General features: G+C 37.9%; 2 protein-coding genes, 1 long non-coding RNA gene, 1 other non-coding gene and 1 pseudogene across 15 annotated transcripts; 4 read left to right on the top strand and 1 right to left on the bottom strand.

The window, feature by feature from the left end:
* Positions 1-23,879: 23,879 nt before the first annotated feature.
* Positions 23,880-24,423, bottom strand: LOC119540142 (60S ribosomal protein L7-like). The gene has a single exon (XM_037844192.1). The coding sequence runs from the start codon at positions 24,417-24,419 to the stop codon at positions 23,880-23,882; it is 540 nt and encodes a 179-aa protein (XP_037700120.1). The 5' UTR covers positions 24,420-24,423.
* Positions 24,424-94,045: 69,622 nt separating this feature from the next.
* Positions 94,046-401,693, top strand: EYA4 (EYA transcriptional coactivator and phosphatase 4). 12 transcript variants are annotated; one of them, XM_037844416.1, is made up of 20 exons: positions 94,046-94,132; positions 94,886-95,018; positions 128,463-128,561; positions 253,922-253,971; positions 337,738-337,862; positions 345,860-345,952; positions 350,270-350,336; positions 351,906-352,048; positions 352,199-352,342; positions 353,983-354,062; positions 357,075-357,258; positions 366,101-366,237; positions 368,198-368,281; positions 381,489-381,578; positions 386,647-386,705; positions 386,812-386,972; positions 389,212-389,326; positions 392,779-392,900; positions 394,851-394,951; positions 398,407-401,693. In XM_037844416.1, exons 3-20 carry the CDS (start codon positions 128,529-128,531, stop codon positions 398,485-398,487), a joined length of 1,869 nt encoding a protein of 622 aa, XP_037700344.1. In that variant the 5' UTR covers positions 94,046-94,132; positions 94,886-95,018; positions 128,463-128,528; the 3' UTR covers positions 398,488-401,693. The 12 variants fall into 12 exon arrangements, with proteins under 12 accessions (XP_037700344.1, XP_037700350.1, XP_037700342.1 ...); XM_037844414.1 differs by having other exon boundaries at positions 94,083-94,235; XM_037844422.1 differs by lacking the exon at positions 253,922-253,971.
* An 87,668-nt stretch (positions 401,694-489,361) lies between these two features.
* LOC119540254 lies at positions 489,362-520,081 on the top strand. The gene is made up of 3 exons (XR_005218065.1): positions 489,362-489,426; positions 500,591-500,671; positions 518,363-520,081. It is a non-coding gene; the product is annotated as an uncharacterized LOC119540254 (long non-coding RNA).
* A 12,101-nt stretch (positions 520,082-532,182) lies between these two features.
* On the top strand, positions 532,183-533,597 carry LOC119540470 (annotated as a pseudogene).
* Positions 533,598-558,059: 24,462 nt separating this feature from the next.
* Positions 558,060-558,166, top strand: LOC119541069. The gene has a single exon (XR_005218198.1). It is a non-coding gene; the product is annotated as a U6 spliceosomal RNA (small nuclear RNA).
* The last annotated feature ends 18,550 nt before the right edge of the window (positions 558,167-576,716 follow it).

The following is a 576,716-nucleotide window of genomic DNA, read 5'->3' as shown; positions in this document are numbered from 1 at the left end:
GAGTGACTTTCTTTGTCCCTTTTTTGACTTAAAGTCTATTTTGACTTAAAGTCTGTTTTATCTGATATTAGTATAGTTACCCCAGCTCTCTTTTATATATTATTTGCATGGTACATTTGTTCCCTCCTTTCACTTTCAACTTGTGTCTTTGAATTTAATGTGAGTTTCTTGTAAAATACATATAGTTGAGTCATGCTTTTTTGTCTATTCTGCCAATCTCTACTTTTTGACTGGAGAGTTAAATCCATTTACATTTAAAGTAGCTATGGATAATATAGGACTTTCTTCTGCCATAATTTGTTATTTGGTCTTTGTATGTCTTACATCTTTTTTTGCTCGTCACTTATTGTTAATGCCTAATGTAGTGGACCATTTTGCATCCCTTCTCCTTTCCTTCTTTATATATTTTTCTGATATTTTCTTTGGGGTTACCATGGAGCTTAAATTTAACATCCCAAATCTACAACAATCACATTTGATTTGATATCACCTTGACTTCAATAGCATACACATATACTGTTCTTAAACCTCTCTGTCCTCCCACCTTTTATTGTACATGTTACAAATTATATTTTTGATCATTGTATGTCCAAAAATATAGATTTATTATTATTTTTATGCATTTGCATTTTAGAACCTTTTAAGAGGTAAAACATGGAGTTATGTACCAAAAAATAAAATGCAATAGTGCTAGCATTTATAATTCCCCATATGTTACCTTCACCAAAGATCTTTATTTCTTTATGCTGCTTTAATCCACTGCTTAGTATCCTTTATTTTTCCATCTGAAGAACTCTTTTTAGCCTTGCTTGTAGGGGAGAGCTAGTGATATTGAGCTTCCTCTTCTGTTTATTTGATAACCTCTCAATCTCCCCCCTTTTTAAAATATAGTCTCCCTAGATACAAAATTCTTAGCTGGCACTTTTTTCTTTCAGCACTTTAAATATTTCATCCCATTGCCTCCTTGCCTGCTGATTTTTGATGAGAAATTGGCATTTAATCTTATTGGAGCTCTTTTGTATATTTCTCTTGCAGCTTTCAGAACTCTTGTCTTTGGCCTTGGCTAGTTTGACTACTATGTGTCTGTATGTGGTTCTCTTTGAGTTTATCCTATTTAGGGTTGATTGAACTTCTTAAATGTGTACATTCATGTCTTTCATTAAATTTGGGAATTGTTTTTTCTACTATTTCTTGGAATATTCCTTTTACCCCTTTCTTTCTTTCTTCTCCTTCTGGGACTCCCATAATGCATATATTGGCATGCTTGATGGTGTCCCACTGTCCTCTCAGTCTCTGTTCACTTTTTTTCATTGTAATTCCTTTCTGATTATGACCTTGAGTGATTTCAAATTGTCTTGTGTTTAGCTCACTGATTATTTTGGCTGCCAGCTCCCATTTGCTGTTGCAACATTCTAGGGAATTTTTTATTTCAGTTATTATACCCTGCAACTACAGCTTCTGTTTGGTTCCTTTTTAAAATTTCTGTTTATTGAGATTCTTATACTGGTCATCAATCATTTTCCTGATATCTGTTAATTCTTTCTTCATGTTTCCTTTTATCTTCTTGACCAAATTGAGGATCATTTTTTAAAAAAAGCCTCTTTTTGTTATGATTGAAATCTAATCTTCTTCCTTGGTGGTATCTGGGGTATCTGGATTTTTATCTTGTCCCTTTAGATGGGCCTTCATTCCCTGTTTCTTTGCTTGCCTTATAGTATTTTGTTGCAAACTGTATATTTTAATATTTTAATATCTTAACTCTAGGATATAGCCCCTGCACTGCCTATTCCTTAAATTTGTATCCAGCTAGTGATTTGACAGAGATTTCCTTAAGTGCCAGGAGCTCACAAAAACAAAGAAACCAATGCAAAATCCCTGCTTTTCACAGTTTTTGCAATTTGGCTCCATGACGGCTGGCACTCTTCTTCAGAGTTTAGCCTTCCTATCAATAAGAAAAGCCCAAGGTGAGCATGAAGTGTATGGTCCACTCCATTTTTTCTGAGCCTGCATTTTTTCCTGGGCTTGTGCTTGTGGCCTTTGAAATTCCCCCATTTACAGTAATCCAAATGTTCTCTCTACTCCTTATGAGATAGACTTTCCCTCCCACCTGGGTGCTCTACTGTGTCTCAAAGCCATTAATCGTTTGCCCCAGGTCACTCTGACCTAATAGTTTCTTATACTCCTTTCAGGTCTTCAAGCTGCTTCTACATGTAAGGCCAGTTCTAGGAGGGTGAGTCAGAGATGAGTATTTTGGTTCAGTATTTCAGGCTGCTACCCAATTGGTTCTGATGTGCAGGCACCCCAGTATGTGCGTAAGAGTTAGTCTACTCCCTCTAGAATGGGGCCACTGATTCACAATGGGATGTGGACCAGTTCCACACCACACTGAGGAGGGAATGGGAAAGGGCCAGCAATATGACACAAGCTTCTCCTACCTTTTGTGAAGATTCATTTTCTTGACTTGTCACTTGCCCAATTACTGCAACTCTTAACTTTTTCCCAAGGTTTTGAGGAAGATGACTCTGCCACTTTTGCCATTTGCTCAAAGATTCTGTGGGAGAACAGTACACTGGAGTGTCTTATGTTGACATCTTGGATGACCAAAAGTCCTAGGTCTTCTTTTAAATAACTGTTTTGTGAATTTCTGTTTATTTTAATAATTGTGCCAGTCTGGAGTCAGTTTTGATTCATTGATTTTTCTTTTTTTCTCCTCCTCATCTTATAGACATAATTTCTTTTTTTTTCTTTTTTTTTTTCATGCCTTGCAATTTTTGATCAAATGCCATTGTGAATATTACATTGTTGAGAACTGGATATTTTTTATTTCAAATATTCTTGAACCTTGTTAGAACTTTGTCAATGAATTTTCAGTTACTTGGAAATGGTTTGATCCTCCCAGGACTTGCTTTCAAGATTTTTTAGGTGGGAGCAGAGCTGTTCTCAATCTTGAGTGAGGCATTTCTGAGCACTCTATCCAATGATTCATGGTGGGAAGATGCACTATTCTTTTCTGTGTGATTTCAGGCTATTGTTCCCACTTATCCTTTAACTGGTTCCTTCCCCAGACTTGACCAGTTTCCTTGTATACATGCTATGATCAGTAGGCAGGTGATTATCTGAGGCAGACCCTCTTCATATTTCTGGAGTCTCTCTCTGTTCAGCTCTTTCTTCTTCAGGATTCTATTCTGCAAACTAACTTCTTCCATCTCTTAAGGCACTTACCTTTGTCTTCTCAACCCAGGGAGTTCTCAGAACTGTGACTGGGTTACCCCTTTCTGTGCCACAGCCTGGAATCTCTCTCAACACAGAAACTGGGCAATCATAGAGATCATGTCACTTATTTCCCATCTCTCAGGGATCATTGTCCTTCATTGTCTGATGTCCAGTATCTTGACAACTGTTGTTTTGTATGTTTTCTCTCTTTCTGTTTTTCTGGAAGGAAGGTAAATCTTCTGTCACTGTTATTTCATCTTGGCTAGAACCCCATTTGTTTTAGAGTGTTGTTTGATGTATTAGCTAGGGTTCTCTAGGGAAACAGAATCAATGAGAGTTATCTATGAATATAAGATTTATTAAAGTGTCTCACACAACTGTGGGTATGCACAAGTCCAAATTCCATAGGGCAGGCAGCAAACTGGCAAGTCCAATGAAGATGTTCGATGAACTCCTCAGGACGCAAACTGACAACTTCAGTGAACTCAGGAAATGTGTCACTGGTCAGCCAAAGAAGTGAAGGTCCTCTATCTGTCTCACTTAGAAGTCTTCAACTGCTTGATTAGATTAAATCCAGCCAACTGCAGTCTCTCATTGTGGAAGACATACTCTTCGTTGAGTCATCAGTCATAGCTGCAGCCAATTGATTGATGATTTAATAAGCCAGCCTGTTGGTTTATTAACCAGCCACAAACATCCTTGCAGCAACAGTTAGGCCAGTGCTTCCTTGACCAGACAGCTGGGTACCATCACCTGGCCAAGTTGACATAGGAACCTAACCATCACACTTGGCAATAATATAGAAAATAGATTGGAAAATCAGGGGCAAGAAGACCACTAAGGAGATTCTGAATTTAAATATATCATTTAGCTGATCAAGCCTTGATTAAGTGTCTGTCATGGTTATAAAACTAGACAGGGAAGCAAAATGAAGAGCCAATAATTTCAATAATGTGTAGCAGCATATCATCACATCTAGCATGGAGAAGAGAGTGTACTTAACAACCATAAGGCTTTGTTACCATGACAGCAATATAAACTTGTTGGATAGGGCTATTTATTGTTAGTTATTGAAAAAAGTTTACTCATTAAGAGAATCATATGACAAATTGATTTCTGAAGTATTCCATAGCTGGTAACTCCTTTTTCCACACTCCTTTGTTATTATGATTTTTATCTTCACCATTTAGTGAGTGCAAGATCTGTCACAAACTAGTCAATCAGTAAATAATTGTTGGATGATTTGTATTGTTTACATTTTATTGCAATCAACTAGTAATGTAAATGTTTATAATTCTCTTTTCTCCAGGAGACCGTGAACAAGATGTAAAGCAAGGAACATGCTTATTCAAACAATGTAACTGTCCCAGCAGAGTGTCTGTCATCTAGTAGATACTCAATAAATATTAATTGCATGATTTTGTTTGAAAGTTGCAATATTTTTCAAAGAAGTTACATGGAGTGAAGCCCATTATAAGACAGTCTTAATACCACTCAGCAATCATACCGTATTTCCCCAATCCATTCACTCTTCCTTTATCTTAGTCAACTATTTTATATTTTTTCCTTTCTTCTCAAGTCTTCATATGTGGTAACAGATAAAATTTTTAAAAAAAATCCATGGAACTGCACTACACAAGCAGTGAACCCTAAGTCAAACCACATATTATGGTTAATAGTACAATTCTAAAAAATGTGCTTTCTACAATTGCAACAAAAGTTCCACACCATTGCCAGGTGCTAATAATAGGGTGGCATAGTATTTTATGCCTGATTGTTCTGTAAAACCACAACCTCTCTAATAAAGGAAAAAGCCCTCCTCTCCAATCTCACCTCTGATAACTTTGCTTCCTAAAACTGAGGTCATCAACAAGGAACTTAATGCACTTTTGCTGCCACGTGTATCCATCTACCCACCTACGTGGTCGCCCTCGTTCCTGTTACTCCTGTGAACTCTACTTAAAGTTCCTAGCTAAGGTCAAGCTCCTCTCCCTCCCCCTACTCAAGGACATTTCTTTAGCATTCCTTCCCTCTCTACCACATCTTCAAATTTCCCCTCTCTCCTGGATCATTGTAGTCAGCACACAAACCTGGCTGTTATTTCTCCTGTCTTCAAAAAAATTCTTGATGCTAATTCCCTCTCTAGCACTACCCCAATTCCTTCCTTCCCTTTACTGCAAACACCCCTTAGAGATTAGTGTACACCCTGCTATATCTAATTTATCTCCTCCAATTCCTTCTTGAACCCATTCCAATTAGATTTTGTCCCACCACTTTACTGAAGGCACTCTAATCGATGTTCCCAGTGATCTCCGTGTTGGAAAATCTACTGGTCACTTCTTAATTTTCACCTTTCTTGACATAAAGGCAACGTTTGATACAGTCTCTTCAATTGGCTTCTGTGACACCACATGGTCCTAGTTTTCTTCCTACTTCTCCAGCTACTGCTTCTCACCTTCTTTGTTGTTTCTTTTCATCTCCTTAACCCTTTAACATGTCAGTTTAACAAATGACAGTTCTTGGATATATTATCTTATGTAGCTACATTAATTCCTGGTTGATCTCATCCAGTCTTATGGCTTTAAATAACACCTACATGCGGATGACTCCAAAATTTATATCTTAAATTCAGACCTCTTTTCCTGAATTTCAGACTTGTATATCCACATGCTCATTCAACAGGAAGGCCTAATAGACATCTCATGAGTAACATGACGAACACTGAGTATTTTTATATTCTTTCCACAAGTTGCCCTCTTTCATTTCAGTTCATGGAAATTCCATCCTACCAGGTGATCAGGCCAAAGTCTTAGAATCTTAGAGCCTTTCTCCCTCTCTCATCCTCATATCTGAGCCATCAGAAAGTTCTGCCAGCTGGATGGACAGAACATAAATACTGAGAATCAGACCACTTCTCACCATCTGTTCTATGACCTCCTGCATCTTTGGCCTGGATTACTACAAGTTTCCTACATGGAAACCCTGCTAGCATCCTTGCCTTCTTCATTCTATTCTGAATAAAGAAAACAGAATGAACCTTTTAAGCATAAGTCAGATCATGTCATGACTGTGTCCAAAACCCTCCCCTGGGTTCACATCTTATATACTAAAAGCCGAAGCCATCGCATCCTGATAAAGCGTTACAAGACTGCTCACTGCATTCCAGCTACGCCTGCTATTCCCAGAACACTTCAAATGTTCTTCCTCCTCTACGTTTTTGCCCTTGTTCTTTGCATTTTCCTCTCCTGGGAATGTTCTCTTTCCAAGTGTCTTAGTTTGCAAAGCTGCTGTAACAAATACCATACAATGGGTTGGCTTAAACAATAGGAATCATTTTATTTGGATTCAGAGCTTGCTTTCTTCTGGGGTTGGTAGCCTTCTGCTGCTGGCTTGCCCAAATCCTTGGGACTCCTTGGCTTGTCTCTGTTTCCTGCCACATGGCTATGTCTTCTATTTTCTTCACAGTTCCTGCTTATTTCTTGCCTCTCATTCTTTCTTGTGGCTTTTTCTTTGTAAAGGCTCCAGTAATCCAGATTAAGACACATTCTTATTCAGTTGGGCCACACCTTAACTAAAAATAACATCTTCAAAAGGTCCTATTTCAAAAGGGTTCACACACACACAAGGATGTGGATTAATATTAAGTACATGTCTAAATTGGGGTACATAATTCAATCTATCACCAAGTATCTGCACATCAGGTTACCTTAACAGTTAAACCTTCTCTGAATACCCTATCTAAATCCCACCTTTGTACCCATGATATTCCTGATTCCCCCTTCTTTGCTTTATTCTTTTCTTTTTATCATAAATCACCAACATACTGCATATTTTCCTTATTGTATTGTTTTTTCAGTCTCCCTGCAACATTGTGAGCTCTGAAAGGATAGGGATTTTGTTCTCCACCATATACCCTGTCTCTGGCAGTGTTTGGCAAATAGTAGGTATTCAATAAATATCTCTAGAATTCTCTCCCTGGCTTCAACCTTTTACAAAGAGGCATTGAGTTTTTTAAAGTAATACCATTTCTAACCTGCAAGGAAATAAGTGATTTAAAGAAGGTTAATACATGCAAATGAGATTTTCAAAAGGGCTTTAAAATATTTTTAAGAAATTATATAGTCTTTCTGCCTGAACCATATGTATTAAAATACTAGAAACAATTTGTTTTATTAAATAGACAAATATTTTACCTCAATTCTTCTTTATTCTCTTGTTGTATAATAATTACTTCCTATATAGAGAATTTTTAGATCAACTTTCCTCAATTAAGTTACTACAAGCTCCAATTTAATGTGTTTTGATATATCTTGATTTTACTACAGATGCTTAATATAATAAGAAATAAATAGAGAGTCGGGGCAAGATGGTGGACTGGTGAGCTGTAAGTTTTAGTTACTCCTCCAGGAAAGTAGGTAGAAAGCCAGGAACTGCGTGGACTGGACACCACAGAGCAATCTGACTTTGGGCATACTTCATACAACACTCATGAAAACGTGGAACTGCTGAGATCAGTGAAATCTGTAAGTTTTTGTGGCCAGGGGACCCGCATCCCTCCCTGCCAGGCTCAGTCCCGTGGGAGGAGGGGCTGTCAGCTCCAGGAAGGAGAAGGGAGAACTGCAGTGGCAGCCCTTATTGGAAACTCATTCTACTGATCCAAACTCCAACCATAGACAGACGGAGATCAGACACCAGAGAATCTGAGAGCAGCCAGCCCAGCAGAGAGGAGACAGGCATAGAAAAAAACAACACGAAAAACTACAAAATAAAAGCGGCAGATTTTTGGAGTTCTGGTGAACATAGAAAGGGGAAGGGCAGAGCTCAGGCCCTGAGGCGCATATGCAAATCCCGAAGAAAAGCTGATCTCTCTGCCCTGTGGACCTTTCCTTAATGGCCCTGGTTGCTTTGTCTCTCAGCATTTCAATAACCCATTAGATCTGTGGGGAGGGCCCTTTTTTTTTTTTAATCCTTTTTTCTTTTTCTAAAACAATTACTTTAAGAAGCCCAATACAGAAAGCTTCAAAGACTTGCAATTTGGGCAGGTCAAGACAAGAGCAGAACTAAGAGAGCTCTGAGACAAAAGGCAATAATCCAGTGGCTGAGCAAATTCACTAACCACCACAACTTCCCAAGAAAAGGGGGGTGTCCGCTTACAGCCATCATCCTGGTAGACAGGAAACACTCCTGCCCATCGCCAGCCCCATAGCCCAGAGCTGCACCAGACAACACAGTGTGATGGAAGTGCTTCAAATAACAGGCACACACCACAAAACTGGGCATGGACATTAGCCTTCCCTGCACCCTCAGCTTGTTGTCCCAGAGTTGGGAAGGTGGAGCAGTGTGAATTAACAAAGCTCCATTCAGCCATCATTTCAGCAGACTGGGAGCCTCCCTACACAGCCCAGCAGCCCAGAACCGCCCTGGGGGGACGACACTCACCTGTGACATAGCACAGTCATCCCTCAACAGAGGACCACGGGGTGCACGGCCTGGAAGAGGGACACACTCGCAAGTCTCAGGAGCCGTACGCCAATACCAAGGACTTGTGGGTCAGTGGCAGAGACAAACTGTGGCAAGACTGAACTGAAGGATTAGACTATTGCAGCAGCTTTAAAACTCCAGGATCACCAGGGAGATTTGATTGTTAGAGCCACCCCCCCTTCCTGACTGCCCAGAAACACACCCCATATACAGGGCGGGCAACACCAACTACACACGCAAGCTTGGTACACCAATTGGACCCCACAAGACTCACTCCCTGACTCACCACAAAGGCAAAGCAGGGGAGAACTGGCTTCTGGAGAACAGGTGGCTCGTGGATGCCACCTGCTGGTTAGTTAGAGAAAGTGTACTCCACGAAGCTGTATATCTGATAAATTAGAGATAAGGACTTCAATTGGTCTACAAATCCTAAAAGAACCCTACCAAGTTAAGCAAATGCCAAGAGGCCAAAAACAACAGAAAATTATAAAGCATATGAAAAAACCAGACAATATGGATAACCCAAGCCCAAGCACCCAAATCAAAATATCAGAAGAGACACAGCACCTAGAGCAGCTACTCAAGGAACTAAAGATGAACAATGAGACCATAGTACGGGATACCAAGGATATCAAGAAGACCCTAGAAGAGCATAAAGAAGACATTGCAAAACTAAATAAAAAAAAATAGATGATCTTCTGGAAATTAAAGAAACTGTTGACCAAATTAAAAAGATTCTGGACACTCATAGTACAAGACTAGAGGAAGTTGAACAACGAATCAGTGACCTGGAAGATGACAGAATGGAAAATGAAAGCATAAAAGAAACAATGGGGAAAAAAATTGAAAAAATCGAAACAGACCTCAGGGATATGATAGATAATATAAAACGTCCAAATATAAGACTCATTGGTGTTCCAGAAGGGGAAGAAAAGGGTAAAGGACTAGGAAGAGTATTCAAAGAAATTGTTGGGGAAAACTTCCCAAATCTTCTAAACAACATAAATGCACAAATCATAAATGCTCATCGAACTCCAAATAGAATAAATCCAAATAAACCCACTCCGAGACATATTCTGATCACACTGTCAAACACGGAAGAGAAGGAGCAAGTTCTGAAAGCAGCAAGAGAAAAGCAATTCACCACATACAAAAGAAACAGCATAAGACTAAGTAGTGACTACTCAGCAGCCACCATGGAGGCGAGAAGGCAGTGGCACGATATATTTAAAATTCTGAATGAGAAAAATTTCCAGCCAAGAATACTTTATCCAGCAAAGCTCTCCTTCAAATTTGAGGGAGAGCTTAAATTTTTCACAGACAAACAAATGCTGAGAGAATTTGCTAACAAGAGACCTGCCCTACTGGAGATACTCAAGGGAGCCCTACAGACAGAGAAACAAAGAAAGGACAGAGAGACTTGGAGAAAGGTTCAGTACTAAAGAGATTCGGTATGGGTACAATAAAGGATATTAATAGAGAGTGGGGAAAAATATATATGACAAACATAAACCAAAGGATAAGATGGCTGATTCAAGAAATGCCTTCACGGTTATAACGTTGAATGTAAATGGATTAAACTCCCCAATTAAAAGATATAGATTCGCAGAATGGATCAAAAAAAATGAACCATCAATATGTTGCTTACAAGAGACTCATCTTAGACACAGGGACACAAAGAAACTGAAAGTGAAAGGATGGAAAAAAATATTTCATGCAAGCTACAGCCAAAAGAAAGCAGGTGTAGCAATATTAATCTCAGATAAAATAGACTTTAAATGCAGGGATGTTTTGAGAGACAAAGAAGGCCACTACATACTAATAAAAGGGGCAATTCAACAAGAAGAAACAACAATCGTAAATGTCTATGCACCCAATCAAGGTGCCACAAAATACATGAGAGAAACACTGGCAAAACTAAAGGAAGTAATTGATGTTTCCACAATAATTGTGGGAGACTTCAACACATCACTCTCTCCTATAGATACATCAACCAGACAGAAGACCAATAAGGAAATTGAAAACCTAAACAATCTGATAAATGAATTAGATTTAACAGACATATACAGAACATTACATCCCAAATCACCAGGGTACACATACTTCTCTAGTGCTCACGGAACTTTCTCCAGAATAGATCATATGCTGGGACATAAAACAAGCCTCAATAAATTTAAAAAGATTGAAATTATTCAAAGCACATTCTCTGACCACAATGGAATACAATTAGAAGTCAATAACCATCAGAGACTTAGAAAATTCACAAATACCTGGAGGTTAAACAACACACTCCTAAACAATCAGTGGGTTAAAGAAGAAATAGCAAGAGAAATTGCTAAATATATAGAGACGAATGAAAATGAGAACACAACATACCAAAACCTATGGGATGCAGCAAAAGCAGTACTGAGGGGGAAATTTATAGCACTAAACACATATGTTAAAAAGGAAGAAAGAGCCAAAATCAAAGAACTAATGGATCAACTGAAGAAGCTAGAAAATGAACAGCAAACCAATCCTAAACCAAGTAGAAGAAAAGAAATAACAAGGATTAAAGCAGAAATAAATGACATAGAGAACAAAAAAAACAATAGAGAGGATAAATACCACCAAAAGTTGGCTCTTTGAGAAGATCAACAAGATTGACAAGTCTCTAGCTAGACTGACAAAATCAAAAAGAGAGAAGACCCATATAAACAAAATAATGAATGAAAAAGGTGACATAACTGCAGATCCTGAAAAAATTGAAAAAATTATAAGAGGATACTATGAACAACTGTATGGCAACAAACTGGATAATGTAGAGGAAATGGACAATTTCCTGAAAACATGTGAACAACCTAGACTGACCAGAGAAGAAATAGAAGACCTCAATCAACCAATCACAAGCAAAGAGATCCAATCAGTCATCAAAAATCTTCCCACAAATAAATGCCCAGGGCCAGATGGCTTCACAGGGGAATTCTACCAAACTTTCCAGAAAGAACTGACACCAATCTTACTCAAACTCTTTCAAAACATTGAAGAAAATGGAACACTACCTAACTCATTCTATGAAGCTAACATCAATCTAATACCAAAACCAGGCAAAGATGCTACAAAAAAGGAAAACTACTGGCCAATCTCCCTAATGAATATAGATGCAAAAATCCTCAACAAAATACTTGCAAATCGAATCCAAAGACACATTAAAAAAATCATACACCATGACCAAGTGGGGTTCATTCCAGGCATGCAAGGATGGTTCAACATAAGAAAATCAATCAATGTATTACAACACATTAAAAGTTCGACAGGGAAAAATCAAATGATCATCACAATAGATGCTGAAAAAGCATTTGACAAAATCCAACATCCCTTTTTGATAAAAACACTTCAAAAGGTAGGAATTGAAGGAAACTTCCTTAATATGATAAAGAGCATATATGAAAAACCCACAGCCAGCATAGTACTCAATGGTGAGAGACTGAAAGCCTTCCCTCTAAGATCAGGAACAAGACAAGGATGCCCGCTGTCACCACTGTTATTCAACATTGTGCTGGAAGTGCTAGCCAGGGCAATCCGGCAAGACAAAGAAATAAAAGGCATCCAAATTGGAAAAGAAGAAGTAAAACTGTCATTGTTTGCAGATGATATGATCTTATATCTGGAAAACCCTGAGAAATCAACGATACAGCTACTACAGCTAATAAACAAATTTAGCAAAGTAGCAGGATACAAGATTAATGCACATAAGTCAGTAATGTTTCTATATGCTAGAAATGAACAAACTGAAGAGACACTCAAGAAAAAGATACCATTTTCAATAGCAACTAAAAAAATCAAGTACCTAGGAATAAACTTAACCAAAGATGTAAAAGACCTATACAAAGAAAACTACATAACTCTACTAAAAGAAATAGAAGGGAACCTTAAAAGATGGAAAAATATTCCATTTTCATGGATAGGAAGGCTAAATGTCATTAAGATGTCAATTCTACCCAAACTCATCTACAGATTCAATGCAATCCCTATCAAAATTCCAACAACCTACTTTGCAGACTTGGAAAAGCTAGTTATCAAATTTATTTGGAAAGGGAAGATGCCTCGAATTGCTAAAGACACTCTAAAAAAGAAAAACAAAGAGGGAGGACTTACACTCCCTGACTTTGAAGCTTATTATAAAGCCACAGTTGTCAAAACAGCATGGTACTGGCACAAAGATAGACATATAGATCAATGGAATCGAATTGAGAATTCGGAGATAGACCCCCAGATCTATGGCCGACTGATCTTTGATAAGGCCCCCAAAGTCACTGAACTGAGTCATAATGGTCTTTTCAGCCAATGGGGGCTGGGAGAGTTGGATATCCGTATCCAAAAGAATGAAAGAGGACCCCTACCTCACACCGTACACAAAAATTAACTCAAAATGGACGAAAGATCTCTATATAAAAGAAAGTACCATAAAACTCCTAGAAGATAATGTAGGAAAACATCTTCAAGACCTTGTATTAGGCGGCCACTTCCTAGACTTTACACCCAAAGCACAAGCAACAAAAGAAAAAATAGATAAATGGGAACTCCTCAAACTTAGAAGTTTCTGCACCTCAAAGGGATTTCTCAAAAAGGTAAAGAGGCAGCCAACTCAATGGGAAAAAATTTTGGGAAACCATGTCTCTGACAAAATACAGATAGCTTGCATATATAAAGAAATCCTACAACTCAATGACAGTAGTACAGACAGCCCAATTATAAAATGGGCAAAAGATATGAAAAGACAGTTCTCTGAAGAGGAAATACAAATGGCCAAGAAACACATGAAAAAATGTTCAGCTTCACTAGCTATTAGAGAGATGCAAATTAAGACCACAATGAGATACCATCTCACACCAACTAGAATGGCTGCCATTAAACAAACAGGAAACTACAAATGCTGGAGGGGATGTGGAGAAATTGGAACTCTTATTTATTGTTGGTGGGACTGTATAATGGTTTAGCCACTCTGGAAGTTAGTGTGGCAGTTCCTTAGAAAACTAGATATAGAGTTACCATTCGATCCAGCGATTGCACTTCTCGGTATATGCCCTGAAGATCGGAAAGCAGTGACATGAACAGATATCTGCACGCCAATGTTCATAGCAGTATTATTCACAATTGCCAAGAGATGGAAACAATGCAAATGTCCTTCAACAGATGAGTGGATAAATAAAATGTGGTATATACACACAATGGAATACTGCACGGCAGTAAGAAGGAACGATCTCGTGAAACATATGACAACATGGATGAACCTTGAAGACATAATGCTGAGCAAAATAAGCCAGGCACAAAAAGAGAAATATTATATGCTACCACTAATGTGAACTTTGAAAAATGTAAAACAAATGGTTTATAATGTAGAATGTAGGGGAACTAGCAATAGAGAGCAATTAAGGAAGGGGGAACAATAATCCAAGAAGAACAGATAAGCTATTTAACGTTCTGGGGATGCCCAGGTATGACTATGGTCTGTTAATTTCTGATGGATATAGTAGGAACAAGTTCACAGAAATGTTGCTATATTAGGTAACTTTCTTGGGGTAAAGTAGGAGCATGTTGGAAGTTAAGCAGTTATCTTAGGTTAGTTGTCTTTTTCTTAATCCCTTATTATGGTCTCTTTGAAATGTTCTTTTACTGTATGTTTTTTTTTTAATTTTTTTTCATACAGTTGATTTAAAAAAAAAAAAGTTAAAAAAAAAAAAAAAAACAAGGAAAAAATTATGTAGAGCCCCCTTGAGGAGCCTGTGGAGAATGCAGGGGTATTGGCCTACCCCACCTCGATGGTTGCTAACATGACCACAGACATAGGGGACTGGTGGTTTGATGGGTTGAGCCCTCTACCATAGGTTTTACCCTTGGGAAGACGGTTGCTGCAAAGGAGAGGCTAGGCCTCCCTATAATTGTGCCTGAGAGCCTCCTCCCGAATGCCTCTTTGTTGCTCAGATGTGGCCCTCTCTCTCTAGCTAAGCCAACTTGAAAGGTGAAATCACTGCCCTCCCCTCTACGTGGGATCAGACACCCAGGGGAGTGAATCTCCCTGGCAACGTGGAATGACTCCCGGGGAGGAATGTAGACCCAGCATCGTGGGACGGAGAACATCTTCTTGACCAAAAGGGGGATGTGAAAGGAAATGAAATAAGCTTCAGTGGCAGAGAGATTCCAAAAGGAGCCGAGAGGTCACTCCAGTGGGGACTCTTACGCACAATTTAGAAAACCCTTTTTAGGTTCTAAAGAATTGGGGTAGCTGGTGGTGGATACCTGAAACTATCAAACTACAACCCAGAACCCATGAATCTCGAAGATAATTGTATAAAAATGTAGCCTATGAGGGGTGACAATGGGATTGGGAAAGCCATAAGGACCACACTCCACTTTGTCTAGTTTATGGATGGATGAGTAGAAAAATAGGGGAAGGAAACAAACAAACAGACAAAGGTACCCAGTGTTCTTTTTTACTTCAATTGCTCTTTTTCACTTCAATTATTATTCTTGTTATTTTTGTGTGTGTGCTAATGAAGGTGTCAGGGATTGATTTAGGTGATGAATGTACAACTATGTAATGGTACTGTGAACAATCAAATGTACGATTTGTTTTGTATGACTGCGTGGTATGTGAATATATCTCAAAATGAAGATTAAAAAAAAACTTAAAAAAAAAAAAAAAAGAAAAATGGGGGAAGGGAAAAATAGAAAAGGGCACCCAGTGTTCTTTTATACTTTAATTGCTCTTTTTCACTTTAATTTTTATTCTTATTATTTTTGTGTATGTGGTAGTGAAAATGTCCAAAAATTAATTTTGGTGATGAATGCAAAACTATATAATGGTACTGTAAACAATTGAATGTATGCTTTGTTTTGTATGACTGAATGGTATATGAATATATCTCAATAAAATGAATAAACAAACAAACAAACAAAAAAAAGAAATAAATAGAATGATAATTTTGACTTGGCTATTTTTCACCATTTAGGTAGTAGTTAAAGAAATTCTTTCTACATCATTCTTTAAATGCTAATACAGTGAACCTCAAAAAAGAAGTGACGAAGCATTGTCCAGACAATGCTGAAAACAGAGAACAAAAGAGGCAGCCCACTTTCTGATCCTCAGCGTACTGGATATATTATACACTTAAAATAATGGCTTTGTCATAATGAAATTTTATTGTAGGTCAAAATAATAATAGATGTGTAGCTGTTAGGGACAGATTGAAGTTGACATTTGTGTGTCGTTTGTTATGAAAGAAGCCATGACTTTGGAGAATACAGATCTAACGTAACTTGACCTCAAAATTCTATACATGGCCTTTCCTTAGTACAGATGTTGACTCTGTGACTGTAGCTTATTACATAATGTACCAATGGGAAAAATATTCATTTCAACAGTACGTGGCCAATGTTTGTCACCATAAAGTCTTGTCAGAGCAACAAAATTCCCTGAAATATATCTTCATATGTGCATTAAAGAATAGACTGGAGATTTTAAGGAGAAATTACAATGTTGGATTCAAGTGAACTTCAAAAAATATAAGCATAGAAATCTGTTGAGTTTCAACTTCACTAATAAAAGAAAGTGTGATACTAGCTAAGTTCTTTGAATTAACATAAAAATGAAAAGTTCTCCACATCTGTAGGATGTGGGGAAAACTGAGCAAAATCCAGTATAAAATGTCTAGAGAATGATTTGTATCATTCTGTTTCAGGGAAGAAATGAGGTAATTTTATGTTATGGCTGATATACTAGAGAAGCTAAATGATTATCCTAAGTGAGACTGCCAGGAAAAATCACCATAAATTGTCATGTGCTGCAAACTCTAGATTGATTTAAAACACACAAAGACATGGGAATAAAAACTGGTATCACTTAATGACTACATGAAAATCCATTCTTTTCATTTCTCTGCATGCAATCTCATTTGTTCAGTGCACCTAGAAGCCTAATGGACCACTAGCTCTGCCCTCCACACCTAGTTCAAAGCATGACCCAAGCTTGGACCCGATGTGGTAAATCACATATTGCCAGCTTGAAATTAGGAACCCACTGAATATCTAACATGAACTTCACAAGGAAGCCTAGAAGCTAATATAGCCACAGGTCCAGGGCAGCCGCCTTTTGTAGCTACAAAGTCTGAATGATTATGTTCTTTAGTGGTAATCAATTGGGCTTCAAGTCATCAGGCACTCAAGACGTAGGCATAGTTTCCCCACTGTCCAAAACTGCTTGTTCATCCCAACCTTATATGGATAAGCATCTTGTTTCCATAAAAAGTCATATCACAGTGTATGATTTCTTTAAAAAAAAAAAACACATAAAACAAAATACAGAAGACCTTATAAAAATTCAGTAGACTTGGGAAGACATGAAATTAATTAAATCTGGAGTAGGGATACCATAAGATTTAGATATTATCTCATTCGTTCCTTATTGAATAAACAGTTCTTGAAAGTTGTTAGTGTGTACAGTGTTACCAGTTGTTCAGGTTAACTGGTTCTCTAGATAAGCAGGGAGGCTGAGAAATCTGGCCTGGTCTGGATTAAGAATCTAGCAGTAGGTGTAGGATTGGGTGGGAGTGGTGTTTGGCTGCAGGGCTTTAAGCATCTAAAACCACAGGGCTGCCCAAAGCATCATTTTTGTAAGCCAAGGTGGGTAGGACAGGCAAAGAATCAAGTTTTAGCAGACATAGGTTTTCAGGCCACATGCAGGAAACAGAACCAGAAGAGGTGATTTTAGGCATTGGCATGAAGAAGAAGGAAGTCTTTCATTCAAGAGAGCTACCCAGAGCAGGGCACCTGAGCAGAGATGCAACAAAGATAATGAAAAGACCTATTGTCCTGTTTCTTTTGTTTTTACACTAATTCCTATTTTATTGAAACTCTCCATTGACTTCTTAGGGAGAATGCAGCATCTTTTGGAAATGGAATCTTATTTATTCATTTGATTTTACATTCCCAGCTTGTAACCCAACGATTTGCAAACAGTTAGGGCCTAATAATTGAGAGCTTGGTAACTACCTATTTAAATTTGTCTCCATTTGTTATGCAAATACTGTAGTTGTCCAATGTGTTCTTAAAACTTCTGCTTGTAATACAAATCCTGGACATTACTGTCAGGTAAACATGACTGTCTACTGCTAGGTATCAGGAATTGCTGAGAAGTCCCAGGTTTCAGCTAAGAAATGGTGAATACCATTTTTTGCCAGTTGGTTCTTCCTTTTGTAGAATCTGCATTGAGATTTGTCTCCGAAATCTGTGTATGATTGGGTCTTTTGCAACATGAGCCAGGAGTTCAGGCTGATATATTGCAGGAGCTAAGTGGCTAAATGCTTTCTGGAGTACACATTTCAAAGTTCTGCTGAATCTACTGGACATAGATTTCTGCATGCATGATATGGACAGCGTGCATTTAAAAAGCTGCCTCTTTAATTGCCTCGGAAACCATCTTGAACAGCACAAGAAAGACTTAGCTGACGAGCTTTCAAATCCTCACTCCCACTTTGATTATAGAAACACCACTTTGTCTTTTTTTATAGCCTTGTGTTATGTAACAATGCTTCCAATGAAGGAAGATCCTCAGTGCTGAGAAAGTTGAAAAATAAGTCCTGGACTTACCTAAAAGCAAACCATGTTCATAAATATTTTCAATTTCAATACAATTGTTTTGGAAGAAGACCCTTATTTCTGTTTGAAATCTAAGAATTTTTTATGGCAAAAATAATAATTTCTTGAAAATATTTATGCCATCTTCTAATTTTCAGTTGATCACAACTTTTTGTTCTATTAGACAAGAGACAATTTCATTACTTGGAAATTTTTCATCACTGAAAAATAAATACAAAATACTCTACTGGGTCCTTCAGTTGATGCTGCAGTACTGGCTTTAAAAATGGCCAAGGAATGGAAAGCAACCATAGACTGGAAACAAATGAGTGTGGCTAGATCTGGAACTGTTAGGAAGCTAGGGAAGACACTTGTATAAAGATGTAAAAAGAATGCACCATTCACAGGTGCAGTGGCATGCAAATAATGCATCTTAACTGCAATTGGCTTTATCTACATGAGTGGATAAATGACCAAGTTCCTTTGCTCTGTGTGATCTGGCAAAGTCTTCTTAACTAGGACTTCAAAAACATCTTGAAAGGAAGCTTATTACACTTCCAACTGTTGAATTAAAAACATTAGTCCAAAATATTATATTCTGGAAAACCAACCTCCAGGAAATCACCTATTTGAGCGTCTCAGTAACTTTTACAGTTTTCCTGAGGTTTAGTGACCCATCCTCAATAGGCTAAATAGGAAAAAATGGCTGATTTATTTTAAGGCAAGCTTTTGCTTCACTGAAATCTAGAATTATTAACTTTTGAACAAAGACCAAGTTGGACGAGAGCCCTTTCAATTTTGGAAATATGTGTGGGAAGGCCTGGAAATAAAAAATGACAAGTGAATGAGTTGGAAATTACTACAGTAATTATACAACTTTTGAACTTACCACCATAAATTGTAGACACTTGTTAGAACGTATACTACAGTTTCAACAAAGCAATACTAATGGGCATAATAAATCTTAAACTGGGGCACTCAGCTGTTCAAAACAAGCATTAGACCAACCAAAGAAAATATTTTAAATGAGCAATGCTAAATGGATCAAGTCCTTTTTCAGGTAGCAGAGATCTCCTGGATCTCATGGTCTGGAGCACACCAGATGTTTTTTGCACATGTTAAAATCTTATTTGTGGGTATTGGTAATGGGGCAAAAGGTAATAATGAGATACAACATTAAGGACATAATAGAAGTTCTAACAATGTTCAAGCCAGTGATAGAAGGTAGCAGATGAGTAGGATGTTTTTAAATGGAGCAGTAGGAGAAAAATAATTACAGGATACCAGGATCTTTATTACAACATTGTTTACACAAAAGGAAGAGTTGTTTCTTTTCTCTAAAACCTGCTGCTGAAACAAATATAAAAGTTTTTAATATATGAAGACAAGATCACTACAGATTGAAATGTACTAAAATAAATCTATAGTATCTATATTTTATAAAATTTCTTGGGTCAATCACAAGAATCAAACACTAAACATATATAATATGGACATTTATTCCTTCAGAAGGATACTGTCTATTTCTCCTTGCATTGATCACTAACTGGAAGGGAAAGAGAACACTCACTGGAGAATATTCAAGTAGAACGATAACTGAAGTCTAGCTTCTGCATCAGTTGTCAGCGCCATTATAGATGTAAACAGAGCATAATTACTTGCCTGTTTGCATTTCCCATTGTACTTCCTACCAGTACAATGGAATGTCTCTTTTAAACTATTCAAACCAATTTCATCTATTTCCTCCTCCATGCTCTATGTGTTTGTGATGAGAATTCTGGCGCAATTCACTGGGAAGGTTTACATAGTTGGCAGACTTCGATGCTCTCTTTAAAGTAAGTGTGTGCGTGTGTGTGTATGCATGGGTGGAATTCATGATGCTGAAAATTTTAGAAAAAAGGGGAAATGCCTTTGCTAACTCAATCATCTTCTGCTGACAGTAGCCTAGCCGTGGGGAAAAGGAATGCATTTATGTGATTCTTTTCTCTATTAACCTTCAGGCCAATTCAAGGGTGGATTTTTCTCTTTTACTCAACAGAGCACAAGGGTCTTGATCTCCCCCCTCTCTCTGGAGGACCCTCCTTGACTGTTCCCACAGCTTATGGATCTGAGCAAAACAGTCCTGCAGACGAAAGGCTACCCAAGGGCTTCCCACACTGGGTCTTATTTTCAAATGCCAAAAAGGAGATTGAATAGTCTATTTTCACTTTTCCTTTTCTCCCTACTTCCTGAAGTGTTCAGGGTCCAGCCCTAGCGTTCTGTGGTTTTCTATGTTTCTACACATTAGTCAGCTGTGAAGCATATTTTACTGCTATGGATGTGATCAGAGTTCATCAGTATTATTTCTATGTCTCTTGATTCTGTTTTTTTGTTTTTATTTTTGCCTTTTGCTTTTATTTCCAATACAGTCTATATAGGACAAAAATCCTTGCATGTTGGATTAACAAACTGGTGTTGGGGATTGCATCATGTACCCCACAAAAATTGTGATCAAGTCTTAATCTGCATTCCTGTGGGAGTGAAACCATTTTTAAATAGGACCTTTGAAGCGGTTATTACTAATTAAAATTTCAACTCATTTGTGAAGAGGATCTTTGAAGATCCTATTTAGCTGAAGCCAAATTGAATTGGATGGGCCTAAATCATATGACTGGAGTCCTTATTATAAGAAAAGGAAATATGGATGTGGTCAGCCAGCGGTCAGCAGAAACCAGAGTTGCACGTACAAGGAGAGCGACTGACGGATGACAGAGGATTGCCAGAAAGCTAGAGACTCTGGGAGAAAGCCAGCCTTGCCTATACCTTGATGTTGGACTTCCAGCCTCCACAACTGTGAGATGATAAATCCCTGTTCAAGCCAACTCATTTTGTGCTATTTGTCATAGCAGCCCTGGCAGACCAAGAGATATTAACAGCATGCAGGTTAACTCAGCAAGGTCCACTAGCCTGCTAACTTCCTGGGCCAGCCTCTGTCAAGACAAAAGGATGTGAACTTCCTCTCTCTGAAACAAATGGCCTAGGAAGGATCTTTCTGCTTCATTACACTCATGGTGCAGTGAACCAAACACCCAGGAGAGGAGGAAGGTTGAGAAAGACAGAGATAGCCCCTTTGGCTACGTCAGTTCATCAGAAATAATAAGTCAAGTGGGATGAGCTCAGTAAGTATTTGTTGCTGATAAATGATTTGTTGATTAATTACAGAAAATGGGCAAGGGTTTCTAATGAGCAGTTTGTTTAGACATGCTCTTGATTTCAGTTCTAAGCCTTCAATACTTCAGAAACTGAAAACACAAAGATGACACAGTGCGGTGTGCAGGTTCTGATAACACAGCAAGGGAAGTTAACAGAGCTCTCTTGAGGGATATCTTTAGGTTCAGTGCTCCAGGCAAGGATGAGGTCCCCTGAGGCCACAACGAGGCATAAGCAGGTCAGTTTCCCCCTGAAGCTCTACTGTCATCTGCGAGGCTATTATCATGTTTCATGTCTAAAAGCCCAAATTGTTTTGTCATGGAATGGTATGTGAGTGACTCTGTGTGCCCATCTCCAAATTACCAGCTCGTTTTATGAAGCTGTGATTTTGTAGAATGAACTCCACCATGCGACGCTAATACTGATTATCTCCTTTTCCCAAAGGAAAATGCAAAACCAGCAACAAACATTAGTTGTGAAAGATAGCTTAAGAGCTTCTTATTGAAAAATTGATTCATAAATAAAGTCATAGTTACCATATTAATATCACACTGCAAAATGTTTCACATTCATTGTTATCAATTACTGGTTGAGTATTCATAATTTTTTATAAAGGCTTAAATCCTAGAGTCTCAATCTTTTGTGGCATGAAGACCAATTTTTAATGTCAGATATTTCATGAAATGCCACACAATATAATCAGTAATACTTTGACTATTGTTTGATTGAGAATTGTATAAGGAAAAAGACATACATAAAGGCAAGGGGTGTTTTTAATGTGTTAGTATTTTGCTAATCACAACAGAAATTAATTATACATGAAACCAAAATCTTACAAATATGGGAAATATACTATTCATTCAATAGGCAATGCTTGACTTTATCGGAAAAAGAACTTGTGGACTCTCCTTCCTGTTATAACTTGCTGGCCCAGTGGGTTTTGTGGCCACAGTTAGGGACCCACTAATGTAGAGAATGAACCAGGTTGTGTACGAATGATCTCATCAGTGTTTCAGGGGCCATTCGGCAGCCTTCCAAGGGAAGAGAGAGGAAGTGGCCTTTGTGGATAAGCCTTTGAGCAGAATGTGGTTATGCCCAATGGACAAGCCAGGTAAGAGACCACACATGGTGTGGACATCGGAAGGCATCAGTCATAGACTTTCCACCTCATTCATCACCAACTGCTGCCATTACTGAGAAAAGCCACATAAGCCTCTGTCCATTTACATCAATCCAAATAATTGTGGGGTTGAACTCATATTTTGGATAGGTTGATTGGAAACATTCTTCACAAAAATAATTTAAGGAACACATGTATGCTATTGACGATTTTTTTTTTAATATGGATTTTGCTGATGGTTCTAGCCTGCTAGTTAAGTAATTAAATTTTACTTCAGAAGTTATATATTTAATACCAAAATGAATATGGAGTGTAAATTTATAATCTATCAGTTTTGGATAGATTTATAAATTGTTTTACAAAAATTGTGACACCACAAAGGTATGGTTTTTCTCTTGATATTGACAACAAATCCACTAAAGGAAATTATTAGAATATAGAATCTCATTGAGGCATTTTTGAAATGTCTGATAATTCAATAGCTAGAATTAGTGACCCTGAATCTTTAACTTGCTAGTGCAATTGTAAGAAACTTTGACATTAGCAGATTCAATGATTTAAATGTAGATATTTATATGAGTTTCTATGAATAGGAAACAATATAGGAGAGGATTTAAGGAATTGAAGAAGTAATTTATGAGAATAAGTAAAATACAAGATTGCAAAAAAAAATTCAACACATCTAAGTAATATATACCAAAATACAGCTTCATTGGCTCAAATTTTCATTAAGGTGGGAGTGTTTATTAAACTACTAGCATCAGAAATGGAACACTAAACAGAAATGTAGTAGAAACTCTTGCCAGTTAATCTTCTCTTACTATGGTCATTGTCATCAAACGTGACAAACAAACATACCTGAGAAATTTTTCTGGCAAAAATACCTGGCATCCATATAAAGTCTGTGAAACACTTAGTAAGCATACTGAAAACAGTTTTACAGTCAGCTAATTTGGAAAGCTAACCAAATGAATATAATTTTTCATAGACTTGGAACAGTTATAGGTTATATATTATATATGTCAGAAACTAGGTTTATATGACACTTTGTTTATATACAGTAAACCTCCAGTGTATATGATCTCTGCATTTACTTAGTTTTTTTTTTTTTTAATTTGAAAGCAGTCACTGTTTATTAACTGACCCAAATTATAAAAGTAATCATAGTACACATCTTAGTTCATTCTTCTAACAAGCCTATTGATCTGGTCTTCCCTGTTGCCAGCATCTCCCCCTTCTACAAAATGGGTGGCCTTTTTCTTCATCCCCCTCTGAGAGAAGACAATTTGAAGGGCCACAAGAAGTTGTTTGCTTCTTTGAAGCGTTTCCCAACAGTATAGATCTCATGAATCAGGTCCTCCATGCAGATGATGCCATATTTACCAAGAGATCGTGCAATCAGAGAGTTATCTGTCAAGGCAATCCGCTTCTTATTGATTTTGCAGTAACCACGCTTATAGATCAGTTCGTTTACTGACTTCAGGTTCGGGTACCCCCGTGCAATATATGGTTCCACAGTTCTCAGCATGTTAATTGAGGCCTTGTTGAGCTTAACAAAGGTGCCGTTGAAGATTTGGCGAAGGCGAAGAAGTTGCAACACTTTTCGGACCTTTGGGCTCACGCCTTTGATACCTCTGATCCTGATGACAAATGCCAATTTGGGTTCCGCAGGTACATAGACGTTGCCAGCTTTTCTTGCCATTCTAGCCATTCGAATCTCAGTTCTGTACATTTGCCTATATTCCTTGTGATAGTGCTTGGCTTTTTCATAGATAAGCTTCCTCCTTGCCTTTCGAAGCATCTTTTGGACAAACTTCTTTTTCAAGCGCTGGACCTTCAGTTAGGCAAAATTCCTTCACTTTTTCTTAAGGGTTCCCGGCACAGCTGGAACCTTCTTCTCTTCAACACCCTCCACGGTTCCAGCCGGAAAAGAGGCTGCATTTACTTAGTTTTAATTTGAGTTATGAGAAATTTAGATGATGGATACAACTAATAATTATTCTACAAAAAGCTACTTTCTAATTTCCAAGTTTTTTTCTCATTTTTAAATACCTTATATTAATTTTATATGCATTCTAATAATACCTTATGCTTGAAATGGTGGAAAGATTATTCTGTTTCAGATATAATTTAAAATTCAAGTAAAGCAGAGATCAAATAATAAGTAAATGGTGCATTCATGCACACACATACATATACACATATACGTGTGCCTGTGAGTGTTTAAGATGAACGCAGTGAGATTTTCACTCATTCAAAAAATATTTATTAAATTTCTACCATAGTCCAAGTATATTGTAAATGGAAATGCAACTAAGCAGTTTATCCTTATGGAGTCAGAGCTAATAGAAGAAATAGATATCTCAATATATAGAGATATACTGCAAGATAAGTTTGATATATTTATATACAAAGTGTTACGAGGGCAATGAGATGGAACAATTATCGGTGCCAAGAAATCAAAGATCAGACATCTGAGCCACATTATGAATAAAGATTCAGATGGGAGTGTCAGTGGTGGTTGAAGTGGAGACCCTTTAAACAGAGGGCAAATATCTGAAATTATGTGCAAAAATTTGAGAGGAACTTGCATAATTCTGTCACCTAGAACACTGAAATTTGTGATCTCTTCCAGATTTATGTGTTTATAAACACCTAAAAATTAACTTCAAGAAAGAGCACATATTTATTTTTTATGGAAAATTTTGCAAAGACTTTCAGTCTATCCATAGAGAGAATATTTCAAAAACCAAATGTTTAAATACCTATAAACTCACCAAACTCCATGCCTCAAGTTCTGCCTCATAGCTTGTGAGAGCACACTAAGAACAAATTCCTCTCTGCCTCCATGATGACTGACTCAATGAGTCTTGCCTGTGCCTACCACAGCCCTTTGGGGATTCTCCACAAGTGCTCCGGGTTCCAGTGGGGGCCAGGGAGCATTAGGAAACACTCCCAGCCATACATGTGATCAGAAATTCTTTTCAAATAAAATCAGAATTTGTTGGGCCTGGGGCAGGGGTGGTACAGGGAAGTCTTTCTGACAGTGTGACAAATACTCGTTAGCCATCAATTTAGGCCTCAACTAACAATACTCAGTGTGCCTGGAGAGGACAGACACCTCCAATTCAGTCTCAGTAACAGTAAGTGCAAAATGGTCAAACGGAGATAACATGTGAGAAGAGAAATGAATAGCAAGCCTGGGCTCCTTAGTCCGCTATGCACCTGAGAGTTGCTATAGAGCTGCTCCAGGTTTTGGGATGTGGTGGGATCTTTGACATCTGTGTTATAAAGGGATTTGTTCCACTTAGTCAACAGTAGGGGAAAACAGATCCCTTGGGAGCAGCATAATGCAGTCTACTATATTCTCAGGAGAACTGGGATGTGATCCCACTGCTCTGTGACCTCTGCCAGAACAGGGCTTTTCATGTCCTGATTTGCAGAGCTGGCAGGACACAGCTGCTCCTTCTCCCTGCCCATCGCAGTGGCCCCAGGCCCTTTGGCCCTGCTCAGTGCCCATCCCCTGTCCTACTTCTTCAGTCCTCCCCTGTAATGCTAGGGCACCAAGCTCAACATTGTGTGTCTTTTTTTTTTTTTCCCCTAATCTTGGGGGGATGATGAAGCGTCAAGATGCTAATAAGCAAAAAACAAACAGAAACTAGAGATAGATTAGGGGAAAGGCAAAACGTTAAAATAAACAGCATAGTGGTAGAAAGGGGGAAACATCCAGCATTTATTCCACAAGAAGGTCTTATCTAAACCTTGACTCAAATTGAAATCCTCAACTAATCAAAGCAATTTTCTTTAAACTGCTTTTAGGAAAAATAAGCAAATCAAAGAAGAGTTTTAGAATGCTCCCAAATACAATTTTCACAATATATATTGGGGCAATACATATTTACTCTAAATTTCTACATCTCCTTTATCATCTTTTACAGTCATAGCAAGAGAATTATTTGCTATTCAGGTAAAATATGCATTAATCAAAGAAAAATCACTAATATTTTTCTCACTCATAATGCTGAGTATGAATTCATAGTGTTGATGAAAATGTGGTACATTTTAATATTATAAATATTAACATTATAAATATTTCAAAATCAAAAGTTGAAAACTATAGCTAGAATGTTCTATTTCCCAAGGATTCTGAAAGAGCTAGTTTTACTGTATGTGAATCCTGTTGTGGACACATTCAGAAGAAACCACGCTGACCCATTTTTACAAAAGAATTTGCAATAAAATTGCAATAAATTCTTGCCATAAAATAATAATATATTATTATCGTTTCATTCCTACCCCTACCAGAGAGCTTTTATTTTTTAGTCAATTGTAATAGCCAAAGTCAAGATGATGATGTTTACGGGTTTAGGTTACCGAGAGTTTTGATTCCAAAAACCTAATTTATTAAAGTTCATTCCCATTATAAATGGAGCCATTCATTCTGCAAATATTTGTTGAGCATCAACTGCCAGGTACTGTTCCATGTGCTCAAAACACGTCAGTGAACAAGGAGACTAAGTTCTGTGGCCTCTGAGACTTTCACTCTACTGGGGAGAGTCAGACAATAATGCATCATAGATAACTAAATTTATGCATGTTACAGGTGATAAAGGCTATGAGTTAGGTTCCTAGGGCTCCCTTAACTAAGTACCACCAACTGGGCAGCTTAAAACAACGGAAATCTGCCTCTCCTCTCTGGAGGCCGGAAGCCGAAACGTAGGTGTCCGCAACCAGGCTGGAAGCATCTGTTCTGGGTCTCTCTCCTGGCTCCTGGAGTGGCCCGCAACCCTTGGCGTTCCTTGGGTGGTGGCATAATTCAGTCTCTGCTTCTGTCTTCCCACGGGGGTCTTCTCTCTCTACGTCTGTCTGTGTCACCTCATCCCTTCTTCTAAGGACCCACCCTCTTTCAGCAGGACCCCATTTTAACTGGCCGAATTCTATCTTTAACAACCCTCTTTCCAAATGAGGTTGCATTCTGAGCTACTGGGGATTAGGACGTCAACATATCTTTTGAGAGGACACAGTTCAGCACATTAAGGCTATGAAAAAAAGTTAAAATTTCAGCAACATAAAGGCGATTGAGAGTGTGGTGTTAGGGCGGGAGGTAAGGGAGGAGGAGGGAGTGTAATCTTCAGTAGGATGGGCAGGGTGAGTCTTGTTGGGAAGGTGGGATGTGAGCTAAGTGGAAGGAGGTGAGAGAGTGAGCCAGGTGGATACACGGAGGAGCAGAGGGAGAAGGTGGGACCATTGTTCTGCTCCAGCAGTATCCTAGGGCTGCAATGTCCCCAGATGATAGACATAGAGTTGGTTGAGTCATTAGAAACCATTTTATTGAAGCTCTTCTGTTTTCACAAAGGAGGAAGTGAAGGCTGGAATAAAATCTATGATTCCTACATGATTCCACACATATTCTGTGGCAGAAGCAGAACAAGAACTCAGGTTTCACAGCTTCCTAGCCCAGTGCTCCGAAAACTACACCATGCCAACTTTCTTTTAATGATCTTCAGCTACTAATCTTCAGACCAGTATTAAACATTTCATTTGTTATCCACACTATGAGCGATTCTACAAAATATTGGATGTGGTAAGTTTTCCTTAAAGAACTTAAAATCCAAATGTAGAAATAAGATTTGCATTAAATAAGCAGTAACATTTTAAAGTTAATAATAAAATATTAAATAGTTTAACATAGTTTAAGCTTGAAAGAGTTTAAAGTTGAGGATGATCAGCAGTGGTGGGAGTGACCAGGAATAAACTGGGACTGACCTTGGCTGTGCTTCCAATGATGGATCAAGTAGATGAGCAAGCACCATAGGAGAGGGAATTCCAAATAAAAGGAAAGAGTGACAGCTGTCCTTTGAATACGTTTCATGTGCCGGGGAATGTGCGGGGTGCTAGATTCAAAGATGCAGGGAAGACGGGGCCTGCCCTGAGACTCCCACAGGCTCTTGGAGCAGAGGTGCACGATGGGAATTGGAGGGAAGGCACTGGCACACTACCATGGGAACAGCATGGGGCTACCCTTGTTGAGACTCAGGGGTGCTGAGTTTCAGTGGACAAAATCAGAGAAAAAGGAGTGATGGATTCATTTAGAGTGATAAGGGACAATTATAGAAGCTTGGGAATCAGGAAGGAAGAGCTTCAAGAGCACTAATGGCTTAATAAATTAAGAGCAAAGCTTAAGAGATTAGGTAAAACATTAGCCATCAGTCTTACTAAACATCTCAGGAAGAAGGCGCGAGGGCATCTGCAGAGATCAATGGTAAAGGTGAAAGGTGAGGGGGCTTGGGGAGTGATAAGATCTAGATGGGCTACCCTTAGTCCAATAGGAAACTTGATCAGCAATGAAAAAGATAGTTTGGGGGATTTAGCAAAGCCCGGTTTGAATTCAAACATTATACATTTATAGAAGACCATAAGGCCCCATAGTTCATATTTATTTAAATATCCTAGACGTATGGATTAGAAAAAGCAGACAGTTTCAGGATAGGTATTGGAACTGAGAAAAGCCAAGATAGGAATCATGGGAGCATTGGGATATCTGACAATGAGGTGGAGGCAGAATAAAAATGGGGATTAGCACAGGCTGGTCTTATAAGGCTCACAAATGCTGGGCAATGGACTAGCTGCCTCAGAATCCCCTGGGTGGGAGGCTTTTCAATAATACAGATCCCTGAGCTTCAGATCGGAGGTTTTTGTTACACAGCCAAATTTGGGACCACTGATACAGTCAATAGTAGGCACAGTAGTCTGAAGGGGAGAGGGAAGTTGGAGGGTGACATAAACCCATGGCAAGGCTCTTCGTCCATAAAGAAACGGCAGTGGCCATGCTTCAGAGGATCACTTAACTGATTTGAGTAGAGTAGAAAAATGCAGAATTTCCTGGAAGACGCCAAGTGCTACAATGTCACAGAAGATATTTCAATTAGGACAGACTTCATAAGAAAGAGATGGCCCTAAGTATGTTTTCTATCAGCATCACGTGGTGATATGAAATGATTCAACAGCATTGAAATTCAGATTAGTGCTCATGCTTTATATTGTCCCTTCACCCTAAAAAGAACCTGGTTTTCACTTCTTCATAAATCATTCTCTGTTCTAGAAGTGCTGCCAAAATGACACATATTTTTAAGGAAGACTGCCACTGTTTGTGTATTTAGTAGATACATCCTAAGGAACAATGGCTGTCATAAGCCATTATTTTCATTCCTTGGTCTTGGCATGAGATGAAATAAAAAGTGAATATTTGCTGGGTTTCTTTATTTATAAGCCTTTTAAGAAAATTCAGCATCTCTTTTTCTATTTAATGTTTCAAGCTAAAGAAGAATTAAAAAGAGAAAGGAGTCAGCCTAGGGGATTGCTAATGGAACACTGAATATTTGCCTTGAATTCAGGGAATTGCCTGGAAAGGGTGATGCATTTTTCTTCACTCACCTGGTTGAATGACATTATAAGTTTCCTTCATAGGAGCGTCATTAGCATTTTGAAAAGAACGAGACTTAGGCAAAATTACATCATTGAAAAAAAAATGCTATTCACTAGAATTAATTCCAGAGAGTCATTTCATTAAGGCTGAAGCATTTATAGGTTGGCAGTTTCCCACTTCTTTGCCCTGTCTCTGGCGTGATTCTTGATTCTATACCTCATCTCCAAAAGTTAACTTATTTTCATTCCTTGGTCTTATGATGAGATGAAATAAAGGGTGAATGTTTGCTGGATTTCTTTATTTCCAGTTAGCCTGTTTTTTCTGTAGCTAAGATGGCTGTAGAGGCAAAACTTTCAGACCCACGCTAAACCTCTACTCCCCAGGGAGTTGCTGTAATTCCATTGGCCGAAGGGCCCCCTGGGAAAAGTCACTGAAGGACACTTTGGTATTTGATTTGTGCTGGGCTCAAGTCTGGGGGACATCCTAGGAGTGCCTAAAGTGGACAGAGGTTCATATAATGGAAGATACAATGGATGGTGGAAGTGGAGAGAAACATTTCATGGCTTCTTGTTGCAGATCTGCATGAAGGAGTGGGGCCATCTCCCAAGTTAATTCAAAATCAGTATGGTGGAGCAGCCTAACTACAAAGCTTAGGACACTTGCCCTCTATTCCAATGTCTTTACTATCCCCAGTGCCTTTGACCACCATGCCTCTTCAATCAAAATATTTTAACTCCTTTATGATGATGATAGGGTAAATGAAATAATATATATGAAAGGCATGAGAGCACTGTGTTACATATTTTCCTTTGATATTTTTAACATGTCAGCATTTATAGATAAGATTGACCATGGCAAGTATTACTTATTGCCTTTCTGAGATATAAGGATGACTTCTTAAAAAATTATTTAAAGTATATTATTAGTTTGGGGTGCTTTGAAATGCCACAAAAATTCTAAAGGGATATGGTTTTTAATCTATAGTTTAAACCCTTGCATTTTCTTCTTGATGTTGGCTTTCTTTGGAAAAAAAAGTTTCATTTTCAGGAAGACCTGGGGTGTTAGTCACATTGTGTAAAGCAGAATCCAATAGCAGAGGCTATTGCATTTCACCATTCTCACTGAATCCTTTATTCCTATGCAAATCAAACCAAGAAAAGTCAATGAAGCACCACCAGGCAAAGATCCACAGATTTGCCCTAACCTAAAGACTCCATTTTCTCTTGACATTAATAGCCCAGATCTATAACAAATAAACCTACACAATCTAACTCTTCTGGATGTTCAAATTTAACTTCTGAGGTCCAAGTTAAATAAAGGATCCTCAAGCCATGTTACTTTAAAAAAATTCATCATGGAAAAGTTGTTGGCCAAAAACTTGAACGTTGGCTAGGGAGGGTATAGATTAAGAGTTGCCAGATAAAGCCCAGTTAAATTTGAATTTCAGAGGAACAATAAATCTCTTTCATTATATGTGGGACACACGCATACTAAAAATTTATTTCTTGCTCCTCTGAAATTCTTATTTACCCGTACTTCCTGTATTTTTATTTGGCAGAACTGACAAGCATAATAGGAAGAGACAAAATCCATAATGTGTTTTTCTTTCTGCTGTAGCAAAATTAATATATGGGTTGATTTCTGTTTTAGAGATTGAAACAAAATCTGAGCTGAAGTTGCTTACAGTGTGTCATGATATTTCATACCAACTTTGACTGTGTGGACAGCTTTCCATCAGATCCTGAACTGATACCAATCCCATCTGATGGCCTGTGTATGGCCCCTGTTAGTCATCAGCTCTGAGTGAGTTCCAGCATCTCCCAGCATTGTCTGGAATAAAACCAGCTACTGTCCTCTGAGTTAAAAGGATGCCTTTCTCTTTATTATTCCCCAATCTCTTGAAACATCCAGTTCCTACTTCCTACGCTTTATAACATCCCGCATACAGTCCTTTTTGTTCTAACAGGTGAATAATGATGTATCTGATTACTTATCACAAGGCATTTTGTTTTTGAAGACACTAACAGAATACCAGTGTTAAGAAATCTCTGCCTACTTCAATGAGAACTGAGAGGTTTTAAATCTTTAAGCTGAGAAACTTTTGCTCAATGTATTTTGGTTTATTTGAGATCCTTTGTACCAAGTACATTCTCCCTCTTTGTTTGACAAGGCTAACAGCAAAACTCAATAAACTGAGTGAGAGTCTTTGGTTAAGCCTGAATAAGAACTATCATCTTTCCACTACTTGATTAAACATTAAAGTTGCACCTACATTCCAATGCGTGTATTTGAAAACCAATTCCTTCATGACCTCATTCTTGTAGTTAAAACACACACATGCACACACCAATTCTCTATCAGAAGACCAGAGTAACAATGGCAGAAACTTTTCATTTTGACAATGCAGTTTCCACATCCTATGTGTAGAATTTCAGTAAGTGAAATATGTGGTGTAGAAATACAAAAACAGCACAGCTGATTGTCCCATTTATACAATCCCAACATGTGTCTCCAGAAGCAGCCACAATGTCTGATTCCTGACTCCATATTAATATGGGTCATCATCATTAGAACGCTGTAGTCATCTCTTCCAAATCTCTGTATTACATACACAATAAAAATTTTGGTTTTATTTGATTTTTTAAAGACTAGAGAATATATAGTGCCCCCTAAAACTTTTACAAAAGATGATGACTTTAAATCTTTTGGAATAACAAACATACATGGGTTGGTTTGATTCCATTTTGCAATGCAGATAGGCTACTTTCCAGTGCGTTTACAGAGCCATCCTCCCATTCTCCACCCCTAAAGTTTACACCAAATTCACAATTGCTTTAGGACAGAATGCATTGCTGCTACTCTTTGTGGAGCCCAACAACTTCTCAGAAACTTTATTCAAAAATATATTAATTATGAAAAAATTTACATAGAAAAAATATAGATGAAGCATATGTGCATGTTAAAATCTGCCACCCTTTTTATGAGAACACTACCAATACTTTGAAGTCCCATGTGCATCCCCTGAAAGATTGCATTTTTATTGCCTTGCATTTTAAAATTATCATTCCCTTATGTTTCTTTATAGTTTTACCTTCTTTGTATACATCCTCAAATAAAATATTGCTCACTGTTTTATGTATTTATCACATTTCCTTTCAATAGAATTTGGGTGATTACCAGTTGTAAACAATGCAGGGAAGAATTTTGTATATATGATTTCTAGGTACATGTATGAAGGCATTTATCTGGGAGTGGAAATGCTCTCAGAGCCTGCACATTTTCAACTCTGTTAGAGAAAAACAAACTATTTTCCAAAGTTATTGCATTTATTCTCCCACCAGCAGCTTAGCAAGTTACCATTGTTTCATGTTCTCATGAACCCTTGATATTGTTAAATGTTTTAGAATTTTGCCGATCTGTTGGGTACAAAATGATAGCACGATTGGATTTGCTGATGACTAAAGAGGTGAGCACCTGTTCCTATGCTTATTGAAATTTTGAGTTTCTTCTTCTGTGAAATGTCTATTCAAGTCTTTCCCTTTTCGTCTTCTCAGTTATTTGCCTTTTCAAAAGTCAATTTGAAGGACTTTATATATTTTGGGTACAAATCCCTAGGCAAATAAAGATATCACAAATATCTTCTACCAGTTTGTGGCTCGTCTTTGGATGAAGAGAAATTCTCAATGTTAATATTGTTGAATTTGTAAATCTTTTCCTTATAGTTGGTGTTTTATGTGTCTTATTTAAGAAATTCTTTCCTGTATCAAGGTTAGAAAGGTATTCACAAATATTGTCTTCTAAAAGTCTTAAAATTTTGCTTTTCAGATATGTCCATAATCCATTTGGAATGTGTTTTTGTTTATGGCATGGTAAATATCTTATGTAATTTTTTATTAACAAAGATAACCACATGTACTCATTTCTTTTATTGAACTCTTCCCACAGTGAACTGCCCTCCAATCTCTGTCATAGATTAAGTTCCCAGGAATGCAGAAGTCCATTTTCTCCCTTCTGTCCCAACTGTCTACTTGTTTATCCTTATACTGCATCACACTTTAAAAATTACAGTAACTTTATTATGTGTCATAATATCTTCTAGTTCTTCTTGAGGACTCTCTTGGCTATGCTTGGCTTTTTTGCTCTTCCATATATATTTTCAAACAAGCTTCAGGTTTCAATTTGAATTAAATTACATATCTTGATCATTTGGAGGAATTTGATATCATCCTAAAATTGAGTCTTCCGATCCATATGTATGGCATGTTTCTCTGTTTACTAACCTTTTCATTAGTGTTTTTCAATAAAGCTTACAATTTGCTCCATAAAGGTCATATATATGTTAGATTTATTCCTAGATACATTATGTAACTGCGTAAATAAAATCTTCTTAAAAACTGTATTCTCTGTGTTGTTGCTCATGTATAGAAAAGAAATTTAATTTGATTACTAATCTTGTATCTGCAAAATAACTAACATTATTAATTTCATAAATATATTTGTAAATCATTTAAGGTTTTCTGTGTAGAAAGTCATAGTCTAAGGGAATAAGGAACTTTTTAAATTTTTTACTAATTTTCCAATCTTAGGTATTTTATTTATTTTTCTCACCATATTATACTGGCTAGGTGTTACAATACCATGTTGAATAAAAGTGGTCATAGCAGGCATCCTTGTTTTGTACCTGACTTTAAAAGGAATGCTAAGACTTCACCATAAATGTCCTTTGCTATCACACATTTTTAGATATTATATATATATCAGTTTGTGGAAGCTTGCCAAGAGATTTTAATTTGCTTTATTTTTTGTTTTAAAACATGAATGGATATTGAATTTTGTTGAATGTTGTTTCTGAATGTATCGTAAGGAGCAAATGTTTTGTTTTGATCTTTTAAAGTGGTGAATTGCGTTAAATTATTTTCTAATATTGTACTAGTATTACTTTCCTGAATAAATCAATATAAAATCTTTTTATATGTTGCTAATTTTGTATGATAATATTTTGTTTTTATTTTTCCCTCTGGTCATGAATGAGAATGGCCTGTGTTTTTCTCAAACTTCCTTTTCTGATTTTTTGAATTAAGGTAATTCCTTATAAAATGATTTAGGGGGTGTTCCCTCATTCTCTGGTCTCTACAGAGTTTGTGAAAATAAGAATTATTTCTCCTTCCTTGAATATTTGATAGAACTCATGATTACAATCATCCAATCCTAGTGTTTTCTTTGTGAGAAAATTTTAAACAACCAATTCATTTTTTTTTAAATGTAATAGGACTCTTCAAAAGTTTTTGTTTTACATTTTTTTGTTATTAGTTTTGACAAGCTATATGTTGCTAGATACTGGTTCAATTTATTTAAGTTTTCCAACATATTGGAATAGTAGTCTCTCCTTTTAAATCTGTGCTGCAAGTTAAATCCTTTATTTAGTTCCTAATAGTTTTGCTTATTTGTGTCTTCTCCCATTTATTTATTTTTAGTTATTGATTTATTTGCTCATTTGTTTATTTGCTTGGACTAATCTCACTGGATGCTGGGCTATTTTATCCATCTTTTAAAAAGTATTTTCATTAAACCTCTCTGGTGTATTTATATTTCATTTCATTTATTTTAATTCTTATTTTATCCTTCTACTTTTTTGCATTGATTTTGTCATGTTTTTCTAATTTCTTAAGTTGAATACTCATTAATTTTTAACTTTTTTCTAACTATATTTAATGATAAATATTTTCATCAAAATGCCCTATTAGGTGTATTTGCCATTAAATATATAGCATTTTATTTTTATCCATTTCTAAATGTTTTCTAACTTCTATGCTTATTATTATTATTATTATTATTATTATTTGGTTTATGATTTACTTAGCAGTGTGTTTTTAAATCTCCAAATATATTTTTAAGTTACTTTTTTCATTGTTTTCTAACCTAATTGTATGTAGACAGAGAACCTGGTCTAAGTGATACCAGATCTTTATAATTTCTTACATTTTGGTGATCTATTATGTGCTTTCTTTTTGTTTGAATTTTCCTGTTCCTTTCTATGTTTTGGATTGGGTCTCCTTTATCCCACATTCCCCTTCATGTTTTTCATTCTAGTAGTTTAGAAATCCTACACTCTACTTCTATTCTACTTGTGTTTACCCAAGAAAATTTTAAGTGAATAATTACTTTACAAAGTCCAAGTGTAATGAGTTTCTTTACCCTCCTCTCAAGCAATTCTAGGTTTGGAATGCACTCCAGGCACGCTTTCCCTCAACCTACATGTTGTTCCTGTTCAGTATTTTAGTTCTGTATTTTTAACTTCATTGATTGGGTAATGATTGTTCCATATAGACAAATTCTGTATATATTCACCCTCATTGTCATCATTTTCTTTGCTCACAATTCCTATTTGCCTCTCAGACTTCTCTTTGGGGGACGTTTTTATTCTTCCTGAAGTTTGTTCATTAGTCAGGGTCAGTTGGTATTAAGCTTTCTAAAACATTTTCATAGTTTCTTTCCGAAATATTTTCATAGATTCTCACGTTATTCCAGGTTTAAAGGTATTTCTCTCCAAGACTTTAAAGGTATTGCCATGGTTTTTCCAGATACTGTTCATCCTATGGAGAGATCAATCTTGTTATAGTTCTTTTGTAAGTAATCTCTTTTTCTTTTTTTATTATTTTTTGCCTTGAAGTTCTATACATTTACTACAATGTTAAAGGGTGGACTTCTTTTTATTATCTTGCTTAAGATCCATTGACTTGTCTCAATCTGAATTTTTTCATCAGTTATGGAAAGTTCTTGAGCATTACCTCTTCACATATTGCTTTGCCCACATTTTCTCTAGTCTTCCATTCCAGAATGGGAGTAATATGCGTGGAGTAATATGTTTACTACTTCCTATTTCTATGTCCCTCTCTTCTATAAACTAGATAATTTCTTCATACACCTTCTAATCTACTACATCTCTCTTTGGCTGGGTCAAATCTTTTATTTAACCTGTCCATCGACTTATAATATTAATTATTTTATTTTTCGATTATAGAAATTCTATTAGTTGTTGGTGTTTTTCCCCAAATCTTTCTGAACATTTAGGACAGGCTGTTATTCTGCTGCCATTCTCTCTCTACCCTTTTTATTTTAAATTTCAAAAAGCATACTTAATTTGTTTGTGAATCTGTAGTCTTTGTATGTTTCATGATTTTTGAATTGAGACCACAAATAAGTAGGACTTTTTAGGGGCATTTTTTTTGTGGCCCTGATTTAACATGTATTCCCTCACAAAAGATAAATGCTGGCTTCTGACAGGTGACTAGAGGCACCAGCAATGAGCAACCAGTTGAAACTAAATTTTCATCTTGGGGTTTTTGGGACCACACAAATAGAAATTCTGGCCCAGAATCTGAGTAATGCCTTGCCTGTGGTTACAAATTCTCAGGAAAGGCATTTTTCCCCCTGCATCCAAAACCAAATTTATTATTTCCTTTTGGTGTGGGGCTTTTTCTATTTTTTTTTTTTTTTTTTTTTTTTTTTTCTTTTTTTTTAACTGAAGATGCCTGGCATTATAAGGACATTTCTGATTAAATTTCCCACCTTGCTCAGACCTTAGCTTTGCCACCTATTCCCCACTTCCCCACTCACTTGCCCTTTGAAAGAAAGCTTTCGGCCACCACAGCCTGGCTGATATCCCCTTGGGCAGCTGTCCATTTTTGTGCTGTAATAGATCTCTGGATTTATGCGGTCTTATTCTTTTTTGGCCTCTGTGAATCTACTTCCTTTATTGCTTGCCAGAATAGTTAAGCATTGAAAAAGATGTTTTTGAATTTTTTCCAGCATTTTGAGGATTTTTGTACCAGGACTTTTTTTATTTTTTTAAAGATAGCTACTCTGCATATTGTCAGAAATGAATGTCCAGAAACATCCATCCAAATAATTTAATAAAGCTCAACTTCTTAAAAATAGCTTAAGGCACTTTTATATTATAGTTTCAAGAACTATGGAAAAGACTGCTAAATCAGGTTTTCGCTCTTGCTGTGTTGCTTAAATCATAAATTTGAGGTTCTTTCTTCCTATGTCTAAAGATGTTTTCTGTAAATATTTTTGCCTATGTTGCATCATGAATTTGCTTTTTCATAAGTACATGAATTTAGATTGAAACCTATTACATGTTCTTAATTCCATGTAATTTAGCTATATAATAAGACCGTATCACCTGAACATACAAACCAACTCATTTTCCCATCCTCTCATTGATGACTTTCTTCTTTCATCCTAAACTTTTGTGCATGGATAGTAAGCAGTTTGGTGGAGGCATAGTGGTGCTGGGGGTGATTGTAGTTGTTAACTCCCAGCACCCACTCAAAACTATAGGTTCCAAATCACTATAGGGACCATATTCCCAAATTTTTGAATAGGGTTAAAAACAGTCACTATTTTTGGTATAATTATAATTTCCATTACAATGCAGATAATTTTCTTTCAGATGAATTTCCAACCTCAAATTACAAAGATACTACAGTTGTATAATCCAAATCAAAAAGTTGAATCAGAATTAATATTTTAAAGCAGTTTTATTGAGATATATTCACATGCCATACAATTCATCCAAAGTATGCGATCAGCTTTTAGTATATTCACAGAGCTGTGCATTCATCACTATAATCAATTTTAGAACATTTTCATTACTCCAAAAAGAAAAAACCCATACCCCTTAGCAGTTACCTCTCAATCCCTCTATCCTTCCCTAGCCCTACATAACCACTAATCTAATTCTGTCTCTATAGATTTATTTATATTTGCATTTTATGTAAATGGAATCATACAAAGAATTGATTTTCCCTGAAGAAAGCAAGAACTATTTTCCTTTAGCCAAAAGTAGTTAAGATTACTGAAATGAAATCAAATATTTTCCAAAGTTTAGGATAAAGAATAGGGCAGTAATTGAAAGGCAAATATCAGACTGTTATTTTTCTCCTTTATAATAAGAAAACGGTTTTGCTGATTAAATTGTGTTGCATTTACGTTTGCCCATTAATTTAACATCATTTTTGCTAGATCTTTTTGACTCATCAACTAGCTAATTATATAATACATAAATACATATAAAATGCTAATTACAAATACCTTTTGACCCCCCAAAGCATGGATATAAATATATTGTGTTCTTTGACCTTTGTTTTTTGATTTTGGCTTGTCATTCTAGGTAAGTACATATTTGGATACCTCCTTAAGGAACTAAGTTTTTTAAATCCATACTTAATAATGCATTATCCTTGTGACTTTATCATCTGTGAAAATATAAATATAACCTGATTTTTGAAATTTCGTCTCCTAAAAGGCTACATAGAATGAGATTTCTGTGAACTAGTTTCACTTTGTCTTGATGTGTGGTCTTATTTTCTTCTTTAAATCATTCATTGTTTTGGCAATGTGCATTTTTAATCACAACATCTGACTATTTCAGATGGGAATATTTGTTACAAGAGGTAGTCAAAGGATTTTGAGATTGTGTTCAAGATCTCACATGCTTCAAATCTTTAAGTATTATCGTCGTAACTTTTATCAAATTCCATACCTGCTCAATCTCTAAGCAGAGGGGAGATCATTTATTACACATTCTACAAATTGTTAACCTTTAAAACTCAGTAAAGGCAGATTGTTTCTTTTTATAGACAATGAAGTCAATCTAGGAGGTCTTTTATTTTTTAGATATTTTTCCACTTAAAAATTATAGGTATAAAAACATAATAATGTAGTAATAAAGTAATGTAATAGATATTAAAATAATAAAAATATGGTGAAAATTATTTCAAATTTCACCATCCAATAATTTTGGATATTTCTTTACATGTATATGATTATGCCAATTTGCCCAATGGGAACATATGTATATAGGCTCTATAAGCTGCTTTTCTTACTAAACAATACATAGAAGATATTTTTCCTTTTGAATAAATATAGACACTATTGTTTTTAATAGCTGCATAATATTCATCGTATATATGTACCCTAACTTATTTGTCAATCTCCTTATTGATGGACATTTAGGAATTTCTAATTTTTCATTATTATAGGCAACATTTTGATTCATATTCTTAAACATACATCTTTAAGAAATTCCGTGAAATCTAATTGCTCAGTTATAGAATGTGCACATTTAAAATTTTGATTCATATTGCTAAACTGTCTTCCAGAAAGTGTTGCCCATTTATATTTTCACTAATAGCATCTCCGAGTATTTTGTCATTCTTTCTTTTTTTGCCAACAGAATAAATGTAAATAATACCTCATTTTTATTTGCATTTCTTTGAGTATTGGTGAAGTGGATTGTTTTTTCCAAAACTTTTTCAAATTGCCTTTTCATATCCTGTGCTCATTTTTCTATTGAGCTGCTTTTCTATTTTCAAATTGATTTAGAAGTGCTTTTGAAATTAAGTATAGCTAAGAATCCCTTGTCTCTCATATATTTTGCAAACATTTTGCTAGAGTTTGTCATTTACTTTTGGATTTTTGTCATGTAAAATATTTAAGGTAGTAAAATGTATCAATCTTTGAAATAATACTTTGACTTTTGTTTTATGTTTAAAGAGGTTTCTTATATCCCAAGATTATATAAATATTCACATTTTCCTCTAGTATCTTTATTAGCTTTTTTCTCGTATAATATTTTCTTCATCTGTTTTAATAATTATAGCTTTTAAATGTGTTTGACTATCCAATATAGCAAGGGCCCTCTTAAACTCATCATTGTTACATTTTTGAATTTTTTTTATGATACATGCTTATTCTTCCAGAAACATTTTAAATCACTGTATTCAAGAAAATATTTCATGTGTCTGTTACTCAAGTTTTATTTTATGTTCCTTAGAATTTTCATATTTATTTTTATTCATTTATTTTTACTTTTCTTGGTTCATATCCTGTACATTCTTCGTTAGGTTTATTTCAAAGTATTTACTATTTTTGTTGCTGTATGAAAACAGTCAGTTCTCTATTACATTTTATAACTGGTTATTGTTGGCATACAGAAATCTATTGATCTGAATATATTTATATCTACCCTACCTGATATTGTTTTAAATAACCTTGAATTTTCCAAATTTATTCCATATCCTCTGTACATAATTGTATTTTTTGCCAATTCTTCTTAATATTTTGTCATCTTTTCCAGTTGGATTAATAACTCTATAAGACCAATATTAAATATTATTGGAGATAGCAATGCTTCTTGCCTTACTCCTGAATTTAATGATAATACAGATAAGCATACGGTAAAACTGTTTTACCAGTTAAGCATATATATTTTGATTGCATTAAAAGGATCTTTTAAATCCCAAATTATTAAAGTTTATTTTTAATCCAAAATGAATATAAAATACTGTCAATTGATTTTTCAGAACGTATCATGATGATCATATTGTTTTTTCCCTTTTGACTTACTACTCTGCAGTATTTTAGAATTGGATACCTCAACTGACACCATCATTGTATTCTTGGAATAAACCTTCTGAGTCATTCCTTTGAACCTCCCTCCTCCTCTTTCTTAGTTTGACTTTATCTGGAAGTACAGCTGAAGTACAGCTCAGCTACAATTACTGCCTGCTTGGTATTTTACGTGGTTTATCTCATTTAATTCTCCCAACTGCTCTGCAAGTTAAAATACACTTATCCTAATGTTTTGAAAATAGGAAATGGGGCTCAATGAAATTAAAACATTTGCCTCATGTAGAACAGCTGGTAACCAGAAATGTCTGCTCTCAAAGTCTATGCTTGCCCCCCAGCATACCTGCTGAGCCTAGGATGAGTTCAGTGGACAGAAATATTTATTTCAAAGGCTTCTGGGGCAGGTGAGGTGGCTGTGGGCTCCACTGTTCCACTGCCTGGCCAATGGCAAAGCATCTTATCATCCTGGATGCAGTGAGAGCCTGTCTCCAGCTCCACCCCTCAAAACACACCTCCACCCCACTCACACAGGAACATCCGCAGCTACGGGCAAGAAACACAGACTTCAATGTATTCAGCAATTCAGCACCCTATGGGGACTAGACAAATCTACATGTAAACGCCTAATTTAAGTCCCCTATCAGTATTTTTTAGCTCCTTTTCTTATCCTTACATCTTCTCCAACCATCTTTTTCTTTCTTTTGCTTCAGCTCTGTGGCCAGACTCAGCCCCTTCTGAACATATAAAATGTTCTTCATTCTTACTTCAGAAAGTACTAACACATGACAAATACACATTAGTTTTCTTTTTCCAATTTTAAAAATTCCATCACCAAAATTATCTTAATATGACAGAGTTTTATCTTTTAATTCTAAATTCCAAGAAGAGTCTGGAAAACTAGAAATTGAAGCCAGTAACGTATTTACCCAAAGTCCACAAAACTTAGTAATTTTGAAAAAGGTTTTTCAAATAATAATGAAAACCAGAATATAGAGAGTGAATTAAATATCCAACTTAAAAGAAAGGAGAGATTAGATTTGTATAAAGCAGAGGGATATCTTGATGCCTCCATTATGTTCATCGAGTTTGAAAGCCAGTCTGTGCACCTTTCAAAAAATATGTTGGTGTGTCTCGGGGAGAGTGAATGAGAATGCTTTTCAACCCTCATTATTTAACTTTTTTTGAAAGGCAAAATCAAACATAGGAACAAACACATAATAATCTGATTTCTACTTTGAATGTGTCATCTTGAAATGCAATAACCTAATCCTCAAACTTGATAAATATATAAACTTCCTTTGCCTGCATTGAGCTTCTAAGAAGACTATTTCTATCTTGATGGGTGGGGGAGAAGGGGAATGGAATCCAGACAGGTAACAGACACTGAAGAATTTAAAACACATGGGCAACTTCAGTGAAAAAACACCAAGTGTTTACTTCACTTTGATAACCAACAAAATGACACCAAACTTAGAAAACTATTTTCCAAAAGGTATTAGAACTTAGAGCATTTCAAATAAGTTCAGAAAGACTTCATAATGAAGGAAATGAAGCAGGGATTCCAAAAGTTTGGTTATATTTGGTGATGGAAGTAGTCCCAGTTCTGTTACCTTTAAATGTTTTAATCACATAAATATGAAGAATACATGGATTGGGGACAAATTTTCAGGAGACAGGATTATTCTTTCTCATTCCTAAGCTATTTGAGAATGGGGACCTTATCCTTTCCCATTTCCTAGCACAAGATTTTGATCAATGAATGTCATTCGGACGCACTTCTGTCATTCTTTACAGCAGAGGCTAAGCATATAAAATAAAGGAAGGATCAAACTTGATATGTGGTAACATGCATAGGTCCTGAGCATTTTTGAAAGAATGTCATGTTCAGAATACGGCCTTATGGTTATAGGATTATGAAAAGACTCCAACTGGAGAACAACCACCAGAAATGGCAATTTACAGCTGACATCAAGTAGATGTTGTACACAAAGAAAAATAAATTAAAAAAGCCCTCATTTAAAGCCACAGGTTCATTGCTGTAAAAGAAAAAAATGTATAAAAACGGATACATAAAACAAGTACACACACACAACCTTATTCATTCCATTAATAGAATGAGTAATGATTTCATTATGAATTACAGATGTGGATATTGATAAGTGATGACCAATTGATTGCCAATACTTTACCATAAAGCAAATTTGAGAAACATATTGCATGCTTTTTGTGATTTTGTTATATGAGCCGCTAAATTTTGCACAATGGCACACATCATCTCATACATATTATAAGATACTATTAATATACATGTTCTAATTAATTTACAGAAAATAGGTATTAAAAAGTGAGGAATAAAAAGTTAATTTAGTGACTCTGAATGTCATCATGTATTTTCGAATTTCAAATTCTTATATTTTTTAAAAACTTTTTCTTAAATTGCAAAATAATATAAAGATTCAGGGCCCCAAACAAAAGGGGACCACACCACCCGAGGAGACACAGTAGAGAAATGGAGCAAATAACTGGGATTCCACTTGCAACCCCGTAATTCCTGGCTTTTAGTAAGAAGCTGTGTGAGCTACATGGATCCCTTAGCCTGTCTGGGTTTCCTTGACCACAGGAAGTTAGATTTAGAGCAACAGAATCTCTCTAGTCTTTACCTATTTCCAAACTATATAACGTGCTATAATAGGGAGGAAACAAGGCTGAGAGGGAAAGGTTCTGGGTTCTAGTCCCAGCTCTGCCACTTATTTGCTCCACGTCAATAAATGTCACCAGGTCACAGTTTCTGCAAATCGAAATGATGAGCTCAAATTAAATTATTTTTAATATCCTTTAAACTTCTGAGATTTTATATGGATTATGACAATTTTGAAGTATATTTCAGGGGACACTGCATTATTGTAAGTCAATAGGGGGAGCTCTCACATTGCTTTTTTGTATGCCACAAATAATAAAATTTATGTTACCTTAATTGCATGGATTGCGGTAGATTATTTCATTATAGTCAGGTAATCATAAACCAGAGGAACCTCATTTCCCACTGAGGCAGTATTAAGATAGACCACGTTTACAGCCATCCCCCTTTAACTTTGAGGGCTTTTTAATCATCCATCAAAGCACACATTTGTTAGTCTGTTTAAGCCATTTCAGAAGTTGTTTTGTCTTCTGTTTGTTTCCTGGACTCCACCTCCAGACAAAGTTAAGGTCTTCGTTTGATTTTGATTCAAATCCCTAAGAGTTAAAAGAAGCAGGAAAGGTTTATGGAGATTAGAAAGCAAGAAACCCTTTCTTTACTGTTCTGCTGTGGGTTGGACTCAACACACACAACCTGACGTGTGTACTTAAATTATTATTATTCAATTATATATTTCAGGGCTTTGGCATCTTTGTTCTTTATTGGTTTTTTTTTTTCTCCATGTGTTTTATATAATTTACTGTCCTGGCTCACAGAGCCTAAAAGCAGTTCATCACTGAATCTTTAGGAAGTTTGCTTTCTCTAATTGAAACAGATCTCTTGTCAGTTAATTGGAATATGAAACATGGGTTGTTAGCTGTTAGCTTTCAAATGAAACTCATACATTAACGTTCAGGTAAAATTAAAATGAGACAACACAATTTTAATAGACATTTCTTCAATAAACTTGTGGTTTATTTTTAGGATGGAATTTTATTGCTTACGGTGATTTATACCTACTTTATCTGAAGGTTCGTGGTGGCCAATAAATAACGGCTCATATTTTTGGCCATTTTTTCCCTGAAAACGTAACTACATCTTAAAATATGGAAAAGTAATTTATAAGGGAAATGAAAAAAGCTTACATGGAAGGCTACATAAAATATATCTGTCTTTTCAAGCCATTGAGATATATAAACAACTCGTTAAAACCTAAAATGCCAAGAGGAAGGACAAAAGATTCTTTTACTGCAATGAACTTCTGAAAAGTTTTTTTTTTTTTTTTTTTACTTTAAAGGAGTAGCCTGTTACTTTGCAACTAAATAAAAATGTTGATTAAATATATGTTGTGTATATCCATATATTTAAAAATAATATCATGTGAAGTTCTTTCTTCAAAGGAATCAGTAATATAGCAAAAAACATAGGAAAAATAAATACATTTGGCAGCCAAGAAGGTTTTTTCAGTGAAAGTACAACCTTTTGTTTTCAACTTGCAAAGAGTTTTCTTTTTATGTCAAATGAAATTTTAATATCACCTATGAGTTTGGAACTGAATCCTTTACTGCCAAATCTGATTCCAATCCTCAAAATCTGTTTTTGTAATACTGCCAGCAGTGCACTAACTTTAAATAGGTAGCCAGACATATTGGCAAAAATATACGTGGTTAATCAAATAAAACTATGTAGCAGTTTGGGAACAATCAGTCAACTTTCAGAATCTTTTAAGTATGAAGCTGCTGTGAAGACTTCATGACTTTCAGTGAAATACTGCAATCAAACTGCACAAGCAGCTGCTTTTGAATTCATCTTCTCCTTATTTTTAAGTTTTCATAACCCTGCCTCTTGACTATAGATTTTATAAGCTTTTGAAAGAAAAAGCTTGGCAGGCCTGCGACTTCAGCTAACAAAGAAAAGAGAAGTGGTAATACAGTTGGAAGCTGAGTACACAGCGAGAAGTGCCAGTTTGTACTTATCTGGTTAACTGTTAGGCATGGATTGCACACAAAATGCCTTATTTCACTGAAAAAGAAGCCTGATTGTGTTTCTTTTCACATACAAGACAGTGTTACCTAAAGAAAAATAAAATCCTAATACCCAAACACTAACATATTTCATTCTTTGCAAACTTCACATTTCTGTTATATGAGAAAACTATTACCGTCATTTAAATACATGCCAATGCCAGCCACAAGACCTCTGCTTTTATAAAAAATTATTTTTTTTGTTTTCAAATCAAGATTCAAAATTGCATTTCACAAGTCAATTATTTATGAAACAATTCTAGGTGCTGCAGTTAAATTAGAATGTTTTATTACATTTATTTGATAGTCCTTTGTTGCTATTGTAAATGTAATTAAGTTGTAATTTTAGGATGTTACGTACTGATGAACAAGATGGCACTACTGAATCAAAATGCTTGATATGATCAAATGTTAAAACTTAGTTCCTATGCAATTGAAAGAAAAATGCCCCCTTCTTTTCAGTAAATTGAGGTCAATTTTGCTGATTTTCATGAGTGGACAATGGCATTAGCTCTCTTAACAAATGTTTCTGTACAAGGTTTCTTTTTTTATGTGTGTGGTGGGTTCCTATTTTATTGAGCAGCTTGGTATTTACTTTCTTTCTTTTTCTCACACAACTTATCAAATTTCCCCAGATTGGGTCATAGAAGAAAATTTCAAGATGATTTCTAAAATGGAGATGAATAGATATTTGAAAGAAATCATGGTTCCCAGTGGTAAGGTTACTTTTTGAACAATTTTTGTTAGATTATTGCAGTGTTAGAGCTAGAAAGAGAAATGTCTGGTGAAATATCTGATACATGGTTTAAATAGAAATATACCTGCAAGTACTCTTCCGTTTTCTTTAATAAAACCATCACCCTACATGAGCCCAAATGAGGTTATCACAAACCCAAACCAAGGCAAAACCAGGAAAAGGCTCAAGCATGGGTTCATTCCACCTCTCTGCCTTTTCTGCCCTTTGCTGACCTAACTCCTTATATTCCCTAAAGCCCAGGAGGGAGCCCTCCCACCCACCCTGCACACATCCCTTTCTCTTCTGCCCCACCTTCCATGACCTGCCCAAGTGAGGTGACCCCTTCTGCAGACCCCAATTCCCCTGCCAATGTCTTCATCCTTGCACTTGCAAATTTGATTTACTTAGTCTTGTTTCTTTGTTTCTACCTAATTGAACTCTTCTTTGGGGGCAGAATTGCCCTATCATCTTTACATCCCCAATCTTTCAAAAAACGCCTGCCTACAAGTCAAGGGCTCAAAGAAGGTGCACACAAAGGCCTAATTGCTCACCAGGGCAGGCTCAGAAAAGATTGAGGTCGCTTCGGCCAGCAGAAAGCTGACAGCATGCAGAGGTGATGGCTGATGAAGGAATGATAGCTTTCTCGTCCAGGTCGCAATCTCGGGGTGCAAGCAGGTAAGGGTAAACGAGTCAGGTAGCTCTGAGCAATGATTTCAAGCCAGGTCTGCAGGGAGCCGCCAAGGCTCAGCTGCAGTCATTTTCACTGTGAGGGAGTGTAGGTTCGGAGTTGCCAGAGCTAAAGACTTTCCAGGTTAAGTGAGAAATTTAGATTTGTTTTTAATGTAAAATATCCTAGTTTTTGGATGCTTATGGTCACTGTAAGTAAATATACATGTCAACATCACCCGGTTCACAATTCCTCACCCGTCAAAAACTAAATAAAGGGTAAGCAAATACATTTTTTTTTAAATGTTAGTTTTTAAATTATGGCTCAATATTTTTTAAAACTTCCCATCAGCCAAGAAAACCTGTCAACAAACCATAGATAGCCTGAGGGCCGTCAAAGAGCCCTCTGCATTTAGCAAAAGGATGCCATATACAGCTTCCTTGAATTGAAACAGCAGCTAAAAATAGCCAAAAATCTTCCTTCCAAGTTGGAAAAACGTGAATTTATCTGTATATTTTAATTTATATTTGTTTATGTTTATATTTAAATTTATACTTAAGTTCATATTTAAACCCTATAATTAAGTTTATATTTATATGGCTGAATCTGGCAGGTTAGGGATCTTAAGGATGGCGACGAGAAGAGCACAACTGTAAGATTGCCAACCTTATTACCTGGCTATGAATCCAAGTCTTCAGGCAGCTTGTTTTTCTGACCTTTAAAACCACCTCTGAATTTCTGATAAACACAGAACTAAGCTGAGAAGAAAAGGTATTTACAACACTCCCTTTGGAAAACTTTAAAGCTGTTCAAGTATTTTTTGCAAGGGATGGAATGCTGGGAAAATAACAGCGCTGGAAACAAAGCCGACTGGTTTTATCTCAACTTTTTATATCCGAGTAAAGCACACTTCACCTGTGAATAGTGACTATTAAGTTTCTTTCAGGGGAATGGACCTGTAATTCATGAATGCAAGTGTAGGCCCCTGTGGGCCTTTTCTCTGAGTGAAAGAACGTTAATGATTATTCATGGGTGAGGTGGCCCATTATTTATTCCACAACAGAGAGAGAATTCCTTTTTATCTTCTTAAAACTTGAGACCTTCAATTTTATAAGCTTCAGAACAATAAAAGATTCCCTCTTAGAATTATGTTTATTAGGGGTTGTTCTTATCACATACTGTATTTTTTTTTTATAAGTACTTGAATTTGTATGAGTTTTAAAATGTTGGTAAGAATGTGTGGCTAGAGCAGCAATTAATTATTCAATAAAATTTTCATAGACAACTGTATGGATGAATACAGACTAAATCCCATCAAAGTGAAATCTAAGGGATTGGTTGTAATGGATTTTGTTTGGATAGTATTACTTGAAATAAGTGAGTTGTTGACCAGAGCTTAGAAAATTTTGGTTGTGTAGAGGTTTTTAATTTGCTGTGAAAATCAATTGACAGTGTTCATTAATCAATATTATAATACTTGACGAGCTTTTACCTAATAAAATGTATTCATATTTCATTCCTGACCTCATACATTCTACTCCTTTTTATCAATGTTTTCAGATATTGAAAATATGTTTAAAATATACATAATAGTCTTCATTACATTGGTATGTCTAGTCTTTTCTTGTTTGTTTGCTTTTTAAATAAAATTTAGAGCATTTTTAGGTTTACAAAAAAAGGGAAAGAAAGTACAGGGACTTTCCATGTTAGCTCCCAACACCCTTCCCCTCTACCCCCCCTACCCCCACCCCATGCACACACAGTTTCTCTGTTGTTAACATCTTGCCTTGTGGTGCATTTGTTACAATTGACGAACCAATATCCACACGTTACTAGCAACTAAAGTCTGTAGTTTACATTGGGGACCACTCTTTATGTATACAGATCTATGGGTTTTGATAAATGCAGAATGTCCTGTGTCCAACATTATAGCACCAGGCAGAATCATTTCACTGCCCTAAAAATGCCTCGGGCTCCACTTATTCATCTCTTCTCTCCACCCCACACCCACAACCCGTGTCAACCACTGATCATCTTACTCTCTCTGAAGTTCTGCCTTTTCCCCAATGTCATATAGTTGGAATCATATAGTATCTGGACTTTTCAATTATATTTGTTTTTAAATACTACAGTGTACATGATATAAATCCTTGCCATTCACGCAGGCATCAGATTATTGCTGAAGACAGATTGGGTGTTGTAAAGATATAAAATCAGTTTTCATTTGCCTTCAACACTTTTTTTTAATCATGCCAAATTAAATTAAAACAAAAACAAAAACAAAAACTTCACTACCTAACCAGATTATGTCCGGAGTATTTATATGCTAAGTATCAAGGAAACTTTCTTCCCTACTGAGGTAAGGTTTCATACATGATATAACCGAGAAATTCAATCCTGTCAGACAACCAGTAGTTTGGCAAAATTACTAAAGATATTGCAAGAGAAACTGTAAATATTAAATTAGTAAATGTAACAACTAAATGGCTACTTTATTCAATTCAGGAAGTTTTCTGTTTATTTAACAAAACCAAAACCTGAAGTGGGAAACAATGCCATATCCAACCATCGGTAACATTTTCGTCTAAAACCAACATGGAGCCGCAACCTTAAATTTGGGAGAAAGAGAGAAGGCAATGAGGTCATAGTCTATGTTCGTGCTGAAAGAATTAGACAAGATATTTTCCATAGTTCAAGTCTGTCAAAATTTTTATTTTTTTGGAACTGGGCTCAAATATGTAGGCAGGCCAATCATAATATAGGTTAAAAATTTTATTTTTACTTATTTGGAAACATTACCCTAATATTTGCCACACAAAATTACAAGTTTGGGCAAGTCAGTGAGAATATCATCGATTTTGTTTGGGGGGTGGGGGTAAGGGTAGGATGGGAAATTTAGTCATGAGTTCAAAAAAATGTAAATTTTCATTCATTATAAAGATTTGAGTCTCAAACTGTTGTACCTTGTGCCAAAATGAGACATTAATTTGCCATAGTAGGGGGGAGTGCACCCCGTATTTTATCAATCATCTGGGTGAAGATGTATGAGGTCATTTTCTTATGGCTGTCCCCGGCCACAAGTTCCTGAAGCCAGAGACCAATTCATAAATAATAAACTAACAGCCAATCATTTGACAGTGTATTTCTATATGCCCATCAAAATTCTTGGGGAATGGAGCCATCTTCTCCAAAGGCAAAGACCCGTACGCTCCTCAGCTGTAAATTAAACATAATGGCGTCAAGAGCCCTCTTTGCTGACCTCTGACGTTTCACCTCCAAGTGGCTTCTTGAGCCACGGTCTTAACTGGATTGTGATAGTTTCTGCCCTAGCTGTGTGGTGCTTCTTCTGCATTCCATCTTCGGGGGCAGGACGTATATTTATTACTCTTCGTCTTGCTCTCCTTGGTGGTGTGACTGCATCTACCTTCTGGTCCTACTCATTCTCCAGATGGTCTCAAGAAAGAACCAGTGCCCGGGTTGGAGAGCAGTCAGGGCACCCACCGGTATGTCCAAGGCAAACCTTTCCTTTCCCCCTCACTCAGAAGTCTACTTCCCAACAAAAAGAAAATTCTAGAAGGGAAAATGTATTTCGTTGTTACCTCTTTCCAAGCTTCATTGAATTCCAACACAAATGGACCAGACCATTACAGTTAAACACTTGGTCTGTATTTCCCCAGAATCTTAGGAGAAACAGGGCTGAACGGCTTCCCCAACAACTTTCTCAAAGTGAAGTAGAAATTGCTCTCCAATGCTGGTTATAAACGTGTAATCTGAACTCCAGCCACTCCACAGGGCTGCAGAAGAATTTACGATGTGCTAAATATTTCCTTTGTTCTTCCCAGTGGTAGCCTGCTGTAGCAATTAGAATGCAACTGACTCCACATGTAAACTGCTGGAATTTTCTAAAGAATTGCTGATAACTGTTGGACAGGCTCAGTGAACAAGATTTTCTTATTGTGTAGAATTCTGATTTTTTAATTTCCTTTCAAGGTACTAATTTTCTGAAGTATTCTCTAAAACTTGCTTCCTTCCTCCATGGTGTCTGAGCGTTGGAGAGGAGGGGTCAACAGGGTGGCCGAAAGCCAATGGAAGCCCAGGCTCCTAACACTGCAATCCTTTTTTTAAGCCATATAAAGGTCCTTTGTGCAGCTATCAAAAACACCTCTGACCTTCTCTTTCTCATTTTCATAGAAAGCGACAGCCCAGTCCCATCCTTCATAAAAAGGCAAAAAAAAAAAAAAATTGGCCAATGCCATCCTTCTTCAGAAGTCAGGAACTATTAATCATCAGCAGGAGGCAGTATGGCTTCAATTAGCTACACAGTGTACAATAAATTCTCAGTGCTTCATTCAGTGCGTGTGTGTGTGTGTGCATGTGTTGGGGGCTTACTCAGTGCCAAGCAGCATTCTAAATGTTTTTCATATTTATTCTATGGCGATGGTGCTAGCATTATCCCCATTTCATAACTGAAGAAAGTGCAGTGCAGAGAAGTTAAATAACTTTCCCAGAATCACAGAGCTAGTTGGTGGCAGGGCTTGAAATGGCTCTGAAATAAAAGTATCCTGGTTAAGAGAGCAAATACCTCCAAGTGGCAATTTAGCAGAAGGGTCGAGGGCTGGATTGTAGCGTCGGTCACGCACTTGTCATGTAACCCTGAGCCAGTTACTGCCCTCCCTCTGCCTCGGATTCATCATCTATAAAATGGAGGTGTTGGTAGTTCCCAATTCACAGGGTTTTTACAAAGATTAAATTGGTTAATATATATTAAGAACTTAGAACAGTGCCAAGTGCCCTGCGAGGACCACTTGGTTATTTTTCTATAAGCCACATGAATTTTTCTAAGAATGAGTCTGGAAGTAGGAGGTAAAATTAGCTGCATTTCTTGCCTGTAGTTTCTTAATTTAACAAGCCCCACAGAACAAGCTAGTTGCAGAGGTCAGAGATGAATTAGACCCTGTATCCAACCTGAAGTATGTCTCAGTTTTATGGGGGAAAAAAGCATGCACACAAATAATAATAGAATATAATTCATGCTATAATATGCAAATGTTAATTGTTTAAAAGTCGGGGTCATGACAGAGGGATTGAGGAGGGGGGTGCGTGCTTAAGGAGGGCTTCCTGCCATGTGCCAGACGCCATCCTGTGTGCTCTGAAAGTGTCTCAGACCCTCAAGGAGCAAGCATTAAAGAGAGAGCAGCGGTTAGTCCTGCATGGAGTAGAGAGATGGCAAGAGCGCGAATAGCAAGAAAAAGGGCAGAGAGGAGGCAAAGGGCACAGTCGATCTGGATGACTATTTGCTTAGAGTGTATGTGTGTGTTTGGGGATGGGGCCAAGGGCTAAATGGCAAGAGATGTGTTGGAGACAGTCAGAGGCTGATTCTTGCACAGCTGCCAAGTTATTCTTCCTAAAGGACAATTCTGGTCAAGAACCTCCCCTATTGATAGGGGTGATTATTGTTCATTAATGGGATTATAAGTATCAGAGCTGTACTGAAGGCGGATAGGATTGAAAGGGGTTGTTTAAAGACATGTATCCCACAGATCTGCACTACAAATAGAGATAGGTGCTTGCATGATATACTTCTAAGGTATATAAAAAAAGCTTTTAGCATTTCTCCCTTTTGGTTCAACATTGAGACTGCATCTCTAATTTTCTTTTATAAATTTACCCAAAGAACATTCCAGGGTGAGAACTGGTGAAGGGAGTGGGGGAATTAACAGGGAAGCACCTGGAGAGGTTTCCTTAGTGATGTTCTGAAATTCTATGCCTCCTCCTGCAATTGATGAAAAGCACTGCAGTACTTACTATTTCTAAAAATAAACTCCTCTTTCTCTTGTGTCCTTGCCTTTATTCTTACCAGATTTTTTTGCCACTAAATATATTTCCTGTGCCCCATAATTATTACTCAAATTTCTACTTATTCTCAGCTGAAGTGTCCATTCCTCTTTTCTTTTTTCTTTTTTTCTTTTTTTGGCACTTCATATATTCTTCTTTTACCAAACAAACTGGAAATCTACTTGCTTTCTGCCTCTGAACAGAATATGACATTCTTCAGAGCAGGACCAGTAGGTTTTTCACTCCATTTATTACAAGAAATTAGGTTATTTGACATATGGTAGGTGATCAGTACTGCACATCTATTGAACTGTAAATTGAAACTATACTGAGCTTAGTGATCCATTCAGTCAATTTAGAGCTGCATTATTATAGTTGGACTCCAATTACACATATGTTTTTCCACTTGTTATTGTCTCTCGGTTCACTGATGTTCTGTTCCCTTAATATTTTCAGACTTTTTTCCCCTCTCCCCTTTCATTTTGGAAATTTTTTTACTATATCTTCAAATCTTTTTTTATGTAATCCCTAATTTGCTCTAATTTTATTCAGTTTATTTTCTTTCTGAGACATTGTATTTCTCATCTCTTGAAGTTCAAAAGCTCTGTAAGATCTTTTAACATATTCCATTACTCTTTTCATCAGGCTATGCTTTCTTCTACCTTTCTGAATATACAGAGTATATTTAGAATAGCTGTTTGAACATCCTTATGTACTAATTCTATCATATTTTTCATTGCTGGGTCCATTCCTATTGATTTATTTTTCTCCTCATTATGGGTGATATTGTTTTGCTTCTCTGCTTGCCTGGTAGATTTTGATTGCTGTCAGGCATTTTGAATTTTGTGGTTTTGGGTGCTGGATTTTTTGTATTCCTTTAAATATTTTTGGTCTTTGTTATGGCACACAGATATTTGGAATTGTCTTGACCCTTTAAAGGTTTGCTTTGAAGCTTTGTTTGGGTGGATCTAGCACAGCCTTTAGTCTTGAGCTAATATATTCCCACTACTGATGATTCCTTCTGAGGATTCTATGCCCTGTGTATTAGGTCTTTTCATTCTTGCTGAGAACACAATCTATTTCCAGTCATGTATGAGCTTTGGGCAGATTTTTTCAGGTATTTCTTTCCAGAAGTTCCTTCCCTGGATTAAAGTATTTTCCTCACATATTTGCATAATATTTGGAGAACAATTTGAAGGAGCTCCTCTAGTTCTTTGGAGTTCTCTTCCTGTTCAGATCCCTTTGCTCTGATTCTCTCACTCAAATTCGAGACAACATAGACTTCTCAAACTCCCAACTCAGTCTCCTCACCTCAACAATATTGCCAAGCTGTGTCTGAGTTCACCTTCTCTGCACCGTGGACTGGAACCTCTTTCCAGACAGTAAAGCTGGGGCTCACCTCATTTGTTTCCCTTCCTACAGAGATCACTGATCTGCGCTGCCCATTGTCTAGTGCCCAGAAAACCATTGTTTAATAAATTTGTCAAGTTTTGCATTTGTTTAAGGTAGGAGAGAAAGCGAACCTCTTGTACTCTACAATGGCCAACAAATACTACAGTGTTGTATATGTGAACAATGATCAGAAGAGTATAGTGACTGAGCTAAAGAAGTTGCTGTTTTGAATGTGTGTCTGGCATTATTACTTTTTACCCCGCAATCTTTCACTTCATAATTATTTCTTGTGGAAAGACTATTTAAAATAAATTTTGGGTGAAATATCTGCAAGAAGCAGATAAACATAGGGCTTTGTGGCCATGCACACCTGGGTTCCAGTCCTGACTTCACCCCCTCAGGTGGCATAATATATAGTTACTTCTTTAATCCCTCTTTGCCTCCCTTTTTCAATTTTCAAAAAGGGATAACACAATAACCTCACATGGTTATTGTGAGTATTAAATGTCCATCACTTCTCTGCAGCTTTGATGGTGAAGCTTCAATCTGAGAATAGATGAAAGATGATGGTTCAAGAACCATCTGTGAAGTTCATTCTGGAGCTCGCTCCATGAGAGACACTCAGTAAGCGCCTTCCACTTTCCCTTGCCCTCCAAGCAACAGGAAATTTATTGCACTGGGAATGCAAGAGAAATGAAGGGCTAATCTCTGTCTGCCTCCCAAATTTTGGGGTAATTTTCCCAGGCACGTCTTTGCTTGAATGGATAGGCAGAGAAACCTGGTTCACCTACTTTACCAGTATACATGTTGACTTTGAGAGTCCAAAAATGCAATGATGAATTAGCTCATTTTTCATTTTGACAGGCTTTCTTGAGATTCTTCCTACATTCTTCTTCCAGTCACCCTGTGTATGATTTGCTTAAAATTGAGCTAATATTTCTCATACTTTTTATTCCCTGTTTTGCATGTTCCTTCTTCTCTCATACCCTTCCATGGGTTTCCCAGAGATTCATTTATGTTGTCTTTGTAATATGCTAATAACCCTCTACTTTTAGCTCTGACATTGGAATGTCAGATCCCATTTAATTTCCCTTTACCAGAACTTTATTCCTAGATGTTCACTGCTCTCACTACTACCACACTGTCATGCCAGTTACAAAAGCCCACATATCCCCTTCCAGTGTGCCCTCATTTGGAGTCTCACAATACAGAGCCCTGAAGATTATTCCTCGCTAAGAACTCACTCATATGAAACTCTTTCTTACAAGAAGTAGTTTGTGGTGAAGTAAGAATAGCATACAATTTGCTAACCAAATATTTGATCCTGAATTTCTGTTGTCACTTATGGTGACCCGAGGTGAATCCCTTCAATACTCTGAGCTTCAGTGTCCTCATCTGTAAAATAAGGATAAATAATATTGATCTCTAAGAGTTGATACAAAAATTAAAATCAGATAATCTGTGAAGTGCTTAGCAGAGTTGTTGGCATATCAATGCTAGTCAATGACTGTACACTTGCTTCCATCCTGTATATTTCTTTTTTTTAAAATTCAATTTTATTGAGATATATTCACACACCATGCAGTCATACAAAGCATGCATTCAATTGTTCACAGTATCATTATATAGTTGTGCATTCATCACCAAAATTAATTTTTGAACATTTTCATTACCACACACACAAAAATAAGAATAAAAATTAAAGTGAAAAAGAACAATTAAAGTAAAAAAGAACACTGGGTGCCTTTTCTTTTCTTTTTTTTTTTTTTTTGCCCCCATTTTTCTACTCATCCATCCATACACTGGACAAAGGGAAGTGTGATTCACATGGCTTTCCCAATCACTTTGTCACCCCGCATAAGCTGTATTATTATACAATCATTTTCAAGATTCAAGGGTTCTGGGTTGTAGTTTGATAGTGTCAGGTATTTACTGCTAGCTATTCCAATTCATTAGAACCTAAAAAGAGTTATCTATGTTGTGCATAAGAGTGCCCACCAGAGTGACCTCTTGGCTCCTTTTGGAATCTCTCTGCCACTGAAGCTTATTTCATTTTCTTTCACATCCCCCTTTTGGTCAAGAAGATGTTCTCCATCCCATGATGCCAGGGATGTCATATTCCACGTTGCCAGGGAGATTTACTCCCCTGGGTGTCAGATCCCATGTAGGGGGGAGGGCTGTGAGTTCACCTGCCAAGTTGGCTTAGCTAGAGAGAGAGGGCCACATCTGAGCAACAAAGAGGCATTTGGGGGGAGGCTCTTAGGCACAATTATAGGGAGGCCTAGACTCTCCTTTGCAGCAACAGTCTTCCCAAGGGCAAGTCCTGTGGTAGAGGGCTCAGCCCATCAAACCCCTAGTCCCCTATTTCTGTGAGCACATCAGCAATCATCAAGGTGGGGGAGCCCAACACCCCTGCATTCTCCACTAGCTCCTCACCATCCTGTATATTTCTAAAACCCTAAGCCTCAAACTCTGACTTTGGTAAACTTTCTTACAGTTTCTTCACCCTCCAGGTTGTTTTTTGTTTTTCTATTTTTAATATCAGGCAATATTCCTCCTGAAGAGGTTGTTGAGGATCAAATGACATATGTAAAAATTGTTACACATGTTTATCAATTAGGTAAATTTGCCTGTAAGTAAAACTATTCAAACTGGCTTAAAAATAAAGAAATGAATTAGCGCATATGAGAAAAAGACCACAGGGAAGTCTGTGTTGGCTGATCCAGTGGGTTCTTTCCATATGTCTTTTCCTCCAACAAGTGTTGATTTTATCCCAAGGTAGCTCCCTCATACTGGAAATTGAGGCCATATACTTTTTTTCCTTCTTGTCCAAAAAGAAAGAGAAATTGATATCCTGTACCTTTACTGGCCTCAAGCAAACATTTCCTCTCATCTCGCAATCCAGAATTGGCCAACCCCTTGAGCAGTGAACAAGTCCTCTCGCTACCTTACTGCTGCTCAGTGGAGGAAGGCGGATGTGGATGTTGGGAGTCAGAGATAATGTTTACTATCCATCTTCATGGGGGCCAGGGCTGGGTTTGTCTGTTTGTTCACTAATGGATTCCTGGTGCCGAGAATGTAGACCAGCATGTAGAAGACATTCAATAAATATTTGCTGAATGAACATCCCTGACCCCACGACTAACTGCTAGCTGGAATCATTGGGTATGGGAAGAACATCTTTAAGGAAGGGGCAGTGATGGGTGGGGGAGATGAGGAACAAGGAGAGCTGTATCAGGGAGGAAGGCTCGGTTCTGATGGTCAAGGGCCTTTAATGCATTGCTAAGGATCTGGGATTCTTCTGAAATCAGCAGGGAGTCCTGGGAGGTTTCTGAGCAGGAATGGCAAACAATCTAACTTGTGCTGCAGAAAGCTGATGTTGTCCTTTTGTGATCGATTGAAACGGGAAGCTGGAGGCAGAGGGGAACCACACAGGATCAAAACCCACAGATGGTTTCTTCAGGCCACGGGCAGGTGTGAACCTTGAGTATTTAAACCTGATATACCATGAATCAAGAGAGGGCAGGTATTGTGAGAAATTGCCTCTGATTCCCACTTGGAGCCAAAGTGATTCATCTCTGTGAGGTACCTGACCGCTGGTGAATGCTCAGCCCCGAAAGTAAGTTCTCAAACTTGAGATGCTATGTCCTGGGGTTTAAAACACAGAGGCAGCCCAAGGAAACTTTTTTTTCCCACTTTTTAAAATGGAAACTCCAGCTCAAACTAGCAAATTATAAGGAGCAGCAAACATTTTACATTAGCAATATAACAGGAGCATAATTTTTTAAAGAGAAAAATGCCAGTATATTGAAAGCATGGCTGACACATTGTTTACATGTAGATCTTAAATTGGAATAGAGACTCAGTCCTCTCAGGAGCTGGCAGCCTCCGGGCTCAGATGTGAGGAAAGCCCTGGTGTGCTAAACTTAGAGTAGAGGAACTAGGCCATTGGGGGTGGCCAGGAAAACAGGCTTTCCCCTTACGATGAAAACACTCTCTGCCTTTGGCATAGTTCTCCACTGACATTTCCCTTTTATCATCTTTCCAAGGAGTCCACTTGCTGGATAAAATGCTAGATGGTAAATTTGGAGACACTGGAGTTCATTCTTTGCCTTGGAGAGGGACCAAGGAATGAGGGAAATTGACTCTGGGCCGGAAAGAAGTCAGCTTGAAGAGCCAAAAGTTGATCAGCACAGGGAACATGAAATGGGGAATTTACTAATTTTTAAGAGTCAAGGGCAATCTTTTCAAATCGGTATAGCTCAAAGTAGTGTCAACTATTCCCTAATCCTCTTCTTGGAGCTTCTTTCCAATCCACCCTGCATCCTGATCTTTATCTCCAGCCCCAGCCTTCTTCACGTACCCAAATCCCTTCCACCAAAACACTAGGAAGAAACTGTAGACCTTATTTTAAGCTGAAGTGAGGAGAGGACTCTATGATAAAATTCAGCAACCAACATTTGAAATATCCCTGTTGATGTTTCTCCACATCTCTTTATCTACTAAACTGCCTTGGGGGGTTCCCCTCTCTCCCCTTCTCCCTGGCAGCAGCTCGGTCTCCCCTTCCCTTTGTCTCCTCTCCCCTCCCCTCTGCTCTTTTCCTCTCCTCTCCAGCAGAACAATTCTGCCTAAGCCCCCCAACTTGCACTGCCCATCGCTGCTGGTTTGTCGCAAAGCAAAAGGTCTCTAATTTAATGGGAGCAGTTCTCCTTAAAAGGCAAGTTAAACTGGTTGCTGTTAGTGCAGCCCTTTGGGGGCCTTTTCCCATACCCACACCAAGAATCTTATCTAATTATCGCTTCCAAAATATATATTCGTCATCTTCCCTATAAGAATTTCCAAACCAGCTGTTAAAAGAATGCATTTGTTTTTCCTCTTATCCTTATGTCTGCCTAACTCTGATATTTGCCTACTTTTCCTTTATTTTTGCTACCAGTGGAAAAAAAATTAGAAGATAGCAAAATGGAGAGGGCAGTAATTTCATTGTCATATCTGCCACTAATTGCAGGGCCGTGGGAAGCCTCAAGATTTCTTTCTCAGTGTTTCTTCTGTGCTGGGCACTGAGTTGGGGAGCTGGAGAGTGTCAAGGACCTCCCAGTCTTGCAGAGCAGAAAGGCTGGTAAAGAAACCAAACCTTAGCTCTGCCTCTGTAAATTGCACATTCTGAACATTGATATTTCTATTGGGTCTTCCCTAGGGATCCTCAGGCAAATTTTCCCTGTGGTCCTAACACTATCATGTGAATATGTTACCTGTTAAAATTGTTAAAAAGATGATAAATTAGGAGACATTTTCAGAGGGATGGATCCACTCTCTGCATCCCCAGCCAGGATTCAAACTCCCTGCCAGCCATGGAGGGAGGGGAATTTTAGTCCACAACTTTAATGGCCTTTTTGTGTAAGTGGTCTTTTATTTGGTGTTTGAGTGTAGACTTAATCCAATTATGGAACCCAAAATGGGATTGGGAGGTAATGAAGCGGCAGGACCAGCCACGTAATTTGTGGAGTTCAGTGAAAAATGAAAATACAGCCTCTTGTTCAAAAAGTTGGAAAAAGAGTGGTGCTAAAAGCACTAAATTATAAAGCCTTTTCCTTCCTTCTGCGACCTCTCTATCCTCTTGCCATGCTGGTTTTAATTTGCTTTTCAGTGTTGCTCTCACTAAAGAAAAACTAAAATTTTAAGTTAGTAGCATGAACTTTGTTATTCATCTTTTATTACGCAATACCAGGTTTAAATGCAAATAAAAGAGCATTTAACATGTATGCTGAATCACCAAAATTACACATTTCCTATCCTGGCTCGTACGTGCATGTGCGTTTCATTCCTGCGGGAACTGAGGAAACACTGCACAGAACTAACTCAACTGCCTGTATGTCACTTCTTGGTAAGTGCACATTCCACCAGCACTCCCTACCCTCGGCTTTCTGATGAGTGAGGAAGGAAGGAAAGGAAGAGGGTCTGTGGTTCACCATCTTCCCCTATCCTTCTATGTCATCATTTTCAGCAGAAGTGATTGGCTGATACAGGGAAGTAATGACAGGTAAGAAAGAATATGAGAAGGTTCCTTGTTTCTTCGTGTTTCTTAGAATGCCATCGCCTTCCATCCGCAGCTCTAATGAAAAGTCTTGGGGCTGCCAGTGACCCCTCCCTGCTCCCCAAGCCTAGAGCAGTTCTCAGAGGCTTTCCCAGCTCCCATGCCGCTTGGGTCCAGCGGGATTCTGTGCTCCGGTGCACGCATCTCCTCTCTCTCCTGCATGCTCTGTTGTCTCATTTGACTTTACTTATGAAACACAAGTTCAAAAATAAAATTATTAAGGATTTCAAGATGGTGCCAAAGCAGAATATAAAACCCAAACCAGGTCCCTTCTGGGAAAGGGGATCCTTCTCCAGGAGGCACAGTTCAGGGTGGGGCAGTTCGGGGTCGGGGCCCCCCAGGGACAGGCTCTGTGCTCCTGCAGTTTATACATCCATGAAAGCTGCCACTCTGCCTTCTCCCACCCACCCCTGCCCCCCAGTTTTCCTCACTGGTGTTGGGCATCTACTAGGATATCTCCCAAGAGTTGACAGAGAAATCTTGCCTTGTGTTTTCTTCTCCACTCTCAGGGGTTCTTCCTTTCTTTTGTCTTTTTGTCTCCCCACCCCAGAATCAGGCGGCTGTACCGCTTGGCAGTCTTTTAGCTCCATCTCTTCCTGCAAAATTGGATTGGGTCATCAGAGGGAAAGAGTTCCACTCTGGAAGACTTTCTTCAGGAAGTATTTTAATAATAGCAAGTCTAGAGTGTTGAAGATGAAGTGTATTTTATGCTATTCTTCTCAGTATAGGCAATGAGAATCCACAGAAGATTGAAAATAGAAAAGGAAATTGAAAAAAATAAGAAGTATTTCGTTTTAGGAAAGTCTGTCTGGCAGATGCTGTGGACTTAAATTGGAGGAGTCCAGAATAAATCATGGGTCTAGCTAAAGGAAGGTCTGGCCATGGCCCTCTGTAAAAGGATAAGGTTGTCCCAGACTTTTGAACTGAGACCCCGAAACTCCCTGATTCCACTTATGCAGAAGGGATAGTGGAGTCAAGGATTATTTAGGTGACAGCTTCAGGACTGTCCATCTCTCAACTAGAATTGACTGGTAGCAGAAAAGGAAAAGATGGCAGTAGAAAGAAATGCTTCCAGGAGCTTGAGAGAAGCGGGCGCCTGGGCCAGCAGGCCTGGGCTTGACCGAGTCCTATCAGCTGGGGTCCTGTCGTGGCCCCTCAGGTTCTCACACAAGCTTGGGAGTGGCCTTGCAGCCTGTTGTATGAGAACCACTGTGAATCCCTAGGGATAGGAGTTTTGCAAGTCCAGCCCAGCTCTACCCTACTCCCGGACTGGGCTTTTCTACTGCATTTTCTTACTCCCCATAGTCGCTCGATTAAACGTGAGAATGGAGGAAGAGGAACTCATTCCTTTTTCCTACAAAACTCTGCACACGCTCAGAGATTCTTGAGCTGTACTTTCCTGCCCAGACAACTGAATTCTTTTTTCTCTCCTATTAGAAGAGGAAGGAATCCTACTAGTTAGCAGAAGCTTTTCCATGAAAGCTCTTACTTTATCTGCCCAGGGTTTTTTTGTTTGTTTGTTGTTGCTTATCTTCATATGATCATAGAGGGAATTCAAGGGGATTCCTTGGGATAGTAACTTGCTTTCAGCTTCTGAAATTGCTTGTTACTTGAATTGAAGCCGCGTGTGGAAGTCTGAGGGCACTGTTGTGCCTAGATCCATATGCTTGGATTTGAAGGAAGGGAAGTTTAGGTTGGTTGTCTTAAATGACAATGTCAGGATAAATGGAAGCAAAACTGTGAATGCTTAATGTTTTCTTTTATGTCAGTCTTCCTTACTTGTTGTTTGCATGGTGTAAAAATGATGCCATATGAAATATCATATGCCTGCTACCTCCTTTGGAAATTCCCATGTACCAATTCCAACTCAACATTTTCAAGGAATAAATATAAATAAATCGAGCTCTGAAAGGTAATGCGCTCTTTAATTTTACTTTCAAAAGTGTAAATGAGCCCAAGTTTCTCTTCATAATTTGATTACCTAAAAACACTTTTTAAAGGTATATAAAGACTGAATGTTTTTAGACAGACACAGAACATTTTTTCTTCTAGAGGTAGATATTCTCAAAGCTAGAATTAAATTAAAATTTTAGCAAAATAAAAATGTATGATTATTATGGTCAATTCCACAGGATCAAAAATGAAATGAATGTAATTTTTTGAAAGTGTTTCCAAACTTTGTCCTAAAGATACTTCAACTCCAGCTGGATATTAAAGGTTGGATAGTATTTGCAATTATTCCAGAGTCAATATGTCCAAATATTTCAATTTTTTTTAAGATTGTTTCACAAAAGTAATTTAAAGATATTCTGTTGACTATAGTATATTTAAATAAATATTTTTTAAAGTTCTATATGTAGTCATTTGATAAGCAGCTCAGTCAAATAAAGGTAAAGTAGAGCTTCTGACTTGTACCACCTAAGTATAGGAACTCAGGCCACCAAGTTCTGGTAATTTTTATACTTCATCTTCTTATTTTACATCATCAGCACAGTTCCTAGCAAAGTTCCTTTTAAATCTTTAAGGACTGCTAAGCTGCTAGGCATTTACTCACCTCATCTCTATACGAATCATGGGTCATGGGGTATGACTTGATAAGAATGACTCTCACTCTCTCTGGTCGCTCTCTTTCTTTAATGAAGCAGCTGCCCTCTAAACTTGATCCCATATGGTCCTGTTTGAGAAAAAAAGAGGAAGAAATGAAAATCAGTTCTCACTAATTAGAGGAAAACTTTAGATAAACAGTCGAAAGGTCTTTCATACTTCAGGCTGACATTTCTTCCAAGGCCTTAATCGCCAGCTGGGCCTAAAGGGTTATGTGTTTTTTTTAAGGGACATGTGCTCCCAGGCAAGTTCTCGCTGGGACATGCTGTGAGTGGTTTTGGATCACCAGCAGCTCTTGCTATTTTAGTCCGCATTACTACTTGAAGTTGCAATTAATCTGGACAGTCCTAAAAATCATAATTATGACAGTTCTTGTTTTTGATAAGAATAACTTAAATTTGGGCTTGCCAAGAAAGTCAGGGAGCATTTAGCAGAGGAGCAAAAAATCTTTACACAGTAACAACTAATATCTCACATAGAAGCCAACTGCAGAAGCCTCGCTAGGGCTTAACTCTTCCTTGTAAGTTATTTGTGGAGCATTATGCGCTTACTAAATTAACCATGTTCTGCACTTTAATTGCATTTTCCATCAGTAATGTGTGTTGCAAATATTTTCTTGTCTTTGTTTTTAATCTATAATTTCTTTCATGGACAACATTGACAGCTGAGGATGATTTTAACTCACTCTTGCCCATACAAATGGTCTATGTACCCTCAGAACATGGTATTTCGTTTGTTCTTGACTAAATCACCCTATTAAGAAAAGCTAGTATCATTGTTAGATTTTTCTCTCTTTTGCTCCTGATTTCTTTTCTTCGTTATTTCAGTTTGACTTGTAAGAGCTAAATTTCCTAAAGGGTTTTCTCATTCTTCAAACTATCAAAAGAAAAAGCAGGTATGTGCAAAGAGGGCAAGGTTTATGGAATTAATGGTGAAAGCCCAAGATGTTGAAGTATTGGTATCTTTTTCTGATTTATTGGGTCATTCAAATTATGAAAATTGCAAAAAGAAAAAAAAGTATTTTGCATGTGTAAACAAACTTCACAGCATGGATACATTGATAAGGGCTTTCCAAAAATTACTCAGGAGAAATACTTTTAGTATGTGTCCCTATTGGGTTGATAACTGGTTATGTACTGAATTATTTTTGTAGAAAACCATTTATTTAGATTCTTTAGAGTTATAGGTGCCTAATTAAAGGGGATGAAATATCATTTAGGGTCAGATGTTCTGTATTTAAATATTGAAACTAATCCATATTAGCAGTTTGACTTTCCATAAATTACTTCTTTCTGAGCTTCAGGTTCTTCATTTGTAAAATGTTTGGGGTAATAATAATGGTAATCATCATCATCATCACTGACCCTAAGGGTTGCAAAGAAGACCAAATAAGCATAAGAATATTAAAGTGTACATTTACAGATGTGTAAATAATCAAGGATTAGCTATTGTGTTCTATAAAAATAGCTTCTTGCTTAATAGCGCTAAGGGGAAAAAATGACCAAATAAATACAGAAAAAAGTGTAACCGCATTCTTTTTGCTTCCTTATTGGTTTTTCATTGTTATTTCTTCTTCATATTTATTTTAGAAAAGTTGATAAACAGGAACACTACTTTACTATAGCTTTAAAACCTCAGCAGCTGCAAAGAGATGAGGGGCGCTGAATTTAAAGAGCAGTACTGGTTTCACCTACTATCTATAGAGCCCGATGTAATCAGACAGCAGACGCCCTGCAGCTCCGTGAAAACTCAGGTTGTCTCATCTATAAAATGGAAGCAGTAAGCTCCCAAGAGCTGGTCACCACATCAGCTGCTCCTGACTCTCTGAGCTGAGGTGGGCACGTCCTTTTCTGTGGAAGGGACTCAACCAGGTGAGCCTGGCCAGGTCGTTTTCACCTCCCGCATAGACGAGCAGGCGCTGAAGACCCCAAGAGTGTATCAGGGGAACCTCTGACCCCCATTCATGTCCTCAGGGCTGCGGGATTTGGGAGGAAAGCTTCTGGGCAGCACTCCTCTCTGCAGTGGGATTTTCGCTCTCCCATAAATGGTTCAAGGCACAGGAATAGCAGTATCTGTTCTTTCTACAACACAAGATGTCCTGGACATGTTGGACTTCATCCTTGGGAGGTGTTTGGAGATCCTTGGAGAAAGACACGTCACCATAATTTAATATGGATTTCTTTTTCATTTAAGGTACTCCTTTTTTCTTTGTTTTTATTTTTTGTCCCCTGGGTGAAACTGCATTTACTTGCTTCTTGTTCTCTACTTTTTTTTTTTCCTGGTAACATGAGTAACTTTGTGTGATATTGAAACATTATTTCAGAGTTATCCTGTATGTTAAAACTTTTGAGAGCTTACCTAATGGGATGCTCCAAGGAAGTTAAAAAAAATTGCACCAATATAATATGCACATAATAAGTTCCAAAGGAGCAGGAAGTTTTGCATTTATTCTATGGATTCCTGAACAGCATATTTTAGAAACTGATATGTTTCTTTCTCCAAAATGGGTTTCCATGTAGTGTTAGCTCCAGTTAAAAAAAGAATAATTGCACATCTGAGAGTTTATTTTTAAGTTAGATGGATGCATCACATTTTCCTTTTAGAAACTGATAAATTCTTAATGAACATATTACTGGTAATTCTAAAATATGCCTGTGAATTAGTGCTTCTCCAAAATACTAGGCAGCCCGTAACAACAGATAAAAAAGAAAAAGAAGCTAAAATTCTGTGGTTGTAGGTTTTTAGTTGGCTTTTTGAGTCTTACTGCCCAATCCCTGTTACTTTCATTTTTTTTAATTTGGATTTGTAACATGTGTTAGTATGGGCTAACTAGTTAATGATATTAGTTATGGTCTATTTTGTTTGTGGGATGTTTCATAAATGAATACATCTTGAATATCAAGTAAAATAAAAAAAAAAAACAACCCAATCTCAAAAACATATCAGCTAAATTTCTCAATTGTTTCCTTTTTTAAAGTGCACTGTCCATCTTCCTAAGTACAATTTTACTTTCTCCATTATTTCCATTTTTATTTCCTTCAAATCCCATTGCATTGTATGCTTTCTCTCAAGCATACCCACACTAAAGCCATCTGTTGTCCAAGAGGTTGTTCCTGCATGAATCACACTCTGTCACAATTTTGAGGTTATAAATGGTCAGCTAATTGAGCAGTCTGACTAGCTGAATACTAGTAAGTGCTTTATAATATCTTTCAACACTGCAGAATGTTGGCCCACTTAAAACTCCAGATACCCAGAGCAAATGGGACAAGTCATTCACATGGATTTTTTTCTGATAAACTGAAAATTATGTTTATGAATTTCTCAGAATTTGAACTAAAGTGAATGCAGATCTATCTACTCTTAAATATTTATTTTGGGGCTGTGTCTATATTATGTCAAAGCAACTGGCTAGGAAGTGAAAAACTTAGCCAATCAGCCAATTATTTTGAGTAGTCTGCATTAAGCAGCTGACTTGTTTTTTTTCCCACCAACTTCAGTGGGTGTTTTGGCAACAGGAATCCTTAAGTTTCCAAGAAAGAAGTCGTCCTCTCTCTCCTCCGCCACTCCATTATTTTATTTTTCATTAAGTGACTGTATAGTAACGAAATACTGAAAATGAATGCACAAATAAATACTTATATAGCTGCCATGCCAGCTCCAGCTATGCATCCCAAATTCTTCCTAAAATTTCTGGGCATTCCATGGGGGCTTAATTCCTACGGACTCTTCTAGCTTCAAGTCCTGAGTTTCACTGGATTCTGAGTCTCACTGCAGAATCCATTCCATCTTCTCAGCCTTGCATCAATTCAAACGCGGAACTCAGCCTTTTCCCTTGATTTCCTCAGAAAAGCAGATCTGTTCACAAAAGGTGTCTGTCAGTGAAGCAGCCTTGACTGAATAGTTGGTGAGAGTAAGGCAATTTACACTGCAGTAATACAAACAGAATTGAGGACGAGAGATTTCTATACTTAAAAAGTATGTTTTCCCCATCCCTCCTCCCCCTCCTGTAACCAAAACACATGGACTAGCCTCTCTTACTGGATAATTCCACTTCCTCTAACCTACTCCAAATGTAGCTCTGTTTCCAAAGCTCATTAAGTACCCTTTTAAATGCCTTCTTCAAGTCTTACCCTTACTCATCTCTACAAGGGAAAGGGAGGAGTATAGAAAATTTTTGTTTCTCTCAAGAAATATCCATGCCACACACACACACACACACACACACACACACACACACACACACACACGCACGCACACACACACACTAGCTCCCCTCCCCACACTCACACCCCTTAGAAGGCGAAAGTACCTATAGTCAATTTTGGCTTTAAGCAAAAGTTTCCATTGGCTATATTGACATTAAATGTTTAAAAGCTCTTAGTTGTTGGTGATGGGATAATATTTCAGTGGAACCGCTTCACTTGTTTTCCAAGCAGGCCCTTGCCTGTCCCCTGACCTCATCCTGTATCATGCTGCAGGCCTCCTTGAAGGGCGAGCTCATTCCCACTGTCTGACCTTTCAACACGTCTGCCCCTCTTAGCATGACTGGCTTATTCTCATCATTTATGCCGTAGCCCAAATTTCTCCCTATTAACTGTAAACATCCAGTCTACAGCAACTTCCTCCACCCCACGGCCACATCAACAAATATTCGCTAAAAGACGTCATTTTTGCTTTATTTCCTTAAAGGAAGTTACACACTCTGAAATTCACTTCATTTTTATTTACATATGGTTGATTCTCTATCCTTGAGGTTGGTGTGCTTTTCTCTATTGTTCATTACTGTATCTCCCGGACCTAAAAATGTCGCTGATATCTTTGCAATATCTTTGTAAAAATAAATGATAATGTCCATGGCTAAGAAATGAAAGCATAAAATTTGCTTGATAACCTTTAAAATGCAATCTAAATCTAATATATTTTAAAAGACACATCATAATATTAGGCCCAAAATAATAGTTAATATTTATTGAGCAAAAACATAATTATCATTATAACCAGGATTTCCTGATCCTAACTGTGATGGCAAAGACCACAAGTTTATATGCTAATATTGAAAATGTAAGTGTGCAGAAGAAGTGGTATTAGCCTGGGAATTATGGTAGCCTACTTAAAGATTAACATCCTTGGACTCTAATGCAATCTTCTCATTTAACATTTGTGGCAACTGAAACCCAGTAAAGCTATCTTTCCCAATATTAAGGAAAAATTCAAGACTGAAATTTAGGTCTCTTGAATCTCAAATGACTAATTCTTCTCCCAACCCTGTCCCCAGCTCTAATCTAAGAGTAATCAGTTGCTTCATGTTTTCATTTATAGAACAAGTAGGTGAAATTAAATGGATCTCTCAACATTTGCAGCTCAACCACTCTTTCTTCTTTCTCCACTGTTCATCAATTATTCCACCACTCGACTGGGAGCAATTCCCTTAGATGCCTCTTCATATTGTCAAGCTCCTACTTAATGTTTTCCTGGATCCCTAACAAAATCTAAGTGTCTGTTACTCCAGGTTATTAGTGGCATCTGATCAGTTGCCGATGATACACAACACAAAAGAACTCACAGCTACTTTATCTATACAAGTGAAATAAAGAGGGTTGGTGGAACATTTACATTCACCACTTTGGAGGATTTCTTGTTTCCTGAAGAATAATGCATAGGTAATCAAATATAATGGAATAAATTCAAACCATAGTTGAAGTTGTATTTAGTACAGACCAAAGTTAAAATTAAAGGATTTCAGAATGAAATAATTCATTCATCATTCATCTGTTGGAATGATTACTATTTGGGAATCAATTATTTGATTTAGAATTAAATTGTTCTTCATGGGGGAAAAAGTTTGTCCTGTGGGTTTCTTCTATTCTCCATTGTATTAGCATTTTGCTTTCAAATGAAGCTAATTATCTATTAGCGTGTGTGTATGTGTGTGTGTCTATATCTTACAAAGTAGGGGAAAAAACATCTAAATCACTGAAGTGAAAGCTCTTGGAGGAATCAAATTAAATTTGCCTTATTTAGATTATTATCCAATCTGTTCTAGTAACTCAAAAAAAATTACAGAAGCTACTAGGTTAGTTCAAAGTTCTCTGTAGTTTAATGGAAACATTTTTTAGAAGGAATCTGGACTGCAGTGAGTCTTCTAAGCGATTAAGTGAATTCAGAACCTTTAATTTAATGTTTTAAATTTTTCAAATATACTCAAGAATTTTAAAATGTGCTATCTTTGCTTTAAAAAAAGCTTGAAGATTAGTTTCTTAACACTGATTACCACACTGTTTATAGGAATGTGAGGGAGAAAAAGATAATGACTTACCCTATATAGAGAGATAACCTCTTGCCTTGTTCCCACTGTTACTCTTGGCAGAGTCTAGTGCACTTGGCTAAACCATCCTTAGGCTAACCATTGGAAAACAATAAAGAGGTGTAGACAGGAAGTATTAGTATGGTGTAAAATATTGGGGGGGGGGAACCTAAAGTATGTTTCAGAGGAAAATAGAGCAATTTAAATGAACTATATTCATATTATATAATATTCAGTGTAAATCCAGAATCTGTGAACTTGTGTATCATTTGGGAATATGCACACTCCCAGAATTTTAATAAAAAATTGTGTGTGCATATTTTGTGAGGAGAGAGACAATCTATAATTTTCACTGTATTCACAAAGGGGATCAGTGACCCTAAAAAAGGGTAAGAGCTAAATACTGCTGCATGAATAAGATATTCAAGAACAAGCTTCATAAAGATGAAAGCAGTTAATTAAAATCGTTAGCATTTATCCTTTTCCCATCTCCAATTGTATTTAAAATTATTCATCCTTAGCTTGGAAATTATATCCAGCTTAGAGCTGTACAGCTAAAGCACTGATTTAGTGAAGATTTAATGAAGATTTGGGGATGAGCTCTTAGGATAATTAGACCTAAGAAAACAGGATTATTTAAAAGACAACAAAAATAAGAGAGAGCTAAATGGCAAAATAACCATGACTTTGATGCATAGAAAATGTTAATATAGATATGAAACAGCTGTTACCCATCCCCCATGGAATGTTTTTTTCCACAGCCAATGTTTATTGAGCACCTGCCATGTGCCATGGATTGTGCTAAGATCTGCAGATGCCTTTTCTTCCTTAAGTTCTTACAGCAAAGCAATGGAGGAGGGCAACTTGTCCCCCATTTTCAGACAAGGATCGGGACGGGCTGCAAAGAGATGATGCTTGCACTGAATTTTAAAACATGAGTACATCCATTGTGGGAATGGTCTGGACTTTAGAATGGGGAGGAGGAGTGGATAGAGCAGGGACAAAGGAGCAGAGCAGGAGAAGTAACAGCAAAATTAAATTTCAGTTAGATATGAAGAATCTTCTCTTGAGAGAAATGATTGAACATAAGAAGAGATGGAAGATGGAGGCTTTGAAATTTTGTCTTCTGGATTTCTGCAATTGAATAGCATTACACTGAACTCTGATGAAGCTCTACATAAAGGTTTTGGAGGTGGGGTGGAGGGGTCAACATGTTTTGTTTTTCCAAGTCTCTTCCAAGTTTGACTCTTCAAAAGCTAAAATTTAAGCTTCCTTAAGAAAAATGAATATTCAGATTTTGTAAATAAATCCATAAATCATAGACTTTCTTAAAAAGCCTCTTTCCATTGTTTTATGAGAAGAAACCTTACTATCCCTTTGAGAAGAGGAAAGTGTTGATAGTGAAAACTCTTCGGGGAGGACACTGCTGGCCTCTCAAAATACTAACAGACATCTTTTAAACATGAAATAAGCCCATGAGTAGGTTTGAGAACTTATTAAAAATATACTGCAAGGAGAGCAGGGCTTAAGTTAATTTATTTAATTTTTCTCCTATTAAGCAGAAGCAGATTTCTATTTCTGGACTTTAAATCCACATATTCAATTGAAATCCATGCTGGATATAACTGAGTTAACAATTATACATTTGTAAACACAGTAGTTAATAGATCTAAGTATGTGAAATCAATACAAATGTTTTCCCCTACATTCTCATGTTATAGAGCTTGATTTAAATATGCTTAAAATATAATATATAGTTAATATTATATATCTCTTGATTATTTATTGAGTAGAGTCAACTTAGAGTTTCATTATCCAAAATTGAAATTGTTGTTTGACGTGGTTGATGACTACTGGCTTATGTGGTAGAAAAATATTTTACCAGGGACTCTTGCCTAGTGGGAAGGTCAGTAAGATGTATTATCAACACTTTAAAATGGTGGCATATTCACAAAGCATGCAGTCTAATAGATGGCTAGCAATTTGACAAATATCCGTTTTTAAAAATTAAGTACAGTGGAATGCCTCTATAATGTTTTCCAGGGATCTGGGTTTGTTTTTTTTTTTTTCAGTGTTACATGATCCTCTTTGGGCCTTTAGCCAGCCCTTTAAAAAATGAACATTAGCTGCAGGAAAATGTTAACTGGAGGCATATTGTGATGAATTTCACTGTCTAGTATTTATTTTAAAGGATTTAACCTAATACACAGCACAGTAAAACTTTGCTTTCTTATACATAATGTGTTTAAAAATTGAGTCCCTTCGAAAACATTACCAGTGAGTTATAGTGAACAACAAATCCATATATACTTACAGCTAGAAATTTTCAGTTCAGTTTATTTATTCATAGCTGTCCTGAATGGATATTTTAAACTTAAATGGGTTCCATTTCTTCTCAAATAAAGCATCTTTAGAGGAGAAATTTTAAGGGAACAGATGAAATTTCATTACCATGCATGTGGTCACACCTTGTCAGAATTTCAGTCCGAAATTTCACTGCGATATTGATATTTGCACACATTTAAAGTGACATTATTTGGCACAAGAACAAGTATCTAGTTTGAGTTAGTGGTGCACGTGGTGATGACTAACCACGTACTACAAGGTTAAAACAATTTTAAAAATCACTTGTTAATGTGATAAGCCCAGTCTCGTGTTTTCCCTAACCTCATTTTCAATTGGCCTTTTTGTTCCAATAGGTGAATAAATGTTTGCAATTGACAGAAGTATTCTTTACTCAAATGGAAAGGACACAAGGGCGAGGTATTAACTGGAAAAGGTTGACTCGCACCTTCGTGGACATGAATCCCTTATTTTAAAATTCAGTGGGGCTTTTTCAACTGGTTGGGCTCTAAATCAGTGATTCTATCTATGTGAATGGTCTAATGGGATTGATCTTGTTGAAAAAATGTATTTTTGGAAGAATTCTGCTCTAGAGTATAATTTATTTAATATGAGATTATCTGGTGATTTCTCTCCCTTCTGCCTATTATTCCCCTCTTTCACCCCATTACTCCACTCACACAAAAATACTCTGCCAGGCTAAATAAGTTCCACTGAATGCTTAGACTTAACTTCCCTTATTATTCTCACTTTAGGATCGTCCCTGCAGTTAATGCATCTTCCACATTGGGGACTTAGTAGGCATTTAACATCTTCCATTTTGATTTTTCTTAAATTTCTTATGGATTGGCACTATCCATAAACCTTAATAACTCTCTGTGGGATTTTTGGTTTGGATTGTTATTTTGAAAAATTAAAATTTGTCATGGTTATGTGACCACCATGGTCCTGCAATAAATCCAATTGTTTCTCTGTTCTTCACTTATTTTCCCTCCGTCCTTCCCTCCCCCTCCTCCTTCTTTCCTCCCCTACTCTCCTTGAATTTTTATTTTCTTGGTAAAAAGGACTTAGGCCAGGTATTTATTTAGTAGACTTGCACATTTCATCTGATCCCCTTATCTCAGGAAACAACCATGCCTTATTTTCCAGGCCTCATCCTGGACTCCTCCATCTTCCTCTCCTCTTCTGCTCCATCTATCAATTTCCCCAAACTCCTGGTCTCCATCATTGTCCTCACCATCTTGTTTAGGCTATATTATCTCTTGCCTGAATTGCAACAGTATCTTTTGCTGTTGTTGTTTTTGTTGTTTGAAGCCCTTTTATTAGACCTAATACTTTTGTTGAAAAGTCTCATTTTTACATTTTTAAAACAGCTTTATTGAAATATAATTCATATGCCATAAAATTCATCCATATAAAGTACATAGTTAAATAGTTTTAATGTATTCACAGAGTTGTGCAACCATCACCATAATTGATTTTAGAACATTTTCATTACCTCCCAAAGAAACCCTACACTCCTCTGACATTACTCCCTAATCCCTCCATCACAAACACACACCCATGACCCACCCCCAACCCCCAGCCTTAGGCAACCACTAGTCTACATTCTGTCTCTATAGACTTGCCTATTTTGGTCATTTAATATAAATGAAATCATATAGTTGTGGTCCTTTGTGACTGGCATCTTGAGTGATAATGTTTTCAAGTTTATTGTAACATGCATTAAGTACTTCATTTCCTTCAATTGCTCAATGATATTCCATTGCAGAAAATATGCCACATTTTATCTATCCGTCATCAGTCGATGGATATTTGGGTTGTCTCCATATTTTGGCTGTGAATAATGTTGCTATGAACATTCGTATGTAAGTTTTTCATATATTTTCATTTCTCCTGGGTACATACCTAGGAGTGGAATTGCTCGCTCAAATGGTAATTCTCTGTTTAATTTTATGAGAAACTACCAGATTGTTTTCCAAAGCAGATACACCATTGTATATTCTTGCCAGCATTGTATGAGGGTTCCTAATTTTCCACATCCTTGTCAACACTTGTTATTAACTGTCTTTTTTTATTGTAGCCATTCTAGTGGGTGTAAAGTGTTATATTGTGATTTTGATTTGTATTTTCCTGATGGCTAATGATGTTGAGCATCTTTTCATATGCTTATTGGCCATTTATATATCTTCTGTTGAGAACTGTCTATTGAACAAATCCTGTGCATATTTTTAATTGGGTTTTATTAGTTCTTTATATAGTCTAGATATAAGTCCCTTATCAGATATATAATTTAGAAATATTTTTCCATATTCTGTGGATTTTCTTTTCACTTTCTTGATGGTGTTCTTTTAAGAACAAAAGTTTTTAATTTTGATGATGTCCAGTTTATCTTTCTTTTGCTTCTTCTATTTTTGGTGTCATATCTAAGGAAACCATTGCCTGATCCAAGGTCACCAAATATTAATCTATGTTTTCCTCTACGACTCTTATACTTTTAGCTCTTACATTTAGGTCTCTCATCCATTTTGAGTTAATCTTAGTATGTAGCTTAAGGTAGAGGTGCAACTTCATTCTTTTCCATGAGACTATCCAGTTCTCCCAGCGCCATTTGTCTAAAAGGCTGTTTTTTCCTATTGAATTATCTTGGCTCCCTAGTCAAAAATCAGTTGACCAGGGATGCATGGGCTTTATTTCTGGGCTCTTAATTTTTTCCCATTGATCTCTTTCTGTCCTCATGCCAGTTCTGTCTTTATTATTATAGCTTTGCAGTAAGTTTTGAAATTGGGACATGTGAGTCCTCCAACTTTTGTGTTTTGTTTTTTTTTTTTTTCCAAGTTTGTTTGGCTCTTCTGGGTCCCTTAAATAGCCATACGAATTTTAGGATCAGCCTGTCCATTTCTACAAAGAAGACAGCTGGAATTTTGATAGGGGTTCCACTGAATCTGTAGATCGATATGGGAAATATTGCCAGTTTAACAGGATTAAGTTTTCCAATCCATGCATATGGTATGTCTTTCTGTTTATTTAGGTCTTCTTTAATGTCTCTTATTGTTTTGTAGTTTCAAAGTATAAGTTTTACTTTTTAAATTAAATTCATTCCTAAGTATTTTGTTCTTTTTGATGTTATTGCAAATGAAATTGTTTTTTAATTTCGTTTGTTATAATTGATTATTTTAACTTTTAATTTTGAAATACTTTCAAACTTATATGAGAATTACAAAAATAATACACCACCCCTTACAGAGTTATCTCATCTAAAACATGGGGTCAATAATAATTTTAGTTCTTTAAATGCTGAATACCTGAAATGACAATAATGATAACACAAAATTATCTCCAATGTATTACATGTCAGCTATGTACCAGAAACTGTGTCAAATAATTTTTAGGTAACTTGTTTAATTCCCATTATCTTATTTAACTCATGACATAGGTACTATTATTAATCCCATCTTTAAGATGAGATAACTGAGGCTTAGGGCTGTTAACAGGTTTCCTCTGAAGCTGGGATTTTTTTTTCTCCCTGATGGACCAAATTCAGAGAAATATCCTTGAACAATGAATTATTTCACAGTGCCTCCAATTTAATTTGAATTTATAAGTACAGTCTTTGCTATATTTCTTGATTATTTTCATTTTGCTCTTTATAATTAATAAATAATTATATAATTAATAATAATAAATTGTAATCTACTTATTATATAGCTATCTCTGATCCATTCAAATCAAGCACATGTTTAGCAATTCCTGCATTCTGTTTGTGCCAGTTTTAGAAATCTTCAATGATTCCTTATTCTAGAGTATGTGAGGAAGAACTTTTAAAGGGAAAAATGACTCAAGTATCTAGTTGAATTCTTGGTGACTTTACAAGTGGCATATTTCCTCAAAAAGAGTTTTTTTTCATCTGTAAATTTAGGGAATTGTTAGGATACTTATCAACTCTTTAATTCTTCCAAAAAAGAAAATCTCATTATTAAATTTCAGGAAAACAGAAAATGGAGAGTGCTACCAATTTTCAATAACTTTTCATGATAATATTACAATCATTTGAAACACTGCCCAAATGACATAATGAATTGCTTTAATGTTATAGATGAAGAAAACATGAAGTTTAAGTAACTTATCAAGGCAATGGCTATAGACCCAAATAAAACTGAGGTCTCTTATTTCCATGAGTCCAGGCTTAAACAGCACTAACCCTTTTTGACATTATTATAACACTTCCCATGAGGTGTCACTGGAGAGAATTACGGTATTTGATTAACACCACAATAATTCATTATCTATAAGCCCTTTGTGGTTTATGATGGAGAAGATGAGGATTACAGAGGAAGGAGAATTATGACTAGCCTCAAAAGGGAAATGACTGATGGTCAATGAAAAACAGAAACCAAAATGCACAAATGCCAAAACATAATTTCCTATCTCACCTAGAATTCTGTCCCAGAGCTTCTGGTTCGCTGTGCCTGTACATACCCACATAGAGCTCCATAGGGCCAGGAAGTGGCGGGAATGGTGGGGGTGTCTCAGAAGACAGCTTTTGAGAATTCAGACCTGGTTCTCCCAGGACAGATGACCAGCCCTTGCCTAGGAAGTATGATATCTTCAAAAGCATCAGGTGGTTGCACTTCTCTTCCTAGGTTCAAAATCACCTGCCAGTTTAAAATACATTTCTATTTCCAACTGTGAGGAGCCAGGCATCTTGTTTTAAAAGTAGGGAAGCTAGCTGAAGGAAGCAGAAAGACAGGAACTACAGTATTCAAACCTTACGGAGATTAAGCAACGTTTTTGTTGAAAGACAAAAGCACAGCCTTTGGTGCCAAGAGGAACCCATCACTCAGAGAGGAAAGGAGACCTTAGATGCTTAGTTAACTGGAAGCTGGAGAGCTTGGGTTGAAGCCATCTCGGCTATCCTTGACCAAGAGAAAAAAAGGAATCCACCGAGACTGAAAACTGCCAGGAGCACCGTGATCTTTGTTGCAATCCAAGAGAGTAACAGAAAAATGAGACGAAGGCAAGTAACTGTTCTACTGCATTTTATCCCCTTAGAAATAGCACTTCAACACAGAGGTGAAAAGAAATATGAGTTTCCTTACAAGGGCTTAATACTTGCAAGGTAATACTGTTAAACATATGGGGAAAAGTTAACATTTTTAACTGGTTTTAGAATTGTATTCAATAGCATTTAAAATCAAGGTATTTTACACTATTAAATTTATTTCTCAATTTTCTATTGTTCTTTTGACCCATCAGAGGAGTCCTAAAGAACACATTCTATTTTTCGTTACAAATCAGGGCTGAGAAAAATCTTAACTCAAAGTTAAGGTCCTGCTGTGTTGATATCAAATAACAAAACTCAAATGGAAAAAACAAATTACAGAGATCCAGAACAAGTGAGGGTGGAATGCAACAAATGTCCCAGCCTCAGCGGCTGTGTCCCGTGGCCCCGGGTGCAACGTGTGATAATAGTGTCCAGAAGCCCAGCTGCATTGCAAGGCCCCCCGAATGTGGCAGCCCCTAGTGTCCTAGCCCAAGGAATTGTCCCCACCAGTGCTCCTCCTAAGAGAATGCAATAACAATATATAGAATAACAGTAATGCTGAATTACTAAAGCTGTCAGCTGCATTTTCAATTTTCCTGAAATTTCCTACTTCGTCACGAGCCTCTGATAAATGCCTAAGTTTGGCAACCACCTCTTAATTCAATTCCTATAAGGTTTAGCCCATCAGCCTGCTTGAAGAGGCACTGTAGGAATGGCTAGTGTCAATTTCTGCTCAGCCTTTTTCAAATTAAGCCCAGATTCTAAGTTTCTAAACCCGTGTGTTTTTACATGGCTCCATAAATGTCACAGCAAATAAAGATTTTGTTTGCTCATTTGTTTATTCATGTTTTCTTTTTCCCAGTGATGTGCTCCAGCTAACACCCAGCCATGGTAAGCCATGTCTCAGTGTATTCACCTCTGGAGTTCCGTGGACTGGATTTCAATCTCTGCTCTGCTTCCTACATAGCAGAGGGAGCTTGAACAAATGCCTTGACTGCCATAAACCTTAGTTTCCTCATCTGTAAAATGGGATAAAAGACAATCTTCGTCAGGATTAAAGGAGATTATGTCTGTATAATAGACTAAATAAGCACACAATAAGTTTGACTAATATTACTGGTTTCTTTAACAGAACAGTTACCCGTAGAACTTTGCTACTATTTTAGTAGATTTTTCTTTGCCTCTGCCTTTTAGACCCTGAGCTTTCTAGAATGAGGAATTAGGGAGTGTGTCTTTTTAATCTCTATGTTGGATTTAGAGAAATCAATATTGACTCATGGTTATCCTCATTTATAATGAACAGAATTAACAAGAAATATTTGCCTTACCTAAAGTTCTCAAGTTATGTAACCATAAATAAAATGCTTTAGGTTCCTCAGATCAAAAGAATCAGAAGCAACATTTTATCCAAAATACCCAAGATATGAGCCTAAGTCAGTAGCAGTCTCTAAGCAGAGCAGAAAGTTGACTCAACACATCTTCTGTTATCCTCATATCTCCCCTTTTGGCTCACTTTCTTCTCCTCCTGGGAGTCTGGGCTCTTCTGCTGAACCTTCTGAGTTTCCCTTTTACCCTCACTCTGATTCTCCTCCCAGACCTGTCCTTTCCAGCCCACTTTAAGGAATGCATCTCCCTGTTCCTGATCAAAACACCTGTATTGTGCAATATGTTCCTAAAGTGTTGTCCATTTAGCTATCACTTTGGGAAAGATACAGAAAACTCCCACTATACCAGTTTAAAAGCTTTATGGTACCATCTGCCCAAAATATGTTCCCGTGAACAAGTGAATCTTGGTTTAATCCAAAGGAATTAATCCGTAATGGTGGAATGTTGGGAATCCCTTACAGAGCTGGGGGTTAGAAATTGAGTTAAGTTGATAGATCAAATCAGTCAACCTATCAGTGACTCTACACATCCCTGTGAATGGTCCTGGTCTGGATTAAACACATCCACATGCACACACACACACACACACACACACACACACATTGCCTATTAGTGTGGGTTTCATAGAACTTCCCCAATACCATTTTCACTACTAGTATTCATGCCTACCAATGTGACTCACATCCCTTGGCCCCCCTTGAAGCTTGTTACAGGACACCAGCTGAATAACGGCCATATTCGCACACCCATGATAAGCTGGACCTAAAAAGCAATTATCCTGGATTAGCACAGGCCCTCTGATGCTAAATTAGCAGCCAGAGCCATGCACGCAGTTGCTCCCTGACCCTCAGTTACTTTTCACAGAAATCCAGCAGAAATCTGAGAAGAACAGTCCTTATGCTATTGGTTTAATTGGCTCTCCATTTATAGACCTGGCTCAGTTGGGAAACAGATTTATTTAGTCATTAAGAAATTCATCCAAGATAGGTACATATTAGGCAACAATGAAATGCTTCTTCACTGGCTGACAAACAAGCAACTTAAAAAAATGTGGGAGGAGCCCAATCCAGATTTAGTTTAGGAGCAGAATTTAGAAATAGATCACTGAGCCAGAGCCCCTGTTCCCACAGATTAGGCAACTGGATGGAGAGGTTAAATGGCAACAAATTGTGACAGTAGTGGATCTGGTATCCGGGGTTCCAGATTCTTAGTATAGTCCAATTACCTCTACGATCTGTGGTCTGGGTGTCAAAGGGAAAAATAAGGAGCATAAAACACAGCAGGAGGCTGAAGCCATGAAGTTTGTCACTGATAGACATGCACCTTGGAATACATTTCACAACCCGAACCCTGTGGCTGCGAAATGTTTATAACAGCCTCCACTCTTACATGGTTTCCATTTTCGTGGTTGGTCACTGGATCTCAAATTCTAAAAAGTGTCACAAATCCATTTGTTTGCAGCTGGCTCAACAACTGGGCGATGAGCTAAGCCTCACTATTCCATGGTGGCAGATAATTCTAGAACAGAGTCTTCAGGCCCAGTATACTTTGCTCTTTTTGCATACCAGTAAAAAACTAAGTGCCCACAACAAAAGTTCTCCAGTAAAGTAAATGATAAGAGAAGCTGTCTAATGGTATCATGGGGAATGCCAAGAGTGAGAAAAAATATGAGGAATAAAGCATGAAATGAGTAGCATGGTGTTAATTCAAGATTGTTTATACTGAGGTAAGAGTTAAATAAAGGCTGGGAAAGTTCAGTATGTGGTGAAAATAACTCATTTTTAAGACTTTGGATAAAATATTGGAGTCACCAATTTATATATGACATATTTTTTTCTTTATTCTGCTTTTTTTTTTTGTACAGTAGCAATTCATTGTCTGATGCCAGCACACAGCACCTAGTTTAGCACTGTTCACCCTTGTCTGATCACTAATTTGGAATCCATGGATGTTAATATAATGTTACTTTTCGTTTTGATTCCATAGTGCTAAAATTCTGCTATAAGTCACTATTCAATTAAAATCTGATTTATGTAAGTCTTCTAGTAATAAAACAAAATTGAAGCATCCTAATTATTGAGAGAAAACACCCTGTTGTCCTCTTGCACCCTTTAGAGAGTAAGTGAGAGTCACTCCTAACTCCTGCTCTGTATAAACCCACAACACAGAGGATAGGAGGTACTGGGCATTTATCCTCGATGGATGCTCCTATTTTCAATGAAAACGTGAGGGATCAGTCACAGCCAGGCACAGAAGGAATTCTCAGAGCATGGGCCTCCTGCTGTCCATAGCCAGCCTGCCATCTGCCCTGGCCCTGTGTATATGTACATTTTGGTGACTTTTAAAAATAACCATTTTACAGGTGAGTATGTTCAGAAACAAAATGGAAAGAGTTAAAATGGGCTGCATTTAAGTGAGAGCAACCCTAAGCATGGAAATTATGGGTTTGGGGAAAAATGTCTCCTTGGTTTATTTGATTAACACTTTGCCACTGAAGAGAATTTTCCTTTGAGGTTTCTTATTTTGAATAGTTTTTTAACGTAATTGGCTTAAGTGATACTTTACTTAAATGTATCTTAAAAAGAAATCTGCCACTAACTATAAAATTTTCATGTTCAGTCCAATTGACTTCAAAGTAATCCAAAATGCTTACTCCCAAGTGACACCTATCCGTCTCTCCAGCTGTGTTCCTGATGGAGACTGACATCTGACACCAACAATTAAAGTTACCCAATGCCAGGAATCTTTAAAAACTAAAGGACTTTACAGGACCCTATCAAAGCGGCTCATAACCGACTCGTATGTGCTCTTATTACTTCTCTGAGCTGGCAGGATTAATTTCTTGACACTCATTTTGCATTACAGGAATAATAATTTTCAGAGCCAGAAGGTCATTCTTTGCCAAATCAGCACATTTGAATAGTATATTTTAATGAAAAGATTCCAAGTAACATTAAGGCTTGGACTCTTTTGCATGCATTGAACTATAACCATCCCGGCTTCTTCTCTCATGATCGTTGTGACATCAAATTATGCAAATTTAAAATCTGCATTGAAATTACATAAAAGCCAAGAATTTTATGACTTAATGAATGCTGAGCCCTTAGTTAATGATCTTCTTTCATGCCACGTGCACAAACCCTCACACAGAAAAAACTCCCATCCCCCCCCTACTCCATCTGTCCCCTGGGGTACACTCCTGTTCAGGTTGAGGTAAACCAGGGTAATTTTCTTGTTCCATGATGTAGATGGCTCAAAATTCTGCAACCATGGCTTTTCCAGAAACTCAGGTGAGGTGGCTTTAGACCAATGGAAGGGAACAGCATTCAGCATGAAGGTTTAAATTTGAGATCAGACTAATTCATTTACGCAATGATGATTTTTTGTGTACCTACTATGGGCTAGGTTTGAGATGGTGCTAAATGACTATGGATTATGGGTGCTGTCAAAGGAATTCTTGCTTTGGATGGGAAGTGGACACCCTTAGCTATGACAGCAACTAGAATCAACATGTGATCCCTTTACCTTACACTAACTCCTCCCTTGCTACTAATTAGGCAGTCTCTCCTTCAACTCCTTCCCTTGATGTTCACCCATATGATTAAATTACTGGGGCATCAGAGAATTGATTAGAAAAATTTGAAGGAACTTAATAATGCAAGTGTGCAATTGTTGACCAAAATGTATGATCTATCGTTACAAATGGTTAAGGTGCTGGATGTCTTGGTGGGTTTCCAATAGGAATCTCGATTTTTCAGGTTTCCAGAGGGGACCCTCAAATCTGTGGCAGACTAGTAGATGAATGAAACTCATTTCCATGTTACACAAGCAAAATTAAGATAAAAAGAACATAGAATTACTGGAACCATGAATGACTATTGAAATACAAACGATTTCAGAGAAAGATGCACACATTTGTTTGCTATTGCTATTGCTTTTAATTTTCTTTAGGAATTAAATTATTTCTGTATCAAAGATTACATTTTAAATAATGAGATTGAAGGTTTTGCTTTGACAGATTGTTAAATGATATTTGGTTGAAAAACAGAATAGGATAAGGGGCCCTTTTAAGGTTTACTATTGATCAGGGAACTGAATAGAGAACGGACTCACAATATGTTTTCAAGATGATCTAGAGGGGGAACTGCTCAGATTAGATACATGTTTAGATTAGATACATGATCACTTCTATGGAGGTGAATCTCAGGATTTCAACTGCCAGACAATCAACATAGCATAAAGTACCGTCAACGATCCTTTGGGATAATGAGTTCTATGTTACTGTTTACAGCCTCGGAAGGAAAACTGCTGTTGTTAGAAATTATTTCCTAAAGAAATGGGCTCAATGTGCTGGTAAGATTGTCACAGCTATCTTCTTAAATAAAACAAAGAGAAAGGGTTGTTCTTTGCCCAGAATTATGGTTTGCCTGCACCTAGAATATGATTACAGTTTGGTGAGCATACTTCATGGGACTCGGAAAGTGCAAACAAAAGGCAATTGCAATTGAAAAGTTTTGCATGTGTTCATTTCTTCACTGTATGCAACGATTGGGCCACTTCAGTTTCTGCACAAAAACATTGTAATAAAAGTTCATCAATCATGAGGAAGCATTTAAGAATATTAAAAATATGAGAACAGTCTCTGCAAGAAAGGGAGTTTATTGCAACAAAAATAGCAAAATATAGCATGTCAGAAGAATTATGATATGTGTGACTTTTAGATAGTCCATAATTAAAGTACAGAACAATGATTTTTAAAAGTGTATATTACCTCATATATAATAATGAGTTATTAGTAAAAACTAGAAGTTTGGGGTCAACCTAGTAGGCAGAGATGACTGTTTTGTTTTATTAGGCCATTCTCAGATATCAGATTTAATGCACATTTTAAAATCAAGAACAAAGTAACAGGCACTCATTTTCAACATAGTGTATAGTCCTGGAATGTACAAAATTCTCAAAAGTACTGAGTTGAGTAACCCCCGATAAATTAAAAAAAAATGTTTGTCACTATTACTTTATCAAGAAAATCAGATGACATTAAAATGACAGATTTGATGTCTAACAGTTTGAGCAATCTAAATAAAAATACAGATTGAAAAAATGAAGAGACATTGCTTTTTTATGTTGGATCAAGAATGGCACCAAAGTGTAATTTCTGGACTCCATAACAAGGAGCAAATCTAAACAAGTGGTAAGACATCTAGCTAGTTCCTCAAGACATACAGACCAGTGATGGCCATGAGGAAGCAAACTTTCATATAAGCACACACTTCAAAGTTACAGTGAAATGAAAAAGAGCTAAAGCAAGTCTCTCTTTGTTTTGAAATGCAACTCCCGATGAGTTATTGTTTGGAGATCAAACTAAATGCATAAACAGCTCCACGGTGGGTTTAATTTGTGAAATGAGGGTGAGCCTTGATGAGCTGTCATGTTTGCTATTTAGAAATGGAAAAGTACTTTTAATCTTACATATTCATTTGAGGATTAACACAAACATAAAATATGTAAGCTACCCAAATTAGCTTAAAGTTTGAGGGTTTCTCAGCGGCAATTTAAATGATATCATAGAAAAGTTTTAAAAAGTGTAGGCTTATGATAAAAACAGCAAATAAAAATATTTTTCAATGCTCCAGTGTTAAAAAATACAAATGAAATATCTGGTCCCCACTTTCCACCGTGCACAGCAGTGTCTTCAGCCCACCACCCAGCCCTTTGGGCTGTGCCTGCCCCATGCTTCATTTTTGGTTTCGTAGCTTTTTAAGTTAAGTATTGCCATGATTTATTCAAAATATACTGGCAGTTTTTGGAATGAGGAAATCTAATATTAATAAAGTGGTCATGTTCACCAACGTAAATATCTTTTGATTTTGCTTGAAAGATTAAATAATAGAACTGTAAATTTTAAGTGGAAAAAAAGCAGTGTTATGGATACACATAAAGGCACAATTGGCACTTCTGGTTTATCCTTATTTGTCAGTTATAACTTGCCATTGAGATGACAGTCAACTCGATATGTAGAATTAATAAGAAGATGGGTCAGGTTCTCTTGATGCTGGAAATTTGATAACCATGGTGAACGGATCTCATTCATTCTGTCTTTGTACATGTTCTGAATTATATACAGCAGAAAACCTATGGTAAAGCATTGTCTGATGGATTTCTGATTTTAACCAGAAAATATAAGGTGCTACAAACAAAACATCGATTTGAAAAATGGTTAGGAGAAAAGGAGGCATAGGAAAGGTAAGTCTTGCCAAGTGTGTTACTTCTCAGTTAGTTGCAGATTTTTATAAAAATAATATTATATTTAGAGAGCTCCTGTTAAAAATATGTCACCCACAGGCACACCACCATCTCCGTCGTATGTGCTCCATGACTTCCACCAGTGTGAGAAGAGTTGAGGGAACTGGATTCCCCTTCCATTTCCCCAACCATTTATGAGCAGCTCACTGACCTTCCTGCAACAAGAGGTTTGTAGCTACAGGATGAGAAGTATGGGCTAGAAGGCAACCACATCTATTTATAGGTTTATATAATCAATGACTATTATGATCTCATTATTATTTGAAAAAGAAAAAGTAGATTATCTGGACTTTTGGGTGAGTTGCTGACAAAGGTGTAGTAAGCAAGTTAGAGAAGGGGAAGGAATTGCTACATAAAAATTAATGGCAGATCTTGAAAAATAATGCAAGATTCCTAAAATCCTTACCTTGGCTATACTTTGATGACCTTTGCCCTATTTTTTTGTTACATAATCATTCAAAATATTGTGACCACTTTTAAAAGCTAGTTGTCTACAAGCAGCTTATGTGGATAAAATATGCATAGAAAATAAATTAAAAGTAGGCAAGAAAGAAGAAAAATCGGATGTGGCTTTAACTGGTGTAGGTCAAGGCTAATCTGAAAAGACACACACACCACAGTGGTCTCAATCCTCGCTGCAGGTGGGCTCCAAGTTTGGTTCTAAACTTTCTGTCTCTAAGCCAAAATCAATTAGCTCCATAATTCCCAGTGCATTCAAGATACAAAAGATCTAGAACTCTGAGAATGCTAATACCAAGAGAATGTCTCCTGTGTGGCCTCACAAGGAAGACAACGTTGATGCAGTGAACTAATTCTCCCCCCAAAAACCACTGGGCAATTCTCACTTTTGTGATTTCTTATGGACAAGCATTTTTTTTTTTCTTTTTAAACAATAGCTCTACCAACTATTGCAAAGGTGTATTTCAAGTGGCTCAGACAAAAGCATGTATATAGTGTATTTAGAGAACTACCATTAATTCACTCATTGAGTTTGTATGGGGTGCCTACTACAGTCAAGATTCTACCATAAGGGATTCAGAGGATTGGAAGTTGAATAAAGGATAACCTGCCCTCAACTGCGGGGCTACTATCAGTAACCACCACACTGGGTCAATTATAACCATGCAGGAAGCTCCTAAGACAGATCAAAGATTGCCTGTGGCCGGGGACTGAGAGTGAAGGAGACGGTGTTAGGAAGACAAGAAGGGACCAGAGATTGAGGCTCTCGAACGTGGGCAAAAAGGAGCAACATGAACAGAGCTACATCTTCAAGTGAGTAATCAGAGAGGAGAAAGGCGGAAGGCACCAGAAATGGGAAAAACAAATATTAAGTTATTCCAATAGACTGTGTGAGAGTAACTGAGGCCCAGATTAAGTTAGCATCAATGCAAAGGAGGGGATGAAAGCAAAACTTACTAGGCACCTACAGGATTCAGTGATTGCTTGAAGAACAGGGCCAAGGAATGAAAGGACCTAGTTCCACCCCAGATGGCTGGGAGGGCACTGGTGTCACCAGCAGATAACGGAGCAGGGGGAGAGGAGGATCTTCTTCTGCAAGAGAAGAAAAGGGAGAGACAATGCCTCCTGCTTTTGTCATGTTGAATTAAACGTATTTCTAGACAGGAACCCTCTTTATGTTCTAAGGCCAGGTCCAAATGAGACCACCTTCTTCCTTCTGCTGTGAACAAACTCTCTCTGCTCTGAACTAAAATAGCACATTTGTCTGTGTTTCCCTTAAGGAGCTTGACACTTTCTCTCTCATGTAATAACTATTTTTAAATGCCCTATGTTCTCTGGTAGACTGAAAGTTTCTGGGATGCAGGGATTGGGCCTGGTCCATCTCTGTACCTCCGTACATGCTAAGGACAGAATGTCAAGGAACATCTGCATTTAAGTGGCAAGAGGGGTTCAATGAGAGGATGAAGAAGGAGGAGGCAGAGAAGTGGAGGTGACCCAGGCTAGGGTAGAGCTACAGAAGCCAGGGTTCTCGAGAAGAGAGTTCCAGCCAGGGCTTGTCAGCAAGGCCATTCACCAAGGAATGCAGTCAGTAAGAGGGCAGAGAAAAGGATTTGCTGGTGAAAGAAGGTTTTAGGAATTTGATATCCTGAAACAGGATGAAAACTAGTCAATGCCACCAGGCCCTTGAGATCCCCCTGGCTGGTTTTCTTGGTGTTTGCAGGCCTGGAAGTCAGGAAAAATGTTTTGGTTAATTTGGGAAATAATTATTTAAATGTTTATGAGTTTGTTTAATTAAAAATTAAAATAGCTTTGATGACCCTCATGGGAGCAAAACGTCTAGTCTCATAATTTAGATTGCCCTCTTTGTTGAAGGTTAACAAGAAAAATAGCCCTGCATTTCAACCACTAAAATATTAAAATGATGCAAAATTGAGGAGCAACAGTCCAAAGGCCTCTCTCAGGTTGCATCACCCAAGTGGATATAGCACTTTTTAGAGAGTACAAAGTGTTTTCATGTGCCCTATCTCATTTCCTCTTGAAATTAAAGTTTGTGGGATCATCCTCATTTCAGATGGGCTAATTAAAGCTCAGAGAAGTCAACTAACTTAACCAAAGTTAAAACCAAGTTGACAGGGGAACTGGAGCTGGAATCAGTTCATTTGGTTTCATGCAATAATCATGAGTGCTTACTGTGTCCCCAACACAATGTGAGGCACTGCGAACAGAGGAATAAACATCAGGCAGCGGAATCCTTTCCTTCCTCCCTATTTCTAACAAAGCTCTCCATCTCCAGTGCACGTAACCTTTCTTGTTCCAGCTGGTGGACTTCAAGCTCCCCACCCGAGCCACACGCCCAATTGAAATCCCTGCTTCTTTTTGGGCTCATAAAGTGCTTTTGAATTCATATCATAAAGCTGGGATAGTTCATCCAGATCCAGAACTCTAGGGCACAGGCCGAACATTTTATCCTTGCAAATGTGTATTAGAAAAAAGTAGAATACAAAGGATAGAGGTTGTCTTTGGCTCAGAGGGTATTTCAAATTGCCCAAAGAGGATCTTACTGAGTAGGCACCCCCATCCCCCAAACCAAATTAAACTTCAAGGAGGAGGTTTGCCTTCACATTGTATGTTCCTCAAGTCGACTGCAATCAGAGTATAAACTGGGATATTTGGTCATCTTTCATTTAAGCATTGAGTGCTTTTTTGAGGAAATATTTATCAAGTGCCTGCTAGATACAAGTCAGCATTCCCGAGAGGGGAAAGAAGGTGCGTAGTTCTTGCTTGCCCCATCTGTCCTGGGCGGTTGTTAATGCTGGATTGATAAAATTATACTTCATTAGACAGGCATTTGGGCCCCACTAGTGATTTTTTTACCGAGAGAAGAGCTGCATTTTAGAGAAAGATAAATCTGACATCTGTGTCTAATGGATTGGCAGAGAAGAGTCTAGAAGATGGAGTGCTAAATGATGACAGAAGAGGAAAATGCAGGACCTGATTTGGGAAGGTGGCAATGATAAAGAAATGGCCACCTTCTAGAGACCCAACCTTGACCTGTTGACTTACTGTATGTTAAAGCTAAGAGAGAGGCATGACGGATGATTTCAAAGAATTGAGCCTTGACGAAGTTCCTGCCTTTCTCCCAATTAGGTCGGGAATTGCTGGCTGGAGGGCTGGAGAGGATGGTGCCATGCCTTCAGCTTTGAGCATGCTCAGTTTGCAATGCCAGCAGCTTGGGATGGATGCAGGTGAGGATGCCCTGCCATTTGGGTAGGAGGTTTATGTCTCAAGTCACTGATTTTGAAGTGAAAGAAGAGACTATGGAAGTGAATGAAATTGTCAAAGGAGAGAGTCTGCAAGGAAAGAGAAGAAAGTTTATGTCTAGGTCTGTATTTGAAGGTCATTAAGAGAAGAGAGGAAACTCTGTAGGAACTAGAGAAGTAGGAGTTGGAGGATAAGAACAGAAATCATGGAAGTCAGAAGTGTAGTTTTCAGAAGGCTAAATAACAAACACCAAATGCTTCCTGGAGACCCAGCATGGGATGAAGGCTACGAAATGACTTTTAGAAAACCACTGATTACCCTAAAGAGGCAGACTCAGATGAGAGCAGAAGTCAGATTTCTAAGATTGAGGAGAGTCAAGAAGTAGATGCACAGAGAGGGTTTTAATGAGAGGATTGGAGGTGGGATAAAGAAATCAAGTGGTCAGGAATGGCTATATTAATGTGTGTGTGTTGGGGAAAGGAACTGAGAATATATGCATAAAACTGAAAAGAACTGTACAAAGAAATTGTTTGTAAAGCTTTGTTCTGAAATATAGCAGAAGGAATAGACATACTGAGCTTTCATTATAGTTCTTGTTGATACTAAAATATTTTCACTAAAAGTATTCAGTTGAAGTGCATTATTGCAATTTAGCAGTTTTCCTGGCTTTGTGATTTTTATGACATAAATGGATACTGGAGTCAACCATGACAAACGCATTACTTTAAAAGCATCAAACTTACTGATTATTCCCTTCATAAAGTTAAATTCTTTCTTCCACCAATCATTGAATTGTATGTTGAGGGACTTTCAAATTATAATCAGCGGTCATTTTTCATAAGCAGATAACATCATAAGGATATATAACAAAGAGTTGTATAAAAAAAATTTATTGGATCTTTCCTATTTTGAAGTGTAGGTGATTACAAGCCAATGAAATTAAAGGGGCAGCAAAATGATATTGTGCAAATGTGGCTGTTATTATTATTTTTAAAATGTGCATTTGAAGTACTTGAGAAATCAGGGTCCCTATAGTATACCAAAAGAAACAATAAATAGAAGCGCAGATAGAGAAAGAAATTACATGTAAGTTTGTTAGAATATAAAGTAGCATGAGTCAGTGGGAAACAGCAGTGAAACCAAAACAATGTCACAGAATTAAAAAAAAAAACTAGTATGCTAATGAGACCACACCCAGATCACTGCATCCAATGTGGGATATCTCTAACAAAAGGATCATCTAGGAAACTGGAGATAAGGAATAATGATTAAGGGCTTGGAGAGACTGAAATGAAACAAGATTAAAAGGCTTTACATTTGTTTAACGTGGTGAACAGATGACTAAAAGTGGCATGATATCTGTTTATAAACATCTGGAGTTCGGGTGTAAACATGAAAGATAGACTAGAATTGCATAATATGATACTAAAAGGATTTAACTTGAGGAAAAAATTCAAGAGAGAATGTAGAAGTAAATATAATGAAGCCATCTCCCAGAGAATGTGCATTTCCTTTTCTTTAGAGGCTCTGCCAAGAATGAGGAAGTTTAGCAAGAGCCCAGTTGAAGAGAGAGATCCAACAGGTTCCCTACAGATCTCATCTCTCCACTTTCGCAGACTGGTAGAAACTTTTTTCAGCTTGATCTGTGTGCACTCAATTACTCTGAAAGTGTATTTGTTTATAGATTTCAGAAACCAGCAGCCCGGGACTGTAGATTCCCAGGCAATCCTGTTTTATCTGCATTTGTTCCCGTAGTCTATCACTGGTAGTGTTAAAATAGTGTTAGACTTATTTTATATTGATGCTTGCCCCTAAAAGTCCATTGTCCCAAAGCTCAAAGGGTTTGACCTAGAATTTACTTTGCAACCTGAATAACTTTAGTTTTTAAGAATTATGTACACTTCCAGATGGAGTTCAAGGTACACCAAAAGAGGGTAACTCAAGAGATCTATTTTGGGATTACTTTTACAAGCATCCAGTCCTGTTTTCTTTTTGGTGAATGTAGTTTCTGATTGCCTTTTTTATTTTTTCAGTTTTAGCCTGAAGTCTGCTCTTACTAAAGGGATGGCATGTTTTTCCCCTTGCGGCTGCTTTTAAATGGAATCAAAATTAAAATTATGTTCTGGATTATGAGCTCCTAGAAGGCTGTGTTTGTTTAATTTGATTTACACAAAACCCAATGCCAAAACAGTGCCATGCACATTTGAAAAATAAACAAACAGATGATAACTATGGAGGCATCCAGCCCGAGAAGGGTTGGATAAGGGAATTAATCAGTGAATCTTATATTTCCCCTAATTTTCACTATAATGCAACATATTTTTCTCTCCTTCTCTCCCCCACCTTCAAATGTCCTTTTGCAGATTAAGTTTAATATTTATGGATATTCTGATGGCCTAACTCGTACATGCAGGACTTGTTAGTGTTTCTGAATCACTTTTGGAATTTGGCAGCAAATTTCGGACTTCAGACTTTTCCCAGTTGTCTTCAGGCTCTTTGAATTTCTCTGGTTGTTCTTTCTCATTACCTAGGCATTTTTGAAGCTGTTCATTGTCTTGTAGAACTTTGTTGCAGTACCACTCTGGCCCAATAGATGCCGCCACTTCATGGTGTTCGTATACCAATTGGAAAGCTTCTTGTTCAGTGGTTAAGGCATTAAGATGGTGTGTATGAGGAGAAAAGGGGGTGGAAAGGCAGGGGAAGGGTAATGGGTATTTGGTGCAATCTTTCAGGATTATTTGCTTTATTATCTTGTGCCTAAGAATTGTCTGAATTTTGCCAAAATTACGAATTGCTTTGACAGTGAGAAAAACAATAAAACATAAATAACCTAAAAAAGGCACCTCCACTTAAGATGCTTCAGATCCACATTGAATGCATTGTTCCACGTGTGGTCTCATTAATATACTAGAATATGTCCTACATTTTTTTCTTCTGTGGCATTATGTTTTGACTTTGCTGCTAATTCCCACTGTCATGCTACTTTACATTCTAACAAACACATTTAATTTCTTTCTCTATTTGCACTTCACATGATGTTTCTTTTGGCATACTGTAACTACTTGATTTCTCAAGTACTTCACATGCACATTTTTAAGTGATACAGGGAGTTCAATAATTGAAAAACAGAATTAAAAAAGTGATACGTAAAAGTATCTTGAACTCAGCATTTCTCTCTAATGATAGAAAGGGAAAGCTTGAAAATATGCCTTGGAGAGCACAAGTGACATGTAGAATGTAATTCTTTAAATCACTGTTTCTCAAACTGGTGTGAGATAATTTTAGTTGGTACAGAATAAACAACTTTTATTTCAACAGCGCAGGTTCATTAGCAAGAACATCTTCTATTCATGGCAAGCTATATTGGTTTTCCTTTTATGGAGATGATATAAAATTTCCTTTATCAGATAAACTTATTTAAAAATAGTTTATTTAAAGACAAATATGAATTCAATATATTCCAAGCAATATGGCAATAATTATAAAGGTGGTAGTCAGCAGAAATGTTGGAAATAATGCTACATGTTTAAGCAATACATTTCTGCCTATACAGTCTTAAAATTCTTTGATTCTTCTGCCCAACTTATTTCAACTGTGCTCTGAACATATGACTTTATTTCACTCTTAGTGGTATCCATTTAATATATGTACTTATGTTTAATGCACCTATTAGAAGGTAGTGAAAAGAAGTTGAATAACTGATACTGTCATACAGTTTTGGGGTTTTGGATAACTTCTGCAAAAGTTTATATATAGGTGTATAAAATTCTATGTGGGAGCAAAGTAACCTTGAAAGCAAAGTTGTTGTTACTGAAATCTGATTTTAAAAAGGAGCAAATAAACTATTACAATAAAAACAATATTTGTGGTAATAATATCTTGTACTAAACTATGAATTTTCATTTTATCCAAACTATGCATCTTTTCACCTTTCTTTATAGGTAAAACTAACACATGCCATTTTGTACCAGAAATGAAACTTAAAAACTTGTGGCCTTATGAGGAGAATATTAAACTCAGCTTTTTACTCGATTCTCAGGTAATATTTACTAAAGCCACAAATCATTCTTAGACATGGAATGATTCATAATATGTTTAGATGACATATTTTGCCTGTAACTTATACATTGTTGTAAAAAGAATGACTATTTTTCTGACTACTACCACTAATAATCATAGCAGTATGGTGGCTAAGAGTGGACGCTGAGGCTGCACAGAGACTGGTTTGAATCTCAGCTCTGCTGTTTATTAGCAAGTTGCTCAAAATTCTGAGCCCTTCATTTTCTCACCTGTAAAACAAGAAAATAGGATCTAAGAAATTAATTACATTTGCTCATTAATATTTACCTCTTAAGTGCATATTAACTGGCATTCCCCTTTAGGCCAGAATGTGCTGTGGACCATGCTCCAAGTTGCCTTGGTGCCAGAATCCTTTTGACTTCCAGAAACAGAAAAGGAAACATGCCTTGTTGTGCCTGTGTCCTCCAGAATCTATCTGCAGGAAAGAACATCCAGTGAGTGATGAGAGCTGCCCCTTTATGAGTTTAAATTTACAACCCCACCTGTCCTATTGCCTCCTAATAATTGTAGATAATGCCCCACTAATTTAAAAAGAGGCTGTGACTACAGTATTCAAGGTTGGTTTTGGCTTTTGAACTTGATTGTGCTCATGATAGTTGCAGAAGACCAAGGTGAAGTAGACAATAAACTCTTTTTCTGAACTTTTTCACTGTGTAATTTGATTGATAACATATGAAAACTGAATTTTCTTTGGATGGGAGTGATTTCCACTGGTTGAATAATCCTCTCTTAGGCCACATCTGAGGCGGTGTGGGGGATTGCTTTGTGGTTAGAGACCATTGGGTTTGTCCTTGGGAAAGTTCCATTTATTTGGGCCTCAGTTTCCTTATCTGTTATATGAGTTCAATAATAATAACCACTTCTTAGAGTTTTTGTGAAAAGTAAATGAACTGTCATGTACTATAAGTGTCCAGTACAATGACTGGTCATTCAGTATATGACATTCAGTATATTCTCAAAAATCTAAGACACTTATTATTGTGACAATCAAAGCTCCTAAAATAGACAGTGGGATTTAGGAAGAGGTGATTAACAGGATACAAAATTTATGGATTGTTTATTCCATCTACTTTGCTGTGGCCCCTTGTGATGCACACGTGTGTGCATATAGAATATTCGGTCCTGTGTAGGGATGTAATGCATGTGCAAAAGGCTTAGGCCTGAAAAGGCATTTCAGCAGTGTGCCTGGGGAGGCTCTGACGCTGCCTTGGAAGTCAGTCGTCGCTGCCTGACCTTTGGCGCCTGGGAGGGATGCCGGTACCTGCGCCCCGCGCTGGAAGGGGCCCAGGCCCTCCCAGAGCAGTCTATCCCCGGTCGGCTTACTCCTTCATAGCACACATGTCCACGGAAAAGGGTATTTCCTCCAGACAGAGAGAGCTCCCCAGTCTGGGCGAGGGTTGGTTTTTATTGTACGTTGTTGCGAGGAAGCTAAGTCCCTTCTGTCTTCTCCTTGGGGTGAGTGGAAAAGAGTCTGGCGGGAGGCCCGCTGGGGGCCGGCACCCGGGCCCCGGAGAGCCCAGAGTTGGAGCAAACTCCCCGGACTGTCCCGCGGAAGCAGGTGGGGGGAGCCGGCTCCTGGGTCCGGGGAGGGGAATGCGGCCGCGGGTCCCTCCCCTCGTCCCGGAGGTCGCCGCGGCGGGCGCCAGGCCGGGTGGAGGCGGGGTGGGGGCGGCGCGGAGATTACCGCGGCGCCACCCGGGACGCCCAGGGCCCTGAGGCCGCGGGTGGGCCCCACGCGAGGCCGCAGATGATGACAGCAGGCACTCGCCCGAGGTCAAATCCAAAGGAGTGGTCCCCGCGTGTCCAGCACTCCGCGCCCCCGGCGGCCGCGCTCCCTCCTCCCCTCCATCTCCCCCACCCCCCATAGCCCGTGCGCAAGTGCCAGGCCGCCCGCGGCGCGGCGCTCCTCCGGCAGCTCCCGGGCCGCGCCGAACTGCCCCCTGCTCCATGTGAAGCTGTCGCTCCCATTCGAGAGAGGGGCTAGCAGGGAGAAGGCTGGGATGTGACGGCGCCGGTGGCTGGGCGCGCGCTCCCTTTTTCTTGTCTTCTCCTTGGGTTTTTTTTTCCCCCCTGTCGTTAGTCAGGAGTTTTGGCTCCTCTCCCTTCCTCCTCCTCCTCTAGCTGGATTCTCCCCCCGCCCCGTTTCTCCCCCACTTGTGGATGCGATTTGTCGGGGGGTGGCCGAAGGGGATGTCCTGTTTTCACCAGAGGCACAGCGCGAAGGGGAAACTTCGACACTGGAAGGAAGGAGAATAAGTACCTAGCGACCGACTCAGGGGTCCACGGCGGGGACCGGCACTTGAACTTCACTTCGATCTCCCAAGACATCCGGGAGGAGGAGGTGAGTGTCCCCTTTTTTCGACCCCCGTCCAGGAGTCCGCTGGAACCCCAAGCTCTCGCCGGGACAGTACGCGCGGCGGGCTGGACAGCCCGGCACAGGGGACAGAAGACGCGCAGCGGGACGGAGTGTGGTGAGGGAGGCCTGGGGGCGCCCGGACGGCCGCGGTCCGGCTCTGCCCCGCGGGCGCCCTGAGTTGCCTCCGAGCCTGCCCAGCCACAAGGGACAGGGTCGCGGTCCCTCAGCGAGCGGCGTCGTCTCTGCCTGCCTTGGCCCCGCTTTCCTGAGGAGCGCGCCCCAGGCTCTCCTCCGCATCCTGCCTGAGACATTCATTATTTCATGGTGACCCCGGAGACGCTGGGTGTAAAGACGCTGCCCCAGGGGCCTTGCAGGGCCCCGGCGTCCGGGCTTGTCCGCTGCTGCATGCGGGCTTTCACAAGCCTTGCGCTCAGATCTCCGGGCGCGCACAGAGCTCTGAAACTGCGGGGATCCCACTTTAATCGTTGTTAGGTGGCGTGGATCGACGGTCTCCTGGAGTTTGCCAGGGTCCGTGAAATTAGAGGCGCCCTGTCGGAGAAGTAGCTTCCATTGGCTCCAAGTGCGGATGCCATGGAGGGATTAGAACTTCTCCAACGAAAGGACCTGGCTGGGGCGAGCAGGTTGTGGGACCTGAAACGACTCCCTTTTTGAAGTGTCATTTTGCGGGGTTTGGAAGTAGATGGTGTGTATGTCGATTTTATTCTGCGCCACACTGCAAAGAACTTTTAGTTTGGTATTGTTTTCAGGATTTCTGTTGTTGTTGTTGGGTGTTTTTTTTTTTTTTTTTTTTTTTTTTTTTCTTTTCTTTTTGTATACAACATTCGGAACAGCTCGGAGCTACTAGGGGGTTTGCGGAGGGAGCCCCAAGGCAGAGTGGTGGCGAAACACAACAGTGCAGTTTGATTTCCTCGTTGGAGAAGCACTGGCTCCCCAAGCTGTCTCCCTCTCCACCACTGCATTTTCCCCTTCCCTTGACCCAGGGAAGGCCGAAGGGGTTTGTTCTTTGGGCGAGTATGCGCGCGCGCGTGGGGTGGTTTGGAAACCTTCTCTCCCCTCGCTCCCCTCGCCTCTCCCTCCGTCACCGAGCCAGGCAGAGCGAGTCATTCATGAATCCTAATCCGAGGGCAGTGGAAGAACGGTGCAGGTCCCTCTGCCCTTTCCGCCAAGCTGCAAAACAGCGCCGGGGCGGGTGTTTTGGTTTCTGAGCAGATCCACGTGGAGCACCTCCGTGTGCGTGTGTTGTGTACTTGATCTGTGAGGAGGTAACAGGAGTCTCGTGTTCAAACCCAGTGGGCCCTTGGCCATTAATTTGCTTTCCTGGCTGTCATTGCAGACACTTCCAAAATCTGATACCTAAGAGAACCAACAGGTTAGGTTTCACATTAAGAGCTCATACTTAACAGTTTTCTTTCTCCCTTACCCATTTTGGCTTGGCACCCTGGGATCAGCGTAATTGATGGAGCGAAATATAGCTTCTCGAATATGGCCATTTGTTCTTTTTCTCACCGGCCGCCACTTTTTGCACCCTCGGGCGCTTGTCAGTTTCAGTGCGGGCTCAGAAGGGACTTAGGTGAGAGTTTTAGGCGTGTTTAATCACCGGGGTCTCCGCATCCACAGTTTCTGAAGTTTCGTTTACACGTAGGCGACGGACGGTATTAAAGACGATGATGGAATTTTGTTTGTTGGGTAGTTTTTGTTTTCATTTTTAAAACTAGCTCAGAAAGGAGATTGTACTTGATAACCTTTCCCCCGCAGAGCGTGATTTTGAGGAGGATCATCGCGTTTTTTTTTTCTTTTACAATATTTTTGGCAAGATTTTACACGAAGAACCCAAAGTTAGAAAAGCAGAAGGGGAGAGGATCCTTAAAATATTTGATACGTGGTGCCTCTTCTAAAGCATTTGTGTCTTTTTTTTAATGTTAAAATTATCCCAAGAAGTAAAAGCAATAGTAACAAGAGGCAGACTGTTTTGTGTAGGGCTAGACGGTCAGGGACGGATTTTTATGGCAACAATACCAAACGCAGATGTAACTACACCCACTTTTCTTGTTGGTTGTAAACCATAAAAATAGTGTGTTCCGCCTGATTAAAAGTTGTAAGTCATTCAAAGTTAAACCAGTTTTTTTTTTGGAATGACTGTACAAACAAGTTAAAATCTTTGACAGTTCCAGCTTTGGAAGTAACATAATTAGATTAGCTGGAAACTGTTCCCTTTTTTCCCAGATTATCTGGGATATGTCCTTGTTGTTCATAATAAGGGTAAGTCTAACATAAATTTGGCTAACAAATGCCTTGTTTCCTTTGTAAATTAGCTGAAAATAGTAAGCTTTAACATTTTAATTATCACAATTAGAGGTTGCTTCACAGTTATAACTGAAATAAAAACATTCACCTTATTATTCTTTTTTATTAGTATTCATTTTATTAAATTACAAAATCTTACCTTCTCCTTTCCAAAATGAAAATTTAATGTACATGTATGCATTCATAGCTAACATTTAAGTAATGTGTTCAAATTTTAAAATATAAAAATCTAGGATTTATTTAAGAAGAAATTGATTTAAGGCCAATCATTCTTATTGAGAACAAGAGATGTGGAATTCTAGAGGCTTTCTAGAAACCGGATGAAAAAAATTCTCTTAGCTTGAGTTTCTTTTGTGGGGGAGATGACAGATGAATGGTTTGTTAATTTTCTATATTTGTTTTCTTTTTCTTTAAAAATCTCTTTTGGTGCAAAAAAAGAAAAGTAACTTATATATTTCTAAGAGTTCCATTTTTATTTATATTGTTATTTGCGGTGTGTATAAATTTTACGTAGCCACGGGAAATACAGTGTTCAGTTTCATGTTTTCAATCTGTTGCAAGCTCTAAATGACTTAAGCTGTGTCTAAAAATATATTTATGTGGCTTGTTATTTCATTTTTTAAAAATTTTGAACACTGAACTTAAATCATCCAGATTTTTTAGAAAAGTAGGGTGGTAGAAAAACCATAACCGTTGCTTTAAAAAGTTAGGATGTTGGGAAACTCATATTCTAACTTAAAAGTAATAGAATTCAGGCTATTTCACCCAGCGGAACCTCATGCTTTTTAATGTAGCATTCAAGAAGAAGGGAGATAATCCTTTTCAAGACTTAGTGAAGTGCTAAGTAATTTAAGAATGTGAGTGTTTACCGTGTTTTTCATTATCTTTTTTTCTATTAGGTAGTTGCAGGAACACTGAACACTCAGTAAAAACAGGCCCCCTTTTATAAGGAGTTTATTCACCATAGTTCTGCCTTGCAGCTGCTGATCATATTTCATGGAGCTGTTAAAGCACTTAAAACCTAAAATTAGGTACTGTCTGGTTGTAAATATTTCAGATCACTCATTTAAGAAATAAATAGAAAATGTGCTATCAAAACATTTTGAATCCTCTTACTGAAGAGTTGAACCAAGCTCTATCAAACCCCTTGTTTTTTCTTTTTTTCCTTCCGAGTAGATTATATTCTGTGACAGATTATATTATATGACAGTTTCTTTTTCAAATGGCTATGATTCTTACATATTCTCAACTCTTATAATGTGTCTCCACGTAGAGTTTCATCAACTAATTGCATTCAGAAATACAATGGGGGTGGCAGAAGAGCTTCTATTGCAATGGTTACTAGGTGAAGGAAATCAGCACCCGGGAAGCCGTAGGGGCTGTGGTGTACCTGTCTCACGAATTTTTCCCAGTAAACTGAGGAAAGACATTCTCTTTCAGGCATATCATCTAGAGATGACTGAGATGCGATGGGGTGTATAAGTGCAGTATGTGTCATACTGCATCTTACAGTTAGATGCATTTTAATGTGGGGGACAATGAATATTCATTAAATTGAACATGGAGCCAAACTTGGCATCGTTTAGCTTGAACTTGAGTGGAAGAAAATAAACAAGAGCAGCACATTCAAAAGCTGCGCAAGTAACTTTGATTGCTTTTAAGAAGTCTGAAGATTTTGTAAACCTTACTGTCACCTAATATTGCTTGTGGGCTGCACATTAATATATGTCTTGGTGACATCTTCTAACTGTTGAAACTTGTGATTCCTACTGGGTCCTTATGTCTGGTTTTACTAGCAGACAGGTCCTGAAAATGACAATCACGACCCTTGTTACCCTAACCCTTTCCCCTATTCCAGAAAAAGAGATGAGACTGGTTAATTTAAAGATAGAAACCATTTTGAGTTATCAAAACCACATTTATAAGGTGGTTACAACAGTTTCAGAGAGTGCACCTCCATGTCTCCCTGTCACCTTTTCTGTCATTGAAAGGTGCTAGTTGATCTTAAGACCCTGACATAACAGTATAGTTTGATATTAGATACCTTTCAGCATAGGTCCAGCCCTTTTCTCACAGATATGGCTGTGATGAAGAAAGACACTATATCAAAATGTCAGGAATTCTCATTTTTTTTCCTGTGTAAAATATTTTTATGTAACATATTCATAATTGAAAGACTTTTATTTATGCATAAGTTTATTTTAACGTACTTCTGGGCTGTGGGAGGGAGCCCTATATTATCATGTGAGGATATTTCTAATGTGTTTCAGAAGAAGAGTTTTTTTAGATTGAAAATTTTAGGTAAAATCTGATGATCACATTTGAATACTTTCAAAATGCAGTTGCAGTAAACTGATGTGGGACAGCCATCTTGAAACTTCATGTCTAAGAGCATTGCCACTTGAAGTATATTCTCAAATAGCAATAGTCAGTTTAGTCTTTAAATAGTCATTAGCTTTGCAGCTCTGTACATCTAATTACTCTCATCATCATCATCATCATCATCATAAAATCATAGGTAACATTTATTGCTAACTGACTTTATGCAAACACTCTTGTAAGTGTTTACATGGGTTAGTTAACTTTAATCAACTAGATTAGGTCATAAATTAGGGACTTAAATTTTTCCCAGTTTGCAGATGAGGGAGCTGAGAGGCAGCCATGCAACAGTGAGATGGAGTTGGGACCCCAACTTGGCACTCTGACCCCATAGAATTTATCATTAAGCATCTTTCCAGGCAGCTGTCCCCATTAGTCATACCTGAAGTGATTTTAGGTGGTCCCCAAATAAACATATTATTTTTATATTGTCAGTTATATATTTTTTTCTACAGCTATTAGAAAAAGATGTCAATTATACATTAAACCTATAGTTTCATGGGTAATAATTTTTAAGATAAAGCCCAAAGAAAAAGTAGAAGTAAAAATTTTTCAAAAGTATCTATGTAAGGAAACGTATTGAGTAACAATGATAAGTGTGCTGGGCCAAAATGGCCAAAGTCAAATGGTGGTAGAATACCACTACTGCATACGTCAAGAACTTATGATCATGTCTTTTAAATATTTGACATGCATGTAGAGTTTTTCTTAGCTTTATCAAGCATTATCCATTGTCTAGATGTTAACAATTAAATTTTTTTTCCGTTGTTTTAACCCCAAAGGCTGGTTTTGAATCTCAGATCTACACATTTGTTAATGTTGAATCATCTGAGGAATGAGAAGTCAAAGACTGCACAATGGATATCTAGAGGCAGGTTTAAGTTGTAATGGGACACCCCCCCCCCCCCATTTTGGAAATACTTTTGATTTATAAAGATATTGAACTTTATATTTTAAAAGCTTTCTCTTGGTGAGCACTTTGTTTTGCTGTTAACAGTGTTTTAATACTTTTAAGTATTTTCCCCGTTAAAGCAGGGGGTTTTGTTTCCATTGTTTTATTTATGTATTTTGCTAGAGACCCCTTTATTCAAATGAAAGCTGACAGTGTGCCACTAGAGAAGTGTGCCCTGCTCCAGTGTTGCAGGGGTGGGGGTGGGGGGCACAGAACCACTCGCCAGCCCTGCCCCTGCCATTACTGCCCCCACCTGTACCCCTCCAAATTCTCTGTCAGGGGTCTTCCAGGGTCTGAAAATGGCAAAAAAAAAGTATGAGTCTTTTGAAGAAAGGGGTCAATTCAGAGTCCCTGGTTTAGTATGTTAGTCATCCATCAAAAAAACCCAAACTCAAATCCCATAAAATATCTCTCAGTGTAGTATATGGGTGAAAGGTTCACTCTTACATAACTTGAATATCCTCATTAACCAATCTGCACCTTCACTTCAATTTAGCACTGAGAAAATAAAAACCAGTCAAAATGTTCCCCACATACAGTTGCATGTCTGAATGAGACACCCAGAGCCTGCAGACACAAAAGTTTACTTTATTAAATACAGCTCCCCTTCCCCCACAAGGCTTAGGAAGTAACTCTAGCACGAGCATAAATTGGCATGGTCTTAGCTTTTCGTGTAAATTATTGCTACTGTTTTGTTATTCACTTTTTCTTTCTTTTTAAAATTAAAATGGCATTTCTTGTGAAAGGCTACAATTAAATCATAAAAATTTACATTCATGTACCATTAAGTTTATTTCTGCCCACAAAAGTAATAGCATTAAGTTTGAAATTCTATCCTTGCTCAAGTAGGTTTACCCCATACCAGGCAGGGTTATTCTCTGAAAGTTCATGTACACAATTCACAGACCTTTGTCTATACCCAATGGGGTGATCTATTCATTACATCTCACCTCTGACTCTGAACTCCCTAATGTTTGAGGATCTGAAAAGACCTGAATGTTCTGATTAAGAGATTGAATATTTCTTACTTAATGTGTCCAGTATGTTGTAAGTGAGAATGACATTCTGATGACTTGGGGAGTCACCTGATCTCATAAATTAGCTAATTCTTTTCACTTAAAATTTTATATTTTAATGCAAATGTATGTGAGTGTCTGGTTATGGCTCAAATAATTGTAGCCAAATGTAATCACACAGTGATTTCCTTTGGCAGTGATTTCAGTAATCTCCAACTGTGCTTTTAGTAGGAAATTCAAGAATGCAGACCGCAATAAGTCTGTCAAGAACTGCAGTACACCTGAACATTTTTTAAAAATGGACTATATGTGTTGAGATGCTGCTGCTTTTTTTTGTTTGTTTGTTTCCTTGGTAGACTCTGGAAGAATTTTAATTTAGATTTGCTTGTTTCCTTAGCTATTCACTTCATTGTTACTAATATTAGCAAAGTTCTGGGTACTCAGTAAATGCTTAGTAAATGCTTTTCAGTTTCAGTGTTGTTGAAGGTATGTAAAAAAAAGAGTGGGATGAATAGGTTTTTTTTACTCTGTATAATTTTGAAGACTTTGAGGTTTTTAGTGTCTTATTTATTATAGTTTAGCTTTTTCTCTGTATGCACGATTCACCAACAGAAAGTTAGTTAACCATTATAACCATGATCACAGGTTTAATCCTCAGGTAATCAGGTTAGCTTTAAGTAGACACTTGTCTACTTAACATCATATTCTGTCATAGTGTCTTTGTCATAGAAAGTATAGTTGTGGTGTCTTGACTTCCCTCCTGTGGAACATTCTGAATTGTGCTGGCTCTGTCTCCAGGACTCTCCTGCCATCCCCATGGTGTTCAACCACATTTGTTTGCAATTTTTAACAGGTCCTTCCTTGACCTGTTGCCTACAGGGTAAAATCCAAAATTCCTAGCAGGGCGTGCAAGGAAGGCCCTTTGTGCTGAGAGCCTTGGTCAGGTGGCCAGTCTCCTTGCTTACCACCCACTCACAAGAAATCTCTTCCCCGCCATATGGAATACTTTGCAGGTCTCGAACACATGTTGGTCTTTCCCCCTTCATATCTTTGTGCATGTGAGTCCTCTTACCTAGAAGACATTTCCCGTTTGCTCTGCTGACTTTTTTTCCTCTTTTTCTTCAAGACTCAAGATTCAAAATGGTATTTCCTCTGGCCTTCAGAGGCAGTGTTGGATACTTCTTTCTCCTTACTCCCAAAGCACCCACTTTCTACCTTTGGCATTATACTTGCCACCGTTGAAATGTGATAGGTTGCATTTTTAAAAATCCTGCCCGAGACTGAGAATGTACTGAAGGGATTAACTGTATTTGCCATCACTGCATCTCCTGTGCACAGCACACTGCTTGACACTCAGTAGGGAGGTGGGCAATAAATTCGTGCGGCATGAATGAGCCAGTGAACTGGGGATGGGAATGGTGTTGTGGTGTTGGTGGTACTGGACATCGCCTGCTGCAAGGTTGGAAGCAGTGGGGACAGCTGTGACCGTGACAAGCCTGGCAGCCTTAAGATCAGCCTCAGGGATTTTATTATTGACCCAATAGGAGTGGAACTCTGAATCCACGCCCAGATTGTATGTGTGTGTCCCATCACACATTGGGAAGTCAGTAGTCTAGTGGATAAACCAAGGATTCTGGTAATCTCTGCAGGTTAGATACCTCAGAGCACTTGAAATCTGAGGTACCTAATTCTTTTTATAGGATGTTGGCTAGGTACAAAGAACATGGTGCTAGCCTGCTTGGGTTCAAACCACAGGCTGTAATGTTAGACAAGTTACTGTTTTTTGCTTGTGTTTTCTCATGTGGAAAAGGAGGCCAATAATAGAATGTACTTCGTGGGATTCCTCTGAGAATTCAAGAAGTAGATGTTTGTTAAGCATTTAGAATTGTGCCCGATATGCATAGTAGTTGTTAGGAGTTTGATTGTGTACTATACATGAGATTCCCCAAAATGTTCCAGAGATTTTTAGAGCTGAAATTCCTTTTTGGAGCCACCACAAACTAAGTACCCAGTGTCCAAGCACAAATTTGGTACTCTGGGGTCGTCTTGACAAATTAAACGCTCTATTTTGTATTCTTAGGAGAAAAGATTTCAGGCGCTTAAAATTCATCTTTGGCCATTTAAAATGTTTGGTATTTCTTTCAACAAATATGTCCACATACTCTATAGATTTTTTAGAGCTTTAATCTATGCGGTTGCTCAACTACCTTAAGCAATTATAAACATATTCAGTAATGCTACTTTTATTTGGTAACCAGTACTTAAGTTTCCCCAGTTGCTCTTTTTTTCAGCCCAAAGGGACTGATTCTGAGAATTTGCATAATTTTCCATTGACATTGGGCTTGGTGAACTCAATGTAAACTTTCTAAAGGATACCCTTAAATATTGTTTGATCCTTATCTTTCCAGTGATAATAGAAGGCAATTAGCACCTCTATTTCTAGAATTTGTCACAAGGCTGGTGGATTCCAATGTAACCGCAATATGGCAGGTTGGGCCTGAGGGAAGAAGGGAAGAAGGGAAGTCAAAATGTTAATTTTCAAGTTTCGGTTGTTACTGCTTATCCTGGAACCACTGCCACATGTGTTGTGAGTCTCCCTCACCTCCAGTTGTGACAACCAAAAATGTCTCCAGACACTGCTGAATGTCGTCTGGGAAGAAAAATTGCTCCCATTTGAGAACCCATTACCAAAGTAAGATCACTCGGTACAGTAAAAAGATTCCCAGAGCAAGAAAGAATTGTTCTCTTTTCAGTCAAGTGCGGATAATCTTTGTACCTTCCTCCCAAGTTTAAATACAAGTTCAAACATATCTCCTAGGTTTGTGTTGATAGATAAACTTTACACAGAAGGGATTGGCTGTCTTCAGCATATTTTCTTTTTCTGAAAATAATATATGGGTTGGGGCAGTGGAAGACCTGGGGAAGTATGTAGGAGATAAATATTTACTTGAATCACCTTTATGTCTATTATTTTGACTCTTTTTACTATTACTTTTTTTGTATCCCTCTGTATTTTTTATACAGTTTTATTGAGATATAGTCACCTACCCTACAGTCATCCACAGTGTACAATTCACAGTGCCATCATTTACTGTTACTTCTTAATAGATACTTTTAATTCATGTTTAAAAAATGGCAATTACTTGTCCTTTTCCATAGATGAATGGTGAGTAATAAGAAAGTTTTACATTATTTAGTCTGCAGTATCAGGAAGGGTGAAGTTACCCCCCATCATAACTGCCTATGTATAAAATACATAGTGAATGAGATCATTTGTTCATTTTTAATCAGAAATTTTCAAAAGAAAATTTCATAACAGTTGTACAGCCTAAGGAAAGTAAAACTGAAAATCTTGAAAAGAGTAAAATATCTTTCTTTTGATTAATTGTCAAATCCACACTTTCTATGTTCTAATTCCATAGGTTTAATGTTGACGTCAACACTTTCCTTATGAATTGATAGCACTTGGCTGTCAGCAAGAATGATGTAGGGCAGGGAAGACCTCTTCCTGTTTTAGTTGTGGGATGTTTAAAAAATTACCAAGAGGAGCAAAGTGGAAACATTCTTTTATAATATTAACGTAAAGTGAGAGAAAATAGCTGCCCACATGAGTTTTGGACTGAATATGAACATTATTTTGAAACATAAGACAATTAAAAATTGTAAATCTATGATTACAGTAATATTCGTATGAGCTCTCAATAGTAGAGAATTTTTTTTTTTTTTTACCTCATTAGTAATTTTAAAGATACTTGAAATCCCACACATGGCATTGTCTAATGTTGTCATTTTACTTGAACTTTATTAGGCGGGTGATCTTGTTTCCTGGAAGCTGACATAGAGAGTGACCTAGCTAGATGTCACATCATTTATCCATTGATACCCAAGTAGGCAGGGCAGAAGTACTTGACAACACACAAATTACATGCACATACACACCCCCACTCTTTTGATTTATGCTGTAATTTCCAAAATGTACTCTTGGGAGGGAGGCAGTAGTTCCAAATATAGCACATTGTATGTGACCCAAATGTCTTTCTGTTTTCCAAGAGGAGAAGGACCCTGCACAGCTATTTGTTAGCCGAGAGGTGAGGTGGGTGCTGGGCAACCCAACGGCAGGTGGGGACATTCCAGCAGAGCCAGGGGTTTTAAGTCAGGGGCTTACATCATGAGTTTTCAGACAGTGGAGGTGAGTTCTGCTCCGTGAACTGGCAGGAAGTCCACAGAAGGCACAGCGAACCTTAGGTCCATCCAGACATGCTGTGGCTGACATTGAACAGGAAGCCTGGTAGCCCTCCAGTCGCTGGAGAGCAGCCAACAAACCAGAGGTTGTTATTTTCCCAAATCAACACTTCCTGGGTTCGTAAATCAGGAAACCCCTCCAGATTACTTAATCACGTTTTTACTTTCTTAGATTGATTCTTTGCACCATGGGTCCTGATGGGTGAGACGTGTCTTAAGAGTATTCTATGGCATGCAACCCAGTGAGGCACTTCTCTTTCTCTCCATGAGATAGTCTCACCCCTGTCCTCCACTGCCCTGTCTCCCCTCCCAACTTTGCCTCTTAGTCATTCATCCCTACCCGGAAAAAGATCTATTCATCTTTCAAGGCGTTGCTCAAATGTCACCTCCTCTGGGAAGCCTTCCCTAAGGCTGAGGCAGAATTAATTCTTTCCTCTCTATAATACCCTAACACTTTATTTGATCTGTTAATCTAACAGTACATTGTGCTGGGGCTAATTTTATATGAGTCTCTTGACCAGAGAGATTCTTCTAACTCATTGAGGGGGGAAATCACCCCCTTTACCCTCTGTAGCCCCAATGCCTGTTGTATTGATGGAAATTAACTACACTATTCCTTGCTTATCTTCAAAGAATGTGCATCTGAAACCAGACAACTACAAAGAATGAATCCACCTGACCTTATGATTACAGTCACAGAATCCAGATTATTGGTTATTTTCTGCTCTGACTTATTAAGAGCTTAATTTGTACCAAAATTTTATTGATTCTGTGGGAAGAAAAGATATTTCCAGCCTAAATTGGTATTTTGTGTAAATGGAAATTTAAAAGACAGATGGCTAATTGAGGTTTACAGTCTTAATACTCCCAGTTTTCTCCAGAAACAAACCTTGGCCTTTTCAGTTGCTTTCTGCTGAGATAAATTTCATGTTATTTTGAGGATTTTTTAATCCTCAGAATTAAGGATTTCATGTGAGAGGAAGCATGTTCTGTATTTCTTTGTGTCAGTGTTTCAAAACGTGGGGACCAAAAATCCCAGATGTGTGTGTTAAAAGTGTATGTGACCCTATGGTGAGAGAAATTACATCTTTTTTTTTTTTTGTTTTCAGGCACAATCGAGGAAGAAAAACTTTTTGTTCTATTTCTAGTGGTTTGGCTTAGGCATTTTCCACAAAAAGATGAGCAATACCCTCCCAAACCACCAAATTGCCTATTAAAAGGGGGAAAAAGTGCCCTCCCATGTCCAAAAATAACATTAAATTAAAATACTTATTTCCAATAATTTCAAAAATTGTGGTTTTATTTCCTTGTCTGAGTCATGTTTGAATGCAAGACGGGATTCCACTACCTCATGATGAAGCATATCGCTGTGTATGTTAGTGTGTCTCATTATTCAGCAGAGAATCAGCTCTGAAGAGTGCCCTAGCCCAAGCCTTCCATTTTGCAGATGAGATGCTGGATCCAGAGACGTGAAGTGATTTACTCAAAGTGAAGAGAAAAAGAGAACCTCCTGCAGGAGACACTCCAGAGATTCCTACTCTACCTCGTGCTGCCTTTATTTTTGTTTGTTTGTGTCTGACAATGAGTTGCAAAACCTGGCATCTCACTGCCTTTGTTGTGCTGTGCCCAGGCTCTGCCTCTCGCCAGCTGTGTAACCTTGGACAAGTTATTTCCAGCCTGTGTCAACGGGAATAATAATAGTGGCTGCCTCATGGAGGGGTGGGGGATCACCGCGTTAACACTGGGTTAACTTTGGCTCTGGGTTAACTTTGGCTCACGGTGGCCCACTGCAAATGCTCACTGTGTATTTTGAATTGCATTTTTCGAATAACTCCCCCCCCCATTAAAAAAGGGGGATCCATACTGCTTCAACTAGTGATCTTTTTAAATGACTCTTCTTGTTAAACATTTTTTTAACAAAAGGGATCTTTGCTTAGTGTAACAGCTTAAGACAGTTATGATAGGGTTAACCTTTCAAGGAAGTGACTGGAAAGGGGCAGGAAAAAGGCTCTGGAGTACTAATTATGTCCTTTATCTCTCTTGGTTCTATGGGGGTGTTGAGTTTATGACAGTTCACCCAGCTCTGTACTTTTGACTTGTGCATTTTGTTGTGTGCATGGTATTCTTTATTTAAAAAGTTTATTTAAAAAGACATAGTTAAAGTAAAAAGTGAATGCCCCCACTTCATTCATCTCCAAATTGCACAAATCAGCTTAAATTGATGCTAGTACTTCAGTTGTGCTTCCATTCAGACATTTTTTTCTTTACATGTGAACTATGGGTGGATGTAATTTATTTTTATTTTAACATTTTTAACTCCAAAAAGGATCACAGATTTGTTTTAATACTTGTTTTTAATTTGCTGTATCTTGAATATTTTTCCACATCAGTGTATATAGATTTGGATATTTCTATTTAGCGTGTTATGTAACTTAAATGTTTCCTTCTTGGGGATTATTTAAGTCATGTCTAGGTTTTACTACTATCATTTTGCAGTGATGATTTTTATGTATCTCTGTACACTGTCAAAAATTCCTGTAGATAAAACTCTAAATTCAGGGGTTTAAAAAGTGGCAGGGTATGTACATTTTGATATTGCATAGATGGTGTAAAATACTTTTCAGGAAGATTATAACACTTTGCATCCCTGTGATGATACTTGTGTCTTTCTCCTAAAAGCCAAGGGCAGACATTTCTGGTTAACTGAACATTGTGGTTATTTGTGCTCTTGTAACAAGGAGGTTCATGGTAGTAATTTCTTTGAGACCCATATGCTGATTGGAACTGTCAATGAGTAGGAAAAATAATTCTATTAACCACATATATAATAAATATATGTTGTATATAATTAATCTCTCACTTTAGAAATAAGTGCCACTACACAGTTATATGAATGATTATTGTATATATATCCTTGGTTGTAAACTGTAGGAAAGAAAAAATCAGTGTATATCATATTCATTATATTTTTTTCATTTAGCACATAAATTGTGTATCAGAATTATTAGGAGAAACAGCTTTCACTCTGATGTGATTGATGTGAACTTATAAGGTATTATATTTTTGCCATTACTATTCTATTAAGAGCTATGTGCTAAGCACTTTTCTAAGTACATTACATATACTACTATAGATATAAAAGAAAAAAGGCACAGACATTGTATTATAAATGAGTGATTGCTCCATTTTGAACATGTGTTGATAAATATTACTATATATTGACATATCAACCATGCCATAACAATGTACTAATTTGTAAATCTGTAAATTTACAGAATGTAAAAATGTGAAAATTAAAGTTAATGCTTCAAAATGTGAAAATCAAAGTTAATGCATCAAAATACAGAAAATTGCTACTCAAGTCCTGGTGAAAATAGTATAATACGTAAGGTTTAAAATGAGTATATTAATCCTTTTACTTTGTTGTTTGATCCTTATTTGTAGAAAATTCTGTTGCCATAATATTCAGTTTTCATGGTTTCTGGTTAATTAAGTCTCTAGTTAACCTTTAGTGGTTATTTAGTGCCTTAAAAGAGTAATCCAACTCAAAAGAGTTAACTTATTCCTCCTGCATTGGGCAAATATTAGTATCAATTTTTGTGGGATTTTTTCCCTGCAGAATTTCCTGTTATTCTAAGGGATTCAATAGGACTTATGCACATGAAGCTGAAAATTATATTACTATGGGGAAACTGCTTTGTGCCTTTGAGAAGGAACTTGCTAGCTAACTTAAGTGAACTATATGTGTATGGAATAGCTAACATTTTCCTCCCAAGAAATTTCACGTATGCAGTTAAAGCACTCTTAAATTGATTAAGGATTTGTTATATATTTCCAGAAGCATTCAGGAGTACTTTTATGGTTGTAAGACTAGAGTGCGTTAGGAAGCCAGAAACACCCAAATAAAGCCAGAGGCCTTCAAAAGCCTGCCCAACATTCCTCGCTTCACCATATAAATATGGGGCAGCCTGGAAAAATGAAACAACTCCCCTTCCCCCAAGAAGGTGGGCCTACGGTGATAGCAGTGATAACACTTCAACTGGCTTGAATATTAATTTGATACTTTTTATGTTAGAAGTAATTTTTATATACTTTGCAAATGGAATGGAGAAGTAATAAATATGATTGATATTTATTTCTCAAGTAAAATATTATTTTACATCAGATTTGATTGTTACCTTTACACTTTTTGAAAAGTGTGTTATACCACTATGACGGTATTTTGCCTATTAATCGGGGAAACTGAAAAGCTTTTTATAAATGTTGAATTAAAACTCTCACTGCTGTGAGGGAATTAAATTTCACGCAATTGGGTGAGTAACTGAAGTATGGAGAAATTGCAAGGTTTTCCCAAAGCCATAGGTTGAGTCATGGTGGACATGTAAAACTACGATTCAGTTTGCCTGATTCGTTATAAAACTTCAAGAAATTAAGGTATCTGTTTCTTGACACGTGCCTTAAGAGTGTTTCCTTATTTACTTACTTGTTCATTCATTCATTTGTTCCTTTTAGCAGAATCAGTATTTTTCAAGATTCAGTCTTGATTTAGGGACTATGAATAATATTTTGAATTTATTTATCTCTGATGTTTTCTTTAAAGAAAATTTTTTAGTATTTATTTATTTGTATCATGATAAAGAAAGTAACTTGAAACAAGTTGGATTGCCAGGTGTGGGCCACAGCAGTTTCTGTGAAAGGCAGCCCCCGAAGCTTTTCCAGGAGCTGATATAGTTTGTTCAAGTGCTTAAACAAGAACTTGGCTGAGGCCCTAGATTAGACGGGGGCATTGAGTTGTGAACAGAAAAACATCCCACAGCTCGCCTCAAGAGTAAGGAAAGGACTAGTTCTACGTTCTAGCCCTTGGTGCTTCATACGTGCTTTAATCAAGAGGGGGCAACTTATTCTCCTCTCACTCTGCTATCTTCCTGAGTTACCGTTCTTGCCTTTCTAATTCTTGTTTATTGTGATCGTGTTCTTTCCTGGTTTATCCAGCATTTTCCCAGCTTTTCTTGCCCTCTTCAGTCCTTTCCCCACACTTGAAGCATCATATTTGAAGCAAATAGTCTTTCTCTAGGTAGAGCTTCACCTTTCTTTATCGAACAGTCAGTGCTACAAGGAGCTTCAAAAGGGAAAGTATCTAGCACCTTCCACCAGTGCAGTGGCCAATGTATAAGAGCCTCCAAAGAACACAGTGAACATTTTGTTGTTGTTCTTTTCTTGCCAAGACTTAGGACTCAGGCCTGACCCCAGCTCACCAGCTCTCCCCAGGAGGCCCTGCCGGACTGTGGGCACCCAGAACCCTGGGCACTGAAACCGAAAGGCCTGGCAGGCAGGTCCAGGCACTTCCTAGAACTCGGCAAACCAAACCTTTCTTAGCTGAAACGTTAGTCTTTTATCTTCTTTGATTTTACAGAAGAATAATTCTGTCTTAAATAAACTAACAAAACCCCAGGGTCTTTCTCAATCCTTATTGCTTTGAAAATGTGTTGTCATTTGTTTCTATTTCAGCTAATTGGTTTTCCCTTCCATTTTTGCTTGATTATAAATGTGGCATTTTGGTACACATTTAATGCTGGTCTATATAAATTTAAAGTCAATTTATAATTTTGTGGCTTAGCAATAATGATGCGCTGTGCCCTAGTTCATATCTGCCTTCCACTGAAGGCTTGTCCTAGGCAGTGATGCTTTGGTGGCTGCCCTAATTTTCCCATAATTTTTTTTTTATTCTTAAAGATGTGATCTGATTAACTAGGGACACAACTTGAGGGGAGGAAAAGAAGATTTAGGGTTGTTGAGAATGATAGTGCCCTCTTAATGTCTGGGCCTGCCATACATATTAAAACAGATTTCAGTTTATTGTTTGTGGCTCTGATGGGCAGACCAGAATGTAGAAGTTCTGAAAGATATATCTTTAAGCTAATAAACAAGGAAGAAATTGAAAGAAGGAAAGAGGAGGAGGAGTAGGTTCTATTAACTGAAGCCAAGAAGCTTTGAGTATTGCATCTACAGACTCATACGATCAACCTGTAAATAAATCCCACTTCTATGCTCCTCATGATTCCAAGCAAAAGAAACAAGACTGTATGAACTCCATTCTTCCTTTTTCTCTCCTTTTTTTTCCCTACAAGTTTGCACTTGAAGTCAGAACATAAAGCAGTGAAACACAGCATGGAGTTGAACCAAAACACCACATTTATTTGAGCTATTATGTTCTGAATTCCAGTATCTTCAACCCTTATAGAGGTCCTTGGGTATTTAGAAGCTATAATGGTGACGTTTTGTAAAGGAGGTCCCTACTTTAAATGCAGTTATAAAATCAGTGGATTGATTTTATACTTGCTACAGGGAAATTTTTTAAGGGGAAAGAAGATATTCAAACATTCCTGGATGCCTCAGTTAAAAAATATGAACCAATCAGATTATTCTCTTCAAGTGTCTTAAATTTTAGGAAGGCAGAGAGCAAACAGCATCAGTTAGTTAAATCCTTAGCTCTAAGGACTATAGAAAATTCAAACTAGTAACTTGGCTTTAGGTATGTCCAAAAGTTTAGGATATACGCTAAACTTTATATCCCTCATGTTTATTATATATCAGGATCCCTTTCCATAATCAAAATATACTGTACATTTATCCACAGGAAAAACTCATCAAGTCAATCTATTTCAATCACCCTGTTTTACAGAAGAGAAAACTCACATCCAAAGAACAGACATTTTTAAGCAAAATGTGAGAATAATCTCCCCACATCTGTACATGGGGATTAAGTAACATTTTAAGTCGACTGTTTTTGTTTAGTCTCAGATCTCTCTTAGCACACTGAATTAATCAAAAACTTTGAAAGGAAGCTGAAGATTACTGTTTTTAAAGGGAATATGTATAGTTTGTGGACATCAATACTACCTCTGAACATTCTGGGCTGAAAAAGGGACTCAAACCGGGGACAGCGGCAGTGCCTCAATGATTAGAAAGTTTCATTGTAGGTATATTTAGAGATAACAATATGTTTATCAATTTCTTTGCCCACCAATATCCTAAATGTAGAAGTTCTTACATCCTACCTCTTGGTTTGAATTCCTTCCTAACGAAAATCTTCTAGCATTGCTTCAGAGAGGCTCTGTGAGAGACCAGTTGTCTTTAATTCAACCTCACTCCAGTATTGCCTTTTATGTTGGTGGTTGTTTCCCCTTTGGCACGTTCAGGCCATTATTCCCTTGACTTCTGGAATTAATTGTTCTTGAAGAAAATTCTTATTTCAATCTGATGGGTCTTCCTCTTAGGTAAACTGTGTTTTTTCTCTGGTTGCTTTAAAGATTTATTTTTCTGGATTTTCTGCTGTTTCCCTTGATGTTCAACGAACATAAGGGAATTCAGAAAACAATGGCTCAGATAAATTTAGTGTTTTGGTTCAACTCCATGTTGTGTTTCACTGCCATATGTTTTGACTCTAAGTGTACATCATGTTTTACATTTTGCTTTGGATTTGTTTTTATTTACTGTATTCACAACTTGTAAAATTTGCAACTTGAAGGCTCTTTTACAATTCCAGAAAATCCTAAGTCATTATCTCTTTGAATACTTTCCTTCTCCAGTTCCTCTCTTCTCTCCTTCTGGTACTCCTACTAAAATAATATAGTACCTTCTCATTCTTTCCTCCATGTCTCTTAACAACATTTTCACAATACTCTGTGCTGTATTCTGATGATTTTCTGAGGTTTATCTTCCAATTCACAAAATGGTTCTTTAGCTGTATCTAAGCTCATGTTTAGTTAATTAATTAATATTTTTTGTAAATTTCAAAATATGCATCTAAAAATTTTATGCTTTTAAAAATTTGTACACTTATTTTTCATAAGGTGTGTTCTTTCAATTCTGTTTCTATCCCTTCTGTCTCTGTAATCCTTTCTTTCATTTATGACATTAATTTTATTAATAAAATGAGAGATGAAACATGTCACTCTTGTTTTGTGCCAGCCATTGTTCTAATGAATATTAATTTATGTAAACATTGAAGCAACTAGCCCCATTTTGTAGTGAGATAAATGAGGCAGAGAAAGGTTATCACTAGAGTAACAGCTGGGTTTTGAAACAAACGTCCTGGTAACAGAATCCTACCCTTAAGTGCCACTTTTTTTTTTTTTAAGGAATTGGCTTGCATGATTTTGGGTTTGTAATCATTTTAGGCCTTTTCCAGATTGTTCCATAATCTTAAATTCTTGGGGTCTTAATTCTACCTGTTGTAGTATCTGCCATCTCTACCTCATGGTATTTTGTTTTGTTTCCTTATGTAGCTTATAATTTTTGATGGATTTCCCTCTCATAACCCTTTGTGCCCTATGAAACAATTTTGCTTTTGCTTCCCCTGGAGCTTGGGGATTTCAAGTCTCTGGGTTAGTTTTGATTTTAATTTTTTTTGGCTCGAGGTTTCCATACTACACATTCAGCATGAGTTTAGAATTTACATTTGTGCAAAGCTGAAGTTTTGATTTATCTCAAGTCATTTTCTTTTATTCTCTTCCCAAAGGCTCTATTATATGAAGAGCTTCCTCTCTGAGTCTGTTGGTGAGCTGAGTTTTTCTAGCCCGTCTTCAACACAGGGGACAAATTTCAGACTCCCTCCTTTATGTATCGCCTCTTGCTTTTGCTTCCCGCCCATCTGCATAAATGAAGATAATGACAACAAAAACAGTAACAACAAAACACAAGTGGATCTTTTCCTCTCAGTTTCACCATACCTCCAGTTTCTTGGGAGTCAAGGCTTTACACTTGAAAGTCCTATCTGCATTATCATTTATCTTCATACAGTTTCTGTCCTCTTGGCTTGTCTTCCATATTGTCCCTCATATCCACCTCTTCTCCAGGCTTCTGTCAGATAAGATCTCACATCAGTCCAGATTCCGATGACTTCACACCTGGATTGTTGAAGAGCCTTGAAGTTGTCCCTTATCTTCATTTCCTGTTCAGCTTTTTTTTTGGAATCTAAAGTAGATGTGTTTTTGCTGTTGTGTCACATATGCCATTCTTTATTTGTGTTTTAAGGCTAGCGAAATATAGTTATAGTGAATAATCTTTATTCTCTAATATGTTCCACTTTACTCCTGCTTTTGCCGATTTGAAACTTTTCAGCATCTCATTGACACCAATTGCTGGTTCTTCTCTCATGCTTCCTTTTCTGAAATGTGTTCCCTTCTCTTTGGCAAGCCCATCTATAATTCTGCTGTTGGTCGTGTCAGTCTCTCAACACTAAAGAAACAACCACATCTTTGATGTGATGTAGAATGACAAACTAAAAAGGGATAAATGCTCATGATTCTTTGTCATGGTTTTGTTCATTTTTACAAATTTACCTGAGTTTGGAAAGCAGGTAACAAGCTGGTGACTTTTGGCTACTATCTAAATATGGATGGTTAATTCACTGGAATTCAGCTCCTGGAACTCACTGATAAGTGTAATATTCTTAGTTGAGCAGAGTTAAAAATCATTGTGTTTTGCAAGAAATTGCATAGATGCTACTCCACTGAACAGAGAGGAATGTTAAAGTCTTTTTTTTTTTTTTATGTTTTCAAGGTTCATCCATGCTTTAGCATGTATCAGAACTTCATTCCTTTTTTTTTCTTTTTTTTATCTTCATTTTATTGAGATATATTCACATACCACGCAGTCATACAAAACAAATCGTACTTTCGATTGTTTACAGTACCATTACATAGTTGTACATTCATCACCTAAATCAATCCCTGACACCTTCATTAGCACACACACAAAAATAACAAGAATAATAATTAGAGTGAAAAAGAGCAATTGAAGTAAAAAAGAACACTGGGTACATTTGTCTGTTTGTTTCCTTCCCCTATTTTTCTACGCATCCATCCATAAACTAGACAAAGTGGAGTGTGGTCCTTATGGCTTTCCCAATCCCATTGTCACCCCTCATAAGCTACATTTTTATACAACTGTCTTCGAGATTCATGGGTTCTGGGTTGTAGTTTGATAGTTTCAGGTATCCACCACCAGCTACCCCAATTCTTTGGAACCTAAAAAGGGTTGTCTAAAGTGTGCGTAAGAGTGCCCACCAGAGTGACCTCTTGGCTCCTTTTGTAAAGTCTTTTAATTCAAGATATGAAGAGCAAAATAAAGAAGCAGAGAGTTTCTTCCACTCTGTTGCTACGAATCAAAATAGCATGTATTTTTGAAGCATGTTATTTCATTTAATCCTAACAATATAATATGGGTATTATTATTATTACCCTAATTTTGAGGGTGAAGTGAATGATGTTAGAGACCTTAATTAACTTCCCCAAGGCCACACAGTTTTCCAATGACAAACTTAACTAAAACTCACACCCAGGTCTGTGTTATTCCAGAGTCTTTACTTGGAATCACTACATTTTATTCTCTGAATCCCAATTATCTTTTATACCTGTGGGATTTCAAGAGTCAAATACTCAACTTTGGAGATCTATTCTTAAATTCTTTCAGTGTAACAAATTTCCCTCAAGGGGAGCATAAAGCCATCCAGTGTGTATTAAGTAATATATACAGCCATATATTCTTCATCACAAAAGGGTCCCTGCTTATATGGAAGAGAGATTTATTGCAGAGAAAAAGCAGACTGCTTCTAAGAAAGGACTAAGGAGTTTTCTCTTCTGCCAGGCTATAGGAGGGGCAGCTGATGAACCACTACAGTGTATTCAAAGGGCTCAGCAGAGTCATGTGAAATCTATGTCAGGAGGAGAACCGGGAGTAATTCAGGGAAGAGAAGTCAGTCTACAGAATTTTGCCACCAAAGGAACCTATCACAAATGACCCAAATGATGATCATGAAGTTGCACTTACTATAATTTTTAGCATGAGAAATATTAACCCCGTGTTGTTATTAAACATTTTGTATTAAAGGGATCATTCTGCAAAGCCCATACTCTGTCTTTGTTAAATGGAGTTCAAAAATTGCTCAGCATCTAGTTTGTAGCTTGGTTCCATTTAAGGAGATTGAAGTCAGGCAAGGCGCTCATTACCATTCACCCACATCTATTTCTTGGACTCCTTGGTTGTTTTCCTTTTGTGCAGGCAGAGAAGAGAGTCAACGTGCATGTTCAAAGAATGCTCATCTCCCCCTCTCTGAATAGTTGGCCAGAGAACTGGAGCTAGGTGTTTTTTGTGTTGTTGGCTTCCCTTTCTGGCGTGCTGCCTGAGCAGTTGGGACCAGCCGATGCCTGACCCAGCTTTACAGACCCATTAATGAAATTTAGGAGGGCAGTGTAGGTAACCAAGATCACGGGAGGTTGGAAGCAATGTACTGTTTGACAGTTGATCACAGGTATAATTTCTCAATAACGTAACGAGAATATGAGATGCTAGACTTCCTACACAATGGCAGGTTTATTTTAGGCAATATGCTTAGCAAAGAAGAAAATTTAATTGAAGATGAGGAAGATAGCACATGGAATCCAGGGAAGAATCAAACAACTGAGCAGCAGAAAGGGCAGAAAACAGTGAGACTTCAGGAGTAATGAGATCCAGGTACTTAAATTCTGCCAGAACTTTCTTGACACCTCTCACTTTTGCTTCTCTTTCTGGGTCAGTTTCCTTTTGTCTCTCCCTATTGAACAGCTTTTTCCACCTGGCTGTAAAGAGCACCAAGGTTTTATATCTTAGAGATTTTGCCACTGAAATAGGGCTAGCCTGATATTTTCCCAGGCCCAATGCTAAGTAATAGGAAGGGATGGTGATGAATTAATAGATAGAAGACATTTGGTGTAACTGGAGAAGACTTGGGGAACCTAATGGGTTACAAACTGATTATGGGTCAGTGGAATAGATATATAAGAGACAAGTGCACCCCCTCAGGAGACTCTGGTACAGTTCCCAGCTTTTGGCTTCAGGACAGTGTGCTGGCAGTGATGGAGTTGGGGAGCAGCAAGGAGAAAGGAACAAGTACTGGGGAGGAGGAAGCTTGAGCGCTCCCTCAGAACATCCACGTGGACCACTGGGCCCAGGAAGCAAAGGCAACAGATACTGGTGACTCTTCAGGGAACTTTTTGACAGATGGGTCCTTTTGCTTGGCATTGCTTCTGCTGCAAGTAGGGCCAATTAAAGAGCTTCTGGTTTATCTTAAGGGTGGGATAAAATTCTGAACTGTTTTAGGAATACATAGTCTGGTCTCCACTTTAGAACTCTCACTGTGCTGTGCTGTGGAAAATGAGTTCCTAGGAGCAGGACTGAAGAAAGGAAACCATTAGGAGGCTATGACTCCAGTCCAGGCAAGAGGCAATGGCGGCTTGAACTGTCGAGGTGGCCGTGAAGAGCCTGAATGTGGGGGGTGAGCGACCGAGGATTAGTGAGAAGCCCAGGAGTCTGCCTTCCATGACTGGTGGGAGGTTGCTCCGGTGGTATGTAGAATCTAGATGTGTGGCTTTCCCATGTGCAGCTTCTGTCCTCATCCTGCCCCTTCCCTGGAACAGAGAGCCACCCCTTCGTGTCCTCCAGAAAAGACTGAGTGAGAGTGAGGCTTAGTGAACAATGTAGGTTTCATTGCAAGTTTGTTCAGAAGGATAGGGGATGGGGTCAGGCATCACACAGACTCCACCTACTCCACTCACCTCCTCCAACAACTTCTCTTTCCCCAGGACTCAGGTCCCCTTGCTGTTTCCATGTCTTGAATCATTTTAAAAGTTGATGTATAAATCTCCTATGTATGTAACTTGGAAGAATCGTTGCTTTTTTAACTCTTCTTCCTAAGACACAAGAGTTTATAGTTCATTTCTGGAGCAGAATTAAAGAAAAGGATATGCTGACTTTTCTATGTATTGAAAATGTAACTGTAGAAGAAATAATCCAGTGCAATATGGAATGGGTGAGATTGCTATTATTCTGGTTTTAAATTCACCTTTTCTGGGGGAGTGGCCTTGAGATAGAGCTGGGAGCTGGCTTATGGCCTCATAAAACAGCATGAGGTTACTGTTATTCCTTAATTTTATGTCTTTATTGCAAGGTAATACTTCTCTTACCTGATTCTAAGTGTTCTTGTCCTTTTCTCATGTATCTGTGAAAACTAAATGTTAAAAGATTTAGCATAACAACCATTGCTAAATTATGATGTAAAATAATACTGTGTCTGCAATTAGCCTAGGTAGTTTTTCTTGGTTCAGTAATTTAAAATCCCTAGGCTTATAATATTTTAGTACCTTAGTGTGCTTGGCAAAGAAAAAATTCATGTTACTCTAAAAAGTTACACTGAGTAACAACTAATATAAATTTTAAGGACATATAAAGCGAAGTATTATGTTGTAACATTGAACACTGATGCAAATAGCTCCCCAACCTGAACATTACATAAACTCTGAACTGGTAGTTGACAAAAAAGGGCAATCACTACAGTTTACTTAATTTTTTTATGCTTCAACATCTTTTCTGAAGTCTTAATTTCACTTGAATTATAAACAGCTCCCTGAGATGGGTTCCTCCTGGTTTTCACTTCTTTTTTCTTTCTTTCTTTCTTTCTTTTTTTTTTTAATAACTTCACAACTTTACAGGTAATTTTTCCATTGACCCTCTAGTTCTATAAAGAATATTTTATTCACGGTAGCAGAATCACAGCTTATTTGATCATACATGCTGAAAGAATCTTTGTCTAAAACTTTAACATTTATTCTACTGATTTAATAGAGAAGCTAAATGTAGCCTCTAGAATATGAAGTTTTAAAATTTATTTTTACAAACATTTCCCCTTCCCTCTTTCGTCTCCCCCTCCCCCAGTAGTCTGCTTTCTATCTCTGTGAATTTACTATTTCTAGTTAACCTTATAAGTGTTATCAAATGAGTTTTGTCCTTACTTGTCTTGCTTATCTCACTGAGCATAAAGTTTTTTCTTTCGTGTTGCAGCATGTCTCATAACTTATGTCTCATAACTTCATTTTTTCTTACGGCTGAATAATATTCCATTGTGTGAATGTATCACATTTTGTTTATTCATTTACTTGTTGATAGACACTTGGGTTGTTTCCAGTTTTTGGCTATTATGAATAATGCTGCTATAAATATTGTAAAAGTATCTGTTTGCAACTCTGTTTTCATTCTCTTTGGTTATATGCCTAGAAGTGGGATTTCCAGGTGAAATGGTAATTCTTTATTTAACTTTTTGAGGAACTGCTATATTGTTTTTCAGTGGCTGCACCGTTTTAGATTGCCACCAAAAATGTACTCGAGTTCCAATTTCTCCATATCCTCTTTAACAACTATTTTTTATTTTTAAAATAATAGCCATCATTGGGAGTATGAAGTGCTATCTCATTGTGGTTTTTGCTTGCATCTCCCTAATGACTAATGATGTTGGGCATCTTTTCATTTTTTATTGGTCACTTGTGTATCTTCTTAAGAGAAGTGTCTATTTAGGTCCTTTGTCCATTTTTTAATTGGGTTATTTGTCTTTCTGTTGTTGCATTGTAGAATTTCTTTATATATTCTGGATACTAAACCCTTATTTGATGTATAGCTTCAAACCCATTTTGTCCCCTTCTGTAAGTTGCCTTTTCACTTTCTTGATAAATTCCTTGGGTGCCAAAAAAAAAAAGTTTTAAATTTAGATGAATTCAAATGTGTCTACTGTTTCCTTTGTTGCTTGTGCTTTTTGAGTCATATCTAAGAATCCATTGCTGAATCCAACATCCTGAAGATTTGCCCTTGCATAATCTTTCTAAGAGTTTTATAGTTTTAGCTCTTATATTTAGGTCCTTGATTCATTTTGAGTTGATTTTTGTGTATGATATCAGGTAGGGGTATAATATCATTCTTCTGAATGTAGGCAACAATCTTCCCAACACCTTTTGTTGAAGAGACTATTCTTACTCCATTGCATGTACTTGGCAACTTTGTCAAAAATTAGTTGACCAGAGATAGACGCTTAGCAATGTTCTGGACTTTTAGTCAAGTTCCACTGATCTACGTGTCTATCTTTGTGCCAGTACCACACTATTTTTTATTACTATCACTTTGCAATACAACTTGAAATGAGGACCTGTGAGTTCTCCAACCCTGTTCTCTTTTTCAAAATTGTTTGGCTATTCAGGGCCAACAAATTACATGTTTATACACTGTGTGACCAGTATTTATACTTGTTTTTTATGCATTTGAATTTTAAGCCTTAAAAGAAGTAAAAAAGCAGCATTACAAATGAAAAGCTAAATAATACTGACATTTATATTGACCCACATTGTTACTTACACTAGAGATCTTTATTTCTTAATTCATCACTGAGATACTGTCTAGTGCCCTTTCTTTACAACTTGGAGGACTCTCTTTAGCATATCCTGTAAGGCAGGTCTAGTGGTAATGAAATTCCCTCAGTTTTTGTTTGTCTAGAAGTGTCTTAATTTCTTCCTCATCTTTGAAGGACAACTTTGGCAGGCATGTTATTCTGGAGTAACAGTTTTTTTCTTCTAGCACTTTAAATATGCCCCCCACTGCCTTCTGGCCTCCATGGTTTTTATTGAGAAGTTGGATGTTAATCTTATTAAGAATCCCTTATATTTGACATGTTGTTTCTTTCTTGCTGTTTTTAAGGTTCTTTGACCTTGGCATTGGACTATTTGATCATAGTGTGTCTTGGTTTAGACTTGTTTGAGTTCCTCCTGCTTGGTGTTCATTAAGCATCTTGGATTTTACATTCATATCTTTCATCAGATTTGGAAAATTTTCTGCCATTATTTCTTCAAATATTTTTTTCTGGCTCTTTATCTCTCTCTTCTTTGGAAACACCTATAAAGTGTACGTATATTGGTATGCCTGATGGTGTCTCACAAGTTCTCCAGGTTCTGTTCATTTCTTTTTCATTCTTTTTTTCTTTCTGTTCCTTAACCTGGACAATTTCGATTGTTCTGTCTTTGGGTTCATTGATCCTTTCTTCTGCCTTCTCCATACTGCCCTTTTATAATTAGAAAAGTTGTGGGCTTACAGAACAATCATGCATAAAATATAGGATTCTTATATACCACTCTATTATTAACACTTGCATTGGTGTTGAACATTTGTTACAATTAATGGAAGAACAGTTTTGTAATTGTACTATTAACCATAGTCCATGGTTTAACTTCGGGCTTGCTGTTTGTGTAGTGCAGTTCTATGGATTTAAAAAAAAATTATTCTGTTATTATATATGAAGGCTTGAAAACAAAGAGAAAAAATATAAAATAGTTGACTAAGATCAAGGAAATGAGAAATTGTCTTCCACAGCAGTTGCACCAGTTTACATTGCCACCAGCAATGAATGAGTGTTCCTGTATCTCCACATCTTCTGTAACTCTTGTAATTAATCTGTTTTTTTTAAATAGAAGCCATTCTAATGGGTATGAAATGGTATCTCACTGTGATTTTGAGTTGCATTTCCCTGATGGCTAATGATATTGAGCATCTTTTCATGTTTTTTTTTCTTTTTCTTTTTCTAATTGTATATGTCTTCTTTGGTGAGATGTCTGTTCAAGTTTTTTGCTTATTTTGTACATTGGGTTGTTTGTAGTTTTATTGTTAAGTTGAGGTATTTCTTTATATATTCTGGATATTAAACCTTTATCAAATATGTGGTTTCTAAATATTTTCTCCCATTGTGTATTTTGACCTTTTACTTTCATGATAAATTCCTTTGAGGCACAAATGTTTTAGATTTTGATGAGATCCCATATACATATATATATATATATATATATTTTTGTTGTTGTTGTTGTTTTTTTTTTTTTTTTTCTTTTGTTGCTTGTGCTTTTGGTATAAAGTCTAAGAAACTATTGTTTAACACAAGGTCCTGAAGATGCTTCCCTACATTTTCTTTTGATAGTTTGATAGTTCTGGCTCTTATATTTAGGTCTTTGATCTGTTTTGCGTTGATTTTTGTATAAGGTCCTTCAATCTGCTTCTGAAACCCTGTATTGAATTTTCCTCTTCAGTAATAGCACCTTTGAATTTTGGAATTTCCATTTGGGTCTTCTTTGTAATTTCTGTCTCATTGAAATTTTCATTTTGTTCATATATTATTTTCCTAATTTCCCTTAATTCTTTGTTTATGTTTTATTTATTTCATTTATCCTATTTATGAGAGTTATTCTAAGGTCTTGATTAGTAATTCCAGAGACTGTGCTTCCTCTGTAATAGTTTCCATTTAATTCTTTTTTGTTTTTTCCTATGACTGGGCCATACTTTGCTTTCTCCTAGTATGCTCTGTAACTTTTTGTTGATAACTGGAAATTCTAAGTGTTATGTTGTGGTCACACTGGAAACAGTCGTCCCACTCTTCAATTAACTAGACTAAGAACCAGGAGAAAAAAATCAGAAAAAAAGGGAAAGAAAAATGTAGGAAGCCAGAATCACTGCTTTCCAGACCAAAACTTTGTCCGGTGTCCCTTGTCATCCCTCAGGGATCCACCAGATCCAAAAATACAAAACAGAGAAAGAAAAAAACAAACAAACCAAGGGGGGAAAAAAAAAGAGGGAGAAAAAAACAAAAAACAAAAAAAAGAGAGAGAAAAAAGCAGGCAAGGTGCACTGGCTCTTTATATCCCTGTAATTGCTGGTGTAAGGCCAGAAAACACTGCTTCAGAGAGAAACTGTCAGCTCTGATGCCTCAGGGATCTGCCAGACAAAACAACACAGGAAAGAGAAAGGAGAAACTCAACTGATGAAAAAGTGCCTGGGGTCTTTAGGTTCTGGTAGATGCTAGTGTGAGGCCAGATGCAGCTGGTGTGGAGAGGGCAGAAACCAAGGCCAGAGTCTCTGCTGTGCCTTCAGGGGCCTACAGACCGGGGAAAGCCCATACACAGAAGGAAGAAGAGAACAAACAGCCAAAGAAGAGCCAGTAGCTCTTTAGGTACACATGGATGCCGGAGGGAGTCTGGAAGCACTGCTGCCCAGGGGGCCAAAACAGACTTCAGTTTCCATGCTGGTCCCTCAAGGATCCCCCAGACTGACCTTGACCCTTAACTCCAACCTGTAGAGGAGCAGGTTTTTCTGCCAGCCCTTTTCCCAGTGGCTGCTCCCAGAATCCGGGTTGCATTGCACTGCTGTAGCTGCAGCCATTTCCACGGCCTCTGAGCGGGGCTGAGCTATGGGGCTGATTGCTGGTTCTTGCTTTTACTTACAGAAGATGAACCTTTGGTAGCCTCTCTCTTCCTCTGAACTCCTGTAGTTGTTTTAAAAGTCCATTCTGGTTCCAAGGATGCCACCTAGTTGATTCCATTCTCTTTTTCCAGATTTTTCATTTTTCGAGTGGAGGGAGTGACGTGTAAAACTTCTTACTCCACCGTTTCGTGCCTGCAACCCCAGATTGCCACTTTTTTTTTTTTTTTTTCTGATTATCATTACACTTAACTGTTAGGTATGCTTTCTGGAAATGTCTAATTTAAACCTCAATCACATCTTAAAAATAATGTCAGTGTGTTAACTGTATACAGGCTATGTTGTGGGTAAGGAAATGATAGATTAACTTGGTATCAATAATAATTTTATTGTAGGTAATTTTATTATTAGGTCCAGTGAGGGGGGAAATTATCTGTTAAACTCATTCTCAATGTGGAATTTTCTGGAAAGTTAAAACATTCTAGTTTAGCAAATAATATTTCTCCAGAAGTTTCCATTCTTACTGTCCTTACACAAAGTGAATGGTAAAATGGATTCAATTATATACTTGAAAAAATGTAAGATGAAAGGGATTTTTTTCCTCAAAATAGCCATATGGTTGAGACAGAATTTTCAAAACTTAAGTTATATGGATGTTTATGGTTTTCCTTCATATAATCAGATACATTGTGTACCCTTTCACCACTATTAGTTGTGTCATTCATTTAGCTGATATTAAATATCTAATGTTTGCCAGGCACTGAGCTAGGTGCTGTAGACAAAACAAGTAAATAAGACAAAGCTTGCCTGCTTTTATGGAGATTGCTGTGGCTTTGAAATTTACTTAGTGTAGAAGAAGTCACAGAGGCCATTTGGAGAGGGAGTCTACTAATAAAATTTATCTTCACTATTTGCCATAGTTTTAACTGATCCTGTAAAACCATTTTGGCATCACTTAGTTTTACTTACTCTGTGCTTCTCTATTATAGTGGGATAAAATAAAATTTTATTTATTGCACAGACTATAAAATCAACAATAACCAAAGTATGTAAAACCCAAACCAGAATTCTTTAGCAAATCATTTTTATTTTTTAATGTTTCCTTTTAATCAATATCAAATACATACTTAGCTGAACATTAGTGTTAGCAGAGCTAACATATTCTATGTTCTGATTTTTTCAGTTAATACATGATAAAAAGTTTTACTTTCCTATGTCATTGTAATTGCTTTATTGATCCTTACATTAAATTTATTGGTCATAATTTGTCTAAACAATCTGTTACAAAGATGAAGCTGTTTTTATTTTTATTATCATGAATAATACAGTGGTGAATAGATTGTGGCTTTTTGAAGGGAAGCTTACTTTAAGGAGAGTTAAAACTGGGTGATAGAGTTTAAACATTTTTCTAGCTTTTGAAGTACAGTTTCAGATTGTTTTCTAAAAGTATTAGAAAACTTGACAGTATCACCAGCGATTGAATGAAGACTATTTTTACTGTTTCCTTTCAAATGTAGGGTATTATCAATATTTAAATTGTTTAATCATTAAGTGTAAAATAATTCAAATAGTTCAATACTTTTTGCTTATATTTACATATTTTGATAACTGGGAGAGTGAACATTTTTCCATATATTTTCCATATGTTCATTATTTACATTTTCTTACAATGAACTGAGCTTTCATACCTTTAACCTAATCATTCAATGGTCCCTTAAACCTTTCATTTCCAGTTTATATGCTCTTTTAGTGAGAAGAGTTTATTTTTAATATTTGCTGGAGATATTCTCTCCAATCTGTTGTGTCCTTTTACCTTTGGAGCTGTTTTATTCTGTTCAGATACATGAAGTTTTTGTTTTGTGTTGTTTTGACATAGCTGAACTTCTCGTCCTTTCCCTTTGCAATAGGGTATGGTATTTTCACCATCTATCTTACACATTTATCTTTTAGAAGAAAAAGGAACATCAGATTCTCCCATTCAAGGGAGAACTTGTCTAGTTTGTTATCCAGGTAGTGACAGACAGTGGCTTTTAGTAGATGGTTAGCCACTTCCACCCAGGAGGATGGGGTAGTTCCCGAGGCGGGCAGGTTCTGGGGCTGGTTCTTCCTAAGGTGTCCTCCATATCTGGGCACACCTGAGCCAGGTGGTCCTGGAAACAGACTTGGGACGGGAGCAGTATGCAGCACAGGTGCGGGAGGTCTGCTCGACCAGCGGAGCATGCAAGTATTGGCCAGGGTCAGGGACCAGGGGAACAAATCCAGTCCCCAAGGAGAGGGGGAGAAGGCAGATGGAGGTGTGAGCTAAGAGGCAGAGAGTCAGGACTTTTCCTATCACTCTTTTTGTTTCTCCATCCTACAGCACAAACCCCTGACGTCTTTAAATCTACCCTTCCTGCTTAGCTTCCTGAATTTAAATGCCTAATGCAACATCTTTCAGTAGGCTTAAAATTCACCCCATCTCCACCCCATCTCAAGTGTACTCTTTTAGTTTCCCAGCTGCTAAAATAAATACCACACAATGGGTTGGCTTAAACAGTGGGACTTTATTGGCTTCTGGTATTGAGGCTAGGTAAAGTCCAAAACTGAGGCGGCAGCAGGGCAAGGCTTTTTCTCCCCAAAGATTGTGGTGTTCCGAGGCTGGCTGCCAGTGATCCTTGGGCCTTGACTTTTCTGTCACATGGCAATGCACAATGTCTTCTTTGTCTTCTGGGTTCCATTGAATCCAGCTTCTGGCTGTTCCCAGAGGCGATCTCTTGTCTTCTTTGTCTGAATTTCATTCTGCTTATAAAGGACTCTAGTGATCCAAATTAAAGCCCAGCTAATTCAATTAAGGCACACTTTAACCGAAGTAACAGCTTCAAGAGATCCTATTTATAGTTGGTTCACACCACAGGACCAGGGCTTGGAACCTGAAAATGCTTTTTTGGGGACGTGATTCAAACCTGTGCATGTACTTTAAAAATTGTACATTTCTTCAAAATGACGATTTTCAACTTTTGGAGTATTTTTTATCCAGTATCTCATGGAGACTGTTACATGACATCAGATAAGTTACTATTTTTAGGCTTTTAACTCCTAAGAGTTAAAGGAAAAAAAAAAAAAACCTTTGGTTTGGGTCTCCTTGTTAGTATATTCATAAAACATTTTACAATTTACATTTTAAATTTCCTTTGTAACTTTTAAAATGTCTTGTATCCTCATGAGGAAAGTAACATGTCTATGGTAGAAAATACTGCAGAATAGAAAGAAATTAAAACTGTTTCTACCTGGTTGTACTAGGGGATATGTGATGAATATAGGGAAATCTGAGCACAGGCCTGAGTAGACTGAGTATTACAGAACTTGATTTGGGAGCTTATTGTTTCTGCAGCTTGGAATACTTCTATGCTTACATTATGTTTTGAGAAATTTTTGATGTCACTAAATTTTCCTTAAAATGTCACTTTGATAATTTATATCTATATCTATGACTATGATGGACACCGATTTTTATCTACCTTTTTCACCTCTCCTATTCTTAGAAATTTTTTTTTAGAATTAGAATTTGAAAGGTTAGAAATGTATCATTGTTTTAAGTTGCATTTTATTAATTAGTGAGTTTGAAAATTGTTTAATGATTGACCATTTTTTGGTAGGTGTATGTGTGGCTTTCTGTTTGAACTGTAAGAGCAATTTATATGTTAAAGATGTTAGCTTATTGTGTTTGATATTGTGCAAGTATTTCTAGATTTTCAGGTGCCTTTTACTTTTGATTATTTGTGGGTGTCTGTATGAGAGACTGAGAGAGGACTTAGGGTGGTGCTTAACTGTTTTGTGTTATCTTCTGTTGCTTCTGTGCTTTTAAAATCCTTCTCTACCTGGGAATAAACTAAATACATGTCTACTTGTTTAGAGTTTGTTTTTTAACTTTAAATTTCCCAGTAAATTTTTATGTATAATATGTAGTAAAGATTATTTTTTTGAATAGTTAACTGATTGTCTCATCATAGTTTATTGACCATTTTTTCTTCCCATATTTATTAGTAGTACCTTCTTTATCATAATAGGCTTTTTTAAATTTGCTTTTTAAAATTGGGCATAAATTTTATAACATGATATTTGTTAGAAGTGAGGAATTGATCATCCGGCAAAATAGTGTACTAAGTATTTATGGCAGACTGTGTTTCCACAGTCATTTTCAGATATTTTTGATTAGCTGCAGAATTCCTGAGGAGCTGTCCTCCACATATTCCAATTTTACCATGACATTATTTTCAAGATTATTATTTCTATCAGATCTGGGTATAGTATTAATAAATTTCATTCTTTAAAGAAATGCTTCCACAAATAACTATCACGCTAAATATGTTTTGGTAGTTTTACAAATGAATTAAAAAGGTGACATTTTCCTTTTTTTTCTCTGTTTCCATCTTTTTGTTTCAGATAGTCCGTTTTTAATTGAAGGAAGCTGCTTCTCCTTGGGAGTGGCAGGGGAAGTGAGAAAACCACATGGAAGACTCCCAGGATTTAAATGAACAATCAGTAAGTCTTTGTTCTGTGTCAGTTTTGCTGAAAAAAAAAAAAAAAAAGGTGGACTGCCTACTCAAAAATCATATGTGAAATGAATATATTGTATGAAGTAAGTTTTTCATTAAATACACATTTTAGCTGATCTTTGAATTCTCTTTCAAGAGTGTAAAACAGACCTTTAGAGACTTCCGTCATTTCTGCTTACTGATGATGTCTCATTTTGGATTCTCTACTTGTAAAGCCAGTGGTGGAAACACTGGACATTGGAATTGTGCTAACATGCTTATTCTAAATGTGCTTATATAATTACTAAGTTGTTGAATATAAAACATGAGAGGAGAAAGTATATTATTAGCTTATTGCTCATTTCAGGATGGCAACCACAGTCCTCAAGGGCTTTTTTTATATTCTCAGGCTCACTGCAGGGTAGTGAGTGCATATATTAGTGATGATCCTTCTAAGAATCTCATTTCCCAAAGGGGAAGGCTTCTGTAGCAATTCTTCCAATTTTGTTAGCCTTGTTTCTGTGAACCTCATTGTTCAGTGTGTGGGTTAGGGTGTGGCATTCGAGGCCGTGTGAGAGCTCTTGTCACACCCCACAGGACTGGCAACAGTGCTGTTTTGGTGGTGTCACAAGTAAGAAGATACGTGTCCCTTCCCGTAGTGTGCTATTCAGACTGACTGTCTTCCTATTAGCTTGTATGGTCATGACTGATCTTAGAGTATAAGGTCTCCAGTAGGCAACTAAGGATAATATATTTGTACATAATAATGTGGTTCTAGAAAAGATTTATATGATGAGTTTACTTTTACAATACAGAAGAATATATGCTCTGGTGCATAAATGCCATTCCTAATCAATTTGATTTGTTTTCTAGCAGATATTTTACATAAAAGAAATTACATAGCTGTGATTTAATTTAGATACAGACACAATTATCATCTAATTTCATTACATGTTATATAACTCTTTATTTCATGTGACATCATTACAGGAAAAGCATAACAAATTACAAGGCTATAAACCTATGAAATATCTACCAAATGGTAGGTATGCTGTGCCTCAGAAATTGCCTGACTTTTCTTAGCAAATAGGCAATGGCAATTGGGAGGCAGGGGTTTCAAATTAACTTTTAAAAAATGCTGGTTATTGAATTGAACTATTCATAGCATGGACTCTAGTCACTGTGTCTGTCATGATGACATGGCATGTTGATGGGTCCCAGTGGAGTCAGAGGTCTGTACATGAGGTCTTGCACCTGGGTGAGTGATGCTGTCTTCTCAGTGATGATAACTTCAGGATTCGTGAGTAGGGTACTAAGAGGACTGCCGAACTGTACCTTGTTCTAACACACTCAGCATCACTTACCTGTGTGTGTGCGCACACGTATTTATGTGTATGTGTGTTAGGGTGACCTATTGTCCCTGTTTGCCAGAGACCAAGGGATTCTCAGGGCATGGAACTTTCAGTGCTAAAACCCACAGATCTCTGGCAAACAGGGACAGTTGATCCAGTTGATCACTATAGAGTATGCGTTTACTCAAGATGGAATATCAGCTTTCAGTGCAGTGGAGGTTAAAGAGAATATGTTTATTTGCTTAACAGTTGTCAGACTGCTACCCAAGATGCTTCATACCATCTTGGACAAAATGAGGTCCAGCCTTTGCAACTCATATTGGTTCCCTCTCAATCATATTTAAGGGTCATGAACTCACTGTTTAAGAAATATATATGCTTAAAATTTTTGGTAATGCTCATGTGCAGACAAGTTTGGGAGCCAGAAATCAAGGGTGACCTTCTGAGCCTTTCAGATCAAACCCAGTTACTGAATTTGTGGTGAGAATGGAAGAGATTTTGAGAGGAAAAAGAGAACTGAAAGCAAATGGGAGAAGAAAAGAATGCTGTCCACTCCCCCTTTCTTTCTCTTTCCCCTCACCCTCATGGAACGCTCCACCCAAGGGTTACGATATGGTCAGACCCAAATTGGAAGCTCTGATCTCCAAGAGTGGTTTGATAGGCCACCAAGAGTGGGCACTTCTAGTTTAAACCACAGAAGGCTTGACATTTGTGGCAGATGCCATTGGCTTAAGGGCTTTGGTTTCATAAACACCATAAATCTTCCCTCCTTCTCCAGCATCCCCAGACTTAGATGAACATATCGGGCAGTCTAATTATCTGATAAATGTGCAAAGAGAAGCTGAGAACTGTTAAATGACTTGCCTTTGTTGGTGCAGTTGGTAAGCAGCAGAGTTGGGACTTCTCGTGGATCTTCTGACTCCATGTCCGAAGCTCTCTCCCTGGCGTCAGCACACCTTAGCGCTTTCAGTGAAGTACTTTTTATCTTGACATTCATCACTAGAGAAATGCCCAAAATCAGACTCAATCTCTTTTCATTCAGATTGTGTCTATATGAATGAAATCCCTAAATGACTTTACATCTAGCAGAATACATTAATATCTCAAAAATTTGTGAAAAATGATACTTCACATTATTAAGCTACAGAAGAAATAAGGGTGGAATTAAAATAAAATTGGTAGCAAGATGAAAGGGAATTTACATAGATCTCAGATATTTTCCTTTAAGTGGAACTCTTTCTCTTGGCATAGAAATACAATGGGTGCCATTGCTTGCACATGCACATTCCATCTAACATTTTCCGTCCGCTCTCTCTAATCCTTACCACATCCTTGCAATAAAAGTGATATGGCCACCATTTTACAGATAAGGATGCTATGCCTTAGAGAATGTTGAGGTTAAACAGCTGTCAAGTGGCAGAGATTAGATTTGAACCCCCTTCTATCTGGCCCTAAAACCTGTGATGAATTTTGCATATACCCCATAGTATTGTGGTTAAGGGCTTAAGCTGTGAAATTGGACATCAACTCTGACACTTAAATACTCTGTAATCATTGGGAAATTACTTAAACTCTTCTTCATTGGTAGTGGGGGGAGGAAAAGAATAGGATCTGTCTCCTTAGGTCTGGGGTGAAGAGGAAGAAATAAGTTATGTAAAGTCTTAGCACATACTTGACTTAAAGCAGGAACTCAAAAAATGTCAGCTACGATTACAATTGTCTGAGTTATTCAGATGTCCTTTAATGAGTATTTTTTCATTTTTGCATCTCCAACTGCCTCTTGAACATCTCTGCCTGGAAGTTCATAGGTCCCCAAACTCAGCAGATGAAAACTGAACTCCCAGCTTTCCTTCCTCCCATTTTTTCTCCGTTGCTCCCCTACTCTGGGATTTCCCATCTCAACAAATGGCATAAGCATCTACTGAGTAGGTTAAGCCAGAAGTGTGGTCATCATTCTCCTTTTTCGTTCCCCATCACAGAGATCTGTCCACTCTTATTTTTTAGTCTCTCGAAGCTGTTCTTTTTGCTTCAACTCCTTATTTTGGATCTTCATTTTCTCTCTTGACTGTCTGGCTCTGCTTTAAGTTACTTACAGAGTTTTCTTTCTAAAATGTGTGTTTTATCACATCATTCTTGAACCTGGCATCCTTCTTGGACCCACACGCCCATTTTTGCCCCCAGGCAGAAGTCTCACGTGTTCAGTAAGACATAGAAGACTTAATGCTCACCTGTCTCTCCAACCCCATTTGTGCTTCTTTCAGTCCCCTGTACATGTGAGGTTCTCTGAGGTTGCTGTGCCTTTGCATGTGCTGTACCTTTTCCTAGATGGGGGGCTCTTGTAATTCTTGAAGACACAGTTTAGGTTTCACTCCCTCCAAGCAGTCCTCTCAGGCTGCCTCCTTCCTGCCCACCCTAGTAGCCACGCCGAGTCAGCCACTCTGGGTCAGGGACCTCCACAGTGTGCTGCCATCACACTTTGGTCTTTACTTCTCTCCCAGTATTTACCCCACGGAGCTGAAACCTTATCTGTTTACTTGCTTGTCTCTCAGGGAGATTAAAAAACTGCTCAAGAGTAATGGTGGGTCTTGCTCATCTTGTGGGCTCATTTCTTAATACAGTTCTTGCTGGCATTCAGTAAGTGTTTCCTTCAGAACCTTTTAGCTACATCTAGTAATGTGTGCTAATGAATAGTCTAGCCAATTTTAAGAAGCTAAAGTGGTGTTCTCAAAATGGATTACTGACTCAGATAAATTTGTTTGACCTATGTTTTGAAATTTTTGAGTGTAAGATATAACACTAGTTGAACAGCATATGATCAAGATAAAGTTTGGGCTTTTAACTTATTTTTTTGTTTTGCATTATTTCTGGGTATTATTTTACAACCAGCATTAGAGGATCTAGGGAATTTGAAGAGACAAGTAAAGTAAAATTTATCTTCCATGTATTTGTCTGAAAGTTTATATTAGAATTTCATTATAATTTATAAGCAGTTTAAGTTATGGCCAATTATAGCTTTCTGCAGTTTCTAATGAAATGTTATTATTGTCAATATAAAGAGCTGTGTGTCTAGATTGTACATACCATTGTCTATATTAATAATCAGAAGTCCTCTTGAAATAGTAAGATAAAATTGTATTACCTGTATTAAAATAAAGAATGAACAATGCTGATTGTTTTATAGGTTCTCAATCTTTTACATCTGAGATATTTTGAAATCTTGTTTTGGTGGTGCTGATATTCCCACAGACTTTTTCTGGTCTTATTCATTCTTAAATTATATCATAAATTTAGGAGAGTCTGGCCTAAACTTATGATCAAGCTGGAAAGTTTGAAAAGAAATGTGATTTGTTAATTTTAAGTACTGTATATTAGAAAATAAAACATTCGTGGCTACTGAGTCAAAAGAGGTAAAATGAGGAAGTTTACAGTAGCATTGCATCCTGTTGAATTACACACTAAGAATATCCCATGTGTTTTAACATGGTTACAGAGTCAGTTCACTTAAATTATTGATAATCTATTTTAACTAGGCAGGTTTAAAATAAATCACATCCATTGGATCCATATTACATATCATATGTTTCAACACTATTTTTAGAAAGTCACATGTGTTTGTAGATGTAAATTGTGTTTATTTGCTTGCACCAAACCTGCTAACTTTAATCTTTTTTTCTCCCTCTGTTTTTCTGTCTTAGAATACCCAGTAACTTTTGATCATTCTTCAGCTCTTTTCTTTAATACCTACTGCTGTCTGAGCCATTTGGACAGATTTCTAGCTTTTGTATAGAATTGAATATGCCATACAACTTAATCTTGACACAGGGCTTCGCAATTGTCAATATCTGTCAGGGTTTCAACATTACACTAGAGAATAATTATTTTTGTTAATTTTAGTTTAAATAATTTTTGTATTTGTGAGAAAATGGCATTATCAGTATCCCTGAATCCTAAATTATTGCTTAAGAATAAAATTGTGCATACTTCTCTAATCAGTTTATATTATTATATAGTTATTGGCAAGATTTTACTCTTAAATGTATTTTATTCTGATCTAAACAAAATTAGATTAGTATTTTTGATGTTCCAAATCTGTTTGAGAACACTTGGCCTTTAAACTAGCAAACAGAATCATGGTCTAAACATGTTTGTTTGCACCATACAACCGGACAACAAACGTTGGGGTTGAATGGAATTCTGCTGAAAGCTGAGTCAGTTTCGGAACAGCAGCTGGAAATTGCCAATTACAGTTTTATTTTACAATTATAAATGATAGAGTACATAAATGGTGAAATTACAAAGTAGATACATTAAATAGATTAATCAAGATTTTATTTGCAATCTTTATTAATCTTTATTAATCATCAAGACTTACTCTTTCATTTAAACACTTTTCTATCTCTGAAATTCTGTGTATCTGTAGGAGTTTATAAGAATTTACAAGGTTACATTAATTATTATCTTTTATGTTCTAAAATTATAGTTTGATTTGCTAAGACTTTATCACAAATTTAAAAATACATATGCAATTTGGAGAGGGAGCATCCCATATTATACAGCTGTGGATTATGATTGCCCATCATTTGCCGAGATCTGGAGAGTAACAGGCTTTTCTTTCTTAACTATGGTCAATTGGTGATAGCTGCCTGGAGCCTTGAATTGAGAAGGAGTCTACCGCTGTGTCTTGGCTCATTGGAACAGAAACATTATCAATTAGTGTGATCAGCCCGGACTTGGGAAGAAGCAGAGGCGGCGCCACTGCCCCATGCCTGCCAACCCTGGGCTGGTTAGTTGGGATGCCACAACCTTGGGCAGTTTACTTGGATAGTATAGATGCAAATAGGTGATATGCTATCTTGGGGTACCAAAAGTCTCCTATGAATTTACACCTTACTTTGGCATATTTGTTTGTGCAGTAACTCTAATTTATACCTTAGAATGAAACTAATTATTTATGATAGAAATATCTGTTTCTTTCATCCTTTAATGATCTTGAGACATGGGGAAAATGAATGCAATGTAAATATAGTTATAAGTTACACATATAGCAAATGGAAACTGTTCAGTGATGTAAAGGCGAACATTCATTGATAGGTTCTTTGCAGAGTGTTTTGTGTGACTTGTCTTGTTAAGCCTTACAAAGGCCCTGTATGCCAGGCCTTGCCTTTAGCCTCACTCTACAGAAGAACATTCTGGAGCCAAGTTTAGATATCTTATTCAAGATTGTGGCAATTGTAAGCTTTGTTGATGGAATGTGAGCTCAAGCCGTCTTATTCCAGAATCCGTGCTGTTCAACACATTCGCTTACCTGCTTTGATTAACTTAAACAGTTTTCAAGCCCTTTTCTACATTTGGTGTCTTGAAGTGTTCATTAACCCTCAATTTGATCTCAACTTATTTGAATGAAGATCAAGATTTTATAATGGGTCTTGATGAGAAAGTGTAATTACTTCACCATGACAACAAATTAACTGCAGAGTCTTCATTAGTGAGTATTTTCAGTAGGCAGTCATAAGAGAACAGAATGCATAAAGATTAAATGATAATTCAACAGGTTCAATTAGGTAAATATTTAAGGATTACCCACACTCTGCCAGGAAATTTGCTAAACTAAGGATTAAAAGATAAACATAAAGCAGTTCCTGTCCTCCCCCAAATTTCAGTTTAGCATAAGATTATGAAATGTTATGCCAAGTTCTGTTCATTTATTTTAGAATGGGACTTTGACAGCTCCTACTAGTCAATTCAGTGTACACTTGTGGAGTACAGCTATATCTGAAGCATGGTCTTAGATGTTGGCAATACTTGGTGAAATGACAAATGTTACTGTTCCCATGAAAATAGATGGTATAGCAACAAAAGCAGAAACCAGGCTGTTGTTCTTATTCAGATGAGAAACGGACAAGACAGCTGTGGAGTTGGTGAAAAATGGTTGGATGCGGGTTAGATTTTGAAGCCAGAGGCAAGATGACTTGTGATAGATTGGATGTGGTGGCTTGAGAGAGGAAGGAAAGAGCCAACGATGACTTCAAGGTTCCTGCCCTGAGCAATGGAAAGGACGGAATTGGTGTTTACTGAGGAGGAACAGTTTGGTGGTGGAGATCAGGAGTTTGGCTTTGCTCATGGTGGCAGAGAAGTTGCTGTGGGTCCCCCAATCCCCTTTCATATTCCTCTTCCCTGCTGCGTCTTCCAGGCTCCTTGCATTTAGTCAGGGCCATGTAACTTACCCCGGACTGTGAAATGCAAGGAGGCGTGATGTGTGTGTCATTTCCAGGCTGAGGCAGTGAAGCCCGTGCACGATTCTTTGGTCTGTATTCCCCTGGCGTGATGACTGAGGAGAAAGCTTCAGGTAGAGATGGTGGCGTCCCAAAATTGAAGCAGTCTGCTTTGCTGTAGCACTCACGTGGAGGATAGGTTCCTAGGAGAGTGTGAAGCAACTGAGCTATTTGAGACATGTTAAGCTTTACCTTCAGTTAGACATGTGCTTGGAAATGTGGGGCAGATACTTAGATGGCCATCTGGAATCCATGGGGGAGGTCGGGCATGAAACACAAGTTTGGGTGTCTTTGGGGTATCAATGGTAATTAAAGATATGATATTGGATGAGATCACCAAAGGAAAGAGTCTAGATGGAAACAGATTTAAAGGACTGAGCCCTGGGGCAGCCCAAATTTAGAGTTCAAGGAGATGACAGTTTATGTAAGATAGCAGGTAGCTGCTTGATCCTGCTGTGATCCTGAGTTGTGTCGCACGTATATGTCACCATATTCAATGAATTCTCCTTAGGCATGCTTTCTTCCACATTTTCCAGCCATCACATATTATATCTGGGACCCTGGCTACTTGGTTCCCCTCTATCAGGGAAGAAAGAGCCAGCAGATGGCCGAATAGAGGCAGTGTTCACTTTGAGCTTTCCATCAGTATAACCACAGTCGTAAGATATTTAGAAGAAAATATTTTAGTCAACAAATATTTATTATTTTCTCATTGCTGTGTTTGTGTATGCGATGTTCAAGGCACTTGAACTTAGCAAAGGACTGATCTACATCAGGCTTTCTCAGTCTTGTCATTGTGGACTTTTGGGGCTGGTTAGTTCTTGGTTGTGAAGAGCTGAGCTGTGCATTATAGGAGGTTTAATAGCATCCTCCATCTCCCCGCTAGGTGTCAGTAGCACCTCCCTCCCCTTACCTCCTTTTGTGGCAATCACAAATATCTCCAGACATTGCCAGATGTCCTCTGGGGGACAGGAACTACTGATCTCCATCAGGTCTGCTTTTACCAAGTTATTTATTTATATACTCCCTCCCCATAAAAGATTTGAGGAGTTTCGCAAATCATTTAATATAATATCCTGCAATAAATTTTTCAGAAGACTGGGAAGAAAAGACAAACACATGACAATACAGAATCTAAGCAAGAAGCGAAAGCAGTATTGCCAGGTGAGCAATGTAGAGTTGTAGGCACCATGCTGTCAGTGGGGAAGGGTCTGTTTAAGAAAGGTTACGGGGGAGGAATTGTAGAGAAACTATGTCACATCTTCACTGGGCCCTGACAGATGTGATGGCTTTGGATGGACAAATGAGGATGTATCCTGGCCTGGGGATTAGCAGGAATAGAGTCTCAGAGGTGCCAAATATATAGTGATAAGGTCAGTCCAGAAGCTGTGGATGGATTAGAATCATGAGTCAGAGGCTTCACAGGGATGAGCCTGTGGATCAATCTGTCTGAAAAATGCTGAGACCAGACCGAAAAGAGCTTTGAGGTCAGGCTTAAATGTTTGCATGTCCCTGCGACGTGGTTTCAGCCTGATGCTCGTCACTTCAAGAAGTACGGAGTGTAAGATACTACCTGCAATTTTGGACTTTACCTTGGACCCAGTGGAAAATCACATATAATTTTTGAGCGGGAGAGTAACATTTTTAAAATGATGTTTTGGGAAAATTAGGAGAGCATAGGAAGATGAGTGAAAGTATAAATCTTGAGGTAGGAAGAGGGTATTGGGGGACTAAGAGCAGTTTATGGGTGAGCTGAAAGGGGCTTGAACCAGGGCTCAGCAAACTTTTTCTGTATTTCTGTAAAATATTTTCTGCTTTGCTGGCCATACCGTCTCTGTCACAACTACTCACTTCTGTTCTTATAGTGTGAAAGCAGCTGTAGATAAAACAGAAGTGAATGTCGTAGCTATGTTCCAGTAAAATTTTATTTACAAAAACAGGTGGCAGATTGTGAACTGTACTTTGCCAATTCCTGGCGTAAGCCATTGGTGTGACATTAGTGGCAATGGCAAGGAAAAATCATGGAAAGGAACAAAGAACTTGGAAAGGAAACTCTGTTGAACTTAGTAACCAACTGAACAGGCTTATTAGGAAGGGTGGTTGGTGGACACAGAGAGGGAGAAAGAAAGGGCTATCCTGGAATTCCAAGTTGAGATTCCACTGGCAGAGTTCAGAGGAAGGGTCAGTCATTTAAGGAAAGAGAATGACATTCTTAAAATTAGAACTTTTGAGAACATTTTGAACTGGCAACTGGTGAAGTCCTGTTGGGCCTTGGAAGAGTTTCCAGTGAGCCATGCAAAGCAGAGCAGAGCAATATTTGTTTTAAGATGACCACTACAAATGGAAGTGCTGTCTGGGAAAAGGGCAGAGAGTCAAGATAAACCTAGGAGTCGACCACGTTTTTGAAGTGGAACGAGGAAAATGAATCAGGAGGGAGAGAGAGGAGGCAGTCAGGGAATCAAGAGACCAGGGAGATATTGCCCTCAGAGCCGAGGACTAAAGAACTTTCAGGAGGAATCGATCATCAGAAGCTAACATTTCAAGAGGTCACTGAGAATGGGGACTGAAGAAAGCACTGTTAGATTTGTTGATTCAAAGGCCATTGGTGGCACTTCAGAATGAAGTCCCTTTAGAATTGCCGCAAGAAGAAACATCTCAGAAATTCAATACAGAAAAGATGATGAAGAAGTAACCGGAAGCCTGGAAGTTTAAAGAAGAAAAACAGAACAATAATTGAAGGGAGAACCTATTTCAAACAAGGGGAGGCCTGGACAGCGGTTGATGATGAGGGCCAAGGAATGAATGGAGAACAGACTTGAGTGGACACAGAAGTAATGATGAGGTTCAGCAGTGAACTGAGGATGAGGATGACTTTGGGATGGGGGAGAGATAACATCCTCTGACTTGGAGCATCTTAGAGAATGCACGTACCTTGGCATATCCCAAGGTACTCACCCTTGCTGGCATTCATATTTTTAGTAACCCAGGAGGCAAGTGCATTTGTTCACAGAAGGTCAGGAAGTTTGTGGAAGCTTGGTAGGATTAAGGGCTTAGGTAGTGTCAAGACTGTTAGCAACAGTCATTCTTTAAAAAGTGGTAAGTGATGTGCTAAATCTCCATCCATAGATTATTGAGAGGCATTTCCAGTTTTGACTTAGACTATTTGTGAACACTGAACACTTATTTATTTATTTTCAGTGAAAGGTCCATTAGGAAGAGAAAAGAGAAAAACGAACACTTTTGTGGCTAATTAAAATGGTTCTCCTTATCTTTGGTAGAAAGTGCTAGCTTTGTTTTCCTTGGCTAATGGTATATCCAACAAAAGGAAAATTCGATTGGGTCGAATTTGACAATAGAGTCAGACTGAAGCTATTTGAGAGACTGGCATTAAAAGTACTTGGCTCACAGGACTTGAAAGAGCTGTCAATTCATGTTTTCTTGGATTAAGGATGGATTTCTCTGCTCAGATTTCTTTAGGATGCAAATCATGGTAAGGGCTAATATGTAAGGAAATTCATGTTAACTCTCTCGAGTTAGAGAGAAAAAAGGATAGACCTTACCTACCGGCTTGTCTTTGCTTTCATGATTTTGCTGAATTTCTTTGTGTGACACCCAGAGACAGTGGATTGAAACTCAATTCTGAACTCCAGATGCTCTTAGCCAATACTTATGTTGTGCTTGCTGTGTGCCAAGGACTTTCAAAGTGCATTAGGTATATTAACTCATTTAATCTTCACAACTTGAGGAGGTGGGCATTATTACAATCTCCCAGTGTATAGATGAAGAATTGCCGGGCGAGTGGGTAGAGAAGGAGGATTTTAACCCAGGCACTCTGACTCCAGTGCTGGACATCTTTACCACTAGGTGAATCTTCTGGGAAAACGTCTTATTTATTTTTCAGTCCTCTACCCAGGCTTGTGCCTTCAATAAACAAGTTGGAAATGTTTTGAGTTTACATACATAAGAAGAAGAAAAGAAAATTGATCCATGTTCATTTTTTTCTGTTAACATTTTCATTAATTCACAGAGCTGTCCTACCAGAAACGATGTGAAAAGGGATAGACTGAGGGCTAAAATAGATTGCATTTGTATTTCAGTCTGCTGATTAAAGAAAAAGGCAGCGGGTTCAGAGTCTATACTGGCTTTGCTCTACCAGAAGCTTTACGAGCATTCAAAAGAGCGTAGCCAACCTTTCTTTTATGTCAAATGTCTTGCCAATTTTATCAACTTTTTATATTGCTGTGCTTGATACAGAGGCTAGAAAATTTGTTTTACAGGTAGCAGGAAGCTTTAGAGACTATACTGTCTAAACTCTTTAATTAACAGATGCAAAACAGCACTGTGTTTGGAGACAAGGTATGTGAATTCCTTTCAAACTTAACACTGAAATTTGAAAGCATACTTTTTATATGCAGTTTTTTAGCATTTGGGATTTCAGATCAACCCCCTGAAAACTGTGCTGACTCATTGCTTTATTTAAAGATCGATGAAATAATCACATTTGAGCTTATACTAAACTGGTTGGTGATCAGAGCCATTTAAAAAAGCTCAAGCAAATGTGTGAAACACTTTATTTTACATGTTTGCTTTTCTTCTAGTTATTATTTACCGCTCAATCAGCATTAACAGAAGAAAAATAATTTGGCTGCTAAGTTACTCTAGTATAGGATTTCAAAGGACCTTATTAGAGAGAGATGTAATTTCATCCTCTGGGCCTTTTATATAACAGGGTGCATATTTGGGTTACTTCATTTTGACCCGGAATTAATCAATAGATTTAAGTTATGCTCAGGAAGTTAAGATATTTATTCAACAAACATTTAAATTATGTTAAATTTATTTTTCAACTTGCTAAAAACATCTTTGTGCTGTATGCTTTCTAAAGTGAACTTTGTAGCTTTGTTCTCTTATTTTAGCTAACTCGTGTATGAATAGCCCTCACCTCAAAGTTTTCTGTGTATTTCACAAAACTTCTAAAATGTCTGCATTTAGTAACTACTGTGTAAAATCAATGGCTTTAAAATGCTTGTCTTTGGCAAACTGATAAACATCCTGTGCTTTTGCACATTGCTTGACTACTTTGGGCCCTATCACAAGTGGTAAAAATGCTTCAAATCTTAATATTAATGGGGGGAAGCCTGAAGGTACACAAGTTCCAAGGAAAAGCCTTTTTGATTTCAGTTTTGAGAGCGTTTTCACAGGATGAAAGTGCCAGTGGATGTCGGGACTCTGTCACGTGAGCTGCCTGCATGTCCTTCCATGAGGCTCTTTCTTTGCTTACTCACCCCAGGACCCAGTGCTTCTCCTTTCTTTAGACTCTGTGATTTGCATAATGTTATCCACTGGCTCATGTTTGGGGCGATCATTTTCATTCTTGCTGTGAGATTGTGAATTTATTTATTGTTTTTTTTCCCATGAAATAAAGTTTTCATTGGCTGGAATCCCAGCTAGACTGAAGACTGATGCTTTTTTTTTTTTTTTTTTTTTTTTAAATTCTTGCCTCATTTTATTTGTTTAGTATCTTAGATTTTAAAAGTCATTTAAAATTAAGAGGCTTGCGTATTATGCTAGAAAAATATTTTGCCACCGAGAACTTTGTCCTAAGTTTCTCATAAAAGGTGTTTAAATGTTGTGTTGAGGAACTTGTTACTGATGGTGGGATAAGAGGCCTTTCTGGAGCTCGTCATCGCTGAACATTACATGGTACTTATTGTAATGGCGCCTGCTTACTTTTTGGATGATGCAGACACATTATATTACATATAAATTACTCTGCAGAAGTGAATCATGAATCATTAATGATGTCAGGTCATGCATAATTATTTTAGAATGTTGACTGAGTTTGTTAATAGTCAACGGAGTAAATTATGCACTCAAAGTTTCTGGTTTTTATGTTTAAAATTTGTACTGCTAGATTATTATTTTTCTCAGTTTATTTATTGTTTCATGTATAATCATTAGAATTGTATGCATGATTATTTTCATTTTATGCAGACTGTCTGATCATCTGTGAATAAAGAGACTTTTTTTTTTCATTCCTCAATCTAAAAACCTTTTATTTCTTTTCCTCATCGTATCTCAATGGTTGGAGCTTCCAGTACAATTGGATAGAATTGGAGAGAACCAATGTTGTAACACCTCTTTACTTCAAATTGAGGGTGGAATCTCAGGTAGCCTATAAAAAGTCTCAAATGAGATTTCTTGGAAAGCTCATCATTTATCTTATCTTGAAAAAATCATACATGGTTTCTGTTCTATCATGTATCTTTATATTTTAAAATATAAAATTAATTAAAAATACTTGAGTTAAATTATCTTACTCTACTGTCCCCTACCCCAAACCTTAATGAAAGTGATGCTCCAAGAAGATGTGCTATATTTAACCCTGTGATTTTGAGCATGTTTCTTAAACCTTAATTTGAGAAGCAAAGTGACATAACGAAATAAGCATCAATTATAAAATACAGCTTAAAAACACAGCACACAAAGCAAAGTAAAAATGAGTGCAAGTTATAAACCACTTTATTGACTTATATCGTAGGTTAGGTACTAATTTTTTCATATCATGCCCCCATAATTAGATTATAAATTTCTTCCAGGTGCGCACCATGTCTCATTATTCATTTTATCCCCCACAGCCTCTGGGACAGTGCTTTGTATAAATTTGTGGAAGGACTCTTTTAGAAAAGATTACTGAATTTGCACACGTAGAGTTCGTTGGAAGTCCTTAAGAGTATGATTATAGTTGAACGATTAGATTAGAAACCAGATTTGAAGGAGTAGTAAAAGTGTTTGTGAGTCAGGGGGATGGTTGGATTGGAGGAGAGGTTGCTTCTGAGATGGAAAAAGAGAGTATCTTCATCATGATTGTGAAGCGATACACATCAGTATTTCTTGTATAGCCAGGGGTCTATAGATTTATTTCTTGAGGGAATAGAATTAAAAAAAAATGTATATTTGAGCAAACAAAATTACTATATAGCTATCTGGGTCATCTGGATGACCCATTACCCTATAAACCAAGTACTCCTATGAAATTTGAGTACCCTAGTTTGTATTTTATTATGTTTTATTGCCTTCACATGATCAAATAGGTGCCTATATTTATCTAGGTAGCCTAATTATTTACAACTTTTTCAATGAGACTCAGCAGATCATGTTGTTGGGATCTCAAAGTCTGAAACACAGACCCATGTCAGTGAGCCAGCTCAGGGTGGGTGAGGCAAGGCCGTAGAACCCAGATATTTCTTCGTCTCTGCTCTCCATGCCGTGGAGTCTCCCAGCTTTCTGAGATCTGCCGTGGGAGCTTGTCTTCTCTTGCGTCCCCACGTCCATGCTGCCGCCTGCTGCCCTGCTGTCCCCTGAATCCTCGCCATAGCTCTTGTGCCAGGAGGGTGCTGTCCTCTCTCCACTCGGCTTTGTCTCACCCTGACCACAGCCTTCTCAAGTCAACACTGCCCACTTCCATGAACGCGAGGCTGCTGCTGTGGCAAATGTTTGCTGAAGTGCCAGGGAGGCTGTAGAGCAAGCACTGTGCAAGAACACGGGACTCCCTGTCACGCATCACAGTTTTTAGAAATTCATTTTCCACTGGTCCTCTGTCCCCAGAGGTCTCTGTCTTGTATGACATCCCCATTATCTATCTCTTCGACCTCTCTCTCATCTCCTCTTCTCTAGATATTCTGAATTTCTCTTCTTCCTCAATATCCTCCATGCTTCTCACTTTGTTTTGTAAATAGTCAGCTTTCGTCTTTGTCAGGCCCTCACCATCAAGCTGTGCCCAGAGGATCATGATATTTTCATCCAAAAATCCATTTGAGGAGGCCAAAGTGTTTTTTTTTTTTTTTTTTTTTTTCAGTTATTTTTTTGATACATACCTTGGGAAGGGGAAAGGAGTCATGTCGATTTGTATGAGGCACGTCACTGGCAATGCTTGTCCTATTACAGTTGATGCATACATATGCATATTGACTTAGGAAAATATATGGAACACATATGTACACATGAACTTTATTTTCCATTTACTTTTATGTAGAAATACTTGGGAAATAGGTGAATTTCCTGTTATAAATAATCTCTCAGAAATGCTTGATGACTGAATACTGTATTTTATGGCTTTAATTTATGAAAGAGAATAAGAAAAGGAAACATAGTATTTTGGGAAGGAAACATTGAAACTGGAAAGGTCTTTTTCCCCCTGGTAAAATATTCAAAACAAGTCTATTCATTCACAAGCTTATTCTCGCGAGTGATTTATATGTACTCGAATGAACTACCTAGGACACAGCCTATATCTTAGTCCACTGAATAAAGAAAAATAAAAAGGATAATGTTGGTATCCTACCTGTATGCTGTAATTCAACATTGAAATAAACTGCCTGTTTTAAAAATAGAGATCAATCTTACCAATTAAAAAGGACTATTAAATATTGTGTTGGTTAGACATTTCTTAACTTTCTCCCTTATTTGAATATGCAGATTATATTTCTTCTACTTCTGTGTAATATTGCTAAATTGTTGAACCCTGAACTGATCGATGTAAGAGTAAACCTTATCCCTATTAGAGACAGTAAGTGCAAGTCTAAATATATTTAAAGTTTCTTAGATACTTGTGAATTGTCATGTGCGGTGCATGGAAAGCTTTTTGTGATCAGTATCATGCTTTTATATCAAGTTCTACAAAATTAATTTTCAAATGACATCTGACTTCCAGAAGGATTCTTTAAATGACCAGCTCTATAAATATATTGTTCATGTGGTTATATATGCAAATACTTCCCTTGGGTGGTGATAAATGGAATCATTTATTAATGCTGAGACTCTGAACTGACCTAGAAAAACAGATTTGAAGCTGTATTCAAAGAATACCATTTAGCCTTACCAGGGCAACTGTTTTCCTCATGCAGCATTTTATAGTCTTGCATTGAAATTGGGTTTGAAATAAATCCCTGCCTTTGCTCAGAGACTGTTAGAGAGAGAGATACAGCAGAAAGGTTTCTCCAAAAATAAAAAATAATAACACCTATCATTCATTGAGCAGCTATTAATTTTAAATCTCAATGATTTATTTGTGACATACAATTTTTCATATATATTATTTTGTCTATCTAATTTTTATCCTTGCAGCAATTATAGTTACAATTTTGGTATTTACATTCCCTTCTCAAAGATGAGTCAATGGAGACTTGGTGAGGTTAACATTTTTCCCAAATTCACATAGAATGTGGAAAAGTCAGGATATAAATCAAAGTCTTTCTTATCCCAGAGTCATGGTTCATTCTGCTGTATCATATATATTATTCGTTGATGAATTTATTAAACAAAGGTTTATTGACCACTTGTATATACCAGACACTGTTCCAGGTGTTGAAGATACTGCAGTGAAAAAAGACCTCAAGTTCTTTCTTTCAGGTATCTTATATTCTAGTTAAAAAAAAAGACAAAAACCAAAATGTACACACTTGTCTGGCAGTGGTTAAGTGTTATGGAAAAAAATCACAGCAGTGTAAGGGGGCAGAAGGTGAGATGGTGGAAGGAGTGTGTATACTCTTTTTTATATTGAGCTGATGGACAAGGAAAGTCTGAAAGCCTGACATCTGAGCAGAGGCCTGATGGAAATGGGAGGGAAAGACATGGAAATAGCTGCAGGCACAGGCTTGCTTGGTGTGTTTGTGGACCAGCCATGAGGCCAGATGCCTGAAGCAGAGTGAGTGGAGGGGAGAAGGTAGGAAACAAGGTCCTGGAGGTGGTGTAAGCTCTGACCAGGACTGTGGCTTTTACTCTGAGGGAGATGGGAGGTCATTGGGAAGTTTTAAGCAAATGACTTATGTGGTATGTCTCATGTTTTAGATGGAGAACAGACTGTAGGATAATAGGGAAGGGACCTGGAAGATCCATCAGGCAGCTACAGAAGTAGCTTGAGTGGGAGATGGTGGTAGCTTGTGCTAGGGTGGTAACTGTGGAAGTGATGAGAAGTGGTAGGATTCTGCATATATTTCAGAGGTAGAGCCAACAAGATAAGCTGATGGATTGTATGTGGGGTATGAGAAAAGGGGAGAGTCAATGATGACTCTCTGTTTTTGATCCTAAGTACTAAGAAGAAAATCTTCAGGAGGGAAGATTGGGAAGGAGATCAACAGTTCAGTTTTTGCATGGTATAGAGTAGGTTTTTCTGCCCTCTATATGATTAATGATTCCCAAGATATTTATTGGCCTCCCTTTTTTTCATTTATCATCTATCAGTAGGATTGCTAATTTTGTTCACAGCTTCCACATTTTTTGTCACTTAATCTATCCATTTTTTATCACTTAATCTATCAGTAACTGAAATTGTTGTGTTAAAATATCCCACTGTGATGGTGGATTTATTGGTTTATTTTAAACTTCAATATGCATGAATCACTGTTTTTGATTTATGCATATTGAAGTTTTGTTGCTGGGTGCATGCAGGATCAAAATTGTTGTATTTTCCTGGTCAGTTGTACTTTTGTCAATATGTAATAACATTCTTTAACCCGACAAATATTCTTTCCTTTAAATTCTATTTTTTTTTTTAATTAATCTAACTACAGCCTTCATTCTTTCGGTTAGTGTTTGTGTGTTTATCTTTGAGCTCATGTTGTTTTGAACTTTATCTGTGGAAATTCTGTAGAGCCTGGATTTAAAGTATGTTTTTCCAGAGAGAATTTAGATTTACTCTTGCCAGATGCCTGAAAGCCCTATCATCTGGGGTTTTAACTAAATTTTTATCTAAATTTGGATTTAAGATTTTTGGACTGTGCATTTAGCATGCAATTTGGTCCCAAATTGAGTGATTGTGGGCTTGTGGTTAGCAGTTCTCAGGAAAGTGTTTTCTTATTTTTCCCTTGATTTGAGCCAGAGTCAAGAGAGGCATGTGTATTGCCCTCCAAACTATCAGGCTTTTTCTTCTTCATTCACTGAGGGAGCAGATCATCAAGAATCCCATCTTTATGTGAATGTCCCAGAGACTAATATCCCTCCATGTTTGGACTCCTGGACTTGCCTATTTAAACCTAAGTTCAAGTCTACTGCAGATTGAAACTGAACTCCAGTGCAGACACTGGCCTTTGCTCAATAAACCATAGAATTTTCAGGTCTTCTTATTTTTGTCCTCTGAGGAATTCCCTTTGTTTCTCATCATCTCTGCCATTCATTAAAAGACTGAATTTTTATGCAGCATTTTTGTGTGTGCTCTACTAGGAAGGGTTTCCCTGAACGTCCAGTCTGCAATAATTATTGTTGGCATGCATGGTTCTAAACACATGAGGGTTGGAGGCCAGACCCAACGTTGTGGTGAATTGTGGTGTTTGTCCTCCACCTCCATGGGATAATGCCTTTGGTCTGTGTCAATATCCTCCTTCCCAACAAACTTTCACTCAGTGGTTTTACATTCACTGATGCTTATTGCCTAAATTAATTACAATACCGAGATAATAATGGTGATTTTTCAAATTCTGTTACTTCTTCTACAATTATTAGTTGCCATTTTTTTTTCCTGCAAAGCAGTACTTTCTCTTCTGACCCCTCTTTGCTTTTTTCCTCTTACTGAGGTCTCATGGATTGTTTTTAATTCAGTATGCTCTAGTCCACTGCCGTTATTCTTTTTGTTACTCAAGTTGTCCTGAATTTGGTAAGTGGGAGACCCCTAAAGCTAACTCCCTTGTCCTTTTGACATGTCCACCAAAGTCCATCTGAGTCTGTCTTTGCTTTTTGGCACAAGGAGTTGTTGCAGGCTTGCTTTGTACTTCCCTGTTTTGGGTATGGAATCAGTCAACTTTTTCATGGAGCCCGTTTCTTTTGATGGAAAATGATGTTTATGATTCAATATCAGAGTTTTAGGTGTGCTCATTGCTTCTGGAGTGTCATTGCATTTTGGTACTTTCAATGTACACAAGTAGGAAACCTGTTTTTTAAATCATAAGTTTGTACTGAGAACCTCAATTCAGAGTTTACTTGGTATTAAAAAAGTTTCAAGAATGAAGGCATATTGGTTAATACTCCCATTTCTGCCATGTACAGGCTGTGTGATCTTGGGCAACTTACTTAACCTCACTGTGTCTTTCTTAGTTTCCACATCTGCAAAGTCAGAATAATCAAAGTAACTATCTCAGATGGTTGTTGACATACATAAAGTGTTTAGAACAGTGCCTCAGTCAGAATAGGTACTGTATAATTACTTGATAAAAATATTAGGTTGAACCTCATGGAACTGCCAATATTCTACCATTTTGACCTGCAGAAATTTCAGATTCATCTGGCTCAACCTAATAAATGTATGAGTGCCTGTTGAAGACCAAGTACCGCTGAGATGTATGTAGTGGACGCTTAAAAATTAATAAAAGAGCCCCTACTCTCCAGGAGGTGATAGGTAAGTGAGAACTTTCAGTAAGATTTCTTGCTTTTTGCTGGTAGTGGGAAGGAAAGGCAAACCCTTCTTAGGTTGTCACAAGTCAGTGTGGGGGCAACAGATGGGAGTCTGGCAGACTGGTGAGTAAATAGGCTGGGGTTTTCGATTGGAGACCCCAGATTTGAGGTGAGAACTCCAATGGGGCATCCTCAGGGAGTGAATTAGAAAACAAACGACAAATGTTATGTGCTGTAAGTATACAGTTTGACACACAATTTTTATGCAAACCAAAAAGTTCTAATAATCACGAACCTATTCCATCATATGAAGAAAATTAACATGTATATTAGCACCCTACGTTTTCCCTTCTTGACTGTTTTTCTTTTTAAAAATTTTCTTTTTATCTTCCATATGTGGCAGAAATCCAACCCCATAATGATATTTTCACCATGGTAATGGTGCCATTAAACATTTTTTTTTATCTTCATTTTATTGAGATATATTCACATACCACGCAGTCATACAAAACAAATCGTACTTTAGATTGTTCACAGTACCATTGCATAGTTGTACATTCATCACCTAAATCAATCCCTGACACCTTCATTAGCACACACACAAAAATAACAAGAATAATAATTAGAGTGAAAAAGAGCAATTGAAGTAAAAAAGAACACTGGGTACCTTTGTCTGTTTGTTTCCTTCCCCTATTTTTCTACACATCCATCCATAAACTAGACAAAGTGGAGTGTGGTCCTTATGGCTTTCCCAATCCCATTGTCACCCCTCATAAGCTACATTTTTATACAACTGTCTTCGAGATTCATGGGTTCTGGGTTGTAGTTTGATAGTTTCAGGTATCCACCACCAGCTACCCCAATTCTTTAGAACCTAAAAAGGGTTGTTTAAATTGTGCGTAAGAGTGCCCACCAGAGTGACCTCTCGGCTCGTTTTGGAATCTCTCTGCCACTGAAGCTTATTTCATTTCCTTTCACATCCCCCTTTTGGTCAAGAAGATGTTCTCCGTCCCACGATGCCGGGTCTACATTCCTCCCCGGGAGTCATATTCCACGTTGCCAGGGAGATTCACTCCCCTGGGTGTCTGATCCCACGTAGGGGGGAGGGCAGTGATTTCACCTTTCAAGTTGGCTTAGCCAGAGAGAGAGGGCCACATCTGAGCAACAAAGAGGCATTCGGGAGGAGGCTCTTAGGCACAACCATAGGGAGGCCTAGCCTCTCCTTTGTAGCAACCGTCTTCCCAAGGGTAAAACCTATGGTAGAGGGCTCAACCCATCAAACCACCAGTCCCCTATGTCTGTGGTCATGTTAGCAACCATGGAGGTGGGGTAGGCCAATACCCCTGCATTCTCCACAGGCTCCTCAAGGGGGCACTACATCTTTTTTTTTCCTTGTTTTTCTTTTTTTTTTTTTTAACTTTTCCTTCTTTTTTAAATCAACTGTATGAAAAAAAAGTTAAAAAGAAAACAAACATACAGTAAAAGAACATTTCAAAGAGACCATAACAAGGGAGTAAGAAAAAGACAACTAACCTAAGATAACTGCTTAACTTCCAACATGTTCCTACTTTACCCCAAGAAAGTTACCTAATATAGCAACATTTCTGTGAACTTGTTCCTACTATATCCATCAGAAATTAACAGACCATAGTCATTCCTGGGCATCCCCAGAACGTTAAATAGCTTATCTGTTCTTCTTGGATTATTGTTCCCCCTTCCTTAATTGCTCTCTATTGCTAGTTCCCCTACATTCTACATTATAAACCATTTGTTTTACATTTTTCAAAGTTCACATTAGTGGTAACATATAATATTTCTCTTTTTGTGCCTGGCTTATTTCGCTCAGCATTATGTCTTCAGGGTTCATCCATGTTGTCATATGTTTTACGAGATCGTTCCTTCTTACTGCCGCGTAGTATTCCATCGTGTGTATATACCACATTTTATTTATCCACTCATCTGTTGAAGGACATTTGGGTTGTTTCCATCTCTTGGCAATTGTGAATAATGCTGCTATGAACATTGGCGTGCAGATATCTGTTCATGTCACTGCTTTCCGATCTTCCGGGTATATACCGAGAAGTGCAATCGCTGGATCGAATGGTAACTCTATATCTAGTTTTCTAAGGAACTGCCAGACTGACTTCCAGAGTGGCTGAACCATTATACAGTCCCACCAACAATGAATAAGAGTTCCAATTTCTCCACATCCCCTCCAGCATTTGTAGTTTCCTGTTTGTTTAATGGCAGCCATTCTAACCGGTGTTAGATGGTATCTCATTGTGGTCTTAATTTGCATCTCTCTAATAGCTAGTGAAGCTGAACATTTTTTCATGTGTTTCTTGGCCATTTGTATTTCCTCTTCAGAGAACTGTCTTTTCATATCTTTTGCCCATTTTATAATTGGGCCATCTGTACTATTGTCATTGAGTTGTAGGATTTCTTTATATATGCAAGATATCAGTCTTTTGTCAGATACATGTTTTCCAAAAATTTTTTCCCATTGAGTTGGCTGCCTCTTTACCTTTTTGAGAAATTCCTTTGAGGTGCAGAAACTTCTAAGCTTGAGGAGTTCCCATTTATCTATTTTCTCTTTTGTTGCTTGTGCTTTGGGTGTAAAGTCTAGGAAGTGGCTGCCTAATACAAGGTCTTGAAGATGTTTTCCTACATTATCTTCTAGGAGTTTTATGGTACTTTCTTTTATATTGAGATCTTTGGTCCATTTTGAGTTAATTTTTGTGTAGGGGGTGAGGTAGGGGTCCTCTTTCATTCTTTTGGATATGGATATCCAACTCTCCCAGCCCCATTTGTTGAAAAGACCATTATGACTCAGTTCAGTGACTTTGGGGGCCTTATCAAAGATCAGTCGGCCATAGATCTGAGGGTCTATCTCTGAATTCTCAATTCGATTCCATTGATCTAAATGTCTATCTTTGTGCCAGTACCATGCTGTTTTGGCAACTGTGGCTTTATAATAAGCTTCAAAGTCAGGGAGTGTAAGTCCTCCCACTTCATTTTTCTTTTTTAGAGTGTCTTTAGCAATTCGAGGCATCTTCCCTTTCCAAATAAATTTGAGAACTAGCTTTTCCAAGTATGCAAAATAGGTTGTTGGAATTTTGATTGGGATTGCATTGAATCTGTAGATGAGTTTGGGTAGAATTGACATCTTAATGAAATTTAGTCTTCCTAACCATGAACATGGAATATTTTTCCATCTTTTAAGGTCTCCTTCTATTTCTTTTAGTAGAGTTATGTAGTTTTCTTTGTATAGGTCTTTTACATCTTTGGTTAAGTTTATTCCTAGGTACTTGATTTTTTTAGTTGCTATTGAAAATGGTATCTTTTTCTTGAGTGTCTCTTCAGTTTGTTCATTTCTAGCATATAGAAACATTACTGACTTATGTGCATTAACCTTGTATCCCGCTACTTTGCTAAATTTGTTTATTAGCTCTAGTAGCTGTATCGTCGATTTCTCAGGGTTTTCTAAATATAAGATCATATCATCTGCAAACAATGACAGTTTTACTTCGTCTTTTCCAATTTGGATGTCTTTTATTTCTTTGTCTTGCCGGATTGCCCTGGCTAGCACTTCCAGCACAATGTTGAAAAACAGTGGTGACAGCGGGCATCCTTGTCTTGTTCCTGATCTTAGAGGGAAGGCTTTCAGTCTCTCACCGTTGAGTACTATGCTGGCTGTGGGTTTTTCATATATGCTCTTTATCATGTTGAGGAAGTTTCCTTCAATTCCTACCTTTTGAAGTGTTTTAATCAAAAACGGATGTTGGATTTTGTCAAATGCTTTTTCGACATCTATTGAGATGATCAATTGATTTTTCCCTTTTGACTTGTTAATGGGTTGTAATACATTGATTGATTTTCTTAGGTTCAACCATCCTTGCATGCCTGGAATGAACCCCACTTGGTCATGGTGTATGATTTTTTTAATGTGTCTTTGGATTCGATTTGCAAGTATTTTGTTGAGGATTTTTGCATCTATATTCATTAGGGAGATTGGCCAGTAGTTTTCCTTTTTTGTAGCATCTTTGCCTGATTTTGGTATTAGATTGATGTTAGCTTCATAAAATGAGTTAGGTAGTGTTCCATTTTCTTCAATGTTTTGAAAGAGTTTGAGTAAGATTAGTGTCAGTTCTTTCTGGAAAGTTTGGTAGAATTCCCCTGTGAAGCCATCTGGCCCTGGGCATTTATTTGTGGGAAGATTTTTGATGACTGATTGGATCTCTTTGCTTGTGATGGGTTGGCTGAGGTCTTCTATTTCTTCTCTGGTCAGTCTAGGTTGTTCATATGTTTTCAGGAAATTGTCCATTTCTTCTACATTATCCAGTTTGTTGCCATACAGTTGTTCATAATATCCTCTTATAATTTTTTTAATTTCTTCAGTATCCGCAGTTATGTCACCTTTTTCATTCATTATTTTGTTTATATGGGTCTTCTCTCTTTTTGATTTTGTCAGTCTAGCTAGGGGCTTGTCAATCTTGTTGATCTTCTCAAAGAACCAACTTTTGGTGATATTTATCCTCTCTATTGTTTTTTTGTTCTCTATGTCATTTATTTCTGCTTTAATCCTTGTTATTTCTTTACTTCTACTTGGTTTAGGATTGGTTTGCTGTTCATTTTCTAGCTTCTTCAGTTGATCCATTAGTTCTTTGATTTTGGCTCTTTCTTCCTTTTTAATATATGCATTTAGTGCTATAAATTTCCCCCTTAGCACTGCTTTTGCTGCATCCCATAGGTTTTGGTATGTTGTGTTCTCATTTTCATTCGTCTCTATATATTTAGCAATTTCTCTTGCTATTTTTTCTTTAACCCACTGATTGTTTAGGAGTGTGTTGTTTAACCTCCAGGTATTTGTGAATTTTCTAAGTCTCTGATGGTTATTGACTTCTAATTGTATTCCATTGTGGTCAGAGAATGTGCTTTGAATAATTTCAATCTTTTTAAATTTATTGAGGCTTGTTTTATGTCCCAGCATATGATCTATTCTGGAGAAAGTTCCATGAGCACTAGAAAAGTATGTGTATCCTGGTGATTTGGGATATAATGTCCTGTATATGTCTGTTAAATCTAATTCATTTATCAGATTGTTTAGGTTTTCAATTTCCTTATTGGTCTTCTGTCTAGTTGATCTATCTATAGGAGAGAGTGATGTGTTGAAGTCTCCCACAATTATTGTGGAAACATCAATTGCTTCCTTTAGTTTTGCCAGTGTTTCTCTCATGTATTTTGTGGCACCTTGATTGGGTGCATAGACATTTAGGATTGTTATTTCTTCTTGTTGAATTGCCCCTTTTATTAGTATGTAGTGGCCTTCTTTGTCTCTCAAAACATCCCTGCATTTAAAGTCTATTTTATCTGAGATTAATATTGCTACACCTGCTTTCTTTTGGCTGTAGCTTGCATGAAATATTTTTTTCCATCCTTTCACTTTCAGTTTCTTTGTGTCCCTGTGTCTAAGATGAATCTCTTGTATGCAACATATTGATGGTTCATTTTTTTTGATCCATTCTGCGAATCTATATCTTTTAATTGGGGAGTTTAATCCATTTACATTCAACGTTATAACCGTGAAGGCATTTCTTGAATCAGCCATCTTATCCTTTGGTTTATGTTTGTCATATTTTTCCCCTCTCTCTATTAATATCCTTTATTGTACCCATACCGAATCTCTTTAGTACTGAACCTTTCTCCAAGTCTCTGTGTCCTTTCTTTGTTTCTGTGTCTGTAGGGCTCCCTTTAGAATCTCCAGTAGGGCAGGTCTCTTGTTAGCAAATTCTCTCAGCATTTGTTTGTCTGTGAAAAATTTAAGCTCTCCCTCAAATTTGAAGGAGAGCTTTGCTGGATAAAGTATTCTTGGCTGGAAATTTTTCTCACTCAGAATTTTAAATATATCGTGCCACTGCCTTCTCGCCTCCATGGTGGCTGCTGAGTAGTCACTACTTAGTCTTATGCTGTTTCCTTTGTATGTGGTGAATTGCTTTTCTCTTGCTGCTTTCAGAACTTGCTCCTTCTCTTCTGTGTTTGACAGTGTGATCAGTATATGTCTCGGAGTGGGTTTATTTGGATTTATTCTATTTGGAGTTCGCTGAGCATTTATGATTTGTGTATTTATGTTGTTTTGAAGATTTGGGAAGTTTTCCCCAACAATTTCTTTGAATACTCTTCCTAGACCTTTACCCCTTTCTTCCCCTTCTTGGACACCAATGAGTCTTATATTCGGACGTTTCATATTATCTATCATATCCCTGAGGTCCATTTCGAGTTTTTCAATTTTTTTCCCCATTCTTTCTTTTATGCTTTCATTTTCCATTCTGTCATCGTCCAGGTCACTGATTCATTGTTCAGCTTCCTCTAGTCTTGTACTATGAGTGTCCAGAATCTTTTTAATTTGGTCAACAGTTTCTTTAATTTCCATAAGATCATCCATTTTTTTATTTAGTCTTGCAATGTCTTCTTTATGCTCTTCTAGGGTCTTCTTGATTTCCTTTGTCTCCCATACTATGGTCTCATTGTTCATGTTTAGTTCTTTGAGTAGCTGCTCTAGGTGCTGTGTCTCTTCTGGTCTTTTGATTTGGGTGCTTGGGCTTGGGTTATCCATATCGTCTGGTTTTTTCATATGCTTTATAATTTTCTGTTGTTTTTGGCCTCGTGGCATTTGCTGAACTTGATAGGGTTCTTTTAGGATTTATAGACCAATTGAAGTCCTTATGTCTAATTTATCAGATCTACAGCTTCGTGGAGTACACTTTCTCTAACTAACCAGCAGGTGGCGTCCACGAGCCACCTGTTCTCCACAAGCCAGTTCTCCCCTGTTTAGTCTTTTTGGTGAGTGGGGGAGTGAGTCTTATGGGGTCCATTTGGTGTACCAAGCTTGCGTGTATAGTTGGTGTTGCCTGCCCTGTATATGGGGCGTGTTTCTGGGCAGTCGGGGAGGGGGGGTGGCTCTAACAATCAAATCTCCCTGGTGATCCTAGAGTTTTAAAGCTGCTGCAATAGTCTAATCCTTCAGTTCAGTCCTGCCACAGTTTGTCTCTGCCACTGACTCACAAGTCCTTGGTATTGGCGTATGGCTCCTGAGACTTGCAAGTGGGCCCCTCTTCCAGGCCGTGCACCCCGGGTCCTCTGTTGAGGGATGACTGTGCTATGTCACAGGTGAGTGCCGTCCCCCTAGGGCAGTTCTGGGCTGCTGGGCTGTGTAGGGAGGCTCCCAGTCTGCTCAAATGATGGCTGAATGGGGCTTTGTTAATTCACACTGCTCCACCTTCCCAACTCTGGGACAATCAGCTGAGGTTGCAGGGAAGGCTAATGTCCACGCCCAGTTTTGTGGTGTGTGCCTGTTATTTGAAGCACTTCCGTCACACTGGGTTGTCTGGGGCAGTTCTGGGCTATGGGGCTGGCGATGGGCAGGAGTGTTTCCTGTCGACCAGGATGATGGCTGTGAGCGGACACCCCCCTTTTCTTGGGAAGTTGTGGTGTTTAGTGAATTTTCTCAGCCACTGGATTATTGCGTTTTGTCTCAGAGCTCTCTTAGTTCTGCTCTTGACTTGACCTGCCGAAATTGCAAGTCCTTTAAGCTTTTTGTATTGGGCTTCTTAGAGTAATTGTTTTAGAACAAGAAAAAAGGATTGAAAAAAAAAAAAAAAAAGGGCCCTCCTCAGAGATCTAATGGGTTATTGAAATGCTAAGAGACAAAGCAACCAGGGCCATTAAGGAAAGGTCCACAGGGCAGAGAGATCAGCTTTTCTTCGGGATTTGCATATGCGCCTCAGGGCCTGAGCTCTGCCCTTCCCCTTTCTATGTTCACCAGAACTCCAAAAATCCTCCGCTTTTATTTTGAACTTTTTCGTGTTGTTTTTTTTCTATGCCTGTCTCCTCTCTGCTGGGCTGGCTGCTCTCAGATTCTCTGGTGTCTGGTCTCAGTCTATCTATGGTTGGAGTTTGGATCAGTAGAATGAGTTTCCGATAAGGGCTGCCACTGCAGTTCTCCCTTCTCCTTCCCGGAGCTGACAGCCCCTCCTCCCACGGGACTGAGCCTGGCAGGGAGGGGCGCGGGTCCCCTGGCCACAAAAACTTACAGATTTCGCTGATCTCAGCAGTTCCACGTTTTCATGAGTGTTGTATGAAGTATGCCCAAAGTCAGATTGCTCTGTGGTGTCCAGTCCACGCAGTTCCTGGCTTTCTTCCTACTTTCCTGGAGGAGTAACTAAAACATACAGCTCACCCGTCCGCCATCTTGCCCCCGCCTCGCCATTAAACATTTAAAATCAAGCTAATACATGATTATCCCTCACAAATTGGGCTACTAAGGGAAATTTGTGAGAGGATCATGCTAATGATTTATTACATGACTCTGTCATCATCTGTTATTAAATACTATTGTAATGAGAATAACATAAAATTAATGCAAACCTGTGCCCCAGGGTAGCTGACCTTCCTGTGGGAGCTGGTTTCTTTTACCAGCCAATATTGAAATTTTCTATATCAGCATTAATCACTAATATTTACAAAACATATACTGGGACTTAGCTTCTTTCAGGAGTGATGCATTCCTCTGTGGGCTGCTATTGTTTTCACATGTCCCTCAAATGCTGCAAGTCTCAGAGTGAGTTCATTTTCATGAAGTACTTTTTAAAAATTTCCGACAAGCACAAGCGTTAGATCTTCACCACCGCCTCTGCGTTCTCTCCACCCAATTACTTTTCCAGTGCAGCAAAGTTTATGCAAAATTCAAAGAAACATGTTTCTGAAGGCCAGCTCTGGCTGGGTTTTAGCTTTTCATACCATATGTTTCATCTTTTATGCAGTTTTAACTCAATGAAACTGGCATATCTGTGTGAGTCGTGCTGATGAACAGGGTGTGTGCTTTTGTGCTTATGCTCTGGCTGAGGGGTTTGGGAACTTGTGTATTATAATCTTAAGGCTCTATTAAGCCATCTTGTTAAAAAATTTAAATATGTAAACTATTCATATAAAAGCATTTATTGAGAAATTCCTTAAGGAAAACATGATGACTGAATGTTTATCTTCTAAACATTATACTGCTGTATTTATAACACAGGATGAAAATGCTAACCACCGTTGTCTTTGGCTGGTGAGTTTTCCCCTTTGTGTACATTCTGAATTTCCAAGTTTTCCCTTGGTGCAACAGTATGACTTTTATGATTATCAAGAGTTTAGTGGATTTCTGGATGCCTTGGGGGCTCTTTCTGCTGTTTTTTTTTTTTTTTAATTTTGTGAAAAATACTTAATTTTTTTGCTTGCTCTTTAAAATTTAGTTATTGAGTTATAGTTGCATACCATACAGTCATCACAGTGTACAGTCACCTGTTCACAGTACCATCATAGAGTTGTGTATTCATCACCACAATCAATTTTTGAACATCTTCCTTACTCCAAAAAAATAGATAAAAATAAGAATAAAAAAGAAGTAAAAACAAACACCCAAAGCATTCATCCCCCCCCTCTATTTTTCATTTCATTTTTGTCTCCATTTTTCTACTTATCTGTCCTACACTGGATAAAGGGAGTAATACTTTATTTTAACACAGTGTGAATGAAAGTAGCTGTATATCTCACAATAATAATCATTTATCAAGCACTTACTGCATATCAAGTTTCGTGTTATGTACACTATGTGCATTATTTCATTCAGTCTTCACACAGTAGTATAAAACAGAAGCTGTTATTTTATAGGTGAGGAAAGCTGTAACTTGGAGATGTTTAAAAATGTGCATAATGCAGCAGAGCCAGTATGTGATGGAGTGGGATTTGGACCTTCTTCAGAACCCAAGCTCTTATCTACTATGCTATGCTTGATTTATTCTGTTGGTTATTATCACTGATACATTCATTCATGTAACAGGTTTTTGGGAGGCCTGTGTACTGGTTTATATATATTATGTCCCCCAGAAAAAAGCCATATTCTCTGATGCAATCTTATGAGGGCAGACATATTAGTGGGGATTAAACTGGAACGTTTGGATTAGGTTGTTTCCATGGAAATGCACCCCACCCAACTGTGGGTGATAACTCTGATTGGATAATTTCCATGGAGGTGTAGCCCCGCTCATTCAGTATGGGCCTTGATTAGTTTACTGGAGGACTGTAGAAGCTCAGACAGAAGGAGCGAGCTTGCTACAGCCAAGAGGGATGCTTTGAAGAATGCACAGGAGCTGAGAGAGGAACTGCAGTTTATAGAGACATTTTGGAGATGGCCATTGAAAGCAGACTTTTGCTCCAGAGAAGCTAAGAGAGGACAAACGCCACAAGAGCAACTGAGAGTGACATATTTGAGAAACTGCAGCCTAGAGAGGAATATCCTGGGAGAAAGCCATTTTGAAACCAGAACTTTGGAGCAGTCTCCAGCCACATGCCTTCCTAGCTAACAGAGGTTTTCCGGACACCACTGGCTATCCTCCAGTAGAAGGTACCCAATTGTTGATGACTTACCTTGGACACTTTATGGCCGTAAGACTGTAACTGTAGCCAAATAAACCCCCTTTTATAAAAACCAATCGATTTCTGGTGTTTTGCATTCCAGCAGCATTTGCAAACTTAGAACAGCCTGCATTTTGGATCAGGAAATGTACTGGCCTTCAGAAGCAGAAAGAAGAACAGAACATGGTCAGACAGTCACCTAGCTATGTGTACAAGGAACTGTGGGGACATGAAAGATAGTGTGACTAAATCTGCCCAAATGAATGGAGGGAAGGTATCAGGTTGACTTTTCAGAGGAGGTGTTGTGCAGTCATAGCTGGATAGAACAGGAGGGTTTTCCAGGAATGGAGGCAACGTGTGCTTATGGGGGGCTTTAGAGCTGACTCGGAGGCCAGCTTTTGAAGAACCTCAGATGTCCAGTGAAAGAGTTCTGGTGTTTGCTCTGTACATGGTGTGGAATCACTGAAAAGAGTTTAAGCAGAAAAAAATTAGATTTGCTTTTCTACAGTGATTTCTCTAGCAGTGGTATGAAAGTTTTGGTAGAGTGGAGAGTTTGCAATTAAGGAGACCAGACTGAAGGTTGTCTGGATTATATGGCCTAAGACTTTTAGAAATAAGGCAGAGATAAAACAGTTGAGTGCCTGGGATTTCCAATGAACAGTAGAGTTGCAGTGCATCGAGTTGGACTCTGGTGTCTAGACTATGTATTTTCATGCACCAAATTAGTAAAATTTTTTACAACCAATTCATTAAATAATTGTTTCATAATTGAATGAGTTTGTAACTTACTCAACCAGAAACTGTGACCTTCTGGAAACAAAATTGTTCATAACAAATGGTCAGTTATAATTTTAATTTTTTTCACCTAGCTGTTAGACTGAATGACTTTTAAGAAAATATATATGCACTACTTGGAAACACATGCACATTTACATAGCTACTTACTTTTTACCTGCTGATAATAAGTCCAAAGTAACTATAGATTTAAAACATCTTTATTAGTAGATGACAGTATCATCACCATGTGATGATAAATTTGTATTTTTTAAGTGAAGAATATTTTTTAAAATTGGTAGAAATAAAAGTTTTCTAGTCAAAGAAATAGTACAAGAAGTATTAAGATAAAAGATTTATTATCGGCCTCATCTAAGAGCCTGCAGACTTTCTGTAAAGGTCCAGATAGTAAATATTTCTGGTTTTACAGGCCATGGGCTTGCTTTCTGTTGCAACTGCTTATCTCTGCCCATCATAGGTTGAAAGGAGCATTACTCAATATGTGGATGAAAGAAAGAATATGACTGTGTCCCAAGGAAACTTTATTTACAAAAACAAGTGGCTGGGAGGATTTGGTTTGCAGGCCATAATTTGCCTAGGCCTGTTCCATAGGTTGGTTTGTTTGTTTGCTAGCTTTTTGTTCTTAATTGTATTATAAGGTGCAGGCTTGCTTTGAAAAATATTGCTTTTGGTCTTAGTAGATGTTAGTATAAGTATGTTGGTGTTCAGTGTATGCTCAGTGATTTTTTTGTTTTTGGCATAACAACATAGATTTGTTTTATATTTGGTAAAACTAGATATGTTAGTTTGTTTTTGCCTTTATGTTCTCTTATTGTTTGAAACAAGAGAAGTGTTATCTTCATAGTGACTTGACTATGGTTTGTTCATTTTGATGATTTCAGATTTTCATTTAATCAAACTAGCAATCCTCTCAAAAGGTCACTTGGAGCCAGGTGCTAGACTAGATCTGTGTTTTCCAGACAATGCTTTAAAAGTCGAGAGGCCGGTTTTATAGCTTCCCTTTCCACTGCCTCCAAAATGGGGACTATGGCTGGGCTTCTTTTTTCCCTTCCTTTCCACCTTTCGCTGTTCCTGGGGTCACTTGTGGACATCTTAAATACTTTACTAGAACACAGTAAAATTTAGGTATAGAAGCACCAAAATAGTTGAGCCTATATAATCTGATGGAAAAGACTATTTTTTTCACTTTATTCCTTTATTCCTTATCCTTTAAGACTTAATTTAAGATAAATACACTTTTCCTTTGGTGCACAGTACAAGTGTTACAATACAACCACTTCTAGTTTTAGTCAAATCCCATTTCCTTCATGTCCTCTTTCCTTGTCACCCCAGCCTGAAGCTTTGTCTCGTGTGTCACAATTGTGATAGTTCTTTGTTCATATCACTTATGTGAAATGTATGTGGCATTAAATTTGGTATGAAATTGTTACTGCCTTCATCTTCACAGTACCTATAGGGTCTTAACACACAACTTCACACATAGAAGGCCAGTAAATCTCTGTGGACTGGACAAATGAATCAATGGATATCTATTTGAAGGGCATATGATGACATCATTTGTAGCAGGGATTTCCTTCCCACACCCTAAACATATGACCTTTCTCTTAAATGAGCATCAAGTCTGTGCTGTGTTGTTTTAGATTCCATGTATGTACACAGTTAATTAATTTGTTAGTTATCTGTGGGGAAGACAAACATTAATATGTTTTAATAAAATGTGGGAAGGGCAACCCTGAAAGCATGTGCAGGTTCTATGGTTGCCCAGAGGAAGTTACCCCACGGAAGAATCCTCTCTTTCAGGAAGATGGGCATCCTTACCTTCTCCTACATTCCAGCTGACTCCTGAACTCTGAGTACAGGCAATCCCAAGGAATAGCAAGAAGAAGAAGAGATGGAGAACACTGAAGCTGAAGGACTCTCTTAGCAAAGGCAGAGAGGGGCGAGACCACGTGGCACGTCCCTGGGAGCCTCCAGCAGCTCTGTATGTTGAAGGGCTGGGGGTGGGTCTGGACAAAAAGGTTACGTGTATCATGGCAAGGAACCTCGAACATCATTTTGAGAGGCACTATAACATCATGGCCATGTGTACATTCTAGAGCTTGAGCTTTAGTCCTTTACGTCTTACAGCAAGTTCAGACAATCTGTTTTCCTCACCTGTAAAATGAGGATACAAATGACCTAGCTTCTAGGGTTTGCTCATTATACAAGAGTTAACTTATGAATGAATGTCTACTGTATACCTGGCACCTTCTAGGCACTGGGAATACAGCACTGAACAAAATAAACGAAAATCCCTATCCCAAGGAGCTTATTTTGTTGGTGAGGTGGGATGGGGAAGATAGAAAATGAATGGTGGAATTAAAATATGTAGTGTGTTAAATGATGGAAGAAAATCCTGGGGCAAGGTTGTTAGTGGGGCAAGGAGTAGTTGCAATTTTAAATAAAGTTGTTAGGGATGTTCTCTTTGAGAAGGTGACATTTGAGTAAACTGAGGGAAATGGGGGTCCAAGACATGAGGTGTCTGGGAGAAGAGCATCCCTGACAGAGAGCACAGCAAGTGCAAGACTCTAAGATGAACTGTGCCCACCATGTGTGAGAGCATAAAGGGTCACTATGACTGGAGCAGTGTGAGAGGAAGACAATAGGAGATGAGGGTGGAGAGGTAATGAGTGCCCGAGTTTGTAAGTATTTGCTGGTCGTTGTGTTGGCCTGGAGCAGGATGAAGCCGTTGGAGGGTTTTGGGCTCAGCAATACTACCACCTAACTGTTTTAACAAGAATGCTTTGAGACTAGACTGCACAGAGCAAGGGCTGAACAAGGGAGACCAGTTATGAGGGTAGGGTGTAAGCAATGGATGGATTAAGTAACTTGTAAATCACTCAGAAGAGCCTTGGCACATGGGAAGCAGTCCATAGATGCTAGTTTTCAGTTGGCTGTTCAAAGTTCTGCCTGCATTCAGCAAAGAGAGTTTGATCATCTTACTCGTCTCTGACTTTCCATTGTAAGCACAGTGCCTTTTCCTTAGTTGAGGAGCATAATGGACATGTCTTTTATTGCAGTTGAGTGAGAAAGTATGTGTTCTAGGCCCAGCTGAGACATGACTACCTGAATACAACTACCATGAGAAATTAAAAATAGGAAGCTTGCTGGCCGAGATAACCATTGTTACCTTTCACACAGTGAGCCTGCATCATGTGGCCTCTTAACGTGTTTACTTCTGAATCTTCTCAATAACCTAGTGTTATTATCATACCATATCAGTGCCTATGCTACACTTGAGGCCAGTGAGGAAGTCAAGTGTCTTTATTCAAGACCATACAGCTGGTAAATGGCCGACTTGTGTTTGGAAACCAGCTCTGTCTTTTTAATGGGTAGATTACCTTGTATCTCTTCAAAATTTCGAGAAGATTACACAAAAGGATAAAACAAGGAACTAAGTAAACATATGGGATGTAACCATGTTATATTTTTGCAATTATTCATGATTCTTAAGTAATTGTGATTATGTGTTATTTTATGGGTCTGTGTGTGTCTGCATCTATTCTTCAGATGTTATATCTGAAGCGATTACAGGAAATTAGACATTGGACCAAACATAATCGCTTTCTCTAACAGTTTTTATGCTGTTGCAAAGTTCTCTCGTGCTTCTGGGTCCTTTCGTCTGCCATGTAGATGATGCGTTTATATTGTATGCCTGTTGTCACCAATGACATACAGGTGATTAGGGAAGAGAGATTGAAAGTTCAAAATGGCCTTGCCTAGGTTAAGTGGGAGTGTTTAGATTAGGACTCAACAGATTGGCTCCAGAGCACGTGCTCTTTTGTCATAGAGGACCCCAACACATAGCGAGAAGCATAGGGTGTCAGAAGGGACCATATAGACAGAGTTCCTCATTCTGCATGTAAAGAAACGGCTCCAATGATTGGAATGACTTGCTGTAGCCAGTAAGTGGTAGAGCCAAAACTGAGAGGCTCTGACTTCCATTACCCCAGACAGCCTAAATTTGATCAGCTATTTTTTTTCCAGGTGAAAAGTATATTTTCTAGGGGGAAAAACAAATAGTGCTTTTAGTCTCTCAAAGTTTCTGAGCAAGTTCCTGTTTTGATGTAGCGATTTATTAAAACTGGAGTCTATAATTTGAAAAACAGACTTGCCTCTTTTGGCAACGTGGAATGCTTAATTATATTGAAAAATCAGCATATTTAGATTCTCTCACTTGTATATTAGAATACATAACCATTTTTAAAACTGATACTATAACCACATTTAAGTAGTTATTTCTATGAATCAAATGTAAGGACTCAAACATGCCTTATTTATAACCCACACAAGTTTAAAACATTAAAGAACCAAATGTGACAGAGATCCTCAGTAGGAACTTAAAAAAAAAAAAAAAAAGAAGTATCACATGTATTTAATCCACACTTTCCAATCACTATAACAAAGCAGGGAATGATTTATGTACAAGTAAAACATTTTTTATTATTTTTGTAGTGAGGCATTTATTGCACACACAGTAAGTGTTATAACCAAAACAAATATACAGTTGGGACGTTGTGTTTAAATTATCTTCTGTCATGTACTATATAAACCAACAATAGTTTGAAATATATTAAGCCACCATCTGGGACAAAGCAAAACCTGTTCCAATATATCCCGCGCATGATGAATGCATGCCGAGTTTCATTAAGAGCCTCCTAGCACGTCCCAGCATCCTGAATCATTTCTTCCGTGGATTGAAAGAATTCCAACATCCGTCCTAGCTCCCAGAGGTTTTGAATGTTTTTAATAGATCATGACATTTTTTTTTTCTGACCTCATAAAGAACTAAATCAATGAAGTTCAACTTTATTGCATTTAGACTTCCTTTTAGTCTAGAGAGATAAAGTTCAGGTTTGTGTCTTTTAAAAGCTTTAGCAGAGTCTCCCATATGTTGAGAAAAGTTCTTACAGGGATTTGACAGTCTGAAAAGAGAAAGCTTCTTTTTGGAGTTTACTCACGTTAATTGAGAATCTGGTGCCATAGCAACAGGTAGTTATTTAATCAAGTGCCTATTACATGTCTTGGGCAGGGGGCATTTCAAACCCTAACACTCATCCTGTGTTCTAAGCCAGGTCTGAGTGGCTCTAAAGCCTGCCTGCATGGTTCTAAGCACTTTTATAGATTATCTCACTTATTCATAACAACAGCCTTATGAGACAGACACTTTTTCACCTGTGATGAAATTGAGGACCTGTGAGACTAAAGAACTGGCCCAAAGCTACCCAGCTTGTACATGCTACATCCCCTATCCAGTCCTCCACCACGAAGTGGTTACATCGCCTTTCCAGGTGATGTAACTAAGATTGGAGAGGTTAAGTAACTGGCCCAAATCACATATCTAAGAAATGGGGAAAAAACTAGAGTTGAATCCAGGACTTCTGATTCCAAATTTAATAATTTTAGTCTACAACATGCTGTCTTATTTTGGAATAATTTTGTATCTTTAGACATACAAACTTGAGTACATGTATGTAAAATATTAAAACAATATATAATTATGTATTTATTTGGAGAGGCATAAACTTTTCTTTAAATCTAAATTGAATTACAGAAAATGCAAGATTATGATTTTGGGTATGATTTTCTGATTTTGTGTAATTATTAAACTTTCTGTAGTGCATGGGAATATTACATTCACCCTTTAAAACAAAGTATAGCAAAAAAAAAATAATAAAAGCATTTTATGTATAATATTTGAAAAGAGTTAAGTTTTATATCCAGTATAATGCAAGGTCCTTTAGAAGTTGTTTTAAAATATAATTTTTGCTTTTTTAAACTGGTCTGATATTATTTTATAGGCTATGAAAAAATCCTCAAACTATGGTAATCGAAGACATCTAAATTAAGATTTAATGAAGATATAACACTTGATTTCAGGAAACAAGTTTCAATATGTAAGGGTTTAAATAGAATCTGATAATGGTTGTATGGTTGTATGGCCATCCTGAAGAGGAGTAATCTTAGTCTGATCAAAGCTTGAGACTTAATAAAAGATGTAAAAATAAACTCAGCAATGAAATTGCAGTAGTAAATATTCATTATCTTAAAAATATTGAAATTTTAAACTTACTGGACAGTTAGGGTTTCTTACATATATAAGCAAATATGTTAGAAAAACATACTTTTTTCCATTAAAAATTATCTGTTTTAAAGCTCTGTAGACATAGTCAAACAAATCTTTGTTCCCTAGTCTGAATAAATCTGCACTATTTCAAATACTTAGGAGTGGTTTTCATTAATCTGCTATTGATCTTACCATTCTGGCTTTCTTTACTCAATAGGAGACTAATAAAACCATTTAGTGCAATAAGATAATGTACTAACATGCCTATTTACTTTGAAACCAGATTCCTTTTTCTGGTTTGAACCTTGTCGATCTTAAAATTCTCTGGCACAAGGAAGCAAAGTGAGGTTAGCCGGTGGAAAGCAGACTGCACGATCAAACCCCTTGTAATGTATGGACTGTCTTTGGGAGAGCATGTCTTGTTCTTTTGGTTTCGAGGCAGTGTCCTGTACCAGCGAAGAAAGTGGTGGGGAGAGGGTTCTAGGGGTTTGCAGGGGAGTAGGAAAGAAGGCGATCTGGAAAGCCCTTATGATAGGCTAATCGTTAGCATGTTGCAAAAGGATCATCTTCCTTTGGTGTGGGGTTTTATGAATACGGGGAGAGGGAGTGCCGGATTCACACCAGGGACCTCCGTGGTTGCACTGTTGGAAAGTGAGGGGGCGAATTTTCCCTATTTGATGATTTTAAAGTGAAAAGCCATGTGAAAGCACTGGGTTGCGTTTTGATAATTCCTGTTTACAGGTCCATCAATACTTTCTACTTCCAGAAGGGAAAAAGAGCTTTTTTCTTAGTAGAGTATTTACTGGTAAACAGGGATCTGACGTGCTCTGGTACTTCTCACCAGTGCATCTGTGCTGTCATTGTGACTGGAAAACCATTTAATGTCACTGTCGATATAATTATTTCTGGTTCTGAATAATTATGTATTTATCCCCCACAGAATATTCTTGCAAATGTATCTCCTGCTCTCCCCTTCCCTCAATCCATTTGTTGTTTGAAATGCTAGGCTATAAATTTGATTAATATGAACTTTAATATTTTGCCTCCAGCTTTGATTGAACCATTAATTGCCTTGAAAAGTAAAAATGTGTCATATGACTGTCATGGGACTTGATTATCAAGTATTTGGTGATAGTTTTCTGAAGACTTAATCTTGTGTATGGCACTAAAATGTGGTTAACTGTATTAACAATTATTTGAAGACTTCAGCGACTCTAAACTATATTTGGTGGAGTCCTGGGGAAAAATAAATGTGAAAAACCCTGAAAAGAAATGTGAAACATTACAGATGATAATGAAATGGTATGATATAGATGTCTAATATTTAGCCAAATTCAATGTCAAAAAAATAGATTCTTGAATATTGAAGTGTTAGGATAATGTAAAAGCTACGTGCCTAGTATTAGCACATATCTTTTTTTAATCTTTGGAGCTTTCCTTTTTATTAGATATCTAGGAAGTCATGTATTATTCTGGTTTGATTTCCATTTCTTAGAATGTTTCTTTAGATGACCCTGTATCTGTTTTAACAGCTCAGACCTCTTTATTTTCTATACCTGCATCTGAAGGTAACTTCAGTTGTGTTTTCAATAGCTCAAACCTTAAAATAAGTTTGACTGTTTTCTCCCTTCTCACTCCCCATGTACAGTCCATTGCCATTACTGAGGCCTGTCCATTTTATCCCCCAAATGTGTCTCCATTCTGCCTACATCTTTCTAGAAAGTTCTGCCACTTTCTCATTTCCTCTGACCAGGCTGCAATCATCTGTGTCCTAGACCACTGCAGGTGCTTCTAGCAGGTATTTCTTTGTTCCCCTCTTCCCCGTGCCCTGTCTATGCTTTACACAAGGGAAGGAGTACATTCAGGATCTTCTCCCTTGGCCTACAAGCCCTGTGTGCTCTGGCTCCACTAGATTATAAACTCCACAAGGACATGCCTTCACATTCAGTAATATTTACAGAGCTTGTGTGCAACACAGGCCTGGTGCTGGGCACTGGGGACGTAGTTAGAAATGAATTAATGAATAAAAAAATAAGAGGGAAAGAAGCAAAAGAATAGAAGAAATATGGGTAGCATCTGGGTTCATGGAGCTTATGTTCTAGGGATGGGGTCAGTATTAATCAAACATAAAAATAAGTAATTGTAAAACTACAACTCTGGTAAATGTCTTGAAGAATAGATTCATGGTTTTATGAAAACTGAGATAGGTATGATCAGGGTTATGAGTGGGAGGTGATCAAGCTCAGCAGTAGGTTGGGGTGCTTGTGTGGGTAAGGGGGGTGGGACAGCGGGAGAGCTTTCTGGAAGAAGGAAAATCTACTCGCCGGACCCATGGGGGCAGGAGCCGTCTGTGGCTGAAGGACATAAGTAGTGGCCATTTCTGCAGAGCATCAGAATCGTTTAAGAATTTTCTAATGGATTAAATATAGACAGGGGTGAGAGGAAAAAAGAAATCAAATAGGTTGCTAGGATTTTGGTTAAGCATTTGGGTGGCTGTTGGCAAACATGATTAGACATTTGGAGATCGAGGTTCAAGTCTCTGTGATACCACTTACTTGCTCTGAGTCTACACACATGCACGCACACAAACACACCCCAGTACACCGTTGGGCAGATCACTTAACCTTTTTGAATCTCAGCTTCCTTGTTTGTGGAACAGACATGATAAGAATACTTAACTCATTGTAGTGAAAGTCAAAGGAAATAATACAAGTGCTTTCTAAATTACAGATTGATGCACAAATCAATTATTACTGTTGGTATTTCTCTTATATTTCCCAATACTCTTCAGCATTAGTTTCCAGCCATTCTCAAGCTGGACTGTCATTTAGATCTTCTTCCTCTCCAGGCAGCGTTTGCTCAAACCTTTGTCTGGGTCCAAGACAATTTTTTTCACTATATTCCTTCATCTTTAATAGCTTCTTTGCTTCATTCCTCTCTTTCTGCCTCTATTAAAGTTAGCCTCCCTTTTTGATGCTTTAGCTGAATCATCTTCCTCATTTCTTTTAGTTTTCTTTTCCTTCCATCTTGAGCTTTATATGACTTTCAGAATATGGCTTTCTTCCATTTCCCCATTTTGTTGAGCCTAAGACAATGGCCTCTTATGTTAACTTTGTATTCCCTAGTGGCAGAGGGGAGCTTGAGATTAAATAAGATTTATATTTATTACACTTTCTTTTTATCAACTGTAGTTTTATTTTTAAGACCTCTCTCAAAACTTGTGTCTTTAACATTTTATTTATTATTTTTTATATAAGAAATCACCCATTGAGCTTACAGCTTATGAGTATTCATGGGTGTGGGAAAGATTGATTTGTTGCATTTAGGTTTGGGGAGAAGGAGATGCTTCCTTTCTTTTAGAATGGGAGGGCATTATCCCTCCTCTTGCGGAGAAGTGTTATGTTTGCTCCAAGCCAAAGTATCTTCTTCCTGAGGAATGAGGAGGGCCAACTGCCTGTGTCTGCTTTCCAAATTGACTAAAAAAAAGTTAATCAGGTCAGTGGAGAGTGAGGATCTCGGCACATGATGTAATTCTTACTCCAATTCATATTCAACATTTATTGCTTTTATTTTGAAGAAAAATCATTTAGATTGAAGAAGCTTCCCTTTTTAATTTTGTCTTCCCCTCTTCCAGCTGATCCACATTATTTTTTCTTAGAGAACCTAGACTGAGATGCTGATTAGCATAATTTGGTGAAATAGAAAATCTGTATGAGGATAATTATTGCTATTCAATGGCAAAATCAAACATGATTTACTTATTTTATTTTCAGAATATAGTAACCAAGATCCTTCTATTCAGGTGAATTTTAGTCTACATAATGTATATTTTTATTTTACTTTTGTAAACTCTCTTTTCCATGATTTCTTACACAAAATCTGCAGTAGTCCTCTAGCTTCTTTTCCTTATCAAAACTTTAGAACTGGAACTTGTTTTTCGTCCACTTCCTGTATTTTATTATTAAATCTGAACCAACTATACAGAATTTGTGTTACTGGAGAATGTATATGAATTATTTCTTCCTTTCCATTAGGATCTTTCTGACATCTAATTTTTTTGAGCAAGATTGGGGAGAATGTGGTGAGGGAGACTTTGGTGAGAATGTTTTTAATTTTTTTGTCTTTTTAAAATATCTTTAATGGACTTGAAAATGAAGCTCTTTTTGAAAACTATTCTGTATTTAAAAAGAAATTGTCAGTAGTGGAAATTTTATAAGTTCGACTTTAGTATCCGAGCTATTACTGATGGTGGCTTATGTGGTTAAAGTGATGACAATGTAAATATGGCCAGTCGTTCATCCGATATAAATTCTTTATGACTTCTGGGTTGGAATTCAAAAATTGAAAGATAAGTTGGGCCTTACTGATTAAATGCTATTCTAGGAGAAAAATATGGATGAGAACAATTTGCATGTTATATGCCTATGAGAGTATGTATACGCTTGCACATAGAAACTTGTACGTAATATGCACAACTTGTTAACTTCTGCAAAACTTAAATTCTTTGACCATTTTCAGTTTCCACCTTCAATTTATTTACATTGCCTCAATTTAGAAAGACTGTTTAAATATGTGGTTAAATGAAATGATAATAGTTTTTATTTTGCAGCAAAATAATCAGTCATAAACATCTCAGTTATAAATTTCTGTTTTTGTATTATTCATGCATTCCTTCTTTCTTTTGGTGTGGATAATTAAGAGCTATCTATTCTTTGTATAGTTTATGTGGAAATATACAGCTACTTGCACACTTATTTTTGTTTTTCTACTTTAACCAGTGGATTAATTCTCCTATCTGGTAACAAAGCACTGATTTTCTTTCAGGCACACTGGTATCACTTGTTTTCTGCTTTAAAATATTTGAGCTTTTCAAGCCAGGTTTCTCAACTAGAATTTAGTTAACATAGCAATATTATTAGCTTATTAATCAAAAGCTAATAATATAAATGATTAGTTTTTATTTTTATTTTACTGTCTTCATCATCTTTAACTGTTAAAACATTTTCATCCCATAAAACATTTTTATGTGGTAATACAAAATAATATATAGTGCTCCCCTTTTAGTAGTTGGTAATGCAAAATGCACACCAATTGAAATTTCCAGGTGAAATTGGAATCCATGATGAACTAAATTCCAGAGTCACTCCATTTCCCTACTTATCAAATTTGGATGTGCAATTTTGGCTATGTCTGACTTTCTTATACAACTTTAAAAATACATTCTATGTAAAATTTTGCTTCTCCCCAGCAACCCTTGGCAAAAATGATGTGTCTGAGCTGAGGGGAAGTCCAGCCTCGTGGAAGGGAGCCTGGAGCCTGGTTTAGGGAGTCTTGGACAATAAAGAGCTGTGATTACTGAAGTGGCACAGAATTCCGGGGCTTAGGCCACTAAATCTCACTTGGCACGCACAGTTGTGCAGTCAGGGGAGTCTTCTGATGTGATTCGGGACAGCAACCACGAAGTCTGTTTTTTATAGAATATTTTCCCAATGCTTTTGGAAACCCGTCACGTGTTAAAACTAAGTGTTTTCTGGGAAAGTTGAAGATTTTTCTCTCCTTTTATGGCAATTTAAACCTTAAGGTGAAATACTTTTTCAGTGTGATATCAATTTAATTTTTCCAAGTGAGAAAATTACATTTAAATAATCCACCTTTATTTGAGGTTTAGTTCTTCAGTATTTAAAAATTCATAAAATTTGTTGAAGATTCTCCCCCAAAACGGTTTAAAACAGGTTCATGAAACACAAGTGCCAGTGATAGAGAAGTGGAAAGATACGAAAGGAATGTTAGGAGAGAGTAGCAATTAGGGAGATGAAACCAAAGTCGGAGGGTCTTTAAATAGAAGTGAAAATGCAAATGATGTCTTTACACAATCAGGAAGCTAGTGGTATTGGATTATGGTGGAAAATATATTATAAAGTAATAATGAAGTGTGTGGATTCTCCTTGCTTTCATTTTAAAAGCATTTTTCTTTATTCTGCTGCTAAGACTCTTATGATGGAAGCGATATTTTACGTTTCTGAATAGAAATTCATATTGAAATAAATTGGCAGCCACAGTGCAGTAGCTTCAAAAAAGAAGGAGCTGTAAAGTCAACAGGAACAGGGTGTTTCTCAGTGTCAGCGGAAAGGTCTGGCTGAGTGAGACTACACAGCACACACTCCAGAAAGCACTTCTGCTTTCCCTTAGAGCATCCTGCAAGCCACAGCAGGACGCACGGACGCCTCTCAGCTGATGTCACTGTGAGGTGTGTGATCTGTATGCCTGTTGAAAATGCTGTGTCTAATTCTCCGAGTAGCTCATAGTTTCAAAAGTACTGAGCACATTAAGCCTGTTAAGCTCGGGAGCCAAATTCCTGCCTGCCTCTGTACACAGAGCTTAGCAGGCCTCTGGCCTCTGCCTGCCTTACCACTTTTCCATTTCCTCTGTAAAAATGTTTATGATATGTAAAAATCTCGGTTCTATCTTCATGACACTCTATTTTCATATTGTGTTGTGTCATTCCTCTGGGTTTTGAACTAGAGGGGCCATGTCAGTGATTGGAATTATAGAAGCATCTTAACTGGAAGTTGAGAATAGACTTGGGGAATAATTACTGAGAAAACATTGAGCAGCTTTTTATCACTTATTAATCAAACCAAGACACTTTTGAGAGGAAAAGAAGGCAGTATTCACAGTTAAAGAGGATAGTAAGAGTAAACCAAGACCCCTCCAGGGAAAACAAGTTGCATGGTCACTAAAGTATAAAAGAACTGTTCTCCTTTAATTTTATAGATGAAGGTATGTGATTCAGTATCACAGACAATCATCCCATTGATGTCTCTTCTCTACTCATAGTTACAAGATGACTTTTCCTAAAAGAAATACAAGACAAACAAAACAAAGGAATAAGAAAAACAAAAAAACCTTAAGTAACTACATTGCTTCCAACATGTTCCTACCATACCCCAAGAAAATTAACAAACAATAGTCATTCCTGAACATTCCCGTATCATTAAGATTACCCTCAATATATTATCTGTTCTTATTAGATTATCAATCCCCCTTCACTAGTTCCTGTCTATCTCTAGGTCCCAAAATGTTTTTTTTTTTTAATTTTTGATAAAGTTAAAAAAAAAATCGATTAGAGTTACATAGATTTCCCTTTGTAGTTTTTAGTTTATTGGAATAGCTAGAAGGATATTTTAGTATTGCATCTCATCATAGTTGAACCTAGTTTCTCAAGGAATAAACAAAAAAAGTCAGTGGTGGATGTTCTTAGGTAAAGCTGATGAGCTCTTTTGTGGATATATTACATGATAAGACTGTATCTTAACTATTAATAACATACTATAACTGCAAATGGATATTGTAATTAGAAATGTATGAGAGAAATTCAAGAATAGTTATCTTAAAAATCCTGAATGAACCAATACATAGAAATAATATATAGAAGTTTAATAGGAGCTAGCAGCAAAAAGAGATTATATTTTCCAAATGTATTTTAAACATATTACAGAATTTATGTGTGTTCCATATATGTCTGCTACTGGTGATAAACTTCAAAATGATCTCTAATTACCCTGCTAAGTTTGAGAGTCTCTGATTCTAGTGAGTGTTTCTAAATATAAGCATTATGACATTATTGGTTTCTTGGGACAAAACTTTTTCATATATATATATATATATATATATATATATATATATATATCTCCAAACAAAAATCCATGTGCTTGTGTATTTGTGTTTAAGGATCAAAAACCCATGATGAAGATATGAAGATAAATGATGAAAAAAGGGCTTTAAATTTTTCTACTAATTAGCACACCTATCCCAAGCCAACACAATTCTTGTTTAATTCTTTTTGGAATAAGCTTATGCCATCCTCTTGGTCAGATAGAAGAGGAGCCATCTCATCTTTTGTTTGTTAGAGGGTTTCAATTATTTAATAAGTGCAAGTAATTAAGACATTAAGAATTAACGTGGCTCCAAGAAGGGCTCTAGACTCTGAACTTCAGGGTGCTGCCTAGGTTTCTGAGTTTGAATTTCAACAAAAGTGAAAAGTTCTGCTACTAGTTCTTTCAAATTTTTATAAGATATTTTAATCTGAATTTGAGACTGAAAAACTATGTAAATTTAAGGTCAGTTATCCAAATCCAAACAAAATGATTTCATTTCTTACTAAAATTAGAATTATTAGTATCAGTGAATGGCTCAGTATAACATGCATGCTTTTTGCATACATGTAAAACTCTTAATAGTTGATAATGCAATTCTAGTAGAAGCAAGAGTGTGTGCATGTGTGTGTTTAAGTGTGAGTGAGAATGATAAGGAATGAAGGTTATCAAGTGTAACAGCTTCCAAAACCTTGTTACCCAGCAACTAGGTCTCAAATAATTCATATAGGAATTATCACAGTTAATTCTATAATCTCATAGATTCTCATAGTTTCCTCTCAGGTTTACAAGCCTCACATCAGGAAGAAGTGGTACAAACACAAGGTTGTATAGATATATGCACACACATGCACACACACACACAGAACTGAAATACCTTATCGTATTGGTGTGGCCTTATTGTGTCTGTGTGGCCATTGTGTCTGTACCTAAATCACCCTTGTTTACACCCACGTCGTGTGGTCATCTGAGTAGCGTGGGTTAGCTGTGGCGATTGACTTTATGACATTTTTATGTTCTGCTCTTTTCAGACTTGAAAAATTTCTATTTTTTGCACTTGTTTGTTTTCATGTATAAATTGTCATCTGGAAAGACTGATGTTTCTCTAAGCCAGCGGTCAGCAGACTTTCTCTGTAAAGGGCCAGATAGTAAGTGTTCCTGGCTTTTGGGCCACAGGGCCTATGCCCAGTTACTCAGCTCTGCCATTGTGGTAAGAAAGCAGCCCCTGGCACCATGTGAATGAATGGGTGTGCTGAGAGCTCTCTGTTAGCTGGACCTACAAAAACAGGCTGTAGTTTGCAGACCTGGCTCTGAGCTATTCGCTTGCCACATGTGATAAATGAAGCCTTCAATACCGTTAGTGGCCTGACTTACGGCGAGTTCTGTTGTTGTGCTGTGTCCATCGGTTCCTGTCTGGTGGTCTGTCTCCTTGCTTCTCATGCCCACAGAAACTCGTTTTGGAAGCCCCTGAGGGGGCTTCCATACCTCTTTTTGGTTCAGCCTTTGGGAAGGGGTATGCAGCCTCTGCCCTTCACCTTCTGCCCAGCCAGGCCAGCCCTCCTCCAGAGCCCACCTTGACCACACCCTGCTGGCGCACGGGGCTTTCCATGAGTCTGTGCTCTGGCTGGTGCTGCTAAGTCTGGGTGGACACTGGGCGGGGCTGAGCGATGCTGGGCCTGGACTCCTCTTGAGTTCCTAGGACTCTGTCTGTCTGCTGGGTTTGCGATCTTGCCTGCTTGACCACACAGGGAGTCACTCTTCTCCAGAGCACTGGGTTCCCTTCTTCGTTCCCTGTGGCTGAAGTCCTGCTCTGAATGGACCAGAAGCCCTCTGGTGACTCCGTCTGTTCTCCAAGTGCTGGTGGTTTCCTGGTTTCCAGTGGTCCTGCCTGGATCCATTGCTTGGCCTTTCTGGGCTTCCAGGACCTGCCTGAACCAAACTCATTGGCCTTTCCTGATGATTCATCCTCACAGGCCCACATGAGTATGTCAAAGTAGAGATTATGTTACTTCTTTTTGGTGTAGTGAAACATAATTTGATTTTTTGTCTAAACCCTTACATTTTACAGTCATTCTTAGTTAAGTTACAAATTATCTTTAGATTAACATTGATTTTAAGAGATAATCATTCAGGGATCAGTGCTCAAAGATATTAAAAATATATTAAGACCAGAGAAAAGGATCAGTGGGATCCCATATTGATCATGATCCAGAGGGAGCTATTTGAGATTACCAAGAGGTAAAAATAAGGCTAAATGGATTGTTTTTCTTCAATGATAAGGATATATCTGGAGGATTCATCCTTCTACATTGTCTTTTTAAAATTCTGGAGTCAAAAATACTTGATCCAATGCATTAAAGGGACTACATACATACCTTTTGGGGTGAAGGGCCAAGTAAGCTGGGGCTTGGGAATGTGATCCTAGCACAGAGGCGGAGAACAGTGCTGAGGAGTCCAACTGCCTGCTGTTAACGCCCAGGTGGACACCTCAGTAGAGGAAGATCATTCAACCTCTCAAGGCCTAGTTTTCTCATCTTTAAAATAGGCCTAAAGGAGGAACCGAATTCATAGGGTTGGTCATTATCTTGGTTCACTAGGCCTGTTTCATAGCAAAATCCCACAAACTAGGTCACTTAAAACAACAGACATTTGTAGTCTCTCTTTTCTGGAGGCTAGAAATCTAACACCAAGGTGTCTGCAGGGCCATGTTCCCTCTGAAGCCTGGAGAGGAGAATCCGTCCTTGCCAATTCTGGCTTCTGGGGTTTGCTGGCCATCCTTGGCAATTCCGGGCTTGTGGACACATCACTGCAGTCTCTACCTGTGCCTTCACACGGCCTTCTTTCCCTGGGTCTCCTCTCTTCTAAGGACACCTGTCATAGTGAATTTAGAACCCTCTCCCCCCAATCCAGTGGGACCCCCTCTTAACTAGAGAACATCTGCAAAGACCCTATTTCCAAATCAGGCCCCATGCATGGCTACCAGAAGTTAGACTTCAGCATATCTTTGGATATGTTAAATCTGAAACGGTTATGTAAGGATTAAATGAGATAATACAGGTAAGACACTTAGAACATTAAACAAATATGTTATTATTATGTGGACTCACATAAACATGAATTTTAATCCCTGCTCCTCTGTTTACTAAATGTATGACCTTGAGAAAATTAATTCATTTCCATTTGTTTAAATATCCTTATCTTTATTGTGGAGATAATACTACTGATTTCATAGGATGGTTGTAGAGATTTATTCAGGTAAATGTAGGCAAACTTCTAGCACACAGAAAATTTTCACTAAATGATAGCACTCATTAGCATTCTTTCTTTCAAAAAAAGTCCTTTGTTTAAATAATCTGATTGCTTTCAGGGAGAAAATAAAATATAGGTGAAAATAAAGTCTATCCATTATATATAAGTTATTTAAACTTAGTTTATAATTTTCCTCCACTGATAAATATTTTTAAGATGCAGTAACTAATTAAATCCAGTTTAAAATGTTGTATGGATAGAGAACTAGCTTAGAAATACTAGACAAGTGTATTTTCTAGTATTTAGACAATACTGTACATATTTAAAGTTGTCCCGTAAGATCCAATTTTTTTTTAAGATCTTAAGGACAGACTATTTTGATAAATGTACAGATTTGCAGAAGACACTAGGCTGTCACAGGTGCATGGTTGGCCTATAACAATGATACTGGATGTTTACGCAAAAGCCCCACGTGAAGTCACTCTAACAACTTGGAGATTCGGTTCCGTTCAGCAATAGAGGCTGCCTGGTGCAGGAAAGTTTCCCTAATCAGCCTGTTTTTGATGTGTCTTCTGATATTTGTCTAAATCTCTTTGAAACACTTTTAAGTGCAGTCTCTCTTAGTTCTTGGAGTAACATGCTCCTTCAATTTAATAGCCTCCCTGGTAAAGTCAACTTTTCTTTCATTTGCTGTAAGTGCATCCTTCTCAGTTCAAGGAGGTGACAACCAATTCTAGTATATTATGATTTTATGATTGTTTGTTTTTATACCATCCATACTTTTCAGAGTTTTTAAACTTTTTTGAGCTTATTTTTCCCCATATTTATTTTTCTAATGTAAATAGTATTCACCTTAAGTGTCTTATCATGTACCAACAAGTCCATACCCAGTCTAGAGCCCACGTTTATTAACTACTGCAGAATTTTTAAAGACACTCTAGGGAATTAAATACATGGAGATGCAGCCCCTCATGAAAGAACCCATATTCCAGCTTGGGATGCCCCCGTTTCACTGCTGGAATCACATGAGAGTTTTTTTCCCAATTCACAGGAAAAATTTCCACATTTTTGGTAAGCCTTAGGAACTGAATGAACAAGTTGAAGACATCAGTTGATAGAAAAATCTCAGAAACATTGAGGTTTGGGTGAGATGCTAACTTAACTATTGTGAGAAATGTGTACTCTCATGGCTCTTTTTACTTTGTATATGGAGTCATATTTTCTTTTTTTAAAACTGTTCTTAGTTCACATTAATAGAATTAAATACAGCAATATTTCTTGGTAAGTCTCAAAAGGCATAGTGTTTTTCCCATAAATTATCTGCTTTATATGCTTGAGACCTGTCATTTTAACGCAACCTACTTGTATACCTGGATCTAAATCAGTGTGGTACAAAGGGCTAATAGGGATTCTTTGTAGGAGTGAAGGGTGGCTTGATGTCAAAGAATTCTGAAGTGGAATATTTGGCATTGACTCTAAAGGAGAAGTGGCACGATTCGGCAGTAAGAAGACGGAGCCCAGGATGAGTGAGAGCTATCCAGGAAAAGCAGATTAGCTTGTCCAGAGTCGGGGGCTTGATTATTTAATGAAAACTGTACAGTGATGTGGAGTAGAAAAAGGGGAGAATGTGTGTGGAAATCTCCAATGACTTGGAAGTGGGCATGTATAAGAACCTGATGAGCAGACCAGTAACCTGAAAACAAAACGATCTGCCTAGGAAAGTTGTGTGTCTCACTACTAGAGATATTGATGTCCAAAGTGAGTGTCTCCTCATCAATGATGTTTAAGGAATTCCTGCATTGGCTAGAAGATAAATTAGATGCTTTCTAGGGTACCTTCTACCTCTGGGTGCTGGGATTCTCTGATTTGTATTTGCTGATTAGCCAATGAATATAATTATGAAAAATAAGACAATACAATCGATTGCTCTCTAAATATAAATTAGCTCCTCAGCTAAATACTACTACTGAATTGTTTTAGAAAACAATACTGCAGAAGTATAGGATGATCATGTCTCATTTTTTAACTTGATTTTGTAAATCTCATTTTAAAAATCTGCCCACTGCTAAAAGAAATGATAAAAATCAAGACGCTGGTGTTAGGAAGAGATTTCAATATATAAAACTCTTTTGTGGGGATGGATCCATATCTTTAAAATAAACTGAATAGCATAATTAAAACTCCTATGTTTGGCTGATAATTTTTGGAATGAACTAAATTTTGTCAAGCACTGTGACATTTGAAAAAGCCCAGAATTTTCCCAAGTAAATAAAGAAATGTCTTAAATGTTTTCACCCCTAAAAGTCTGGTTTAGTGGTTTTAGTATTTTCTTATGTTGATTTAGCAGGGCTTGTATCTTGTGCAAAGTGTGGTGAGAACAGTATGTTTACCACAGTTAAGTATGTGGTAACTGGACACTCCTAGAAATTGTGATTCATGTTGGTTCATGGCAAATTTAAAAAAAATACATTTACTTTGTGAGATTCTTTTTACTGACTACTTATATAAACAAATCAAACAAATTTCTGCTTTCATTCCCAATGCAATTAGAGCATTTTGTATAGTCAAACTCGTTTTGCACCAGAAGTGGTAGAATTATTAATACATGTGCCCTCGTAGGAATTTTGAAGTTGAAATTTCAGATTGTTAATTCTGAAACCCCTTTGTATACTCATCCTGCAAAAAGAGTAGTTTCAGTGAATTAAAATTTCTACTAAATGGATACATTTTTATGACTGACAAAATGATGACCTTACATTTCCTACGGACTTTTTAAAAATCGGTGAAAATGTAAGATGTCTTGGGAAAGTGTGACTTTGAAGAAGGATAATGCATAGGTCTGATCAATATCATTTATTATCGACAGAATAGCAGAATGCGATAAATAATTCATCTTCTTAAGGCCGGACTGATACCTAGCGAATCCCTGTGTCATCAGCAGCATTATTTAAAAGATGGCACAGAAGGTAACATCTGGGAGCCAATTCATCATTTAATTAAATTATCCTGTAATGAAATCTTCTGTAATGAGATTAAGTTTAATTATTAATCAGAAGTTGACATGGGCACAAGGCATCTTGAATAATAAATGAAAGGCTTTGTCTGTTCCATTTCTAAGAAAAGACCTACTTTACTGCAACAGTGCTTTTTATATGGCCAGGCTGAGTTCTTGCAATGTGCTCATCCGTGAAGCTGGCTTGATTTTTATTTCAGAACCTAGAAGGACAATAAGGGATCAATACTTTCATATTGGATTCCAAATCTAGACTTTTTTAGTAAATGTGGTGATTTTTAGTTGAAATACTTCTCAGGTTTTTAAATATTTTGAAGATGTCAGGGATGGAAAATACTTTTACAAGGTAATTTGTGATAAATTCCTAATTCAGACATGAAAATGTCACTTTTGATCGCTGAAAAGAGTCCTTGAAGTCACATTTTGGTGTCAACTATTGGAGTGTAACTGTACTCTTGTAAGAATTGTCTGTCAGTCCCTGACCCCCACGTCTGCCCAGGTAGGGTCACTGGCCTCAACTGGACAAGCCAGTGAGGGGAGTGGAGGTGGGAAATCAGTAGACTTGAATCATAATTCAGTGGGGACTCGGCAGTGCCCCTAGGGTGCATGGGCACCAAGGAGAAGCCTTCTCTAGGCCCCTGGCCGCATTTTGTTACGTTCTTGTGGCTTCCATTGGTTGCCTGAATTGACTGTGATTAAAAAAAAATGAAAAAGAGGGATAGGACCTACTCTTTATAGGCAGAGCCGTCAGGTCCAGGACTCTTTGGCCAAATTAAGAGGAAAGCAGATGGAAGGATATTCTTTCAAAAAAATAAAAATTAAAAAAAAGTGATCCTCTCACCTTCCCTGATTAAAGCTCTTCAATGGATTCCTGATTTCTTCTGGGTTGATACCTAATAGCTTAATAAGGTCTACGAGGCCCTGAATGTTCTGGCTTCTGCCACCTGCTCAGCTTCATTTCAGACCACCCATGCCCTCCGTCTCTTCCACACTCCCTGACGCCTACCCTATACCCCCACCCCCACCTCCACACACACGAACATTCTCAGTTTGCTGCAGTCCCGGTTTAGGAACTGGAAGGTGCCAAGGGCATCCGTTATGCTGTTGCTCTCTCCTGTGGCTTCTCTGGATGTACTCCTAACCATCTTTCAGATCGTAGTTTAAATGAGACTTCTTCTGAGAAGCCTTCCTGGATTCCCCAGTCTAAATCAGCCTCCCTGCTAGTTACAGGCTTTCCTCACATCTTCACTGATTCTTTCAATAGCTTGTTCAGTTGTTTTGTGGCAAACATTTTACTTTCCTTCCTGTAACTTCTCAAAATGGGTAACCATTATATTGTTTCCTGTGATTATTTATCTCCCCACTAGACTGTCCCTCAGACTGTGGCATAGTCCCTCGTATGTAGTATGAACTTAATGATACTTGATAAATAAACAAAATCCATGAAAATGAGAACTTCTTAAGAATTGCATCTGAGAGACACTAGATTCATTTCCCAAACCTGGAAATGTTTAAAAACATTGTTAGTTTGCCTCCAGAGAGGGGATTAACATATCAGAAATGAAATTCAAATAGATGACCAGAACATTTTATTCTTATTTACTGTAATTCTGAGTGGTGGTGATGCTAATACCTAGGAAATAATCAAGAAATAGCTACTTATTAATTGATGAGACATAGTGATAGCCTTTCAATATTTGCCCCAAAGAAGGCATTGAATATCTTCCTGATTTGTTCTGTTCTTTAAGCATTTATTGAGAATACAATGTGAGAGTTTAGTCGACCGGCTCAATATTTTAGACATAGCAATGTCTAACACCAAATAATCTTCTGTGATTCTTTTTTCCCTTTATTTTCTACTAATTATATTAGAAAGAACACCTGTCTAGTATATTAGAATAGAGGTGAATATATAGAAAGGGGAAAATAAATAACATGATAATTATAGTGAGTAATAGAATGTACTAGACTGATTAAGTTGTCCTATAAATTTTGAGTGTTATTTCTGTGTAATGACATACATTTTGCAGGTAATACAACTATTTTGTCTTCTGAAGAAATTACCTTATGGTTAGGAATTGTAATAATGAGCTATTTATGCACTAAGAAAATTTTTCCTTCAATTGCTAAAATTCCACTGCTCTCAGCTATCTTTCAATCTTGTCCACTTAGTGTAACTAAAAGGATGGGCAGAATAACATCTAAGTCTCCGGAAGGTTCTCAAGCCCAGTTTGCTGTTAAAGTCACTGACAGTAAGTCAGCCTTTGGGAAAAGTTTACCTTGAGCTTAAATAGTTACATAGCTTTAAACTTACAATGCAACAGAAATTTGAATTAGTGGAAACATATGCTAAAAGCAAAGCAGCTTTTTAAGTCCGGTTTTACAATAAGCCAAAATTATCTGTGATGTGGCTCACAGGGACAATATTCATGTAGCTGTTTCCATACTTCTTGTGTCTCTGAGAAGAGACCCAAGCCGGTAGTGTTCAGCAGTAAGAGAGTCCAGTCAAGAATGAACATTGCTTTCAACATGTTCTGTTTGCTTGCAGGTTGGTGGTGATACTAAGACTTTCAGAGCAGGATTGTTTTGTTCTTGAGTGGTATCTGGAAATGGTGTTAGTAATTGTGATTAGCAGGCACTGCCTGAATGTATTTTCCTGCTACCATGTGTTTAGTTGGCGTGAGTCCCAAGGGCTGAACATTTTAGCACAAACTAGAAGTTGTATTGTGTTTCAGTAGTTTTCCGACATGAGTCTGCAGTTGCCAGTCTGCTGACTTGATCACACTTAGCAAGGGAAAAAGAAAAAAAACAAACCTAGTGACCTCCATCAAATTCTTATTAAAATAAGTAGTCCATTTTACTAAGGCTCATTTTCTTAAGGATTTATTATGTGCTCTGAAAGTCTTAATGAGTATTAGCATATATACTAGGAAAGCACTTAAGTAAAGAATATTTTATGATGCATTTAACTTTGGTTGAGAATTTGCTTTCATTGCTGAAATTTCAAAATCCAGCCTGCAACTGAGCTACCTCCTGTACTAGCTTAAACTAGCTTGAGGAGTGAGAATGTCTCAAAGCTCTAATTGACCTTTTTTCAGAGTTTCTGGTATGGTACAATGTGTTTGTTGTAAGAGAGAATTTCTTAATACAGAAAAGAAAGGAAAATTATTTTCAGACATGGCTGATGGCCTGGTAGATACAAGACTTTCTGTATTTTCAAGGCAACCATTGATCCAGGTCACTAAAAATGAAACAAAACAAAACACAAATCTGCTGGAAGAATTGTGGCAGTGGTTCAGCAGTGTACCTTTGTATGCCTACGGCTTTGCTGCTGCTTTTTAGCTTATTAGAGATGAACCAAATAAATAGGTTATAGAGACTTTGATTGCTAGTTTAGACATTTTATAGGCACTCCTATTCCTTCTTCAAATAGTTCCAAAGGTAAGTAAACTTAACTATCAACACCGTTCATCAGGATCATTTATTCATTTTTTCAATAGATAATTACGGAGCATCGACTACATACCAGAAACCATGTCTGTCAAACACGGTTCTTGCCATAGTGTTGCTTGTAGTTGAGTTGGGAAGAGAGGGATAAAGCAAATAATCTTGTAAATAAATGTAAAAATCCAGCTGTCTGAAGTTGCTAACTGCACGAAGTTAGGAACATAGTTAAAAGGCTACTCTGAGGAAGAGATTGATTGAAGACTAAAACGATGAATAGGAGTTAAGTAGGAAGACATGCTTGGGAGAACATTCCAGGTGGGGAAATAGCATGCATCCTTTATAGGGGGAAAGGGCATGGTGTATTGTAGATGGAGCTCTGAAAGGAAAGTAAAACATGGTGTGCAGTAAAGCATTGCTTATTCTCTCTCAAGCTGTACTATGTAAAAATATTCTACTGTCTTTTCAGATTGTCTTTTCAGATTGTCTCCTATTATAAAAGTGAACATTAATTTTCTGTAGGAATTTAAAAAAAAACCCAAATACTTATTTTAGAAAGTACTTTGTGGGCTGGCCATCTGATCATTAGCCAAAAAAAAAAGGAAAAAAAAGCCTGAAATATTTTTACCACAAGTAATAGATACTCATTTTAGAAGCATCCAAAAAATTCTAATAAATATAGACAGAAAATGTCTCTTGAAATTTTACTAGCATTCAACGTAGGGGCATTATTCTCATTTTAAATTCAAATTATATTTGTGCTTTGTATATAGTGTGTAAATTTATTACCCTTTGTACTAGTCACAAATATTTTACATTTATTCAATGAGAAATAACTGGATGATGGTTTGTTTCACGTCACCTGAATGTGTATTTATATTCAAGGATGGTCTTGTCAGGAAGGTCTCTGCTTAATTTACAGTGACAGTAGTTTGTAAAAAGCCAGCCTTTTATTTCTAGCAACAGAAGTCAGTAAGAGATTATAACCACCCAGCCTCTATTAAAGCTACATCTGCAAACAAATGATAGATTATTTAATGCAAGGCCATGGGCCCTGATGGGGCATTTTGGTTGTGTTATACTTTTACTCATTGCTATATGTGTACCGTGAAATCATTTATAAAGAAACTTTATCACAGCCATGTTTGGTGTTTTCCTTCAACTACAGCATAGGCATTATAGAGGAGTTAACAATTCTAGCTCTTGCTAAAACTAAGCAACAAAGCACCATGCACACATAAATGCATGCACATGGTGGAAGTCAGAAAATGATCACCAATTACAGTTCTTCTTTCTTTTGATCATCTTAGGATATATACTAAAACATACATCTCTAAAAGTCATGTTTATCCTATGAAGAACATGGTATCCTTTGGTCATCATTTGGCTCTTTTATATCTCATAATCACTTTTATCTCCCCCAACAGAAGCTATCAGGTGCTGAAATTGATGCTGGGGTGCCGGGTGAGATAAGGGCAACACTGTGCTGGGTGACAGGAGACCTGGGGTATGTTCACATCAGGCCACAGACTCATCCTAGGTGTTTGCACAAGTCATTGCTGATGAGATCATCATGTGGCAAGAGTTTGGATAGTCTGTTTAGGGAACCAGGTAGGTGGACAGGAGAAGGGACTCTTGTCTGGACTTGTACTGAAGCAGAACAAGGTACTCAGTCCATCAGGGTAGACCCAGTTAGGTTTTTTTAGGGTCTCTGAAGGAGACAAGTTCAAGCACAAAGTCCGAAGAGCTGGTGGAGTGAGTGGGGCTGTAGCTGCAGAAGATTTAAACATTTTCTGTGAACGCCGGTCAATGTATGCTGCCTGCTTTGAGAGGCCAGCATGTGCATGATGGCTGCGGTTGGGTCCGACTGGTTTAAATGGCAAGTGATAGCGCAGATTTGTCAGTGGAAGAGCATCAAATTTGTTTGTATTCACAACTGGGAAAATAAGGTAATATGTTTGCAAAGCAGAGGTTATCTTTGGAGAAGTATGCAAAGAAAATGAGGGGAAAAATTCTTGCTTACTGGTAAGATTATTCTCAAAATGGCTTTTCCTGGATTCTTGGCTGCCTAATTAAATGAAACAGCCAGAAGGGGCCGATAGTCTATACTTAGTACAGAATATGCAGTGGAAATGTGGTTTTTGAAGAGAGTAAAAGAGAAGAGCTTGAATTTAAAGAGGGCCTGTTAAGAATTCACGTTTTGTTAGATTGGTTAGTAACAAGTTACAAGCAGGTCCAGGTAGGTGTTAGTAGGTAGATAAAGTGAAGTAGAATTGGGATGTCACTGACTGAGAAGAACTGTGATTTCCAAGAGTAGAAAAGGTTAATAACATGATATTGAGATCATAAGAGATGATGGTCAAGGATGGATTAAAGAGGAGTGTAAAATAGTTCCTGAAACCAACAAGTAGGCTGGAAGAGGATGTTAAGTCAGAATATCATAAGGTATCATATAATTAAAGAGAGTTTAAAAGAAATTGTCTTCAGTGTTAAGACTGTACATGTACTTAATGTGTTAATGTGTGTGTAAAAGTTCATTTGACACCCTTTTGTTTACTGGAGGGATTATGGTTACAGACATAGGCAAACACAATTTTAAAAGCAAAGCAGCAGATTGTATGATATCAGGTCCAAGTTCATTGCCAAATTGACTTTGGATCAGTCTGGATAAAGTGTGGTTCTTCTGCTTTTGTCCCTTTGAACATATGCATCCTTCACTCAGTACTTGTGCCACTTGAAAGAGCACAGGCATGTTTGAACCAGATAATTTGTTCATTTTCATGATCATCCTAATTCCTTTTTTCACACTTGCAGAATGTGGTTCCTTTAGGTATTGTAGGTATTTGTTCATTTATTTAATGTCTCATTTTTCAGATTCTTTCTTGGAAGATTATAAGACCTTCTCTTGAAATGTGTGTCCAGGGCCCACCAAATCCAGAGTCCATGCACAGACTCTCCGTTACAAGTGTAAATACAGAAGGAGGTAGACTATCACTTCCTGTGTTTTTGGCTCCATGATTTAAAATCCAGTCCATCAGCACATCCTGTTGGCTGCATCTTCAAAGCACATCCAGCATTGAACCATTCCTCACTAGCCTCTCAAATTCACTCTCATCAGTGGCGGAGGCTTGAAATGGCCTTTCTAGGTCTGTCTTTACTTCTCTACAATTCTTTCTTCACATTGCATCCAGGATAATTCTTTTGAAACCTAAATAACTTCATGCATCTCTTCTGCTCTAGCCCTCCAGTGGCTTCCCATGTGATGTGGAGTAAAAGCCAGAGACTTTACTAGTCCACAGGGTTCCACATCATCAGCATCCCACTCCCTCTGACCTCAGCTCCATGTCCCCTTCCTCCTCACTCCTCTGCAGTCACTTGGCCTCCTCGCTGTTTGCAAACACGCAAAGCCAGGTTCTGTCTTGGAGCCCTTGCACATCCTGGAATGTTCATCTTCCGGATACACCTATAGATCTTTCTCTCATGCCTGTGAAATCTCTGTACCAAAATCATCTTATCAGTGGAGCTTGCCTCCCTGACCCTGAAACTCTAACCTCTCTTCTAGTTGTATTTTTCTCATAGTCGTTAGCACCATCTGACAGATTATATATCTTACTTGCTCACTTATATATTGTCTGTTCACTTCCATGAGAGTGTAAGCACCACAGAAGTAGAGATAGCTGTCTGTTTTGTTCACTGTTTTATCCCTGAGTGCCTATAGATGCTTGGTATGTGACAGGTACCCATTAAATGTTAATTGGATGAATAAATGAATGGATGGACAGGTGGGCGAATTTAACCTGTACTGTAATTTAAGTTCTAAAAGTAAGTGGTAAAGCTAGGATTCACATTCAGGCTACGTTTTGGTCAAAGCCTCTATTCTTTCTACTTCTCCATGTGAACTACTCAATCCTTTCCCGAGAGATGTAGATGAAAAATTCACAGTGGAGCCTTTTATGTAGTCCATTATAACATGAAATTTAAATTCCATCTGGAAGTAGCTCTATAGATTTCTTCATAAAAATAATCTAAGAAATTCCAGTTAAAAGGTGTAGCAGTCAACAGAATTTAGAAAATTCTTTTCTATCATTAAAACAAAGGACTTTTGCAATAGTTGAAGGAGAAAAAAAAACATTGACTCACAGATGAATGGCTGGGGGAGAGGAGGATTTCTAGATAAGCAGCACAAAAAATTTCCACTGTTTCTCATCAACTATGTAGCTAATGGGGATGGTGGCTTTAAGCCAACTACCACTTAAGGCAAAAAAAAAAAAATGCTTACCATTTAACAAGTGAAATAGTTAGTGTGGAATGGATAGCATCTATTGAAATTTGATTTTCAGCAGTCTCCCCAAGAGACTGAATAAATTTTCAGCCTGTTTACTTTTGCAACATGTCTTCTCATGGTCAAAGTTAAGACTAACTATATGACAGTATCTAATGCTACTGGATCTTATTAAAAATAGTTTGAGGTGTCATTTAAATCTGCTGGGACGCTAAATGGGACATTCACCTGGACCTGTAGGGCTAAGCTCCAAATGGACTGTAGGCCTGAGCCCCAAATCCAGAACACAAGATTTCATAAAGTGAGTTGAAGTTGAGACCAGGCCACATGGGCAGCAACACTTGTGGGTTTCTTGTGGGTTTCTTGTGTCAAGGGTGGCAGGGCAGAAGTCACGTGGGTGGTACCAGAGAACTATTTGGGAGCTGGGCTGATGTGACTCTGTGGATTAATACTGGATAGCAAGTAGGGTACAAGGGCAGATTCAGTCCCCAGAAAGACTTCCCAAAGACTGGACGCATTTTCAGGATCCAGCCAAGTGGACTGAATTTCAGGACAGTTTTATGTGCCCAGTTGGGGGCTTGGTGAGAGAGCAGAGCTTCAGGTCATAAGTCAAATCAAGAAGCCAGGAGAAGGAAGTTTTATTGTAAGCATCTGAGCTTAAATCTTTAATTGTCCAGGATTGTTTGATAATACACTGGGACTATTCAGTTTAAGGACCCCTGCCATGTGTGTGGTTCCTAGTATTTTTTAGTGGGCTTAACTGAAGTTGGCTTAAGGCAGATGTTGAACTTATCTTGCAGGCTGAAATCCTTCAGCATTTTAAAACCAAAATCTGCCCGAGTGGACAGGTTTTGACAAGAGGAACTGGGATTTTTGAAATCAGTTTTACCTGAAACTTCAAGTAGACTTGAACTGAGAAACATTCGTTTTTATTTTAATTGTCAAAATTTCCTTATATTTTGATGCTCCTATTCTTTAACATGATACAGATCTGATTCTTAGGTGTGCACTCTGCTAATAGATCTTGTATTCTGGACACGATTACCTATAATAGGCTTATTGATCTTTATGACTTCGATAGAATGATTTGTGCTTTATTTATTTTATAAGTTATAAAGAAGTGAATCGTATCTGTAAATAGGAAGTTTTGAAGATCAATGGCTATTTTGAGTTCCTTGATTTCTTAGCTTTATAGGTGTCTCAGGAGGTGGCAAGAAAATCGATCTATTTTAAAGTGTTTTATGGGCAGTTACAGACTTTGTGCAGGTTCTCTGGGATGTGAAGGGGTGGGCTTCTTTAGGAAGAGCTTGACCTCAGGCCAACATAACCCAAGTCCGACTGTGAAGAGATCCACCAGCACAAGGGGGTCCATGACAACGGATGCAGCTCCTGCTTGTGATGCCTTAACTGGATTTGCTGGGATGGGTCTGTGACGTGGCTTGTATTCGAGATCTGTTACTGGTTTCCATTTCCTACTAACCTGCATGCTGTGTTACTCTGTCCCTACCCAGACCTTGACCCGGCATTGTGACTCAATCTCAGCTAGTGTCCTAGGGCAGTACTGGACTTAAGCATTGCTCGGTGTTTCACCTGAGTTCCCTAGCAACCAGTCCATCTAGCTCAACGACCACCCCATCTCCACCAGCACACTCATGCTGATGAACTGTATTCTGATACCTTTACTTGAAAAAGCTTAACAAGACTAGTAACAACAACTAACACATCACTTTACCATTTACAAAGTGTTTACCCTTCCGTTTTCTCATTTGGGTAGTGGTTGCTATTTCAAAGCAGAAATGGAAGAATTGCATTATTAGGTATAAATTAGAGGGCAGAAATATTTTTCATTGTTATTTATGCATATTCTCAAAGAGTAGGAGAGTGTCCACATATGTTATTTGTAACTATATATTTATTTTGCAATAGGGTGGGAAATCCTACTGACTGATTTCTACAATATGGGCACAGTTTTATTTGCTGATGAGAAAAATATTGTCCTGAGAGCATTACAATTTAATAGCCATTATTTATCAATATTTTTGTTCATTATCAAGGAAATCGTTACTTTCGTCATGTTTGTCATAATCTGATGAATATAAGTGACCTGCTCTTGAGATGAGAAGAGAGAGCAGGAAATTCCTCATTTATTATGGATAAAGATGAAGTTGGAGAAGCTACTAAATGCCAGGCACAGTTCTCTGCCGAGGGCATTGGATTAGAAGTCAGGATACCCAAGCCCATGTTCACATAAGTTATCCTCTTCATCTTAACTTCTGGTCTTTGGTTTCCACATCTGAAATATGCTGGAGTAGATCTTAGGACCCTATGATTTCAAATATATATGTGTGTGTATATGTGTGTGTGTGTGTGTGTGTGTATGTGTATATATATATCAAGGGGTGACACTCTCTTTTACCTTTAGAAAAGATTTCTGATGCATTTTGATTTCTGAAATAGAAAGTTTACAAATTTAGGGTCCAAGCTGCTTTTCAATTTTTTTTTGAGATTTTTGATTTTGCTTATCACTGTAAGAACCAATTGAATTATTTTATTCTTGTCTGGTTGGTAGAGTTCTCAGGTCAGATGTACAATGTATTTGATTTGGTTCCTTTATACTTTGGCTTGATCAATTAGGAGAGAAATTCCTTTAGACAAGGTTGGTACTTTTAAAAGAAGTGGCATTTGAAAAGATCATTTTTGTATAAATATCCCTTATATTTTATATATTATACATTTATGTATCATATAAATGCAATATATTTCAACAATTAATATAATATTGCATCCAAATTTGTATACAGTATACATAACCAAAATTATGAATTTTGATAGATATTTTTTAAAATCTTTTCAAAGTTGCAATCTCTTACTTTCCTCCTTCCATTTTTAGTGATTTAGAAAAACTAGCAACATGAATGAGATAACATTTGTGTGGTGTTTATATAATAATTGCTCCATATATCAGTCACTGGAACTGAGAAATTTATGACTTATCGTATAGAAATGCCATTAAGGCTTTGGGTTTTTCCCTTTTTTCTTTAATAGGTTTAAATAGCTGGCTCTCAGTTTGGGAAGAGACTGTCTCACTCCTAGATATTATTTCAACTTTTTAATTGGATAAAATTGCTAGATCTTGCCATGCTGTTTTCATAGCTCTGTGTATATGTGGGTCACACATCTTTATCTAACTTTTTGAAACAAATCAGTGGAATTCAGCAATTTAAAAGAAAAAAAAAGATTGTGTAAAGCTGTGCTATGAAAGAAAGAGGACCATTAAGCACACCCTTTCCAGATAGTTTGCAAATTAGATACTGTGGTGACTACAGGGAGAAGAATAGAGAGAATGAAATGTTTACTCTGCCACTTCTGTCATATGGAGAGTTATATTTTGGGGCAAAGATTACTTGGTCAATCTCTCTTAAATTAAACTTCGTTCTTATCTTATAAGGGATGTGAATACTATACATGATGAATATGAAATATTTTTACATAGACATATATACTCTCACATACACATATAAACAACTGAATATTTACTAAAATATTTTAAATTAAAAATGTAAACCCCCACCTACATATTCTATTTTTTAATTCCAAAGAAATATAGTCAACTTTGTTGATTATCTATACCATCTTTTCTCTATTATCCTTTCCATTCAACTAGAGAACAGCAGATTTAAAGTTATTGTTCACCCATTGCTATCTGATCATAATCAGTGATAATGCACAAATGTTTTTAATTGAAGTAGGTGTGTCTAAAAAATCATAACTGAGACTCATGATAACTAAATTGTTTTATTTGTCAATTAATTTAGCTAACCTTAAGAAAAGTGTGATTCTGTGGAAAGGGCAAAAGTGAAAAAAATAGTCTGTTCATGGGATTCTCCTTCAATTTTCAAGGACACTGAGGCATATTTTGCTCTTTACTTCAGGATACTAGTATATAATGCTTAAGAGAAGAAGAAATCTTAAGAGAAAGAGCTTTTTAGTTAGGAGTTAGTCAGACACCAGCTACCTGGAATGTGACTCTTGATGGTAAACAGGCCACAATCAGAGAGCATGAAAATACAGACTTTCTGGGAGGCAGACACATGAGCTGCTCACTCCTCGGTCAGTTGCCCTCAGAGCCACCTGTCTATGGGGACTTTGTCAGGCGTGGTAATTCGGAATGGACACTGCTTTAGGAAATGGCTGTGGGATATGCTATAAGTGATTGGTTTATCCATTAATCTTTTTGAGCTATTTAGGTTATGCCTCCCATGTGCTCCAGAGTACAAAAGCTTATTTCCTTTTAAGTTCCAGGTATAAATACTATAAAATTTTGGCCACAAAAAATGCTTTGGGCTGAAATGTATATACACATTACATTCTTCACCCCGCACCCTCAAGGGATAGTTACATCATCTTTCCTGTCTTGTACTTAGATGGAAAATTCATGGGCTTGGAAAAGGGTCCAAAGGAAGAAGAATTGGAATTAACATTAAATAGTCAGAGAAAGGCTTACTTAGATTAATAAAACATCTTATACATGTTCTGTTATTTTTACATTATAATCAATATCAATCAAAATCATTTTTTTCTAGCATGTCAAATTTATTATATTTTAAAATCTTGTGGTTAGGAACCTTGAGGACTCAATACTATAGTCTTAGGCTATTCTAGAAGTATTCTATTTTGTGTTTATTTGTACAGTTTTTAAATTATTATCTTTACAAAATAATAGCCAGTATTTATTGGCTACTTCCTTTGTTACTAGGCACTAAATGCTTCTCGTGATTCATTATTTCATTCCATCTTTCCATCAAATTGATGTGGCAGGTACACCCCGTTTACAGTGATAAAGTTCAGTAGTTTGCCCTTGGTCACACAGCTAGTGGCCAAGTGGGAATTTCCATTCTGTCAGCTGACTCCAGGCTCTGAGTCTTAACCATCACACCATACCATGCCTAGGGTATCTCTTGCCACTATGGTATATCTAATGGAAATAGTAGCCTTGTTTTAATGATGAGGTGTGTCCAAATTACATTAAAAAAAATCTTTTGTAATATTGGTGTTGTGAAGATAGAGATAAGATACAGACCCTGCTCTCAGGAGGGATATGACCTCCATGGTCATTGGAAGACTAGACAGTTTAACAAATAATTGCAGTAGGTGTTATTACATGGGTCAACAAAGAAAGTAGTAACTCCGCTGTGAGAGGGCTTCAGAGAAGACTAGATGCTTGAGGCTAAGTGAGAGCAAAATATTCTAATCTTTTGATGGAGGCTGGGTAACATTCTCCTGTGTAACTTTGCTCAGCATTTCATGATATCCTTTTCATATCTGAATTCATACGAGTTTCCAATCTTGTTATTTATGCCAAACCATGCATTTCTCTACAGTTTCATTGCAGTTGGTTTTTGTATGCTGTCTTAGTTTCCCGGGCTTCTCTGACAAATACCACACAATTTGGTTGACTTAAACAATGGGAATTTATTGACTTATGGTTTTGAGACTAGAAGTCCTAAATTGAGATGTTAGCAAGGTGATGCTCCCTCCTCAAAGACTGTAGCATTCTGATGCTGGGTGCCAGTGGCCCTTGGGATTCCCTAAGTTGTGGACCCACCTTATGTCACACGGTGATGTCCTCCCCTTTCTCTTCCGGATTCTGGTGATTTCTCAGGTGCCAGCATTCGGGGAGAGCATGGCTGCTGCACAAGCGACTGAAAAGGTTCTGGCTGCTATTCCAGCAGGTGGGGGGACATATCATCAAGTCACAGATGGCTCGCAGACCTTGAGATCTGATGGAATTTGCCTTGTTGGGTTTCAAAGTGGCCTGGGACCCATGATCCCTGTTTTACCTCCATGTTCTCCCTTCTGGAATGGGAATGTCAGTCCCACCATTGCACTTTAGAAACAGAAAACTTTCTTTCAAAAGGTTCATCAGATGGAGAAGAATTTTGCCCCAGGATGGACCAGAGTCATAACTGTATTTGATGAGACGTCAGATTTAGAATTGTGACTGAAATCACTTAAGGCTTTTGGGATATTGGGATTGGGTGAATGTATTTTGCATTTGGGAAGAAAATTTCTTTCTGGGGTCCAGAGGGTGGACTGTGGTAGATTGAATTATGTACCCCAATTTAGACATACTCTTAAACTTAATCTACATTCCAAAGCCATGCAGAGAAGCTGAAAGCCAGAAATCAACAGAACCAGAAGAGTAAGGAGAAGACGTCACCATGTGACAGGAGGCAGGGGTGCAAGCCAAGGAAGCCCAGTGATCACTGATTCCCAGGACCAGAATGCTACAGTCTTTTGGGAGAAAGCGTGTTTTTGCTGATGCCTTGATTTTATACTTCTTTTAGCCTCAGTACTCTGAGCCAGTAAATTCCCATGGTTTATGGCAACCTGTTATGTGGTATTTGCCATTGCAACCTAGCAAACTAAGATATATGGTTTGCAGTTTCTCCATGTGTGTATTTGCAATGTATATTTTTACTTTATAAGGTATTTGAGGAAAGGTAGTGATTAGTCTACGTATTTTTGAATTTTTTCTCGTAATATAGTTACAGTCAACTTTTTCCTTTTTTTAAATTCTGAAATTCGAAAATGTGTAAATTATACACTTACCATGGATTATTACAATGGTGGCATGTCATATAAAATAGCAATTATACACATCCTCCTGAATCCTCTCCTATTATTTTGTAATTATCATATCTAATTGTAAATACTGGAAAGTATAAAGAGATTGCTCAGTGTGCTGTTTTGAATCTGTTATGTACCCCAGAAAAGAACATGTTTTTTTCATCCTTTCTTGTGGGAGCAGTCCTATTGGGGATGGAACCTTTTGGTTAGGTTATTTCAATTGAGATGTGACCCAGCCCACTCAAGGTGGATCTTCATCCTTTACTGGAGTCCTTTGCAAAGAAGATAAAAGAGGGCAAAAGCACAGAGAGCTGAGAGAGAAAGCCATTGAAACCAGAAACCAGGAGAGAAGGACCAGCAGACATCACCATGTCCTTCCCATGTGACAGAGGAGCCCCAAAGGCCAGCAGCCTTTCTTCAGAGAAGGAAAGAAAGGTATCATCGAAATCCAGGTTTCTATCTGAGCTCTAGTCACATATCAGTGTTGACTTCTGATTCCAAATTTCCTGCAGTTCAAACAAAAAACATCATCCGATTCAACTTGTGGACTACCAGTTTTGGAACCCTGGTAAATGAAGTAAAAACTTCAGAGATCTACATATTTTGGCTAACATTTAGCAAACCTAATATTATCAGAAAACTTTGTAAAATGACTTGTATAGAAAATATATAGGACATGAAATATCAATCCAATCAAGAATATTTGACGAAAAATAATTCCTAGAATCTTTTGAAGTATTTCTAACTCCCCTCATCATTTCTGTGGAATGCTGTTCAGGGTGACAGGGACCTGGTCTATGATATTGACAATGTAATTGAACAAAGAAACAAGCAAACAAAGATTACTGTGGTCCCAGTATGTGCCAGCACTGTTGTAGGTGCAGAGGCTACAGGGGTGAAAACAAAAGTACATCTTTCTCATGAAACTTCCATTCCTTGGTGTTCTGGAATAAAGCATTAGCTGCCTTATGCAATATATCAGAAATGAATTGGCTTTTATAAAGGTTACAAAGTTACAGTCTTAAGGCCAAAAAGTGTCCAAGGCAAGGCCTCAACAATAGGGTACCATCACTGCAGGATGGCCATTGGCATATGGAAAACCTGTGAGCTCGGAAGGCCCGTGGCTGGCATCCACTTGCTCCCTGGTTGTGTTTCAAAATGGCCTTCTCCAAATGTTGTTCTTGGGGCATTTTGTCCTCTCCTAGCTGCAGCTCCTCTTCAAAATGTCGCTCTCAGTTGCTCTCTAAAATGTCACTCACAGCTGCTCTGAGTTCCTTCTGTTTGTCAGCTCTTTTATATGGCTCCAGTGATTTAATTCAGACCCACCCTGAATGGGTGGGGTAACACCTCCATGGAAATTATCCAGTCAAAGGTCTTACCCACAGTTGATTAGGTTGAGTCATGGAAACAACCTAATCCAAAGGCTCCAACCTAATTAACACTAACATGTCTGCTCCGACAAGGTTGTATCAAAGAACATGGCGTTTTGGGGGACATAATACATCCAAACTGGCACACGTGGGGAGGGAATGACAGACAGTCAACATTTAACTAATTTCTCAAAAAGGTAATTTTATATAGAAATGATTGCTATGAAGACCTAAAACACAATGTTGTGATAGAGACTGCCAGGGTTGGGGTGGTGGCTAATTTACTGTGAGTAGTTAGTGAAGGCCTCCTTGGAATGGTGACATTTGAGCAGAGACCAAACTGACAAAAATAGTAATAATAATAATAATAGCCATTCAACAATCTGGGGCAGGGCTTCTAGACAATAGGACTATTAAGAGTAGAAATTTGAAAGCAGAAAGGAGCTTAGTTTACTTGGGGCAGCAAGCAGCCAGAGGGGCTGTGGTGTAGTGAGTCAGGGAGAGAACAGAATTAAGTGGGTCCAGGGAGGCAGGCAGGCACCCCAACATTGGTGAACTTAGAGGTAATGGTGAGGGGTCTGGATTTGATATTAGGTGCATTGAGAAGCCACTTGATTGTTTAAAGCATAATCTGGTTTATATTTGAAGCAGAGACTTTTATACTTTTTTTGGTTGCAACTCATAGAAATATATTTTCCATAGCTACATAGTACACACACATGCAAACACACGAATACACACATAGCCATGCTTAAATCAAGTTTCATGGAGTATACTTAAGTTTAGTATAGATAATTCACTCTGATATTTTTTAAAAATATGGCTTTGATTTTATAACTGACTTGGGGATATAAACCTACAGTTTGAAGAACCAACAGTGTATTTTAAAGCAGGCATACTGGTGTGTAGATAGAATGTGGCAGGTCAAGAACAGAGGCTGGGAGAACAGGAAGAAGGCTTCTGCAGTGGCAGAGGAGATAGTGAGTCTTGGACTGGGACTGTCATTTTGCAGATGTAAATAAGTGTAATGGAGAAGAAGGGTTGAATCTGAGTGAGGCTTTTAAATCAACTCTATTGAGATAACAATTTAGGGACAATAAAAAACTCCCCTTTTATATGTATCATTTGGTGTATTTTGACAAATGTATACGTCTGTGTAATCACTACAATCAAGATATAGAATGTTTCTATCATTGCAAAAAGTTTCTTCATTTCTTTTTTTAAGACATTTTTAGGGGAAGTAAGACATGCAGAAGAGTGATAAATTTCAAAATACAGTTCAACAGGTAGTTATACAGCAAATTTCAAAGTGTGGTATGCTGGATTAAATGTATTATGTCCCCCAAAATGCAATGTTCTTTAATAAAATCTTGTGGGAGCAGACGTATTAGTATTGATTAGTTCGGAATCTTTGGATTAGGTTGTCTCCATGGAGATGTGACCCACTCAACTGGGAGTAATACCTTTGATTAGATTATTTCCATGGAGGTGTGGCCCTGCCCATTAAGCCTGGGTCTTAATTAGATCACTGGAGCCCTATAAAAGCTCAGACAGAAGGAGCTCAGTGCTCAGGCTTAGAGAGACATTTTGGAGATGGCTGTTGAATGCAAACTTTTGCTGAAGCTTTGGAGATACTAGCCTAGAGTCTGCCCTGAGAAGCTAAGCCTAGAGACATTTTGGAGGACACCATTTTGAAGTGCAACCTGGGAGCAAGCAGATGCCAGCTACATGCCTTCCGAGCTAACAGAGGTTTTCTGCAGTGAAGATGGCCTTTCTCCACTGTAAATTTGTAACCAAATAAGACCCCTTTATAAAAGCCAATCCATTTCTGGTATTTTGCATAACAGCAGCATTAGCAAACTGGAACATATGGTATGGGTTACAGTTCCACAATTTCAGGTATTTCCTTCTAGCTGTTCTAATACATTACAGACTAAAAAGAAATATCTATTTAGTGATTCAGTAGTCATAAACATTTGTTAAATCCTACCTTCTCTGGTATAATTCCTCCCATTCATTTTATCATTCTCTCAATCTTTAGGGATATTTAAGCAATGGCCATTCTAAACTTCTTCAAGTGGGAAAGAGGTGTTGACATTATGGGGTAGAGGAATGCAACTGGTTGATGTTCTTGGAGAGATTGGTACCACTGGGTTTCGGGGCTTATTTGGTGTACGAACAATCTGGAGGTTTTAAGTTTCTGATAAATAAACTTAGTGAGTGAAACTTTCATAGAATGTCAGCTAGAGCCCTGGGTATTCTTTAGGGTTTTCAGGAATACTGTTGGTTGGGGCTTGGGACACTGTGGCATTTTGCAATATCTAGCTGAAGTTTGCTTGAGAGTAACCTCCAGAATAGCCTCTCAACTCTATTTGAAATCTCTTAGACATTGGAACTTTATTTTGTTACATTTCTTTCTGCCTTTTGGTCAAGAGTGCATTGCCAATCCCACAATGCCAGGGCCAGGCTCATCCCTGGAAGTCATGTCGCACATTGCCAGGGAGACTTACACCCCTGCAAGTCATGTCCCATGTAGAGGGGAGGGTATTGAGTTTATTTGCAGAGTTGGCCTGAGAGAGAGAGAGAGTTCACATCTGAGCAACAAAAGAGGTTTTCTGGAAGTGATATTTAGGCATAATTATAGGTAGGTTTAGCTTACATGTTATAGAAATAAGTTTCAGAAGAGTAAGCCTCAAGATCGAGGGCTTGGCTTACTAAATTTGTAGTCCCTAATGCTTTGAGAGACTATCAGGAATTTCCCAGGTAGGGAATTTAATAGTTCCATATTTTTTCTGCTGTCCCTCAAGGGACCTTGCAAATACATTTTTATTATCTGTCCAACATACTCTGAAACATATCATGGTATTAAAAAAAGCTGTACAGAATTACAAGATCTCATTCCTGTCCTGGGCTCCATGTCTTTGTTTAAATGAACTAATCAGAACAGGTTAAGTTAGTTTGTATGCTACAGAAAATTTAAATTTTATACAAAATAAACCTCTCTTCCTTTTGTCTCACAGGGAAGGTGAAGTTTTAAAATACAGATGGGAGGCAGGGCAAGATGACGGAGTGGGTGAGGCATGGAATTTAGTCTCTCCTCTACGGCAGCTAAAAGTTAACCAGGAACTGTGTGAAACAGTGTTTTCAGGGTCTCCAGTGACCAGTCACACATCATACACAAGTTTGGAACTGGAGGAAAAGCTGAGATCGCAGCAAACTTAGGAAGTTCCCCTGACCAGGGGTCTGGCACCCCTCCCCACCCAGACAACAACCTACTGAGGGCAAGAAGGGGGACTCAACCCAGCCTCAACTGTGGAATTAATTAACAAATTAAGTAATTTTTGGAGCTGGGGGTGCTAAAGAAGGGCTAGGTTCTGAGAAGGGGGGCACTTAAAAGCAGGCACCCATTCCCTGGCTCCGAAAAAAGCTTTTTTTTAATCCTACATTTTGTCCCTTTTCCTTTCTCACTGACTCCTTATCTTTTTGCACTTCAATAGGCACAGGGTGGAATTGAAGCTGTTGGAGAGTAATTATCAGACAATAGCCCAAAGTGCATTTTTAAATGCTCTATTCTGACACTGATAAAACTTCCAGTCTGGGGAATGGCTTTTAAAAGGGACTTTTTTTTTCTTCTTTTTTCTTTTATTTTTTTTTAATTTAAAAGTAACATATGTGGTTATTTTCTAATAGACAGCCCAGGTTGAAGGTCTAGCCTGGTCTTGGAGGGAGACAGAGTACCCAGAACTTCTCTGAACTTCAGATTCACTTTTGAAGAAGATCTCCACCCCAATCTTTAACTGGCAACTCAGGCTGACCGAGGAATTAAGCTGGAGTTGCTCCAAAGAGGGGAGGGGAGAAGGGAACAGTGCCCCTAGGAGACAGCTGGAGTTCTTAGGATTGGGAGAGTGGAGGGAGGTCCTGCTCAATTGGCAGCCCTCCTTCTGGGAACTCAGACCCAAGAAGCTGGAAATCAGATTCCAGCTTCTGCCAGCCACACCCTGGACAGGCTCAGAGTCTGCAGAGAATTAAAGGCACTCTACATTCTTACACTGGTAGGGGACCTGTGGGCTGGCAAGTGCCGTCTGCCAGACAGGATAGGAAATCACCAAATCTAGAGGCCTTACAGGAGGGTCTCATTCTCAGGGAACCTCCATACCCTCCTCCTGAGAAATGGGTCTCTCTAGACTGGGGTTGACCATATCTGAGGAGACTCTCTCACAAAAAGGCTACATAGAGGCAGGGCAAGAAACAGAAAAAAAAAAAGAGGTAAAAAGCTTTAATCAACTAAATAGAACCTAAGAGGCCTAGAATAAGCTGAACTAAACACAAAAGATTAGAGAACAAAGCCAACCAACAAGAAAACCCTAGGTAAAAGAGTGAAAACGAGCTTCAGAATAAACTAATCAAGAAAGTCAGATGCCTAGACAGCTCAAGATAACAAGTCATACTAGGAAACACAAAAATATGGGTCAGCCAAAGGAACAAACTAATTGTTCAACCAAGATAAAGGAGTTGAGGCAACTAATGCCAAATCAATTCAATGAACTGAAGGAAGAGCTACTAAAGTTGTTCAAGCAAATCTCCTAAATCAGCTAAAAAAATCAAGTCAATGAATTGAGGGAAGATATAACAAAAGAGATGAAGGATATATGGAAGACACTGGATGACCACAGAGAAGAAGTCATAGACTTGAGAAAACAATTGACTGAATTTATGGGAGTGAAGGGCATAATGGAGGAGATGAAAAAGACAATGGAGGGATACATCAGTAGATTTGAACAGGAAGAAAAAAGGATCAATGAATTGGAAGACCAGACATTTGAATTCATACACACAAAAGAACAGATGGCAAAAAGAATCAAAAAATATGAGCAGGGTCTAAGGGAGCTGAGTGAGAACATGAAACACACAAATAGACATGTTGTGGGGGTCCCAGAGGGAGAAGAGAGAGGAAAACGGGTAGAAAGAAGAATAAAAGAAATAATCACTGAAAATTTCCTAACTCTTATGAAAGACAGAAAATTACAGATTCGAGAAGTACAGCAAACCCTAAACAGAATAGACCCCAATAGACCTACTCCAAGACACTTACTGATCAGATTGTCCAATATCAAAGACAAAGAGAGAATTCTGAAAGCAGCAAGAGAAAAGCAGTCCATCACATATAAGGGAAGCTTGATAATACTATGTGCATATTTCTCTACAGAAACCATGGAGGTGAGAAAAAAGTGGTATGATAATATTTAAGAAACTGAAAGAGAAGAACTGCCAATCAAGAATTCTATATCCAGCAAAACTGTCTTTCAAAAATGAGGGCAAGATTAAAATATTTTCAGGCAAACAGACATTAAGAAAGTTTGAGAAAAAGAGACCGGCACTGAAGTGCTACGTGCTGATAGGAAAAGACAGGAGGAAGAGGTTTGGAGATGAGTGTAAAAATGAAGCTTATCAGGAAGGGTAAAAAGAGAGAGGAAAAAATGAGATATGACATATAAAATCCAAAAGACAAAATGGTAGAAGAAAGTACTGTTATAGTAACAACACTAAATGTTAATGCATTAAACTCCCCAGTGAAAACACACAGACTGGCAGAATGGATTAAAAAACAGGACCCATCTATATTCTGTCTACAAGGAACTCATTTTAGACACAAGGACAAAAATAGGCTGAAAATGAAAGGTTGGAAAAAGATATTTCATGCTAACAGCAAACAGAAAAAAGCAGGAATAGCTGTATTAATATCAGACAAACTAGGCTTCAAAAGTAAAACAAAAGAGATAAAGAAGGACACTATCTATTAATAGAAGGATCAATTCATCAAGAAAACATAAGAATCATAAATATTTATTCACCAAGTCAGAGTGCCCCAAAATTCATGAGGCAAACACTGAGAACACTGAAAGGAGAAGTAGATAAGTCTACAGTAATAGTTGGAGACTTTAATACACTGCTCTCATCAATGGATAGAACATCTAGACAGAGGATCAATAAGGAAACAGAGATGTTGAATTGTATGATAAATGAACTAGACTAGACAGACATTTATAGAACACTACACCCCACAACAGCAGGATACACATTTTTCTCAAGTGCTCATGGATCATTTTCTAGGATAGGCACATGTTGGGTCACAAAGCAAGTCTCAACAAATTTAAAAACATTGATATTACAAAATAAAACACTTTCTTGGATCATAAAGAAATGAAGTTGGAAATAAATAACAGGCAGAAGATTATAAAATTCAGAAATATATGGAGACTAAACAACACACTCTTAGAAAACCAGTGGGTAAAGGAGGAAATTACAAGTGAAATTAGTTAATGCTTTGAGGTAAATGACAATGGAAACACAACATATCAAAACTTATGGGATGCAGCAAAGGTGGTGCTGAGAGGGAAATTTATTTCCCTAGATGCCTGTATTAGAGCAAAAATTGAGGAATTAACTGTCCACCTGGAGGAACTAGAGAAAGAACAGCAAACTAATCCCAAAGCAGACAGAAGGAAAGAAATAACAAAGATCAGAGCAGAAATAAATGAAACTGAGAACAGGAAAACAATAGAATCAACAAAACCAGAAGCTGGTTCTCCAAGAAAATCAACAAAATTGATGGACCCCTAGCTAGGCTAATAACAACAACAGCAGCAAAAAAATAGAGAGAGAGAGAGAGAGAGAGAGAGAGAGAGAGAGAGAGAGAGAGAGAGAGAGAGAGAGAGAGAGGGGACACGCAAATAAATGCAATCAGAAATGGGAAAGGAAACATAACTACTGACCCTGAAGAAAGAAAAGAGATAATGAGAAGATACTATGAGCAACTATATGCTAATAAACTAGACAACTTACATGAAATGGACAACTTCCTAGAAAAACATAAACAACCAACTTTGACCCAAGAAGAAATAGAAGACCTCAACAAAATAATCACAAGTAAAGAGATTGAGTCAGTCATCAAAAAGCTCCTAAAAAAGAAAAGCCTAGGATCACATGGCTTCACATGTGAATTCTCCCAAGCATTCAAGAAAGAATTAATACCAATCCTGCTCAAACGCTTCAAAAAGATTGAAAAGGAGGGAAAGCTACCCAACTCATTCCATGAAGCCAACATCACCCTAATACCAAAATCAGACAAAGACACTACAAAAAAAGAAAATTATAGACCAATCTCTTTAATGAATATAGATGTAAAAATCCTCAACAAAATACTCACAAATCGAATCTAGCAACATATTAAAAGAATTATACACCATGACCAAGTGGGGTTTATTCCAGGTATGCAAGGCTGTTTCAGCACAAGAAAATCAATTAATGTAATACACCACCTCAATAAATCAATGCAAAAGAACCAGTGATTATCTCGATCAATGCAGAAAAGGCATTTAACAGAATTCAACATCCTTTCTTGATGAAAACACCTGAAAGGATAGGAATAGAAGTGAATTTTCTCAATATGATAAAGGCAGTATACAAAAAACCCACAGCTAACATCATACTCAATGGGGAGACACTGAAAGCTTTCCCTCTAAGATGAGGAACAAGATAGAGATGCCCACTGTCACCATTGTTATTCAACATTGTGCTGGAAGTTCTAGCTAGAGCAGTTAGGCAAGAAAAAGAAATAAAAGGTATCCAAATTGGAGAGGAAGAAGTAAAACTTGCACTCTTTGCAGATGACATGATTCTATATGTAAAAAATGCAGAAAAATCTACAGCAAAGCTATTAGAGCTAATCAGTGAATACAGCAGAATGGCAGACTACAAGATCAACATGCAGAAATCTGTAGTGTTCTCATACACAAGTAATGGGCAACAAGAGGAAGAAATCAAGAAAAAAATTCCATTTACAATAGCGACTAAAAGAATCAAGTATTTAGGAATAAACTTAATGAAGGCCACATAAGACCTCTACAAAGAAAACTACAAGAAACTGCTAAAAGAAATCAAACAGGACCTAAAAAAAAGAAGAAGATACTGTGTTCATGGATTGGAAGACCAAATATAATTAAGATGTTAATTCTATGTAAGCTGATTGTTCTAGTTTGCTAATGCTGCCGGAATGCAAAACACCAGAAATGGATTGGCTTTTATAAAGGGGGTTTATTTGGTTACACAGTTACAGTCTTAAGGCCATAAAGTGTCCACGGTAACACATCAGCGATCGGGTACCTTCACTGGAGGATGGCCAGTGGTGTCCGGAAAACCTCTGTTAGCTGAGAAGGCATGTGGCTGGCGTCTGCTCCAAAGTTCTGGTTTCAAAATGGCTTTCTCCCAGGACATTCCTCTCTAGGCTACAGTTCCTCAAAAATGTCACTCTTAGTTGCACTTAAGATATTTGTCCTCTCTCAGCTTCTCCGGAGCAAGAGTCTGCTTTTCAATGGCCGTCTTCAAACTGTCTCTCATCTGCAGCTCCTGTGCTTTCTTCAAAGTGTCCCTCTTGGCTGTAGCTCCTCTTTAAAACGTCACTCACAGCTGCACTGAGTTCCCTCTGCCCATCAGCTCATTTATATGGCTCCACTGATCAAGGCCCACCCTAAATGGGTGGGGCCACACCTCCATGGAAATTATCTCATCAGAGTTATCACCTACAGTTGGGTGGGGCGCATTTCCATAAATTCCAGTCTAATCAGCACTAATAATGTCTGCTCACACAAGAGTACATCAAAGATAATGGTGTTTGGGGGACATGATACATTCAAACTGGCACACTGATTTATAGATTCAATGCAATACTAATTAAAATCCCAACAGATCCTTTGCAGAAATAGAAAAACCCATAACCAAATTTCTTTGGAAGGGCAAGGTGCTCCAAATAGCCAAAAATATATGTTGCGAGAGAGGAGCGAAGTGGGAGGTCTCACACTATCTGACTTTGAAACATATTACAAAGCTACAGTGGTTGAAGCAGCATGGTATGCTGTAAGGATGGATATACTGATCAATGGAATTGAATTGAGTGTGCAGAAATAGACCCTCGCATTTACGGACAATTGATCTTTGATAAAGCAGTCAAGCCAAAGCAACTGGGACAGAGTAGCCAATAAATGGTGTTTGGAGAACTGGATATCTATTTCCAAAAGAATGAAAGAGGACCCCTATCTCACACCTGATACAAAAATTGACTCCAAGTGGATCAAAGACTCTTAGAGGAAAATGTAGGGCAGTATCTTAAAGATCTTGTGTTGGAGGTGGTTTCCTAGACCTCACACCCAAGGTGCGAGCAACCAAACAACAAATAGACAAATGGGATCTCCTCAAAATTAAACACTTTTGTATATCAAAGGACTTTGTCAGAAAAGTAAGAAGTCAGCCTACACCATGGGAGATGATATTTGGAAATCACATATCAGATAAGGGTTTAATATCCCGAATATATAAAGGTATCTGCAGCTCAACAACAGAAGGACAAACAATCCAATTAAAAAATGGGCAAAAGACATGAACAGACACTTTTCTGAAGAGGAAATACAAATGGCTTAAAAACATGAAAAAATGCTCAACTTCACTGGCTATTAGGGAAATGCAAATCAAAACCGCAATAAGCTATTATCTCACACCTACCAGAATGGCCATTATCCAAAAAAAAACAGAAAATTACAAGTGCTGGAGAGGATGTGGAGAAAGAGGCACACTTACTCATTGCTGGTGGGAATGTAGAATGGTGTAACCACTCTGGAAGACAGTGAGGAGGTTCCTCAGGACACTAAGTATAGATCTGCCATATGACCCAGCTATTCCATTGCTAGGTATATACTCAGAGGAACTGAAAGTTAAGACACAAATGGACATTTGTAAACGGATGTTTATTGTGACATTATTCATGATAGCCAAGAGATGGAAACAGCCCAAATGTCCATCAACGGATGAGTGGGATAAACAAACTGGTATTTACACATGATGGAATATTATGCAGCTGTAAGATAGAACAAAGATACAGAACATGTAATAATGTAGATGAACCTTGAGGACATTATGTTGAGTGAAGTTAGCCAGAAACAAAAGGACAGATACTGTATGTTCTCACTAATATGAAGTAACGTTAATGAGCAAACTTTGAGAGTTAAAAGCTGATAACACAGGCTACCAGGAGGTAGAAAGAGGGTAGAGATCGGGCATTTGATGCTGAAGGACTACAGAATGCTTAGCAGGATTGATTGTATAGATCCAGAAATAGATAGCATAATACTCTGTGATGGTACAAAACATTCAACAAAGATGTCTGTGAGTAAAGCTAAAAGAGGTGGGATAGGGGAATGTATGACACCAGAGGTAAAGATAGATGAGAAAGACTGGGACTGTATAACGTGGCAAAAACTGGAGTGGCCAATGACTGTTACTAAATGTAGAAATATAAAAATGTTTTTACATGTGGGAGAACAAATGAATGTCAACCATGCAGAGTGTTGAAAAAGGGCTGGTATCTGGGAAAAAACATAATCAAAGCAAACTGGAGTCTATTGTCAACAGTAACATTGTAATATGCTTCCATTAAATGTAACAAAGGCAGTATACCAAAGCTAAATGTGTATGAGAGGGAGATATAAAGGAGGGATATGGGATTCTCAGAAGTGGTGGTTATTTTCTCTCCTTACTATTATAATGTATTTATGACACTTTATTTTTCTTTCTATTATCTTTTTTATTATTTGCTAAAAAATACAACTTTATTTTTTGTGGTAATCGTTATGTTCCAATGCTGATTGTAGTGATAAATGTAGAATTTTATGATGATACTGTGAACAACTGTACACTATGGGTAAATATATGGTATTTGAATATATCTCTATAAAACTGTAGGAAAAAATATAAATAGGGGTAAAAGTGCTGGAGAAAACATGGAGAGAGGGATGTACCTATCTACTTTTGATGAGGAGGCAGAATTGTGTAGTCTTCCTGGAGGTCAGTGTGGTGGTTCCACAAGAATCTAAGTATGTGGGGGCCATAAAGTTCTGCAAACTCATTATGGAGTATGAACTTGGAAGATCTGAGAGCAGAGACATGAATGGACATTTGCACACTGGTGCTTATGGAAGCAGTATACATGATTTGCAATGGGTGGAGGGGGCCAAAGGGTATATTGACTGAGGAACAGAATGGTGAACTGTGGTGTGTACATACAATGGAATATTGAGCAACTACAAGAAGAAATGAAGCTGTGAGACATGCAAGGAGGTGAATGGATCCTATAGACAGCATTTTAAGTGAAGTACGCCAGTAACAAAGGCAAACACTATAATGCCTCACCGATATGGACTAACTACAATGTGTAAACTCTGAATTGAATCTTAGAGCACAGCCTAACAGGGGAATGATTATTGTAATGGACCCCAGATTGTAAGCTCTTAGAGCAGTCACATCTATTCCTGAATTGTAATGGCTATCTCCAAATTCTGAGATGCCGATCCCTTTGTGTATAACCTGGTGGGTCTCTGGAACATTGGGTGTCTGTGTGACAACTGAAAGTCAGAGCTAGAGCTCAGCAGATATAAATATCAGTATTAGCACACACAGCAACTGTTAAAAAAAAAAAAAAAGCTGAAAAAGATCCCAGGCTTAAATTGAAGATACGAATAAATTAGATCTGGTTAAGACTGGGGCAAATTGGGCCAAAGGGTAAAGGTTGAAACTGACTGTTAAAACTTCAACTTCCATTTGAGACCAAGGGGAGAAATATTCATTTGGTACAGGATCTATGTTTTCTGAACAGTATAACTTCTATAGTCAGTTTGTTCAAACACCATAATTACATGGAACTTTCAATAGGATGTGAGATATGGTAGGTTTGTATAGGATAGAGTGAAACAGCGACACATCCCAGAGTAATTTCGGTGAAAAAATATATGTATATGCAGGGCCCCCCTGAGGAGCTGGAGGAAAGTGTGGAAGTCTTGGACTTCCTCACCTGGATTATTGCTGATGTTCTCATAAACATTGAGGACTGGCGGTTTGATGTGCCGAGCCCTCTATCATGGGACTTGCCCTTATGAAGCTCCTTGGTGCAAATGAGAGTCTAAACCTGCATATCATTTGTGCCTTAGAGCCTCCCCCTGAGTGCCTCTTTGTTGCTCAGATGTGGCCCTCTCTCTCTCTAGCTAAGCCACCTCGGCAGGTGAACTCACTGCCCTCCCCCCTATGTGGGATATGACTCCTGGGGATGAATCTGGACCTGACATTTTGGGATTGAGAACATCTTCTTGACCAAAAGGGGAATGCAAAATGAAAAGAAATAAAGTTTCAGTGGCTGAGAGATTTTAAATGGAGTTGAGAGGTCACTCTGGTGGACATTCTCATGCACTATATAGATAACACTTTTTGGGTTTTAATGTATTAGAATAACTAGAAGTAAATACCTGAAGCTATCAAACTCCAACCCAGTGGTCTGGACTCTTGAAGATGATTGTCTAACAATGTAGCTTACAAGGAGTGACATTGTGATTGTGAAAACCTTGTGGATTGCACTCCCTTTATCCAGTGTATGGATGGATGAGTAAAAAAATGTAGACAAAAAAACTAAATGAAAAATAGGGTGGGATGAGGGGGATGATTTTGGTGTTCTTTTTGACTTTTATGTTTTATTCTGGTTCTTTCTGGTGCAAGAAAAATGTTCAAAAAAATAGATTGGGGTGATGAGTGCACAACTGTATGATAATCCTGTGAACAGTTGATTGTACACCATGGATGATTGTATGTCATGTGAATATATTTCCATAAAACTGTATGTAATAAAAAAAATACAGACAATATTATCCTTTACCCCGTATTGTGATTTACTTTCATCCCAACCAGATCAGCTTCAATCATCTCTCTAATTGAAGTGTGATCTCTTTTTTTTGGCTTCTTTAACAGTTGCTGCTTGGTGTAATGCTGACTTTTAGAGCTGCAGAACCCTATGTCTTAGATGTCACACAAGTACCCAATGTTCCAGGGAAATACCAGGTTATACACACAGAGCACAGCATTAGAGAATTTAGAAATAACCGTAACAACTCAGGAATAGACATGATTGCTGGAAGAGCTTACAATCTAGGCCTTAATTTTCTTATATGTATTTTATAAATGAGACCATGCAATATTTGTCCTTTTGTTTCTGGCTTAGTTTGCTCAACATAATGTCCTCAAGGTTCATTCACCTCGTGGCATGCCTCAGACTGCCTTCCTTTCTGTAGCTGCACAATATTCCACTGAATGTATACACCACAGTTCGCCTTTCCGCCACCTCCATCCATTGGCTATCGTAAATAATGCCGCCTTAAAGATCAGTGTGCAAATATCTATTTGAGTCCCTGCTTTCAGTTCTTCTGAGTATATTCTTGATAATGGGATTCCTAATCATGTGGCAACCCCATAATTAGCCTGCCATGGATCTGCTACATTATCCTCCAGAGGGGCTGCACCATTCTGCTAAACTACCTACTAACATTGAATAAGTATATCTGTCTCCATGTTTTCTCTAGCATTTGAATCTTTCTATTTATTTATTTATTTTGAATCTGCAGATTTTGTTGTGATATAGTCATATAGCATATATTCTATCCAAAATAAGTAATGTCTCACAGTATCCTCACTTAGTTGTACCATCATCATCACTCTCAATTTGAGACAATTTTCATTGATCCCAAGAGATAAACAACAGAGACACACCCATACCAGAAAGAAAACCCCAAACACCCCATAACTCTCATCCTCCCCAATTATTTACCCCTAGTATTGGTGTGATCCCAGTGAGATGGTACTGTTAAATATAATCCGTAACTATAGGACTATAAGGAGTTTTTCCCATATACCACTCTATTATTAACTCTCTGTACAAGTGTCATACCTCTGAAGCAGTTCAAGCAAGAGCTTATTTATATTTGTAGTCCTAATTGGTGAATTACATGACTTTAAACAACCCCTTTCAATCATATTCACCTTCAGTATGGCACTGTCACTTATGCTGCCACTAACTAACTACCATCACCTCTATCCATTCCCACACATTTAGTTCTACCTTATTAACAAGTCTGTACATATTAGGTAACTGCTCCCCCTCCTCCCTTCTCTAGCTTCTGTTTTTCTCTAGGTCCCCTGTATTCTATATTTTTAAGACTATGAGTTTACATTTTTAGGAGGTTCATATTAGTGAAATCGTACAATATCTATCCTTTTGTGTCTGCCTTATTTCACTGAGCATTATGTCCTCAAGATTCACCCATGTTGTCACATGCTTCGGGACCTCATTCTTTCTTACTGCTCATAATTTTCTATTGTATGAATATACCACTTTTTGTTTATCCACTGTCTGTTGTTGGACAGGTGGATTGTTTCCATCTTTTGGCAATTGTGAATGTTGCTCTGAACATCAGTGTGCTAATATTGGTTCATATCACTGCTTTCAGATTTTCTGAGTACATACTAAGTAGTGAAATTGCTGGGTTGTAGGGCAACTTGATATTTAGTTTTCTGAAGAACTGCCAAACTGTCTTTCATAGCAACTGCACCATTATACATTCCCACCAGCAGTGAATAAGTGTTCCAATTTCCCCACATCCCCTCCAACATTTGTAGTCCCCTGTTTGTTTAATGACAGCCATTCTTATAGGTGTGAGATGATATCTCTTTGTGGTTTTGATTTGTATTTTCCTAATAGCTAATTAAGATGAACATCTTTTCCTGTGCTTTTTAGCCACTTGTGTTTCCTCTGTGGCAAACAGTCTATTAATATTTTACCTATATTATAATTGGATTGTTTGTTCTTTCATTGTTGAGTTGTTGGATTTCTTTATACATACTGGATCTCAAACCCTTATCAGATATATGGTTTGCAAATATTTTCTCCTATTGAGTTGGCTTCCCCTTCACCTTTTTGAAAACTCTTTTGAGGCACAGGAGCATTTGATTTTGAGGAGTTCCCATTTATTTTTTCTTTCATTGCTTGTACTTTGGGTGTAAGGTCTAAGAAGTCACTTCCTATTATTAGGTCTTGAAGATGTTTCCCTATATTTTCTTCTATGATTTTTATGGTATTGGCTCTTATATTTAGGTCTTTGATCCACTTTCATTCATTTGAATGTGGATATACAGCTCTGCCGGCCCTATTTGTGGAAGAGACTATTCTGTCCCAGTTCAGTGTATTTAGGGGCTTTGTCAAAAATCAATTTGGCCTATTTCTGAACTCCCAATTCAATTCCATTGATCAATATGTCTGTCTTTGTGCCGGTACTGTGCTGTTTTGACCACTGTGGCTTTATAATAGGCTTTAAAGTCAGGAAGTGTAAGTCCTCCCACTTCATTCTTCTTTTTTAGGAGGTTTTTGGCAATTTGAGGCCCCTTTCCCTTCCAAATAAACTTGATAACCAGCTTTTCCAAGTCTATAAAGGATTATTGGAATTTTGATTGGTATTGCCTGGAATTTGTAGATAAACTTGGATAGAATTGACATATTATCGACATTCAGCTTTCTTATCCATGAACACAGAATATCTTTCCACCTGCTTGGATCTTCTTTGATTTCTTTTAGTGGTTCTTTACATCCTGGTTCTAGACACTTGGTTCTTTAGTTACTATTGTGACTGGAATTTTTTTCTTAATTGCCTTCTTGTTAGGTCATTACTAATGTATAGAAACATTACTGATTTTTGCACATTAATCTTGTATATTGCCACTTTACCAAATTTCTTTATTAGTTCAAGTAGCTTTGTCATAGATTTCTCAGAATTTTCCAAATATAGAATCATGTCATCTGCAAATAATGAAAGGTTTACTTCTTCCTTTCTGATTTGGATGCCTTTTATTTTGTTTTCTTGCCTAATTGCTCTAGCAAGAACTTCTAACACAATGTTGAATAATTGTGGTGACAGTGGGCACCCTTATCGTGTTCCTAATCTTAGAGGGAAAGCTTTTGGTCTCTCACCATTGAGTATGATACTGGTGGTGGGTTTTTCGTATAGGCCTTTTATCATACTGAGGAAGTTTCCTTTGATTCCTATCTTTTGAAGTGTTTTCATCTGAAAAGGAAGTTGAATTTTGCCAAATGCTTTTTCAGCATCAATTGAGATGATTACATGCTTTTTCCCTTTTGATTTGTTAATGTGCTGAAACACAATATGGGACCAGCAGAAGCCAGCCTCATGCGTTCTCAACTGACAGGGGTGTTCTGGATGCCATCGGCTGTTTTTCAGTGAAGGTAATCCTTTTGTTGATTCCTTAGTCTGGACATGTTTATGGCCTTAGGACTGTAAATCTGTAACTTAGTAAATCCCCTTTATAAAAGCCAATCCATTTCTGGTGTTTTGCATAATGGAAGCATTAGCAAACTGGAACATCCTCTTATGGTTTTTTTTTTTTTTTTAATTTCTTCAGGATACATGGCAATAACCCCATCTCATTTCTGATTTCATTTATTTGCATCTTCCCTCTTTTCGAATTTGTCAGTCTAGTTAAGGGTTTGCTAATCTTGTTGATCTTCTCAAAGAACCAACTTTTGGTTTTCTTGATTCTCTCTATTGCTGTTTTTGTTGTTGTTGTTCTCCAGTTCATTTATTTCTGCTTTAATCTTTGTTATTTCTTTTTTTCTACTTGCATTAGGGTTAGTTTGCTGTTCTTTATCTAGCTTCCTCGGTTGTTCAGTTAGGTCCTTGGTTTTAGCTCTTTCTTCTTTTTTTAATATATGCCTTTAGAGCTATAAATTTTCCTTTCAGCACTGCCTTTGCTGCATCCAAGTGTTTTCTTAATGCAATTTTATTGAAATATGTTCACATACCAGATAGTCATCCAAAAGTGTGCAATCGGTGGTCCATAGTATCATCGTGTAGTTGTGCATCCATCACCACAATTTTGAACATTTTCATTACTCCAAAAAATATATACGTATAAAAACAAAAATAAAAAAGGAACACCCAAAACATCCCATACCTTATCCCTCCTATTATTTATCTATTTTTTGGTCTTTGTTTTCTTACTCATCTGTCCATACACTGGATAAAGGGAGTGTCTGTCACAGAGTTTCACAATTATATAGTCACACCTTAAGAACTGTGTAGTTATACAATCATCTTCAGGAATCAAGGCTACTGGATTACAGTTCAACAGTTTCAGGTGTTTCTTTCTAGTTATTCCTTACACTAACAACTACAAATGAATAGCTATATAATGCTTTAGGATAACCTCCAGAATGACCTGTCAATTCTATTTGAAATCTCTCAGCCAGGGAAAGTATTTTGTTTCAATACTCTTTACCCTTTTGGTCCAAGAAGGCTTTCTCAACCCCATGGTGCCAGGGCCTGGCTCATCCCCTGGAGTCATGTCCCACATTGCCTGGGAGACTTACACCCCTGGGAGTCATGTCTCACATAGTGGGGAGAGCAGTGAGTTTACCTGCAGAGTTGGTTTAGAGAGAGAGGCCACATCTGAGCAACAAAAGAGGCTCTCTGGGTATGACTCTTAGGCATAATTGAAAGTAGGCATATCTTCTTCTTTGCAGTAACAGGCTTCATAAGGGCAAGCCCCAAATTTGAGGGCTTGGCCTACTAAATTGGTTGTCCCCAATACTTGTAAGAAAATCAGGAATTCCCCAGATGGGGAGGTTTAATATTTCCCCATTTTCTCCAGTCCCTCAAGAGGGCTTTGCAGATACTTTTTTATTCTCTCCCCAGATTACTCTGGGTTGTATCGGGGCATTTCACTAACCTGTACAAACCAACAAGATCTCTCTCCCTATTCAAGGTTCCGTGTAATTTTGGTGTTCAAATAAATTGACTATATGAATTAAATTAGAAAGTGTGCTACAGAAAATATAAATTTTGCACAAAATAAATATCTCTTCCTTTGGTGTCAAACAGAAGTTGAAGATTTAAAACACAGTCAATATCATCCTTTACCCTTTAGTCAGATTTGCCTTAGTCCTAACCAGATCAGCTTCATTCATATCTCTAACTGAAGTCTGATCTCTTTTTTAGCTTTTTTAACAGTTGCTGTATGGGATAATACTGAATTTCATAGCTGCAGAACTCTAGCTTAGATTCTCAGGTGTCACACAGATACCCAAAGTTCCAGGGAACTACCAGGTTATACACAAAGAGCCCAGCATCTCAGAATTTAGAAATAACCATAACAACTCAGGAATAGATGTGACTGCTATAAGAGCTTACAATCTAGGAACTTTTACAATAAACCTTCCCCTAATAACCTGTTCTCTCAGATTCAATACACAGAGTTTGCACTTTATATTTAGTCCATTTTAGTGAGATGTTATAATATTAGACTTTTTGTTTCTGGTTTTTTTCACTGAACATACTGTCCTCAAGTTTCATTTACCTAGTTGCATACCTCACAACTTCATTCCTTCTTGCCACCATTCAATATTCCATTGTATGATTACACCACAGGTCACCATTCCATTTATCAGTCTGTGTATCTTTAGGCCACCTCCATCCATTGAAAATCATGAATACTGCCACCGTAAACTCTGGTGTGCAAATGTCCATTCATGTCTATGCCTTCAATTCTTCCAAGTATATACCTAGTAACAGGGTTGCAGAGACATGGCAGCCCTATGTTTAGCCTCCTGTGGAACCACCACACTGTCCTCCAGATGGACTGCACCATTCTACTTCCCTACCAACAGTGAGTAGGTACATCCCTCTCGCCACATTTCCTCCATCACTTGTATCATTCTGTTTTATTTTTTAAGCAGTTTTATTCACACACCATACAATCCACCCTAAGTAAACAATGTGGTTCTTGGTATAATTACAGTTATTCATTCACCACCAGAATCTATATGAGGACATTTCCATTTCTTCCACAAAGAAAGAAAAGGAAATATGTATAAGGAACAAAAAAATAAAAAATAATAAAATAAAAAGGAGAAACAACACCAAGAATATCATACCCCTCTCTTATATCCCCCTTATTGACATTTAGCTCTTGTATATCTCATGTAAGTATATTGCAATGTTACTGTTAACTCTGGATCCTAATTTATATTTACTGTATTTTTTCCCCATACCATCCCATTTTTAATAACTTGTGATGTTGGCATTTGTTTGTTCTCCTTCACATAAAAGTATTCTTATATGTGTATATTTAATCACCATCATTGTCCACTCTAGGTTTCACTAAGTTATACAGTCTCAGTCCTTATCTTCTATCTTTCCTTCTGGTGTCATACATGCCCCTAGTCTTTCTCTTCCATCACTGCTCATACTCAGCTTTGTTCAGTGTACTTACAATTTTGTGCTACCATCTACCATTTTGTCTTTTGGATTATATACATCCTAGCTTTCTTATTTTTATTTTTTTTCTCTCTCTCTCTTTACCCTTAATAATTTGTCATCATTTATATACTCTTCTCCAAACCTCTCTCTCCTGTCTTTTCCTAGCTGCCTGTAGTGCTTCCTTTAGTATTTCTTATAGAGCCAGTATCTTGTTCACAAACTCTCTTAGTGTCTGTTTGTCTGAAAATATTTTAAACTCTCCCTTATTTTTGAAGGATGGTTTTGCTGGATATAGAATTCTTGGTTGGCAGTTTTTCTCTTTCAGTATATTAAATATATCGTGCCACTACCTTCTTGCCTCCATTGTTTCTACTGAGAAATCTGAACATAGTTTTATTGAGCTTCCCTTGTATGTAATGGATCACTTTTCTCTTGCTGCTTTCAGAATTTCTCTTTTTCTTTGACATTGGACAATATGGTTACTAAGTGTCTTGGAGTAGTTCTGCTCAGAACTGTTCTGTTTGGAGTATGCTGCACTTCTTGGAGATGTCATTCTATGTCTTTCGTAGGAGATGGAAATTTTCAGTGATTATTTCCTCTGTTATTCCTTCTGCCCCTTTTCCCTTCTCTTCTCCTTCTGGGACACCCATGACATGTATGTATGTGCGCTTCATGTTGTCATTCAATTTCTTGAGATGTTACTCGTATTTTTCTTTCTTTTTCCTATCTGTTCCTTTCCAGGTAGAATTTCAGTTGTCATGACCTCTGGTTCACTAATACTTTCTTCTGCCTCTTCAAATCTGCTGTTGTAAATCTCCATTGCATATTTCATCTCTTATATTGTACCTTTCATTCCCATTTGTTATGCCGATTGTTTTTTCAAACTTTCAAATTCTTCCTTATGTTCACTTAAGGTCTTCTTTGTGTCCTTCATCATTTTTGCCATACATATCCTCACCTAGTTGATTTGCTTTTTGAATTGATTTAATATGTTTGTTTGAACATCTTTAATTAGTTGTTTCAACTCCTGTGTCTAATTTGAAGTGTTCATGTGTTCCTTTGACTGGGCCATATCTTTGTTTTCCTAGTGACTTAATTTTTTGTTGGTGTCTAGGTATCTGGTTTCCTTGATTAGTTTCTTCTAGAGGTCACTTTCACAGTTTTGTCTAGGGTTTTCTTGGTGACTGGCTTGGTTCTCTGTATGTTCTTTGGCATTCAGTTCAACTTATTCTAGACCTTTAGCATAGCTTCTGTTTCACTGATGAGAATTTTTCAGCTCTTGTTATTCTGGTTCTTGTCCTGCCTGTATGGGACTTTTTTTTTCTTTTTTTTTTTTTTTTTTTTTTTTTTTTTTTGGGGAGGGTCTACCCAGGTATGATTGACCCCAAACAGATTTTCCCAGACCTGACAGACCCAAGTCTCAGGACTAGGATGTAATCAGTACCAAGTTTCTCAGAGGATGAGACCCTGCAGGTTGTCAGACTTTCCTTTGAGGCCTCTAGAGTCTGTGCTTTTCCTTTCCTGCCCAGCAGGTGCTGCTTGTCAGCCTGCAGCTCCCCACTGGCATAAAGTGGTGTGGTGCTTTTAATTCTCAGCATATTCTTTCCCTTCCAGGGGTGTGGTTAAGGCAAGTTTAAGCTGTTTCTGTTTTTTTTTTTTTTTTTCCCCAGCCCTTAGGATCTGAATTCTCTGAAGGAGGGCTGCCACTTGAGCTGGGCCCTGCTTCTCCTTTTCTTGGGGAAGATATGCCCTTTCTAGAATTACCTCCTTTACTTAACCTCTAACTTTGTGACTCAGACCTAACTTAACTCCACCCTTGCCTGGTTCAGTGCTTACAATTGAAAATGCCTGAGGCTTTCTCTAATGAGCTACTTACAATGGTTTAAAAAAAGTGAGGGCGGAAAAAAGAAATCCCCTTTTCAGGGCCAGTTCCCACCCCTCAGTTTCACTAGTTAAGAGCTGGAGTTGGTATCTGGCTCTGTGTGCCCCTTTTTTGGCTCACAGCCCTTTTCCAGTATTCTAAACTCAGGGTCCTTTCCTGCTTGCTCTGGATTTAGCTGTGTTTGTAGCTTGTATTCAGTAGTCCAAATTTGTTAATTAAAACCTCAGTTGGAGCTTGGTTGAGCTCCCTTCCCTTGCTCCTAGTAGAGACTGTTAGTTTTTCCCACAGGGAAGTGTTCCAACTCAGCCTGCTGTACCAATGGGGAGGGGTGCCAGATTTTGCCATTTGGGGAGCTTTACTTACAGTTCTACACTGTGGTCTCAGCCCTTTCATCCATTCCAGAATGGTGTCTGATGTGTGACTGGTCACAGATGTCCCCCAAACACTTTTTCCAGACTATTTAGTAGTTGTTCCTGGATGTTTACTAGTTGCTCTTGAGGACTAACAAAATTCCACACCTCCCTATGCCGCTGTCTTGCTCTACCCCCTCCCGTAGATTTTGATATGTTGTATTGTCATTTTAATTTGTCTCCAAATATTTAACAGTTTATCTTGCAATTTCTTCTTTTAGCCACTGATTATTTAAGAGTGTGTCGTTTAACCTCCATATATTTGTGAAAGTTCTGGTTCTTTCTTGGTTGTTGATTACCAGCTTCCTTCCATTATGATCAGAGAAAGTGCTTTGAATAACTTCATTGTTTTAGAATTTATTGAGACCTGTTTTGTGCCCCAGCACAACATTCTATCCTGATCTATCCTGGACAACATTCCATGAGCACTAGAGAAGAATGTGTTTCCTGGTGTTCTGGGGATGCAATGATCTATACATGTCTGTTAGGTGAAATTCATTCACCAAACTGTTTAGGTTCTTTATTTCCTTATTGATCCTTTGTCTGTCTGTTCTATCTATAGAAAAGGATGGTATATTGAAGTCTCCCACTATTGTTGTAGAAACTTCTATTGCTTTCTTCAGTTTTTCCTATGTTTGCCTCAGGAACTTTGGAGCTCCTTGATTGGGTGCATAAACATATATGATTGTTATTTCTTCTTGGCAAATTGTCCCTTTTATTAATGTATCATGTCCTTCCTTGTCTCTTACGACATCTTTGCTTTTGAAGTCTATTTTGTCTGATTTATTATAGCTACCCCTACTTTCTTTGGTTACAGCATGCATGGAATACTTTTTCCCATCCTTTCATTTTCAATCTATTTGTATCCTGGAGTCTAAGATATGTCTCTTATAAACAGTATACGAATGGATAAGATTTTTTAAATCCATTCTCCCAATCTGCATCTTTTAATTGGGGTGTTTAGTCCATTCACATTCAAAGTTATTACTGTAAAGACAGTACTTGAACCAACCATCTTATCCTTTATTTTTTGTCAGATCTATTTTCTCTCGCTCTCTCTTTTTATCCTTTAAGTTACCCTTACTAGTACTCTTCAATTCTGTGCCCTTCTCCAGACCACTGTCTCCTGTCATTTTTTTCAGCTGACAGATGTCCCTTTAGTATTTCTTGGAGGGCAGGTCTCTTGTTAACAAATTCTATAAACATTTGGTTGTTATGAAAATTTAAACTCTCCCTCACTTCTGAAGGACAGCTTTGCTGGATAAAGAATTCTTGGCTGCCAATTTTCCTCTTTCAGAAGCTTAAATACATCACAACTCTACCTTCTCGCCTCCATGGTGCCCATCAAGTAGTCAGTACTTAGTCTTATGTGGCTTCCCTTGTAGTAAGTTGCTTTTGTCTTGCTGTTTTTAGGACTTTCTCCTTCTCTTCAGCATTTGATGATCTGATTAGCATGTGTCTTGGAGTAGGTCTATTGGGATTTATTCTACTTAGGGTTCGTTGGGCTTTACTGATTTTTATATTCATGTTTTTTATGTGGGTTGGGAGTTCTCCCTAATTATCTCCTCAAATCTTTTCCTATCCCGTTACTCTTCTGTTTTCCTTATGGGACACCAACAATTCTTATATTTGTATGCTTCATATGTGCCTCATGTTGCCTGAGACCCAATTCAATTTTTTCTGTCTTTTCCACTATTTGTTCTTTTGTGCATTTACATTCAATTGCTTTGTCCTCTAGCTCACTTACTCTTTCTTCTGCCTCTTCAAATTTGCTGTTGTGTGTCTCTAATACATTTTTAGTTTGATCTGCAGTATCTTTCATTTCCATAAGCTGTGTTATTTTAAATTTACTCTTTCAAATTTTCTTTATACTTTTCTAGTGCCTTCTTGATATCCTTTGTATTTTTAACCAATCCATTGACATTATTTTGGAGATTTATATGTACTTCTTTGATTAGTTGTTCCAAATTCTGTGTTTCCTCCAGCTTTTTAATTTGGTTATTTGGCTTGGCCATTTCTTCTTGCATCTTCATGTTCTTTGTGATTTTCTGCTGATTTCTTGGTGTTTGGTTATCTTGATAAGGTTATTTTGAAAGTTAATTTCCTGTGCTTGCCTAAAAGTTTGTAGTTGCTTGGGTTTACATCGAAGGTTCCCTTTGGCACTTAGGTTTAACAGTGATTCCCAGGAAGACCAAGGCCCAAGGCCTCCTGTAGGAGCTGCAAGTCTGCACATCTGTAGAAGATTTGGTAGAGCAGCAGTTTGCCAGAGTGCACTTTTCCACTTCCTCTTTCCCTCAGGCCCACTTTTCCCTGACTATGACAGCACATGGGTCAGAGTCCAAATCAGGTGAAAATCCAGTCAGTGCAGTAGTTCTCTGTGCATGCTGGAGACTGCCAGCACTGGGGTGGGGGTTGGGCACTGCCCACTACAGCAGAGAATCTGCTTGAGGGCAGTATGGGTTTGGTGATTTTCAGGCTTCTGAGTGGAATAACCTCAGGCTGCATGACTGAGATTTTCACCTTTCCCTGCCCTCAGCCAGCTCAGTAGTTCCCTTCTATTCATCGATCCTCAAATCCCTGCCCACTGTGAACTGGCAGGCCTCTGGGGTGGGGGAGAAGCATTTGGTACTTCTATGTGGCTCTCTCCCTTGTCTCTGCCTCTCCACCTGTGCACATTGTGAGTGTTGCAAGCCTCTGTGAAGAAAGGATACAGGAAAGGAACAGAGAATGTCTTCCTCACCTGCTAATTGTCGGGTTGGCTCTGCTCTGCTCTGTGTCCCCTCTCCTTCCAAGAGGAGCCCCCCTCCCAGTCTTCCCCACACCAGGCTCCCTCAGTGGCTGCCTCAGGATTGAGGGGTAGGTACTGCACAGGATGTCCAGGTCTCTGTGTGTGGCTAAAACAAGTCTGTTGGTTCCCAAGTTCCCACACAAGAGCTCCTGGCTGCATATCTGAGAAAGGTGATCTCCAGAGCCAGTTGCAGAGATGCGAGTGCAAGGTGTGTAGTTTCTCCCTCACCTGCTTTGACTGGCATGTTGCAGCCAGCCTGAGAGGTGGTCATGATTAAATGAACTCACCCCATCCTTTCAGTCATAACTTCTTTACTTTTCATCCAGGATCTCCCTATATAACGCAGAAGTCACTTTCTGGCCACTTTGTACCCTGGAACCACTGTCTGATTATTTTCTGCCTTTTCTCTGGTTATTCCATGGTGGAGAAGTTAGCACTGCCTCTTGTGTTCCACCATCTTCCCGGAAGTCTGCCTCATTCCTTTCCTTTTTTTCCTTTTTTTTTTTTTTTTTTTTAAATGCAATGTTAAAAAAGTTTATTTTTAACATTGCTCTGTTTTTCTTTCTTTTTTAAAATGCAGTGTTATTGAGATATGTTAAAAAAAGAGCACCCAAAACATCTCATTCCCCTTATCCCCCCCCCCATTATTTATTTTTTGTCTTTATTTTACTACTCATCTGCCCATATGTTGGATAAAGCGAGTGTCAGTCACAAGGTTTTCACAATCACACAATCATATGAAAAAAGCTATATAAAAAGGTATTTCCTGTCTAGCTATTTGAATACACTAGAAACTAAAAAGGAATATCTATATAATGCATAAGAATAACCGCCATAATGATCTCTCAGCTCTATTTGAAATCTCTTAGCCACTGAAACTATTTTGTTAAATTTCTTTTCCCTTTTTTGGTCAAAAAGGCGTTTTCAATCCCATGATGCCAGGTCCAGGCTCATACCTGGGAATCATGTCCTATGTTGCCAGGGAGACTTACACCCCTGGGAGTCATGTCCCATGTGAGGGGTGGGTAGTGAGTTTACTTGCAGAATTGGCTGAGAGAGTGACAACAACTGAGCAATAAAAGAGTGACTCTTAGGCATAATTTTAAGAGGCATACCTTCTTCTTTACAGAAATAATTTTTGTAAGTGCAAGCCCCAGTCCCCGAAGATGACTTCACAATGCTTTTTATATTTTCTGCCCCAAATAGTCTGGGATGTATTGAGGTATTAATGTACTGGAGTATTGTATAGAATGACAAGGCCTCATCCCTATTCTAGGTTCCATGTAATTATGTTGTTTAAATAAACTGACCATACATGTTAAATAAGATAGTGTGCCACAGAAAATATAAATCTATACAAAGTAAACATCTCTTTCCATGGTCTCACACAGAATTTCGAGTTTTAGACTTAAGTCAGTATCATCCATTACCCTGTGTTCTGATTTACAATAGTCCTAACCAAGTCTGTTTCATTCATATCACTAATTGAAGTCTGATTTCTTTTTCAGCTTCTTTAACAGTTGTTGTATGTGGTAATGCTGTTTTTCAGAGCTGCAGAAATCTAACTCTGAGTCTCAGGTGTCACACAGATACCCAGAGTTCCAGGGAGTTACCAGGTTATACGCAGAGAACTCAGCATCTCAGAATTTAGAGATAACAGTTACACTTCAGGAACAGATGTGACTGCTGTAAGAGCTTACAATCTAGCAACCTTTACAATAAACCTTATTGATCATTCTGTACTCTTTAATCACCGATTTCCCAATCTCTGTCCACATTCTATCCCTTGATAGCCTATGCTCTCACATTCAACTCTCAGTGTTTGCTCATAGCTAGTTTATATTAGTGAGGTCTTACAATATTTGTTCTTTTGTTTCTGGCTTATTTCAGTCAACATAATGACCTCAAGGTTCATTCACCTAGTTGCATGCCTCATAATTTCTTCCTTCCTGCAGCCACTCAATATTCCATTGTGTGTATATGTCACAGTTTGCCCCCTCCATTCGCCTGGCGATATATCCTTAGACCACCTCCATCCATTGCAAATGGTGAATAATGCCACCATAGACACCAGTGTACGATGTCTGTTCATGTCCCTGCTTTTTTTTTTTTTTGGTTCTTCCAAGTATATACCAAATAATGGGGTTTCAGGACCATAATGCAACCGTCTCATTTCTTTTTGCAGTTAAAAAATACACTGACCCCAAATCTAGTCCAACACTGAAGTTTTCATAACTATGGATTAGTTGTGCCTTTTCTAGAATTTCATCTAAATGGAATCATACATAAATATTTGGCTTCTTTCTCTTGGTAACATGATGCCTTGGAGCTTCAACCATATCCTTTTAGGCATCAGTAATTTGTTCTTTTTCTTGCTACATGAGATCCAATTGGATGGCTATACCAGAATGTATCCAATCAGTGTTGGCGGAAATTTTGGATTATTTCCAGTTTTGTTTTCTTTTGGCCATTATGGATAAGCTATAAACATTTCTGTACAAGCCATTGTGAGAATCTATATTTTTGTTTCTCTTGAGTAAATACTTCAGAGTGGAATTGCTGGGTATCTGTTTAACTTTATATGAATCTGCCAAACCAATTTTTAAAATGGTTGTACAGTTTTACATTCCTGCCAACAATGTGTGGAAATTTCACATGTTCCACCTTCTCACCAACATTTACTATTGTTTTTCAAATATTAACTTTTCTGGTGGATGTATAGTGCTTTTTTCATTGCAATTTCATTTGCTATTTCCTGTTGATAATGATATTGAGCATCTTTTCATGAGGTTTTGACCATTGGCATATGTTTATTTTTATAAAGTGTGTTTTCAGCTCCATTTCCTATTTATTGTTGGGTTCTTTATTTTATTGTTGTGTAGTGATAAGGGTTCTTTACACATTCTGGGTATAGGTTCTTCATCATATATAGAATATTTTCTACCAGATTTGACTTGCCTTTTCATATTTTTTAGGTGTCATTCATAGTAGATTCTTTTAAAATTTTGTTGAAATCCCATTTATTGATAATTTCTTTTATGGCATATGCCCTTGGTATCCTGTCTAAGAAAACTTTGCCTGCTCAATGGTTGGTAATGATTTTCTCTTGTGTTTTCTTTTAAAAGGTTTATAGTTTTAGTTTTGTGTTTAGAGCTTTGGTCCATTTTGAGTCAATTTTTGTGTATTGTGTGAGGTTCTCATTTTTCCATATGAGTTTTCACTTTTCACAGCACCATGTTTGAAAACACTTTCTTTTCCCCATTGAATTATCTTGGCACCCTTTTCAAAAAGCAGTTGAGTATACACACAGATACACACACAAACACATACACACATATAAATACATTTAAGGTCTCTTCTGTTCCATTGATCTTAAGATCAGTTCGGTAAAAGATCTGTAACTTTGTTCTCCTGTTTTCCAAATTCTTTCAGCTATTACAAGTCTTTCATATTTCAGAATTTAGAGTTAAATTTTCAGAATTGAATTTTAGAATTAATTTGTCAATTTCTACAAAAAATCTTGCTGGGATTTTGATTGGGATTGCACTGTATCTATAGTTCAATTGGAAAGAAGTGTGATCTTAACAGTTTTGTCTCCGATATACTATATATATATTTTTTATTTACATTGTTTCTAATTTTTCTCAGCAATTTTTTGTAGTTTTCGTTGTACCCATGTTAATTATTTTTGCTGATTATATCTCTATGTCTTATTTTATGCTTTTGTAATTGGCATTAAGAAATCCCTTTTAAATTGCTTATTGATAGAATACGGACATATTATTAATTCTTGCATATTGGCTTTTTGTCCCATAATCTTGCCAAATTAAATTCACTTGTTAGTTTTAGTAAATTTAACAATTTTGTATGTATATAATCATGGTATTTGTGAATAAAGACAGTTTTACCTTTGTCTTTTGAATATGTATTGATTTCTTTTTTTTTTTTCCTTGCCTTGCCAAATTAGCTAAGACCTTCAGTACAATATTGAATGGAAGTGTTGAGAATGAATATTTTTACATTTTTCCCAATCAGAAGTACAGTAGTTAAGTATGTAGTAAGTCATAGGATTTTCTTTGATGTCCTTTATTAAGTGGAGGTTCCCTTGCTGAACATTTTTATCATGACTGGGTGTAGAATTGTATCAAGTAACTTTTCTTTATCGTTAAAGAAATTGTAAGTTTTTTCTTCTTTACTCTTTTAGTACTGTGAATTGCATTTTTGAGTTTTGAATGCTCATTCCACCTTACTTTCATGGTACAAATTCCACTTGACCATGTGGTATTACCTTGCTGTATATTTTTGGATTTAATTTGGTGATTTTCATTAAAGATTTTTGCATCCGTGTTTATGAGGAAAAGTAATCTGCTCTTTGTTCCTTTTTTCCTCTTTCCCTGCTCTTTTGAAGTAAGTACTTTTTTGACATTCCATCTTATCTTTATTTTTTGGCTTATTAGCTGTTACATTTATTGTACTTTTTTAGTTTTTGCTCTCTGATTTACAGTATGCATTTTTAAGGTATGACCATGTACTGTCATATATTAGATCACTTCATGCACAATATAAAAACTGCACAGTATATTTTACTTTCATTTTCCCCTCCTGTCCTTTTTTGCTAATGTAATATGTTTTACTTTTTCATATGTAATAAAGTCTGCAAAAATTTGTATTAGTTCTGCTTTAAACAGCCCTTTGAAAATTTTAAAATAAGGGAAAGTATTTTTACTTTTTCCACATAATTATAATTTGCAGTTTTCTTTGTGTAGTTCCACATTTCTATCAGTTGTCATTTTCCTTCTGTCTGAAGAATTTACTATAACACTTCTTGTAGTGCTTGCCTGGTAAGGATAAATTCTCTGTGTTCTTGTTTGTATGCAGAAGTCTTTGATTTGGCTTTATTTATAAGGTTTTTTATAGATTGGTATATATTTCTGGGAGGACAGGTTTTTTTGTTTTATTTTCTTTGAGAACTTAAGGATTTTATTCTATTATCTTTTTTCTTCTGTTGTTTCTTACAAGAAGTCTGCAGTTATTCTCATTGCTTTGCTATATTTAATGTGTATATTTTACACTGAATGCTTTAAAATTTTTTCTGTTTATCACTGATTTTTTGCAGATTTATTGCTATATGCTTTGATATGTGACTTCTTGCATATTTTCCTTGAGCTTTGTGGATCTGTGTGTTTATAGTTCTCAAAATTTGGATTTTGGGAGACAATTTTATGCAAATACTTTTCTAGTTCCTACCAGCTTTGCTTTGCCTCAATTCCATGTATGTTTGATTACTTAAATTATCCCACTAGTCCCTAAGACTCTATTCTTTTTCTTTTTCTCTCTGTTCTTTTTCTTTTTCTCACCTTTCTGCTTTCTGTGTTTCAGTTTGCTATATCTTCAAGTTAAATGGTCTTTTCTGTCTTAGTGTCAAATCTGTTCTTAATCCAATCCAGTGATTTTTTTTTACTTAAAATATTCTGTTTTTAAGCTTTAGAAGTTATATTTGATTCTCCTTATACACATTTCATTTCTCTTTTTATTATATTCAATTAAAATTCTTTAGCATATTCATAACAATGGTTTTAATATCCATGTCCACAAGTTATATTGTCTTTGTTATTTCTGGGTCTATTTCTAATGACTTATTTTTCTCCTGGTTACATTTTCTTTTCATGGCATAACATTTTATTGTTGCTGGACATTATGAGTGTTATGCTGTTGAGTGTTTGGGTTTTATTCTCTTTCCTTATGGAGTGTTAAACTTTTAGAAAACCATTAAGTAATTTCCAATCAGCTTGTTTTCAGAAGGTTGTTTGTAAGTATTGTTAGAATGAGTCTAGTGTGGTCTTTAATGTCATGCTAGGTTTGCCTTACTATTCAAGTATGATCTTCTAGGGTCTCTACCATATGCTATGGATGTATGTGAGATTTCTCCACTCTGGGTGAATGGAACTGAAGTATCTTCTAGCTCTCCGTAAGCTCTGCACAGTCTTAAGGTTATTATAGCTCATGAATTGGTCTTCTTTTGCCCATTTCATGGAGTTTCAACCTATGTATGTGCAGTTTAGTATTCAGCAACTATTTTGTAAGATCGCATGCAGATTTCTGGAGCTCTTTGCCTGTATACCGTTGTTATCACTAATCCCCTGACTCACATATTCCAGTGTTTTTAAGATTCTAGAATTCTGATACCTGACATATTAACTAGGAGTATCCCCTCCCTGCATTACAATCCAGAAAGTGACTCTAGGCAGAAAGCTTTTGCAATTGTAGTGCTTACCTTCTTTGTTTCCTTGTTTTTGGGGGTCATAATACTTTGCTACTTTTGTTTAGTGTCTAAAATTTATTGTTTCATACATTTTGGCTGGATTTCTAACTTTTAATTATAAGAGAGTAAATCTGATGCAAGTTACTTCCAACATGGTCAGGACTGGAAGTGAGAGAAGTTTTGTTTTTCTTTGTAAGATTTTATTATAGGAAATTTCAAACATATGCAAAAATAGAGAAAATATCTTAATGAACTCTTACACCCACTATCCAGCTATAACAGGTAACAACAGAATGCCAGACTTTTTCACCTGTACTCTCCTCATTCTACTTAATTATCTTAGATGAATTTTAAACAAATCATGGAGAAGATTTTAAAGGAAAAAATGGCAAGACTTATTGCTACATTGAAGCTTTTAATAATAGAAGTGAAAATGGTATTTATTGAGAGCCTGCTTTATTTATTTAGTACTTAATCTTAAACCATGCATCTAAATCTATTTTTATCACATAAACTTACAGCTTAATTAAATGTTTTTGAAGATTGTCAAATACCTTTTAATGTGCATTTGAACTGTACTTTTATTTTTATACTGCTAAAAAACTGTTCAATTTGGACAATAATGCCAATATTGCATGTACCTTAAGCATTTTCTTAGGTACCAGAGTTGATCTGATTTGGCTGAAATTAATCAAACACACAATATCTTCACAATTCCATGGTTGTGATAGGTAAGACCAGTAATCTCTTGTTGAAAGGAAGTTTAAGTGTTGAAAATTTTTTATGATGATGAGCATTTTGAAGTTTAAAGTGAGAATAAATAAAACAACTTGGAAAATGATTTAATATGATATGATACTACTTAATATTAAGTGAAAGAAACTATGCAACATGTGCATGTACATTATGGTTTGTAGCATTTGTTTCACATCTTTTACATAAGTGGTTAAAGATGGCACATACATCTGTATGAGAGTGGTGTAATGTATGTAATCTGGGGAAAATCTTAAGGGAGCCTAGAAAAATGAAATAATGTGAGTAGTTTTTCTGATGGGTTGGTGAGAATTTTTTTTCTTTTAAAATTTCATTTAATATTGTTTCATCAATAAATGTAAATTAAAAGTAAATAAAAAGGAAATTAATTAAAGGTCTATTATTAATGAACATAACCAACTAACTTAATCTACTAAAGCAGGAGGATAATAAGTCCAGAATGGCAGCTGCCCTTCTTTATGTGATTTTATTTGCTTAATTAATTGTATTCCTCAATTAATCATATTTGAATGCAATTTATTTTTCATGTGGATATTTCAGTAAGTAAAACCAAAGATAGGCATGTCTAAATCTATCATTACTAATAGAGAGAAACTCAAATGACATAGCCTGGTTGGATTTTCTTCACATTCAAAGAAAAAACAAAGATTGGCTTAAACTAAAGAGATACTTAATATATATTTGATTTTTTAATACTGTTTACAAACTTAATTCTTTACCATATGCTATGTGTAAGCAGTTTCCCACATTGAAGCAGTGCTTTGTTTTGAATCTTTTCCTGTGTGTATTGATAAGATTGCATTCATTTTATGTTACTGTTTAGTTTGTACAGTATCAATGGAGTAAGTAAACTAATAGCAGTCTATTGTTTCAAATGAAATGTGATTGACACAAAAAATATGAAGATGAAGGCAAGAGTCATTAAATGAAGAGTCTGGCAAGACAAAATGGATATTGGGAAGTCAATCACCCATAGTTAAACACAACATATTTAATACCACTAATGCAGCTTCATTTGTCTTAGCTCAAAATATCACAGTTGATAATTCTGAAAAGTTGATAATCTTGCTGTCCCCACATTGATGATATTTTGGGCTTGTGTCCACAAATTCAAATGATAATATGTTCATAGCTTATTATCAATGAAAGCAAGCATGTATTGTGATAAAAATCCCATTGTGGGTAGTAGTTTCTTTCCTTTGGGATAAATTTCACATGTATTTTTACAAATTGTGATAGCAAGTAGTGCTAAGAATGATTATTTCTCCCACAAAGGAGAAGATTATTCTGAACTGTGTATTGTGATTGTTATTGAGGCCATTCCACTGTGTCACATTGACACATAATCCTTCAATTATCAGCTAATCCGTATTTCATTTCTCACATCTTGCCAATGAACAGTTCTGGTATGTGTTTGTGACTCTCCTTTGTGTTTATGTGTGTGTGTGTGAGAGAGAGAGAGAGAGAGGGAGGGAGGAAGGGGCAGAGAGAGAGAGAGAGAGAGAGAGAGAGAGAGAGAGAGATGACATGATAGACTTAAGTTCTGCTAGATAGTTAGTGTTGAGATGAGTGAAAGTCATCCACCTCTGTCCCCAAACCTTTCTCTGAGGTTGAAATGAAATCAACTCTCAAATCAAATTTGCTTCATACATAGAAACTTATTAAACAGTTATCAGCAGGCAAACACAAAAAAAAGATGTTCCTATGGTTTAGTGTAAGCTCAAGGAAGTGTAAGTTCAAGGAATTTCTCACTCCACATCCTTTTAGGTATTCTGAGCTCTACCTTGAATAGAAGCGTCAGGTGAGGCCAATGCCAGAAATCCCGTCAGGATTCTTTCACTGTTTATGACTGGTAGCAAGCAATCAGAATCTTCTCTAGTTCATGGCTGGCCTTAGGAGTGCAGAGGCATCATCTTGGAAGTAAAGGCTATTGGCTTCTCTGATTTTATACTCAATTTATGCAAGGACAGGGAGTACTGCTAAAGTATTTTGCAGTCCAGTAACCTTGAATGCTTAATTTCACCTGTCCAAGCTTGTTTCTGACATTCACAGTGCTAGTCAAGAGGCCCCATTTTCCGACAGTGAACACCCATTCTGACATTAAATATTCTAATTTTCAAAGTGTTGGTTCTTCACAGAGCTGCTCTTGCCAGAAGCACTTTTAATAGCCACCCTTAGAATGTGTGCTTCCGGAGGAGAACGCCAGCTCACCGTCCCTCTACCGCACATTTTTTATTAGAATTTTTATAACACTTCTATCATAGCTTAAACTAAGTAACCCACATATAATACCCCTCTGTACATGCTAGAATATTAAGAAAATTGTAGTCATCATAACAGCATACCTGTTTGTACTATTAAGGGTAGGGTCTTATATGCCTTAGATACCCTTAATTATAGCCTCTTTGACAAAATATGACATAAATTCTTGAGTGAGCCTTGTATAACTGTGAATTCCAGAGAGATGAAGTTGTAATCTTTAACTGCCAAGAATGTTGTGTTGTCGTCGTTGTTGTTATTGTAGATAATATTGGTAATGGTGGATAACCATTTTGGGAAAATTCATAGGAATAATAATAGTGATAGCCACAATCGAGCAGGAAGATGAAAACTAGCAAAATGTGTCCTAAGTGTCTTAGGTTCATCAGCTCACTTATTCTCCACTGTGTGTCACTGGGGTGAGTACTGTTACAACCTTCTTTTTCCTGATGAAGAATTTCACTGGAACTCAGATTCCTTACTCTCAGGCTCCAAAATATGTATTTATTTCTACTCCCTTCTACTGCCTCCTTTATTGTCAGATCTTTTATAAGAATTTTCGTGAAATATTTTAGACATAGTCCTGTTGTGACTTCTGCAACAAGAATAGTTTATAGGGAAAGAAAGAATCTAGATAGTTCTTCAGTTTATTAAAAATTGTACTAGGATAATAATAAAGTGGAAAACTTCATTTCTGTTTATAAAGGCATTGGTTTCTGTATAAAGATATGACTCAGATCCACTGAAAATAATTTAAAGTACAGTGTTGTTTTACTGATGAAGGTTTGTGGGAAATTACAGAAAATGTGTAGAACCTAGATTTTCCCCAGAACATGGCCAGCTTTTCATTAAGAATACTACAATACCTTTTAGACAAAAACAGAGCAACAAATCTGTCTTTTGGGTCCAGAGACATCCAAATAAAGAGCTCAGATAAATGGGTTTGAAACATAGCTCTTTAATGAGTGCAGTTTCCTGAGGATGAACCTCCTTCCTAGTCTTACCTAAATGGCTGTATGTGTTTTGTAAGATTTTCTAAAGAAGTTTATTTCTATAATACTTATGTTTAAAGATTAAACCTCACATTGAAAACAATTTTTTATATTATGTTCTTCAAGAATTCAGGATCTTTGAATTTAAAAAGGATGAAATGGGCATAGTTTTATTAAAAAGACACTTCTTAATAGGGTTGCATTATACAGTTACATATCATCAACATTATTTACAGTTTTCACTCAAATAGAGTAACAGGTGTGAGTGATTAAAATTGGCATATTTTACTCAAGATGCCTTAATACATATTTTGATGGTTGTGATGATGATATGGATATTTCTTAGGGAAATCAGTGCTTGATGTGAACTCTCTATGGTACTTTTTCTAAAATCTGTTTGTTTTATTTCTAAGGCTGTTATTTACTGTTTTTGTTTGTTGTTATGAAAGATACGCAGAAGATAAGCTGTGATAGTTATAGAGCTAGAGATGATGGTTACTATTATGAAGCCAGATATTTTAATATTGAGTGATAGCATAATGAATTTGTAAGAGTTTTAAGCAAGAGCTTTCTAAAGATTAGTCTGCTGTCCATTAACATTCAAAGTGTCAAAGCATTATACCATATGTTTTAAAGAGGGAGTGAAGAACATTGCTTAATCCAGTGGGTCTTTTAAATGTAAGAGCTTTTATCATATTAAGGCATCAAGGTAACTAATGGGAAAACATATAATAATAATATAGTAAATTCTACATAGTAAGCACCTTAAATATCTACTCTGATAACTAATGTGCAGTGGAGTATTTTAGAAAAATTAATTCTAAATGTGGGCCACTAATTAGATGACTCAGGAGATTCTTTAGTCAAACCCAATTGCTTATTTAAGCCATGAATCCAGGCTCAAATATCTATTTTTATTCATGATTCATGATAAACTTTATGAATAATTATATATAAAGTTGAATTAGTAATTTTTTCCATAGTCTTACATTTATTGCATATTTAATGGCTCTTGTTCACTATCTGTTAAGCAGTCTTTTATTCCCCATTTATTTTCATTTGGTTAAACCAAGCCTTTATAAAATGAAGCAGTCCTATTTTAACGGCTTATTTCCTTTTATAGAAAAGGAGAAAAAAACAGCTAGACCCCTTGTTTACATATGTACTCTACCACTTCGATTTCTTAGCAAAGAAAAGGGAGGATCTTGGAAGCATTCTCAAAAATCTCTTTTGCAGAAATACCTGAATGTTGTTAAAGTAGGGAAATGAACTTTAGATAAGTATTTTTAAATCTAATTAACTACATTATGGCATCTGATCTAATTGTAAGATAATTTTCAAACTGAAGAAATCATTCAGAAAAATTCCTAAAGCAGCTCTCCATGCCTACACCACACATTTCAGAATTTGACATAAATCCAAACACTTCCAATTCCAGGTTAGGTCAAAAAATTTGAACTGTTTGTTTTGCAGTGTTTTTCATGGACATGGGAAGTCATTCTCCAGAAGCAGCTGTCCTCTTAATAATACTTTATTCCTTAGGGTGCGTTTATAGGCAAGGTGGACCCTTCTTCACCGGAGTTGTGTTTGTTTGTAGTCAAGGGTGGATAGAGGGGGTCTTTGTGATAGATTTTTTCCTGGGGCACGTATTTCATATTATGTTAATGTTATTCTTGTAATTTGGGGAACGATAATTAAAAATACAAATATATCATTAGACCATGTTTACCTGAGCTATTGCTAAGTCTTACTACCGTATATTTTCCTTTCAATATGGTTTTGAATTAAAGCAAATGCTAAAGGCCAAACAAACCCCCAGCTGAACTCTACTCATAACCTCAGAGCTTCTTTTGACTTACTGTTAATTTTATTAAAGTTTGTGCTTAAACACAGCAAAACACTGATCTGAAGCTGATTTGGTAGTAAGACACCAAACATTTTACTCAGCCCTCTGTACCAGAGCCTGAAGAGAGTACTGGACTTGCATCCAAGGGCCTGTATTTAAATCTTGGCTGTCATATATGATTTTTATGACTGTGAGGAAGTAGCTAAATATCTGAATTTTCAATTATTTTCTTCTGTGAAATTGAGATAAGAACTCTCACAGGATCAAATGAAAAAAATGAATAGATAAATCCAAAAAGTCCTTTTTTTTCCCTGCTGAAAAATTCATCTAGAGTCAAAGCCTCCTATATGAAACTCACAGGGAAAAGGAGTCCTTCGTTACAGTTAGATTTTTCAGATATCCTAGGTTTTACCCAGTTAAAGGGCCAAAACATTCTCCTAATTGAACCTTTCTGATAGAGCATTTTTCAAAAAATTATTTCACATAAACCTGCTTCTTGAAATGTGCATGAGTTGAACTGTTTACATATTCTTTCATCCACTGATCAGCTAAATATCTGTTGAGTGCAGTTCTCAGCCAGATGCTCTGCCAGGTCCTACAGTTAAACATGAAAAAGCAGACATAGGTTCAGTTCTCGTGGAGCAAATACCTAGAAGGGAGACAGCTGTGAGACAGGTAAAAAAGCACAAACAGCCCAATAAGTGCACACCCCTTGGGATGAGTGCTAAGATGGGATCCTGGAGGGTACCTGAGAAGGAGCAGGGGGTGAATGGTCAGGTCAAGAGAAAGCCTGACACACAGAAGATGGGGGGAGAACATTCCAGGCACTCGGAACACGTATGAGAGTCCTTAATAAAGAAAAGGCTTTTTTTTTTTCTCTTTCTTTTCAAGACTGACAGAAATCCAGGGTGGTTGGAACATAGTTAACCTGGAGCAGACTGGTGAGACATTGCTTGGAGTCCTGGAGAGTTTATAAAGCACTTTTATAGAGAATAGCTTCAAGCAGCAAGTTGAGATGCACAGGTCATTGTTATCTGGCTTGGCAAATACAGACCCTGAGGTTAAGGGAGCTGACGTGCCCCGGCCACCTTGCCAGCAAGTGGGTCCAAAGCTCCAGTCTCTGATGCCCAATCCTGGGCTCTCTCTGTCCTGTCTCCTGGATGCACGTGCTCCTGTTCTCTGAAGCGTGAGGACACCATCGCTGTTCATTGTGCAGTTAGTTAATGAACCAAATGGGATGGCCAGTTGCCCTTGCATAAAGGTCTCTTGGATTCTTGCATTTGAATCATAGGATTTCTGTTTTCTGTGTTGTCAGGTTGTCCTCTCACTTGATGTGTGCCATCCTCTTGTCCATTTTTGAGGAGCTGCAGATATGGAAATTAGCCTTTGAAGTTTGTTAGGCATGTGTAAAGTAACAGGAAATAGTCTCCTAGCCAGAGCCATTGGGCTGTAGGGCCCATGAATGCAGGTGTGCAGACTGGTGTGTTTCTGTGACTTGGCCCTTGTTTTGGGTCTTTTTCCTGGTAGGTGAAGTTGTGAGATGGTTCAATATTATTGGACAGTGGATGCATTGTTGGTTTGGGAGTATCTCCACGTATTTTTTCTCTTTAATAGACCAGGAAATAGTATATAATTATTCCTAATTGTAAAATTGATTTTACTTTGGAAATGTTTGCCTATAAAATAAAACACCTTCCAATGGGGAAATATTTAAATGAGGTTGTTGGTGTCTCTTGAGAAACCAGTCATGTCCCATCCCCTTGAGAGTTCTGAACCAATTGTAAAATAATCACCAGAGTAGAATAAAGATTACAGCATCATATATATTGCTAACACAGCTAGAGTGGCGAGTTCTCCTTGAACCTAGAGCCTAAATCAAGCTTTCCAATTCCTTAGCCAAACAGAACTTGAGAAGTGCACACAATTAGGGTCTGTCTGGAAGCAGAAGGCAGGTAAAGAATGGGGTGTGGGTCCTGAAGGCAGCCTGCATCTAAAGAGGATAGCCCATGAGGGGTGAATTTATATCTGCTCAGTGACATCTCCCCCTCTAACTAATCAGAAAGGAGGGATATAAGGCCTGATGGTTACAGTCACAAGAAAGTGGAGGTTTTTATTTTATTGAATGTGACAGAATTATGGGGAAAGGGAGAAAATGATTCCTCTTACAATAAGGTTAAAGCAAATGTTTGTGATTTTACTTAGAACACACAAGTGCAGGCTCTATGTCTTGTGATCTTACCTCATTAATATTGGACAGGGTAATTGCAACAGCTAGGAGCCAGAGGACCTTTTTCTCTTACTTGTTTTATTATTTAGGGCAAACTATAGATCCACAGTGAGCACCGTTTCCTCATCTGTCAAAATAAGGGTTATAAATACCTGCTCTATTTGAGAGAAACAGATATCATTGTGACTATAAAAGGGTGGTGGGAAGCAAAGAATGACATTTGACTGACTACATGCAAAACTATATGCTAGAAGCTTCTAAAGGCATCTTTTTAAATTACCGTAATAGTCTAAGCTAGTAGATATTATTTTCATTTTTCAGAAAAATTGTGTCTCAGATTATACAACAATCAATTTTTGAGCACTTAGGATGAGTCATTCTCTGTGAATTCAATGAGAAATATTACTGTTGTGAGAGTGACATTTAAGCTGAGATCTCAAGGATGTGGGCAGAAAGGGCATGTGGAGGGAAAGCGTGCCTGAGGCAGATTTCTCTCCACTGAACTTACCTCTCCACCCCACTGAGGCAGTCTCCATATCTCAGTCAAGTCAGGAACTGGAATGTCATCCTTGATTCTTCTTTTTTTCTAATCTCTTACACTCACAGTCACAAATGTCCATAAATGGGGACAAGACTGGGATGTTCAAGGAGCAGAGATAAGAACATCATTTCTTGTGAGAGATAGAAATTTATTCTAAGTGCATCAGAAGCCAAAGAATGGTTTTAGGCTGTGGAATATTGTGGACTTTCTGTTGGGAGACAGTTCTCCAAGGGTCTTTCACATTTCTGCATGCCTTGTGAGTGAAGGTGTTGACTGCCTTTTTTCTGGACTATCTTTTCAAAGATGTTTGTGGACTGCTATGGGAGAAAGAGATAGTGTCTCCACCTGTAGCAAAGACAGGCACGCTTACTGTCCAGTGCAATAAAGATAGTGTCTTCGTTTGGAACAACAGGCAGTCATACTGACTGCCCATTATAAAAGATTCGGGTTTCCTAAGTTCATTGTTGTTTTGTTACACAACCCACTGCATGTGCAGATTTCATGTCACCCTATGGGAATTGGAACTTGGGGAACTGTCATAAGAAAAAGCTGATACTCTGATTACCACTATTGCTGGGAGTAATAAATTTCTTTGTCTCTGGCCCAGGAATCTTTTGTCTTCTACTGGCATCCATGAAATTACGCAGGCTAAAATGTTAGTTTACAAATAGGGTACAATTTGGGCCCTTCACAGTTTTATAGTGAGAATGGGTATGAAGAGAGAAATGGCCTTCTGGAAGAGAAAGGATGAGGACCTATCATAGGACAATTACCAGGATTTGAGTGAAATCTGTAGGCATGTGTAGTAAAAGTGTAGACCAGACTGTCAATCAGAGAATAAATGGCCCTCCACTTTATTGCCTGTTAATGAAGAAGAATCAGGGTGGAGTGTGTGTTTGTAATCCTCCTTCTAAGTAGGTTCAGAGATAGCTATCTGAAAGTTACCCTGGTTATTGCTAACCCTTTTTGAGGCATGGGGGCTTCCTTGCTAATTCATGGGTCAGCTTCAGGTTGACCCCATTGGGACAAGTAGTACAATGACCCATCCTGGTCAGGAAGAAAGTTCTGGCTCTCTAAAGACAATAGTTAAAGGCATGTGCACTAGCACAGATCATGAAAGGAGGGACATTTGCAACTGCTATGGGCAAAAACCAAGGAAATGGCCAGAACTTTAGCTGGTTCACTTGAAGATGAGAGTGTAGGTTGTGTAATACCTATTAAGGAAGAATGGCCTGAGTTGGACCATTTGATGGCTCATCCCCACTGCAGTCTATCATGCCAAGTTTAGCTGCATTAGAAGAACACATAGTAAAAGGCTACAGAGTTCCTTGCTGTGGGTCTGGTCTGCTAAGAGGGAGCTTTGCCCTCTAAAATAGAAATAGAAAACTCTCATGGGAAACCATAAATGCAGTGCTGATTAGTATTTGGACTCATATTGCCCTGGAATAGATTTATAATGCTGATGAAAATGACCCATTGGAAAATGAGAAACTGACTCAAATAAATCTAGACAAATTCTTGCAACCACCCTGCTGCCATGATAAACTGGCAGTGTTCTTACATTGAAACAGGGAGAGAATTTTAGAGATATTATCTTCATAATAGGGCACAATGGCCCTCAATTAAAATGGGCTCTTTAAAGAAAGCTGCTGCTATACAAATCAAGCCTGAGTCAGCAAAGGCTAGCAAACCCATAGTGTTTGGCAAGTGCTTACGGCTGCTAAGTTTGGGAGACCACAACACTGAAGTCGACGGTGTCAGTAATGATGATTTTGCTGCCAAGACAGAGTGTAGCATGGATCAGAAATATTAGAACTTCATTTCACTGAGCCTTGAGCCAGCAGCCGATCAAAACTGAAAGTAAATGTGCCTTGTTTACTAGCACCAAACTGTTCTTTCCCACTGGGCCCCTGGTACCTTCCTCTGCTTTCCCTGACCTTAGCTTCTTTAAGGAGAAGGATGTTTAGGGGTGAGATTTCCCTGTCCCCAAGGAGGACTAAAGTTCTTACATACCTATCTGAGTCTACGAAGAATTCTAAATAGGGGAGGAACTTCATGTTTTATGCCCAATTCACCATGGTCCCCAGTCCCATGGAGAGAGAAGATGTCAGAATTCAGCTAACATGGCTTGAGCAGGGTTCACAGTGGGAAAACAAGGCTAAGGTAACCTTGCAAGTGGAGCCCACTGGTCCATTTTCAGTGGGGGGTTGTTGGACCTTCCTGGCTGAATTTTACATGACCTTACTCTGAATGCTTATGAAGTGCGGAAGGGATTCTCCTGATTAGGAACAGCTGCATGTAGAGAACTGCTGGGACCTTTGAGACCCCGCAACCCTAATGACCCCTTTTGAGCTTCAAGTCTCCATGTTTGAATGATTTTGCTGATTGCAGCCTCTGGCAAAGAGAGGAAGCTTCCACTTAGAGGTACCATTTGGGGTTCTGGACTTGTCACCTACCTGCCATGGCTACCAGGTACACTCCCTTTGAAAAGATCCTATTAGCTGGGCTCCCATTGAAGCTGAACACTTGATTCATGGGGAGCTTGTCCCTCAGCCTGGAATTCCCATTTTGGAGTGGGTCAGCGTGTACTCAGTGAGGAATAAGGTGGGAAAGGGCCACCATGCCTAGGCTGGTAAATGGAAATGATCTATTCGGGAATGTAGCCACCTGGCACCAGTAGCATCTTCACTTCTCATGAAAAATGGGTAGCTATCCCTTTGGGGAAAACTTGATCCCCCACTCTGTTGTCTGATTCACAGAAGTTCCCTTAAATGCCTGAGCCTGGTTCATGGATGGGTGGAATAAGCTGGAACTAATCTATCTAAGTCTGACAGTGGCACACCTTTTATCTCCTAAGCCAGTCCACAATGGCCTGAGAGTCCAGGCATTCCTTGTTGCCTCCGTGCTCCACAGGCATTTGGTATTGTTAAGCATTGGAATGGCCTCCTCAAATCCATTGAGAAAGATTTCTGACCCTACCTTCATGACCTCCTCTTAGACCACACATTTATAAAGCATTTTGGTCACTGAATCCAACTGTCCCCAGTTAGGCTGGTGAGAAATTATACAGACCTATCTTGAAATTTTGGGCTATCATGCTGACCATTTCTAGAGATGATGAGTCTTCTTTTCCCTAATGGCAACCCCAGGCCAGCCTGGTTGGTCCACCTTCTTAGTGGCAGCCTGGTCAGAAGAGAGACCACATGGGCCAAAGTGGGGACATGTGAATCTCTGTATGTTTCATTGAAACATTCTTCCTCCTCTTGCTCCTGCCCCTTCTGGATGAAAGTTCTGTGTGCAGGTAGGGGATGATAGGTAAAAAAGGTGAAACTGTAGGCATTGTTTGATGGAGGGAGAGCTAAAATTCTGCCATCTGTGGATAGAAAACCATAGACCTGGAAGGTACTGGGGTTAGAGGGATGTTAATAGATTTTTTGTCTTTCAAGGTGACTCCTGGAGCTTTTCTTGTGAAGTAAAATGCCTTGGCATCACTCTCCCAAACTGTTACAAAACCTTAAATATGACTGACTGCTGGGTCTGCCTCGGCCCAACTCATGCCAGATCACCATTACCCTTAACTTACCAAGGGTCTGTCAGCAACAACAGACTTTCAGCAGCTCCTTTACCTCCTATGCCAAACACCTATCAACACCTCCAGATGTCTTCCCCATCATTCCCATGACAGTTGCTCATTCATTCCATGGAGCAAATAAATGCCATTTGTTAGTTGTGTGGACAACTGGGGCAGATTGAGATGGCTGTCCTTAGGCAGTCTCCCTGAAAAGCTAAGTCTAAAAGAAAAACTAAGAAAAACTCCATTATTCAAAATGAATCCAAACTGAACCTAACTGGCCAGGAACCCACCTTGGAGGCACCATCCACTGGTGCCCCCAACTGATGTAGGCCTCACTCATGGGGGCCCCAACAATATAAACAGAACTTACTTCCTGGGGGCCTTATATGATGTCCCTGGGAATGTGCATACAATTGGAAGCCAAGCATTAACTTGCCTCCTTTCCAGAAACATGGTTGCTCTCATGTTAGGTCCTCTAAATACTTAAGGACACCTTTAAGTGTTTAAGGAAACACATTAGTAGATTATATTGTCTTCAGATGAATGTGGAGATCTCTTCAAAATGAGGCTCCTCTTGGTTACTCAGGGGAGCTTCATAGAGGGGTAATTAACACATTATTTATGGGTGGGCCATTTTTCCTATCTCCAAGTAGAAAAAGTGATCCAAAATTTGTTCCTAACTTTTGCTGCAGGGACCAATGACATCAGCTCAGCCCCAGAAGGCATTCAGGCCCGACTCAGCTCATGGGTCAGGATTGTCATGCATGAAAAAATTGCCCTAGATTCCCTCCTTGTGGGCACGTCAGCATCTGCAGTCGCTAATGCATTCTATTCTATGTGGATTAGAAACTCAGACCAGAAGGAAAAGTCAATACAGAAACTTCTGGAGAAAGCCATCTAGCTCTCTAAGGTTGACCTTGATAGTCTATACAATTTGTGTGGTTGGTTCAGTAACGTCTAAGAAAGCTGTTACAGTTTGTGGTGGCTGTTCAGTTTTGGTTTCACTTGGTCCTTCTTGACCCAGCAACTTGTCAGCTTCTTTGTACATATAGAAATTTAAAAATTATTTTTCTCTCCCTTCTCTCTGGTTCTCAGATTGTATGACTACCTTTCTGGTTTCTTCTTTTTCCTATGTTGGCTTTATTTTTTTTTTCTCTTAATTTCTAATATGTATCCTTGGACTCTTTCACAAAGCTATCTTACAGTTAAGTAGCCAATAATGAAAACTGGAAAGACATGCTCCAAAAGAGCCCCGAAATATTTTTATGACTTTGAAGAGGAGGTACCTGATAGATTACTAGCCAGTGTATGCAAGTGGGTGCCACTGAGAGAGGGAAAAACCAGGAACAGGGAATTCAAAGGCCACTGCCTGGTGATAAAACTGAGTAGCCAGGGTGAATATTAAGAATGTGTACCTTGAACTGCAGAAACTGATTTATTTTCTTGATTTTTAAGAATATTTTTTATGTGGCAAGACTTCAACCAAACCAAACAGTTCCCCAGATTGACTGAATTTAATATTGTTTAGCTGATTACCTTGAAAGATCTTCCTGCAATCACCAAATCCTGGTGTAGCACCAACAGAGTGCAAGTCATAACTGTTTAGTGTACCAGCCGTCAGCAATTCACAATAGCTGACTTTTATCAGAATGTGGGGCAGGCCCTCCTTGGTTGCACTTGAATCATTGAAAGATGGAATCAAAAGGACTCTATAGCCTCTTTGGAGATCAGAGTGCCATTTTCGATATTATCAAACATAAAGAGAACCAAGCATTTATCCGTAATAGGGCACTATAGGCTATTTATGATTATATCCAGTTCCTTTGATTTTGACTCTTTTATTAACTTATTTGTCCTCACAGGTTATCTCCTGATAACTGGCAGCATTGATAGCTCTATGTCTGGTTTTAAGCATAGGTAATATAAAACATTGTTTAATGAAATGCTTTTGGTAAATGGAGTCTCCCAAAATGAAAATAAATACTATGCAATGGAAAACTCTGGGATAGGAACATTCATTTCACAGGAGGAGAAAATAATGCTTAGGAAGATGTTTTGTATGTTTTTCCAGGTCACATGATTAGTTGTTGGCAATATGCCTACACTAGAAGGGCATCCAACACTCTCTGTTAATAAAATGTTATAAAAAAAAATCAATGTATTTTTCTTATTTAGTTTTAACAGTGTAAAGGTATAGCATTTACTTTTATGATTGTAAGAACATTTTGATGTCCTGATGCAAGCAGAGATAAAGAGAAGTTGTTGCTGTTTGAACTCTTTAGGATTTGAAAACATATATTTGTTTTCACATTTGCATATCCTTTATTTACAAAGTTTTCACCACACTTGCCTGTCCCTCCCACCCTTGAGAACTGGAAAACTACACTCCACCAGCCTTCTTTAATGCATGAAGAATTTATTTTATCCTCCTTAGAGTTTTAGGCATGGTTTGTTGAGTCTCTGTTGTGAGAGGACCAGGCATATATTTTGCTTTAATGAATGTTTCTTGAGCTCTTAAGAGTCTAGAGAATATTGAATGACTTATAATCCCTTAAGAAAGTAGCCATTTCAAATGCATTTTCTGTTGAATTTTAAAAATCTTAATTTCTACCACAATAATCAAGATACTCTAACTACTGGAGAAGATTCAGCTGTGATGAAGACATTGCTTTTAGTGATCCTAACTAAACATGCCAGGAACGAATAACTGAATGGGTTGAGATGGGATCTCTAGCACTCTAAAATAAATCATCACGTTGTACTAACTTGAACAGAGCCAGGCAGCTTTCTGCCATTTAAGTACTGAAGCGGCCTCGAGCCCTAAGCTGCGCACCTGGGCTGCAGGTAGACTGGCGGTGCTGACCCAGGTTCCCTCCAGGGGCCGCGGAGCCGTCCACGCCAGAAGGGGGACAGCGCCCTCTTCAGTTCCTGAGTCGAATTCGACCAGGTCAAAGGCTTTTCACTCAGTTCTCCCCTTGAAAATGAAAACGACTTTAAGAAACCCTTGTGCTACAAATTAGACAGAATGAAGTATTTACTCCTCACCTGTAGGTCTTTATTGTCAACCCTTTGCCTCACTGTATCATTCAGAGCTTCACTGTAAAGACTAAAAAAAATGAAAGCAAAAGAAATAAACCCAGGATCGTGTGGAAAAGTTGGAGGCAGTAGCACCCCTAATGTCAGTAAATGTTTGATTGAATTATTTTATGAGGAATTAATGAAATGAGCTTCGTATTTTCTTTGAAATCTGTGAGACAGATATTTAAAAGGATGAGGGATGAAAGTGGCAATGTATTGTTTTCCTTAAAGAAAACAATTCTTTTTATAAAGCATTAGAAAAAATGGAAACAATGCCACATAATAGACTTATTTGCATTAGCCTTATCTCTTGAATTTAACTCTTCTTGTTTCCTTTTCATTTCATCAGACCTTCACCGTCTCTTCTTCTGAAAAAATTAAAAAGGCTTTATTTTAGAAACCATTTTACATACAGTGATAACCTCTGGATAGCATTTCTAATTATGTTCCTGTCTTCCTCTGCTTCAAATAAAAAATCATCAAAAATGAATTAATTGGAAACACCTGTAATTATCTTTCCACTTTGTTGTCATACATGTACTTGGGGGCAGAAGAAAGTTTGGTACTTAATGGAGAGAAGTTATGATAGGAGTGAAATCGTACCTGCTCTGTCTCTCATCCAAAAAACCAAAACCAAAGTATCAAAGCACATAAAATTTTAGTTGGGGACTTTAAATGAGTGCCATCCTTAATGATATTAACTTGCCAGGAAGCTTTTATTTTATAGAAATGTTTTGCTTTAAAGGACATCTAAAGTAAGATCTGCTTTTAAAATTTTTAACGCAGGCATTTAACTCTTTGAGTAGTTATACAAACGGGCTGTGAACGTGTCACCATGACAGCACACTGACAGAGACCAAGGGTCAGGAGACCTGGTTTCCTTAGAAGCAACTGGGACTAACTGCTTCCCTTAGATCCCACTGGAGGACAGGAGCTGTGGATGGGGGTGACCTCTGACGGTGAGTCATCTTACAAGAAACAGAAGGGCTGGGGTGACACTGGTCAGAGCTGAGAGTTTCTCTCCAGGTCTCCTCCTACTTAACTTAAGCACTGCTTTGGAGGCTCACACCTGAGCAAGGTGTGTCCAAAGCTACCGGGAGATTCCTTAGAGACTATAAACCTCTCAGAACGCCTGTAATCCCTGAACCGGTTTCATTCGACTGCCACTGGAGAGTGGAACTTATTGGCTGTTGAACTTCACACACACACACACACAGCTCGCTTCCAAATAAAACTGGGGGATTAATTTCAGGTGTTAACGACTTTGAATGAGGTAAGTTGTTTTTAGCTTCTGATTGAAGCTTTATCATCTTTATACTATATTATGTGATAGGACATGCTTTTAAGTACGAGCACTTCTATCTCAGAGGCAAATATTTTTCTAGTTAACATAATTTGTTTGGATTGTTCTCTGTTTAGCACAAGGATGATAGAAGCAATGGGTATGTAGGAAATGAGGTGAATTTAGAGAAAATCCTTAAAATGCTTATGCTTAAACTTTTAAATAAATTTTGTCTTTATTTCGTAAAATTCAACTATGATAACTACATTATGTTAATGCTGGGAAAATGCAGGTAACATGATGATTGATAATTAATGGGTTGTGTTTTATGAGAAAATTTTAATGATCATCTTTGATGAGTTTTCCCCTAATGCATGCTGCAGGATTAAAAATAATTAATACCAGCAATTTAATAAAGGGCTTTTTTTTCTGGGTAATTGTATTGAAATTTTGTACTGATTTGAGTTTTTCATGGCTTTTCAAACATAATCATCTCAATGATAAATGATTTACATTTTTGAACAGATACTCTCCTACATTTATGGTGCTTGATTATTATTTTTTTCTGGAACTATAATAGTAAGATCAAGTTTAATTTGAACTTCTTTCTAAAAAATCCTAACTATTTAGTGGGTCTTACCTGCATTTGGCTGTGCACTTTAATGTGTACCCTGATTTAAAATCTTGAAATGGAAGTCTTCGGTAGTCCTTGTTTTAAATTATTTTTACATGTTTCTGTCTTTGGATCTCAAGAAGAAAGAATGCAAATTGCTGCTTCCCTGGCTGCATCAAAATTGCAGAAATGTGGGTGAAATGTAACAATAATTACTCTATCCTCAAGGTTCAAGATGACTGAGGGAAGGTTTGCTGTGTTGGCACTATTTTATTATTCTTGTGAGGAAAACACAATTCAGGAGGAGAAAATATTCTCTACCTCTAAAAATCTATGAAAACTGATTAACTGTCAGAGTTAGATTGTATAGGGAACCTGTTTGCAGAAAGGGGATAAATTATCACAGCCAATAAGTTTTTCTCTTTGGTTTCCAGGGTCCAGTGAACATCAATCAGCACCCTCCACTTCTCTGCTCCTTTCCTTAGTTGCAGGGACTATTTTCTGAAATAATGTGTAATTGAATAATTGAATAATGAGGCCTCACTAACTTTTTTTGGGGGTTTTCTAAAAAAAGTTTATTAAATTAATAAAATTTTACTTATCAAAAAATGGCAACAAAAGCAAATACCAATAGCCACATAATGCTTTCTGTTATATAACTTCTTGGGAGGTGTAGAAAGAAAGAGATTAGTCTTTTATCTCTATTTTGATATTTTCTCTTTCCTCTTCCAAGTTCATTATAAATATATTACTGTTGTAATTGTTGTTAGAACTTTCAAAATTGTACGATCTGACTTTTTTGAGCTTGTCACTACCCTGCAGAAGGAAGGACAGTCTCAAGGTTTGCTTTAGGGAAAGGAGGTGTGCTAGTTTTGAAGGTAATACAGATGTTAGAGAAATACAAAAGCCAGATGACTGCGTAGGTATGTAGTGAGGAAACCAGGATAAATTGCCCTTAGAACCAGCTCTCAGAAAGTCATTTTAATTGAGGTCAAAGAGGGAAAAATTGTAAGCATATCTCAATTATTTATTAGGTTAACTGAGAGCAAAACCTTCACTACAGATAGACCTAATTTATAATTCCTTTACTTTTTAACCCTGGAGTTTTCCTACTGTGTGGATCCATTTTACATTTAGGGTAGTTGATTCTTTATCATGGACAAATATTTATGTTCACAAAAAATTGTGAAGTTACCTGACTAAATTTCACCTCCATCAGAGAAGACAACTTTTACAATTAAAAAGGGCTCGTAGTAAACTGCTTAGTCTTGAAATTACACAGTTATTTGGGCTGTTTTCACATGGAAATGCTTTCTCCCATGCTCTTAGCCTGCAGGTAATTCAAAATGTTACTTTAACTTGATAGAAAATCTACTCAATCAGAAATCACATAATTCGTGTTTTTTTTTAATGTGTAGATTATGCTGTGTCTGTGTTTTGTTAACTCTGCCAACAAAGAATTTCATTTTAGGGTGCAGACCTAAATAAAGGCAATTTATTAGCTTTTATATATATCAATGGTTACACAAAGTGGAGTTAACATGAAAATACTTTATTTAGAATAGATTTTAAGCCTCAAAATAGTTATTAAAATATTGTGAAAAATATCAGATCAAAGTGCAGCAAAGGCACATAAACATCCTTTACTCACTGTACAGAGTTTAATTTTAAAAATAAATAGCTTTATGCCAGCATCCCAGGATTTTCTCTTTATAAATGTTGCTGTTTTATTGGAAGATCAAAAAAATTAAATTTACCATTTTTGAAAATAGAGCTGTTATTACACATTTATATACTTATTTTATCAGCATGATGTGCCAGAAATATTTACAGCTCATATAAATTAGACTACAGACTGTGTGTCTATTTATATATATATGCTGTTCATTTAAAAATTGCTTTGACATCTTTATTGTTTACATTCTATCAATTTGTTTTTAAAGTTAAAGAATTTCTTAGTTTTCTTTAAGAGTTGTGGGGATGTCATTGGGCACATCAGGAGAGTTTTAGTCTATTCTTTCAAAATATCCTTTATGGTTGTATATTTATATAGATATATTTACATTCAAACCCAGGAAGGATTTTAACAGAAACTTTTTTTTTCTTTATTATTATTATTATTTTTTTAATTAGAGAAGTTGGAGAGTTACAGAAAAGTCATGTAAAAATAACGTCATTCCCATATACCCCTGTTGTTGAAACTTTGCATTAATTTGGTACCTTTCTTAAAATTGATGAAAGAAACTTTTTACTAAAGTTATTATATATGAAGTCAGCAGTTACATATTGATAAACCAGAAAATCTTTACCTCATTGTTCAAACTGAAAAGATTAGCTATTAATTACAAATAACCAAATGTTAGGTGCCCTAGAGTACATTACACAAAGATTGATATTTATGCTTTAAAGCAAATGATAGCTAATCTATGCCTATGGCAAAATTCTTTTGATGTTTCATGACTAAGACGAGCTGAATTTGTTAAAGGGCAGAGGGCTGGATTGTCTGGGGTCTTTTGTGTTTGGCAGGTCATGATAAATGCAGGAATTTTCCTTAACCTTGTGGCCAAAACATTCCAATATCTTAAAAGTAAGAAAAAAAAAAAAACATAGAAAGACATAGAAGACTTTGCCAAAAACATTGGCATGATTTTTCTATTTAGGAGACTAGGTAAATTGTTAAGATTCTTTTTAAAGAATTATTTGGGTGAATTCATAAATCTTCACTTGAATGGAGGAAAATTTAAAGCTTTTTATATTTATTTAACACTAGTGAAATTGTTCTTTCCTGGTTCTTTGTGAAGATGCAAGGTAGAGATAGCAATTTTAATTTAAGTGAATTCTACAAAATTGACACTATGCTGGCTAAGTGATAGTTCTTAGTTTAGAATAGAATATTCCACTTTGCTTTTGTGTTGTTCTAATAAGATGTAAAGAATTTAACAAACATCTGTCCTGTGAGGCTTAAGGATTGCAAAGAAACAGGTAAACAAAAGGTATAGAGAAGAGCAAGATATATGGGGAAATAACTCTTTTGGTACACATGTGTGAGGAAATAAAATCATTTTAAACACTTGGCTACAGTATTTATGCAGAGAACAATTGTTGGGCAATCTAGTCTTGTTTCCAAACTTGGGGGGAAAATAATCTTTCATATGAACTGTGACATGATCTTTTAAGGCATCTTATGGTTCCTACTGTGACATTTTAAGTGCTGTGTTATGTTTAATATAGTCCCTGTTGGGTAATAATGAAAAACTATACCATTAGAAGGAGTTTGAAATTTTCCTGAATATTTCATAAAATATATGTGGAGTTTATGTTGTGTGACAAAGGACTTTGGCATAGCTAAGGAGAAAATGTGCTTCAGAATTTTAAGAGCTTTATGTCATTTGCCATTTGATTTAATACTTACATACTGTACATAAATAATTATGCCCTGTTTTCCTCTGTAATTATTACTAAATTGCTTTTTTAATATATTCAGCCTTGCAGTGAACTCTGAAATAATTCGAAAGCTATTATGACAGTTGTAGTTGATGAAGAGTTATAGACGATAGGATTTTTTTCCACTTAAAGTATAATTTCTCCATGGTGTGTGATTTTGTGTAAACTTCCTCCCCAAAACCAGGGTCTTGGAAGGCTCCCACATAATGGCCAGAAATCAAGAAGTCAAGTAATCTCGTGCCCATGACAGCCTGGAACCCGTAGGGTCAAAATAATTTCTGTGTCAGGTTTTGGTGGTGGATTTTCATCTGTTAACTCTAACACTACTATTCCTAATCTATATATTAATTTAGTCTACAGTTGCAGTTGCAAATGCAATATTCCATTGTGTCTTTGTACTTTATTGATGTTAGCAATTAAAGAGGTATGGTAATTTTTCTCTGAACGAAGTAGATGCAGACTTCCAGGTGTGTAATAGATAGAATTCTTTCCTTTTTCTAATAGAGAAATGGGGGTTTGGACTTTTGGAAGCTGACACTTGATATTGCAGATAGATGTCTGGGTAAGGAATGATTCTGAGATTGAAAAGAGGATATACTAAGAAAAGGGAGGGATAAAGCAACTTTCCTAACCCCTAAAAAAGATTTCAGAAACATGAATCTCAGAGCTGCACAATTTTTGTTCCTAGGGAAGAAAAGCGTTTTACAAAAATGCTTCTATATTATTTACTAATTAGAATTTTATAAACTCTAAGACTTTAAATTTTAACCATTTGATGAAATGGCATTTGCATTTCCTTGAAAAGCCTCTCAAATTTGTATGGGCAAATTAAAACATAGATGTAGTTTTTTTAAAACTCTGGGTAATAGCCTTTGTATTCCAAAGAATTTTTTTTTAAAGTTTTGAGCTTTTTTAAGTCAAGAACTGAATTGCAGCATATATAAAAAATATAAAATAGGTTTTGGTGAGAAATGTTAAGACATTTTTGTTTCATTTAAGCCAGTTTACCTATTTTATCTCTAAGTTTGTATCTATATGGGACTAGCAGTATAGCAATTCTCAGACGAGCTTCACAACATAAACTATATTTACTCAGAAGCACAAATAATCACAGACCATGGCATTAAAGTATGCATTTCCAGTTAAGCTCTAGAGTGGTATTAACTTGCAAATTTTTTATTTAGAAAATGAATATATATTTTCTTTCACTACCAAGTATATAAATATTGGTATATTTTTGGCAAAAGTTAATATTGTGAAATTTTAAAAAATAATCCATGTATCTGCTTTTATATTTTTGTAGCTCTGTTACACTATGTTCTGAAGGAGGAGAGGAAAGGTCATATTTAAATTCATATTTAAGTAGTGCTACTAGTGAACAGGATGGCTTGAGGAAGTTCATTAAACTCTGTGTGTCCATTGGTTCAACTAATGAAAAAAATTAGTTGTGCCAAAGATGGTCATTCATCTGAGTTGTATTAAATGAGAGCATAATTTATATTTCTAGTATAAAACTGGAATAATTATAAGAAAAATTTCAATTATTTAATTGAAAATTCAAATATATGTCCAAATTCTAAGTATTAGTGAATATGTAAAATGTCATGAGTATTAGAAAATATGAAAAATATCACATAACCATCAATATTTCAAGAAAGTCCCTTATTTTTACTAATTTAGAACCTAAAGGTAACTGAAGTTAGTTACCATTTTGCTTTTTCAAGCCATTACTTAACTATTTTATTCAAGTCATTAGATATATTTTATAAAATGTATATTCATAGAAATTCAAGACTTGAGCATTGATACAGTCAAGTATTTGTAGTTTATTCAGTTGGATTCACATTTTAGAGTATTCACATGTGAAATAGAAACAAAGCTGGCAAGTCTGAAATTGTTGTTGACCAACTCTGTATAATTTTCTTTCTTTACAAATATACAGTAATCTACAATATAAGTTGCATTTTTGGAAACAAATTATTTTTCATCTATCTCTTTACCCAGTGTTTTCCTTAAGCAATCATGAACTTAGATATAATTTACATTATATTTCCTATACAATTCAGCAAAGAAATAAAAATTGTCTTACATACCATGCATAAAAATATCTACACTTCTATTTATTATATCAGCACTTTTCATTTTTGAACTCTTCATTTGGATTTATAGTTTCACAATTAATCGTTTCCTTATCGCTATATGGTATGTTCTAAGACTCAATCATTAAAGTTCATTTCAGAATGAAATCAAAAGTGGTCTTCTTTTAATATACTCTTCCATTATTCTATCCTTTAGTTTTTTTATTATCATTAATGTTTCAAGATTTATAAACTGCCAGATTAAGTAGATCATATTTGGGATAATGAGCCCCACCTTTTTTAAAAGATGGTGGATTGGATAAAAGAAATTTGTTCTTGTTTGCAATTGTTAATTCTGTGTCTTCTCAAAAGAGTGTAAGCTTCGCAAAGCACCTAGTGATTAGAAAATATGAAAAGTTTTAAAGTTAGTTTTTATATTTGGATATAATAGTCATAATGCAAAGCATTCCAGAGATTAAAATATTTTCTGCATATATTTCCCAGACATTGAAAGCCTTCATTATTCTCAGTACCAAATCCCATATTCTTTATAATTTGGCTAGACAATTTATGTTACTCATGTAAGCACAGCATATAAAGCATGAAGAATGAATGGTATTGTGAAAAAAGAAAAATGTTTTTTGTAACTAGATAACTAATATAATATTTCGACCAGTCTTCTCTATCCCTTTGTTCTGCTTTATTTTCTTCTCCGCACTTACACTGCTGGCATTGTGCATTCTTTGTTGATTTATTTACTTATTCATTATATATTTCCTCCACTAGAATGTATGATCCAAGCAGGCAGGTTTTTCTTAGTCTAAGTCAGCTCTGATCAATTGCAATATAAGGTGAGCCACATAACGTATTTTAAATTTTCTAATAGCCACATTAAAAAAGTAAAATGAAATGAGGAAAATTAATTTTAATAATATGTTTTATTTAACCTTGTGTATCCAAAGTATCATTTCATTTCTGGATATAAAAAATTGAGATATTCCACATTCTTTTTTCATACTAAATCTTTGAATCCAGGTGTGCCTTTTACACTTACGGCACATCTCAGTGTGGACCAGCCCCATTTAAAGTTCTCAGTAGCCACACACATCCAGTGGCTGCTGTATTGGCAGCTCGGGTCTGTCCTTGCCCTTCTTGTGCCTGGAAGGATGCTGAGTACACCCCAGGCACTGAGCTCAGCCTTGTTTAATGAGTGGATCTTGATAATTCAGACAGAAAACAACGACTCAAGATTAACAGAAGTTACTTTGCACTGTAAGACCTTTTCTGCGGTCGTTGGGGTGGTGTAGGTAGATTCTGGAGCTAGCTGGATAATTCCTTCAGCTCCACTTCACTTTGCTTGTATGGAGTTAAAATGTCGCTGGTGCTTTGTAAGAACTGGCTACTTTAGGCTTCCAATTTAAACAATTCATTTAAAGTTTGGTGTATTATAAGTAACTAGTAGTTTCTTCTTTGAAAATTGTTCCACAAAATTTTAATTTCAACTCTTCGTTTTAAAACAAACTAATAAAAGCAATTGGGAAATCTAACATGGGAGGGAAAGGCTCAATATAGAGGCTTCAATTCTTGATTCCAGCCCTACTGGTGCTAGCTGTGGGACATTGGGCAAGATGATTAACCTCGTTCAGATTTAGTTTTCTCCTTTGTAAAAGGAGGATTTCATCCATCAAACCTGTCTTCTTGGATTAAATGAGATTACATACATACGTAGTCCAGCACAGTGAGTGGAAAAAAATAATTGCCTAATTAAAGGCAGCAATGGCCCTTATTATTGTGTGATAGAAATCAATCTTTTAAATATTAAGATGTGATAATTTTCATTTAATATATTTTAGTTTACACATTTATGAATTTTAGTTTCCTAATGTGTAGTGGTTACCATGTCCTTATAGATCTGGATTTGAAATTTGTTCCACATGTTGCTTGCAGCTTGGCCATGCTGGGTCTCAATATTCTTTCTTATCTGGGAATTGGTAAAAATACATAGTGTCTACCTAAGCATTGTACCTGGTATATAAAAAATACTCAGTAAGCTTTAGCTATTATTCATTCATTCATTCAAAACATTCACTGTTTTGACATTTGTGTGTATTGCATACTGAGAGTTATTTTTCTTAAAATAGTTAAACTTTTAAAGAGACATTAAGTAGTGTTAAAATTCATTTTAGTGCATTCAATTAAATGGATTTAATATTATCTGTCTTTTCCTTGGTATATTGTCTGCTCACCTCTTTATGTGTTTTATAAAAACAGGATTTTGATTTAATTATAGCATGAAATTCTGTCCCATTTCTTGGTCTACTTGTTTCAAGGACAATTTTAAAATTAAATTGATGGCCCTTGAAGATGGAAGCTTCTACGTATTTTCTAAGAATATTCTTTCTTTCATAGAATATATGTTTCATCAGTCACCATTTAATAAAGCATCACTGATCTCTCAAATGGAAGAATATATTCAAATTTCGGTATAACTGTCCATTTGACTTTCAATTCCATAACTAAGACACCATACATTTATGTTTCTTAATGATTCATTTAACTTTTATCCATCAATTCAGAAATTAAACTGGATGTTGAAGCATTGTAAAGAAACTATAAAATCAAATTTTTTTCTAGTCTCAAATATATTGAAAATTTCTTTCCAAGTACAGATGAAACAGTTGATATTGTATTCCACTTACTTCAATTATAGTTTTCTGTCAGTTCTGTCTCAGAAACGTCTGTCCAAAGCTTCCTCTCAGCTCTCTGGCCACATGGTTCCTGTCTTCATTCGGGTCATCACCTCCTCTAGGGATGGACTGAGTGATACTGAGTAAACTAATATTTGGGGAGCATCTCCTCAGTGCTGGGGATGTAATAATGCACCAGGTCAGCACCCTCTGCTTTAGTGGAATTTGCATTGGCTCTTCTTTTGCATTAAGTCTTCTGTGTTTTTCCCCCACCCTCTCAATCTTCAAAACCACCTCTATCCCTTCTGTTTCTAAAAAAATTCTCCAGTGGTCTTTACTGCTAAAAGGTTGAATTCCAAACTTTTGATGTGTAGCACGCCTTCATCCAGAAATCACTTCCATTGTCACCTTCCCCATCTTCCCCAGACTGGGGTAGTTTTTCCTCTGGGCGCCTGTGGTACTTCCTGTTGACCTCCACTCTGGTGGTCACTGATCCTAAATAATATTCTTCCCTCATTTTACCATGAACAAATGAATGAAGGCCTTAACAATAATGACTTTGAAAAACGTGCAGCTCTAACAGTGTCTAAAAGAATCACCTATTCTAGTCAGCATGAGCCAGGGAGGGCTATGGTTGCTAGATCGTGAGAGATACATAGGCGTGCTCCCTGCCGTTACAGGTATTATTTTGAGAATGAGGTAGAATAATCCCAACTTTCTGGGACATTATTTGGAGAATGATGCTTTGTGAAACCATGAGTATGAAAGAAAAAATTCTTAAGTGTTTTTATACCCTAGGAAGCGTGTCTGATTCTGACTCTCCATAAGGAGGGAGGTAAGGGTGGGGGGTGCTGGAGCCTCTTCAGCCAGTTCCAAAATTGAGTCACCAGAAGTCTTGGGAGAAGCAGAACTCACATTGGCGTGATTTCTGTGAATTCATTGGGCAGTTTGTATAGTTTCTGGTGATGAATCGTAGGAAAGAACCAGTGGGTTCTTGTTTTTGGGGGCCCAAGTCTTATGGACAGCAGACTTTTGTAGGTTTTGTAGTGAATTTTCTGTTTACATTTTAAGAAAAGTGTTCTCCCTCCCCTTTTATTTTCTAATTACTTCTCAAAATGTAGCCTTTATCTCATGGTACTGAGTTCCACGCTAAAGGCAGAGAGACTATCTAATATGACAGGGATGGCGATCTCTTTTGCTAATTATCTTTATTTTCATATTATATAAATACAGAGGCTGAAAAGGGGAGTAAAAAATTCAGAAAATCAGCCAGGTTGATTTCCCAGGTTACAGAAATGTCTAGGCTTGGAATCGAAAGCAAAATATGCAGATAATTGAAAGTTTAAGGGGTTTTTTTTGAGTGTTTGTAAAGACTTCTTATGAGTCAGAGGAGGAAAGAATTGCTTTGGAGCTGGAAATACAGCATTGTATCTTTAAAATTTAAATCATACTCTTAAATAGTGTCTTCCATATTACAATCCACATGACACAAGCATGCCCCTGGTTATATATTCACTGGACTTATTTTTCATTTCCAATCTACATACCAGGAGTCAAAATGACTTGGATTCTGTAGGGTGCAGAGATAGGCCATAAACTCTCAAAGTATATTACAGTGGACTTGTAAGTAGATGTTGTACATTTTCCATATTAACCAAGTGATTTTTGGAATTGGGTCTACCTTGTATAAAATGTACCTTTAAGACCACAGTAATCAGACAGAGGAACCTGTGCTTGAAGTTAAACAGTGAACAGCAGTGGATTTGTGGTTTGCCTTATTTCAGCAGATGTGCCACATGTTTTTGCCCAGAAAATGATAACTTTATCTAGTCCTAGAAATAAAAGTTATTTTCATCCTTTACCTTTTGTGGGTTAACAAACCACAAAGTTGAAATATAGTCTGTAAAATGTACTGCAAGTATATGTGGGAAATCTGTGGGCAGTGCCTGTGCTTAATTGATATGCTGCACAAATATATAAAACACACAGCCCTGGATTGAGAAAAGAAAATTAATTTATGAGTGCTTTAACTAACACTGTGCTTTGCCCCAGAATCTGGTGTTTATTATTGTGCACTTTAGCAGGAGACAGAAGAAGGATGAATTGGAAAAACATTTCTTAGTGAACTGAGAACAGTATGACTTTCTAGTTCCTAAGCGGGAAACCTGGTTCTTTGGTTTCTTTGTTCCTACTTAGGCTACTCCCAAGCTATTTTAGCTGAACATTTTACATACTAATGGAGTCTGGGGAAGTGCATTTGGCAGCTGTTCTTGGGACAATAATGAAATACACTGTTTAGCTGCTGTAAAATGTGGGAGTATTTTATAGGGATCTTGGTGAGCAGAGCTGCATCCACTTTAAGTTTAACAAGTCTGTGAACTATGAGTGAGGAAGTTGTATTTTCATATGAAAATAACTAGTACCCTTTTCTTACAGGTAAAGAAAACGTGCACAGAATCAGATGTTTCAGAATCTCAGAATTCCAGGTACAGTAAAATTGAGGTCAAGACTCTATTAAGAAAAAGTGTAATTTTTGAGAATTAGTAAGATGTTACACTCCAGATAACAACTGTGATTTGAAACAGAGTTTCCTCTAGAATCGATATATATGGACATTATGTGCCATACTACAGAGGCCCCATTAATCATATTATTAATAAAAAGGACTGTGGTTGAAGTCAGCTTTAAAGAACAATAGTAGAAACACCTCTAGAAATCTTTCAAAAGATGTTCCCTTAGCATTCATTATTTTAAGTTAACTTTAATTTTTCTCTCCAACCTCTTATAATGTCATCACATCTGAAATTAGACCAGAAGTTGATTAACTTTCAAATCTATGTATACAAAAGAAAATTATGGTATTTATTTTTCTTTTCAATCAAATATTACTAGATTTTGAGAATACCATTAAATTGGAAAAATCAAAATTAACTTGGCCTTCCCTTTCTGGTTATTTGGAGCCCACAGAATTGATGAATGGAAGTGGTCAGGCCACTGCATACAGGCATTCAGCACTACCTGGTTACTTGTGTTTGATGCCCCACATCATTTTTTTTTTTTTTTTTTGGCTTTTTTTTTTTTATTAAATTCAGTTTTATTGAAATACATTCACACACCATACAATCATCCATGATATACAATCCACTGTCCACAGTATGATAACATAGTTATGCGTTCATCACCACAATCTCTCTCTGAACATTTTCCTTACATCAGAAAGAAGCAGAACAAGAATAAAAAAATAAAAGGGAAAAAAGAACACCCAAATCATCCCCCTATCCCATCCCATTTGTCCTTTAGTTTTTATCCCCATTCCTCCACTCATCCATACACTAGATAAAGGGGGTGTGATCCACAAGGTCTTCACAATCACACTGTCACCCCTTTTAATCTACATTATTATATTATTGTCTTCAGGAGTCCAGACTGCTGGGTTGGAGTTTGGTAGTTTCAGGTATTTACTTCTAGCTATTCCAATACATTAAAGCTTAAGAGGTGTTATCTATATAGTGCATAAGAATGTCCACCAGAGTGACCTCTCGACTCCATTTGGAATCTCTCAGCCACTGAAACTATTTCGTATCATTTTGCATCCCCCTTCTGGTCAAGAAGATACTCTCAGTCCCACGATGCCGGGTCCACATTCATCCCGGGAGTCATACTCTGCGTTGCCAGGGAGATTTACACCCCTGGGAGTCGGGTCCCACGTTGGGGAGAGGGCAGCGAGTTCACCTGTCGAGATGGCTCAGTTAGAGAGAGAGAGGGCCACATCTGAGCAATAAAGAGGTACTCAGGGGGAGACTCTTAGGCACCATTACATACAAGTTTAGACTCTCCTTTGTGGTAATGAGCTTCATAAGGTCAAGTCCCATGCTTGAGGGCTCAGCACATCAAACCGCCAGTCCCAATGCTTGTGACAACATCAACACCAGTCCAGGTGAGGATGTCCAACACATCCACACCTTCCCCCAGATCCTCGGGGCTGGGGAGGGGGAGGCTGTAAATATATTTTTTATTATCTGCCCAAATTACTCTAGGATGTGTCACTATTTCACTCCAGCTTATACTAACCTACCGTATCTCACTTCCTATTCAAAGTTCCATGCAATTGTGGTGTTTGAATAAATCGACTGTAGAGTTGTACCATTTAGAAAATTTAGATCCTGTACCAAATAGATACCTATTCCCTTGGTCTCATATGAAAGTTGAAGTTTTAAAACACAATCAGTTTCAACCTTTATCCTTTGGCCTGGCTTGCCCTGGTCTTAACCAGACCTGCTTCATTCATATCACTAATTGAAGTCTGGGCTCTTTTTCAGCTTTTTTTTTTTTTTTTTGACAGTGGCTGTATGCACTAATACTGACATTCATATCTGCCGAGCTCTAGCTCTGAGTTTCAGGTGTCTCAGAGATAAGCATTGTTCCAGAGACCAGTCAGGTATATGCTAGGGGATCAGTATCTCAAAGTTTAGAGATAGGCCTTACAATTCAGGGATAGAGTTAACTGCTGTAAGAGCTTGCAATCTAGGGACTATTACAATTATTGTCCCACATCATTTTTGGCCTCACATTTTCATTCCTTTCATTTCAAAACTCAGTCTTCAATTTTAAATACATAGGTAAGAATATTGTAAAAACCATGACAGTAAATGCATACCCCTAATATGATATTAATGATGTAGCTTAACCTACTACATTAAGAAATTTGTATTTAATGGTAAAGTGGGTCTTAGTTTATTATATCCTATTGGCTCAAGCTTGTGATGTATGTAGTAATTTTCTTGGTACAACAAAACAGTCACATATCTAGGTATTAATGACTAGCATATTTTCTTTTCGGAAATCAGCTATCTATTACCTGCAGTTCATTTATAGTTTGAGTAACTCTTCCTTTGCACTATGCATTATGATGCCCCAATAATTGAATCCTATGCAAATTATATTAAAATGATTGTAAATGGTCTTTCCATTGGATTACCAAGAGTATTTGAAATGATATAGGATGCTCTCCTTTTACTAAATAAGATTTTATTAATACTTTTTTTAATAGACTATGTTTTAGGTTTACAGAAAAATAATGCAGAAAGTGCAGAGAGTTCCCATATTCCTCTCCTCATCTCTGTTTCTTCTATGATTAACATCTTGCATTATTGTGGTACATTTGTTTCAACTGATGAATCCATATTGATACATTATGATTAATTTCAGTCTATAGTTTACATTATAGTTTATTCTTTGTGCTGTACAGTTTTATGGGTTTTGACAAATGCAGAATTTCATGTGCTTGCCGTTACAATATCATGCAGAATCATTTTGCTGCCCAAAAAATGCCCTGTGTTCCATCTATTCATCCCTCTCTCTCCCCCCTTGACCTCTGGAAACCATTGATATTTTTACTGTCTCTGTAGTTTTGCCTTTTCCAGAATGTGATGTAGTTGGAATCATATAGGGGCATAGCCTTTACAGATAGGCTTCTTTCACTTTGCAATGTGCATTTAAGTTTCCTCCATGTCTTTCCTGACTTGATAGTTCATATTTTTTTATCACTGACTAATTCTCCATTGTATGGACGTACCACTGTTTGTTTACCTATTCACGTATTCACCTATTGAAGGACATCCTCGTTGGTACCAAATTTTGGCAACTGGGATAAAGCTGCTGTAAACATTCATGTATAGGTTTTTGTGTGGACATAAGTTTTCAAGTGATTTGGGTAAATTCCTAGGGGCGCTATTGCTGGATCATATGGTAAGCCTTTGTTTAGCTTTATAAAAAAACTGCCAGACTGTTTTCCAAAGTGGCTGTGTGATTCTGCATTCCCAACAGCAATGAATGAGAATGATTCAGGATTTTTGACATTTTACCTTTGTTCATTATACTTAGGTATCAAAATGAACCAAATAATTTTGGCTTTTTGGCACATTAGAAGATGGGCAAATGATGATCTTTTTTCCTATAAAGCAGAGTTATTTTAGTTAAGAGAGAGATGGGAAGCTCTGAGCTCTATTCTTTATGGGTACTTCCTTCCTAATCAAGTTGCTGTCCTCTATCGGTGACCTATGTATGACAAGCTTTGCAAGAATTTTGTAAGCAATTAGATCATCTTTACAAGCGGCCAGTCTTAAGGGTTAGTGGGAAAACAACAGTGCAATATAATTGTCATTATTATTATTTCATATAAGAAGTTTTTTGTTTTTTTTTTTTAACTTTTTGGCCATTCAGGTGGTTTGGACAAATAATTATGTTTAAGTGAATTTTAAACAAGCAAAAAGCCACCAAACTGATTCAGTGGTCACAATTATTATCAATAAGTTAGAGAAGAAACAGAATAGCTCAGAGCTCAGTACATTTAAGTCTAGTAATGTATTTATTTTCTAGTTGGATTCGAAAAGTATCCTAATCTTTAATATAAAAAAATAGAATTAGAAAAATCAGTTTCTAAGGACTCCAGAGCTTTGTGATATCAAAAACAAGCAAATGATCTTTCCTTATTAAAGTATGCAGCAGAAAGGCCTATAGGTGACCTAGCACACATTTATGGTTCACGGTTGCTCAGCCATTTCAATAGTGGCAGTTCTCCCCTCCTGACTTCTGGTGCAAGGGACAAGAGCCACGCTGACCACAGTGTCAGTGTGGAAAGATTTGGCTGCCTCCATGGCTCTGCCACAACCAGCTATTCTTGAATCCTTTATTTATTTTATTTTTCATTGATAGGAGGTCTGGGAGTACCACAACTGGCATTTAGTTAGTGCAATGATGGAAAACCAAGGAGAAAATAAAAGTACGCTAAAGGACATTCTGTGGAAGAAGGATACAATGACTGAGTAGTCAACAAATCAAGAAATGCCCAAAGTAGTATTTATTGCATGCATGTACTGAAGTCCGGTTTTTATAACTTCTTCACAAAAAAACAAAACACACCTTCATAATAGACACTAGGCATTATTATTTTTGTGCACATGTATATGGGTACATTCTTGTTTGCTCTCTAAGAAGCAAATGAGCAAACAAAAATGCATGTATATGTGCATCCCTGGACGTGAATGTATCTCTGCTTGTGTGCTTGCACATGAGTGTGAGGTGTGGTTGTGGTCGTGCCTGGGTAATTCTCTTTGAAACAAATCTTAAGTAAAGAATTGAGCTCAAAATGAAATACTGCCAGCATAAAAAGTAGGCTGGAGACCCACTGCCTTACAAAGTGCTGCCTTGTTGGAACCTAAAGCTCATATCACTCATTTGTAGCTAGCTTTATATTATGTTGGTTTTGGATTTGACATGATTAGAATAAACGCAGATGGAAAGTGTTTTTACAGTAGGGAAGTAATTAAATTGGGTGTGGAGGCTCCATCAGGAGAATTCTTGGAGTGACGTATGTGTATCAGCAAATTCTTTGTCTTTTTTGGCCTTAATTCCTCTTTTGGAAAGAAAGGCTTGGGCTGTAGATGTGACTTTAGATTGGGATAAAGAGAATGTATTAACCCATGCAATATAAGTAAGGCAAAAATGTCTTGCTAGAAATAACATTTTATGTATATCCTAAAAGCCAGACATGAGGGACATTATTTTCTCAATTTCATAAAACTGTATTGAACTTAATGTTGTGTGGGAAGAGATATAAAATGCTTTATATAAAAATTGACATTCCTTAAATGTCTCTTTTTTACTTTCTTCTTTATTGCTTACCATGTCTAAAACATACTATTGTTGGCCTTTGTTACTAAAACAAGTATTAACTGGAAAATAGCTATGTGAGAAAACTGAAATTTATATTTTTCTCATGTTTAAGGTAAAACCATAAAATTAACTTTCTTTATGAGGTAGACCATCTTAAAATATAATCTGAAATTTATGTTGTTTTTTTTCTATATTCATAGTGAATATCATTTTTATAAATTGGTACCTCATTTGAATCATCACTGCAAATATATGACTCTTTTTTAACATTATAGATGGTTCCTGGACATGGGAATTTAGTAGCAGAAATTTGAGTCTCATATTTTTTTAACCATATACTTTCAGTCCATTTTATTTCTGATAAGGTGAGGAAATAATTTCTCTCATTTTTTATTGCCTGGTTTATAAATATTTTAGAGTGCCTGCATGCTAAAATAGTCTCCCTAATACCCAAATAATTTCTCTGGTGGTCATGAATTTCTGCTTCTTTATGCTTTTTCCTTTCTGGCCACTAACGAGTAGAGCATTTTTGCCAAGACTAGATCAAGGACATAGAAAGGAAATAAAACTCAAATCAGGCAATTTTGTTTTATACTTGGGCTTTTGATTAAGGAGTAAATGGAAATAAAAATTTTGGCTAAATTAGGCAGTGAAGTGACTTCTAGGAATTACACTAGTTCTTTCCCTTCAGCCTCCTCCTGGCCACAGTACTGCCAGTGTTACAGCAAGTAAACCTAAGGGAGAATCATTGAAATACAGGGGGATTGTAATTACAGGATGGGCACGCTAATGAAACAGTAGTCTTTTTCTAGTGGAGAGTAAAAAAAGATTCTGTGAGTCATGGTTGACTCTTTCCCACTCTCTAGGCAAAGAAGTTGGGTTTGCTGAGATCCTAATTATAGACTGAAACCAGCAAAGATCTTGGTTTGGTCTTCTTGTCCTAGGCTATACTAACTTTACAATTATCAAGAGAAAGGCAAAATGAGTAAATTACTCTCCAGCTCTTTTCAGAGAAATGAGAATTAATTTCAGGTTAATATCTAATTTTTCAGTAGGACCTAGAAAGTTTACATACCAAGGTCTGTGTGTGAAGGCTTAAAAATATAATTAATTCATCTTACATGAATGTTATATTTAATGTATTAAAAATCATCCATGTCTACTTGGTAATAAAATAATTATCATAATCCCTCCAGAAGACTGAAATGTTTATCTGCATATAATTGCCTGCCTAAAAAAATTGAATACTATCTTGTTTCCACAGCAGGGGAAATGAGGACCCGTTCATGAAAATGGACTTGATATTTCACGGCCAGGGCTGAGGACCATCCAGCCCAATGGTCTGTCTCCAAGAAATCATTTCAGCCAGTTTGCATTTCCTCAACCTTGAAAATTTAGGGACATAATTCCAATAAACTGAGGTTCTCTCAGTAACTCAATGTGGCTGTATAGTCCATGCAATTATACAGCCTTTCTTGAACTGAGTTATGTTATTAGCATATACAATCTTTTTGGTTAATGAAACCGAGAAATTAGTAATCATAATGCAAAGTAATAATTAACTCTTTGCATTTGTTTAAAACCACATCTTTTACTTATAAGATATATATGCTTATTAGATATATATGGTTGATAAATAATTGAGATAGATGACAGATAGATAAAGATATAGATAGATATTCATTCTAGGAGTGCTGTTTAATTCCTTTGTTTGGGGATTTGAAGGGTAAGTCTCTGATAACTCAATCTGCATATAAAATGGTTTAGTTATAGCTTCATCTTTTTCTTTCCAATTTGGAGGGTGTTTTGCTTTGTTTCAAAGCCTGCCCTCACGTGGATGCCTCTCCAGCGTCTAACTCTTTTTGTTGGCTTTCACCGGAGTGTTCCTGAATCCATTATGCCTTTTCTGGGGTGTGTTAACAGATTACTGCAGATGTGGATGCACACAGGGTTCTGAACAGGAGTAAATGAAGGCCTCTGTTTTGCTGTCAGTTGAATCCTTGATACCTGGGGAATCTTAACCTTTTTGGTCATAGCAGCCTGTTGAGCTGTTTTTCGGAAGTACTTGCTGATCTCAGTGATAACTGAAGGTTTAAAGAACACTGTCTCAGAGCTTAGATCATTGTTTCTTGAGTCCTTCTCTTATGTGTGCTAGTGTAGTTTAGCGGTATCTATACACTTGGCGATTTCTTTGTACATTTTTCTCTCTAGAGTTAATCCTCTTCCAAGATGAAATGAATGAGTGAATAAGAGTAAAATAATATATTTGAAAGGTCCATACACCTTGTTGCTCACAGAACAGTTGCTTAGTACATGTTTAGAAATGAGCAAGATGAATCTCCATACGGATTAAGGGAGAAGGAAATACTACAACTAAAAGGAGGATCCCTTTAGTCATTCTTACTCATTCTCATCCATGTTTGTTTAGCTTTTGCTTCACTGTCTTCACATCCCTAGGTTTCACTCTTGATCTTTTTGCTTATCTTTCATTTCATACTTTTTCGCCTCTAATCTTTGTTCACAACCCTTGCTGTGCCCACCATGACTAGCTTGCCCTGGCCACTTTCTGTTCCTCTGGCCTCCGTTCCCATCGAGCTTCCCCTTGTCATAAAGTCTGCAGTCACAAATGCCACTCTCTGTCCCCTGAATGTGCCTTCCCTTTCCACCTCCCACCCCACACTCGCTCACCCCTGTCATTGTCCCCTAGTTCATTGAGCTCCTCCTTCAGATCTCTGCTGCATGCTTCTTCTTGAGAAAGCCTTCCCTGCCACCAGACTGCCCAGTCCATGTTGTTCTCCTTCAGAAGCACCTCAATGGATTAAGTCCTGCTTCAGTCACTGGACTAGAAGCTCCCCAAGGCCAGGGATCCTATCTGCTCTTGCTCACTCTGGTATCACTAGTACATAGCACAGAACCTAGCACCTAGAAGGTCCTTTATAAATATCTGTTAAGTGAATGAATGAATAACTTCCAAATGCACAAATCCAGCTTTTCCTCTCTCCTAGAACATCTCATAAAACCACACATCTCTCATATAATTTAATTATGGATTTCTTGTTGCCATCTCAAACTCTGCTTTGAAAAATTATGATGATGATTCTCTCAGCTTTCCTACCTCAGACTTACCTCTCTTTGTCCTTTCCCAAATCCTGTTGGTCATTCTGTTGTATTTAAGTTTCCTCTGCCATGTCTCTTGAATCTCTGTCCTGCCCCTTCCCACTGCCACTGTGAAGTTCAGGCTCTTGTCACCTCACCTCTATTTTAGTACAACAGATCACCATGAGGCTTCCTTGGGCATAGACCTGCCTTTCTATTCTGCCAGGCCTATCAGATGAATTGTTCTTAATGGTACTTTCCATATGACATTGCCCTATTCGTTGATCAGATGGTTCTCAGTAGACATTTAGAGTATACACAGAAGCATGAGCAAATAACCTTAAAAACAGAATTGTGTGTAAGAGGTAAGCATGAGAACATTCACTGTTGTGTCCTAATTGTTGTCAGCATGAGTTCAGGATTTCCTGTGCTTCCCCTTATCCACTCTCCTAGTGCCCTTATTCTGGTCTATCAGATTTTCATTGAGTTCCATTTTATATTTTTTTCTTTTAGTCCCAGATTGACATGAGTCCATGCTTTCCCCAACAAGGGTTCTAGAAAATGCATTCCAGCAAAAAAATATATATATCAACTGTATAGGCAACTTGATTTTAATTCTCCCCTTCTCCTGTCCTATAAACTGGGCACCTCCTGAGACTTTATGATGAATAGTGTTAAAAGAAACTGTGTCACCAATAATTATCAGTAATCAATATGTGGCTTTATTGAAAGAGAAACTGTTCAATTAAGATCTCAAACCAATGCATCAAGATTGTTAGCAAGTTACATTGCCTTGTAAAGGCAATTATGGAATTTCTAAAAGGGAAGTTACAATAATTGATTGACATTTAGATGCCTTATCATAAAGGAGGGTCTTATAAGTGGGAATGATCATAGATTGGTTATTAGAGTGTACTTGTCTCTTTCTGATAGGCTATTTCTGTTGGACCAAAGCCAGCTTATTTTCCATTATTGTTTAAACTGCAGTTTTTGTAGTGTACATTTCATTTTTGAAAGGTACTGCTTTTACTTTTTTTTTTCTTCTGCAACATGAATATTTAATTTGCACAATTTAGAGACCTTACAAAATATGCAATTCTATGTCTTTTGTCACATAATAAAATTCATGGAGTCACTTCTCAGGGAGATTTATATTTAGCCTTAATCATATGAACAATTCTGCTTCCAGATTCTTTGTACACATGGTTATTCCCTATGAAGCAGACCTGTGGGACACACCTCTCAGGAGATCTGGAGGAATGGTGTTTTCACCATCCAGAGAGGCCAGTTTTTCCTCAATTCTTGATTAGTAAGGATTCCTTGGCTCTATTTTTGAGTTTAAATATGAAATTGTGCTTATTGTCAATTAAATTAGCATAGATTGTTGTTGAAGTGGACAAAAAAGATGAATTCATAAACGTTTCTTAGGTTGCTGGTGATTCAACACATTTTTAGCTTTACAGTATATTATAAATATGTTTTATTTACATTATAATATATCCATAATATTGTGCAAACTCCAATAAAATATGTTTCTAAGTGTGTGGACTAACTTTATGGCATGAAGGAAAATCATATATTGTTTAAAATTATCAATGACAAATGCACACAAAATTTCAGTAGCCACTAAATTAAGGTAAAATAGTTTACACTTCAGAATAGATTTTAAAAAGAAAGTATTTAATAATGGATGTGGCAGAACCTGATTATCTTATCAAAAATGCATTGAAGATGGCCCACTGCATTCAAGGTGGGTCTTGGCCCTCCTACTGAAGTCCTTTATGAGAGGATAAAAGCCACCGAGAAGGAAAAAGAAACAGCCAGAGAAACTCACAGAAAAAGCCCCAGACGAGCTGAGAGAGAAAGCCACTGAAGCCAGAAGCTGAAAACAAGGAAAGCTGGGAGCAAAGGACCAGCAGATGTCAGCCATGTGCCTTCCCATGTGACAGAGGTGTCCCGGATGCCAGCAGCCTGTCTTCAGAGACTAGGTCTCATCCTGCTGATGCCTTGAGTTGGACATTTTCACAGCCTTAGAATTGTAAACCTGTAAGCCAATAAATCCTCATTGTTAAAAGCCAAAAAAAAAAAAAAAAAAAAATGCATTGAAGAGATACTTGTACTTTGTATATTACAATAAGGAAAGAAACCCCTCTGATTTTTTTTTAATAAGAAATTTTATTTTGAGATAAATTCAAACTTACAGGAACAGTTGCAAAAACAGTACAAACCCCATACATAGAACTCCAGGATACCCTGAGCTCCCTCCCCTGATACCCCAATCCACCACCTTTAACATTCTCTCACACCACCGTTTCTCTCTTTCTTTCCCTCCCTCCCTCCCTATCATCCATCATCTATTGCTCTGTCTTCTGAACGTATAAGAGCAAGCTGCACACATCCTTGAAAAAACAATATAATTCACATATACATTTCCCATGAACAAGAACATTCTTTTATGCAATCCCATTAAATGCAGCTAAGAAGTTCAAGAAATTCAACCATTCAACCTTGATACAAAGCTTACATTCTATATTTCCTTTTTTTTTTTTCCCCTTATGTCCCATCTGTGTCCCTTAGAGCCTCCTCTCCTCCATCCTCAGATCCCATCCGGGATCATCCTTGGCATTTAATTGTCATCTATTTAGACTTTCTTTTTTTTTTCCAATTGTGGAAACATATATACAGCCTAAATCTTCCCATTCCACCTCCTCCCTAGCATTCCATTAGTGGAATTAGTCACATTTAGAATGTTGCAATGCTATCACCTTCCCACCATCCCTTTCTAGAAGTTTCCCTTCACCCCAAACAGAAACTCTACACTCATTTCTTAGCTCCCCATTGCCCCTTCCCCCACTTCTCAGAATCCCTACTCTACTTTTCATCTCTGTGGTCATATTCTCTGATACTTTCTTTGTCTTTACCGTGGGGCTTAAATTTAACATCTTAAATCTATAACAATCTTGTTTTTCTTTGATACCAACTTAACTTCAATATGACACATAAACTATGTTCCTATACTCCCTCATTCCCCCACTTTTATGTAGTTCTTGTCAAAAATTACATATTTTACATTGAGTCCAAAACCACTGATTTATCATTACAGTTTATGTATTTTAGATTCTGTAGGAAGTAAATAGTGGAGTTACAAATCAAAAATACAGTAGTATTGGTTTGGTATTTATATTTACCATGTGATCTTTAGTGGTACACTTTATTTCTTCATGTAGTTTCAGTCAATTGTTTAGTGTCCCTTCCTTTCAGCCTGCTCAACTCCCTTTAGCATTTCTTATAGGACTGATCTACTGGTGGTGAAGTCCCTCAGTTTTTTTCTCTGTTGATAGGGCTCCCTTTAGTATCTGAAGTAGGGCAGGTCTTTTATTAGCAAACTCTCTCAGCATTTGTTTGTCTGTGAAAAATTTAAGCTCTCCCTCAAATTTGAAGGAGAGTTTTGCTGGATAAAATATTCTTCGTTGGAAATTTTTCTCTCTCAGAATTTTAAATATGTCATGCTTCTGCCTTCTCGCCTCCATGGTGGCCGCTGAGTAGTCACTACTTAGTCCTCTGTTGTTTCCTTTGTATGTGGTGAATTGCTTTTTTCTTGCTGCTTTCAGAACTTGCCTCTTTTCTTCAGTATTTGACAGTCTGATCAGAATATGTGTTGGAGTGGGTTTATTTGGATTTATTCTATTTGGAGTTTGCTGGGCATTTATGCTTTGTGTATTTATATTGTGTAGAAGGTTTGGGAAGTTTTCCCCAACAATTTCTTTGAATACTCTTTCTAGACCTTTACCCTTCTCTTTCCCTTCTGGGACACCAATGAGTCTTAAATTTGGATGTTTTATTTTATCTATCATATCCCTGAAATCCATTTCAATTTTTTTTTATTTTTTCCCCATTCTTTCTTTTGTTCTTTCATTTTCTGTTCTGTGGTCCTCGAGGAGGCTGAGTTGTTGTTCAACTTCCTCTAATCTTGTAGTATGAGTATCCAGAGTCTTTTTAATTTGGCCAACAGTTTCTTTTATTTTCATAAGATCTTCTATTTTTTTATTTACTCTTGCAATTTCCTCTTTATGCTCTTCTAGGTCCTTCTTTATGTCCTTTATATCCTGTGCCATGCTCTTCTTCATGTCCTTTATATCCTGAGCCATGCTCTTGTTTCCTGTCTGTAATTCTTTGATTAATTGTGCCAAAAGAATTGTAATTCTTTTGATTTGGGTGTTTGGGATTGGGTTCTCCATATCATCTGGTTTTATCATATGCTTTAAGATTTTCTGTTGTTTTTGGCCTTTTGGCATTTTCTTTACTTGATCCCTAATTTGACAGAACTGCAGCTTGGTGTTGTACACTTTCTCTAACTAACCAGCAGATGGCGTCTGTGAGTCACCTATTCCCCTCAAGTCAGTTCTCCCCCACTTTGTCTTTGTGGTGTGTGGGGGTCTGATTCTTGTGGGGTCCAGTTGGTGCACCAAGTTTGGGTGTGTTGCTGGTGCTGTCCGCCCTGAATGTGGGGCATGTGTCTGGGTTGTTAGGCAGGCAGGGCAGCTTTAATAATCAAATCTCCCAGGTGTTCCCAGAGATTTAAGGCTGTTGCAGGAACCTAAGCCTTCATTTCAGTCTTTCCACCGATTGTCTCTGCCGCTGACCCACAAGTCCTTGGTATTCACGTAGGGTCCCTGGGATTTCCAGGTGGTTTCCCCTTCCCAGCTGTGCTCTTCCAGGACCTCTGCTGAGGGAAGGCTGTGCCATGTCATTAGTGCACACCGGCCCACCAGGGAAGCCCTGGGTCACTGGCCATGCAGGGGCTCTCCCAGCCCACTTCAAAGATGGTTGAGTGGGATGCGTTAACTTCCCCCTTTTCTCACAGCTCCGCCCTCCCGGCTCTGGGACAATCAGCTGTGGGTGTATTAAAGGCCACTGTCCATGGCCAATATTGTGGCTTGTGTGTAGTGCTGCGGGAAAGATTCCGTGTCACACTGGGTTTCTTGGCATGGCTCTGGGCTGTGGGTCTGGTCCCGGGCAGGAGTGTCACCTGCCCACTGGGGAGATGGCTGCAAGAAATATGTTTTTTTTTCTCCTTTTGGCTCCCTTCTGCTCCTCTGGTCTTGAGACAGTCAGCAGCGGGTGTGGGAAGGGATATTCTCCACGCCAGACACCCAGGCGTTAGCCCAGCCCACTCCTGCCATGCTTCACTGCGTGGCTCTCCCCATCATATCTGCAGCCACTCCCAGGCTTTTTTTTTTTAAAGAACTAGTCTTTTTCCAAATGCCAGCCCACCATCTCCCTATACCACAGCACAGCCACAGGACTTTCAGCTGACTCACTCACTCATTTCAGAATGCAGGCTCCTGGTTTCACCAAATGCACACTCCCTGTGGATTTAGCAGACCTTGTCCAGCTGGTGCATTGCTGGAAGTGGTGTTCTGAGTCACTTTCTGGTTTTTATCTAATATTTTTCACGGAGGTGGTTTTTTGCCCTGTCTCACCTAGCCGCCATCTTAGGTTCTCCCTGCTTTTACTTTTAACTGTTTAAAAAGTCCCTTTCCCTTCTAGGAAAAGAGAGTTACTCCCAGTAACATAAATGTAGGAATACTTTTCATTTTACTTAGCAGTCTCCCCTTTTGGTAATTTTTCCAATGATTTAGTTGGGAACTTGACCAGAGTACTCCAGTCACCACCATTAGTCTCCCTCTAGTAAGAGGTCACAGTGGTCTCAGTATTAGGGGGTTGCAGTGGACTCAGATTCACTTTTTTCCTTTTAATATTTCTTCTTCTCCTTATTCCTCCTCCTCCTCCTCCTCCACCACCACCACCACCATCTGTAATGGGGTGAGTTGGAGTGAGGTTATTTACACATTGGAGCAGATTATGGTTACAGCCTTCTTTCCAAGTCAGGGAGCCTACTACATATTGTTATGTGTAATTTTATCTCAATCCGCTAGAGACAGTACCATTTCTAATTCATTTTCCTTTTGATTGGCTATTTTAAGAGTGATCATTTGTCTCATGGGTAACAAGGAATTTGTACCAAATTCTTGAAACACAAGTGATACAAAAAGAAATTAAAAAATTATTCCAATAATTGTTATTTAAACCCTGAATCCAGCAGGTATTTGTCCCCAATTCCATTGAACTAGGAACCAAGGTCCGGAAATTAATCTGTCCATTGAAATGTTTGTGCCTGACCAATATCATGGAATACTCTAATTTGATATTTTTAAATTTTCAAATTGTTTTCTGTTGAGCCAGATTTACTAACATAAAAAACAACATTGTTTAGTTATTAGGGCACAAGTGCCCCCTTGTTGGAAAGTCAGAATATCTATGACTCATCTATTTTGTAAAACCACAAATTTTAGGCTCATTACATCAACTTGGAGGGCCTGATGAGTTTTTAGGGTAGTCTTAAAGCTCTGTTCCATAGCCTTAGAAGTATTTATAATTGCTCATTCTGGATCATACATCCTCGAGTCAGGTACAACGGTGCACATGAAAGACTGATGAAAGCCCTCATTACCATGTGTTAAGGGGTTGGGGTAAAGTCCTGTTTCCTCAGGTTGAGACTCGATATACAAAGAAGCCTAAATTAACGATCTGACTATCATTAAGAGTAGGCAACTTTGACACATTGGAGAAAAGTATCCTGTTCCACATCTTCCCTACCAATCATGGGAAAATGCTTTATGGTTTTTTTTTTTCACAAGAAATGAACATTGCATTGGATAGCTTTATTTGTAGAGTAGAACTACGTCGACAAGACCAATAAATTGGAGATTTAATTCAATTAGAAGAGTAAACAATATTTCTGATAAAGAGTCACGAATGATCAGAGGCAAATCCAGTCATTGTGTGGGTAGAATTTCCTCTATATATTCATCTGGAGAACTGATCACCTCAGAGAATGTCAGACTTACTGGTAGTTTATAAAAGATTAAGGATTAACAGATACTTCAGCTGCTGAAGTATTGTTGGTAAATTTTGAATATTTTGAAACTCCATGTGCAAAGGTTGAATTTATAATGGTTAATACAATATTTAAGTCTAGTATCTTTATAAGCAGGAAGCCATTTAAGGTATTTATGAGGAAATAATAAGGCCTCATCATGTAAGTCAGAGGGGATTTCTCCAAAGTGGTGCTTTCTTTTGGGGTATTCTGAACAGTCAGCAAAATTGGCAGTGACATAAGAAATTTTCATTGGCATAGATGAAAGTGTAGCCTCTGAATGTATTGGCATTAGTAGTTGTTTGTGCTTGACGTTCCTTTTTGGTGCTAAAACAGTTCTAAATGCTGTTGCCGGAGATGGATTTATATAGATTCCTAGCCTAGTTTAGATAGTAATTTTGTGCAGAAACAGCAATCAGGCAGGCTATATCAGAGATTTTTTTGTATTGCTGGAGCTAAAAGGTGGTCTAAATTAAAAATAAGTAGGATAAATAGAAGCAGCATTTTTATAAGTAAATTTTTCACTTGACACTAGAAAAAGATTGGCAAATGGATCAGTGAAAGACAATCAAAAGGTGGTAATAATATTGTAAGGTCCAGGGATCAAATGGGGAAGATTTAAGTTTGTGGTTTCCTGTTCCGCTATATTGGGCAAAACTGTCCATCTCTGAAGTGGACCAGTTGGTCCTGATCCTTAGTTTTAATTTATGGTCATTTTAGTCCCTTGGAGAGGTTCACTTAAACTGGGAGAAATGAATCCATGGGTTAATTTTCTATAATTTAACATTTTTTTAATCAGGTATATTTTAGTGAGCTTTAAAACTTGTCCTTAAATGTGAAGTTTCAAAGAGAAATCAAGCAGACATCATCTAGGATTTGATTGGGGGAAGCAAGTGGTAAGAGTTGTCAAAGGTTTTGACACTTCGTTAAACAGGATCGTGGGTCATTTGGAAGCAACACTTGTTCCATCATTTAATAAAAGTAGCAATAAAAATTAGAGACATTGTTATGGGAGGTGATGTGATTGCTTAAAGTTCAAGAAAATATTTTGACAAGGTACGGGATCTCAGCATTTTGCAATGGTAACTCAGAAGGAAAAGAAACTTTTATAACCACTTCCTTAGGAGCAAACCAATAATCCAAAAACATTCTGTCATTTTAACAAAGAGAAACCCAGTTCAGTGTATCGTTTGATATGAAAACTCCTGAAAATCTTATAAATAAGCCCATCAAATTCTTCCCAACTTCGACCATATGAAATAAAATTACTTTTCTGCAAACCTTCTACAATCTTCTACATCCATTCAGGTTTTGTCCTACATTTTTTTCTTTTTTCTTTTGCAAAAGCCAGTTCTTTTACTTTAAGACAAGACTGTCTCTTTTCCCTTAAGAAAAACACATTTTGTATATTTTACATGCTTAAGTTACCAGAAAGATTCTAAAAAACTGTCTTTAAGCTGGAATCCTATAAAACACAATTATTGTTAAAATAAACTTTGTCAAAACAATCCCTCAGTTTGGTTCATGTAAACTTTGCAATTCTTGTCAACTTAAATATTCAGTAGACATAATTTTTGCTCATTTGATCACTAAACCCTTATAAATTTAAGAAAAACCTACCCAAGTTAAAAAAAAAAAATGCTTGTATCTAACACTTAATCAACAATGTAGTCTTATTTGCTAAAGATGTACCTAGATTATGTGAACTTAGATTTTTTAAAAACACATTCAGGTTAGGTTTTAAGAATATTTAAAGGATAGAAAGTTCATTTATTTTGTGTTCAGTATATAAAAGTGCTTATTTGTCATTAAGTCAATTTGAGCAATATTCCTTTAGGGAATTTTACAATTTGTTTTGGCAGTACCATCTAGAGTTAAAAAAAAAAAAATACCATACATATAACATAGCATATATACATAAACATTCAGACAAACACAATAAAAAGACTTATAATTTAGACTTTTTAGCCATGAGCGGAACAAATCTACTCCAAAAACATTAAAACACAAAACACATACAGTAAACACAGCTCACTATATAAAAGCGCTGGCTTTTTGTCTTTTTTCTTGCCAGGTAGTGGATTTCTATTTTCCTCCAAGTTATTGAGTAAGAACTCCCACAGGTAAATTGTAGTTAGATAAGCCTAAGGTTTGGCTGTATTAGAGCCTCTTTTGATTTAGTAAAAGCCAACTTATGTTGTTCCTCTCATTGTAATGGTTCAGGAATTGAGGTTTTAATTTATAAAGAAGATTAGCCAATTGAGAGAAATTTGATAATCACTGGTGACAGCCAGCAAGTCTCAAAAATGCTTTGACTGGGACAATTTAGGTGAAGGCCTGAAAGAGTCAATTTGTATTTTTATAGGTCAGTATTTTTGAGTTGTCCCATATCAGGGGCAGGGGAGTTTGAATTAGCTAACAGTTTTTTAGAAAGCAAGTCTAATTGGCCTTCTGCCATGCAGTTAGGCACTGGAATTTGGAATATCCAACTTTATTGTCTCAGATGTGGAATCTAATCTGTAATTCCATTTTGTGAGATGATCTCTCCCGAAAAGGTTTGCTGGCGATATCTCACAGTACAAGGAAAGTGGATTATTTAGGGGCCCTGTTGTCACAAGAGGTTTGGAAAATGAGCAATTAAAAGACATTTGGATTAGTTTATATAATTTCTTCTACAATTTGGTTTGACTTTTTGGGGGGTCCAGGAAATCATTGACAATGGGCTGAAATTCAGGCCCTGTCTGGTGTACTGAGCTCAGCAGATGGTCTAGTTTTTAGGGGCAACTGACTTACAGGCTCTGGTGCACCAGGTGGAAAGAGGGGTAGGTTAACGTGGTCTGTGGGGAAGCAGTAGGACCAGTACCAAGATTTTTTAAGCTTTTCTTCTGTGTGCCTTAAATGATCCTTTAAAAAGACTATTTTGGAGTCATTTTCTGTTTTAGAAGCTTCAGGATTGTAATAGGAATATGTTTCCCCACTCCATTTGTGGAGTCCAGGAACCTCTCTTTTCGAGTGCACTTGTGAAGTACACTAATATAGCTAGCTGAAATGTTCTCCAAAGGACCTATGTAAATTCAAGTCACCCTTGGTGAAATTTACCCATTTATTTAAAAACAAGCATGAACTGGTCCCATAGTTAGAAAACGTGTAACAGGCATCTTTGCTGAAGAAGAGACAGATTTAAGTTTCAATTGAGAAGAGCCCATGTTCAATTAAAGGTTTTGAAAAAAAAATTTATATATGGTCCTGCAAACAGAGAAAGCCTGTCTTAAGGTGTTCTGGAATCTCTGTTCTCTGCCTTCCACCTCAATACACAGACAGAACAAGGTTTTCACCAAGGAGGGGTCTGGCCAGACCAAAACCAAGTCTAACAATAAACCTGAAGAGCTCAAAGCAAAGAAATCAGAACTCAGATCTGGGAGAAACTTACCCCTCATGTGCCGTGGGGGGTGAGCAAGCAGCAGACACAAAGGGGACCAACACCAGGTCATTCATGAGCCATGGGGACCATCAGGGTTCTTCTCCAGATCCTACTTCTGGTATCAGAAACTTAAAAGAAAATGAGTCACCAATAATAATCAATAATCTATAATGTGGGTTTAGTGAAAGAGAAAATGCTCAAGCAGAGAGATCTCAAACCAAAGTAAGAATCTCAAAATGGTTAGAAAGTAACAATAGCTTATAAAGGTGATTTAGAAGGGGGAAGTTACAAAAATGGGCTGACATTTAGGTTTCTTATTATAAAGGAGGATCTTACAAAATGGGAAATGATAATAGGTTGGTTGTTACAGTATTACTGTCTATTTCTGATAGGCTATTTCTATTGGATTAAAACTAGCTTAATTCCAGTTGTTGCTGAAACTGCAGTTTTTATAAGACATGTTCCATTTTTCATAAATATTGGACTTTTATTTGATTATGATTTTTATCTCTTATTAGAGAAGATACAGTTTTACTGAAAAATCCTTGCAGAAAATACATAATTCCCACAAACCTCCGACATGCACATTGATTTCCCTGTAATTAACACCTTTCATTAGTGTGGTACTTTTGTTACAATTGATGAAACTGTATTGTTATAATTACACTATTAACTATAGTCCATAGTATACATTATGGTTCACTATTTGTGTTATACAGACCCATGTTTGTTTTTTTATTTAATTTTTATTCTACTAACTTATGCAACCACTTTTAGCCATGTAATTCAGTGGTCTTAATGTTGGGCTACCTTTACCACCATCCAATACTAAATTTTTTCCATTACCCCACACAGAAACTGTACCAATTATCCATTAACTTCCTTACTCCCACCCTGGTCCCTGGTAAGTTACATTCCAGTTTCAGATTCTATGAATTTGCTTGTTCCGTTTATTTCATATCAGTGAAATCATGCAATATTTGTCCTTTGGTGTATGGCTTATTTGACTCAACATGATGTCTTCAGGGTTGATCTATGTTGTCGTATATATCAGAACTTCATTCCTTTTTAGGGCTGAATAATCCATTGTTTGTGTATATCACATTTGTTTATCTCTTCATCTCCTGATGGACACTTTGTTTGCTTCAGTTTTTTTTTGGCAATTGTGAATAAGGCTGCTATGAACATCAGTGCACAAATATCTGTTCATGTCCTAGCTTTCAAATTTTGGGGTCATATACCTAGAAGTGGGGTTGCCAGGTCATATGGAATTTCTGCCTTTAATTTTCTTAGGAACTGCCAAAATGTTTTCCACAGTGGCTGTACCATCTTAATTCCCACCAACAATGAATGAGTTCCCATTTCTCCACATTCTCTCCAGCACTTATTTTCCCTTTTTTTAAATCTGTCATTCTAGTGGGTGTGAAATGGAATACCATTGTGATTTTGATTTGCATTTCCCTAATGGTTAATGAGATTGAGCATCTTTTCAATATACAAAAAAAGTCAATTCATATCTTTTGCCCATTTTTTAATTAGGTTGTTTGTCTTTTGGTTGTGGAGTTGTGGGATTTCTTTATATATTCTGGATATTAAACCATTATGGAATATATGGTTTCCAAATATTTCACCCTTTCTGTAGGCTTTTAACTTATATGATGAAGTCTTTTTATGTGTGACAGTTTTTAATTTTGATGAAGCTCCCTTTATTTTTTCTTTTGTTACTTATTCTTTTGGTGTAAAGTCTAAGAAACCATTGCCTAACACAAGATCCTGAAGATGATTCCTGTGTTTTCTTCTAGTAGTTTTATAGTTCTTGTTATAAAATTTAGGTCTTTGATCCATTTTGAGTTAATTTTTGTATATGGTGTGAGGTAGAAGCCCAACTTCATTCTTTTGAATATGAATATCTGGTATTCCCAGCACCATTTGTTGAAGAGACTATTCTTTCTCCATTGAGTGAACTTGACAAAATTCAATTGGCCATAGATGTGAAGCTTTATTTCTGAACTCTCAATTTTGTTCTATTGATCTATGTCTGTCCTTGTGCCAGTATCATGCTGTTTTGATTACTGTAGCTTTGCAATAAGTTTTCTTTTTCAAAATGGTTTAGGCTATTTGGGACCTGCTAGCCTCATCCTTCCATATAGATTTGGTGATTAGCTTTACCATTTCTGCAAAGAAGGCTGTTGGAATTTTGATTGAGATTGTGTTGAATCTGTAAATTGCTTTGGGTTGAATTTACTTCTTAACCATATTTAGTCTTACAATCCATTAGCCCAAAATATCCTTCCATTTATTTACACCTTTCTGATTTCTTTTAGCAATGTTTCATACATTTCCATGTCCAATAATTTGTACTCTTGGTTAAATTTATTTTTCATAGATATTTGATTTAATTGCTGTTGTAAATGGAATATTTTTCTTGTTTTCCTCTTCAGATTGTTCATTACTAGTGTATAGAAACATTACTGATTTTTGTATGTTGCTCTTGAACCCCACCACTTCGCTGAAATGGTTTATTAGCTCTACCAGCTTTGTGCTGTTTTTTTCAGAATTTTCTACAAATAGTATTATGTCATCAGAAAATAGGGAAAGTTTTACTTCTTCTTTTGCAATTTGGATGCCTTTTATTCTTTTTTCTTGCCTAATTGCTCTGGCTGGAAATTACAGTGCAATAGTGAATAACTCATGACAGTGGGAATTCTTGTCTTTTAGAGGGAAAGCTTTCAGACTTTCTCCATTGACTATGATGCTGGCCATATGTTTTTCATATATACCCTTTATCATGTTGAGGAAGTTTCATTGTCTACCCAGTTTTCTGTGTGTTTTTAGCAAGAAGTGGTGCTGGATTTTTCAGATACTTTTTCTATATCAGTTGAGATGATCATATGTTTTATTTCCTTTGTTCTGTTAATGTGATATGTTACTCTAGCTGATTTTCTTATGTTGAATCACCCTAGTATACCTGGGATAAATTCCACTTGATCATGATGTATAATTATACTGATGTTCTATGGGATTTGACTTACTAGTGTCATTTTAAGATGTTGCATCTATACTCATTCATAAGGGATATTGTTCTGTAATTTTCTTTTCCTGTGTTATCATTATCTGGCTTTGTAATGAGGATGATTTGGCCTGATGGAATGAGTTCACTCCTTTTCAACTTTTTGGAAGAGTTTGAATAGTAATTGGTGCTAATTCTTCTTGGAATGTTTGGTAAAATTCACCAGTGAAGGCATCTGGTCTGTGCTTTTCTTTATTTGGAGGTTTTGATTACTGATTTAGTCTCTTGTTATTGATCTGTTAAGATTTTTCTTGAGTCAGTATAATTAGTTCGTATGTTTCTATGAATTTGTGCATTTCATCTAAGTTAATTTATTGGCATACAGTTGTTCATAATATCCTTCTATAACCCTTTTCCTTTTTGTGAAACTGTTAGTAAGGCCTCCCCTCACATATCTGATTTTTTTTATTTGTGTACTCTCTTTTTCCCTTTGTCAGTCTAGCTAAAGTTTGTTGATTTTATTAATCTTTCTCAAGAATCAACTTTTGGGCTCATTGATTCTCTTTTATTCTTTATACTCTTTTAAATTTATCTCTTCTTTAATCTTTGTTATTTCCTTTATTCTGTTCACTTTGGGTTCAGTTTGCTTCTCTTTTTCTAGATCCTCCAGTTGTGAGGTTAGGTCTCTGATTTGAGATCTTTCTTCTTTCTTAATGTAAACATTTAGAGCTATAAATTTCCCTCTCAGCACTGGCTTTGCAGCATCCTATAAGTTTAGGAGTGTTGTAATTTTGCTTGCATTTGCCTGAAGATATTTCTGATTTCCCTTGTGATTCATTCTTTGATCTATTGATTGTTTAAGAGTGCATTGTTTAATTTCTACATATTTGTGAAATTTTTCAGTTCTACCCATTATTGATTTCTAGCTTCATTCCCTTGTGGTTGGAGAAGATACATGGCTAAAATTTATCATCTTAAATCTATAAAAGTCATGCTTGATTTGATATCAACTTGATTTCATTAGCATACGCATGCACTGTTCCTATACCCCTCCACCACCACCCCCACATTTTTGTTGTACTTGTTGCAAATTTTACTTTGCATGTTCAAAATCATGTATTTATCATTTCTTTTTATGCATTTGCATTTTAGAACTTGTAAGAAGTGAAAAATGAAGCTACATGCCAAAAAATACTATATAATAATAGTACTGCTGGCATTTTAAATTACCTGTTTGGTGTCCTTTCCCAGAGGTCTTCATTTCTTTATGCCCTTCAACCAACTGTCTGGTGTTCTTTCCCTTCAATATGAAGAACTCCCTTTAGCATTGCTCATAGGGCAAGCCTAGCAGTGATGAACTCCCTCAGCTTTTGTTTATCTGGGTAAATAAATCTGTCCCTCATTTTTGAGAGACAGTCTCACCAAATATAAAATTCTTGGTTGGCAATTCTTTTCTTTCAGTACTGTAAATATTTCAGCCCACTGCCTTCAGGCCTCCATGGTTACGGTTTCAAATGAGAAATTGCCCTTTGGTTTTATTAGGACTCCCTTGTACATGATATATTTCTTTTCTCTTGCCACTTTCAGAACTCTTTCCTCATCCTTGGTATTTGACAATTTGACTAGTATGGCTCTAGGGATGGTTTTCTTTGAATTTATTCTGCTTGTGGCTCCTTGAGTTCTTGAATGTGCTTATTCGTGTCCTTTGTTAATTTGGGGATCTTTCTGCCATTATTTCTTTGAATATTCTTCTGCTGCTTTCTCTATTTCTTCTTGTTCTGAAACTCTCATAATGCTTGTATTGGTATACTTGATGGTGTCCCACAGGTCTCATAGGCTCTGTTTACTTTGTGATACTGTTTTCTTTTCATTTCAATTATCCTGTCTTCTAGTTCACTGATTCTTTCTTCTGCCAACTCCAATATGCTATAGAAACCCTCTAAGGAATTTTTCGTTTCAGTTATTGTGATTTTTAACTCCAGTATTTCTGTTTGGTTCCTTTTTTAAAATTTTTTTCTCTTTATTGAGATTCTCATATTGTTCATTCATTATTTTCCTCATACCTTAGTTCTGTCTTCGCATTTTTCTTTTTCTCCTTAATTATAGTGAGTATCTTTTTTTAAAAAATTTCTGTCCAGTTTGTTAAAAATCTGGTTTCCTTAATGATAGTTCCTGGATTTTTATCTTGTTTCTTTTGATGAGCCATCATTTCCTGTCTCTTTGTCTTTTAATTTTTTTTTTGCACACTGTACATTTTAACAGTTTACAGTTTTACATCTGTCGTTTAGTCTCTGGGCTATCTGTTCTTTAAGGTTGTATCTGCCTAATGATTTGACAGAGGTTTCCTTGAATGCCAGGAGCTAAAAACAAAGAAACAAAGAAAAACAAACACACACCTATCACAGTCTGCAAATCGGCTCTGTGTTGGTTGGTGTTCTCCTACAGAGTTTGACCCTCCTATAAAGATCAGCTAGAGGTGAATGCAAAGTGCTAGATCCTCCCTGTCTTTTCTGAGCCGGTGTCTTGTCCTGGGATTGTGCTTGCTTGTGGCCTTAGGAAATCTCCCATTTACAGGAATTGGAATGCCCACTCTAATCCATACGGAATAGACTTTCTCCCCATCCTGTGCACTCTACTAAGTGACTTAAAGTAGGTAACCCTTTGCCCTAGTCCACTTGCTTTGATTTAATTATTTCTCATATTCCTTTTGGCGTCTGCAAGTTGCTTCTGCCTGCAGTACAAGTTTTGGGAGGGCAACCCCAAGATGAGTTTCTAGTTTAGTCTTTTAGGTTGCCACCTGATAGATTGGCAGGGACATGCAGGCACTCCAGTATGCATATGGGGTTAGTCTGCTTGCTCTGGGACAGTTCCAGTGACCACAGTGGGAGAACGGGCTGGCTCCACACCACACCAGGGACAGGATGAGGATGGGGCCAGCAAAGCAAGGGCACCACAAGCTCCTTTTACCATTTTTGTAACTGTGTTTTCTTGATTCAGCACTTGTCTAGTTACTGAAATCCTTTAACTGTTTTTCCAAGTTTTGAGGAAGATGAGTTGCCTATTTTTACTAGTTGTTCAAATAGTCTGTGGAGAAATGATACCCTGGAGTGTCCTACATGGCTGTCTGGGTCAGCCTCCCCTTGTTTTTATTTTTAACTCTTTTGAAAGTCCCTGTCAGTTCTCTGTAAGGGGGCTCCTCTTGGCAACATCAACACGGGCAGCCTTTTCACTTTCTCTGTAGTATGAGACAGTCTTTCTGTTTTTTGTGAATTGCTCAAATTGATTTGATCTGAGTAACACTTCACAAAAAGTAGCATTTGCTTAGTTACTTTTATCTAGAGAACCTAGAGAGCTGAGGTAAATACAGCTCTGTGTTGCGTCTTAGTGATAGTTTGAATTTTTTGGATGGGGATAGCAATCACCTCTGAGTATCCACTATGTTGGTTGGTGATCTGCTTAGGAGTTCTTGAGTTGAGTAAATTCCATGGTTAGTTTGGACTTGGGAATCTTTAGTGCACAGAATTCAATGTGAATGAAAACATAGACGATTTAGGGATCCCATTTCATGTTGACTAACTTAAGGTGAGAAGAAACAAGACTATGTTGCAGTTTCTTTTCAGCAGTTCGATTATAGGGACACTTACTCTTCCCTGAGAATTACTATTTATTGGGATCCACTATGTGCTACACACTGGCTTGAGTGCTTGAGATACTTCTGTATCTTAGTTCTGTGAACTAAGCAAGAACAGACATGGCAGGAGAGTGATAAATACTAGGGAAATTTAAAATATTCTAGAAACTTCTACTACATGTCATCTTCCCCACATTTTGAAAATATTGAATTGAAATTTTAATAAATTCCATTGCAAATAATTTTCTCCTAGCTTTTTGGTGATTATCTCTGACAGACACTTCACCCATCACTGATGTGAGATGGGGCTGATCCAACCACATCTGCCCAGCTAAGAAGCCTGTTTTCCTTTGCTGTTTTCTTTTTTGCCTTTTAAGTTTCAGTGACAAATATAGATACAGACTTAGCAGGGATTGTAAAACTTCGATTTCTAAAAGGGATTCCAAAAATATGGTTTTTAAAAGTATAAAGATTCTGCTCATTATCTCATATTTAGTCGTTACTTTCAGTTGTCTTAGTAACCTACACAATGTTCTCATTTGCTTTTCATAAGCCAGTGGGTGAATAGATTCTTTGTTCATGTGTTTATGTACTTCTGTCACATGATATTTGATGTCTTTCTGGTATACTTACTGTGACAAATAACCATCTTTATATTCTTAAAATTCACAAAACTAAAATTAAGCTCTATTCTTCCTAACAATATAAATTTCTGAGAGAGTAGTCAACATACATCTTGATGGAAAAAAAGCATACACACACACACACACACACATACATATTCTTATGCTTTTATAACACCTTTATTAACAGATTTATTGAATATAATCTATGTACCATACAATTCACCCACCTGAATTATAGAATTCAGTGGGTTTTTTTAGTGTAATCACAAACTTGTTTATCCATCGTCAAGTCACATTTTCGTCACCCCCAAAGAAAACCCCATGCCCTTAGCAGTCACCCCTCAATTCCCTCTCCTTCTTGCCCCTGGTAGCCACTTATCTGCTTTCTATCTCTATGGACTTACCTATTCTGGTTATTTCATATCAATGTAATCATAGAATACGTGTCCTTTTCTTTCACTGGAGGTTTTACTTCTGCCATTTAGATATTTAATTTCTGTATTACTGTTTGTTGAGCTGTATATTGCTAGTTGATGCCTTTCTGAATATATGGTGTGTTTTACGGTAATGGAAATGGCTGAAGTTGTGGAACTGTGACCCATGATATCTTTGAAATTTATTCTCTAACAGCTTATTAAGTTGTACTTTGAAAGTTATCACTGTTATGCATATATGTTGACATTCACAAAGAAAAAAACCATTAAAAAATTGTCTCAAAATAAATGCTCATATTTAAGAAATAGATATTTAATTTCTGTATGTCTTCTATGTTTTTTTTCCTCAATTACTCCATCAACTGGTTTTTTCTATTCCGTTTAGTTGCTTTTTTGTAGTGAACTATTGTGATTCCTTCTTTCCTTTTCTATTTATATTTTCGTTATTTTCTGAGTAGTTACCTGTGTAATTAAAATGGACATTGTGCTAGCTTGAATCTATTATGTCCCCCACAAAAGCCATGTTCTTTAATGTAATCTTGCGGGGCAGACTTATTATTAGTCCTTTGATTAAGGTGGAAACTTTAGATTGATTGTTTCCATGGAGTCGTGACTCACCCAACTGTGGATTAGTTCATTCCTATGGAGTTGCAGATCGTGCCCATTCAGGGTTGGTCTTAATTAGATCACTGGGGTCCCATATGAGTGGTCACAGAAAGAGCTGAGAGTAGCTGAGAGAGACATTTTGGAGAGAAGCTGAGAGCTGACACAGATGCTTGGAGATGCTTGGAGATGCAGATAGAAAGATGTTTGGAGATGCTAAGCTAAGAGTTTGCCCTGGAGAAGCTCAGAGAGGTCCCTCAGATGGTTACAGAGAAATGCCCTGGGAGAACAAGCAAGGATGCACAGGAGCTGAGAGAGAGAAACTAAGAGATACAGAATCCCAGAGACGTTTTGGAGAAAGCCATTTTGAAACCAGTATCTGGGAACAAAGGACCAGCATAAGCCAGCCATGTGCCTTCCCAGCTGACAGAGATGTTCCAGATGCCACTGGCCTTTCCTCAGTGAAGGTGTCCTCTTGTTGATGCCTTATTTGGGACACTTTTATGGCCTTAGAACTGTAAATGTATAACCTACTAAATCCCCTTCATAAACCCAATCCATTTCTGGTATTTTGCATAACTAGCAGACCAGAACAGACATCTTAATCTAACAACAACCTAGTTTGACTAGTACCAAACTAGTTTCAATAGTATACAAACTCTCTACTGCTATGTGTCTCCATCCCTCCCCCTTTATGTTTTTATGTTGTTATTGTTTCAGATTACAACTTTATACCTTGTGTATCCATTAATGTAGATTTAAAATGATATTTTACTTGTTTGACTATTAAGTCATATGGGGGAGGAGTTATGAACTAAATTAGTCAGGGTTCTCCAGGGAAACAGAACTGATAAGGAAGATAGATTATAGATATAGATATAGATACAGATATAGATATATAGATACACATATATATAATGTAAATTTTAAGAGATTTATTATAGGAATTGGCTCCTGTGATGATAAGAAGTGGCTCCTGTGATGACTGTGGGGATGGGCAAGTCCAAATTCCATAGGGCAAGCCACAAGCTGGGGACTCCGATGAAGATCTTTGATGAATTCCACAGGAGAAGCTGGCTGACTGAAGTAGAGATAGAAACTTCCTTCTGAATGCTGAAATCATCAGTTCTCCATGTAAGGCCTTCAACAGATCAAATGAGAATTTTCTCATGGTTGAAGGCAGTCTCCTTAGTTGTTTGTAGGTTTATTGCAATAGATGCAATAGATGCAATAAAATCACTGATGATTTAGATCCATGAAATAATCTCACAATAACAATTAGGCCAGTGCTTTCTTGACCAAACAACCAGACACTATAACCTAGTTATATTGGCACATGAATTTAACCATTGCACAAACCAGAAGTGAAATAATTGAGGGCTTTATTTTCATCTATACAGTTACTTTTACTGTTGTTCTTTATTTCTTCATATGACTTTCAGTTACTATCTAGTGTCTTTTTATTTCAGCCTGAAGGACTCCTTTTTATCTGTAAATGTCCTAATTTCTCCTTTGTTTTCGAAAGATGATTTTGCTGGATGGAGAATTCTTGGTTAGACAGATTTTTTTCTTTAAGGACTTTAAATATGTCATCACACCCACCTTCTGGCCTCCATGGTTTCTGATAAGAAATCTGCTATTATTCTTATTGGGGATCCCTTGTATGTGACAAGTCACTTGTCTCTTGCCGCTTTCAGATTCCTCTTTGGATTTGGATTTTGAAATTTTTTTTTATAATTCTCTTGGTGGAGATCTCTTGCTCAGAGTTCATTGAGCGTCCTGGATATTTATATTCATGTCTTTCATTAGATTTGGGACATTTTCAGCCTTTATTTCTTGAAATCCTTTTCTGCCCCTTTTCTCCCTTTTGTCCTTCTGGGACTCCTATGATGAATACATTGGTAAACTTGATGGTGTCCCACAGGTCCCTCAGGCTCTGTTCATTTTTCTTCATTATTTTTTCTGCTCCTCATGCTGGCTGATTTTAACTGTCTTGTCTTCAAGTTTACTGATCGTTTCCTTTTCCTGTTCAAATCTGCTGTTGAATATATCTAATGAGTTTTTCATTTCAGTTACTGTACTTTGCTGCTCCAAAATTTCTGTATGGTTTCTTTTTATAATTTCTCCCTTGATTTTGTTTAGACAAAGTTTTCCTAATTTCCTTTAGTTCTTCATTTATGGCTTTCTTTAGCTTATTGAACATAATTATGAAAGTGGATTGCAGTCTTTGACTGATACTTCTGATGAATGAATTGCCTTAGGGATGGTTTCTGTCAGATTCTTTTTTTTCCTGTTTGTAGGCCATAGTTGCCTCTTTCTTTTTATGTTTTGTAAATTTTTGTTGATAACTGAGTATTATGTTGTTATAACTCTGGAAATCTAGATCTAGTTCTCCCACTACTCTGGGATTGCTAATTGTGTGTGTGTGTGTGTGTGTGTGTGTGTGTGTGTGTGTGTGTATGTGTGGTGGTTGTTTTCAAGGGCTGGAATCATCAATTTGTGATTTTAAAAAATGTCTATTCCTTGCTCCCAAATGGGGAATGGAAATTAAAAAAGAAAAAAAACAGATAGTTACTGCCTCTTTAAGTCTCCTTTGCCACTTTTGCCTGAAGGGGACTGGAACCATGGCTGCCCTCAGAGCCGGCCCCACAGTGATCCGGAGCAGTAGTTCAAAAGCAGTGACTATGATCAGATCACCAAATATAACTGAGTTTTGGAGGACTAGGTCTTTAAAAGCCCACCCCGTCACCAGCAGTCTGCTCCCGGAGCTGGGACTACAGTCCCCACTCTGCTGCCTGCAACATGGTTGGGGAATGGGAAATGGTAGCTGCTGTATGGACACTGAAATGCACTGATATTTAAAAATATTTACCAGTCTCTTCCTCCAGCTCTTCCCTGGATGCTGCACAGTGTTCCACTAGACTCCATATTTTCAAAATAAGTTATCCAGACAGTTCCTGCCAGTTCAAAAGTTGTTTTGGTTGAAGGACTTATTCCTGGAGATTCCTACTCCACCATCTTTCTACCTAAAGTACTTTCATTTTAATTATAATTAATTTCCACAGCTCAGCTAACTTGGCAAACTCATTTATCTAGCCAAGTTCACCCACATCGACCAATCTGTCAACTACAGAGAAAGAAAGAAAGCCTGGGGACAAATCTAGGTATCATAGAGTTGATTCCCCTAAACTCACATTCTTGCTTATGTCAGATGCTGTCTTGGACATGGTTTCTCTTACCTTACATGTGATTCTAAGGTTTTCAAGTTCACAGCTTACTAAGGTGGATATGGGCGTGTTTGTGTGGCAGGGTGGTCAAGGGCACTAAACTGCCTGAGTTCAGATCCTAGCTATTTGATTTTGAGGAAAGGACTTCACTTCTCTGTGCCTCAAATCTCTAAAATGGGGATAATAGTAACTGTCCTAATGAGTTTTTTTTCCCTTGCAGTTTTATTGAGATACAGTCATATACCATACAATCATCCAAAATGTACACTCAGTTGTTCACAGTATCATCATATAGTTGTGCCTTCAACACCACAGTCAGTTTTTCAACTCTGATGGGTTATTTTAAGGACTAAATGGGATATATGAAAAGCATTTAGACACATACCTGCCTCACATTATGTGACTTTCAGTGACAGCTATTGTTATACATAGGTTGGCAAGTGAGACTCTTAACAATGAAAAGGATCCAGAAAAATAATGAAATATAAGTGGATGAATGCAAAGTGCCTAGTCGGTGAGCTGTTTTGGCAATGAGGCAAGATGCTCTCTATGCTTTAGCATTCCCGGCGGTCATTGGCTAGACTTAGTCAGTGTAATGATTCTCGTTATTGCTGACCACCCTGAATCTCTGAGTAAAAGTTAAATGAAGTTTAGCATCTTAACACAATTTAGATTACAAAATGACTACATTTCAAATGTGTGGCTGCTTAAAATAATATACAGCTCAGCAACACAGAAAATTTGACTTAACACAAATGATCATTCCTTGAAGGTTCTGGATAGCTGAGGTTTTGTTGACTTATTACTTTTTCCCACCAACAGGAGCAACTCAATTGTCTGGATGATTTAGGAATTTTTTTCATTTCATTTCAGGTACCTAGCACAGTTACCTGCTACATAGAAGGAGCACAAATATTTATGATATGAATGAATGAACAGCCAGTTTTTCTTTTTTTTGTTTTGTTTTGTTTTGTTTTGCTTTTTGGTTTTGGGTTTGTTTTTCAAGAAGTTCTTTAACCTAATCTAATCTAATCTCATTAGAGTATACCATGCCATAACTGATAAGCCCCGAGCCTAGACTTCAGAGTCACTGGTAAGCAAGATGAAATATAAGTGCCTGTCCTCAAGGCTTCTGCATTTGCTAAAGTAGGATGACTTCATCCCACTTTGCTCCAGGTACAGCTCCCATTGACACCTGTAGTCTCAGTGCCCCCTACAGTTGAAAACTTTTTTCACTTTCAAGAAACCCACAGTTTGTGTGATAAAATATATGGTTACTCTAAAATCACCATGTTGTTACCAGACTTTTTGAGACTGAAATGAAATGATTAATCAGCCTTTCTCTCTCCCTCTCTCCTTCCTCTCTTTCCTTTCTTAGAGTAGCTCCCAGTTGCATTCTGTCATATGATTAATTTATAGAAATTCCATACCCCCCAAAAATAATCTTTTCAAAAATACACATGGTCTTATTAACTGAAGTGATATAAATCTGTGTTATTTATCTCCCCTGTGCTTCCTCTTCTCTTATTTTGTATTCTTCAGATGGGAAACCAGAGTCCCAGCTAATGGGGATGTAGCTATCAGGCTTATGCCATGGAAAAAAAATGATTGATGTGGCTTAGCACAATGCCAGGGCAGATGCTCCAGTGCGTCTTCTGGCAGCTGTTACAGTGAAGTCCATTGGCTATAGAAGGGAGCATGGGGGCTGAGGAATGGGGATAAGCAGGCCACTGGAGTTCAGCTACTGACTTGTACCTTTTCTTAACCATTATGTTATACATGTGTTCTTGGGGTAGTTATTATTCTGGATTTTCTTATTATGCATTGTTGCTGCTGGTTTTAAGAAGAAATGATGATAAGCATGGTGTGGGAAAAAGGAGCTCTGTGTTTGTGCACGTGTGTATTATGTATGTGTGTGTATGTGTTTGAATGTGTATATGTGTGTGGCTGTGCATGTGTGTGAGTTGAGCATCACATGGTGTGTGAGTGCATATGAGTCTGTATGTATGTTTGTGTGAGTGTGTGTATGCCCATGTATTTGGATGTGTGTGTGTATCATGTGTGAGTGTGTGTGAGTGTTCAGTGTGACTGGAAGTGTGATCCACCAGCCTTTCTCCATGTGGGCTTTGGAAGGGTCAATTTGATGTTAGGCAGGATCACCCAACACATTACAAGACTGATGAACACAGTGCAGGCCTGTCCATCCCTGGCCCCGTTCTTCCAAATATCAGTAGCAGCCCCAGTCTTTATGAGAACCTCGAACTCCCCAGCACACTTTCAAACACTCGCCAGGTACCCAGTAGACACCGGATGGTGGCTAGAGAAAGCTCTTCTGTGATGTAACATTTATATGTCTCTCGTGGTCTAAATGAGGTTTGAGAAACACAAGGATTAGGAAAGGACCCTTCTGAGGTCCCAGGATGGGTCATTAACTTTGCTGTAGAACATACTCTTTCTATAGCTCTTGACAACTAACCCCAAGCATGGTCCTCACAGATGCTTAACATTGGAACAGGGCGTCCGCAGGAGAGTACAAATGGCAAAGCACAGCCCATGAAGACCTTATGGAAACAACTCAAGATCTGTGTCCCAGTGGCCTCATTTGACTGTAGGTGCTGCTTGGGCTGCTTAGGAGGAAGCTCACATATAAGGCCTCTTCCTGGCAATGGAAGAAGGACCATATGAGGCTTCAGAATTACTTCCAAAATATCTCCTTTTCCAGTATCTTTCCACTCATCCCACTCCATTTCCAAATAGGATTTCTCATCAATTCTTCATATTAGGACACATGAATTTTTCTAAGAATGAATTCTACTTCATAGAAAAGTTTTTCTGTTTTTGTTTGTTTTACTTCATGAAATAGGAATCAGTGATCCTTGAAGAATACTGAAAGTAGTTGGCTTTTTCACATATTGATAACCCTTCTTTATTGATCATTCAAAAATACTCTAAATAGGTGTTGGAAAACCTTTGTAATTGATTTCTTTCACCTGTACATATCAAATCTGTCTGATTGTGTTCTTTTCTGTGTCTTCTTTCTTTTGTCATTCTTTGATGATCCACTTAAAAAATTATTAACTGTATTTTGTAGTCTACCTTGCTGCAACATATAGTTAAATCTGCTGAATGGCTGCTAAGCGTAGGGGATAAAATTGGAAAAGAGAGGAAAGTGCGAGAAATAGGCCTTGTCTTCAAGGCCAGAATCAGATGAATAGCAAAAGAATGCTGGTTTTCCAGCCGGGAGTGGCTGGACTAGTTTGACAAGCTGTACGAATTGATTCTGTGCATGTGGTAGGGCTGAGGTGGTTGATGAGACGAGTTAATTTGAAATATTTTCAGTGTTTTTACTTTCTAAAAACTTTACTCATTTTCTAAAGCCAAAGAAGATTGTATGCGTTAGGTTTTCATTAAACTGAATTTCCACATCCAAATTGAGTTTAGACTCAGAAGCTATATAAGTCATTTGAACTCTCACTAACAGAGTGAATATCAGGGGAAGTTTCAGTTTCTTTTTATTTGGGGAATCTGATTTATTCAGCCTCTACTCTTGTTTTCTCCATATTTTCATGTTAACTTTTACTTAGTTGCCTTTTCTGTTTATAATGTCAGTAATAAGAGTTAGGAATGCTAAGTCTGACATGTGCTTTTTATTTCACAGTTCTCATCGAAAATTGCTCCTTTTGCATGCATGCTAATGGAATGTTTGTTTGAAAACTTTGGGGAGAATCTAAGTTTGCAGTGTCCAGAATTGCACTGAAATGTGGAATTTTCTTTGGTAAATTGCCATATTTTAGAGTAGGAAAGGCCAGCTTCTGAAAGAAAATCCTGGCACAGTTTCTTTGAAAGAAAACCAATGTACAGGTTAAAATTTTATTTCGTTGTATCTTCCCCCAAATGAACATGGCAAAATGATCACAAAGAAGAGGAGCCAGCACAGGCTGCAGCTGATGGAATTGGTTTGAGATGCAGGAGGATTGGATTGAGGATGTTTTGTTTTAAGGTTAATCACGAAGTATGTGGATGAAAGTTAATTAAATAAGTATAAGTGTAATATCACCCCACAGCTATTTATCTTTAGTATAAATATGCCTACCAATTCCTGCAGCCTTTCTCTCTCCTTTTTAGAGAGGTGCCAGGTCAGCTGTGCCCACATTGGGTCAGACTAAATCCAGGTCAGTTTCCCAGGGGAACCAGCCTGTGTTTAGAGTGGATTTTCTGGGCATAATTTATGCATACTCAGTTTTTTTAGTGCCAGGCGTAGAATTTTATTTTATGATTTCTTCTTTATGATCATAAACCATTTAATTTAGAGTGAATATAAATTATTCCTAATGAAGCACTAGTGACAGAAGGAAATTACTTTGTTAAACTAGTACTTTTGTATGTTATTCTCCCCCTTTCAAGTAGGGAATTACTATGAGAAACTGATATTCAATATTATTCATTATCTGGTTAGTTCACTAGATCAAGATGTTGATGTGTGGTGTAGAAAGATGGGAAAATTAGGGAGTTAAAAACAGGTTGATACAAGCTGTTAAGGAAAAAAAAAAACAAATGAAGCCACTTATGGTTTAAATCAAAAATATGTTTTCAGTGAAAATACTTTCTAATGAGTCAAAAAAAGAGTGTTGTCAACTTTGACAACATCTGTTGAAAATCAAAATGTAAGTAGTTATATAGCATTGAATTCTGGCAGGAGTAAATGCTGTGACACGAAACAAAGTTCCCATTAAATGGCAGTACTTTTGTGTTTTTCTGGCTTTTAAAGTAGTTTTGTGGCTGGTTTTTAAATGCTAACAGCATTTTTTTTTTCTCTTCCACATTGTAAGGATAGAATTGGCAACATGCCCATATGATTTCCAGAGGAGGTTTCTTAAAATAATTTTGTTGGGAAGATAATTGTTTAATGTTGGTATATAAAATTCAGCCGTAACTTAAAAAAAAATTAGAGAAAATGCAAAAGGGAGGTTTTGTATAATTACTAGGAAAACACAGATGGAAAGAACAATTAGGCAGTTAGATATAAAAATATGGGAATTAGGGTTTCTAAATTTCATATTCATGATTGATCCTTGCCTTATTTTCTGACATTGCTTGGTTTTGTGTTTCTGCATTTATACCTCAGAATAAAAATGTGTATACATACATTGGGTTCCATTTCTTCTGCTCTCTGTTTAAAAATTTCATATCAAAATGAGACAGATATTACATTTTATATGCAAAATCACATACTTGTTAAAATAGGAACTGAGCTGGAGACAGATTAGAAAAGCCAGTCCCCTTGCTTAAACAGTCTGTGCCAATATAAGCATTTTTATTTAGCAAATTCCGTGAAAATAGACAGTGTTTGTGCCCTGGACATCATGCTGAAGGTTGGCACACTCAAGTCAAGGAAAGGATACACAGCATGGAAAGTGCTGTCATTTGCCGTCTCGTGTAACAGTGTTGTTTAAAGCCTCAGAGATGCTCTAGATTGTGATTTGGGTTCAAGTCCAAAAGAGTTAGCATCTGCCCCTTTTATATTAAATTGGTAATTTTTCTTCCTCAGTTGGCATAAATTTTGGTCAGTTCTGTCCCTCCTTGTGTGAAAAAGGAAAGAGAGTCCAGAAGGGCTCATGTGAGCAGTTTTGGTTTTGGAATTGGACTAGGGAACACAGCTTGAGTTTTCCTACTTTGTCCTTTCATTTCCTCCTTAGAAAAAGATCTCATATGATATAACAGATATAGACTTGAGACACACAAAAAACCTAAGTTTAAATATCATTCCCCTACTTTCTGGCATCCAAATTTCATATATCCTCTTTTAGCTTCACCTTTTGCCTCAGAGAGCTGGTGCCGACCTCTTCTGTTTTCATGAATACTGAATGAGACGACGGTGTGTGTAAGGTTTGACACAGAGTACGCACTCAGTGAAAAACAGTTGATGTCTTCCCAGGTGTACACCACTGACTGGGGGAAATACAACTTGATCTAGTGAAATGTAGGGGAATCGAGTGCTCAGCTATGCCAAGAAAGAGAAACGATCATCTTTGGAGTGAGAGCCTTTTCGTGCTCACCACTCTCTACTGCCAGAAACTAAGTATTTTAGCAGATATGGGGTGGCACCTGTGCCCTGGTTGGGGCCAGCCTGCTTCTCTTTGGGCAGTAAAACAGTGAACGGAGGAAGAAAGGGGTAGCTGGAGAGTTGCTCACCTCCTCATTATGCCCAGCCCTCTTCACTGGCTGTGAGAGGGGTCCCTTCACCCTTTTTTCCCACTGATCTCCTGACAATTTCAGCCAAAAACACATTTTCCAAAATTATAAGATTCTTGGAGGGAGATGTGTGTGTGTATGTATGTATGTATGTATGAGAAATACACATGCACACACATACACGTAGATACAAATATGGGTTACACCATGGTAGAATTGTGGACCCAGTAGGTTCACCTGCCTACCAGACATTTCATAAGGACATAGAAGGATGTTTGCTGAGAGTTGTTAAAACCTTCAAATATATATTGTTAGGGAGTAGTAGTAGTATGCATCTTACAGTTGTCGGTGGGTGGGCTCCTATTATGTTATATTTACTCTCTAATTAGTTGCTTTTCCTTACTTGTTATATAGCTCTCAAAGTACAACCCCTGCCCTTTTCTTCCCTGTCTTATTTCTAAAAGTCTAACATTCATAAAATAACCCATATTATCGAAAGCTTTCCAAAGTGAGAATCCACATAAATATTGGGAAGCTTAAGCTCAAGCATTATCAACTGTTTAGTTGTCTGTGCAAATGATGAAACATGGTAACATGTACTGAAACAGTTTAGCCATAATTTCCCCGAGTGATTCAGTCTGAGGCAGCACTCGGGATTGTTGTCCAGAACAGTGATTCAGAGTGATGGAAAGATGGTGGTGAGTCCCGACCGGTAGGACACATTGCTGCCTGGTAATCCCTTGTGCAAAAAACCCGGAGCCATTACTAAGTATGATCTTTATGTCGCAGTTCTGTTGATAATAATTACGAGTAATTTAGATACATATTAAGCTAGAAGAATTATGATTTAAACCCAAAAGCATAAGAGTCAGTCCTTTTGCAAATCTGATAAAATCTCATGTTTATAGAGAAACAAGACAGGGGGACAAGGTAAAAGATGAGTAAGAATTTGTGAGGAAGTGTTCACTATTTGATCCTTGCATTAGTTGTGAAACTAATATTTTTGGTAAATAACATTCATTGAGTGCTCAAGAGATGCACTGCCCAGTGTGAAGGGCCGAGGTCCTGGAGATAAACCACAGGCTGGAGCTCCAGCTTCTTGGGCACTTGCTAACTGATGAGCTTTCCCACCTTGGACCCTTCTCATACCTTTCAGTGCCTCAGTTTCATGAGTTTTAACAGGGGCATAATAGCAAGGCCTGCCTTTCAGAGGTGTTGTGAGAATTAATAAAATGAAAGCACTTAGAATGGCATCTGGCACATGCCAAGCACTGTCTTTTCTGTTACTGTTATTGTATTTATGCATTTGCGTAAAAGGAAACAGTAATACTGTCCCAGCCAAGTCATTGGAGGAAGAAAAAACATATTGTGCTAGATTAGAATTCATGTGTTTTTTCTTTTGCACTTGATGGTAAACAAGATTATAGGATTCTAATAATAGAAAAGCTTAAAAAAAAAAGATCCTTTAAGATCACCTTAATTTGTTTATACAGAAAAATAGGAATTGACTTGATAGAGGGTGAAAAGTATGAAAGAGCTGGCCATCTTCCCTTTATTTGTGTTTTCCTCACATTTGGTTTAACTCCTAAAATAAGATTTAGCCAAAACAGTGGCATTTTTGAGGGCATAGTTGTAGAAAATGAGTAATTATTCTATTTTTCCCAAAATGCCTTTTTAGAAGGCAGAAAAAAAAGTAAGCCTTTGTTCTGGAATGTTTAAGTCAGGGGTAGTACATATAGTATACAATGTTAATTCCATTTTAGTGTGTCAATTTGATGAAATTGTTTACTAAGAAAGACTATATTTAACTTCAAGGATTCTGAATCAAGCAATATTTATTTTTCATGATTGAGCTTAACTCCTTAAAATAAACCATGACAATCTGAGTGAATCATCATCTTCTATTTGCATATTTTATTAATTAAACTGTCTTTTACAAAAGAAAGGAAGCCACTCCACAACTTATACTCCATAACTGGGTGATATCCTTTCTTATATTAATAATAGGGTGGTATATGGGAACTCGGTATTTTATGCATGATTTTTCTGTAAATCTACAACATCTCTAATAAAAAAAACGTAGCAACACAAAAACAAGTTCCCTTTGCCGATATCTGGCTTCTAGTCTCCTTGATTCACTGTGTGAGGAGGGAGAAAGGAAAACTCTATTTCCTTTATCACTTGATTCAACAGCTACTGTTTCATTCTATTTTAAAACTCTCCCCTGACAGTACTCTACTCACTCGTTCTTAGCTGTCTTTCAACCTACTCTTCTTTCTGCTTGAACACGCTGTTTGTTCTTCCTGCAGATGAGTTTTACTTTTCTTTTCTCACGTGGGTGCTTATTCTCTTGAGATTCATTTCCTACAGTCGCAGGGCCTTACCTGCCCAGTCCGTCTGCCCCGTGTCCACTGTGTCATGGTCCTTGACACAATGTGCTACAATGTCGGGCTCCTGTCACCCTAAATGGACTTTGAGTTGGGAGGGGCAGTGCTTTTTATCTCTGTTCCAGGGATCTTGGCCATCTCCTAGCCTGTAGAAGTGGGTATTATAAAATACCTATTGGGCATGGGAATGAACAAATAAATCTGCCTCATTTTGTCAAACCCACCCCTACCCCCAATAAACATCAGAATGGAATACACATTTTGCAGTCCAAATGATTCTGATTGAATATAATGGTTATTTTGGTGGCAGAAAGTACCATTGTTCTGAAAAACTCAAGGCCACCTACTAAATGATTTTGTTTATACTTGCCTTTGTTACAGTAATGTGACTGATTTCCGCAGGTCTCATAAAAAAGCATTCTCAATATTTTATATTCTACAACTCATCTGTGGAATGTAAATACTCTTGATTCATTCATTCATTCAACAAATTAGTGCAACAAATATTTACTGAATGCCGATTAAGTGTTGGCCCTATTCTAGATGGAGGTAGAGCAGCATATAAAACAGAAATTTCCCTTTTGGGTTTACATTCTTGTGGTGGGAGGCAAACAATAAGCAAAATTAATATACAAAAGGGTACGGTGTATGTTGCTAAGTGCTATGGAGAAAAACAAAGCAGGAAAAGAAGGGAGGGGGATGTGTGAGGGTGAGGGGGTGACAGTTTTGCATTGTGTGGCCAGGGAGGGCCTTAGTGAGAGCATCTGTCAGAGCGAACGAGGTGATGGGTCATGCTGAAATATGGGTGAATAGTTCCAGGTAGTGAGAGGAGCATGTGCAAAGGTTCTGGGGTGAGAGCACATTTGTCATGTCTTAGGAACAGTGTAGACTCCTGGAGAGCAGTGAGAACGAGAGAGCGTTAGGTGATTTGGAGGGGGAAAGGCCATTCTTCTAAGATCCTTTTTGCTTCTTGCTCTGAGTGAGCTGGGAAGCTGTTGGAGGGCTTGAGCTGAGGAATGAATTGTTTGACTTTGTTTCTCACGGGTTCACTTCAATTTCTATGTAGAACCATGTAGAACCATGTAGAACTGTGCTATACAATAGAACTCTTTGCGATGGAAATGTGCTATAATCTGCTGTCCCGTGTAGTAACCACGAGCTGCATGTGTCTACTGAATGCTTGAAATGTGGCTAGCGTAACTGAGGAAATGAATTCTTAATTTTATTTAATCTTAATTAATCTAAATTTTAATAGCCACTTGTGACTCGTAGTTACTGTATGGGTCAGCACAGGTATAGAGGAAAAGACTGAAGAGAGGCTATTCAGGGGGAGAATGTCGATATCTATATCAGGTTTTGCCTCATAAACATAGGGTAGGCTGTCAAACTTCATTAATACTTCCATTCATTAATTTAACCAGTAGGTCTTCAGCAATTACTATGGGCCAGGTGTCCTGTAAGTTTGATGTTATTTCAAAATAAAACGTTTTGAAAAAAATCAGATGCAGTTCTTGCACTACAGGGGTTTACAAAATAATGGGAGAGAGAAGACATACACACAACTGGTGACCCAAGATAGACTATTGGAAGAATCATGGATCAGCACAGAGAAATGGCTTCTAAGAGGTCAGAGGAGGAGAGTGGGAACAGTCTGGGCTTCCTGGAAGAAGTGGAACAGGTGGGCTCAGCTACCAGGTGAGAAGCATTCAGTGCCCACAGAACAGGGGTGCAGCCCATTCACGTGGATACAAAGGGACCCAGTCCAAGATCTGTGAGGGCAGAAGTATAAGGTAAGGCTGGAAAGGAAAGCTGAGGTCAACTTTGCACAACCTCTGAATGAACATGTATTTTCTACATCTTCTAAAATGAAATATGTGCAATTTATTTCTTGTCATTTCACTCCTCTCATAATGCTCTGAAGTAAAATAAATTAGGAAGAAATGCAGAATAGTTCCAAATTAAGCTTCCTTATAATTATGGAGAGAAGGCAACTAGGGAAGTAACATACTGTTGGCATTAGCTTTTCCAGAAGCTGAAGTCAAGAAAGCACTTACTTAACTTTTAACATTCAGATGTACTGTCTGTGTTTGTCTTTAGTAGCCTTTGCATACTGCTGTTGATATGATAATTTCTTGGTATAATACACAATACACAGCATCTTTTAATATGCAAAAAAGAAAAACATTTTTCGATCACTTTTTCATTAGTGAAGAATTAATTAAAACTCTTAAATTGGATTATTTAGATGAATTATTTAAATGCTAATTCCATTTTACCACATAATGTCTATCACCCACCTGGACTGTTAACTAGAAGAGACTAGGTCTTTTTTTAAATTGGAAGAAGGGTATTCACAGGACATTTAATTACACCATTCTATTAACTCATGTTGGGAATTTGTTAAGTGTTTCTTAAACTGAAAGAAGAATAACTAGATGTTGAATGGGGCAGGGGCGGGAGTGGGGAGAAACACTCCACAAGCCCAAATTCTCTTAAACTCTTACCAAATCACCGCAACTTTGTTCTTCTCACCCCCTTCCTTGCCTTCAGAGCCTCTTTTTTTTTTGGCATGGAGGCATCCTATTACAGCAAGCTTAGCAGAAGTGGTCCCCAGGTTGCCAGCTCCCCTGACTCCTGAATTATCTGAAGACCCCCTGAGACACAGATAAAATGCAGTAATAAATCTGGGCTCCACTAATTTTAGTTTCCTGAATTCAATTAAGTTGAGCCCAGTAGGAATTTATAAATCAAATGGGGAACTCTGTTTAGATCCAGAGTCAACTTAGGGTGCCTGGGTTTGTACTGATTTTCTTTTTCAGGAGAAAAAAAAAAAAACAAAACTGCTGCTGTTTTCTATTTTTCAGCTTCCTTGTAAAGGTATTTCATATTGAAACTGAACGCATATTCTCAAATTCCTGGACCACTATCTATCATGCATTCAAGTCTATTTTCCAAGTGTTAGTGTGCCAGAGAATCTAAAGGCTACTTGTTTGTTTTGGTTGCCTAGTCTTCTCTAGCATTCTTTGGAGGATTTGAAGGTAGGGGGAAGAATTAAAAAAAACAAAACAAAATAAAACCACTAAACCTGACCTGTACTAAGAGCTAAACATGAAAAGGGATTAGGATAAGCTTTAATTTATTAATAATGCACAAATTCCCAAGGCTGTAATTCCTTGTCGAGTTTCCTTTATTCTTGATGCTGCAATTTGGATTTTGCTTAAGAGCAGTAATTACTGAAGATTTGACAGTTCTGAATGTGTCATGTGTGCATCCAGCTCCTTCGGGTGATGAAGAGACCGTCACCCCTTGGTCTTCTCTTGGTGAATGTCCAGCTGAAGGCCTGTGTGACGAGCTAGGGAAGGCATTCCTTCTCGGCGGACAGCAGCTGGCTCCTTGGGAGATTCCACACACACGTTCGTTATTGAGCTCAGATTTGCCCAGAAGTCTTTCACGTGGTTTCACTGCAGATGGGCTGTCTGCATAGTCTTGTCCTCCTGAATGATTTGTGCAGAGGTTAAAAAAAAAAAAAAAAAAAAAAAATACCTACACACATTTTGGCTGGTTTCTGGAATCTACACATAAGATTGAATGAATCTCAGCAGGGTTATAGCCTTGGGAAAATTCAGATGTTATTCTCACAAAGGCAATATGCCATAATGGTAAAGAATGGACATGCTGGAGCCAGGCTGACTGAATGTAAGACCTTTATTGACCACATGTCAGCTGTGAGGGCTTGGTCAAGTTACCTAACTTCTGGTGCCTCAGGTTCCCCATCCAGGAAAGGGGTGGTAATAGCAGTCCATACCTCATATGCTGAAGGGTTTAAAGGTGTTTGAAACTTCAAAGCTTTTAGAACAGTGCCCAGTCCCTAATACACAGTTGGAGAACATTAGTTATGACCAGATGATTTTTTGTGATATTCATCCGTTAGGAGCATGTTCTCATACTCATTTGTATATGATTTAGAATTAAAAGCAGCTTTTACTGCCAAGAGGGATATGCTATTTTTGATGGGGCTCGTGGAGATGTATGTTCATTTTTAGTGGAGAGTAACTTGAATTCCTTTACAAATAATGAAAAAAAAAAAAAATGAGTTCACCTTCCACTAACCAGACTTTGATCTTTGCAACACCCCTGCTCCAGTCTGGATTTTATTATACGTGAAAATGAAGTTGGTGAGTTGTGGTCCTTGGGTCCTGGGTATGTAGCTGCCACGTTACATGAAAAAGGCCTCATCATCACAGCAAAGAAGCCAGTGGAGGCTGGGTTGGTTAGACAGATTGGAAGCATCGACTGCTCGCAAACAAAATTAAAGCATTGAAATTTATAACCACTCCTCTCAGGGTCATTTGAATGGGCAATTTAAAAAAAATAAGTAGGGTTATTAAGCTTTTGAAACCCACTTGAAATATGGCTACAACTGTATATGTCTGCTAAAAGTTTTTAATTTTGTAAATTTGCTAATATTTGAAAAACCAATTTGGAGAAAGATAATATATGGATATAAAATTAGGTCACGACCTTGGTGTTCTGTGTGCTGCCAAGAGCTGTTGATTAAATATATTCCATTAATTAATGAGATGATGGTGGTATATATTAGAACTTGTCCAAGTGAATGGAAAAAGTTGGCTTCCTCTTAAATATAACATGGGTAAAATATTCATGTAAAATATGTGTATTTAAATAGGATGTGTTATTGGTGTTTCTTAAGTATGAATGACATGTTATTTCTCCAAAATTTGCTTTAAACTTTTTAGAGGGAACAACATTGTATTAAAATTAGGAGAAGGGAAAGTACTATTTAAGTTAGCATAATCCAGCCTAACTAAGGAGACTAGGTAACAGCTCTTTGGGTCACAAATTTTCAAAAACTTACCCTTGTCACTGTGGGACTGAACCTCCTTCAGCCTTGGGTCATAGTGGAAGGGGAAGGGAGATGGGAGGAGATCAAAGCCACGGGCTCCAGTTGGAGTTTTAGGGGTGGGCTTGAACTGTAAGCCCCTCTTCACCTCCCCCCATCCTGCTCCCACCACTCCCTGTCGCTCTGCCCTCCCAAGACTAATCGACAGCAAGTGGGGTGCCTGGTTGAACCATAGACTGTACAGTTAGAGGTATTTCATTTTTCATTTTTGACTACAAGCAACAAAATATTTAACAGTTTGATGTTTATGTATTTCAGTAGTACACACGTACAAACAAAATAACAGATGAGGTTTCAATGTTTGCTTGATTCAGTATTTTTTGAGCATATTCTCTGTGTAGGAGACAATGGGGGCAGGTTATAATAAGGAAGACTCTGTCCTCAGGCAGTACAGAGTCAAAAAGTTAATAAAGTTATTATTGATCAGAACACACCTGTTAATTATATGGTTATAAAAAGCAAATATGAAAATTCATGAGAAAAGCAAATAATGATGCAACTTCAGCATGATTTAAAAAAAAAAAATTCCTGATCAGCAAAGCACTCTGTGTTCTTTGTAGAAAATCTAGACAAAACACAGTTATAACACAAAAAAGGAAAACTAAAATCAGTTTGTCTGGAGATAGCCACACTTTGGTAATTTTTTTCATGTCTGTTTAGGATTGTACTGTATATTCAAATTTCTCTCCTGTTCCTTAAAAGTTCCAGATTATATTATGAATATTTCACCAGTTGAAATTATTTGTATAGTGTCACATCACAAGTGGTATAACAGTTGATGTAATCTTTTCCCTACTTGGAGGACATTTCAATTCCTTTCAAAATTTTTCCTAGAAATAATTCATTGAATATATTTGTCCATACATCTTTCCTCATATTTCTGATTTTCTTAGAATGAACTTTTAGAAATGGAATTCTAGGTCCAAGGCCATGCATGTTTTCAGCTATTGAAAGATTTTGCCAGATAGCTCTCTTGCAAGCTGTAGCATTCTGAAGTCAAACCAGGAATGCACAGGAGTTCTCTCAGACAAGCACTGGGCACTAATATTTTTAAAAAATAAAATGCTTGCCATTTTTGTAAGCAGAATATGGTATATATTTTTTTCAGTTTGGCAGTTATCACTTCTTATCACTGTATAGTGATAAGAATATCACTGTACAGCGTGTGAATATACCACAATTGATTTATCCATTCTGTTGTCATGAACATTGGGGTATCTCCCAAATTGTTCAGCTATGTACATTCTAGAAAATATATTTTGTTGAACACATATATGAATTTCTCTTGACTATATACCTAGGAGTGGAATTGATGGTTATAGGGTATGCTTATGTTTATTTCATGGAAATTTGTTTAAGCCTGTAGATTAATTTGGGAAGACTGGGTGTTCCAAAATGAGGTACCACTACACAGCTATCAGAATGGTCACAATTAGAGCAGACTGACCATACCAAGTATTGGTAAGGAAGTGGAGCAAATGGAATTCTAACCTCAATCTTCTTCTACTCCCTGGGTGCCCTTTTTACTTTCCTAGAGATGGCTTTTGATGAACAGAAGTTATTAGTGTGGATATGGTTGGGGCTTTATGAGTCTTATTTTAAGAAATTTTTTTTCTACACCAAACTCATACCAATGTTCTCTTATGTTTTCTTCTAAAAGCTTTGTTGTTTTATCTTTCATATTTAGAGCCCCAATATTTTGGTGTACACTCTGAGGTAGGGGACAAGATAGAAATAGGGATAGCCAGTTGATCCAGTTATCATTTATTAGAAAGACCTTCTTGTCCCAATTGTACTGTGGTGTTGCCTTTGTCTTTAATCAGTTGATGCATGATATATATCATAATTCACATTTTTTTTCTTGTTAATTCATTAATAGCTTCAAATACGTTCTATGCATTGCCTTTACATTTTTCTTTTGGAAGTTTATATTGCATTAAAGGCACTGATCACTTGTCATAATTGTAGCAAATATTTTCCCCAGAGAGTTTGTAGACTTTCAATTTTTATTTATTTTGATACACTGATGATTTTAATTTTCATGTCAATTTGGACTTCCATGATTACTGATTATTAAGTTATCCTTTATCAACATGAGTTAAATACTTATATTTTCTTCTAGTACTTTGCAATTCATTTTTTATATTTTATCCTTTAATAATCTTAAGAAATTCAGGAAGATAAAAACCTAATATAATCTAGTGGCTCAATAGCTAACCAGTTTCTCAGCATCATTTATTGTCTTATTGTTCCATTTTTATAATTTTATGAAGACACCATTTTAATAAACAAATTTCTCTTAAAAAGAGTTGCTTTGGCCTGTCCTTTTTCATTTATCTCTCTGTTCTTATCTCAGTTCTAACTTTTGATTTTTAATGCTTTATTGCACATTTTAATTTGTTTACAGAAAGCCTTCCTCCCAAATACATTTCTTAGAAAGAACAAAGAAATTTTATGTCCATTCCTCTGATGAACTTTAGAATTGATTCATCCTATTTCATTATTAAAAATTAATTGAAATTCCCTTGATTCATACTTTAATTTAGGAAGACTGAGTATAAATTTTTTGACTCTATATGCATGGATCATTTTGGTGATGAAGAAACTAGCAGATGTAAACCATGGAACTTGGACAGATATGTTTGGAAATTTGAGTAATATGTTCTGTCAAAAAAGGATTATTTACGGGTGCAAATCATTAAAACACATTTAGTTTTTATAACGTAGCTAGTTTTACTCAAGTTTTAATTATTTGGGAAGTTTTTTAAATAGGAAAACTATAAATTCTTGTGGAAATGATATTACAGTTATATTACTATATTGGCTGTTTTTCACCTTGTATTGTTTTCTTATATTGAAAATGTACAGTTATGATTGAGATATAAAAGGAAAGACAGCTGGTCTTTGGTAAAGACTGTACTCATAATTAATTTATCCCAAAGAGAGAGTTAATTCTTCACATTCTATTCTCTTTGCATGACTCCCTGTGGAAAGCATCAGGCATGTAGTTTAGCTAAGGGAGAAGATGATAAATGAGAGAGCACTGAGAAGGGAATGTGTGGATATTATATCTAGAATCTATTGACTTTTCTATAAACATTTTTTATAAACATTGAGAAGGAAATCAAGATGAGTTAAAATAACCATTAGTAGTGCTACTAGCAGTTTGCTAAATTTTATTCAGAGCCTATTTATTTTTCCTGTTGAGTGCCAAGGGCCAGTATGAGCAAGATACCCAAAAGCTCTGAGTTTATAAGAGGTAGGAAGACACAATAATAATACTTGTTTTAGTTTCCATTGATTCTGCTAAGTGGCCCTAATGTTGTGTGAGACTTCACCAAGCCATCCAGTCTCTTGACCAGGTCTGTCACCTCCCAGTAATCTTCACTTGCTACCCGACCAGCTTAGAGCTCATGACCCACTTCTTCAACCACTAACCTGCCAAGAGTCTGAACTTCCTACCCTGTCTTCTTTTCATCATGTGCCTCGGTAAAATCAAATTTGCATGCCCTCTGTGCTTATGCATCCGAGGCTTTTGAGTGTTTTGAGACCAAATTGGTGTATAAGCTAACAAAGAAATCTGGATACACCTAAATTCAACAAAATATATGTTCTTCTCTCATGTGACACTCCAGTGGTGGTATGCGATCCAGTGCTGGGGGGTGGCTTGAGATCTTCATCACCTTACTTCCACTGGTGGGTCCAAGAGATTGCTCTAGTTTTCCTCATGTCCCAGGTAGCTGGAAGGGATAAGGATAAGGAAGGGCAAGTCCAAATGGGAAACTGCATCATCATGGACACTCACTCCCATTGTTAGAATAAATCCTGTGTGCAAATCTCCCTATAAGAAATCTATGAAATGCAGAAATATGGCTGGTTGGTCATGTGCACAGCTAAAATCCTATTATTAGGGAAAAGGGGAGTCACACAATATTGGGGGACAATTAGAAGTATTCCAGAAAGTTCTGCCAATTATGTTCTTCATTCTGGCAGTCATCCTCAGTTTCACACACAACTCTCTTTTTTACATTCTTGAGAGTATGTATTTCCAGTCTTCCCCATTCTCCTTAGGCTCCCTCCCCTCCATCTGCCCTCCATATTACTCCATTTGGAGGTCTTTCCTCCTACTTCAAAGAGAAACTGAAGTCTACAGGCCAGGAGCTTTCTTAACTTCCTCTTTTACATGTATCTTGCATCCTTCCCTTGCTATTCTGGCAGGTTGTGCCTCATTCTGTCTGCGGCAAATACTCTCCAGACGTGTTTTAGATCCCCTAACATTTCAGACGTTGCTGACAACTTCTGCTGCTAATCAAATGAATAGTTTCTCAGTCTTCTACTATCTTAATGTCTGCTATATCTGTCACTGTTGACATGTTCGCTACTTCTGAAAACATTCTTCCTTTAGCTTTTCTGAGACCGTAGCTGTTTTGCTTTTCTGCTGCGCCTTGGTTCTTTACTGATGTTTTTATGTGCTCATCTCTTAAGTAATGGTGCTTGACAGGGTCCTATCACTGTTCTCTTCTCACCTACCACCCTTTTATTAGGGGATCTCTCCCATGCCCATAGCTTGACACCCTATGTTAGGGAGTGAGTTATGTGCCCCAGAAAAACCATGTTCACATCTTAATGTGTGTCCTGTGGGTGAGAACCCATTTGTGTAAAGGACCTTTGAAGATGTTAGTTAAGGTGTGGGTTCATTTGTGAATAGGGTCTTTGAGGATGCTTTTAGATGTGGCCAAATCATATCATATGACTGGAGGACTTATAAGGAGAGGGAATTCAGAGGCAGTTAGTCAGTAGAAGCCAGAAATAGTGAAAACCAGAGGAGCAGACACAAGGAGAGAGAGATTGCCATGTGATGGAGGATTGCCGGAACAATACAACCCTGGGAGACAGCAGGCCATGAGAATATCTTGATGTTGGACTTCTAACCTCCAAACCCATAAGACAATAAATTCCTGTTGTTCAAGGCAACCCTATGCATATGTTTGTCATAGCGTCTCTGACAATCTAAGATGCCCCATACATGCTGACATACATACAGTACAGATCTCTCTCCTAAGCTTCCAGTTGACTGCTGACCATCTCTTCTTCGACACCTTACTCAGCATGCCTGAAATTGGACTCATATGCATCCCCCAGACTTCTTTCTTTGCTTCTTATCTCAATGAACAGTGCTTTTCCATCACAGAAATCTGGATGTCCATCCTTGATTCTTTACCATGTTCCCTCATATTTAATTAATCACAATTTAATAGAAAAATCACCTAGAATTTCTAGAATCTGTTGACTTTTAGTGTTGTTATTCTAGTTCATACCAGATAATTTGTCCCTTAAATATCAGTTTCTTCCTTGATTTCTCTGCCCCCATGGTTTTTACTTCAAATGGTTTGCTCCCCATTGGCTGCAGTATAAATCCAGGCTGTTAGCCAAATATATGAGGCTTTTCATGATTTGCTTCCTGCTACCCTCCGTACCGTCTTAGAAAACTGTATTGCAATGTACAGTTTATTTTCCATATCCCACTAGACTTTGAGGTTCTTGAGGGCAGAAACTTGGCCTTACTCTTTTCTTTGCCTGTAGATAATACTCAAAGTGTTTAACACCAGATATAGCATCCATACAGATGCGAAGGAGGCCTGACCCCTTGCTGTACCAGGTGTTAACCCTTTAATGTCTGTAACATGGGAGATTCAGGGATCTCGAGAAAGGCCTGGAGCATCCTAATCAGAAGGAATCTTCAGGGTGCTGAAGGGAATAGCTTCTTAGGAACCAGTACGCAAGTGTTTTAATATTTGAACAACTGGTATAACCATGTAAGTAAGTACCAATGAAATAACAACCTGAATTTATATCCCAAACACTTTAGATGGTACCTGGGGCACAGAAAATGCTGCATAAATACTAGCTGAGTTCATTAATGGAGAATCATGTGATGTTTTAATAGCTTTTTTGAAGTGTAATTGACATATGCTAATTTTTACATACTGAAAAGGTATCATTTGATAAGCTTTGACAAACGTCTGCAACCATGAAACGATTGCCGCAATCAAGATGGTAGACATACCTATTATCTCAAAGGTTTCTGGGCACCCCTTGGGAACCCCTGCTTCCCAGCTCACCCCACCCCCTCCATCACCAGACAACCACTGGTCTACTTTCAATCACTATAGATTGAGTTACATTTTCTAGAATTTTATATAGATGAAACCATACAGTATTATAGTAGATTGAATCATGTACCTCAACAAAACATGTTCTTATTCAGCATTCCTGTGTGTGTGTCCTCATGTGTAAAAAGAACCTTCTGAGCACATTAGTTTTAGTGAAGGTGTGGCCCAAGTGAATGAGGGTGAGCCTTAATCTCTATTACTGGAGTCCTTATAAAAAGAGTCAGAGAAGATCACCAGGAGAAACTAAAGTCAGCAGAAACTAGAAGAGCAGACTCAAAGAGAGAGAGACCTCAACCTGATGGGAGGCAGCAATGCAAGCCAAGGAATCCCAAGGATTGTGGCAAGCCAACACCAGAACACTGTAGATTTGGGGGAAAAAGTAAGCCTTGGCAATTCCTTGATTTTGGACACCAGGCCTTCTGAACTTTGAGCCAATCAGTTACAGTTGTTAAGCCAACCCATTGTGTGGTGTTTATGATAACAACCTGGCAAACTAATACAAGAATATACTGTTTTCTGTCTGACTCTTTTCATTCCACATAATTGTTCTGAGATTCATCCATACTGTGTGTATTAATCGTTTGTTCCTTTTTATTACTGAGCAGTATTCCATTGCATTCCACGATTCACCTGTTGATGGACAGTGCTTTTTTTTTTTTTTTACATTTTTGTCATTACAAATAAATTTTCTTTGAAAACTCATGTTCAAGTCTTTGTTTGGACATGTGCTGTCATTTTTCTTGGATATATACCTAGGAACAGAGTGACTAGATCAGCTGGTATGTTCAACTTTTTAAAGAAACTTCAAAGAGATTGTACAATTTTAACAAGAATGTATGAGAGTTCAAGTTGCTCCGCATCCTCCTCAACACTTAGTATAATCAGTTTTCCATTTTAAACTTTTCTAATACGTAAGTTGCAGGATCTTATTGGAGTTTCAATATCCATTTCCATTAATATCCAATATCCATTGATATCCAATATCCATTAATATCCAATATCCATTAATATCAAATAACGATGTTGAGCATATATTTATGTGCTTCTTTGTCCTCCACATGTCTTCTTTGGTGAAGAGTCTGTTTGAGTCCTTTGTCCTTTTTTTAGTTGGGTTGATTTTTTTCTTAGTATTGAGTTTTGAGTGATTTCTGTATAATCTGGATTCAGGTATATATTTTTCAAGTCTTTTCTCCCAGTCTGTGACTTGTCTTTCCATTCTCATTAGAATAGAAGTTCTTAATTTCGATTTAGCCCAGTTTATAAATTTGTTCTTTTATTGATTATTTTTTTGTGCTGCGTCTAAGAAATCTTTCTCTCAATTTCACGAAGACTTTTTCTTATCTTTTCTTCTAGAATTTGTGAATAATTTTAATTTATGGTACGTGTGTGCATCAAAGATTATTTTTGACATATGGATATCCAATTGTTCCAACCCCATTCACTTTGTTTGTGAGAAGGATTTTAACTACAAAATCAGTTTATTTAATATATACATATGGTTATTCAAATTATCTGTTCCTTCTTAAGTACATGTTAGCAGTTTGAGTCCTTCAAAGAATTTTTCCATTTCATCTAAGTTGTCCAATTTATTGGCATAAAGTTGTTCATAATATTCTTTTATGATATTTTTTATATCTGCAAACTCCATAGTAATGCCACTTCTGTAATTCCTGATATTGGAAATTTGTGTCTTCTACTCCCCCCTGCCCCAATCATTCTGTTGTTTCCTTGATTTTCATTATTGTTTTCTGTTGTTTTCTATTTCCATTGATGTCCACTCTGAACTTCATTATATCTTTTCTACTGCTTACTGTTGTGATTTTTTTTTTTTTTTTTAGTTTTGTAAGGTGCAAGCTGAGTTCATTGATTTGTGACCCTCTTTTTTTCCCAACAAATTTTGTTAGCTTGTGTTTTTATTTCATTCACTTCAAAATACTTCCTATTTTTCATTTTGGTTTTATGTTTGACCCATGGATTATTTAAGAGTATGCTATTTAGTATTTAAGTACGGGGTCTTTTCCAGATATTTTTTATTGCTGATTCCTAATTTAATTCCACTTTGGTCAGAGAACATATAATGATTTGAATCCTTTTAAATTTATTGAGACTTCCTTTTATTGCTGAAAATATTACCTAATGAATTTTTTGCGTGAACTTGAAAAGCATGCATTTTATGCTGCTGTTAGATGTCTGTTCTATGAATGTCCTTAGGTCAAGAAGGTTGGTAGTCTTCTGTACTTTTACTGATTTTCTCTCTACTTCTTCTATCAATTATTGTGAGAGGGGAGTTGAAATTTCTGCCTATAATTGTGCATTTAAAAAATATTTCCTTGATGTTCTCTCAGTTTTTGCATCATGTATTAGAAAGTTTTGTAATTAAGTGTAGAAATGTCTGGGGTGGTTGTGTCCTCTTAGTGAATTGATCCCTTTATCATTATTAAATGGGCATTATTTCTTCAAATATTTTTTTCTCCTCCTCCTACTCCTCTTTTATGGGGGTTGCAACTATACTTTTAATAGGTCTCTTGAAATTCTCCCATAGCTCACTGATACTCTGCTCATTTCTATTTTCTGTCTTTCTTCTCTGTGTTTAATTTTGAATGCATTCTATTGCTATTTATTCAAGTTCATTAACCTTTCTAATATCTAATCTGCCATTTTATCCCACCCAATGTATTTGTCATCTCAGACATTGTAGTTTTCATCTCCAGAAGTTCTATTTGGATCTATTTTTAGAAAAATATTTTCCATGTCTATCCTTCAAATCATTCACCTTTAATGGCTTGAACATATGGGATATATTTTTAATAACTATTTTCATGTCCTTGCCTACTAATTCTACCATCTGGGTATTTCTGGGTCAGTTTTGTATTTTCCTACTTCGCATGCCTGGTAATTCTTTGTGGATGCTGCATATTGTAAATTCTACCTTTTTGATTGTATAGTTTTTTATTCCTATAATATTCTTGAGTTATGGGATACGATTAAGTTGACGAGAAACCATTTGCTCTTTCTGAGTCTTGCTGTTCAGTATGGTTAGGCAGGACCAGAACAGCCAGTTTTTCCCCATACTAAGCACATTCCCCGATGCCCTTTGAATTCTGAGGTTTACCCTCTGACTGATGGGAACAAGCACTATTCCTGATCCCGTGTGTGTGCTGAGGATCGGTCCCCCCCCCCCCAGGTAGTTTCCTTGGACTCACATGCTGATTAGTACTCGAGAGAATTCTTGAGGGGGTCCTTTGCATCCTCCCAAGCTCCCTTTCTCTCTGTAGCTCTTTCCTTTCTGCAAATTCTTAGCTGTCTTGACCTCCCCAGACTCCCAGATCCATATCCTCTGTTCAGGGATACCCTTAGGATTTTTTTCCTGCACTATGGCCATAAAACTCGGCAGAGAGTTCAAGCTGGAGTAATCGTAGGGCCCACATGATTTGTTTCTAGTCTCTCATGGATCACTGTCCTATGTTGCCAGGTGTTCCATGCCTTGTTGACCACTGTCTCATGTATTTTGCAGTTTTTGTTATTTGTTTCAGGTGAGAGGGTAAATCAGTTCCCTCTTACTCCCTCTTGGATAAAAGCGGAAATTATATGAAAGCGGAAATTATATCATGTGTTTTTACGTATTTGACATAAAAACCAACATTTAATGTCAGCTATAAACTTCTGTAGATTTATTTATAGTATAACTTTAAAAGGGAGGGAAATCAGAAACTAATATTTCTTCAGCTTCTCCTTCATGCCAGATACTTTATGTAAATGATTTTATCTAATCCTATTTGGTAAATCTTATTATCCTGTTCTGCAGAAGGACAAATGAGACTCAGAAAACTCAAGTTATTAATCAATGTTCCCATGGTTAATAACAGTCAGATTTCAAACTGAGGATCGGCTGCTATCAAGTCTCCTTCTTTTCCCACTTAACCATACTGCCTGTCTGGCATATTCCACAGCCTTGGGGTTTTGACAAAGACCTTACTACTGCATAGATAAGTGAACTTGCAGAGTGAAACAAGTGCCTTAGTCCTTACATACAGGAAAACATTCAGGAGACCTTTTCTTACTGATCCACTAATTTATCAGTTCAGCAACCATGTGTTCCTATTTGCAAAACCCTCTAGTGCATCCCCACTTCTTTCAGAGTAAATGTCCAAGAATTTAGAAGATCTTGCAAGGCCTACACAGTTCGGCCCCATATTGCATATTTGACCTTACTTCTTACTGTTCTCTCTCTATCACTCTGCTCCAGTCTACTTACTTCTTCTCTGACCTTTGACCATCCCAGGCATGCCCCCACTCCAGCTTTTGCATAAACTGTTCTTCTGTTTGGAATTCTGTTCCCCCATATATCTGCATTGCTTATTCCTTTACTGGTTTCAAGTCCAGGCTCACATGTCACCCCCTCAATGAGACATATGGAATCATTACATTTAGGTTGTACCTCCTCCTCATCAACACTGTCAGTCTCTACTCCATTCTTTTTGGTAACACTCACCATCTGCTGACATAAAGTGTAATTTACTGACTTATTTCTTGTGTAAGCTTCATGAGGGCAGTGATTCCCACCTCTTTCATGCTCTGTTGTATCCTCTCTACCTAGCATGGGGCCTGGCAGATGAATGAAACAGAGTGGAAGGGCAGTAGTAAGATAGATGCTGGAATCTCAGAAGCTCCCAGTCCAGCCTGGGTGGGCTCAGGAAGCACTTCCAGAAGAAGGTGAGACCCTTGCTAATTTTAAAGGATCCGTTGGAGTCAGTCAGGTAAAGGGGAGAGCTAGGATTTTCCAGGCAGACCAAATCCTTGTCAAATATACGGAGTCAAGAGATAGCAGGTGATTCTCTAGACAGCAGGAACTCCCAGGAGAATGCTCACCCAGGGAGGGCTATGGCCAGACGAGCACCTCATGGATGGAGCTCTGGTTCCAAAACGAAGGGTGGATTTGAAGTAGACAAAATTTGAGGCAGGGAGAAAAATGTGGAGGTTTATCAACATTGTCCAGGGAAAAGTAAAATAAAAGACAAAGAAATGACGGATTCAAGGAAAGTTCAGGAAATTGAAGCATCAGGATTTGTGATTGATAGGATTTGGTTAATGAGGGAAGACTGCGATAAATGCAGGTGCTCCGGGTTTCTTTCAGTCAGTGGCTCTTGCACATTTTCTTTTTTTGAGGCAATTCATGGCTGTACTGATCAAGGGTTCTGTTGTTTTGTTTTGTTTGCTTGTTTTGTTTTAAATCCTGACAAATTCCCATTTTCCTCTGAGACCGTGTTCTGTAAGCCTTAATAGGAAAGGCTGCAGGTAAAGGCAATGAGGAAATTGTGAATGTGGGACTTGGACATCAGTAGCGTGGGCATCAGCTACAATTTCAAAGTCATAAAAATGATGGAAGCATTAAGCGTATTTTATATAACCTTGATTTCATAGGAAAGCAAGACTATGCATGTGTGAGAATTTGAACACCTACATTTTTTCTTTTTTTAATTAACTATCAAAAAATTTTAAAAAGCAATAAAAAAATCCATTTCCAGGTAAAATAAAGGAACAGGGAAAACAAATATCCTGAAAAGCTTCATTACTTCCAATATGCTCCTACCATACCACAAAAATATTAACAAACCATAGTCATTCCTAAACATTCTCATATCATTAATATTACCCTCAATATCTTACCTGTTCTCATTAGATGATCATCCCCCCTTCACTAACTGCTATCAATCTCTAGGTCCCCTATATTCTACAGTGAGTTCACATTAGTGGTAACATACAATGTCTCTCCTTTTGTGTGTGACTTATTTCACTCAACATTATGTCCTCAAGGTATATTTTTTCATTATGAGCGGTAGACTTTGGCATTGGGAGTAGAGGCCCGGGATCTGACTCCAACTTGCTTGGAAAAAAATAGGCACTATACTACCTTGAAGTGAAATCACATATTCGTGATATGTCCCTCTACTCCTCAAATGCCTGGTCTCCCACAGAATGGGAGGGTAGGGCAAAGCATCATCTCTGATGGCGTGCAAATGGAGTTTCTTTGATGTGAGTGGAGACCGCTGGGCCAGCTATCCTCTGGAGATAGGCTGCTGTGGGCATGAGGGTGCACTTGGGTGCCTGCTTTCCGCCTGCCTTTCTCAGTGGGAACAGGGTGTAAAGCAGTTCATTGACATGGTTCCTGTTCTAATCATCATTTGATGTGGGACATTGTCTAGGCTGTAGATTTTCAGAATGACATTTTAAGGTGCCATTTTATGATGAAATTTTAAATTAAGGTTATTCGAGTTGGAAAGGGCCCCGAAATCATTCAGAACAAATCTACTCAGTCTATAGGTGAGGAAATTGAAGACCAGAGAGGTTAAGTGATTTAGGGAGATTGAGGCAGAACCACGGCTAGACCTGAACCTCCTGACTCACAAGGAAAGAAAGCTGTTTAATAGGAGTTTCGATCTTTTGGCAAATTAGGAATGACGGCTGAAGGGAAGAAAATCTGGACAGTATTGTGTTTCTCACCTGAGACAGTGAGAGAAGGCATGGATTAGGGGAGAATGAATGGGAACAAGAAAGAAAAGGCGAATAATGACAGATATTTCGAAAGTAAGCTCCTAGGACTCTGTGACGAGTTGCTTAATGTCCAGTATTTGCACATGGTTAGAGAGTCAGACTATATGTGCTCTGGAATATTGAACAAATAAGAGTATATTGATATATGTCTGTATATATGGGTACCACCTTGTGTATATAGGACATATAAATATCTCTGATAAACTGTATGTTGGATATTCATAACCAGGCATATTACCAGCAAAAATACAAAACAACCCAACTAGCTGGAACTTGAAGCCAAGCTTCTCAAATTAAAATCCTGATCCTTCCACAGGAGTCCTTTTAATTGCCCTGAACTTACAGAGAATATTTTTGGCTTTTCTGCCATGGCTGATTTTTAAACCTGATTCATCAGTCTCTCCCTTTATTGTGTGCAGTGCACCATACTCCTGTTCAGAAAATATGTACCCTGTAACTCTTCTCTGATTTTCCAGATTTAGGTTGCCTTTGGCTACTGCATTTCCCTGTGCTTGACAACCAACACCAAGATCCTTAAAGATGGCCTGCATTTGCTCATGGTCTTTAGGTTTCCTTCATCCTTCAGCAGCTGGTTAAAAGCAGTGTGCATTCCAAAATTATGTACTATGCAGCAAAAATCTGCCGAGTCAAGCCTCCCTTCCATGTTCACGATCAACTGCATTCTAGGAGTTTGTTCACAGCACCCTGACACCCCTGGGAGAGGCCTGAGTAACACATTTTTTCGTGAAGCTGAAAGCAACAGCTGTGGCTGATCTTGGGGCTTTGTTATACATGTTCTAGACTGTTAGACGTCTCATAAATCTGTTCTTCCCACAGTGCCTGCCACAGCACCTTGCATACACTAATTGCTCAAAGATATTTGTTGGATGAGTGATTAATGAAAGGTGTTATTGTCATTATACTGTAGACTTTTTCCCTATAATGTTTAGTATTGAAAGGTATACATACATATACACAAATATTAAACTATGCATATTTATTCTCAATACATTCCAAATATGCATAAATAATAACATAGCACACTGATTCATTGTATGTAATCTGAAACATGAACTTAACATTTTGTTCAGCTTGCATATTTAATATATTAGACAAATTAGTTGAGGAAATGGTAGCACAGTTATTAAGCACAGTTCACTAAACAGTAGAACCAAATTGTATCAAAGATCTAAAGACACATTCTAACTTTGACATGTCCAGGTTAGACTATAGTGTACTTCTTTCTTTAACATATACTCAAAAATAGAGAAAACAGTTGATCTGTGAGCAATAATTTCTAAATTGGTGAAGATTTACTGTCATGGCATTCTACTTGTTGTGGGTAGAGTGATACAGTACTCTGCCTTCTCCCTTTAGTGTCTGGGCCGCTGTTAAACTGTCTAATAATACCCACCATAGGACATGCGACGGTCTTTTCCTCTTCTTATGGAAGGTGAAATTATGCAGTAGTGTATCAATATCCCTTTCAGCAACTTCTCAGAGTCATTGATCCCTGATGTTATTTCACCAGGTGTGGCTTTTGCACAGCCTTGGGAACAAAGGAACAATGGAGATACAACCTGTGATAATGTCCAGTAGCACCAGTTTCACCTCCATGAACTCATGAGCCAGCATATGTACACTGTGTGACTGTTAGGGAAGGTGCTTGCTCAAATGTCACTGGTCCTATACTGAAATGGAAACATATAGTTTGCATGTAGGTAATTTCTCTTTGCAATCCATTTCTGATTTATTAAAGTTCCTCCTTTGCCATATATCCTTATCCTTGACAAGTTGCCAATGCTGTTTTATCTGGGGAACCCCCCCTCCCATGACACATCTGTGTGTACATCATCCTTGGCCTTTATGATATACTTGCCCAGGATTGTCTTTTCAAATGTGATTGGTATGGTTTGTCTCCTTAACTAAACTATAAGCTCTGCAGGAAGTGGATTCTCTTTTACCAAACTCAGCATCCCCTAAACATGCTTCTGATGGAGTAAACTCTGTATATACTCTTGTGAGTGAATGAGATAATCTCATCCTGTAAGAGAATAATTTTGAGTTGGAGGACAGCATACAGATACACCATAAATACTGTGTCCCTTCTATGCATACCCCTCTCCATGGGAAAAGAAGAATTAAACAAATCAAAACATCATATTTAACCTCATCTAAAAAAGGTTTCTGTGCATTTAAAAAGGGATGCAGTGCAGTGCAAAAATATATCCAGCCACTGCAATCCAAGCGTGGCGTACAATTGCACGATGCAGGACAAACCTTTCATCGTGTATATAGAGTTCCCAGCACAGGGCCTGGCACACAGCAGTTGCCTTAAAGAAAATGGATGTGAATGAGTGAATAAAATGCTCCAAAACTGAAAAATCAGAAAAGATGTTTTATGCTACTCCTCCTGCTTGGGGTCCTGTGGGGGGGAGTCAGCCTTCAGTCAAAGCATGAGGAAACATTGCTTAGGTGGCCTGTCATAAAGCAGGAGTTACAGGGCTATACTTGGACAAGGTACACTGCATATAGAAAGTGGAGCTCCATAGTTATTTTCTCCAGATCATCAAAAATCCACTTAACTTTTTACATTGGACTTTCCCATAATTTAAACAACGTTCTTCTGGAGAAATCCTACTTTCGTGGATGCGTTCATATTAATATTAAGTCCATGAACATTTATTCCCCAACTCCTGTGAGCAGAGCAGATAAACATCCCAGAATTCGCTAAAGGCTATAGAAAGAAGAGGTATCTTGTGTACAATATAAGGTGTCCCTCCTTTTGGTTATTACAAATAGTATCTTGCATTTGCGTAGAACTTCTAATTTGAAATGCACCTTCCCAGAATATGTTTTGTCAGTCTTCACTATTGGGTGGGATACGTGCCAGTTTCCTTGTTTTATGCATGAGAAAACTGAGTTGCAATAGAACCTGAATACTGTCTGTTCACCTGGGGAAGAGTGCAGCCAGGCCTGCCAGCCCACTTGACTTTTAAAATAAGACTTCCCACAGCAGGTTCTTGAGTTAACCTTTTGTTGAAATGATGTGCTGAGGGAGTGACAACCTTGATGACCATGAGCAACTTTAGCACTTGTGTGTGCGTGAGAAAAATTAACATTGCCAAACTTGAGGTGCACCATAGGTGACCGGAAGCTGAAAAGCTAACTCTGTGGTGTGACTATGTTTTGAGTCATGTACAGATGGAGTGAGCATCTGTCCAGGGAGGAGCCCAAGGAATCTGACAACCAGCTCTCTAAACTCGGGCAATTTAACGTAAGAGATGCAAGCCCTGAAGTCGTTCAAGCAGTAGCTGCACATTGCATATAGGGTAGGCCAATGCTGAGCAGCCTTTTGTCTGGCTCTTTTTGCTTTGTACTTGCTGCTGTTTCTGTGACCTGCCTCCAAGCCTAGAGTCTATCTCTGCAGCCGGGAGATGGACACACACCTTTAAGGAAATCCCCCTTTCTCCTTTCCCCTCCATTTGGCTCATGCTTAGATTGTACCTCTCCTCCCAGTGAAGACAGGGATAGTTACCTCCTAATCATGCAAGAGGTGGACAGAGTGTGGCATCTACTTTAACCCTGGGCAGTTGGTCTGAGCAGAAATGTCTTATAGCAAGAATTACTGCAATGCCTACTCCTGCTACATGCTGATAATAATTGCAGTTGGAGTCATATTCCAATATAAATGCCTTTCCCATTAGCTTAGCTCTTCTATTCAAGAATCCTTGTGGAACCCAGGAAGAAAAGCTGGCCAGACTGCCAGCACATTCATCCAAACATGCCAAGGTCTCTAAATAAATCAAGTAGCATCTCATTTGGAATAAGGCTTAATAGACTGAGCTGGTGGCAGGCTACGCTGTTTTGAATTTATTCCATATGCCTAAAATTTGATTATAATACTTTATTGAGCAAGGGTTCTCAAGAATGGCCTAGACATTCTTCCTTTTAGTGTGTTTTTAGGCCATCTTCTTGTGGGCATTCTGCTGCTCTACTTCACTATGAGGTGACACTGGGAGTAACTGAATTGCAGACTCCACAGTTTTCTGAAATTGGGCATTGCACTACGGGTTGAGATTGAAACCATGTTTATTTGGTGTTCTGCTTAAAGCTGAATTTGGACCACAGCAGCTCAGCTTTATAAAGGTGCTTTGTCTATAAGAACACTCTCATTAACAGAAGCCAAACCATTTACCTGATCAAGTCAATGAGGACACAGTATGGCGAGCCATGTACTTCCCTAGCGTCCATAGATCAGTGGATAGGGGTGTGAATTCAGGAAAGGAAACCTAACCAGCCTTAATTACCTCTGTTACAACTGAACAGTTTGCTGTTTTCAGTTTTAATGGGGTTTCAAAGTATAATATGACTGCAGTGCTATGCTCTTTCTTTCTCTTTACCCAGTTATTTTTATTAGGAAAGACGAAATACCTTTGGTATTGACTCTTTTGCTTCAAAATGAGATAAAAACTGTATTTTTAATTTTTTCCATGTCTTTTTTATTATGAAAAATTTCAGACATCTGATAAGAGTAGAGAAAATAATCAACATTTTGATACCCGCATACAACCTGTATCAGGTCTTAACATCATTTCGTATCAGGTCTTAACATCATTTCATATTTACTTTGGATCATAAAAAATAAAAGTAATACTACAGACCCAGTTGCAGATTTCTGTGTATCCTCTAATATGCCATCTCCTCTCTCTTTGAGGTAATCACTTTTCTGAATTTAGAATTTATCATTCCCATGAATGCTTTACTTTTTTACTACTTATGTATAATTTGGGAACCAATGTATAATACATGTTTGCCTATTTTAAACTCTAGATGAATATAAAATGATATGAAGCATCTTGTGGCCTGTGTTTTTCTCTAAGGATATATTCTTTATCTTTATCCATATCGATACGTAGCTCCAGCTCATGTTTGCAACTATTGTACAGTATTCCATTGTATTTATATAACCCAAATTATCTATGCACTCTTTGCTTGATGGACATTTAAAGTGTTCCTAATCCTCTCACAAACAAACAACGCTATGTAATAGTTTTTTTTTTTAGAGTTGAAAGGGAGGAGAGGAATTTGGGGCCTTCGTGCATGGTATTTGCTGTGCCGGAGCAAATGAGAGCAACATCGGTATTTCAGCCTTTATCATGGAGTCCAAGTATTAATAGCAGCATCTTGAAGTGTTAGTGTGTATGTACCCAATGAAAACATACCGTGAAACTAAATAATTTCAAAGTGAAAACTAATAAATACAAGTTAGGAAATTTTAAAAGGTCCCTGTAGCTGCTATTAGCTTTACTGCTCTCTGCCTAGTAGGCCCTGGGAATGGACACTTCTCGGGAGGCTGGCCCTGTGGGGCTTCCATAGTGTCCTGCTGCATTTATACTCCATTGAGCCAAATGCTGGCCATGCTGGGCACTGTGGCCTCTGGTAACAGTTTGCTGCCCACCCCTTCCCTGCTACCTTGCCAACTCTCTGACTGTTCCCATCCTGGAGAAGAGATGTGTCTCCTTCAAAGGGTGCTTCTGATCCCTTCTCAGCCATTTGGGGTGTGGGGGAGAAAAAGGGAGATGTTAAGAGGAAAGGACTGTCATGAGTTTGATGTCAAGGTGACTGGATGCATGTGCTCACAATTAATTAGTTTGCAGTTTCTGGTAATTCAGCTTCCTGTAGTGCTCTCCATCCTTGCCTTGTTACTGTGTAGTTCAGGTTCTAACCATTTCTCCTAAGCATTTCAGTAACCTCATCTTGCCTCCCTGACTCCAGTTTTCCCCTCTCTAATGCAGCCTTCCATGCTCATCACCTGTTTTTCTAAAACGTAATTTTAACATGCCACTAAGCGGCTTCCAACTCTCCAGTGGCTCCTCATTGCCTGCAAACTAAAATGCAGACTCCTCAGCCTAGAAGTCAAGGGTCTCTGCATTTCACTCCCTGCTCCCCAACCACTGCGATGCGGAAGTATTTAACTGCTTACAGGTAGCTGGACAGACTGTGCTGTTTCACAACTCCATGCCTTTCAACAAACATGGCCTTCCAGTTTCTGCAGTCTGTCTTCACCATCTTTGACCAGGCTGAAAAACCAGAACTCAGGTTTGAAGCCTTCTTGTTTCTCTGCACGCATGTGGATATGCACTAGCACAGAACCCGGCGGAGTTAGTCACTTCTCATCAGTGCTGGCACCAGCCTGTCAGTGTTTGCTCCTACGAGACTGTACCACTTGAGGGTGCAAGCCATGGCTTTCTTTCCTTTGAATCTAGAATCAAGTTCAATGCCAGTAACCTAATAGTCCTTAAGAAATCTTTGTTGGGTGAAAGAATAAATGAACGTGTAACTTAAACATCTGATCATCAAGTCATCTTAATTCCCTGCCAAAATGCTGTCATGTCTTTCACTTGTTTTCAGTCCTGTCATCATCAGCTCAGTCAAACACCATTTAATCTTCTGCCTGAACTTTTGAATCAGCTTCCTAACTACTAACCTATGTCAATAAATCCTCCTTCTTAAACCATACTGCTACAGATTAGCCCCACTGAACTCACACAGCCACGGCTTTAATTTCACTCCCCTGTCAAATTCCACTGTCTGGCTCTCAAAAGCTCTATATGCTCTAGTTACCAAACTTTTCTCTTTTTTCCAACACACGTTCTCCATTCTAGGTGGCCCATTCTTCCCACATCCTCTTGCCAAGCTATGTTTATTCCAGATTTTCTTCCAATGTTCAAGTTTATCCTCCTGCCTGAATGCCCTGCCCTGTCTCCTCCATCTGTCTGAATTCTCCTAATGACTTACACCTCACTGAAGTTGCACCAGTGTGACTGAGTGACATCTCCTTTGGTATTTCTAAACTATAGCACCCAGATTCTAACAGCATTTTAGAATATTTATACATAGTCTAAATAAGCCATTAAAAACTTTCAAAGTGAATAGCCATTGCAATATATTCTTGTCTATATATTCTTCTCCTCCAAACCACAATAGAATGTAAACTCCACAGAGGCAGATAATTTTTTCCTCATTTGCTTATGAAGGAAAACCAAGGACCAAGTCACCCAAATAGCTGTTGAGTAAATGAATAAGGCTGTGAAATTGCTTATTACATGGTGAGGCTCAAATAACCTTTCTTTGTTCAGAAACAGACTTAGAAGGAAATTTGAGGGAATTTCTGAGTTTTAAAGTATGTGCTACTTTAGAGGTGATTTCATAAGTGTAATCACAAGTTCAGTAAAACATTGTGCTCATTTGTTTCAAATGTTAACATTTAAATCTAAATTTTAGGATAGCTTCTGAAAAGTAATGATTTCCTTATCCAGCGGTGTCAACTAGTTTGTAGTATGTTTTCAGAAATTTTGTATGTGTTTATAGAAATTGGAATTAACTCAAGATCGTTCTAGTGTATGTCTGGATAGATGGAGCATAAAAATGATAAGAGAAAATTGTAGCTCAGAGTAAAAGTAGGTACAGGTTCTTAGATTCAGAATAATATGATGGCTTTTATATTTTGTCATGTCTGAAGCCATTCACCAAGTCTTTCCTACAATTATATGGTGTTCAAAGAAAAAAAAATTATGTCTCACTCTTTTTAAAGCCCTGATCCCAGAATCTGTCATATAGTTGATATTTGTTAAATATTTGAACTGAAGCTACTGGAGAACCTTTTTTTTATGTTTTTAAATTTGAAAAGGGGAGTGATATCATTATGGTTGATTTGAGAACAGTAATTACGATGATTGTCTGAAGGATGATTGAGAGATAAGATGGAAGGCAGGGAAACCAGGAAGCTGTTTGTTCGTTCATCAGGGTACAGTTATGGGCTCCCTGTTACTTGGTATGTGCTTAGAATGAGTGAACAACTAAGATTCTCTCTAATAGGTTTAGCCTGTTAGAAAAGTTTAGGTGAAAAATGAAGAAGACTTCATTTAAATAGTGATTAGGATGGAAAGTAGGGAATGTTTTGGAATCTATTTAGGAAGAACCACCAACTGGATTTGGTGACTCATGTAAGGACTGAGAATTTCAACAAGGCTTCTGATCTAAGCAACCAGTTAAATGGTACAGTTAGGTATAGGGGTAAGAGTAGGTGGGCCAGGGAGGATCACGAGTTAGCTGTGGACATATAATATTAGAGGAGTCTGTGAACAATCCCTGTGGAGATGACCAGCTTAAAATTGTAGATAAGATCTAATGCTCAGAAGAAATACGAGGGCTGGGGAGCGATGGGATTGAGGTTCGTCATCAAATAGTTGTTGAAGACACAAGGACATGTGGAATTTCCCCAGAAGGGTGTTACATAGATTGAGATGAGATGAGGGCTGAAGCTGCAAGATTAGGGAACCTCAAAAGGTTAAGAGGACAAGAGTGAACCACAAAGAAGACTGAAAATAATGGTTAGAGGTGACGTCAAGAAACCAGGGAAGAGTAGTGCATCAGTTAAAATGGTTTCATGTGCAAGTAATAGAGAACCTGACTCACCTTGACTTAAACAATAAGGTCATTGATCAGCTCACATAACTGGAATTCCACATGGCCTTGGGAGTGGTTGAGAAGTTCAATAACTACATCAAGAAACCAGTTTCCTTCATCTCCCTTTGCTCTGCTATTCAGTATTGGATTTGTCCTAAGTCTCTTCCTCCTCTGGGGATGGAATGACTGGTCATAGAAATCAGGACTGTGTGTTCCCAGCACCAGAGGCTGCTTGGATCTGTGAGCTCTCCTGGAAGAATGGAAAACTTAACCCCCATCTCCAGCAAAATGTTCTTTCTGCCCCTCGGCCCAAATTTGGTAACCTAATCATTCCTGAAACCATCATTTGATGTGGGAGAGGAATTAGCTCCTGGAACCTGAAGGGGGATTTAGCTTCCCCAGAGGCACTGAGCTTTGTTGAAGAAAGATGAATACTAGGGGGAAAAAAACATTCTTTTGAGTAAAAGGAAATGGAAAATGGACAACACATAACCAGTCAACAAGGACTGTTTCTTTTTTTAAGAATATCCAGTATTTACTCAATTTCAAGTACAGCTTGAGCAAGATCAAAGAAAATTATCTCTTGAGTTATACAATCATCTGACTCAAAAAGCACTAACAAAATTGAGCAATAAAGCCCTTATTTGCATCTTAGGCAAAAAAAGCATGGGAGCCACAGGCCTGGTCAAAAATAAATGCTTTATATGTATCAGTTAATTAAAAAGAGAATTCTACCTCATGACAGAGCGTTAGGTCAACCTGGGAGGAAAAAAGTTTGAAGAGAAGTTTTCAACATTGTCAAATGCCAAAGAGAGCTCACAGCAGTAATTGAACCATAACAAAACACCACCCGTCCCATTAGTAATTGGCAAAAGGTGACCCCCGAGAGCTTCCATGGATTCTGACTGACGTGGGTAGATGGTAGCTGTGAGGAGAGAAGGAGGTCAGGAAGCAATGCCTCAGTTTTAAGGTTCTGGGTTTTGAATGGAAGAATAAAGATAATGTAACAGCTAGAGGGGAAAGATAGTGAGAGGAAGGGTTTTTTTTTTCAATCATCCATTAAATGTTTTAGAGTTCAGTCAAAGGCTACCTGTGGAAGGTTCATTCACAGGCTGGTCCCTGAAAATCAGGTTCTCATAAAAGCTTTTCCAGTGTCTGGTTATGCAAACTTAGCCCGTCAAGCCCTCTTTCAGTTCTCACCTATTTTAGGTAAGAACAAAAAGCTATTTTTGTTGTTGTTGGAGGAATTCAGAAATATTTTAAAAAAGAGAAAAATATTATTTATATTTTAGGTTTTTTTTTTTTAAAAAAAAGGATTTTGGGAGTTATATATAAGATAATTTGCCCTTTTAAGCATTGTAAGTGTATAATTCAGTGACATTAATTACATTCACAATGTTGGGCAACCATCGCCATCACCCATTACCACAACTTTTTCATTTCCCCAAACAGAAACTCTGTACCCATTAAACAATAACTCCTCATTCCCCCTTCCTGCTTGCCTTTTTGTGTATGCGTGTGTGTGGTTTTAGGAGAGATTTTAAATGTTATACTCAGTTCAACCTTCAATAAATTATTTACTTGGGGACTGGAAATAGAGTATTTTTACTTTCTACCTCATTACTTGGCTTTAGGCTGAAATTCATATATTTCAGAGAATGTAAGAAAAGATTTAACTTCAAGTAAAATTGTTTTTACTAAAACTATAGAAAGCACAGTACCTGGTGTGTGGTAGGTACTCAATAAATAATTGTGAACATAATATTAATCTTCATTTTAAAGGATAAAAAAAATTAGAGATCATCAACCAAACTATAAAATTCATTTTACTGAAACTTTGTATTTTACTTATCAGAAAACTGATCCTAAAACACAATAAAAGTGTACCACAAGACAAACAAGTCATAGTGAAAAGTGCAATAAAGTCTGGGTAGCCAGGGCTAAGTAGTTAGCTCAATTGAAATTACTGGAAAATTTATTCTGGCATTCAACAAATATTAATTGAGCGCTTACTATGTGCCACAGTTCTAGGCACTGTTCAGATACAATAATGAGCAAGAACTTCCTGCGCTCAGGGAGCACACATTCAAGAGACAATTAATATGTGCTCCTCAGGGGAGATAATTGCCTTGAAGGGTAATTGCGTGGAGGTAGGGGTTGCTATTTTATATAAGGGCAAGGAGGGGCTCTCTGAATGGGAGATATTTGAGCAGAGAAACGGGACAAGGAGGATGTCTGTGTTCCAGCAACAGGAAACCTCAACTGCTCAGGTCCTAATCTGGGAGTTGCCAGTGTGTTTGGTAAGTTTGAAGAGCAGCAGGGCGGGACTGGGAGGGTGGAGGGGGGTGGGGACCCCTGATGAGGTCGGGGGGGCAGGACATCAGGGCACTTGGGAAGGAAGTAAGGCCTGAAGGTCATGTGAGGCACGTGGGAATGGCTCTAAGAGGGCTGGGAAGACATAGGGCCAGCTTGATTTGAGTTGGTTATTTGAAAGCTCTAGTAGCTCTGGGTAGAACAGGGTCTTTTTGAGCAAGTGTGAAACTGGGAGGTAAGGTTGAAACAAAAACATTTTTTTCTTTTAAATATATAATAAAATCAAGCTACACACCCAAAAATTTGTCCAATAGTCCTGACAGATCTACTTTGATAACTAGATAATGCTGGTTTGTAATTAGCACAGTAACTGTTCATGTAGAAATAATCCAGTTGACACTGGTTAACTACTCTTCATGCAATCTCATGTGTTTGGTAATGCTTGCTTTGTAGCAGGTGGAATAAGAAGCACACATTCCCCATTCAGCCTGATAAATTACTACAAATCAATGACATTATAACATTTTATAGTAAAGAAAGAATTGCACTGTAGGTATTTTTGTCAAGCTTTTAAGAACTGTGCTTCGAGGTTAGAACACTGTGTACTTCTTTAAAGGGTAATGGTTAGACCATATCTAAGTTCATGCAATGCTAAAAAACCTTTTCTGGCAGGGAGATTCTTGGGACAGTGACCCCAAAGCTCCTCGTCCTACATTTTACAAGCTATTTCAGAACTGGGAACCTGCTATCTGTATTTTCCAAACAGAAATTACAGAATTGTGCTTCCGGTTCAAGAAACCTATAATTTTATTTTTGGAAAACAAATGAAAAGCAATGATTGTGCATGAGCCTAACAAAATAGTCAAGTTGTTGGATATTTTCCTCCAAGATTTCTCATGTGAGTGCCTACCATGTGGCATTTTCCACATCCCCAGCTTTTTCAGACCACCAATCATTTCCTGATGGAACTTAACAAACACCAAGGCGTTGAATTCTCTGCCAGGCATGGTGCCTTCTACCTGGGAAAAGACAGCCCTGTAATTGAATTCTAGCATATGCAATGCCTTCCCTCCTCCTTCCACTCTGGAGCCACAGCAAATTAAAAGGTCTCCAAGGCTCATCCTGCCTCCCAGCTGCCAGCCCCTATAGACACGAGGGAGCCAGAAGGGACCAGGTAGAGCAGTGTTGAGTTGCACTAAACGTACAGCCCCAGGAGATGGGCCGTGGCTTTCCAATTGAATATTTATACCAGCCCCATTTCTCATCTTGCTCTTTGGCACCATCTGAGTGCTGAGCTCCTGCTGATTTCCAGGGTGCTGCATTGTCTTGGACCTGCTCTGTGAAGTATTATGCCAGATGAGAAGTGGCCCAGGTTCCTATTGCTAGGATGGCTAATTGACCAATTTTTTTTTTGTTTCATGGAGACTATCATGTTTAACTTAGTAAGGATGGGGCAATAGGAGAGTTCCCTAACATTTCCTGGCATTGCTGTTCGAAGAAATATACATAGCCTCAACCACAGCTTCTAGCAGAGTAGAACTTTAAATTGCTTATATTAAGGTCCATACAATGCTCTGTATGTTGCTGCATCTTCTACACCTTCTCAGAGTTTTTATTTTTGTTTGCTAAGGCCAGGCACTTAGCATGGGCTCTCTCATCACATTTCACATGCTGATCCCTCATGGCAGGTGCTAAGTTTCTTGCACTCAAAGTGAATGGGTTGAATAACCTCATAAAGAGACTGAATGTCTTGGCATAAAACAAGAAGAGAGTGCAGAATGCCTGTCTATGGATGAGACTCAGGGTTACCTGCTGAACCCTGTAAGCTGGAGGATGTATTTGGAAAGCCAAGTACACACACAAACACCCGTTAACTTTTTCTACCTAGCAGATCATTGACCTTAGATTCATATTCCTGATCACAATCCATGTAGTTACCTGATAAAGCACACTCTTTTTGCATATTTTATCATCTGATATACTTACGAGAACTATTTTTTATATAAACATTGGTCAGTAGACCATTGAACTTCTTGTTCATTGGGTTTCTTGTGAACTGTTGACTCTAAAATGAAATCCTTAGATAATTTAATGGGATGATTATAAAGGGGTCTGTGCTCTCCAGAAGCCAACACAGGCTCTCCAACTGGAGGCATACCAAAATAACCTCTTGGCCTTTGTGAGAGCAAGACTAGAGGAGGTGAGAAAAGGCAAAGGACACTTAGGACATATGGAATTCAGCAAGGTTTGTGTCCAAATCTCTTGCTACATTTATGAGGAAAAGATAGCAAAATGTAGACTGAATGATAATACTATAATGGATAATGCTACTATTAGCTCAGTAAATGACACCAAGGCGTTGATTAAAAAAAAAAAAACAAAAAAACTGGAGACACACAGTTCCCTCTTTAAGACTTGTCCTTGACATTTGCCTATTCAGTATGTTTATTGGTGGTTTGGCATTGAAGGCATGCTGAGGACACTTATGGGAGGCATGGCACAGGAAAGATGGTACATTGGACAGCGGCTTCAGCCAGTCCTATTGTATTCTGATTCTGATTCACTTGGATTCCAAATACCAACTGCATGTGTAGTGGCTGGGGGGAAACAGAGCTCTAAAGCACAACATGGAATGAACACTTAGGGGCTTAGTTGGTTAGGATTTCCATGTGCACCAGTACTGTAAAGTGTCTGATAACCCAGCTAATGTACTCTTCAGGCTACACAGATGGGCCCAGGGTGAGAGCTGCAATATTTTGCCCTATATTGTACCAGTAATGCAAGATTCTGAGTCCCACAGTTTAAGAAGAATCCTAGAATTTCCTCAGAAGAGAACACTGAAGATAAAAAAGTTTGACATGATGGCCTGGGTGGATGGATGTCCAAACCCAGAAGAGGCTATCCCTGGGACATGACAGCTCCCACTGATGTCTGAAGAACTCTTATGTGAAAGGAGGTTTAGACTTGACCCAAGTCAATGGATGAAATTTCTTCTTGTACTGAAGTTCCAGGAGCATGGTGGATAAAGAACTTTTTAACAGTAACTTTTGGGGAAACTGTTATATAAAGAACTTTCTAGTGGGAAGAGTGATCTGAAAATGGAATGGGCTGCCCCTTCAGAAAATACTTTTCTTGATACTAGATGTTTAGAAGTTTTCAAACAGACAAACCAGGCATTTGTTGGCAGTGTTGCAGAGGTGACTGAAGCAATCGCTAACATTTATTAAGCATTTACTTGTATGCATACTCTGTGCACTTTATGTAGGTGATCTTATTTAATTCTCACAGTAGCCCTTCTATGGATATTACCATCTCTATTTTCAAGCTTGGGGTCCCAGGACTGGTAAGTGGCAGGGGTAGAGTTGGAAAGCTGTGTCTGCATTTAGAGTGCAAACGCATTATATGGTACTCACAGCCTCCAGCATAATATGGTATGTTCTATTTGAGGACATAATTAGTGTTTTCTCAGAGCCAAAAATTCCATAATTTTATTGGGGAATCACCTTTATTTTGTACGTTAGGTCAATTCTTAGCTTGTTTTAGTTGGCTTAAGGTCCAGCAGTCAAAAAACCCTCATTAGTTCATCTAATAAAATGTGCGATCCATACTGGTAGGTTTGTTTTTTTCTTTTTTTTTCCTTAGAAAAAGAGTTGATATATTTCATTAAATAATTGATGGCATTAAATGCTTTGATTGATTGTGGCCCCACTACTTGCTGGAAGAAAATAATTATCTCCTCCATTAACCGTGGTTTGTAACTGTTGTGAAAGAACCTCGAGTCCTGTGTCATTTGACTAATGCTTGCAGAATCCTTTGGACTTTTGTTTACTTCTTTGTTGTCTAGTGAAGGGGAACTTTTGAAAACCCAAATTTAGTGAAATGTTTCTGTAATTTTAAAATATTTACTCACATTTCTTGAAATAAACAAGCATGTTGTATCTGAATAATTTGTTCGAGTCAGAGGTGAAAAAAGAGTTGGAGTTGCAGGTGTCAGGTTTAGAGCTGGAAAGGCAGAGCCATACAAGTGTCCAAAGAAGAGTGTGTCCATGGCTTTATTTGCTGCCACTCCAGGGCCTGAGATCATCCTGGCAGGTTGGGCACTTGCACTGCAACCGTGTGCATGCTGGCCTCGGGGACGGACGTGAGGTTGCTGACACACTGGAAGAGCAGCTTCCCTGCTTTACACATGGTCCACTCCCATGATCCTTGCTGTTAGGGGTCTTCCTCCTTTGCCGTGACTGAACTCAATTCCACCATCCCGTAGTGAAATGGGCTGTGAGACCTCCTTCCAGCCCTGTCGGTCCACCTGATCCAGCAATATGGATGCTGTGCAGTGGAGAGAACTTTCTTCTCCCAACCTGGTTGGCAGACGAGGAGCTGGCTCAGGTCTGCACCAGTGACAAGGCTTTCTTGGATCCTAATCTGAAATGTGTTGGTTTAAGATGACTGTTGCTGATGTTCTTAAAGGCCTGTACATCTTCCAGAGAAATGGGAACTGGAACTCAGTAGTGACATGCAGTGTCTTTCATCAGATCTAAATACAACCAAAATATGTTGGCTAAGTCACATTATTATATTTTCTTCCACAATGGCTTTTATTTTCTTCCACAGTGAACCCATGCAGACCATCCTCATCTCAGATGCGTACACACACAAACACACACACACCTCATTCAGGAGATAGAGCACTGCACAAACAGATATGAGAGCATCCTCTTCTCCCTTCACCTATCTCCTTGTTTCACCAAGTTTGCAAGCTTTTGGAGACTCTTGATGTTCCTAGAACTGGATTCCAAGAACATGATAAATGCTTAAGCAGTGTTTGATGAATTAAACTAAATTTGGCTCTAAGTAATTCAATCACTTTATCTACATTTTTTCCATATGCTTAGTTTATTATTCATTTATTAACACCTGCTAAGTACTGCACACTCGTCTAGGCATATATGTAGAAGCTGATATTGTTATCCTTTCAGCAAAGGAGAATTGAGGTGTATCTTATGTAGACAAGGAAATTATGAGGAAAGCAGTACTAGAACTCTTGCCCTGAAACTTAATCTAAAGGTCAACATGCAGATTTTCTCGTTAGATGGATTGTGAGAATGCGGGAAATAGAACAACCCATACAGAGTCATTCCTTTTGCACATAGAGGAAGAGCTGGCATGAGAAAGCATGTCTGGAAGTCGAGGATGCTTTTGTATTTCTTGGGTCATGAACAACTGATGGAGCCTCTGCCTATAAATGAACAGGGCCATGATTCATTACCAGGGTCTATGCAGAATGCAGCATGGTTTCAGAGTTACAGTCAGTGATCAAATACACAGATGTAGGGCTTGTGCTTCCCTGGGTTTGGAGGAAATATTTCAGTCCATTAGAAATAAATTCCATGTATGCTACAGAAGAACAGGAAAAAAAAAAAGAAAAACATAACAAAACAAAAAGTAAAACAGAACCAAGAATCTAGTTGCCTATACCCTGAAATTCTTCTTTCTTTTCTTGTTTTGTGAGGTTTTTTGTTTATGGATAAGTTTTTTTTTTTCTGTTTTGTTTTTTGTGTTTTTTTTCGGATTGTCCAGACAGTCGCTTTTAAAAATAGGAAACATGCAGTGTGTGATAGAAAGAAACCTGTATCCTGCATCAGGTAAACAGGAGTTACAATTCTGGCACTGCTACTTTCTACCTATGTGATCTTGGACAAGTTTTGCATCCTTTGAGTCTCAATTTCTTCATCTACAAAATGTGAGAAACAATATGTATATCAGGTGCTCTTTTAAAGTTTAAAAAAGGTAATAATGTGAAGTGTCAAGCATAGAATATGTTACACAATATGTACTCAGTAAAAACTGATGCCCATTACTCATTTTCTGCTGCTGAACCTTAAGGTAGATTATATAGTTTATTTAAATTAGACTTAAAAGGAATCTGAATTTCACCTTTTCATTAGAAGACATACAGAAGTACACGGATATTCTTGCTGTATATGTTAGGCGCAATAATACATCTCTGTACCCTTAAGGCTCTTAGGGTTCTTTAGTGGGATACATCAATCCACTAAAACAATTCAAGCAAAGGGGGCCCATTGTAAAGATCCGGATAACTGCATTTGGTTTCCTGAGAACTGGAATGTAAAAGACTAAGGCTGTTTTTATTTTGTTTGGTTTTTCTGGAGTAACATTTTCCATCTTCTCCCTTCCTCTCTTGTGGTGTTCGCTCCATTCTTTCATTCTTGAAGGACTTCCTTTGCCTACTCGTCTTGCCTTGTGGGTCGAATTGGCCGTGAGCTCTACACTACTTGCCTTTTCAGTGATAACACTGACCAGCTGCTTCCCCTGGGTCTCTTATTTGAATTCTTCAAAACCCAACTAACATGAGGAAATTTTCCAGTCTTTGAGTTCACAATGACTTCTGTCTGTTCCACTCGTTGTATACTTAATGTACTCTTAGTTGTCTGTGCAGAGGCTCTGCCTTCTCATTTAGATTGTGAGCTCTTTGAGGGCAGGACCATGTTTCTTCTCCCAGCAATACTAACACCTGTGAAAGTGCTTGGTAGGTAGTAAGAAAACATTAGTGTGTAGGATTAGTAAAATTAAAGTTCTTTGTGTTGGCTGAGTCCAGTAGGAGATAATGAAATCATGAGCATTCATTGTTCATTGTAATTAAAAACCTGTTGTCAGGAATGGGCTAGTGGTATTAATTTTTCAGGTCCTATCTACAGTTCCCAAGATCATCCTTGTTCCTGAATTTCTCATCTCCTTTTCTTCTGTTTGCTCCAAGACTGATAAATCTGATTCCTGTCTGCCATTTTAAGCAACCTCATTCCTCCCAGGTTTTCACACTAAAATTCATCTAGTTCACATTCTGAGGTGGCTGTGGTTTATACATCATTTCATTCATGCATGCATTTATTCATTGTTTCATTCATTAATTCATTAACTGTTTCTTGAGAAACCACTATGTTATGGGTTCTTTTCTAGGAGCAGGAAATATAGCAAAAATCCATGCCCTTGTGGTTTCTCTTTCCTTCAGCCCGAGGAATGTCCTTGAACATTTCTTGGACTAGATCTGCAGGCAATGAAGTTGTCTTAAGTCCATTTGCCTTCATTATTGAAAGATGTCTTTACTGAATGTGGCCTTCTAATTGGCAGGTGCATTTTTTTTTCCAGCCTTAAAGATTCTGGATTGCATTATTTCTGACAAAAAATCTATGAAATGTTTATGTAGCTGATTTTTAAGATTTTTTTCTTTATTTTTGAATTTTAACAATTTGATTATGATGTACCTTGGTTTGGAGTGTGTGTGTGTATGTGTGTGTGTGTGTACTGATTGGGCTTCATTCAGCTTCTTCAGTCTGTGTGTCACCAAATTTGGAAATATTATTCATCCTTTATTCTTTATTTCTTTAAATATCTTTTTTTCAATCCCTTTCTCCTTTCCATCTGTTGGATATACATAGGCTAAAATACTTTAAATTGTTCCACAGCCACAGGTCATAGAGGTTCTTTTCTGTTCATTTTTATCATTCTTTTGTTTTTATTTTATTCTTTAGTTCAGATATTTCCTTTTTCGTTGTCTTCAAGTTCACTTATCTTTTCTTTAATACCTAAACTGTTGTTAGTTTCATGCAGAAGTTTTTATTTCTGTAGTTTGTATTTTTCAGTTCTAAAAGTTTTACTTTTTTTTATATCTTACTGTTCTCTCATGTTCATGGTCTTCTTTTCTATTTTTATTAGAGACATCATAGGTTTACAGAAAAATCATTCAGAAAGTACAGAGTGCCCATATACTCTCATAGATAAAATGTTTTTCTATTATTAACAGTTTACATTCATGTGACACTTGCATTACAATCAGTGAAACAATGGTATTATAATTATTCTGTTAACTGTTGTCCATGTTTTACCTTAGGTGTCACTGTTTGTATTGTACTAGTCTGTGTTTATTGTTTTTGTTTTTCTAATTTTTATTCTGGTAACTTATAGACAACCTAAAATTTCCCATTTTAACCACTTTCAAATATACAATTCCATTGACAATGTTTTGCTACCATCACCACCAACCATAACCAAAATTTTTCCATCACCCCAAACAGAAACTCTGTACAATAAAGCATTAACTTCCCATTCTCTACTCCCATCCTGATCCCTAGTAACCTACATTCTAGTTGCTGACTCTATTAAGTTCAAATTTGTGGTTCTCTTAATTTTAGTCTAAATTAAATTTCTTCTGGTTTATTGTCCTTGTCTGCTATTTCCATTATCTCTGATATTTCTGAGTGTTAGTTTTAATTGTCTAATTTTTCTCATGGTTACTGGATCACATTTTATGGCCTCTTTGCATATCAAGTAATGTTTCTTTGGATAACAGATATTACATTATTGAATGCTTGAACTTTTTTCTTTCCTTAAAAAATACTGTACTTTGTTCTAGCAGGCAATTAAGATGCTTTTGTAGATCATCCTGAGTTTTTAAAATTTCTTTCAAACTTTTACAGGGTGGTGGTCACTGGATTAGACTTTATTTGAGGGCAAGTTTAGCCCTACTTTGAAGCTGGGACTCTCGTGGGATTTGCCACTGAATTCCTCCCCTCCACTTGTCAGAACCGCAACATCATTCAGGCTCTGTATGACTTCTCAGAGTTGTTCAGGGCACATGTCCCTAGCCATTCAATGCCCAGACTCATGCAGCATTACTCTCTGCATGAACAGCTTACTATTCAGCAAAAACTCAAGGGGATTCAGATACAGATTTCTGAAACTCTTCTTAGAGTAGGTCTCTGCCATGTGGTTATCTGTTCCACAAATGCTAGCCAATTCAGCCTCTTCAGATTCAACTCTCTGTCTCAACAACTCAGCGAGACTCCTGCATGCTGCTTGAGTTCCCTCCTTGTGCACTGAGGCCCAGTTAATGCCTCTAGGTAGAAATCTGGAAAAATAATTGTAGGGCTGCTGTTGGGAGTCAATAAGATCAGTTTCAGTGATTCAGTAGAAGGACTCACAGAACTCAGAAAAGCTGTTATAGTCACAGTTACAGCTCATCACAGTGAAAGTATACAGATTAAAATCAGCAAAGGAAAAAGTCCCATAAAAGAGAGTCCAGGAGGCAGTAGGCATAAGCTTCGAGTTGTCTTCTCCTAGTGGAGTCATACAGACAGCAATTCATCTCCCTGCAACGGTGTATGACAGCAAAGTATTGCCAGCTATAGACGCTCATCCAAGGCTTGGTGTCCAGGGTTTTTACTGGGGGTCAGTCCTATTATCCGACTTTGTAGTTACTCAATATCGAGCCCTTCCAGGGATCAAGCTGCTACTGCATGGCCCAAAACCCTTCCCATAAATCACACTGTCAGCCTAGGGCATCTGGTGTTCTAGGTAAACCTGGTAAACAAAGACAGTCTCATCAGGCAGGATATCCCAGTGGCTCAGAGGTTACTTCTCAGGAGTTGGCCAAAGACCAAACCTTTCTTTGGAATGTGCAGATTTTGGACATCTCATGCCTGTTGAGTTAATCCTTTACTGCACATTTCTCTTCCTTGTTTCAGGGATCATAATCCTTTTTTTCCCTAAACAGTTATTTCAAACATTTTTTCCCCCACAGTTTTAGTTGTTAACACTGGGAATATAAATTGAGTCCCATTTACTGTCTCATAGCTGGAAGTTGTAGTCAAACAATTTCTAAAACTATTTTTAAATGTTATTTATTTCATCTTTATCACTTCCTTTTGTTGTTTATATTTTTCTATATATTTTGTAATGTGCATAATACTTTATAATAAAATGTCTTAAAATGCACAAAGTCCATTAGTACCTGTAAATGACCCATAAATAAATATGGAGTGCTTACTTTTTTCTATTTGAGGAACGCGGGGCCCAAACTAGCTTGGAAGCTACTGCATTTGACAACTGCTTATGCCTCTGTTATGTGTAGAGCACTTTCCAAGTTACAAAGATAAATGAAATAAAACCTTGCTGTCAAAAACTTATCCTGTGGCAGTTGCTCCTTTTCCACTTGTTTTTGAGAAAAAAAACAAAAAGCAAAAAAAAACGTGCACACAAATGACTGAATTAAGGCAGAGTAATAAATGCTGCAAAAAAGGTAAAAACAATGACATGAAAATTTCATGATGTGATGGTAAAGATCACTTCTGGTTCTGAGGATCAGAAAGCACTTCATGTGAAAAAGTTGCATTTTGAGCTATTTAAAAGGTATTTAACATGGTTTGCAGGAACTATCATTACATATGAAAGGTGTTTTACAAGCTAAAATTGTTGGAGGAGAAATGAGGACCATTTGAAAAATTGTAAAACAATTAGTTTTGGTGTAAGAAATGGTATACTAGCAGGAGGAGCAGCAGCGGCCGGCAGCGGGGCTTGGCGAAGGCTCTCAGTGCCCAGCCTTCCGCAGGACCCAGCACGCGCCCTCTCGCCACCAAGATGCCCAAGAGGAGGGTCAGCTCAGCCACGGGCGCGGGGAAGGAGGTTGGCGAGAGTGTCAGCTAAACCTGCTCTTGTGAAAGTGGAAAAGAAGCCAACAGTGACAGCGGGAAAGGATAAATCTTCTGACAAAGAAGTGCAACCAAAAGGCAACGGGAGCAAAGGGAAAACAAGCTGAAGTGGCTACCCAAGAAACTAAAAATTTCCCTGCAGAAAATGGAGAAGCTAAAAATGAGCAGAATCTGGCCTCGGATGAAGCAGGAGAGCAAAAAGCCAAGTCTAATTAATGTCGTATTACACGTCTTATCAGTGGGCCCTGTTTCTCCTTTCTTGTATAATCCAGAGGAATATTTTTATCAATTATTTCATAAATGCAAGTTTTTTAGTAGCTCTAGGAGAAACTTTTTAAAGGAGATTGGAATCCCACCTTTTCCCATTTTTAAAGTGTAAATGATTTTTTTTAAAAGAGGGGAAATCATTTGCTGGTTGTTTACCTATGGTACAACTAGAAAATAGTGGGATATTGAATTTGGGAAGCTTTGACTTTCTTGGATGCCAACTAAACTTTCCATAGGGTTGGGGATGGTAGCATTCATACCCTGCAATACAGAACTTACTAAATGGCGATTTGGAGTCACAGACATGCATTTAATATGTGTTGAACATTTTAAGTTACTTCTATTCCCATGTTTTTAGTAGAATTGTTTCTTACAACTGCTCCCTGAACTCTGTGCACTCTGACATCCTTGGTCATGGTTGTCCAGTTTTCTAATAACTTTGTTATGTGCTGAGAAAGACTGGAAATTTGAGTATGTAGTGTATATGATACTAACTTATGAATTAGTGAGAATTTATGATGTAACAGCTTATCAACATTTGAGGATATTGGTACTTGATAGCCTCTCAAGGAAAACTTGTCTCCAGATTTTAAACTAAGAAAATCATTGGAATAACTTTAGAAAATTACAACTATATGACTTTTTACATTTTCGGTACATACATTAGGAATTGTGTACAAATTGTCCATAATGTGTGTGTGCTGATCTTCAAAATAACCAATAAAGCCTCAATTATGAAAGAAAAAAAAATAAAGCTTAAAGGTCTGCAGAGAACTTGGAATGCCTCGCTAAGGAGTAGTGACAGGAGAGCCTTGACAGTATTTGAAAAGAGGAAGAAAATAATAAGAGCTAAGTTTTCTTTTCTTTTTTTTAATGAGAAGTCAGCTATCCTCCCCATCCCCATGAATGTGTCTTTTTTAAAAATCTGGCTGCTAGAAAACTTTATCTTACTTTCAGAATTTATGACATGCCTTGCTATGGTTTTCTTTTTCCTTTTTAATGTTTATTGTGCTTCAAGGAACTATAGGATGCTGTTTTAAAACAAATTTGGAAATATTTTCACCATTACCTACTCCAATTTTCTCCACCTCATTCTCTTTTTCTTGCCTTCTGATAATATTCCACATATTATTTATACTCAATTCAATATTTCCCCAGAATTTTGTCTCTCTGCTTCATTTGGATCATTTCTCTTTACCTAGGTTCATATTTACTGATTCTTTGTTTTGCAGTATCCAAAATGCTAAGTTCATCTACACAATATTTTACATTTCAAAGACTTTAATTTTCAGTTCTAGAATTTTCATTTTGTTCTTTTTTTAGAGTTTTCATTTCTCTTCTTTATGTCATATATATTTTTCCTGTAAATTATTAATATGTTTTCAAGAGTTTCTAAAACTTTGTTTGCTAATTCAAATAATTGGGACATCTGCAAGTCTGCTTTTATTGACTGTGTTTTCTCTCCATGGGGAGGGAGGGGCCCCATTTTCCTCTTTCTTTTTATGTTTCAAAATACTTACGGCATTCTAGATATTATGTGTAGATCTCAGTCTAGACTGAAACGTATTTCTGTTTTGTTTTGTTTATTTCCCAAAGAGTACAAGTCTTTTCCTCTGTCTGGCAGTTAAAGTAAAGGTCTGGTCTTTCAGATTCCTCCTAGAGTTGAGTTGAGTTGAGTTGACCTCCAAACTCATGAATTATTGCTATTTTAATATTTCAGTATTTAACCTGGCAAGGCATTGACTGAAATTTCAGATACTTTTAGTTCATTTTCTGATTAAGCTGTGGCAAGATCCTTGTACCTCTGACTTTGACAAATTCACATGATAGTTCTAGTAGGGTTTTTTTTTTTTTTTTTTTTTTGATGGATTTATTAGAATTTCTACATGAACAATTGTCTTCCATGAATAAAAAGGTTTTCTTCTTTCTTTCTAAACTTTCCTTTTATTTATTTTTATTTTCTTAACATACTTACTAAAATTGCTGGTAAAATGCTGTGTTGAAGTGGGAATAACTGACATCCTGGCCTTAGTCATGATCTTATGGGCAAAGAATTCAATATTTAATCATTAGATATGATTTCAGCTGCAGGGTTTTAAAGGAATGCCTTTATTAGATCGAGGAAGAATCATATACAAGTATGTTGAGTTAGTATAATAAATGGATGTTGAATGTTGTCATATGCTTTTTCTGTACCCATTGAGAACATATTCTATTAATATATTGAATTACATTAATTGATTTTCACCTGTTAAACCATCCTTACATTCTTGAGATAGACCCCACCTGGTCATGATACACTGTCCTTTCTATTACTGGATTTGATTTGATATTTTACTACATATTTTTTCTTCTATGCTCGTGAGAAATAGAGATCCATCTAGTCTCCTAAAGCAGAGTGAAAACTGGAGTTTTCTTTTTAGGAAGGTGTTTAATTATGCTTTCAATTTCTTTAGTTGATATAAGAATGTTCAGATTTTCTTTGTTTTATTGGTTCAATTTTTTTAAGTTGTGTCTTTCAAGAAATTTGCCAATTTTATCCAAGTTATTTATTCATTGGCATAATGTTCTTAATATTGCCTTATTATCCCTTTTTCGTTATAATAGAACCCTCTTGCATTCCTGACATTGGTAATTTGTGTTTTCAATCTTATTTTTTTAATTAGCTTTCCTAGGGGGTTATCAGCTGTATTAGTTTCCCAGGGCTGCTGTAGCAAACTATACCACAAACTAGACCACATGAAACAACAAAAATTTATTGTCTCAAAGTTCTGAAGGCTGAAAGTCCAAAATCAAGGTGTCGGCAGGGCCGTGCTGTCTCTGATGCCTGTAGGCTGGACCCCTTCCTTGTCTCTTCTGGCTACTGCTGTTTGCAGGCCATACTTGGTATTCTTTGGCTTGGAGATGTGTCACTCTAATCTTGGTTCCCATCTTTAAGTGATCTTCTCCCGAGTATCTATCTCTGTGTCTAAATTTTCCAATGTAAGTGTAGTTATATTGTATTAGGGCTGCCTTGGTACACTGTGACTTCATCTTAACTAATGATACCTTCAAAGATCCTATTTCCTAATAAGGAAGTTAGGGATTGAACATATCTTTCAGAGACACATTTCAACCCATAACATCAATGTTATTTATAGTTTCAAGGATCTATCTTCTGAGTTTTTAAATTTTCTCTATTCATAGATTTTTCTTTTGCAATGACTGCTGTCTTCTATTATTTTCTTCCATTTACTTTGGGGTTAATTTGGTTTTCTGTTTCTAGTTTCTTAAGCTGGTAACTCAGATCAACTATTTTAAACCCTTTTCCTTTTCTAATATAACAATTTAAAGGCATAAATTACTCACTAACTGCTTTATTTGCCTACTACAATTTTGATATGTTGGGTTTTCATTATTATTTCTCAATGTTTTCTGCAATCACTTGTGATTTCTCCTTTGATTCATGTTTAAATATGTGTTTTTTAATTTCAAAATATTTGGGGATTATTTTAGATATCTTACTACCATTGCTTTATAGTTTAATTCCATTGTGATCAGATAATATATTCTGTAAGATTTCTATTTTGCAGTCTGTCAATGCTTATTTTATGGCCCAGCTTCCAGCCCTCTTGATGAATGCTCTATGTGCACTTGAAAGCAATGTGTGTTCTTTATTTATTGGGAATTAGTATCCTGTAATTGTCAATTAGGTCACGTTGGTGATAATGTTCAAATCTCTTATACATATGTTTCTTAATTTTTTTCCTACTTGTTCTGCCAGTTACTGTGAGAAGCATGTAATAAAATCTCCAACTATGATTATAGATTTTTCTGTTTTGTCCTTTAGTTCTGTTCGTTTTTGCTTCATGTGTATTTTGAAGCTCTTCTATTAATTTTATTCTGCCTTCCTGAAGAATGTATTTTTACCATTACCTTATTTCCCTCTTTGTATCTGTTAATATCATTCATCTTGAGACTTATTTTGTGTGATGCTAATACAGCCATAATAACATTTTAAAAATGTATTATTTGCATGGTAAATCATTTTCCATCCTTATACTTTCAACCTATCTGTACCTTACCGCTATTCTGAGATGAGAGACTTGTGTGCAAGGAGTTTTATGGGTTGTGCTGTCAGGATTGACGTCTTTGAGGGGTGAAGGAAGCAGGAGTGAACCGGGAGAGTCATTGACCTGCAGTGCAATTGCAAGGAAATCCTCAGCTGATCTCATGGGGAGTGCTTCACCCCTTCATTGACCAGTCATTAGATGAGTGTTGACCCCAGAGAAGATGTGATCTTGGGCACAGTGACTTTTTAGTTGAGGGCAAGTCCTGGAAAGGGACTCAGTTAAGAGCTATCAGTTGATAACACCCACTATATACTATTCTCATAGGAATTAATTCTTCACTCCTAGAGAACAGGGTCTGAGCCACATACCATAGTATCACTATGTGCTTGTATTTAAAGTGCTTCTCTTGTGGACCCCTTAAAATTGGGTCTTTCTTTTTTATCCAGTCTGTCAGTCTTTGTCTTTTCATTGGAGTATTTAGTCTTTTGACGTTTAGTGGAATGACTGATGTGGTTGAGTTTGAGTCTACCATCTTGCTATACATTTTTTATTTTTTTCTGTATCTTTTTTCTTTATCTTTTCCTGACTCTAATGGGGATAATTTAATATTTTAGACATTTCATTTTAATTATTCTATTGACTTCAGTATACTGGTGTGTACTTGTATTAATGTTAAATGTTAGGGATTACGTTATGTATCTTAAATTTACCTTTTATCCAAGTTTATTATACAACCTCAAGCCAAAATAAAGAACTTTAAAGCAATATAATTCTGCCCTTACCATCCTTTTTGTTGTTGTCATATATTTAACTTCTATACTGTATTATAAACCTCCCAATACAGTATTATTTTGCTTCAATCAGTTGGCTGTAATTAAATTGAGAGTAAAAGAGGTAATCATTTATGTTCATTGATATGTATTACATTTCTGGTCTCCATTCTTTTTTATAGATCTGAGTGTCTATCTTGAGTCACTTCTTTTAGCTGAAGATCTTCCTTTAGTATTTTTTTGTAGTGCAGTTTGTTGGCGACAGACTTTTAATTTTTGCTCAGCTTGTGTGTTTCCCTACTTTCATGGAAGCATGTATGGCTACTTTGGGTCACTGTATAATTTTTTTTTCTGGTTTCCTTTTCAAAACAGGGTCAGCTTTTCAAGAGTCCCAGCTTTATTTAGGATCTCAGTTCCTCCATATTCATAGGAACATATATATATGTCAAAGTCTCTTATCAGTGAATAGGTATTAAAAATATCACAAATCCAGCCCCTAGTCTTGGGCTCATTTTCCAGCCTCCTGTCTCAATAAGGTCAGCTAGAAGCTTCTGCGCTGGCTTTGTGTTTACACTTCATTTCTAGCTACTGATTTCTTTTTCATTAGTGGTGGGGGTGACAAATTTGGGGAGTTAAACGTTATTCAGTATTTCTACGTGTTTATAGCAGAATTGATCAGTGTAGGAAGATGGGTGTCCTTAGTGACTTGCAGGTGACAGAAGCTCCTTTTTCCTTTACATTATTATATGGAAAAGCTGTAGGATTACAAATAATGACCAAATTATGAGTCTTAGTTACCATGGAAACTTTAGCTTGTTTATTTATATAATGGACTGGCATTTTCACCTGGTTAGCTAAGAAGCCTTAGCTATTGGTTTCACGTTCTATTTTTGTGAAATCACATGTGTTCAGTAGAATAATATTTGCCATTCATTACAAAATAATTGCTGAGATTTCAACTTTTGCTGTGTTGCTTCGTGCTCTGACAGGTCTATGGAAATGCAGGACTTGGCAAGTCCTCACACTCTTGTTGGAGGTGGTGACACTCCCGGTAGCTCCAAAGCAGATAAATCTACTCTCAACAGCACATCAGTCACCACCAATGGGACTGGAGGTAAGTGGACCACCTCGAGGAGGCCAGAATCATGCCTCAGTGTGTGCTTTATTTTGCATGTTAGGGGTCTGCTAATAAATAAATATCTATTCTCAGCAGCACAAAGAGCATTATATCCAAGTAATAAATAGCTAGTGTGTTATTTATAGTTCTGTTGATTTTTGTGAAATTTGTTCCTTCTGTATAGCTGGGAGCATTCAAAGAGGAAAAATAACCCTGAGCAACATTTTGAGGGCCATTAGCAAAATATTTAGAGAATATGGCCAAAGTGTTTACACCCTGATCTAACAACAACAATATTACACCATTTTTAGATTTTATTTTGAATTGTAAGAGAAAAGGCTACCCCCAGATTTTTCTTGGAAATGATGTTCCTTAAAAATGTTTTTTGGGGAATAGAAAAATATCCATATCTGCTGCATTTTCTTTTCAAAGAGAATAACACCCAATAGGTTTTTAAAAGAGGATCTGCTTTTTCCCAGATACTTCCTTATTTGATTAGCCCATAATATTGCCAGAGCACATGGCAATAATAGTTATTACATCAAATGTTCTGCCCTATTGTCTTTATAAAATGGATTCAGCTTGTCAGAAAATAGGACCTGATTTTTGTATCAGAATATGTATATACACATTATATACAAATAAATTCATGTATGGTATGTAAACTGCATTTTAAATTATTAAAAAATAACTTTGAAATTTTGTAGATGTAGTTGTTCATTTCAGTCAAGTAAAAATTACCTGAAATATGTTTTAATTTATAAGCTATTCTTATCACTTGATATCAGCATTTGCCACATCATATTTTCTTTTAAATTTTTAATACCTATGAAATCAGTACACCTCTTCCCACTTATTTTAGAATACCTGTGCAATCTAAAATTTTCTTTGTCAAGTTATGTGCATTGCAAGTTGCCTGTATTTAATGTTTCACACCAAACCCTTTGTAGATTAACATTTCCTTGTTTATAGTGTTTTATTTGTCTCTAAACGTGCATATATAATTTCAGCTAATTAATTATAGTATTGTAAGTTCATAAGATTACTTAATGATGTCTTCTGGAATAAGAACATTTGCATTTAAAGCTTAAATTGAGTACAAAATTTAAAAAACCCAGGTCCTCTGGAATACCTTGAAGTTCACTAATCATCATGTACATGTATTTAACTGAACTAAAACAGATCTGATGAACTAAAATGCAAGCGTCATACAGTGCAGTAAAAATTTTGGATTAAAGGTCAAAAACCAGTGCAAGCTTGCAGATTATTCATATACACTCAGCAGACATCCAACAATGAACCCTTATACTGTTCCTCTTCTCAGGGGACAACATGACTGTTTTAAATACTGCAGACTGGTTACTGAGTTGCAACATCCCCTCTTCTGCAACAAGTATGAGAGATGATGGTACACTGCATGTGTTTGGGTGTGTGATTTGCCCTCTGGTTTGATTTCCATTACTTCTGTATGTCTGCATCCTCCTTCCTTTGTTTGGTACTCAAAAAGAAAAGAGGACATATGAACATGCTTTTAGTTATTTATTGAAAACCATTGGTTATGTTTTTCTTAGCAATCGGTCTTCTGATCTTAGATTCTTTCTATCTGTAGTATCATTTCCTTAGATTTTTCATAACTTCGCACACAGGGAGCATACATTGGTTTCTAACTGCTTATCATGTAATGAAGTGGTTAATTTAGCCATGTCAATCAGAAGAGTTGTGTATACAGCAGTCATGTCAATCAGAAGAGGTAAGCAGGTTGTATATACATATAAACTTAATCACCTTGATGACCTGTAGACTTTTGCAATTTAAATTCTTAACATGGCAAAAAGATACTTGCTATTTTAGGCTGACTTTAATAAATGTTCCAATTAAAGTATCTAAAGTAGCACTGACATTTAAAACCTCACATTTTAAAATTTTCAATGATGAAAATCATACATTTGAATTATAAACTAGCATGAAACTTCTCTTAAAATGTTTGAACTGTAGATGTTAACTATATTCCTATATATATATATATATTTTTTTTTTTAACTTTCTCCTAAATCAAAAGTTAGTATGCCATTTAAATTAAAAAATAAAAATAAAGTCATATTTCTGCTGGGAAAATGCCCATTTTTTTAGGATTAAAAAGATTTGCTCACCACCTGTCTGTGTGCATTGCAGACAGGCAGTCACAATATGCAGTTTGGCCAAACCTTGCTGTATCTCATATTAAATTACAAAAATGAGCAGTTGAATAAAGAGCACTCCATTGTGCCTAAATTTACATTTTTATAGTTTATTTTCCATTTTATTTTCTATTTCATACTTAAAATATACCTTCCATACATAAAAATATGTTGCTCTCATTTCAGTTCCTCTTAATTCTAAATCAGGAGTCTTTTTCTGTAATGAGCCAGACAGCAAATATTTTAGACTTTACAGGCCATACTGCTTCTGTCTCCCCTACACAGCTCTGCTACCAAAGCACAAAAGCAGCTGTAGACAATATGTAAATCAATGCGCATGGCTGTGTTCCAGTAAAACTTTATTTATGGGCCCTGAAGTTAAAATTTCATATAATTTTTGTGTGTCACAAAATATTAGTCTAATATTGGTATTTATTTCAAACATTCAAGATGCAAAAAACATTCTTAGCTCATTGGCTGTTGTTCCCTGTTCTATTGTAGTGTTAAGGTAAATATTTAATAATTTACATTGTTTTCCTAACTGTTAAACATCAAGTTTTCTCATCTGTTAGTGGTAATGTTAAGAGCCATGGGTCCATATGGGAAGAACAAGGACTCGTGCATCAGGGGACCAGGGATCTGAATCTTAACACCTCATTTACCAGCTGTGTCACCTTGCACAAGTTACTTAACCTCTCTGAGCTTTGATTTCTTTCTATGAAAGGGGGATAATAACAGTTCCCTGCCAAGACCTTGGTCATAAATTAGATAATATATATAAATTTACTGGCAATAAATACTGGTGTATCTTCCTTCCTTGGATTCATAATTAAATAGTAATCAGGCAGCAGTTTTTAAGAAAAATGGAAATATGCATTGTCTTAAAAGATCCTCCAATGGATGGCCAGATAATAAATTCTTTGCCTTTAGACATGTGTAAACTGATCAAAGAATGCAAATATTTTAGTAAGAAAACATTAGGCATACTTTGGTTATTAATGATATAGTGCTAGTGGAAAATGGTATGAAATTTTTAGTGAATTCTGATGACTTTTTATGTCAGGTGCTTATAATGTAAGCTAATACCTGATATATATTTCTCCCATTTAGAATAGTGTTTGATTTTTTAATCATGGATGTTTTTGTTGGAATTGGATCTCTTCATAAAATTGTTAAAATAAAGACTTTTGGTAAAAGCTGAGCACCATTTTAATGACATTTCAAGACCATTCCATTAACTTTGATATATGCAAAAAGAAAATGTTAATTATATAGTTTTTATTAATATGGCATAAATAATGAAAAAGTTGATAATATTACCATATTGTCCCACCATACTACGTTGGTTCATTATTCCTCAAAGTAACTTAGAATGTTTCATTGCCTTTATCCTAATTATGTAATTACATCTGAAGATTTATATTGGAACCAAAGTTTTCCTTTCAAATTTTGCCACTTGAAAAATTGTTTATGTGTAGAATGATCAATAAAAATAGAATAATGCAGCCATGTTTCTAACAGACCCTTTAGTAAACATTATAGGCTTTGCAGGCCCTATAGCCTGTTGTAACTATTCAGTTCTGCTATAGTAGCACAAAAGTGGCCTCAGGCAAAATGTAAACAAATGATTTTGTATTCAAACAAAACATGAGCACTGAAATTTGAATCTCATATGCTTTTCAATGTCACAAAAATATACTTATTTTGCTATTTTTCAATCATTTAAAAATGTAAAAGCAATTCTTAGCTTGCAGACCCTACAAAAACAGGCCTTGGACCCAATTTGCTTGCAGGCTATAGTTTGTTGACCCTTGACCCCTGACTCCTGATATGTATGTACATGCATATGCACATATAAGAATGCATGTTATTCATAGGAAAAGTTACTTCCAGGTATAGGAGAGATTCTTATTTGCTTAATGGTATCAAGATTCATGCTTAATTATGCTTTATATATATATAAAAAAAAAGATGGATTGGGAGTGCTTAGGCTAGGTTCTAAAAGAGTTAATTTTTCATGACTCCCTTGATAAAATTACATCACGTGCCTGTTATATGCCAGGCTCTGTGCTAGGAAGTGGTAACTCAAAACGCCTTAGAGCACAACACTGACCATCCAGGAACCAAAAGTCTAGCAGAGGGAAACACATGAAAATAAATGGGTGCCATATTGTGTTCAAAGTGGGTACAGAGAAGAAGGATGGAACATCTGATTCTCCTGGAGATTAAAAACAACCTCAAAGAGAAGGTTTCGGCAAATCAAAATTAGATATTCTGGTCAGGTTTATAATGTTTTCTATATTTCAAATCTTTATGTCATAGAAAATTTTTCCAGAATTTTTAAAATATATAAATGATTGACTCACATGTAATGGATTTGTTTTTGAATATTATGAATTGGCAGTAAAACCACTACTCAAATCTAAGAGTGGTTTTAACATTTTCTTTTTAGAGTTTCTTTTTTAAAAAGTGTTTCTTGAAATTATGGTTCTGAAAAAGTCCTGTATATATTTGTTTCATCCCACTTTTAGAGAAATGAACTCTGAATCACTTATTTTAAGCATGTAGAACAGTAAAACCATAAAACTCTTCAACCTAGGGCATTAAATTATGATTGTTGCTTATGAAATCAAAATATTTAATTTGCAAGTTTGAATATGGTTAAAAATTGTGATACTTTCCTCTCATAGAATTGTTTCCATTTTATAGCATGTAATGATTTTGGACACTGTCCTAAAAGTAAGTTAAAAACCCTTTTTTAACCTGCAGATAAATTTAAGAAAAACAAAATGTAGTAAAAAAAAGAATCACAATAAATATTTATTGATTATCATTTGGAATGAGGATTTTTGCAAGTTTAAGAAAATAGTAAAAAGCATAAAAGTAGGTTTGTTTTATTGATGAACAGCTCAATATTTAATACACGCATTTAATGAAAAAATAGTTTCTGCCAGTAGAACTATATCTAGTATGTATAATTTAAAGTGTGGAATTAAAAGCAATACAGAAAATGGAATACATTTCTAGTATAGTTAGAGCTTTAGTAAAAATGGCTTCCATTTCTCAAACTTTATAATTATTTTATAACATTTGCTTTATGCTAGTATCTTGCTGTATACCTATTAAGCTAACACTTCTTTGTATGCTAATGTCTTTTTAATAAATCAACTAATCATAAAAGTATCATCCATTTCACTTCTTTTTGAGTTTTCTGTCCCTGAAAAATAAAATTACTTGTTACCTTTCTTTAAGAAAATCAGACTGAATGAACCTTTTTATCCTTCTTGGAGCTCAAGAGATGTTTGCTGATGCTAAACTAATATGGAAGCAATCCATTTTCTGTAATAACATACTTGATTACTTTTCCTTTTTCCTTTTTGTCTTTTCCTTACCTGTTTATGAAAAAGAAGTTTACATTAATTTGCACAACTTTTTCCCAAATGCTAGTGTTCATTTTCTTGAATTAGCACTTTGGAATCCATGCCTTTCAGTGCTGTGAACGCTTCTTACTTTCTCTGACTCTCTTCCTTGACTGCTAAGGGTGCCTTTCCTCATTAAAATGTACCTCCTTGTCTTTGGCTAAGTACTGCCCTTTAAATTTTAATGAGAGCTGCTTTCAGTGTGATGAATGAGACCAAAACGGATATCTCACCCTCTTTTTCCTTCTCCTTTCAAACACATGGACATTTCAAATTGAGAAGATCATAATCAAAACCAACATTCAGTTTTTTGAAGTCAGTTCTCAGAGCTGGATGGTCAAGAGCTTGGTTTGGGAGCCGTCCTGGGCTCACATTTCAGCTCGTCAGCTCTCACTAACTCTATGGTTGAGGCCAAGTTGCTCAATCTCTTTGTGCCTCAGTTTCCTCTCTGAAGATTGAAGGTGTTGGTAGCATCTGCCTCAGACAGATGTTGTGAGGAACAGAAGTGTTCATTCCTGTAAAGCACACGGGACAGCGCCTGGCCGGGATTACGCATCTTTGAAGTGTGTGCTGTTGTTATCTGCTTACTAACTTGCTGCTCCCTACTGCCTTTTAAATTATGTCATGGAGAAGAGATGGAAAACCTACTGTAATAGCCCATTCTAATATTTTACAGTAATTGGAATGTTCCTAATTACTCTGTCTGGAAGCTAACCCCATTCATATCATTCTCTTAATCTTTGTGAAGAGTCACTGACATGTTCCTAAGCCATTTTCACACGGATTATGGATGTTCGAGCCAAAGATCTGAGTTCAAATCCCACTTAAAACCATCTCCTGCAATGGGACTTATTCAGCCCCTGAAATTACCCAAACTTCAGTTTCTTCATGTGTTTTATCAACATAAAACACATGAGTATATAGTGATTTAGTGATATAGTGATATACCAATCAGGGTTGTTTTAAGGATTAAATAGCACATAGACTAGTACATAGTAAGTTCCCAATAAGTGATTTAGTAGTAGTAAATAACTTTGTACTGGAAGATTATTGATCAGATATACTCTTAATGTGGATGGCTATGCAAATTACTGGAAAGTAGTAAGCTCTGTTTCATTATCATCACACAAACATTATACACTGCTCCTGCTCCTCCAAGTGTCATTGCTGTTGAAGATTAGGTCAAACTCAATTCTCTCCTTTGGTAGAATAAGTGATCTAAGTTACTTTACATCTCCTCTGAGTCTTCCAGCAAATCTTCATGGCATTATTAAATTAAGAGTACTAAATTTACCCCAAACCCACTGAGGCTCCGGTCAATTCTTCTCATGTGAAAAGAGAACATAATCATTACTGCATGTTTCTCTTATTAGTTAATTGCTTTTCTAACTGAGTAACGTTGCTTATTTGCTTGGTTGATGGGTGCACTATGACCACACTCTTCTTTGTACCCTTTCTTCATAGTTGGCTGGTCTCAGCTTCATTACTTCTAAGTGATTTAACTGTATCATTCCATTTGCAACCAAGAAACACAAGAGGTGTTAAGTAGTAAATAATTTAGTCTGTTCTCTTCCTGCTGTGATGTATGTAGCAGAGCTTTGCCCAAAAAGGGAAAATATGGTGTGACAAAGCATGTAGAGGCTTCACCACCACCCCCAACTCATTGCATCTAATAATGACAATAATGTGTGCCCAGCAACATCATTGCCAAGTGAGGATTTTGCCAAAATACACCACCGAAAGTAGAAATAAAATAGTAACGAGTTTTCAAAAGATTTGCCTTTGTAGAAATCATCTCTTATTCTACGCTTATCTCTATAATGTATCAACAGTTGTAGCATGGAAATACAACGTCCAACATCTTATGGCTCTTGGTGTCTTTTAGAGCAGAGAATTTATTGAGTGCCTCATTTTTCACCCATTGTATGAATAGGCCTAAGATTTCTGTATTTGTATATGTTTCCACCATACTTTCATGCCATCATTTCTTAAAATGTCTTCCTGGGAAGAATAAAATATAAACCAGTAATTTTGTTTGCTGTGATTTCGATTAAATATGGTGAAGACTGGTGATTCCTTTTTTCCATCTTTTAACTGTAATATCAGAGTGTGCTTAGGTGAGTTAAAAATGCAAATCTGTGTACTGCTGTTTAACTTTTTAAGGTTGACTGCCTTTAAAACCATATTGTGGACAACTAGGTTAGCCAGAGGATTTTAGATTCCATCCTCTGTACATGCATGTCCATTTAGAAGCTAAATTAACAAAACTCTGCTCATTACCTTCTCAGTTTGTCTCTTGCATGCCCATGGTAGATAGAAAAACATCACTAGCAGAACAGTCAGGCTCTTTGATATAAATTTAGAAGTCAAACTCACATGTACTTATTCTTCTACATAGTGTCTCTTCTTGCAGTCAAAACAGAGCCTTTGAACAGCAGTGAAACCACAACTACGACTGGAGATGGAGCGCTTGACACTTTTACTGGGTCAGGTAAAGCCTTAAGCTTGTGTGTCCTTACCTACACATCGGGGTACTCCTAGGCTGCCCTGCAAATACACAGCATGAATAGCAAAGCTTCTGTGACTTTAATTTTTGCAAATTTACCCTTTAAGTCACTTTTTGGAGAACTAACTCAGAGTCATAAATCAAGGTATTTTTAGAAACTATTTGGCATCATTTGGCTGGTTGGTCAGTTGACAGCAAAACAGTCCCCTGGCTTTCTTGGTAGAAATAACAGAGCAGGCTTCCTTCATAATTATTGAATGCAGTGTTAATTAATCTAATAATTCGTTTGTAATAGTTCACTTTGTTCCTTCAACTGTCCATTTAAATTACCTAAGAACAGCCTTCTGTCCACCATTTGAGACGTAAGACTATCCATTTGATTCCTTCTGAATAACCTTGTTTCCTCTCTGGGTTTAAAAATCCTGCCTGTGCAAGCAGCTGAGTGACAAGTATTAAAGGTTAATGAACTGCAGGAGGGAACATGCTGGTTGCATTAGAACACAGCCTGGAGAGCACCGCTTTCACTCACAATGCTTCAAAGAGAACAATAATGTGTCTTTAAACATCAATCCTTTTAAAATATAAATTCCTGATAACTCCCAGCTGGGCACAAAGTGCACGAATTAAGTTGACTTAGTTTAAGATTTTTTTGAGTTAATAATTTGTTTAGTTTATTATCTGGTGAAAGTATTGTTTTTAACCTAAGGAGGAATTTGTATAGTGGAAAGATGAGCATCAAACCCAGACAAGGGTTTATGGTAATTAAATCTTGATTCTACTTTAATGTGTGTTACATGTATCTTTGAGCACATGCACAGGATTTTTAGGTGGGTATGCTTTATGTAAAAAGAATTGAGGTATGTCTTTGAGCATAATGTCATTGTAGCATATACTTGACTTTTATGGCTATAAATGATCATAGTTCATTAATTCACACTGATTGGAAGCAATTGCCATAGTTTTCACTTAAATGTTAGTACTCCAAACAGAGAGAAATAAAAAAACATAAACTTTTCACGGAGACTTATATGTACTAATCCATGTCCTCTCTAGCATTCGCCTGCTGCCGAGGAAAACGTAACTAAGTACTGATTTGCTCTAGCATTTTTATTGTCCACTTACCATAACTCTTGTAAACTTTCTGCAAGGCAAATGTATATGAAGACGTTTTTAAGGAAAGGAAAGAATTATTATGTAGCTGTTAATTTACTTTAATACACCACAGTTAATTGAAAGCTGGATCATTGAATGACAATGATATTGAATGTAAGCTCCAGAAAGAATTTCAGAGATCTGCTGTATTTTAAAGGCAATAATAATGAGACACAGAGGTATTGAAGGTGGTTAAGGTCACAGGGTCAAGGCCACAGAGCTGGTCAATAATATAAATGAGTCTAGTGACCTGTTGACCAGTCCTGGTTCTTTCCTGTAATTCCCCATTGGACAGTACAAAGATGGAAAAAGAAATAGGCAAGAACAGTCTTGCTGTCTGAAATGCACTCATGTTATCTTTCCCAGTTGTTCCCCAGTTTTCTTTTAAGAACCATCTAGGGCTGAGCTGTCCAGTAAAGTAGACACTGGTCATGTATATCTATTTAACTTTTAATTAATTAAAATTTGATAAAATTAAAAATTTAGTTTCTAGTCATTTCAAGTGATTGATGACTACTTGTGGTTGGTGGTTAACATATTGGACATCTCTGATATAAAGCCTTTCCAACACCATGGAAAGTTCTTTTGGACAGCAGGGATTCTTAACAGCAGCACTATTAAAATTTCAGGCTAATTCTTTGTTGTGGGATAGGTGTTCTCTGCTCATGTTTGGCAGCGTCTTTGGCATCTACTCCAAGATATCTCTAGCAGCTCCCAGGTGTGACAACGAAAATGTTGCCAGGCATTATGGGCAGAACCCCCCACCCCCATGAGAGTCACTGATCTAGGTTGTCATGGTAATGATAAAAATAAAACCTTAAAATTGCCTGACACCACCATCCTATGGGAAGCTGATAAGACACATTAAAAATTTTGTTACAGTTAATTTTCAGAACATTTTGAAGACATTTCTTTTATATGCTGAAATGTTGAAGTATAATGAATTGAATGCTTTGGATAATGTCTACGATTAATGAAATGACATTGGGGAATAAAAGGCAGTTCCCCCAAATGTGCACATGGTATTCTGAAAATCATTCCAGAGTGTAAGCTGCCCCGACTAGGACCAATTTTAAATTTGATCAGCATAGTTACAACTCACTTTAATCCAATTTTGTTGTTTCCAGTGATCTGCATTTTTATATGCATTAGAACAAAATGTGTAAATTTTGGTAAAGAAACATAAACCCTCCAAAGGCTTTTCTTCTATTTAGATAATGAACATACAGACATTAAATAGGACAATTTAAACTTTAATTGAGCCTTTATGTTGTACGTGCATTATTCTAATGATATCTAGATTCATTCATTAGAGGGAAATGGCATACTACATATTCAGAATTGGGTTCATGTATATGTTTTTTTGTGAAATATATAATTTGGCTATTCAGTTCATTTAATAAAAACTGCTATAGCAAAAGTTTCTCTTCATTATTTAATGTCTCTTTAGGACAGCCTTGTGTTTTGTAATCCTGAGAAAAACTGATTAATATAACCCAAGTTTCTAGTATGCCAAAGTGAAATTCCTTGAACAAGAGACAAAAGGCATGGAATTAAACCTCATTTAACTATTTTTCTGCTAAACAGAATTTTCACTATTGTGAATTAATCAGACTGAATTTCTTGTAGAATAATGCTAGAGCCCATAGTGTAGTAGAAAGAATATGTTCTCAGTGAGTTGATTCAAAAGCTTTAAAAATTAAGTTTTTAATAAATAAATAAAAAATTAACAGTTTAATGGTCAGTTTACTTTCAACACTATAACCCAAATTCACTTAAAGTTTGGTTACTGAAAATGTTTAGACCATAACACCTCTAGCCATATTTGATGATTGTCTAAATTGATTCATGATAGCCTTGAAAAGAGATTTCTCTGCACTATTGCTACGAAAATTAAAATACACTTTCCATACCCAGAGCCTGTAGGTGAAACAGCATTTTAAACTCATTAAATTCTGCATGTTTGTGAAGCAGTAGATCACAAGAGTACTTAATAGCATTTGGATATAGAAATATATCGTGTTTCATAAAGTAGTTAGCAACCTAAACCTATTTGTCACTTTCACAATTCTAAAAGTTTAGCTCCAGAATTATTATGAACAACTTAGAAAGGATGTAGTACTTTGAAGTATAGCTATGATTGATTAGACTAAACTAATTCCAGCACTGCATTGTGTACTACTTAAATCTTTTTGAAAAGTGAATGAACAGCAGATGGCCTCAGAAAGGCACCCCATGTTCTGCCCAGTATGGATTGCCTCCGAAGGGGCTGCCTCAACGCTTTGGAGTCCATATATTTGCAATACATCTGTCTTAGTCAAGGCAGATGGTTCCAGGAAAGAGAAGCGTCCAAACTTTTGGATCCATTCCAATTTGGGGCTGCATGTTTAGATGAAATGTTAATGGGAGCTGACTTTCACATTTAAGTTCTTCTCAGAAAAGTACTATCTCTGATAGTTCAAAATAGATTCATAAATATGATTGCTACTGCATTTGGGAAATGTTATGATTTTGTTTAATAAAGCAAGTGTTGATGTTGTCACCCTTTCTACATGTATTTCAGTTATGACTGGATTTTGGATTCTTCATTATTAACTACTCACCTGATTAATGAAATGAAAGGAATTAGAAAATGATAGCATTTTACAATTTGAAACGGAAGGTTGAAACATCAGAGATTTCTTAATTTTTATTATATTTCATTTAGAATACATGTGGAGGAAAAGTGTAAGATATATTGCCATCGTTTTTTGGAGTTGAAAACTTGGTTTGCAATATTTAAAAATTTACTTTCTGTCATAAAAGCTTCATTATTTTCTCATCAAAGATATTCATTCCTAGCATATTAATAGTTAAGAGCATGCTACTGATTTGAGAGGACAGAAGCATAGTAGAAGGGAGTGGTTTACAAGAAGAACGTTCATTTCATGCTCTCAGTACAAAACTCAAAGCAGTTTAATTATGAAGTGTTTGGTCAGCCGTTACTTTTTTAGAAAATGTATTTTAGAGTCTGAATTTTCTTTTCAGAAAATGAATGGGTTTTTAGAAGTGTAAATGTAACATGGTAATTTCTTCAAATTGGTTTTTGTTCACTCTCATGAGATATATTTATGAAGCCACCTTTTGTGCACTGGCTTTTGTGTCTTACAGTAATAACAAGCAGTGGCTACAGCCCCAGATCAGCACATCAGTATTCCCCACAGCTATATCCTTCCAAGTAAGTGGTCAGTAGATTCTTTTTGATTTGTTAGAACAGTTTTCCAGGATTATCTTTATTAAATCTATATTTGCACAATATAACATCTTTAAATGGGCATATGTATACATATATAAATACATTATAAATAAGTAACTGGGGGGTAGATACTTGGGGAGATTTGACAGACAGATAGATGTGCAAATCTAGAAATGGACAGGCCCACTTTTGTCTGGATATTGTTATGCTTGAGGATAGTAATGAGCTGAAACCAAAATACACTATTTTTGACACAAATTCAAAAAGTGCCAGTGTGTTAAGAAAATCTAAAGAAACTAAATTTTTTCAAATGACAACATTTCATAATTTAATTTGTTCCATCACGGAAATATTTTTATTGGATTTTAAGTTCTAATAAACGTATTTTTGGAGACCATGCTTTATCGTTTTTATAACTGATGTAGTCAACTTATTGAGGACAGAGGTAGGTATTTCAAGTTTAACTATATAAGGTATATATCTGAATTTGTTTTGAATCATCCAGATGTGCTAAGCTTTTGGATTCATGATAAATATACATCTGAATGTAATAGCTTGTTTTCTGTGGCAGCTAGAATGTCTGTCCGTAAGCATAGACTGGGAATTGGATATCCAATGCAGACATTAAATGAAATGGGGCATGATGTAGACTTTTTGCCTAGTGAATGGAAAAGCTAGGAGCAGTGCAGCTTTGCAATTGATATGGGGCTGGACGTATGGAAATAGACAGTTCACTGCATGCTCAGGAGATTCCTTCCTCGAACTGTTGGACCAGTCCTTAAGTGTGACAGTCCCTCATCATTCAGAATTACTTGTTATCCAATATAACATTTGATAAACCTCCACACATTTTCACATGCTCACTGTGTACCCCCTAAAACGGTTGTAGTCCAGAATTTCCACTGATTTAAAATTGGAATGTGAAATTAGGATGCTTTGCAAAGGTAATTAAATGATTTAAATGACCTACTTTAAGAATTTGAAGCATGTCTCCCTTATCAAACGCCAGTGTGTATATGGCTTTTGTTCATTCTATTAATTTTGTGCTAATGATGGTAAAGCGGCTGCTAATTTTCTCCCCAAGTTTTAGACTATCCAGCAACAGCAGTCTAGGGTTTTTAGCAGACTTTTATGGTCATTGCAGAGCATTAAGTCACTCGTGTTGAGTGCAACTATACTTAGGAGCAAATTAACCACCTAGTGGGCACCCTTTTCTTTATCTGCATATTGATTGCAGTACTATTTCAGAGGTCACCCAGAATTACAGAGCTGGAAGAGACTTTAGACATGACATCCAAACCAAATTTCTTCTTGTATGAGTGAAGTCTAGACTTAGGGAGGTGAAATTATTTGCCCAAGGTCACTAGACTGATTTACAGCAGAGGCTGGGCTCCTGGCCATCAGACTCTTCCTTTCTTATATTATTAAAATTAAATTGTGGATGAAGAGAAGAATTACTTCCTGGAGAGCATGAGGTTTCGCTGAATCTAAGCTGTCTGATTTAATATGCAGTCTTTGTTGCCACAGTAATGCTATTTTTCTGATATTTAGGCCCTATCCACACATTCTTTCTACACCAGCAGCTCAAACAATGTCTGCCTACGGGGGTCAGACCCAGTATTCTGGGATGCAGCAGCCTGCGGTCTACGCGGCCTACTCACAGACGGGACAGCCCTACAGCCTGCCCACTTACGGTACGTACTGCACTCCTCTTCTCTCTCGCCTTCTTCCGTTATAGGCATGTCATCCTGCTCGGTAGTAGTTTCACAGTCTGATAGAGGTTGCAACTCAGAAGTCGGATCCTTTGACTAATTAAACGGTTTGCGCGTGCATTTTCCGAACAGATCTGGGTGTCATGTTGCCGGGCATCAAGACAGAGGGCGGACTGCCACAAACCCAGGCCCCGCTGCAAAGCGGGTGCCTCAGCTACAGCCCTGGGTTCTCCACCCCACAGCCAGGCCAGGCACCCTACTCCTACCAAATGCCAGGTGAGTAGCCATCCGTGAAGCCTGTCATCTGGCTTCTGACGCAAAACATGCATCATGAAAATGAAAAATTTGGGAGAAACGTGATGAAACTTGTCGGCTACGTATCATAAAATGTGACCCATAGCAAATTTAAATACTTAAGTTTAGACTGCATAGCATCAACAAAAAATCAAGTTCAAGCAAAGCAACACTGAAGCCAGGATTGCAGACTGTCTCGTCAGCCGGCACGGTTGGTGTCCATTGAAGCCATTTAAAAGATTCATCACACAAACCACTATTTTCTTTTCAGTATCTCTTAGGGACTTAATGCTATTTCAATTATGTTTTAGATTGAATTGGCACTTTTTGAAGTCCCACTTACCGTTGAATAATTGAGGATTTTTTGTACATTCCTAAACTACCTTTCTCCTATTGATACTGCATTTCTCAATAGGAAATATTTATGCAATTTGTCCCCCCATCCCCCTAGAAAAACCCCTACTATATAATCATTATTTAATTTTTCTTTTTGAATTTGACTCCTGTTGATCTTTATGTAGTAGTTACAGAAAGAATCTTAGAGACATAGTTAAAACATGAAAAGCTAGAACTTACCTGTCATTTGTCTATATGTCAGTTGTAAATTTTGGACTAGATTAACATATTTGAACCTATTAGTATTGACATTATAGTCAATTGACTAAAATGAAGCAAATACTTTTTTTGGCTGAGTTGCCAGGTCTTTGTTTATGTACATAAGTAGAAAGACATCTGCATATATGTTAGAGCTACATGAACCACTCAGCTTCCATGAGCAGTGTGAAAGAGTGCAGGAATCTTGTCATTATTCTCCCAAATACTTTCATATTGGAAGGTCCAGGCGTGGTCAGATAGTATTGATGACTATTACTACTTTTATTCAATCCACGTTGCTAGGACAAGTAATCAGCTGTCCCACTAGTGTTTCATTTCACTCCTCAACAAATATATACTGTAAGGACATATATATGTTTTTAAATCTGTAATGGCTTGTTCACTTGTTCTTGCCCTAATTTAAATAAATAAAGTCAAGACCTTTTAGTAAAGTTTGAAGAGACCCATAAAACTTTGATCATTGCAAAATAAGCTGGTCTCCCTTGAATCGGAACCTTGGTTCACAGCTCTTTTTCGTCTGACATAAAGGAAGAGAGAGAGATCTGCAAGCATCAATTCTCAGTGGGCTCCATATATTTGTTTCCTAAGCTAACCCTATCCAAGTGCATAACTCAAGGGGCTTTGGCATGCAAATACATACTATATGACGATTTGGAAGTTCCAGTAGTTTCTTGGAAGTAGTATCAGTCTGTATAATATATTGTTCTTTGAGAACCCCTGCACTTGTACACACTTAACCCTTGAATGTTAGCTGCAGCCCTTGTGCAGATTGTTCCCATGGGCTCCTGTTTAGGTGAACAGACTGCTATAGGAAAGGCCTTACCTGTTGTTCAAGAGGGATTGAGCCAGGCACATGTTCTTTATAAATCACTCAACATCAGATTCTACTGCCTTAACAAGTATGGCAAACTTCAATATGTATTTCTCTCATTGGATTCTGCAGTCTGCAGTATTTTTGTTATTTTCCAAGAAATGCTTTTTAAATCTACTTTGTTCTTTGCCTCTAGGTTCTAGTTTTGCACCATCTTCTACTATTTATGCAAATAATTCAGTTTCCAACTCAACAAATTTCAGTGGTTCCCAGCAGGTACAGTAGCTTTTGTATTTGTGCTTTTTTCTATTGCTGATTTTTGAAGAATAGTCTAAGTTGCCATATAAATTCATGTTCTCCCAGAATATGATTTCTTTCTTTTAAAATTAAAATGATATTTCAGGACAATAAAAAATTAGTGATATAGAATTCTTGGATATATGCTATTCTGGACATTTTAGGTTTCCTGATTGCTAAAGATTTGCCCTTTAAGCATTTAAGCTGTGGTTATTTTAATCATTTAGTATGGAATCACCAAGTATATGACACACTTTCTTTTTATCTTAAAATATAGTAAACATAATTTTATTTTTCTTTTAAAACATAGTTATTATTTTGAACATTCATTAATAGATTGAGCTGTAGTCAATAATTAGATTGATCTATGTAGATTATTTGACATTTTAACCCCTAGAAAGTATCATTTGTTAACTAAACAAAATGCCTTCCAAACTAAGTGCTCTTGGCCTTTTTTTTGAAGTTCTGTACATTCTTTAAATAAATGTTTGACCCTTTTTTCCTGACAGCTGAGATAGTTTGCCTTTGTCAGTTTGACTGCCTCTATTTTTATGAATTATGAAATCTTTGAATTATGTGTGGAACAAGAGTGAATGTCCCTCAATGAGAGAATCTGCTCTAATGAGCCGAATTTGTAATATTTTTAGACAGTTCAGAAGTCTTTTGTCCTGACTTCCTAATTCTCAACCAGTCGTTTAGATTGAAGGGTAGCTGATTTCTGGGTAGCCAGAACACTATTTTACTTTGATATAATTTCTGGACTTTTACATCTTCTAAAATGTAAGTTATTATACAAGTGCATGTTCTTTTGATTTCCTAAAGGAGTTACAGTAATTTCCTTCTCCTTTTGGTACTTGTTAACAAAACAAAAGGCAAAAAAGAAATTTTGATTTTTAAAGTAGTGTGGAATAATAATATTTTTTACAGGATTAAATTGTATATTTTAACATTAGTTAGAAAAATTGTTTCTTTAAACACTAAGTGTCAGAGCCAGTATGCATATTTTATCAAAAAAGATGAGAGTTTTTAATAATCCAGGTATTTGATTTTCTTTTGAGTATTGATATATCAAACATTTTTCAAGCACTTGTTATACATTAAATTTTGTGCTAGGCACTGAAGATTCAAAAATAATAAGCCATTGTTCTGAGCTCTCTACAAGGACACAATCTTCCTGAAGAAACAAACATGAAAGTGACATCTACAGAGGGTGGGATAATAATGAGTATAATAGAAATATCTACCAGGCAGAGACAGAGTGTAAAGACCACTCAGCTCTGTGTGGGAGGGTTCTCCTTTCGTAAAGGAGAAGAAAATTTATTGACAAACCTTGATTTATGTCATAAAACAGATTCAATACTATATGAATATTTAAATACAGTTGCTCCACAACATGTGTAATCTATATATTGACCACAGTCTTGAATACACATTTTTCCAATGAGGGGACAGTGGGGAAATAAATTCAAGGAGATAGGAAGGGGCCAGCTCATGCAGGAATCTGTGGTTTACAATAAGGAATTTGGATTCTATTCCAAGCCCAATGGGAAGCCATTGAAATATTTTTTAGCAGAAGAGTAGCATAATATAATTTATGTCTTGAAAAGGTTGCTCAGGCTTCAGACACTTTGAGAAAGCCATAAATGGACATCAGGAGACAAATCAGAAACCTGGGGCCTTGGCTGCAACATATGTGAAGGTAGCTTGGCCCATGGTGATGGAAGTAGGAATGAAGAGAAATGGCGATTGTTGAGATATATTTGAGTGCAAACATACTGTATAATCACCAGAGGCTGGTAGTCTGGACCTTTCCAGTGCTGAGCTTCAGCACTCAGGCCCTGGAGTAAGGCTCTCTAGGTTCAAAAGCTCTGAAACTTAACTAGCTGTGTGACCTTCAGCATCCACTCTGTGCCTTAGTTCCCTTTGACCTAAAATGGACATAATAATAATGCCACAGAGAGGATGTAATGATTAAATGAGTAACTGTATTTAAGCACTCAGAACAGTGCCTGACTCAGTGTAAACCCCATGGCATGTTTATTATCACTACTTTACTCCCAGAGAGATTTGTTTTCAGAGACTGTGTTCCTATACTGATAAGGGATTATCCTTGGCTCACAGTGATAGTGGGGAACATCAGGTCTTGAAATTAACAGATTAAATAGATTTTTAGTTTTCTAGCCATATTACTTATTCCTTTCTGCTAATACATATGGAAATTCTGCCTCTAATAAATTTTGTTACACAGAGCATTTTCTATTTTGAATACCACATCAAAATGTGGATCTTTGTTCTCTTAGGAGCAGTGTCATATTAGGGGATTGCAATCCTGACCAAGGATTTGTTATCACTGATAACAACTTGGGATAAAATATGCTAGGTAAAATAAACACCAATTATTATAACAGATCCTTCACACAGCATCTTAGTATGCAAAAGGATTTTGAAGGATCATTTGATAATTCTAAAATTCTTTAAAAATGTAATAAGAAGCAGGTTGGGAGAGTAGATCTGATGCTTTCTTTGTTCTCTGTAATAAATTAGGTAATCTACATATTTGAAAACCCCCCTAAAGACTTTATATCAAGTCCTTGGTGGTGTGTAGTTTGTGAGAGTCTGGATAAGAATATCTCTTATTCATATTCCTTTATTTACTCTTTTCTTTCTGTGACTGATACCGTTGCCTCTTTTCTTCCAGTGCATGTGACCTGACAATACAGACCCTCACAGAAGTCATTAGGGAGCCAGAGTCAACTGTGTGCAAACTTTAGGCAGATTAAAATTTGCAGACTGCCCCTGGTTTGCTTTTACTTTGTGTATATAGAAGAGAGCCACAAAATAGTCTTGCTCCTTAGGATCACCTCAAAGCCACAAACTCAAAAACAAATGGAGCCAAATTGGAATGTTTCAGTGACCTGCATGATTGGTTTGCTTTGGAGCACACTAGAGGGTAATTTCTCTTTCAAACACACATCTTAATTATTGTTTTAGGATTATCCATCCTACACAGGCTTTGGCCAAAACCAGTATGCACAGTATTACTCGGCATCCACGTATGGTGCGTATATGACATCAAATAACACAGCCGACGGCACATCCTCATCAACCTCAACCTATCAGCTGCAAGAATCTCTCCCGGGACTGACTAGCCAACCAGGTACAGATCTTCATCCAGGTGAAATATTTTTCTGTGTTTTGCTGTGTCTGATAATTCAGAGAAAATGGACATTTCGGAAGCATAACCAGAAGCTCCCAGATAGTTTATGCTGATGTCTAATCTGTGCTAGCTTTATTGTATAAAATGAGGCTCTTCTGGAATTCCAGGGAACCTTTCTTTTCAGATACAGGACAATTAGGAGATCTTAATCTCAAAATGAAAGTGTACATAGGAATATGGATATAAAAAGGTGAATGGACCTTTTGCCAGACAAATTAATTTGTGAACTTGACTAGCACAGAAAAATTGCCGTAGTATCTTCTTCGGCTGTCAGTGGTCATGTTTCCTCCATGCGTGGGGAACGCCTGGTTCCTTCACTTTCATGAGTTCTCACTTGCCCCAGCAGTGGACATTTCCTGCAATCCTTTGTAGGATCAGTGGTGGCTAGTTTCCTATCTTTGTCTGATCAGCACATGTTTAAAAGCGTTTGTGTTCTTCATTTTCTGAAGCTTGTCTGAAGTTTGTCTGAAGTTTATCTGCTTTTGGAATTGTCTTTGCTGGCCCATATTCAACATCATTCAAGAATTTCATGTTAAAAGCACGTTTAATAGAGATTCAGCTTAATCCCAGTCAAAATTTCAGCAGGACTTTTTGTGAAATTGTGAAGTTGATTCTCAAACTACAAGCAAAGGCAAAGGGACTAGAATAGATAAAACAGTTTTGAGAAAGAACAAAATTCAAGGACTCCCATTACCTGATTTCGAGATTTACTGTAAAGTACAGTAATTAATAGTATGATATTGACAAAAGAATAGATACAGAGCAGTGGAAGAGAATAGAAAATCCAGAAATAGATCCACACATATATTGGACAACTGATTTTTGACAAAGTTGAAAGACAATTAAATGCAGACTGAATGATCTTTTCAGCAAATGGTGCTGAAACAGTTGGACATCCACATGCAAAAACATGAATCTCAACTAATAACTCACATCATATACAAACCTACATGTAAAAGCTACAGCTGTAAAACTTCTGAAGAAAACATGGAGAAAATCTTTATGACCTTGTGTTACATAAAGATTTTCTAGAAATGACACCAAAAATACAACCCATAAAACAAAAACAACAACACAAAAAGTTAGGCTTCATAAAATTAAGAACTTGTGCTCTTGGAAAGACACTTTTACAAGAAAGAAAAGACAAGCCACACATCAGGGGAAAATATTTGCAAAATATGTATCTGATAAAGGGTTTGTATCCAGAATATATAAAGAATTCTCAAAACTCAGTAATAAGAAAGGTCAGATCCAGAGCTTTTGAGTATATTGTTAGTGTGTTCAAGCATAATTTCTGCCTTCGCTTATTTGCAACTTCTAAATTCACCGTTGTTTTGGAGGAAGGCGAAAAGAGGGAAACATGGTTACAATACTGGAAATTCTCTGAAACTGGACCAGTGGGACCAAGAAGACTTAATGCTATTTTACTTATATTTGTTGAGTGGCTGTTGTTTTCAATGTTGAGTGAATGAGCTCTCAGGTTACCTTTAGCTTCCATTTAACAAGCAAGACAAATCAAGCAAATGATAACACTCCGGATGAGTGTTGAAAAAGGGGAAATGCTAGATAAGATGAGTGAATATTAAAAAGGAAGCAAATTTGGACATAAAGAGGTGACAGTGAAACAGATACTTTAAGGGACAGCCAATCCATGTGCTTGTATCATGAATTGATGAAATGGTAGCATCCATTCTTTTTGGTTCTCTTCTCAGAATATTGCCTGTAATCTATGGACCCAAGGACACATGGTCTAGTAGAGTTTGTCTTTGGTGCCCCTACATTTCAGTTTCTTTCAAGTGCTTGTAGACCTTCCCGTCAGCATGCACCCCTTGGAATTGCTGGTCCTCATCTCATTTGATCTTTCCATCTGCCCTCGGCCTCTCTGAGCTTCTGTGTCCCATATAGGACCAGGACCGGGGTAAGGCAGGTTGTTCAAGGAAGTGCTTGTTTTGGGGTCTTTAAATATCACGCCTTAGGTGCCTCACTTGGTTTACCCTAGTTCCAGCCTCAGGTCCATGCTCCAAATGTGTCCTGATTCTCTTCAAGTCAGTACTTGAGTTTCATCAAGGATCTTAGCTTAACTCAAATAGAATGAATGACTCCAGAATCCTTGCCTAACAAGTAGTGGAGATACTTTAGGTAAGGAGTCTTTGACATACTCTTATCAAACTATCAAACTGTGGAAAGATTTTCTCAACAGTGGCTGCATGAGGGAGAAAAGACAGGGTCACTGCCTTCACAAACCCGGGGAAGAAGTGTTTGGTCATCAACATAGCAGACACTGAACCATGGACAGAACCAGCAGGGTGCTTCAGAATTTACTAGAATAGAGCTACTGGCAGTGAAAATTATTTGTTTTCTCAAATATAGTATATGCTGGGTAGAGTTTTGGGTAAAAGGCCAATTTTGCTCTAATTTCCGTGTGATCACAACGGAGCCTTTCTGCAGGAAAGACATATGGTTACTTTCCCTAGTTAAACAACAATTCAATATTCGGAATATCTATACCATTTACATTAAAATACTAAATGCAGACATAGATATTCTGATTGGGTGACTTTGAATTTGTCACTGTCATATGAACTGTCACAATGTTGCCATTTCTTCTGGCTTCTGTTGGTTGCTGATGCCAGCAAATATGGTTTGACCTAATTTTCAGATTTTATTGGAACTTCCTGTTGAATTTAAAGAAGAAAGTGTTTCCACTTTGTAACTGTAGTATCCTCTGCACATGCATATCTGGGACTTTAAGCAACAGACATACTTGAGTCTTTTAGGAATTCTGTGACTCTTCAGTCAAGGTTTGATTTTTAAGTTTGATTTTGCCTTTTCGGATCTGGCATGCATCCAAAAAGCAAACAGGTTTGTAATTGTGGGATTTTTTTTTTCTTTATGATTGATGAAATCTGATGTATTTAATTCAAGGGCAGGGGAAGTATTTCCCATTGACCAGCATTTTGGACTTGAAACAGAGATTTACAATTAAATCCACAATTTTTCGTAAAACTTTGCTGTTGACTTCTCTCATTTTTAAAATAGAAACATAGCTTTATGTTCAACAAGAGACAGCTGGTTCTTCTGATTTAGAGATAAACCTAATGAAATAAAGTTGGGTCTACATATCCAATTCATAGGGTGCAATTATTCATTGCTGTACTGATTAAAGATAATTATGCAGTCATGTATAGTGTTGACCCAAGAAAAAGCCTGAGGCAATTGGTAATGACTGCTGTTATTTGGAAGTTGCAAATGGCATTCAGTTATTTATTTTACCCTTGTTAAGTAGTTTGACCATGGATTTAAAGAAACACTACTGTGCTGATTCGGAACAGACGTTGCCGTCCATTATCCTTATAAAGATTTTTCTTTGGCTTTAAATAAAGTTTATCTTTTGTTTATTCTATTTTTTATTTGCTTTTGAGAAAGTTTGAATACTGAATAGCACATAAAGGGTAGAGATATTTTATAGCTCCTCCTCTTCAAATATTTTAAATATCTTTAAAATTAAATAGTAATTTGTAACAATATTATCCTTCATCCTAAGACCTCAGTAAGCATTATAATACATTAGCTAATTGAACTTTACAAGTGCTCCAGAAAAGTAAAGGGTGTAGTAGGATCACTTCACTCTCCTCTGATAAGAGGCCAGTTTCTTAGGTAGAACAAAGGAGACTTTTTAGAGCTTGGTGGCATTGCACAGGAGGAGAAGGGTGGGAAGCAAAGTGCTAACTCATCTAACTCAAACTAACAACAGGACTCAGGTAGAGAAAGGACAGGCCACATGAAGCTCCTCTGCCAATTCGCATTTTCCCTGCAGCACTATGTGCCCTGGTGCAATTACTTGAGTTGAAATTTGGCAGTCACTGGGATCAGTGGCTTTCTCCTTTAAAAAAAAATTGTCAGCAACTGTTTCATGAGTGGTTGAGCTCAGGTTCTTGGCTTTATGCTTTATTAGAAGAAAGGGTAGCATCTCCAGAAGGTATCAAGGTCAGATACAATTCCAACATGACCTCTAAAGGTGCCCTTTAGAGGTCATGCTGTCTTACTTATATGAGGTTCACTCAATGATTCCTTGGCTCTCATGCTCCCAGGAATTTTATAAAATCATATGTGTGTAGAAGCAGATTTAGGTTTGAGTTCTTTGTAACCTGGAGGGTCTGATGCTGTTTGGTGGAGGAAGTATAGCATGGTGGCGAATGCAGAAGTTCTAGAATCATACCATTGTTGCCACTTACAAGCAATTTAATCTTGGTAAGTTAATTAAGCCCCACGTGTCTCTAGTTTCCCCACTTGAAAAACAGGGATGAAACTGGGTCAGAGTGAGGTTGAAGTCAGATATGCATCACAGTAAAGAGCTCCAACAGATTCATAAGGGAAAGACAAACAACTAAATTTTTTGAAAAAGGCAAAAGATTGAAACAGTTATTCAATAATAATGAGGGTATCAAATGCCCAAGAAGCATATGAAAGTGTTCTACATAATTACTCATCAAAAAATGCTAAGTAAGAGCACAATGAGATACAACAATGCATCCACAATGCCTAAAATGAGAAAACAAAAACAAAAACCTGTAATACCAAGTCTTGGCAAGGATGTGGAGCAACTGGGCCTCTCATTGCTTGATGTGAAGGTAAATGGATGCAACCACTTTGGATAAAGGTCAGTGACTTCTAAAAATGAACACAGGCCTTCTGTTGACTCAGCAGTCCTGCTGCTGGCTGTTAACACCCAAGAGGAATTGTGAAAGAAGGGAGCCGACTCCGTCTCTGTGTTCATGCAAAAGAGTTTTTTTCTACTCATTCCTACAGGTTTTTACAGCATACAAAGTAGTCTCCTACGTGACTGTTTGCAGGTATTTCAGGGAGGGTGCATTTTTTATAAAGCCGTAAGGTGTGATTGCATGTCTTTGATCTCAAGGGACAATGTCTTTGGGGCTAGACAGGAGACAGCAGGAGCAGGAGACAGGAGCACGGAAGGAGCCCTGCGACTTTACCCTTATCTAAATTGCTGCCTGCCTTCAGGCATGCAAAGCTTTGGCCTTCTCCCAGCTTGGTGCCCACCTTCAGGCTTCCGAAGCTAGGAAGTGGCCCCACTGTATAACCTATCAAGCCAGGGAACCTTCCGTGTCTCCACAAGGAGTGGAAGCATGTGTCCACAAACACATGCACAAGAATGTTTGTAACAGCTTATTCATGATAGCCCCAAACTGTGAACAACCCAAATGCCAAGCAGCAAAATGGATAAATAAAATTTTAGGTATATAGCAAAGTTCTAGCCAACATTTAAGGAAAGAACAAACAACTGCTCCAGGCTAAACACGGATGAATCTCACAGACATAATGAGTAGTGAGTGAAGCCAAAAATATTCCAATAATTGTTCTTAAAAAGTAGGTGGTGTGTTATGCATAGTAAGGGTTTAATAAATGTGGAGCTGATCTTTATTGTTTTCTTAAAAGGCTATCTTTTTGCCCCCATCAAAGCACATCTGTCTGTATTTTGCCCTGGAAGCACCAGATTCTTAGAGCCCTTTGTAGGTTCTTCAGCAACTTGGAGAGACTAAATAGTGTCAGGTGTTACATTTATTCAAACCCAAACACTCCCTGTGACCACAGTCTTTTCCCTTTCCCCTTCCATTCTTTTTTTTCCCATGCTGTGATAGTTGCTGGCTCCCAGTTATTTGAACAGATGAGCTGTTCCTGCCTAACTCCCTCTTTGTGGTGCCAGTTTATGTTCAACCACCCATAACTGATCACAGTGGCTGGGATTTTGCAAGTTTTTTGTCCTTTCAGCTCTTGCACTGCTGCAAGAACAAATCTGCCTTAGGATGGTTAACACCTGAAAATTGATGTATAGTGAATATAAAGACAGGTTTTATGGAATGTTGTCCAAATTTTTTAAAAGCTTGCTTAATAAGTGAGGGTTAACTTGAATTATTTTTTTTTTTTTTATTTGAAGGAGACCATCTGATTTGAGGGATATAGTAACCTTAGGAAAATTCTGTTTAAAAGAAATCACAAAAAAATTTTTTTTTAAGTTGGTGTGTAAGTATCTGTGGCTTATTTATTGCCTATACAAGAAAATCAAAACATGACATAAGATAGGATTATATTCAACCCCATAACAAAAGAACTTTATTATTGTTCTGTCTACTAATACACAGATAATAGCAGAGTCCCACACAGTGAAATAACCCTGTATTTTTAGAACAACTCAACTACACATGATTGGCTTATACACTCTTATCACTTTGTTCTATATGTTAAACAGCTGTTTAAAAACATGAATGTCAAGGGAGTAATTTGTTATGAGAGAGTTTTTTTTTTTTGGATAGAAATGGAAAGGGACTTAAGTTTACATTTGCTAGCTCTGACTTATATATAATCTTGCCATCATCATTGATGAACAATTGTTAAGGACCTACTTTTAAACGTATAATATTAAAGTTCTTCTGGTGAGAAACTGTGAAATGCGTTCTTAACAAAACATAGGAAATGTCAGTGAATTAAGAACATTCAGTTCTGGTCTGTTTGGGCCATATAGCTCTTTGGCTTTTGATATGAGAACTAATTAATTAGTTAAATTAAAACTAATGAGATTAAGGTGGTTGGTTTATAGACTGAAAAGATGAAAAAGAAATTGCTTTTTTATTGGACTTGGAAAGTGAACCCACTGGTCAGGTAATGCATATATTGTACTTTAAAAATTCAATTGTGCATTAGTTGCAAAAAAATACAGCTCGGATAAATTGTACAAGCAACTTTTTATTAGTCCACAGTGATAGCCCATGAACATTCCAGTAGCATATAAAGCTAACCTTTCTAAAGTGCCTTTTCTTAGTGAATGCTGATCAAACTCTGAACTTCATTATAAACAATTAGATGTTAACCATGTAAAATTAACTGTTTATTAGAATATCTAAGCAAAATTATTGCCTAAATTTTGCCAATTTTGTTCAGATTTGCTTATTTGAATTAAAAATTGCTTGACTGCCCTCAGAATTATTATAATTTAATTTCATGATAAAGAATGATGGTCATAACATATTCACATTTAAAAATTCTATAATTTAATATGATTTGACCCTCCTAGAAATTTTTACTTTATACATATGATTTAAATCAAGTTAGACATAAATCAGATTGATCCCAGTCTGTAATCCAAAAATGTGGTTGTTATTACTTTAATATACAAGGAAATTGAGATTCGGAGAGCTTGAGTAAAATGCTTAAAGTCCTATAGCTAGTATGCCTCCAACTTTTACTTGTTATATTTGACCTCACTGTTGCTTCAGCTTATCTGACCAACCCTCCCCCAGGTTGGTCCACTGTTCAGCACTCTCTCTCATAAAATGCTCCATCTCTAGCTTCAGGCATGTCAGAATTTTAGGTAACCATGGGCCATGCAGAAGTAAACAGTTGGACAGAAAGTCTGAAACTTAGGATATGGTCTCGTTGAACATGTAGAAGTACGGGTCCTCAACAGTAGGGTCATCAGCATATGTGGTCACCAGCATATGGGGTCACCGGCATATGGGGTCACCAGCATATGCGAGGGTTAGACCACCCAGACTGTGTGCAGTAAGAACAACATGATCAAAGGATGGAAGATCTGCTAGACAGAGAAAGAGAGTACACGGTATCAGATGCCAACTGAACGGTTCCAAAGGATGTTTAATGGGATCTCGTAGAGCAGAGAGGTCCAGAAAGATAAGGACTGAATGTATTTACCATATTTGTCAATTAGGTGATCATTGGGCATTTCTAGTAGGAGTGTCTTCACTAAAGTTTTGGTGCCCTGAAGCCAGATTATAATCAATGAGATGTCAGAAAGTGGAGAGAATTGTGCTATCCAAGAGTATAACCACTGGCCACATATGGCTATGGAGTGCTTGTAATGTGGCCAGTGCAGATTAAGTATAAAATGCACATCAGATTTCAAAGACTTAGTATGAAAAGGAGAACATAAAACATCTCCCTGATAATTTTTAAAAATTGATTACATGTTGAAATAATGTTTTGGATATATTGGGTCAATTAAAATATATGAAAAAATAATTTTACATGTTTCTTTTTATGTTTTTAATGTGGCTACTTGAAAATTTAAAATTATATATGTGGGCACATTTGTGGCTCACATTATATTTCTAGTGAACAGTGCTGACATGCACTCTTCTCTTAAGAAGTTCAGTTTAAAAGGAGATGAGAACAAGCAGATAGTATCTAGATGGAAACGCAAGGTCGAGGAGAAGGACTTTTAAACTTGCCTGTGCCCTGCTGGAAAGGGAGAGTTTGAAGGAAATATGAGAAACGGTCTGAGTCATGGAGCCAGATCCCCTAGAGGGGGCAGTCAAGGGGAGTCGAGTTTGCAGGTGGAGGAATGGAATTGATCTGGAAGAAGACATCACGTCCTCTGGACTCTGACAAAAGGAGGTGAAGATAGATCCAAATGCAGATAAATCTGTAGGTGGGGGTAGAGACAGGAAGTTGAAGGCAAATGCAGTATAAAAGACTTTTCAGACTAATCGATCAAATAGATTAAAATGAGGAGGGATTTGTGAGACCTCAGAGAGGTGGAACTGAACTAGATTGCCTCACAAATCCCTCCATCACAACATTATATGAATGTAGACTATTATTTTTTTGGGCAAAATTAGGATTTTGTGTATGAGGGATGATAAATCTTTTTTTGACATAGGGAGATTTCTATTGTACAGGAATTTGTTACAACAGTGCGTAATGAAGATTCACACTTGATCTGAAAACGAAGTGCTGTTATCGACTCAAATTATGTTACTTACAGGAGAGTTTGACACCGTGCAGAGCCCCTCCACCCCCATCAAGGATCTGGACGAGAGAACCTGTAGGAGTTCAGGGTCAAAGTCTCGAGGAAGAGGCCGGAAAAATAACCCGTCCCCACCTCCCGACAGCGACCTGGAGGTAGGCCTGCAGAGCTTTTAAAAAGTGCAACATAGTGTTTTCATTTTACTAAGTAGTGTATTTTGCACCTTACAGCTTTCCATAACGTTTCTAACTTAAAAAAGACAAAAGAAAGATATATCATGAATTGAATGTACTGCTTTGTAGTGGGCATTGTGCAGCTCTCAAGTTTGAGGTTTCATCCATTATATATGACAAAATTGAAAGTAATAGCGACTTAAGGATGATAGTGCTTTATAAATTCTAGGCCTGAGATAAATGTCTTTTGATCCAAATTGGCACCAACAGGAATTTTAAAAAGAAAACTATTTTTGTGGGAAAATTTTCTGAGAAACACTCTTTATATCTGGTAGTACTAAAGTATAAATCTGTAGGTCAATAGATTTAAAAAGGTAAAATTAATCTGTATGGAAAGGAAAAGTCATATTCTGAAAATAGGAAAAAAAAACTGAGCATGTGATATATGTCTGTGTAAATATCTCATTATATGCCATTTTTTTTCTATTGTGCACTTCTCTGAGAGGTGGCCATGCTAGACAGGTTGATTTTTATTCTAAAACAACAGGAGAAACGTTCTCTAACCCTAACGTTTACTTCTCACGTAACTTTATATCCCAATTAAGAAAAAAATATATATTTCCAGGATTATTAAAATCAAGTGATAGACATTGTGCCTTTCCATAAAAAATAATTTCCTTTACCTGAACAAAGGGAGCAGATTCAAATGCCTCTGGGAGCTGGGTTGGGTGATCTACATGAATCCAGGGAACTGGTAGTCTCAGCTCCCTAGATTCTCTGCTGCAGTCAGAACCCAGAAGTTCATTTGAAACCTCCTGATTTTGAAATGCTGGTAAATATCTTTAAATCCTTCAAAACTTTGTGCAAGCCAAACAACACATCTGCTGGCCTAATTTGACCCAAGGGCTCACACTTTGCAATTTCTGTTTTTGGGGGTTATGCACTGATTCTTTTAAATATACATTTTTTAAGTTTAATTCTTTACAGCCCTATAGTTCATGAACCCATGAGTTATAAAACTTTGCAATTCGGAGTTTCAAGTACATTTGTATCATAAAGTCCCAATGTGTCCTTTTGGTAATAACTGTAAGTAAAAGTTTCAAAGAATTCATTCAGATTAAAACATCTTATTTTTAACCTTTTAACTGTTTGCATTACTCTTTTTTAATTTAAATACAATTTTATTGAGCTATATTCACACACCATATAATCCATCCAAATTATATAATCAGTGGCTCACAGTATCATCTATAGTTGTGCATTCATCACCACAATCAATTTTAAAGTGTTTTCATTATTCCAGAATAAAGAAAAATAATAAAAATAAAAAAGAACACCCTAAAATCCTATTATTTATACATATTATTTATTTATATATTGTCTTTATTTTCTTACACACATATATATATATAAATATATATATGTAGTCTTTATTTTCTTACTCATCTGCCCATACACTGGATAAAGGACATGTCATTCACAAGGTTTTCACAATCACATGGTCACATGATAAAAGCTATAAAGTTATCAAGAATCAAGTCTAGAGATTACAGTTCAATCAATTTAGGCATTTCCTTCTAGCTATTCTAATACACTAAAACCAAAAAGGAATATCTATATAATGCATAAGAATAGCCTCCAGAGTGACCTCTGATGCTACATTTGACATCTCTTAGCCACTGAAAGTTAATTTTGTTTCATTTCTTTTCCCCCTTTTGATCAAGAAGGCAATCTCAACCCTGTGATATTTGCATCACTCTTGCTCCTCCGATGTTACAAGTATTTAATTTGTCACATTTGAAAGAAATTAATGGAGTAGAATAATTATAAAATGGTATGAAAATTATATCCAATAATAAAGCAAGATGTTTTCTAGTTCTACAGAGACTTCTGTCTTCTCAGAACTGTATAATTCTTAGACATTTTTCTTTTGTGTTTTCAGCGTGTGTTTGTCTGGGATTTGGATGAAACCATCATTGTTTTCCACTCACTCCTTACAGGGTCGTATGCACAGAAATATGGCAAGGTAAGGAATTGAGAAATTTTACTCCAAGAAATCTTCTTAGAACTATGGTTTTTTTTTTTTTTCAGAAATCAAGGGTCATTTTGAAATATTTTAAGTGCCTTTATTGCACCCTACCAAATCTGCTCTTAATTATTTATTTCCAGTGGCTCATGCCTTTTAACGTGAATTGGCAAATTTTATACAACTAATTCAAGTAGGTTTCTTTTCTCTTTCTTCATAATGACTTTGCGTGTTACACCTCAAAACTGAACTTCTTACTCTCACAAAATTACTTTAGGAAAAAGGTGTTGTGCATTGAAATGGACTTGAAAACATTATAAAATCATATATATCCTCTAATAAGGGAACTTTCAGAAATCGTTTGAATTAACTTGTTGCACCAAATGTTGCTATAGGATGCCATTTGAAATAAGCAAAAAATAACTTTTTGGCTAAAGGATCCTTTGGATTTATGAATAAAATATTTTTCTCTAACTTGAGTAAGCACATGAACATCCAGTGAGGATAGCAACCCCCCCCAAACACACGCACACACGCGCACACACACACACACACACACACACCACACACACACACACACCATTCAGGAACAAATGGCCTCATTACTCTTCTCCCTTTCTCTCTTGTCATTGTTTTCATAGCTAGCTTCTTTTAACAGTCTTGTTTAAGCCATTTCCCTTGGAGTCCTTAATGCTTTAGGGCTCATTCTTTAACCAGTTAGTTGAGTACACTTGGGCCTACCTTCAGTTACTATATCGAAGTTGTATCTGTCTCCTTCACATATCACACTGGCAGAGCTCTTTCGAACTGTATTGCACTGTCTTTATGTGGGTGAATTTATACCTTATTTGATAGTGTCATGTCCATTCAATATGCAGATTTTTGAAACTATGTTAAGCTTTATTGAATTTTTCTTTCTAAATTGCGCTTTTGGTGAGTCTGCTTTGCCATTTGTTTTTTTGTTTGTTTTGTTTTTTGTTTTTTGTTTTTTTTTTGGTATAGGCAGGTGGTGTTGCTAAACAGATATGAGAGGTGACAATTTTTTTGAACAACCGTTTAGAAGGAGTCTTAAGCTCTTTATCACAATTGCCATCATCTAAAACTGTGATCTCCCAGTTGGGGCATAAGTGTGCATTTGTGTGAGGGAGACATGAGACGCACCACTGGAATTAGGAAAGAAAATATTAGAACTTATACTTTATATATATTCATACATATATAGTCTTTTATTTTTCATATTAATATTATATTTGTTTTATCTAATATAATCTAGTTATATATGGAATATATATTTACAACTCATATTTATTAATTTCTATTTTATCTGTTTAATAATGAATATAATTTATAAATCCATGCATATGATTATAATTTAAAGTAAATTTATGTAATTTATAAATAAATAAATGTACACAAATTTGAGGTGCACACTCAAAATTTTATTACTGATGAAGTATTCTATCTAAAAAGGTTCCAGACAGCAATCTAAAGCATTTCTTCTGGAATAATAATGGCTTAGGATAAATTCTGTTAGATTGTTGCAGTATATTTATGAAACTGCCTTTCATATTAGACATCCAAATAAATATTCCCTTCACAATAGTCACCATTAGAGGTTATACCTAAATATCCATATTGCTTCACTTGTGCCAAATTAGTGATGAAATTTATTTCCTGAAATTACCTTCAGATTGTTAACATGTTTCCTGGCTTCAGGTTTTCATCCTTTCATGATAATGTTGATCTTTAGAAATAGTAAGATCATTTGGACCCAAGGAAATAAATAAGAAGCATGGTAAAAATGCCATATATATATTGATTTTTTTGTCAAAAAAATACCATAGTGTAATGATGCTGATTTTCTTGATTGACTAAAAAATTAGCTCTAAGAACTGCTCCCAAAGTGAAATTGTCACACCTCTCTCAGCAATGGTTCATTGCTGAAATAAACCTATCACCCAACCTGATGACCACCTTTGATGTGCCACACTCATTTCAACACACAAATTTCATTATTTTAAAGTATTGTCTACAATGCTTTGTTCAGATACCAAATAGAGACATTCTCCATACTTACAGAATCTTCAAACACAGCAGAGAATACCAAAATGGGTGGGGCAAAGTGAGGAGAAGAAAGAAACTGACATTTATTGAATGCCCACAATGTGCCATGTGTTAAGCATCACAACTATTTTAAGGGGTATATAGTTCTCTCCAGCCCCAATGAGGAAACAGACTCAGGAAATAAGATGTGTGCAAGTTCACCCAGAGCAACAGTGGCCCTGGACTATTTGACATGGGCCATCTGCCATGCAAGTCAATATCTAAGTGAGATTGCCTAAGAGTAGAGGAGGAAGGGTATTTAGTAAAGTGCTGTGTGGGTAGTTGTACCAATTCTCCTTTAAGATGAAAAACAACTTGGTCTATTTTTCTATGAAAAGGTGAAGCACAGTGTGCCAGATATGCAGTAATGGGTACCTGGAAATGAAGCAGAATATAAAAAGACTGTGGGGCTCTGTTGGAAGGCTTGAGGAAGATGATACTACATTTATAAAATGGCTAAATGTGATAGACCCCATAAAGCATTTCAGGGGCAGTAGGGATATTGAAGGGCAAGAACTTTTGAGTCAGATAAACTTAAGTTTGAGAAACAAGTTCTGAATGCAGCTTTCCAACCTTGGGCAATTAATTAAGCTCTCTCAACTTCTGTAAAATGGGAATAATACTATCTATAGTGAATAAGAATTAAGGAGATAGGATGTTTAAAGGGCTTAGCAGAACACATGGTGTGAATTAACACTCAAAAGATCGGAGCTGTTAGTAGCCAGCTTCACATACTTTATCCTGTCATTTCTCACAGGTATTCTGCTGTAACTTGTGATCTAGATTTTATGGATGAGGAACCTGGGGTTATGAGAGTTCCTATATTGGAAATCAGATCACTCTTGCAACAAGTCCATGATTTTTCTACTCTTCTGTGCTGCTGCAAGAAGGTAGTTAGAATTGGCCGTAGTAAATGCTGTTTTAACTCTAGGGCAATTTAAGAAAACTAAAATAAAAATGATTTTAAGCCATATTTTTTCCTAAGCAAAATGAAAGCGCCTTTATTGAGTTCCATGAAAGTAATAGATTACTTCATTTATTGAATTATTTATATTTTTTAAAAAGTCATTTTATCATTGACATTTTTCTTAAACTCAGTAATGAACTCACTGCCTTTTAGCCACTAAGACACTCACGTTTTGGCATTTTAAGTAGTAGTTCAAAGAGGGATGTTAGAGCAGAGCAGGGCAGCTGGGGACCACACACAGCCCTGAGGTCAGGGCAAAGAGGACAGGGAGGACGTTGTGTAGCTTTGGCTTCACAGCAAACCGGAAGTGAAGACCGGGAGGAGCTCTAGACGGGCTGTGTGCAGCTAACAGAGGTTTATTAAACACAAGGCAGAGGTGCTCCCTGCTCTCATCTCAGAGACTGATAACTGCTGCTGCGAAGACAATTAAACTAGATCACGTGGACAGCCACTGGAGGAGTCACTGACATTGAGCCTTGAGCTACAGGAAGGCGCTGGCCCTGTGGGCGTGAGGGTGGGCCCTGGGGAAGAGGATTCCAGGCAGAGCATTCACAAGGGGCCTGGGCTGGAACCCCCTTCCAGTGTCCCAGGAGTCTGAAGAAGTCCACAGAGCGGGCAGGAGTAAATGAGGGGGGCATGAAACAAACTCAGAGAAGTAGCCAGCCCAGGTAGGACCTGGCTTGAACCTGGTGCTTTGATCGTGTTCTGGGTGCAATGGAAAGCTGTTGGGCAGTCTTGGGCAGGATTGTGACATGACTGCTCTGTGGAGGGTGGAGTTCAGAGGAGCACGGGGTGGGGGGGGGACAAAAGCAGACCATCTAGGAGGCTACTGTGTAGGAAGAACTGGTATGGGTTTAGAGTAGCGCAGTGGTTCTCAGACTTCAGCATGCATCACGGTAGCCTGCAGGACTTTTGAAACACACATCAGGTGGCTGCCATCTTCCTCACCCACCCTGCTCTCAGAGTTTTATTCATTTGGTCTGGAGTGGGGTCAGATAATTTGCGTTTCTAACAAATTCCCAGGTAAAGCTGATGGTCCTGGACTCTGATTTGAGAACTCCTGGAATAGAGCATTTGCATTTCCCAAACTTTTTTGTGGAGTAAACCAATTACAGGACATTTTATTGGATGGCTTCCAAGAAAAGACCCATGGTGAAATAAATTAGGAAGTTCTGGCATTTTATGGGCCATTTCTTAGGCAATCTCAGAGCTTATTTTCATACTAAAGGTCCTGAGATATTCTACAGTGAAGAAAACTTTGTAAACGTGTTTAAGCCGTCAGTTCCCTAATGTCTTCAATAATGACCTTGACATCTGACCAAAATGAGATCCTTCTACTGACTAGCTGACAACTCAGAAGTACTTTGCAGTAACAGCAAAAGTGGCCAGGGCCACTATTTCTGGGAAAAACCTTTATACCTTTTCAGGTTGTCTAAGCGTGCAGTTGTGATGCAACTTCATCCTTTTCCTTTTTTAGATGCCTTCTTAGAGGCATTATGGTATAACTTAGTGATTGTTCAGTCCTTCTCTTTCAGCCAGAGAATATTTTATGCACATAGATCCATAGATCTTTATAGAAAAACATGTAAGGAAGAGCTGCTGTAGTTGAAGTGTAGGGGTGGGGTCTGGAGATAGCCCCTTTCCCTCACATTGCCAGTCCCCTGCTCCTCATTCTGTCACCCTGAGGTGACTGAGTCCTGAGGTCCTAGGTATTCCTCAGAGCATTGCAAGAAGCTGAAGAAGCAGAGAGCAAGAAGTTAGAAGACTCATTATGTGACCCAAGTCCTGTGTCTGGATGTGCTAAGGGCAAGTCATTTAACCTCTGAGATGGTTTCCCTGACTGAAAATGGTTATAATACGCTTCCTTCCTGGGGTGACTGGGACGGGGAGTAGAGAAGTAGAAATAAATGAAATATGTAGATATGTGAAAGTAGCAGTCATCTAAGAAAACGGCCATCTAACTCCTAGGCCAGAGAAACTTAAGTAAAAATATACGTTCTTCTATCCAAACAAGAAATAACTAAAGGCACATATTTTCAGATATACAGAAGGACAATATTTATGCTTAAAGCACACTAAGTGGTACAGCAGTGTCCTAAACTAGAATGAACTGAGAGCTGGAGATGTAAGCCCCAGAGATGTAAAATCATTACCATCCGTCCATCCATCCATCCATCCATCCCTTTCTCTCTCCTCTCCCTCTTCCACCTCTTCTAAATAATAGGTAATGGGAAGTACCTTTCTGAGCCCTTGCATGTGCTGGGCACTCGGCTGAGTGTCCTGTTACAGGCATCATGTCTTCAGCTTTACCCTTTGTCACTGTTCTATGTGACACAGCTGGTAAGTGGGGCGGCCAGACTGGAACCCACATCTCTTTGACAGGCTCTTAATCTTTATACTCTTCATGTCTCATGTTTTTCCCCACAGCTTATAAAGATAAAATGCATGGAACACAATCATTTAAGAATACAATTTTATTCTTCAGTTGAGTAAAAGTAACTAACTTGTGTTTTAATTAAAAACTTTTTTTCCCAAAACCTTACTTCCATTCTTAAATAAATCTGAATTTTCCAAGGTTCTTCCTTAATACATTACCACTCTTTGACTCTGTTTGGCTGTCAACATGCTCTCTTCCCAAGCAGAACTGTTCCTGGATGTGTACCACAGTGGCAAATGAGGGACATCGGTATTTGAGCCGTGGTGCCTGTGAGGCTGATGATGGGTTTTGCAGCTGAGCACCACTTGGCACGTACAGTTTTCTGCTGCAAAACTCTGAAATAGGATTTGTAAATTTGACAGGACGTGGACCGGGAATTATCTATCATTTGTCAGTTTATGAAGACTGTTATGATTAATAGTATATATTATTTGACCTTATCAGTTGCATTAATTCCTCTCTTATTTTTTTCTTTTGGGGGGATGGAGTGGGAAAGGCATGAAGGGAACTAAACAAATTATGCTTTAAAGATTTAATTTATTTGGGAGCATTAACATCTCACTTGCCATGAAGCCATGATTCTCCAAAGTTATTTCACAGTATGGATGTGGAGGGGCCCAAGCTAGGGTAAGACTGAAGGACATGTGAGCAGTTACTTTACAGTGAGAATCAGAATTCAAGCTCCCCGAATTACTTGCTCATTTTAGGCAACATCTTATATAAGCAGCTGGGAAAATAATATCACCCAGATAAATCAACTGATTATTTTATTTTAAACAACCTACACACACTCATGTAGAAAAAAGGCTTCCAAAAGAGCTTCAGCTGGATTTTCAATTATAGGATAGCGTGAAGATAAGTACTGACTTTCATCATAGGCTAAAGAAAACAGGGTTTAATTGGAAGTGATTAGAATTAATCCAGTGTTGGAACCCATGGACCTTCCCATGCTGTTATCTCCCCTCTGGGCATGATGGTTTGAGGGCCCTGGCTGGGGAGGTTGGGTGGACCTGATACTGAACTCCAGCCCCACCTCCTACGACCTTGGGTAGTTCAGCCGACCTGAGCCTCAATTTCCTTCTGTATAAAAATGGGGAGAATAATGAAAGATGATAATTCAATTGTGAGGCTTAACTGAGCTACTGTATTAAAATGCGTAGCATATTGCCTACCACAGAATAAGCATTCAATAAGTGTAACCTATTTTATTTGAATATCAAGGAAAACTGAATTTGGGGGAAACCGAATCTTTTCTAAAGATGTTTGCATTCCAAATTTGTACCTGTATTTGTATCTCTCAACTCTTAGTTCATTATTGTAGAGAAATAGTGCTATGCCAGGATGACCAGAGAGTGGTTTGTATATACAGTGATTGAATGCAGAATTTGCAAGCCTCAAAAAATTATAATGTCTTTCATGGTTGCTCATGATGTGTGTGTATATGTGCATAAATATAGTACCTCAATATATAAAATAAAGCTCAATCAAAGAGAGTGACACTATCTTAGTGAGGTTGGGGGATGATGCTTTCTATCGTCTTCTCTTTCAAAGCTCTGTGTTTCTCTTTATTAAACATACATTGATTTTAGAGAAATTGTGGTTTTTTTTTCTATGGGATTGAATGGTTCTAGGTGATATCATAAATAGCCAAATATCTTACTAACTTTTCTTTAAGCCCAACCTACCAAATTATTACTGGCCATAAATAATAAAGGGGAAAAGATCTTTGAAAGTGAAACACATTCATTAACTTGAACCCAAGATACCAAAAAAATAGCTGATAATGAGTCTCTCAAAAACACAGACTTCCAGAGGTGCCTTCTATAAGTCCCTTCAGTTGCAGTCCCTCTTATCTCATTTGATAATCATTCACTCACACATCCTGGCTGGGGCTAGTGCGTTAAATTTCTGGGGGAGGTTAGATCATCAGCTTCCCTTAAGTTTCCATAAATCATCATCAACTTCCTTTCCCAAAGTTAATGTCTTCACCCATCTTTTCCACAGCCTCCTTCTAACATGACTTTCTCCTTGCCTGACTGGGTGTATCCATTTGCTTTCTCTGCCCCACCAGACTCAGCCCTTGGCTTTCTAACTCGTCTTCCCCCAGTCAGTCTCACCAACCTTTTTCTTTCCATCCATGTGCTATCCTATTGCTGATGCCACTGCTATAATTTCCTTTTAAGTGTATTTATCCATTATTGGTTTAATAAATGTGGTGATGTTTTTCAATGGGTTTTCTTCTGATTGAAATTGTAGAAGCTGGTAGGGGTACATAGGCTGAGGCCCTTCTGAGGTGCCTCCATCGTAGCTTCTGATTACTCAGTGCTGACCACTGTTCAGTTTTGTTGCTGACATTGAACACTTGGACCTGGAACAAATCCTTTTTATTCCTTGGCAAACATTCACTAGTTTTTCATCTTGACCAGCTTCCCAACAGGTAGTTGGCTACATTACTAAGAAAGAGGCACCAGGGGCCATTTGGTTATGAAGATAAGTCTGCAGAGGCTCTTTATGGGGGTGAGGGTGGAGAAATGTACTCTTATTCATAACTTCCTTTCTACTGAGTGATCAGACCGACTCAAGTCTGAGAGTTTTTTGGAAGCTCTACAGAGACTTAACTCCTGGGGAGACACAAGGACATACAGCTCTCGTCTTCCCTAACTGTCCAAACCTTCTTCATGAGATCTCTTAGACTAGAGATCTCTTAGACCAGTGCTTCTTAAATGTTTATATGCCTATAAGCCACCTGCAAATTTTTGTAGGATAAAGATTCTGATTCAGACCTGGGGCGGGGTCTGTAATTCTGCCATTCTGACAAATCCCAGGTGGTTTTATTTGCACATTGGAATCACCGGAGAGATTTGAAATTACCGTTTCATGGGACCCACACCAGAGGATCCAGTTGATTTGGTATAGGTGTGTAGGTGTGGTCTGGGCATCAGGATTTTAAAAGCTTCGCAAGTGTGACTCCTGGTTGGCCACGTTTGAGGACCATGTCACAGACATCATCATCTGATTTAGAGTCCTATAATCTCTATAATCCCTCTTTTGCATAGTGTCAAGAGCCTTATCCCTGTGTTTCTCCATCAGGCTCATCTTGCAAACAACCTTAACCTGTCCTCTTCCTGCACCTCTACAACTGAATGTAGCTGCAAATCTCAAACCCCAGCACTTCTGGAGTCCTTGACTCTTCCCAGCTGACGATTTCACACCTTCTCTCCCCTCAGGCCTTCAGAGACCCCTTTTCAAAACCCCCTTAGGTAGGGACTTTGCTTTGATTCTATGCTTTATGCCCAGAGTTTGAACGTGGCTAGCACATGGTAGACAACAAATACAGGCTGAAAAAATAAATGTTCCTGAAAACATTCTCCGGTCCCCCCTGAGAACTCTTAAGCCCACTAACTACCCATCACAGAGAAAATTTCTCAGTTGTAAAATTTCCCTCTGATTCGTGACTAGATTAATTAAGAAGAGTTCCTATATTTTAAGAGATCCAGTCGCTATTTCCACCTTGGTTCCTGGAGCTGGTTTGGCATCCTTCTTCCATAGTGAGTGTGCACATCTTCTCTCTCCCTGTGCAAGTCTACAGATATGCTTCGGGTCCCAAAGGAATAGCTGTTCCAAGAGCTTGAGCACTGCAAGTTCTTAAAAAAAAAAAAACTTCCTCCATTTCTTTAAAAATATATAATTGCTGCCTCTCCTGCAATATTTTTACATTGTGTCCCTAGAGGAGAAATTCCAGCTGATGGCCCAATGCAGGGCAGAGACCCATAGACAGTCTGGCTCCAGTTTATGCTCTGAGCTACCACGGCTGATAGGCATTAGTATTTTGATATAGAGAAGTGCCATACTTGATCCTGACTTGATTATACACTGGTAATATCTGGCTTAGAGTCACACACTTAAGGGCCAAGAGGTGTTCCTTTTTCTTTTTCTTCCTCTTCTCTCATTCTCACTTTTTCTGTCTCTCTCTGGATTTAACAAAATATCTGGGGAATAGTTTCAGTATTTTAATAGTGCAGTACACAGAATAAACTGGCAGAAGTTCAGTTTGATCCATATTAAAGTCTGTTGTAGACACTTTGACCCAATTGGAATGATTACATACATATTATTGGGTATCTGAGCTTCCACAAAACCCTGGCAGTGCCTTTTTTCCCCCTTTTTCCCCTCTATTCAAGTTTTCACTATCACTTCATTTTAGACCCGAAACTCAACACTCACCACAGTTAAACTGAAAAGAGGCAGTAACTATTGGTTCCTAAGTTGCCCCATATTTTGACAAACATCTAAGGAAAATGAGCAAACATCCCAAATAAAACTTGGGTTTCAATCCAGAAGTGTGTTTCATTCTCAGATGTCTGATAAAACTGTGGAATCGCAGGCACTGGAAGTTCCTTCTCAGTCTGGCAAGGCGGGGGGTGCCCAGCATTACAGAGACACGGGTCGCCATGACCACCCCCACCCGGTGCCTGGTCATCTCTCTTAAGAGTCCTAGATCTGTGGGTCCTTTAGCTGGAAAAATGTTAACACTGTCATCTGCTTATGTGGAATTAGCTGTCTCAGTGACTTAGTAAGCTGGAAGAAATCAAAAAGTAAGATTAGATATTTGAAAGTGAGCCTGTACCAGACATTCCCTTAGAAACAAGACCGCCTCCTCTCACAGGCACGGTTTTCCTTGGCTTGTGACGTGACCATCCCCAGCCCATCTGTGTCAAGTGTGGCTGACGAAACACTTCCCTTTCCACAGACCTTGCTCTTTAGAAACCTTCGTAAAAGGCAGCTAGTTCATACTGCCACAAACCTCAAACCTAAACTTTCCCAGTGAAAAAATGATATTTTGCCAAACTGCTTACGAAGACCTGGCTCAAGCAGATTGTGTGATGTGGAAGCACCACAGCTTGAAAAATAAATGAGCAGCACCCCCAGGGCTGGGGTGACATTCCAATGGCGTGCCCAAATACAGTTTTCATCATGCCGCATGCCATCCTTGCTTGTTAGAGAATTCGTGTCGAGGTTTTGGTGTCTTTTTTAAATTACATTTGTTTGCATGCTTATCAGATGCACTAAATGCATTCTTCATGGGTTTTCCTATTGCTGTTTGGGTATGGTAGAGAGTTGTGCACTTCAGAAGCATGGAATCCATGAAAGTAACAATCAAAGAGGAGCAGTATGTTTTCTCCCCTCCCCCCCATAAATATGGTCTGTAAATGCAAAGAATCTGAGGAATGAACATAAGAAATACAATAATTTTATTTAAAACTTAAAAAGAAAAATAGGCCCATAATAGGATAAGAGCTTAACCAACCTAGTCTCAAGAAGGAAAACCTTTTAAATAAGATATTTCTGAACCCCCATCTGAAATATATATCTTCAGGGCAATAATCACCCAGAATATAATGGAGTAGTGTGGCACTCAGCTTTTATTGTCTTGGATCAGTGAACATGCCTCAAAAGCATAGAGCGTCACTAATGGAATTATATGTTTTCATGCTATAATGACATTTGATTTTTCCTGATATTTCTGTAGAGTTTATGTTCATGGTTCCTTGACTAGGCAGAATATTTACAATTTCCTATGTTCTCTGCCTGTCCAACTCCCTCCACAATAAAAAAAGAAAGACTAGCAATAAGAATTTTTAGACAGAAAAAAAACAAATATATATATATATTTTAAAAATTCATTCCACTTTCAGAGGTTTTCTTTCAAAAACAATAACAAAAGAATTTTATACTTGAAAGAATTTTATACCTGAAGGCAACTGAGCAAAGGAGCTCTCTGAGATCCAAAACTCCTTGAGACTCAATGGGCGCTTAATATTTTTTTAATCTGGTTCTCGAATGAATATTTGTTGATGAAATGTTTTATCTGGAAATGTTTTTTTTTTTATTTTTTTATTTTTTTGATAAATAAGGTTCTTTTTTAAAAATGGAATTTGTTTGATTTGGGGGCCTGTTGCTCCAAGTGGTCCTGTCCCTGGAAGACAGATGAATCTAGCAGTAGAGTCAACTGACCGGCGGACAACAGGGCCTGCACCAGATGCTCGGAAGCATGCAAACAATGAGCATCTGTTTTTGAGACGTGAGAATCCCAGCAATGAAATCCACAGAAATTGCTAATGAAGAGACATAAACAATGAGAAGATTATGTTGAAATCTACCATATTATTATTGTCTTATCTGCTTGTTTCCCCACATCAAGCCTTATCCTTGATCAGCACACCTCAATAATGCTTTTCTTTCTTAGCATCCAATTCCCTTTCTCCTGATTTTAAAGGCTACAGAATATGGGACTGACACTCACTTCATATATGTTTACACTAGGGCTTCCCACTGGAAGCATTATGATAGCACGTATACAAAGAAAACTGTTTTTTGCAGGGTAGGTATGGGATGAGGAGGGGCTTCTAACGCAAATGAAATTAGTTGGGGCATGTGGATGTTAAAGACATTTCACGAAATGCCATTCTTTAGAACATTGAGAACACCATTTCAGTTCCCTCTCCTCAAATCCCTGCAATCTGGCTCGTGGCCCAGCCACTCAACCCAAATCACCCTCGCAGACCTTCCAAAATAACTTCTCAGCCAAAACCAATACTATCCTTCTAGACTTGTCAGCTATATTGAAAACCACATTCTTCTCCCCTCTAACACCCATTCTGGCCTCATATTCTGAGGATGTGTCCCTTTCAGGTTTTCCATTTTCCTCATCCCTAGAGTCAAATCTATAACAGTTCTCCTTTAGGGATCATTCCAACTTTGATAATTTCGAACACACTCATGCATGAATTTTTGCCATATCTCAGGTCCTAAACTCTACTTGTTAGTCTTATATCTTTTGATGCCAGGCTTGAACTGCAATTAAACACAATAAAGTAACAACTCTTGGTCTTGATTCCCAACTCCCTGCTGTTTCTCTATATATTATATATAAAATAAATATATAACTATATAAATATATAAAATATATAAATATAAATACATAATTGCTTGGTTTCTGTAAGCAAAAATTGAGTCATTTGCACTTTTTATTAATCCTTTTACTTTGATTAAGCTTCTAAAAGTACCTATTTTCTTCTCAGATTATATTTGCTGAATTAATGTTTGTTTAGTTACCCTGCACTCTTCTCTCTTCAGCCTTAGTCAAATGCAAGTTAGATCAAACTATGCAGATATTCACATGGAGATGCTTATTGCCCTGGTGAACAAAATGCAATTAATAATTAATTGGTGGATTCGCTGTCCCCTACCAGCTCTTCCTCTGTCACCTCAAAGTAACATTCTCAGCTCAGGTCCTACAGACATCCAGTTGATCTACTTTTCTTGGTCTCCTCTCTCATTTTTCCCCATTCTTTAAAGAACTTCCACTCCTTTTTCTGAAAAATCTCCTCCATTTTTCAGAACCCCATCCAAATCCCTTTCTCCAAAGAACTTTTCATGGAGCCAATGTATAAATGGGTCATAGGATCTGGCTTGTTTTCTTCCTTCTTCTGTTATGAGCATAAGAAAATGTATCCTGAGTCATTTCCTTTGGAAATGCACCTCTTTGAAATTGGGCTATCTTTTGAATTGTAGGTAAAAATCTCTCTAGCCTTCCGTCCCCCCTCCCCCGTGCTCCCTACCTCACCAATATGCATTTAAAACTTTATTAACAGTAGACACTGAAATTTTCCCTCATTATGTATGCATTTTCTTTCCAGGACCCCCCTATGGCTGTAACCCTTGGACTCCGAATGGAAGAAATGATTTTTAATCTTGCTGATACAAATTTATTTTTTAATGATTTAGAGGTAAGAATTTAAACAGGTAAGAATAGTTGTATCCAACACCCAGAACCCTTAGATGGCTTGTGTGTATGCGGGCAAGCTCAAGAAAACAGAAATGTGGAAATTTAGCACCAGAGATCTGTCAAGTTCCTGTCAAGGGGAAGAATTGTATATAAAACTGTAAAAAGAAAGCTAAATTGTGTTAATGAATACATATGTACTGGCACGTATTTAGAACTGAAAAATAAAATAAAATCTGTTGATTCTCCTATGTCTCAGAAGAAGAAAGGTCACTTTTGCCATCCTGCACTATATATCCCCCTCGATTGCTCCTGGTTGTTTCAGTGTCTCAACCGCACCCCAGTTGGCCCCTTTGGAATAGGCAAGTTAGCTTTTTCAGCTTACTAACCAGAATGCTATTTAGGCAAATCACTGGACAGTTATTCACAGATACTATTCACACTGATAGCATGGATTGTTAAAATGTGCCGACAATCTGAACCCTGATTTTAGCCCACATTATCATTCCTTATTCCTTTCTCTTCTGGATAAAGTAAGCTAGAGCTCTTTACATAACACATCTAACTGGTTTGAATGCCTGTGTTTTCTCTTTTTTTCTCATTTATTTTTCCATTTCCAACCTCAAAATGCAAACAGGAGGAAGAAAAAGTAAAAAAAAAAAAAAAAAAAAGAAGGAAAAGGCCCGAGAAAACTAGCCTCAAAATATTAAAAAATGTCCTGTAATAAGGTATATAATCTGTGTGCTAATAAGCTGAGTTATTCGGCATCCAGAAGACAGAATTAAACTTATCTGAACAGTTAGCTCCAGGCAGAAGTACTGCTGGGTCAAGCACAACTATGCAGAAGCGGGAGGTTCTTTTCCTTTTTTGCTTTTTAACAGCCTCTTTAAATTTATTTATCTCATGGTTTCACATTGAAATAAAAGCATTTTTCTGCAATCATTTTATGCAGAGGAGGGAGATTTTTATTACTGAGCTCCCACTTTGTGCTATCTATTTTATGTTGGGCTTTCCACGAATTAATTAGTAACCTTCTGAAATAAGTATGTTTATCACATTAATTTGCAGAGGAGAAACTGTAGAGTCCAAAAACAGAGGCATCATGTCCAAGGTTACCCAACTGCTAAGTGGTAGAGGTGGCACTTGAACCCAGGTCTGTCTGTCTCCAGAGCACACACTTCTGCCCTCACCCTATGCTGAAATTAAAAGAAGTGCATGAGTGACTTAAATAAGTCTTTAAAATTGGCAAGGTCTTAAATCTAGTTTTAAGTTCCAATTGAGAGATAGGAGTGAAATGGGTGGTTCAGTACGCCCTGTTAATGAACATGCTGAAAATCTGTGTAGTAGCATTTTTTTTTTACCTCTGCAGGGGGACTTGTTTTTACTGGTTAATAAAATTACTCTGTTTCAAGAGGGTCTCTTTTCTTTAATGGGCAATATGAAAAAGTATCCTCTATTCTTGTTTTCTATTCTTAGGCAAGTTTTCCAGTTGTAGATAGTGAGGAATAATGATAGTCACTCAAAACCCTGATTTAAATTAATTCTAACTTATGCCTGTCTGGTATAGAGAATGATTTTATATAGATGCATGATAAGGAAACACATTTTAACCCTGTTTAGAACTTGAAATTTTTCACGTACAGTGATAACACCTTAAGTTTGTTTCTTGTTGGTAAAAATGGATGTTTCTCATTCTAGAGACGATTGTAAGATTATCAACCCTTTCAAAGCTGTAAATAAATAAGGGAGTTTTATATGGTTTAATCCAAGTTTTATGGTTTTTATTTCATTTAGTTCCTTATTTATTACTAAAAATAAATGTACCTTTAGCTTTTTTAGTGGCACATTAGAAGCCAGATGGAATAATTCACCACCCAACTTCTAAAAGAATACTAAACTGAGATGGTGAAAGTACCATATGATGAATTTGTGAATACCTTTAGCAAGCATGGAATGAATACTGGCATATCAGAAGTATGGTCTTTAAGAATTTAGGACTTTAAACTGTTTTACTTCGGATTAGATACTATATTAAATGTATTTTAAAAATACCTGTCAGAATCTCTGGTAGAAATAGTAACATGGAAAATATTTGTCTTGAATTTCTATTTTCTGATCATAGCTTTTTTGCTGTTATGGTTTGGAACATGATAAAAATTTCTTTTGATTCAAACCCTCAAACATAACCCATCCAACAATACTGTACCTAATGAAACAACTGAATCTCTGTATATAAGTTGATTGAACTTTCATTACACACACACTTCACACACACACACACACACACTTCCAGGTGAAGTGCGCAAGTGAAGGGAAACTCAAAAGTATATTATTGACTTAAATGAGAAAAATAAGCTAATGTGACTTTTTATGAAACTAATAAACTCTAAACAATAGCTATAGAGATCTTTCAGGGGTGTTACATTGATACGCACTCTCCTGTGTCTGAATCTGAAAGTCAACTTTGAGTTTCAATAAACCTCACATAGGCAAAGATTGCCATGTCTCCATAATTAGAGGAAAAGCCAATACTGCTTCTGCTAACAAAGAGGAGAGCTCCTCAAGATGATGGAGTAACTCCACCATCAGTTTATGATGTTTTTCCTTGTAGCTTTCATCCCTCAGGGTCCTAAAAATCTAATTTGGGACTTAAATCCGTCAGTAGATACCGCAACACATAGTAGCAGCTGCTCCTCGAATAATTCCTTAGAAGACACAAATTTACCACCCCACTCCACCCCACCCCCACCATAGACACTTTCCTACATCCTGCCCAACTGCAGAGAAGCCAGATGCTGGCACCACTTCCCCTAAGAGGATGTTCTCTGTTTAAAATGTTGGTGCAGTTAGAATGACTCCCAGCAAATAAGGCACCGGGGCCGGCCGCTGGCAGAGGGGAGGACGAAACAGCTGTGGGTTATTACTGATAAGTATCAGTGGCAATTTTGCAGTCTTCTTAAATGCCAAAAAGATAAAATTAAAGAATTTAGATTAGTACCAGAATTATTTCAAATGTTTTAGTCCTACTGAGAATTGTTAAATAAAGCCAAAACATTACCGTGTTTTTAGTACTTCGAGTTTAGATCGAAATGATTCTTGCAGAGTTACTCAGAGTAAAAACAATTATTTAGAATTTTCTAAAAGTTCCACTGACTGAAGTTCATGTTTCTTTCATTGGACTATAATCTGCAGGCAACAGTCCAGAGTCAACAGGCAGAGTTAGCTAGGCATAATTTTGAAAAGAAGTTAGATTTGAAAAAAGCTCAAACATAAATTCAAATATGGGGTTCATGGCCCAATAAGTTTGATATTCTGCTGTCCTCGGTAGTAAAAAATAAATTTGGGGGCAAGCTATGTACAAATTAATCATGTGAATTAATACTAGAAAGGTGAAAAGAATTTCTCTACAAATCAGGATGAGAGGGTTTAACTATAGGAATAGCTTCTAATTACCAGGGTAATTCACCTGGATATCCCCCCCCCAACTCTTTATATAAATATCTTCTTACAGACTTCAACATGTAGAATATCATTACTTTATATCACCGTAACTCTGTGTGAGGGAAGTTAAATGATTGTGATAATTTTATTGTGAATTATCGTTTTTCTAGTCTTATACCGTTTATTCAACAAATAATTGTTGAGCAGCTACACTATGCTAGATCATGCCTTCTAAAGTAGAGTATATCCTGGTGAATCAAAACCACCCTCAGGGAGCTTCCAGGCAGATTAAATTTCCTGTGCCCTTAACTATGACTGTAATTAGAGATTTATTTTTAAATTCCTAAACCTATAGTTCATGTAAATCATATGAACTTTAAAAATTAGCTTACCTGGATTTTCAGGTTATATACCAAAATTGTACTAATTGGGGTACACTGAGTTTTATATTTTAGAAGAACCCTGCGTCAATTAGTTCATCCTTAAATTGAAACAATATCTATCACACTAGGTGTGGAAAGCTGGAGACTAGCTGTTAAATATTTGACTATGAGATATTTCAAAGTCCTATAATGATATAAATAGTAGCTGAAAAGCCTTTGTTTTGCATGGAATTGTATTTTCAAATTTAATATTTTTTAAACATTCATGTTAAATGGTAAACATTGCATGTCTCATAATATGGAATACAACTGAAATAATTTGAATGGGGAAAAAGGAATGCCAAAATCTAAACCATACTTATTCTGAGGTTAGTAGGGTTTAGATATCTTAAATGCCCTATCCAAATTCCACCTCCAGATCCTGTAATGTTGCACTGGAACTTTGCAGATTATTTGAAGGTAGAATAAGATTCAGACAAAATAGCAGACAAGATCGGAATCCTTATAAAAGCAGAAAAGCTATCATTTGACCTGAGCACTCTGTAACTTAAAATCAGGTCATGTATTTATTTTCTTCTGAGTTTGTAGCACATATGAGATGATAAATCATCATTATTTTCCTCTTACCTATAAGTATTCTCTTCAGTTTAAAAAAAAAAAAAAAACTCATCAGAAGGAAAAAGGAAGACAAATCAGCTTCTGTGGTTATTACCCTTTTGTTGTCTCGGTTGGGCTGAGACCAGGACTTTAAAAATAACACCATCCTGGTTCTTTCATGGTATTTCTGGTCCAGCTAAATGCAGGAAGTGGTGGAAATCCCACAGGACACTATAATCACTCAAACGCCTCTGTTGCTGCTCAACAAATAATAAATTATACTCACCACTTGAGGTGTTCAGATCAAACAAGTACATGCACCAGAAATGGCTGAAAGCAAAGACTAGCGATTACAAACATTGCAAACAGAGTTTATCACTAATTTCAAGATTAAAATGATCTTTGAATTGCTCTAAAGAAACCCACACACCACAGGCTTTCAGACCCTTTTGAAGGCACTTTTCTGGATTCAGATTGTACAAAGTAGAAGTGGTGCCATTTCCCAGCCTGCAGAAAACAAGAGGTGGTGGGATGGGTGGGCCAATGCTGCCACCTTCTGGCCGTGGCCTGGTCAGTGGGGAGACGGGAAAGTCTGAACGTGGTGACAAGCATCATTTGAGAAACAAATAACTTTTCCAATGTTTTCAACAGGAGTGTGATCAAGTTCATATAGATGATGTTTCCTCTGATGATAATGGGCAGGACTTAAGGTAAGCCATGCTTTCAGAATGCTGTTTCCTACAGAAATTCAGCTATGGAGTTTTGCACATGTAATTATTTCTTTTATTTCTTTTTAATGTATTTTGGGTGTTGCAGTACCTACAGTTTTGCAACTGATGGCTTCCATGCAGCTGCAAGTAGTGCAAACCTTTGTTTGCCAACAGGTGTAAGAGGAGGGGTTGACTGGATGAGGAAGTTGGCTTTTCGATACAGAAGAGTAAAAGAATTATATAACACCTACAAGAACAACGTTGGAGGTATGTGTGGCTCTTTAAATCTAATAAACGCACTCACGTGCAGGTAGTATTCAAACTGTAATTCTTTGTTAGAGTTAAAAGAAATCACCACGAGGTTATGGGAACTACACTGAGCAGGAATTTTAAGTTTCTTAGAATTGGCGGGAGCAATTTCAACTACAAAATAAACAGCTCTGTCAAAGGAGTTGGAAATTCTTTGCAAAATTTTGTGCCCAGATGTTTTACCAAGATTTACAGCAAGGAATCTGGTTTGCCCCTTTTCAACTAATGCTTGGGATTTTTATCAGTAAGACCTGAGAGAGGAAATGAGGGAAATGTTACAAAGAAGGCATGGCTGAAGACCATGTCCTCCCTCACTGGGACAAAACTTAGCAATCATTGCCTTTTTGAAGTCCTATCAGAAATAAATATAACCAGTGATTAATGCCATTTCAAAGAGTTTCAACAAGTCTATTTTATCCTTTTAAAAACTGCATATTATCCAACAGTTTATATTTCCCATGTATAGTGTTAACTTTGTCATGGTTTTTAAATTTTCAAACTCCATAGGTAGTATCTACACCATTTTAGACCCATCATATACATTATAGGCAACATCAAGACTGGTGACTTCAAAAGTGAGACCCTGGAGGTGCTTCTTGGTGTAATAAACCTTTACAATCTCCTTTATTAGGAATAATTTTAGGTAGGTCACAGTATTCCTGGGATTAGTTATTGGGTCACATAAGATTCTTCTCCCAGAGGTTTTTTGTTTATTTTTTTTTCTGTTTTAAAAAAGGAAGGGTAACTGAGGAGCATAAAAGCAGAATCCAAAATGGAATGATGTAGTTAAATATATTTCTGCATACTATACATATGTGTATTTGCATATATTATAGAAACCATTAGAGTATGATAAAGGTTTCAGATAGAGAATATATATTACACACACCTATCATAAGGTGGGGCTGTAACTCTGCTTGCCGAGTATCCCCAGCACCCAGCATCAAGGCACATAACAGGTGCTCAATAACTGGAAGAGAACCTAAATAGCATAGAACTGTAGACAATAATGTTAGGACGAAAAGGGAGGTTAGATATTGCCTAGCGAAAGACCTTCCTGTACAGTGAGCAACAGGTGCACGCAGACTACTGACTTCGCTCAGGGCTCCAGGGTTCCTAAATCACCCCAGTGCTCTTGACAAGACACGTTTGCAAAATCAAACATGTCTGTATTCTAGTAGAAAACAAATACAGGTAGGTAATATATTCAACCTTAAAACAAATCCCCCATTGGGAAATCTGAATTAATTTTTGTAACTCAGCTGTGGCATTATTTCTCTCTTGCAGAATATTGTTAAAATTAAAAATTAACAAGAATACTAAGAAATAATCTTATAACTTAAAACATTTAAATAACCACATGAGAGTTCATTATCTGTGATATGTGAGCATTTCTTTATTGAATTTAGGATCAGACTTGGCAGAAACTATAAATTTTTGATTAAAAAATCTTCCATCTCTATACATTTTCCTAGTTTTCTGAAATACAAGTTAAATCAGAAATCTTCCTTTTTTAATGGAGTTACATGGTCTTATCATTAAAAATTAACAGCTGCCCCTTTTCTTATAATAATATCAATGTAATTTTCAACAACTGTCCATATCTGTGTCATGTGTTTCAGTATTTTCAACACAATGTTTAACTTCTTTTTACCAAAATATTTATGATAGCTTTTGCACTAGCATTAGAAACATTCTAGTAGCTGTATATGATAATGCCATTATTATTATTTAAAGTGCTACTGTTTCTGATTATTAAGAAACTAAACATTTTCAGGCAGCCTAAAGTCTTGTGTCTCTCCACGAGGGAGAGCCCAATGGACCCCCCCCCCCCCCCAGACCTGCTCTGCCACAGCCTTGGCAAGGCCCAGGTTGAGAGTTTCTGAGCTCTCCAATGGTGGGCATCCACTGAACAGACTCTGGGTTCCGTGAGGGCAGAGGTGGGGTCCCCCTTTTTACTGGTATATCCCCAGTTTTTAGCCCAGTGGCTGACACCTAGATGCTTCTGGATAAATATTTGTTGAATGAATGAATAGATGATCAATTCTGAATGAAGAATCAATAATGGTCTAAATCAATCTCTCTATTTCTGATACAGATTAGACTAAAGATTATCAGACAGAAGGGAATCCTCAAAATAGGAATTCCTGAAAAAAGAAGTTTCCCCTTAACTCTGCCTTGCTTTTTGGTGCTGCAGGACTCCTTGGCCCTGCCAAGCGAGATGCGTGGCTGCAGCTGAGAGCAGAGATCGAAGCGCTGACGGACTCCTGGCTAACAAATGCACTGAAGTCGTTATCAATTATCAGTACTAGGTAAGCGATAGTGTTACAGTTTCTATGTTTACTGTATTGAAGATGTGGTTCTAACAGCCCAACAATACAAAATGTTTTAATTCCTAGACTGTTTTAGAGTTTGAATGGACCTAACAATTCAACCATGCCAGCGATTTTCAACCTCAGTGTGTGTGTGTGGGTGGGTGGGTGCATGCATGTTGGAGCTGGGTAAAGGTTATTACTTCTCAGAATAACCAGGGGATCCCATATCCCCACCCTTCTATCCTCATAGCTGCTGTTAACCCCACAAATAGGTCAAGGAGCTTCTGATGAAACAGGAAGGAGAGCTCTCTCTCTTAGGGACAGTACCACAGTGATGGCAAAATAAAACAATACTGTTTCTCCCAAGAATCCATGTTTTAGGTCTTTCAAGCTAAAATAGAAAATAAGCATAATTTAAATGCATTTAAAAAGCAAGATAAAACATTAGAAAAATTGCTAACCTTTTTGTTGTTCAAACTAAATAGTGAAATACCGGCTTCTCAGTAGTAGATAATAGAATTTAATGCATTTATAACCAGTCGAACACCCATGCGCCATAAATCCCAATTAATAAAGTCATATAGTCTGAAAACTGCTATAAAAAGTGGTAAAAAGTCGTATAGTCTGAAAAGTGCATATAGTCTTAAAAGTGCTAGTGCAGAGGGGACAAAATGTTCCACTGCCCTATTCCAGAGTTTTATTTCTGTGTGAGATGAGCAAATAAAAGGATGCTTAGCAAGTATATAGATAACACAATTCAGAGAGGGATTCTATTGGGAATGATTGAATCAGGATACAGAAAAAATCTTGTCAGGGTGAAAGGAGAGTCCTGTATTAAGAAGAGGAAAGTCAATGGGTGTGTGTCCCCTCCTGGCTTCCCCTAGCCATGGGGCATCATCCGGGGCTGCACGGATGTCAGAGTCTAAATGGGGACAGGGAGGCGGGAACTTGTGTCTGAGCCACAGCGAGCACTTACTCAGGGCACCTTATTCCTACAGGGGCAGTGGCAGCTGAAGGCAGCACCCCGAGCCCCGCAGTGTGGCTGGAGGGGCTTGGGCTGTGCAAAAGAGCTGGTGAAAGAAGCAGTGGAGGGAGGAACCAGGGTGTTCAGTCTGAAGAAGGGGCAGGTTGGAGGAAGATTAACAAGTCCCCTCTGTTAATTAGGACCAATGAGTAGGACTCTTAGCGAGAGGGATTTGGGGCTCCGTGGAAAAAAGAACTTCTCCCTCTCGAAGCTGTTGGAAAATGGGGTGACCGTCTTGTGATCTCAGTAACTGGTGACATGAGAAGCAAAGGTCAGGAAAGCTGGGGTAAGAGTTCTCCTGAGCACCAGAAATTGTGGGCGAAATAGAGCAGGATCTGTGTTTCTCTGAGCAGGAGATCTGTAGTTTTCATATTTAAAAAAGATGTCTCCCAGATTGTTAGAAACCAAAAATTATAAAACTGGAAGGTGAAAGAGGCGGACTCAAATCAGTCAACTACAAAGGTTTGCGATATTAAGAAACAAACAGGCAATGTCATATAGAGTAAATGGCTTATGATTTAAATAAATGAAAAAAGTAGAATACAAAATGTGTATATATAGTATGATCCCAGTGGAAAAAATACATATACAAACAGAAACATTGAAAATAAATGCACAAAATGGGGAGAGTGGTTCTCTCTTGATGGTTAAATAACTGATGTTTTTCATTTTCTTCTTTGTATTTTTCTGTATTTTACAAAATTTCCATTATAAATATATACTACATTTACAATTTAAAAAATCATGTAACTCCAAAGATCTCATAATGTAAATGGTAAAAACTGGATTTCAAAACCACATCTCCAAATTTTTAAAACCTGTGCTTTATTTTAGTCTACCATTTTTTTTGATCCCTGGCATTCATCTGTATTTGAATTTGAATAGCATCTTGTTTTGACAAAATGTGATGGGGAACTTTAAGTGCCACAATATAGTGGTGCCTTTGTACACTATTCTTAGTAATCTCGTTGCCATTATTTGAGGAGTTTCTGTCTGTTGATAGACAAGTTGTTTTCTAGGTCTTCTTTTCCACATGAATGAAATTAAGGATTGTATTGATGATACTTACTAAATTTCTCCCTCTAAATGCCTTTGTTTTTTCATCCCATATAAATGATAACGTCATCACTTGCTCTCAGGAGTCAGAGCTCCTATTCAAAGTCAGAAATCTATGGAGATAATTTAGAAATGAAAATGTTTCAAAAGGCTGGTTCAAATTTGTTTTGGGGAATTCATTGTAATTTTTCCTTCCAAATGAATATGTAAAAGAAAATGAAGCATAATGTTAAGTATGCCTGGGAGTGTCTACATGCCCTTGAAAAGTAGGATTCACCTATGAAAAGTAGGATTCACCTTGCTCCCCCAAGTTGCCAAGATCAAGTTCTTTAAAATATATTTCCTGCTATGAATAAGATGCTAGAAAATTCTAGAAAGAATCCTAGAGACTGTTTCACAGGCCCTCACAAATATGTATTAAAGTCTTGTGATCCAAGCAAAAGGGTCCTTAGCTGTCTGTCATCTAAGTCCCAGTTTCATGCGTGCGGTTGAGTCACTCGAGGCAGGATGGATCCACTCTCTCACACTCCAGGCATTCTTTCTGGGTCTTGTCCTCACAACTCCCAATCTCTTGGTGTTTCCTTTATTTCCCCCAATATCCTAACATGCAATTAACAACCTGTATCACATGATGGGGAGGTGTCCTCACTCTCAAAAGGAGGGGCCTTTGTAGGCTGTGGTTCAAACTGGACCCACTAAACGCAGTTTGCCCTTTTCTCATTGAAGTTGAGGAGGTTCTTCTTCTCCACTTCACCCCCCCAGGATGCGTCATTTGTCAGCCCTTTGATTAGGGCCTACCTGGGCACTTGCAAAGAATCCAAGAACTCCTTCTGCCCGTCCCATCACCCTTTTTCTATGTCCTCTACTTCCCAGGCCTAAAAACTCTGTGACATGGAGACTTATCACCAGAAAAATAAAAAATACATACCTGACCTAGGTACTTGTAAAACTTAGAACTAAGCCATCCCCTCCTCCAAGAAGCCTCCCATGATTGATGCTGGTTGAGGTAGGCATTCTCTGAGATCTCAGAGGGACTTGAGGATATCTTTATTATAGAATGTATTTCATCTTGCACTTAATCTGTCTTTTCTCTCGACTTTGTGATCTAAAGTGGAAGAAAAGAAAGCAAACATGTCATTCATCCACTTCTTTTCTCTCATCGTCTTCTGCTTCCCCCGTTTTCCCCAGCACCCTTCATGGTGTCTGCCAGAGAGCAGGCACCCCCTAAAAGTTGCTGAATGTTGAAAGGTTAGATTAACAGGGGCCCCCTATTATGAAATTCAGAGACCACAGTGACAATTTTAGACCTGTTGTGTTAGAAACCATTTAGTATTAGAAATCAAATATGTTTATTTCCTCCCTGTCTTAGGAGTAACTGTGTAAATGTCTTGGTAACGACAACCCAACTGATCCCAGCACTTGCAAAAGTTCTGCTCTATAGTTTAGGAGGTGCTTTCCCCATTGAGAATATTTACAGTGCAACTAAAATAGGTAAGAAAATGATTTTAAATATTTTTTTTATTTAAAATATGAAATGTGTTTTCAGGAGTCTTTAATTGTGTCTCTGCATGAATCTCTTTTTCATCAATTTTGCAATTAGAGCATCAAGCAAATTTGGGTGGAGCTCAAATAGCAAAGTCCCCTGCAACTCATTGTACATGTGTAAATTTTATGAGACAGTTGACTGGTAAAATTCCAAACTCAGTATCTGGATAGCTCTGGCTCACTCTTTATATTTCATAGAGACTTATAGGCATGTTATCTGTACAATATACACTCTCTCTAGCCATGGTGTTGGATATTTTAATTAATATGTTTACATGGCACTGCATTCTTGACATTACATATGCAGTAATCTAGATCCAAGATAAAAATACTATTTTGACATTATACAGGTAGATTGAACTACTGCCCTTTATTCCAGAAAAAAAATAAAAATAAAAGAGTTCCATGAATCAGAAAATATAATTGGAATATTCTTATCACATGAGTGGCTGGAAATCCACATTCCCAAAAATGTGCAGTGGCGTTACTTTGTTTATTTGGATAATATCTATCTACGGAGCCATCTTTGACTTCAAATGCATTTCATAGACTATGACTTCTATTAAACTTTCAAAAACAAAACTTCATCAACTCCCGCCATCTTGAAAGTTAAAAGAGAACAGCTCATGTGTTCTGCTGTCTGTCAAGGAAATGCCTGGGGAAATAGATGGGCTTCCTAAAGTGCCCAGGAGGTCAACAAACGTAGGCTCTGGCACCTTGACAAGAGAAATTCAAAATCCTAAAATCCCCCACCAAAAATAACCTGCTATAGGCCTTGCAAAGGTCTGGCATTAGCACTGGCAAAAGAAGCCCCTGGTTGCAGCTGTTTCAGGAGTACAGTTAAAGAGAGACCAGCCTTCTCATAAAGGAAACTCGAGCCCTGGTTCCAATCCCATGCCTTTTTTTACATAAAGATATGTATTTATGTTAGCAGAATTAATATACAGGAGAACTTGATTTTGATTTTTGAGAAAGCACGTAATTTTACCCCAGCGTAGACATTTCTTTTATTAAGGATGGAATTCTTTTTTATGGGTCAAGTTGTTCCTTATATTTAATCTGAAAAAAATCATTTTTTTATTTTTCCCTTTAAGCTGATATTATTTCTAGCAGATTAAGAAAAAATGCAAAAGTAGCCATAGCAGCATGAAACTACTGGGGGTGAAATTCAGAGAATACCAGTGTGAAAATGGAGAACACATAGACATTCCAGGGTCAGATTCCTATAGTGCAGCCAGAAGATAACAGCCCAATCCTTAGTGCAGTGAATCTGAGCAGAATAGCTCCCGTGCACTTGAAGAAAGCAGTTCCTTATCAAGGTAATCCCACATCTTAGTATTTCATCTTTCCTTTTAGGTGAATCTTCAGTTTCTCACAGTAAGGTTTTCAGCTGATTTTTCTAAAGTACTTAAAATAAACTAGAAAAAATTGAGATATAGAATCACCCCAAAAAATGTTAAAACTTAACAATTGCTTGTAAAATTGTGCACGTATTCTTTTGGTGGAGCAAAACCTACCAACACTTTCTCTGGGTCAAATGCTTAACCTTACAGAGTTTTTCAGAGAATAAAACACATTTGCTTAACAGTGTGCGGTAAGCAGAGACTTAGATTATTCAGAAGTGTTTGTTGATTTCTTAGACCCAGAGGTTGCAAGCCAGTTGAAGTGATGCTGAAGAGAAATTAACTTAAGACTTTATAAATCTTTAGGTTAACGAATGCAGTGACTGGAAGAATAAGCAGTGCATTGTTTTTCAGGCAAGGAAAGCTGTTTTGAGCGTATAGTGTCCAGATTTGGCACTAACATAACTTATGTTGTGATTGGAGATGGCCGAGATGAGGAGCTTGCCGCTAACCAGGTAACTTCACTCTGAACTGTATCTCATTTATCTTCCAGGAAAAGAAAGTTGCTTTGAACGAATAATGCAAAGGTTTGGCAGAAAAGTAGTATATGTTGTAATTGGGGATGGTGTAGAAGAAGAACAGGCAGCAAAAAAGGTAACCTGTCTCAAACAATGTTGGTGTGGTACTTCTAATGCAAGCCTTTTTGTTTGCATATTCCTGTAGTTTGGCCCAGTGGCAGCTTTTCCAATGATTTCAGCTTACAGATCAAAGCAATGAGAGTATGAGAAGGTCATTACTTACATTCAAATGAACCATTTGGAGTCTAGCATTTTTTTTTTTGCCTGACATTTGATAGGAAATGCAGGAAAATTTAGCTATATTTATCTGGATGGGTAAATATATATGGGTGTATCTATATATATATATATTAGACACACATACGGATGTCGATGACACAGCAGCCTGTATGAGTGATGGGGAAAAACGACCATTGTTAAGCATGTGAAATTTAGCAAGATAAAGAGGTTTATTGAGCCCCATAGAAAAATCAAGCTCAGTTCTCACCCTTCTCCTCAGCCACCCCTTTATGCCGCATGGTCCTTGCGAGTGCTAGGAAGTAAGTATGCTCTATAAGGATAAATTTTGAGAGTAGATTTAATAAATGAAGAAAAACTGTTGAGAGAAAATTTAAGAAAACGCTATTGGAATGCCATGTGTTATTTGTATCCCTTTGTGCCAACTTGTCCTAGAGATTTAGGGGCAATGTGTCTCACCTCTTATAGAAGAGTGTCCTCAGTTTCAGCAAGCCATCATTACTTGATTGAAATCAGGCAGCTGGCCATGAACAGTCAGATCTCCTCACCCGGGGTTTTCAATAAGCCTTTTCATTTGGCCCATGTTTCTGAAGAAGAAACAAGGCAATTGAAAACCATTAAATGATTGGTTCATGATCAAAAGAGGCTTGATATTAGGGTTGACCCCAAACACCAGACCATCAGTCAACACAACCCTGAGCTCTGCTGCTTCCTTCAGCAGATAATAGCGGAACATCACCCAGCCAAGGTAAAAGTACTAGAATTTATAAAACAATTACTGTTTTAAAGTAATGACATATCAGCTCATCATGTTTACATGGAAGGTATTTTCATCCTCATTACCCTGAAAAGATTTCAAATCATCATCTTATAAAGCCTTCACTAAACATTTGCATGTGCAGGAGGGTTTAACTGATTTGTTTTCCAAAATATTAGCAACATAATAAAGGGTTCCCTAGAAACGTTTGTGGCTATAATAGAAGGAGAAAGGAAATGGTTTATGCTTCTAGTCCATTCACATCAAGCAAAGTGGACAAAAAGAAACTGCTTCCACCTTAGAAGGCTTGGTGACAGCATTGGCAGCCATACTTGAAATTCTCCATGCTTTGCTGTAATATTAAGAGAGCTGCTGCAGGCTCTGCCACCCACAGAGCACCTCGGTCTTAATTAGCAATGTCAGCGACCCAAGCCAGCCCACTGGCCAAGGGTGTTCTGTAGGAGGTGAGGGCTGCAGTCCTAAGGAATCCAACTTTCGTTGCTGACTGCTACTTGAAATGCTTCCAGTCACACAAGTGGAATCTCTTCTGGAGTTTCTCAATGTCCTGAGTCCACGTTGTTTTAACTTTTCATGTTGGCACCAAAATTGCCCCCAACAGATAGCAGTAGTGATGCAGCCACTGCCGGCAATAGTTTACCTATCATTTAGCCCCTGCAGAATTCACGTATGTCTGGGTTAGGGGGTGACAAAATTCACTTTTCCAAACTGGAAACCATATTTGTCTCTGAAAAAGAAAGCTTATAAAGTGCTTCAGGTATCCACAGTGTGAAAGCTAGACGTGGTGCACCAGTTATTCTACCTTCTGTTTTACGCCCAAAACTTCAGGAGAAAAAGTTGTGACTAAGTGAATAAGAACTTTGGTTAGAATGCTATTTCCAAATGGTTGTTTATGTAGGTACAGTTTTGGTGATGGGGCAGGCTTATAATTCTGTTTTGAAACACAGGTGGTTGGTTTCTCTAGTACCCAGAATGCATGCCTTCCTTTGGATGTAGCTATAATTGCATGTGCAGAAACATTGAGTACTGTTTTGTTATTACAAATAGATCTGAGCTGAGTGGAAAAAAAAAAGTTACTTCTAGGCACATTACTGTGCTTTAATTTGACCTAAACAAATACACTGTTTTGGAAATTTAAGAAGAAATTTTGAAGTTTAGCACTAGTAATGTATAATGACACTGTCCTATAGAAATATATAACAGAAGCAGCATATGTAATTTTAAATGTTTAGAAGGCACATTAAAAAAAAGGTAAAAAAGAAACAGGTAGAATTCATTATAGTAATTTATTTTAGTTCACCCAATATATCCAAAATATATTATCTCAACACATTATCGATATAAAAATTATTAATGTGATAGTAACATTTTCTTTTTCATTAGAAGTCTTTGAAATCCAGTATTATTTTGCACTAGACTAGCCACATTTCAAGAGCCCAGTAACTATATATGGCTAATGACTACCTTGTTGGACAGAAGAGAATTGTATTATGATTATCATGAGTATGATGAAGCTTAAGGTTTATAATCAAGTCTCTCCCATTATGTATATGTATTTACATTATATATAAATATATTCTGTACCTATATGTATTCTAGAATATGTCATCCAGCCCACACCAACCAATAATGGCTTGTTTTTTTTTTTGGACCAATTGCTCCAGTGCAGTGTTTCTCAACCCTTTTCTCTTTATCACTCCCCCAACACAGTTGTTTTAGACAGTTTTTTTCTTAGTAACCTCCCTCCGTGAAATTTTAATACCCCGTATCTACTGCACACTGGTATATCTTCGGAGGGTTGTGAACCATTGTAATGCCTAATATTTTTTCACCTCCTGCACAAGCACCCATTTTGGTCCTCTGGGGGATGATCTCTCATCCATAAAGAATGTGTGCTGGAGTATCTTCTCTAAGCCCCACACCAGTGACATAAATCAGGTTGATTCTATTGGCTTAAATGATTAGTTACTCCAGAACAGTAAGGAAATTCATCATCCACATAATATTGTCTACCTTAAATAATCCACTTCCAAATTATTTTTACATAGAAAGGAATTTGTGGCCTTTTTCTCTCAAATAGGCAAAAGTCCCTGAACATAGGAAATTTATGTATTTTTACTTTACTTTTAACTGAGAGGTGGACCTTTAGGAGTCATATAGTGATTAAAAGTTGCTTTCCATCCTCCATGTAGGATTTTGATGTTTTGATGCCCAGCTTGTTTTCCCACATGCTGATGTTGACAATGACACCTTCCAGAATATTCAGTTACGCTAGAAAATTCAATATTTGCATTTGTCATCATTAAAATCCAGTTCAGATCTATTTCCTGATGATTTTGGCAAAGCCATAGTGATGCTCCCAAGCCTTCCAATGTCATCATCCCTCCGTTAAACGCCCTCCCTTGACTTTGGGTGATACCAGTCCTTTTGTGTGCCACTGCTTCACTGAGGCAATAGTTTTGATCTCTCTCCATCCTCTCCCCTTCTCTCTCCCCTCCCTCCATCTCTTTGCCACACAGCACAACATGCCCTTTTGGAGGATATCAAGTCACTCAGACCTCTTGGCGCTACACCAAGCACTGGAATTAGAGTATTTGTAACTGTGTTCTCTAGGTGGAGATCCATTTTATATATATATATTTCAAGTACACTGAAGTTTTATGTGTGATTCAATGCCTCTGGCTTTACACATATAAATTGTCTTAAAGGATGAAATCGTATTTGGAATGAAAATTCCGGAATGAAGAATTCAGATTGCTGAATGGAATTCAAATTTAGTGCTACAGAAAGGAAGCTCTATGGTCTTATATTTACAACGCTTTAATGGTTTTTTTAAAAAGAACCTGTGGAGGTTGCTGGTACACACCCAATGAGTCCTAACTGGAATTCACTGCTTTAGCAAAGAACTCTTACCCTGGCAAGGCCGCAACACCCGTGTTCCGTTTGACAAGGTGGTATTCAACAACATTCCTCAACATGGGATATCTTCTCAGCTCTGAGGTTTGAATCTGACTTTAGCCTACCTACCCCGAAAATCTGAATTGGAATGCACTCAGACTGTATAAGGACAGTCCTCTCTAGACCTATAATTTGTGTAAATTATTGATGAAAATAATTTACTGTGACTTTATTAGCAGCTGACTTTGAAAGTGGATGCAATTTTTTTTCTTTCATTTGTGGGGAAGGGAGGTTGGGAGGGGAGATGGGGATATAATATTGCCTCTTTTTTAAGTTTGGCAAAGAGAATGTTCATACTGATATGCTGTGCCTTAAAGACAAGACAGCGTTTGTGTGTTACATTGTAACTTTGGTTAAAATCTCTGTAGATAATGAATACCAGAAGCCTTTGTTATTGCTAATTCTCAACATGACCAAATTGAAAATTCAAGCTGTCGAAGCTTAATACTGCAGCGAGAAACTGAAGGTTTGTTGCAATAAGAAAAAATAATAATAAAGGAAAGCTTTTGTTTTTATTTGGGTTCTTAAAAATTCCAATCATTGTATGAGACATCTGTTTGTGCATCCAACCATAAGCAGACAGCTTGGGAGAGACTGTGGGTCCTTAACCTAGAAACTAAAATATGTGTTGAAGTCTCAAGTACCCTTTCTACTCTTAGAAAACTAAGAGCCATATTCATGACAACTTGCACAGTTTTGAGCTTGAGACTTTCTGGTATGTGCAAGTTGCATAGAGCAAAATATTCTTGTGCATATCATCAAATTCTGTCACCCCAACTTTCTTAGATTATGTTCATTAAGTGAAAATGGCTTAAAATAAAGTTAAGCATATTTTTTCTAATGCCATTGCAAAAATGAAATGTCATCAGTAGTTGAAGGCCCAGATGGCTTTTAAGGAAAGTGAATCCATGCAAGTTTTACCTACAGTTTCATCATAAAATATATTAGCAAGTGAGCCAGATCTTGGAGGTATTACTGAAATCACAGTAGTAAAAAATGACCTGGTTCTCTGTCTTAACATAACACACCAATACAGTTTCTCTCCATTGCAGATTTCCGTGCTTTAGTTTCTCCCTGTACCTTCCTGCACAACTGACTGCATTCATTGCAAGGGGAACCTGCCATCATTGTGTTTGCATGGGTTTTTTTTCTTGGTTAGGTACACGACCCAGGTTCTCTTGTCGTTTTCTATGACGTGATCTCCCTTGTGGAAACTTAAGACCTCAAGACCAGGAGCATTTTCGTGGTGTCTGCACCTGCAGTTCTGTGTTTATAATGTCCTAACGTGGAACCTGGAATCCAGCTAAAAGGCAGTGCCCTCACCAGAGTGGTCCGTGGTAATTCATCAGCTGAGGCTTTCGTGGCTTCAGTGAGGTCGATGCTTTGCATGCTGGTCACAACATTCGCTATGAAAATACAATTGTATTTTTTCTATGTTCTAAAAACTGTGTTTCTTTACTGAGTGTTCAGGCCATGTTTATGTTGGGCAGAGAGAGATGGAGAGTCCCAATTTTGCATAAATTTGTGATTTATGTGATTTAATAAACCTTAAGCTTATTGTTTAAATTTTGTAGCTTTTGGCTACCTGGACCCCAAATGCTGTTACAGACAAATTATTGTTGGAATACTTTTAGCAATAGTCATAATGAAATCTTATACTTCTGTTGGCCTTTATCTTGAAAATAACAGTTTAAAAAATGGAAGAGTTGTGTTGATCATCAGTACTTTATTTTGTGCACTTGAAACTTACCTATTTATTGCTGTGGAAAAAAATGTATTTTCTGTATAGGCAGTTTTTTTTTTTAAGATAGAATTATGGCATTACATCTAAATTGTTGATTTTTTTTTTTTATTTCAAACAAGGCAGGCTTCATATGCTGCTAAAACCTGCAGGTGCAGAAAGAAATGTCCCTCCAAAAAGACAGAAAGAAGTGCCAGTGATTGCACCACTCCATGCTGCTTCTAATGGCACATCTTTTTCTCTGGTTATGTGAGCAGAAGAGGCTGCCAGCATCAGAACTAAATGCCAGGTTGATGGACAACAGTCTCCCTGGTGTGACAAGGGTGCAGGCCATAGAGACAGCCCAGCTTAGTCACATGACTTTGAGCATGCCCCAACTAGAACCCCACTCCCCACCCCCCGACAACCTTAGGAACAGAAAGTCCTCTTACTTTCTGATCTGAAAAGATAAAAATAAATCTGCCAACAAATAACCCCTTTAGCAATCCCCACATCCCATTTACGAGTAGAATATTGTGACTTATTGTACCCCAGTTCTGTAACTAAAATGGGTTTTTGGCTACTGAACAAACTTGGTATGTTTCTAGGAAATACAACCACCTTGTGTTGCACCCAAAAAATACCAAGATCATATAATTTCAGTCGCAAAATAGATAGCTTGGCTACGATATTATAGAATATAAGTCTAAGTCACCATACCCCTGCAAAAATTTGTAAATCAAATTTGGAAGCAATACATATATATATTAGAATAATGTAGTTTGCACACAAGAAAAGTAGGTAACAGCTGTCTCTAGGAATCTTTTTTCCTTAGTCTCTGGGTGAGCTATTCAAAATAGTGTCAACATTATGCTCCAATATGAATTTTTTTGTTTTTGGTTTTAAACCACATTTGTTTATTCCTCCATTCTTGGTGAATATGGCATTTAGTATTTCCTTTAAAAACAAATTTAAGCATCATGAGCCAAGTTGCATTTTGACTCCCAACTATTGTAGCATTATGGAATCTCACAAAGTCAAGGGGGTTCTGTCATATATATTAGTAAGGTAGAGTTTATCGATGGCCTACATAATTTAAAGAAATGTAAATTAATATTAAATGCTTGTAAAAATATGTACATCTTTACTATTTCTCAATAAATACCTTTGGAAATGTTTTCATTTTCTTCACTCTCCCATGTTGTAGAGTTTTTGTTGTATTCGTTTAGCTCTAGTCAAGGTAATGTGAAATTTGTATTTTCTTGATGTATTCTCACTTTCTCTTCTTTGTGCCTAAAGTGCATAATTTGATTTGAGGAGAGCTGAGCTGTAACACACTAACCAAAACTAGAAAGTAGACTGGTTTACTGAGAAAAGGGGAGTTGCATAGGTTTTTACATATAGATAGCTTCATTCAAATATGTAATGTAGCTGCAATTCACTAATGATAAAGTAATGCAAGTTTCCTTTAGAAGGATATGGAATATGGTTTATGGGTAGCTCCAAAGAGGCTAATAGTAGAGTGCTTTTCTGAAAGAGGTTTAACAGCCCTTTTGTTTTCTTGTGCGTGCTGTTGATTTATTTGCAAGTTGTTCACAAGCAAACCAAAGACAAATTTCAGACCAACCTCTGCTCATTCACAATTTTTAAATTATCAGCTTCCAAATTAAGGAGCTTCAAGTGGAATTATGCGGGAACTCTTTGCTGAGCCTTACACCGTACAGAAATCACATATGACCTAAGGGAATATAAGGAATACATTTAAAGTAAAATAATATACTACCTTACCTCTCTACTTCCTTATATCCAATTACCACTGAAATCTGACTTTTTGAGAACGACTTACTTGTATGTATCATCTCACACCCCCTCCCCTGAACTCCAGACAACTCTACCCTATTTTTCTATCTGGTGTTCTAACTCCTACTCCCACCACTTCTCACCAGGAAGCACTAAAGAAGAAAAAAGACTCTAGTAAGTGTTTTTCTTGTCTGTGGTGGTGCTTGTTGCTGGAGGGACATATTGAAGGACCTGAGAGTGGGGTTGTCCAGGGGGAAATTGAATTTGCAGTGACTTCCTGATTGTTTGTCAAACACTCTGCCATGTCGTAACTGAATTACTCTGAAAGCAGTAAATCAAATCCTAATAATTTCACCAAACCATATCAGTTAGTCATGTTTAAAGCATTTACCCCTTGTATACCCTCGGGACGGCATGGTTGAAAGACTAGGAGTGCTGCCAGGATGTATAATGTGTATAAACAATGAACAACATGGACATTTATTTAAGGTCTCCTGTTGATTTAACATCCTGCTTCTCCATCCCCTTGCCTTACGCCAGTTTGCAGGAAAGATAAAGTAATAATATTTCTGGATTTACAACCCTGAAGAAATTCAGTTGCCCCTGTATACTCTTCATCTGTGTCTTTTGTACATGCCATAGCTAGCTTATGCCTGCTTAGAAACAACCGTGACATTTCTCATTTATTGGCCAAAGTAAGGAAACCTTTTTGAGAAAGACTCCGCAACAGAATGACATGATTTACTCACTTACTCTTAGTCAGATTTATGTCTTCCCTCAAATATGAGTTTCATTAGAATATATTTATTATGCTGGAATAAACTATTACATGAGAGACAGTATAATTTCTAGTATGTGAATAGAAAGTAAAATGTATGCCAAACACACACCTGTAAAACGATCATATTTGGCTCATTAAATGACTTGGACAGCAGTTACAGGAGCAGCAGAGAGTGGGTGGGGGTGACACTGAAAGAGCTGTGAATAAAGTGGGGAAACAGGCATTATTTTTAAAATTTTAATCCAGAGATTTACAAATGGCAAGTGCATTTTCCAAGTTCTGAGTATCCCCTGCTTTCCTACATAAAACCTACTACCACGCACTGGTCACTTCAAGAATTCATTTTTCCTTGAAAATGCCTCTGGGACAGATTATTCAAGATATACTTAAAAAGAATTGACTTTAAAGAAGAGGAAAAAAAAAAAAGGGAAGATTTTCCTTGCTTCTGTCTGCACAGAGCAAGAATGTTGATCTATACATTTTCTTATACGTCCGTGAAGATTTTATTATCGATTTTGTTGCTGCTGATGCTGCTGGTGGTGATATTGTTTTTACATCATCCAACCTCATCTCATCTGCTGGGCAGACGCAGCTGGCCACGTTGCAGTGAGGTGAGGAATGGAAACTTTAGGGAGTGTCAGGCGTTTCCATAGTCAGTACCCAGCTCCTGAGTGAGTGTGCCAGAGAGAGAAGGAGGAAGGAAAGTAAGATACGAAGAGACTTACGATGAGCCAAGAGGTTAACCTGTGTCACCTCATTTAATGATCATGTCCCAGACAGTTGGCATTGTTGGTGCCATTTTATAGTTTAAGTGACATTCCAAGATCAAGCAACTTGAGGGTGGCTCAGATAAAGTGGGTACTTGGATCTGTCAGTCTGACTCTGTCTGGACTATAAGGTCATGCTCATTGCCCCCATCTGGCTATCCATTATTAGAGAAGAGTTGCTCAGAACTTGCAGAGGTATGAGCTGAGGAAAGATGTGATCAAGAGGAGATGCAATTGCAGGCAAAGGAGTTAACGCTAACTTTTCTCTCCCCAAAGACTTAAATACTATGCAAGTAACTGCTCTGTTGCCAAGGTGAGAATGGTTCTTGTTCAGTGGAAATCTTACTTTTGCAGATGAATGGTTGAGGGGCCCTTAGCTGATGATTTGGCTTGGAGATCACAATGACGTCCACTTCTTTATGGAGAACCGAGAGATCACTAATCAGAGGAAAGCTGCTGACTTGATCTTCTTTTAGCTTAAAGCACATTTTCCAGACACCTGTTCAAGACACCTTTCCTTGGTACCACACACATCAGTGGTTCTGGACACGACTGACTTGTCTGACCCTTGAAGAGGGCCGTGGACAGCCTTCTGCCCAGAGTTGGGAATTAAGAAGTCTCTGGAGCCTCCTAGTACAGGGAAAACAAATCAGGATGGAGCATTGAGGAATCAGCATGATTTCAGGAGGATTTGGATGGAAGATGCCCAGAGGGAAGTCCCTAAAGGATAAATGGAGAGATAAAGTTTTTAAAAACAGCTTGACCATCTTTGTGTCTTTTTCTGAAATTCTCTAGTGGATGCGACATATTTTATGTACATGGTATCCCATTTTTTGGGGAGCCACCATCTCTGTGGGTACATGGCTCAGCCCTAGCTAACTAGCATCCTGAATCCCATTTGCTATGAGTTATTTGTCCAAGAATGAGCACAAGACCCAAACCAGGCCTGTCGAAATTCTCCGCCAGACTTTTCTCCAAAGCTGTTTTGAAACATGGTGCTTCTGGGGACATGAGCTCTGGTGGCTGTTGGCCAAGAATCCCAGGACCATCTTTCCCACCACATGACGGAACTCAAATAGGAAGCCAGCATAGGGGAAAAAGGAGCAGAGAGATGGCATCTCAGGGTATCAGTGGAGCATTTGTTTCAACTTAGAACTATGCCTGGATATTTCAATTTGATAAACCATAAAGTGCTTTTCTTTTTCCTTAACTTTGTTTGAATTTGATTTTTGCCATTTGCAGTCAAGAGGTTTTTCACTAAGATCTAAGGGAAATGTTGACTCCCAGAACAAATGACATAAAGCATGCCCTCCAGTTAAGGCTTGGGAGAATAAAGGGGGTTAGAGTTGGTCACTGGAAGCAAATAAAGCAGATTTAGGACTCCTGACGATGGTCTTCTCAAGGTCTTAGCTCCTTCTAGCTCCACAGCAGCCACGAGATTTGGAAGAGGACAGAAGGAAGGGACTGTTATATAGGAGAAAGGGCTTTAAAACATCTTACAATAGGTTAAAAGTGGTTTTTTTGATCCCCCCCCCCAAAAAAAAAAAGCCAATTAAAGTTCCGTGGATATGTTCTGGCACCTTCTTTTGGGTCCCTCTACCATTTGGTCTTACATCTCAGGAACACCAATATGCAGGATGAGGATCTCAGACTCTTCATCCCCCTCCCTTTCTGTCTGTCTCCTCTCTCCTCTCCCTCTGCTCCACCCACCCCACCCCCCACCCCATTGACCACATCACCTTGAAATGCAGATCAGAACTAGCTAAGCCAATACCAGCCACTCATTGGATGCCAGCTCCTATGGCCACTCCTTAGTTTTCCTTTCCTTGATAAACACTTTTTGCCTGTCCTCCATGTAGGCTTGCAATGTGTTAAATAAAAAGGGCACTGCTGGATCCCACATGCCACCCCCATAGTCCATACAACTGAGGCCAGCATGGTTTTGGGGAGTACAAAGTTTTCCGTTTATCCCATGTCTCATGTAATTCCACAGCACCATACTGGCACCCACACAGAGGGCTTACTTGCTATGCTTCACACCAGAACACTTTTTTTTAACAGCTGAATGATAAACCATAGAAGTAGAAATTTTCTCTAAAAAATGACAGAAACTTAGTGCTTAAAAACACATCATGCTAATGAAACAACAAAGCATGACATTGACAGTGAATGGGGCTGTTGCTGAGATATTTGTGTATCTTTTTACAGGGCAGTAATTTTAGCTTGAAAGGACTTATTTCTTTATGCCTATACGTAAGTTGCCAACTTAGCCTGAAATTGTCTCCCTTAACTAGTGACAAAATTGTACATAATTAATGAGTGCATTCTGCTTTATTTTTCTTTTTAAAGATCTAGCAGAATTTTCTTCTAAACACTTAGCTTTAATCTTGTTTATTATCTACAAAACATGATGTATTTGCCAACTCTGACACGAACTATTCTATCCTGAATACTTGTTTCTTGGTAGAAATGAAGAGTCTTTAAAATAACAAACCCCATCTTGAGAAAACCTTGCCGTAGCTTTTTCCTCTCAGAATTTTTTTAAATTAAAACAAGCCAAAGTGAAGTAAAACAAATCAAAACAAAATGATCTTTAACAATGTAGGCAACTGGGCTGAGATTAAATTTTCCATTGAAAACAAGGTGAAAATGAATGTCCGAATTCATCAGCCCTTCATTGCCTAATGATGTCTATGGAGTTGAAGGAAATTGGTGTTTTCTTAATAAATGAAAATAAAATTTATGTACTGTTAGTACCATATTCTTTGCCTGGTGGTTCTCACTCTATTCATCGTTAAAAGCTGCTCAATAAATACTGTGAAAACCGCATGTGCGTATGTTATGCAGTAAGAACGCTGTATCAACCATGATTAACCTCACACTGTTTCAGAAATCCTGATGGCGAGCCCTACTTGTTTACCCTATGTGTTAGTTATCTATTGCTGTGTGATAAATTACACCAAACTTTAGCAGCTTAAGACATCAAACATTTATTATCTGAGGATCAAGATATTGGGGAGCAGCTTAGTTGGGTGGATTGGCTCAGGTTCTCTCATGAGATTTCAGTCAAGCTGTGGGCTGTGGCAGCCCAAACTCACTTTAATGGTTGTTGACAAGACTCAGTTCCTCACTGGCTCTTGGCTGGAGATTTAAATTCCTTGTCCTGTGGACCTCACAACATGGCATGTTGTTTCCTCCAGGATGAGGCGTCCAAGAGGAAGAGAGAGAGCAGGCTAGGAAGAGAGCACCCAGGATGGAAGCCACCGTCTTTTAAAACTGACTCAAAAGCGATATCTCTTTTGCCATATGCTATTAGTCAACATACAACAACACAATGTGGGAGAGGACTACACAAGGGTATTGTATTAGTGTTCTCCTGAGATACAGAAGACAGAACCAACGGAATATGTTGGCGGAAGGGGGTTGGGGGTGTAAGATGATAAGGAATTGGCTCGCATGACTGCTATTGGGCTGCTAAGTCCAAACTTTGTAAGGTAGGCCACAAGCTAGCAACTCCAGTACATGTGCTTAGTCTGAGTTCCCCAGGGGAAGCTGGCTGGCTGGCAGTTCTGGCAAGATCCAATGCTGAAGCTGAGGCAGAAATTCTTCTGAGCTCTGAAACCCTCATTCTGGCTTTCAAGACCTTCAACTGATTGGATGAGGAGACTCCCCACATAGCTGAGGACAATCTCCTTTCTCCATTGCAGATGCAGTCACTGTTGACAGACACAAATCCCATGTGCAAAACACCCTCACGGTAACAAGCAGGCCAGTGCTTCCCCAAGCGACTGGGTACCTTAACCTAGCCAATCTGACAACGTGGAATTACATGATAGGTGTGAATGCCAGGAAGTGGGGACCATTCGGGGCCTTCTTGGAGGTGATGACCCGGCTCTGGGATGAGGTTGGCATGGAGGATCGAGAACAGGCTAAAAAGCAAGATGAATCAACGTCATCAGTTAGAAAAAGCTCATGCCGGAGTAAGATGCACCTGAGCCCACATTCTACCAGTGCTTCCTGCTCCCTGTGGTAGTGCTAACCCCACTGCGTCTTAAACTTCCCATCTCTAAAATAGGAATGACAATATCATTTTCCTCATAGGGTTGTTAGGAAGTTAAATCATAATCTATTTTTAAAAGCCTTCCTTCTGTCGAGGTTCCCCTAAAGGAAATTAACTGCAGTAACAAAAAGTTTTCTTGGTAAGGTGGAGAAATGGATCCAAAACTAGTAGGGCACAGAATCCCCAACATGGGCTCTTGGGGGGTCAGTTGAGGGTGTTGATAATGTTCCAGAAAGGGCAATGCTTCCACTACTGAAAAATAAAGTAGTGATCCCACCTCATTGCATTGGCCAGGGTTTCCCCAGAGGGTTGTTGAGTCATTTCCCAAGTGTTTATGGAGACCTGTGTGCCAGGCACTGCTAGGAGCTAAGATTGCAAAGATAAGTAAGACTCAGTTCCTGGTTTCAGTTTGCTCCTCGGCTTGCCTGGCGGGGGAGGTAAGGGTGAGAAGACAGGCATGGAGACAGTTCTAAGAAGGAGGAAGTGTGCACAGAGGAGGGAGGTGATTGGAAGAGAAGAGGCAGGTTCTCAACCAGCACTTGGCGGTTGAGCAAAGGGCTGCCAGCTGGAGGGGACAGCAGCCGCATGCCCAGGGGCAGAGCAGGGCTGACGTCATTCCAGGAGGATTGCCAGATTTAGCAAGCACAAATACCGGGTGCCTGGCTGAATTTGCATTTCAGATAAACAACAAATATATTATAAAATAAGCATGTCCCAAATATTGCATTATTTGTTGCTTATTTGAATTTCAAATTTAGCTGGGCATCCTGTATTTTATCTGGCCACCCTGTCCTGGAGACAACATTGAATTTGCCTGGAAGAAATCCATGGATGAGATCACTTGGCAAAGTGACATAAAAACCTCTAAACCGTCCTCCAAGAGGATGAGACCACCTTTAGTTGAAATGGAGGCCATGAGGGATGGCGTATACATCTGGAAATGGAAAAGAGGATAAAATCAAGTCTGCATAAAATGAGGCAGAAGCATTTGAAGTTCTTAGGAAATCCAGAAGACAGAAGAGGAATGAGCAATCAGGTCATTGTGTGGGGAAGGAGCAGAAATGAAAAACCCTCAAGAGGTATTGAGGCCTAGAAAGGAGGTTATAGAAAAATGGATGTGCCTAAGTTTAAGTAGTTTGCTGCAACTTTGGCAACATAAACTACTCATCCATCTCCCCTGCAAGGCATCCAGTACAACCTGCATTCTCAGTCATGTTTCGATTTTGAGTGGCTTCTTTGGGAGAACTTGAGCCCAGATTTACCAGAGACAGTCCAGTCTGCAGCTCTGTTGCAGGAGAATGACCTGGTGCGGCTGGAGCAGGGCATGAGCAGTGGGGGACTGAGATCCAGAGAAAAGTGGCTGGCAGATTAGGAAGGAGTTTGAGCTTCATCCAACATCAGATACATGCTGGAGAACCAGTGGGTTCTCAGTTGGGGAAAGCTGGGAGTAGATGACTCCAGTGGGGGTGAGAATAGACGAGTGTGGCTGGCCTGGGGGCTGGGAGAGGGGTCAGGAGATGATGGCAATAGGCCAGGATATAGGGGAAGAGGATTTAACCCAACAAAACTTTAGTAAGACAGGTGAGGCAAACATGGAACCATTTCTGAGAGCAGGAGGACATTCTTCTAAATGTTTAAATGAATCATTCAAAATCTCAGATACCCATTAGAACCATCTAAAAGGCTTTTTAAAAATACTGAAGCCCCACTTCCATTGATTCTGATTCAGTTGATTAGAGGTGGGACCCGGACAAGCATGGTATTTTTTTTTTTAATTCCGTAGATATCTGACTGCGCAGTAAGACTGACAACTGATTATCTTTTATTATTCTAAGGAATATTTACTTTTCTTGGAAAAACCCGTACACCTGACAAGGGCTGATCCTCATCGTGGGCAGGTTGCCACACCTTCTTCCCAGAACAAAGTAAGTCACTTCCACGTGCTTGGAGGGTGAAATACCCGCAATACCTGCCCAGGAATACTAAGAGCCTATTTATTTTACTCAATCACCTTCTAAATATATTATCTCATTCTTCAATTGAAAGGTTGGAGGGGAGCATGATCAAAGGATTTACCTCGACTCCACCTAAACAACCAAATATATGAAAACCTCCACCACCCATCTTTGGTGATGGCCAAACAGTTGCCCAGAAATATCAGGCATTTCATTACAGTAAATACCTCCTGGGTTTCTACATAGACAAGGATCTTTGGAGAAAACAGATTGAAATATTTGAGTTTGCACAGTTCCTTAAATATACTTCAGGTGAACTACTTGATTTTTATTGATTTCTTTTAGTGTCTAGAAGTAAGTGCTACTGCCTTCTTTAATGATTTGGTTGTTTAAGGCAAGGGGATGCAAGATGTCCTTTAGTTCTTTCCAGATCCAAATGTTGTCCATTTTAAGCCACAATGAAGAGGTCATGAGCCTGTTCCTTGGCCTCATGTCTCTGCCTTTGGCAGAGAGAGAGGCATTATGGATACTTTTATATTTCTACTTTAGGTTTGTTTGGTTGTTGTTTTCACTTACAAAAGATTTATTCTGGGATTCTTTTGCAGCAGGAGCTCTTCGATTTCTTTAAAGTGTGATTCAGTTCACAAACAACTTGTAAAAACCATCTATGCGTCAACACATTCTACCATTTCCCTCTTGCTACAGAGACACTCCTCTTTTTTTTTTTTTTGTGCTCCTTGAGCGGAGTGTCTCTAAGAGCAAGGGCTGTAATATTCGCTCCTTCTACATGAGAAAGGAAAAAAGAAGGAAAGAATGATTTGAACACATGACTTACACCAGTCAGGGAAAAACAGTGGTTTTCCCCTTTAGCACAACGAGACTATGGGTTTCTTGGATGTTTGAAAGTTTTAATTGATTAAGATTGTGAAATCTTTAAATTATACAATTTATCCTTCCTTCTCTGCTTCTCTGTAGTATAATTTCTTTGGAGATATGTTTGCATGTGTTGTGTGCAAAAGAAGAGGCTGAGAGCAGTTACTTGAAGTATCCAGTGGCAATCAGAGGGAGAATGTTTTAGTGATTTAGTACTGGCAAAAAATGATCACAAGAACTCTCCCTCCAAATCTTATTTTATTGAAAATATGGAGACTAAATTTCAAAAGTATGATTAGGTCGACACAGAAATGATACTTAGAAGCTGCTTTGGTCTGATAGAAGAAAATTAAGGAAAATGTGTAAAGCCAGTAAGACTGATAGAAAAAGCTCTTGGTTAAGAATCAACAGACCCATGTCCTACTCTCAGTTCCACCATCAAACAGTCGGCTCCTCTCTATTTTTCAGGAACCCCTATAACTAAAATAAGGGGGTTCAAATGGATCACACCCAATGTGTCTTCTGGTTTGTGGATTTTAAGCATTTATAGTTGATTGGAACTTGGGAATGAGCATGATAAAAGCAATGTGTTATTTCTGTTTTCACTTAAGAAACATTTTGGCGCCTGGCATTGAAGACATTGATCATTTACTCAACACTTATTAAGCACCTATTAGATGTCAAGCCTTCTACCAGGACCCGGGGATGAAACAGCAAAGAGGCAGGGCCAGTCCTGGGGGCATTTGGAGACTGGGAGGGACACCAGCAGGAGCAGGTCACTGGAATGTCCCCGTCAGTGCTGTAAGAAGAGCTACATGGCATGATATCTGAAATGGAATGCAACTGCTGGTTTAATAATTTTTAACACCCTTTTCAGCTGTGTTAAAAGAAACCCAAAAGGCTTCCAAATTTTACATCACAATATAAACAGCGGACAGGATTCCAAAAAATGCAGGCCTCCTGTCGATCGGGGGCAGTGGAGGCATATGTGTGTCGACATATGTGTTTAGACATGCTGTCAGCCTGTCTGTCGGGACCAGGGCTGCAGCTGACGCACACAGAGCCCCAGACATCAGCTGTAAGGGAGCCAAATGGTGCTGTACCCAAAACGTCCTTAGAATTCAAAGTATCTAACCAGTTTGACAGGCACAACCAATAATTTATAACAGAAAACCCACAGCACACACAAGCAGTTCCTAAATTCAGTGAGGACCCATTCTGAATTTTAACTCTCTCACTTCAGTCTTGAATTTGAAATCTTCCCCACAGAGCCAGACAATGCATATTGCCATGAAAATAAGCAAAATGAAAAGATCTATTAGGTGTGAGCCAAATAATGGCAGATTAATTAATTGGCAAGATAGTTCACACATTTTCAAAGCATTTGGCAGTATCAGAAATCTTCAGGATCACTTACTGGTTTTCTTTGGCTACGAGAAGTTCATAAACAGAAGTGCTTGTTTTTAGATTTTCACAGCTGTTATGCAGAAAGGAAAGACACTCCATTGCCTATGAAGTTGATACTGCATTTGGCTCCTAACTATTGAGAATAATTAAAGGGAAAAAAAAAAACACCACACTTCCAGGAAAAGAGTGAGAGTTCTATAGCTTTGTTAAGTGATAAAAGCTCAAAACTAGTTTTAAACCTTTTTAGTCAATAAATTTCAGTTAAAGGGTTATGGTGGTATGTGAACACCAGAACTGATTTTAAACTTGCTTAATCAATTAGCGGCAATTGTCTGCAGACAGCGCAAGTCTGAGAGCCAACCAATCACTGATAGCCTTGCATTTTCAAAGGCAGCCCTTCTCAGAGAACTCACTTCTGAGGCTGAAATAGCCCACTCCTGCCTGGACATCAACACAAAACTCTGCCTCCAAGATTGCATCAACCCTTTCTTGCCTCTATAATGAACACAACTCAAAGGTCTACTCCAAACCCTTTGTAAGATCTTTGTCTGCTCAATGAGACTCTAGCAGCTTGGCACTCCAATCCCTTACTGAAGGAAGCAGTAAAGTCAGCACATATTTTTGCTATCAAATATGTTGGTCTCTTCCTTGTAGACTAAACACACATTTTTTTGAAATTAGAAGATGAATCTTTAATTTTAGTTATCACTTGTTTTCCTACATAATTACCCATTATGCTGGAAATTTAGGAAACATTCTTTATTAAGTATAGACTAAGACCCCTGCGCCAAGTCCAACTGTCTGCTTTTTACACATTTAGCTTTACTTAGAAATCTGGCGCTTAATTTGTCCAGAATTCATCTTTTCATCTGAAGCTCCAGCTGGCGCCTCCTCTTCCATTCCCTGTGCTTGTTTATGCCACAACCAGGCACCCCACTCCCCAAACTACAAACCTGGGATTTGGTATTAGCTTGTCCTTCCCTCATCCCTCTCTAGATTTGGCAATACCACCTTTGAAACAGTCTTGACCTCACTTATGTGGCCATATCCCTAATTAAAGATTTCAACCCCTTCGTGCCAAGATGATTAACAGGCTAAACAAATATTATTCCCTGAAGTCACTCCCACCCTTCCAATCCATCCCCCACCTGCCACTGGGCTAATGAAGAACAGAACTTCATCTTTCAAAGTCTCTTTGCCTGACACCAGGATCTCTTAAGGCCCCCAGTGCTGACTCCTGCGGGAACAACACTAATGAATTCACCCTCCTCTCTGCCCATTTTTGTCCGTACTCCACCCTCTCCTTATCCCATGTGAACTCTGGGTTTTACACAGACCTCATTCACTCTCCACCAAACACCTGGTAGTTTCACTGCTCATTCTACGTCCTCTTCCTAAAACTCCTTTATTTTCCTTTAGAAGCACAACTTTGCTCCTATCTCGGTTAAGTCCTACTTGCACGGACGCCATCTCTCTCACAGCATCAACTTCTCCCTCCGCTTTACACCCAGTTGCTGGCAAAACATGGACTTTAGTGCCAAGCTTTTCTTCCCTTGTGGGAGCACGTTGAGGACACAGGCAAAATCTTATTCCTCTTTGGGTACTACTGGCCAGAACAAAAGGTAATATGGAGCAAGGACTTCATCTGTCTACAGAGTCGTTTTTGCTCATAGACTTTACCATGCCAGTAGGACTTGCAGAATTTCCCTACTGAAGCCTCTTCATCCTGTTAATACCCTTGACCCTTCCCTCTCAGCCCTGCCTAAATTAAGGTCTGTAAGTCTCTATGAGCAAATGTTGGTCTCTGGTTTCGTTTTCCTCTCTGCTGGGCTCTCACTGAGCTATTCTTATGAGGGCATGCCAAGGCATTCCAGAAAGACTGTCAGCATGTGTTTCCAGAGGAATGATTCTTGGACTTGCCTGTCTTCACTGGCATTTTAAAGGAATGACTTCTTAGACGGCAAGAGAACCGCGGGATTGGATTATGTTTGCCTTGGCAGTTGTGAGCAATGCTGTGGCAAATAGAGTCCCCACCTTCCTGGTGTGGGAAGTGGGAGTTAAAAGAAACACTTGCTGAACACTTACTATGTGAGGCACCACACTAGCAGATAAGGATGCAAAGACAATGAACATGCATGCCGACCCTCAAAAGGTTTGCACCCTAGTAATGAAGGATCCTGGAATATATGCAGATGTTAAAGACACTCAAAGAAGAGCTGATATGCAGGTGTAAGGCATGAGCTCCAGAAGCACAGAGAAAGACCAAGAAAGTCTTTCTGGGGTGATGATGTCTGAGTGGTGCCTTGTTTTGAGGTTACCGAGAAAGACACTGAGAAGGATTGTGGAGAATCTAGTAAGACTCTGTCACTAGGAAACCTTAGACAGCCTTTCCAAGTTAATAACTTTAACTTTCTTTTTAAAATTTGTCTTCATAAAAAGGACAGAGTTTGTTGTTGTTGTTGAGTTGTTTGCCAATTCCATACCTATAATATACTATACCACCACTCCTTCTTGTATCTTCAAACTAGGGTGTAAGTAATATAAGAATAAGTACATTTACAAGAGCCAATATCACTACCCGTTTTTGGAGTCACACTTCTAAGAACCTCAAGGACAATATATTACCCTGCAAAAGGGGTGGGGTCCTGACAACGGGCCAGTACAAGCGGTAAGATTTAATAAAGCTCCAGAACATCAGGTAAACATGCTGGTCATGTTCCATAGTGGTGGGGAGCCTTTGAATTGATGTTGCTTGTTGACAGTGCCTTTGTATCCACTTGATTCTTAGATGCCCAGCAATCTATATCAGCGCAGGGCAGGCTAATCCCTACTGCTGAGCTCAGGTCATTAAATGCTCGCCCTACATTTTGCAGCTTCAGCCGTGTGACAGGGGAGCTGACCCCAGCTCCACGCCAGGCACCCAGCAAAATGGGGATTAATAAAACCCGCCCCAGTGTTGCCAAGGGCTCTACAGCTGCTTCTCACAATTACACTTGTCATCATTCTCTCAAGAAGCCCCTGTTGATTTTTAAATCCTAATTGGCAGGAGGCACCTGTTTCCCAATGGGGAGGGGTCATTCACTTGCAGCAGGCGCCAGAAGGAGGCTGGGAAGCTGGGTGCACAGCGGCCAAATGCCTTTGCCTCAAATCCACTTGCTGCCATTTAGATTTCATTTATCTCTTCTTACCTACTTCTCTCTTTCTCTCTTTTCCTTCCTTCATTCCTTCTGTCCCTTCCTTCCTTCCCTCTTTCCTTCCTTCCTTCCTTTTCTTCTTTCCTTCCTTTTCCCCCGGTTCCTCCCCCCTCCTTTTTTTTTTTTTAAAGAAGAGCATTCCAGTCCTTGGAAGCAAGTGCACATTTGGCTCTGAATTTTTTTTTTTTTATTTTGAGCAACAATTTTCCACTGGTCCCTCCCCAAGGCCTCCTACTGTCATCCAGCAACCCCCTCTTGGTGTGAATACTTTTTCCTGGTTACCTGTTCCACCAGGGTCCAGCCTTTCCTTCATTCCTGCAGGGTTTTGTTAGCTGCCTGCAGACTGCATAAACTCTGTAACCTACTTGTGCCTACAAAGAGTATTAAGTGTATTTTTCTGTCTTCACTGAGTTAACATCTGAAAGAGAGGGCATTAGAACTGAATGCACTTAACTCACTACATAAAGATAATCCATGCAAAATATTCTTTTTCAACTAACATACTTGAGACAATGTCCATGAGTAAACAGACGTGGTTAAACTTTTCAGGACAGTCTTCTGGGAAGTTTGGGTATTTTGATTTCATCTACAACTAGCTGACCTTAGAGTTTCTGCTTAGCTCTAATACTGGAAGTCGTCTAAATGGTAGCAAGTTAGGTTTTTTACTCTGGGACTTCAGTTATGTCTGATAGAATTCACTGTGAACCTTTCTCTTAATTAATACCTCCAATGCTTTCAAATTAAGTATTACTGTCATTTATTGGGATCTGAACATTAAAGCAAAGGTTTAGGACAGTAAGAATAAAATAATTGAGGAGTCTATGGATCAGTAAAAAGTCGGAAGCAATGGAATCACATTCCTCCTTTCCATGTAACAAGCATTTATTGAACACCTGGTGTGCCCCAGGCTCTCTTCTAGCACCTGGACCTCTTTTTGATCCCTCCAGGCGTCACCTTTGTTCGTAAGTACTGGCCTCTTAAGAGAACTTTGCCAACAGCCATTGACACTCTCTGGTCAACCTTGCCATGTCCTTGTGGGCTTTAGTGGAATCAGGCAGTCAGGGAAGACTCATTCTGGAGCTGACTAAATACCAGTGGGCTGTTCCTTCAAGTGCAACAAAATAAATTCAAATAATTTGTTTTCAGCTTAGTTTTGCTTACTGTATGCCTAGCATTGTCATTGCCACTGCTGCAAATGTAAAGGAAATAAAAGACTTGGTTATTGCCCTGGGTTATTGTGTCTTGGTGGATGATTTTATACAGATTAAGAACAGCTCATTATATATGAGCAGATTTGCATGAGGATTAAGCTGAACGCATCTCAGGAGCCCCTTGCAGGGCATCCCATTGTCTTTAGCAATCAAGACATCTCTCAAGATCCTAGACAAAAGGTTCTTAAAATTTAGTGTCCAAAAGCATTACCTGAGTATCTTGTTAAAATGCAGATTCCTGGGCCCCAGACTCAGTGATTCTGATTCAGTAGGCCTGTAGTGGGGGCCTAGGAAGGAATAAAAATTTAACAAGAGTTCTGGAAAATACTGATGCCAATGGTCCCCATCCTGTATCCTGCCCTTTAAGAAACCATGAGACCCTTTCCCACTCTAGGGCCCTCTGTGCAAAGGAGGGTACACATGGAAGTGATAAATTTCTGAGTCCTTGATTGTTGACTTAAGGTGCAGGAGGATGTCTTGCCATTCCTTTAATCCATCCTTTTTGCCATGATCAAAATTTGGACAGAGCATTGCTTGAACTTACAGTGATTTAAGCCTGAACCCCTGGTAGTTACCAAGAGTGGTGACCAAGGGGCAAGGGAGTCTTCAGTCACTGCTGTTGAAGTGTTTCTAAGGCTCATGAATTCCTCCTTGTGCTCCCATCCATGGAACTCCATTGGAAAAGTCCTTGACCATGCATCTGCCTTAAGAACATTTTTATCAGGTGCATAAAAAATTATTCTAGGTCTAAGACTCTTGGTATCAGCTTGGACTTGCCAATCCCTTTCAAAGATAGGGCCCAGCTCTGTGAGTGGTTCGGAGCTCAGTTATTCCCATGTAAGGAGGGAGACGCTTAGGCTAAAAGTTACTTTTAGATATCTGCGACTGAGTGTGAGGCTTTGCAGCCCCCATGTGTCTATGATGTAAGCAACAGTGAGCAGTACAAAGTACTTGGAGGAGACTCTGTGATTCATTCAGGAAGAAATAGCTTGCACCTGTGAGAATGACGAAGGCACCACTTGGCATCATTGGGGCGCTGCATCAGCTAGAAGGCAGGCTCTGTCCCCAAACGAACTGACAGCTTGTAGGTCCTGAGCTGCGCTAGGTCTCCTTGCCTTTCATTTGTTGTTTTTGGAGTGAAAGCAAACCTGTGAGTCACTCGGGAGCTGAGAGGAGGTATGTGCTCAGCAGCGCTCTGCCTTGGCAGGAGGGCAGCCGGCCGGGATGGGGGCAATTTAACAAGCACGTGTGCTCTTACGGCACGCCCCAGGTGCAGGCTTCTGTAGCTTCAGTAATCCCTGCCTATGCCCCAGAATCACATTGTCTGGCCGTCTGTCAGACCCCATGGATTCTTGGCTCTGGGAAAAATGAAATGTGATATCCGGACAAGATAGGATTGTGATCTGAGGAGGCACTGATGTGTTTCTCTCCCACAGCAGCACAATATTAAAGGTAACAGTGCATCAGGAAAACATAATCAACCTGCCAGCAGAGAAGACCAAATGCTGCCTTCCATACACAGAATCCTACCTGGACAGCTTAGGATGGGTAACAGCAGCCCACCAATATTATAGACTAGCATGAGTCACTGGTCTTTGGAAGGCACTGAATATTATTATACATGTCATTCAAAGGCCTGGTTTTCAAGAAAATCCCTTCAGGGCATAATAATGGAAAAATAAGAAACCCTTTGCACTTAAGAAGTCAGCAAAAGGGGCTAGACTGTGACTGGAGCTTGGCCAGGTCTGTTTGCTCCTCCTTCAGCAGGTCGGATTCTCTGCCAATCAGAAAGCTGCTGGAGGTAGATCCAGCAGTGGGAAAAAGAGACCATTTGCTTTGGAAAGCCTGACTCTCTTGCAGTCACGTGCAGGCACACCTTGGACATATTGCAGGTTTAGTTCCAGAACTCCTCAATAAAGCAAATATCACGATAAAGTCACATGAATTTTTAAATTATGATTACCTATAATATAGTCTTTGAAGGGTGCAATAGAATAATGTCTAAAAAGGAAATACATATCTTATTTGAAAAATATTTTATTGCTAAAAAAATGCTAACCATCATTCGAGCCTTCTGCAAGTCGTAATCTATTTGCTGGTGGAGGATATCGCCTCATTGATGATGGCTGCTGACAGATCAGCAAGGTGGTTGCTAAAGGTTGGGGTGAGCGTGGCAATTTCTTGCTGTAAGATTACCATGAAGTTTGCTGCATCAATTGACTCTTCCTTTCATGAAAGATTTCTCTGTAGCGTGTAACGTTGTTTAATAGCATTTTACCCACAGTAGAACTTCTTTCAAAATTGGAGTCAATCCTCTCAAACTCTGCTGTTGCTTTATCAAGTAAGTTTATATAATATTCAAAATCCTTTGTTGTCATTTCAACAGTGTTCATAGCATCTTTACCAGGAGTTGGTTCCATTTCAAGAAATCACTTTCTTTGCTTGTCGCTAAGAAGCAACTCCCCATCCACTCAAGTTTTATCATGAGATTGCAACAATTCAGTGACATCTTCAGGCTCCATTTCTAATTCTAGTTCTCTTGCTATTTCCACAACATCTGAAGTTACTTCCTCCACTGAAGTCTTGAATCCCTCAATAACATCCATGAGGTTTGAAATCAACTTCTTCCAAATTCCTGAAATGTTGATATTTTGACCTCCTCCCAAGAATGACAGATGTTCTTAATGGCATCTGGTATGGTGAATACTTTCCAGAAGGTTTTCGGTTGACTTTGCACAGATCCATCAGAAAAATCACTATCTATGGCAGCTATAGCCTTACAAAATATGTTTCTTAAATAATGAGACTTGAAAGTCAAAATTACACCTTGATTCATGGGCTGCAGATTGAATATTCTGTTAGGAGCCACGAAAACAACATTGATCTTGTTGAACATCTCCATCTGAGCTCTTGAATGAACAGGGGTTTTGTCAATGAGCAGTAATATCTTGAAAGGAATCTCTTTTTCTAGGCAGTAGGTCTCAACAGCGGGTTTAAAATATTCAGTAAACCATGTCATATGCAAATATGCTATCACCAGGCTTTGTTCTTCCATATATAGAACACAGGCAGAGTTAGCATAATTCTTATGTTCCCTAGGATTTTGAGAATGGGAAATGAGCATTGGCTTCAACTTGTCAGCTGCTGCATTAGCCCCTAACAAGAGTCAGCTTGTCATTTGAAGCTTCAAAGCCAGGCATTGACTTCTCCATCTAGCTATGAAAGTCCTAGATGGTATCTTCTTCCAGTAGAAGGCTGTTTCATCTACACTGAAAATCTATCTTTCACTGTAGCCACCTCCATCAATTATCTTAGCTAGAATTTCTGGATAACTTAACTGCAGCTTCTACGTCAGCACTTGCTGCTTCATCCTGCACTTTTATGTTATGAAGATGGCTTATTGCCTTAAACCTCATGAACCAACCTCTACTAGCTTCAAATCTTTCTTCTGCAGCTTCCTCACCTCTCTCAGTCTTCACAGAATTGAAGAGACTCAGGGCCTTGCTCTGGATTAGGCTTTGGCTTAAGGAAATGTCGGGGCTGATTTATCGTTTATCCAGACCACTAACCCTTTCTCCAAATCAGCAAAAAGGCTGTTTTGTTTTCTTATCATTTGCGTGTTCACTGGACTAGCATTTTTAATTTCCTTCACAAGCTTTCCTTTGCCTTCAGAACTTAGCTAACTATATGTTGCAAGAGGCCTAAACTTTCAGCCCTGTCTTGGCTTTTGACATGCCTTCCTCACTAAGCTTAAACATTTTCTAGTTTTTTATTTAAAGTGAGAGACATGCAACTCTTCCTTTCACTTGAACATTTAGAGGTCATTGTGGGGTTATTAATTGGCCTAATTTCTATATTCTTTTATCTCAAGGAATAGGGAGCCCGAGGAGAGGGAGAGAGGGGTGAACAGCCAGTCAGAGGAGCAGGCAGAACACACAACAGCTAACAGTTAAGTTCGTTGTCTTGTAAGAGCTTGCTACATTATGCCCCAAACCATTATAATAACATTATTGGAAAAATAGCACCAGTAGACTTGCTCGATGCAGGATTGCCACAAACCCTCAATATGTAAAAACATGCAATATCTGCAAAGTGCAATAAAACAACATGCAATAAAGCAAGGTATGCCTGTGTATGTCAGATAATCTTTTAAGGCTGTGAAATTTCTTTTGCAAGCCCGTCACCTTGGTGGTGATTAAGTTTCTGGCTTGCACTGCAGTGAACTCTTTTCAAAACAGAGACTCTGCCTAAACTCAGAGTTTCTACTAGTGATGCATACGTACATTGGGCAGGTGAGAGTAATAGCTCCAGAGAATAGGAAAAAAAAAATACATGGTGACAGGGGGTGGAGGAGGGGAGGAGTGGCAATTCTGTTGACCCTTTAACATAACTAAGGAGCTTCCAGGGCAGGCATTTTATTATCTTGATGTAAGACAATTTTAAAAATACCTCCAATTTAAATTTCCCAATAGTTTAAAAAAAGGGGGGGAGGGAAATGTATATTCTATTTTTAGATTTTGGTTCTGTATTTGCAGAGAAATAAACTTTTTTTATTTTTTTGAAAAGAAAAATAGTAATGAAATTAGTTTTTGTACTAAATGACCATTAACCAGTGATAAATTGTCATGTTTGGCAATTTGATTTGCTCTGTGGTGTGTCCAGGTTTATAGAAAAGGCAGAAACAGTCGAACACTGCCCCCTGCCGTCAGAATGTCCAAACTTGCCGTTAGGACTTAGCTTTATTCTGCTTCTGTCAGTGGGTAGATCTAGGGCAGTGGATCTTAAACTTCAGCCCACCTCCAAATCACCTTGAGGCTTGCGAGAACACAGATGCCTGGGCTCCACCACCAGCATTTCTAATTCCATAGGTCCGGGATGGGGCTTGAGAGTTTGCATTTCTAACAAGTTCCCAAGTAATTTTGATGCTGTTGCTCCAGCACAGATCTACTTTCAAAATGACAAGGATGCCTGTGGTTACCAGCCGAAAGGTTGGCCAACAAAAGAACTCAACTTCTGGCTCTACTTAGATTTACATTTCATTGCTTATTCTAACCTATCCGGTGCCTCACATAGGAAGGCTAAATGGGGTGTATAAGCCAAATACGAAAAAAGTGTGATGGGAGGGGAGATCCATCAGGCGTGCAGGTTGCTGTGACTGGAGCTGAATGATTATAAGAGAGGAGCAAAGGATGAATTGGACTACAGGAGATTGTTTACATAAAGAAATAGTTTGGCCTGGAATGAGAAGGACCTGCCCATATATAAGAGAACTGCTTTCAAACTGAATGGATAGTGCTAGTCTTTGAAGATCTGGGCAGAGTCCCAATTTTCCTGTCTTTCTTTCATATGCCACATGTTAATTTTTCTTCAGGATTCTCTTACTCTGGAAGGCAGATGGCCAGAAGTGTGAAATTTCAATGGTATTAAGTGCTATCATTTTTGTCATCGCCAATGTTTTTAGTAAAACTGGAGCCTTCATTGATTAAATAACTCACGTAGCAAAGCTGTGCTTTTGAACTTTGGAAACTGACAAGAAGAGAAGGAATATTTTTCCACCATTTTTTATAATGATTCTGTGTTATTTTTTCCCTTCAAAATGACCTGACAAGATGTTACCACTGGGGGGCCTGAGTAAAGGGTAAGCAGAATATTTCTGTATTATTTCTTACAACTGCATATGAATCTACAATCATCTCAAAATTAAAAGTTTAAATAAAGAAACGAAGCATGCAACATTAAAATTAAAACACATTCATTGACTTCCTATTTCATCTGGAAAAAAAATATTGCCCTAAGTCAGCAAAAGTATAGTCATTTTCCAATAGTTTAATTAACTGTTCCGGAGAGAGACTATTTTCCACTCTATCTATATACATCTCCCACTTCCTCTATTTCTTGTTCTCTTTCACTCTTCCTATCTCCCTCTCCTTTCTCTGTCCATTTCTTCCTTCCACATTTGCTCACAAATTCTCATGCTCTTTTTTAAGGAATAGGAAATTCAAATTTATTTTGATTCCATAATTGTTCTGAATCTTGTGGTAATTATCTGTGTCTATGGAAATAAGCTGACTAGTGTAGAGTCTCATCTGATTTGGGGACAGATTCAAATTGTTATTAAATTTTTAATTTTAGTCCGATTTCATTCTGTGGAACTATATTTCACAATTTCAAATCCTTATGAATTATTTGTGGATTTGCTTTAAGGCTGGAGAAAACTGTTGCAACTAATCATAAGTCTTAAACAGAAAAATTACTAAATAAGCAAAATATCACACATTTTAACAATAAAGGCAGACTTTAATCATTGTTATTTCTTATGGATTTTTGTATTCACAAAAAACCTCATTATCTCTCCAGGGACATGGGATGTAGTATGGCCTAGTGGAAAGATTACTGAGGTCAGATAGAAATAGGTTCAAATCTTAGTGCCATTATTGAACAACTTTGTGATGTTGGAAAGTTTGATTTTTTTTTTAAAGAATCAGTTCCTCATTTATATGCTGGATACAAGGTAACATATAAGCATATATTAAGCTGGCTATGGATCTACCACAGTTCATTTCTGTAGTGGATTTCAAAACTGACCACAAATCCTTCCCCTCCCTAGATCTATAGTAATTTTGCAGTTCCTCCCATCAAAGGCTTTTCTCCAGCCCTTGTATCTGGACTGACCTTGTCACTTGCATTGGTCAATGGGACAGCTGCAGATGTAACACAAGCAGTAATTTGAAAAGTACTTGTGCATCAGGTTTTGTTATCTTGATGCTCATGGAACTAAGCTGCCATGGGAATCAGCCCAAACTAGCTTGCTGGAGCATGAGAGACCATGTGGAGAATGGCCCCAGGTACTTCAGCACTTTTAGTATCTTTGGCTGCTGTGACAAATACCACCCAATGGTTCAGCTTAAACATGGGAATTAAATGGCTCATGGTTTTGAAGTGAAGCGAAAGGCCAAAGCAAGGATTATCAAGGCAATGCTTTCTTCCCAAAGACCATGGCATTCTGGGGCTGGCTGCTGGTGATCCTTGATCCTTGGCTCCTCTGTCACCTGACAATGCACATGGCGGCCTCCCTGGCCTCTCCCTTCTCTTCAGGGTTCCATTGATTTTGGCTCCTGGCTGCTCCCTCTGTGACTTTCTCTCTTTGTCTGAATTTAATTCTGCTTATAAAGGACTCCAGTAACAGGATTAAGACTCATCCTGACTAAGGTGGGCACCTTAACTGAATTCACCTCATCAAAAGGTCCTACTTCCAATGAGTTCACACCCACAGGAATGGATTAGGTTTAAGTACATATTTTTTTTCTGGGGTACATACAGCTGCCAACCACCTCACCAACGAAGCCTTGCCAAGATGAGAAGGACTGACCAGCTCAGCCCAGCACAAATTGCCAACCTGCAGAATTGTGCGCTAAATAAGTTGGTTTTTTTTTCTTTTTTAATTTTTATTGGGATTGTCCAGATACCATGCAATTATCCAAAGATCCAAAGTGTACAATCAGTTGCCCCTGGTATTCTCATCCAGCTGTGCATCCATCACCACACTTAATTTTTGTACAATTTTTAGAAGCTTTTGATTACTCCAGACAAGAAATAAAGTGAAAGATGAAAAAAGAAAAAAAGAAAAGGAAACTCGAATCCTCCCATATCCCTAACCAACCCCCCTCAATTGTTGACATGTAATGTTGGTATAGGACATTTGTTACTGTTTATGAAAGAACATTGATATACTACTAACTGTAGCATATAGTTTGCAATAGGTATATATTGCTTCCCTATATGCCCCTCTATTATTAACTTCTAATTGTATTGTCATACATTTGTTCTGGTTCATGGAAGAGATTTCTAATATTTGTATGGTTAATCATGGACACTGCCCACCATAGGATTCAGTTTTATACATTCCCATCTTTTGACCTCCAACTTTCCCTCTGGTGACATATATGACTCTGAGCTTTGCCTTTCCACCTCATTCACGCACCATTCAGCACTGTTGGTTATTCTCACGTCTTGCTACCGACACCTCTGTTCACTTCCAAACATTTAAGTTCATCCTTGTTGAACATTCTGCTCATATTAAGCAAAGTTGGTTGTTTTTTAAAGCCACTAAGTTTGGGGTGGTTTATTAACTCAGCTAGAACTAATTTACACAGTATCCACCATGAAGGATTAAGCTATGCAATCTGCCTGTGGTAACGCAAATTGTAGTTAAAACTTCAGACTTTAAAACAATAATAGGGATATCTGATACCAAGTGAATATATGAAAGAACTCATAAATATATTTATAATCATTAAAACAAAGCTAAGCATATTTCCCATCAAATTATATTTTACACACATTGAGCTACTACAAGAGTGCCTGTTTTATGAGATTTCATCTTGCTATGAGATTTTTGGTCTATTGCTCCCCTAAGGTTTAAATGACACTTGTTTTGGTTAATTTTTCTTTTATGCAGATCATACTGCCAGAATACCAAGGGCCATTCTATCCAAATATTCACTACTTTAAAAAAAAGTTATGAAGAGTTGAAGTGATTAATCCATGCTTTCAGATCCTGTTTCGGTCAGAGATACCAAAAAATAAATAAATAAATAAAAATTAAAGTAAAGGCTCGAGAAGGAATATGCACTGGACAGCTTTTCTTGAAATGTTTAATTCCATGTAGCTAACAGGCATTTCTCAGAGCATCTCCCCAATATATAAATTTATAAAGCTTTAGCTCAGCCCACAACAAACAGTATGCTGCTTCCTAAGCTGCCCAATAGCTATTCTGAGAAAGAATTGGTTTATTTTTGCCATGCCTTCCTTTTCTTTTCCCTGTCTCTATTCCTGATTTACCTTTTATTTTATTTCCTCTTTTTCGAATTTGAACCCTTCAGTTTCTATTTTTCTTCAAATTATACACAACAGGAATGATTTTTGTATACTTGACTCATTTTGCAGTTGAAGAAAATGTGTAGAAACATAATACTAATAGAAATTAATTTTAGTAGTAGAATAATTAATAAAACTCACAGATCTTTCTCAGTGGAGCATTTTAAAAAACTATTTTGCTTCTGCTTCAACCCAGCAGTTTTCTTGAAATGTATGAAACATATATTAGCACCTTGTGTGGAAAAATAATTCTATGTACTATTGACTTACAAAATATATTAGTTTCGTAAGGTTCAACTCAACACATTCATCAAGGAGATGTATCCATCCTCATGCTCCTTATCCTCCTCTCCGTCAGCATTACTGTTAACAGTTAACTTTTATTGAGCACTTATTATGTCCCAAGCATCTGTTAAATATCCAACATGCTTTATTCCCTTTAATACTCACAGTCACTCTACCCAGGTAGGGGGTTGCTGTGCCTCTTGTACAGGTGAGTCCTGGACCTTGGTCAGCAGTGGAGACAGGACACAAACCTACTGTGCTTGACGCCAGAACCCCTTTCAACTCTCCCTTACCTCTTAGCAGCTGCCACAGTTAGTCCAAGAAAGCATTCAGGGCACACAATCAGACACTTCAGGGAGGAAAATTCCCTTATAAAGCTAACTACCATTTAAAGATAGATTCTGTTCATTGAAAGTCCACTTTGTCAAGCTGAGGGCTTTGCTGGGTTTGGAAAATGCCATGGTGGATCTGCATTCTCAGGGCCAGGAGTCAGAAAGAATTTTGTAACTATTTAACTGGGTAAAAAGAATTTTGGGCTCCCGGGGATGCTAGAGGTGATGCCACGGGCTAGGACCTTGAGAGGAGTGGAGCCAGCCACAGTGATTTAGGGGTTGAAGCAAACAAAATAATTGTATCTCATGGAGCAATGCATAGTTTGAAGGTCCTATCACTAATTAATAATTAGCTCAAAGCCTAATTATCACTAATTCATAATTGCTACATAATGTAAAATTACTTTAAGAAATAATTAGATGAAAAATATATAGAAAATGTTTACTTATTTATTTATAATAATGAAAACCCAAAAAAATGTGGGCTCAGCAAAGACATAATGTTTAAGTGAATTATGGTACATCCATACAAAGAAATATTATGGAGCCAGTAAAAAATCACATCTCTAAGCATAGTTAATGAAGGAGGGAAAGACTCACAACACAATGTTGAATAGAAAAAGTGGAATACTGAGCAAAATTTTAATCGACTAACATAGGAAAAACTGGAAATCTGCAAATTGAAATATTAATAGAGGTTCTCTCTAGGTCAAAAGATTATAAAAGCATCTTTTCTTTGTTTCATTTTTCTGCAGTTTCTAAATTTTCAACAGTGAATGTATTTTACTTTTTTGAGATAATTTTTAGAATTCCCAAAATTCATAACTTTAGTTACAGTAACTATTCAATAATGCAAAAATCATATTTAGGAATATTTTATTAATTGATAAACATTGTAAAGATGAAATAGATTAGAATCTAATATAAAGAAGCTCATATTTTAGCATACCAAAATGATCTAAAGCTATCTCGTGTTTTAAGAACCCAATGGCATTAAACCTTAGAAAAACACTAGAATAGTATTCCAGAGTTAAATGATCCAGAATTAAAATTCCAACAACAGAGATCAGGTTATAATGCTTGATAATAAAGCCAATAATAAAATTGTTAAAAGCAATATAAACACAAAAATAAAATTAAAATCTTGGTCTAAATTTGTTTTTCTAACCATTTAGCAATTGTGTTTTAGATCAAAGACTCCCAGTCCATGAGGGAAGGGGTTCTAGAATTATTACAAGTGCCTACAAATGCATATAGACACCAAGCACCATCCAGAAGCCTGAATAACGTCTCACCCTGAGAGGCTTTACAATTTTTCAAGTAGAAGTAGATGCTATGGAGAATAATAAAGTACAATCCCATCTGAAAGTATTACCAAATTCTTGGAGATGAATTTTTATCGTCTGTATTCTTAATCAATGGATATCATGTGAGGATTCAATTACATTTTGGACATTGAATATGTGCATCCTCAACAAACCAAAAGTAAAAACACATTTTAATACAATCTGGGAAATTGACTATGGACTGACCATCTTTAATTGTGTTAGATGTTGTAATGGCATTGTTCTAACATTTTTTTGAAAAATGCCCTTTGGCAAAGGGGAGCAGTGCGCATGCACTGAAATATGTACAGGTGAAATATCATGATGTGGGATTTGCTTTTAAAATACTTCATCAAAGAGAATAAAGAAAAGGATAGTAGACAAGCAAAGGTGGGAAACTTGGTAATTGTTGAATCTGAATATTGGGCATATAGGGGCTCCGTTGTGCTATTCACTGTACTTTCATGAATATTTGACAATGCTCACGTTACAATTTTTAAGTCATTATACTTAAACCTTGAGAACTATTGAATTTGGTAACTTTTAAAAATAGAATAACTTTATAAGAGAAAGAATGTGGAGAAAAACATATTTAGTTGTATAACTCTCAAAAGAGTTCTTACCCTTTGGAATGCTTTGCAACTGACTGTTACTCCAGGGGTCATAGCAATGTGCAGTTTTCATGACCAGGTAGCCAGGTTACCAGGGTCTAGGTTGTACTCCTATATCCCATAATCAGTTTTCATTCCCAGAGTCAAACGTTTTGAAATAGGAAAAAAGAGAGTAAGTGATCTTGTCTTGCTCATACATCCCCGCAAAGATTACTGGTGATAACAGCTGTCCCTGTGGAAGGGTTAGCTAAAAATCCATTCTGTTCCTCATGTAAAATATGGGTCTCAGAAAGCCAGGATTTCAATTATTACAATTTTGCATGAAAGAAGCCAATTTAGAATTATAATAAATCACCAAAGAGCAAATGCTGTATAATTTTTGGAAGTTTAGCATGGTCCATTTCAAAAAATAGAATTGATTCCTTTCATGTAACGTTACACATAGAGTCAGCTGGGTCAACAGAAGTACCAAGATTAGAGATCACCATTCATAACCAGCAATTTAAAAATATTTACACAATTCTCCTGAGGAAAGGGGAGAAACAAGAAGACAACATCAACAATAGCAAAAACAGGTATTCATTTAATTTGAGTTTTACTAGATTACAATGGTTACTTGTGCCCAGTCAGATAGACATCCTGGGGTGCTCTAGTTTGCTAATGCTGCCAGAATGCAAAACACCAGAAATGGATTGGCTTTTATAAAAGGGGGTTTATTTGGCTACACAGTTACAGTCTTAAGGCCATAAAGTGTCCAAAGTAACACATCAGCAATCAGGTACCTTCACTGGAGAATGGTCAATGGCATCTGAAAAACCTCTGTTAGCTGGGAAGGCATGTGGCTGGCATCCGCTCCAAGTTCTGGTTTCAAAATGGCTTTCTCCCAGGACGTTCCTCTCTAGGCTTCAGTGTCTATCCAAAATGTCATTCTCAGTTGCTCTTCAAAATGTCACTCACAGCTTCACTGAGTTCCTTCTGTTTGTCAGCTCACTTATATGGCTCCACTGATCAAAGCCTACCCTGAATGGATGGGGCCATGCCTCCATGGAAATATCTCATCAGAGTTATCACCTACAGTTGGGTGGGGCGCATTTCCATGCAAACAACCTAATCCAAACGTTCCAACTTAATCCCCACTAATATGTCTGCCCCACAAGATTGCATCAAAGAATATGGCTTTATCTGGGGGACATAATACATTCAAACCAGCACACGGGATATACAAATTTAAGAACAATCTGAAGATGGAGGGTGGGTAATAAAGATGAAAAAAAAATGAGTCTCCAAAAAAAGATAGGACCTGGGATCTATGATTTTCTATTTCACTCACCTCATTTATAACCCAGGCAACCATCCATCAGAAATCGGTCGTCATTCCCAGTGCTAACCACAAACTTAGGTCCTTCCCCCAAAATGTCTCAAACTTGAGAGATTTGGAGAAAATGAACTGACAGTATGACTTCCAGTGGCCTCTTTTCAATTCCAATTTACATACTAACCTAAACAATAGTGGGCATTTTTAATGCTTATTTGGATTTCGTTTCCTATTTTTCACTTGTTCAAGCTCCTGATAGCCCATATCGAACAGAAACTTTAAGGCCTTGACACATGGTTACACAAATACAAATGGGTTCACCTCATCTCAGTTTATCCACAATCCATTTATTAGGGTGTACCTCTATCATTCATTCATTGACTCATTTAGCAAGATATTTATAAATTTCCTACTGGTAACAAGCACATCCTTTTGTAGCTGATAAGAATACAAAAATGAATAAGATCTGAGATCTGCTTCTGATGGGCCTAAATACAAATGGGAACAGTAGATATGAAAACAACTAACAGAACTCCAACAGCTAAGTGCTATAGCAGTAGTACAAGAAGGAGTGGTTTCAGAAAACACGATGAGAATGTATTCTGACCCCATTTCATCTCAAGATAATTGAAATAATAATTGCAGTGTTCTGGGATTGTACAGCTAAATGCTTAGCAACCTCTACGATACAAAGAGGGGGAGGATATCTAAGAGGGAAAAAGCAAACTAATTTTCAAAAGAGGTTACATGTCCTTCAGCCCAGAGTTTCTCTGCTCTTTGGGCTTTGAACCAAATTGAATTGGGGAAGTGATTTTGTCTGCAAGCGTGTCAGCTCCCTATACTGTGGCATAGGCCATAACATTCCAAACAGAACAACAAACAAACCTAAAACCTGGGGCATATAAAGCCCTGCGTCCACGCATTCCTTCCATAATTGCATTTCTTCAGGCAGCTGCCCCATTCAGTCCCTGACCTGCTTTGCTTCCGATCTCAATCCCCTTTGGTTTTTCTTTATTTGGATTTCCTAACCCAGACCTGGGATCCTTCCTTTATTGTTACTTAAAAATCCCAAGGGGCTTCCCCTCTGGTAATTACCTCTTAGGATCACTCTAACTCTGCTCTGTGCCATTGCTGGGCTTTGAGACGCTTCTGGACAAACTCCCCTGGCCTGTTGTCATTGAGGGAGGGACAGCAGATGCCACTGCATGGTGGAAACAGCACCTCCCCGCTCCAGGCTGATGTCTAGGCGGACTTATAAAGACAAAGAGTTTCCTTCAGCATTATTAGGTCTTCTCCCTACACCCGATGTGCTCTCATCTCATTGCAAGTGTCCAGCGCCCTTACAGTGCTTCCTTACTCTTAGCTTCATGCACTTGATCATTCCCCCAACTAACATTTTCAAAACAGTGTCCAGTGCTCCAGACTTTTCTAGACCACATTTCCAATTTCTCAGCCCCATATGAAAGGATACCTCATCTTCCCAGAGACTCAACTTCTGCCAAGGAAGGTTGACTAAAGAATAGTATAGATTTAATCTGTTGGCTAATCTGTGAGTCTGTGTTGGACCAAATGAAAACTACAATAAAAGTTTAAAACTATGGATTGAAACCTGTGCTCCTGAGAGCTCAAGACAGCCCCTTTGTGTAGCAGAGAGCAGAAAACGTGGAATTAAAGGCACTTTTCCTATTTGAAGTGACTTGTTGCACTCACTTCAGTATCTTCTGGAGATGGTGCTATACTCAAATAGCTTCTCAAGTACATTTGAGACACGCTTGAGGGTTCCCATAAATGTGGGGGAGGAATTTGCTTGTGGCTGGAGTTCCTGAAGGGCAGGCGGAACCTGACCCTGTGCTTACCCCGAAGTTTGTGTTTTCTGTGAAACACACAGTTCACTAAATAACCACAAAACCGAGACAGAGAAGATTCAACAACGAATGAGAAAATAACAAGTATCCCCTCCATCTTTCTTTTAGCAGTTACCACAGTACTGACCGCTAGTTAAGAGCTCAATAAATATTTGTTCAGTAAATAACTGATTAGAGCTTCTGCTCCCTAAAGCCAAAGATATGAGGTCAAATTTTGAGGAGAAAGGAACTGACTTAAGACTGAGGAAAACAGGGACACAAACTCAAAAAAGTCTAAAAGGAGTGGCAAGAATAAAGAGGTCCTTTAGTTGGATTCATACAATACCTCACATGGAACTTCCTACAAAGTACCCCAATTACTGTTAATTTTTTTTTTTTTTTTTTTTTTCAGTTAAAGGAGAAAACGCCACGAATTCTTAACTTTGCTCCTTCCTCCTCTGATCTGTTAATATTCAGGTGAAGTGTTCCCACTGGCAATACTGCCAAGGAACACCAGAGGGCGGTCCATTTTAACTGTTCCAAGTTTCTAAGTCCAAGCACTGTTTGCAGATGCAGAACCTCACGTGACCAGGTCACCTAAGAACTATTCTACGAAACAGTTAGAAGTAGCATGCCTGGTAGAGAAGCTGCAGTGTAATTCATTATACTTCAATGTGACTATTTCATTTTAAACTGAATTTGTGCAAATTGCAAACATACTGAGGATTATTCCAAGTCTAATCAAAGGGGAGAGGACAAATCACAAGATACTGAAGAATCAGTGTTTAAAGCTGCAGAGAACTGCAGTTTTGCTTTGTACTGTGATGGCTTTCCTGCTGGGAACAGACTTCTTTTACCAATTTGATAAGTGTAACAGTAGCACAAAGATCTAGGAGAAACTATAATTCACAGGAAAACATTACAGGTATGTTGCTATATTCATGACATGTATAAAAACAAGTATAAATATATGCATGTGTATGTGTGTATATCTAGCTAGCTAGCTAGCTAGCTACTGCATGTGCTTGTTTGCACAAATTATGACCCTTCAAAAAACCTGTTATAATGATCTCTAATATTAACATAGTGGGTTTCATTATTACAACTTGTTTTGACTATTGGCTTGCCGTAATTTCACTGGAGCTTTGCATCCTATTGCCGTCCCTGCAGAGTGTATGATACATGGGTGAGAGGCAACTTGCCATCCTGTGGTTAGGTGTTTCCAACCAGCTCCCATCCACGTGGCAATCTCAGCTCTCCCTCAAGCCAAACCTGGCCACACCACCCTAATTCTAACACATTTAAATAGGCCTCACATAAATGGAACTTTATCAGAAAATACCAGAAATTAAATACTTAAAGGCAAATTTTTAACTTTTTTATAACTTTTCTGAAATATTTCATAAATAAAAAAGAAAACCGACTTTGGGGTAGCAGTTAAAGGATTATAAATGCTTTCCATTCTCAACCTCTTGCAACCACCTGACAGAACAGTATATGTAGGCTGTAATGTCCTTGAAACATCTCTGAAACATAAGCTAAGATCACCATTGTCTTTCCCAGACCCCAAAGTTTTATTTTCTGTGAATCTACATTTAATATTCAGAAATTATCCTGTGACCTATCTTACAATAGCAATAAAGGGGTTGTACAAAATACAATTGACTCAAGAAGTTGAAGGGATTCTACCTGGAAATAAAGCCCTCTCAAATTCCCAAATATTTTGAGTGATTTTTAAATATTTTGAAAGTTTGGAAAATAACTTTCTGAATTCAAATCATCAGTGATTATTAGTTATTACTAATATGAGCAAAACTGCTAGAAGCTCAATAAAATTAAGTCTATTAAAAACGCTGGGATTTCAGAACAGTGTATTTATAATTTCTACATATGCCAAACCACAAATACACAAATATTATACCTGGAGAGTCTCACATCGATACATAACACCCTGTGAGCTAAAGCAATCAAAACCACTGCTTCGAAAATCAGCTGCACTTGTAGTATCACAGGAAGGGCCATAGTCTAACGTATCGGAAGGTTAGAGTCTGAAACTTGCTTAGATTCTATTCAGGGGCCTAGTTTCTATTCTTGATTGTCATCCATCCTCCTGAACCTCATTTTCCTCAGCTGAACCAACAATTAGAATAAGAGCCAACATTATTAGATAACGTGATAGTTAAGATCATGGGTCAACTTGGCTAGGTGATGGTGTCCAGTTGTCCAACCAAGCAAGCACTAGCTTGATGCTTACTGTGAGGGTATTTCATGGATTTGAATCTTTAATCAGTAGACGGCATGTGTCTATGGCTGATTACATCTACAGTCAACAAAGGAGATTGCTTTCAACAATGAGAGAAGTCTTATCTAATCGGTTGAAAGCCTTACAAGGAGAACTGATGATTTCATCATCCAGAAAGAAGAACTTCTATCTCTACTTCAGCCAGCCAGCTTCCCCTGGGGAATTCATTGAAATCTTCTTTGCAGTCCCTAACTTTTGGCCTGCCCTACAGAATTTGGGATTGCCAATCCCTACAGTCAAGTGGGTCAATTCTATAAAAAATCTCTTAATATTTACATAAATATGTATATACTGTTGGTTCCATCTCTCTGGAAAACCCTGACTAACACAGATAAACATGAAAATGGATTCAACATTATTGCCATATGTTCCAGCTTGCTAACGCTGCAGTTTTGCAAAACACCAGAAACGGATTGGCTTTTAAAAAGGGGGTTTATTTGGTTACAAAGTTACAGTCTTAAGGCCATAAAGTGTCCAAGGTAAGGCATCAACAATAGGGTACCTTCACTGGAGAAAGGCCAAAGGCTGGGAAGGCATGTGGCTGGTGTCTGCTCGCCCCCAGGTTGCACTTTAAAATGGCACTCTCCAAAATGTAAGCATCAGCTTTCAACAGCCATCTCCAAAATGTCTCTCTAAGCTGATCTCCAAAATGTCACTCACAGCTGTTCTGAGGTGCTTCTGTTTGTGAGCTGTTTTTGTAGGACTCCAGTGACTAAATGAAGACCCACCCTGAATGGGTGGGGCCACACCTCCATGGAAATAATCCAGTCAGAGTTGTCACCTACAGTTCGGCGGGTCACATCTCTATGGAAACAACCCAATCCAAAATTTCCAACCTAAACAAAACTAAATGCCTCTGCCCCCACAAGATTACATCAAAGAACATGGCATTTTGGGGGACATAATACATCCAAATGGGCACACCATAGAAACTGAGAACACAGCAACATATAGTATTAAAAAATTTAAAATAACAACATTTAAAAATGAATGAGGAGGGCAGGGCAAGATGGCAGATTGGTGAGCTGTATGTTTTAGTTACTCCTCCAGGGAAGTAGGTAGAAAGCCAGGAACTGCATGGACTGGACACCGCAGAGCAATCTGACTTTGGGCATACTTCATACAACACTCATGGAAATGTGGAACTGCTGAGATCAGCGAAATCTGTAAGTCTTTGCGGCCAGGGGACTCGCGCCCCTCCTTGCCAAGCTCAGTCTCGTGGGAGGAGGGGCTGTCAGCGCCGGGAAGGAGAAGGGAGAACTGCAGTGGCAGCTCTTATCAGAAACTCATTCTACTGATCCAAACTCCAACCATCGATTGACTGAGACCAGACACCAGAGACTCCAGCCCCGGAGGGAGGAGATAAGCATAGCAAAAAACAGCAAGAAAAACTCCAAAATAAAAGCGGAGGCTTTTTGCAGTTCTGGTGAACATAGAAAGGGGAAGGGCAGAGCTCAGGCCCTGAGGCTCATATGCAAATCCCCAAGAAAAACTGATTTCTCTGCCCCCTGGATCTTTCCTTAATGGCCCTAATTGCTTTGTCTCTTAGCATTTCAATAACCCATTAAATCTCTGAGGAGGGCCCTTTTTTTTTTTAATCCTTTTTTCTTTTTCTAAAACAATTACTCTAAGAAGCCCAATACAGAAAGCTTCAAAGACTTGCAATTTGGGCAGGTCAAGACAAGAGCAGAACTAAGAGAGCTCTGAGACAAACGGGAATAATCCAGTGGCTGAGAAAATTCACTAAACACCACAACTTCCCCAGAAAAGGGGGGTGTCCGCTCACAGCCATCATCCTGGTGAACAGGAAACACTCCTGCCCATCGCCAGCCCCATAGCCCAGAGCTGCCCCAGACAACCCAGTGTGACGGAAGTGCTTCAAATAACAGGCACACACCACAAAACTGGGCATGGACATTAGCCTTCCCTGCAACCTCAGCTGATTGTCCCAGAGTTGGGAAGGTGGAGCAGTGTGAATTAACAAAGCCCCATTCAGCCATCATTTCACAGACTGGGAGCCTCCCTACACAGCCCAGCAGCCCAGAACTGCCCTGGGGGGGATGGTACTCACCTGTGACATAGCACAGTCATCCTTCAACAGAGGACCAGGGGGTGCACAGCCTGGAAGAGGGGCCCACTTGCAAGTCTCAGGAGCCATACACGAATACCAAGGACTTGTGGGTCAGTGGCAGAGACAAACTATGGCAAGACTGAACTGAAGGATTAAAACAGAGAAACGAAGTGGGAGGACTTACACTCCCTGACTTTGAAGCTTATTATAAAGCCACAGTTGTCAAAACAGCATGGTACTGGCACAAAGTTAGACATATAGATCAATGGAATCGAATTGAGAATTCAGAGATAGACCCTCAGATCTATGGCCGACTGATCTTTGATAAGGCCCCCAAAGTCACTGAACTGAGTCATAACGGTCTTTTCAACAAATGGGGCTGGGAGAGTTGGATATCCATATCCAAAAGAATGAAAGAGGACCCCTACCTCACCCCCTACACAAAAATTAACTCAAAATGGACCAAAGATCTCAATATAAAAGAAAGTACCATAAAACTCCTAGAAGATAATGTAGGAAAACATCTTCAAGACCTTGTATTAGGTGGCCACTTCCTAGACTTTACACCCAAAGCACAAGCAACAAAAGGAAAAATAGATAAATGGGAACTCCTCAAGTTTAGAAGTTTCTGCATCTCAAAGGAATTTCTCAAAAAGGTAAAGAGGCAGCCAACTCAATGGGAAAAAATTTTTGGAAACCATGTATCTGACAAAAGACTGATATCTTGCATATATAAAGAAATCCTACAACTCAATGACAATAGTACGGACAGCCCAATTATAAAATGGGCAAAAGATATGAAAAGACAGTTCTCTGACGAGGAAATACAAATGGCCAAGAAACACATGACAAAATGTTCAGCTTCACTAGCTATTAGAGAGATGCAAATTAAGACCACAATGAAATAACATCTCACACCAATTAGAATGGCTGCCATTAAACAAACAGGAAACTACAAATGCTGGAGGGGATGTGGAGAAATTGGAACTCTTATTCACTGTTGGTGGGACTGTATAATGGTTCAGCCACTCTGGAAGTCAGTCTGGCAGTTCCTTAGAAAACTAGATATAGAGTTACCATTCGATCCAGCGGTTGCACTTCTCGGTATATATCCGGAAGATCGGAAAGCAGTGACACGAACAGATATCTGCACGCCAATGTTCATAGCAGCATTATTCACAACTGCCAAGAGATGGAAACAACCCAAATGTCCTTCAACAGATGAGTGGATAAATAAAATGTGGTATATACACACGATGGAATACTACGCGGCAGTAAGAAGGAACGATGTCATGAAACATATGACAACATGGAAGAACCTTGAAAACATAATGCTGAGTGAAGTAAGCCAGGCACAAAAAGAGAAATACTATATGCTACCACTAATGTGAACTTTGAAAAATGTAAAACAAATGTTTTATAATGTAGAATGTAGGGAATCTAGCAATAGAGAGCAATTAAGGAAGGAGGAACAATAATCCAAGAAGAACAGATAAGCTATTTAACGTTCTGGGGATGCCCAGGAATGACTATGGTCTGTTAATTTCTGATGGATATAGTAGGAACAAGTTCACAGAAATGTTGCTATATTATGTAACTTTCTTGGGGTAAAGTAGGAACATGTTGGAAGTTAAGCAGTTATCTTAGGTTAGTTGTCTTTTTCTTACTCCCTTGTTATGGTCTCTTTGAAATGTTCTTTTATTGTATGTTTGTTTTCTTTTTAACTTTTTTTTCATACAGTTGATTTAAAAAAGAAGGGAAAGTTAAAAAAAAAAAAAAAGAAAAACAAGGAAAAAAAAAGATGTAGTGCCCCCTTGAGGAGCCTGTGGAGAATGCAGGGGTATTCGCCTACCCCACCTCCATGGTTGCTAACATGACCACAGACATAGGGGACTGGTGGTTTGAGGGGTTGAGCCCTCTACCATAAGTTTTACCCTTGGGAAGACGGTTGCTGCAAAGGAGAGGCTAGGCCTCCCTATGGTTGTGCCTAAGAGCCTCCTCCCGAGTGCCTCTTTGTTGCTCAGATGTGGCCCTCTCTCTCTGGCTAAGCCAATTTGAAAGGTGAAATCACTGCCCTCCCCCCTACATGGGATCAGACACCCAGGGGAGTGAATCTCCCTGGCAACGTGGAATATGACTCCTGGGGAGGAATGTAGACCCGGCATCGTGGGACGGAGAACATCTTCTTGATCAAAAGGGGGATGTGAAAGGAAATGAAATAAGCTTCAGTGGCAGAGAGATTCCAAAAGGAGCCGAGAGGTCGCTCTGGTGGGCACTCTTACGCACACTTTAAACAACCCTTTTTAGGTTCCAAAGAATTGGGGTAGCTGGTGGTGGATACCTGAAACTATCAAACTACAACCCAGAACCCATGAATCTCAAAGACAGTTGTATAAAAATGTAGCTTATGAGGGGTGACAATGGGATTGGGAAAGCCATAAGGACCACACTCCACTTTGTCTAGTTTATGGGTGGATGAGTAGAAAAAGAGGGGAAGGAAACAAACAGATAAAGGTACCCAGTGTTCTTTTTTACTTCAATTGCTCTTTTTCACTCTAATTATTATTCTTGTTATTTTTGTGTGTGTGCTAATGAAGGTGTCAGGGATTGATTTAGGTGATGAATGTACAACTATGTAATGGTACTGTAAACAATTGAAAGTACGATTTGTTTTGTATGACTGCGTGGTATGTGAATATATCTCAATAAAATGAAGATAAAAAAATACAATCTGGTAAGTATAATTAAGAAAGCTGAGTTTGAGTATGGTTGAAAGAGGAAGATTAGGGTCATGTACGTCACTAAATGGAAAGGTAGAGGATGAAAACTGGGACTGTATAACTTAGAAAAACTAGAGTGAATCATGACAGTGGTTGATTGTACAAATATAAGAAAGTTTTTACATGAGTTAGAACAAATGTATATCATTATTACAAGGTGCTAAGAATGGGATGGTTTATGGGAAAATACAATTAATTCAAAATAAGGTCTACAGTTAACAGTAACATTGTAATATTCTTTCACTTATTGTAAAAAAGGCACAATACCAAAGGTAATTGTCAATAATAGGGGGATATGAAGGGTTGGCATGGGATTTTTTTTGGAAGAAATCGGAATGTTCTCATATGGATTGTGTTGGTGAATGCATAACTATGTGATTATACCAGGAGACACTGATTGTGCAGTTAGGATGCGTTGTATGGAATGTGAATAAAACTGCTTAAAAAATAAACAGAAAACTAAAAAAAAAAAAGAAAAGAAAAAGAAAGAAAGGAAAGTTGAAAAAAAAAAGAAAAAAGACAAACAAGGAAAAAAAAAAAAAAAAGATGTAGTGCCCCCTTGAGGAGCCTGTGGAGAATGCAGGGGTATTGGCCTACCCCACCTCGATGGTTGCTAACATGACCACAGACATAGGGGACTGGTGGTTTGATGGGTTGAGCCCTCTACCACAGGTTTTACCCTTGGGAAGACAGTTGCTGCAAAGGAGAGGCTAGGCCTCCCTATAATTGTGCCTAAGAGCCTCCTCCCGAGTGCCTCTTTGTTGCTCAGATGTGGCCCTCTCTCTCTAGCTAAGCAAACTTGAAAGGTGAAATCACTGCCCTCCCCCGTACATGGGATCAGACACCCAGGGGAGTTAATCTCCCTGGCAACGTGGAATATGACTCCCGGGGAGGAATGTAGACCTGGCATCGTGGGACGGAGAACATCTTCTTGATCAAAAGGGGGATGTGAATGGAAATGAAATAAGCTTCAGTGGCAGAGAGATTCCAAAAGGAGCCGAGAGGTCACTCTGGTGGGCACTCTTACGCACACTTTAGACAACCCTTTTTAGGTTCTAAAGAATTGGGGTAGCTGGTGGTGGATACCTGAAACTATCAAACTACAACCCAGAACCCATGAATCTCGAAGACAGTTGTATAAAAATGTAGCTTATGAGGGGTGACAATGGGATGGGGAAAGCCATAAGGACCACACTCCCCTTTGTCTAGTTTATGGATGGATGAGTAGAAAAATAGGGGAAGGAAACAAACAGACAAAGGTATCCAGTGTTCTTTTTTACTTCAATTGCTCTTTTTCACTTTAATTATTATTGTTGTTATTTTTGTGTGTGTGCTAATGAAGGTGTCAGGGATTGATTTAGGTGATGAATGTACAACTATGTAATGGTACTGTGAACAATCAAATGTATGATTTGTTTTGTATGACTGCATGGTATGTGAATATATCTCAATAAAATGAAGATAAAAAAAAGAAAAGAAAAAAAATTATTATTCTTGTTATTTTTGTGTATGTGGTAATGAAGGTGTCAGGGTTTGATTTTGGTGATGAATGTCCAACTATGTAATGGTAGTGTGAACAATCGAATGTACGATTTGTTTTGTATGACTGTATGGTATGTGAATATATCTCAATAAAATGAATATAAGAAAAGAATGAAATATCTAGTTTCAAAGAATATTATGAAACTAGTATATTTATACATTTCTGGTTTAATTAATATTAAGATAAGATTATTTCCTATAGATGTCAAAGGGAGCATGGCTCTTCCAACACCTTAATTTTGGACTTTTAACTTGCAGAACTGTGAAACAATAAATTTCTTTTTTTTTAATCTGCCCAGTTTGTGGTACTTTGTTATAGAGACCCTAGGAAACTAAGACAATTATTAATAAAGCCATAGAGCAAAATGGTCAGAAATTTAGGGCAGCCATCAAAGAATGCAGAATGAGTGGGAAGCAGTGGGAATTTGAGAAAATGGGAATGAGTTGGGGAATGGGAGTCTTTCCGAAATCAAATTTCATTGCCACTTTATTTCTATAGGAGAATTTCTGGAACTCTGCAAACTATGCTTGAGTCCCATGTCAGGGGTCAGGGTTAGGCCTAAGAATTATCCCTGGAAGTGCTATGAAGCCAGATGAAGAGGAAAAAAAAATGAGCTGAACTCTTTTTCTAACCAAATATTTGCAAATAAATCAATACTCTTCTAAAAATAACTAATGAAAAATATCACAAGGAAAATGAGGAAATATTTTAAACTGAATAATGAAAGGGCAGCATATCAAAATGTGTAAGGTATGTCTAAAGCAGCATTCAAAGTGAAGTCTATAACTCTATATGCTTTATTAGAAGAAAATAAAGGTTTGAAATCAATGGCCAAGCGTCTACCTTAAGAACCTAAAAAAAAAAAGAGAAAATTAATCTTAAAACAAATAGAAGAAAAGAGATAGTAATGAAAAGAGCAAAAATCAATGAAGTGGAAAACAAGTGATAGACAAAAGCAACAAAACTAAAGTTTGTTGCTTGAAAAAGGAATAAAATTAAGAAATTCCCAGAAAAAAGTAAACAAAGAAAACTCAATTACCTATGTCAGAAATGAAAGGGCATGCTTCAATACAGATTCTTCAAAACTTAAAAAGATAATAGGACCTTCCACTTTGGGAAAGTTGGAGTAAATTTATTTTTCCCTATTCTTACACTAAGTAGAACTAAAACCACTAGAAATTATGTACAAAACAAATATAAGAAGACTCTGAAAGAAGAGAAGTAAGCAGATCATTTTTGCACCCTATATCCCAGACTGGGTGCTGGAGAAGCAGAACATGGTAAGGGCCTGTTCCAGTTTGCTAATGCTGCTCTTATGCAAAATACCAGAAATGGACTGACTTTTATAAAGTGCATTCTTTAGTTATAAATTTACAGTCTGAAGGCCATGAAAATGTCCAAATGAAGGCATCAACACAAGTATACCTTCACCAAAGGAAAGCCAATGGCATCCCAAAAACCTCAGTTAGCTGGGAAGGCACATGGCTGTTGTCTGCCGATCCCAGTTTGTGTTCCAGCAACTCTCTCAGTGCCTCTGCATTCTTCAAAATGTTGCCTTTGGGGCATCTGTCCTCTCTTAGCTTCTCTGGAGCAAATTCTGGGCTAGTATCTCCAAAGCATCAACAAAAGTCTGCTTTCAATGGCCACCTCCAAAACGTCTCTGTTGGCTGCTCTCCAAAATGTTACTCTCAGCTGCTCTGAGGTCCTTCTGTTTGTGAGTTCTTTTATAGGACTCCAGTGGTTAAATCAAGACCCCCCTGAATAGGTGGGGTCCATATCTCCATGGAAATAGTCCAACTGAATGTTTCAATCACAGTTGATTGAGTCACATCTCCATGGAAACACTCAATCAAAGGATTCCATCCTAATCAACACTAATACATCTGCCCCCACAAGATTGCATCAACGAACATGACATTTTGGGGGACATAATACATCCAAGCCAGCACAGGGGATAAGGGAAAAAGAGCTCCAATAAGCCAGCTCTTTCTAGCCAAAAGACCAGGAAAGTGGTGACCTAGCAAGACAGAAAAATTTTAGAGAATACCTGCTGTACTGTAGTTAATCAATACATATGCACAAAAGTACAAGAGCTGTCTACCCACTCCCCACAGCCTACCCCACATGGCAGCAAAAACTAAATATCTAACCTACACTCCCAGCCCCACCAGACTGTAACAAGACTCCCCAACCTTCCCCACCAAGCAGTATCAGCGGCCAGGTAAATAACCAAACTCTCATCCCTGTGGGGCAGTGCTGAAGCTTTCCCCCATGGACGTGTCACTGGAGACCACATGAGAAGTGTAGACTTCCATCCGCAAAAGTCAATAATGGGGTTCCCCTCCTCCTTCCCACTTGAATGGTGACAGGAGAGGCCTATGGAGAGTCAGACTTTCCATCACTGCCCAGTGGAAGGAGGCCAATCACTTCCCACCATGGAGGAGCAGTAATTCCCATCCTCACTCAGTGATAACAAGAAGCCCCCACACTGTGGGTGTCAGCGAAGGCTGAGTGGAGAACCTAGACCTCTACCCTTAACTGGCAGTAATGGGGTGGCCTCTTCTACCTCCACTACCCTCTCTCTCTGCCACTGTTGCCAATGGAAGCCAGCTAAAACAGAAGGCTTAAATAGGATAGAGTTTCTCATACATAATATGCAAAATGTTCAGAATTTAATAGAAAATAACTCCTCATGTCAAGACTTAGGAAAGTCTCAAAGAAAAAAGGATTATTTATATATGCCAATACCTATATGGCAAAGATGCTACAATTATAGGACAAAGATTTCTAAATAGCCATCATAAAAATGTTCCAATAGACAGTTATAGGCATGCTTGAAACAAATGATAAAACAAAAAGTCTCAGAAAAGGAACAGAAAGTCTCAGTGTTGAGAGAAAAGATATAAAGAAAAACCCAATGGACAGTTTAAAACTAAAAATACAGTAGCGGAACTTAAACTCCATGGGCTCAACAGTAGAATTGATGGGACAGAGAAAAGAATCAGTGAATTTTAAAAATAGAACAATAGAAATTGCCCAATCTGAACAAGAGTGAAAAAAACAGACGGGGAAAAAAAAAGATGAACAGAACCTCAGAGACTTGTGAGACTACAACAAAAGATCTAACATTCATGTCATTAGAGTCCTAGAAGGAGAGGAGAAAAAGGGAGACTAAAAAAGTGCTCAAAGAAATATCAGCTGAAACTCCACAAATTTGCCAAAAGACATATACTTCCTGTGCTGGTTTGGATGTATTATATCCCCCAAAATGCCATGATCTTTGATGCAATCTTGTGGGGCCAGACAAATTAGTGTTGATTAGGTTGGAACCTATTGATGGAGTGTTTCCATGGAGATGTGACTCAATCAACTGTGGGCAAGACCTCTGATTGGGTAATTTCCATGGAGGTATTACCCCACCCATTCAGTGTGGGTCTGAATTAAATCACTGGAGCCATATAAAAAGCTGACAAACAGAAGGAACTCAGAGCAGCTGTGACATTTTGGAGAGCAACTGAGAGTGACATTTTGAAGAGGAGCTGCAGCTAAGAGAGGACAAAACACCCCAAGAGCAACATTTTGGAGAACGCCATTTTGAAACACAACCTGGGAGCAAGCAGATGTCAGCCATATGTCTTCCCAGCTAACAGAGGTTTTCTGGATACCAATGGCCTTTTTCTAGTGAAGGTACCTGTGATGGTTAGGTTCATGTGTCAGCTTGGCCAGGTGATGGTACCCAGGTGACTGGTCAAGCAAGCACTGGTCTAACCATTACTGCAAGGACATTTGTGGCTGGTTAATAAACCACAAGGCTGGTTTATTAAATCATCAGTCGATTGGCTGCTGTTGTGACTGATTATATCAATATAGGGTATGTCTTCCACAATGAGAGAATGTAATCAGCTGGATTTAATCCAATCATTTGAAGACTTTTAAGTGAGACAGATAGAGGGCCTTCACTTCTTCTTTGGCTGACCAGTGAAGCATTTCCTGAGTTCATCGAAGTTGCCACTTCATTGCCTGAGTTGTTCATTGAACATATTCATCAGAGTTACCAGTTTGTTGCCTGAGGAGTTCATCAAACGTCTTCAGTGGAGTTGCCAGTCTGCTGCCTGCCCTATGGAATTTGGACTTGTGCATACCCACAGTTGCGTGAGACACTTTTATACATCTTATATTTATAGATATCTCTTGTTGATTCTGTTTTAGTAGAGAACCCTAACTAATACAAATGTGCCAGCTTGGATGTATTGTGTTCCCACAGACACCATTATTTTTGATACAATCTTGTGGGGGCAGACATATTCATGTTGATTAGACTGGAATTCTTTGATTGAGTGTTTCCATGGAGATGTGACTCAATCAACTGTGAATGAAATGTTTGATTGGATAATTTCCATGGAGGTGTTACCCCACCCATTCAGGATGGGTGTTAATTGGATCACTGGAATTGTATTAAGGAGTTCACACATAAGGACCTCAGAGCAACTGAGAGTGACACTTTGAAGAGGAGCTGCAGCTAAGAGAGGACAAAATGCCCCAAGAGCAACATTTTGGAGAACGCCATATTGAAACACAACCTGGGAGCAAGCAGACGCCAACCACGTGCCTTCCCAGCTAACAGAGGTTTTACTGGTGTCAATGGCCTTTCTCCAGTGAAGGTACACTTTGTTGATGGCTTACTTTGGACACTTCATGGCCTTAAGACTGTAACTTCGTAACCAAATAAACCCCCTTTATAAAAGCCAATCTGTTTCTGGTATTTTGCTTAACAGCTGCTTTAGCAAACTGGAACAGTATCCTATTATAGATGCCTTACCTTGGACACTTTATGGCCTTAACACTGTAACTGTGTAACCAAATAAACCCTCTTTATAAAAGCCAATCCATTTCTGGTATTTTGCATTCTGGCAGCATTAGCAAATCAGAACACCTCCCAATTCAAGTAGCTGAGCAAACTCCTAACAGAATTAAAACTAAGAAGTCCATATCAACACACATCATAGTCAAACTTCTGAAAACTAAAGCATAGGAAAAGTATTTAAATCAATAAAAGAGAAACAGTACCCTATCTACAGGGGGAATTAATAAGAAAACTTCAGATTTCATATCAGAAACCAAGGAGACCAGAAGAAAGTGGCACATTTTTAAAGTACTGAAAGAAAAGAATTGTAATTTCAGAATTCTGTGATCCAGTGAAAATAACCTTCAGGAATGAAGGGGGAAATAAAGACATTCTCAGAAAAAGGAAAGCTAAGAGAATTTTTCACCAGCAAATGTACTCTAAAAAAAAAAAAAATAGCTGAAAAAGCTCTCTAAATAGATGAAATGGTAAAAGAAGATATCTTGCATATCTTGCAATATCAGAAAGAAGGAGAAAACACAGAAATCAATAATATGGGTAAATACAAAGACTGTACTTCTCTTGCATTTTCTAAATTATGTTTGATAGTTGAACCAAAGTATAACACTTGTTTGATGTGGTTCTAATTTTGTTCAGAGAAAATATTTTAGACAATTATGTTATAAATACTGGAGGGAAAGGAATGCAAAAGGAGGTAGGATGTACATACTTCACTTGAACTGGTAAAATGATATCACCAATAGACTGTGATAAGTTATGTATGTAATATATGATACCTATGGCAATCACCAGAAAAAACTATATTAAGAGATATTTTTAAAATGCTATAGATAAATCAAAATGGAATTCTACAAAATATCCAAGTAACTCACAGGAAGGCAGAAAAAAAATAGAACAAAGAGAAAATGAAAAATAAAATTGAAGAGTTAAGCCCTAACATTTCAATAATTATCCTTAAGATAAATGGTCTAAATGCATCAAATAAAAGACAGATTGATAAAGTGAATTAAAAACATAACCAAACTGTATGCTGTTTACATACAAAAACTCACTTCAAATAAAATATGGAATGTTAAAATAAAATGATTGAAAAATATATATCATGAAAACATTAACCAAAAGAAAGGAGGAGTGAATACATTAAATCAAATAAGGTAGAATCAGAGCAAAGAAAATTACTAGGGACAGTGATGGACAGTATATAATGACACAAGTGTCAATCCACCAAGGAGACATAGCAATCCTAAATGCATATACAGCATTTGAAGTGGCAAAATATGTGAAGCAAAAACTCATAGAAATTAAAGGAGAAAGACATGTCCACAATTATAGTTGAAGATGTCAACAACCCTCTGTCAGCAATTGATAGAACAACTAGACAGAAAATTAACAAGGGTGTAGAACTCAGCAACACCATCAACCAACATGATATAATTGACATTTGTAGAACACTCCACCCAACAATAGCAGAACACCATTCTTTTCAAGTGCCTACAGAAGATATACCAAATAGACCATATCCAGCATCATAAAACAAACTTCAACAAATTTAAAAGGATGAAATCATAGAGTGTCTTCTCTGACCATGATGGAACCAAATAGGAAATCAATAAGAGAAAAATAACAGGAAAATTTCCAAACATCACATTTACAAATAAAGCATGAATCAAAGAGGAAGTCTAAGGGAAATAAAAACATGTTGAGGAGAACCTAAGATGGTGCCTAGGAGAGACAGGGCAAAAAAACACCTCCGTGAAAAATACTAGATAAAAGCCAGAAAGTGACCCAGGATACCAGTTCCAGCGATGCATCAGCCTGGACAAGGTCTGCTAAATCCACAGGGACCATGCACTTGATGAAACTGAGAGTCTGCATTCTGAAATGCATGAGTAAGCCGCTGAATATCCGGCAGCCACGCTGTGGTGTGGGGAAACTGTGGGTTGGCATTTGGAGGCAAACTAGTTCTTTTTTAAAAAAACCCAAAAGCGGCTGCAGATACGGCAGTGAGAACCACACAGTGAAGTGCGGGAGGAACAGGCTGTGTTAACGCCTCAAAATCTGGCATGGAAGATAGCCTTTCGCACACCTGCTGCTAATTGTCACAGCAAGGAAAGCAGAGGTTAACCAAAAGGGGGAAATGACCACGCCCCTTGCAGCTATCTTCCTGGTGGGCTGGGAACACTCCTGCCCGGCACTGGGGCCACAGCCCAGAGCCAAACCAAAAAAACCCAGTGTGACAGGAACTGTTTTCAGCAACATGTGCACATGCCACAATATTGGGCATGGACAATAGACTTTCACGCACCCACAGCTAATTGTCCCAGAGCTGGGAAGGTGGAGCTGTGTGAAAAGAGGGAAATTAACATGTGCCATACAGCCATCCTTACAGCAGGCTGGGAATGCACCTAAATGGCCCAGTGGCCCAGAACTTCCCTTGAGGGATGGCATGCACTTGTGACATTGCACAACCTTCCTTCAGCAGTGGCCCTAGAAGGGCACGGCTGGGAAGAGCAACCCACCAGGAAATCCCAGGGACCCTACACCAATACCAACGACTTGTGGGTCAGCAGCAGAGACAATCTGTGGTGAGACTGAAACGAAGGTTTAGACTCTTGCAACAGCCTTAAATCTCCAGGAACACATGGAAGGTTTGATTATTAAAACCACCCTCCCTCCCTAACCACTCAGACACATGCCCCACATTCAGGGTGGACAGCACCAACAACACACCCAATCTTGGTGCAACAATTGGACCCCACAAGAATCAGACCCCCACACACCACAAAGACAAATTTGGGGAGAACTGACTTGAGGGGAATAGGTGACTCGCAGACGTCATCTGCAGGTTAGTTAGAGAAAATGTATGCCACCAAGCTGTAGATCTGACAAATCAGAGATTACTCTTTGAATAATCCTACATATCCTAAAAGAACCCTATCAAGTAAAGCAAATGCCAAGAGGCCAAAAACAACAGAAAATTTTAAAGCATATGAGAAACCAGATGATATGGATAACCCAAACCCAAACACCCAAATCAAAAGATCAGAGGAGACATAGTACTTGGAGCAATTAATCAAAGAACTAAAGACAAACAACGAGAGCATGGCACAGGATATAAAGGACATGAAGAAGAGCATGGCACAGGATATAAAGGACATGAAGAAGACTCTAGAAGAGCATAAAGAAGAAATTGCAAGAGTAAATACAAAAATGGATGCTCTTATGGAAATAAAAGAAGCTGTTAACCAAATCAAAAAGATTCTGGATACTCATAGTACAAGACTAGAGGAAGATGAACAATGAATCAGCATCCTCAAGGACCACAGAATGGAAAATGAAAGAACAAAAGAAAGAATGGGGAAAAAAATCAAAAAAATTGAAATGGACCTCAGGGATACGATAGATAAAATAAAATGTCCAAATATAAGACTCATTGGTGTCCCAGAACGGGAAGAGAAGGGTAAAGTCTAGAAAGAGTATTCAAAGAAATTGTTGGGGAAAACTTCCCAAACCTTCTGCACAATATAAATACACAAAGCATAAATGCTCAGCGAACTCCAAACAGAATAAATCCAAATAAACCCACTCCAAGACATATTCTGAACAGACTTTCAAACACTGAAAAAAAGGAGCAAGTTCTGAAAGCAGCAAGAGAAAAGCAATTCACCACATAAAAAGGAAACAGCATAAGACTAAGTAGTGACTACTCAGCGGCCACCATGGAGGCAAGAAAGCAGGGGCATGACTTATTTAAAATTCTGAGTGAGAAAAATTTCCAACCAAGAAGACTTTATCCAGCAAAGCTCTCCTTCAAATTTGAGGGAGAGCTTAAATTTTTCACAGACAAACAAATGCTGAGAGATTTTGCTAATAAAAGACCTACCCTACTTTAGATACTAAAGAGAGCCCTAGTGACAGAGAAACAAAGAAAGGAGACTGAGATATGGAGAAAGGTTCAGTACTAAAGAGATTCAATATTGGTTCATTAAAGGACAATAAAGGAGAGAGGGAAAAACATATCTGACAAACATGAACCAAAAGATACAATGGCTGATTCAAGAAATGCTTTCACAGTAATAATGTTGAATGTAAATGGATTAAACTCCCCAATTAAAAGATATAGATTGGCAGAATGGATCAAAAAATATGAACCATCAATATGTTGCATGCAAGAGACTCATCTTAGACACAGGGACACAAAGAAATTGAAAGTGAAAGGATGAAAAAAAGATTTCATGCAAGCTACAGCCAAAAGAGCAGGAGTAGCAATATTAATCTCAGATAAAATAGACTTTAAATGCAAGGATGTTATGAGAGACAAAGAAGGCCACAACATACTAATAAAAGGGACAATTCAACAAGAAGAAATAACAATCATAAATGTTTATGCACCCAATCATGGTGCCACAAAACACATGAGATAAACACTGGCAAAACTAAAGGGAACAATGGATGTTTCCACAAGAATTGTGGGAGACTTCAACATATCACTCTCTGCTATAGATAGATCAACCAGACAGAAGACCAATAAGGAAAGTGAAAACCTAAACAATCTGATAAATGAATTTGATTTAACAGACATATATAGAACACTACATCTCAAATCACCAGGATACCCATTCTTCTCTAGTGATTATGGAACTTTCTCCAGAGTAGACCATATGCTGGGACATAAAACAAACCTCAATAAATAAAAAAAAATTGAAATTATTCAAAGCACATTCTCTGACCACAGTGGAATACAATTAGAAGTCAGTAACCATCAGAGACTTAGAAAATTCACAGACACCTGGAGGTTAAACAACACACTCCTAAAATAAATGGTTGATAATGTAGAATGTAGGGAAACTAGTGATAGAGAGCAATTAATGAAGGGGGAACAATAACCCAATAAGAACAGATAAGCTATCGCTAGTAAATTTAACATTCTGGTAATGCCCAGGAATGACTATGGTCTGTTAATTTCTGATGGTGTGGTAGGAACAAGTTCACAGAAGTGTTGCTATAATAGGTTATTTTCTTGGGGTAGAATAGGAACATGTTGGAAGTAAAGTAATTATTTTAGGTTAGGTGTCTTTTTCTTACTCCCTTGTTATGGGTCATTTGAAATGTTTTTTTAATTGTATATCGTTTTTAAAAGAATGTTTTTTTGATATAGTTAATTAAAAAAAAGAGTTAATAAAAAAATGAAAAAAATATGCAGAGCCCCCTTGAGGAGCTGGTGGAGAATGCAGGGGTGTTTGGCTTCCCCACCTCGATGTTTGCTGATGTGCTCACAGACATAGGGGACTGGTGGTTTGATGGGCTGAGCCCTCTACCACAGGACTTGCCCTTGGTAAGATTGTTGCTGCAAAGGAGAGGCTAGGCCTACCTATAATTGTGCCTAAGAGCCTCCTCCTGAATGCCTCTTTGTTGCTCAGATGTGGCCTCTCTCTCTCCAGCTAAGCCAACCTGGCAGGTGAAATCACTGCCCTCCCCTCTACGTGGGATCAGACACCCAGGGGAGTGAATCTCCCTGGCAACGTGGAATATGACTCCCCGGGAGGAATCTAGACCCAGCATCATGGGATGGAGAACATCTTCTTGACCAAAAGGGGGATGTGAAGGAAATGAAATAAGCTTCGGTGGCACAGAGATTCCAAAAGGAGCCGAGAGGTCACTCTGGTGGGTGCTCTAATGCACAATATAGAAAACCCTTTTTAGGTTCTAATGAATTGCAATAGCTAGCAGTAAATACCTGAAACTGTCAAACTACAACCCAGAACCCACGAATCTTGTAGATGATTGTATAAAAACGTAGTATATAAGGGGTGACAATGTGATTGGGAAAGCCATATGGATCACACTCCCCTTTGTCCAGTTTATGGATGGAGGAGTAGAAAAATGGGGGTAGGGGGAAGAAAAAAGAAGGTGGCACCCAATGTCCTTTTTTTACTTTCGTTGTTCTTTTTCACTCTGGTTTGTATTCTTCTTGTTTTTGTGTGTGGTAAGGAAAATGTCAAAAATTAATTTTGGTGATGAATGCACAATTATGCAATGGTACTGTAAACAATTGAATGTATGCTTTGTTTTGTATGACTGCATGGTATGTGAATATATCTCAATAAAAATGAATTAAAAAATAAAAATAAAAATAAACATATTGAGCTGAATGAAAATGAAAATACCATATATGAAAATGCATGGGACAAAGTTAAAGCACTGCTGAGTGGGAAATGTATACTATTAAGTGTACTACATTACAAAAGAGGAAAAGTTTCAAATCAATAATCCAAGCTCCTGTCTCAAGAGCATAGAAAAAGAAAACCCCACAGAAAGCAGAAGGAAGGAAATAATCAAGTCAAGCGCAGAAATCAATGAAATTGAAAACAGTAAAACAATAGATAAAATCAATGAGAAACAGAGTTGGTTCCTTGAAAATATTGATAAAAGTGGTAAAACTCTAGTGATCCTGGCAAAGGAAAAGGGAGAAACTACATGTTATCAATATCAGGAATGAAACCAGGGGATGTCACTATAGACCTTGAATACATCAGGAAGCTCATAAGGAAAACTGGGAAAAAGTCTACACTGATAACTGATTAAATGGACCGACTCCCCCAAAATCACAAACTACCATACCTCACCCAAAATTAAACAGATAATTTGAATAGACCTATAATTATCAGGAAAATTAAATTCACAATTATATAAACCCCACCTCAAAAACATATCCAGGCCCAGAAGTTTTCACTGAAGAATTCTTTCAAACATTTAGAGAATAATTAGCACAATTCTACACAATCTCTTCCTGAAAAATAGAATAAGTTTGGATACTTTCCAATTAATTTTATGAAGATACTATTACCTGATACCAAAAATGAAGACAGTACAAAAAAAGAAAATTACTGACCAGTATCTGTCATGATTATTTTTGCAAAAATTCTTTTCAAAATATCAGCAAATAGAATTCATTGATGCACACCATTACTAAGTGGGGATTCTCACAGTTATGCAAGGTTAGTTCAATATTTGAACATCAATCAGTGCAATCATTATATTAACAGGCTGAAGAAGAAAAATCTTATGATAATATCAATAGATGAAGATAAAGTATTTGACAATATTCAACAACTATTCCTGATTTTTGAAAAAACTCTCAGAAAATAGCAATATAGAGGATTCTACACCTACTAAAACCCTACAACTAACATTATAGTTAGTGGTTAAAGACCAAATGCTTCTCTCTTAAGATCAGGGATGAGACAAAGATGTCTTCTCTCACTGTTCTTATTCAAATTAACGTTGGAAGTTCTTATCTGTGAAATAAAGCAGTAAAAGAAAATAAAATCCGTGCAGATAAGTAATGAAGAAATCACTGTCCTTATTTGCAGATGACATGATTGGCTACACAGAAAATCCCAAGAAATCCACAAAATACTCCTAGAACTAATAAGGGAGTTCAGCAAAATCTCAAAATGCAATATAAACATACAAAATCAATTGTATTTCTATATACTAGCTGTAAGAAAGGAATAAGTTTCGTTTTCACATAGAGACAGCATGGAATAAGGGAAATGGAGGCAAAACCAGTTTAAACAAGCCCCAGACAAAGAGAAGAGAGAATCTGCCTGATGTAAAGAGACATGAGGTAGTATCAGAGGCGGGAACTCACAGCAAAAAAATAAAAATTTGGGGGGGCATTGGCTAATCAGTTCAAAATCTCAATAATGAGCTAGTTGGCTCTCTGGGATTGGCTGTACAAATTAAAATCTCAAAAGATGAATTAGTTAGTGTTCTCGGATAGGCTGTAACCTCTGTAGTACCCAGTCAATGGGGAAACAGGGGAGGGACTTGCGAATTAGGAGTAGGGGATTTAAACATCGCCATTCTCTTCCTCTGGCGCGCCAGCCTCCCGCGTGTTTGGCTGGACGCCCCATCTTGCAAGATTGTAAATAAATTCTTTTCTCCTCCAGAACCGAGAGAGCGTTTATTCCCTTACAGGCACCGCTTTATTTCCGACAACTTGGGGGCTCGTCCGGGATCCAAAGCTTCGGAGGGGGACCCCCGAGGTGGACAAAGGGAAGGCGCGCCCCGCTGATTGAGCGGTCTCGGACTCCGCCATTGGGGGCCCATCTCCGGCAGCTAAAGGGCCCGAGACCAGACGCTTGGATCTGCCGGTTGTGGATGAGAAAAGGGGGAAAGGGCTTGCCTCTGTTTGACCAGGCAACTCCGTGCACGGACCAAGGTAAGGAAAGTAATATATTGCCTTGGTGGTCGGGAATTCCTGATGAGTCTGGAGCTGCTTGTGTGTGACTGAGACGTGCGACATACTGCACGAAGCGAGTGCGGAGTCTCAATCTGCGGTTCCCTTCTCCCGCGAGGGAAAGGGCCAGAGACAGACGAAGCGAAAGGAACTGAGAGAAAGAAGCCCAGACAAGACTCAGGATGGGAAATAGAGGCAGTTGGCCGGCCGGGGAAGAAGAAAAGGGGGCACCTATAGAGTCCCTCAGGGACATCCCTCCAGATAGCCCACTAGGTAGGATGTTAAAATATTGGACCGATAGCGATCGGACCAAGGGAAAGGACAAAAAGAAAATGATTAAATACTGTTGTTACATTTGGACTGAAGAAAGCATTTCACCACCAGACGTATTCTGGCCAAAGTATGGGTCAGAGGAGGACTGGCTCTGTGCCAACATTGTAATTTATGTTAATGAGAAGAAACCCTTTTCTAAGGAGGAGTCTGATTATGCCACGTGCTGGCTAAAGAACAAAAAAACTCCCCTTTACCTTGTGAAAGATAAAAACCCAAACTTGGAAGATGAGTTGGTAGAATCTAAACCCTGGGACCCCTTATTAAGCCTTCCTCCTCCCTACTATTCCCCTCCTCCCCCAGGGCAGAGATTGTTAGAGTCTGAGGACCTAATAAGGTCCGCACAGGTTCCAGGGGAATCAGGAGGCCCATCGGCGCCAACTGCCCCACCAGATATGACCCATCAATGGTTGAGGAAAGAATTAATACAGTGCAAAAAGGATGTACAGAATTTTCCATTTCCAAAAACTCTTGAAGGAAAGAGAGTAAGGGAACATCACCCCGTTAAATCCCTTTACCCCTTGAGGGAGGTGCCTATGGGGCCAAAGGAAGTCGGGTATGTAAATGCCCCATTAACGAGTGCAGAAGTAAGAAATTTTAAGAAGGAGATGAAATTGCTAATAGAGGACCCAATGGGGCTGGCTGAGCAAATAGATCAGTTCCTAGGCTCTAGCCTATACACGTGGTCTGAACTTATGTCCATATTAAACATCCTCTTTACAAAAGAGGAGAGAGGAATGATAAGAGGGGCTGCTATGAAAGAATGGGAAAGGCAACACCCGCCAGGGCAAGGGGTGATGGCAGCAGAGCAAAAATTTCCAAATACTGACCCTGATTGGGATAATAATGATAAAGAGGATAGGGCACAAATGAAGGATCTCAGAGACCTCATTGTAGAGGGAATAAAATTGGCGGTACCCAAATCTCAAAATTTGGATAAGGCCTTTGAGGTAAATCAAGAGAAAGATGAGTCTCCCTCTGCTTATCTACAAAGATTGAGAGAACAAGTAAGGAAATATTCAGGTATGAACCCTGATGACCCTGTAGCCCAGGGAATGTTAAAGGTCAGCTATGTGAAGGGATCTTGGCCTGATATTCGGAAAAAGATTCAGAAAATAGATGGATGGATGAATAAGCCATTGGAGGAGTTATTAAGGGAAGCACAGAAAGTATTTGTAAGAAGGGAGGACGAAAAACAAAAGCAGCAGGCTAAAGTCATGATAGCCACTGTTGACCACTTGGTCAAGAAAAGATTAGAAACAGGAAATGGGGGATGCAGACAGAGGCGAGATAGGGGAGGGGGCTGGGCTGATTTAAAAAAAGGAGCAAGGAAAATGCAGAACTCTGCAGGGTGTTATCATTGTGAAAAGCCTGGCCATTTCAAAAGGGAGTGCCCAGACTTACAGAAGGAGGGTCGAGTTATACCGCTAATGAATTTTGAAGACTAGGAGAGTCAGAGGCTCCTCATCTCAGAAGCCCACCGGGAGCCTTTAGTAAATTTAAAGGTGGGCCCATATCAAGAGGAAATTACATTCTTGGTAGACACTGGAGCAGCTTGCTCCTCTGTAAATCATCTTCCAAAGGGGGCCAGGCTCTCTGGCAGTTCCCTCACCGTCACAGGGGTAAAAGGGGAGGGATTTAAAGTTCCCATTCTTGAACCTACTAACATTTGTTGGGAAAATAATCAAATCATAGCTCCCTTGTTGCACATCCCAGAAGCTGGGAGTAATTTATTAGGAAGAGACCTAATAATACCTATGGGACTGGATTTAGAGGTAAGGAATGGACGGATTGAGGTTTTGGCCCTGCTCACTGAAGAAGATGAAAGAGACATTAAGGAGGAGGTATGGGTAAAAGAAGGAAACAGGGGAGGGTTGCAAATTCCCCCAATTAAAATCAAGTTAAAAAAGGAAGGGGAGGTCGTGTGCCAGAAACAATATCCTATTCCTCTTAAAGGAAGACAGGGACTCCAACCCATCATTGAGGGTCTCCTTCGGGATGGACTCTTGGAAACCTGTATGTCCTCTTTTAATACTCCCATTCTCCCCATTCAGAAACCAGATGGTAGCTGGAGAATGGTGCAGGATCTAAGGGCCATTAATAAAATTGTCCAGGTTCGACACCCTGTAGTTCCTAATCCTTACACTCTCCTGAGTAAAATTCCCTTCCATCATAAGTGGTTTAGTGTAGTAGATTTAAAGGATGCCTTCTGGGCCTGTCCCCTTGATCCAGAAAGTAGAGACCTGTTTGCCTTTGAGTGGGAAGATCCCTTCAATGGGCGAAAGCAGCAATACAGATGGACGGTCTTACCTCAGGGTTTCACGGAGTCCCCCAATCTCTTTGGGCAAGAGTTAGAGAGGGTACTGGAAAAATTTCCAGTCCCACCTGAAATCACCCTTCTGCAATATGTAGATGATCTATTAATATCAGGTAAAGAAAGGCAAGTGGTGGCTCAAGCTACGAAAAATCTACTGAACTTTTTAGGGGAACAAGGATTAAGGGTATCTAAAAGTAAACTGCAATTTGTAGCAAGGGAAGTTAAGTACCTAGGCCACCTCATAAGTGAAGGAAAAAGAAAAATCCATCCAGAAAGAATCCAGGCCATAGTAGAGTTGCCTCTTCCTCAAACAAAAAGAGAGCTAAGAAAATTCCTGGGATTGGTAGGGTACTGTAGATTGTGGATAGATTCTTTTGCATCTCGAACTAAAGAGCTATACCAAAAATTACTAGAGGAAGAGCCTGACAAGATAGAATGGGAGGAAGTGGAAATAAAGGCATTAAATGAACTCAAGCAGGCACTGGTGCAAGCTCCTGTTCTAGCACTTCCTTCCCTCGAAAAACCCTTTCACCTGTTTGTTACAGTAGATAAGGGAACAGCTTTGGGGGTCCTAACCCAAATCTGGGGAGGCCAAAGAAGGCCGGTGGCTTTCCTTTCGAAGGTTTTAGATCCAGTCTCTAGGGGGTGGCCTGGGTGTGTTCAAGCCATTGCAGCAACTGCCCTTTTAGTAGAAGAAAGCAGGAAATTAACCTTTGGAGGGGCATTAGTAGTTAGTACTCCTCATCAAGTGAGAACTATTCTGTCTCAAAGGGCAGGGAAATGGTTAACTGATTCTCGAATCTTAAAATATGAAGCAATCCTAATGGAAAAAGATGATTTGGTCTTAACAACAGATCATAGCCTAAACCCGGCCTCCTTCCTCTGGAAGGGGCCTGAGCAAGTAGAGACCCCTGAGCATGACTGTTTAGACCTAATTGAATACCAAACTCGAGTCCGACCTGACCTAAGGGATCTTCCCCTGCACTCGGGGGAAAGACTGTTCATAGATGGATCCTCCAAAGTCCTAGAAGGAGAAAGGCACAATGGCTATGCAGTTGTGGATGGGATAACTTGTGAAGTAAAAGAAGCTAGCCGATTGCCCAATAAGTGGTCAGCTCAAACTTGTGAATTGTATGCACTAAATCAAGCCCTCAAATTATTAGAAGGAAAGGATGGTACAATATACACTGACTCTAAGTATGCCTTTGGGGTAGTCCACACCTTTGGAAAGATCTGGGAAGAAAGGGGATTAATCAATAGCAAAGGAAAAGAACTGGTTCATGGGGAATTGGTGAAACAAGTATTAACCAATCTACTCTTACCTAGAGAAATATCAGTGGTGCATATAAATGGACACCAGAAGGGACCTACTTTTGAGGCCTAAGGAGGCCTCTCTCTACCCCCATTTAAAAATAATGATCCTAATACCCTCTATCCCTAAGGAATTTGGGGTCCCTACATTCTCTGCCAAAGAAGTAAAAGAGTTGAAACAGTTAGGAGCAACCTTAAATGATCAGGGGAAATGGTTTCTCCCAGATGGCAGACAAATGTTAAATAAACAAATAATGAGGGAGATATTAGCAGTCCTACACCAGGGGAGTCATTGGGGGGTACAAGCCATGTGTGATGTAGTACTTAGACAATTTGGATGTGTAGGCCTTTATACAGTTGCTAAACAAATCTGTGAGCGGTGCATAATTTGTCAAAAAATTAATAAAAAGGTTTTAAGAAAACAGGTACAAGGGGGAAGAGAGCCGGGCCTGAGACCATTCCAGAGCATTCAAGTTGATTATACTGAAATGCCACCAATCGGTCGTTTAAAATATATTTTGGTAATTGTCGACCACCTCACTGGATGGGTGGAAGCCTACCCTCTATCCTCAGCTACAGCATTGGGAACTTCTAAAGTTATCCTTGAACAAATCATTCCCCGTTATGGGTTAGTGGAAAATATAGACTCTGATAATGGCAGTCACTTTACCTCCTGTGTGTTGCAGAATGTCATGAGAAGCCTGGGTGTCACTTGGGACTTCCACACTCCCTGGCATCCACCATCCTCTGGGAGAGTGGAAAGAATGAATCAAACCATAAAGAAACATCTTTCTAAATTAGTTTTGGAAACAAAGTTACCTTGGATCAAGTGCTTACCTATAGCTCTACTAAGAATCAGGACTGCCCCTAGAAAAGAACTGGGAATTTCCCCTTATGAAATGCTTTTTGGTTTGCCTTTCCCCAGGTGGACTGGAGAGCTCCCCTCCCTAGACACAAAAGATCTTTTTCTTAAGAATTATATACTGGCCTTGTCTTCTACTTTATCATCTCTCAGGCACCGTGGACTGCTGGCTCAGACCCCGCCTCTTGAATTTGCTGCCCATCGACATCAGCCTGGCAGCTGGGTTCTGATCCGGTCGTGGAAAGAATCCAAACTTCAACCGATCTGGGAAGGACCCTATCAGGTCTTGCTGACAACTGAGACGGCAGTCCGAACGGCAGAAAGAGGCTGGACTCATTACACACGAGTGAAGGGACCGGTGCCTGAACCAGACGATAAGTATCCAGCAACTCAACCTGAATCCTGGAAAGTGACTCCTACCTCAGATCCCCTAAGGATCACTTTAAATAGGCAACAGTTGAAAGAACATACTAGGAGGGAGGAAGGGCTGAATTAAACCCTATGTTTGCATTGTGCTCTGTGTATAGCTTAATGATGAAATTGCTTATACTGATCATAATGTTCTATATTCAAGGAGTAACAGGTTCTGCTAAGCTGGTTATAAGTGTAGTCAAAGGCTTAAAGTCTCAAACTGTACAATTTGATGTTTGTCAAGTAATGAGCTGTAAAAATCTAAAACGTCAGCAACAACTGAGTGAGGAATATAAGCATTTATGTAAGCAGACTGTTCAAATAGAAAGCAAGATTGTTGGGGGGCGAACATTTGAGAGTATAACTTATGAGACACCTAACCCCTGTTATTCTTGGGACACTGCTTGGTGGACCACACAGTATGAGGGATGGGTCTTACCCAGGTTGGAGGAAAAACCATTAAGGGAAACTTGGCTGGAATTTAACTCTCCAGTTCAAATTGACCCCAAGGTCATTAGAACACTTAAGACCAAAGACTTAAAGCAAACCACAGAAATAGAGACAGGTTATGGAAATGCAAATGCCTGGGTAGAATGGGGCAAACATACCATCCAGAGTCTAAACAGAAGTGACTGTTATGCTTGTACAACCAAACAACCCACTGTTCAGATTATGCCCTTCCCCTTGGGGATGAAAAAGCATGAAAGGGAGTTTAAATGTATAACACTCCTCTTTCAAAATGCTACTCCTGGTGAAAGTTGTAGTACGTTGTCCTCCCTTTTCCCTCCAGTCCAGAAGGGAAGTGTCAAAGCCATACCAGCGTCTCACCTCGGTCCCGGAAACCACTCTGCCTGTCTCTCCAGATGGGAAGAAGGGCTCCAGGATCTTGGTACCATGGCTCTGTGTACACAGGTGTGGAATGTGAGCAAGGATAGTACTGGCAACTTCTCCAGCCTAACTATACCCTGAGCAGACCTCTGGTGGTACTGTGGGAAGGGCATCCTCTGGCCAACACTACCTGAAAGGTGGGGAGGAACCTGTGCTCTGGTTCAATTGGCTATCTCATTTACCCTGGCATTTGAAAGTAATAAAAAGGTACCAACCCAAGGCAAAGGAGAAAAGAAAAATGTACAAAGTGTACCTAGTTCCTTCAATAAAAAAATGTTTGTAGATAGTATAGGGGTTCCCCAGAAAGTTCCTAATGAGTTTAAAGCTAAAAATCAAGTAGCTGCAGAATTTAAATCGTCCTTATTCTGGTGGGTCACCATCAATAAAAATGTCAATCATCAGCTAAAATTTATCAACTATACCAGGGATGTCATTAAAGAAATAGCAGAACAGTTAGATGCCACTAGCCGAATGGCATGGGAAAACAGAATGGCCCTAGACATGATGCTAGCTGAAAAAGGAGGCATCTGTGCTATAGTTGGGGGAAATTGTCGCACATTCATCCCCTATAATACCGCGCCTAATGGAACTATCACCAAAGCCCTACAAGGCTTAACAGCCTTATTTCAGAAACTAGAAAAGAATTCTAGCATTAACAACCCACTCATAGAATGGTTGGAAAATTGGTTCGAGAAATGGAAAGGAATTGCAACATCTATTTTAATTTTCCTTATCATTCCAGCCAAAATGTTTATAACAGCTGGGTGCTACATAATCCTGTGTGCTCAAAGGCTAGTTCAAAAACCCATCAAAACCACTAGAATCAAAAATAAGAAAGATCCGTATGATGAGGAATGTGAAAAAGCCCTTAGCAAATTTGAGAATCTAAAATGTGAAAACTAAAAGTGTTTAAAAAAGAAAGAGGAGGGAATCTGTAAGAAAGGAATAAGTTTCGTTTTCACATAGAGACAGCATGGAATAAGGGAAATGGAGGCAAAACCAGTTTAAACAAGCCCCAGACAAAGAGAAGAGAGAATCTGCCTGATGTAAAGAGACATGAGGTAGTATCAGAGGCGGGAACTCACAGCAAAAAAATAAAAATTTGGGGGGGGCATTGGCTAATCAGTTCAAAATCTCAATAATGAGCTAGTTGGCTCTCTGGGATTGGCTGTACAAATTAAAATCTCAAAAGATGAATTAGTTAGTGTTCTCGGATAGGCTGTAACCTCTGTAGTACCCAGTCAATGGGGAAACAGGGGAGGGACTTGCGAATTAGGAGTAGGGGATTTAAACATCGCCATTCTCTTCCTCTGGCGCGCCAGCCTCCCGCGTGTTTGGCTGGACGCCCCATCTTGCAAGATTGTAAATAAATTCTTTTCTCCTCCAGAACCGAGAGAGCGTTTATTCCCTTACAGGCACCGCTTTATTTCCGACACTAGCAATGAACAAGTGGACAGAAAAGTTGAAAATACAATATCCTTTATATTGCTCAAAAAATGAAGTAGGTTTAAATTTCACAAACCATGTATAAGACTCATATACTGGAAACTAGGAAATGCTGATAAAATAAATCAAAGATCTAAATAAATAAAAGGACATACTTTTGAGGGATTGAATCATGTCCCCCAAAAAGACATGTCAGGGTCCAAACCCCTGGTCCTATGGTTGTAAGCCCATTGTAACTAGGATCTCTTGAAGATGGTACTTCAGCTAAGGTGTGGCCTAACTGAATCAGGTTGGGCTTTAATCCAGATTACTGGATTCCTTTATAAGCAGAATGAAATTCAGACATAGAGAGAGAAAACCATGGGCAAAGCAAGAAACTGGGGGCCAATGAAACACAGAAGGAAAAAGAGAAAATGCTGCCATGTGCATTGCCATGGGACAGAAAAGCCAAGGAACACCAAAAATTGCCAGACAGCCAGAAGATACCAAACCTGGGAGGAAGCAAGGCTTCTAACCTCTGAAATTGTGAGCCAATAAATTCCCATTATTTACGCCAACCCACTGTGCAGTATCCTTCTTAGCAGCTAAGAAACTAAAATACATACTATGTCCATGAATTGGAAGGCTCAAAATAGTAAAGTTGTCAATTCTCCCCAAATTGATATAAAGATTTAATGAAATTTACTATCAAAACCCTAGCAAGGTTACCTGTAAATAAATATTATTCTAAAATTTATAGCAAAAGGCAAAAGAATAAGAATAACAAACAGAGGAGGGGAAAGATGGCGGAGTGGTGAGGAGCAGAATTTCGTCTCTCCCCTAGAGCACCTGGCAATTACCCAAGAACTATATGAAACAGTGTTTTCGGGGTCTCCAGTAACCAGTCACACATTGGACACAAGTTTGGAATTGGAGGAAAAGCTGAGATAGCAGCAAACATTGTAAGTTCCCCGGACCAGGGGTCTGGCGCCCCTCCCCACCCAGACCTCACAGACTGTCTTGCTGCCGGCTCCCTGAAAGTGGGGGGGGGGACCAAAAAACAGCAATCTGCTGAGGGCAAGAAGGGAGGCTCAAACCAGCCTCAACTGCAGAATTAATTAACAAATTAATTAACTAACTTTGGGAGCTGGGGTGCTAAAGAAGGGCTGGGCTCCAAGAAGTGGGGGCACGTAAAAGCAGGCACCCATTCCCAGACTCCAAAAAAGCCATTTTTTTTTTCCCTTACATTTTGTCCCTTCTGGCTTCTCACTGATCCCTTATCTTTTTGCATTTCAATAGCCCCCAGCAGGGGTGGAACTGAAGCGGTTGGAGAGTAATTATCAGACAATAGCCCAAAGCATATCTTTAAATGCTCTATTCTGACACTGACAAAACTTCCAGGCTGGGGAAAGACGTTTAAAAGAGACTCTTTTTCTTTTTTTTCTTTTTTTTTTTTTTTCCTTTTTTCTTTTTCTTGATTTCTTTTCTACTTTTTTTTTTTTTTTTTTTAAATCTAAGAGTAATATATGTGGTTTTTTTTCTATCAGAAAGCCCAGGTTGAGGGACTAGGCTGGGCTTGAGGGGAGACAGAGTACCCACAGTGTCTTTGAACTCCGTATTCACTACTGAAGGCCTCCACCCCCGTCTTTAATTGGCAACTCAGGCTGACCAAGGAATCTACCTGGAGAGGCCCCAAAGAGGAGAGAGGACAAGGGAATAGTGCCCCTGAGAGACAACTGGAATTCTGAGGATTGGGAGAGTGGAGGGAGGCCCAGCTCAATTGGCAGTCCTCCTTCTGGGAATTCAGACCCCAGGGGCTGGAATTCAGATTCCAGCTTCAGTCAGCCACGCCCCTGACAGGATCAGAGTCACCAGGAGAACTAAAGGCTCCATACCTCCTTACACTGGTGGGTGACCTGCAGGCTGGCCAGCACCACCTGCTGGACAGGAGAGGAAAAGCACCAATTCTAAAGGCCTCATAGGGGGGTCTCATTCTCAGGAAAACTCCATACCCTCCCAATGAGACCTAGGCCTCACTAGACTGGGAAAATCTGACTAGGGTCAACCATATCTGAGGAGACCCGCTCAGAAAAAGATTACATAGAGGCAGAGCAAGAAACAGAAAAAACAAGAGGGGAAAAATTCTGATCAACTAAATAGAACCTAAGTTAGAGGTCTAGAATAAGTTGAACTGAATAACAGAGGCCGGAAAACAAAGCCAACCAACAAGAAAACCACTAGGTAAAAGACAGAAAACAAGCTCCAAAATAAACTAATCAAGAAAATCAGATGCCTAGACAACTTAAGATAACAAGCCATACCAGGAAACACGAAAACATGGACCAGCCAAAGGAACAAACTAATAGCTCAGTTGAGACACAGGAGTGGAGGCAACTAATGCTAAATAAATTTGATGAAATGAAGGAAGATATAGCAAAAGAGCTGAAGGATATAAAGAAGACACTGGCTGACCATAAAGAAGAATTCATAAACTTAAAAAAACAAATGGCAGAACTCATGGGAATGAAGGCCACAATGGAGGAGATGAAAAACACAATGGAGGGACACAACAGTAGATTTGAACAGGCAGAAGAAAGGATCAGTGAACTGGAAGACAGGTCATTCGAATTCATACACACAAAAGAACAGCTGGTGAAAAAAATGGAAAAATATGAGCAGGGTCTTAGGGAGCTGAGTGACAACATGAAACGCACAAATATACGTGTTATGGGTATCCCAGAAGGAGAAGAGAGGGGAAAAGGGGCAGAAAGAGTAATAGAAGACATATTCACTGAAAATTTCCCAACTCATATAAAAGACAGAAAATTAGAGATTCAAGAAGTACAATGTACCCCAAATAGAATAGGTCCCAATAGACCTACTCCAAGACACTTACTGGTCAGATTGTCCAATGTCAAAGACAAAGAGAGGATTCTGAAAGCAGCAAGAGAAAAGCAATCCATCACATACAAGGGAAGGTCAATAAGACTATGTACAGATTTCTCTGCAGAAACCATGGAGGCAAGAAGACAGTGGCATGATATATTTAAGATACTGAAAGAGAAAAACTGCCAACCAAGAATTCTATATCCAGAAAAACTTTCCTTCAAAAATGAGGGAGAGATTAAAACATTTTCAGACAAACAGACACCGAGAGAGTTTGTGAATAAGAGACCGGCACTACAAGAAATACTAAAGGGAGTGCTACAGGCTGATAGGAAAAGACAGGAGAGAGAGAGTTGGAGAAGAGTGCAGAAATGAAGATTATCAGGAAAGGTGAAAGGAGAGGAAAAAATAAGATATGACATATAAATTCCAAAAAACAAAATGGTAGTAGAAAGTACTGCCCTTACAGTAATAACACTAAATGTAAATGGATTAAACTCCCCAATAAAAAGACACAGACTGGCAGAATGGATTAAAAAACAGGACCCATCTATATGCTGTCTACAAGAAACTCACTTTAGACACAAGGACAGACATAGACTGAAAGTGAAAGGTTGGAAAAAGATATTTCATGCAAACAACAACCAGAAAAAAGCGGGAGTAGCTATATTAATATCAGACAAGTTAGACTTCAAAAGCAAAACAATTAAAAGAGACAAAGAAGGACACTATATATTAATAAAAGGGTCAATTCATTAAGAAAACATAACAGTCATAAATATTTATGCACCAAACCAGAATGCCCCAAAATTCATGAGGCAAACACTGCGATCACTGAAAGGAGAAATAGATACCCCTACAATAATAGTTGGAGACTTCAATACACCACTCTCATCAATGGATAGAACATCTAGACAGAGAATCACCAAAGAAACAGAGATGTTGAATTGTATGATAAATGAATTAGACTTGACAGACATTTATAGAACACTACATCCAACAACAGCAGGATACACTTTTTTCTCAAGTGCTCATGGAACATTCTCTAGGATAGACCACATGTTGGGTCACAAAGCAAGTCTCAACAAATTTAAAAATATTGATATTATACAAAACACTTTCTCAGACCACAATGGAATGAAGTTGGAAATAAATAAAAGGCAGAAGGTCATAAAATTCACAAACATATGGAGGCTAAACAACACCCTCTTAGAAAACCAGTGGGTAAAGGAAGAAATTACAAGAGAAATCAGTAAATACCTCGAGGCAAATGACAATGAAAACACAACTTATCAAAACTTATGGGATGCAGCAAAGGCGGTGCTGAGAGGGAAATTTATTGCCCTAAATGCCTATATTAAAAGAGAAGAGAGAGAAAAAATTGAAGAGTTAACTGCTCACCTGGAGGAATTAGAGAAAGAACAGCAAACTAACCCCAAAGCAAGCAGAAGGGAAGAAATAACAAAGATTAGAGCAGAAATAAATGCAATTGAGAACAGGAAAACAATAGAGAGAATCAACAAAACCAGAAGTTGGTTCTTTGAGAAAATCAATAAAATCGATGGACCACTGGCTAGGCTAACAAAAAAAAAGAGAGAGCAGATGCAAATAAATGCAATCAGAAATGGGAAAGGAAATATAACTACCGACCCTGCAGAAATTAAGGAGATAATGAGAAGATACTATGAGCAACTATATGCTAATAAACTAGACAACTTAGATGAAATGGACAACTTCCTAGAAAAGCATAAACAACCAACATTAACTCAAGAAGAAATAGATGACCTCAACAAACCAATCACAAGTAAAGAGATTGAGTCAGTCATCAAAAATCTCCCCAAAAGGAAAAGCCCAGGACCAGATGGTTTCACATGTGAATTCTACCAAGCATTCAAGAACGAATTAGTACCAATCCTGCTCAATCTCTTCAAAAAAATTGAAGAAGAAGGAAAGCTACCTAACTCTTTTTATGAAGCCATCATCACCCTAATACCAAAACCAGGCAAAGATACTACAAAAAAAGAAAATTATGGACGAATTTCTTTAATGAATATAGATGCAAAAATCCTCAACAAAATACTCGGAAATCGAATCCAGCAGCACATTAAAAGAATTATGCACCACGACCAGGTGGGATTTATTCCAGGTATGCAAGGCTGGTTCAACACAAGAAAATCAATTAATGTAATACACCACATCAATAAATCAAAGCAGAAGAACCACATGATCATCTCGATTGATGCAGAAAAGGCATTTGACAAAATTCAACATCCTTTCCTGATGAAAACACTTCAAAGGATAGGAATAGAAGGGACCTTTTTCAATATGATAAAGGCAACATATGAAAAACCCACAGCTAACATCACACTCAATGGGGAGAGACTGAAAGCTTTTCCTCTAAGATCAGGAACAAGACAGGGATGCCCACTATCACCACTGCTATTCAACATTGTGCTGGAAGTTCTAGCTAGAGCAATTAGGCAAGAAAAAGAAATAGAAGGCATCCAAATTGGAGAGGAAGAAGTAAAACTTTCACTATTTGCAGATGACATGATTCTATATGTAGGAAATCCAGAAAAATCTACAGCAAAGCTACTAGAACTAGTCAATGAATACAGCAAAGTAGCAGGCTGCAAGATCAACACGCAAAAATCTGTAGTGTTCCTATACACAAGTAATGTGCAACAAGAGGAGGAAATCAAGAAAAAAATCCCATTTACAATAGCAACCAAAAGAATCAAGTATTTAGGAATAAACTTAACCAAGGACACAAAAGACCTTTACATAGAAAACTATAAGAAACTGCTAAAAGAAATTGAACAAGACCTGAAAAAATGGAAGAACATACCATGTTCATGGATTGGAAGATTAAATATAGTTAAGATGGCAATTTTACCTAAACTGATTTACAGATTCAATGCAATACCAATTCAAATCCCAACAACTTACTTTACAGAAATAGAAAAACCAATAACTAAATTTATTTGGAAGGGTAAGGTGCCCCGAATAGCCAAAAATGTCTTGAGAAAGAGGAGTGAAGTGGGAGGTCTCACACTACCTGACTTTGAAGCATATTACAAAGCTACAGTGCTCAAAACAGCATGGTACTGGCATAAGGACAGATATACTGATCAACGGAATTGAATTGAGTGTTCAGAAGTAGACCCTCACATCTATGGACAACTGATCTTTGATAAGGCAGTGAAGCCAAAGCAACTGGGAAAGAGCAGCCTGTTCAGCAAATGGTGTTTGGAGAATTGGATATCCATTTCCAAAAGAATGAAAGAGAATGTCCATCTCATACCTTATACCAAAATTAACTCAAAGTGGATCAAAGACCTAAACATTAGCACCAAGACCATAAAACTCTTAGAAGAAAATGTAGGGCAATATCTTAAAGATCTTGTGAAAGGAGGTGGTTTCTTAGACCCCACACCGAAGGCACGAGCAACCAAAGAACAAATAGACAAATGGGATCTCCTCAAAATTAAACACTTTTGTACATCAAAGGACTTTGTCAGAAAAGTAAAAAGGCAACCTACACAATGGGAGATGATATTTGGAAACCACATATCAGATAAGGGTTTAATATCCCGAATATATAAAGGAATCCTGCATCTCAATAAGAGAAAGACAAACAATCCAATTAAAAAATGGGCAAAAGACATGAACAGACATTTTTCTGAAGAGGAAATACAAATGGCTCAAAAGCATATGAAAAAATGCTCAACTTCACTGGCTATTAAGGAAATGCAAATCAAAACCACAATGAGATATCATCTCACACCTACCAGAATGGCCATTATCCAAAAAAACAGAAAATGACAAGTGCTGGAGAGGATGTGGAGAAAGAGGCACACTTATTCATTGTTGGTGGGAATGTAGAATGGTGCAACCACTCTGGAAGACAGTATGGAGGTTCCTCAGGAAGCTAAATATAGATTTGCCATATGACCCAGCTATTCCATTGCTGGGTATATACTCAGAGGAACTGAAACTTAAGACACAAACAGACATTTGTAAACCAATGTTTATTGCAGCATTATTCACAATTGCCAAGAGATGGAAACAGCCCAAATGTCCATCAAAGGACGAGTGGATAAACAAACTGTGGTATATACACATGATGGAATATTATGCAGCTGTAAGACAGAACAAACACATGGATCATGTAATAATGTGGATGAACCTTGAGGACATTATGTTGAGTGAAGTTAGCCAGAAACAAAAGGACAGATTCTGTATGGTCTCACTAATATGAACAGACATTAATGAACAAACTTTGGGAGTTAAAAGCTGACAACACAGGCAACCAGGAGATAGAAAGAGGGCAGAGATCAGCCATTTGATGCTGAAGGACTACAGAATGTTTAGGATTGATTGCATAGATCCAGAAATAGATAGGATAATACAGTGTGATGGTAGCACGGTATTGTAAGTACACTGAACAAAGATGTCTGTGAGTAAAGCTGAAAGAGGTGGGATAGGAGAATGTATGACACCAGAGGTAAAGATAGATGATAAAGACTGGGACTGTATAACATGGCAAAAACTGGAGTGGCCAATGACTGTTACTAAATATACAAATATAAAAATGTTTTTGCATGTGGGAAAGCAAATGAATGTCAACCATGTAGAAATTTGAAAAAGGGATGGTATTCAGGAAAAAACATAATCAAAGCAAACTGGAGTCTATGGTCAACAGTAACATTGTAATATACCTCCATTAAATGTAACAAAGGCAATACACCAATGCTAAATGATTATGAGAAGGGGATATAGAGGAGTAATATGGGATTCTTGGTAGTGGTGTTATTTGCTGTCCTTAGTAGTATATTGTATTGTATGACATGTTATTTTTCTTTTTATCATTTTTTCTTATTGCTAAAAAAAAAAAAAAAAAATTTTTCTTGTAGTAATCAGTATGTTCAAATGCTGATTGTGGTGATAAATGTACAACTTTATGATGATACCATGAACAACTGATTGTACACTGTGGATAAATGTATGGTATGTGAATATAACTCTATAAAATTGTAGGAAAATGTATATAGGAGTAAAAGTGTTGGAGAAAACATGGTGAGAGGGATGATGCCTCACCAATATGGAATAACTACAATGTGTAAACTCAGAATTGAATCTTAGAACATAGCCTAATGTGGACACAATAATTGTAATAGTCCCTAGATTGTAAGCTCTTACAGCAGTTAACTCTATCCCTGAATTGTAAGGCCTATCTCTAAACTTTGAGATACTGATCCCCTAGCATATGTTGTCACAAACATTGGAACTGGCAGTTTGATGTACTGAGCCCTCGAGCATGGGACTTGCCCTTATGAAGCTCATTACCACAAAGGAGAGTCTGAAGTTGTATGTAATGGTGCCTAAGAGTCTCCCCCTGAGTGCCTCTTTGTTGCCCAGATGTGGCCCTCTCTCTCTCTAACTGAGCCATCTCGACAGGTGAACTCGCTGCCCTCCCCCCTACATGGGACCCAACTCCCAGGGGTGTAAATCTCCCTGGCAATGCAGAGTATGACTCCCGGGGATGAATGTGGACCCGGCATCGTGGGACTGAGAGTATCTTCTAGACCAAAAGGGGGATGCAAAATGAGACAAAATGGTTTCAGTGGCTGAGAGATTCCAAATGGAGTCAAGAGGTCACTCTGGTGGACATTCTTATGCACTATATAGATAACACCTCTTAGGCTTTAATGTATTGGAATAGCTAGAAGTCAATACCTGAAACTACCAAACTTCAACCCAGCAGTCTGGACTCCTGAAGATAATTATATAATAATGTAGATTACAAGGGGTGACAGTGTGACTGTGAAGACCTTGTGGATCACACCCCCTTTATCTAGTGTATGGATGAGTGGAGGAATGGGGATAAAAACTAAAGGACAAATGGGGTGGGATGGGGGGATGATTTGGGTGTTCTTTTTTCCCTTTTATTTTTTATTCTTGTTCTGGTTCTTTCTGATGTAAGGAAAATGTTCAGAGATAGATTGTGGTGATGAACGCATAACTATGTTATCATACTGTGGACAGTGGATTGTATACCATGGATGATTGTATGGTGTGTGAATGTATTTCAATAAAACTGAATTTAATAAAATAAAATAAAAAAAAAGAATAACAAACAATTTTTGAAAAGGAAGAATAGAGTGGAAGGAATCAGTACAACCAATTTCAAAATTTATTACACAGCTACTTAAATCAAGACTTCATAGAATTTGGTGGAGGGATAGACAGATAGATCAACAGAACAGAGTGGAGAACCAAGAAATATACCTATACAGTTATGCATATCTTGTTTTTTGCAAAAGTGCAGAAGTGATTCAATGGAGGAAAGACAGGCTTTCAATAAATGATGCAGGAACAATTGAACATCCTTAGGCAATAAAATGAAACTTGACCTAAGCCTCACATCCTACAAAAAATTAATTCACAATGGATCATATGTTTCAATAAAATATATTAAACAATAAAGCTTTTAGAAAGCAGCATAGGGGAAAGTCTTTGGGACCAGGGCTAGGAAAAAGTTCTTAGATTTGACACCAAAACATAAAAGCATGACATACAAGAGGTAAAAATGATAAATTTGACTTTGGCAAAATTAAAAGCCTTTTCTCTATGGAAAACCCTGTAAGAGGATTAAAAGACAAGCCAGAGACTGGAGTAAAATTTTAGAAAATCTCATGTCCAACAAAGGACTAATATCTAGAATATATGAAGAAATCTCAAAACTCAACAGTAAGATTTCTGGTTGACCAAGAAGGCAGCATAACATGCTCCAGAGATACAGATATACGGGTATCTTCTAATCTGAAACCTGCAGGACAAATCAGTAGGTTGATGAAGTGGTCACATTTACCAAGAAAAGATGAAAAAAATACAGCTCTGGACTTCCAATTGACTAATATAGCAGTGTAATATGTTCCAGAGTTCCATTACAACAAAGAATCTTTGAACAAGTAGCAAAAACTGGCAGAATCACCTTTCTCGAAACTCCAGAAAACAGTAATAGGGCAGGTGCAAATTAAGAAAAAAAACTTAAAACCAGTAGGAGAAGCTTGTGACGCTCTTATTGGACCTTCTACCAGCCTGTCTCTAATATGGTCAGGAACCAGTCTGTCCTCCCACTCTGGCTCCCTGACCCTGTTCTGGAGAGAGAATAATAACTCCTATGTGCATATTGGGCTGCATATATGTCTTTGCCAATCTATCTATTGGCAGCCTGAAAGATTGAACAAAAATACTGGTTCTCTGTGTTTCTGGTTGTCTCTGAGTCTCTCATTTACTCTGTCAGATCTTGGCCTGCAGCTAATGTACAGCTAAAGCAGTGTAAGAAACAATTAAACCAAAGTGGCCTAGGACAAAGGATGACAGGTTTTAAGACTTACAATACACGTATAGCACAGTAGAACACCTAGGAGGAGTGAAAGGGCATTTGGATTCCTGGAGTGGGACTGGGGATTCCCAAGGCCAACAGTGTAAGCCCAGGGCAAAACATAGGCCAGGAAAAGATGGAGAAGACCCTACACTTTTGTTTCAATCTGATCTTCTTGATAGGAGGGCTAAACTCTCAAGGAAAGCACCAATTATTGCAGAGCCAATTTGCAAAGACAGTGAAAGGTGTTTTTCGCATTGGTTTATTTGTTTTTATTAGTTACTGACAATCAAGAAAATCTCTGCTATATCACTAGCTGGGTACAAACTAAAGGAACAGACAGTTCAAAGACTAAATCCCAGAATTAACAAAACAAAATATTAAAAGTTACAGTATAACAAAAAATTTGAAAGACAAACAAAGAAATAGGAAATGATGACTCATCCAATGCATCACGATAAAACCAGAAACCATTATGAAGACAAACAGACTTTGGACATAACAAAGACTTAAAAAACTGATCTTCAATACGCTTAAAGAGATAAAGGAAAACCTGGAGAAAGAGGTAAAGGATATCAGGAAAAGTATGAATGAACAACATGAGAGTCCCCATAAAGTGACTGAAATTACTAAAAAGGAACCAAATAGAAATACTGAAGTTGAAGACTGTTCCAGTTTGCTAAAGCTGCCATTATGCAAAATACCAGAAATGGATTGGCTTTTATAAATGGGATTTATTAGCTTACAAATTTACAGTTCTAAAGTCATAAAAGCGTCCAAATTAAGACATTAAAAAGAGGATAACTTCACTTAGCTTAGCACCTCCAAATGTCTTTCTTTCTGCACCTCCAAGTGTCTGGGTCTGTGTCAGTCCCTGAGCTTTCTTAAGAACTCCAGTAAACTAATCAAGACCCACCTTGAATGGGTGCAGTCACACCTCCATGGAAATAATCTAAACAAGGGTCCCACCCACAATTGGGTGGGTCACACCTCCATGGAAACAACTTAACCAAAGATCCCACTCATAATAAGTCTTCCCCCACAAGATTGCATTAGATAACGTATTTTTTCTTGGGGTACATAACAGTTTCAAACTGGCACAAAGACCATTAAAACAGAAAGAAAAAAAAAAATTCTCTAGAGGGTTTCAACAGAATATTAAAGCAGGAAGAAGAAAGAATCAGTGAACTAGAAAATAAGACAATTGAAATGATTCAGACTGAGGAGCAGAAAGAAAAAAAAGAATACTAAGAAGAGAACAGAGCTTAGGAAACCTCTAGGGTACTGTAAAGCATACCAATATATGCAATATGGGGGCTCCAGAAGGAGAAGAATGAGAAAGCACCTGAAGGAATATTCAGAGAAATAATGGCTGTAAATTCTGAAATTTAAAGAAAGACATGAATACACATATTCAGGAAGCCCACAGAAACCCTAATAGATACACCTGAAGAGAACCATGCCCGGACACATCATAGTCAAACTGTTGAATGCCAAAAACAAGGAGAGAGTTCTGAAAGCTGCAAGAGAAAAGCAATGTAGCTTATACATGAAAACACCCATAAGATTAAGTACCAATTTCTCATCACAAACCATGGAGGCCAGAAGGCAGTGGAATGAAATATTTAAAGTGCTGAAACAAAAGAATTGACAACCAAGAATTTTATATTTGATGAGACTTTCTTTCAAAAATGGGGGCCAGATTAAGCCATTATCAAATAAACAAAAGCTGAGAGAGTTCATTGCCACTTAACCTACTCTATAAGAAATGCTAACAGGAGTTCTTCAGACTGAGAAGAAAAGACATTGGACAGTGAATTGAAGTGGTGTAAAGAAATAAAGACCTCCAATAAAGATAATCATATGGCTAATTATAAATGCCAGTATTGTCTTATATATTTTTGGTAGGTAATGCCACTTTTTACTTTCTGCAGGTACTAAAATGCAAATGCATGAAAAGTAATGATAAATACATTGTTTGAGAGATACAATGTATAAAGATATAATTTGTAATGAATACAAAAAAATGGGACAGAGGGTAAAGAATAGTATTTATATATGCCATTGAATTTAAGTAGGTATCAAATCAAACGTAATTGTTATAGATCCAGGATGTTAAATTTAAGCCCCATAGTAACCACAAAGAAAATATATGAAAAATACATACAGCAGGAAATGAGAAGGGGCTCAAAATGATATACCAATAATATAAAATAAATATGAAAGTAGGTATTAATGGAAGAATTGAGGGTTAAAAAATAAGACTTACAAAGGCTAAATAGCAAAATGGCAGAAGAAATTCCTGCATTTTCAGTGGTTACTTTAAATGTAAATGGATCAAATTCTCCAGTCAAGAGGCAGAAATTAGAAGAAAGGATAAAAAAAAAAAGAATGATCCAACTATATGCTATTTATAAGAGACTCACCTTAAATTCAAAGCAATAATTAGGTTGAAAGTGAAAGGATAGGAAGAATGTTCCATCAAAATAGTAAGCAAAAGAGAAACTGAAGTGGCTATAATAACATCAGATAAAGGGATCAAGGAGGATTTATCTCAGTTATGCAAAGGTTGTTCAACATGAGAAAATCAGTTAATGTAACACATCTAATTAGAAGAATGATGTAGGAAAAAACAGTGTGATCATCTCAGTTGCAGAAAGGGCACTTGACATAATCCAGCACCCCTTCCAGAAAATCCTGAAAAATCCACTAGAAAGCTACTAGAGTCAATATATGAATTCATCAAAGTGGCAGGGTACAAGTTAAACAAGCAAAAATAAGTAGTGTTTTTATACATTTGTAATCAATAATCTGAAGAGGAAATCAAGAAAAATTTTCATTTGTAATAGCAACAAAAACATTAAATATCTAGGAATGAAAATAATCAAGGATGTAAAGGACTTGTGCATGGAAAACTACAAAACATTGCTAAAAGAAATCAAAGAAGATGTACATAAATGGAAGGATATTGTGTTCATGGATTAGAAGACTAAATATTGTTAAGATGTCAATTCTACCCAATGCAACTTACAGATTCAACACAATTCCAATCAAAATTCCAACAGCCCTTTTTGCAGAAATGGAAAAGTCAATCATCAAATTCATATGGAAGATTAAAGGGCCCTGAATAGCCAAAACCATCTTGAAAAAGAATAATGATGTTAGAGGACTCACACTTCCCAATTTTAAAACTAATTATAGAGCTACAGTTTGGTACAGGCACAAGGGCATATACATAAACCAGTGGAATCAAATTGGGAGTTCAAAAAAAAAAATACCCTCGATTCTTCCAGTTGATTTTTGACCAACAGTTTCAAGACCACTCCATGAAGAAAGAATAATCTTTAAAATGAAAAAAAGTAATGGGAAAACTGAATAACCATATGCAAAAGAATGAAGGTGGATCCCTTCCTTCCTTTTGTTAATAAATTAACTCAAAATGCATCAAAGACCAAACTATACAACTCATAGAAAACATAGGGAAACAGCTTCAGGATCTTCTGTTAGGTAATAGTTTCCTTAGATTTTACACCAAAAGCATGAGCAACAGAATAAAAAATAGATAAATGGGTCTTCAAAATTTAAAACTTTTGTGCATCAGAAGGTTTTATCATGAAAGAAAAAAGACAACTTACAGAATGGGAGAAAATGTTTGGAAGCCACATATCCAATAAGGGTTTAATATCCAGATTATATAAAGAAATTCTATAACCCAACAATTAAAAGACAAGCAACCTAATTAAAAAATGAACAAAAGTCTTATAGACATTTCTCCAATAAACACAGGAAAAGATGCTCAACATTATGAGCCATTTAGGGAAATACAAATCAAAACTACCATGAGATACCATTCTGTATCCACTGAATGGGCTACTATTCAAAAAAAAGGAAACTAACAAGTAGTAAGAACACTTTGTTGGGAATGTACAGTGGTAAAGCTTCTATGGAAAATGGTTTAGTTATTTTTCAGAAAGTTAACTATAAAATTACCTTATGATCTGACAATTCCACTTCTAGGCATATATCTAAAACTGAAAGCAGAGACTCAAACAGATATTTGCACACCTATATTCACAGTTGCCAAAAGATGGAAGCAACCCACATGGGGTCCATCAATTGATGGGTAGATAAAAAATATATATATATATAAAGGAATGAAGTTCTGATAAATGCTTCAACATGGATAAACTTGATGATATATTGAGTGAAATAGCTCAGACACAAAAGGCCATATATTATACGCTCTCACTGGCATGCAATAATTTGCAAGCAAATCCATAGAGTCAGAAACTAGAACACAGGTTACGAGGGGGTAGGGTGGGAGTAGGGAATGGGGAGTTAAAGCTTATCTGGTACAGAATTTCTGTTTGGGATGATAGGAAATTTTGGAAATGGTTAGTGGTGATGGTAGCACAACACTGTTAATGTAATTAACATCTCTGAAGTATATATTTGAAAGTGGTTAAAATGGAAAATTTTAGGTTGTATATATATTACCAGAATAAAATTTTTATAAACATAGTAATGTGCAACAAAAAGAGTGATCCCTAAGGTAAACTATGAACTACAGTTAATAGTATAATAATTATAACATCATTTCATCAATTGTAACAAAAGTACCACACTAATGCAAGGTGTTAACAATAGGGTGTGGGGGAGGTATATGAGAACTCTGTATTTTCTGCAGGATTTTTCTGTAAACCTTCAACTTCTATAATTTAAAAATGCAAATAGAAAAACCTCAACAGTAAAAATACAAACAATACAATTATAAAATGGGCAGAAGATCTGAAGAGACATTTCATTGAAGAGGATAGCAAAAAAGCACTAGCCATTAGAGGAATGCAAATTAAACCCATGATGAGATATTACTATACACTTCTCAGAATGACAAAAATAAACAATAGCGACAACACCAAATGCTGGTGTGGATAGAGACAAACTGGTCAAATATTGACAATGGAAATGTAAAATGGTACAGCCATTCTAGAAAATGATTTGGCAGTTTCTCAAAAAACTAAACAAGCAACTACCATACAATCTAGCAATTGTACTCCTGGACATTAATTTCAGAGAAATAAAAACTTCTGTGCAAAAATGTTTATAGCAGCTTTATTCATAATTACTGGAAACAACCCAGATGTATTTCCACAGGTAAATGGTTAAACAAACTGTGGCATATCCATACTAGAATACTACTCAGCAGTAAAAAGAAATGAATAACTGATACACACAATAATCTGGAAGACTGTCCAGAGAATTATACTAAGTGAAGAAGAAAAGCATACCCAAAAGGTTACATATAATTATACAATATCCTTGACAAAATTACAGAAATGGAGAACAGATGATTGCTTGCCAGAGTTTAATGCAGGAGTGGCCAGGAGGGAAGTAGATGTGGCTCTAAAAGGGCAACATGAGGGATCCTTGTGTTCATGGAAATGTTTTGGTTCCTGACTATAACATTATTATCCTGGTTGTGACACTGTACTATATTTTTGCAAGATGTTTCCTGGGGGGAAACTGGATAAAGTGTGCATAGCATCTTGCTGTATTATTTCTTACAACTGCACAAGAAGATACAATGCAGTTTAATTAAGAAAAACAAGGCATACAAGCAGATGAAATGTGAATTATTTTTTTTAACAGGACAATAAGAGAATATCATGCTCCTAGGGGGTTGGATCTCCCTGGCGGTGTGGGGCATGACTCCCCATGGTGGGCCTGGGCCTGGAATCCTCGAATTGAGAAAGCCTTCCTGACCAGTGTGGGGAGGAGAAGTGAAGCAAAGTAGAGTTTCAGTGGCTGAGTGGTTTCGATTAGAGTCTGGAGGTCGTTTTGGAGGCTATTCATAAGCATTATGTAGCTACCCCTTTTTAGTTTTTGGTGTGTTGGGATGGCTGGAGGGAGGTGCTTGGGGCTGTTGATCCGCAGCCCAGTGGCCTTGTTTCTTAAAGATGATTGTACAACTATAAAGCTTGCGCTGTGTGACCGTGTGATTGTGGGGGCCTTGTGGCTCACGCTCCCTTTGTCCAGTTTGTGGATGGATGGGTAGAGAAATGGGGACAAAAATTAAATAAATAATGGGGGAGTAGAATGTGGGATGTTTTGGGTGTTCTTTTTGCTTTAATTTTTATTCTTTTTTTTTTTTTGTGGTAATGCAAATGTTCAGAATTGATTGTGGTGATGAATGCACAGCTATCTAATGGTACTGTGAACAATTGATTATACCCTGTGGATGAGTGTATGGTTTCTGAATATATCTCAATAAAATTGTATTTAAAAAAAAGAGAGAGAGAGAGAATATCATGAACAACTTTATGCCTGTAAATGTTACCACCTAAATGAAATTATCAGCTTCCTTAAAATACAAAATTTATCATACCTGACACAAGTAAAAATAGAAAATAGAAATAGCCGTGGGTCTATTTTAAAAATGAAATCAGAATAAAAAAATTTTCCCCCAATAAAAACTGCAACCAAGTGGATTCATTGGTTAATTCTATGACACATCAGAGGAAGAAATATTACCAGATTTCACATATTCTTTCAGGAAATAAGAGTAGGAAGAAGTCCTTCCTAATCCGGCATACCTCTGATATCAGCATCTGACAAGGACATAATAAAGAAAGAGAATAATAGTAAATTAATCTAGCAATATCTAAAAAGATAGTGTATAATGACAAAACGGAGTTTACCCTGGGAATGTAAGGTTGTTTTAATATCTAATACTTAAAAGAACACAGACACTTGAATGGCTGAAGCTTGACTGTGGATGCTAAGGGATGCTGGGGACCAGGATTGGGGAGCTTTCCTGATCTGGATTCACCTTCATCCAGAAGTCTTCACCTGAAGAAGTAGAGGGAGGAAGCTAGTGTCCTGTCACAAGAAGTCAGCTGCTTTTAAGGGCATCTGAAATAATGTCAGTTTTTGGAATTACAATCTGATTTTTTAGAGTGGTAAGATAAGGGTTCAAAGGGTTCAAATGCATAATCTTTTGAATGTTCTCAGCTACTGCTCTTCCTAAGTAAAGGCTAGTCTAGTCCATTGCTCAGGGCAATGTGACTTGCTTCTAATGTCTTTCAGTGGGGATCCCCCATTACTCTGACCCGTGCTCCACCTCTGCATGGACTACAAAGTCAACTTACATCTGATAAGTTGAAACCATCCTCTCTGAGATGCAAGCCCAGAGAGAAATTTCAGTGCCCCCAGTTAAAAGGCCATTAGATTCTACAAACAGTAGAGAAGTGGAGACTTATTAGAATTACTAATTGTTTCATTGATACAATTCCAGCTTCTCTGTCTAAGCTATTTCTCCCTAAGCTTTGGATATATTTGGGATGTTGGAAGAGATTGAGAAACCTTATAAAAAGAACTCATTCAAAGGAAAGAAGAACATGTTGAGTAGACAAACTTGGTCCAAGAGCACTGAGACCAAAAGAATGGAGGCTGGAGTACGATGGTCCCTCTATCCAGTTCTTGTGGGCCAGTATCAGAATACAAAACTTAGAAGGAAATCTAATTTTCATTTCATGGAAATTAGAACATCTTTGAAACCTGGAGATCCCCAAGCAACTCTGTTCTGTAGTGTGTGTACACGGTGCAGGTCTAGTGCAAAGAGGCCTGATGAAGCAAAGAAAGACACACTCACCTGAAAATTTATCTAGATCAACCAACACCTAGGGACAGAGGAAGAGAGGACGTCAGATACGTGTAGAACATGTACGGGAGCAGAGTGGTGGAGAAGCCCTAGTAAGAGGCAAGCATGGGGCATCTGCCAGGGATGTCTAGAGCTACTCTAGAGGAATTCATACTGACAAGAGCTCCTGCAATTCTCTGGTTGAGGAGAGCCTAGAAAAAAAAATTTTTTTTTTTTTCTAGAACCCAGGCTCATGAGTCAATGGGCAGGGGTTACATTTTTATCCACAGCTCACCCACTTGCCTTACCCACTGTCTTGCTCATGATGGGAAGTTAGTAGCTATTTATTAATTAATGGTGCATTTTCTTGCTCTGCATACCACAGAAGTGGATTGTTATTCTGGTATTGTGGGGAAATCAGAAGGATGTCTATAAACCACAAAGCCTCTAGTCTGGGAAAAATAACAGCAACTAAACTAGAAAGGCTATTTGCAAGCAGTATTTAAATTATTTCAGCTAAGGACCAGCTGGATCAGTGGCAAATGAACTGGACTTCTGGTTATCATGAGCAGGCCTATGGGCTGAATTCCAGCTTAAGAAAAAAAATGAGATTGTTTTGGAAAAAAAACATGAAGAACTAAACAACTCGGTAGCTAAAATACATGCAAAATATGCTGCAATGTTGAAATCACAAGCGGTTTTGCCGAGAATTTTTGTTTTGTTTTTTTAAAAATTCCTATTCACATAAGAAATATAGATGTTTATTTTAAATGGTACAGATAACACAGTGGCTATTGATTTGGTTATTGAATTGTGTATTTGAATATAAGATGTCTCAACATTCAAATGCCAAGTTTAGCTTTTTCCTTAGAAAGTTACCTTTTTAGTTGTGAAATATTTAAGTCTTATGAAAGGCAAAATGGGAAGTTTCCCTGTGGGTCACTGTATCTATTTGCATGGTAAATATCATGCATCTCTGACAGGTGATTTATTCTACCTTTGAAACTTCCAAAAGTTCCTCAATCACTGGATGTGAGTTCCATGTACTTGCCTGTAGGATTTTCTCCACAATGGGATTAAGACTTCAGAACACAAAATGCCAAGATACAAGCTGCAGGACGACAATGCCCAAATCAAATGGAAACATAGAAATAAGGAAAATATTATAAATCCCACTTTACAGCCAGAACAGCAATTGCATATGGTTGTACATTGCTTTCAACTCATTATCTCTTCCCTGAATTATTGCAATCTTCATTTTACTGGTCTCTCTCCTTCCAGTTCCCACTCACCCCAACCTCTCATCCATTCCACCCACAAATTATCTTTCTGAATTCAACTCTGGTCATGTCATTCCTCAGCTCACAAATCTTCAGTGTCTCCTCATTCTCTGAATAATGAAGTCCAAACTTCTTGAGCCTGGCATTCAATCCCCAAACTAGCTTTCCAACTCTGCGGCCAGTTTAGCTCAATTCCCTTTCTAGACCCTATAGTCCAATTCTGTTTATAGTCCTTGAGTCCAGGTAAACTGAACCACTCATGTTTTATGTATACACCCTGGAAGTCTGTGCATAATTAAGTCCTACCCAATTTACCAAGCCTAGCTCACATTCAAACACTTCTTCAAGAATTCTCTGATAAATGCATGCTCCCCTTCTTGTGTCCTCCCAGCACTTTATTTGTATCTATATAATAGCACTTATTATTTCCTAGCATGAATTATAGCAATTTAGTGCATCAGTTAATATTAGGCTTGGCCTAAATAAAATAGAGCTTTGTTGTTCTCTAAGGTGAAAGCATTTGAGATGGATGAGTTTAACTCTGGTGTGTAGACCCCTGGGTCAAAAAGACCCAGACTTGGTCTCTTTTGGCTTTTCCAGCTGAACGTTTCAATCCTGACTGTCACCTTATGGTTCAAAATGACTGCTAGTGTTCAAGTCGTCTGTGCCCCAGGAAACAGGAAGGAGGAAGGGAGAAGGGAAAGAGCAAAAGGACCCACCACTCAGCTGAGTCAGCTCCCCTTAGGAAGCCTTCCAAGAAATTCCAAGGAACATTTCTTGCATTTAATTGACTAGAATCCAGAACCTAATCATACGTAATACCTAATTGCAAAAGGTTGTTTAGTTGGATGCCAATAAAGATATTGATTGGTAAATATCAGTCTTTCCCATATTGATCATCTGTGCATCTTGAACAGCCCTGAGTTTTGCATATATAAGACACTCAAAAATATCTGTCAAATTAGTGAACTAATCAATAGTAATTTACTTGAACTGTACATGAAGGCTGTACCTTCCTGCTACCTGCTCTGGCTTATGGGGCATCCTCAGTATCCTTCAAAAGTAAAATTATCATTATGCTACAATAATGTTGTATTTTATGCTGAATTTTCTGAAGATTGTGGTTTCCACTCCTGGCTTATGAGGGTCAGATTGTCTATTTTCCACAGATAGCACATTCTTGATGTGACTAGTACTGTACCTCCATTTTTTTTTTTTTTTTTTTTTGGACTTCCCAAAAGATCACCAGAATCTAACTTTTTTTTAACAACACAACAACAACAGATAGCTGGGTCCACTCCTGGGAGAAGAAATTGTGTCTCCACACCTTTCTGTTGTAAATTTTCTGATTTTAGCACCAATGTGTGATCAGATCTCCATCTTCTGCCAAGGACAATGGCAGGGTAAAGTCTGTAAGATGCTACTTTGTTTTTTGTTTGTTTGTTGAAACCTACCCACTTCCTTTAGGATGATACTGAGTAAAAGGGTACTTGCGCTGCTCCTTAAATTCCCTTCTATTCTCTCCTCTCCTCCTTTCTCTTTTCCTCTTCTCCACCATGCTCCCTCATGCTTTTAATCAAGTTTTATAAATCACCAGCCATGGTGAAGGACATCTGAGATTGGAATTGGTGATGGGGTATAGTCACTGGTGAGGTTAATTTTCACTAGCATAATCCTTGCTTCTATGCCCTGTCTTGTGGAGACATAGGGGAGGCACCCTTCCTCCAGCAGGGGTGCAATTCAGAAATGGAACCCAGGGACTATTGCCTGCTACCTACCTTCCTTCCATTTCACAATTGGACCGGGCTAATGGAAGGCTAAATCGTTGCCCCAACTGGCAAATAGCAGGGTTTCTTTTAGACTTTTCTAACCCATGTTTCTGCTCACAAGCACCAAGTCCATATTGGACTTTCCTCTACTAAAGCCACCTCTGAAACAGAACACAATCTCTCTGGCCTTGGTCTGAACTCCACTGAGCCTCTCCCCTGTGAGCACAATGAGCACAGAAGTATTCCATCTTAGCGAGGGATCTTTGCCAGGTCTAGCAGAAACACCTAGAGAAATAGGAGCATCTCTGTTTGTTTATCCTAACTCCTCCTTTCTCCAACATATCCAACCAGGTCCATGGCAAGTAACAGATGTTGTTAATAATGTAGTAAGAGCCACCATTATGCCCATTTTCCCAGGAGTGCAATTGAAGGATTTTCTGTGAATATGGTAACAAGTGACAAATTGTTCATGTCTATTTCCATGAAATGTTTTGACTGCTGAAGTTGTTCTATAGCAGTTCATTAAAGGGCCCATAAAATATGTAAGTTTACATTTTACAAAAAGATCATCGGGAATTCCTTGGCTGATAGTATTCCTTCTATTAAGCATCTGTTTCCTATTTTCTTAAGGCTTGCAGCAGTGGTTGTCCAATTGTATGTTAAAAATAGTTAATCTAAGCTGGATAAAAACATTGTAATTTCTTATTAAAGATTAGTGACCCACCAATGAAGCTTCCTTAGAAGGCAACCAGCAATGTGTATGCAGCACATCTGGTTTCAAAAAATTAAAAAATGATAAACACTCACCGATGCAATCCATCTGTTCTCTCCATTTGAATAATTGTCTTATTTTTTAAACTAGAACATTCACTGGGGTTGACATTACACAAAGCTGAAGAATTTTGCTCCTTAATGCCTAGGCAGTAATGAATGTTTGGGGTCAATTTTGAAGGAATGTCATTTTTCTGTTTATTATTGGTTATGTAGGCATTCTGGAAAACTGGTTAAAACCCAATTCCAATATATAATAGGCTGTCTTGGTTAAGAGTTGTGGGCAAAATCAACTGGACAGAATATTAAAAATAAAAAATTAATATTTTTGATCAAAGAGTTATATGAGTTGAATAAAGACTATCTGATTTAACACTAATAATAACAGCTAGCATCTATTGAGTGCTTAATTTGTGCTGGACACTATGTCAAGCACTTTACATGCATGATCTCATAATAACCTTTTAGTTCTCAAAGCAACCCTTAACTGACTCAAAATTAGAAAAGGAAACAGGCTCAGAGAATTAGGTGTTTTTATTAAAGGCCACACAACTACTGCAAGGTGAAGCCATGATTTGTATGTGGGCAGTATGCCTTCAGCATTCATTCTCTTATGCTCAATGTGATAGAGCAAAAAAGAAAAAAAAATACGTTTTTTTCAACATTTCAGTCTTCTTAGAGTCGGCCATTCTTTCCTAAAAGCTGTATTTCTCAAATGTTAGGAACTCCTTTGCCAACCTGCCCCTCATCCCTAAACTCATTAAATGATATGAGATAGGTAGAATTGCTATCCACTCTTTTCAAATGAAGGAAATGAGGAATAAGAGCTTAAATAACTTGACCAGATCACCCAATTAGGAAGTGAAGTTTCCAAGATTTGAATTCAAGATATCTGGCTTCAAAGCTCACATCCCAAATCATTTAATATGGATCACCCATATGCCAAGCGCCATATAAGATGGTGGATGTGCAAGGAGTAATAAAACATGGTCCATGTCTCTGGTTGTGGTAGATTGAAACATGTCCCCCAGAAATGCATGTTTAAGTCCCAACCTCCAGTCCTGTGGGTGTGAACTCATCTATATAGAGAAACTTTGAAGATCCTATTAGATAAGACCTAACTGAATTGGGTGGGCCATAATCCAATATGACTGAAGCAGAGGGAATTCAGACACAGTTTCATCAGTAGAAATCAGAGAAGGAGAGGGAAAGCGCCATGTGACAGAATAATCAGACACCAGGAGAAAGCATGGTGTGTTTATACTTTGATGCTGGACTTCAGCCTCCAAAACTGTGGGGCAATAAATTTCTGTTGTTTAAGCCAAGCCAGTGTGTGGTATTTGTCATAGGACATTGGGAAACTCGCAATTTAGTGCAAGATAACAGAAATTTAAACTAATCATTAAAGTGATGTGATATGTGCTCCATCAGCAGCAGGTCTCAGATGCAATGGGAATATAGAGAAAGCTTGCCCAACACTGCTTAGTTTTGGGGTGGAGGGCTTGAGGGAAGACTACAAAGGTGACATTTGAGTAAATTCCTAAAGCACGAGAAGATGTCCTTGAGGATAATGGTAGCAGCTAATAAAAGAGGGGTGAAAAGCACTAGGAAGATGGAGAAAGTGTTTCAAATAGAGGTTTTATCATGAGGAAAGGCTCAAAAATATGGCCTAGCCTGACACATTGCAGTTGGTATGGTGATGGTGAGAGGAAGGATTGGATTATGCTGTTTCATAGCATCTAGGGTTGGAAAGTTAACACCTACATTGACAATCCTCTCTTCCTTACCTATTATCTGTTTCCAAATTCTGTTGACTCTTCTTCAAATGATATCTTACCTGTCAATGCTCAGTGCCCTTTGGCATTTGCCTCCATCCTACCTTTCATTTCTGGCTTCATGCTTGTGCAGTCCTGGGCTTCAGCCATCTTCACTGCTACTTGCATGTTCCATCACATGCACTTCCTTCCCTGCGTATGCTTGCTTTTGCTGCTTCTTCTGCCAGGGACACCCTTTCCCCTTCCCTGTCTGACTACATCAAACCCATGCTTAAAGATTTATGAAAAAATATAAGTCTGTAAGGGAAGAAAATTCAATCTTCTTTGTTCATTGCTCTGTTCATAAAGTCTAGGAGCATAGTAGGCTTGAATAAGTCCTTTCATTCTTTGCGTTCTCATAGCACTTTACAACGCGTATCATATTGCATGGTGCTGTGATATTTGGAGTTCTTTAATAGCAGTATCTGTGCACACTCATCCTTGTGTCCCCAGCATAGTCCCAAAACATAAAAAAAAGGTCGTAGAATTAATGAATATAATAAAACTCTCTAATAATAAAACAGAATGAGTCAGCACCTTCTAATTTAGGAATTTTTCTTCTTCACTGAGCAATAGTCATAATGGTATTTGCTGTTACATTAAATTTAATGCAAGACATGCTAGTTTAAAATTCTGTCTGTTGTTGATAACTATCTATCTATCTATCTATCTATCTATCTATCTATCCAGTTCCCCTCAGACACATTGCAATTATTTTTTCCCTATCCCAATCATGTGGTTCTGGTGTGAACTCTTGATCACAGTGGGCTGAAAGAAAGAAGCTGTTATTCATGGACAAGCAGAGGAGGTAAGAAAGAGGGACATATGGAGACTCACATACTCAGAGACATAGAGAGAGAGAGGGATAGAGTAAACGAGAGAGAGATTGATATGGGGGGGCAGGGAGAGAGAGAAACTGTCTATGAGCTGATAGCATTCAGAACCTAGCACAGTTGTCAGAGGGTCTCGCTCCACCCCTACCTCTCCTGATTTGGTTACCTGAGCTCAAACTCATTCATATTTATATCAATTGCAAATGAAAAAGCTCTGGTCAAGCCACTATCTACAGAGGTTAAATCATTAAAAGCATTGAAAGACATTTGTTGAAAAAAAAAAAAAAAAATACCCACACTGGTCTGAAGGAGGAGGACCCAACATTTCCTACAGCCTCAGGTGTTTTTCCCATCCTTTGGGGCGTGTGAACACTAAAATTCTCCTGTAGTCACAGGACTAATTTGAGTCTTGGAGAATATTTTAGTTCCAAATACCATTTTTTTAAAAAAGGATGTTCAGTCAAGTCTAAAGGTACAAGCTTATAGTCAATTTATGAACCAACTATGAAGATAGATGACTACCCTGTTTCCATTTGGAATAAAGGCACTGGCTGGGCTCATCATGCTCAGTTGTGCCTAAAATGAAACACTTCCCCTTTATCATGAGTTTAAACAAGTCTCATTGGTATATTGCTGTTGATTCCATTATGTTTAGCTTCTCTGTACTATTCAGAAATTATAATTAGTCTCATCACTTGAGACTTCCTGCAGTTAATTTTTACCCTTTTTCAATTGTTGTCAAAGAGTTTTCACAGCATCGTTGATAAGTGAAAGATGACCCAGTCCACGAAGACTGAAAAAAAGCAGAAAAAGTTCTACTCCCCCTGGACCTTGTTCAACGTGGTGGCTGGATACAACGGCCAGACCACAGGCAACCTGGTTCCCAGGTCCCAGCTCTTGTTCATTTCAGTGTTGTCTTCTACTTTTTAAAGAACAAAGCTGCCCCAAGTTTGCTTCAGAGCTTTTCTCCTCAAAAAAGTGAATGAAGCAACCAACCTATGGTCGTTGACAAGTCTGAGAATGGAGGAAACCTTCTTTTTGGTAGGAGCTGATTGGAGGATTTTTGATCCCTTGTTCGATGGTTCCATGCCAGAGAAAAAGTTGTTGGGAGAGTCTTGTATGCTGTAATAGCCCTCTAGCAGAAAGGATCACAGACATTTTCAAGGATAATAATACATTTAAATTTTCCTCAATAAAATGGAAATATTCTTTGGTGGTTTAATAAAGCTGGTGGTTAAATTTCTCCCAATCTATGATCTAATTTAATGCAGTGGAAAAGAGAGAATGGGACAAGGGTACATAAGATTTTAATTTTCCAGAACTTAGGCTTCAATATTTATTGATCTCCATAGGAGAAGTTCACAGTTTCCCCATCCCCCAACTCCCACCCCATTTATTTTCTTCATTGAAAAAAATGGAATTCCTTCAGGTATTGATTAAAAACTAGTTTGATTACTAAAATATTTTCTTCTCTAAATTCCAATCAAGCTTGTGTTATGATAAGAGTAGATAAAAAGAACCAAGAAGCCCATTTTTGATATTTATATGTCATCACTATTTTCCTCATTACCCTGGAGGGAAAGACTTAGGTTGGGTAGTATCTGAAATGGTTTTCAGTCTTTTGATTTCAATTGTCATTCAGACAATAGTTTGGTTTAAGGTGTAGTGACATCATCAGATGTATAGAGTTGAGCCATAAAATGACACTTTTCTCAAATAGTAGTTTCATAAGAGGAATCTTCAAGGATATTTGATAGAAAAAAAGCATGTTATAGATTTTCCTCCTTACATGTTTGCTTATGGAGCATTTTTCTAAAATTTCTCTATAATTACCTGTCCAGGTATTGAATCTTGGGGCCAATGAGAGTGGATGCTTTAGAATGCATGTTAGGGATATTCATTTTTCCCAGGCACAAATAATAGCTTTGTGGCTTTCCTGTTCCTGCAGTATTTATAAAATTGTGCAGCCCTGTAATTTTTAAATCATTCATTTGCAAACTCTGTGGTTCTAGATGTGATATAAATGTTATAGGAAAACGTGAAACACAATGATCTTAGCCATTCAATAATCGATGCAGGAAGTGGATTATCCTACCAGCTTCTGAATGAGATTTATGTGGAGAGAAAAATGGCATAAGTACTGGCAAGGATAGAAATATGACAGAACAGCTGGAACCTAACTAGCAATTCTGTCAAGGCAAGGACAGGTTTTCCTCATTTACAGTGTAGTAGATGCTTATTAAATAATTTTGAGATGAAACACTCAGTTAATGAATGAACCAATGAATCATAGATATACTGTGAAAACACAAACTTCCAATAATTTTATTTAGAAAATCTTGGACCTTAGAGCAATGCAGTTCTTCTCCCAAGAAAGCAAAGGGCCTCCTGCACGTGATGTAAAACATACAGTTAGAATTAACTGAGATGGAAAGCAACATGCCAAAGGTGGTTCTAGTTTGGAACATGTGTTGTTTGCATTTTCTCCTCCCTAACAGAACCAGAGAGCATCCTGAGGACTCTTTCAACACTTTGGGTTTGTGAGAATATAAAATCCAAATGTGGGAACTGAGCAAATGCATTTACTTAAGTTGGAAGAGAAGAAACCCCATGGAAAAATACAACAATCAGAATGTCATTGCAAGGCTTTTCACTGATGTTTTAGCTAAAGATTAAACACTGCAAGAGAAAGGCTGAGGTCAGATCCAGGATAAAATGAGTCATGTTTTGATGACTAAAGGGAACCTTCAACACAAATGCATTTATGTCACAATGCATGGAACAGGGTAAACCACCCTAGATGATTTTGTCTTGACAGGCCTTTTTCTACAAACCAAGTTTGGTTTTCCTTTTACTACAGCAACTGTTATTGTTGTAAGAAGATCTTTGAAAAGTAGCATTTTCCCTGTCTTTGTAACCTCACATTAAGAAAACACCCATATTTCTACTTTTGTTATCACAGAGGAAGGCTGACTCCCAACTTTAGAGAGAACAAAGTGAGAGACTTCTGACCACGTGGGTGGTAATTTGAACTTGACCTAAGTCAAGCTTACAAGTAGCCTAAACTTCAGAGATAGAATGAACATATGAGAGCTTAGAATGGCTATTTTCTTTCTGTAAATATGAGGATGGCACACATTTTTAAAAGCATCTTTGAATCCTTGAAGATTATTGTATAACTAAATAGCTTAAATGGTGTGAACTTGTGATTGTGAAAACCTTGTGGCTCACACTTCCTTTATCCAGTGTATGGGCAGATGAGTAGAAAAATGGGAACAAAAAGTAAATGAATAATAACAGTGAGGGGTGGAGGGTAAGGGATGTTTGCAGTGTTCTTTTTTACTTTTATTTTTGTCCTTATTTTTATTTTTTTATTTTTGGAGTAATAAAAATGTTCAAAAATTGTGATGATGAATGCAAACTATATGATGATACTGTGAACAATTGATTGTACACTTTGGATAATTGTAGGTTGTGTGAATATATCTCAATAAAATTGCATAAAAAAAAAAAACAGGGCCTGGCCCATAGCAGGTGCTTTGTAAATATTTAATGAATAATGTTGATCCAGGCTGTCTGGTTGCCTTTTTAATACTCTTTTAATGATACTATGTAATAAAGTTTAAAAATCTCAATGCAAAATGCATATGTTCAAATTAAAACCTAAAATATTTGCCAAAGGAAGATGTTAAGAAAGAGAAAAATAGAATACATTGACATTGGGCATTTATCCCAATGTGTACTTGAGTAGATGTTTGCTTCTATGTGCTAAACGGGGAGGTGGGGAGCAAAATAAATAAATATTTTTAAAAATTAAAAAAAAAAGCACCTTCGAAAGGTGAATCAAAGATTGTCTTGAGGGTCAGAGTCTATATAGCTTTCCTACTACTCCATACATTACACAAGAGTTAAACAAAATGTTTGAATGGAACATTTAATAATAAAAGACATTTATGATGTTTACTTAATGTTTTGGACCACTAAGTATCAATGACATGAATTATTGTATGCAATATCTGGCCAACAATCTTTTGACTAGGCTACGTTTTACTACTCTTGTTGCTGCCAGCATCCCAATTTGAAAAAAATATCTGTGGTCAAATCCTAGTTTTCTCAGAGGACTCTGGATTTGAAAATATCTCATGTTGCCAGAAAGTACCTTTTGAAGTTTACATTAAGATGGATATTTATTTATTTTTTCCCTATAACAATGACAGTGGTTGAGATAAACTGTTTAATTCTAAATAGAAAACACATCTGCTGCGTCTGCATTGTTTGTGGTTGCTGGAGGAGTGACAATTTAAACCAAGTAGCACACATGACATTTTAAGTGAGATGTTGCGTGAGAGCTCGCAGCTGCCGGCCGTGTCCACTCCTGCTCAGCGGGGCCCCGCGGGGCTGCCGAGCCAAGACCCTGGTTAGCGAGTTCACCGCGGACGGCACGGCCCGGGACGTCTTCTGCTTCTCCTCATTCTCTGAAAGTGGGAAACTAGGTAAAGGAAGACTTAAAACCGGAAATTTCCACTAGCTATGCCTATGGGTTCGTTTTTTTTAGATGAAATTTAGCATATTTTTTTTCAAACCTTTTCTCCAAAGCATATTTGGTTTAGTTTATTTAGGAGCATAGTGAATATATAGATTAATTTAGAGGGTGAATATCTTTGTAATATCAATTTCTTCCAACTACTCAAGCCTTCCATATGTTTCAAACATGTCTTCATATAGTCTTTTCATAATTCTTGTTACATATATGCCTATATATTTTACATTTTTGTTGCCATTTTGGGTAGGATCTTTTCTTTCATTATCCATATCATAGCTGTCTGGTTTTCGTATGAAGGAAAGTTAATGATTTTTACATGAGTAGTATAACCAGTACCCTTATGGATTTTCTTATTGTTTCCAATAGTTTTTAGTTCATACCATACAATTTTTTTGTAGTTTATGATGATGTTGTTTACTTCCTCATAATTATTTTACTTATTTAATTATCTTGCCTCAGCAAATTATCTAGAACTTCCAAAACATTATTAAATAATGATGGCAATAGTGGGCACCTTTATCTTTTTTCTGATTTAGCAGAAATTTTCTCCTCATGTTTTACCATTGAGCATGATGCTACTTTTGATTCAATTTATTTTTTCCATTTATTCTTTTAAAAAAATGTAATATATATATCTAAAAATTTTCTAAATCCAACCATAATAATAATAATCACATCTAATAATAAAATAATAAATCTCTTAATGCTATCAGATATCCAGTCAATAATCAGGTTTCATTTATCCCATAAATGACATAAAAGATGCTTTTAAAATCAGTATCCAAAAAGATCCACAAATTGACAAATTGGTCAATTTGTCTTGTGAGTCTCTTTTAATCTACAGGTCCTCTCCCTCCCCTTTTCCTTTTCTTATCCTTGCAATTTTTTATCAAAGTTAGATGATTTGCCCTGTAGAGTTTTCCACAGTCAGGATTTTGCTGCTTGTCACTCTGTGGTCTCATGTAACATGCTATCTGTGTCTGTGCTTCCTGTATTCTGGTAGTTTGATCTAGGGCTGAACAAGATTAGGTTTGAATTTGGGGTTGGGGAGACCTGTTGGTCATGGGGTGCTCTTTCCTCAGGAAGCATATTATATCTGGTTGGACTTCTTTCATATGGGTTATTAGCTGATAATGATCAAGCCTAGATCCATTAGTTTATCGGTAGTGGTAAAATAGTGATATTCAAATTCCATCATTACTGATTTATCTAGTAGCTGGAGTTTTTCAATAAGGGTATATGTTTTAAAATTACAAGATAAAGAGTGATATTTCCTATTTTAAAAAGGGTTTTTTTGGTCATAAATTGGTATTAAATTTCTTTCAAGTGCCTTTTTAGCACCTAGTGAAATGACCATATGATTCATGGTTTATTGCTATAAATCTAAACAGTGACAGTGGAAGTGGAGGGGAAAAGGTGGATCATCTGATGAAACATATTGGAACAACTGTCAGTGGATTTGGAGAAAAAACTGAAGCTGCATTCCTATATTATCTTTATGCCCAAATAAATTCTAGGTAGAACAAAGACTTAAATTTAAACTATCACAAAGTCATTCAAAGAATACAAAGCTGATCATTTTGTAATCACAGAATAAGAAATGATGTCAAAAATCTCAAAAATCCACAAAGGAAAAGATAGACACATTTGACCACACAAATATTTTTAAATTTTGTCTGGATAAAATAAGCATAATATATCAAATAAAAGAGAAAAATATTAAAATGTAAGGTCCAAGAGAGTACTGAATGATTAGGTGACTCCCCAGCTGAAAACTTTCCGAAGCGCCTGTTGCCCTTGGAATGAAATTCAAACCACCTATATGGTGGCCCCACGAGACTTGAAGGTTCTTTGACTCTTTGCAGCTCTACCTGCACCTCCCACAATCCTTCCCCTTGAGGCCTCCACTCCAGCTCTCTTTCCATTCCTCAGTGCATTGGCCTATTCTAGCCTTAAGGCCTCCCCACTAGGCTAGTAGTTTTCAAACTTTTTGGTCCCAAGGACCTCTTCCACTCTTAAGCATTTTTGAGGAACTCCAAGAATTTGACTACATATGTTTTATGCCTATAACTATTTGCCATATTATACATTAAAACAAATTTTAAGTATACTTATTAATTCATTTAAAAATAGCAATAAATCCATTATGTGTTAATGTAAATAAATAACACATTTTTATAAACAATAGCTGTATTTTCCAAAGAATAGTGAAAAGATGGCATTGTTTACACATTGCAAATCTTTTTAATGTCTGGTTTAATGGAAGATATTGGATTCTTAGACCTGATGTTGCATTCAATCTTTTGCAATACATTGCTTTGGTTGAAGCATAAAAAGAAAAGAAAAGGGAAGGGTATTTTAACAGATTTTTTGTTAATGGTGGATGTTATTCTCTGATACTAGATCAAAGCTTGACAAATGGTAATTTCTTAGAGATTAGTTTCAATGTGGAATTGGAAACAATATCTATGAACTTTTAGTACATTAAATTCATTTGGCATACCTTGCATTTTGAATTAACGTTTTACCCATGCATGATTCTGTAACATCATGCATTTGGTCTTTTGGAAAATATTGATCCACTGAGTTATGCAAGGTCTTGTAAATTTTGAAATACTTCATTATAAAATATTTTAAAAGTAATATTACCTCTGATTTCATCGAAAGTCTTTGGGTATTGGGAAACTTTTATGCTCATAATGGCAGATACAAGTGTTCTAAAATGCTTATTTTCAACTCTAATTTGAAAATTAAAATTTATCATTGTCAGCAAATATTATCAGTTGTTTGCCTTGAATTGAGAGGCTCATATCATTCATTTTCAAGAAACAGTCTGCCAAATACCCATGTCTAATAAGAATAGTTCTGTTGTTAGTCAATTTTTTCTAACACAAATGATGTTCCATTAAAAAAAAAAACAGCCAGTTCATTTTATACCACAAAGCCTCACACAAATGTTATTCCTTAAGACAACCATAGTACTTCAGTATGCAGTAGAACTTTATGTGTATTTCCCACTTCATCACACAGAATATTAAAAAGATGTGTACTCTAGGGTGAGGCTTAATAAAATCAGTCATTTTTATTGATTCATCAATAAATGTGAAATTTAGCATTTTTAGAAAATTGTTTGTGTCTAATGTTTAAAAAAATATGACTTCTAGGGTAGTTTGTTTCCACTGACTTGCTTCCTGCTAAGATGTTGCAGCTCTAACCACCATTGCTTTTGAAACATTAGAGAAAATGTCAATGCAGTGAAAAGGGGAATAACATCTTAGTATCATTATGAGAATAGTTTTGACCTTTTGGATCCCCTGAAATGCCTTGGAAAATTTCAGGAGTCCCTAAATCATGCTTTGAAAACCACTGCAGTAGACCAAAGATTCCCACTTGTCTTAGTTTCCTTCCATAACAAAGAACCACAAACTAGGTGGCTTAAATCAACAGCAGTTTACTGTCTCACAGTCAGAAGTCTGACATCGAGGTGTGGGCAGGGCCATGCTCTCTGTGAAACCTGCGGAGCCGAAGCTTTTTTTTTTTTGCCTCTTCTAGCTCCTTTTGGTTGCTGGCCTCTTTGGTACTCCTTGGCTTGCAGACACATCACTCGTATCTCTGCCCTCCTTTTAATATCACTTTCTCCTTTCTGTGTCTGTCTGTCTGTGTCCAAATCTTCCCCTTCTCATAAAGACATTAGTCATATTGGATTCAGGTCCACCCTAATGCAGTTTGGCCTCATCTTAGCTAATTACATGTGCAAGGACCCTATTTCCAAATAAGGTCACATTCCCAGGTACCAGGGATTAGGTCTTAAACATGTCTTTTTGGGGAATACAATTCAAACTTTAACACCACTACAGAAATATTCTCTTCCACTGAACCAATCCTTGTCCCCATCTCACTGGCTTCTTCTCAAGTGAGCCAGAGGTCATCTGAAAAGTTAACTTCTCAGAGCAAACTTCCTGGGCCACCCAATATAGAACAGCTACATCATCACATCATCCAATTTTAATTCTTTGCAGAGAGCTTACTACTATTTTATGATTTTCTTGATTAGTTAGACTTTTTTCTTTGGATTATTTTCTTTCAGCTTTCAATGGGACATAAGCTATTTGGGAAATGGGCTTTTTTTCTACTTGCTCATATTATTTTAGCACCTAGAAGATTTCCTGGCACATAGTAGGCATTGAAAAATATTTGGTGAATGAATGAATACAAATGTTTGTATTTACATAGACAGGAAGCAGGAGTCCTTACAGAAAATGGGATTATGGATGTCAGGAGACTATGGGCAGGTAGACTATGGAATAGCTAGTGACCAGGTTTCCGGTTCAGAGATGACTTTACTTCCAACTGTGGTTCTCATTTGACCATCCTTCTCCTCTTCCTTTCCAGATTTCTTTGGCTTTAATATCTCACATTTCTGTCTAATCTTATTTAACATCCTGCATTATTTATGCTGATCCCTAAACTCATATGGATGCAGCGCTATGACTCTGGAAACAGGAATGGAGCCAGCTGTCTCATCTCTCCTTCTCTGCTCCTCTCTGAACATCTGTCTTTATGTGCATTTTGGGTGTGTGAAAGATGGATGCTCAATAACCTCCAATTACAAAACCCCACACCCTGAGATAAAGTAATCATTTCTGATTCCAAATGCCAAATTCCCTGGAAAGGCACATTGAAAGATTCCCTGACCCAGACTGGGAAATAAGTCTATACCTCTGTTGATTTGACTGTAGCCATGGAGAACAGAGGCATACAACATAAATATGGGTGTAGGGAGCACCTCCTCACTGAAGGGAAAGGCCATTCTTAGAAAAAGGGTTGAACATGCGCCAGGCAGATGGCTCAACAAATATCTTCCACAACTTCAATTTATTTTATCAATGTTTTGAATAGCAAAATCTTAGAAATTACTGAAATCTCCAACATTTAAATAAATAAATTTAAATAAATTTTGCTAAACTAACCCTAACATTACTGGCTCCAATAATCCATCCCAGAAAGAACAGGGTCTTATTGACAACCCATTAAAAATACTTGAAATCAAGAGGGTGGTGTCAACATCCCTTTAGTGTTTGCCTGCAGTCCTTTTCATTGATGAGAAACCCTTTTCTTGGGAACCAGCAGTCCTGTCCCTGTTGGATTATCTTTCTCTTTCTCTTTCTCTTTGACTCAAGGTCACGGCAACATCCTTCCATAAATCTCTGCCACCAGTAGGCTTGCTCTCTGTCATGCCATCTTCAGTCTCAGTCATCACAAATCGTTTGGTTCTGTGTCTTTTTTTAAGAAAAAGAAGCACCTATAAGACAGACAAGCACTCTCATCTGCTGATGGCAATTATCTCTCAGAACATTACTATATTATTTCTAAAGGATCCCTCTCCAACCCCAGGAATTGCAGAGAAGGACAATGAGAGTAAGCCATCATGCCACATTTACAAAAACTAACGCAGTTTTCATTCAGAACTATGAACAGAAATGTTAAAAGATACAGAAAGAGCCACCCCATCTTTCACCCACATTACTGTTGCCTTATTAAACATCCATGACTGGGGAATTTTTAAATTGTAATTGTAATCTTCACTAATTTGTTTTTAACCAATGTACCTACAATCCTAGAAGACCAGCAGAACAGAGTAGAAGGAAGAAGAAAAAGCTGAGATCCTAGTTTTGGAACTGGCCACTAAGTTACATGACTTAGGAAAACCCTTTCTGAGTTCTGTTCACTCCTCTGCATCACAGGTCTAGTAGTATCTGCCCTATACAAGTGGCAGATGTACTGTGAGCATCACTCAACACATTTTATGCTAAAATGTTTTGCAATTTATGAAATGTTTTGTTTTCTACTTACTTGGAAGTGCTTTGGGTATAGGAGCTCAGTTTTGGTCATCTTTACGTTCCCTCAGGACTCATCCAAGTACCTTGACCACAGTGTAGACTTTATGAACTTTGTATAATGAATCTCTGGTCCTATTATCACTTTTTATTTGGTTATTCAACATAGTAGACGTTTTGGACTCCTATTTTTGCATCAGTTCATATCTGCTGTGTCCTCATAAATCTCTCTAATCTAAGTCCATTTTATTTGACATATCCATCTATTCTTTTGAACAGTAGCAACCATATATCTATCACCTTGGATGCTCAGTAAAAGGAGAAAAATCTCTATTAATTTATTTCCCTACATAATATAAAGGCACTTATATAAAGTAATTGCAAGTTGAGAGAGAGATTTTCAAATATTAGGTGATGGGACTAGATGGATGGATGGATGGATGGATGGATAGATAGATAGATAGATAACGGATGTGGCCTCAACATGGCTGAAACCCTTATTAGAGAGTCTGGGGTTTGCAAGAATAAATTCATGGCACTTTATCTGCTGCTTATTTTGTCATCTAGGGATCTATTATTGCATGTTGCAATCCATTTATTCCCAATATATACCTACCCACCATATAAAGTTCCCCAAATATGCTCCCATTCAGTTTGTTGTACAATTCCCATGAGTAAGGTGCTCTCAGCTCAATTTCTCTTTACCCAAGACTTTCTGACCTTTCAACCCTTTGCCCAAACAATAGGCTCAATTATTCCATGCATCAGTTATAGCCTTTCTCACATGGGGAGAGTTTGCTGAAGAGAAATGAGCTAAGACAGAACACTTTGGAATCCTAACTCTTAGGGTGAAAAATGAAAGAGGATCCTACAAAAGAAAACAAGAAGCAGACACTAGAGAGGTAAGATGGAAATGTAAAAAGCAATATTGCAAGGGCAAAGAATGCTTCCTAAAGGGAGATATTTGGTGCTGCCCAATGACACTAAACATTCATGTAAAATGAGGTCATCAAAGTTTTATGTTGGAGTTAATGACATGAGAAAGTCATCACTGACCATATAGAGGAGTGTTAGTGGCTTGGCAGAAGTGGAAGCCTAAAATCAGGAGACAGAAGTATTAATGGAAAGTGACAACATAGGGATGGAGAAGACAGAAAACTCTTAAAGCAGTTTGACTGCAAAGAGAATAATAAATACAGAAATGGAAATCTAGGGACGGTTGAGGGAAACTGCTCATGTAGTGATACACCAGTACCAAGCTTTGGGACTCCCTCTATCATAATAATAATTCACATTCATATGGAAATTTAGTTCAACGGGGACTTTGTATACAAAATCTCATTCAAATTCACCTCACTGTTATCACTGCAATTTTATTGATGAGGAACTTAAGGTTCAGAGAAATAACAATGAAGCGACTTTCCAAAGAACACAAGGGAGAAAATGGTTAGAACATCTCTTGGACCACACCTTGGGCAACAGTCTCCCATCTCAGGTTCAGCATCCTTGTCAAGAGAAAAATAGAGCCATCATTTCACCTGAGTCCAAACCTACCAAGTAACATTTAGATTGAAATCTGTATGTCCTTTTCCAAGGAATAAAATTGCAGAACTCAATGGACTTCCTTTTAACTTCTCCAGAACATTTTCTGTGCCCCGGTATCTCCACGCCAGGCTGATACTAGTCAAAAGAAGTATTTTACAGCCTGGAAGGGTTTGTCTTCCATTCTTCAGAAAGAAGGAAACAAGAGGAAGTTGGTTTCCAGTGGTTGCCTTTGTAGAAAATTATTCAATAGTAACTCCCAGAGGCAACCTTGGTGTCTGGATAAAATGATTCTGGAGTCTCAAATCCCTTATAACAAAACAATTTCTCCAAATGCACAAAGCATGTTTGTTGAGCTACTGAACAGCTTCTGCCTGCCCATGACAGGGCCATCCCCAAGGTGATCGATAACAAGCAAAAATGAATCAACAGACTGGTTTAGGTCTCTATTTATTCATTTGGCTTACTATGGTCTAATTAGATGATAAAATGTGATGAATGTGTATTATACTCAGCCTTTCCCCAGAAGTTCCCAGGGGTCCTTTACCATTTTCAGCTCACCTTTTAGAGCTCAGCTTTATTATATGTGAATGCAATTAAATCAATTTGTCAGTTAAAAAAAAATAACCATAACCTTTCTAATGATAAGTTGATATGTGTTTAGCTAAAATTCCCCACTCAAGATTCATGGAGGATAACATAAATAAACAATTTGGATATTTGAACTTGTAACTTTAATTTACCAATTAATTCAACAACCATATATATGTAAGTTAGGCACTGAAAAGAGGTCTGAGAATACAGATATTAATGGCAGACAAAGTCTCTGCCTTCAGAGAGTTCGAAGTCAAATGCTGGAGATGACCATCATTTTGTTGGTGTCCTGTTTAATGACATGGCAAAAGTCGATGGATCTATCTAGATTTAAGACACTTGAAATTTGGAAACAGCTTATGAAAAATATAATTCCATTTTTTGAGCATTCCAAGCATTGTGCAAAGCGCTTTGCACAATTTATCTCATTTTGTATTAACATCAGTCCTGTGAGGTAAGTATTACTGCTCTCTCCTATAATTAAATAATTCACCCAATGCCAATTAGTAAGTGGCAGAATCAGGATTTGAACTCTAGTCTGTCTGACTTCAAAGTAGTATTGTTACCCTCTATTTTATGCCATCTCTGAGAAAGAGGCCGGATTTTCCTTTCAGTCCGCTCATGACTAGAGCTCACACCCTCACTGAAAACGTGCAGCTTTCAACATCTCTTCATCAGAAGGTCTGTCAGAGAACAACCCATCGCTGAACAGGACTGTTGTAAACCTTGGAGTGAGCACGGTCTCATCAGTGAGGCATAAAGCATAACAGATGTTTATTTAGAAAAACCAAAAATATTTTTAAGCTTTTAACTTGAAAAATCTATTGTAAAATATTTCTTTCTCATGAATTCAAAACCAGAAAGGATAAGGGAAATCATTGATAGATTTGACCAGGTATGGATCTAAACATCTAAAATATCTAAATGTTAAAAAAAACATAAACAATATTGAAATGCAAATAGCAAACAAGGATAACATGGCAACATGTAAGATAAATATTCTTAATATATGAAAACTGTGCTTTCAAACTAATAAAAAGCAGAAAAAAAAATGAACAAAGAATACTGGTGGGAAATTCACAAAAGACAAAATATAAATGACCAATATACATTTTGTGTCACATAGCTACAAAGCAAATACAAATTTAAACAAATTGTTTTGAAAACTGGTCATACTTACAGTGTACAAAAAATATTAGAGAAGTTGGTAGGCTTGTGCCTGTAGGAAATAAAATTTGTATCAGATTCCTGGAAGGCCTTTGGTGAAATGCATTAATACCTTTAAGATGACAGTTCTAGATATTTATTTCTTAAAGAAATGACTAGAGATGGAGCTTTGAAAAATTTAGCTACAAGATCATCCAATGTAACTTTGTAAAAGTTAGAAACCAGGGTGCGGGGGGGGGGGGCATGTCCAGCAATAGGGGACTGGTTAACTAATAAATTCTGGTACGTCCATATGACGGAATTCTTAAGCAGGGATTTAAAATGAGACTGTTCAACTAGTGAAGGGGGAACAATAATCTAATGAGAACAGATAAGCTATGGAAGGTACTCTCAATGTTATGAGAATGCTCAGGAATGATTACGGTTTGCAAATTTTCTTAGGTATGATAGGAACATGTTGGAAGCAAGGTAGTTATTTTAGCTTATTTGTTTTTCTTATTCCTTTGTTTTGTTTGGGTTTGTTAATTTTCTTGGGGTATGATAAGGGCATGTTGGAAGCAATGAAGTTATTTTAGGTTATTTATTTTTCTTAATTCTTTATTTTGTTTTGTTTGAATTGTTTTTTTTTTAATTTTTTGATAACGTTAAAAAAAGCTACTGCATAAAAAATTAGTTTCAATGTAGTTATTTTAGGTTATTTGTTTTTTTTTTTTAGTGCTTTTGTTGGATTATGGCTTGTTAATTTTCTTGGGGTATGGCAGGAACATGTTGGAAGGAATGAAGTTATTGTAGGTTATTTGTTTTTCTTATTTCCCTGTTTGTTTATGGTTTGTTAATTTTCTTGGTGTATGGTAGAAACGTATTGGAAACAAAGTAGTTATTTTAGGTTATTTGTTTTTCTTAATCCTTTGCTTGTGTTGTTGGAAATGTGTTTTGTTGTTGGTTGGTTTTTTAATTTTTTGATAAATTTAAATAAAAAAATAAAATGAGGCTGTTGATGTGGAAAGCTGTTCACAATATAGTAAGTAGAAACAAAATAAAACAGGTCACAAAACAGTATGTCCAGTTTCACCACATATCTTCATGTGTGTTTGTGCGTATGTGTGTGTGTGCGTGCACTCATGTGTGCCTGTTTGCCTGCATCTGGAAGGTTAGTCACCAAAACCGTAATTAAGGCTATTAATGGATGACGGCATTATAGGTCCTTTGATTTTTGTCTTTTTGCTTTGTTAAATGCAATGAACGCATATCACCCTTTAGAATATTTTTCACGTAAGAAATGTAAGTTACCTTGTGATTCTATGTACATTACAGATACTTGACATTGTATAAGAAATTGCCTACCTTTTTCAGTTCCTACTTTCTGTGTTAAAATGGCAAAACATCCACGCTGCATTAGCGTAGACATTGGTCAAGTTATTATTCAACATTTATTATGTGGGAACTGTATACTTGACTCTAAACAAAGCATAAAAGATGCTGGGGATGGGGAGCTGCAGTTAAGCACGAAGCCCAAGGGAGCCAACTGGGGGTCCCATGTGCTGGCAATGTCCTGATGGCCCCTTGGCAGAAGCTTTACTAAAGGCTGGGCTTAGTGGCATGTTTACTGCGTGGACACCTGACAGAGGGATTTGGACAGGCTCGGAGAGGCCCCCGAGGCCTCAGCTAGCCAGCAGGAGCGAGGAGAGGAGTAGGTGGTGAGGAATTTAAAGCCACTGCGCTTGTCCTCACAGGAAAACTGGAATGGGGTCATATTCCCAGTGGCAGCTGGTGTAAGCTGCTAAAAGGATGACGTGCTTCTCTGTCAGTGCAGAATTTTCTATTTTAGGCCGCACATTCATAAATGCTAGAAAATACCTCAGAAGCAGCAAGAGAAAAGGCTCTTGTTATCAATGAGAGGTTAGTATTTTCCAGAAGAATGGATCCCTATGTTTGCCCCTAGGGTCTACTCTAATTAGAGATTTCTTCTTCCAGGGAAAATGGAAGGTGCAGTGGCTGGAGGCTAAAGCAAGAAGTGAAGATGGAAGGCCACTCAAAATCTAGGTCCCTGTCCAGGTAATGACAAGTACTCCCTTTTCTTTCCCATTTCCCCTTTAGGCCACTCACAGCCTCAGCTTCTCTCCACATGGCCCCTTTTGCTCTTTACACTCAAGAAGATCAACAATGTCCTGTGCTAGATCAGTGATTCACAAATTGTCATCTCTGGTCCAGGATCATCGGCATCATCTGGGAACTTGTTAGGGATGCAGATTCTCAGGCCTCACCCCAGTCCTACTAAATCAGAATTTCTGGGGCTGCAACCCAGCAATCTGTATTTTAAGAAACACTCCAAGTGATTCTGATGCATGCTCAAGTTTAAGAACCACTGGATTAGATAATGCAACTTCCAAAGATATCTGGGTAAAAGGAAAAAAAGTAGTTAAATAAAACTCTAAAATGAAGCCAATCTTGCAAAGCCAAATTTTGCAAAGCCAAAATCTAATTAGTTTGGGGGTGATTATTTCATTCTTGCATTGAAAACATTTTTCATATTAAAGAGTATCATATTTAATAAAAACAAATTTAATATGTATGTATCACACTCTATAATTGAAACTATTCAAAATGATATTTTGTATATACATATGTAGTTTTTGTCTTGCCATATGAAAAACTGCTTATTATATTGTTATCCACGTATATTCTGAAGTTTCTTACCTAAGACAGGACATTAACAGCAGTTAGAACAAGGGGAAGACGGCCCCACTCTCATAGAGGATGCTTCAGAACTTTTCTCCTTCCTCAAATGTCTACTCTCTCTCCTGTCCTCATTCAGCTGATGACTTTGCTTCTTTCCCTGAGAAAATCCAACAGAAGCTGTCAGGATGGTTGGAAGTTGTCTTAGTTTGCCAGACTGCCAAGACAAATACCACACAATGGGTTGGTTTAACAACATAAATTTATTGTCTCCTGGTTTCACAGCCATAGGGCCAAAATCAAGTTGTTGGCAAGGCAACATTCCCCCCACCGTCTGTTGCCTTCTGATGCCAGCTTGCTACAATTCTTGGGGTTCCTTGGCTTGTATCTCTGCCTCCCGTCACATGGGGGTCTCGTGTTGTGTCCACTCTTCCGGTTTCCACTGACTTCCAGCTTCTTCTCCCCTCTGCAGCCTTCTCTAATTCCTGGCTTCCTGGTTCTTTTCTTTACAAGGCCAGTAATGGCTTAAGACCCACCCTGATTCTATTGGCCAGACCTTAACTAATAACATCTTCCAAAAGTCCCATGTACAAATAAATCAACACCCACAGGAATGCAGATTAAGATTAAGAGTGTGCCTTTTGAGGTGGTACATAATTCAATCTACCACGGAAGTAACACCCCATCCTTGAACCCCCACATCTACTGCTGACCCCAGATGCCTCTCACCTGCTGTGTTCCTTTTGATGGTCGCCTTGTGCCTGGCTCCCAGCCTTTGGCCTTCACAGATGTGTCTGTTCCCCTGTGTCATTCCTTAGTCCCTTTCTATTGAGTCACTCACTCTAGCAATAGACATGCTGTACCCACTGTTTTAAAAAATAGAAAAAAGGACCACCGTCAACCTCATATCCCTCTCCAGCTATTGCTCCATCTCTCACCTCCCCTTTACTGCAACACTACTCAGAGGAAATATTTACAGACAATATTTCTCCTTCCTCTTTTCTCACTGTCTCTTGAAGCCACTTTAAACAGGCTTTTGTCCCCACCACTCCACAAAAATTGTGTTTCTCAAGCCACTAATGACCTCCACATTTCAAATAAATTGGTCACTTCATTTCATCATCCTTAGATTACTTAAGCTCTCACATTTGATACAGTGCCTCACTCACTCCATCTTGAAATACTTCTATTTGGTGTCCCTTGGTGTGTTGGTTTCTCTCAGTTTCGTCCTCCCTCAGTCACCATTCTTCCTCAGTCTCCTTTGATGACTCTACCTTATCTGTCCTCTAACCTGACGCACTGAGTGCCATGGAGTCAGTGCTTCAGTCTCCTCTCTTCTTGATTGACTACCAGTGGATCCCGTGCAGACCCATTGCTTTAGGTAGTCTACGCTAATGACTCCAAACTCACATCTTGAGCCCTGGCCCACCCTGGCCCCTAGACTACTCTCCTCAACCCTTCCACCTGGATGTCTAAATGGCATCAACGCCTTGTAGCCAAAGACCACCAGAAACACACACCACCCTTGAGCTGGGGCGCACCAGGCCAGCTCCCAACGTCAAGGCTGCTTTTCTCTTTGTTAAGGCCATCTTAGACTTGACACATCCAACCACCCCTCCCCTACTGCCCACCCTACCAGTGCTGCCCTATGCTTCCCTTTCAATCAATTACACTTAAGTTAAGAGGACTAAAGTCCATATTTCCTCTGCTGCACATCAAATTCTTCAGCAAATTCTGTAAACTCGACCTTCAAACCCTGTCCCACATCCCTATAAACCAAGCCACAATCATTTCTCACTCACCAACTTCTGGTTGGTGTCCCTGCCACTCCCACACACCTTTACAGCCTCTTCCCATGCTGCAAATGGAAACCAGGTTATGTTTCATCTCTACTTTAAAGCTTGTAATGGCTTTTGTTCTCAATCCATGGCCTGCAAGCCTCCCGTGGTGTGTCCACATCCCCCGTGCTGCAGCCCCCAGCCCCCTCTGCTCCCCAACACACCAAGCCACTGGCACTCAGCACCTCTGCACCTGCTTGATACTTCGTTCCTACATACTTCTCCAGACACCAGTACAAGTATTTCAGAACAAAAGGATTAATAAGATGCTGAATATTCTGATTCTAAAAATATCATCCTTAGATTACTCAAACTCTCTTTTCTTACATATAACTAGCAGAAGCAGGATTTTTGTCTTCATCTTCCTTTCTAGTTCTCCTTTGCCTCCACCTACTCTCATTCTCTCCCCCTTCCCATCTCCTACAAATGTCGTTACCATGGCACCAGAATTACCCCAGGTGCCAGAGCTTTGGTTTTTGAATAATTTTTAAACATTTTTTATTATTCGTCACCACCTCTAATCTGTCATCGTTGGGGGGTGCTAATGGCGTCTCTAAAACCCTCCTCTGCTTGCCACCACCCGGTGGTTATCTCCTCCTCAGGACACCTCCAACCTCCTCCCCTGACGCATCCAAATGCAGCAGGCGAACCCTCAGACGGGAGGAGTGCCATTACCTCGGCCCCGATCAATCCCTGGAGTCATTACCAGTCTTTTCAACCTAATTTAAGACTAGCTCCCCCTTTTCATACTAATGTCTTCACTCATCGTCTTCACTCTGTCTCCTCTCCAGCCATCCCCAGGGAGTTTTGAGGGACTTTGCCATCTTCAACATAATTTCCTTGCTCTCACTTCTATGCCTTTGTGCTAACTAGCATCTCACTTCCTCTGAACATAAATTAAAAAAAAAAAAAATTCCCTTGGAAACCTTTAATTGGCTTCCCTTACCTCAGATCACAGATTATTAGAACACATTATGAATTTGGCCAGGCTGGGGTGCTGCACCATTCTTGAGGCAAGGTACCTTGCTGGGGACCGAACCCCTATCCCCTCTACAGCAGCCCTGCCCTCCATGCCCCTGCCTTTGTCTGCCATGTGAGTTTTTTAATGGGCTCAGGCTTTTGGAAAAACACAAGCCTAGCAGTAGTTAGTCTTACCCTTTGCTAGAGAGGCAGCCACCAAGCAGCTGTCTGCTTAAGCAACGGGAAAGGAAAGGGGAAGTAAAGGTAGAAAAACAAAACATTAATACTAAAATTTAGTTATTAAAAATGTGTTAATATTGGTTCTTCAGTTGGAACTAATGTACCACATCACTGCAAGTCATTGATAGGGGAGACTGTGGGGGGTAGGGGGCTAGATGGGAAGTCTGTAACTTTTGCAATTTTTTGTAAACTTAAAACTCTTCTAAAAATAAAGTTGATTATATATATATGTATAAACTATATATATAAAAACTATATATATATAGTTTTTCTTGCTCCAACAAAATATGACAACATATAGTATCTGATAACACAAAATTCTCCCTTGAGGTATTTGAGTTGAATATGCAACCAAAGGGCTTATTTTATTCCACTTTCAATAGATATGATCTGGCTCCCATAAATCCTGTCTAACATTATGGAAAAGTTACCTATTTGTACTTGGCTTGACTCCTACACTTTGCAAAGATAAGAAGCATCTCCCAGCATGAACTGAGGAATATATATAAAAATTAATTTGCCATAATCTCCTTAAATTTCTGGCATGTAGTATAAGACGAATAGAAGGACTATTTATCAGTTTGTGAGACCTCTCTATTGAATTTTGCCCTCAAATTCACAGAGAACTTGCTTTGGGATTAGTGGCAATTGCACCTAAAGAATCATGTGGCCAGCAGGCAAGTGCTGGCGCGTCTAAGAGAAAACAATATAGAAGGAGAAACGCTTATCCAGAAAGTGAGCAGGGTATCAACTTCCCGTGGGTGTGAAGTGGAAAAGCATAAACTTAATCCTTTTACCCTAATTTCTAATACTGAAAATCCTTTTTCATAATATTTTTTATTTTTCTCCTTTCCTACTTTTTGGAAAACCAGCAACACCCCACTCCTTTATGGTATTCCCATCTGGGAAAGGTCCAGGCAGTTTTATACCTAGTACTTTTTCAACACATAGATAGATGGTTGACAGATTGATTCATAGACCCATTCCATCTTCATTAGCATTAGAAATGCTGTTCATTTTTTAACATGGATTGAACACTTTGTCTCTCTGAATTTTTTCTTTTGACTGAGTCAAGTTCCATTTCAGGCTTCTTAAATGCATTTGGCAAAGAGTGATTTTGCTCTTTAGGCTCAGCCACAGATTGGAAAGCAGAAGTTTTGATTTGATTTTGTTTTTTATTTTTGTTTTGCTCCTGAAATTGGGAAAAGATGAAATTGGTACAAAATCATAGGACTTTAAAGCTGAAAGAATCCACCTGATCCAAAACAATTTCTTTCTTCAATTAGAAAATTGAAGCCCAGGTTAGGTAATTTGTTGAGAGGTAAATATCTTGCTAATGACAAATTTGGGATTAGAAAGCAGATTATCTGGTTTTAGACTTTTTGAAAAAATACCCTGAGATGAGCATCTATCATGTTCACTATTATATCACCAGAGCTTAGTAGTGCTCTACATGTAGGGACATAAGAGAGGCATCATCAATATTTGCAGAATGAATTAATGGATGAATGTCCAAATCTGGCAATCAAAGCTGCCAAGATGATTTTAGAATTGATCTAGAAAAACATCCCTAAAGGAAAAGATTGAGACCCCTGGGAATTTATTGTGGTCCCCAGTCTATTTCTGGTCAAAGGTATCACCAAGGTGGTGAAGTACTGGAAGGTGGTTCAATACAGATTCTGTAAAACATCCTATGTTATGTTGGTCTAAAATAAGGATAGCTTGAACCCCTGAGGTTTCTCAGACTCCCATAAATATCTTAAGACTGCTGCAAATCCCCTAAGTTCAGATTCATTCTCTGTGCTTGAGACAATCTTAGGGACAGGCTGCATGATTGGCCCCTGTAGACCAAGATGCCAACAGCCGCTGGGGTCCACTTTTCATGACAGATGGGCCAGTGTAGGATCTCTGCTTTAGCAACTCCAGATCTTCTCAGGACACTAGCATCTACTCACAGGACCTTAATTAACAGATGCCAGAAGTCCTTGTTACATCTACATGCTCACTTCAAAAATGGGTGATGGCAACACAACCTTACTGTGAAGATATTTACAGTCCTCCCTCTTCTAAATCAAAGACTACATTGGATTCATCTAAGCGTTATTCTTAGGCGGGAAGCCATCTTCTTCAGTGGAACCTACAGGACATGGATGAGGAGGTAACGTGTCACACTGCCAGAACAACAAGGAAGAAGAAAGCCTCATTCCAGAAGTGGTTTCCCTAGCCTAAAGGAGAAATGATTGTAGATGTTACAGCAGACAAAGATATCCCCAGCGTGGGTACCAGGGTGAGAAGTGTCCAGGATTTCCAAAGCAATAGAAGACACCTCAGGAGACCCTGTCTCATTCTGTTCCCAAGCGGGTATCTCACAGCTGCCTATCAATTACTCTGACAACTCGCATTTCTAAAGTTCACATAAACAAGGGTAACGATTTTTGCTTTTAGCTAAACAGAAGTTGTAGTCCAAGTCACATTATAAATCAGAAAAGGGAACATCAAAGGGTACACAAAATGAATACAACAGGGAAGTCTGAAAGGGCAAGGTGAATTTAGGTTGACATAAATTCTACTCATGGAAGATACAGACTTTGGCAAATATGGCCAAGGAGTGTTGAGTGAGGAGAGCCTTACAGATGGAAACGAGAACCACAGACAAGGTGAGGCCATCAGACATATATGGCATGTGTGACAGGTGGTGTAGTCAGCCTCTCCATATGGCTGGGAACACAGGCTGCCCTTTACTATTAACACAAATAATTAATACTTTCTCTTTGGTCTTTCATTATTCAATATATTTAGACATTATGTAGAATTAAAGCTGCTAGGTGGAAGGAGCTCTGTACTATTTTTACTTTTACTTTTTCCCATAACACTTGGTTTCATGTCCTTCACACATGGTGAGGGCTCGATAAGTGTTGTTGGTCCACTGAAATTCCAAATACCCATTCAAGTTTTTGGAAATCCATAATCAGGTCTTTCCTGACCATAGAATTATAAAGCAGGGATAATTCTCAGCCGGGCTTCTCTGGCACGTTGGCTCCTAGGAGGAGTGTCAACTCTTGTGCTTCTTTCTTGTGCTTTCTTTTAGCTTTGGTTAGACTACTTAACTTTCTAAACCCCCATTTCATCACAGCTAAATGCAGTTGATCATGATAAAACATCTTCCTCGTAGGAAATAATAGGTATCAATAAAGATAAGTTTCTTTCCTCTTCCCATTTTTAGAATGGGAACCAGAATCCTAATCCTACAAGAATTGGCCAGGGCCAAGAGGGCAGGAAAAAAGCAAAAAAGTACAGTGGACATTTCAATAATACCAAGATTGGCTCTCACTGGTTGCGGGAGGTAGGAGGTAATGATTACAAGGTTTATGTAGAAGAGCGTTCAAACAAAAGTAGCAAAACACCTGGGACTTGGAGAAGACAGAAACTCCGCACAGACCTGCCCAGGAAATGCCAGTTCATTTACACAGTGACTCCTCGTCTTCCACTTAAAAATGTTGGAAGCAGCCTGTGCATTTTTTCTTTATTTCCAAAGCTCAGTCCAGCTCCCTCTCGACCCAGTGTGCAGTTTGGCAGCTTGCTTCACATTCTGCTTGTGCCGTTTGTGCAGACAGAGCTTGTGGAGACATCAGGCCCCTCCCACTCCGGGGCTACCGCTGGGGACCCCCTGTTGGGACATTAGCAACCAATTCGCCCAGCTCTCTTTCACCCATTTTTCCCTTTTGACATTCTCCTGAGTCTCCAAGAGACTCTTCACCTCTATTTCTGTCATTTGAGATTGAAGCAATTATGTTTATTCTTTTTCTTTCTGATTCTTTTCCTATGCACCTAATTAATAAATATCATGTTCTTTTTTTCTGCTATTTAACTTATCTGTGCTTTTCCAGATTTTAGTAAGTGGAATGAGCGTTTTTATTTCAGAGATTGAGTCTGAGAAATGGCTATAAAACCTGGAATGTTCTGAAGGAAAAGAGAAAGTCTTTCTTCCAGCTTTTACACCAGATTCCTTTTCATTCTTACCAATTTCCTCAGACTTCATGGGATAAAGAAAAACTATTAATTTCAAGATACTCCTACATGATTATTATGGCTACTCTTATTCAGTAATAAACACAATTATAGAATAAGACAATGATTGGCTTATCCTGTCTGGAACCAGAGAACTGAGAACATGAGTTCATTTACAAGTCAGCATAATGATCAAAGGCTTCTTCCAAAGGAAGTGGAAATAAAATGGAATCATTCAACCAAAAATGTGGTTTTTACCCATCTGGAAATTGAGTGATCAAATTCACTATTTAGAAATAGTTTGGTAGCATATTAGATCCAGTTACCAATGCTGAAAAAAATTAATCTGTGAAGCTATTTGTAGCATTTGCATGGAAAGTGTACGTATGTCATGTGTGTGTGTCTTTGAGTGTATGTGAGTGTGATTATATCCTTCATACCCAAATATGGTATCATTGCCAAGAGCTGGAAAAGCCAATATTTGGACAATGGTTTGTTAATTTTCTTTCAAGCTAGTTTCACATCTACAAGGAAAGGCTGGGTGTGCCTTTGCTATCGAGTCATTAAGCAGTTGTTTATTCTAATACACATGTTTGATCACATCATTCAAAACCCTTATTCCATACAAGATAAAATTCAAGCTCCTTATCTTATCATAAACGACACCTTCATGATATAGACACCTCTGATCTTTCAAAGTTCATTATGGCAAACACAGTTGTTGGCTAATCCATTAGTTATTCCCAACTGCCCCCTACCTCACTGTCTTCACAGTAGAGCCTGAAAAACTGAACTGTCACATTCTAAACCTACCTTTGGGTTAGGTTGGCCACGTGACGCCTTTCTGGCCAAAGAAAAAGATGCAAGCAGAATCAGTGAAGGGACTGGATAATACTCCCCACTTGTCCTCCTTCTTCCTTCTTCCTGTCTCGAACAAAGGCAAGACGCCAGCTCTGCAGCAGCCAGCCTGTGGCCTTGAAGCAGACTGCATTGGAATTGCAGAGACAATGGCTCTAACATAGTTGATCGCCTGAATCAAAACTTCCAGACTCTGAATGAGAAAATGAGTCCCTTTTTGGTCAACTTGGGTACTCTATTTTTGTTGCAGCATATCTACCTAATGAACAAACTCATCTTACACCATTCTCCAAAATGCATACTCCAACAATACTAGACTGCTTGTATTCTGCCAAACTTTCTGTGGTTTTCCATCCTGTGCTATACTAGCTTATCCTTCATCTTCCTCTATACCAGAATTCTCTATTGTCTTCCGGTGAAATCCAGCTTAAATATCACCAGCAAGTTTTCTTCAGGATATTCCAACCCAAAAACAATTACTCCCTCTCCTTCTGGCATTCTCTTGATTTCTAAGACACTTTCACTAATGAACTTCTCACATAAGTTGTAATTTTTTTTTATTTAAATTCCTAACACATAAATAGATATTAAAAATCATTGAATGACATGCAATGCATAAACTATGTACAATGTTGGAGAATATAGAAACAAGGCCTTGAATTAGCTAACAGAGAAGGGTAGATTTATAAACAACTAGCTAGACTCTAAAGCACAATAAAGTAAAGGTTGTCATAAAGAATAAATGAGAACTATATGAATTCAGCAAGAAAGAGCAATTCATTCCAGCTGGAGAAGGATTCAACTACTTTGTGATTGTATTGAATAGTCAGAAATAAAGGGAAGAAAAGGAGCAGGTAAACAGATTTCAGAAGACTGTTTGGCTGGCTGGAGAAAGACTGGGTAAGGTCGCTTTTTCTTGTGAAGCAATTTGCTTAATCTGCAAAGTGTGGAAATTATACCAAAGGATTACTAATGGCCCCTCCTGCTTTAGCCATCTATGACTCTAATGTTCTTTGATCCATCAAATCAATGACTATGGTTAAACTGACACTAAGTTTACCGGTAATGCTCTTTTAAATCTTGCTTCTTTGTCCTAACACAATAAACAAAAACAAACAAACAAACAAAGAAAATACAAGCAAAAAATAGAAAGAAAAGGAAAGGAAAGAACAGAGGGAAACTAACAGAGCTTTTAAAAGTCACTAGTCAAAGTGAAAGGGAGGAAGGGAGGAAGAGAGAGGAGGATAAAGAGTGTGAGGGAAGAAGGGAAGGAGGGAGGTTTTCACCTAGCTTGAGGCTTGATGGGGGCAGCACGTGGGGTCCTAGTCCTTCAGTGTGGTCATCCAGCACTCCACTCTTGTGTCCAACTCCTCAGCCATTGGAAAGAATTGATTCTATTGAATGATCACCTGTAATATTTTGAGAGGAGGCAGAATTCAAGTCTGTTCCTATTCACTCCAGATGTTGTGAATGCAATGTGATGATGGTATAGTGTGAAGATGCTGTGAGATGATGATGATGATAGTCTCATCAACCATATGAGGTGGAGAAATTATTCAAATTTCCACGTTATATATTTTCATTCCAAACCAATGTTTTCTCAGTTAACTAGACTCAAAAACTAAATTCTACCATATAGCTATTGAAAGTCAGGAATTTAACTGAGACTTATTCTATGAATCTCTCCACAGGCATCTGTTCCAAAAGTCCCAGCTTTTTCAGATGAAGTCTTCTGGAGAAGCTACTAGAGTTGGGTCCCTGAGTTCTTTTCCAGGGCCTGGGGAGCCTCGTGATTATCCATAGGGAATCACTTGATCATAGCATCATTCATATTATAATGAGTCCCCTAACATTCCATTGCTAGGGACACAACTTTTACAGAAATGCTTGTACTCTTTGCTTGTGATTAACTAGAAAACACATATTAGACAATGCTCCTTAGAGGCTAAAACTGCTGCAAGAGCAATGAAAGGATTCTGTGCTGTGGATGAAGTGTGGTGATGCTGTGGTGTGCTGATGCTGTGAAGTGATGATGATGATGTTGATGATGTTGAGAGCTCTTTCCTCTTTCATCTGTCTGTGGAACACCTTCATCCTTTAAGTCCCAGTTCAAGGAATGCCTCTGCTGAGAATTCTTCATCCCCATCTCCTTCCAAGCAGTTTATAGTTCTCTTGTTTAATTACTGAACCCCTATTTCAGCACTGATCATGCTGTACTGTAATTATTTATTTACACATCTGATTTTTATACAATATGGTAAGCTTCTAGAGATCTTCTTGAGGTCTATGTCTGACTCATCTTCAAAGTTTTAGCATCTTAAAATATCTTGACTTGTTTAATGAAAAAATTATGTTCATTTTTATCAACACACTAATGTCCTCCAAGTAAAGGGCCAAGAGAAATACCATTTAACTTGGAATATTTTAAGGGTTCCAGAATTCATGGATTAGACTATTCAGGGCATAGAAGTTTAAGAATAAAGGACAAAATTATAATTTATGAAAATAAAGTAGCACAAATCATTTTGGAGATGTCATGAATTGTAATGGGAGTTTAGATCATCTGCTAACATCTCAGATAGTGGCAAATGGATCCATTCCTTTGTAGTGTATATTTTAGAAATTAAGTTGTCCTCTCATCTTTTATAATTTTTCCTCATCTTTACATTTAAAAAGATTTGTGTTTGAAACCTAGATATTATCCACTTTTGACCAAAGTCTTCAAATACCACCCACGAATTGTTTAAGCAGTACATTGTGAGAATAAATTCTTTTGTTTGAGAACACATCAATATGTAGGACATGTACCCCATAAAGTTTCTATAGAACACCACTGTGCAGAGTTTTCTTCTTATCAGTTCAGTATTATTAATTGCTGCAATTATTGTTATTGAAATAGAACCAAAAGATTGCAATGTGATTGGGACCAAAAGAACTAACTTTTAGCAAATATATTGGCTGCTTACGGAATACGCTGCTATTCCACAGCCAACTTTTTCTTGTAAACCATGTTATGCAATAGAATAAAAGCTACCCAAAAGGGACAAAGGCCTTCACTATCTTTTTGGATTAAATTAAGGCATCCTTCAAATGATTTTTGGTATGTGTGCTACTTTATCTTCATTAAGAAGAAAAAAATTCGGGATATGGGCTTTGGAGCAAAATTATGGCTTCATCAGGACACAAATAAATTACAAATGGCCTATTAAAATCTGTCAGTTCAATTCAGATAACTTTTATTTATTATAAGTCATTTAAAGGTTTATAGTTATTTTCAATGTTATTTCATTGCACTTTACCTACCCTCATTTTAAATTCTTTTCTATGGTGAGCCGTCTAGTTTAATTTTTCTGTCCATTATTTTCCTACTGATGGTTAAATAAAAAATGCCATCATTTGTCATTTTCTGCCTAGATCATTATCAGGTGTTGGGTGATACAATCCTCTTTCAATGACCAGGATGTAAGCCTCTTATTTGCATGGACTGTGTTAATATCTTCCTGTTGAGAGAAATAAATTATCAAGATACATTTATTATGTGGCACTTGTGTCCTATGCCAAAGCAAATCAAACAAGGGACAAAGAAGGGACCATGTGATCCAACAACTCTAAAATTTGAAAAACATCTTAAAATTTTCATACACTAGAATGTGTATTTATGGTTTTATCTCATGTAAAATAGCTATACAGATGAAATTACTTGATGTATTAATTTTCCACATTTATCTCAATAGGTTAAAAGATATAAAAGCCATTTATTGGTAAAAAGTTGTTGATAGTAATATATGTTTCAGAATTTCACAATAATGTGTAAGTTAAGAAACACAGGATTTAGAAACAGGTATTAATTCCAACATTGAGTCTGCAAGTTATCAGCTATATGAGACACATTTTCCTCATATAATTAATGGAGGTAATAGTAAGTATCTTGGAATATTGTAGCATGTTTTAAATGAGATACTGTATATGAAAATTGAGAGCCTGTGGTGGCTCAGTAGAGGATGGTAGGATTAAAGGTAATGATAAGTCTATGAGGGAATGGTGATCATCTAGGTAAATATGAATTGGTTTTTGCTTTTCATCCAGAATGGTACTGTTTGGGATAAATACAGCCATAGTCTAATATGCTTTCCAATTAATCCAGTTTGGTAGCAAAAATAATGGTGATGATATTGTGATAGTGAAGAAGGTGCACTCTGATGACTGTGGGGTGTGACAGTTGTGTGGTGTGATGCACTGGTGTGATGACAGTGTCAAAAGATGATGGTGTGGTGTGACAATAGTATGGTGTGATGATTCACTGGTGTGATGACAGTACAGTTCTGTTCTGAGTTGGTTCTAGGATTCTGGGATTGATTCTCTAATGTGGCTCTGTTTAAGGGCAATAATGAATCTATTTCCAGTGGTAAAGAGGGTACTGGTACTCCATCGCATGACATGGAAATAAAGATAAACAAAATATTGTCTTGGGTACTCCTAATCAAATACCTATAGAAGGCAAGGTTCTGAGTGACCATATGTTTAATACCTTAGAACATTTTAGTCAAACTAAGAAGTATAATGGAATTGGCTTGGAAATACAATGATGAACTTGGGCCTTCAAACTTCCAGCTGAAGCTCTATATAAATGTCCTGAAATCGTCTATATCTTCCCTGAAAGAAACTCTTATCTCCTGTGGTCACAGGGCTGAGATTTCTGAAAACTAAATCCAGATTTTCGTACTGCAAGTGACTGAACTACAACACAAATTGAATTCCTGAATTTTCATGTTGTGTTCTATCAAAGTGAAAACATTGATAGAGAAGGAAAATAGGATTCTGTAAATTGGAATGGGGATGTGAACAGATCCCAATGAAGCTGAGGACATTGAATCTTCTTTGCCAGTAGAAGCAGTCCTTTCACCCCTGCCTGAGGACACTGAACCCCTAAATTCTACCAAGTCTTCTTTGCCAGTAGAAGCAGCCCCCCCACCCCTGCCTGTGGAGTTTAGACCTACTTTGCCTGAAGAACATGTAACAGCTTCCCCTAAGGTAGCTGTCTTTCCAGGCATGCTGATATCCTCAGGATTTACCTTGCTACCCTAATTTGCTTCTAGAACTATAACTAGACTTAACTGCCAGCAGACTGCAAATGGTGAGGTACAGAGACTTATGGCATTGGCTATTCAATCATGGTGTCCCTAGAGAAGAAACAGAAGGACGGTCTACAAAATTCTTACTTGGTCTATAAAGACAAAGAGTCTAGGTCTAGGAACAGAAGACTAACTTGAATCACCAAGACAGAGAATCATGACTCCTCAATAAATTTCCAGACCTGGACCAGTTTACAGATCCAGAATCACTTGAATAAAGGGGAGGCCAGATTCCCTTGAGGAACAACCCTGCTACATTGCCAAAAATTTGTACTGTTAATCTATCTCCCAGTCTTCCCCAAAGGCACTGACAGCCTTTACCAGGGTGACTGTGCATTAGAGAAAAGGAAAAAAAAATCAGACTTTTGAGAGATTACTGGACACTGGTTGGTTCTGAGCTGATACTAGTTTCTGGGGGCCCAAAATGTCACTATGGGCCACCAGTCAGAGCAGGGGCTTATGGAGGTCATGTGATCAATGTAGCTTTAGCTCAGATGGCTTCAGTGGGTCCCTGTACCTATTCTGTGGTTACACCCAGTTCTGGAATGCATAACTGGAATAGACATACTCAGCAACTGGCAGGGTCATAACATTGGTCCAAGGACCTGAGGAGTAGTGAGGAAAAGGGGTAGGAAAGTCCAGGTGGAAGTCTTTATCTATAAAAATAGTAAAAATAAAGCAATACTGAATTCCCAGATTGCAGAGATTAGTGCTGCCATAAAGTACCTGAAAAATTCTGGTGTGGTGGGTCCTACCACATCCCAATTCAATTTGTCTGCTTGGCCTTTGCAGAATAGAGATGGAACTTGGAAAATGACAATGAATTATTGTAAACTTAATCAGGTGGTGACTCTGCTGTTGCTATTCAAGATGGGGTTTTATTACTTGAGCAATGTACATACCTTCTGGTACTTGGTATGCAGGTTTTCCCTTCAGTATCTGTTAGTAAAAACCACCAGAACAATTTGCTTTTGGCTAGACAGGTCAGCAAAACACTTTTACTCTCTGTAATAGGGTTCTGTAGGGAAACAGAACTAATAGGAGATATACGTAAATATGAGATTTGTAGAAATGCCTCATACAACTTTGGAGATGCACGAGTCCAAATTCTGGCAACTCCGATGAAGGTGTTCGATAAACTCCCCAGGAAAGGTTGGCTGGCTGAAGAGAAATTCCATAGGGCAGGCTGCGAGCTGGCACTCTGGGGAGGGTCTTCAGTGAATTGCCCAGAAGAGGCTGGTTGGCTTAAGAAGAAATGAAAGTTCTGTCTCTTCTCCATTAAAAGTCTTCAACTGATTGGATTAAATCCAGCTGATTAAATTCTCTCATTGCAGAAGACACTCCTTTTGTTGATGTAATCAACCACAGATGCAATCAATTGACTGATGATTTAATAAACCAGCCTTCTGGTTTATTAACCAGCCACAAATGTCCCTGCAGTAATGGTTAGGCCAGTGCTTGCTTGGCCAGACAACTGGGCACCATCACCTGGCCAAGCTGACACATGAACCCAGCCATCACACTCTCCTACCTTAGAAGTGTGTCAACTCTCCAGCTCTATGTCATAATTTAGTCCACAGGGACCTTGATCACTATCCCCTTCCACAAGATATCATACTGGCCCACTGAGGGTATTATGCAGATTGAACCTGGTAAAACAGAAAGTATCAACTACTCTAGACTATTTGGTAAGACATTTGCTTGTCATAGGGTGGAAAATAAACCCAACAAAAACATCAAAGACCTTCCACCTCAGAGGAATTTCTAGGAGTCCAGTGGAGCGGGGCATGTCTAGGTCCCTTTTAAGGTGAGGGATAAACTGTTGCATCCTGCCCACCTACAACCAGAAAGCAGTACATTGCCAATCGGCCTCTTTGGATTTGGGAGGCAGCATATTCTTCATTTGGGTGTACTACTTGGCCCATTTGCCTAGTGATCTGAAAAACCACTAGTTTTGAGTGGGGACCAGGACAATAGAATGTTCTATAGCAGGTCCAGGCTGCAGTAGAAGCTACTCTGCCCCTTGGGCCATGTGATTCAGCAGATCCAATGGAGCTTGAAGTGTCAGTGGCAGATAGATATGCTGTTTGAAGCCTTTGACAGGCCCCTTTGAGTGAATCACAGTTCAAACCCTTGGAATTTTGGAGCAAAGCCCTTCCATCCTCTGCAGCTAACTAATCTCCTTTTGAGAAACAGATTTTGGCCTGCCATTGGGCCTCAGTGAAGACAAAATGCCATAGCCATTAACCATGCACCACCAAGTTACCGTGCAACCTGAGTTACCTATCATGAACAGGGTGTTGTCTGACCCACCAAGAGATAAAGCTAGGTGTGCACAGCACCATTCAATTACCAAAGGAAAGTGGTATATACAAGATCAGGCATGAGTAGGCTCTGAAATCACAAATAAGTTACAAGAGGAAATGTCCCAAATGCCCACAATCCCTAACCTGCTAAATTACCTTCTCTCTTCCAGTTCATGCCTTTGGCCTTCTGGGGAGCTCGCTGTGCCAGTTTGAATTTATTATGTCCCCCAAAACACCATTATCTTTGATGTAATCTTGTGTGGGCAGACGTATCAGTGTTGATTAGAGTGTTTCCATGGAGATGCACCCCACCCAACTGTGGGTGATGACTCTGATTGGATAATTTCCATGGAGGTGTTACCCCACCCATTTAGGGTGGGTCTAAATTAAATCACTGGAGCCATATAAATGAGCTGACAAACAGTGCAGCTGTGAGTGACATTTTGAAGTGCAGCTGAGAGTGACATTTTGAAGAAGAGCTACAGCCAAGAGGGACACTTTGAAGAATGCGCAGAAGCTGAGAGAGTAGCTGCAGATGAGAGACAGTTTGAAGACAGCCATAGAAAGCAGACTTTTGCTCCAGAGAATCTAAGAGAGAACAAACACCCCAAGAGCAACTAAGAGTGACATTTTTGAGGAGCTGCAGCCTAGAGAGGAACGTCCTGAGAGAAAGCCATTTTGAAACCAGAACTTTGGAGCAGATGCCAGCCATGAGCCTTCCCAGCTAACAGAGATTTTCTGGACACCATTGGCCATCCTCCACTGAAGGTACCCCTTTGTTGATGGACACTTTATGGCCTTAAGACTGTAACGGTGTAACCAAATAAACCCCCTTTTATAAAAGCCAATCCATTTCTGGTGTTTTGCATTCCGGCAACATTAGCAAACTAGAACACTCCCTATGACCAGTTGTCTGAGGAAGAGAAAACTCCTGCCTGACTAACAGATGGTTCTCCATGATATGCAGGCACTACCCAAAAGCGGATAGCTACAGCACTACAGGCCCTTTCTGGGACATCCTTGAAGTACAGTGATAAACAGATTTCTTCCAAAAGACAAAATTTCAAGTAGTATACCTGGTTGTTCATTTTGCTTAAAGAAGAAATGGCCAGGGATATGAATCTATATACTTTTATGGTCTGTGATCAGTGGTTTAGCTGGGTAGTCAAGGACTTGGAAGGAACATGATTAGAAATTGATGACAAGTCTGGGGAAGACGTACATGGATGGACTTTTCTGAATGGGCAAAGAATATGAAGCTATTTGTGTTCCATGTAATACTCATCAAAAGGTGACAACAGAAGAGTAAAATTTTAATAATCAAGTGGGTAGGATGGTCCATGCTGTGGATACCAGTCAACCTCTTTCCCCAGCCACTGCCCTCATGGCAGGAATGGGGGTTAAGCATGGGCTCAGCCACATGGACTTCCACTCACCAAGGCTGACTTGTACAGCCATTGCTGAGTACCTAATGTGCCAACAGCAGAGATCAACACTGAGGACAAAATATGGCACCATTCCCTGGGTTTTCCAGTGGTGATCAGCCAGCAACCTAATGGCAGGTTGATTACATTGGGCTGCTTTCATCATGGATGGGGCAGTGCTTTGTTCTCACTGAAATAGACACTCTGCATGTGGAATTGCCTTCCCTGAATGTAATGCTTATACCAAAACTATCATCCATGAACTTACAGAATGCCTTATCCATCATTGTGGTATTCCATACAGCATTGTTTCTGACCAAGGAACACACTTCACCACAAGTGGGCCGATGTTCACAGAATTCACTGGTCTTACGATGTTTTCCATCACTGTGAAGCAGTTGGTTTGATATGATGCTGGAATGACCTCTTAAAGACACGGTCACAACATCAACTAGGTGAGTACCTTGCAGGTTTGGGAAAACATCATCCAGGAGTCTGTATATACTTTAAATTAGTGTTCATTATATGGTGCTATTTCTCCCATAGCCAGGGTTCATGGGTCCAGGAATCAACAGATGGAAATTGGATTGGCTCTGAACAACATTACTGTTAGTGATCCAGTAGCAAGATTTTTGCCTTCTACCTCTATGATCTGAAGCTCTGTTGGTCAAAAAATCTTAGTTCCTAAAGAGGAGTGCTTCAACCAGGATACACAACAATGAATCTATTAACTAGAGGCAGAGACTGCCACTCGGCCACTTTGGGCTCCTCATGCATCTGAATCAACAGGCAAATAAAGAAGTTATTGTATTGATTGGGGTGATTGATCCTGATTACCAAAGGGAAATTGAGTTGCGACTGCACTGAGATAAGGAAGAGTATGTTTGGAATACAGAAAATCCTTTAGGGGGTCTCTTAATGCTACCAGACCCTGTGATTAAAGTCAATGGAAAACCTCAAAAATCCCATTCAGGCAGGACTGCTAATGGCCCCAGCCCTTCAGAAATTGGTGTTTGGGACACCCTACCAGGCACAATACCATGACCAGTTGTGGTACTTGCTGAGAGCAAAGGGAACATGGAATGGGTAGTGGAAGAAGGTCATTATAAACCAAGGCACGTGTTGCTGAAATAAGAACTTCTCCTTATTTCTTCCTTATATTGTTATTTGAGTATGAGTATTTATGAGTCTTTCTTTCTTATTTTGTTATGAAAATGTGTGTATAATAACCAAATATTTTTATTTTCTGTCCTTTTTTATTCCCTCATCATCCAACATAAGATGCATTAATAATATTTCACTTTAGATCCCAGTATTTAAAATACTGGTTATCAAGGAGAAAAGTGAACATCACCCAAGGACTTTGCATCCTCTTTTGTGGAAAGTATTTCAGTTGTATGGAAGACAGGTGCATCATGTTGGTGGAAATAAGACTTTGTTATTTTCTTTATTTGGAGATTAAGTATGGTTTGAGGAGATTTGTATGGATGACAAGTTGAAATGAGGTGGACCATGATGATCAGTTTAGTGTCAACTTAGGCTGTAGTCCCCAGTTATTCAATCAAACACCAATATGCATGCTGCTGTGAAGATAATTTGTAGAAGTGATTAAAATTCATAATAAAATGACTTTAAGTAAAGGAGGTTACCTAGGTAATCTGGATGGGCCTGAATCAATCAGTTGAAAAATGTTGATCTCGGAACTGAGACTTCCCTGAAAAAAAAGAGAAATTCTGCCTGTGGATAGCAGCTTCAGGTGATGCCTGGGAGTTTCAGCCTGCTCTTTCTGGGGCCCTGCCCTAGGGATTTTGCACTTGCCTTACCAGCCTCCACAATCATGTAATCAATTTCTTGCAACAAAACAGTCTCTCTCTCCTCTCTCTTTCTCTCTTTCTCTCTCTCTTCCTCTCTTCCCCCCTTCCTCCCTCCCTTTCTCTCTATATTCTCTTTCTAGGATTGAACTATAACTGATACAACTCTTACCAAAAATAAAGTAAATTAAACTACCTTATTTACCTTGGAGTCTGTCTTGTGTCAATACTAATTTGCATCCTTGATTTCTTCCTCCTTTAGAGAGTAAATTCCTTGAATTCAGGGTCTAGTTTTCTTAATTTCTAGAAGCCCTAAACACAAGGTGCTGTCTAAATGTGTGTTCAGTGAATGATAGGTATTTTTTTAAAATTTGTTTTACTATTGCTTATTGTATCAAAATAGATAAGTAAAGAACTCTCATTTCTTGATTTGTCTCTTGTTTTATGGTTTTCATTGGCTATGAAGGACCTGGTCTTTCTATAAAAGTTTCACTCATAAAGTTTACTTTTCAGAACCTTAAATTCCCCAGAGTGTTCCTATGCCAGATAAGTCCCAAAACACATAAGTAACAACCTCTGCAAGAACATCCACCAGATGTATCTTCCCCACAATCCTTACACCCCTTTTCAATATGAACAAGTTAGGGTGGTTTGAGGACTGGGAAAGTGATCAAAATGAGAGACAGATGGGTAGCAACTGACAAGATAGGATTTAACAAATGATTACAAATACTGAAATTTTATATATATATTTTTTCAGTTTCTTGGGTATTAGAACAGCTGGAAGGAAAAAACTGACATGGTGGAACTGTAACAAATAACATGCTTCAAAAATTTGCTCTATAGCTACTTGTTACATCGTACTTTGAAAGTTACCACATTTGTGTATATATGTTTACCTCACAATAAGGAAGTAACTGAAACTTTGGAACTGTAACCCATAACATTCTTTGAAATTTGCTAACTACTTGTTAAATTGTACTTTGAAAGTTATCACTTTTCTGTATATATATTTCACAATAATAAAATGTAAAAAAATAAATAAATAAAGGACCTGGTCTGGTGGAAGGTGTGGCTGGGGAGGAAAAGTATGTATTTTGGGTTTAGAATTATGTTAAGTTCCTAACAGGTTTCCATTTGTAAATTATTCTTTGTCCCCACCATTTGCAACCAAAAATAGTCTTCCAAATATTTTCAAGGGTAAATAGGCCAATAACCACTGAATTAAAATCTCTATAAACACAGCTCTCTTTTTCCTCTAAATATTTTTATCTTAGCCTGTCACCTTTTTCACTTTCTTTCATTCCAGTTCCCTTGACTGATACACTCCCAATTAACTTATACAGTTAATCCTATATTATAAAATGCATATTCATATTCATAAATTCAGTTACTCACTTATTCATCCTTTTGTTGTCCAGTGCCTATTGTATGCAAGACACTAGCATGCTGGCCTCTTAGTGACCAAATCCAATTGTTACCCCATGGCAAAACTCAATTTAAAAATGGGCAAAATAAAAGCCTTTGCTCAGACAGTCATCAAAAAGCTCCCAAGAAGAAGTGGGACAAGATGGCTGCACAGGGAGATGTGGAATTTAGTTAGTCCGCTAGATCAACTAGTAAGTAGCCAGAAACAACTAGTAAATAGTCTGGAACAACTGCTGGGGGACATCCGTGACTGGACACACATTGTACACCAGCCTGGAACAGATGGAGTGGCTGAGATCGCAGTAAAGAACTGTATGTAAAGCTCCCCAAATTGTAGAGATGGTGCCCCACCCCCACCAGCACTACAGGCTGAGTTGCAAAACTTTGCCTGTGGGAGAAAGAAGCAGTCCCTGCTGGAGCAAGGGAATGTAGCTCAACCAAGCTCCAATTGCGGTTTTAATTAACACATTTAGACTACTGAATACAAGCTACAAACACAGATAAACCCAGAACAAGCAGAAAAGTACACTGAGTTCACTCCCAGCAGAGAGGAGGTGGGGCTGACAGAAAAAAAAATTGTAAATAAATAAAAACAGAGGCTTTTGGAGATGACTGAACTCAGAATACTGGAAAACTGAGTCCAAAGAAAAGGAGCACAGAGAACTAGGTAACAACTCTGGTCGACTGGCAAAACTGAGGGGCTGGGGACTAGCTCTGAAAAGGGGCTTTCTCTTTTCCTTTTTTTTCTCTCATTCTAAGTAGCTCATTAGAGAAAGCTTCAGGTATTTTCAGTTGTCAGTGCTGACCCAGGCAATGGTGGAGTTAAGAGAGTCAGAGAGACAAAGGAGGAATTCAAGAATAAACGATAACTCCCTAAAGGGTATATCTTCCCTAAGAAAAGGGGGGCAGGGCCCAGCTCAAGTGGTGGCCCTCTCTCAGAGACTTCAGACCCCAGGGTCTGTTGAGGGTGGAGGGGGGCACCAAACAACTTAAGCTTGGCTTCTGACACCCTCAGCCACTGGCCAAGACAGGGTCCCCTGAGAATTAAAGGGACCACACCTCTTTACACCAGTGGGGAGCTGCAGGATGACAAGTATCACCTGCTGGGCAGGATAGGAAAAGCACAGAGTCTAGAGGTCTTACAGGAAAGTCTGACAACCTGCTGGGTCTCAACCTCGGTGAAATGTGATACAGAATACAGCCTTCTCCTGACACCTGGGCCCATCTGGTCCAGGAAAATCTGATTGGAGTAAATAAAGGAAACCAGATGCCTAGACAACAAAAAATTACAAGTCACATTAGGAAAAACAAGATATGGCCCAGTCAAAGGAACAAAATTACACTTCAACTGAGATACAGGAATTGAAACAACTAATTATTAATCAAAATATCCCCTAAATCAATTCAAAAATCAAATCAATGAGTTAAGGGAAGATATGGCAAACAAGATGAAGGATATAAAGAAGACATTTGGAAAACATAAGGAAGAACTCAAAAGTTTGAAAAAACAATTGGCAGAACTTACGGGAATGAAAGTCACAATACAAAAGATGAAAATCACAATGGAGACCTACAACAGCAGATTTGAAGAGGCAGAAGAAAAGATTCATGAACTGGAGAACAGGACATCTGAAATCCTATACACAAAAGAACAGATGGGGAAAAGAATGGAAAAATAGGAGCAGTGCCTTAGGAAACTGAATGACAACAAGAAGTACAAAGAATGTACATGTCATGGGTGTCCTAGAAGAAGAGAAGGAAAAGGGGGAAGAAACAATAATGGAGGAAACAATCACTGAAAATTTCCCACCTCTTACGAAAGACATAAAATTACAGATCCAAGAAGCACAGCATATGCCAGACAGAATAGATCCAAATAGACCTATTCTAAGATGTTTAATAATCAGATTATCAAATGTCAAAGACAAAGAGAGAATTCTGAAAGCAGCAAGAGAAAAACAATCCATCATATACAGGGGAAGCTTGATAAGACTATCTGCAGATTTCTCAGTAGAAACCATGGAGGTGAGAAGGCAGTGGCATGATATATTTAAGATACTGAAAGAGAAAAACTACCAACCAAGCATTCTATATCCAGCAAAACTGTCCTTCAAAAATGAGGGAGAGTTTAAAATATTTTCAGACAAACAGACACTGAGAGAGTTTTTGAACAAGATACCTGCTCTACAGGAAATACTAAAAGGAACATTAGAGACAGATAGGAAAAGACAGGAGAGAGAGAGGTTTGGATCACAATATTGGGTGATGGTAGCACAATAATGTAAGCACACTGAACAAAGATGACTGTGAGTACAGCTGAAAGACTAGGGTTAGGGGCACGTAGGACACCAGAAGGAAAGATAGAAGATAAAGACAGGGACTGTATAACTTAGTGAAACCTAGAGTGGTCAATGATTGTGATTAAGTGTACAAATATGTTTTACATGAGGGAGAACAAATGAATGTCAACTTTGCAAATTGTTAAAATGGGGTGGTATTGGGGAAAAAATATAATCCATCTATAGTTAGCATTAACATTGCAATATGCTTTCATTAATTGTAACAAAGGCAATAAACCAAAGCTAAATGTCTATAAGAGGGGGGATGTAAGGGAGGGGTACAGGATTCTTGGCATTGGTTTTGTTGTCTGACTTTTTTATTGTGTTTTATTTTAATTTTTTTAAAAAAAGCCTTTGCTCAAAATTTAATTAATGGATTGTATACAGATAAACTTTTTATTTCTTCCTCCTTCTGCAAAGAAGACTAAGCATATTTTTGAACTGCTCATGTGGTTTTCCTCTATAGCAGACAGACAGACAGACAGACAGACAGACAGACAGACAGACACACACACACACACACACACACACACACACACACACACACACACACAGATACACCTCCACTTTTCCTTTGACATTCATATAACTAAAAGTAAAGTTATACTCACACAGCAACAGACCATTTTGAATGCCTATATTCTAATATTGGCCATGGGCAATCAAATATTTGTACAATGGCCAGTGGTGTAATTTTTCCATTTTTGTTCTTTTCAAATGTAGGAAAAAATGGCAGCAGTCAGCCTTCCAGGGAAACTCTTCTTTTGAGGGTTAAAATTGTGTGCTGGAAGCATTAGGGTCTACCAATTTAATAATCAAGCCTTCAATCTTGGGGCTTTCCCTTATGAAACTTATTCCTGCAAAGGAGAAGCTAAGCCTACTCATAATTCTGACTGAGTCACCCCCAGAGAACCTCTTTGGTTGCTCAGATGTGTCTTCTGTCTCTCCCAGTCAACTCTGCAAATAAACTCACTACCCTCCCTGTACTGGTTTGAATCTATTATGTACCCCATAAAAGGCCATGTTCTTTTAATCCAATCTTGTGGGGGCAGACCTATTGTGGGTGGGACCTTTTGATTAGATTATTTCCATGGAGATGTGGCCACACCCATTCAAGGTGGGTCTTAGTTAGTTTACTGGAGTCCTAAAGAAAGTTCAGGGAGGGAGGGAGAGCTCAGAGCTGACACAGACCTAGACACTTGGAAATGCAGACAGAAAGACATTTGGAGACGCTAAGAGATGAAGCCCAGAGTTTGCCCCAGGGAAGCTAAGTGACAACCTGTAGATGCTTAAAAAGAAAGCCACTGGAATCAGAAGCCGAAAGCAATGCAACCCGGGAGCAAAGGACGAGCAGATGCTAGCCACATGCCTTCCCAGCTGAACGAGGTGTTCTGGATGCCATCCGCCATTCTTCAGTGAAGATATCCTCTGTTGATGCCCTAATTTGGACACTTTCATGGCCTTAGACCTGTATATTTGTAATCTAACAAATTCTTCATATAAAAGTCAATCCATTTCTGGTATATTGCATTCTGGCAACTTTAGCAAACTGAAACATTCCCCCTTATGTGGGACATGAATCCCAGGGGAGTAAGTCTCCCTAGCAACATGGGACATGACTCCCAGTGATAAGCCTGGCTCTGGCATCACGGGATTCAGAATGCCTTCTTGACTAAAAGCAGGGGGTGGGGGGTGGAAGATGAAACAAAATAAAGTTTCAGTGGCTAAGAGATTTCAAATAGATTTGAAAGATCATTCTGGAGGTTATTCTTATGCATTATATAGATATTTCTTTTTCGTTTCTAGTATATTAGAATACCTAGAAGGAAATACCTGAATCTTTTGAACTGTAATCCAGTAGACTTGATTCTTGATGATGATTGTATAACTAAATAGCTTTTATTGTGTGACCATGTGATTGTGAAAACCTTGTGACTGACACTCCCTTTATCCAGTATATGGGCAGATGAGTAATAAAATAAAGACAAAATAGATAGAAATAACAGGAGGGATAAGGGATGTTTGGGGTGTTCTTATTTTTATTTTTATTTTTTTTTTATTTTAGAGTAATGAAAATGGTCTAAAATTGATTGTGGCAATGAATACACAACTATATGTTACTGTGAGCCATTGATTGTATACTTTGGATGGATCATGTGGTATATGAACATATCTCAATAAAATTGCATTTTAAAAAAAATTGTGTGCTGGTCACAGTCCAGGTTGGAGTCCTCCTTTCTCTGGCAGCAATGACCAACACAGAATAACAGAATAAGATTCAGATAGGGGTCCCTCTATCAGACGAACATGAGGGTGCAGTCCTGCCATGTTGGGTCCTGACACATGTAATAGCCTAGAAATTTCCACTTTCCTTGGATGGGACAATAGGTCATAAATATTGCTGCATTCCATGCTACAGATGGCTGCAAGGCAGTCAGATTTCTAGCACAATCACTGCCACACTGCCACAGCGCAACTGCTTATTCCATCTCAAAATGTCACATCAACATGACCTTAGAAAGTATCTGTTTGTATGGCCCCTTGGAGCAGTACTTTCTCTGTGACTGGGATGTTATGAGTTGTTAATAAATATGGAACTAAAATAATATGTTTCATATACTTAGGTCTAATAGGGGAGGATGGGAGAAAATGGGATCCCAAACAAACAAACAATAAAAGAGAGAAAGGAAAGAAAAAGATGATAATAAAACCGACACCTATTAAGTGCTTGCTGTGTGTCAGGCAATGTTCTAAAATCCCAGTGCTTGCATATTGATTCATTTGTTCCTCATATTATCCTGGAAATAGGTACTATTATATCTCATTTGATAGACCAGGAAACTGGACACAGAGAAGTGAAGTAGCTGGCAAAAGTCCATTGAGTTTCTTTAGTGGAAAAGCTGGGATTGGAACACAGGCAGTCTTAACACAAAACGTGCACTTTTAATGCTACACTCTACTACCTATCAATGACAGGAAAATGAAGTGGAAAAATGCAAAGAATTAAAATTTTTTCAGTAAATTGAATTTACTGCATATTTATTGAGCCATTGAATAAGACATGGCTCCTGTAGTCAAGGAACTCACAATAAAGTAGAAGAGAGAAAGAGAGAGAAGCAGAAAATGCCTGAATGCTGTAAAGTATGTTGAACTTCAGGAGGACTTTAGATGCTTGGACAGGGCTTTGGGCTCACAGGAGAAGGCAGCTGTGCCAGTTTGGATGTATTATGTCCCCCAGAAAAAGCCATATTCTTTGATGCAATCTTGTGGGGCAGACAGAATAATGGGGATTAAGTTGGAATGTTTGGATTAGGTTGTTTGCATGGAGTTGTGCCCCACCCAGCTGTGGGAGGTGACTTTGGTGGGATACTCCCATGAAGGTGTGACCCCACCCATTCAGGGTGGGCCTTGATCAGTGGAGCCATATAAAACATGCTGACTCAAAGAGACTGAACAGAGTGCAGCTGTGAGTGACGTTTGGAAGAGGAGCAAGCTTGCTAGAAAGGAACATCCTGGGAGGAAGCCATTTTGAAACCAGAACTTTGGAGCAGACGCCAGCCCCATGCCTTCCCAGCCAACAGAGGTTTTCCGGACGCCATTGGCCATCCTCTGGTGAAGGTACCCGATTACTGAAGTGTTACCTTGGACACTTTATGGCCTTAAGACTGTAACTGTGTAGCCAAATAAACCCCCTTTTTATAAAAGCCAATCCATCTCTGGTGTTTTGCATTCTGCAGCATTAGCAAACTAGGACAGCAGCTATCTCTGTCTGGGGAAAAGATGGTGATGTTGAGGGAGTTTCTCAGAAGCAACACCTGGGCTGGCTTAGAGAACCAACTCCAGCAGCTGTGAGGAGCATGGTTGGGAGAAGATGAGACCCAAGAGTGGAGTAGTTAGGGCCTGATGTAATACAGTGCATGAGAGCTGGTGAGTACCAGAACCGGGGTGTTGGCATATGGATTGGAGAAGTTGGGACAAACTGAGCAGAAGTTGGGAGGAAGGCTTGTCAAGAGCTATTCCCTAACAAGTTGCCATTAAGAAGGGACAACATGGGATGACCCCTAGGTTTCTGACTTGGGCAACTGATGGCGCCACCAACTAGCCCTCAGAGGGACACAGAAAGAAGAGAGATTTGGAGGGGCTGGAGAAAGGAAGGCAGATAAAGATATTAGGTTCTTTCCTGTTGAGTTTGAAATCTCCACGAGACTCCCAGGTTAAGACATCTAGGGAGTCGTGTTGCAGAGTGTACAAATCTGACCTACATCAGTACATCAATGGCAGTTAAATCCTTCAGGGTAGAAGGTCTCTGAGGGACCGAGCTTTGTGAAAGAAGAAAGTGCAGGATAGAACCCTAGAAATCTCCAACAAAGGGAGGTGCAAAAGGAGAAAGAGACTGAAGAGGGTCCAATGTGGAAGAAAGAGAATAAACTCAAAACTAAGGGAAGAGAATTTCAATACCAAGTGCTCAGTCATGTCTCATGGCACCGAGTGACCACCCAGGGTACACAGTGAAGAGCATGTGTGGAATGTGGATGCCAGGAGATGATGGGGACCTGGATCCCAGGGAGGACTTTTGAAGGGAAGAAGACAACTTTTCCCCAAAGAGAGGAGGACGTGGAATATGGAGATGAACTTTTCAGTGTTTTAAATGGAGGACAAAAGTGGGAAGCTAATTTGTGACTAAGGAAGTGAGATTCCATGCTTCAATGACAAAGGAATCAAGGACAAGGGTGAATATTTGAAACATCCCCTGAGGGAAATGGTAAAGGAAGCAAACTAAGGACAATGTATAAGGTTGCATCATGACCCAGAAGCCCCAGCTGGGACCAAGTAGGATCAGTCTGGGGAGCACAACTCTGCATTTTGTCTGCTTGCCCTCAGGTGCAAGCCCCATCCCCAGCAGGCCTGTAGGAGGCTGTGATGGGAGGTGAGGGGTGGGGGAGATATTGGATTTTAAAACATGGACCATCATGAATGCTCAAATGAGAAGTAAGAGAATTAATGAGAAATGTCTATTTCCTGATCATCATGTATTAAATTAAGCATCTATTGGTTACCTGTGTTGATCTCTATGGAGAAAAATTATCCAGTTAATCACAAATGCTCACTGAGCACCTACTGGGTTCTTGACACTCTGTTAGGCACCAAGGATTCAAAGCCATGTGACCTCTGATCCCGGAGACATTTACAGTCTGATGGAGGAATCCCATAAGGAAACAGCAAAGGCAAAGCAGTGGGATGGGGATCTGATAAAAGTATGCACAGGCAGCTGGGGGATCACTGAGAAGGGAAGTCCAAACCCAGTCTGTGTCAGGGAGAGAAAAAAGGAAAAATTCTTGATGAATCATGCCTTATAGGTGAAGACAAGTAGGACCCAGGCTGGCTGCATGGATGAGGCTGAAAGGGGCATGTATTAGTGAGGATTTGCCAGAGAAACAGAACCAACAGGGTATATATATATATATATATATATATATATATATATATAGGGAGAGAGAGAGAGAGAGAGAGAGATTTACTATAAGACTTTGGCTCATGCAATGGTGGGGGCTGGAAAGTCTGAATTCTGGAGGGCAGGCTGCAAGCTGGAAACTCCAATAAAGATGATGCTGAAGTCTGAATTCCCCAGGGAAAGCTGGCTGGCAGGAAATTCTAGCAAAAGCCAATGCTGAAGCTGAGGGAGAAATTCTTCTGACCTCTGAACCCCTCAAACTGATTGGGTGAGGAGACGCTCCACAATGCTGAGGATAATCTCCTTTGTTAACTCTAACAGCAAAAATGAGCAAGTATTTATCCTCCAAAGGTATATAATTGTTACATGTGCTTAAAATCCCTTAAAGTTCACTATCTAGAAACCAATGTGAATTTTGTAACCTATTCCATAATAGATTCCTGGTCATTTTTAATATACTTAGAATTATTTACTCTCATTTGACTAATCTTTAAGAAGATGTACATGTTCCTCCTGGAGCTTCCTGACTGTCCGTGAGTTATGGTAGGTGAAGAAGTAGCCATTGAATTGTTATAAGCAGAACTATTGTGTAATCAGATTTCTGTTTTAGGACAATATCCTGGCTACACTGTTACATGATTTGAAAAACCAAAACCAGGGAGAGGAAAAGCAGTTGGAAAGCTGTTGCAGTAATCCAGACGCCTACTACCAGTGTGAGTAGAAAGGGTATAGAGTCAGAATTATTAAGGGAATAAGAGTTTTGATAATTTAAGCCTTGGGGATAAAAAGGAGTCAACACAGCCGCCAGAATTCTGCTTTGAATGTTGCTCCCTAAGCCAATTTGAATGTATTATGTCCCCCCAAATGCCATTAACTTCGATGCAATCTTGTGTGGGCAGCCATATCAGTGTTGATTAGATTGTAATTCTTTGAGTGCTTCCATGGAGATGCGCCCCACCCAACTGTGGGTGATGACTCTGATTGGATAATTTCAGTGGAGTTGTGATCCCACCCATTCAGCATGGGCTTTGAATAGTTTACTAGCGCACCATATAAGCTCAGACAGAAGGAGTGAGCTTGCTACAGCCAAGAGGGACACTCTGAAGAACACCCAGGAGCTGAGAGAGGAGCTGCAGATGAGAGACAATTTGAAGATGGCTGTTGAAAGCAGACTCTTGCTCTGGAGAAGCTAAGAGAGGACAAACACCCCAAGAGCAACTGAGAGTGACATTTTGAAGAGGAACTGTGGTCTAGAGAGAAATGTCCTGGGAGAAAGCCATTTTGAAACCAGAACTTAGAGCAGACGCCAGCCACGTGCCTTCCCAGCTAGCAGAGGTTTTCCGGATGCCATTTGCCATCCTTCAGTGAAGGTACCTGATTGTTGATGCATTACCTTGGACATTTTATGGCCTTAGGACTGTAACTGTGTAACTAAATAAACCCCCTTTATAAGAGCCAGTCCATTTCTGGTGTTTTGCATTCTGGCAGCATTAGCAAACTAGAACACTCCCCAAGATGGCAGATTGAGGAGGAGATTCAGGGTCCTGGGATTGAGAAGAAATGGTGAGTTCCATTTGGATACTGAATTTCAAGTCACTGTGGGACCTTCATGTACAAATGTCCAACATGCAATTAGACATATAGATGGGAATGACAAATATGTATGTGGAAATTGAAATGATGGGAGTGGATAAAGTCAGCCGGGGAGTGCTGCTTAGCCTACCATGTGTTTGGAGAAATACTCTGGAAATGACAAATGAAACAGGCAAGTCTGATGAATCAGTGCCAACTTGACGTCAAGTGTGGAGGGGACAGAAAGCTAGGGACTGCCCAAATTAAGGTGAGTTAGACAGGGAAGAGCACCACTGAGGTACAAGACTGAACAAAGAGCCCAGGGTTCAGAGCATTGTTTAAAACTGAGAACCCCAGACACAAGCCATGCTTTCTTTAACCACTGCTTAACCTTGTCTAAGTTCATGTAACCTTCCAGGAAAAATTAAGATATTTTTTGGAGACCTCAGGATGACCTATATACAAGAGCACGGAGATGTGAAGACAATGTGATGAACGGTGGAGTTCCTGAGTGTGTGCTATGCAAATTGAGATGATGCTGTTTTTCCTAATTTTGGTTTGGCTCTACCATGCTGTGGCGGCTCCAAAGCATTTTCCAAGCAGCCAGGGGAGAACTCTTTTGCCCTGGGTATCACATGTCACCTGTGCAACAGAGTGCAGTGATATTTCCCAAACCAAAAACTGGAGTTTTGAGATATTTCCAAGAGGGAAGGGAAGACTTAAAGATATAATTTGTATGTAAGTATATTTTAATTTCTAGGGTGCTACAGTAGCTTCTAGTGGTAATAAGACAGAGTATATAACACTAGGCCTCTGCTATCATTGTATTTTTATGGGACTTTCCTGAGTACTCCCAGATAGAGGAGACAAGAGGGAGAGAAGGTGGTCAAAAGTGATCTCTGCCTTCTACTCTTGTGCCAACCTCTCAGCTTTGCATGTTGGAGATACAGTTATGTAGCTCCAAGGAACCAGTGCTGGAACAAAGTCAAGGTAATGATTACTGCTATGTGAAAATGGTGTACTGGAGACCAGGCTCATGGCAAAGGAAGGCAAACCTGATGGGTCAATAGGTGACAGAATGGAGAAATCATTGTATTGAAGGTACTGATGACATTGAAGAGCTGCTGCATACAAGTGGGAGCAATTTGTGAGTTTTTTTCGTTATGGGACACAAGGTTATCATTTAACAATCTTTTCATTTAAAAACCGGCATTGACTAAAGAGGAAAGTTATGGAGTTATGGACCACTTTATGACAGATGCTGGAAAAATGAGACATGATGTGGAAATCTAGAACCTATGGAGAACTTGAGTCCTTGGCTTCTGGGTCCCTCATTTTAACTCTTGAAAATGGTTACTTTCTTATTCTACGGCATGTTGGTGGGTTGAGTTTTTTACATTACTGGATTCAAAGGGAAATAAGTAACAAAATTAAATACCACTGTGTTTCTTACCTCAACTCTTAGCTTGTCAGGGACAGTAACTGGGACCCTGTCATCTTTGCCTCCTAACCCATAGCCACCATGCATGACTGCCTCTCCATCCATGTTGGTCAGGCTAGTGTCCAGATTGGGAGCTCTACTGCTTGGAACATGGCATCCAGCCTGATGACCAAATGTCAAGTGACAAGACCATTGAGGGAGGAGATGACTCCTTCAATACCTTCTTAAGTGAGACAGCACTGGCAAGCATGTGCCCAGGGCAGTGTTTGTAGACCTGGAACCCCTGGTCATGGAGGAAGTTCACACTGGCAACTACAGCCAGGTCTTCCACCCTGAGCAGCTCATCACAGGCAAGGAATATGCTGCAAATACTATGCCCACTGTCACTGCACCATTGGCAGGGAGACCACTGACCTCATCTTGGACAGAATTCGCAAGCTGGCTGACCAGTGCAGAGGGCTACAGGACTTCTTGGTTTTCCACAGCTTTGGTGGGGGAACCGGTTCTGGGTTCACCTCCATGCTGGTGGAACGTCTCTCCATTGATTATGGCAAGAAGTCCAAGCTGGAGTTCTCCAGTTACCCAGCCTCTCTGGTTTCCATGTCTGTAGTCGAGCCCTACAATTTTATCCTCACCACCCACACCAACCTGGAGCACTCAGATTGCACCTTCATGGTAGACAATGAGGCCATCTATGACATCTGTCATGGAAACCTCAATATTGAATGCCCAACTTACACCAACCTTAATTGCCTTATTGGCCAGAATGTGTCCTCCATCACTGCTTCCCTCAGGCTTGATGGTGCCCTGAATGTTGACCTGACAGAATCCTAGGCCAACCTGGTACCCTATCCCTGCCTCCACTTCCCTCTGCCCACATATGCCCCCGTCATCTCTGCCAAGAAACCCTACCATGAATAGCTTTCTGTAGCAGAAATTACCAGTGCTTGCTTTGAGCCAGTCAACCAGATGGTGAAACGTGACCCTCGCCATGGTGAATGCATGGCTTGCTGCCTGTTGTTTACCATGGTGACATGGTTCCCAAAGACATCAGTGCTGCCATTGCCACCATCAAGACTAAGTGCAGCATACAGTGTGTGGATTGGTGCCCCACTGGCTTCAAGGTTGGCATTAATTACCAGCCTCCCACTGCGGTGCCTGGTGGAGGCATGGCCAGGTCCAGCGAGCTGTGGGCATGCGAGCAACACCACAGCCATTGCTGATCCTGGGCTCGCCTGCACTACAAGTTCGACCTGATGTATGCCAAGCATGCCTGTGTTCACTGGTATGTGGGTGAGGGGATGGAGGAAGGAGAGTTTTCTGAGGTCTGTGAGGACAGGGCTGCCCTTGAGAAGGATTATGAGGAGGTTGGTGTGGATTCTGTTGAAGGAGAGGAATACGAATGGCATTTTCTCAGCCCTAACACATCACACGCCCGGTACTTGTGCTTCTACATTAGCTGGCAGGCATTTAAGCTCTGGTTAGATTATCTTTAATCTAAGTTGTGATCGTGTCTTATTTTTCCAGGTGTACCTGTATAGTTTTCCATCATGTCTCAAAATAAAGGCTTTAAGAAAAAAAAAAAAGAAATACCAGTGAAATGTGCTTGTAGGTAGAGAAAAAATATATATAAAACATTAAATCCTCTGCCAGGATTTAGCAGCCCTGTAAACAACTCCTCATGATGATTTTACTTTTTATTTTTAAGTTAAAAAAAGAACACTCTTTAAATTTCCCACATTAGGCATGCCTCCTTTGCAGTAAGAAGAAAACAATGCAACCTGTTTAAAAAACAAAAACACTAGAATTGTTACCAAACTCTAATTCCTGCATTCCATTATCAAGCCTCTATTCTCTGTAAGTGGCCTGGCAATTAAACTAGACTCAAATTATTTTTGCAAATGTTCTGTCTCCTGAATGACCTGAATCAGATTTGCTCTACACAGATCACCTGTGAGTTTGCCAGTGACCATTTTCCAAAAAGCCTTAATCTTGGAACCTCTAAACGGCCAAGATTTATGTAGTCATAAGTGAAACAGCTCTTCTGGAATTAATAAGATCTAAAAAGTTTAGAAATCCTCAGGCTATACTCTAAACAAAGATGTGGGAAACTATTAATATTTATGTTGAAGATTCCCTAGTGTTTTGTTTTGTTTTGTTTTGTCATTATAGGCTGTGAATGGTAATATCCTCTGGAATTCCTATGTAGTTGCCTTCATGCAGGGAGCCCCGGGTTGTGAGAATGGAGGCAGGAGAGCATGAAGAGGTGGCTTCCCTGAACTGTCTGGTGATAAAAGGAAGCACAAACACACACACGCACACATGCTCACACACACACACTCACGTCTTTTCAGTTGTGCTTATTAAATAGCAGTTCTGAAGCCCTGGAAGTAAGCAGGAACTCAATAATTTTACTCATGACAATGTCTGGTTGGGCTGGTTTATTTATTAAGCACTGGACACACAATGCTCAGCGCCCACAAAACTTTTAGCGGTCTACGGAAATGTCTTAATTTCTTTTAACATCAAAAGAAATAAATGAACTTTTAGGTTGAAAGAAATGTTTTAATATGTAATATTAACACATTTGTCTTTATGCCAAAGCAGTTGTAAACTATAATTTTCACTACTTTTTTTATGGAGGAAGGAGTGTATGAAGGCAAAATTCTGGGGCCCCTGTACCTCAAAACATGACCCTCGTGTCTGTGCATGACTCAGATGACTGTAGGAACCCTCTTGACCACTGAGTGAGGACTCTCAGTTCCAGAAGCAAGATGCTAATGTAGCAGGATCTTGGGTTTCATTTCTAATGAATTCAGTTAAGTGTTCTCAGAGAAAAAAATGTTCCCTAGCAACCAGGTTATCTGTTACATGCCACACACTGACCGCAAAGTGGGATTGGATGGGAAAAACTCACATGGTTCAATGAAAACTTGCTGTAGCTATTGGAGAAAAAGAGAATTCTTTTTTTTTTTTTAATTAAGTGGTTGTAGCATTTCTTATTAACACAGTACCTAAAGCACTGTGCCTGGAAAAACCCAGCATTTACTAGCTCTTGATTCTGTGAGTCTGTAATTTGGCCCTCAGCTGAACAGTTCTGCTGCTGGTCTAACCTGGGCCCACTGCAGTCAGCTAGCGGCGGGGGATGAGGTGAGGGCAGGAGGCCTCACTCACCTGGCTGGCAGGTGTCTGTTGATCAGGTGCCTGGGTCCTCCCTGACATGGCCTCTCCTGCAGGCCAGCCTCAGCTTGGGTCATGGTGCAAGACCCATTGGCCAAAGCAAGTCATGTGGTCAAGACCAGATTCAAGGGATGGAGAAATCAACCTGCGTCTTGACGGGAGCACCTGCAAAGCCATTTTGTAAGGGGTAAGGGGCATGCATATGGGATGGTAAGAATCTGTGGCCAACTTTTTTCAACCTGTCACACCTCTTCATTCAAAATCCATATATAAGTACTTCTACCACGTCATCTCTTCTGTGCAGATGATTGATTTTACAGTTTAAGCTGAAGCTTACTTTGGTGTCCAGAGAAAAAGGATGATGCAATTGAAACAAACCCATTATTTCCTTAAAACCATGTTTTAGATTGTTTAAATTATTAATTGCATTAATCTTGTTTTACTTTAATTAATTATGTATTATAATTTATAATTTATATTAACTATAATATTTTATATAATGTATTAATATAATGCAGCATAGTGTGATGGAATGAGCCTGAATATACATCAGACCATCCTAGTTCATACCACAGCTTTGCCACTTGCTAACTGTGTGAACTTGGGAAAAGTACTTAATCACTATGGGCATTGCTTTCCTCTGTGAAACAGAGATAACAAAGCCTCCCACTCAGGGTTATTGGAGAAGTAGAGAAAAACACAAATTCTGTCAAGAACAGGTAGGTACCTAATAGATCATGCTGTTGGGTAATAATGATCACATCTGTTAAAGAGTTAATTAAAATATAATCAATTCATCTTTTCACGAAGATGGCACCATAAGAAAAGAAAGAAGCCCTTGCCCCACCCCAAACCAAAGCCAAAGCAAAGGCTCTGAAAGCCAAGAAGGCAGTGTGCCAGTTTGGATGTATTATGTCCCCCAAAACACCATTATCTTTGATGCAGTTTTGTGGGGGCAGACATATTAGTGTTGATTGGATTGGAATCCTTTGATTGAGTGTTTCCATGGAGATGTGACTGAATCAACTATGAGTGAAACATTTAATTGGACAAGTTCCATGGAGGTGTTGCCCCACCCATTCAGGGTGGGTGTTAATTGGATCCCTGGAGTCGTATAAAGGAGTTCACAGACAGAAGGATGTCAGAGAGTGACATTTTGAAGAGCAGCTGCAGCTAAGAAAGGACAAAACACCCCAAGAGCAACACTTCAGAGAACGCCATTTTGAAATGCAACCTGGGAGCAAGCAGACGCCAGCTATGTGCCTTCTCAGCTAACAGAGGTTTTCCAGACGCCAGTGGCCTTTCTCCAGTGAAGGTACCCTTTGTTGATGCCTTACCTTGGACACTTCACAATCTTAAGACTGTAACTGTGTAACCAAATAAACCCCCTTTATAAAAGCCAGTCCATTTCTGGTGTTTTGCCAAAGGGCAGCAGTAGCAAACCGGAACAGGCAGAACTAAAAGGCGTCCACAGCCACAAAGAAAAAGAAAATCCTCACTTCACCCACATTCCAGCGGCCCAAGACATTGTGTCTCAGAAGACAGCCCAAATATCCTCGGGCAAGTGCCCCCAGGAGAAACAAGCTTGACCACTGTGCCACCACTGAGTCAGCCATGAAGAAAACTGAAGACAAAGTCAACAAGCTCTAGATCAAACAGGCTGTGAGGAAGCTCTGTGACATTGACATGGCCAAGGTCAGCACTCTGATCAGGCCTGATGGAGAGAAGAAAGCATACGTTTGACTAACTCCTGACTATGATGCTTTGGATGTTGCCAACAAAATTGGGATCATCTAAACTGAATCCAGCTGGCAAATTCTAAATATAAGTTTCTGACCATAAAAAGCATATATATAGATAGATAGATACAAAATCAATTCAACAAATATCTTTGGAGCACTTACTATGTAACAAATCCATCACAGTTTGACTTTATCTCTTTTCTCCATGTGCTTTTCTAAATTTTATGTATTTAAGACTTACATGTTCTTTGGCACTACGTCTCCTGTAGCTAATGTGCAGCTAGCTCTGAAGTGGAATGGATATTTTTCAGGAATTGATAAAGATTTGTGGATATTTTATAACCAAACCAAACTAGCCACACTGTAAGATCTTACTATACACACTGTAAGATCTTAGCTACTATAATTTGAAATTTTAGTTTTCTTATTTGCTTCTCTGACCTCTGTTTTATTTTATTTTATATTTTATTTTATTTGAGTTAGTAATAAACATGTAAAATGCTTGACTTTTAAGTTGAATGCTTGTATTTTTCTCAATTAACCTCCTGTTTTCAATTTATCCTTTTACACTTTGATAATATTACTGACTTATTTCCTGAAATTATTATCTTAGATTTTCATTCCATGGTTTCATATTCTAAGTGAAATCCTTCTTTTTCAAGATCTTTAAAAGACAAAGTTTTCACTTCCATATTGTAAAATTGTAGCTTATCAAAACACATTTGCCTTTTCTATATTTAAGCAATATGTAGCCCTAGGACATCCCCCAACTTTCAACATGCCATACAGAGGAAGGACTTGGATTTTATTACTTGGGACATAAGCTTATTTATAGTAAAGTTAAATAGAGGTTATGTGCTAACTGTGGAAGTAATTTTAAGTGCAACTAAATTAAGAAATATACCAAGAAAGTATGTTTTTCCATTAATATTTACACTTAAATGAGATAGGAATGTCAGAATTTATAATTTGGATAGTACGTATATGAAATTAATAATGTCTATATTCCTTGAGAATAGGCTATTAGGTCACTAGCTTTGTGATACAGATAAATGATATCCTTTTTTATATTAATTTTCAAAGTCTTCATTGGGATTTCATTGCAAGGCATTCTAGTTAAAAGAAAGTCTCCTACTACCCTCATTTATTCAACCCTATCAAAAATTAAAGCCATAAACTTTCATAAGACTTGTAAGCTTAGGAAGTCAATGACATTTCTGGATATATTATGTTTTATAAATTTAATTTCATTCACCACTGTTTTCTGTCATCAGATACAATAATGCCAAAAAGGATAGAATGATACATGTTTGTGTACATTGCAAATATATATATATATATATATATACATAATTTATAAAAAAAACACAAATCATCTTAAGATCAAACATCTACATATATATTTGCACACACATTTATTTTTAAATATGTGTGAGCATGTTTGGTTTTAATATAAAAATCATAAGAAATCTTACATGGTTTTTTATCCCAGATTGAAGGTAAAGAAACTAGTTTTTACTAGATCTCATTAACTGTACAAAAGGCTACTCAACAAATTTTGTTGAATAAATTAATGTATTAGCAATAAAAGTTTTGGCAAATAAGTAGCTGGAGAGAGGATTGTTGGAGGGTCATGGAGCAGGAAGCTCCGGAATCAGTCCCTTCATGAGAACAACTATTAAACAGGAAAAAACTGTTTGACTCAACTATTTCAGAGCTACAAAGTGCAGCAGAACACTGCAGCATCCATGGAAGAGCGGGAGGAAGAGGCTGGTGAATTGCGGTAAATACCAGTGACCTGCACTCTCCCTGCAGCAGCTGTTGTCCCCCTTCTCCCAGTCTCATGGCTGGCAGCAGAGAGGTACTCAAACCTGGCTCCTGGTACAGTGTGTTGGGGCTAGAGTGGGACATAAAGACCTAGTTCCCCAAGATGTCGGAGTGGTCAGTCCAATTGCTGTTCACTGCTTTTGATCAGCTACTTCAGGTCACTGGCTCTGAGGTTCCAAGCTGATCCAGACAGAGGTGCCAGAGGAGACTTCAAGATGGTGGCTGAGGACAGCTGAAGAGTTGCACTTGCTGGGCAGGTGCCAAATCAAGAAAGCACAGCTTTGGAGAGCTGTGGGAAAAACTCCTGGTCCCTGCTTTATCCCCTCCAAAGGGCAAGTTGGAAATGGCCTCAGCTCCCTTTGTGGGTCCCTGGCCTAATTCTGACCAGAAAAGACTGACTTGGGAAGATCCTCTCCGGTATGCCTCCCTCCTCTTAGAATTTGCACTCGCAAAAAAGCAGAGTAAGAAACAACTGGGTCAGGTGGTCTGGGCAAAGGCTTACCTGCTTTAAGTCCTACAATGGAACACCCAGGAGAGGGAGAAGGTCTGTTTCCTGGGAAGTAGAGAGGGCATTTGTGCCAGTTTGAATTATTATGTCCCCCAAAATGCCATTATCTTTGATATAATCTTGTGTGGGCAGACTATCAGTGTTAATTAGATTGCACCCCACCCAACTGTGGGTGATGACTCTGACTGGATAATTTCCATGGAGGTGTTGGCCCATCCATTTAGGGTGGGTCTGAATTAAATTACTGGAGCAGTATATAAGCTCAGACTGAAGGAGCCAGCTTGCTACAGCCAAGAGGGACACTTTGAAGAACTCACAGGAAGTGACAGAGGAACTGCAGTTTACAGAGACATTTTTGAAATGGCCTTTGAAAGCAGACTTCTGCTCCAGAGAAGCTAAGAGAGGACAAATGCCCCAAGGGCAACTGAGAGTGACATTTTGGAGAGAAGCTGAAGCCTAGAGAGAAACATCCTGGGAGAAAACCATTTTGAAACAAGAACTCTAGAGCAGACACCAGCCACGTGACTTCTCAGCTAACAGAGGTTTTCTGGACACCGCTGGCCAAACTCCAGTGAAGGTACCCTGTTGTTGATAACTTACCTTGGACACTTTATGGCCTTAAGACTGTAACTTTGTAACCAAATAAACCCCTTTTAGAAAAGTCAATCCATCTCTGGTGTTTTGCATTCCAGCAGCATTAGCAAACTAGAACAGCATTCAAATTCCTGTAAAAAGAGGATCTCCTAAGGCCAACTAGCAAGCACGAACCCAGGATAAGACACAGGCCCAGAAAAGAAAGAGAGGACCCTCCATTTTATGCTCACTTTGGGCTGACTGTCTTGATGGGAGGGTTGAACTCTGAAGGAGAGCACCAGTCAACACAAAGCCAGTTTTCAATGACTATGAAAGGTGTTTTTGTTGTTGTTGTTGTTTTACTTAGGATTGCTTGGTTTTGTTAACTACTGTTACACAAGGCATTCTCTGTCATATCACTAGCTGGATACAAACCTGAGAAACAGACATCTCAGGGAATAAATCCCAGAGTAAAAATTTTTTAATATTAAAAATATATACTGTGCAACAGAAGATGACAAGACAAACAAAGAAACAGAAAATTATGATCCAACCATTAGAAGAGGATAAAAATCCAGAGAACATCAACGAAGAAGTCCAGTCTATAGACATAATAGACAAACAACTTTAAAAAATGATCTTCAGTATGCTCAAGGAGATGAAGGAAAATACAGAAAAAGAACTAATGAAAATCTGGAAATCAATGAATGAAAAATATGAGAATCTCAATAAAGACATAGAAATTTTTAAAAGGAACTAAAAAGAACTACTGGAGTCAAAGACAACAAAAACTGAAATGGAAAATTCCTAGGAGAGTTTGAACAGCAGATTGGAGCCAATAGAAGAAAGAATCAGTGAACCTGAAGACAATAAAATTTAAATGAGTTAGCCTGAGGAGCATAAGGGAAAAAGAATTACAGAAAGTGAACAGAGCCTAAGAGAACTGTGAGACACCATCAAATATACCAATATATGGAGAAGAAACAGAGAAAGATGTAGAGGGACTATTTAAAGAAATAATGATAGAAAACCTACCAAACTTAGCAAAAAACATGAATGTGCATATCCAAGAAGCCCAGAGAACATAAACTTGAAGAGCAATATGCCCGGACACATACTGGTCAAACAATGGAAGGACATTCTGTGTTCATGGATCAGAAGAGTAAATACTGTTAAGATGTTAAACCAAAGCAATTTATAGATTCAATCCAAATCAAAATTCCAACATCCTTCTTTCAGAAATGGAAAAGCCAATCACCAAATTTATTTGGAGGGATAAGGGCTCAGAATAGTCAAAGCTTTCCTGAAAAACAATGAAGTTGGAGGACTCACACTTCCCGATATTAAAAGTTATTACAAAGCCATAACAATTGAAGCAGCATGGTACTGGCACAAGAAAAGACAAATAGACCAATGGAATCAAACTGAGAGTTCAGAAATCAACCCTCATATTTATAGCCAACTGGTTTTTGACAAGGGGGTGAAGTTCACTTTATTGGGGGAAAAAATTGTCTCTTCAACAATGGTGCTGGGAAATCTGCATGTCCATATGTGCAAGAATGATGTGGACCCCTACCCTCACCATATACAAAAATCAACTCAAAATGGATCAAAGACCTAAATATAAGAATCAAGACTATAAAACTCCTAGAAGAAAACACAGGGAAGCATCTTCGTGACCTTGTGTGAGGCAATGATTTCTTAGATTTTCTACCCAAAGCACAAGCTATAAAAGAAAAAATATTTAGGTGGGGCCTCAACAAAATTTAAAACATTTGTGCATCAAAGGACTTTATAATGAAAATAAAATGACAACCTACAGAATGGGAGGATATATTTGGAATCCACAAATCCAGTAAGGGTTTACTACTCAAAATATGCTAAGAAATCCTACAACTCAACAATAAAAATACTAACAATTATTTTAATTGCACAATTTAAAAAAAAATGGGCAGGAGGCTTAGGTATACATTTCTCTGAAGAGGATAGACAAGTGGCCAAAAAGAACATGAAAAGGTGCTCAACATTATTAGCTTTTAGGGATATGAAAATCAAAACCACAATGAGATACCATTTCACACCCACTAGAATGGCTACTATTAAAAAAAAACAAACAGAAAATTACAAGTGTTGGACAGGAGATGGAGAAATGGGAACACTCATTCATTGTTGGTGGAAATGTAAAATGGTGCAGCTGTGGTGGAATGCAGTGTGGTAGTTCCTCAGAAAGTTAAGTATGGAATTACAATATGACCCAGCAATCCCATTTCTAGGTATGTACCCAAAAGAACTGAAAGCAAGGGCTCAAACAGATATTTGCACACCAATGTTTATAGTGGCATTATTCACAAATGCCTGTGGATGGAATTAAGCCAAATGTCCATCAAATAATGAATGGATAAATAAAATGAACTATACCCACAAAATGCAATATTTTTCAGGAGTAGAAAAGAGTGAATTTCTGATACCATGTAACAACATGGATGAACCTTGAAGACATCATGTTGAGTGAAATAAGCCAGACACAAAAGGACAAATATTGTATGAGCTCACTGTTATGAAACAATTAGAATAAGCAAACTCATAGAGTCAGATTCTAGAATATAGGTTACCAGGGCTGGGTTGGGGTAGGGGAATTAGGAGTTAATGCTTAAATTGTACAGTTTCTATTTGGGATGATTATAAAGTTTTGGTAATGGATGGTGGTGATGGTAGCACAACATTGTGAACATAATTAACAGCAGTGAATTTATATTTGAATGTGATTAAAAGGGGAAATTTTAGGTTATACAGATGTTACTAGAATAGAAATTTTTAAAAAGAAACATGGGACTGTACAATGCAAGCAGTGAACCCTATTGTAAACGATGGACTAAGGTTAATAGAACAACTATAAAAATTTCTTTCATGATTTGTAACATATGCCACACTGTTGCAAAGTGTTGATGATGGGGAGAGTATATGGGAACTCTGGTTTGTATATATTTTATGCATTATTTTTCTGTAAGCCTACAACTTCTATAATAACAAAAGGAAAAGTAATGGAAATGAAATTATACTTTTACACTAAAAGAGAGCTTCAGAGTAAGATTGATATTACAGAACACAAAAACATTAGACCAAATATAGTTAATTTCATGAAAATGTGTATACAAAATACAACCCTAATTGAACTGTTCACTGTTTCTACATCTAATATATTCATTTAAAAATCTATTAAAAGATATATTCAAAATTCACTTAAATAAAAAGTGTGAAGCATAGCTTCTACTGACCTGGATTCTATGATGTTCATCTCTTATGAAAATTATCTCATTTGATAAATCTGATGGTTAAATTTCCTTATTAATTTGGAAATTCTAAAATCAAGTTTTAATTTGTTTTAATTTTCGTACTGCATTTGAGTATACATGCATAATAATTATACAAATATGTATTTAAACTGAGGATATTATTACTATTTATTACCTTAATAGACGTGTGTAAAAGAAATTAGCTCACCTAATGTAAATGTGTATACATTTAGTATTTTCAATACATCATCGCCAAACTGTCCATATAGCTATTTTAATAAATAGGAAAAAATCTAAATGCTATCCACAAAATTCTTCATTTTCCATTGTGCTGCTTCTTAAGGAAAGCCTAGGCTTGTGTGCTGAGAGAAGCTGAAAGAAATGGAAGCCGAGAGACATTTTGGAGAAAGCCATTTTGAAAGGTAACCCAGGAACAAAGGACCAGCTGACAGAGGTGTTCCAGACACCACTGGCCTTTCTTCAGTGAAGGCATCCTCGGTGATGCCTTAGATTGGACACTTTTATGGCCTTAGAACTGTAAATTTGTAACCTATAAATCCCCTTTATACAAGCCAATCCATTTCTGTTATTTTGCATAAGGGAAGCATTAGCAAACCAGAACAGCTTGCTGAATTCACACCTAACTTCATCTGATTCGCTTTTCAGAACTATGGTTTCTGATACTCATATAGTGGTGCCCAAATGTCAGGCTGGAGTATGAGTTGATTTCTTTCATGCAGTCTCAGGATAAGCACATCATGTAGCTAGTGTTTCCAAACCATTTGTTTTGTCTAAACATTTCCTTTCACTGATGTATTTGTACATTATGTAGTGGAACTAGTGTGAATGCTGAAGGTAAGCCCAATGAGATCCTTTCTAGACCTAGCTCACTACCACAAGATCTTGAAGATGCTTCCCTATATTTTCTTCTAGGAGTTTTATGGTCCTGGCTCTTGTATTTAGGTCTTTGATACATTTTGAGCTCATTGTTGGACAAGGTATGAGATAGGGTTCCTCTTCCATTCTTTTGCAAATGGCTATCCATTTCTCCCAGCCATGTTTATTGAAGAGACTATTCTATACCAGTTGAGTGGACTTGGCAGCCTTCTTAAATATCAATTGGCTGTAGATGTGAGGGTCTATTTTTGAACTTTCAGTTCAATTCTGTTGGTCAATATATCTATCTATATGCTAGTACCCTGCTGTTTTGACAACTATAGCTTTGTAGTAAGTTTTAATGTCAGGAAGTGTAAGCCCTTCAACTTCCTTCTTCTTGTTCAGGATGGTTGTGGCTATTCAGGGCTACTTATCCTTCCAAATAAACTTGATGATTGACTTTTCCATTTCTGCAAAGAAGGCTGTTGTATTTTGACTGAGTTTTGGATTTTGTCAAATGCCTTTTCTGTGTCAATTAAGATAACCATGGCTTTTTTCTCTTTTTCTGATAATGTGGTGTATTATACTAATTGATGTTTTTATGTTGAACCATGCTTGCATACCCAGGATAAATCCCACTTGATCATGGTGTATATTTTTTAATATGCTGTTTGATTTGATTTGCTAATATTTTTGTTGAGATGGGAAATCAGTAAATATCTTGAGATGAATGCAAATGAGAACACAACATTTCAAAACCTATGGGATGCAATGAAGGCAGCACTGAGAAGGAAATTTATAGCCCTAAATGCTTACATTAAAAAAAAGAGCTAAAATCAAAGAACTAACCGCACATCTGGAGGAACTAGAAAAAGAACAATAAACTAAATGCAAAGCAAGAAGAAGGAAAGAAGTAACAAAGATTAGAACAGAAATAAAATACATAGAAAATAAAGAAAACAATAGCATTAACAAAACCAAAAATTGGATCTTGGAAAAGACCAGTGAAATTGACAAACCCTTAGCTAGACTGACAAAGAGAAAAAGAGAGAGGGTGAAAATATATAAAATCAGAAATGAGGTGGGGAACATTACTATTGAACCTGTAGAAATGAAAAAGGATCATGTTCTAGTTTGCTAATGCTGCCGGAATGCAAAACACCAGAGATGGATTGGCTTTTATAAAGGGTCACACAGTTATATTATATATTATATTATATTTGGTCACACAGTTACAGTCTTAAGGTCATAAAGTGTCCAAGGTTACACATCAGCAATTGGGTACCTTCACTAGAGAACGGCCAGTGGTGTCCAGAAAACCTCTGTTAGCTGGAAAGGCACGTGGCAGGCATCTGCGCCAAAGTTCTGGTTTCAAAATGGCTTTCTCCCAGGATGTTCCTCTCTAGGCTGCAGTACCTCAAAAATGTCACTCTTAGTTGCACTTGGGGTATTTGTCCTCATCTTAGCTTCTCCAGAGCAAGAGTCTGCTTCCAACGGCCATCTTCAAACTGTCGCTCATCTGCAGCTCCTGTGCTTTCTTCAAAGTGTCCCTCTTGGCTGTAGCTCCTCTTCAAAATGTCACTCACAGTTGCACTGAGCTCCTTCTGTTATGTCAGCTCATTTATATGGCTCCACTGATCAACTTAGACCCACCCCGAATGGGCGGAGCAACACCTCCATGGAAATTATCCAATCAGAGTCATCACCCACAGCTGGGTGGGGCGCATTCCAAAGCAACACGCAAAGAATTCTAATCAAAACTAATAACGTCTGCCCACACAAGATTACATCAAAGATAATGGCATTTGGGGGACACAATACATTCAAACTGGCACAGATCATAAGAGTATACTGTGAACAATTGCATGCCAACAAATTAGACAGCCTGGATGAAATGGAAAAATTCCTAAAAACATACAAACAACCTACACTGACTCTAGAAAAAAATAAAACAGAAGATCTCAACAGACCAGTTACAAGTGAAGAGCTTGAATCAGTAATCAAAAACCTCCCAAGAAAGAAAAGCCCTGGGCCAGATGGTTTCACAGGTGAATTCTACCAAATATTCCAAGAAGAATTAATACCAATCCTGATTAAACTCTTCCAAAAAATTGAAGAGGAGGGAACATTCCATACCTCATTCTATGAGGCCCACCTCACCTTAATACCAAACTAGAAAAGGATACTACAAGAAAAGAAAATTACAGACAAATTTCTCTTATGAATATAGATCCTTTTCCTTTTAATCACATATTCATTTCATAAAACATGTAATCTCTTCTGTAGTGATTTAGCAAACTGGGATGTATTCATGTTGAAAATATAATCATTTCATTGTCAGTGGCAAAGAGAACTGTGTAGAAAGATGGAGAGAAAATGAAGCTAAAAATTCACATTTGAGATAATGTTTGAACTTTGGAAAAACTAAATAAAATCAAAAGATGACAAAGAATTCGTAGGGATATTCTCAGTTTTTATATTGCTATTGGTATTTATTTTTGTTTAGTCACCTTTGAAGGATTGACTAAACTCTACATATATAACAGAATGTTTGCTTATTCATTCACTCATTTGCTGTATGATTAATCATTACATTTATATGTGCTAAGTGTGAACATGTAAAGAGACATTTTCTCAGTAGAAAAGAATGAAATGAATTTTATGTTTTGCTTTTCAAATATCAGTATTTGGTTTTTGTTTTATTTTTCAGTTCATTAAATCTTTCAACTGCATTCCAAGTGATAATAAGCCTTTTGATAGCATGCATTTTCTCATTTGATATGGATTTTTATTCCAGGAAAGAAATCTATCTAAATTCTTTTTTCTATATATAAAAGATTGGGGCTTGTCAAAAAATAAATGTGAGACTCAACTTAGGGAAAGAAGTGAAATCATCCTTGGCCACATCAGTAAATTGGCAATTTGGAAAGACACTTTTCTCTGAACGTGCAGCTTCCAAAACGTGGACGTGAAAGCAATTATAACTGATACATGATGCGATGGCTGATGTGCATATATGGGATGCAGGTGCTCTCCAAATAGGACCTCTGAGCCTCACAATACCTGCATTGAACATGTGAGGAAACTGAAAGTTAGCGATTAAGTGTATTGCCCCAAATTACCCAGTTTCTGAAAACATGCATGCCAGAAATCTTCAAAGGTATTTTTACAATCTTCATGGCTTTGCCAGTTCATCTCAAAGGACATCCACCATACATACCATCAGCTTTCCCTGCAGACATCTGCATTGTTCTACCAGCATTTTGCAAAGGAGAGCAGCAAGGTAAGCATCAGAAGGCACATGCTCTAGACCTACTTTGGCTCCAGTTAGCCTGTGAACTGGGACAATGAACTGCTCTCAGCCTTGGTTTTCTTCCCACAAAACATCAGGGTTGGGTTACAGTGCTAAAGGTGTACTCCAATTCTAGAAGTGTCAATACAGGCTTAAATACTTCTTTGGACAGAATGAAGAAATAGGGCTTCCTGGGCCATATTGAGGGAACTGTTCCTTTAAAAAGTCCTTCCTGAATATAATGGTGCTTCCTGGCTCTTCGGTGAGGAATTTTATCTGGGTTACAGTCTGGTCTCTGGCCTGCACTTGCTCTTTCTCCATAAACACTACATTCATAGTTCATGAAAGACTGCACGATTATCACCCTCCCTGTTTGCTATTAAGGAAGAAAATCAGGTGCCCTGTTTGCACATTTAAACAATTTGCCTTTCAAGAAAAAATACTTTAAGAAGCTAATAAGCCAACAGTGAACTTTGTTTAAACCTAATTTTAAGTAATTCAAAAAATTATTTTCCTTCTTATGCTTTCAATAATTACTAGAATTAAAAATAGAAAGTTTTTTTTTTTCCACTTGGAATATTCTCTTTTATTTTCTAAGTGTCTCCACCTGTGAGTATATTGTCTCCTCACAGAACAGTGATAAGGCCTTAAAAGGTTTTCAAACATTCTGCCTGTATAGAACATCGACTCAGTATCTAGCTCACCTGCTAGATTTTGAAACAAAAACATAAGAAAAGATTACATTACTCCTAGCTCAGGAATAATTCTCCTTCCGGCCCAAAGTTGGGAGCCCTTGACTTTAAACTAGTCGTGCTTTTTGTCTGATCAGGAGGGGCTATTTATTAGGAGTCATGCAAAATAAACATGAAAAGTTCACCATAAAATATGACAACCACTTTAAATAATGTTGACTTAATTAAACTTTAAACTTTATTTATATATTTTATGGCTTTAGTGTGAGCTCTTCTCGGATGTTTACTTGAGTGGAAAATCCATCATGTGAAGATCCAGAAAGGAATTCATTCCCCCCACCCCTGGCACAGGACTCAGCTCCAACAATTCAGATCTAAATATTTAGTGATGGATGATCCATGTTTATGGACCAAGGGCAGCATGACATTTAAATGCAGGCTGCGGTTTCCATCATGAGCATATGGCTAAAAAGACACTGGAAGCTGAAGTTTTGCCAACTAATAGTGGTTGATAAAGCTTTTTATGCTTGTCTTCCCCACACCCCCTTGCCCATTCCTTCTGGTTCTAAAGTCTCTTTAATAAAATTATTCTTGCAGTCAACTTTCAAGAAAAAGGCATTCTGCTGACTCTTGTGCATTTGATCATGCATCCCATGGTTAAGCTAATAGCCTTGCTGGGTGTCAGCCAAAGGTTACAGGCCTCTCAAAATATTCCTGGAAAAAAAAGTTTATCACTAAACTGAAGTTTCTCATTAGTAACCCTGTGGTGTCTAATCTGTGAAATTACATGATTAACTCCTTTGCAGAGTCTCCTTAGGTTGGGGCTCCCAATCCCACAGGAAGTTATTAAAAGTATCACCAAGATAATTCCCTTGCTTTGTACTTGGCCCCTGGGGTAAAGGAAATAGATCATTAGATGAGTACTTTATAATAAAGTCATAGCTCACTCACAATTCATTAAATGACTGTCAAGGAAGATTATTAAAGTTGAGGACAGTGTGATTTGAAAAACAAATAAAAACCATGAAAGGATTTCTGACCTCCTTTGTTTTGGAAAAGAAATGGGGATTTTGAAGTTGATATTTTAATGTTTCGTTTCAGATCTCTTACCTTTTTTTTTCTGACGTGGTCTAAATGTTTGTTAAATGTAAAAGATGGTTCTTACTGTATGTAAATAAGGCATGCAAAAAAGATGCTAAAGAAAATAAAATGGAAAAATGCTTCACAGAAAAATGAAAATATGTAAGAAGATTTTTCCAGTAGTAGAAGGGAGAAGGCATTATGCATGATTAGTGACTCACCTGGAGACTGGCAGAGGTGATTCTGTTCATTCATTCAATTGACAAACTAATCTTTAGTACCAGGACACTTTGCCATTGATTAGAGCATAATACAAAAATACTAATGTTATAGGAGAAGCAGTTAGCTCTCATTATTGGTCCAAGTTCACTACATGATGCAGCTGTTCTTGGTAACTTTGCAATTGATAGTTGGCTTTTTATTTTGGTCCAGACAGAAATGTTTCATATGTCATCTCCAGTTCTTCTTTCCAAAACATCTACTGTAACTTCTTTATTTAAAAAAATCCTAATCAACAAGTTACATGGTTTATTTTGAAACCAATCCCTTACCAGGCTAGAATTTTATAATAAAAAAACACCATTGGGTTGTTCGATCAAACTATTCAGATGTCTGAGTTTGACTAATCATGCTGCTTTCTTGGCATTTGCCGGATAAGATAGTGATGCTTAACGGTGCTGAATGGACTCAGTAGAAAATGCCTGAGTCCTGGAGAAAAATCCTTGTATACATATTGCCAAGCCTTTTACAAATTTCTGGATGTCAAACTCAATTAATAGAGGAAGCAAAAGAAAAGGACATTTGTTAGAGGTTGATTCTTTTTGGTTTTTCTGTTTTGTTTGTTTTTTCATACCCTCTGATTTTCTGATCCCAACCAGAGACAGAACATTGTCCTAAAATTCCAAAAACATAAAAAAGAAAGAAAAGGAAAGGCATGACCACTGAAAAGGAAATCCAGATTTTCCATCCATACTTGGACAGCAATTCCTTCAAATAGTTATGAAATAGGCTCCTGATATGCAGAATATTATTTCAAAACATAAAAACTGCACAGATCCAGTCTTATTTTTACCATCCATTTCAAGTTAATAGAAGCATAAAATGCAACAGATAGAGAACTATTGAAGATTGATGTAGACACACTTGCATTATAAATGTTCTAAGATACAAAGTTTTCTTGACAGAAGTCTCATAAGAAGTCTAATAATTTGCATGCAAAAACACATCAAGTTGCCCCTGACACTATTTAAAGGGAAAGATAAGGAATGCAACTGTGTTAATTCTTGCAGTAATTCTTCCCAGAACTGGCAAGGGCACACTCAGCACCAGCTCCATGATTTGGAAGCGTTCACGGGGTGAGATTTGAAGCCTGAGCATGTCTCCCTGGAACATCTCCTTCTGGTTAAGTGATGCTGGGAATTCCCATGAAGACATTCATCTCACCAATATGCAAAAATGGAAAAATGCACATTTCTGTTCTAGGGTGGGAAAACTATGAATAACCATAGCCATCTGTGATAGTTAATTGTAAGAGTCAACTTGGCTCAGCTATGGTATCCAATTGTTTGGTCAAGCCCTGGCCTAGATGTGTCTGTGGAGGTATTTCATTGATGGGATTAGCATTGGTAATCAGGTAAAAGAGATTACCCTCGCTCATGTGGGTGGGTCTCAGCCAATCAGTTGAGGCTCTGAAAGCAAAAGACTGAGGGTTCCAAAGAGAAGAAGGAATTCCGCCTCAAGATTACACTCTCTACTCCTCTCTCAGGAGGTGGCTTCCCCTACGGGTTAGGACTGAAGGCTGCAACGTCACTCTTACCGGAATTTCCAGCTGGCCAGGCCCTAAGGATATCAGACTTGCCAGCCCACCCAATCTCATAATCTAATTCCTTAAAATAAATATCTTTATATAATATCCAGTTGGCTCTGTTTCTTTGAAGAACCCTGACTGATACACCATGCATAAGCACATTAGCACTAATTAATAAAGTTATGCTAGTTACTTAGCGGGATCATAATCATATATTTTACCTAGCATATAGTGACCATTTACAATGTGCCAGGCACTGTGCTACATTTTTCTGCATTAACACATTTAATCCATACAATATACTTATGAGATAAGCACCATAATTTCCCCAGTTTTATAGATAAGAAAACTGGAGCACAGAGATGGATGGTAATTTCCCCGAGGTCACATAGCTGAGACATGTACAAGCCAAAATTAAAACCCAGGTAGACTCATCCCAGGGCTGTAATCTTTGTGCAACACTGCCTCTGTGTGAGGCCTAGTATGACCAGTCTCAAGAACAGGTGGGTTTGGAGGTAGGATACGAAGCAAGCAAGGGGTCATTAGGAAAGTCTGTGAATAAAAAGCTCCTTCATAAGGAGCAGATTGGAAGAAGATGCTGCAAGAGGTGAGAGACACCTGTTGTTGGGTGCTTGGCAACAGGAGGAAATGGATTAGGGAAGGAATATGCTCAAAGTTTAACCTCACCTGCTTTCCTATTTCTGCTGCAGCTGCCTTGACTCTGCTTCCTGTAGAAATCCTATTATAGCCCTAGTTCATTACACTTGACTTTGCTTCATCACAGGTGAAAGCAAAATGCAGAAAATACCAGCAACTCACCATATCAGAGACTGCCAGAGGTAGAGTAATTTGGAGCTATGGCCTGCCCAGCCCCGCTTTAGATGAGGAAACTGAAGGCCCAGGGAAACTAAGTAGAATTCCCAAGATCCCACGGTGTGGTAGTGCCAAAGCTAAAACCAAAAGCCAAGTGTCTTCCAGTCCTGTATTCCATCCTTTAAGAAAAGTACCTGACACTGTCTGTGGATATCCTGACAGTGATTTCTGATGCTTATAAATCTAGTAAGACCCCATGTCTGTGCTCCAGTTGCACGACATATCATTAGAGGAATGATGTCAGCTAATCTCCATCACAAAGTAAATATAGCCGTTACCTTCAACAGCCCAGGATGATTCAGTTCACTTTAAAGACTTGGTGAAGGACCAAGCTAGTGGTAGTCCACACTTCAGGACCCCTTGATGTCCTTTTAAAGGCAACTTGCTAAGTGTATTTCCAAAATCACACACACACACACACACACACACACACACACACACAAATTCTCAGAAATTATTTATGATGAAAGCCACGGGGCTTTTTTGCACCTGCGATAGACACTGGAGTTTTTGAATGATCAGGCTATCCTTCAGGAGATTTGGAGTCAGCCCTAACTAAGTTTGACTCCTACAACCCCTTTTCCTAACAGGATAAACTGAGACAAACTAAGCAACCTCCAGGTTGATCCATTGTGAAGTGGGTTTTGGAACTGTGACATCTAATTTCACATTCTGCATTTATCACTTCTTAGCTATATGTTCTTGACAAGTTTATTCCTTCAAGTGTCCCTGTTTCCCAGTCTGCAATCACTATTCTGAGTTATCCAACCTTCTGGCACAATCCTGTCATTCACACTTGCCAATCCCAAACCTAACAGAATTCCTATTTGTCCATCCATTTAAGTTTATGACCAATCTCTTTCTAGAAGGGTTTGAGGTGGTTCACAATGAAAGAAACCATCTCCTTTCTCCAAGCCAGAGTTGTCTGGGTCTTCCAGATCCTTTCTTGTCCTCTCTCCTGCTCTCCATCCAGTCTCTCGGCCTATAACATCATATGCAGTGCTCCTCTTCCACGAACTTGTGAAATAGTGTATCTCTATTGTTTCCATTATGCACCTCCATTTGACTGGTTCATTCTTTGTTTACAATGCTGAGGAATCATCCCTACCCCACTCCTTCAGTTCCTAGAATATTATTAAACCCCAGAATAAAAAGTCAGCATGCAATGGAACTAGAAGGAAACTAATTAAATATGATAAAAGCTGGTTACCAAAACTCCAGCATATGAAATAAATACTGAGGTGGTTTCCACAAAATAATCAGAACTAAGTAGGAGATACCTGCTGTCTTAGTTTGCAGGCTGCTATGGTAAATACCAGGCAATAGGTTGGCTGATATAATATAACTTATTGACTCAGAGTGTTGGAAGCCAGAAGTCCCAAATCGAGGCTGGGGCAGAACCTGTTCTGGTGATGGTGTCCTCTGTCACATGGCCATGTCCTTGATTTCCTCCTGTGTGGTTTTCTCTCACTCACCACATCTGAATTTCTTCTACTTATAAAGGCCTCCAGTAATAGGGATTAAGGGCCACTCTGATTCAGTTGGGCCACATGTAAATGGGATCTTAGAAGATCCTATTCACAAATGAGTCCACGCATCAATTAATGATACATCTTCATAGGGCCTGTTTACAATGAGTTCAACCCACAGGGATGCAGATTGAGATTAAGAACATAATCTCAGTCTTGTCTGGGCACATACTTCAATTTACCACACCTGTTAATACCACTATAATTCAATTCAACTTGGGAGGCTCTAGTAAATGCAATGAGAAAATAAATTGAAAAAAATAATGTAATTCATAAAGGAGGCAAAGCTACCTATAATACACTATGATATTAGCAAAGTAACCAGATAAAAGGGGAAAAAAATCATACTCAAAAAATATTTTTTCTATTACTAGCAACCAACAATTAAGGAGCGAAACTGAAAAACAAATATCAATTAATAATAGCAAGTCAAATGATAAAATGCCCATGAATATTTTATATAAGAAATACAACTTAGATAAAGAAAATTATGTAATGGTAATACTGAAGACATGGGAAAACATCGTGTTTCTGAATATATAATTTTAGTTTTAAAATGCAATCTTTCCCAAATTCAAATGCAAATTTAACGCAAATCCAATAATTCTTTACTACAGCCACAATGTGTTTTTCTTGGAATTGGATAACATTACTTGAAAATTCTTATGAAAATAATAAATGACTAGTGTTCTGGTTTGCTAATGCTGCCATTTTGCAAATCACCAGAAATGGATTGGCTTTTATAAAGTGGATTTATTTGGTTACAAAATTACAGTCTTATGGCCATTAAAGTGTCCAAGCTATGACATCAACAATAGGGTACCTCCACTGGAGGATGGCCAATGGTGTCCTGAAAACCTCTGCTGGCTCAGAAGGCATGTGGCTGGCGTCTGCTTGCTCCCAGGTTGCATTTCAAAATGGTGTTTTCCAAAATGTCAGTGTCAGCTTTCAACGGCCATCTTCAAAATGTGTCTCTCAGCTGCAGGTCTGAGGTCCCTCTATTTGTGAGCTCTTTTTATAGGACTCCAGTGAACTAATCAAGACCCACCCTGAATGGATAGGGCCACATTTCCATGGAAAATTCAATCAAGAAGTCAGACCCTAATCAAAGGTGTCACTCACAGTTGGGTGGGTCACATCTCCATGGAAACAATCAGAAGGTTCCATCCTTATCAACACTAATATGTCTGCCCACACAAGATTGCATCAAAGAACATGGCATTTTGGGGGACATAATACATCCAAACCAGCACAACTAGGAAAGCCACAAATATCTAAAAAGAAGAGGAAAAATGGGAAATATACATTTTTTATCAGGGGAATAAAACAGTGGTATGGCTTGATTTTGTGCAGTGAGTTACATTGAGACCTAAAGAACAACACTGACATCCCAAAGAAACCCACAATACAAACAATAGATCTCAGTAATGACTATTTCTCCCAAAGCTAATTTTACAAGGGGATTCCAGTGTTGTTATATTTTACTTGTTTTTGATAGGGGACATTTTTGGGAAAATACCTTCTAGATTAATGAAAAATCATTGATGTTCAACCTTGGATTCTTGACTTTCAACTGAAATGTAAACATTCCTTAATCATCTTTGTGCATGTGAATCACTGTTACAGTCTCAGGTGAGCTATGAGTCTGTTCTGCAGCCAAGTGTGTGTTGGATTAGAAAAAGTCTAAGGATGATTTAAGTGAAGAAAGGAGAAAACCATTTCCCACAAAGCTCAATAATAGCAATCTCTCTGGAGAAAAGATATATTTTAAGAAAAAAAGGGCAAAATCTAGTGAACACTAAAAAATGATAGTATAGTCATATTCTCTAGAACATAGTTGTCATCTCCAAAGCAGTTGACACCTTCATCATAATCTGATTTATCTCCAATCCTGACTGACATTTCTAAGGGATTTTTATTCCCAGGCTTTCCTGCTAATTTCCTCACTTGAAATGCTTGCATGTTTTTTCTTCATCTATTTAAAACCCTTTCTTGACTTTACTCTTTCAAGAAGCTTCTCTGACAACTGCCGCCAAAGTGGTTTCCTCTTTGTAGCACAGATGGATATTTATTATTCACCTGGTCCATGTACCAAATGCAGTAACTTTTATAGGCATATGTTTATTTAAGTATATATATACACATAGATTCTCCTTCTGGGGGGTGACTTCCTTTAATAATTTTACTTCATGAGCTTCTGTTTGATAGTCCACAAAACGAACTTAATGCCTCCATTTCATGTTAGACTTTTTCTTTGCATTGCTGTATGTATTAATTGAATTCTAATACAAGTTTTTCTTAAAACAAATAAAACTAGACATTATATACTTTCTTAGGAAGAGCAGAGTTGAATTACCAGAAGAATAAATTTTTTTATTTTTATATAATGGGGTTATCTCTCTAAGCAGTAACTGCAGTTTCTGGCTGTTGAAGTCTTTCATCTATTGGTGATGCATTGGCTTTGTCAGGAATACTGTTTTCATGGGCACTAACACTTACAGCAATGCTTTGTTTATTTTGAATAGAACATGACAACAGATGTGTGCTAGATGGCATCTGCGGGCCCTGCACATCCAGCTCTACCTTCTTCTTCTTCGCTGTGTTCTGGGTTTGGAAGACTAAAGATAAAGACTCCATTTCTGAGACTGTCTTGCAACCGGGGAGCTGTTGTGGTGTTCTGGATGTAATTTAGTTTCTGCCAAGGAGAAGTGCCTCCATGGGATTTGGAAGGTAGCAGTCCACCCTGCTCCTGCCTTGGTCTCAACCACCAAATAGTGAGACTGTAAATTCCTGTTGTTTAGGCCAACCAACCCAAGGTATTTGTTACAGTAAACTCTGGCAAACTCAAACACGGTAATAGATAGTGGCTTAGAGCTGAGCTCGATGCCCCTGAACTCTCGGGGCTCTATGATTAGAATCCAAAATCCAGGTGGCCAGGATCGTGCTTTCTCTGAAGACTGTAGCATTCTGGTGGTGGCTTGCTGGCAACCTGTAGCTCCATCTCTTCTCCATCCCTTGGCCATCTCTCTCCTGTCTGTCTCTTACAACCACTGTGTCCAAATTTCCTCTGTTTATAAAGACCCCAGTCATGGATTAAGGCCCAACTTGATTCCATTTGGCTGCATCTTCAAAGATCCTATTTGCAGATGGGTTCATATCCACATGACTGGGGGTTAGGACTTGAACATATCTTTGTGGGGGACATGAGTCAGTCCAACCAGCTTTCTGGGTGTGGGGTGTATGGCAGCTGTGCCCTGACCTCTCTGTTGCAGCTGCAGTGGTGTGACCTTGAATGCAAATGTCGACTTGTAGCTCCCCGACCTTTCCAGGGATTTTGTAAACAGCTAATTCCCTGCATTAAAATCCTACGTGCTTGAATTGCATACACCAGGTTTCTTACTCCTTTGCTGAAACTTGACTGGTAAAATATATTTTCAAACAAACAAAAAAAAATTGATCCTGATTTTACCTACTGTGACTAATTTTTTTAGCACAAATGAATACACAAATGCATATGTAACAATTTACACCCCTTCTTTCTAAATGAGAGAAGGTTATTTCTTCCACGTCAAATCACTTTTGGGGGAAGATTTCAATATATTGTTCTTAAAAAAACTGCTGAGTTAAGTGAGAACTATGGCTCTAGAATAAAGGCTAGCTTACAGATAGCCTTCTAAGCAGACACAGTCAAATTCCAAATATCCAGTCTTTTGCCCCAAGACAACTGTCTCCATTGGATGAGGCCTTTATGATGCGGATGGAACCCGACATGAGCCTGTTATACGGAAGTTTCTTCTTAGTCAGAGAATGTGGCATTTCTTTAGTGCTCTGCAATGAGAGACAGGCAAACGAGTTCTGGCAAACCTGACCCACACAGCCTCCCAGTGGAGGGAAGGAGGTTGCCCAGGGTGCCAGAGAACTCTGTAGTTTGAGATGAAGAACGCTGATCTGGGGCACAGTTGTGCCTTCTCCTTTGTGCCCCATGCCTGACCTGCCTAGGAAGAGCAAAGGATAGTGTACAGGCATGTGGCTTAGCAAATAGCCCATCAATTGTGGGATGATGCCGTGGAACACTCACATACCTGGCTGTGACAGCAATGATTAAATCAAGGATACTTTTGAAAGATTGATTCAAAATAAAATAAACTAGAGCAGATTCTTGATTAACCTTGTAACACTCATTTTCTCCTAGGTGCATTTTCTGTAATTTGAATGGGAGGGAAAAAACTGAATGTTTTATCAGTGACACAGTGAGTGGATGCTAAAGATGACATGTGTAATAATAGGAAAACAAGTGTAAAACTGTTATTGTGGTGTTTAAAAGAAAAATAACTGAGTCAAAAGGATCTGGGTTTGAATATACCTCGGTGCCTCCATTTTTGGCACCGTGCCTTCGGGTAAATTGGTTAATTTTCTGAGCCCTGGTTTCACCACCTGTAACATAAAGAGAATATTTAGATGAAATGTGGGCTCCAAGAAGCAAAAGAATTTGTTCTCAATGGTATCCCCAGAATTAAGTACTTAACCCAGCACAGAGTAGGTTATCTATGAGTATTTGTTCAAAGAATGAATTCATATCTACCTAGTGTGGTGGGTAGGCATGGGAGAAAATAAAAGTAAAGCACATGGAGCCTAGAACACCCTCAACTAGAGATGATTATTAATATAATATTAGAAAGACTCCTAGTGCTTGCTTCAGCAGCACATACTCTAAAATTGTAACAATACATAGAAGATTAGCATGGCCCCTGTGAAAAGATGGCATGTAAATTTGTGACACATGCCATACTATTTGGGAGTGATGGAAACGTTTTTTTGATGGATGGTGGTGATAGAAGCACAACATTGTGAACGTAACAGCACTGAATATACATTTGAATGCAGCTAAAGGGGGAAATTTTGAGCTGTGCATAAGTTACTAGAATAAAAATTAAAAAAAAAACAACACAGGGCTATACAACACAGTGAACCATACTGTAAACTGTGAACTATGGTTAATAGCACAATTATTATAATATTCTTTCATCAACTGTTAAAAAAGATATCACACTAATGCAAGGTGTTAATAATGGGAGGTGATACATGGGAACTCTGCACTTTCTGCATGATTTTTCTGTAAACCTATAACTTCTTTAATTAAGGCAATTTATATTAATAAAGAACATATATAAAAGAAATTCAAATAAAATATCAGAAAACTGAATGCATAAATAATTATATATATATATATATGTGTGGATTCTGTTCAACCACAAGGTAGGGAATATCCTTGCCAACCTTTTCCCTTTGTCTGAGGTTCTGGGAATGGTCTGAGCTCAGAGACACTTGTCATACATACCATTCTTGGAAAAGGCAGAGTTCAGGCTGTCTAGGAGTAGGGGCTGGTGTGAATATTAGCAACCTGTACTGATTTCTACCAGGTGGATCAAGATGAGAATCTAGATGGCTTTATATATATAAAAGAAAAGTTCCTAGCTTTGGGTCTTCCTTCCTTCTTTAAAGCTGGATGATCCTGGAGAGGTTCTGTTTTAGTTTCCTAGGTTGCTGAAAGCAAATACCATGAAATGGGTTGGCTTAATAATGGGAATTTATTTGCTTACCCTTTTGAGGCTGAGAAAAATATCCAAATCAAGGCATCATCGAAGTGTTGTTTTATTCTTGAAGACCAGCTTCCAGCGATCCTTGGCTCCTCTGCCACATGGCAAGTTACAGTGTCTGCCTTCTTTTCCGGGTTTTGTTGCTTTCAGTTTCTTGCTTCCGTGGCTTTCTCTCTCTCTCTCTCTCTCTCTTCCATTTATAAAAGACTGCAGTAAGAGGATTAAGACACATCTTGAGTGAGGTGGGCCACACTTTAACTGAAGTAGCCTCATCATAAGATCCCACTTACAGTGGATTAGAATGCATTAGCTTAAAGAACATGATTTTCTGGGGTACACAGAGCCGCAAACCATGAGAGGTTCTGATGAATGCTTATCAACTGGCAATGCCATGCTTGCCACAGCCCAACCCCAGTCGTTTAGATCCGCATCTTGATCCACCTGGTAGAAATCAGTACAGGTTGCTGATATTCATACCAGCCCCTCCACCTAGACAGCCTGAACTCTGCCTATTCCAAGACTGGTGCCCATTTGATATGGCAAGTGTCTCTGAGCTCAGACCATTCCCAGAATCTCAGACAAGGGGAGAGGGTTGGCAAGGATACTCCCTGCCTGTGGCTGAACAGAACCCATGCTGAGGTTTGGGTTCAGCACAGGCAGCGTCACTTGGTGAGGGCTGCTCCCTTGACTTTATAAAGGCAAAAAGACTACATAGTTAAGAATTCCAAGGTTGAGGCTCAACCCAAGGGTCCAGGTCCTGGCTGCCTCTGACCCACCTCCTCCTCCTAGAGCTGACTTTAGGCAGAGAGAGGGGACACACAAGGGCACTTGCTGCCAAGGGGTCCTTAAAGAAGGACCACAGGGAAGGCTGAAGCCTCCAGGTCCCCTTCCCAGGTAGGTCCTGCTTTGGGTTCCTACCTCTACTGCATGTAAAGATGTCTGCGGGCTCTTTCTTACAGAGGGAGAACAACCAAAGCAGAAGTCAGTTCTAACTTGAACTGCTCTTGTTACTTCTGCCTGTCCCACTAGAGGCCTCTTTTTGTTCTGAATTTCACATAATCTCCTATCATCCATTTAATCTCCTCAAGCGGTATTATTAATTGCTCAAATATCATTGTTTCTTCATGTGGGCAGGAAGGTGAATGGGTTAGAGAGGGGATGCAGGTTAGAGCTCCTTCTTATTGGTCAGCTGTACTTAATAGGGTCCCACTTCTCTTTGTCATTGAGAGGCTGTTTTATATCCCCAGAGGTCAGTGGGAAAGTGGCCGAACTCTCCTTCTGGAAATACTCCCATCTTTAAATCTTGCTGCTGCAGGTGGGTGGAAGTCTGGAAATTTTATAACTGCCTTTATCAGGAAGTCACAGAGTAAGAGCGAAGTTGGAAGGAGATGATGATACAATAAAAACTCTGAAAAAGAAAGTCCTCTCCAACTTGTATTTCAAAAGAACTTCCCCTGTCTTGCACTGTTTATTTGCCGGGCTTAAAATGATAAAATGTAACATCAAATCAGAGGCCCAGGACTGCAAGCAACTTTTCTAACCTCCTTGCAGAACTGACTAGATTGTTTTAGATTATTTTTGCTTGAAGTTCTCAAAAGTCTCATAACTTTTCTCTCATTTGCCCTGCTCTGTTATTATTTCACATTGCACTTTAACTGCTGAAAAGCCCATCATTCCTGGTTTCATGTTTTATTTGGTAGAACACCAGACCCACAGATGATAAGTGGTAGTTTATAAAATAGGCTTTCTTAGAAGTTCAGTGGTCTTATATTGTATGAAACTGAAATTCTAAAACCAGAGTCTTGGATGTTCTCTCAGGACTAATAGTGGAGTCACAATTGACCTCTCCACCAAAGGTGAGAAAATGTGCCAAAACCAACATTAGGGAACTCTTGTTTCCCATTGGCCACTACTGATGTCATAATCCAAATGAATTTTGCCAAATCATTTTTGGGAGATTACAATTTTGTTACATAAACAAGCTTTCTAAAATACATATGCTTAGTTTTGTGCTGATGATCATATTTTTTATTTGCCATCAAAATAGGCAAAAAAAAAAAAAAAAAAAAAATCCTTAAATGGAAAAATAGCAAACACTAACATTACGGACAATTCTATAGTAATGCACTTCTGACACCTCCCTACCAGTTCTATGAACTATAATGATTCACCAAATTGTTTTCCACTTTACAACAGCATTATAGCAGGGGACACGAATTAAGGGGGGAGTGACACTAGCCTGTAAAAAAAGCAAATTGAAGGCCATACAAGTGAAAAGCAAAAGGCAACTAGATTTTATTTGTTTTGTTGTAGTTGGAGTGGGTTTTTTGAGAGGAATAAAATATGCAACTCATCTGCTTTTAAGAAAAGCAATTCAAACATCCCATTCAATCAATAAGATAATAAAAACAAATTTTAACTTCATGATATAGTGAAGCAAGTCAAAGAAGAGGGAGGGGAAACAGAACAGAAGGGAGACCACACACAGTCACACAGAAAGAGATAAAGTCAGGGGCCCAAGAAAGGCAGAGAGGCATCGTGCTAACTCAGAAACGGGACAGCAGGGCAGATTTTCACGGAGTAGCACTGCATCTTGTCGTCTGGGAGTTTTGCTGCTTCAGACCCCTGAAGCTAGTGGATGATTTCCACAGAAGGAACAAAAAGCCTGTCACTTCAGTACTTGACTGTGGGCTGAAATTTAGTCAAGAACCAGCTGGGATCCATGGGCCAGCCCTCCCCACTTTTTATTTGTTTAATCACATTAATAAAGTCTGTTTCATTCCATCATGCTTCTTTGGAAAGAATGCTCACCTCCTCTACTAATTCTCTCACTTCCAAAGTGCCAAACCAAAAAGTAAAGTTAAAACTTTTATTTGACAAAAAACAATGCTGTTTACTTCAAGAACTGGTATGGTTTCTAGGCAGAAAATGAAAGAAGGTTGTTTACCAGTTTTACGATATCTTTTCTTAAAGGACCTCATAAAGAATTGAAACCCTGAGAAAAATAACCGAGAGTGAAAAAGATGAGCTGTGAATGAGGCAGGTCAAGAAGCAGCAAAACACTGCAAGATGCAGACCTAAAAACTGGGGCGATGCACAAGGGGGATGAATGAGAAAACCTGCGCAAATAGGAGTTTCAAACCCTCAGCCTGGCTTACTGGAGGCTCACCCCTTTGCAAGGTCTTAATGCTTTGAAGCTGTATTTTAAAGATGCAGTTAAAGATAAATCTGTGATTTGTTATGTCATTCAGAGATTTTTTGAACATCTTTATTGCTGTAGAGTTGATATATACAAACTGCACATATTTAAAGTGTAGAATTCGAACCACCACTACAAGTTTCTTAGTACCACTTTGCAATCTTTCTCTTCAATACCTCCCCTTCTCCCTTTTCCAGGCAACACTGATCTGCTTCTTGTCAGTATACATTAGGTTGCATTTCTTAGAACTTACTAAAAGTGGAATTATACAGTATATGCTCTTTTTTTAGCTGACTTCTTTTACTCAGTATACTTATTTTGAGATTCATTCATTTTGTAGCATATATAGAGTCGGTTCGTTTTCATTACTGAGTAACATTTCATTGAGTGGCTAGATCACAGTTCACCTGATGAGGGATATTTGAGCTGTTTCCACTTTTTGGCTATTATAAATAAAGCTCCTGTGCATAGTTGTGCCCAAATCTTTGCGTGTATGTGTGCTTTCATTTGTCTCGGGTATCTAGTGGTGAAGGAGCTGGATCACGTGGTAGAAGCACGTTTAGCATTTTAAGAAACTGACTACTTATTTTCCAAAGCAGTTGGTACCGTTTTTCATTCCAATCAGTAGTGCATAACAGTTCCAGTTTCTTGCCAGCAGTTGGTATGGTCAGCCCTTTGAATGTCAGCCATTTTAATGGGTGTGCAGTGGTATTTCATCATGGCTTTAATTTGCATTTCCCCAATGATCATTTTTTTTTCTTGTGCTTATTTGCCATTCAAACATCTTCTTAGGTGAAGTGTCTTTTCAAAATTTTACCATTTTTAAATGGGTTGTTTGTTTACTTACTATTAAGTTTTGAGAGTTCTTTATATCCTGGATACTAGTCTTTTATCAGATGGATGCTTTGCAAAGATTTTATCCTTTTTCTCTTTTCATTCTCTTAATGCTGGCTTTTTACCTTTTGCCATGCTGATACTTTAAGTTGCATTTCCCTCCTTACTAGTAAATTTGAATTTTTCTTTCTTTTCTTTTCTTCTCTTACTTTTCTCTCCCTCTCTCTCTCTTTTTTGGTTATTTACACTTCTTTAAGGGGTGTTTTGCTTATTTTTCTAGTTGGTAATTTGAATCAATTTGTAGATGTTCTTTCCTATTTCTTTTGCATTTAGTGTAGTTTCTTGCTTTCTCTCTCCCACTTCCCTCTTTCTTTTCCTTTCCTTTCCTCCTTTCCTTCTTTCTTTCCCTCTTTCTTTCCTCATTCCTCCCTCCCTCCCTCCCTGTCTCCCTCCCTTCCTTTCTACCTTCCTTTCTTTTCTCGTTTGTTCGTTCCTTCCTTCCTTCTTCTTTCTCTCTTTCATCTCTTTTCACACAACTCTTATGCAGCTCCACTCTTGTCCCTGCCTCCTGCTCTCTGGATCCTTAGGGCACCTTGCTCTTGTAATGTAAATGAATCTATAATCTCCTGGCATCTTACAGTTCTTTTCTTCATCCAGTGTCTCACTCAGCACCACAAAGCCTCAGGAGTTGAGCAGGTAATACATGCTGAAGGTACATAAATTTATAGATGTACAAAAAAATTTTTCTCTGTCAGAGAGGGTAATCCAAGAATGGCAGTGGGAAGCTTGTTAGATGAGCAGCCGTTCTGGTTGGCCATTTTCATGAAAACAACATGCTTAACGTAAATTAAGCATGCATGGGTTGGGAACTGCCTTGAAAAGAGTTTCTTTACAACTGAAGCTGGACATAATTTTAGGTCATGAGCTTCCTGATACTAAGGATTCAAAAACAGGCTGGAATCCTATCATCAGGGTGTTGTGGAGAGAATTCCCACACTGAATGAGAAGTAAATGTTGCTGACCCCCGAGGTGGCATCCAACTCCAAAAATGGATGGGTTTGTAGACCACTCACCATGGCGTGAATAATTATAGTAGATGAGTAGTTTACAAAATATATTCCAAGGGTTCCAACATCCCTCAGTTACTTCCCAGTGCCCCTTAGTCTGTTGCAGATGTCTGCCTCGGTTCCTGCCCTATCACTGCACCACTGGGACAAGCAAAGCAAGCTGGGAGATTCCCACCAGCACAGAAATTAAAGGCATCCCCCTCCATTCCTTCACACTCTTGGTTATATAAACATACACTGGTTTTGGGTAATTCAAGCAGTATTTCACACTTTACCAGCCCCTCTTTTATGGGAATTTTTCCTTTTCTCATATGGATGGCCACATGAACCATTTCTGGATTCTGCAAGATGTAGCAATAAAAATGACTTTGGCTCAACATGTTTGCCCATAGAGCTGCTATCTACCCTAGATCAAATAGTTTTTACTCTATAAATAAAGGGTTTGATCTGTTCATTTTAGCCTGCTTGTCTAAACATAGCAGTTCCACTGAGAAGTGATCCAGATTTCAAGAGACTGGGCCTTCCATGCATAACGCACATGCTCATGTTTACACACATATGCAGATCTGTGTACACACACAGAGACAGAAAGCACACTGGCATTCTGCCGCCTCTGACTAATTTCTGATCATCTGCCCAGTTCTCCAGACAAGTCGTCCAGTGAATAATCAACACTGGAAGGAAAAATGATTGCAGGATTTTTTCCAGAGCCCCTTTGGTTCAATAGGTACTAGAATGAAAAACAGGGCAAATACCAATCTCAAAGTGCATTGGCTGTTTTGTTTCCAGCCAAGAAGGCAAGGAAGATGGAAAAGGGGAGTACCTGTGACTAAATATCTGTGATTACTGGGGTGGCAGGCTTCCAGAGACAGCTGGCCTTGACTTTGTTTTATCAGGATTCCTCCTAAGTTGCTATTAAGAAGTATTTTCAACAATCTCATTTTTATTAGTCGTTTGTGCCCATTATAGTTTTCCAGTTGCTAGTTTGTTATGGCTTTAACATAAATAAGGTTCTAAAAATGTCTGACATGAGGAGTTGCAGGGCTGGGTATGCTATTTAGACCATATAAAAAGCCCACGTAAAGGACTTTCCTTGCAATGGGACTTTTTATATTTAATAGAACTGTCACATAAACATATACTAGCATTTAAAATGCAGTTTCTGGGCTATAAAATAAACACCATTTCTAATATTGCCATTGGCTTTCACATGCATAGAGCACAATTCATTAAATGCTCTTTCTTCCCTTTATGTGAAATGTATTTTTACCACCCGGGGCACAGCATAAAGTGCGCTATCTCTGGAAATGCAGTCATGATCAAGGAAAGAATAGTGAAAGTCAGACATGCTAAATGTTTCATGTAGATTCAAGCAAATTATAGTTAGTTTTAACACCATAAAGAATGCCACAAACATGACAGGCTTCCGGTAATTTATTAATAATGATTGTGATAGCAGCATTTGCATATTGAAGTAAAAACATGAACATACCTCACACAGTTAATACTTTTATTTAGAAATATATTCAGAATTCTCTACTTATAATGCACTGTTCACTGGAAAGTTATGTAGCAGCAATACTTCATTTATTTCACATGTTATAAAGTAGATTTATGTTAAGTGGCCCTGCATTGACTATTTTTATAAATTTAAGTAAAAATTCACTACAGTATGTCTCAGTTTTCTCATCTGAAAAAGGTTGATAATAATAGTAACTGGGCTGCTAGTTTCCTTGTGATTCAATACATACAAAGTTCTTAGAACATTGCCAGGCACATCATCAGTAGTCCATAAATGTTGGTTTTTGTAGAGTTAATATTATTATTTTTCTAGGGCTGCATTTTAAGGTGAATACATGTATTTTATTGCACATGTTGGAAATTTTTTCTACACTTGATAGTTAGAAATTATGAGTGTAAATTTTGTGATTGTTAGCAGGGAAGTGCTGTGCTGTTTGTACAGCTTCAGTCAATTGAGATCAATATATCTATTAACACATATTTTCTTATATTTAATTTTTGTGAAGCTGAGCAAGTAGGGAAGTTCAAAGAACCCTAAGACGTGATGACTGTCCTTAAGAAGTTTATGTGAAAATTAAATTAAATTACTAAAAATAATAAATACAAAATAACATAATTAACTTAAAAAAGAAAACACTGAGAGTGGAATTACAAAATGGTTAGAAAATGATTAGAATTTTATCCATGGTACTAGAAAAAAATGGACTATCCCTACAAAACACAACACAGAAAAAATGAATTTCTGATATAGTAAAGACCTAAATATGAAAATCAAAATGAAAAATCTTTTAAGACAAAACTTGAGAAGATACCCTTATGACATCATCGTACAGATTTTATTAAACCAGATGCAAAATCTACAAGGTAAAAAGAAAAGATGTTTTAAATTTGTCTATTAAACTTTAAAACTTCTGCCTGACAAAAGACAACATAAAAAAGTAAAGACAAGTCGCATACTGGATAAAGATATTTGCAGATATATTAATGTGCTTTGTTCTCAAATAGTATCTGGAGTTCTTCATGTATTATAAACCAAAAAAACTAATAAAAAGTGTGCAAAGGATGTGCAGAGAAAAAAACACAGTGGCTAGTTAATATATAAAAATATCCTCAGCTTCGCTACAGAAAATAGATATGAAAATTAAAATAACAGAGGATAAGTGCTTCTGACTACATAGATTAACATTCATAAGACTAAATATTTTAGTATAAAACAATGAAAAAATCTGCAAAATTAAATATATATACGTATACATACGCATGCCCAAATTTGAACACATCAGAGTGCAATCTAAATAATTAGGACTTGAGAAGACAAGATTACAAAGAGAAAGGAAGAACAGAGAAATAAGTTCAACATTCACTGTTGCCTGAGTGGTTGAAATATTTGTCAATCTGTAACTTTCATTCAAGAGGCTGAGAAGTCAAACAAAAACTGTGTAACTAAGAGATTGAGAAACAAAGGAGAGTCTTCAACAATCTCAAGGACTGAGGAGACAAAACATGGAGTTCAGACCCCATCATAAGAGAAGATCTTGGTAAAACATCCCAAACATTCAGTTGAAACTCCAGAAAAGCTATATCTTTGGACTAAGGAAACCAGAAGTAGACTAGGTCTCACCGTTACTGAAATATGCATTGAATCAGTTCAATCCAAGATCAATTAAAGTGATGTATATATAATTGCCTGCCAGCAGCAAAATTTTTCTATTCAGGAGATTAACATAATCATGAGGTTCAAATTATCTTTTTACTCCCTCATATAAAATGTCCAAACTGCAGGTAAAAAAAAAAAAAAAATTGCCAGTCACATCAGAATCAGAGTCAAATTACTGGAAACAAAAAGAAAAAAAATGGAAAAAAAAAAAAAGAAACCAATGCATAGAAGATCCAAATATTAGACTTATTAGATATGGACTTCAAAATAATTATGGTGGCTATGTTCAAAAATAATATATGAAAAGAAAAATTTTCACCAGAGAACTTGAATCAAGAGAAAATAAATGAAAATTCTAGTTTGGCAAAATAGAATAACTGAAATTAAGAAATCAGTGGATTGATTTTACAGAAGACTGGACACTGATAAAGAGAGAATTAGTGAACTGGAACATAAATTAGTGGAAAATAGCTTGAGTGAAGTGCAGTATAGGAAAAAAAGGGAGACACCGAATATATTATAAGAAATATACAGAAAATGATGAAAAGATCTAATGTGTAAATGTGCAATAGGAGAGGCGGTGGGATAGGAGCAACATATGGGGAAATATGGTTAAGAATATTCATAAATTTGGAAAAGACATCAAGAAACAGATTCAAGAAGTCTTATGAACCACAAAAAAAAGATAAATACAAATGAAACACACATAGATACACATTATAAGAGAACTGTTGAAAAGCCAAAGATTCAGATACACAAATAAAGAGAAAATATTACATGCATCCTAGCAGAAAAGACATATTACCTACAAAGAACAAGAAGACTGGCAGCTTACTTCTCCATGTAAAATTAGAAGCTAGAAAAAAATGGCAAAACATTTAAATGCCAGAAGAAAAATACTGCACACAGTAAAAATACAGAAGAATTAAAGGGAAAATAAACATATTTTCAGATATATAAACACTGAAAGTTGATCACCTGAGGATCCACACTAAAAGAAATAATTTTTAAAAAATCATCTGTTTAATTCCATCTTGTCTGTTCTTACCCCTTCCTCTAGTTTAGTCACTTTCCCATTCTTCAGGGATGTCTAGGCAGTGACTACCCTAACCTGTTCATGTTGGAAAGGGGTGTCAACTTTATGAGCAAAGGGGACACATCTAGTTGTTGTTCTTGAAGAGGCCATTGCCTCTGGGTTTTGAGACTTAGCTGGCATAGGAGCACTCAAAAGGATTTACGTTTCTGAAGAGTAAACTTAGTGGGTGACACTTTTATAGAGTCTCAGATAGGGATCTGGGTTTTCTTTAAGGTTTTCAGGGATACTGTTGACTTGGACTTATCATAATGTGGTCATTTGGCATATCTAAGTGAGCAGACGAGTAACCTCCAGGACAGCCTCTTGACTCTAATTGAATTCTCTTAGCCACTGAACCCATATTTTGTTGCCCTTCTTTCCCCGCTTTTAGTCAAAAAGGCATTCTCAATCCCTCAATGCCAGAGTCAAGCTCATTTCTGGAATCTGTGTCCTACATTGCCTGGAAGGCTCATTCATCTTGGGGGTCCTGTCCCACATCAGGGGGAGGGTGAAGAATTTATTTGCAAATCTAGGTTTAGAGAGAGAAAGTCCACATTTGAGCAACAAAAGAGGTTCTCTGGAGGTGACTCCTAGGCAAAATTATAGGTGAGTTTAGCCTCCCCTTTACAACCATAAGTTTCACATGAGCAAGCCTCAATATTGAGGGCTTGACTTATGAGGTAGGGGGTTCCTAAGTTCACGACAATCCATCCATATCTCACATTATCATCACTTAGTTGTGCAATCCTTATCACTCTCCATTTTAAACAATTCTCATGACCAAAAACATCTCATAAATCTTGTCAGCCTTTAATTATTTGTCCCTAGTTTGTGTAATACTAGTATGGTATTCCTATTAATTGTAGTCCCTAGTATGCAATATGTAGATCTTTCCCACATGCCCTTTTGTTGTCAACTCTCTGTGCTAGAGTCATACCTTAGAAGTAGGAAAGTCCAGGAATCAGTCTCTCTACCAAAACAACTCTTGCAACGATAGGAACTGTCTGGAATCAACTATTTTGAAACTCTGGAGTCTAATGGAACGTTGCACACCATCCAAGGAAGAGGTGGAGGGAGAAGTCGATAAATTGCATTAAATAGTGGGAAACTTCCCCCTTCCTGCAGTGGCTACCAAGCCCTGTTCCTCAGCCTCATGGCAGGCAGCAGTGGGGACTGCAGTTTGGGCTCCTGATGCAGCATGCTGGTGCCTGGGTGAAACAAAAAAAAACTGAGTCCTCCAAACCCCAGGGATGTGTGCTTCGATTACTGACCACTGCTTTTGATCAGCTACTTCAAATTACTGGGGGCAGGCTCTGAGGGTTGTCATTGTTCCAACCCCCTTCAGGGAAAAGTGGCAGAAGAATCTTAAAGAAGGTGCCTGTGGTGATTTGGAGCTATGTGTTCCCCAGAAAAACATGATCTTAGAGTTAATCCATTCCTGTGGGTGTGGCCTCACTGTAAGTAAGATCTTGTGATGAGGCTACTTCAGTTAAGGTGTGAGCCACCTTATTTAGGATGGGTCTTAATTCTATTACTGGAATTCTTTATAAGAGAATGAAGCTCAGACTCAGAGAAAAAGTCATGGAGGCAAGAAGCTGAAATCAATGAAATCCAGAAGAGAAGGGAGGAGACCAGTAGGTACTACCATGTACCTTGCCATGTGGCAGAGGAGCTGACAGCCTATCTTTGGAAAGAAAGCATCATCTTGATGATGCCTTGATTTGGACATTTTTTCAGTCTCAAAACTTGAAGCTAATAAATTTCTTTTGCTTAAACCAACCCATTTCATGGTATTTGCTTGGAGTGGCCTAGGAAATTAAACAGTACTCTTCCTCCAAACTAAAGAAAACAGTTAAAGGACTGCAATAATTGGGTAAGTGCCAAATCCAGAACACACAGCTATGAAAGCCATAGGAAAACCTCCTGGAACCCCTACTGGCCCTTCCCCTACCTGCTTCCCATCATGGGTGAAGCCAGCCTGCACTCCCATTGTAGGTCCCTATATGCACATTTGGTGCCTGTCTGTCAGTGTCAATTTATCCAATGGATGTCAGAAAGACTGAACAAGGAAACTTTTTTCAGGTTCACCTCCCCAGAATTTGTCCTGAAGGCAGAGAAGCACCTTACCAACAGCTAAAGCAGTGAAAGAAACAATTAAGTTGAAGCAGCCTGGGGCAAAGGACTACCTGCATTAAGTCACACAATAGAGAACCCAGGAAGGAGTGAAAGTTTATTTCAAAGGGAATAGAGACACAGGGGGCATTCAATCTCCTGAAAACTGAAAAGGGATGGGGGTTGGGAGATCCTAAGGTCATTCGCAAGTACAATCCCAGGAAAAGAAGCAGACTGTGTGGGCTGATGAATACCAATATATATGCATTATGGGAGCCCCAGAAGGGAAGAAAGAGAGAAAGGGGTGGAAGAAATATCCAAACAAATAATTGCAGTAAATTTCCCAAATTTAAAGAAGAGGCACAATAAAGAAGCCCAGCAAACCTCAAACAAGATAAACTCAAAGAGAATCACCCCAAGGCACACAGTAACCAGATTGACCAATTCCAAGAACAAGGAGAGAGTGCTGAAAGCCACAAGAAAAAAGAAATAAGTTAGTACAGGAGAATCCCAATAAAATTAACATCTGTTTTCTCAATGGAAACCATGGAGGCAAAAAGGGGGTAGTATGAAATATTTAAAGTGAAAGAAAACAACTCCCAACCAAGAATTTTAGATCTGGCAAGACTTTCTTTCAAATGTGAGGGAGAGATTAAGACATTCCCAGATAAGCAAAAGCTGAGGGAGTTCATCACCACTAAGCCTATCTTGAAAACCATGCTAAAGGGAAGTCTTCAGAATGATAGGAAAGGACACAAGACAGTGGATCAAACTTGCATAAGGAAATAAAGACCTTTGGTGGAGGTAACCATATGGGTAATTATAAATGCCAGAACTATTGGATTGTATTTTTTGGTATGTAATTCCTCTTTTAACTTCTTTCAGGTTCTAAAATGCAAATGCACAAAAATTACTGATAAATATCTGGTTTTCAACATAAAATGTAATTTATAAAAATATGATTTGTAACAAGTCCAAAAAAAAGGTGAGGGGACAGAGGACTATAGGGACACTGTATGAGTATGCTACTGAAGTTAAGTTGGCATCAAATCAAATATGGTTTTAATAGATCTAGGATGTTAAATTTTAACCACATGGTAACCACAAAGAAAATATATGAAAAATATATTTTAAAAGAATGAGAACTGGCTCAAAATGGTACAATGCCAAAATCCAAATAAATATGAAAATAGGCATTAACAGAATAATTGAGGATCAAAAAAGGTATAAGACTTATAAGACAAAATAGAAAAATGGAAGAACAAAGTCCTGCATTATCAGTAGTTACATTAAATGTCAATGGTCTAAACTCCAACCAAAAGGCAGAGATTGGCAGAATGGATTAAAAAAAAAATACCCAACTATATGATGTTTACAATAGAGTCACCTTTAATTCAAAGACTTAAGTAGGCTGAAAGTGAAGGGGTGAAAAATATATTCCACACAAATAATAACCAAAAGAGAACAGAGTTTGCTTTACTACTATCAGATAAAATAGACTTTAAGTCAAAAATTGTTATTTGGGACAAACAAGTTCATAATATACTGATAAAGGGGTCAAATCAACAATAAGATATAACAATTATAAATATATGTACCTAAAGCCCCAAAATAGATACAAAAATATTGACAGTATGGAAGGGATAAATAGACAATTCTATATTAAAAGTAGGAGAGTTCAATATACCTCTTCCAATAATGGATAGAATATCTAGACAGAAGACCAGGAAGGAAATAGAAGACTTGAGTGATGATGCTCTAAATCAACTATACATAACAGACAAATATAGAACACTTCCCCAATAGTAGCAGGATACACATTATTCTCTGGTGTCATGAAATATTGTCCAGGGTAGACAATATATCAGGTAACAAAACAAACTCTCTAAATTCAAAAATACTTGAAATCATACAATGTATGTTCTTTGGCCACAATGGAATGACGCTAGTAATCAATAACAGAGGAAGAAATGGAAAATTTAAAAAGTACATCGAAATTAAAAACATATGTTTAAACAAACAAAAGGTCAAGGAAGAACTCATAAGGGAAATTGGGAAATATCCTGACGTGAATGCAAATGAAAATTCGACACAACAAAACTTACGGTATGTGCTGAGAAGGAAATTTATAGCTTTAAATGCTTACATTATAAAAGAAGAAAGATCTCAACTCAGAGACCTAACCTCACAACTGAAGGAGCTAGAAAGAGAAGAGCAAAGTAAACCCAAAGGAAGCAGAAGAAAAGAAATAACAAATATTAGAGCACAGATAAGTGAACTAGAGTATTAAAAAGCAATAGAATCAACAAAACTAAAAACTGGTTCTTTGAAAAGATCAATAAAATAGACAAATCTGTAGCTAGACTTACAAAAAAAGAGATAAAGGACCCAAATAACTAAAATCAGAAATGAAAGGCATTACTAAAAACCCCACAGACATAAAAAGAATTATAGGAGGATACTATAAACTACTATACACCAACAAATTAGATAATCATATGAAATGGACAAATTCCTAGAAACACACGAACTACCTATACTGACTGAAGAAGAAATAGAAGACCTCAACAAACTAATAATTAGTAAAGAGATTGAATCAGTAATCAAAATCTTCAAAATAAAGAAAAGCCCAGGACTAGAAGGCTTACCAGGTTAATTTTAGCAAACATTCCAAGAAAAACTGACACTTATCCTGCTCAACTCTTCCAAAATGATGGAGAGGAAGTAACACTCTGAGGCCAATTTATCTCTGAGGGCAACACCACTCTCATACCAAAATCAGATAAAGATACCATAAGAAAAGAAAACTACATATCAATCTCCTTTATGAATATAGATGCAGAAATCCTCAACAAAGTACTAGCAAACCAAATACAACAACACATTAAAAGAATTATACACCATGATTAAGAGGGATTTATCCAAGGTATTCAAGGAAGGTTCAAATTAGAAAATCAATTGATGTATTAATTATACCTCATTAATAGAATGAAGGAGATAAAAACACATGATCATCTCAATTGATGTAGAAAAGCATTTGACAAAACACATCACCTCTTTCTGATAAAAATACATAGAAAAGAGGAATAGAAGGAAACTTCCTCAACATGACAGGCCATTTATGGAAAAACCACCCATCATACTCATTGTGAAAGACTGAACACTTTCCCTCCAACATTGGGAATAAGACAAGGATGCCCATTGACACCACTGTTACTCAACATTGTGCTGGGAGTTCTAACCAAAGCAATTAGGAAAGAGAAAGAAATAAAATGCATTCAAATTTTAAAGGAAGAATTCAACTTTCTCTATTTGCAGATGACATGATCTTATATACAGAAAATTCTGAAAAATCCACTCCAAAGTTTCTAGAGCTAATAAACAAATTTAGCAAATTGGTAGACTACAATATCAACACTCAAAAATCAGTGGCGTTTCTATATACTAGTAGTGAACAGTCTGAAGAAGAAATCAAGAAAAAAAAATCTATTCACAATAGCAACTAAAAGAATCAAGTATCTAGGAATCTAATCAAGCATGTAATGGACTCGTACATAGAAAACTAGAAAACATTAGTAAGAGAATCAAAGAAGACCTAAATAAATGGAAAGACATCCCATGTTCATAGATTGGAAGGATAAAGTTGTTAAGATGTCAATTCTACATGAAGCTCTCTAGAGATTCAGTGCAATCCCAACCAAAATTCCAACAGCCTTTTTTTGTAGAAATGGAGATGTCAAACATGAAATGTATATGGAAGGACAATGGGCCCCAAAAAGACAGTTCTTGAAAAAGATGAATGAATTTAGAGGACTCAGACTTCCCAATCTTAAAACATATTACAAGTCACAGCAATCAAAAGAGCATGTCCTAGCACAGGGACAGACATGTATACCAATGGAAATAAACTGAGAGTTCAGAAATCTACCCTCATATTTATGGCCAACTGACTTTTGGCAAGGGTGCCAGGTCCATTCATTTGGGAAAGAATAATCTTTTGAACAAATGGTGCTGGGAAAACTGGATGTCCAGATGCAAAAGAATAAATGGGGACCTCCAACTCATACCATATACAAAAAAAATAAACTCAAAATGAATCAAAGACCTGAATACAGGAACCAGATCTATAAAACTCCTAGAAGAAAATATAGAGAGTCATCTTCATGACCCTGTGTTAGGCAATGGTTTCTTCAACTTTAGGCTCAAAGCATGAGCAACAACAACAAAAATAGATAAATGGAGCCTCATCAAGATTAAAAACATTTGTGCATCAAAGGGCTTGATCATGAAAGTAAAAAGATAAGCTACACAAGGGAGAAAATATTTGGTAACCATATATCTGATAAGTGTACAATATCCAGAATATATAAAGATAACCCACAACTCAACAACAAAAGGACAAACAACCCAATTTAACATTTTTTAAAAATGAGCAAAATATTTATAGACATTTGTCCAAAGAATATATAGAAATAGCCAAAAAGCACCTCAAAAGATATTCAACATCATTAGCCATTATGGAAATGCAAATCAAAACCAAAATGACACACCATTTCACACCCAATAGAATGGCTACTTTTAAAAAAAAAAATGAAAATTACCAGTGTTGGAGAGGTTGTGGAGAAAAAAGAACACTCATTCATTGTTGGTGGGAATGTAAAACGGTGCAGCTGCTGTGGAAGACAGTATGGCAGCACCCCATAAAGTTAAATATAGATTTGCCAAATGATGCTGCAATCCCACTTCTAGGTATATACCCAAAAGAATTGAAAGCAGGGACTTGAACAGATACTTGCTCACTGATATTTATGTTGGCACTATTCACAATTGTCAAAAGCTGAAGCAACCCAAGCACCCATCAACCAATGAATAGATAAAGAAAAGGTTTTGTTTACATATAACAGAATATTATTCAACCATAAAAAAAAGAATGTAGTTCTGATACTTGTGATACCATTGATGAACCTTGAAGACATCATCTTGAATGAAATAAGTCAGACACAACAGGACAAATATTGATTGCTATAACCAATATGAATTAATTAGAATAAGCAAATTCATAGAGTTAGAAACTAGAATATTGGTTAACAATGATCAGGGTAGAGATAGATAATGAGGAGTTAATGCTTAAATCATACAGAGTTTCTGTTTGGGACTATGGAAAAGTTTTGGTAATAGCTGGTGGTGATGGTAGCACAACATTTTGAATGTATTTAACGGCACTGAATTGTACATTTGAATGTGGTTAAAAGGGGAACTTCAAGGTTGTATATTTGTTACTAGAATAAAAAATTGTAAAAAGCCCATCAGAATCTAAAACACAAAGAAGACAAAAATGTACAAAAGAAAAATAAATAGAAAATAAACAGTAAGATGGTAGATTAAAACCCAAACATATGAGCTATCTAATTAAAAGTAAGTAGGCTGAATACTGATTAAAAGACATTTCTTCAGATTGTATTTTAAAGGATGCCCAGCCATTTATTAATACAAGAGATATACCTCAAATATAAGGCTATAGATGTTGGAAGCAAAAAAAAGGGGGAGGGGGAGATACACATGCAAATGTAAAGCAAAAGAAAATTGGTATAGCTGCACTAATATTAGAAAAAGTAGGATTTCATGCAAGAGGAGTATTACAGAATAGTAAAAGAGTCCATCTACTACACATATATAACATTTCATAAATCCTCAAACTATATAAAACAATAATTCACAGAATTTTAAGAAGCAATTAACAAATATCACAATTGTGTTGGGGCATTTTATTATACTTCCCTTGACAGCCGATAAAACAAGCAAGCCAAAATCAATAGGCATATGGAAGATGCAGGCAACATGAATAATAAGTTTGATGAAATTTAAATAACATAGGATGCTGCACAAACTTGTAGAGTACTCATTCTTTTCAAATATATTTGTAATATTCACAAATATATTGAAAAGTCAATATATCCTGGTCCATCCATAAAGCAAATGCTAAATCTCATTAATAATTAGGGAAATGCAAATTAAAACCACAATGAGATTCTATTATTATACACCAGAGTTGCCAAAGTGAAAAATTCAGAAAATACCAGTGCTGAAAAGAATGCAGAACAACTGGAATATACTGCTGTTGGGAGTATAAATTATATTTTGGCTGAAGTAACTATAACCAAATACATGCATATACCATTATGCATCAATGGTTGATACCCAAGAGAAATGAATACATTTGTTCACACAAGAGAAACAAATACATATGTTCACAAAAATGATGTACAAGCTTGTTCATAGCA

The sequence above is a fragment of the Choloepus didactylus genome, chromosome 7 (assembly GCF_015220235.1).
Source record: "Choloepus didactylus isolate mChoDid1 chromosome 7, mChoDid1.pri, whole genome shotgun sequence".
NCBI classification, from domain to species: domain Eukaryota; kingdom Metazoa; phylum Chordata; class Mammalia; order Pilosa; family Megalonychidae; genus Choloepus; species Choloepus didactylus.
The sequence above is the reverse complement of the archived record's forward strand: the minus strand, read 5'-3'. Positions and strand labels throughout refer to the sequence as shown.

Excerpts from the sequence above, each read along its gene's own strand:
- LOC119540142 (XM_037844192.1), bottom strand. The coding sequence starts at position 24,419 with ATGCTTCGAAAGGCAAGGAGGAAGCTTATCTATGAAAAAGCCAAGCAC.
- EYA4 (XM_037844416.1), top strand. The coding sequence starts at position 128,529 with ATGGAAGACTCCCAGGATTTAAATGAACAATCA. Across the intron at positions 350,337-351,905 it reads CCACAGCTATATCCTTCCAA|GCCCTATCCACACATTCTTT; the intron begins GTAAGTGGTCAG and ends TCTGATATTTAG. Across the intron at positions 357,259-366,100 it reads AGGTACAGATCTTCATCCAG|GAGAGTTTGACACCGTGCAG; the intron begins GTGAAATATTTT and ends TGTTACTTACAG.